The 492,238-nt window shown below is 40.9% G+C and overlaps 3 protein-coding genes across 6 annotated transcripts; 2 read left to right on the forward strand and 1 right to left on the reverse strand.

Moving 5' to 3' along the window:
• Positions 1-25,679: 25,679 nt before the first annotated feature.
• IGSF11 (immunoglobulin superfamily member 11) lies at positions 25,680-308,613 on the reverse strand. Of its 2 annotated transcripts, none has more exons than XM_089512482.1 (7): positions 308,540-308,613; positions 42,233-42,396; positions 39,210-39,417; positions 34,568-34,723; positions 31,186-31,308; positions 29,546-29,696; positions 25,680-28,709 (listed from the first exon to the last, which is right to left on the reverse strand). In XM_089512482.1, the coding sequence occupies exons 1-7, from the start codon at positions 308,607-308,609 to the stop codon at positions 28,268-28,270; spliced, it is 1,314 nt and encodes a 437-aa protein (XP_089368608.1). In that variant the 5' UTR covers positions 308,610-308,613; the 3' UTR covers positions 25,680-28,267. The 2 variants fall into 2 exon arrangements, with proteins under 2 accessions (XP_089368608.1, XP_089368609.1); XM_089512483.1 differs by lacking the exon at positions 308,540-308,613 and adding an exon at positions 52,549-52,592.
• Positions 308,614-407,378: 98,765 nt separating this feature from the next.
• Positions 407,379-420,591, forward strand: TEX55 (testis expressed 55). 2 transcript variants are annotated; one of them, XM_089508185.1, is made up of 4 exons: positions 407,379-407,515; positions 415,238-415,714; positions 417,449-417,511; positions 418,967-420,591. In XM_089508185.1, the coding sequence occupies exons 1-4, from the start codon at positions 407,465-407,467 to the stop codon at positions 419,042-419,044; spliced, it is 669 nt and encodes a 222-aa protein (XP_089364311.1). In that variant the 5' UTR covers positions 407,379-407,464; the 3' UTR covers positions 419,045-420,591. The 2 variants fall into 2 exon arrangements, with proteins under 2 accessions (XP_089364311.1, XP_089364312.1); XM_089508186.1 differs by having other exon boundaries at positions 415,244-415,714.
• Positions 420,592-446,804: 26,213 nt separating this feature from the next.
• Positions 446,805-477,256, forward strand: UPK1B (uroplakin 1B). Of its 2 annotated transcripts, none has more exons than XM_089508187.1 (8): positions 446,805-446,864; positions 460,295-460,382; positions 461,648-461,848; positions 463,642-463,716; positions 465,379-465,501; positions 467,715-467,894; positions 470,430-470,513; positions 476,360-477,256. In XM_089508187.1, the coding sequence occupies exons 2-8, from the start codon at positions 460,314-460,316 to the stop codon at positions 476,408-476,410; spliced, it is 783 nt and encodes a 260-aa protein (XP_089364313.1). In that variant the 5' UTR covers positions 446,805-446,864; positions 460,295-460,313; the 3' UTR covers positions 476,411-477,256. The 2 variants fall into 2 exon arrangements, with proteins under 2 accessions (XP_089364313.1, XP_089364315.1); XM_089508189.1 differs by lacking the exon at positions 446,805-446,864 and adding an exon at positions 453,284-453,345.
• Positions 477,257-492,238: the final 14,982 nt, after the last annotated feature.

Consider the following 492,238-nt stretch of genomic DNA (forward strand, 5'->3'; position numbering starts at 1 on the left):
GGGGATTCGACTAGATGACTATTGGGATCATTTCTATCTCTGTCCAATTCCCCCTCCATTCTCACAGACTTGGGATCCACACCCTTTGATTATCCGGGGGGGGGGGGGGAACAGAGGGAATCAAAATGGGATGTGCACCTCCATTCAAGCCAATAGCTTTTGAATATGCACGGTTTTCCATTTTCACAGGGGGGTCCAGAACAGATCCCTCACAAAAATGGAGCTAGGTCTATAATTCTATTTTCCAGTAAAGTATGATAAAAGAGGGCATGATGGGAACAGGATGAAAAAAACAGAGGACTTGAGCATATGTTCTTAATGTTCTGAAGTGCCTCACCCAAGTGAATGACAGTTGAATAAGAAGGAAAATCCAAGGGAGCTGACCTCACAGAAAGGCAGAGAATGGCCTTGTTTCCCTTTCCTCCCTGTACCTCAGTGTAATGAAGCAGCCATTGCTGGATGATGGGACTTGTAGTACCCCTCAGACTGTGAAAACTAGTCCAGGTGGCCTTGGATAAATTCTTGGTCTGGCACCCTTCATCGCTCGACAGTACAAACGCAAGAACAGAGATCTGTCTGACAAGCTCTGGGTAAGAAGATATCTGGGAGAGATATCATCAATTTCTTTCTGCAGTTTTTAAAAATAGAAATTTTGACAAAGCTTTCTTGTTTAAATATTTCCACATCAGGCATTTGTGTCTTCCGGTGAATAGTTAAGAATTGAAGTGCCAAAGTGGCAAGGTACTGAGATCCTGACGTAGGGCTGCTTTGATGTCTGAATTAGCAAAGTTAACAAATGAAAGCAATTGAGTGAACTTTGCTGGAGGGCAGACGTGGTTTCAAGTAATTATCCAAGCCTAATCTTGGCATTTACATTTGCTTCACACCCAGCCTTAATCAGAAGAAAACAACCGTTTATGGAGAGCAAGTGTCTCTCTTGCCTGTGTAGCAAAAGAATGAGGGTTGGATAAAAAATAGGGGCCACCTTGGTTGAAAAAGAGGAAGACAGGTACATTTTATGTTGCTGGAATGATTGGATGATGATGATGATGATGATGATGATGATGATGATGATGATGATGATTCTAGCATGAGGCAGAGGTCACTTGAAAAAAGAGGCTTGTGACAGATCCCGTTTCTGTGCCATAAAATGAGTCACTAGCTTGGATCCTTCTTCCTTTTGCAAAAGGAATTTTGATTCAGTAGAAAGTCCCATTTGAAGAAGGATGGGAGAAGGAACCTGTTCCTTTCCCCAACCCACAGCCACTTACCCAAACTATTCTGAAGGGCCTCCAAACTCTGGATGCAAAAGAGATTTTTAGGAAGAGAACTGCAAAGGAAAGGAAGAACTCCAAAAATCCTCTCTTCCCCTTTAATGGAAGCAGGCTTTCTTGGCAGCAACGATGAAAGGGTACATAATCTCCAGTTAGAGCAGCCCCAGCAAGTAGTTGTCTAGCCTCTTTCTGGAGATTTCTGGGGAAGGAGACCCCGCCACCTGTCTAAGCAATTCGCTCCATTGCTGAACTGCTCTAACTAAAAGAAGTTCCTTATTATGGTGGTGCAAAATACTGGAGAAGAGTGCTAAGGATTCTGTGGACAGTCAAAAAAACAGAAATGTCACTGGAAACCAAGATGACTAAACTGTGTCTGTCATACTTTGGTCACATCATGAGAGGGCATGACTCATTGAGAAAAACAATAATGATAAGAAAGGTGGATGAAGAATATAAAGAGAAGTATAAAAAGAGGAAGGTCAGTATGCTAGATAGATGGACTATTAAGGAGGTCTTTCATCCATAGGTTCACTATGGGTCGAGAGCAACTCAAGGGCAGTTAACAACAACATCCAAAACAACAAAAATGTGTTAAAGTTAAAGTTCAGCAGCTTTGGACAGGATGTTTAAAGTATAGGCTAAAATGCAGAATAGAGCCACAAGAGGATCTTCATTGTAACCTGAATTTGACAATGAAAAATTCTATTGAAACATTAAGTCTGTAATACTAAGTGGTACCGTTGTTATACTTTAAAATCAGAGAATCATAGAGTTGGAAGAGACCACAAGGGCCATCCAGTCCAACCCCCTGCCATGCAGGAAATCACAATCAAAGCATTCTTCCTGTTCAACAGGAAGAAATGTAAGGTACTGCACTTAGGGCAGAAAAATGAAATGCACAGATATAGGATGAGTGACACCTGGCTGAACGAGACTGCATGTGAAAGAGATCTAGGAGTCCAAGTAGACCACAAGTTGAACATGAGTCAACAGTGCTATGCGGCACCTAAAAACGCCAATGCAATGCAATAGAAGCTCCACCACCTCGCAACATTACCAGAGCTTTTTAAAGTTACTATTTTAGACTACAATTCTGGAATACTCTAGCCAACAGCCTTCTAGAAGTTGTAGCTAAAAAAGCATTATCTCCAAACTAGGAAAATGAATCCCCCTTGAGCTTTTACACAATTTTGTAGAGTAGGGTGATCCAACAGCAACAGGAGCAGAGCCCATTTCCTTCATGATTACTCCCCCATGGGCTGCCCTAATGTTATATCATTTCAAGGACTTGGTCTTATTTTGGCTAACTTTCAATTCCCCCTCCCCAAGATTTTAGCAGTTGTAGCTCAAGTACCCTAAAGGTACCAGCTCCTGTCTGATCTTGGAGGTTAAATAAGACTAGCACTTGGATGGGGGAACGACCAATGAATGCCTGGTGCTGTAGGCTATATTTCAGAGGAAAGGGTTGACAAAACCACCTCTTACTTTTCCTTGCCTAAGAAAACTCTATTAAATTCATGGGATCACCTTCATTTAACAGGTAACTTGAAGGTACAGAGAGACTGAGACAGAGAGAGAGAGAGAGAGAGAGAGAGAGAGAGAGAGAGAGAGAGAGAGAGAGTAAGGAGGCCTCCATCGTCTGAAGTTCAGGGTTGTTTTTAGACCAATTTTTTGGCTGAGAAAAAAAATTAAAGGGGGAGGACTGAGGGTGGTAGGATTGTGGTTTTTATTTTTATGGCTTCCAAGTTCTAGTTCTTTCTAAAGCATGATTAAGCTTCCTGGATTCTGATTTTAATGGCATTTCAAATATCCAGCAACAACGACGACAAGAACAACAATGGTGGTCATCCTCATCAGTCTTATCATCCTTACGGTTTGTTACAGCAACATAAGGTCAGAGCTGTAAAGGCCCTGGTCTCAGGACAGATGGTCATGCTGCTATCTGCAAGGAAAGCCAGCATTGAAAACTTGCTCCTTTGCCATGGAGAGAAAAGGTTTATTCCTGTCATCTATTTTTCCTTCCCTTGGAGGTTTCTACAGTGATAAGTGTCGTGAAAGATTTAGCTTAAATTAGGTTTACAAATAGCCCAGTGAATAGAGAAATGAGATGCATATGCTGCATGTTAAAGGATCACCGCCACACAGCCTGATGCGACTGGGATTTGGAACAAAGCTGGGTCCCAAAGATTAGGTGCAAAACGCTGTCAGTCAGGCAGGAAACAGGTTGGAAGTTACATCTGGCTGCTTCTTAGAGCATGGCTGAACATTGCATGAGGATGGTGACCCCTAGCGGCACAACATAGGAACATGTCCTTTGAATTCACAGAATGGAAGATAAAATGACTAACTGGATCAGAAATTCAAAATCTCAGAAGGAAACAGACATCAGTGCCAAAATAACACAGAATGCTGTAAAAGCACACAACTGCAAAAACATATATGTTTAGCCTGGATCAAATGTCATTTCCCCACCCCAGCTTCAGCTCATCACTGTGACTCTCCTACCTAGTAGCAACACATTTGCAGTTCAGACTCACAAAAGCAAAGAAAAGGTTTGCTCAGTGACTATAGAAGAAATAAATCAGTAATTTCCAGAGTTTAAAATGTGTTTTTTGGTCTGGGAGAGCACCCTGCTAAACCAACAAGTTGACATTTGGCTCACAGATTTTTATTCTTCAACTAAAGGAAATTTGAGAGATGAGGATCTTTGGGTCTGTTGCAATTCCCAGGTTGCAAAGGGGATGCTCACGGCAAAGAATGGTGTAAGGTAGACTCAGGATTTCTCTATTTCACACCAGATCTCATCGTCCACCACCTTCAGTCATTGATGCAGTGGCAACTTCACTCTGGTCCCTTCCGTTGGCTTGGTTCATCCAAGACATCTCTACATCACCCACGAAGTAACCAAAACTGCTGTCCAACATACCAAAACCAAAGAGTCCTTTTTCAACTTGCCCTCCAGGAACAAACTGAGGGTGTTTCATTTTGGAGAAACTATTTCCAAAATCAATTTAGTTTCCCTTAATAGCAATAGAAACAGAGCCAATGTGGTGTAGTAATTTGAGTGTTGGACTATGACTCTGGAGACCAGGGTTCATATCGTTAATCAGCCAAGGAAATTTGCTGGGTGACTTTAGGCAAGTCACACACTCTCAGCCTCACAAGGAGGCACTGGCAAAAGAGAACCCTCTGAACAAATCTTGCCATGAAAACCCTGTTATAGGCTTGCCATAAGGTCACCATAAGTCAGAAATGACTAGAAAGCATACATACAACAAAAGCAATATAAAGATGTTATATGCCTTTTTAAAAAAAAATCTGGAGGGGAGTAGGCTTACAATATGTAAAACAAGAGCAGGCACCTTTGGTTCTTCAAGGCTACAATTCCCACATTCCCTTATTGATGGTCATGTTTCCCGAGGCTTCTGTGAACTCACCCTCAAAATGTCTGAATGGCTAAAGTTTTCTCACACTTTCCTTGCAAGGAGGCTCAGTTATTCTTTCCTTTTCCTGTATCAAAAGCATCTAGAGCCACTGACAGAAACTTGTATTTCTAATAGAAACAGGAAGAAACTAACAGAGAGTCACCACCTAATATAAACCCAATGAATTAATGACACATGAGTGTGGATTTATTATATTACTACTACTGATTTGGTGGTGGATGCGGAATATGCCAGAGTGGCCCTGGGAAGCATGCTAGCATGGTGTATAAATGGGAAAAAATACCTCACCCTCACACTCTCTTTATAATCACTCCCAGAGATCAAAACCTATGTGTTCATATTGAGTATGTTAAATTATGCAATGAAAATAAAGGATGTAACATAAAATGTATTTTTGCTAAGTGAAAATTGAGGTCATTGCCTGAGGAACAATATCTTTTTCATATGCTATGTTATCCTTCCCCTTGCTGCTAACCCCTGGTCATCCCCGCAGGAGTTATCACTCTATGGTGGACAATGGCTACAGCAGCAAGTTACAAATTCAATGGGCACCAATGAGAAGGTGGCAGGGAGGAGCAGGAAGAGGAAGCCCAAAGCATGCTGCTTCATGGTGCAGAAGGACATACATATCTCAGGGCCCAAACAGACAGGCCAAAATAAAACTGCTTCGGGCCAATTTGGAGGTACGCTATTTAAGTGATGCATGTGTCCTAAGAGGCTGGAAGTCACACCAAAGATACGGTCCAATCCTTAGGACTGGAGCATGGTTTAGACGCAGCTTCCAGCCACTTAGGACATATGCATCATTTAAACAGTGTACCTCCAAAGTGACTCGAAGCAGCTTTATTTTGGCCTGTCTGTTCGGGCCCTCAGTTAACAAAGGCTTTGGCTAAGGTCCGGTACAGAAGGGCCAAAAATGGTGCACAAGACACAAAACCTCCATTTCGGAGCTCCTTTTCGCAGCAAATTGTTGCCACAGCCATGCGATTGCTGCGGCAACGATCTGGAGAAGAAAGAGCCATCCCTTTCTTCTCATGTGTACTGGGCCAATGAAACTCTTTTTCACAAAATTTTTATGCATGACCAGCTCACCTTTTCTCCTCCTCCTCTGCCTAGCTGGAAGCTTTTTAGCACGACCATCATGAGAAAGATGTTGAAGGTAGGCTGGAGAAACACAGACTTTTGGTATCAGGTTGGAGCAGCATCTCTGCACAAAGGAATGAAACATGACTGGAGCTTGGAAAGAATGGGAGTCTACTCCAGTTGTAACTCTGTGGGCCTGCACATAACAGACCAAGTAAATATTTGTGAACGGGTGAACAGCAAAACAATAAGGGGGTAAAATTTATATCTATATGTTTGGTCACCAACTGGGAATCATAAGAAAAGTGGAGGCTGGTGCAAGAAAAGAAAAATCATCATTGGATGCATTTGGAAGAAGCTTTCAGGTGGTTTCTAGAAGGTTCAAAATGTTTTTGTTTACTTTTGCAAAATGTATTGCTTTACTTATACTTACTTACCAGTCCTAGTTGTTGCATTACACATAGGCATATTGTTAGCTTTGAATAATAATTAAAAAAAACTTGCTGAAACATGTTGAAATGCTCTTGATTTGTATGGTGTATTTTTCCATGTTATTTTCACCTCTGGTACCAAAACATGCAGAAGGAGCAATTGAAATCACATGAGACTGAAAATTGAAGTGGAGAAAGCACAAAGGATGAAGAAGGCACAAAGATAACAAGATAAAATAGAATGGTCAGATGAAAAGACAGACAGAGGAGAGAGAATATTCAAGAAGGGAAAGTGGTGAGATGAGAGGAAGAGCACACAGTAAGCTGGAGAAACAGATAGATACATGGACAATTGAAGAATCAGTGGAGATAAAAAAGAATTTGAAGAGGAACCTGTCTGACACGGTTTCTGAGAGATTTCTCATGGAGTGATGTGGGGTGGTCTAGTTATTGTCAATGGGAGTGAGTAGTGGAGTGGGTCTGGCCCATAGTTCATATTTCTAGATAAAGTTTTCTATTTCCTCTGTGTACATTTCTTTCTAACTGTAATTCTTTTTCCTGGGTTGAGAGGGGAGGATTGAATTTTCCAAAATCCATGAAGCTCTATCCTTTCCCAACCTCAGAAGATAAATGGGGGGGGGGGGGGGGGAGGGGGGGGAGGGGAGAAATCATGAGCAGGATTCTTCATTTGTATTCTGTCAAGAATTTTCATGGAATTACATAAATTGAAAAACAAAAAAGCCCAACAGCTGGAATCCTGCTGGGCAGTTACAAATATCTAACTACAGTAGTTATGGATCTATACAGTGACTGCTATAGATTGCTAGCCCAATCTCTTCCTCATGTAGGAGGTGGCTTCCATGAGTCCCTACAAGTCCCCAGGCCAAGTGAAACCTAAAGTTAGGAGACCCCTTCATTATAAGCCTTGAACCTGCCCCCCAACGATTATTTCTTTGAATGGGTTTCAGAAGAAACACTCCACATTCTTGGACAATCCTTGACAACCACCTAATTTGCAGTGGTTGCAGCTGGGAAAGGAAAGTCTTTCCACAGATGTCTTCATTACTTTGATGGAGAGAATGTGAGACTGAAATATCTCCAATGCGAGAGAAAGTGACACTGAGATTTGTCCATACAGGCCATGGGCTTTGCATACTTAACTCTGAGAAGTCTGTCTTTGAATCCCTGTGTATTCAGTCATGTTGTGGTGTTGAATTTGGGTTGTCAACTGTTTTAGTCAACAGGCTGCTCATCTGTAATGGCTACAGGTCAAGCAGATATGGAATAGTCCCTTCTGTGCTGGGAACAGATGTACATGTCTTTTGTAAAGGCAAGTGCCTCATCTGAGATGAGGCCTGCTACAAAACATGCAAGTAGGAGTTTTGTTAAGTAAATATGTCTTTTTATCCCCATTACCATGTATGGATATAAGAGCTGGACAGTGAATGGATGGGAAAGAAATAAACTCATCCAAGATGTGGTGCTGGAGAAAAATGCTGAGGAAACCATGGACAGCCAAAAAGAAAAACAAATGCATCATTGAATAGGTCAAGCCTGAAATCGTCTTGGAAGCTGAGATGATGAAACTGAAGTTGTTGTACTTTGGCTACATCATGAGAAGGCACAACTCATTAGAAAAGACAATAATGCTAGGAAAGGTAGATGATAATAGAAAGAAAGGAAGACTGCATGCCAGATGGTTAGACTCATGCCAGATGGGTAGAGGTAATGGCCCTGAATTTGCAGAGTCTAAGCAGAGTTCTGGAGGATAGGGGGTCTTGAAGATGTCTTACCTACAGGGTCACCATGAGCTAGGGTCAACCAGAAGGCAGTTAACAAAACAACAACAACAACAACAACAACAACAACAACAACAACAATGCTTTTTATGTCATCAGCTCCTATTTTAATATGTAACAAATTAAGGGTGGAAAGAAATTCCACTGGACTCAAGAGTCTTAATGGAAGGAGCATTTTCATACCTCCCCAAACTCATTGTAAGAGAATGCACAGATATAGGATGGGGGACACCTGGCTTAAGGAGACAATGTGTGAAAGGGATCTAGGAGTCCAAGTAGACCACAAGTTGAACATGAGTCAACAGTGCGATGCGGCAGTTAACAAGGCCAATGTGATTTTAGGCTGCATCAATAGAAGTATAGTGTGTAGATCAAGGGAAGTAATAGTGCCACTCTATTCTGCTTTGGTCAGGCCCCACCTGGAATACTGTGTCCAGTTCTGGGCACCACAATTCAAAAAGGACATTGAGAAACTGGAGCGTGTCCAAAGGAGGGCGACTAAAATGGTGAAAGGTCTGGAAACCATGCCCTATGAGGAACGCCTTAGGGAGCTGGGTATGTTTAGCCTGGAGAAGAGAAGGTTAAGAGGTGATATGATAGCCCTGTTTAAATATTTGAAGGGATGTCATATTGAGGAGGGAGCAAGCTTGTTTTCTGCTGCTCCAGAGACTAGGACCTGGAACAATGGATGCAAGCTCCAGGAAAAGAGATTCCACCTCAACATTAGGAGGAACTTCCTGACAGTAAGGGCTGTCCGACAGTGGAACAAACTCCCTCGGAGTGTAGTGGAGTCTCCTTCCTTGGAGGTCTTTAAGCAGAGGCTAGATGGCCATCTGTTGGGGATGCTTTGATTTGGATTTCCTGCATGGCAGGGGGTTGGACTGGATGGCCCTTGTGGTCTCTTCCAACTCTACGATTCTATGATTCTATGTCTTGAACACACAAATATTTTTGAGGCTTACAGGATAATTTAGTGAAATAAAGGATGCATTAAGCAATAAATGTATTTTAAAATGGGAGTGTCTAAAATGTCCATAACAGAAGAAAATATGCAGAAACCCACATTAGTTAAAAGGGAAGGTTATGTATATTTGGTAAACTGATAAAATAAATTCACAAATGAGAAAAATGCATAAAAATCTGAATAAATTTCAAGGTAGGAAGAAACCACAAAGCCTCACATCCTGATATGAAATAAAGAATGGGAAGAAAAAGCACATAAATTTCAGAAAAACTCAACGATACTGAGAGATCCCTTAATACAGACCTATGTAGATTTGATTGCTCAAATATCACACAAATAATAAGCTCACATTCCTTTTGTCAGGTGATCAATCTTACTTTTTTTTTCAAACTACCAAATAAGTACAAAATGGAAGCCTCAGTTTTTCTTCATCTTGTCAAAGAATTTTATGTGGTGCTAATAAGTGTTAAAGAATTTTGGAATATTTCCGACTGATTAAAAGAGACTGTGTAAAATAGAAGGCTTCCATATGCATTATTGAAGTAGCTATAAAAGGCCCATTTCCAATCATTCTTTAGTCGTTCCGATTATGAAGACAGAAAGATCATAGCCAAGGGCTAAGGTTTAACTAATCCACATCCCCCATTTTTAAAGAAAATGCCCTGAAGTACCCCATGCATATTATAATCCACATTAGTAACTATAAGAACAGAACCAAGGGGCAGGAATTTATCCCATATTAATTAATTCACCCAGTCACCCAAAATTCAAGATCCTTTGAATTTCTTACATCCATCAGAACCCTGAAATGTACTTATTAAATATAGCAGTTTGCCCCCCAAAAAATCCTGGAGTTTATTTGTAATGTTATCTTTGTAATAGTAGGGCAGAAGTCTCTCTCTCTCTCTCTCTCTCTCTCTCTCTCTCTCTCTCTCTCTCTCTTTGTGATAGATAGGGAGTCATTGATCTGGTGGAAAAAACAGAGCGGTTGGATCACCTAAGTACAGTCCTGGCTTTCACTTTTCTCACACTTGTCTTTTTTGTGAGCCATAGTTTTTGTGGGATAATTTGCATTTCCACTTCATACCCATTTACCTTAATAGGCACTTGGAGTGACCAACCATAGTATAACAAAATGCTACCTGACAATTATCCAGCTAGAAAGATTCTTCTTTTCCAAACTCTGTAAGAAGGTGAGAATGAGCTCTTTTTTTTTTTAGCTAGTCAGTGAGTATATCAGTATATTTCAGCAAATTGGTTCAGCATGCTTTGATGTGGTTTTAAGGAGCTTTCCATGGTGCTGAATACATTGCACAAGGTTAACCAGAAATTGGTGAAGGAGGAGGTTTGACTGGAAGACAATACTGCAATCCAAGTCTCACTTACCTGGATCTTTGCCCTAATAAACTAATGGGCTTACGTATGAGTAGACTCAGATAGAAGTCCCTTCCTTGAAAAATCTATGGTTGTCTCATGAAAAGGAAATTTAATTACTGGCACAAATGTGGGCTCCCCCCTCCCTCACATGGCTATTACAGCTGTGTTTTGAAAATGTTAGTTTTGAATTCTGTGCTAGTTAGCTAGGAATATTACTGGTTTGGGTGCTGACTTAACATCACCTCTCCTTTTCATAAACATCATCAATACCAATTGCTTTGGGAAAATCTCCCAAAAAGCTGGGGGGTTTTAGAGGAGGAGGAGGAGGAGGAGGAGAAGGAGATGAAGGTGGAGGAACCTCTTACCCCTCGAGAAAAACAATATTGCTCTTTATGGATTACGTTTTCAATGCTCTTTTGACCTAAAGCTTAGATGGAATGTGTTTTATTTTATGCTGGCTGTAGAGGATTCCCATACAGTCATAGCACCTTCCATCCTTGGGTTTTTTTTTATTCCTCACTTCTGTTCCTCATCTCTTTTGTTTTTAAGTGTTATGCATTATCAAAGAGCAAACATTTATTTATTTGTCACTAAATCAACCATCTCTGTAAAGGTAAGGCTTCAACTGGATGACAGGGACCAGAAAAATCTGCCTGTTTTACTTTCTCATGTATTTGAATGTTTAAAATCTCAGCTGAGATCCTGCATCAGGAAACATAGCTATGACAACATAGCTATATCTACAGAAGTCATCCCTTTAAAATCTACCTTTGAAGCCACACACCTCCTTCCCCAATGAATTTATGAGGTGTGGGGAGTGGGCCAGTGAGTGGAAATGTGTACAGCCCTCTCTTGGTAGTGGGTTACAATGTGACAGGCAGCACCAAAAATATCGCTGGGGTCCTTCAAAGGTCTGCCTTCATCAACACTGCTCAAATTCAACAGATGAAGCTATTCCCAACAGAGAAAGAGCTATGTTGTACTATATTGTTCTTGCCTGCCATGTAGGTGTTATGGATGAGTCTCAGAAAAAAAAAGAGAGAGAAAGAGATGGCAACCCTAATTCAGCAGAAAATAGGTTAAGCCCGCAGGGATTCAAAGGCAGACATTTAAAGAGATAGTCATATGTATCTGTGTTAGTGTTAAGGAACATGCAGGAATCCAGTAGCACCTTTGAAACTAACTTGGAAAATTTATAACATAAGCTTTCATGGACTATAGTCCACTTGCGTTTGATGCATGGAGTGAAGTTTCTCTGGACAGATATATTTGCAAACGGGGTGTGTGTGTGTGTGTGTGAGAGAGAGAGAGAGAGAGAGAGAAGTAATAGAAATACAAATTATGTTGGTGTGGACTGACGGGTACTCTTTAATGATGGCCGTAAAGAGTACCTAAAAAGACAAAGGTGGGAGATAGGTTTTGCATACAAGCATAGACAAGCAGATAAATACATCTACAGTGGAAGAAAGTTTTTGCCTAGTGCATTGGTGTGATTTGAGATAATAAAAGTATTGCTGCAAAGCAGGCATGAGGAGAATCCTTTTGTGTGAGTAGATGTAATTAAAGCTAATGTTCTAATATATGTAATGTGTGTGTGTGTGCGTGCAAACCACTATTAATGTGTTGAAATTTGTGAATATATCCCAATTTAGCTATTTCTTTTTCCTGTGTTACTTTAAAATGTTTTTGTTCAAGAATTGCCACTTTGTTGTGGTCTGAGATAGAATGTTCAAGAAAGCTGAGGGCTGTGACTGGTTTGGGGGTCTTATCTTTTATAAGGCCCCCCTTGCCTCCAGGGACTGCTGACTGTGGGCTGTGTTCGTTTGCCGGGCGGCTTCTGGGTTGTTAGAGGTGTGCAGTTGCACACCAGCCCAGGAACTGCCTTCGGACTGCTTTTCTCCATCTGCTCCGGACTCCACCACCAGTGTTCCCAGCCAGCGGACCGAGGGAGAAGCAACAACACCTGGGGGAAGGCGGAGGGAGGAGCACGCCGGTGGCAGAGGCGTGTACAAAAGCCAGCTTGCCTGGCCCCCTCGTCCGTCCTGCCCCCCTTGCCTCCAGGGACTGCTGACTGTGGGCTGTGTTTGTTTGCTGGGCGGCTTCTGGGTTGTTAGAGGTGCACAGTTGCACACCGGCCCAGGAGCCGCCTTCGGACTGCTTTTCTCCATCTGCTCCGGACTCCACCGCCAGTGTTCCCAGTCAGCGGACCGAGGGAGAAGCAGCAACACCTGGGGGAAGGCAGAGGGAGGAGCACGCCGGTGGCAGAGGTGTGTACAAAAGCCAGATTGCCTGGCCCCCTCCTCCGTCCCGCCCCCCTTGCCTCCAAGGACTGCTGACTCTGGGCTGTGTTTGTTTGCTGGGCGGCTTCTGGGTTGTTAGAGGTGCGCAGTTGCACACCGGCCCAGGAGCAGCCTTCAGACTGCTTTTCTCCATCTGCTCCGGACTCCACCACCAGTGTTCCCAGCCAGCGGACCGAGGGAGAAGCAGCAACACCTGGGGGAAGGCGGAGGGAGGAGCACGCCGGTGGCAGAGGTGTGTACAAAAGCCAGATTGCCTGGCCCCCTCGTCCGTCCCGCCCCCCTTGCCTCCAAGAACTGCTGACTCTGGGCTGTGTTTGTTTGCCGGGCGGCTTCTGGGTTGTTAGAGGTGCGCAGTTGCACACCGGCCCAGGAGCCGCCTTCGGACTGCTTTTCTCCATCTGCTCCGGACTCCACCGCCAGTGTTCCCAGCCAGTGGACTGAGGGAGAAGCAGCAACACCTGGGGGAAGGCAGAGGGAGGAGCACGCCGGTGGCAGAGGTGTGTACAAAAGCCAGATTGCCTGGCCCCCTCCTCCGTCCCACCCCCCTTGCCTCCAAGGACTGCTGACTCTGGGCTGTGTTTGTTTGCCGGTCAGCTTCTGGGTTGTTAGAGGTGCGCAGTTGCACACTGGCCCAGGAGCCGCCTTCGGACTGCTTTTCTCCATCTGCTCCGGACCCCACCGCCAGTGTTCCCAGCCAGCGGACCGAGGGAGAAGCAGCAACACCTGGGGGAAGGCGGAGGGAGGAGCACGCCGGTGGCAGAGGTGTGTACAAAAGCTAGATTGCCTGGCCCCCTCCTCCGTCCCGCCCCCCCTTGCCTCCAAGGACTGCTGACTGTGGGCTGTGTTTGTTTGCCGGGTGGCTTCTGGGTTGTTAGAGGTGTGCAGTTGCACACCGGCCCAGGAGCCGCCTTCGGACTGCATCACCGCAGCTGCGCAGTTGCTCATATAAGTGACTGCGCGGAAGGCAGGAGAGGCGCACCCGTGCTAGCTACACGGCAGAGAATGACTGGGCTGTCTCCTCTTTGCCATCATTGTTGCATTGCGGGGGGAGGGGGGTACGGATGTGGGGAGTGTTTCGGTTGGGGAGGCAGAGGGTAACTCCCTTGATACGAGCGGGGCTCCTATAGGAGTAGTGTGGGGCAGGGGAAGGTATGGCGGTAGGAGAGTGGACCAGCGTTACAGAGGAAGGCGAGATTGATGCTTAATATCTATCCCTCCTTCCTGTCCCTCTTCTAACCAAAGAGATCTGAGGGTCATTCGAACCGTACCACAAACCCTGTCTCTGCTCCTTTGTAATGCTAGGTCCATTAAAAACAAGACCCACATTATCTATGACCTGCTGGAGGATAACAACTGTGACCTGGCTTGCATTACTGAGACCTGGCTTGGGCCTGAAGGGGAAGCTGTGTGGGATCAGGCCCTACCTGTCAGGTACTCAGTGAAGGACCAGACCAGGTTAGGTGGGCGGGGGGGGGGGGGGGTGTTGCCTTGATCCATAAGAACACCTTGTCACTATCCAGGAACCATGTTAGACAAACTTCCTACATTGAGATCATTTACTTGACCCTGAAGGCCAGGGACAGCCTAGGGATTCTGTTGGTCTACCAGCCACCTCGTGCGCTAACAGATTCCCTGACCGAGCTGACACAGTTGGTCTCGGAGCTGGTGCTGGAGTCCCCCAGGCTTTTGGTCCTGGGGGACCTCAACATCCCCTTCGCGACCAACTATATTCCATCAGGTGCGGCTCGGGAATTCATGGATACCATGACAGCCATGGGTCTGTCACAACTGGTCACGGGGCCCACGCATTCTGCGGGTAATACACTTGATATAGTCTTTTGTACGGACATGGAAATTCCGTGGGTGGAAATAACTAACATTTCCGCCCTGTCATGGACAGATCATTTCCTGGTGGAGGCAAAAATCAAGGCATCTACCCAGATCCCTCCCGAGGGTGGCGGACCCATTAGAATGGTCCACCCTGGAAGGCTGATGGAACCCAACAGGTTCCAAGAAGCCCTAGAGGGCTATATGGTTGGAAATGACGGCGATTCTGTTGATGCCCTGACTAACATCTGGGATACTGATCTCTCCAGGGCTATACACAGCATCGCTCCCAAGCGTCCTCTCAGGCCTGCTTCCAAAAAACAGCCCTGGTATATGGAAGATCTCCGGGCAAGGAAGCGGGTGCTGCGACGTCTAGAGTGTGACTGGCGTAGACACCAGCGCTTACCCGACAAGGCTCTCCTAGACCTCCTGTTGGAGGACTATGGAGAGGCGATAGATGCAGCAAAGAATTCGTTCTTTGCTGCACGTATCGCGTCCGCGGAGTCGCGTCCAGCAGAGCTGTTCGGGGTAGTGAGGGAGCTCACCCGGCTCCCCCCTGCCCTGAACCCTATATTGGAACCATCTAAAGCCTGCTGTGACCAATTTAACAACTTCTTCGTGGATAAAACCTCTCGGATAAGGGAAGGTCTTGATGCTAGTATTAGTGCAGATACCAGAGTAGAGGTTTCCAGAGCTTCCGTGGACTCGATTGTACTGGATCGTTTTGAGTCTGTCAGCACCGAGGATGTGGACAAGATCCTTAGAAGTGTTAGGAAGACAACTTGATCTCTCGATCCCTGTCCCTCAGGGCTAGCGGCTCAGGGGGGGACGGTGGTAACTTCCATGTTACACCGCATAATTAATACATCACTGAGGGATGGGTAATTTCCATCTAGCTTAAAATTGGCCATTGTAAAACCCTTGCTAAAAAAAGCCCTCCCTTGACCCCCTGATGCATAATAATTATCGGCCAGTATCACTAGTGCCATTTTTGGGGAAGGTGATTGAGAGGGCAGTTGCAATCCAGCTTCAATCGATCTTGGATGAAACGGATTATTTAGACCCATTTCAAACCGGCTTTCAGGCGGGTTACAGGGTTGAGACCGCCATGGTCTCCTTGGTCGATGATCTCCGTCTGGGCATGGACAGGGGTAGCGTGTCCCTGTTAGTGCTCTTGGACATCTCAGCGGCTTTCGATACCATTGACCATGGTATCCTTCTGGAGCGCCTGGGGGAGTTGGGAATCGGGGGCACTGTGCTCCAGTGGTTCCGATCCTATCTCTCTGGGAGATTCCAGATGGTGCAGCTGGGGGATGTGTGCTCCGACAAGAGGGCCCTTACATCTGGGGTCCCTCAAGGAGCCATTCTGTCCCCCATGCTTTTTAACATTTACATGAAACCGCTGGGAGAGATCATCCGGAGGCATGGGGCACGGGGTTATCAGTACGCTGATGACACCCAAATAGTCTTCTCTATGTCTCCGACTGATTCAGTGACCAAGGATGGCATCTCTCCTCTCGTTGCCTGTCTGGAGTCGGTAATGGGCTGGATGAGGGAAAACAGACTCAGCCTGAATCCAGAGAAAACGGAAGTACTCGTGATAGGCTCCCCTGGCCCGGGGATGGCGGTGGTTCCACCTGTTCTGAACGGGGTCACGCTTCCCGTGAAGGACTCAGTACGCAGTCTGGGGTGGAAAGAAAGGACCTTGAAACAGTAGTACATGCTCTGGTAACCTCTCGGTTGGATTTCTGCAATGCGCTCTACATGGGGGCAACCCTTGTACCATACCCGGAAGCTGCAATTGGTGCAGAATGTGGCGGCAAGACTGGTCACTGGTACTTCCAGGACCAGTCATATAACACCGGTCCTTAAAGACCTTCACTGGCTGCCTATTCGCTTCCAGGCGCAATACAAGGTGTTGGTTATTACCTATAAAGCCCTAAATGGCTTGGGCCCAGGGTACTTGGAGGACCGCCTCTCTCCATACAATCCGCCCCGCACACTCAGGTCTGCCGGGAAGCAATTACTAAGGGTTCCAGAGGCTAGATATGTCACCACCACGCAGAGAGCCTTTTCTACCTCGGCCCCCAAGCTCTGGAACTCACTTCCCGTCGAGCTCCGCTCGGCCGCCTCGCTGGAACAATTTAAAAAGGGGTTAAAAACATACCTATTCCAGCAGGCATACCCTGACCCCTGATGACCCCTGATGTACTCCCTTCCTCTCTCCTCTCAGCAGCATTGTTGAGCTAGCGTGAGACTGTTTACTGTATGATTTGTTTTTATGATGTTTTTAATGGTTTTTATTGTTATATGTGTTGTGTTGTGAAACCGCCTTGATCTCTGGAAAGGCGGTATATAAATAAAAATTATTATTATTATTATTATTATTGTTATTATTATGTCAGATTTGTATCCATATACAAACTATTCTGTTTGGGGTCATCTGCACTGGCCAAATAAAGTGGCTTCTAACCACTTTGATGCCTGGCTGTTTAGATGATGCACAAGGTGAAACCGGGTAGAAAGCAAAATGAAGCCACATTCTGGGGCTAAAACCTGGAGCAAAAAGAAGCTGGGATACTCTGACTTAAGGCAGAAAATATACCTCATCCCATCAGCATATAAACAGTCCAGAGCCAGTATGGCACTGTGGCAAAGCAAAACGCAATCACCAATAATACCATGGATATAATTTCAACATATGCAAACCAGTCAGTCCAACAGGGGAGCATGGGGTGAAGGGGGCATGTAGGGAGAGGCCTCCATGACTGTGCTTTGCCAATGTATCACTGGGCACATCAATGTACCAATGCAATGTACAGGTGGTACATCACATGTGGAACTTTGTGGCTGATCATACGGGTAGGTATTCAATGGCATCTGGGCAGGAAGAGAGAGGTAATTGGAGATTGCAGGCAGTGTGTTTGTGCAATGGTGTACATGCATGCTGGGGAAACAACAAAAAACCTGCACAGCTTGACACCACGTGGTGGTTCTTCAGCCCACCATGGGAGTGGCCATGCCAACAGTGGAGTCTTGACTTGCTTTCAGAAAGCCCAGGATCAAGCAACTCTTTCCTGCCCATCTGCTTTGGCCCTTTGTGCAGTGTAAACTCAGATGCTACCTCAGCCCTACATCTACTCTGGTAACAACATTACAGAGCTTAATAACACCACCCATATACTCATCCTCTAATGTGATATATGCCATCATCTGTCAGCAGTGCCCCTCTGCATTGTACAATGTGCAATTCCTGGACACCTGAACATGTCCACAGAGACTGCTACTGGGTTGAAAGATTGTGTTTCTGTCATTACTACAGGCAAAACAATGAGAATACACACTAATGCTACCTCTCTGTGTGTGTGTGTGTGTGTGTGTGTGTGTGTGTGTCACCTGTTGACTTGTGGCAACCTCATGAATTTCAAAGGGTTTTCTTAGGCAAGGAATATTCAGAGGTGGCTATGCCATTTCCTTCCTCTGAAATATAGCCTACAATACCTGATATTCATTGGTGATCTCCCATCCAAGCATGAATCAGGACTGATCCTGCTTAGCTTCCAAGATCAGACAAGATCTGATACCATTTGGATACACACTGCTTCATACCATGTGACACTCTCTCTTAGCAAGAGTTAAATCTAGCCAGCTTAAAGACTATTCTTTAAAACAAAAGGAGGAACAACAATGGTGACAAATCCACCAAGAACAGCCTGGTACAGGCATGATTTGGCAACTCGTATGCAGTTCTGGTTTGTGGCAGCAGATGGCAGACCAGAGCCACTGAAGAAACTGAACTTGTGACCCAAATCCAGAATAAGACAGAGAGAGAAAACCCACCACAGGCTTTTAAGGATGGTAGAACACCCAGACACACACACTCACATTTTCCTATTAATCAAAGAGAACCCACCTGCCTCAGACAGCGTACACAGACATACTGAATATGGGCAATTTGCACAGAAGAAGAGGAACATCCATCATGACTACAGCACTGCAACAGGTAGTGAAGAAAAACAATGGGGACCTGCTTGCAGGATGTAAATTATTAGTGCTAATAAATGCCTCTTAAACATTAAGTTGGAATACTTCACTCCAGTTGTACATGAAGTCCCTTGTAAAAAGACCTACCCCCGAAGCCTATCCCAGCAAGGAGGAGAGTGTTCTTTGCCCAAAGCTTGAACCCTTTTCTTAGTTTTTCATTTAGATTAGGAAATGCTTGGGGATTTTGCACATGTCTAGCTGCCTTCAGTCAGAACTTCTTGATGCACCAGGCTACTGACGTAAGAAAAAGATTTCCAGCTATGCAGGAAGGAAGGAGATGGAGGTTTAGATTGCTTGGAGCCTGCTGTTTTTCACCTCCATTGTGTGACACTGGAAAAGGGGCACATACTAGCATATTCTGAATCTGATTATTAAATGCTTGATATGTTCAAACTGGAGTTTAAACATTTCACACTAGATCATAATAACTTGAATTTAAAGACCATATAATGCACTCTACTCCCACCCTGCAACTATCTGGACAGTCCATCTGCTTCTTTCATGTTAGTTACATGCATGTAGCAGGAAACATAATTTGTGTTGAATGTTTTTCATCCAGTAACTTAGAATCCTGCTTTTAAAATCCTGGAAGCCGTACCAAAATCTGCCATGAGCTCAACAATAAATCTGACTATTACTCTCTCCCTAGGATCTATGGGTTGAGTTTCAAGGGCTCCATGACCAAAATCCAAAAATGCCCACAAACCTCAAGTTCCATTCAATTTATTTCCTATTACTTTGAATTTTTGCTTTTACTGTGTATTTCAAGTGAATGTTTGGCACAAAATTTACTGTGGTAGTAAATATTCATGATCCCTACATATATACTACTTTGGGGAATACAAAGAGACTATAAAAGTCCCCCTGTCTCCACTTACTAGGCAGCAGCCATTGCTGGCAATAAGAACATGTTCTCTTGTCAATCAGGCTCACCCATTGTGAGGGACCCTGCTTCTGCCTCCCATAATAGAGATTACTCGTGAGAAGGGATGGCAATCTTGTTACAGTGGATATCACATAAACTTTAAGGTAGTTATGTAGCTGATAGAAAATTATTGCTGTTGTCTTTTCACATGTTCATTGTAAAAAAAAAATGCTCCTGACTGGACTGTGTGAAGTAAAACAATTTATAAAATTCATAATATATAAAATTGTGTGTGTGTTCATAGAGTTTATATTTTTCATGAGATTCCCAAAGAGGTCCAAGACCCTGCAAACCTTAGTACTCCTAAGTTTCATTGCTAGCACTATATTTTGAAAAGTACCATGTGTCCTTTTAAGAAGTTTGAATTCTCATACTATATAGAAATAGCAACAGCATGTACATTTCTATACCACTTATCAGTGAACTCAGCACTTTCTAAGTGATTTACAATCTGTAAGCCAATTGCCTCCAATAAGCTGGGTACTTATTTTACCAACCTACGAAAGGATCTGAGTCAACCTTGAAGCCCCTGGGATTGAACTTAGAACCTCGTGTCTGCAGTACCAGCATTTAACCACTTGTGTAAACTTACTAGATCTCTCAGTATAACTATTCCTGCTAAAGCCAAATGCACACATATCTGTGTGCGAAGCACAAGTGATTGCCCCGTGCACTGTGATGACCATTTGTTCCTTATCATTGACTGAGCATATGTGTGAGTGCACACACACACACATCATGTACACACACATTCAGATGCTGCAACACCCAGGGCCTCAATTGCATTGAACAACTGAGAAAGCAGTGGACTATGAGAGTAGAGGAGTGGGCAAATTTCAATTCAGACAATGGATTTTCTGTGACAATCCTTTGCTTGGGGCTGGAAACATTTCATTGGAAATGGAACTCATCCAATTTATCTGCCAAAAAGAGCAATGGTCTTTGTGTGACTCAAGCAAAGAAATCAAATGAAAGACAATAAGAAAGAAAGAAAGAAAGAAAGAAAGAAAGAAAGAAAGAGTCAATGGTCAGTCTGACCTCATTTCCATCAGAAACGGAGGCTGAGCAAGAAGAATTGCTAATTGAATTCATGGGTACATCCTTCCACAATCCAGTGTTCTGTCCATAGTATGTTCTCTGTTGCCTTAGAGAATAGGATTAAAAGACAGTAGAAATGATGAGAGTGGATTCGCACAAACATTAGACCAACCTTCTTAACAGTGGAACAGACTGTCTGAGGAAGTGGGCAGATCCTAGCCAGTGGCTTTCTTCTCTGGGGCATTCAGGGAGCTCTACTCCTTGAATGCCCCAACTAGTCCCAACACAATGCCCCAATTATCTACCTATCTATGATCTAGGTGTCTAAAAATAATAATCCAACCATTCTAGGCTTTGATGGTGTTTCTTTCTCCAGATTTATGTATATAAACAAAATCTTAAGGATGGTGCTGTTAAATCCTGCATCATAGATCCTGCAGTTGGTAGAGAGCTGACTAGATGACCTTCAAGGTTCCTTGCAGTGCTGTGATATTACAGTTTTGCTGGCTTCTTAATGAACTCATAGTTTTGCTGGGCTATGTCCTGTTAGTGGTCCTTTCATGGCTGGTGGGCAGTGGAGGGAGGTGTGTGTGTGGGGGGGGGGGGCTTGGTTGATGTTGGATCGGGGAGAGAATGCAAACCTGCAGTGACAAAAAAAAAAGATATACACAGGTATAAAGTAGATTAACAGGAGGCTGGCCTTTGCTACAGCTCTTGTCCAGGTATTACTGAAACATCCTGGAAGCTGAAAATGCTACTTTTGTCCCCATCCCTTGCCAAAATGCCTTTTCAGCTTGAATTCCCTGGACTGCACCCCATCAGCTGTTCCACAATGCAATGAGCAGCAGGAGGCTAGTTGTACACAAATGTCACTCTTGCCCTCTTCTTAAGCACAATTTAATAAGTCCAAATCCACAAGATGACCCTGAGAGAACTGAGTGCTAGAAGAATCCTCTATGAGCCCTCTGAACAAGCCGCATCTAATCTCTTCTCCTTGATGCTATTTGTATTCTTTTTTTCCCCTTTCTGCAAAAATAGATTAAAATCTAGTCAACACATTCCCTGCCTCCCTCACAAATCAAGCTGACTACAGCAGGGAGGAAAAGCCATCATTGTCACAAGAAATTCAGTATGAGCTTGAGTTTTTCAGCATAAGTGTAATCTCATTTTTAAAGGTTTCATGCAGGAAAATAACACATAGCCTCCATTATCAGATTCCTTTATGCAAAGATACATACATAAATACAGAATCTGTATCATATACACAAACTCTGCCCCCAACCCTTCAAATATTCCTTTGAATGACAACTCCCAGAATCCCCAAGCCTGCATAGCTATGTTGGATAGGGAATCCTGAGAGCGGTAGTCCAAAAATTAATATTAGTTAATTATCCCCTCCCCCAAGCTCTACAACATACTAGAGGACTCCATGCTGGCCCCAAATCTATCCTTACGACAATATGAAATCAAGGGCTCTGCAGTTCCATGCAAACATAGCCTATGGTATTAGACACTAAATTCAGCTTCCTCAGAATCTTAGCTTTCATTTTTTGTGGAGAAAATCAAGCTTCTAGCCCCTGTGGCTGTGATGGAATGCTTGTAAATAATAGGGCAATCATTTTCCACTGAAGTCAAATGAGTTGCTGAACTGAATTTTTCAAGCAGTGCTTCAGTGTTGTACTTGTTCTCTTTTTCCAGTGACAAATAAGTGCCGTAAAATGACTCATGCAGACTTAATTTGTATACAGGGTGAGATATTTGGGAGATGACTGTTTATTGGACTGATTGGAAATGTTCCCTTCCAATCAGTTTAGGAGTGAAACATGAGACTACTGTATATATTCATGTATAAGTCTAGAAATTTTAGTCAAAAACAATTGACTCAAAAATCTGGATCAATTTATCCATGGATCAATGTATATAAGTGTATGTATATATGTATGCAAGTACTATACTTTAACTCTTATTTTAAAAAATGAACCATACACTTCTCTGAGTAGAGTGGCAAAAGGTGAGAGCTTATTTTATCCCAGGAGCATCTAAAAGGAGCACTGACCCACCTCTACTCTGTCATCCATCCAGCATTTAATTGAGCACAAACAGTTATGCCTGCCAGACTTTGCTACGTTCTTTGGCATCATTTTTCTTTGCTTCATCCTTTACGTTCTGTTACATGACTTTACATTTTACCCTTGACCTATCAGTCGGTCGTATCAAAATCAATTTCCCCCCTAAAACCTGCCCTTGACTTGTACATGTTAACTTATAGTCAAGCATATATGGTAGTTAAAGAATGGAAAATATTAATGGTCTTCAACTCCAGTCAGCCAGGCTTAGCAAGTCCAACATAATGGATGACAGGGATTATGAAGGACTACAAGTATGTCAAGATGGAGAAACCAGTAGAAGTTTTTGATAAACATATGAAAGTCAAAATATAAGACTGATTCTGGAATCTGTCTAGGAGACAGACAGACAGATTAATTCTGGGTTCTCCAATCTTCTGCTTAATTAGTTAATCTTAGGAACAAAAAGAAAAATGAAGAAACATTCCTTATTGTAAAATTTTATTTTTAATACACAAAAGTGTATAGGGATTTTTAAGGAAACACACAAAATCCTATAACATGCAACTTGTAAAACATTTGGAGGGAGATACTGCATCTATATGTGTGGAGTGTAATGCCATATCTGCACAGTTGTGCTGGGCTGATACTTTGGTCTATGAAGAGGGCAGATTCCAAGTGTACATCACATTCCCATGGCCATATAATAGCTTGGAGGAGGGTGTGGGATGCCTGGTCAGCATTTGGCTGCACATCTGAAGCAGGAAGAAGTAGCAACTGTTGCCCTCCTAGATGCTCAGCAAAATACACTGCAGAAACTGCCCAGACACCTAGTGCCTTTCCCCAACCACTAAATGCCATCATTTTCCTCCAGCTGCTAAATAGCTGTAGGGGTGGAGGGGAAAAACATTGAAGAGGATTATCTCTGCCCCCTTGATATACTTTTCCAATAGTAATTGCAATAACAAGTACAGGAGCCCTGGTGGCACAGTGGTTAAATGCCTGTACTGCAGCCATTCACTCAAAACCACAAGGTTGCGAGTTCAAGACCAGCAAAAGGGCCCAAGCTTGACTCAGGCTTGCATCCTTCCGAGGTCGCTAAAATGAGTACCCAGACTGTTGGGGGCAAATTAGCTTACTTGCTAATTAGCTTACTTGCTGTTCACCGCTATGATCTTTGGAATAGCGGTATATAAATAAAACAAATTATTATTATTATTATTATTATTATTATTATTACATTTCTATACCACTTATCAGCACGCTTAAGTACTCCCTAAGCAGTTTACAACGTATAAGCTAATTGCTCCCAACAAGCTGGGTACTCATTTTAGCGACCTCAGAAGGATGCCAGGCTGAGTTGACCCTGAGCCCCTGGCTGGTACTGAACTCACAACTTTGTGGTTTGTGAATGAGTGGCTGCAGTACAGGCATTTAATCAGTGCACCACAAGGCTCATTTACAACTGTTTGCATAGGGAGCTTACATGTGTTAGACATCACAAAAATTCTGGTCCCTGAGTTTAATAATCCACATTTCCTCTCAGCACACATACACTTGCAAAGTGCTTTGCTCTCTTTTTTAGCCCCATGTTAAAAATATTTTTTGCTCAAGCTTTTAATATAAGACTGTTGCACAGAATATTATGCAGACACTACTCTGTGCTGAGTTGGCTTAATTTTTTTTATCATTACTATGCATTGTTTTAATCTGTCAAGACCTATCTTGAAGATTATTCAATCAAATGACAGGGTATAACATCCTGAAAAAAAGTAAGAAAGTAAAACCACTGAAGTGAAAGGATAGTGGTCTGATACTTAACAATACTTTGAGATGAGTCCAGTTCAGAATTTGGGGTGTGTAGGGGGCTTAGCAAGGTGCCTTCAATGGACTCCTCTTGGAAGAGACTAGTCACATGCCCTTTGAATTCTCTCATGCTTCCCTTGACTGTCTGATATCTACACAAAGGATGACTCTTTGGGGGCAATGGGCTCTAGCCCCAGAAGAAAGACCAGAGCTTGGAAAAGATAAGTTTTAGACTACAAAATCCCAGGATCTCTAGCCAATATGGCCACAGGATGGGATTTTTGTAATCCCAAGAAGTAACATTTCTAAGCTGTAGTCTTGAGAGTTTAGTGAAGGCTTCACCAGAGGGCTCTCATTTGTGGAACATAAACATTATGATATACAAAATCACACTGTCTGTCTGTCCATCTCAGTATGGTTTTCTCTTCTGTAAGGATTCTTTCAAAACTCATAAACTGGACTTTCCTATTACCAAAAGTTTTTAAACTGTAGAAATAATTTGAAGTTGGAACCTTGTGCATGCAAAATGGCCTATGGTTCTTCTCAATGCAACTCTCTATAAGCACCCTAGAGCAGGGTGGAGAATGTTGGTCTTTCCTGAGGTCACAATTGGGCCTTCTGGTCTCCTCTAAATGGCCACATGCCTTTTCCATGACATAATGATCAGATATTTTCCCAGCATCTTACTGGGTTTTGCTTTCCAGTTTTAAAAATAAGAATATAACTTAGTGGTAACCGAGGCGCGTTACAGACCGCCAAAAAGCAGCAGCCTGCACCCACCCCTTTCCCTGCCGGATCGGCGCCTCAGTGGCCAGAGCGGCAGCCACTGAGGCCCCAATCCGCCGCATTCCAGGCCACAGAGAAGTGGCAAAAGGCCACTTCCCCAAGGCCTGGAAAGGGGTTTCCTTGGGGCTTCAAGCCCCAATGACACCCCGCGGTGGCGGGGAGGAGGAGAAAGGGGCCGCTTGGCCCCTTTCTCCTCTGCGTCGCTGGGCACAGTCATCTAAAGGCTGCGCCAGCGATGCAAGACCAGGAAGGAGCTCCGTTTCGGAGCTCCTTCCTGCGCCGACGAAAGGGCGCACTAAGCACCCTCACGCGGCGCGACGGTGTCACATCCGCACCACCTCGTTTGGAGACGGCGCGTTCGTGACACCATCATGGCAGCCCCCATGTAGATGGGACGCCACCATCTTGTACGTCCTCAGGACGTATTAGGTTTGGGGGCGTCAAGAAGAGGCGCCCCTTTTTAAACCTAGGATGTCCTGAGGACGTCCCTTATGGTGGTCTGTAACATGCCTAAGTAAGCCACAGGAACTTTAAGCAAAGCTATTGATACATTTTGGTCCACCCCTTTGCCTTTGGCCCCACTGGCCACTGGAAACTGACCCACTGAAATTGAATTTTCAGTCACCTTGGGTTGAAAAAAGTCCCCCAACCTTGGCTTGGAAGAAGTGTGGGATATAAACCTTGGAGGAAGAGGAAGAAATAACAAAAACATACATAAGACATCTTTTCCCCATTTTATATGAATAAAAGTTTTATTGAATTTTTTTTTTAGACAATTAGAAAGAACAAAGAGGAGAGCAAACAGTCTCATGAACAGTAGAACCAGAAAGAGCTTTCTGAGCACTGGAGTGCAGGCTGCTGCAGGCAGCATCCCTTGGAAATGTCCCTTACATCTCTCATTGTTATAAAAGCAGAGAGAGATGTGTGTGTGTTTGTGTGTGTATGTGTGTGTGTGTGTGTAATTTTCTCTCTCTCTATTTTTGCATGATGTTTTTTAAAAGCCACTCTTCCTATCCCCAACCTCCGGGTACTGAAAAGGAAAAAACAAAAAAAGAATAAACGGCAGTGAGCACATGAGGAGAGAGAGAGACTGCTCCCTGGGAAAGGTATATAAATATGGCAGCCATCTGTCTGCCTGGTGTGCTCAAAAGTCAATGAACCAAGTTGTGTTTGTGGTGTGTGTCTGTGTGTGGGGAGGGTCTCAGAGGGGGAGGGTCAGGAAAGAGAGCACTGCTTATTTGTTTTAAAGCAAAGAAGGCACAGAATTTCAGCTATGCTTCAACCCCAGTGCAACCTGAATGTATCTCTCTGCAGTGGTGGCACGGGGGGGGGGGGGGCATAGAAAGTGCACAGCCCAGGGCAGAGAGCATTCTTTAATGACCTCTCTGTGCCCATGTGCATGTATGGGATGGGGGGAGAAAGTCAGGGCAAGGCAGAGTGGAAGCGGAAGAGCAGTACAGGTTGATTTCTAGGAACCCCATTTCCAGTGCATGTCTAAAGGTAGAGGGCATGGCTGTGAAACAAGTCGCCCCCTTTCATAGTGCTGGGGTTAGATCGGAGGATGTGTTTTGTCAGTGCAGAGAAGAAAATCCTGTTAGGAGCTTCCAAGGGGAGTGTTTCCCTTTAAGGAGATCAGTGTGTCAGCATTACAAATGAGGCAGGTGTAGAGAGTGGGACTCAGTGAGGTGTCCCTTGGCTCTGCCTCCTCGAGGTATTAGGAAATGACACCCCCCCCCATTGCTCCAAGTTCCCTCTTGGACATGAAAGACCCTTGGTGGTGGTGGGGTTTTTTGTTCAGTTTCCCTCCCCTCTAAATGCTCAGATTTGAGTTAAGGCTATTGAAATTGCAAGAGTAAAACCTGTGAAGCCATGTAGGCAAGTGAGATGGGGAGGGAAGCACTGGGGCCTCTTGCTAACCTGCCCCAGTAGGGTGTCCCTCAGCACTAGCCACATGGCAAGGAGGGAAAGTTTGCCAGCATAGCCCTGAGCCATACTTTTGCTTCTCCTTGTTCTCTTGCTCTCTCCTGTTCCCTCCCCCAGTACTATAACAAGCTTCAAAATACCCAGAGAAGGGAAGGTTAAATTTGATGCCTCAAATGCATGAATGTTCAACCATCAGCCTGACCATGCTGGCCAGCCCCAAACAGCCTTATAGGGGGACTCTGCCATGCAATCGCCAAAGCTTGGAAGCCAAGCTTTTTGACAAATGTTAAGCCACACGCCCAGAAAACACACAGCAGCTCTTGGAAGCAAATGGAGGCTTCAGCTTTCCAACCCCACCACCCCATTCCCAGCACCATTCCCTCCCCAAACTCCTCCTCCTCCCAACAACAGCAAACAGCAGAAGCACATTCTGGCACCAAGCAGCTTGTTGGAGAGCAATGCTGGGGGCAAGGGAGGGCAACAGTTTCCATGAAGGTGACAGGATGTAGGAAGAATCTGAAAAAGCCAGTGTAGGGGGAGAACAATCAGTGTGGGAACAGGTGTGAAGCAGGAAGAGAGGAAAGAGGGATGGGGAAAAAGAATCACATAAGAAAGTATAACCCTCAAGTCAATTCTTAACCCAACCCCACCCGTCTAGCCTTAGCCTGGCTCATGATTCTTTCTCTGCCTTCTTTGAGTCAACGTCTTGCCCAGTTTCACTATTCCTTCTGAGCCAAGCCATCCCTTTGCCAGTCTCAAGGCTGTTGAGTTCTTCTTTCTCACAGCCCATCCATCAACCGTTGGGCTCTTCAAACTCCCACCTCACTGGCTGTCTTCATGGACACACCACCACCACCACCAATTCCATGGTCAGTAGAGCTTAGAAACCAAGTATGGCATCATCCCCTGTGACACCTTGTGTGGCCCTCTGTTGGCCTTGGCACATTCAGCCACAGCTGAGGAGCCCCCTGAGATCATGAGGGTGGGGAAGCAAGGGAGGGACTGTCACACCATTGAGATTTAGTTGAGTGGGATGGGGGAGAGCACAGAGGAGAGGCTTGTTCTTCCCCTTCAACTCAACACTGTAGGGAGGAAGAGCAGGGTCTCTTGTTTTGTCCAGGTCTTCACCCCCACTCAGTGCAACAGGTTCTCATTTGCTTTAGAACCATGGTCACTCCCTACACCAAAGAGCCAGCTCGGCTTTGCGCGGGAACCATAACAGGCACAGCACCTATTCTTTCTAGCGTTGCCTGGCTTACAGCATAAGAGCGTGTGTGCTGGGGTCTTGGCTTCCGGCTCACTGAGCCATTGCTCCTGGCCATCTCCTGAGGAGAAGGGGCTGTATTGGTTGTCACCACCAATGTCTTGGGTGGAGGGGGAGCTGGGTGGCCTCCATTGGCATAGACAGGACGGGTGTTGGTGCTTCCAGAGCGGGAGAAGGATTGGCGTGCATCATTGTTGAGACGAGTAAAGGAGTCTGTTGCATGGTTTGCTTTGGGATCATTCCAGTACCGGCTGTTGTAGGTGTTGGATGAAGTGAGAGTGTCATTCTCTGATGAGGAAGCATCACCATGGAAAGCCTTTGTAGAAGAAGAGCATTTAGGTGGAAGATCATCTTCCCTAAGGATACAGGAGTTTATTATGAGGATTATTAGGAACATATTGATAGCACATTTTGCCCCCTCTTGCAACATCCTCATCCCCAACATTAAAAACAAAAACAAAATACTCCCATGTTTTGGTGGGAACATAAGCAGAGAAAGCAAAGAGCTATGAGAACATAAGCCACAAAATTCCCTTCTTCCCTCCAAAATTTGGTTTTGATTAAGGATCAATTCTTGTATTAGCAGATGAGGCTAACAGAGTCAAACAGAGGCTGGATAGTCACCTGTCAGGAGTGCTTTTTGTATTCCTGCATGGCATAGGGGGTTGGACTAGATGGTTCTTACCACCTCTTCCAGCTCCATGATTCTAAGTGGCAACTTGTGGCTCCCATGTCAGTGGTACTTTGAATCTACTCTAGATTTAGCCTATACTTGCTATCCAAGGTGCTGAACTTGATCCCCTGAATAAATTCAACACCCTCGGTAACTCCTTCAAAGTTCAGATTAGATTCACAGCCCTACCTACATAGAAGCCACCATCTGACAATGATTTTGTTAATATGTCATAGCTCATAATGTCTGAAGAGAGGCATTATGCGTTAGGCTAGCATTGTTATTTATTTATTTGTGGGTGAAGTCTTATGCCCACACCAGCTTAAGCCACATCACTGCCTACAATATAAAAATGAAACATGAGATTCCTATATAATATAGCCCAGTTTTGAAAAGAATACAGGAACATTCCTTGCAGCTCATCCAGCATGGCATTTATCTTCTGCCTTCAAAAACCTGAGCTGCAATTGTTTCATTTGAAAGGAAGGGGGCAGACAAGGGACTTCCCAAAGGCCAAACCTTATCTCATTGGGGATCTCCTCCTCTTCTTCCTCCTTGTGTTTGTTCTTCCAGTAAAAGAGTGTCACAGCCACCAAGACAATGCAGACAATGAGCACCAGTGCCCCTGCAGCAGCAGCTCCAGCAATTAGGCCAATGCTCCGGGGGTGAGCTATGTGGGACACAGAATACATGATAAGTCTAAATGGGGAGAAGATCTCAGGCAAGTTCAAAGACTTTCAGCATAGAGAGACCAGTGCTATTATGGAGTTTGCTATCTCATGTATGATCTATACCTAGTGCTCCATCATTCCAGTCCAAGGGCTTCAGGAAACAGCTAAGAGATTTTTTTCCCCAGATAGGAAGCATGATTTTTTGGTTAGAGTACAGCCCTGGCTTTTTCCAAAATGAACCATAGACCTCAGGCGTACTTAGGGATAACCATTCTCACAGAACTGTTCCTGTGCTATATCTTCAGAGAAGGGTAACATAGAAGCCTAGTGCAGCTTCCCAGGATGTGATCTAGGATTGCAATGCATTCATGTATCTTTACATGCCCAAAATCTGGGTTGGGGGCATGGTGCAGAAGATCCCTATTTCTTTACCACCCTGCTGCAGCCTGATTCTTCATCCTTCACCTTCCTCTTGGAAATGTTGTTAACTACAAAAAAAAAAAGTATGTACACACAAAGGGTGCCTGTATATACCCCTCTCTGTGGCTGATAAAAGCTCCACGGTGGAGACTTGGACTGAAGACACAGGACAGGGACAACACTTCACTTACACAAGATCCAAAGCATAGTTCAGATGATTTTAGGAGAGGAAAAATTGATATGGAGAGATGCACACATGGATTACCCATGTAATGTACAGTTCAGATTGGAGCTCTTGATGCAAAGGGGAAAATGAGAACCATCACTGCACTGAGGATCTCCAATTAACTATAAAATGACCCCAAAGCTACATGCAAAGCAACAGGTCCAAAAATGCAGTTTTACAGAGCTTTTCATAGCAAAATTAAAAGGTCTAGCTCATCTTTTTTTGTAATTCACTTTATTTTGCATTCTTGGGTTCCAATAAATAACCAAATGCTTCCAACTTTTGTGTGTGTGTGTGTGTGTGTGTGTGTGTGTGTGATTTTATACACATATGGAATCGGTTGAGAATTCTCAGAATCCCCACTGGCCATGCTGGGAGATTCTAGAAGTTGTCACTGAAAATGGTTTTTCCCAACTCTGGTGCAGAGATGCTGACTCCATAACAGAAGAATACTACTCTATTTCTCATATTTGCTAAACCTCATTGTCTCAGGTGAGACACCAAGATTTCATTCATTGTGGGATGAGTGAACCCAGTGAGGAAGGTCATCTAGGACTTGCAGATCTTACTACAATCAGTAGTAAGATCTGATGAGAGCTCATATCTTACAATAGAACAGAAACTGGGACAACAGAGACAAATATCTAATGCTTCCTTTGCCCCCTTTTTTGTGTAATGGATAAACTGATAACTAAGGGGAGGCAGGGAGGCAATATACTGCTCTTGGAGGGCATTCAATTCTTTTTCCCCATCCCATTTCTGTGTCTACACCTAACAGACAGTAAATTTGACTGAGCTGTAAAAGACAACCAACTCTAAGTTCTTCACTGTAAATGACTTACGTGCAATTACTTGAACTTCAAGGGAGCAAGTGCTGCTGCCAATGACATTAGAGGCCACACACTGGTAACGTCCGGAAGACACAGTGCTAATATTGCGCAGAACAACAGTACCCTGAACTTGGTCTACATGGGAAAGAAGGAGGGGAAAAATCTAAATTAAATGAGAATTTGGAGGAAGGGAAGGCAATCATTCCATAAAAACCCTGAAATGGCAAATCCAGGAAATGATAAATTCTATTGCAAGACTCTTAAGAGATAAATGAGAAGATAACCTTCAGATGAAAGCATCAGACACTGATAAGATTAGGGTCTAAGCAGCTTAAACTGGACATTTTCTTCTCAAAGATTATTATTTTTATGTATGTAAAAGCTTAGGACCAAGTGAACAAAGCAAGAAAACTAGCAAGGGCCACCAGTAATTTAACTGTCAATTTAACAAGGACCTAGAGCACAATTGTCACTTGTTTAGCATTTTGGGTATAAGGAGTCACTGGTACATTGGATTTAGGACAATGGAGGCCAACTGTAAACAGCGTGGGTACCAATAACTCCCAGAGGGCTGCAACAGCAAGCCTGAAGATATTGGAAGTGACATCATATTTAAAACTATTTCAAAACTGGCCAATATCCAGTTGTTGCTGCTTTTTGCCCTTTTCCACATTTAGGGAGTATGCTACTACATCACATTCAAACCACTATAGCACACTCTCTTTTTGGCTCTCTTGTTGATGCACTACTGTCATCTCTGGAACAACATAGAATGTGGCACATAAGTTTAAAGAAGCAACCTGTTCCTTGTTAATATCATTTTCTGCTTAAACAGTGAGATTAATAGCCCTCATTTACTCATTTATCATTTTGAAGGAGTCATCTGACTACTGCTTGGAGATTTTTGTTTCGTATTTTGTGCTTGACTGCTGCTGCTGCTGCTGTTTTGCTTTTTTAAAAAAAGTTTCATGATTTCATGATTGGTTTGTTAAAAAGTTTGAATTTTTCTTTTAAAAAATTTAGACATAAATTTAATAATTAATTGCATGCACATTCCTAGCTGAACCTAAGTGGTAGGGATTGATTATCTTCCCTTTCTTCCCCAAAGCAAATCCCCACTTTCAAGATTTTTCAAGGAGAGGTTCATATGTGGATGTGGATAGTTTTGCCCCAGAAACCCCCATACCCCACCTTTCGATATTTTCACAGGTGAAGGGTATAAACAATCAGGGAAAGTTGAGAGAGAGCACAAGAGGCACTGCCCTTACTCAGAATTACTCGTGTAGCATTATAATGTAGCTAAACCATATTGACTACATGGTAGTCAATATGATTCCATGATTGACTGGTATCACTGCCTGTGGAAAGGAAATTATGCTGCTGAGAAATCACATATTTTTAAACAGCTATTGGGTAGGGCAATGTAGTGTATGTGGCAAACTGTTTCAATACATTTTAGTGCTAGGAACATTCAGGAAAGCCCTAGAACACAGGACTGTATCTAAAGAATGCAGGAATAGATGAAAGTTGACTTTGAGCAACACAGTACATGGATCAGCTAAAGGTTTTGCCATATGATTTTTCAAATCATATTTTTTTCAGCACAAGTTAGTATTTCAGCAGCAGCAGCAGCACCATCATCAGAAACCTCTGCCCAGTACAATATAAACTCAAACTGAAAAATCAAAACATGGCTGTTATATTTACATCACTACTTCATCTGGTACTGGTCTGACAACAGCTATAGTAAAGCAAGAGACAATAGACTAATGATTAGTCAACTCAAAAACTAAGAGCTCTGATGGATATGTAAGATAAGGCTGGCTCACCTGTACCACCGTCTTGCAAGCCAACTATGGCACAGAGTCAAAGAGACGCTTGGGCCTACTTCACTTGGAATGAAGTACTATAGAGACAGAACTACAGTACAGGGAACTTGCAATGGCAACATGTCATGCTTTGCACTTGATTTCTGGCAAATTTGTTGGAAACCTTGGCCACTGCTATACAAAGGAGAGTTTAATAAAAATTTTAAAAATAATACTGTACTATAATTGGAAATACCACTAGAGGGCACCCTACACTCTATAGGCTCCAATGTCTTCATTCTATCAAGCATAGTATTTTTCTCCAGTTTTTTTTTTTTTTTTTTTTTTTTTTTTTTTTTTTTGGCTTTATAGTATCATTACACATACACAAGTCCTCTTCTACCACATTCTTGTGGGCTGGAATTGACCCTGGGTTCTCAAAGGCAGTATACACCAACAGAAAACTAGAAGGGAAAAAAGCTCCAAGCAGATAATCAAAAAAAGCGTTAACACTATTGAATTGTGTTAACTGAATAGTATTGAATACCAGAAGCAACATAGGGGATAGAAAACAGTAGACGCCTACAGAAAAGCAATATAACAGAGTATCACAACTTTATCAGGCTACATGTAAGCAAATGACAACTGTACAGATATTACAAACAGCAAATAAATAAATGGAAACTTTAAATTGTTTTAACAAAGTGTCAAAGAGCCAGTATGTGATTCATAGCAACAAAAACCTATGGGCAGTAGAATAAGACCATGTGCAACACTTGTAAGGATAAAGGCATTCAGATAACATTATAAAACAAGAACAGCTTCAGTACTGATGAAGAGTCCTATAATCAGGTAAGAAAGTTTACAATGAAAGCTAATACTATGTTTGTTATTTTTTTTGAAACAATGTATGGCTTCCATTTGTTTGTTTGGTGTTTGCAGTATCTAATCTATATAGTTGTCATTTGCATACATGTGGCCTTATAAATTGTGATACTTTGCTGTACTGCATGGCCTATAGGCTTCTGATGTTTTGTATGTCCAGTATTTCTTATAATAGTATTCATTATCCCGTTAGCACTTTTTTATGAGCTCTTGGAGTTTTCTTCCCCCTCTGGGGCTTCTCTTGTTTGGAGACACCCCCCCCCCCCTTTCCTGGTTGTTTGTGAGTCTCGAATACAGTGTAGCATAAGCTCTGACATTTTGGCAAGGATTTCTGCCATCTCAGAATTGCCTAGCAAAGTACAGAGTGGATCAGCACCAAACGGCTGGCCACCAGGCAAGAAACTGGCTACAGCAGCTTTGAATACAAAGATGATGTGGAATAACTGTGATCTACGTTGGTGCAAAGATTACCCACACCAATGAAATCACAACTCTTCCAGATATTTAAGGTAAGGTATCGTGACAACAATATTAAATGCTTTCCTCCTCTGCATGACCTTCTTGGATTTGATTTGGTGTTTTCATTCAATATTACGGAACTGGACAGCAGTTTGGAGTACACAACATTTGATGTAACATCACTGTCAGTGGGACAAGAAATTGAACAAAACAATCAGGTAAAACAAGAATTCAATGCTCACCTTGTGTGGCTGTTGGAGGCAGCTTGGGCGCACTGTCTAATCTTTCCCAGTAGTAGGTTGGCCGAGGAATGCCCTCTTCTGAATTGCAAGTTAATGTGATGTCGCTGCCAATGTTTAAAGAGCCCTGAATTCTGCAGACCGGGGCAGAGGGAGGAACTGCAAAATGACAGCAAATGGCAAAATGACAGACAAGTTAGGATTTATGGCTAAAGATGGTGCATTTTCTTCTGTCTTCCACATTCTTGTGGACTGTAAGCCACAAGGAATTATCCCCCTCCCCTAAGTAAAAAAAGTTGAGAAAAGAAAAGATACAGATGGTTTAAGATTACTCAGGAAGCAACAGGCGGGGTCACCTGCTAAGGCATTTGTAGCTAGTGAACAAGTTTTGTCATAATGGCTGGCATAATTGTGGCCATTTTCGATTAGGGCCCTCTACAGGGAAGAACAACATCTGCAGCTCCCCGCCAGCTAACACAATAAAGATATCATTAAAACTCCTTTGCTTCCAGCCAAATTCTGTTATCTGGATGAGGATGGGAGGTTTAATGTTATTCCCTATGCAGAAAGATGGCATCAGTAGTGGGAAAAGTAGGTACTATATCTTTGGTAGCACAAATATAACAATGGTGAGGGAAGTTAGAGAAGATAAAAATGGACGATACAGACACACTTCTTCATTTCTTTTATATAACAGTTTCCCACTTGTGTATTGCTCTACAAGTACTACGGTTGCGATCTGTAGTGTAATTACTGGGGAGCTGGAGCTCCAGATTCTGGAAGTTTCTCTATAGTTGCAATATGAGGAAAGATCAGAGTTGAAAAAGCTCTTATTTGGAGTACCACTCCCAGAATCCCTAAGTATACTTGGCCACTGGGGATCCTGGGATTTGCAGGCCAAAAAGTAACTTTTCCAAGTTCCATGATAAAAGAAGCTTTATTCAGGCTTTATTCACATTGCTTTCTTCAACAAAGAAGCAGAGGCACCTAACCCTGCACAATTCCATTACTCACAGGACCAGGAACGTATTTTCTGTTCATGTGGAAGCTTTACATTTAGCAAGAATCATGGAAAAATCAAGGCTCTTGCTTACATAGCAATAGCAATAGCAGCTTTGTTTACACAGTCAGCCCTTCTTATACACTGATTTTTTATACATGGATTGAAGCATCCACAGTTTGAAAATGTTCAAAAAAGTACAAATTTCAAATATCAAACCTTAAATTTCCATTTTTTATAAGGGACACCATTTTGCTATGTCACTATATTTAATGGGACTTGAGCATCCACAGATTTTGTTATCCATGGGGGATCTTGGAACCAAACCCCAGTGTATAACAAGGGTCCACTGTATACTGCTTCATACCATACTAAGCAGTCTCTAAGCGGTTTACAAGCCATTTGCCTCCAAGAAGTTGGGTACTCATTTTAGCAACCTGGGAAGGATGCAAGGCTGAGTCGACTCTGAGCCCCTGGCTGGGACTGAACTCACAACCTTGTGGTTGTACCTTGTATTCTGCAGAGGGAGGAACTATAAATGACAGCAAATGGCAAAGTGACAAACAAGTTAGGATTTATGCCTAAGGATGGTGCATTTTCCCCTGTCTTCCACATTCTTGTGGACTGTAAGCCACAAAGGATGATTCCCCCCACCCCAAGTAAAAGGGTCTTGGATTCTATATCAGAGCCTTCATTCTCAGATTCAGAGTCCATCCCAAGATCATGGAGGCAGGGCATGACAGCAGCTGAAAGGTTTCATTGGCAGAAAAGTCCCTTAATGTAATGGGCTGAGTGAAAAGTTCTAAATAGCAGCTGCACATTTCTTGTTGTTAACTGCCTTGTTGTTATTCATGTTCCTTTTGTCAACACAGGGAGAGGGTTTGTGGTCTGTGAATGAGTGAGTGAGTGGCTGCAGTACTGCCATTTGACCACTGAGCCACCAGGAGTCCATGCAAACAGGGACCTCTCCTCTTCTGACATGTCATTTTCTATGGGAGGAAAGGTCGTCATTGGTGTTCCCCTCTCGCAACAGCCCAGAGAACAGAATACTCCTCTCTCCTTAAAATGTCTGGGATGCTGAGTCTTCTGGTTGATTTCCCAAGGATAAAACAGGACAGCACCTGATGAAGCTGTTGTGATGTCTCAGAATGCCTACAAACATTTGAAGCTCCTAAGGAAAGGTAATTCAAAACGGGGGAAATATGTAAATAGTCTAATTTCCATGAGAAAAGTGAAAGTTGTTTGGGAAGATGGGGGTAGATACCTTTCAGGAACAGGAGGCGCTATCTGAACAGATACAGAAATGAAGGGTGAGAAGACTAAGTTGAAAGAGGGTATGAAGCAGAGGGACAAAAAAATCTAAGGGCATAGTCACTGAAAGAAAGAGGCAGTAAAGGCAAAGAACATGACAGCTTGTTAACTGCTGTCAACTAGCTGACAGCTAACCAAGGGATGGGAAAGTAGAGGAAAAGGGCTTGAAGCAATTGAGGGGGAAATTATGGATGTGGCATGTGGTCTCAGAAAAAAGAAACAGTATTAAAAAATAATGAATCCATCCTTAGTTTGATTTTCCAAATTACTGTCTTTCAAGGCAGCTTACAGAGTAAAAAGATACAGCACATGTATTAATGCAATTATAGGAAATAACAGTATAATTATTATAATACATATATATTATTTTATGCATGAGTGCACATTTATGCAGAATTACATATAATATGTATGTATACGATGTGTATATTTTAAAATATAAGAAAATGCTCCTTTGTGATTAGCATTTGAGAGAAAGGAAGGGCAAGGCTGTGTGTGTATGTTAAATTGTGGGTTATTTTCCTTGTCATTAATACTGTGTCCTGTTAGTATCATATAGTACCAATTAGTTGATTCCCAGGGATCATTTCCAATGCCTCATGCCTTATAAGAGCTAGTTTCTCTAAGCAATTTCTCTGTACCCAGCACCTGATCCCTTTTTGTTCTGGACTGTCTAAGGTTATGAGGCTTTGTACCTTCTTCCACCTTGCTCCTCAGGTTCTGATCTGCCTTCCTTGAAATCTCACCTTCCTTCTTGATTATGGCCCTTGTCTATACTGCTCTACATTAATAGTAAGCTCCATTGGGCCTTCTCACCAGCCCCGAACTGATCATCCTTTAGGAAATGTCAGAACAGAAAAGCAAATAAACTTTGAAAATCAGGTGATTAGGAGCTGGAGGGACAAGGACACCATTTTCCCTGTTCCCTTTGCTGATACGGTTCCATTACCTAAGAAGGGACAGTGAAACAGAAGAAAACAAGTATCTCCATCCAGTTTTCAAGAAGTAATAGTTCCTTGTTTTTGTTTTCTAGCAATGACGGGCCTGGAGGAGAGCTAAACAACATTTCTATGTGCTGAGTAAGTATTTGACATCACCATTTGCAGGTCCAAAGTATCCTTACATATATTATACAACTACAGAGAAAACAACACAGGGCACTAAATCTGGCTATTGATGTCCTGTAGTTATTTCTAAAATTATTGTTAATAGCAGTTAGGTAGAAGATAAATAATTTTCTCTCTGCTGCAATCCCAATAAAAATCAGAGAGAGTTATAAGTTCCAAAAGGCAAGCTCCCATATCTTTGCCTGGAATATCTTGTGTTTGGTGAGTAATGATTTCCATAACAGATGAGTGGGTAGCACAATTTTGTCAGCAGTATTTTGGTGAGGAAAGAGGTCAGCACCCATATGCCATAATTCTGACAAAATATCACCTTTTGCAAGGTGGGAGTAGGATAGGCAAACCTTAGAGAAGCCACTTTTTTCTGTGTTGGCTGGGGATTCTGTGAAGTACAGTCCCAAAAAGTATTTTCTGCAGCTTTGGAAGAAACAAGTCATTTCAAGCAATATGGCTACCATGACATCCAACGGTTCCACCATCAGTAAGGCAACAAATCTATGCCAGGTTCTAGTTTGAACTTTAAAGAAGCTATTGAAGGTGATGAACTTACTCTGAAGAGTAGAGCTCAAAACCATGGAAAGCTTCTTTAATATTTGCTCTGATGCTTGGATCAAATTAACCACCCCACTTACACTGAAAGCAACAACTGCCACTGATGGCATCAAGTTTTTCCTTACATTGTCCAGAGTTCTAGAGCAACCAGCAACTGGAAAGTAAAGACTGAAGAAATGCTAACAGGAAGTTAACATTGGTGGTATAGATTGCCTTCCTCTATTTCCCCAATTCTGACTGTCTTAGAGAACTTTTAAAATAAAATAACCACTTACCAAGGGGCTTTGGATTGTCAAGGAAGAGTCTATACCAACATTTGTGGGTGCATGAATACTGTCAACTAGGACAGAATACTTTTCAACAGTCACTCTACTGCTGAGAAATTCTTGAAACTGTGGTATGAGTTATATTTTACTGCTGCACAGTCTGTTCTGTTACAATTTTATGGTTTTTAAAGAGCATGTTAATACTTTTGGTTACATTCAATGGTTTATGCTGTAAAGTGCTTTGAAGATAGAATTTAAGAAGTGGCATATCAGATTAGGAAATAAATAAAGTAAAATGACTGTCCCAACAATCCCATTGCTCACACCTCCTCATTCCTATCTAAAACCTTGAATCCATTTGCCCTGTTCCATTCAAATGTCAAAGCACATACCCAATACGTTGAGTCCAATGACTCCAATATTCCGGCCCCCTCGGTCTGGTAGGTTGTTGACCAAGCACTGGTATGTCCCAGTGTCCGACAGCTGGGTGTTATTGATGAAAATGGAGGCACTGGTGGTTGGCATTGTCATTGCAAACCCCACTCGCCCATAAAACTGGGGTGCACCATCAAAAATTTGACCCCCCTGGTAAATAATAACCTGTAAAACAAAGACACAATATGGCCTGAAGCAGAATAAAGGTTACAACAAGGGCTGGCTTGCTCATTATGCACAAGCTTCAATGCCCTGTGGTTTTAGTGCAATTTAAAAACAACAATTGTTTTCAGAGCCTAAGATAAACCATATGGAGTGCCTGGATCCTTACAATGCATGCCATTTCTATTTTTGCTACCATGGAGAAGTACTCATGCAGCAGATTTAAATGATAGAGGGAAAACTACACTGAAGTGCCCCCTAAAGGGCAGCATTAGATCTATTTTGCTTTATCTTTCTGCTTAGAAACAGAACACAGAGAAGCTTATAAGCAGGTACGCTTCTAAAAAATCCCTCCCTTGGTCGTAGGTGAATTTTTCTCTCGTGCCAGTTTTGACCTTTGAAGCCCTACACAACTTGGATTATATCACAAGACTGTATCCCCTTATACAAGGCAGTGTGAACTTTACGGTCTGCAGAGGAGAGCTTTCTCTTACTCCTACAATCTTTGCAGGAGCAGTTGGTAAAGACTTGGGACAGAGCCTTCTCTATGGGCACTCCCAGACTGTGGAACTCTCTTCTGTGGAACAAGATCACATCCTTGTTCTCTTACTGTTGGCAGGCAAAGACATTTTTATTCAGGCAAGCCTTTGAATTTTAATTATGGAGCCTGTGTGTGTGTGCGTGTGTGTGTGTGTGTGAGAGAGAGAGAGAGAGAGAGAGAGAGAGCCAGTGTGGTATAGTGACTTGAGTGTTGACTAAGCCTCTGAAGATCAGGATTCCAATTCCTCATTCAGCCATGGATATCTACTGGGTGATATCAGGCAAGTCACAAACAGCCCCAGAAAACACTGTGATAGGGTTACCATAAGCTGGAAATGACTTTAAGGCACACAGCAACAACAACAACAAAACTGTATGCATGTAAACTGGTTGCTGCATTTTTTAATCATTTTCAATCATTGTTGAAATTATTTTTTAAGTTTCTAAACAGTTTTTAATCATGCCTTAGAAATAATATTGTTATTTAATTCTTTTTTTGACATTTGTGAATTAGCGATTTAGCTTGATCCATCTAAAATTATTGTAAGGCACCTTGAATCTCATTTTGGGATAAAAGAGGGATATACAGTCAATAAATAAATACATGTTGAAAGGGACACAGGTTCTACTCATTTACCACATTTGTTCCAAAGCAGCAGTGCAAATGACCTTATACATTAAAATGAAAAAAAATATTGACTATAAAATTGGAAATATTTTTCCTCTATACATATTTGGAAACATTGTTATAATTTTATATATATATATATATATATATATATATATATATATATATATATATACACATACATACCAACCATAGCTGTCTTTGGCTGCATCTGTACTGCAGAAATAATGCAGCTTGACAGCACTTTAACCACCATGGCTCAATGCTATGCAATTCTAGGATTTGTAGTTTATTATAAACACAGAGGTTTGTAACAGAGAATGCTAAATAACTCACAAACTGCAAATCCCTGAATGTTATTTCACTGAGCCATGGCAAACTGGTGCCAAACTGCATTATTTCTGCAATGCAGATGCAGCTTTTGCTTCTCTCCTTGTAATTTTTCTGTGACCTATACAGGCTGTTTTATCAGGGCTCTGATAGAAACTAATAACAAATGAAAAGATTTTCATTTGGAATTTATTCATTTGATTTCCCACTAGTAGAGTACATGATGCCATATAAATGGAAAACAATGAAGTTACAGGGAACAGAAAATTGTTTCCCATAGAAAACAGTCAGAACTAGAAATAAATCAGAATGATGAAAATACACACACTAGTTCTGGATCCATTCTGAAGTAGAATGAAAAGTAAATTAATGAATAATGGGGGAAAATGAATCTTTGAAAAGTGAATAAATAGAATGATGGGATGGTTTCCCCCACTGCACATCTTTCAGTTAAGCTCCTTCACCCTGTATCAACACTGTGATGTATGTGATGATGAAATCAGTGAGCCCCAGGGGCTGGGAGAAAGGCAGAATATAAACTAAGAACCGATACTCAAGAGTTTGTCAGGTGCCACAGAGCTGAAACCAGAAGCTTCATGGGCCAAGTCCAAATTCTAGGAAACTGTTTACTGCAATGTTTCCCTGTCTGCTGCACGTTCTCACTACATAGACTGCCTTTATTCTCCCACATCAGACTGTGTGATGTCTTCAGGTGATTGCCAACAGCTTGGCAAAGGGTACCTCAAAATCATTTGGATACTCCTGGCCTAAGGAGACTTGCAAAGACCACTTCTGCTACAGCTTTTCCCTGCCACAGCTCTTGTCTTATTGCAAATTACTCATGATAAAGAGAGTGGAATATATGTAAAGGTGTAAATCTTTGACAGAAATGAATGGACAGATATGAACCTGGGAAACAAAAGACAGAGAAGCCTCACAAATCTTGACCTAATATACTTATATTCACATCTCACCACTCACACATTCCAAAGCCAAGGAAACTGTAGCTATTGTCAGTCTACTTCCACCTTTGCAGAATGTGCATGATGGGGTGGGGTGGGGTGGGGAACCAAAACAGTCCTCAGTTGGGGTAAGGTAACTTTATGGACTACAACTTCCAGAATCTCACAGGCAGCTTGAGGTGAGGGACTTTTTGGATTACAATACTGGAATCTCCTAGCTGGGGGTGGATTCTGAGAGTTGCAGTCCAAAAGTAACTTTGCCAAGTTCTGAGAATAATCCAGAAATGGAAGTAGCCCTAAGGGAGAAAAGGAAAGAAGAGGATCAAGTTGATCTTTCTTTCTATCAAGGTGCTTGTACCTGTTCAGGTTGGTTGGCATTGGAGAGTGGTGTGACCATCCAGATGACATTAAGGTTTGTAAGAGCAGCACTGGTGGTGAAGGTACAGGGCAGGATTGCCGTCTGCCCGCGAGCAACTTCAACACTCCTAGCATTCATGAAAACCTCCAGGGGACTCACTAGACCTGTAAAGAAGGATGCAACAAGATGATGTATGCCAGTAATCCAGAAGACAAATCTGAACCTGTACCTAGCAGTGACATATAGCATTCACACAAATGTGATAATCAGCTTCCCATCGTCCATGCTGAGACACTCCTGTTCCTCCTATCCTCTCTTCTCTCTTCTTCCTTTCCTACCAGTCTCTCACCCCTGCCATCCAGCCTGCCTCCTTGGCCCATTTTCCAAGACTTCTTCCTGCTGTGAGTAATCGAGGGCAGTCAGTGGCGCCTCTTTGGCTCTTGGTGCACAGGATGCAAGAGAAGGATAAAAGACAAAGATTCGTCTTACTAAGCTAAATAGCACCTGCACGGCTACAGATGGGGAAGGCACACACAACTGCTTCTGACAGGTAAACATAGCAAAGGTGACAAGGGAGTAGAAAAGAGAAGGAGGGGCATGTGCTGAGTCTGCATCTGTTTACACTGGGACAGGCTGATGCTGAGACACAAATGCACACAGCGCTACAGACAGAGACATGCCAAGCAAAAGGAAAATGGAACAAAGCAACTGCTCTCAAGCATCTCTGCATGCTTACCAAGATTTCCATCGTTACCACTATTTATTACTTTGAGAGCACTTGGCCTGTGCCAAACACTTGCCTGGCTTCATAATAAATAACCATCTATGAGAGCTTCTGCCCACAGGCTTACAATCAAGTACATTTATTTACACCTCACAATTTATTTATACCCTGTAATAGGGCAAAGATAAATAAAAAAAAACTTTAGTGTTAAATTATTCAATTATGGTAGGTTTATAAAATGTGTGCCAATGTAGGCCCAAACTGCATAACATGAGGTTATGTAGCACACCCGTGTAGCTACACTGGAGTTGATGAATTTCCCCTTTTGCACAACTGATTATGAAAGGGGTAGTATGGTCATCCATGTCCTTATTTTGCAAGAGCTGGTCCAGTTCTGAACAATAAGGAGTTTATGGAGTTTTCTCAGCTGCTTAAATAACAGTTTACACCAATGGCACAGTGTTCGTGCAACTTGGAATAGGATACCTCCTTATCAGCTCTTGACAAGTTTGCACAATGTTTATGCCAGTGTAAAATGGAAATTTTTAAAACAACAACAATAACATTTATGTCAGTGTAAAGCCATAATCCAAATCTGGGCTGGATTAGACCCATTTCTTGCTTTAAATACATGTGGTTGAACAATAGCAATTTGGTCCAGTTTTGCATTCATGCAGAAACTCTGTCAGATTCAAGACCCCTCTGTACTGCTGCAAGTATACTGGGTCACATTCAACTGCCAGCTTTCTCTCAGATTGGAGCCTGGCTTCTGGAACTGGTGAGCATTGCCCATTGCAATCCTTGAATTTGCTATCAAATACCTTGTTTTTATATATCTTAATTCTTTTGTGTGTAAGAGAGTGTATAGTGTGTGTATGTTGATTCCCCTTTTTATAATAAGCTAACTTAATATGGAATCTGCTTCTGGAGTTCTTTGGGTTTGGAACTGGTACACAAAGGCTGAAGATCTCAGCTTTCCATTACCAAAGCCCTCTTACTGCTTCCTACTGGGCTAAATCAATTTTCCCATCGAAATATGATTTGTGGGTGCCTTCTTGAAACCACTGCAATTTAGGTAACAGCTTGTACTCTTTTCATGTCAATTGTCACCCATCCTATATTTGTGCATTTCATTACTTTGGCCTAAGTGCAGTACCATGAATTTCCCCCTGTTGAAATTCATTTTGTTAGTTTTGGTCCAGTTCTCTAATCTGCTAAAGTTATTGTTAACATGGAAGTCACCAAGTTAACAATTTCTGAAATAAAATTAATCTTTGCCTTTTCCATGCTTATACAATTGTCATATAAAAACTACTTGACACATGTTTCTTCCCTTAGGAGACTTTAGCAATCTGTGGCAAAATGAATATATGTAGACCTAAATCCTGTTAGCCCTTGCTAGAATAGACATATTCAATCAGTGGGGTTTACCTATGTGTTAACTCACCATACAACAATTGATGGAATAGTACTGTTCCAGCAGGGACTAACCAACAGGGTACCAGACACATCTTGGAGCTTATTGCACAGCCCCTTGGGACGCTCCTGGCACGGAAGGAAAGGGCGTGGGATGGGAACAGAATGGCAGCTATCACCCATTTTATCACATGCCAGAATGCTGATGATGCCACCGAAAGTTCCCATTCCATTCCAGATCCATCCCAGAGGAGGTGATTTTCAGGAACACTTCTGAACAGTTCCTGAAAGTCACCTCCTCTGGGATGGATCTGGAATGGAATGGGAACTTCTGGAGGCATCAGCGGCGGTCTGGCGTGTGATAAAATGGATAATAGCCCCCATTCTGTTCCCATCTCGCCCCCTTTCGTTCTGCGCCAGGAGACTATAACAGTCCAAGGGGCTGTGCGATAGTGTTATATAAATATACACATTTCTTTCAACACAGCCAAGATTCCCAAGTAGGAAAATCATCATGTTAGAACCAATCCTTACAAGCCCAGCAATAATCAACCTTTACAAGCTGTAGACAGGTTGCTCTTCACAGGTGAACACTCCAGCATAAGACATGTAGCAAAGAATGAGAATCCCATTCAGTTCAATGGCACTTGTGCAGGAGAAACTAGTAGCACATTGTGCCTATGAGAAGCAAAATAATCCCCATGAAACATCCAGCTTCCCAACAAAACCAACAGTAGGTTTGAACCATACTGAAGTTTAGTTTTAGAAACATACTAGCTTGATATGCATGCACATATCACAACTCTACTGACTCAGACTAGCACCAGGGGAGCAATCTTGCAATGAGTGAAGGAGGCTGGCTGCTTAAAGCAGCTCCAGGGTGGAATTCTCTCTCTTTCTCTCTTGTGTGTATATGTATGTGCTTCCCCTGCAATGTTTTACATTCTGGCCATGAAGCATCAAGAAGCAATGTTAATAATAAATGTTGCAATTCTTTTCTCCACTGTGTAAGAGAACTGTCTGGCAGATCATTGCTTTGGCTGTCAAATATTTTCTAAAATGATAGGAGGAACTTGGTTTTTCCACAGACTTCTTTAATAGAAAGGTATGTATGCCTCTCAACCAACAGTATCAGCAGTGTTAAACCTGGACCATTCTTTAATAATGTCCTCTGCTCATTTTTTTTAAAAAAAAAATACAGCTTGTTCATCAGACAAAATACACTTGGCAACAGTATTGGGACAGATTTTGAACACCTGTTAGAATTATGTATTTGGGTTTATAATTCATCCTGTCATAAAGGCTGTGGAAAAGCAACAAAGTATCAATAAAAACAGGGGCGGTGGAGAGAAAAAATAAAACACCAAAATAATTCTTGAAATACCTGACTACTGGAGTGCATGCCCAAATGGAACGGGCAACACTGATTCTGAAATGACTTCAGGGTCAGGACTCAGGCAACCATCCAGGGAAAGGAAATTCCATAAATGCAGAGCAGCTTAAAAGAACATCTCTAGCTGCTCCCAGTGTTTGGAACAGATGTTTCCCCTTAGGGGTCTGGCCAAGTATATATAAGCCTCTGGAAGAGCAAACAAATTTGTAAATCTAAAACCAGATGGAAGTGAAAATTTGCACTAGGAAAAAGGAAAAGCCATTCTAGAGCTTAGAACAGTAATTCTAGAGCAGAGGTGTGGGTCTTTTTTAGTTCAAGACTGCATTCCTCTGAAGTAATCCATTGGGGGTTGTATGCAAGATGCAGGCAGGATCAGCTTTCAAAAGGAATCTGTGGCCATTTATTCCTCTTGTTCTATCACTCCTTTCTTTTCCTCCACTCCTTCTTTGTCAGTAGGTTGTCAAGGGAATCACAGATGCTATTTCAAAATGTGTGGAGCCTTCCAGATACTGCTGAACTGTAATTCCCTGCAGCCTCAGCTAGCATAACAATTGGTGTGGAATACTGAAAGTTGCAGTTCAATGTCTGAAGGGTCACAAAAGACCTGCAAAAGACTGAACTGATGCCTTGCAAAGGCCTAAATGTTTGCAACCCCAATCTAAATCAAATGGTCTAATCCAACAACTCAGACTAAAAGATGAGAAAGGACATGATATGATACAGGGATAAATTCAGTCATAAATCTGTTTAGACCCATTTACAAATCAGTGCGCACATTTTTCTAAACAATGTATAAAACCCATATTTATCTGCATGCACATTTTTCCCACTTCACATTTTGTATGCAATTTCCCCTAATGTACCCATTTGATATGATTTATTTTAAAAAGCCAAGAACTGTACCACAAAATTCAGAGATGAGGTCAATCTGAAGAAAAAGTGTGTTTGAAGAAAAATAGGAAATTAGATTTGTCTGCTACAAAACACAGATGAAATGTAGTTTTGCTTCCATTTGTCACTTGCTGAATCACCTCTAGTATTCCAGGTATATCGGATGATTGAAATCCCTGCAGTTCTTTCCACTGATGGTTTATCTAATTATACAGGATGTAGAAAACAGGGGATTGTTTCTGGATCTGCTATCCATGCCTAGGATGGCATTCAAGTAGTACTTCTCAATAATCGTAGAGATTATGTTAGGATTTCAGGAAACCAGAGGATACATAAAATACAAATAGTTCAACCTGTTTAGGGTCTTATATGTCATGGGCATTATGTGGAATCATGAATGTTTTTTTTAATGTACTTGGCAAACTAGGTCCTGGTTCACATCCTTCAAAATCATGCAGGAGATGTGGCTGAAGAAAAGGAGAGCCAATGTGTTCCATACTGACAGCAACCTTTCTTCAACACTGAGCAGGATGGCCCAGACACCAATGAGATGAAACATTTGCCAATATGGTCAAATACTATTTCCTCTGCATTGTAAAAGGCGCACTCCATATGGACATGTTTTTCTTTCTTTCTAGAAATTTTGGACCAGCCTAAGACATCAGTATGTAGAGCTCCTTGACTTGCTACTTTTCTATCTGTAGGGTTATGTTTCCTCATGGAAGATTAACAAACATGATCATTCCACTAGACATCTAAAGAGGTACAGATCAGGAACAAGTTCAACATATGAACAAGGTTACAAGACAAAAGATTAAAAGACATTGGCAAACTGGAGCATGGTCTAATACAGGTGTGAACAATACATGACTTGTGGGCCAGATGTAGTACTTGTCTGTTTCTGTGCCACCACTATTGTCCCCCAAGAGCCACTTTCCCACTGAACTCACCACCTTGGCATATTCAGTGGTTACTCTATGGGGTTCAATGTGGAAGATAATTTGGTTCCTGGACCCACACAGATTGCCAACACCTGCTTTATGCAAGGAAGCATTTGCATTTGATCAGTAACTTCAATAAAAAGTGTCAAACTATATCTGCCACTATGGACAGTAGGTGTCATCTCCTCACAACACAATCTCAGGAAGCTAATGTAAAATGAGCCTGATAGCTAAAAAGAAAACGAGGCTTTTCATTTAACCAAAATGGAAGGGAGGGAGAAATATCTAACAAATATGTGAAACAACAGTCAGCCCTCCCTCTCCATTGACTTTTTATCCATGGATTCAACCATCCACGGCTTTCAAATATTTTACTGTGGGATTTGAGCATCCACAGATTTTATTATCCACAGGGGGTTTGGGAACCAAATCCCAGCAGATACCAAGGGCCCACTGTACACGGGATGAATAATTTGCAAGCACTGTCTTTATTTTAAAAAGTCACTACCAATGTTCAGACAATTTGAAAGTTTAGTCTTACAATCTTAGTAGGAGGGCTTTATTTCTGTCCTGTCACCAGGTGAGGACATAGGACAGAAACGAGTGGTAGTTATTCCTAGACTATAGAACTACCTTCTTAAAGGAACCTCAATTGCCCCCTTCTTTTCAATAGCAGGCAAAGAGTCACTCGTTTTTTGTTTTTAAATCTAAACATACCCTCAGCCTTTATCTGATTAGTAGGATATGCAATGAGTATGCTGTTTCATTAAAAAAAAAGACAGATGTTTAATATATTTTATTTTAAATAATAGGGTTGCCTTAGGGTTGCCATAGGTAGGAATGACTTGAAGACACCAACTACAAACTTGATTTAGCTATTTAATGGTTTTTAAAATTTTGCACCACAAATACTTTTAGCTGATTAGTTTTAAGTTATCTTGTAAGCCACTTTGGGTCCCATATTAGAAGAAAGTGGGATATAAATCAAATAAATAAATAAAGTTATTCCATTCCAACCATCAATGGTATTGACCCAGGAATGATAGCCAAAGCGTAAGAAGCATGTTCTCTATGCCATGAAGTCCTTCAGGACTTTGGACAAATGAGTTGACAAGAAGCCATTTATTTGTGAGGATAAAAAATAGGGCCCTCCTCTAGTACAAAGGGACACATGTTCTATTTAGTCCCCCTGAATTAGAAGCTGTGCTTCTATTAATGCAGGCTAAAATAGATTTGCTTTTTTTCTGCAGTATCACATTGGTTCATATTCAACTTATGATCAGCAATAATCCCAAGATGCTTTTCTCATGTAGTACTGCTGAGCCATGCATAACTCATCCTATATCTGCACATATGGTTTTTATGTCCTAAATGTAGAAGTTTGCACTTGTTTTGCATTTTATTAATTTCTGCACAATTGTTTAATTTGTCTAGATCCTTCTGAATTCTGTTTCTTTCTTTAATGTGTTAGCTACTCCTCCCAGTTTTGTGTCATCTGCGAACTTGATAAGGATTCCCTTCATTCTGCCATTTAAGTCACTGATAAAAATACTGAAGAGTAACGGTCCAAGTACAGAACCCTGAAGCACTCAACTCAAGACCTCTTTCAGTTTGAGCACAGTTTCCCAGCCAATTATGGATCCATCTGAGGGTGTTCCCATCCATCCCATATAATCCATATAATCAGTTTACTAATCAAAATATTATGGGGAACCTCATGAAATACTTTATTAACATCCACTTGAATGACATCCACAACATTCCCATCATCCACTAAGCTAGTGACCTGGTCAAAAAAAGAAAGAAAGAAAAGAAAGAAAGAAAAGGGGGAAAAAAGAAACCAAATTAACATGGAAGGATTTTTTCTTGACATAGCCGTGCTGTCTTCTACTGATCACTGCATTGTCATCAAGATATTGCAGAAAGACACCTGTATAATCATTTAAATATGTTTCCTGGTATTAAGGTCAGCCTGACTACTCTGTAGTTTCTTGGATTTTTTTTTTTTTTTTTTTTTTTTGCCCTTCTCCAGTCCTCTGTCATCTCACCTGTACTTCTAGATTTCTCAAAAATGATTTTCAGAGGTTCAGAGATAGTACATCAACAAAGGGTGACTTCAATCCAAGTCCCTGCAGTTCAAGTTTAACACTCTAATCACTACTTGACCCTTTGATGCACACCCAATAACCCCCAGATACTTGCTGTTGAACTATATGTGTGTTTGTTCATGCTGTTTCTATATAAAACTTCAAAGAAACTGGAAGCTAGTAGCTTAACTTCACAGAAAAAGATAAAACCAATAAACCTGTAAATGTCAAGCTCCTACTCAGTTGACTCCTAACAGTTTGAAAGAGGCTCAACTTTATTTCTTCTAATCAGGCCAGTTCTAATTGTAGAAGCCAGAAGGAAAGCAGTGATCCAATTTATATATACATGACACAACACCACAGTTTTTAGTGATAATGACTTGAGTCCACTTTGAGCATATAATCATAGAGTTGGAAGAGGCCGCATGGGCTATGAAATCCAGCCCCTTGCTCAATGCAGGCTCACCAGCTAAAGCATCCTCAGCAAGTAGCCGCCTAACCTCTTTTTGAACAAAGCTCATAAGGTGAACAAAGCTCATACAATGTGGACATGTTCCAAGTCTAGCTCCATCATGTACTGCTCACTCTAAAAATGCACTGAAGCCTTCAAGCTTTCTTATCAAACACTCAAAATCCCACAATGTGCTCTAAATAGGTGCTGAAAGACCTTAACCTGTTCCATTTTCTGATGCCTGCTATACTTCATCCCTTGTCCAAGATGAAAATAGAAATACCCCCCCCCCCCTTTTGGGAAATGGACTGGATGGCTTTGCAGCCAAATCTAACAAATATCTTCTCTTTTAGAAGAGACGCTCTGGTAGTGTCTTTAACTATTTGGGTCTGGGGGAAGAGTCACAACATACAGACTTTTCATCAAGTTTAAGTGACCTCACAGCAGCATTTTTTTTCAGGACATCATTAGTTCTGGAGTTCAACCCATGTCCCCAAAGGCAAAAAGGATCATCAGAGTATCTTATTTAGACACATAAATTTGTGAAGAAGTGCAACATTCATTTTTCTCTATATATACACAAGTTTTAACTGGACATGTGGGAAATTAAATAGTATTTAAAGAAATCCAGAGTTTCTTTACTCTTTTAATTGCAAATTCTGATGGTATGTGCCAACAAGATCATCTAACCAATAAAAATAAATAAAATAAAATAAATAAAATGTAAATTAAGACCTGGAGGGGAAAAAGTTGCAGCACATACCCTCTCCTGCATGAAATGTTTCTGTTCAGGGTTTGAGACAAACAGACTTCCCTCTTTCCAGTCTTCCATCAGTTGTTGTTGTTGTTTTTCTTCCCTAGCTGTCACATCATACTCTGTAACTACTTCATAGACTCAGGCCTCACTGGGCTATTTTGGATCAACTGTCATTTTTTCTCTCTCCTTTTAAAAGTTGTACTTCTGCAAATATTGTGGTTCCCTCTATCATGGTGATAACACTCTTTTTGATACTCATTTGCCTTATTTGTGGCTGGAATCTTGTTGGCACATGCAATTAAAAGAGTAAAGAAACTCTGGATTTCTTTAAATACTATTTAATTTCCCACATGTCCAGTTAAAACTTGTGAGTGCTGCTCTGAAGTAGTGCTCAGATGGGGAAGGGGTAGCTTTTCCACCAACATTTTGGGGCAAGCATCAAATGATTAACAACCAACTTAATATTTTTCTTTGAACTGCAAACACACAGGAACATTTGCTAAATCCAAGACCTTAAGGATCTATTTCTTTGATTACACAGTGATTTAATACAGTTGAAAAAATGTTAGCCTTAACTAACAAAGATTTAGAACTGGATAGAAAAATGGCAAACAATAAGGTGCACAGTTATCCTCACATCTCATTGTACATATTTACGTGCCACATAGCACTGTAAATAAACAGCCATATGTGATAATTAATTTGCAAAGCCACTCAGCCTTGAGAGGCTCCTAGGCATTAGTTATTGCTCTACCAACAAATGTACTGGCAGACTCCTCCATTACCCACAAATCTATGCTGCTTCCACCTGACTGCCTTCTCCTGTAGCTGATAGCCTATGTCTGGGCCTGGCACAAATAAAACAGTGTAACCGCCTGATTATCAAAGCCCCATTGACCTGCACTGCCGTGCTTTGAGCACAGCTGTTGTCCTTGTGAGCAATGATAAGATAAAGTGCAGCTCCCCTCTGCAAGAACAGAAGGGAGTTTCTTCACTGTTGCTGGGAGAAGGCTTGGCAGCTGCCTTCAAAGATAACTAGAAGCGTGTCTACCATCCTCTTCATGCCACTAGCAGAGCAAAGAAAGAATTCAAAGCTTAAAGAGATAAGATTAACTGTGCTTAAAATAGTTGTACTTGCAAATTAGGTTTCTGTGAGTTTGTCTTACTCATGGGAAGAGTTGCTATGGTTCAACTGTTCTGTGCTAATGGGTGCAACTTTTGTTAGTTGGAATACAATGAAAACAGATATTGCTGACAAATCCTTTCATTAAGCATTGTGCACACATGGTATAAAAGTGGTTTTAGAAGCTGTTCTGACATGTGGGATGAGCCCCTGGTTCTCACTATTTGCTCTGTCTGAAAAATCTATCATTAGCTTGGTTACGGCTTGGCAAGACCATCAGTAATCTGGAAGAGCCTTTTGTATTTCCAGAAGGTCTAGATATTCAGAGCATTCAAATACACAGTATGGACCCTATTAACTCCATGGTGGAACAGTTGGAAAGAACCAATTTTGAGCTGGGAAAACAGGTTTGTTATCTTTGAGTAAGCATTCAAAGAATTTGGGATATAGTCATGAATACAATTAATAATAATAATAATAATAATAATAATACAATTATTATTAGTAAACATTCAAGAAACTCGGGTACATACCCCCTTTTTTTGTAGCAATAGTTTATTGACTTCCTCCTGCAATGTTCCATGAGTTTTCATCTCATTCCAGGAGAAGGGAACATGTGGTCCTCAGAATGTTGTGGGACTTTCAGTTTCCACCAGTCTCAGTCAACATGCTCAGTACCAAAGAATGGTAGAAGCTTTAGTCTAACATTTGAAGACTGCAGGTTCCCTATGCTTCATTAAAAACAAATGGTCAAATATAAAGTTAATGATTAAATTATATTATTACAGTACATGCTTAAAAAGAAATCTGTAAAAATAAATCGAAATGCCCCTTACAAATATCTGTTAAAGTATGGTGTGCAAATGAAGTAAGGTTATGCAATCTATCTGCTTCTCTCATTTACTGAGAATGCAGAATTTGGATTTTCTGGTCACATGATTTAGCCATTCCTTGCAAGTTACCTTATATACTTGTCTATAAGTCTAAATATTTATGCCCAAAAATTAACTCCAAAATCCCAGGTCGACTTATTTACAGGTCAGTATGGTAATGTGATAGCAGCTCTTTAAGATTTACCTATGCGGTGGGAAGAGAGTTTCTTTTTCTTTTGAGGCAAGCAGAAAGAGTCCTGAGTGATTTATTGCTGTTAGACAAACAAACAGAGTCCCTCTCCTGCCTGCGATGACTATCACTGTCTGGGTGAAGGCTGAAACCAAAGTTGAAACAAACGCTGAAGCAGAAAGCCTCAGTTAGAGTCTCTCTTGCTGTATACACATATTCATACTGAAGGAGCCTCCAAGTTCTACCCTCGACTTATTCATGGGTCATGGCAAAATCCATAATTTTGGCCCAAAACCTGCCTTCAACTTATACATGAGGTCGATTTACAGTTGAGTGTATATGGTAACTGCTTTCCGTCTCTAGGCTGAAACATTTCACCAACTCCAGCTTGGATTGGAGATGCATTTTAAAGGATGATATCAAAGTTTCTTTGTACTATTACTGAAGCTATAAATATAAATGAAAGTACACCGATATGACTAAAAATAACATATAGAATGACATTAGGTTGCATAAAGCTAATCAATCCCCATCAATCTCTGGGGCATGCATTAATCTCCTCTCCTTGGTATAGCATTGTACAATTAGGTACTTTATGGGAAGTTTAATGCTTTTTCCCCTGATGCTCCTGGCCTGAGCCAACTTTAAAGACTGCTCAGTTTTGAACAGTTAGACCTTGAAGTCTATGCATTTCCATTTGGCTTTACAAGAATTTTATAACAACTCCACTGGTAAATTTTGTAACAACACTGATAAAATTCAATGACTCTTTACATGCTTTCATTAATCAAAGCTGCCAGAGAAGATGAGGAACCAATTTCTAAACATGCAGTAGATATTTTCCCTACCTTTTGTGCATATGGAGAGAATTCAACTACAGTTTAGGTTTAAGTCACTGTCTGAATAAAGGGCTTGGATAGCCAGCTGTACACAAATTGACTGATTAAACTAATGAGAGAAGACTTAATAAGTACAAACAGTCTCATCTACACTGGGTAAGTCAACTGATATCAGACTGGAATTTAGAGCATCTCTAGCTAGGAAAGACAATGAAAAATCATGGAATTTTCAGTCCAACATTATCTGGAGGGTCACAGTTGTCCATGTGGTCTAGATATGCCACACATACAGAGGGGCACAACATCATCATCAACACTGATGTTTGTACTGAGGTTAGAATTTTCCAGTGCTCCTCCCACGTTCCCACACACATTGTACAAATATTTTCAGAGTGAACAGTTGCAGGGAATATTCTCAAATGTTCAAGGATCTATTAAAACTGAAGTTTCTAGTTCAGTTTACAAGGCCAACTTTTACAACCAATTAATTCATTCCCTTACCCAAAGAGAACTAGCCCAGAAACAAATTAGGACTACCCTATTTATTTCAAAGGGCTCTGGCAGTTATGTTCAAGTTATTTGTAGCATCATCATGCAAATTAGGCCTCTTTAACATGATACTGGAAGGAGGGGGGGGAGAAACCCAAATCCCTTAGGCTACTTCATATATTTTTATTTTGTCATCAAGTATATTCTTGACAGACAGTTGCATCTCTCAAACCTTCCTGACAAATGCACATGTGTGATATATATATAATATTTGAAAACCTTCATAAGTTACAATTGTAGGTATTCATTTTAAACATCTTTGGATTTAAAAGCAAAACGTAAAGACAGCAACCTTAAAGGCCAAAAGAAAAAAGAAAAGAAAATAGGACCCCCTCTTCCCCTGCTGTAGCCATTCCTGGAATGTTAGCTGGTGCTCCTCTTTAATACATACTCGAATCCACAAATAAACACCAGCAATACAAGTTTTCCGGGGGGAGAGATACTTTTTTTTCCCAAAGGGATAATTTGCCAGTGCTCTAAATAATGTCATTTGATTTACCACATTTGATTTATTATATTCCTACAAATTCAGTGCTTTATGTGCAACTTACTTATTGGAATAGTTGTATTACTGCAAAGAGAATAGCACATACTTGCCTCAGTGAATAGCATATACTTACTTTACATTTAATAAAAAATGGCTATACCCCAAAGAATACTATCTTTCAGGTCACATAACTAATGAAAGCTGTGCATGATATATCTTGTACGCACAGTTCAACTTTCTTTTGCTAAGGTATAATTGTAGTACCTTCAGCTTCATTCACTCACTCTGTGCACTATATTATTATTATTATTATTATTATTATTATTATTATTATTAATTCCACTTTAACCTAAAAAATCCTAATGCAGTACAACTACTGTATATACTCGTGTACAAATCAACCTCATGTATAAGTCAAGGGAAGGTTTCAGGGTCAAAATCATGAGTTTTGTTATGACCTGTGGATAAGTTGAGGGTAAAACTTAGGAGACTATAATGAAGGATGGAAAGGGAGAAATACCACTTCCATCCCTCCTTTTCCTTCTCTAGATCTCTCCTGACCTCCTAACACTGATTTCCAGGTGCTGTAGGAGAGGTTTTAATATCAGATTGAAAAGGGAAGCAAGCGGTGTTCAATGGGGAATTTTTTCCCTGGGAAGAGAAGCCTTGAAAATCAGACTGGGGGGAGAAGCAAGTGAAGTTAAATGGGGATTTCCTTCCATACGAAGAAAAGGCTTGCAGATCGGACTGGGCAGAGATGAAAGTGGAGTTAAATGGGGAGTTCTTTCCCTGGGAAGAGAAGGCTTGCAGATCAGACTGTGGAGAGGAGCAAGTGGAGTTAAATGCAGAGTTTTTTCCATGGGAAGAGGAGGCTTGCAAATCAGACTTGGAACCTCTATCACACACAAACACACACAAAAAAACTAGTGTACTGACCTATATATAAGTCGATTCAGAATTTTAGGGTCAATTTTGGGGTATAAATTTCTCGACTTATAGTCGAGTATATATGGTAGTTTTATTTCATTGAAAGATATGAGTGCAGGCACAGACAACGTATCACATTTTTTCTTGATTACTTGTACTTGTGAGTGAATAAGAAGTTAAGAGCTTTTGGAAAAAGAAGCAAGCTTAGAGGCATGTTCATTAGTTAGTCTAGCCCTCTCAGTACTAGGGTTTGTAAATGCTTGTCTCCTCAAAAGAATAACTAGTACTTCATGCCCCCCCCCACACACACACACCACACTGTATGCCCCCCCCCCCCCACACACACACCACACTGTATATGGTATGGAAAACTTTCAACAGAAAAATATAGCATTAAAAAAATTGCTATTCCATATGTCTGGCTCATGCACACATGGATGCGCCATTACCTCTGCACCCTTTCTGCCATGGAAAGAGGAAGGTGGTGATGACAAAGTCCTTTTCTCTTGGTGCACAAGGTCTGCTAGAGCCACCAGAACTGCTCATCTTTCTCATTCTATGGCAGAGACTGCAGAGATGAGGCAGACAGCTTATGATGGTTCTGACTGGTTGACAGCCTAGGAGCCTAGCCCACCCCAAACCAGTCTATTTATGTACCTGATGTGGAGCAGAGATGGAAAAAATATTGAAATATATTTGTGTGGTAGTTTAAAAAACCAAACAAACCTCAGTCTGATGAGAATATTCACAGTTTACTGTATGCAAAATTCACACAGGGTTATTTTGCACAGGAAAAAACATTTTCTGCGCATGAAACAACATGTTTTGTGCAGAAAATATTTCTGTGAAGAAAAATCTGTTTCCTGAGCAAAATACTCATATCCAAATTTTGGGCAGAATACTCCCTGAATTGCAATCTTTGAAAACTACAGTGTTTTTATAGAGCTTCTTGCAACCGTAAGATACTTGCTAAAAGTAACTTGTAGCAAAGAATTACATCCCTGCTATGAAGTGCCCCTTAAAATGCTTTCCAGTATGGTGGAAGGCTGATTCATCACATAAAAACTTTTCTGCACAATGGACACACTGTGGAGGTAACAATCCTCACTAATAATCCAGTGATCTGGAGGGAAATAATGTCCAACACAAATGGTACCAGTGGTAAAGAAGGAATTGCATGGGGATTGCATGGAAACTTCTGTTTGAGAATACAGTCACCCCTTTGTACAGATGGATTTTTAATCCACTTATTCAACCATCCATAGCTTGAAAATATTTTTAAAAAATTATAAATTCCAAAAAGCAAACCTTGATTTTGCAGTTTTATATAAGGGACACAGTTTTACTATGCCATTGTATTTAATGGGACAGACTAACGTGAGCAGTCAGGGATAAGGGTGAAGTCAGAACTTGGGAAAAAAGCACTTTTAAAACTACAACTCCCACAGTTTCCACAGTCAGTCATGCTGGTTGAGGATTTTGGGGTTTGCAGATGAAAAGCAAATTCTTCACAGTCTCAAAATGTCTCAAAATGGATTATTTCTGCAGTGTGATTTGGACCTAAGGTACTGAACCTGTTTTGGGAACTGGTTTCACCACCTTGTACCACACCTGTAAATGTTCACAGTAAAAATGAATAGGGAGTGGGGAAACTGAAAATAATTTTTAAAAACAGTCTTCCTGAGTGTTAAGAAACCCTGATGAAGAGAATTCTCTACTGTCAAGAACCTTCATGGTGGGGGACTTATGTGTAAATCCACATGTGTTTTTTATTTTATTTTATTACATTATATTTTTCTGCAAAGAACAGAGCACTTTTACACATGCAATATTATTTTCTGTGCAGAAAATAATACTGGTGCAGAAAATGCTGTTTCCTGTGCAGATAAAGCTTTTTTCTTCTTCCCAAAAACACCTCACATGAATTTTGTATCAATTAAATTCCCAACTGTCAATAGTCTTTTCAAAACTTCTCATGTTTTTTTCCTAATAAATAAATTAATAAATACATTTCTTACGCCAGGAAGAAAACTTCTAAAATTACTCACTTTCTTTGAGAACAAAATTAGTGAAGATTTATGTCCATAGTTTGATCTCACACAAACCCAAAAAGGAAGCCACCAGCTGCTGCTGCCTTGGACCATTCCCTCTTTGTTAAGAGCCATGCAGTGGTTCAAATGATGCACTAGGAGCAGGGTTGCCTTCTTCAAACCATGGTTTGCCTATGAAATTCACAGGCTTAAAGTGAGGGGTCATCTTTTTGGCCCAATTGTGGGCTTGTGGTGAGGATAAAATATAGAATGGGATGAAACATGTTGCTCTGTCCTCTTTGTGGTAAAGATAAGACCAAACTGTGCTAAATAATTTTCAGCCTAAGGTTGCCATAGGATTGACAAGTGAACTACACAGTGCTCCCCTAAACTCCTTGCATTTGCAGATGGAATACAAACATTAGTGCTAACAGCAACAACTCCACAAAGGTGAGACCTAAGGCTGAGTATGAAGGACTTACCAATGATACATACATAGAATCATAGAATTGGAAGAGACTACAAGGGCCACCCTGTCCAACTGCCTGTAATGCAGGAATACACAATCAAAGCATTCCTGACAGATGGACATCCAGCCTCTGTTTAAAAACTTCCAAAGAAGGAGACTCCACTACACCCCGAGGGAGTGTGTTCCACTGTCAAACAGCTCCTACTGTTAGGAAGCTCCTCCTAATGCTGAGGTGGAATCTCTCTGTAGCTTGCATCCATTGTTCTGTGTCTTATTCTTTGGAGCAGCAGAGAACAAGCTTGCTCCGTCCTCAATATGATATCCCTTCAAATATTTAAAGAGTGCTATCATATCACCTCTTAACCTTCTGTTCTCCAGACTAAATGGAGCCCTGGTGGCGCAGTGGTTAAATGCCTGTACTGCAGCCATTCATTCAAAACCACAAGGTTGCGAGTTCAAGACCAGCAAAAGGGCCCAAGCTCGACTCAGGCTTGCATCCTTCTGAGGTCGCTAAAATGAGTACCCAGACTGTTGGGGGCAAATTAGCTTACTTGCTAATTAGCTTACTTGCTGTTCACCGCTATGATCTTTGGAATAGCGGTATATAAATAAAAAACAACAAAAAAACAACAACAAATATACCAGGTTCCCTAAGTCAGGGGCTGGTGTCACACCTCCCGGGGGCGGAGCCAGGGCATGCATCATATGGATGCTATACCCCGACTCCACTCCCAACCCAGCCTTTAAGGCCAGTCTGCATAGGGCCTCACTCCTCAAAGGGTATAGTTTCCAGACTGTTTATGCCAAGTTCAGATTTCAACCACTACTTAGAAAAATTACTTTTTTTAGACTAGAGGTCTCAGACTCTCCCAGGCAGTGTGGCCAACAGACAAGGTGGCTGGGGGTGGGTGGGTGATGTGAATTACAGTGTCCCCGAATCTCTGATTTGAATCCAGGTTGATTAACTGCAGCCCATATTGGATACATGGACACCAAAAACAGCTTCTATGTTTCCCACTTGCTCAATATAACAGAAAGAGAGAGATGAGAGAGTGTGCAAAGGCTGAACTGAAATCCATAAGACAGAGCAGAAAGGGCAGTGATCTAATTAAAGTTCCTCTCAGGAATCTGCAGGCAAAAGTAATGCCTCTACTTCTGCTGCTGTTTCCCAGTGTTCCTCCTCACTCCCAATTCCCCTTTTCAGAGTCATTCGCCAGAGCCACGTCAGCAAAGATGCACTGTGCTGCGGATCAGTGCCAACTGCAGTGGTGGCAGCAGGAGCAGCAGCAATGTGCATTCCCTTGCTGACGCAGCATTGCAGACCCTCCAAGGAGAGGGGGAGAGCTGCTGGTTATCTCTGCAGAAGGAGACATCCACTCCCTCCCAGAATCAGGGGTCCAAGGTAAAAGCAAGGGAATTGAAACAGGTCAGGGAGGCTCTGCGGAGGGGCTTGTTCCTATTTTCTGTTTGCCGAGCCATAAAAAATACATTAATGGCCTAGCAGCTTTGTAAATGATTTATGGGCAGAAGCGTAAATTTCCCTTCTCTCCCCTTAAAAAGGTAACGTGGTGATAAACTGCCTAATAAAGAAAACTTCTCATGGGGCAAACATGATCAATAATAGATTAAGAGGGGGCGAGTAGACCCCAAGGGGCATATGGAAACATAGTCCCCAGGGAGTGGCTGAACCAATACAAGATAGGCTGCAATCATACAAACCCGTTCACTCTGTGTGTGTGTGATGATCAAAATGACAGCAGCACAGATGGGTGACAGAAAGAAAGCATTTCAGCGCACTGTGTAATGCCTCCTGTGAGAGACAGCATACCAAATATATGGGATCTTAACTTTTGCTGGAGTGCCCCTGATGAGTCTACAAACTTGCAGTGTATAGAAATACTAAGAATAGTCCTCACAGAAATCGAAAGAAAAATCATTTGACTTGCCTTTTAATACAAACCTTACTTAATTTGCCCTTGCCAAACAAGCCAGAGAAGAAAATCAGTTATTCATTAAATAAATGCCTATATTCACAAAAATAACCAAGAAAAATGTATTGTATTGGGGGAACTGCTTGTAGGAATTGGTCACGTCCATTATGAAAAATGCACACTAAAATGCATACAAATTTTCATGTGAATATTCTGAAAAAAAAAAAAGAACATTTGCCAAGCAATGCAGAAATGAGAAAAAATTAAGACTGGGACAAAACCAAATGTCCATCTCTGATTCCAAGGAGGTGAACATAAACACACCAATCTAATCCACAGAGGTGCAAAAAGTTATGATTATGGTCATCTCTACTGATTAACATGGAACCAGTTTTAATTTGTGATTAAAAATTAATTTAATTAATCACATCCTTGACAAAAAATTGCAGCCCTGTTTGTTTACTGATCCCAGGATACCACTTTGCATCACATACAGATATTAATTTTCTCCAGACTGCCTTACACAGGAGTCCTCTGAGATACTGTAGTATACAGTATCTCAATACAGATTGAAAAATCTAAGTTCTGCATTCACATATATGAAACTACCAAATCCACAAGCAGTGATACCATTTTTGGGACAATTCCAAAGCATAAATTTGGTAATTTGACAAGTTTTACCTGTACAACACGTAAAGATTTTCCATATGTAACAGTAGACTGTTTGAGAAATTTAATGTTTTTGAAAGGATCAGTTAGCTTCACACAGGATAAGAACATCTGGATCTCAAGGGAAGTTACTTTTCTGTTTGTAATGATATTTTTATGTTTGTAATGAAATTTTATTACTGGTCTTTTATTGCTCTTTGTCTCTTGTCTTCACATGACCAATAAGAGGAGTGGCATCTTCTTGCACTGAAATCCTTCAATACTATCTTAACTGACAACATCCCAGACAGATTTTAGGCTTGTGACTAACATAATCACCATTTTTCTCCTTTATGATTTTTAACATCTTTGCCTGATGATAAAAGCCAGTGAAGCTTCAAAAGCTTGCATAATGTATTTTATGCTTTGGGATGCATGGTCAATATGGCTACCCCTGAATTATATCTCCCCTCCAGACCTCACATCTATATAATTAATATCTGAGATTACTTTATGCAGAATAATTATCTCTAACACTGTTAACGATGCTCTGTACTCTGTTAACACGTGTTTGCCATAAAGAGGGGTTGTTACCTCTATTTTTGTAACTGTAAATAACGAACTAGGACATACTTACAGAATGTTTAATGCAGAGTTTGTAAGTGTGATCTACTGTGTGCGGTGTGAGGCATTTATATTCCTAGGGTGTGATATCACAATCATCATTCAAAATAATTGAAATTATGCAACAGTTAGCCCCTACCCTTAGTGCTATTCACCTTTGTTCTTATGGCCATAATTTGAACAAACATACAAGCTCCTTTCTTAGCCCACAAACAATCTACTTTCCGAATTATCACACTTCAAATGTCAACATCCTCTCCTCAGGGACTCTACAAGGGACCTCAGGTGGCAATGCTCTCAGCTCCCTTTATGCTGTATAAAAAAACAAAAACAAAACTCAAGCTATATTGCTTCGACACAGATGCATAATAATAAAGCATTCAGATATTTGAACAAATTATTTCTCTCTTCAAATTACACATGTTTTAAACCAGGCATATTGCACTATTTATTTCATAAATGCTCAAAAAGTTGGATGGGGATAGGGTCACGTTTTGGCCCTTCACTGCGCCACAGTGGTGCAATTTCAGCCAAAAACATTCCCAGAAGCAACAGGATGACACATTTTGGGTTTTACTTCATTCAATCCAGTTTACTGGTGGTCTGAAGCATGGACGGAGTGTCAAGAAATGCAACATGGGACATGCAGTTATAGAAATAAAATATGTATGTGAGAAGCAGAATGACTAAGCATGTATAGATAGAGAAATCACACAGGTGTAAAAGGTGATCTAATTTGGAAGTCTTGGGAGCCAAGGACAAATTTTGGAATGTATATTGGCAACACCTGCGACTTGTTTCATGGACAAGATAATCAGATCATATTTATGGGTTGGACTTGAGTCTGGGGTGAACAAAGTCAACCAATCATGTGAATGTACACACCCAGTGGGTGGCAGCTAACAATAGCTATAATAATTGCCAGTTTTGTTAATGTGGTGTGGGATGTTGTGGTAGAATAGTTGGGCATATTGTGAGAGCAAGAATTGTAACTGTATATAGTGTATAGTAGAATAAAGTAGTACTTTTGTTTAAGACTACTAAGTTGTTTGGTGTCTTGAGTGAAGAAACAAGAGCCAGCAAATCCTGATGGTGTTGGAGACATCCGAGGAAGAAGAGTGAGAAAGCCTGAAGAGGTTTGTCAGGGTCTTCAGCTTATTCTCAGAAACTCTGCTGCTTTGGAAGAAAGCAATAACCACTGGCCAAAACTGGTCAGCTCAGCTTCATTAACTTGGTGGTGAGTTACAGCCTGAGGTGAAGTGCAACAACTCCCATCATCCCTGACACGGAGGGGGATGCTCAAGAAAACTGCCTCTACTGGTGGTCTTTTAGTGCATTTTCACACATTGTTAGAAACAATGTTCAGGGTTTGGGGATATGGTCAGACAAATGAGGTCCACTTTCTCCCTTTCCTATGGCAAAAACTGCAAAATATACAACTCAATTATGCTATTCCCTTGCCCCACTATTGTCTTCCCTCTTAACCATGACATGTTAATGAAATTTAATAAAGAACATTTTTATGTCATGTTGTATTTCACATTTTTTATTATACAGTAGGCTCTTGATAGTTCACATTTTTTATTATACAGTAGGCTCTTGATATTCATTGGGGTTTCGTTACAGGACCCCCTGTGGATAACAATATCTGTGGGTGCTAAAGTCCTAATAAATACAATCACATAATAAAATGGTATCTCTTATATAAAATGGCAAAATCAAGGTTTGATTTTTGGAACTCATGATATATTTAAAAATATTTTCAAGGCATGGATTGTTGAGTCTGTGGATAAAGACTCTGTGGATAAGAGGTACGACTTGTAAAAAGGTAAATGTATTCCTTGTTGACAAGGTTGTCAAGTCATGTCCGACTATAGCAGGCATTGCTCATCTCTGTTACTAAGCTGAAGAGCCAGCTTTGTACTTGTACAATAAAGCATAAAAATAAATATTAAATAAACTGAACTGCATTTGATCTTGCTTTCAATTTTATAGAGCAACAGGACAACAGACTTTGGAATGTTACAGCAGAGGGCTTTGCAGCTCAGCTGTAGAACTGTGATGTCACAGTCTACTTCTCTAAGCTATATCACAATCCTAATCATGCCTTTGACATCAAAACTCTTGATGTATACTGCTTTATCTGGATAGAGATGCCTTAGGTTTTCCCAACCAATTAATAGAACCAGACAAGAATATTTAGGTCTGAAGGGGCTTACCTGTCTTGGACTGCATACTTGCAAATCCCTAACAGTCCATCTGGTCTGGAATTCTATGGAGCTAACTATCATACATTCACAGAGCAAGCCTATGCACACCAAGTCAGAAGTATTGTTCATTGAATTCAAAGGGATTGAAAGGACTAGATAAATCTAATAGTCTCACATTTGCCATCCTCCCGACCTTTGGCATCTCAATTTCTTTATGTCAAATTTATGCAGAAACCTCTGAATTCAGTAAGGTATTATGTAATAATAATAATAACAATAATAGTGATAATAATAATAATGGAAAAGAACAACTCACAATCAAAGCATCCCCGACAGATGGCCATCCAGCCTATGCTTAAAAACCTCGAAAGAAGGAAACTCCACTACACTCTGAGGGAGTTTGTTCCACTGTCCAACAGCCCTTACTGTCAGGAAGTTCCTCCTAATGTTGACGTGGATCTATTTTCCTGTAGCTTGCATTTTTTAGCCCAGAACAGAACTGAGTAGCTATGTTGTGTGGAATCTTTTTTGTTTTGTTTTGTTTTCAGTACCTCTATCAGAGCTTGGAAATGTTTTGACTACAATTCATAAAATTTTCATGTCTTGCATGGGCATTGAATCATAGAATCATAGAGTTGGAAGAGACCACAAGGGCCATCCAGTCCAATCCCTGCCATGCAGGAACTCCCAATCGAAGCATCCCCGACAGATGGCCATCCAGCCTCTGTTTAAAGGCCTCTAAGGAAGGAGACTCCACCACATTCCAAGGGAGTGTGTTCCACTGTTGAACAGCACTTACTGTAAGGAAGAGACCTGACACCTCAAAATAAATGCAACTCTGTATACTTATATACTAGAAACCTATGCAGAATAAACCAGCATTATATATGATACAACTTCTTGCTTAGGCTCTGCCTAAAACTAATATCAAATAACTAGTTTTCAAACATGGCTTTCTTTGCTTTCTTTACTTCTGGTCCTCCACATGCCCTTGGATATCTCCCCTCCTTCTGGATTACCTAGTTTGCTCAGGCTTCATTTCTTGCCTCATTTCATCATGTCTCATTTGTCCTTTTCTGTTATTTTATCCCCCCCCCCCCTCATGCACATCACCTAATATATACCTTTTCACAAGATTTCAGTGCTGCTCCACAAAAACAGCACAATCTGCCCAGGCCCATTCCTACCCCTCCACTTTCAACCACCTAAAGAGTGGGACACAGACTGACATTTTCAAGGTCTTTCAACATAGGAGTTGACCCTCTGAAAAATATTTTAAACACCCTTAAGTCTTCATTTCTAAATATGTACTTTCCTTAATAAGTCATACAAAAGAATAAGAGTTAAATCTTCTATTTATACCTGTCATATATTTAAGGATTAAAGTGTTTTGTTCATGTTTTATTTGTGAAAATATATTAACAAAGTAAAATGGCAACTACAAAAGTCAATGCTTCAAAATATTTTTTTAATGACTGAAAAGCTAAATATTAAGGGGGAGGGCTATGAGCCTAGCCCTGACTTGTGTTACATCTTCAACAAAAAACAAAAAATCCCTTTCACACATAAGAAAGAGATATAAATGCCAGCTGTGTGGTAGATTTCAAGTACATCTGACTCAAAACATTAAAGAAGTGATTAGTGCAAAACTGAATTCTCCTTGAAACATTTTTATCTAAATATGTATTTCTTTCGCACTGTTTAGAATTGTGTTTGGTTTAACTCTATCAGTAATCAGTAATCTTCAAGCTAAAGTACTGGAAACAGCAGCAGTACCCACCATTCATGTGACAGATTTGCAGCCTCTGTGTAGTTAGATTTCCAAAACATCTGCTCTGCAGAAGAATCATCAATCATCTTACTCAGATTTTCAACGTCTGCCTTATCTTCTTGGATTTTCAGAGCAAAGTCTACTCGAACTCACCATGCCAAATACTCAGGGGGGAGGGGGTTAACTAGCATGCTACTAGGGAGATGGACAGGTTGCTTACCTGTAACAGTATTTCTTCGAGTGGTCATCTGCGAATACATACAAATGGGTTTCACTGCGCCTGCGCAGTGCTGTTCGGAACCTACTGGAATCACTGGGCAGAGTTTACTCTGCAACATATTGAAACTTTTTGGCGGTAACTCCGCCCACCCGTTATAAGGCCCCTGCCTTCCCGCTCTTTTCCCCAGTTCCGCAATTTTTCCGCCAAGCAGGCGAAGGAAGAGAGCCAATGAGAGCAGGACACTGAGGGGACGGACGGGTGGGATTTGTATGTATTCGCAGATGACCACTCGAAGAAATACTGTTACAGGTAAGCAACCTGTCCTTCTTCTTCGTGGTCTCTGCGAATCATACAAATGGGTTTAGACTGACAAGCTAAGGTATGCGGCAGAGGGAGTGTCCTGAGACCAAAGCTATGGTAAACCAAAGGTATATTTATTACAAATAAAGACCCTGAACCATAAAGAGTCAGTCTTTTGTTCATGCACAGATAAAATAGCAAATAACTTTGCTAAACCTGAGAAGGGAACAGAGGTCATGCAAGACCGATCCCATAGGACTTGTGCAAATCAACATTCAACAGTATAAACAGTGTAAACTGTATAACACAAATATATCAGTAGTGCAATCAATGCAACCCTGAGACCAACACAGCCCTCCCGAAAGCTGCGTCTCGGATGGCCCTGGTGTCCAACCTGTAATGCTTAATAAAGGTGAGGGGTTGGGACCAGACAGCAGCCTTACAGACATCCTCCAAAGGAATCCCAGACAGGAATGCTGAGGATGCCGCCACAGCTCTTGTGGAATGTGACCGAACCCTGCCAGGGAGAGGTTTGCCCAGCAGTTCATAGCAGAGGTGGATGGTACTAGCCACCCATTTGGAGAACCTCTGCGTAGACACGGGCAACCCCTTCTTCGGTTCCGAGTAGCATTGAAAGAGTCTCTCGGACCGGCTGGAGGCAGCAGTTCTGTCCAGGTAAAACGCCAGCGCCCTCCTGACATCAAGGGAGTGCAGGCGTCGCTCCTCATCCGACGTCGGATCGGATGCTAGAGTGGGCAACACAATGTCCTGGCACATGTGGAAAGCAGACACCACCTTCGGCAAGAAGGTGATGTCCATACGGAGGACCACCTTGTCCTTGTGGAACCTCAGGAATGGTTGGTCCCTCCGTAAGGCACAGAGTTCGCCCGCACGACGGGCAGAGGTGATGGCCACAAGGAAAGCTGTTTTCCAAGTCAACAGTCTCAAGTCCGCTGTGGCCATGGGTTCAAAGGGCTTGGATTGGAGAGCGGACAGTACCGACTCCAAACTCCAAGCCGGAGTTGGTACCGACACAGGAGGATATAGGTTGGCACAACCCTTCAGAAAGCCCTTTACCAAGGGATCCTTAAAGAAAGACACCCTCCCCCCGAACTGATATTTAGCACAAATGGCAGAAAGGTAGCCTTTGATGGATGTGAAGGACAGCCCTTCCTCCAAAAGTGCCATCAAAAATTCCAGCACCACTGGAGTGGAAACCTGTGCAGGAGACAAGCCCTTCCGGTCCAGGAAGAGGCAAAATCTCCTCCATTTCAGGGCATAAGAACGCTGGGTGGAAGGTTTTCTGGCAGCCAGGATCACCGTCCTAACCGATTCTGGCAAGGCGGTCAGGGCCGGATCTTCCAGGCCACCAGCGGCAGGCTCTCGATGTCCGGGTGGAGAATTCGTCCGTCCTGGATCGACAGCAGGTCCGGACGCGGGTCGAGACGGAGGAAGCATCTCCCGGAGAGGTGGAGAAGGGATGCGAACCATGGTTGTCTCGGCCACCACGGGGTGATCAGGATCGCCTGCGAGCGGTCCGTTGTCATTTTGGACACCACCCTGACGATAAGAGGGAACGGAGGGAAGGCGTAGAGGAGCTCCCCCGTCCAAAGGAAAGCGAATGCGTCTCCAAGGGATCCGTGGAATCGCTTCCTGGAGCAGAACTGGGGACAGTGGCTGTTCCAGCTGGTCGCGAAGAGGTCGATCCGGGGGGTTCCCCACCGATCGAAGAGGTCGCTGACCGTCTCGGGATGGAGCCTCCACTCGTGGCACACCGATGGAGATCTGCTGAGGCGGTCTGCCAGCTCGTTGTCCTCTCCGGGAAGGTGAATCGCCTGGAGGAGGACACGTCTTTGGATGCACCAGTTCCAGATGCGGAGCGTGAGGTCGAGCAGGGTCCTGGACCTGGTACCACCTTGCTTGTTGATGTAGTACATCACGGTGGTGTTGTCCGTCCTCAGGAGGACCACTCTTCCTGAGACAGCAAACTCGAATGCCCTCAAAGCCTTCTCCACTGCGAGCATCTCCAAAGCGTTGATGTGGAGGAGCTTGTCCTGTGCGGACCACCTGTCCTTGACGACAAGGTCGAGCAGGTGGGCGCCCCATCCCTCCAGGGATGCATCGGTTGTCAGCGTCAGCTGTGTCTGAGGCAGATGGAAAGGCATCCCGGTGCAGACGTTGGAGCCGTCTAGCCACCATCTGAGGGAAGCGGCTATAGGTCTGGGTACCGTGAGCCACTTTGAAGGTGGATCCTCCAACGGAAAGAAGACGGAGAGGAACCAGGATTGGAGAGGACGAAGACGCAGTCTTGCCCAGGGGGTGACGAATGTCGTCGATGCCATGTGGCCCAGGGCGACTTGGACGTCTCTGGCTCTTATCCTTCTGTGTGAGATGCATGGCCTGAGGGATGTAGCCAGGGCCTGAAACCGGTCCGGAGGAAGGAAGGCTAGGCAGTTGTCGGAGTCGAGGATGGCCCCGATGAACTTGACCTGTCTGGTCGGCGTGAAGTGGGACTTTTCCTTGTTGACCACCAGCCCGAGGGAATCGAAGAGGTGCAAGGCAAATGAGACTGCCTCGTGTAGCTCTTCCTGGGATTCGGCTGCAAACAGCCAGTCGTCCAGGTAGGGAAAAACCAAGAAGCCCTTCTGATGAAGGTATGCCACCACCGGTGCCATGCACTTCGTGAAGACTCATGGGGCCGTGGCCAAGCCGAACGGGAGCACGTTGTAGTGGTACGAGTCGGAGCCGACAGCGAAGGCGAGGAATCTCCGGTGGGATTCTCGGATCCCGATGTGGAAATAGGCGTCCTTCAGGTCGACAGTCGCGAACCACAGGCCCTGGTGGAGGAGAGGCAGAATGGAGGCCAAGGTTACCATTCGGAAGCGACGGTAGTTCAAAAACAAGTTCACTTGTCTCAAGTCCAGGATGGGCCTAACGCCCCCATCTGCTTTAGGTACGGTGAAGTACCTGGAGAAAAAGGCCCGAGGATGTTGGTCGGGCGGCAAAGGGGAGATTGCCCCCTTACAAAGCAAGGTGCGCACTTCGTCGAGAAGGGTGTCCGAGGGGGGAGTGGACATGAAGGCTCCAGTTGGAGGGAGCTCTTGGAACTCGAGGGCATAACCCCTACGGACGATGTTAAGAACCCACGAGTCCGATGTTATAGAAGCCCAGGCGTTAACATAGGGCCTCAAGATGTCCAAAAAGAAGAGGGGTGAAGGGGAGATGAAGCGCGCTGCGTCCCTTCAGGCTCTCTTCTTCCCCTGGTCGGTATCCTGCCGGTGGGACTTGCGGTACCGAGGCGGGAAGGTGCGACGGCCAGAGGAGGAGGAAGACTGCGAAGGGAAGCGCTGTCTCTGAGAGCCTTGGTGCTGGGGCTGTCGGTCCCGGGAGAAGGTCCCTTGTGACTGACCTTGCGGCTGCCACGGGCGCTGTCGCTTCCGGAACGGAGAAGCCGGTACTGAGGACATGCCGTGCTTCTTCGCCGCCGCCTTCATCCTGAACTTGCGGTTCAGGCGGTCGTCGGTCTCGGCGTGGAAGAGGCCGGTCCCGTCGAGCGGCATGTCCTCAATGGCCGCTCTAACCGTCGGGTTGAGGTCGGAGGCCCTGAGCCACGCGTGGCGCCGAAGAGCCATGGCAGCTGACATGGACCTCCCGGAGCAGTCTGCCATGTTCCTGGAAGTGGTGATTAGCCAGCTTCCGATGGAGTGCGCCTCGTCTCTGATCTCCACCAGCTGCCTCTGGATGTCATCTGGGACGTCCGGAACCATGGGAGAGATCCGTTCCATGAGGGTTTGGATGTAGGCCCCCATGCAGGCGGTGTAGTTGGCGGCCTTGACCCCAAGAGCCGAAACCGAATAAGCCTTTTTTGCCAGTCCATCGATTTTCTTTGCCTCTTTGTCGACAGGGGAAGTAGCCTGCTTCGGAACGAAGCTGTGCTGGGCTCCCTCCACAATGGCCGAGTTTGGTCTGGGGTGTTCTGCCAACCAGGAGCAACTCGCCGGGGCGACCCTATAGAGGGATTGGACCTTGCGGGAGGGTGCCGATAGGGCGGCCGGAGCATCCCAGGACCTTTTGACGATGGTCTGGAGAGAGGGAAGGAGAGGAAGGCATGGCGGAGTGGGGACCCGTCCATGCACCCTACGCTCTACCGGGTCCTCCGCGTCGTCCCCCGCGGCTGCGAGCTCGATGTCGAGGGCCCGTGACATCCTGACCACGTGCTCTGTGAAGGCCCTGACATCGTCCGACGGCGAAGACGGCCCTGGGTTGTGCATCCTCTGAGGGGAGGCCGAACCCGAGAGGACATCCTCGTCCGAGGGTGCCTCCAAAGGTGGCAGCGGTTCGTCCTCAGAATCCAGGTCGGAGGAGAGAGGGTCCGTCACCCTGACCTGGGATCTCGGGCGGGCGAAGTCCACTGACGATCGGGAGCGTCTGCGGGTTGAGGACGGCGACCTCTCACGAGTACAGAGTGGAGACGGCGACCTCTCGTGTCTACGGGACAGCGATGATGACCTCTCGTAGACCGACACGGTGGGAACCGATCTGGCCGGGTCGGCTCGGTCTACGGGGTGGGGGTTCAGCCTGGTGAACTCCCTCAGGGCTCTGTCCTCCGGCACCGACATGTAGTAGCGGCGCGACTGCACGTCGTAGAAGAGGTCCGGGATCCCCTGTATGTGGGCCAAGTGACCTTCATCATCGGTCGCCGGATGGGAAGGAGACCGATGATCAGGAGAGCGAGGGGCGTCATCCGTCCCGTGGATGAAGTCCAAGGCCGGGGGAGGCAGGGATGTAACCGGGGTCCCCTGGTCTACCGGCGTCGGCTCCTGGTATGGAGCTGGCAAGGCGGAGGCGCGGGCCTGTCTGGAGTGGGAGCGCTCCTTGTCCTTTGCCCTCGGCGGGTCGGTGGTGGGCCGATCCTTGGAGGGCTTGGCCTTTTTAGGGGCCGGATCACGGTCAGCCTTGTCATGGTGCCTCTTCTTCCCAGGCTTGGGAGTCTCCTCCGATGGGAAGAACGGGTTGTCCGGGAGGTCCAGGAGGACAGCAGCCGGTGTCGATGACGAAGGCCTCGGGGACCTTGTTCCTTGCACCGGTTCGGTATGCTCGCTAGGCATCGCATGCCGTGGTCCCTTGGATGCCTTGGAGGACGAAGGCGAGGCGAGATGGACCTCCGGTTTGGGAGCCTCCTTGGAACGGGGGCCCTCCGATCCCTCCTTTGGCTTGGAGGCCCGTTCGGTACCCTCAGTCCCCGATGGCTTATGGGGGCGCTTGGAGTGTTTGTCGGTGGCACTGGGCGGTTTGGAGCCACGGGCCACATCGGAGGTGGTGGAAGGAGTCCCGGCCGGGACACACACCACGCTGGGGACGGCGGCTCTCCCCGATCCCACGCTGGAGACACTTGCCCGAGAAGATGAAGCGGGGGGCGGCAGAGGCGGGACAGAAGAAGACCGCGGACCCCTTTCTTGCAATTTCCCTAGGGCAATCGCCGAAGTAAGCCGGGACTCACGGTTTTTCCGGGCCTGGGAAGAGAGGGATCTGCAGAGTGCGCAGGCCTTGGGGTCGTGGCTTGGGCCAAGGCAAAGCAGGCAGGTGGAGTGCGGGTCCTGAACGGGCATCTTGCCCTTGCAAATGTCGCACTTCTTGAAAGCCGCAGGCATTTCAAAGTCCGAAGTTACCAGGGGCGGGAGACAAAGAATGGTCAAGATACAGTCCGAGGTCAAAAATGAAAGTGATTCAAAGCAAGCAAAGCAAGCGAAGGTTCCTCTGAAGCAGCTAGCGCGGCGGAAAAAAGGAACTGGGGAAAAGAGCGGGAAGGCAGGGGCCTTATAACGGGTGGGCGGAGTTACCGCCAAAAAGTTTCAATATGTTGCAGAGTAAACTCTGCCCAGTGATTCCAGTAGGTTCCGAACAGCACTGCGCAGGCGCAGTGAAACCCATTTGTATGATTCGCAGAGACCACGAAGAAGAAACACAGGCAATGTGGCTGCTGGATCTGCCACTATAAGGATCACAAACTCACACTTGATTTTACTTCTCCACAACTATTACAATTTCTTTACGGTTGAAACACTGAAGTTGTGTGTCTTCAAGTCACCTCCGATCCTAAGGCAAACACTCAACTCCTGTTCAGCTCAGCAGAGCTATGGAAGGAGCAGAAGTAAAAGCATGAATGGTTTCACTATTCCATGGAAGCAGATTCACTGGCTATCCCCTGCAACAGGATGTTCCTTAAGGGAAAAGTATGTTGCACCATTTCAAGTTCTCCACAGTACTGTGTGAATGCAACCAAACCTATGAAGTAAAAATATTGCTATATATGGTATAAAGCTAATTGACTGTGGAAGGTTTAAAGAGTTTTAATTATTTTTGTAATTTGATGACTATAACCTGTATTTCGTTGTCATGAATAAACTGTAAATGAAGTAAAAAGCCAGAGACATTTTACATGTAAAATCACAGAGATGGAAGGGACTGCAAGTGTGATCTAGTCCAGCCCCCTACCATGCAGGAATACACAACTAGGGACCCATTCAGACTACACCTTAATCTGAATCAGGAATCAATTCTTCCATGTGAAGGTCATATTCACTCCGAATCTGTCACAATCTATTTCAAGGCATGCACAAGAGTTCTGCGGCAAATGCCCCTTAGCCCAGGTCATTCAGAATTGGGTTAAAAGCTGTTCCTTTTGAAAAAACCCGGGTTCTGTTGAATATGAACTTGCCCCCAATCATGACCGGGTCAAGTTCAGGGAGAGATTTAGGTCAGAGGGTGGGCAGAGGGCAGAGCATTCCCTCTCCTTCATCGGAGAAGGAGGAGGAGGAGGAGGAAAGAGCCTGGATGCAAAAAGGGGAATCTGACAGGAGGCAGGGTGACAGGAGGCTAAAAGGGGAAATTAGGGTGACTGACAGGGGTTGCAAAGGGCTGTCAGAGGGAAGGCGGGGGGGACTGGAGAAAGTGACGGAGGAGGAGGAGGGAGCCAGGGCAAGAAGGGAGCCATGGAAGGCATTCTATAACGGAACAGGAGGAGGAGGATGAAGGAGCCAGGGCAGATCAGAGGGAGGGGAGCATTGGAAGGAAGGAGGAGGATTGCCAAGATTGGTCTGCGGGGCCAAGCTGGAAGAGGGATGTAGGGAAATCAGACTGAGGAAGAAGCTCCTCTCTCTTTTGATTTTTGACAATCTACGTGCATGATTTTTTGGGTGACATAGAATGTGTGTGTGCTTGCTTGTGCTACTTTCATTTCCTCTTGCTCCTGGAACTTAAGAGCCATTATTATTATTATTATTTGTGTTATATGCGGATGCTACAACCAGAATGCCTATGTTACATTTCCCTTTCATTTCCTCTTGTTCCTGGAACTTAAGAGCCATTATTATTATTATTATTATTATTATTTGTGTTATATGCGGATGCTACAACCAGAATGCCTGTGTTACATTTCCCTTTCATTTCCTCTTGTTCCTGGAACTTAAGAGCCATTATTATTATTATTTGCGGATGCTACAGTCAGAATGCCTGTGCTGCATTTCCCTTTTATTTCCAATTGATTCCATGCGTCTACTTTAGTTGGAACTCTCTCTCAGCCTCAGTGGAAGGCAATGGCAAACCTCTTCTGAAGAGAATGTAAGCAGGAGGAAAAGGGTCAGTTCAGTTCAGGTCAGAAGCAGGGCATGAACGGAGCTCGCATCAGGCACCCCCCTTTTATTTTTTAAAATTATTTTTGGCAAAAAATGTGCATGTTTTTTTGCTTCAGGAAGATATATAGATAGATAGAAGGTGGCTAGCTGCTTGTTCACTTTCCCTTTCATATCCTGGCTTCCAGCAAAGGGAAAATGTTGCAAAGAGTACTTTGCAAAAAACTTTTTTTCCTTTGCGAATGAATGCTACAATTCGAATATTACAATGTTTCTTTTTCCAATCTGGCAAAGTGGTACACACAGAATGCTTTTGCTACTGTCTCTAAGGAATTCAGGGGTAGCCTAAAGAGTGCATGGCATGGCATCTTTTTCTGGCATTCCGAGGTGAGGAAGTTTTTATTATTATTATTATTATTATTATTATTATTATTATTGCATGTGTATGAGGCATTCTGGGGTGGCAAGGAGGGGGGATACAGGATGCAGAGATGGCATTAGCTTGCATTTGGGGGTTGAAAATGGGGCCAAGGGAAGATCATAACCTGCACTGACCCAAATGCCCACAACACACACACACACACACAAACACACACACACACACAGAGGAATTTTTTCATTTGAAAGAATCTGCGCATTTTGGCGCCTTGATCTTTAAAAAAAAGGAAGAGGGAAGCAAACTTCCGATGCCCCAATGAGTGCTGCAAACGTCACCTATAACCATCGCGAAACTAAATTTGATTGACAGCCAGGCACCTTCATGTTAAACCCGATTTCCCAAAAGAGGGCATTCGGGTTAAAATGCCCCTGATTTGTAGTGGGCACTTGTTTACGGAGAGATTTGGGAGCCCCCCTCCCCCCCCCCCGAATCTGCCCAGTTCCTTCCAGGGCAAATCTGCCAGTGGGAATGGGGCCTAAAGCACTCCTGAAACCACTCTTTACAGACAGCCAAAGGAGAGTTCATCACCATGGAAGGCAATCTATTCCACTGTCATACAGCTCATACAGTGAAGAAATTCTTCCTAATGTTCAGGTAGAATCTCTTTACTTAAGAGATTCACAATATATACGGGTAAAGATTTTCTTAGAATATTTAGAGATACACTCCCATTTTAGGTTTTTCTAAAATAGCCGGGGGGGGGGGGGAATCTCCACATCTGATATGGCTGATAAGATCTCTGGTATTACAAGCAGGTCCTCAGAAGGAATTTTGTCTCAAAGAAAGGCTTGCTTCCTGGCAAGCATTCAGGTTGCAACTGCATAATATGGATTATAACTGCCCTGCCCTGCCTTGCCCAGCCCTGTCCCTGGCCTGAGGAGTTAGGAAATAAACAAAACTAAATACAGAAAAACACTATAGAAGTAAAAAGGAAATTGAAGTGGATTCTTTCATTCCCTTGGCATTTCAGTTTGATAAAGAAAAGGCTGCTGGCAAGCTTCTCTCAGTGATATTTCTGAGGAACATCTTATTTCAATTGTCATGTAGTTAAGGAGAAGAGAAATACAGTAAGGCTTTATGGCCTCTAGGGCAATCAGAATGACAAAAGGAGATTATTCTTCCTTTTACTAACAGCCTAAGCATGCACAAACTAATCAGTACATCCTCATTTGTAGTGGAGAGGTGTGGGAAAATGCTATTCTTTCTCATTCAAATACATCCCAGTTAAATGGAAACTATGGCACAGAATTCAGCAAGCCCTAATTCCTTGCCTGCTACATTGGGGGGGGGAGCACAAACCAAGTAATACAACCCTGCCAAGACCCTGATAAAGCTAAAAGAAGGTGCTCTGAATTCTGAGCCAAAGAAAGATGCAATGAATCAGCTGAGAGCTGCAGTACAATAGAGGCATGAAAATAAGGCAACATGTGTACTTGTTGGGAAGAGGCCCGGTTTCTTCCATCAATAAAAAGAGAAAAGAGCACTAAGCTGAAGCTAGTTGGTACCACAAGTATATAAAACCAGCTAAAGAGAATGCTAAGTGAGCATCAGCCTTGATGTTTTCTGTATGTACTTTAAGCACATTGATTCATAAACATTTACTATGGCAAAGAATGATTAGGAGACACATAACAGATTAGGTTTTCCTGGAACTTTCTCCTTAATAACTGTAGTTAGGAACTAGTATTTGGAAACATTATTTTTTAAATTGCTAACTCCCAGAACAGTCCTTAGCATGAGGTCTACTTAGTTTTTCTTTAGAACCTCAAGGTCCACTGATCAGAGTCAAAAAGAAATTAGGATGTTAACAGGCAGGAGTCAACCCAATTATCAACAGCACCCCATGGATATATCTTGTATATTTTACAGACTGTTACTATTAACCCAGAACTCTTAACACAAAATTCTCAATGTGGCCATTGCATCATGCAAAAACCTAGTTAAAGGAAACCAAATTAATACACATATTTTACAGATGTAAAGACAGCTGTAATATAAATAATTAGCACAATCCCAGTCCTGACAGAGGTTTTGGTGTTTTGGCTTGCTTGCTTGCTTTTGGTTAATTCATGTTTTTTCACTATGGTTGAACATTTTACTGATGCAGCAATTTACTTATACATCTTGACCTGCCTTCTACAAGTCCCTGCGTCAAAATTGTTACTACAAGATGTGATGGTAGAGAGCAGTTTAGAAGATTTTTTTAAAAAAATCAGATGAATGTATAGAGCAGTCTATGAATATCTCTTAGGCATAACAGCTGGAGTAAATAAAATGAGTGTACTTCTGAATACTGAAGGTTCATTCAAACAATAGGGAAAACCCTCAATTTCATGGAGATTCTCACACTACGGTCATTTCTACAAACATGGCACTATTGGCAGTGAATGGAACCATAGCACTATAATGCTGTATCTTTCCCACAAGCAATAATGAAAAATACTGAAATGAAAACAATATAAATGTAATTTTTCATTCCGCTACCAAAAACCTTTTCCATTGATATATTATAAATGCAAAGTTCCAAGCATGTGTATGTTGTTCTTGTTCTCGTCCTTTTATTATCATAATAGGTAGCACGGATGAGCATTATTCTGCTTCCTGTTGAGTGTCTTGGGTGTCATATATATTTTGGTGCTTAATTACTCATCTTCAAGAACGTGATATAGTTGTGATGGAGACTATAATTTCTTTAATCAGACTAATGATCCATAATTTGGAAATTTATTCAGGGATGGAGAAGAAGCAAAAGTGCAGGCAGCAACTTCTGAGCCTGCTTATTTTTTAATCACCTGAAGTGGTGGTGGGAGGTTTCTTTGGTGGATATGCATTCGTCTTGTCTGTTCTGGGCAAGCAATGGCACTCTGGCTTTGCTAGGTATCATTCCCAAACCAAGACGATGATGGGTTAGAACTTGTGTGGAGTGGTGGTGGTGGACTGAATAGGTTCTTACTGTGTGGGATGGTGACATGTGGCTCTGTAATTTCAGAAGGATGGCGATGATGATGATGATGATGATGATGATGATGATGATGATGATGATTATATTTATTTGTATCCTGTACTTTTCCCAGAACTGGGAGTCAGAGCAGCTTCACAATATTAAAAAAACAATACAGTTAAAAACATAGAAAAGAGGTACATTAAAAAAAATTTATTATTATTATTATTATTATTTATTTCTTCATGGTATTTATACCCCGCCCAGTATTAAAACAGATAACTATTAAAATAATAAAATGCATTTTAAAAAGATAAAACTGTAGAAAACCCTTTAAAATGAAACAACATCCCAGGCTGTTTACAACCATTCTGTTTTAAAAGCCTGTCTAAACAGGTAGGTCTTAGCCTGCCAGTGGAAGGCCAACAATGAATGCCCAATCTGGTCTCCCTGGGAAGAGAGTTCCAGAATCTAGGGGCAGCTACTGAGAAAGACCTCTCTTGTGTCCCAACCAACCATGCTTGTGATGGTGGTGGGACGGAGAGAAGAGCCTCTCCAGAGGATCTCAGGACCCAGGCCAGTTCATACAAGGAGGTCTGCCAAATAGTGTGGACCTGAGCCATATAGGGCTTTATAGGTCATAACCAGCACTTTGAATTGTGCCTGGAAACAAACTGGCAGCCAACTGAGCTGTTTCAACAGGGGCATTGTGTGGTCTCTGTAGCCTGCCCCAGTTAACAGCCTGGCTGTAGCTCTTTGGACCAGCTGAAATTTCTGAACAGTCTTCAAAGGCAGCACCACATAGAGCCTGTTACAGTAGTCCAAATGGGATGTAACCAAAGTATGTACCACTGAGGCCAGATCCAGTATCTCAAGGAATGGACACAGCTGGTGCACAAGCCTTACATGTGCAAAAGCACTCCAGGTCACTGGAGAGACCTGAGCCTTCAGGTTCAAAGCTGAGTCCAAGAGTAACCCCAAACTGTAAACCTGTGTCTTCAGGGGGAGTGAAACCCCATCTAACACAGGCTGGATCTCTATTCCCTGATCTGCCTTCCTACTGACCAGGAGCACTTTTGTCTTGTCTGGATTAAGTTTCAGCTTGTTTGTCCTCATCCAGTCCATTACTGATGACAGACACTGGTTTACGACCAGGAAAGCCTCCTGGGATTGCAGTGAAAAGGAGTAGAAGAGTTGAGTGTCATTGATGACACCGCACCCCAAAACTCCAGACGATCTCTCCCATCAGCTTAATGTATCTGTTAAATAGCATAGAGGACAACACAGAACCCTGAGGGAGCCCACAGGCCAATGACCAGGGGTCGAGCATGAGTTCCCCAGCATGACCTTCTGGGTTTGCCCCTCCAGGAGGGAATGGAGCCACTGTAAAAAAGTACCTCCAAGTCCCATACCAAAGAGGTGGCCTAGAAGTATACCATGGTCGATGGTATCGAAAGCTGCTGAAAGTTCCAGTAGAACCAACAAGGACACACTCCCCCTGTTCAGTTCCCTGCATAGGTCATCCACCAAGGCAACCAAGGCTGTCTCTGTTATATAATCAGGTCTGAAACCAGACTGAAATAGATCTAGATAATCCGTTCCATCCAGAAACCCCTGCAGTTGGGAAGTCACCACATGTTCCAGTACCTTGCCCAAAAATGGTAGGTTGGACACTGGTTGATAATTATACATTAAAGTGGGTATCATCGATGCTTTTTTAACAAAGGTCTCACAACTGCCTCTTTTAGACACATTGGGACTTTGCACTGTTGTAGGGTGGCACTGACTACCTCCTTCACCCACTTAGCCAGTCCTCCTCTGACTTGTTTAAGCAACCAAGAAGGACAAGGATCTAAGACACATGTGGTGGCTTTCACCTCTCCAAGGATCCTGTCCACATCATCAGGCTGCACAAGTTGAAAAGCATCCATTAATAATGGGCAGCCAAGGTAGCATCCATTGGCACTGTATCAACTACAGCATCCAAGTCGGATTGGATCTGAGCGACTTTATTTTCAAAGTGCTGTCCAAATTCTTCACAGCATGCCAGAGTTTCTGAGACCCAGTGAGACTAGACCTGACCAGATAATAATCTGTCCATGACAACAAAACTATGGCAAGTTCCTCCATACCAAGATCATCACCACCATCCTCAGCACAGAAAACAAGGTCCAAAGTGTGCCCAGCAGCACGAGTAGGGCCAGATACCACTTGGGACAGACCCGTGGTTGTTGTCCAGAAAAGCTGCCAACGGACAGCTGATAAGAGTGTGCCGGGCAAAGGTAAACAAAAGCAAGGCTTTATAGCAGCAAGAAAAAAAAACAGTTCTGAAATGAAAATATCAGTCCAGTGTCCAATGGAGCAAAACCAAAAGCCAGGCCATGGTCCAGGATTCCAGAGGGCAGTTCCCCAAGTCCAGTCCAGGATCAAGAGTGCCAGAGAATAGGTCAATAAGTCCAGTCCAAAGTCAAGAGGTCTAGGTCTATCCAAGGTCTAGGAAGCAAGGAGTCCAGCAACAAAGTCTGAGGGAGTCAAGGAGAGCAGCTCTCTGACAAAGAGGCTTGGCATCTGCCAGGTGTTTATATTAGACCAGCTCCTTATCGCAGCTGCTGAGTGATTAATGAGCATTTCTCAGCTAACCCTTGGGCATGCCGAAGGCATGCCCTTTCAGTCCTTCTGTGGCTGAAGGTAGGTACCTCAGTATCTTGCTCCTTTATGTCTCCCATGCCTGGAACCTCTGCTAGGGAAAGGCTGGGCTGCTGAGCCACAGAGTCCACTGGAGGTGATATAACTGGGTTAGGGCCTAGCTGAGCCAACTCTACAGGAGCTGGGAGAGTAGAGCTGGGACCTGGCAGGGGAGAGCTGGTACCTGGCTCAGCCTCAGGTTCCCCCTGCACCTGAGGGGTCAAGTCCTCCTTGCCGTCCTCCGAATTCTCCTCGTGACTGGCCATGACAGTTGTCATGGAGGCCTTGAAGTCCTGAGCCATTTCTGAATGGGCAGCCACAGCATGGATGTTGAAGTCCCCCAAGACTAATGGATGAGGAGACTCCAACCCCAACCCCAAGACCGCTCTGACTAGCTCACAAAGGGAGACTGTTGAGCTGTGGGGTGGGTGGTATACCAACAGAATCCCTATTCTGTCCCAGCTACCCACCTTTAAATAAACACATTAAAAACCTGTAGACTGTGTGAGGGGGCATCTGGCCAGGGGGATGGAATCACGATAGACCACCGCCACTCCACCTTCCCACCACCCAAGTGTTGCCTGCTGCTGCACAGAAATACCTGGTGGGCAAAAATGAAAGACATTACCCCCTCCCCCAGCCTCATCCAACCAGGTCTCTCTTATACGTGCCAGGTCAGCTTGTTCTTCCAGAATCAGGTCCTGAATGGCAGCTGTTTTACTGTTCACTAACATGGCATTCAACAGCAGCATTTTCAACCCGAGGGGCTGTGAAAGAGACCCTCTTTGAAATCCTTAAAGTTTTGAGAATTCATCTTCAGGCAAGGATCACAATCATGGGAGGGGCCATTCCTGTGGAACAAAGAGTGGCCATAGCTATTTGGTGGCTATCTAACCCCTCATGGACAGAAAGGTTGTGAGCAGGTTTGGCATTGGGGTCCCTACTGCTGCAGAGATTGGCATTCAAGTATCCTTTGCAATTGAAAAAGTCCTTCAAGGCAAAATAGTTCAGCTGGGAAACCATCTCCAGGTATGTGTCCCCCACCCATATTTGATACAAACTTATTCTTGATTTTCCTATATATACATATATATTTCAATTTTGACTTCAAATGTTATTATGCACTGTATGGATCTTCTAAACAGATAAAATATTTTCTGCACTCTTAAGCAGAGGATGGGTGGGCATCTTTGCAATTAAAGAAATCTTTACTCTTATAAAAACAATTACCTCTCCTTTAAAAAAAACACCTTTCTCCTGTGGTATATTGTGCAGGAGTGTTATAATCTTTGAAATGTCATGTTCCTAGATATGTAATGTGCCACTGTGCTAGTAACAGTACAAGAGAGATGATTTAAAATTAGTTTGCTATATTATTTATTACTTTCCCTAATGATTCAACATACTGATAAGGTTGTTAAAGGCACATAAGGGGTGGTTTGTCACATTGTTTCAATTCTGTTGGATGAAAACATAATAACAGATACAGAACCACTGGCTTTTTTATTGGTAAATGCCCATTTCAAGGTTAGCCTTTAAATCAACATATTTGGGGTTAAAAAAGGATGTACTGAAAAATAATAAATGTAACGTACCTTATTGTCTTTTTATAGATCATGGATAGATCCCAGAAATTGGGAATTCCACACTATGTTGTGCTCTTAAGGGGACACATATACCAGAATGCCCTCCTTGGAAAGGGCAGAGGAATACTTCATCTGGAAGCATGGACACTCAGTTGTCATGCAGAAGACCACAGACTACACTGGCAGATTCATTGTCCCATTTCTGGGTTTGCAGAATGTAGTTGGACAATGCTGGAAACTGTATGAAAGAATAAATAGGCTATGGTCTGGTCAAGCAGTTTTGTTATCTCCGTTTAATTCACAAGGCCTTTTCTCCAGCGGCCATATCACTCTGGATCTTTCTTCAAATAGAAATATGTTGGGCTTTTTCAGCAGACTCTTAAATATTATTTATTATTTTTGAGATATTGCCCTGCTCCCCCCCCCTTTCTTTTTTATTGTGGTGTATTTTACATTACATGCTATATTTGACATTTTAAAATATTAAGAGCCATGCTGGAAGGGGCAATGCTTGAAAAATTACTTCAAAAAGTAATTAATAATAAATAATAATAAATAAAAAATTTATTTATATACCGCCCTTCATACATCAGGGCGGTTAACAACATATATCAAAATACAATAAAAACATTCCACTAAAATCAACAATTACACAGAAAAGGAATTAAAAACACTCATGCCAGTGGCCATGCTAACCATAGAGGAAGAGGTCAGGAAGCGGTCAGGGGCTAAAAGTCAGGGGTAGGCCTGTTCGAATAGTAAGGTTTTAACCCCTTCCTAAACTGGGCTAAGGAGGCGGCAGAGCGGAGCTCGACGGGCACCGAGTTCCAGAGGTTCGGGGCCAAGGTGGTAAAGGCCCTCCTAGAAGTAGATGTCAGCCTAGCCTCTGGAACTCTTAGAAATTGCTGCCCAGAAGATCTGAGTGTGCGGGGCGGATTGTATGGAGAGAGGCGGTCCTCTAGATACCCTGGGCCCAAGCCATTTAGGGCTTTATAGGTCATAACCAACACCTTGTATTGCGCCCGGAAGCGAATAGGCAGCCAATGGAGATCTTTTAGCACCGGTGTTATATGGCTGGTCCTGGACGTACCAGTGACCAGACGTGCTGCCATGTTCTGCACTAATTGCAGCTTCTGGGTATGGTACAAGGGTTGCCCCATGTACAGCGCATTGCAGAAGTCCTAACAAGAGGTTACCAGAGCGTGTACCACAGTTTCAAGGTCCCTCCGGTCCAGGTAGGGACGCAGCTGATCCGCCGAAGCTGATAACAGGCGCTCCTGACCCTAGCATCCACCTGAGAAGTAAGATGGAGCGACAAGTCAAGGAGCACCCCCAGACTGCGTACTGAGTCCTTCACAGGGAGCGTGACCCTGTTCAGAACAGGTGGAACCACCGCCATCCCTGGGCCGGGTGAACCTATCACAAGTACTTCCGTTTTCTTTGGATTCAGGCTGAGTCTGTTTTCCCTCATCCAACCCATTACCGACTCCAGGCAGGCCACGAGAGGAGAGATGCCATCCCCGGTCACTGCATCAGTCGGAGACATAGAGAAGACTATTTGGGTGTCATCAGCGTACTGATAACCCCGCGCCCCGTGTCTCCGGATGATCTCTCCCAGCGGTTTCATGTAAATGTTAAAGAGCATGGGAGACAGAATGTTAGGGGCCTCTCATCGGAGCACATGTCTCCCAGCTGCACCATCTGGGACCTCCCAGAGAGGTAGGACCGGAACCACTGGAGCGCAGTGCCCCCGATTCCCACCTCTGTCAGGCGTCCCAGAAGGATACCATGGTCTATGGTATCGAAAGCCGCTGAGATGTCCAAGAGCACTAACAGGGACACGCTACCCCTGTCCATGCCCAGACGGAGATAATCGACCAAGGCGACCATGGCAGTCTCAACCCCGTAGCCCGTCTGAAAGCCGGTTTGAAATGGATCAAGATAATCCGTTTCCTCCAGGATCGATTGAAGCTGGATTGCAACCGCCCTCTCGATCACCTTCCCCAAAAATGGCAATAGCGATACAGGCCGATAATTATTGTGCATCAGGGGGTCGAGGGAAGGCTTTTTCAGCAAAGGTTTTACTACGGCCAATTTTAAGCTGGATGGGAATTGTCCTTCCCTCAAAGATGTATTAATAATCCGGTGTAACAGTGAAGTTACTACCGGTCCCCCCTGAGCCGCTAGCCATGAGGGACAGGGATCGAGAGAGCAGGTTGTCTTCCGAACACTTCTAAGGATCCTGTCCACATCATCAGTACTCACAGACTCAAACTGATCCAGTATAACCGAGTCCACGGAAGTTCTGGAGGCCTCTGATCTAGGATCTGCTCTAATGCTGGCTTCAAGACCTTCGCTTATCTGAGAGATTTTATCCGCGAAGAAGTTGTTAAATTGATCACAGCAGGCCTTAGTAGGTTCAAGGATCTGATTCGGGGCAGGAGGGAGCTGGGTTAGCTCCCTGACTACCCCGAACAACTCTGCTGGACGTGACTCCACGGACGCGATACGAGCACCATAGAACGAATTCTTAGCTGCCCGTATCGCCTCTCCGTAGTCCTCCAAGAGGTGGTCTAGGAGAGTCTTGTCGGCTAAGCATAGGTGTTTCCGCCAGCGATGCTCTAGCCATCGCAGGACCCACTTCCGCGCCCGGAGATCTTTCGTATACCAGGGCTTACGTTTGGAAGCAGGCCTGAGAGGGCACTTGGGAGCGATGCTGTGTATAGCCCTGGAAAGACCGGTATCCCAGATACCAGTCAGGGCATCAACGGTATCGCCGTCATTTCCAACCATGTACCCCTCTAGGGCTGCTTGGAACCTACTGGGTTCCATCAGCCTTCGAGGGTGGACCATTCTAATAGGTCCGCCACCCCTGGGAGGGCTCTGGGTAGAAGCCTTGATCTTTGCCTCCACCAGGAAATGATCCGTCCATGACAGGGGGGAAATATTAGTTATTTCTGCCCACGGATTTTCCAAGTCCGTACAAAAGACCAAATCAAGTGTATTACCCGCAGAATGCGTTGGACCTGAGACCAGTTGAGACAGGCCCATGGAAGTCATGGTATCCATGAATTCGCGAGCCGCACCGGGTGGAACATAATTGGCCGCAAAGGGGATGTTGAAATCACCCAGCACTAATAGCCTGGGTGATTCCAGCAGCAGCTCCGAGACCAACTGTGTCAGCTCGTTAAGGGAGTCTGTTAGCGCACGGGGTGGCTGATACACCAACAAAATCCCTAGACTGTCTCTGGCCTTCAAGGTCAAGTAAATACACTCGATATAGGAAATTTGACGAACTTGGTTCCTGGTTAGAGACAAGGTGGTCTTATGAACCAAGGCAACACCCCCCCCCCGCCCACCTAACCTGGTCTGTTAGTTACAGTTTCACAAACAGTTATAGTAGCATGCCCACCCAAACAGTTACTTATTATTGTATTTATAAAAGTAGACAACTACTTTATGGTACAACTGTAATATAACTTCATTATGTCTTTGTTATAGTTAAAATGAATTATTTTGAAGTAATTCATTATTTGTAATTAGTTATCTCTAAGATCTAGAAAAGGGTAATCCTGAAAGACAGAGTATAAAGAATTATTTTTAAAATGGGAGAGTAAACCCTTGTTCGGATTAAATCAACAGCAGTCTATATTCTAAGTGGGACAAATACCTCGGTAAAAGCTGAAATGCACAAATGTAGGATGAGTGAAACCTGGCTTGAAAGCAATACATGTGAAAAGGATCTCAGGATATTGTAGATTCCCCCAGAGTGTGGTAGAGTCTCCTTCTTTACAGGTATTTAAACAAAGGATGGATGGCCATCTGTCGGGGATGCTTTGTTTGTGTATTCCTGTATGGCAGAAGGTTCAACTGGATGGCCCATAATTCTATGATTCTGTAATAAGAGCCAGCGTGATATGGCGGTCCAAAAATCAATACAGCCGTATAGTGTCCATGTCAAGGGAAATAGTAATGCCACTCTATTATGCTTTAATCAGACTTCATCTGGAATACTGAGTCCAGTTCTGGGCACCATAATTAAAGCAGAACATTTAAAGCTGGAATTTGTCCAAAGAAGGGTGACCAAGACATTCAAAAGTCAGGAAGACAAGCCTTATATGAAATGAGTTAGTTATGTTTAGCTTTGAGAAGAGAAGACTTGAGATTACATGATAGCCATCCTTAAATATCTAAAAGCATGTCATCTAGAACACAGAACCAAGTTGTTTTCTGCTGCTCCCAAGAACATAAACCAGTGAATTCAAATTACAACTTCCTTACTGTAAGAACTGTTCAACATTAGAACACATTGCCTCAGAGGACAATGGTCTCTCCTTTGGAGGTTTTTAAGCAAAGGTTGGGTGGGCATCTTTCAGGAATGGTTTAGTTGTGTATTCTTGCATGGCAGGAAGTTTGGACTAGTTTTCTTTGACTTCCATCCCTTAAGATTCTTACAGCAACAGGTTGAGACACATAGCCCACTACCACTGCTAAGTGCCTGTAAATGAAACTAAGGAAAGACTTAAACAAGATTGATCCAGAAATTCTCATATTTGCTTCCAGTACTAAAATCAAAGCCCTACAGGTATGAATACACAGTAGGGCATTTCTTATCCAGCTCTCAGTAGGTCATGCCTTATCCAGGTACATAATATTCACTCAGGCAAAACAGTTTGAAATGTCTATTCAGATCTTGCAAGATTAAGTTCTTTCACAGTGAAGTCCAGATACATGTTAAAAATTTAATGCTAAACTTTGGATTAAAAATTCATTCAAATTTCTTACATTGGGAAAAAAAGTTTTGTAAATGAGTTTCACTATTAAAAATGCAGACTTGCAATGTACTGCATTTGCATGCTTCTCCTTCTCTCTGCATTCAAGAAAACACACTGCTATCACATCCAGGGCACGTAATTTGAAGAGGAAATAAAAAAAGAAATAGGGAAACTCTGCAATGGAAACTCCTTGACAGCACAAAAGTCAAGACAATCTCTCTGCATTCTTCAGTCCCTATCTCTGATGCAAATGAGGAGGAAATCACATCGAAATACTCTTTGTCTACAACTAAAACCTTGGAGAGGCTGAGAGTCAACTGTTTACCCTCAAGATCCATTGCAGAAAACACACACATACACACCAAATATGAAAACTAGCAACAACTCAAAACTGAAATTTCCAGAAGTCCATGTATGTTTTTACATTTATGGGTGCTGTGGGGGGTCTGTGCCCTGTTGGATTCATTGAAATGAACGGATCCAACTCTTATCCCTCATTCATCCTGTATGAAATACACCACAGTACTGAAATGGATGAAGAAGCTCTTGCACATGGGCCAGCTCCATGGATATGCAAGAAGTTAGTGGTGTTCTCACCTGTGTCAGTCAGGGAGGAAGCTTTTTTGATCAAACCAGTTTAGTGGCATGAAGTGTATCAACCATGTCATTGTTGCATCCACTCTACTAAGTGAGAAGCAACTCCCAACCCATTTCCAAACAAAGAAAAACCTGAAGGCAAATGAGACTTGAAACAACCTATTTACTAAAATAATGGAGGGTCTGAACTGTGAAAGGCAAAATATGCTCTGTAGCCAGGGACATATTGGAATGAGGAATCCCTGGGAGAGACAGACGCCAGTGGAGTCTAAATATATGGCTTCAAACATTCGCTTGAACAGATTTATTCAGTTATTTTGGCTGTGTTCTGGATGGAATAGCTGGAAATGTTTGCTTTATAGTGGGGTGAGTGGTTATCCTAAAGGAAGAAGCAGGGATGTGAAAAAGTAGCGACTTAGTACACTTGGCCAAAGCTGTTTCTGATGTTTGTAGGGATGTAATTCTTTGCTAATTTTGTTCTCAAAGTAAAAAAAAAAAAGACTAAAATGACCCACTGTGTGAAAAACTTTGTGAACATGTTTGCGTGTGCGCGCACACACACAAAATGAAATAAGTTCCAAATTGTGAAGTTCAGGAATTATTCTACACAAAATATGCATGTTTTGGAACAGAAAAAGCATTTTCTGTGCTGGTGATAGTTGTTTTATTTTTTGGTATTTTTATGCAGAAATTATTTTCTGTTTAAAAAAAGGTGTTTTCTGAATGGAAAATGCTGTTTTCTGTGAAAAAAAAGTGTGAATATTGAACACAGTTAATTCTGAAACATTTTTCTGAAGTATTTTTTTCAAGTATTCTTTCTTTCGCTAATGTTTTGTACTCTGAAAGTGCAACAGGGGAAAAGAAAAAGGAGGAAAAGAAAAACACCAAAAAACCAGAGGAAGCTCTGAAATGGCTTTTGTGGAATTACCCTGCAGTGATCAGTGTTCATTTTAACATAAAGACACTGTGATAATTATTGAACACAATGTTCAGAGGATTTGTCACGTGTAAACACTACTGAGGAGAAACCTCTTCAAAGGCCTGCAGACATATATGGAATAGTTTTTGAGTTATAAAGGTTATGGAACAAGAGCCTCAACAGCTGCTGGTGGTGATAGTTTCCTTATGGAAGTGGCTTCAGAAATCGTATGGTATAAGATTTCTGACTGACATGTTCTGCTTGTATCAAAAGTTAGAAATATAAAATAGAGAGTTAAAAAAACCCAGCAACAAATCTCTTTCCCTCCTCTCAAAATGTAGTCCTTCAAGGTTTAAAATAATTTATAGTGTTTCCAAAAGGTGCTCTGAGTCATCATTTGGAAGTTCTGCAGTGCAAGTTCCACAAATGAAGCGTGACCACAGGCATTATGCTTGCAACCTGATAGTATTTTACAAAGGAAAACAGGGGCCTATTCAAGCACTTGTCCAAACACCTGAAAGCTGAAAAACAGGAGAATGTAACTAAAATCATTTCCCCCATCTCTCGTCACACCAAGGCTCTTTTCTACACTTTTCTTTGTCTGTACATACTGGGGTCTAAGGAATCATTCTTACCCATCCCATCTCATCCACTTCATGTTTTGTTTTTCTTTCAATGCTTTTGCATGCTGAGATTAACCCTTACTATTTGAAGATGTCCTAGCTGTATGAGAGCCACCATGTGTAGGCTTGGATAACACAGAAGGTGTCCAGAATTCATTGAGAAGCACTCAATAGTAAGTAAAGGCCATATCCAAATGTTATACCCATATAAAGATATCCTGGGACACTGGGACATACAGGGATATTTTGCCATGTGAGAAGCATCCAGGGTCAAGGAAGGGCAACTGCACTCTTTTGATTCCCCATACATCTGGATTAAGTGGAAAGATTGTTGTCTGAGTTAGCCCTGAAACATGGTTCTGTACTAGGACAATCTGTACTGGAATCTGAAAAGCCAGAGCCAGATGACTCTGTATTCTGAGAGGCTGTATCTGGAAATATGTCCTGAACCCCTGAACCACCAGATTCTGTTGGAGTTCAACCTTGACTTACCTGAGCTTTGCTTGTACTACCTCCAGTCCATGGTACTGTCTACTGAAACTCTCTACATTAAATCAAAATAGCAACCTTACTGGTGGATGAGTGTGTACATTTTCTAACTCTGTGGGCCTGCCAGAAAACAGTTCATTTAATTTCTTTATTCCACAATACTGTGAAAAGATGTTGCATTAATTATTTAAGATTTTAATGGATTATGAAACAAGAAGGAGAAAGTATGCAACACAGGATGATAGGATGTACAATAAACAATAAATGTTTAAGGCAATCATTTACAAGAAACCTGTATTTCCATGTAAACAATGTCTTGATTAACACATGCAGTGAAACAAAATAAAAAATCTATTTCTATGCCATTCAGAAACTGAATAATAGAATTTCACTGGCAAGTAATCCTTGCATCAGGTGGGAATCTAACATGAGGGGTGAATGTTGTTCTGTTTCTGGCAGAACATGACAAGGTTTCTTTTTTATTAAAGACAAAATGGAGCACACATTAAAATAAAATAAAAGAACAAAAGCATCTTTGACTGACTTGGAGTTAAGCACATTTTCACTGTTTTCTAGAAGTCAGAAATAATACCTGTATTTAATCCTTCATTTATAACATTAAGCAGAGGCTTAAGAATAATCCTTTAAAACTTCTTATAAAACTTCTTTGGTTGAGACTTTATTACATATTGTTTATCTTTTTTACTTCTTTCTCAATTACTGGTCTACAAGTAAATCTTGCTCTTGAATTAAATTCAGAATGTGAATATTCTTTTAAAAAGTCTTGGTATAATTCACTGATACCTTACCAAAGATGTATAATTGCTGTTTTACAACACATGAAAAAATCAGTTTTGAGCAACAATCAAATTGAGATGACAAAGACAGGCATAGAGAACCTTTGGCGTTCCTGATGATTTAGACTACAATAACCACAACTCCTAATCATTAGCCTTATTGGGTGAACCTAATGGCAGTTCTAAGGCAATACATCTGGAAGGAAAAAAGTCTCCCATGCCAGAATTAATAGATAAAAATGGATCATTTTTCTTGACAAAAAGCAAGAAAATTCTAAGAAGGAATCTGACTAATAATGAACATGCATGGACATTCATGTTTCCTTCACATGCTCATAAAATCACAGAATCACAGAATTGGAAGAGACCACAAAGGCCATCCAGTCCAACACCCTGCCATGCAGGAAATCACAATCAAAGCATCACCGACAGATGGCCATCCAGCTGCTGCTTAAAGACCTCCAAGGAGGGAGACTCCACCACTTTCCGAGGGAGTGTGTTCCACTGTCAAACAGTCCTTACTGTCAGGAAGTTCCTCCTAAAGTTGAGGTGGAATCTCTTTTCCTGTATCTTGCATCCATTGTTCCCAGTCCTATTTCTTGGAGCGGCAGAAAGCAAGCTTGCTCCCTCCTCAATATGCCATCCCTTCAAACATTTGCTTGATAAAGATGAAGTGATGCAGACATGTAAGGATCTTATACACGTGCAATTGTGTGTGTGTTTTGAAATAAGTTCAGTTTGGCAACCCAAAGCTTTTTTGCTGTTTATCCTAAAACTAATTGAGAATTGCAAGGTCTTCTCCTGAGATTTCTATCCAACTGTAAGTAACCTTTAAGCATATTAAGAGTCCAGCTTGTTGTCCAGTTCTCTGCTTCTCTGAATTGGTTGCACTCCTAACACTACAAAATGAAGACTATTTTACACATTATACTAAAACAAATCAAGGGCTGCCACCAGACTGCACACTCATCCAGGACTGAAAGCCAATCATGGATATTCCCCAATGGATATGTCTAAGGCACAGGCCAGACCGCCTCTTTGAGGTGGCCTGGACCGGACCCTTTTTGCTCCGGATTGGGACCAAGGCAGCCTCACCAGCAGCCCTGCACCCCCAGTCCAGAGTTTTTTCGGACAAAATGCCACTTCTCCCTGGCGTGTAAAAGCGGATTCATCCCCTGGACACCCTGACAGCCAGAGCCATGGGAGAAAGGGGCCACCTGGCCCCTTTCTCCTTGGCATTGTTCCCGCGCTATTTGGATGTTGTGGGAACACACTGTGAAAAGGAGCTCCATTTCGGAGCTCCTTCTCGCACTGCAGCCAGGCTGCTGTAAGTGGCCTGGGACGGCGCAGAGACATCATGCACATGCTGCGTTGTTTGGACACAGTGCATACATGACATCGTCACGCACCCCATGTGGATGGTGCCATGTAATGATGGTGCTGTCCACACGAACTAGGGTTAGGGAGCACATGGTTGCTGCACACTCCCTAATCCTAGAATTGGTGCAGGTATGCCACTTAATTACAGTTGACAGTTTTTGTGGTTGGATGGTTGTTGCCTTAAGGCCCAAAATACATATTAAGGAATGTAGAAACTTTGCTTACTCACACCCCTCCGTTAACATAAAGTTCACAGGAGCAGACTTCAAGTTTGTGGGACCTAAATCTGGTTTTTTTTAGTGGAAAACTGAGTTCTATTAGCAAGAGTCAGGGGCTGTGCAGACCATCCCTAAGAGGTGGCCTGCAGGCACCTCGATTTTTGCTGGATCGGGCCCATGGCAACTGCATCCTGCAGCCCTGATTCAGCCTTCCAGGGCATGATAATTGTGGCGGTGCTGCTTTATGGTGCTCCTTTGGTGCTGTGTCATGCGGATACAGCATCAGAGGAGCCCTGTGATGCCATGTTCCATGCGGTGCGGCGTGTGGCATCATGCCACTCTGGAAGTGGAACCGAGACATATATCCTGTAGATGCTAAACCCTAACTCCACCCCCAACATGGCCTTTAAGGCTGGTGTGTACAGGGGGTCAGTACCAAGAAATGACTCAGGAAGTTGGCATGCATGCTTAACATTCAGTAGCAGAGCTTGTCTGAGCTCATGCTCAGTATAAGAATTTGTTTATAGTGCCAGAACTGAATGACAATACTTTAGCACAAAAATAGTCTCCTGTTTCCGCCATTCTTTGCATTATTTCCCCCACAGTCTAATTCTGAGGTCAGTGATGGGACAATAACACTTCTTGTAACTGAGAATGAGATTTTATGGCATTCTGGTAGTCTTGATGCAACTGCAATGCAAATATTGGGCATCCCCATGGGAGATCTCATTTCTGTCAAAGGACCAGGATGGCAATTTTCATCCTTCAGTTTTGCAGTACACACACACACAAAAATCTACATAGAACTCAATTTTCTGCACAAAACAACTTACAACAAGACAGGGTGCTTATTCACAAACAACCCATTTGGTGATACTGTTTCTTTTCAAGATATACTTGTGTTAGTCTGTACAATCTGTATGTAGAGAGACCATGTAGCACCTGTGAGACTAACTAAAGAAAGAAGTTGGCAGCATGAGCTTTCATAGACTTAAGTCTACTTTCTCAATGCATTTGTTTGTTCCTTTCATTTCAAGCAACAGCACAGCAGCTGTTGCATTTTCCAACACTGCACATTGTACAAAAACCCACAAAAACTGTAGGAAAAAATGCACAAATTTTGTTGGAGCCTGAATGCAACAAAAATAGCCTACTGTTCTGCAGCAACCTGTAACAAAGAGAACATTTTTGATGTTTTCCTGATTACTGGCTAAAGACATATCAAGTCTGGATTGACAGTCCTACTGAAGATACGTAGGTTGACAACATTTGTGCTTTCCCCTGTTACATATGATTTGAGTCTTACACTCCAGATTTGTCAGCATCTAAGTTCATTACCTTAGGTGAAATGTCATGTGGGAAGCAGCCCTTATTTAACTACCTTTGAGAATTACTTTTGGAAGTATCTGACCTTCTTTTCCAGTTAAATAAGAAACCTCACCGAAAGTTTAAGAAAATATTGCTTTGAGCAAGTCGATAATCAAGGAATTTTCCCATTGCAAGAAGCCTCTTCAGATGAAGAATTTTTCTTAGGAATGCAATAGGATATTGTACAGCTGGAAAAGGATATTACTGTACAGCTTGAAAAATGTGCTGAAAAGGACAACAAAATGAGAGACCAAAACTGCTGTCTTATGAGGAAGAGCTACAATGCTTGGTGCTCCTTATCTTAGAATAAAAAGTCTGAGAAAGAGGAGACATGATAGGAAGTGTATAAACTTCCACCAGTATGAAAGAGGGAAAAGCTTTCCAATACTGTAACCTGGGGTCAGCCACTGAAACTAAATAGTGCAAAATTCAGGACAGTTAAAAGAGTACTTTCTTCACTTAGCACACAGTTAAGCTGTGGAAATCACTGCCACAAGATGAGTGACAATTGCCAATTCGGTTGATTTCAAGGGTGATTTAATAAATGCAAGAAAGATAGATCCCTCAAGTCCATCAATGGCTTCTGCAAGCTTAGTTTGTGGCAATCTTTGTTGGATCTAAACTTCATGAATAAATGTATCACCTTCAGAAACAGAGACAGTATACCTTTTTGCATAAGAAGGGCATAGAGAAGGGTTTTCTATAGGCAAATGGTTGACCTATGAACAACAACAACAATAAAAGAGCCAGCATGGCATAATGGTTTGCACAGTGGACTGTGACTGTGAAGACCAGGGTTCAAATCCCCATTTGTCTATGGAAATCCACTGGGTGACCTTGGACAAGCCACTCTCAACCTCAGAACTCCCCATTATATGGTTCCCTTAGGGTCTCCATAAGTCAGTAATGACTTGAAGGCACCCAACAACAATGAACAAAATGCTGGACTAGATAGCTTTTTTCTGATCCAGTGCTGCTCTCCCTAGTGTAAGCGGATGGTTAAATAATTCCTTTATGTTTGCTGTTAACCTGAAAATTATCACACACACCTTTCCAACTGATGCTAATTTTAAAAAAATGTCTAAGGGCCAAACTGGACCAAAGTAGCCAAACTAGTTGGTCCCTTAGATATCACCTCTTAACTAGTAAATAATAACAAAACAAAGAAAGCTCTTTTGAATATCATTCACTAGAATATCTTCCAAGGTAACTTTAAGGGCTGTTGCCCTACAAGAGCAAGTGGAAGACACTCTGACCTCTACCAGGTAAAAAGCCACTGGAAGTTTGCATCCCCTCCCCCTCTTGGAAGAATATAATAGCAAGGAAACACAATTTAGAGAAGTTCTTTTTGGATCAGAATGATACAGCAAGCTTAGCCAATGACCAGTCTGGCTGGCTGATGCTTTGCGTTTCATTCCAAAAAGCAGAAGTTTTTTAAGTTTTGCAAGGATGAGAACAGCTTGGCTGCAATCACTGTTCACAAAGGATGCTACAGGATACTGGACAGCAATCTAGCCCTGACTCTGTATAAATTACAAATCACCACTGAAGCTCTCTCCCTCTTGTACCAAAAATTGCTCCCTTAACTTTTTGCATGTGAGACCTTTAAAAATGTAAATTAGAGTGCAAAGTTTACCTCTCACTTTCATTTATGCAACTTTGAACCGATCAATGTAAGTTCTTTTGGAGATACTTTTTTTTCTGGCAAGTGTTATGAAAACAAATATCTTAGCCCAATTCACACTAGACAGTACTAGAGGGCTGCACCATCAATAAGTTAAATATCTACACAAAGAGACAGATTAAAAATAGTTGGCATGAAATCTGTCCATTCTACATAGAAGACTGCCAGTAACTACCAGAACTAGTATTGCTAAAATAAAACCGTATATTTATACATATTTATTTTTTATTCTGTAAGATTTCAAAATGATAACATAGATTGGCACAAAAATTGCAATATGTAAAATTATAGCTTTTTAAGTCTGAAATGCAACACTCCTCTGGGAATGAGCATGGCGAATGTATAACTATGAAGGAAGTAAATTAAGAAACATCAAATAATTTTGAAAGGAGAGAACCAAGAAATGAAAGAAACCAGAAGAGAGTAACGTCCTAATTTTTGAACATGCATGTGATCTCTCTCTCTCTCTCTCTCTCTCACACACACACACACACACACATGCACACAGCATTGTATTTTTGATATAACTGCAAAAACCAATCTCCCTCCCCAATACTGATAATAAAGCATTACTGGTTTCGTGTTTAGCAGAATTTAGAATGGATAGTTCCAAGGATTCCAGGATCTCCCAGAATCCTGATTTTTCTGCCTGAGGCATTTTGGGAATAATAGACCAAAGAAAGAACTTTGTCACACTCTAATCTTTGAACAATAGCTGCTCAGTAGTTTCCTCAGGGCACAGAAAAGCTACTCTGGGGTGACTTCAATAAACCCCCAAATACAGTGTGGAAGCCATGGCACAGAGAGGTGCCTCCCATGCAGATCTTACTTATTTTTATCTCACATTTCTGCCAAAAATATCAAAGACAACTTATAGTAGTAAAATTAATAATAAATTACTTCAGTGTTTAAATGAACAATAAAAAGCCCCCTTCTCTGCACTGCAATAAAATAAAAAAGCCCCCTTCTCTGTAAAGCCCATAACAAAGTAAAGCAGGATAAAGCTAGTGTAAACCACTATTGCATCAACAGCAGCTAATTCTGGTTATACAGTGATAGGCTTTCCTATATAGACATTTCCTATATGTATTGTGATGTCAAATCCATTTAAACTGTGACCCCTGGTGTTAACTCCTATGGCACCTCCATATGTCCTTCAGCAATTCTCATTCCTCCTAGCATGCACTATGAGCTAATGAACTGGATTCTATAACCAGTTTAAATGAGGTATAGAATTGTTAGGATGTATAGGGCACACTCCAACATTATGAATGTGCTTTTCTTTGCCAGATGGAATAGATGGATGGATACAATATGCCTGGCAGAGACAGAAGCTCATGGGGGTTAATTAATGAGCATTTCTGTGTGCCCTCGGCACTGGCATACTAGGACAAAAATGAAAATGTCACCAGATGAGCAGGGAGCTCCTTTGCTCTAGCAGAGCTGATACAGAAGACTAAGAAGTTTTTGTGTTCTGGCTGAAAGACCAGTTTTAAGATGAATCCATGTATGCCAGCAAAATATGAAAAAAGAAGCAATTTGCAGGATAGAAGGAAACAAGTGGCCATGTCAAAGACAAGGGGATGGTGGAGAAGAGAACAACCAATGAACTTGTTTCCAAATAAACACAGAGCAGAGAGACTATAGCAAATCAGGGCAATTTTTCCACTAATCATTTATCCATAGCAGCCACTGTCAGGAAAGAGTCAGAGCTCAGTGGCACTACACAGAGAGAGCTGATAAAGCCTCTCACAAAGAGCCTTGGACAGTTGCTCACTGGTTTTACAATAGAACAGGTAATCAGTAGTCTTTCAGATACTGCTGGATTCCAACTGCCACCATCCCCAGTTGACATGCCAAAATATCACAGATGGTAGTTCAGCAACATCTGACCAGTGTCCACTAACTAGGGATGAGGTTCTTAACTAAGGGCTGTTCGTACAGCCCCTAAAGGGCGGTGAGATGCCACCCCTTTCCTAGAGGGATCAGGACCACGGCAACCTTACACTGCTGCCCCAATCCAGCCTTTTGAGGGCGTGGAAAGGAGCCACAAAAAGCAGCTTCTTTTTGCATTCTTGAAAGGGCACCATAGGCACATTGCCATGGCTATACAGCACTCCTTCAGTGCTGTGTCATGACACCATGTGCCATGTGGAGTGGTGGGCATCAGGGCGCCCTAGAGGGTGGAGTTGGGTGTGCATTGTGAGGGCACTATGCCCTGACTCCACCCCCATGCTGGTCTTAATGGTCGGTGTGTACAGGACCTAACTTATTTCTTGGAGAAAGCAACAAGTAATTTTCAAAATTTTCTTAACATTTTTGAAAATAACACATTTTTCAGAGCCCATTTGCAATTCAGGACCTATTTTAAGTAAAATTAGCATGTGATTGATTTGCACAGAAGACAGCACTTTCTGCATAGGAAATAGCATTTTATGTGTAGAATGTTTTCAGAGGTAGAAGCAGAGAAAAATGCAAGAACAGATGCTAGGTTTGCATTGTATAGAGTGAGGAAGATGTGCAGAACTTTCAAAATTTTTGTTGGGCAATCTTCTTGCTCTGGAAGCTGCAGGACTTTCCGACAAATTCTTGATGTGCCTTGCAGGTAATTTCTTATTTCAAGAGGCAGAGGAAAAAACAAGGGTTTTGGCAAAACTGGATTTGATCATAATCAATAGGGAAGAGTTGGTAACTGAAATCAATGCAGTTAGTACTTAAGGGGGATGTGATCATGTAATGCTAGAATTCAGAATTGTAGGACAGGGTAAAGAAGAATATATGATTCTAACAAGTTCAATGAATTACTGGGTAGAATCTGATGGCTAAACATCCTAGAGGAAAAAGACGTACAACAAGGCTGAGAGTTCTTAAAGAAGGAGTTACAAAAGGCACAACCACAAACAACCCCATGGAAGAAGAAACTATAGGAGACCAGACCTCTAATGAACATTAGAATAAGCTTCTTGACAGTAAGAGCAGTTTGGCCATGGAATCAATGTCTTAGAGAGGCAGTGGGATCTTCTTTTCTGGGCGCCTTCAAAAAGATACTGAAAACACACCTGGAGCCAACTTTTCTCTTCTCTCACCTCTACTTGGAATTCAGCAATTCAGCATTGCTCTATTACAGTTCTAAAGTCAAGATCACTGTGACATCACTAGCAGACGGATGGTGGGCCACTACGAAGGCACATGCCTTGATGAAGGTTATTATTGGCTCACTTCTGCTTCTTTCTGGGATGAAGCCAAGATGCAGGAATCTGCTAAATTGCTTAACTCAGCATTTCTATTTTGCTGGAAAGACATGGGCAGTTTCTCAGTGATAGGCACCTATAGCTTCCTGTGATGCTGAAGAAAATGTAGCCACCAAGGTGCTTACATAAAAATTATCCTAACCTGCATTTGCTCACTTTCAAAAATCCAGATGGAGATATTCCATTATTACCAAATACGAATACTGTTGTCTATAGATTTTTTAAAAAAAACAAGTTGTTAACTCTTTCTAAAGAGTTAATTCACTATTATTTTTGGGAAAAAATGAGAATAATAGTTATTAACAAGTGAAGAATGTAAATTTCAAATAATTATCCACTGTGATTTTGTGATTTTAGAATTCTGCAATTTTGTGCTATGACAATTCTGCAGTCACCTGAAATTATGTAAACTGAAAAAAATAATCTGAGGATTGCTATTAATACTGTATGCAATTAAAAAATGACTAAACTACAATCCTGTTTATACTTATTTTGGAGGAAGCAACAGTGATTTAAGGAAGTGGATCAAGTTGAAAGTTTCACACACTTGACAGAGTGGGTTCATACCCATGAAAAGTAATCTCTATTGAGTCAGTTCCACAGTCTAGCATAAGCAAGCATGGAATCGAGTCTTTGAAAATGAAAATAGTAGTTGGATACAAGACCTTACTGTAAATAAGTTATGCCAGTTCTTGTGAAAGAGATCTTGATAGAGTATGTTTACACTGCAGTTCCACTCTTGGGGAAGAAAACTGCAATAGAACTTCTGTAAACAGTGAGGATCTATTTTTCTATTGCAGAATGCATATTGCCTAAGTGCTTTCAAATATAACTGTGTGACTGCACCCACTTTGGCTAAAATTGCTGGATTTTTTTTAGATCTTTAAATAAATATCCTAAAGCATTTTTTTAATTTCCATTTAGAACCAGGATTAATATTTTATTTGTTAATTTGCCTTTAATCTCCTTGTGCCTCATTACCCATTGACTTTCACAGCTGGGAAAGAGGACAAGAAGGGTGAAGGGTAGGAACAGACGGAGAGGGTGGGAACAACAAGAGGGAAACACAGTGAGGGCAGAGAGTATTGTTGACAGCATCTGATCCCCTGGATTAATGCATTTCTAAGCAGATTAACCGAATCCCAACTGCTCTGTGCCAGGTCTCTTCCCTAAGCTTCTTGCTCCACCATGTAAACAAAAGTTGCCCATAAAATACATTTCCTTGAATAAATATTCACCAATGGGGACAAGGCAAAATACCTAGCATTCTTCTGTTCTCGTAGAGGAATCAAAACGAATGAAAGGTAAAAAAGTAACAATATATAAGGCAAGGTGAGGCTCAAATTGTACCAAAAATGAGCAAATGGTCCAGCCTCTTTTGCTGATTACTGCCCAACTCTACCAAGGGCTGGCTATCTCTAGAAAAAGATGACAAATGCAAGCAAAGCAATGGAAAGGCCCTAGTAGCAGCAGTGGGCAAGCTGGTCCCATATGTACAGAACAGCGAGTGACCTCATTTGGCTTTACTTATCCATAACCCTCACTACAGCAATAGATATGATCCTGTAGCAAGGGAGGGGAAGAGTGCAACAAAGACAATCCGTTTTGGAATCAACAAAACAACAGATTCCATGAAAAAAATAATGAATCACTGACGTACTAAGCATTGCACCCTCTTCAATGAAGTATTGAGCTTGCATTTTAATACTTAAACTATTTCTAATCTCCCTCCCCCTGCATCAGCCTGTACATTATAAAAGGAAAGGAACTCAGTAAAGGCTCTCCCAAACCAAGACAGAGCTTGGAAACATTATTTTTTTAACTATAAAAAAGCAGAAACAAGGGAGCAACCATTGAAATCCACAAAAGAAATTTGAGAGACATCCCTTTTGCTTTAGCTCAGATAAATCTAAGTGTCCTTGAATACGTATTATGTAATTTTTCTACCTTCTGCTTTTGCTCATATGTGTTCACTTGTCCAGTAAATGGTTTATGAGTCCATAAATGTCTGACGTTTGATCCTACATAGGCAACTCACTAATGCAACTAGCATTTTATATAATGTGGTATCATATGAGTTACTCCTTTTTTTAACTATTGAAAAAGTATATACAGGTTAAAATGCACTGGGCTTCTTCCCAATAAAACAACCAATTTTTGAGTATCTAGAGATATGTCTCCAGTTTCTGCTGTGAACTTTTTAACTACAGCTCCTAAAACCCTCAACCACTGTCCCCATAACATCTATGACTGAAGCAGTGGCTACACTGTTTTTTGGGGACACTGTAGCCCCCAAATGATGCTTTTCCTAGTGCTGTCTAGAATGGGACTAAACACTTTCGATGATCATAACTATCGGTTACTCTCATTGAGTTCTGAAATGAAATACATTCCATCAACAACTGTTAGGAAGGAGCAAAACTCCTGCCTCTGTGATAATGAGGAACAGCAGGTGAGCTTAGGCCCCACTCCATAACTCTATATCTGTCAATGAGTATTCATCTTTTACTTTCATATATATACACACATATACAGAGAGGTCACTGAATTTTCCACTTCCTGACCCACTAGTAGAAATCATAATAGCTATTAATGCTTCTGAGCCAGCAAGGTGTAGTGGTTTGAATATTGGAGTAGGACTATGGGAGACCAGGATACGAATCCTCATGTGGCCATGAAAATCCACTAAGTGGCTTTGGGAATGTCACACACTCTCTGCCTCAGATGAAGGCAGTGGCAAACCCAATCTGATTAAATCTTGCCAAGAAACCACATGATAGGGTTGCCTTTGAGTTGCCATAAATTGGAAACAACTTGGAGGCACACAATTAATGCTTGTCTCAAATAGAAAGTGGGCACTATCACCTTGAAACTTTTTTATCTACTATGGAATAGAAAACAAGTTTCTACACATGGAAAAAAAGAAATATTGACCCACATATATGGTATTCCAAGTCTTGGGCAGCAATTACTATTCTTATAAAACTAGTTACATTCTCAGCCCTTGGGGTGAAAGATATTTCACAGCCCAAGAAATTATCTGGTCAAACTCTGAGAGACTTTCTAACACAGTAGAAGAGGGTGTTCCCATTAGTACATATAACTGAACAGCTTCTACTCTTTTTTATGGTGGGAGCAAGTTACAGACTACATTTAGGAACAATACCTAGATGACAACCCTAACCCTGTCCAAAGATTGGGCAAAGCCTATGGGAAGTGCAATGTGTTCACTATATATGCTACAGCCTTACAATATGGGATCTTCTCTCCAACCTGTCATGAATAGTATGGTATCTACAACACAATGCACATGTGTTTTAGTAAGGCTTGCTGTTGTTGTTAGCTGCCCTTGAGTCAACTTTGATTCATGGTGACCCTTTGGATGAGACATTTCCAAGACTCCTTGTCTTCTACTGCTCTGCTCATTTCCTGCACACTCATGCCTGTGTCCTCCCTAACTGAGTCTAGCTATTTAGTGTGCAGTCTCAACCTTCCCCATCATTATTGTCTTTTCTAATGTGTCATGCCTTCTCATAATGTGCCCAAAGTATGACAGCCTCAATTTAATCATCTTGGCCTTCATTTCTGGCTTGCTGGGTTCAAGGACCCATTTGTTTGACTGTTTGGCTGTCCACACAGTATCCTCAGCACTGTTCTCCAGCACCACATCTCAAATGAGTTGATTTTATTTTTATCTGCTCTTTGACCTGTTGGGAATACAATGGCTTAAATGGTTCCAAATTTAGTCCTTAGTTATATATCTTAATTCTTCAGGATCTTCTTGAGTTCTTTCGTGGCTATCCCTCCCATTCCTAATATTCTTATCTCTTGACTATAGTCTCCATTCTGAATGATGTTTGATCCCAGGTATAAGATTATTTTTTTTAACTATTTCAATTACTTCATTGTCTAATTCAAATTTATGTGGGTCCTCCATGGTCATTACTTTTGTTTTATGTTCAGCAGCAAGCCTGCCTTTGCAGTTTCTTCCTCCTATCTTCACTCCACCTTCTTCTGAGTCTAGCCCTGCTCTTCATATGATATTCTCTGAGTAAAAGTTGAACAAGTGATAACATGCAGCCTCTCCTGAGTCCTATGGGGAACCATTCCATTTCTCCATATTAGTAATGCTACTCACCATGAATTCTAAACATCTAAATGAATGATCTACCAGAAGCCTACATTATGCTAAGACAGAGCAGAATGTGAGAGCAAAGGAGTCAGAATACTTTTAAAATAAGATAAGACATAGCCACTGATGATAAGGCTACTAATCATTGTGGCTCCATATGTATTAGTGTCATATGTGTTAGTAACTTAGAGGAAGTTATGACACTCAGTAGACTAGTCCCAGCTTCTGCCAACCTAGCAGATGCAAGTAGAAAAACAGGCACCACTTCACTGGGAAGGTAACCACACTCCATGCAGTCATGCTGGCCACATGACCATGGAGTCGTCTCTGACAATGCTGTTCTTTGGCTTAGTAACTGAGATGAGCACTACCCCCTACAGTTGGTTACAACTAAGCATTCATGTTAATGGAAAACCTTTATCCTTTACCCTTAGCAGTAGTTTGGGAACATAAGTGGGAAGACACTACTGTATCCATGTCCTGCTTGCAAGATTCCACTATGTTGGCCATTGGAGATCCAGAATATTAGCACAGAGATATAGTTGTTGTCACCCTTGTGTCCTTCAGATGTTTTGACTTTCAGATCGCAGAATCCATCATTGCAGGCCATGCTGGTGGAGACTTTTGGCAGATAAAGCACAAAACAGCTGAATGATCAAAGCTTTAGAATTCCTTGTCTAGATGATCCAGTGCAGCTGTTCTTAGGTTCATTTTGGTATTTCCTAGAACAAATTCAAATATGGGCATTAACCCACCACTATGATGTTGACACACTCCCTCAACTCCACCCTTTTCCAAAATAACCACTTTTATATAGTGGTTCTCCAGATGCAATCATGAATCTTCAAAGCTGTGTATTCAATGGATGCAGAAGATCATATTAAAAGTCCCTGTGCTGGATAAACTGGACCCGTTATGTTAACCAATCACATGGTTGGAGCACAATGGAACTAGATTTCACTGTGATATAGCTGTCCTTCTTTTCTGGAGAAAGGACCATAGTTGAGTGGCAATGCATATGCTTTACATATGCCAGACACCATATCTGATCACTGGCTTCCCTAGTTAAAGGAACAACAGAAGCATGGGAGATTAAATCTCCAGATCTTAGGTAAATTGTCCTTTTTCTATCTACAACTCTCAGAATCCCACTGCAAAATGACCAGTTGGCTGGTGGAAATCATGGAACTTCAATCAAAAAACTAACTTTTCCATTTTAGGAAGCCTTGAGATCAAAACACATGAACAAGATATCATGTCCTATTCTGTTAGAGGAATGTAAACTATGTTCTGAATAATACTGCACCATATAAAATAAAATACAGTAGAAAATGGAGCCCTACAATTGCCACCTAATTTATTTCCATTATGTGGAAAGAGTGGAATACAAACCAAAGGGAATAATGGAAAATGAGATATTTTGTCTTTATACCAAGCTGTCTGTTCCTATGACAAATCCTCCTTGAGAAAACACTGCCATGCAAGACATTTGACAACAAAATAGGATGTTTTTGTTGTGCCAAGCAGCTTTCTCTCTTGCAAGCAATGACTTAAATAACACAATAACTTTAAAAGAATCTCTATTAAAAATGAAAAATGGAGTAAGAAACTAGAATTCTACAATGAGTTAGTTAGGGCTGCAAGGAAAAGATAAGGGTAAGAAAAAGAAAGCAGATGAGCTGATGCCCTAAAGGAAATAAGAAAGGATTTGCAAATATGGGATGGGGGATGGGGGAGATGCCAGAAAGAAGGTAGGCTCATTAATAAATTAAGATGTGGGTGAAGTTAATGATATAAAAATGGCTAATATACAGGACAGCTGATTTAAAAAAATATTGAACAAGAAAAAATGAGCATAGGATGGATTAAAAAAGAACTGATTGTTTAAATGTATTTATAAATCAAGTTCCTAGTTTCAAATAAAGTAGATCCAAACAGTCAATAAGACTTATGTAAGGGTTGACCTATCATTCAGTAGTTCATTCAATGGGTTCCTTCCAGCCAAGACTAGTAATTGGATTTAGCCATGACTCATTATCTAGCACAATAAGAGTAAATAACAACACTAGCATTATCTTAGGGTGCATCCAAATTGACAGAAAGTCCCTGATTTAGTTCCTGTTTTTCTGGTTTTATTTTGAAGATCCATACATGTTTTGTTTATTTCGTAATATTTTCTGTCAGCTCCTGGTACAATTAAAATATTTTATACCAGATCCCAAGGTCAGATTACTGTAACTCAGTATAAAATTGGAAAATATAGGAATAAAATCTGGGATTTTTCAATCAGTCTGGATGTGCCCTCAGTCTCAATGGTATAGCTTTAGGAAGCTCTGGTTTGTTCAAACTTGATCTGCCCTTTCATTCAATTCCATGAACACATACTGATAACATATTGTACATCCCTTTTGCTGAATATAGTGTTTCATCATTAATATCTGGAAATGGGCATGTTTTGAGAGGTCACAATGACCAGAAAAAGATAACACATGTATGGAGTCACACTGACCTGAGGACATGCATGAGACCTAAATACAAGGAAATGAGTTTGCAGAGCACCTAGCACCCCCCCCCTTTAAAAAAAATGCCTCAGAATCTTTGCATTTCTTCTTGCAATGGAGACAAAGGGAGTCCCATTGCAAAGCAATCAGAAAGTATACCCTTCGCCTCCACTTCTGACATGTTCCTATTCACTCAGAGATTGTCTCAAATCAATGTTTTGTGACAGGGGGTTTGTCATTACCATCCCCTGCTTTCCTCAGTTGAGAGAGTGTGACTTGCCCAAGGTCAGTCACTTCCTCAGGGTGAGAAACAAAAATGCATTTATTTCCCTAAATAAATGTGGATCTTTGATTCACCTGGCCTGGTCTTCTAATTTCTGCTAGAGTTACAAGGGAAAGAAAGTCCCCCTTCCATGTGACACAACAAGGCTGCCTATACAAAGCCTTCTAAAAATTAAGCACTAAGAGCCCCAGGCCTTGATGGACAAATCATTTTTCATTTTTACCATAGTCTACTTTCATACCCCTGTAAAGGTATCTCCATCCCAGATATGAAGATGGAAATTTGATTAATTCATTTAAAAAACATGAACCGAGACAATAGAAAGCCCCACCTCCATCCCTAGGTTATATGATGGTGATTTCTGTTTTATTGCATACTGATCTATAGACAGATGTCTGTTTACATGATTTTGGACAGTACACTGATGATTCACAGGAGAAACAAATTGCATATATGGAGATTTTGCCTGTTCCCACAATAGTCTGGATTAAGGCTCAAATGTTCCATCTTTGTCATGAGTACAAGTCAGCTATATTTGGTAATATATGCATATGTATTTCTAAAAATGCATGCTAGCATGAAGCTTTCCCTAATATTATGAAAAACATACACAAAACAATGAACTGTGTTCTTGGAAAATGTCTTGTAATCTGTGTTCTATGCTGATACTATACTAACAAGAAAAAATACTAAAAGCATAAAATTTAACAGCATGCAATAAAACAAACAGAAAGAAATTGTTCCTATTTCTTAAAAGAGTAATTTGCAGCATTATGCATATGATAAAAATGTAAACTATGGAACTTCCTAAAAATTAAGAGAGTAAATTTTAGTGAGATTTAGGACCTTATCACACACACTTTTGCCCCAGATCTGGGCATGGACAGGGGATGCGCATGGCCAAGTGAAAATGCCTTTTATTGCATGAGACACTGTCCTCAAGGCAGCCCATGCCATCACTCGGTGCTAAGCAATCCCCAATCAGGGCTCAGCCGTGGAATTTTGCCCCACTGGAAAGCTTCTGTCTTTGAAAATTCACACACCTGAGCCCTGATTGGGAACGGTTTAGTGCCGGGAGATGGTATGGAGCCATCATGAGGACAGTGTGGCATGCGATAAAATGCATTTTCACTGAGCCACACACATCCCCTGCCCATGTCCAGATTAGGGACAAAAGTGTGTGCAATAAGGTCCTTAGACAGCAACATAAAGTAGGTCAAAACTATTTCCCACATTATCATGTTAAATCAACAGATTTCTCCTATCAGTGTTTGAAGGGATCTATGCACATCTGTTCTTAAGTAAGGCAAAGGATCTGGCAAGAGTATGGAAACAGCTCAGTATACTGTTAACTTTCCTATGATTTCACAAATGTCATTATCTTAGAATTAGATACAACGGGTTGTATTTAATCTTCCTAATGTTTCTCCATTCAGGGCACGTTCAGCTGCAGTGAAGGTTTCCATGACCAGAAGAAGGGAGGAATTCTGTGTCTCCCCTCTTTGTTGCATCCCTGCCGCCTTCAGCACAGAGGTCGAGGAATTGCATAATTTGTTTGTTGTTGTTGTTTTAAACCACAGCTCTAACAAACCTCCAGCCAATGTGGCTGGTGACCAAGCTGGTTAGGTGATAATGAGAATGTTCCTAAAAAATGTACAAAGCTCTGGTGAACTGGCAAAATTTATCTCTATTCCCATTCTATTCATAGAAGTCTCCACTAGACCAAATAGCATTACCTGAGTAGAGATCACAACTGCAGCACATCTATTTCATTTACTGAGGAATACACTCACTTTTCAAGGCAGTATTTCTACCCCAAAACTTCTTCCTCTACCTCAGAACTGAAGAAAAATCTGGGACCTTGAGATCTGGGAAAGTAGTAGTAAATAACGGAACCATTTGGGCTGAGAGAAAGGGGAGATGATGCAAAGAAGACAATGGACAAATGAAAGGGCATGCTCTTATAGGAAAAAACATTGCACCTCTCCACTACATGAGCATTTAAAAACACTACTGCCCTGTCTAATTGATTTGGATCTGGAAATCTGGATCTGGAACACTCTTCTGTGGGAGGCTAGCTGTCTGGTAAAGCAGCCAGCAGCTGATAATGAGCCCCAAAATAAGGTGGATAAATGCAAAACAAAATAGCACAACACAGCATGTATATTAATAAAGCAAGTCTTGACTGAAGACCTACAAAGCAAAAAACACAATTCCAAAAGCCAGGTTCAAAACAAAAGATCAAATAGTCAGTATACTCAAGATGTCCAATAAGGGTCAAGGGTCCCAGAAAAACAGAATGGTCAGTCCAACATCCACAGGTCCAAGCCAAGAAGTCAAGAATAGAGTTCACAAACAAGGTGCCTTCAACAGGGGAATCAGTTAACTTCTGACAAAGGTTCTGGAGTTCCCTCCCAGGCTTTTATCTTCAGCCCTCACTGGTGCATCTGTTCCTTAATTGCTCAACATCTCATACAAAGCCTCTGAGACTGCCGCAACTCCACCCTTTCAGATCTCCTCTGTAGGAAGGCATGGCTAAGTTGGCCTCTGTCCCTTCCTCCTTTTCCATGCTAATATTGCCATGGGGCTCTGCTGCCTGGATGCTGGGCTCCTGACCACCCCCTTGGGCAACAATCTCTGTTGGTGTAATCAGGGCAGAACTAGGCCCAGGCTCATGCTCAGAGTCAAAACCTTCTCCTGAATCCTCAGCTAGGCTGGGCGTGAAACTAGGCTGGCCTCCTCCTTGCTTTACTTTTGCCAGCAGGCAAAAATCTTTAAGTTTCAGCAAGGTTTCCATTTGTAATCATACCAGGGAGGCTTTTATTTTAAGGGGCATTGTTGTTGTGTGTTTTATTTATTTTTAAAACTTTTGTATGTTTTTAAACAATGTAATATTGTTTTAATTGTTTTTCAAAGCTGCACTGTGAATTTTGATTGGTTTCCTATGGTAAGCCACCTTGGGTCCCACTCTGGGAGAAAGGAAACATAAAACTAAAAGAAAATAAATAAGAAAGAAAGAAAGAAAGAAAGAAAGAAAGAAAGAAAGACACAGTAAACCTTCAAGGATGCTGCTGCCGTTATTCCTCACTAGGGACTATGTTGGTAAGGAAGGGTTGGCAAAAATTGCAGTCTGCACATTCAGCATCCCCAGTATAACCATAATATGACAGTAGTAAGGACATTTTATATCTACAATATTTTCCTCTTTGCTGCTCAACACATGTTCTTCTCATATGTCTCTATAATGTTCAACACCAACTCTGAAGGGAAGGCAAGTATCATTATTCCCATCATACAGTATATGAATCCAAGACAAAGTAGCTTCCTTACAGGTATTAGTTTATAGCTGCTACTTCCCAGTTCACTGCTCAACTATTGCAGTATAGTGTTTAACATATAGATTTTAACAAAAAAAATTCCATTTATTTATTTATTTATTTATTTATTTATTTATTTATTTATGTTCTCTTTTGAGGCCTTTCATGTTCAGCTCTCCCCCTTTATACTTGATAAAAAGCATCCATACAGTGTGCAGCTACTCTGTGGAATTCCCTCGCATGCCTAGGCTGCATTTTTCAGCTCCTTCTGATAATCTCACAACCATTAACACACCATAAGAGAAGATTATAATGGTCATTAAATCTCATTATTCATTATTAATTTTAAGGCAGCACTTACGAGGCCTCTTGGGTCAATGCCCCCACCAGCTGGGCACAGCATAAACAACACCAAAGCTCAGAGGAATGTTTCCCCTGACTCAGCCTGCTTGTTCATAATCCTGTCTTACATTTATCAGTCTATCAGTCTGTGAGCAGAAGGGCATCCTGCTGAGATGCATAGTGTGTCCTGCCCTCAAATAAGAACTCATTTGCATTCTCTATTTTTGATGGCAGGGAAGGGGATGCACAGGCTTTGGGAAGCCATCATTCATTCTATAAATCAGTGATGTAGGGGTGGGGTGAAAGATTTGATTGCCATGTCTGAAATCTGATGTACCCATACTTGGGAGCCTCAGTGGACGGCTTTAGGCTGTACAAATTTAAACATATTGAATAACACAAGACAGGACCCAATGTTATATCTATTGGACATGTAACAACTACAGCATTCAATTCGGAGCAGAACTGAGAAATTTTGTATGCAAAGTATCTTGCAATTTCCTTGTAGTGGGATACTGCATGTACACCATTCTGTTCTAGTGGGGCAAAAGTTCCCTAATCATTCAAGATAGCTCTGCTGGATCACTCTCTGTAAAGGCCATGGTGGCTAGAAATGTGATTTTTTTTCCCACTGCCACTATCTTCATGCAGCAGGCCTTTTACTGGACTCTATCTAGCTTATGTTTGGTCAGAGCCACCCTCAAGGCTTTGGCCTTTGACTCATTCACTTCACTCTAGGGGGTTTGCTTAGCTTGACTCCATAGGAAGGGATGGTGAGAGGCAATTGTGTCAGCCATCCTGATCATTTATCCATTCCAGAAATCACCCAGAGCTTCAATAGAATCACCTGTCATGTACCAGGAAAACCTCCAAGAACTATTAGGAATCTGGATCCATAAGCCTCTTGGGTCATCTTAATCAGCCTCGAACCCCTACAGAAGCAGTGAATACCAGTGAATCTAAACTTCACAAACTAGTGATCTGCCTGAGATGACAGAACTATGGAAACACCCCGATCACCACCCTCCTTCCCAGCACAAAAAACTAGTACCAGAGTCTAGCCTGCAGCATATGTGGCACCACATACTAATTGGGATGGGCCCATAGTCATCATGGTGGACATGAAGTCCTGAGCCACTCCTAATGAAATGGCTTCACAAATAGCTGGGGGTGCCCAGTACCACTGCCAGCTCAGGAAGGGAGATTGTTGAGTAGCAGAGTGGATCTTGAGAATCAGTCCAAAGGATCCATCTAGTCCAGTATATGTTTCCAACAGGAACCAGTGAAAATATTCCAGGGTTCCCACAAGCAACAAAATTCATCCACGATTTACCTTCTCAGCTGACTAACAAAGAAAAAGCATAATGCTTCTGAACTATTTAGCTATGATTGTCAATGAACAGCCACTGACTGAACTGTCTTCCTTGATTTACCTTCTACACTCTAAATCAGTGGCCACCACCTTCTGTCTGTAAACCTCAGCTATTTATTATCTGTTTTGCAAAAGAAATAATTTCTTTCATCTATGCAATGGCTGAACTGAACAGGAGGAAGCACTTCTTTTGCACAACAAAAAAGGCATTCATCCATGCCCACCATGCTCACTTTCCCAATTAGGAAGGGATATTTGGATAGGAAGAAGGATGCCCTTTAACTGGAGATTTATCAAAATCTCCAACCCAGATATCATCCAAGGCCTCTTTGGTTAGTTAAGCAAAAGGGACTGGGATTTCACTACCATGGTCTGAGAACATATTTAACTTGTTTCATGTTACATTTTTAATGTTGTTTTTACATGCTTAACACACACTAAAATGCATCAAAACAAAAGCAAAACATGACATAAGAGACAATTGTTCCTGTTTTACTGAAAGTACCCTTGAGAAGATGAAGAATAGAAATAATTGTAATAATGGGTACCATTTTAGAACAGTCTACTTGATCATTTAGTTTATTCATAGTGAAAGTGACAGTGTCATCCCATTCTACATGCTTTTTAAAGCCCATTTAATATGCAGAGATTTCCAGGTCCAGAGGTTATTTTGTATGTGGGGAGGCCACCTGTCACCAGCTCCGCTTCACAAATATTGAAAGCGGCACCATACTCTGTGAGACTTTCCTGCAGCCTGCTGCACAGCATGAAGGATGGGAAAATCTCACTCTCCTGCATTGCACCTACATGCCCTGGGCAGAATTCAGGCAGCCACTAAGGCCTGGGAATTAAGTCTATCAGAACCAGTAGAAACAATTCACAAATAGGCTCCATGAAAGCAAACTGATAAGCCAAACAATGAGACCTGCAGAAATATAGTGAAAATACAGATAAATACATCCAAAGAACATAAGCAACAAAACAATAAAAAAATAAAAAACAAAAATAAAAAAATGAAAATACAAACAGTATAATATCAGCTAAAAAATTAAGTCCACTAAATAAGGTTGGGGCATACAAATACAGCATCAAGGAAAGAGGAAAAATCAGAACTGTAACTATCAAATCACTATGAAAGTCCAGGTTTTCACCAAACAATAAAAAAAATCATATAACCATGATTTCCCCTTGTAGGGCATCCTGACAAGGCAGATGGCATAACATTCAATCCTTCCAGGGCACTTTCCACAGAGAAACAGGTGGCCTCAAGTCCTCAGTTGGTACCCAAGACTCAAGATGTTTAGGTCTTTAAATATCAGTGGGCAAAGTGTGGTTGTCCAGATGCTATTGGGGCTGATGGGACTTGAAACAATATTTTCTACTCCTTTTATAAACATAAAAATAAGAATATGAATTTGACCTAAAACCTAGGAAAACCTCAAAATCAATCCAGATCATACAGTGGGATATGCATATTTTACAGAAATAAATAAGGTGGGGGTCTTCTATATGCAAATAGTGTGGTTTACCATTGTTACAACTCCACCCAATCACAAACATGTCCAAGACTTATCTAGTATACGACATCTATGAACCAAATTTACACATCTACAGCTACACATCATAATGTATCATCTATGGAGCTTGCTGTCAGATGATTGCGTGATCAGAGAGGCTGGAAAATTTCAAAACAAATTGCATGGATACAGGATGATTTTTATTAAGTACATCAAACAATCTATTCCAGTCTTTTCCATGGATTATTCTATGCATCCTGTGTATTCGCTTTTGAATTCTTCATTTGTATTCTTCTATATTTAATGCAGGCTTGACGCCAGAAATGTTGTGGTTATAGTAGTGGGCCTAAGGATTCATATGTAGGGGGTGGGTTGGGGAAGATCATCATAAAGAACATCATGAGAGAGAGAGCATAAAACAAAATGCAAGGACTTAAATACCTTCAGTGCATTTTATAATTATCAAAAAATTCAATTCGATTTTAAAATTATTGTTGAAGTGCCTAGGTCAGGCTTTTCTAAACTGGTGCACACCCCAATTAGTGCTTATTGTGAATGATGAGATTTGTAGTCCAACATATCTGAAGGTCAAAAGTGGGGGAGGTTGACTTAGGTCCTTGTTTGGGCATCTAATGTAATTGCCTTTTTATTCACTGTTAAATACACTGAGTATGTGCTGAATTTATGAGAAGAAAACAAATATGCAGATTACTATCTACATGACATCTGAACTAAATAAATGCATTATTATTATTATTATTATTATTATTATTATGTGGGGCTTTTTGACTTTAATAACAATAAAACTTTAATAACAAGAGAGAAAGAGTATAACATTATGCACGGTGCAATGAAACTGGGTAGGGAAAAGCTCCTCTCTCTTTCATTTATAGAGGAAAAGTTTTACATACAGTGCAAGGAACAGAAAGAATATTCTTTCTATTTCAAGGGGGAGGGGAATCACAAAGGGCACATTTGGTGCATAATCCTCCTCAAGCCCCTTTCTTTTTTTCCTTCTATCATCCTTGAATAGTCAAGGCCCTGCCTCCTCAACCCACCCAACGTACCAATTTCCTACCTATCATCATCACCACCACCACCACCACCATCATCATCATGTGCTAATAGCCAGTGTATAACAAGAATTTCTCCACCATTGAAAACCATCTTAAAGAACAGTGGTGGCAAGGATGTGGCCTGCCAGTCCTCGCCTGCCTTCTTCACTCCATTCTCTTGCTGTCATGTGGGGTCAAGAGAAGATATCAGCAGAGGATCCATTGGTGGAGACTGTCTCCACCATGAGACATCTTAGAAATCTGCACAGTTTTCAAGACATCTGGCAGCAGGGAGAAAATTGATTAAATAATTTACTCTCCCTTGTGGGAAGAAATCATTTAACACGGCACATGCCTACACAGTGAACAGTTAAACTGTGGAATCTGCTACTTATGTTCAACTAATGACTGCTGGATCACTTTAAAAGGGTTTTAGAGAAATTCATGGAGGAAAAGGTCTTCAATGGGTATTAGTCATGATGTCTAAATACTACTTCCAGCCAACGTGCCTCTCAAAGCCAGCTTCTGGGGAGCATCAGAAGAAAATAACTTTTGAAATCATGTCTTGCTTATGGGCCTTCTAGAGATGGCAAGTTGGCCACTTTGAGACCTTCACTTGATCCAGCATAACTCTTATTTTCAAATATACTTTCTATCCCACTGGCACATCAGTTAGGCTTGAGGGTGTGGTGCCTCCTCCACTAGTGGCACTGGCTCCTTAACATCTGAGTCTGTGTTACAGCCTGTGCTAGATTCCACAACTAAGAAAGACCAGAATTCAAAAATCTGAATAGAAGTTGGGATGTAGAGAATTTTTGAAACAAAACTTTACTAAACAGGATATGTCAAAAATACTTATTAATATTCATTACACATTCATATCAGTGCACCAAGGAAAAGAAGAGCTGCAAGATTCTTTGCACTTTGGGAAAATTAGTTGCTCAAAAAACACGTTCAGGAGCAAAAAAACCTAAAACAAAACAAAACCCTATGTATTTTGCACAACAGTTGGGTTCTGAACAGAAAATACCTGCAGAAAAAATTCTCTTGATTCTTTAGAACAGGAATATACAAATTATATAACTTTACTGCAATCTGCACAACTTTGTGCAATTTGCACAAATATGTAGATTTCTGCACAAAAACTGCTTGTGTGATTTTTCTGATTTTTTCATGAATCTCTCTCTCTCTCTCTCTCTCTCTCTGTGTGTGTGTGTGTGTGTGTGTTTGGGGACAGAAATTAGTGTACTTTGCATGAAGTACACATTTTCTTCACTAAAACAAAATTTCTGTAATGGGAAACCATTTACTGTATCTTGGAAATAATTTTTTTCTCAGTGCAGTACCAAAGCACAAAGAGAGCTTGAAGACTATGTAGAAGAGAGTGGATAGAAAGAAGCTAAAATTATTCATTCTCATGTGCAGGGGGAAAATTATATCCCTACACTGTACAAAACAGTAGTCCTCCAAATCCTCACAGTGGATCAGCAGACTACAAGAGCTCACACTCTGCTTTCAGGTTAAATCAAGACATCAACTGGACCTTAAGCTTCTCTTGACAATTGTCTGCAAATCACTCCATTGGCCTGCCTCATGCATTGACTTGTAAATTATTTCCTGTTGGGAAGGAATGCCTTCTGAGGCAAGAAGATGAGAAATTTTATGCAGTAATGAAATAATAAAATAAAGCCACATTGCCCTATTGGTCCTATTAAAATAATAAAATAACCTGACATAGTATGAAATAAAATGTAATAATGATAACAAGAAAACCAGTGTTGTGTTCAGGACATCTAAGAAGAAATACAGTTCATTTCCTCAAAGATTAACATTTTGACTTTCTTTACCTTGTTACACCTATGTGTATTTGTTTTTGTTGCTATGTGCCTCCAAGTAATTTTTTACTTGTAGCAACCCTTAGGTGAATTTATTATAGGGTATTCTTGGGAAGTTTGTTCAGAGGATTTCCATTGCCATTCTGAGGCTGAGAGAGTGTGACTTGCCCAAGGTCACACCATCAGTTTTTATGATCGAGCGGAGACTCAAACCCTGATCTCCCAAGTCATATAGATCCATTTTAATTTCTGATTAGCATCTTGCTTATTCAGTTCCAAGGAATTAATGTTTCCATAGCTTTTTCTGTTCATAAAAGTAACGGTTGCCCTCCCTTTGCTCACAAAATCAAGTCAGATTTGACCAGATGGCACATGTTCCTGTACTCCATGTCAGGCTGAATTAATTCAAGGGAAATGAACTCTCTTCCAAAATGATATTTATGATGTTATCCTGCTCCTCTTGCCAAGCTGTTCTCAGAAGAAAAAAAAGGACCATCTGAGTTTCTATGGGTTCATCCAAGGGAGGAAATTAAGAAGTTTGTGATGATTTTGAAAAGTAAGAATCAAAAAAAAAAAAAAAAAAAAAAAAATTATGGTCGAAAATTCTTGTAGATGATTCAGACAATGGACTGTTCATACTGCCATTGCTACTTAGTCAAGGTTAGCAACATTTTTTTTCCAATATAGTTTCAGGAATGAAGAGGAATTCTCCAAGCAGACAAAGCAATAGGGATTATCAGATGGAGTGCAAAGGGCAGGAGCAAAGCGGATCACTCCTTATTATATCCTTATCACACAAAAGACTTACACATATGTTGCTCTTATCCTGTCATTATCCTGTCAATAAAGTGGAATTGACCTGTCACGTTTGAATAAATAAAACTTCAATTAATGAAAAATTCCACTTCACTGACAGGATAATAACAAGATAAACATGACATCATATGATAGCCTTTTGAGCTGTCACAGAGAATTACAATTCACTGATGAGATAATGACTGCATTAGCACAATGTTGTATGATAGTCTTTCGCGCTATTGGATGAAAGGACAGGAAAAGTATGGGAAAATGACATTCTTTTCCCCGTGTGATAATCTCCAATGCCACTGACACCTGAATCTGAGTTGATGAAGCTATTGCACCCACTACATCTTTCACTCTTCCTTGATGTTGTAATATCATCAGCATTACTAGCAGCAATACAGTATTATCTTCATCCTCATTTCAGAACTTGCCTCTGCAAAAATCTGGCAAGGAAAAAATATAACTAAGTCTCATCACAACTCTGTTCTATGATGAAATTCAGTGGTAAAGAAGCTTAGTGGTAGAGTGGGTGCTTTGTATGCAAAAGCCCCTGGTTCTTGCCATCTTTTATTGTGGAAGGAGCCTTATCTTTTTTTTAAGCACATCTTAAGTAGGGGGGGGGGGGATAAAACTCTGATTGAAGGATCTCAAAACTTTTTCCAGATTTACTTCCACAATTAAGTTGGCCTTTCAAGATTTTCTGCAGGATGGTAGAAGTCCATCACTATTCTTCATCATTTGCACATAATGTTCAAATGTTGTAATACTGTACTTTTTCTTGAGCTAATGACAAGGATGCAAGAAGTAACCATGAAAATAACACAACTGAGTCTGGAGAACTCTATTTGCTGAGGAACATTTCAAACATCTTCTCAATTTCCCCTTTACCACTGTAAAGGTATGCAAATTGCTGTTTACAGTCTCAGTACCCAAATCACTGGGTTTTAACAAGATGTTTGTATTTGATTATATCTATTGTATTTCTGTGAGTAGCACAGAATTAATGCATTTAACTACTGACAAAACCTCTTCCCCCAATGCAAACAAAACTAGATGGAATAAGACACAAAGAGAATCTAGGATATTTGTCCAAACCAGTAGGACTACAATATCCATGTCAGAAATTTAATGTCACCAAATCTTTAGTTGAAACTAGGTAACAGCTAGCCTGTTTTCTGAGATTAAAAGGACTGAGCATTTGGTCAATAACCATGTGCATATATGAACTAATATTACAGTAACTTAATCTGAAATATTACACGCATCCTCACAAGCTCAATGTTAAGAAGAAAGGAGTAACACAGGAATTCAAGACTTTCAAGGATGGCTTCATGTACATTTTTTTGCAAAATATTATTCCCTCTAAAGGAGAACATAAGTGGCAAATTGGGCTCATCCACAAAGAAAAGAAACACTCCTAGAAGCACACTCTAGTTTATAAAGAAAAAAGCATCTGTATCTGTTAAAAAAGCAGGCCTACAAAAGAAAGTTACACTGCTAAATGGGAGGTGAGGACCATGTATGTAAATCACATCATCATACGTATACCTCATATGATTCTAGTTATTGCCAAAGGTATATGGTGGTGGGGGAGAACCAGCAGCAAAAAGGAGGTTTGACATTTAGGACCTTGCTTATGGTTATGGTTTGTGAGCTTTGCCAGGACTTGGCTGGCAGGTTGGATCTGCACTGTGTTGCTCCTGCTTTCTTTGATCAGACATGCTGAGAGGAAGATGTAGCAGAAGAAACAATGTGTGTATGTTGGGGGATGACTGTGTAGGGAAGGCACATCTCTGGGGAGAAGGGGAGAGAATATTTGGAGTCAATTCTTCAAAATTGTCCTTTGTTTCTCACCTTGCTCAGATTGCCAGGAAAAAGCTTGTCCCTTTGTATCTGATCACCATGGGAGCAGCAACTGAGCAAAATATCAAGCAGTGACCTCAAAGCCTCTTACCCACCCTGGCCTTTGTTGCAGGGCCAGCATAGGTGAGATGCTTCTCAATTGCTGCTCAGCCAGCTGCTCTGTTGCTGATCCTAAGGTGACTGGCTGCCCAGTTGCTGCTGAATCAGCTGCTCACCCTAGAAGCAGCACCTGAGCAGCCAGCCAGCCTTCCTTTTGCTGTAAGGCTGATGTGGGCAAAAGGAAGGAGAAGGCCTGGGTTGCTGCCACTGATGTACATATGAGGAGGAGGAAGGGCAGGAGGCGGCAAGCTGGGCACAGCTGAAATAGACATCACTGGCTGTCTGGCTGCTCCACACACAGTAGACCTAATATCAGGAAATAGACATGGGGGCACTAGAGTTGTCACCCAAGAGGAAAGGAGGCAGTAGCCCCAAAATGTTTGCAAACCACTAATGTAAAGCTTTAATGATTCATTATGTCATACCCTGAGATCTGTTGGGAGATGACTGAGACTGAGGCTGACAAGAGAAAGATTCAAGATGGAATATATGTAAGAGATGCTTAAGTAGGGAGGTTATATATAAATTCCAGTTTTCATAGAGGGTCCAATTAAAGTACAGCCAGATTTTGAAACTGGCATTTTACCACTAGGGAAACCAATGTAAAACAATCAGCATAATTTTGACAGAGATTTTTATCTTATATAACAGTGGTGGATGTCTATGAAGTGATCCAGTGTTTAAACTACAGCTAGTTCTACATGGTCACTTATAAATCACAAGACATGCATTTCCTCCCAGCAGTGAAATCTCTCTGCTTTATAGAGTATGCTATTCATTGGCATTTGTTACGTCATGAATATATTTTATGATGACCCATGGTTTTCAACAAACAAATGAACTTGCTTGACTTATCGCTCTTCTCACAAAGCATTCAGAAAGAGCCCAAGTGATCCATAACAATTACTAAAATTCATACAGAACGGTTATTAATGTGGATAGGAATATTTGGCATCCTCTCATGGGACACTGTAAGGCTGAATTAATTCACAATTCTGTAGCTCACTCAGATCCTAGGATGGAAAGCTACTGCACTGCATATAACTATTATTAATTGGCCTTTCACTGCAGTTCTTTCTCAGAATGTGCTCAGTTTACATGTAAAGGGATATATTTATCCAGAGCTTGAAGGTTGATAGGGCACTGAAATACCAACATTCACATATGCAGAGAACAAATATCAAGGTCAGTGATAGGATTCAAAGTGTCAATAATTGACAACAAAACTAAGCTGTGCAAACAGAAATAAGGATTAAATGAATATTCCTATTTTCTTGTTAATCTGCACACCATAATTATATTTCTTCTCACACAGACTTACTTCCAGGGTTTTGTTCCATTCAGAGTCCTAGGAATTTAGCTGTGTCTTTCTCTTCCTTTGTTGTTGTTCACCTTCAAGTTGTTTTCAAATTATGGTGACTGTAAAGCAAATCTATAATCGTGTTTTGTTTTGTTTTTATTTTTGTTTTTTTGTAGTAAGATTTGTTCAGAGGGGAATAGCTCTAATGTTCCTCTGAGGCTGAGTATGATTTGTCCAAGATCAACCAGATGGTTTGTATGGCCAAGCAGAGATTTGAACCCTGATCTTCCAGAATCTTAGTCAAATCTCTACGCCACTCTGTCTCTCATTCCATTTTACCAATACCATCTTTGTATATATGTGTGTATTAGTAAATCTTGCAAAGAGAGATGTGCATTCCCTTCTGTTCCTGAGAGTTTTTCCCTAAGTTCCTTAAAATATAATGAAGCAACAGAATTTTCTGCAGCATGCAGTTCTGTCCTATTGTGGTTTTACTTGCTTTCCATTTCAATGAGATCAACTCATAATTATCTGTGCTTTAATTATTAGATATTAAAATATTACATTTTCAGGCTTCTAAAATAACTGCCCAGATATGTATTCAACAATGCTGGATGATTGTTAAGTAAGTTTACAATTGTGCAGTACAATATATGCTTCCATTTCAGTCAAGAAATTTACAAGTGTCCTTCTTCTTGGATTTATTAGGATGTCAGCTTTTCAATATTTTTACCAGGTACCAACAGGAATCTCATATTTGCCCCAATGGGTTTCTAGAGCAACATATGTTGTGGAAAAAGAGGAAGCGATCTCTAAGTGATGTAGGCAATTGTATCTTCACTGTCATTCATTTATTTAATTTATATCCTCCCTTTCTCCCAGTATGGGATTGAATGTGCCTCACCACATAGATTAACAAAATGATGCTAAAACTCAATCATAATAGCAAATACATATAGTACTAAAATACTAATTACTAAACTAATTAGTAAAAAAATACTAATTTAAAAAGTATTTAAAGCATATTTCAACAACCAATTGAGCCAAAAGTGTGTTGAAATAAAAAAAGGTCTCCACCTGCCAGCAAAAGCAGAAAGATGGCTATCCTAAACTACCATGGGAAGGGGCTTCATAATTTAAGAGTGGCCACATGGAAAGCCCATTCATATGCCCTCACCAAACATGCCTTTGTGATGAAACAGAGGATTGGTTGGTGAGGCCTGATTCACCGATAAATCAATAGTCACAGTCTTCTTCAAAGCAGTAGACTAATCAGTATACTTTCCTCCAAAGGATAGATCCAGGCGGCCTTCAAATTGCTTTGAAGGATATTTCCACTGATTTTGCTAGCAATACTATGGAAGCTCCAGTGACTATACAGATTATGGAGTCCAAACCATTCACTCGATAGCTTCTGAGTGCATGTTTCAATTCCTGCATATGCTCTCCTTCCCCTGATATATCATAGAGTTATGAAAACTGGCAAAAAATGCATATAGAAAACAACTCATTATTAAATCCATTTGATGGTTATGATCCCAAAGTTGGCACTACTTTCTGTCATCACTGTGTTGCACAAAATCATCCAGCAGATAAGTTTAGCAGGTTAGAAAATTTGTTAAATCCATCCTTTAGTCTAAAGCCCTTTGAGACCTATTCAGATGGTTTTGTATAATTTTTGCAGTTAAATCGCTGGCTTGTCTTCAAGGAAGGTTACCATCTATGTTAAAGGAAGCAGGAAAAACCTTCATTGAATTCTTTTAATCAAAACAAATGAGTTGAATTTCTAATCTCCTGTACTTCGGCAAGGTGGTAGAATTAACTATGGTAGATAACTCTGGACTTTCCTGGGTGAAAACATTTTTCTAGACCTACTTCAACCCTTTTGTAATCTGGGAACAAAACTGCTATCATCAATCCAGTAAGTAATTTTCTCCCGAAAAGACAATGCAAATAACCCTGCATTTTCCTGCTGAAATTCATATGACAAATTGAACCCATGCTTCTGTACTGACAGGTATTGCTTGGCATTCTGTCAGTAAGTACCAATGACAGTAGACACACTGAATCAACTGTTGAATCAGCATATAAATAAATCCTATTGTTTCTATGGTTCAATCCTAGTCAGGACTAAGAAATGGAATTAGGCCACTGTGAGTTCATATTGAGCCAGTGTGGTGTAGTGGTTTGATCACTGGAGTATGAAAGTGGGGACCAGGGTTGAAATCCCTGTTCATCCATGGAAAGTCACTGGGGCCTGCTACAGACTGCCAAAATAAAGCTGCTTCGGGTCTCTTTGGAGGCATGCTATTTAAATGATGCATGCATCCTAAGAATCCGGAAGCTTCACCAAAGCTGCACTCCAGTACTTAGGAATGGGGTGTGGCTTTGGCGCGACCTCCGGACTCTTAAGACCCATGCATCATTTAAATAGCATACCTCCAAAGAGACCCGAAACAGCTTTATTTTGGCAGTCTGTAACAGGCCTGGGTGACCTTGGGCAAGTCACATTCTCTCAGACTCAGAGGAAGGCATGGTAGATTTGCCTTAGGATCACAAAAAGCTGAAAATAACTTGAAGGCACACAACAAGAGTTTATCTTACCGGTTTGATATATATCTACTCCTGTCTTACAGACAGGATCTAGAGAAGGGTGGTGAAGAATCATAATTTGATTCATAGCAGTCACTTTGTAGAGCTCCAAAAGGACTGATTTTATCTTTTATATGATTTTAAATCTACACTAAACTGCTGAGAGAGACTATCCAAAGTTTTATGGATGAAGAGTTATCTGTATTATGATGGCAAGGAATTTTTTTTCCCTTTTCATCTGATGCAAGTGAGATCAGTGATACTCCTGAATATCTGCCTTTGGATAAGTAAACTGACCTGCATAGAGTAAACAATGCTAAAGTTCAACCTAGATAAGATGGAACAGGTTATAACACAGGAGGATGTTGATTTACCTCTTACAGATGTTATTACGGTATATAAATCCTAGAGAAACAGACTTGCATTTTGATAGTGCTGATGGACTCAGAATTGTTTCTGGACTTCTAGATTGCAGCCAGGGCCCTCATTCACACTGGCGGCATTGCTCTTGAACTGGTCAAATTCGGGGGGGGGGGGGGGGGCTCCAGAATCTCTCCGGAAGCAAGTGCTGACTACCAATCAGGGGCATTTTAACACGAATGTCCTCTTGGAGAAATCGGATTTAAGGTGAAGGTGCCTGGCTGTCAAACAAAGTTAGTTCCACGATGGTCATAGGTGACATTTCCAGCACTGATAGGGGCATCAGAAGTGTGCTTTCCACCCCTCCTTTTTTTTAAAGGACCAGGCATCACTTGTCAAATTTAAAAACCTCTGGTGTGTGTGTGTATGTGTTGTGGGCATTTGGGTCAGTGTTGTAGGTTATGATCTGCCCTTGGCCCCATTTTCAACCCCAAAATGCAAGCTAGTGCCATCTCTGTAGCCTGTATCCCACTCCCTTGGCACCCCAGAATGCCTCATACACAAATAATAATAATAATAACAACAACAACAATAAAATTAATTCCTCACCTCGGAATGTCAGAAAAGGATGCTTTTTTTTTTTTGCTTTCCCTAGGCTACCCCTGAATTCCTTAGAGACAGTAGCAAAAGCTGTATCAATTTGCCAAGTTGCAACATTACATTCGAATTGTAACATTAATTCGCATTGCAGCAGTCATTCCAAAGGAAAGAATATGCGCATAGACAGCCAAAAATAATTTTAAAAAAATAAAATCCTAAGGAAAAAGGTCTCTGCTGGATAGCAGAGGCTTCCCTTGCTGTAGCGCCCTGACCTGCCCTGAACTGACCCCGTCAGTCACCCCCTTTTCGCCTCCTGTCACCCTTTGCCTCCAGATCCCCCTTTTTCCTTCGGCTCTTTCCTCCTCCCCCTCCCTCGGATGAGGGGAGGGAATGCTCTGACTTCTGCCCGCCCTCTGACCTTAATCCCTCCCTGAATCTGCCCCAATCATGATCGAGGTCAAGTTCATATTTCGCGGAACCCGGGTCTTTTCAGAAAAGACGGATTTTAGCCCGATTCCCGATAACCCGCGGTAAGGGGCATTTCCTTGTGCAAGCCTCAGCATGGATTGTGAAAAAATCGGGCCCAATATGACCTTCACGTAGAAGAATCGATTTCAAAACTGGTTTAAAAGGTAGTGTGAATGGCCCCAGGGAGTGATTCTACTGGTATATTAACTGCACTCTATTCTGCATAACTGTGTTTGAAATATTCCAAAATCTTGCCAAGAAAAACTATGAGGTGGAATATCACGTAATCATAATTTCTAAGAAATGAAGGGGCAATGAAGGTAATTTCAGTCAAGCTTCTGCTCAAAGCTGGATGTGAATATAGCAACTTGGGCACATGCTGATTAAGCAATATGTATCAAAAACATGTAAGGATGCAGTCCAGTTAAGAGAGCTTAGATATTTCTCAAAACTCCCAATGAAATATGAAAATTGTTTTTTTAAAAAAAATAAAATAAATAAATACCAGTTAATACTACATAAATACCTAGCCCAGAGAATTCTAGAATAATTGCAACTGAGAACCAATAAAGTTGAAGCACCAAAAATAAATAATAAAAAACCACCCAGGAATAAAACCAAAATGAATCTTCAGAGCTATTTTAAAAGCCTGCAAACCTGGGTTATGCTACATGGACCCCAAATAACAATATATTTGAAAGACAAGGGATCACTATAAAAAAGGCCCTTCTCCATGTAATTCACAGCCTGTCTGCCTTGCACACACTGGCAGGATGTATACACAAGTGAATACAAGCAAAGGCAGCACATACTATTTAAGAATTGAAATGTCTAAACCAGCATTTCAAATAGTACTTGAAGACATAGTGGCAACCAGTGTAGTACAGGTGCTATACAAGCCAATCACTTGTGTCTCCCATCTCCATTACTGAGGTGTATCTGTTCTGTGCCAAACGAACTATCTAAACCATCATTAGAAAGACAGACACTCATTCAGCTTTCCTTTAAATATCCCCAGCTAAAGATGCATTATTCACAACCAGCAACCTAACTTTCCCCCCAAAATGTAACTTACCACATCTGAAGACCTAAGTATCAGCTCTGGCCGGTGGGGGAAGGGGGGGGAACACCCTTCTCTTCACTGCTTTAGCAGCAAAGAGAGCATAGATCAATGTGTAAAGTTTGCTATTGCCAGAAGCATAGATCCAATGATCTAACCTGCATACATTCCCTGTACTGTTGGTTCAGACTTTCATCTTTCCAAGGTAAGTGAGCAGCAGTTTGTGATGAGTGGGTGGCAGCAGCATTTTCTATTGAAATGCATATTGATCTTGTTAGTTCAATTACATATTGACTTTTGCCTCCTGTGGAACAACTCTTCTCTTGCCTATGGATATTCGTTTGAATAGGTGGTGGCTACAGGCAGTTTATAGATTATACCAGTTAATGTTTTGGAGATTCTTTATTTGTGCAGTTTCTCAGGAATTAATTAGTTGTGAGGGAGGGATCAGAGCTCTTAGGGGGAAGCTACATATCGCAAGTGGTGTGTTTGCAAAAGTAACAGCTCTCAGAACCACTCAGTCAATATTACAATTAGGCTCAGCAGCCAAAAAAGTAACTTTTCTAAGCACTGGTTACTGGAAACTTAACTGAAAATAGAAAAACAGAAAATAGAAGCCTTTGCCAGAACACATGAATTGAATGTTACAAATGTATATTTATAAACACATGGACCATACAGCATATCTGTAAACAAACTCAGACATACAGCCATATGCATACTTACAGTGGTTAGCTTGGATTTGGGCACCATGCAACTTTAAAGTGTTGGTTAAAAAGGTGTATATCACAGGTCATAAGGATTTACCACATTTGTCACCCAAATTACTACACTCCTAGCAGCATGGACTCTTGAAGACCAAGAATCATTGCTTAAGGTTGTGGTGGGCAAAGTGCATTCCATGGTCTAAAACAGGTCAGAGGGCTGAAATAACATTTAAATGACAGAGCATTCTCCCTCCTAGATTGTTTGGATGCTATTTGCCATTTTGAGGTGGCTTTTTCAGGAGGCTAAAGCAAGGTACAGTCTGCAAAAATCCAGCAAAAGGCAAAAATAGCCCTCAAAAATTGCCTTCTCCTGGTTCATTTAAATGTATACAGTAATGATATCTGGAAGGGACATGTTTGTTTTTCTTTTCCCTCTTCTGCTCTGTTCCATCTTTGAATATCCATGGAAACTGCAATGCTTATAACCCAAAACCTTTAAATGATTTTGTGCCTGCACACATTCTTGAGGAACCAACAAGTTGCTGTAGACAACATGCAATTATAAATTTGAGGCAGTTCTTGATGAACTAATAAGACCACTGGAAGATCAGTAGCAAACAACAAGAGGGAAACAAAAGGACAATCTGCTGGCTGGGAAATTCTAGGAGTTCCAGGCCCAACAAACAAACAACATTTTACAAGCTTCATCAGAAGTGGCACGAGCTGCTGGACCAAACATATGAAGTCTTGAGCAAAGCTTTGAGGGTAGCAAACATGTACCAGAAAGAAGACTGGAAATTAAGCCTTGAGTATCAGCTTGTCAGTTAACTAGGGAGGAGAACCATTGAGAAATTGACTTCAGCTTGTATAAGGGGTAGTACTAGAGGTCTAAATAGCTAGAAAGCTAAGACTAATTGTATCATTACTGCAAGGAACATAGTGAAACTGGTGCTTTCCAGTATCATGACCACCACTCTGCACTTGAGTTCACTTACTTCTCATTTTTACACATGGAAAATATATCATTCCAGGCATGATCATAGAGGGGCAATTTCCTCTTGCACAATCATGAAGGACACATCTTTTTCATAATCTGGGGCCTGTGACCAATTGTTTTTGTAATTGCTTGTAAAATGTAACGCCTTTGAAAAAGTCCCCCATGATATCCCCCCCAAAAAGCCCTAATGAAACAATAAAACAATTGGTAGACAATGCGACTGTTAGGTGGGTTTGTAATTGGTTAACTGACTGAACTCAACAAGAGCTCCTCTTCATTCTGGAGAGAAGTGACTAATGAGGTGATAGGCATTGATCTACGAAATGATAGGCATTGATCTACACCCTTTTAATATATCTAAATTATAATCTCTGGCCTGCATCTTGATATTAAAAGTGCATCTTGACCTGAGCAGCTATATGGCCCTTGCATGTGATCTCCCACTGAAACAAGGGAAGCCATAGGTTTTGATATGTAAACGAATTTCCTTTCCCAGCTCTGGAAATGGATGAGATTATGCAAGGAGCTGCTAAGTGCTATCAGGAAAGATGCTATCATGTGTCTCAAGGAAGTGTTTCTCTTTGTGATTGAGGGGGAACCATTTGAATCAAAAGAATGGCATTTTCCATAGCCATTTGGGTCCCTGCTCTGTCGGAAACTTGGGGAGATGAAACATTTGGGGGAAGATGTGAAATACACATCAAACAGTCTCCTTTGATTACCCTTTGTCTGGAGATCCAGTTAAACCCTAAAAGGGTCTCCCAAATTTGGGGAGGAGTAGCCAGTCATTCATTGCTGGCAGCCAAGAGCTATGTCAGTTTTAAAGTCAGTCTCTCTCTGACTGGTCTGCAAAACCAGACCTGCAACCCACACACACAAATTGGAAGATAGAACTTCTACATAAGATGAGTATTTCCATTAGAAAGCCTAATATCTATCTCACATTTACTACGTTATTTCCTGAGTCTTGTATGAATGTCTGAGCGTATGTGCCTGTATGTTTGAATCCGTTTCCAATAAAAGAGACATTGATTGTACTTAGAGCCTCTGCCTCATTTCTGAATTTCTAGTTCCTGGTATAAAGATCGAAGGGGCGATCCCTGAGGTGTGGTAACAGGCCTCCTCTCGTGACCTTGAGCTAATTAAATTCCCCATTGATAATTTGGTCACTGTTCACTGTTATAGAGGTGCCACAACGTTTTGTCCTAGGCTCAGTGCTATTAAGCGTCTTTGGTCACCTTGGTGGATGACCTATGCAGGGAGCTGGACAGGGAGAATGTGTTCCTGTTGGTTCTGCTGGACCTCTTGGTGGCTTTTGATACCATCAACCATGGTATCCTTCTAGTTGCATCTCTGGGAAGTGGGTACTGTCTTACAGTGGCTTCAGTCCTTCTTGGAGAGGAGAACTCAGAAGGTGGTGTTGGGGGACTCCTGTTCAATTCCCTGGCCATTGGACCGTAGAGCCCTGGAGGGTTCTGTTCTGTCCCCCATATTATTTAACATCTACATGAAACCAGTGGGATAGGTCTTCTGGAGTTTTGGGGTGCAGTGTCATCCATATGCTGATGACACCCAACTCTATTTCTCCTTTCCATCCAACTCCAAGGAAGCTGTCTCTGTACTAAACCAGTGTCTCCTGTCAATAATGGATTGGATGAGAGTGAATAAATTGAAACTTAATCCAGGCAAGACAGAGGTGCTCCTGGTCAGTCATAAGGCAGATCAGCTAACAGGGATTCAGCCTCTGATGGATGGGGTTACACTTCCCCTGAACTCTCAGGTTCACAGCTTGGATGTGCTCCTGGATTCAGATGTGAGCCTGGATGCCAAAGTTTTGGCCGTGGCCAGAAGTGCATTTGAACAGTAAAAACTAGTGCACCAGCTGCACCCATTACTTGAATCAGATCTGGCTATGCTATCTCATGCCTTGATTACATCCCGTTTGGACTACTGTAACAAGTTCTACAGTACATGAAAACTGTTTGGAAACTGCACCTGGTCCAAAATGCTGCAGCCAGGCTGTTGACTGGGGCTGACTACAGTGATCATGTCACTCCCCTGTTGAAACAGCTGCACTGGCTAATGGTCCATTTCCAGGCAGAATTCATGTGCTGGTTTTGACATTTAAAGCCCTAATCAGCTTGGATCCAGACTATCTGAAGAACCGTATCTCCCTGTACAATCCAGCCAGGGCACTAAGATCAGCAGGAGAGGGCTTTCTCTCAGTCCCGCCACCTTTGCAAGTGCGGTTGGTGATGACTTGGAAGAGAGCCATCTCCGTGGCTGCTCCCAAACTATGGAATTCCCTGCCATGGAAGGTCAGGTCAGCCCCCTCCCTGCTCTTTTCCGCCGGCAGCTGAAGACATTTTTATTTAGGTAGGCATTTGTTGGGTGAATTTTCTCTGAAAATAGTGGTGTCCTGTTTTACTGTTTTAAGAGTTTTTACTGTTTTTAACTATGCTGCTTTTAACTTATGTTTTTATGTTGAAAGTATTTAATTATTTTTTAACTTTGTAATCAATGTTGAAGGGATGTCATATTGAGGATGGAGGATTGTTGTTTTCTGCTGCACCAGAGACTAGGACACAGAGCAATGGATGCAAACTACAAGAACAAAGATTCCACTTCAACATTAGGAAGAACTTCCTGACAGTAAGAGCTGTTTGACAGTGGAACACACACCCTTGGAGTGTGATGGAGTCTCCTTCTTTGGAGGTTTTCAAACAGAGGCTGGATGGCCATCTGTTGGAGGCACTTTGTTTCTTCCTGCATGGCTTGGGAATGGAACTTGATGGCCCTTGAGGTTTCTTCTAATTCTATGGCCTGATACAGACAGCCAAAATAAAGCTGCTTCGAGTCACTTTGCAAGTATGCTATTTAAATGATATATGCGTCCTAAGTGTCCAGAAGAAAGCAATTTCCAGAAAAAAAAATGTCTTCCCATTTCATCTTACAGCTACAGATAATTCTGCTAACAATTGCCAATGACACACTAAAAGAGAATAAAAACATTTTAGCCCTTTCTTATTAGTTCATTTTCTAATATCAAACACAAGCCCACCTAGAGACACACAGGATTAAAGCTCAGATTACCAAAGTTATCTCTGTATGCAAATAAAGTTTACATATCAGGTAACACAAAGCTCAAAATTCAGAAATCAGGATGTTTTCATGTCTCACATTTACTCTTTCTAAAGTATTTCCTACATGCCTTCTCTTCAACACAACTTTATATCCACTCTTCTATGTGCATGACTTGTTCCAAATCCCATGAGACTTGTGCCACAGGTCAGGTCTACGTATTTCTGACTATTTTTTTTAAAGAACACTAGTTCAAAAATAAAACAGAAAGGCGAGATGGAAGGGTTGGAGACAAGCACAGAGAGAGGTTTCTCCTGCTCTCCAAGCTCTGTACCTGATGAAGTAAAGGCACTATATTAATATATCGTAATGGCAGTAAAGCTTGTCTTTCTTATGTAATCCTGTAGCATAAAAGAACTCAGTTGGTTTGGCTGACAAATGATATCTCTGTAACCTTGGGATAGATTATAACCAAAAACATAGGATGAGGCATACAGCAGATGATGTAGAGGACAAACATCTTCAGCAAGGTTTTTATGCATCAGTCTTATGCATAAAAAGTCTTATGCTTGATGGTTAGGCTGGTTTCTACCATTTAAAAAACGAGATACTGCCAACAATACCTGGGGTAAGATTGCTCTTCTGCTCTATCTACAGCTTCTCTCCTTTGTCTCCTTAATGCCAGAAGGAAAAAGTGGGGAAACCCACCCCTATCTCCCTTTAGCAGGCAGAGATGCAGAATTTGGTCAAGTACAGAGTTCCTGCATCATTGGTGTGCAGTCAGTCACATCTGGTCAGCCCAGCAGTGATGGAACCATATGTGTATGAATCGCTTACAAAAAACTCCCACACCTCATGCCCCCAATGCTGCCTGGTTTATAGTTTTTAAAAAATGAATGTGGAACAATCACATGGTACTTTTCTTTGCCAGGTTTATTTGATACTTCAAGGTTACCTGAGGGTCACTCCAACCGTGCCACAAACCCTGTCGCTGCTCCTGTGCAATGCCAGGTCGATTAATAACAAGACCCACATCCTCCACGATCTGGTGGAGGACAGAAATTGCGACCTGGCTTGCATCACCGAGACCTGGCTTGGGCCTGAAAGGGACGCTATGTGGGCTCAGGCCCTGCCTGCCGGGTTCTCGGTGAAGGACCAGCCCAGGTTAGGTGGGCGGGGGGGGGGTGTGGCCTTGATACATAGAAACACCTTGTCTCTCACCAGGAACCACATCCGACAGACGTCCTATATCGAGTGTATTTACCTGACCCTGAAGGCTAGGGACAGTCTAGGGATTCTGCTAGTGTATCGGCCACCCCGTGCACTAGCGGACTCCCTTAACGAGCTGACACAGCTGGTCGCGGAGCTGATGCTGGAGACACCCAGGCTACTTGTCCTGGGTGACTTCAACATCTCCCTCACGGCCAGCTATGTTCCACCCGGTGCAGCTCGCGAATTCATGGATACCATGACGGCCATGGGCCTGTCCCAGCTGATAGAGGGTCCTACGCATTGTGCGGGTAATACTCTTGATTTGGTCTTCTGTTCGGATGCGGAAAATCCGTGGGCGGAAATAATTAACATTTCCCCCTTGTCATGGACGGATCATTTCCTGGTGGAGGCAAAAATCAAGGTCTCTACCCAGATCCCTCCCGGGGGTGGTGGACCTATTCGGATGGTCCACCCTCGAAGGCTGATGGAACCTGAGAGGTTCCAAGAAGCCTTAGAGGGGTTCATGGTTGGAAGTGACGGCGATTCTGTTGATGTCCTGACTGGTATTTGGAATACCGGTCTTTCGAGGGCTATACACAGCATCGCTCCCAAGCGCCCTCTCAGGCCCGCTTCCAAATGTAAGCCCTGGTACACGGAAGATCTCCGGGCAAGGAAGCGGGAACTGCGACGGCTAGAGTACCGTTGGCGGAAACACCTTTGCTTAGACGACAAGGCTCTCCTAGTCCAACTGTTAGAGGACTATGGAGAGGCAATACGAGCAGCAAAGAATTCGTTCTATGGTGCTCGTATTGCGTCCGCAGAGTCGCGTCCGGCAGAGTTGTTCAGGGTAGTCAGGGAGCTCACTCAGCTCCCTCCCGCCCTGAACCAGATCCTTGAACCTTCTAAGGCCTGCTGTGACCAATTTAACGACTTTTTTGCGGATAAAACCTCTCGGATAAGCGAAGGTCTTGATGCCGACATTCAAGCAGAACCTAGAGTAGAGGTATCCAGAGCCTCCGTGGACTTTATTAAACTGGATCAGTTTGAGCTGGTAAGTACCGATGATGTGGACAAGATCCTCGGAAGTGTTCGGAAGACAACCTGCTCTCTCGATCCCTGTCCCTCGTGGCTTGCGGCCCAGGGGGGACCGGCGGTAACCTTGTTGTTACGCCAGATTATTAATACATCTTTGAGGGAGGGCCAATTTCCATCAGAACTTAAATTGGCCATTATAAAACCTATTTTAAAAAAGCCCTCCCTCGACCCCCTGGTTTATAATAATTATCGGCCAGTCTCGCTGCTGCCATTTTTGGGAAAGGTGATCGAGAGGGCGGTTGCAATCCAACTTCAGGCGATCTTGGATGAAACGGATTATCTGGACCCATTTCAAACTGGCTTTCGGACGGGTTACGGGGTTGAGACGGCCATGGTCGCCCTGGTCGATGATCTCCGTCTGAGCATTGACAGGGGAAGCGTGTCCCTGTTGGTGCTATTGGACATCTCAGCGGCTTTCGATACCATAGACCATGGTATCCTTCTGGGGCGCCTGGCAGAGGTGGGAATCGGGGGCACTGCGCTCCAGTGGTTCCGGTCCTACCTCTCTGGGAGGTCCCAGATGGTGCAGCTGGGAGACGTGTGCTCCGATGAGCGGACCCTTAAAACTGGGGTCCCTCAAGGAGCCATTCTGTCTCCCACGCTATTTAACATTTACATGAAACCGCTGGGAGAGATCATCCGGAGACATGGGGCGCGGGGTTATCAGTACGCTGATGACACCCAAATTATTTTCTCTATGTCTCCGACTGATGCAGTGACTGGGGATGGCGTCTCCCCTCTCGTGGCCTGCCTAGAGTCAGTAATGGGCTGGATGAGGGAAAACCGACTCAAGCTGAATCCAGAGAAAACGGAGGTACTAGTGATAGGTTCCCCTGGTCCAGGAATGGCGGTGGTTCCACCTGTCCTGAACGGGGTCACGCTCCCTGTGAAGGACTCCGTGCGCAGTCTGGGGGTGTTTCTTGATTCGTCGCTTCACCTGACTGCTCAGGTGAATGCGACGGTCAAGAACACCTGTTATCAGCTGCGGCTTATTCGCCAGCTGCGCCCATACCTGGCCCAGAGGGACCTAGAAACCGTTGTACATGCTCTGGTAACCTCGAGATTGGATTTCTGCAATGTACTCTACATGGGGCAACCCTTATACCAAACCCGGAAACTACAGATGGTGCAAAATATGGCAGCCAGGCTGGTCACTGGTGTTTCCAGGACCAGCCATATAACACCGGTGTTGAAAGATCTTCACTGGCTGCCTATTCGCTTCCGGGCCCAATATAAGGCGTTGGTGATTACCTATAAAGCCCTAAATGGCTTGGGTCCAGGATACTTGAAGGACCGCCTCTCCCCACATATTCCGTCCCGCACCCTCAGAACATCCGGGCAGCTAATACTGAAGGTGCCTGGGGCTAGGCTTACTTCTGTCGCAAGACGGACATTTTCCATCGCCGCCCCGGCCCTTTGGAACACGCTGCCCGTCGAGCTCCGCTCGATCACCTCCCTGGCCCAATTTAAAAGGGAGTTGAAAACCTTTTATTTCCAGCTAGCATTCCCCGCATAAAAATCCGGTAGGCCTCCCTCCTCTTCCGTGGCTATGAGGATGGGCTACTGGGGTTTTAGTTGGTTTCATTTTAATTGTATTCTTGTATATTTTATGATGTTGTTTTTAATCATTGTATGTGTACTGTAATTTTTTTGTAAACCGCCCTGATCTATGGAAGGCGCGGTATATAAATAAAAGCTTTATTATTATTTATTATATACAGGAGACAAGCAGAGAGGAGAAAAGATTATAGCAGCAGTACAGAAAGGCTAGTAAATTAAAAAAAAAATCCAAGTATCTTTTTCAATATTTTCAAAATAAAGCCTAAAATTACTAAAAGTCCCAATTTACCTGTCTTTCAGCATGTGTGTGCGTGTGTGTGTGTGTATACCTTCAAGTTACCTGTCATCTTATGGTGATCTTAAGTCTTTCACAAGGTCTTCTTAAGCAAGGAATACTCAGTGGTGGTTTTGCCAGCTTCTTCCTCTGAAATATAGCCTATAGCACCTGGTATTTATTGGTGATCTCCCATCCAGTTATTAGCCAGTGCCAGCTCTACTTAGCTACCAAGACCAGATGGGATCTGGTGCCTTTAGGATAACTAGGCTCCCTTCTTCTTGACCTTTCTAGTTATTTCTGACATACAGCAACCCAAAGACACATCTATCATGTGGGTTCAGACAGGGGTTCGCCTTTGTCTTCCTCTGACACTGAGAGAGTGTGACTTGTTGCTGAGTGAGGATTTGAATTCTAGTCTACAAAGTCAAGGTCTAACACTCAAACCACTACACCATGCTGGCTTTCTAGACTCTTTTCCAGTACATATTTAATAATTCATTTATGACATATGTACTAGCATCATCACAGTGCTGATATATGCTTTTAGAAAAGCAAATACTGGAATTTATAATTTCATTTGGCATAGCTGTTAAGATAATCAAATCTGAAAACCTTCACTAATAGGTACTGTTCCCAGCAATGATGATACATTACAAATGACAGTTGTTCTATTTGTTGGGAAATGTGAGAGGAAGTAGTGGCTATCTCAATGAAGTACAATCAATGTGCAAGCCAGAAGCTGGACAACAACCAGTTCCACATCCACCCAAACCTACATAGGATCTAGAAGAGAAAAGAAATAATCTCAGCCTTCTTTGTAAAACATATAAATGTAGTTTTATTTACAAATACTTGTGCATAGTTAACATTAGGTGCATCTTGGTAAAAATTCAGAAAAAGCATTGCAATGGAACATAAGAAAGAGAGATGAAGGGGGAACTTCTTCCACCACTCACCATACTGTTACCACACTATGTCTGCTATCAGTAAGTAAAGGAAAGGATGCTTTGCAAGAACTGGACTTTTTTCTCTCATACCCTGCAGATTAGCTTGGGAAATGAATGGATTTGTTTCCTTTATGTGTGTGTGAAAAAAACGGGTTTATTTCTGGGTCAGTCCCAAGAGAACCAACAGATGTTCACCCATCTCTGGAAGCAAAAGTAATGCAACATTCTGAATCTCTGGAAGGAATATATCTACTGTATATACTCACGTATAAGTCTAGAAATTTTAGTCAAAAAATTGACCCCAAAAACCTAGGTCAACTTATCCACAGGTAACTGTAAATACTATACTTTAACTCTTCCTCTCCATTGACCCCCCCTTGTCATGGGGGAGAGGCTTGCGCACCCTAATGATGTTGTGAGCTATGCTGGCAGTGGTATAATAGCCACCAGCAGGGCCTCCCATGCCAGACAGGTCACAACCGAAGGGTCTGACCAAGAGCACCAAAGGGCAGGATGGGCTCTCTAGCCTTATGGCAACCATCCTAGGAGAAGGAAAACTCTAATCCCAAACCTGGGCAGATGGTGCTTGTCTAACCCTGTAAGGTCAACCATCTAAGAGAAGGAAACTCTAATCAAACCTACGACCTGAGGACCTCGCTGCTACCATCCATGCTTGTCAAGGCCTCAGCAGACGAACCTCTGGTTTAAAGGGTGAGGCCAGTTCTGTGCACGCTGTGCTCCACCAGAAAAATCCATTGCACAGGCTCGAAGGATACATCCACTGTCTGAAAAAGCCCTGTAGCGATAGGTGAGGGACAAAATGGCAGGTGTAAAGATGCACTGGAAGCCGCAGACCCAACCCTGCATACAGGTGGTTTAGGACTTTGGTCGCTTGAGATTGACCGGGGATGACAGCCTTGTTCGGCAGCATCCTGAATGACCAAGCAGCCTTTTTAAGGAGAGCACTGCTTGCTCCATATGGAGAGGGGCCTAGAAAAGGTGGCCTAAAGAAAGCTCATCCCCAACAACCCGGTTGGCTAGCCACGGCCAACAGGCATCTTCTGATGTGGTCAAACAAAGACAAAGAGACAAAGGCACACACTAGCCTCCAAAGGTGCAAATAGACTAACGCTTCCATGCTGGAACATCAGAACCATGCAAGATTCTGCAGATAGTGGACGTCCTGAGCGTCATTCTGCCCTAATAGCCCATGAACTGTGATGACTTAACATCGACATCGCTGCTCTTAGTGAAGTTCGTCTCCATGAGGAAGGCAGCCTTAAAGAACACGGTGCCGGCTACACACTCTACTGGTCTGGCAAACCCAAAACTGAAAAACATCTTTCAGGTGTAGGCTTTATGATCAAAAACTCCATTGCCTCCAAACTGGAAACCTTGCCAACATGACACTCTGATCGCATTATCTCCTTATGCCTCCCACATGTTGTTCTCTTCAGTATATATGCCCCAACTATGCAAGCCGACCCTGTGGAGAAAGACAAATTCAACTCAGACCTATGCTACCTTATACAAAAAGTCCCTGCAGAAGACAAAATCATTATCCTTGGTGATTTCAATGCCAGAGTAGGAAAGAACTTAAAAGCCTGGAAAGGTGTTTCAGGCAAGCATGGTGTTGGAAACTGTAATGATAACGGATGCCTCCTGCTAGAGTTTTGTGCAGAACAGCAGCTGACTATTACAAAGACCATCTTTCAGCAGAAAGATAGCCTGAAGACAACCTGGATGCATCCCCGATCCAAACACTGGCACCTCATTGACTATATCCTAGTGTGCCAGAGAAATATTCTCGATGTCCGTCATACCCGAGTGATGCTCAGTGCAGAATGTCAAACAGATCATCGCCTCGTAAGATGCAAACTAAATCTTCATTTTCAGTTCAAACCTAAGAGGGGTTGGATCCTAAAGAGGAGACTCCAAGTCAACAATCTCCAACAAGCTGCCATAAGAGATAACTTCCAGGCAAATTTGCAAACAAAACTTGAAGACCATCCTGTAGACTCTTCTCCTACAGTGCTTTGGCAACATATCAAAAACAGCATCCTGCAATCTGCGGAAGAATCCATAGGGTTCTCCCTCAAGAAAAACCAAGACTGGTTTGATGAAAACAACCAAGAGATCCAGGAGCTGTTGGCAAGGAAGAGAACTGCTCACCAAGCACACCTCGCCCAGCCACCCTGCCATGTAAGAAAAGCAGCCTTTTGCCTTGCATGTAGTCAACTCCAACAAAAACTCTGAGACATTCAGAACAAGTGGTGGATCAATTTAGCAGAAAAGACACAATGTTGCAGATCTGGGTGATTCCAGAGGATTTTATGAAGCTCTTAAAGCAGTGTTTGGACCTACATATCAGATCCAAAGCTCCCTATACAGTACAGATGGTCAAACACTAATTACAGATAAAGCTTCCATTCTGAACCGATGGGCTGAACATTTCCAAAGCCTCTTTAGTGAAAACCAAGTAGTCCAAGACTCAGCTATTCAACATATGACACAACAACCGATGAAAAAGGAATTGGACATAGCTCCCACTTTGGAAGAAACCGCTAAGGCCATACAGCAGATGAAAAATGGCAAGGCTGCCGGGATTGATGGAATTCCACCTGAAACTTGGAAACATGGAGGTCATGTACTCCATGCTAAACTCCACGAGCTCCTTGTGAGTTGCTGGGAAAAAGGCGAACTGCCATCAGATCTCCGAGATGCAGTCATCATCATCCTGTACAAGAAAAAAGGCGCAAAATCGGATTGCTCAAACTATCGAGGTATAACACTGCTCTCCATTGCTGGAAAAACCCTTGCAAGGATACTGCTGAACAGATTAGACCCTGCTATTGCAGAAGAACTTCTCCCTGAAAGCCAATATGGTTTTAGAGCCAATAGGAGCACTACAGATATGGTATTTACCCTTAGACAACTGCAAGAGAAATGTAGAGAGCAGAACAAAGGACTCTATGTAACATTTGTCGACCTCACCAAAGCCTTCGACACTGTGAGTAGAAAAGGTCTGTGGCAGATTCTGGAACCACTAGGATGCCCCCCCAAATTCCTCAAAATGATTATCCTGCTACATGAAGGCCAGCAAGGTCAAGTCAGATATGGCGACGCTCTCTTGGAGCCCTTTCTAATAACTAATGGTGTGAAACAAGGTTGTGTTCTCGCTCCAACTCTATTTACAATCTTCTTCAGCATGATGCTCCAAAGGGCTATGGCAGATCTCAAAGAAGAAGACGGCATTTATATACGCTACTGTACTGATGGTAGCCTGTTTAACTTAAACCGCCTGAGGGCCCGCACTAAGACTCTAAACTAGCTAGTCCGTGAGCTGCTTTTTGCTGATGATGCTGCCCTTGTTGCCCATACAGAAGCAGCTCTGCAGTGCCTAACATCTTGTTTTTCAACAGCTGCAGAGCTCTTTGGACTGGAAGTCAGTCTGAAGAAAACGGAAGTTCTCTACCAGCCGGCACCTCAGGAAGAACACTACCATCCCCACATCACTGTAGGCACATCTGTGCTTAAGTCCATCCAGCAGTTCACCTACCTGGGAAGCATCATCTCCTCAGACGCCATGGTTGATAAAGAGATCGATCACAGACTGGCAAAGGCATATAGTGCATTCGGAAGGCTTCACAAAAGAGTCTGGAGTAACAAACACTTGAGGCGAAGCACAAAAACCAGTGTGTATAGAGCCATTGTACTGTCTATTCTCCTCTACGGGTCTGAAACATGGGTCACCTATCACCAACACCTACGACTCCTTGAATGCTTTCATCAGTGCTGTTTACGCACCATTCTAAATATACACTGGACTGACTATGTGACGAATGTTGCTGTCCTTGAACAAGCAGGGATCACCAGCACTGAGGCCATGCTATTGAGGACGCAGCTGTGCTGGGCAGGACACGTTTCTAGGATGAAGGACCATCGCCTCCCCAAAATAGTATTCTATGGTGAACTCGCCACGGGTCAGCGTAAGAGGGGCGCCCCAAAGAAGAGATACAAGGACTCCCTGAAACAACATCTCAGGCTTGGCTGAACTGATCACTAACAATGGTCTGCCCTGGCCTCGCATCGGGAGGCATGGAGACGCACTATCCACGATGGTGCAGCCTTTTTCAAAAGCTCACGGCGAACGAGTCTTGAAGAGAAATGACAACACAGAAAGAACCACAACCCAGAAACATCACCCAAGGAGACTTTCCGCTGTGCTTTCTGCAACCGGACCTGTTTGTCCCGGATTGGCCTTTTTAGTCACCAACGCGCTTGTACAAAGCGCAGGATAAGTCCTCCTGAATCTTCGTTCGCAAAGCAAAGCCAGAGAGAGAGAGAGAGAAACTTTAACTCTTATTAAAAAGGGAACCATGCCCTGGTGAAAGGCAAGAGTGCACTCTGTACTGAAAGCACTGACTTCCCTCTACTCTCTCTTCCATCCAGCCTTTAGTGCGAGCCAAAATGGTTATGCCTGCCATAATATTGTAGGTTCTTTAGCATTCTTTTCCTTTGCTTCATCATTTAAATCCTATGTTGCATGTCTCTAAGTTTAACCCTTGACTTATCCAAGGGTCATATCAATATCCATAATTTTGCCCCCAAAACTTGCCCTCGACTTATACATGAGGTCGAATTATAGTCAAGTATATACGAGTAATATTGTCCTTAATTTATACGGGGGAGCACTTTTTTATTTTGCCTTCACACTGGTGGTGGTAAATATGTGGCCCTCCAGCTGTTGTCTAACTACATGTTACAGCATTTCTCACCACTACAATGCTGCCTAGGGGTTCTGGGAGTTGCAGTACAACATTATCTGGAGGACTGTATGATTCCTATTCATGTTTTACACATGTTTTACCTTACCATCCTGTTCACAAAATCTCCAATTCAGCCATATGCTTGGATTGCAAGAGTGGATGAAAATGCCCTCTTTTATAAGAATAACAAGAAAGTTAAAGTCTTTTAAGGAGTAACTACCAGACTTAAACATGTGCCCTAAAGGGATAAACAGATAAAGTAAGTATACAAAGAAACACAGAGAAAGGGATAAACAGAGAAAACATTGTCAATGTTTCTTCCAACACTGACACTAACTCTTCAAAGCTAGCATTGGCTTTTTAACAGTCAATGCTTTGGGACTCACCTCAGTTAGACTAGCTATATGCACTAATGATTACATGGAAAATAAAGGGTTATATTCATTATATGCACCAGTCACATCTTTTTTTAATTAATAGCCTTGTAATTGGTATTGACTTTAACAGACTGATGACAGTCTTATGACAAGCCATTCCCAGCTCAGCTCCCTACCCAACTGCCCTCAGGTCAGGAACAAAGTGAACTCCATTATCTGAAACCAACTCCCCCGTCTTTCTGGAGTATGGTGAGGTCATCATAGACCATAAAACTACAGCAGTGGAATCCTGCCATCTTCATTTCAAAATGTTTTACTCAAAGAAGGCAACTTGGTAAAATCCTGCTCCAGTTATTTTGCCATGGTTAAGAATAGAAAGCATTCAACCTTACTTTCTTCAGCTGCACCATACAGGCATGTCCCAAGGACCAGGGTGCCATAGGGAACTAATGTGGATCATATACACACACAAGAGAAAGTGTATCTACACTGCACAATTACAGCAGTTTGACTGCACTTTAATTGCCATGGCTCCATGCTATAGAAGCCTGAGATTTGTAATTTGGTGAAGTATTCAGAATTCTTTAGTGCACACACTCTTCAACTAAATTAGAGTTCTAACTACTTAAATGAAATACAACTCCAAGGATTCCATAGGATGTGGCCATGGCAGTTAAAGTGGTATGAAAGAACTAATACTGTGTGGTGTGGATAAACCTATATGTACATACGAGATGAATGGTAAACTATGGCTCTCACATTAGTGATGTGGTGAATTCACTGTCAGTTTTTCTCAAAGTTCAAAGAACTATCCAAGGGGCTATTTGGGAAATAGAGTTCATTCCCTTAGAAAACTCCTTTAAAGTTCAGAATAAAAACAGATTTACCATCCCACTGATAGGGAAGCCACTAGCTGGTACTGATAGCCATTCTTTAGCGAAGAGGCTTAAATCTTCCCTTCCTGCCTTCAGAAATCAAGGGATAACAACGGTAGCATGGAGATGAAACCTTTAGCCACTTCTTGGCTTTGTCCACTGAGATTTGTCCACAACCCTAATTTACCTACATCATGCAGATTTACACAACACAAGCACCATGTGGTATCTTGGCCATTAAGACATCGTAAAACACATTTAAAATAAATCCTACTCAATATCATTTAAAAAATCTTTTTCAAAAATTTACATCAAAAATACATATGTGAAGTCAAAGGCTTTAGTGGCCAGCATCCATAGTTTTTTGTGTTTTTTCAGGCTATGTGACCATGTTCTAGAAGAGTTTGTTTCTGATGTTTCACCAGCATCTGTGGCTGGTATCTTCAGAGAATGCTGGCATGGAAGTGAGTGGGGCGTGTGTATGTGTGTGTGTGTATACTGTGTGACCCTGGGTGGAGACAACTTCAACAAGAAAGAAGAAACCCTTAAAGTTAGCAACGTTCAGCTACCAGTCCTGAAAAACACTAAAATCAAGAGGCAGTAGATGGAAATGAAAACCACTGAGGATCAGGGGTTTTCCCAGCAAACAATGCGTCTCTAATTAAACAGACATAGTTCCTCTTTGCATATCCTCTCACTCTAAGGCCTTGCCATTCAACAACAGAACAATACACAGATTAACATGGAAATCACTCCTCCCAACCCAGGGTCACACAATATATATATATATATATATATATATATATATATATATATATCCCACTCATTTCAATGCCAGCATTCTCTGAAGATGCCAGCCACAGATGCTGGCGAAACAAACTCTTCTAGAACTCTCTTCTCTCTTCTGAGGGAGAGAGAAGGCTGGCCCAGTACCATCAGGGGCTAGCCTGAAGAAAGAGGCTCCTCCCTCCCTAACTGTCATCTTTCGGCCTCTGAGGGAGAGAGAAGGCTGGCCCAGTACCATCAGGGGCTAGCCTGAAGAAGAAGAGCCCTCCCTCCGGTCCATCTGCCTTGGTCCAGGCCTCAGAGGGAGAGAAGAATGCTGGACCTGATTCCCTCCCTCCCTCACCATTCCCTTCTCCTTTTGTGTCGTGTCTTTTAGATTGTAAGCCTGTGGGCAGGGAACTGTCTGTTATCCCCTCTATTGTAAACCGCTCGGATTCCCAGTGATTGGGCGGTATATAAATAAAACCTATTATTATTATTATTATGGCCACATAGCCCCAAAAAAACCACAAAAATCCCTATAAAATGCATATATTAACAACCTTTTCACCCACAGAAAGTATAACAGAACAAATAATACTAAACCCATAATGAACAGACCCAATGAAATGAATGGGATTTGCTAGTGTGTGTGTGTGTGTGTGTGTGTGTGTGTGTGTGTGTGTGGTGAGTGCTTTCAAATCATTTCCAGCTTATGGTGACCAGAAAGGGTTTGCCTTTGCTCTCCTATAAGACTGAGAGTGTGACTTGTTCAAGATGACCCCATGGGTTTGCATAGCCAAGCAGAGATTGTTAGTGTCCAGAATCAGTCCAACACCAAAACCATTACACCACGCTGACTCTGGAGGGGTCTACTTTAGTTAGAACTAATGTTGGCTTTAGTTCAAATATTCTAAGTGTCTGTGTAAAAATCTCCAGATGTCATACTAAACATTGATGTTAATTTCTCATGGGAAGGATTTTTGGAGCGTAGATGCCAAAACTGCAAAGTCTCTGCTCTTAATAGAAGCTAAACATTCTATGAATTATAAGTGGCATTGGAAGCAGTGTTTCGCCAATTTATTATAGTTTATGAGGAGAGGGGTCCAAATTATACACTGAATGATATTCTTCATAAAGTATCCCATATCCAATGTCAAATTCCACATCCAATGTCACATCCATCTCAACATCTGCATTTTGAACTTAGGTCAGAAAAAAAAATTGCTAATCACACAAGATCCAAAAGTGTCTTTGAGCTCTGTGGTCAACTCCTAATAAACACCAGTCTGCCTAATTCTGAATTTTGTAAAGTTTCCAGGCTGTTTTCTATAAAAGCCTCATGTACAGCACACTGTAGTAGTCAAGAGGTGAAGTTACAGAAGTACACAAGACAGCAGTTCTTCTCTTATTTGCAGCAATAAGCACATCATATATGAAAGTATGCAATTTAGACAACAGTCACAAACCCAATATCTCAAAGCAATATCAGATCTAGGCATGCCATAACACAGCATACTCTGCATCTTAAGGAAATGTCTGAGCCTTTTATTTGTATCCCAATGAGACCATCTAATAGGCACCTCTTTGAGTTTAATCACACTCAACCATACCATTACTGAACACAGTCACTCGCAATGGATCCTAGCACACCTAGTGAAAAGGGAAAGCAGAGCTGTGATCTCTTCTATCTTCTTGTGCCTACATTCTCTTCCAGTGATTTTGTGCAGATGATAACAGCATCTTTAAAGAGCATGGCAGACAAGATTATGTCCTGTGGAATTATGCAGGGCAATTTTATGCATATGCTATCGATCCAGTACAGGGAGACGTGGGATACAAATAATAATAATAATAATAATAATAATAATAATAATAATAATGCTGGCAACATGTGAGGAAACACTGCATCACCCAAAATCAATCTCTGTGTTAATGGCTGCAAGGTCTCCAAAAAGCTTACATTAGATATTAAAGGGGGGGGGGAGGACAATATAAAAATAAAATGACATATTTTAAAATAAATAATTAAATGTAAAAAATAATTAAAAATTAAAAATAACTATAAGAAACAGAATCGTAAAAGTAATTACCAGGAAGGTATGGATATCTCAGGTTCCCCCAATGCAAAGGGACTTCAGCTTCTGGGATGTTCATTTCATGTTCAATTCATTGTAATGTGATTGTTATTTGTTTTATAAATTATTCACTTTTATGACTGCAAACTGCCTTGAGTTCTGTTAAAAATGGTGAGAAATAAAATTTAAAAATAAAAAATATTAAGTGACTGAGAAATGATTAAGTGATGGGTGTTAAAATACTGAAAGCACTACATAAATTATCATTATTGTGGTTGTTACAGGCCACAGTAAGCCAGAAGCACAAGGAGAAATGAAAATATATATGGACAGACTGATTGCTGGACATGCCTGTCTAAAGAAAGAAAGGAGAAACCTGCACCCCACTGCCTCTTGATCAGTGATCATGGTGCCTTTGCTTGCAAGTGGCAAGACCCTTTTTACTCCTTTCAGAACTTTTTGATCTATAAAAAGGAGGCATGGACTTCTATTTCCAACAGGCTGTCATTTTCTCAAGGGCCTTGTGGAAAGCCTTTGACTTCGCCTTGAGGAAATTTAGATGTTGCTAGAGTCCCACTGCCCTTGACAATCTAGCTTTGGATACAACAGAGCAGCATTCCAAAGTGTTCTGATACGCCCCATGGCCTAAACATACTGTTATGTTACAGGGCCTCAACTACCTATCTTTGCTATGTGTGTGAGGGTGGGAGAAGGAATAAAGAAAGAGCTGAGAACAGATGGAAATGGGAGAGAAAAATAATAGCATTATTGTATAAGATATTCTGTAGGCAGCAGTTACCAGGACTGGTTTCGTTTCAACTAAGTGAGTATTCTGGCTGAGTGAGAATTTAAACCTTGGTTTCCCCATTCCACTCTTGTGTGTGTTCATGTGCCTTCAAGTCAGTAGTTGACTTAAGGCAACATCATGGATTTCCTAAGATTTTCTTAGGTAACAAATGCTCCAAAGAGATTTTGCCAGTTCTTTCCCCTGAGGTATAGCCTACAGCACCTGGCATTCATTGGTCTCTCATTCAGATACTAACCATGGCTGACCCTGCTTCATTTCCAAGATCACACAGAATCTGGTGCTTCTACAGTATTTAGACTTTTAGTCCAGGAATCATCAATTTTACCATGCTGATTTTCAAAACTGTTCACCAAGTGGTTCTTCTCCAGTCAGGCAAAGGCAAATGGAGTCTTGCCAATCCCCATTTAGAACTTGTGGTAGTAAAGATAAGGGGTGAAATTTGGAGAAGGAAAACAACATGGAGAGCTTTCATTGCCTCTTCTCCTATGCCACTCCTCTGGTCCAAATCACCCCTTTTAGAAGCAGCTTCTTCCATTGATGGCTGGTGGTTTCCATGTCAGTGGGGTGGCAAATCTGCTCTGGGTTTTAGTCCAAACTTTAAAAGTGCTTTTATTAAATTCCAAAATAAGTTCAGCACCTTGGAAAGCTCTTATAAAGTCCAGAGTAAACCCTAAAGTGGATTCAACTTTCCACTGACACCTAGCTATGAAAGGGTTCTCTTGCATTAAAAAGAGTTGTCAAACTAATGCTGTGTACCTTTCTGTGTTAATACAGCGCGCCCACTCCATATGCCAGTGTGCCATACGTGGCTTCCGATTTATGCGGGAGCTGCACTGTAATACTTTCAATCGTGCATGTGGCGTCGCACTACTGCATACAAGAGCACCTTCCACGATAACGGGGCTTGAGCATAGGCGAAATTCACCTTACACAGGGGGGTCTGGAATGGATCCACCATGTAAGGTGAGGTTTCACTGTACCAACCTTGTTCCAAAACCTTCTGAACAAGCAGAAGTTTGAAAATAAGCAATCTGCTGCACTGAAATACAGAAACTAGGCAATAAACAGTATTTCCCTTTTAACCCTAAATGCTTTTAATCCACTGATGGTTGGATAAGAAACTAAAAATAAAACAGAAGAATTTTGTTAACCACAATAATTAAATAAATTATTTGGGTGTATGTGTATGTGTGTTTTTTAAATAACTCTGGTTGCTAAGTGATTGCAATATTTTTTTACATGTCATTGTATCAAGTGCAAACCCACACAGAGACAAGAAAGGAAATTGTTAGTTTGGGCATCAAGATCTTAACAACATTACTTTAAATTTGTAGGGGGGTTTTCATGGTAGTGAGTAGAGATTCTCAGTAAAAGCAGGAGTTCAATTCTGTGATAGTCTGCAGTTTATGAGGAACTCCTGTCTAAGGACATCAGAGCACTCTAATTCCTCTCAAAAGAACAGAATAGCATGTGAATGTGTAATAATTTAAGACTATGTTGTTGCAAATATGTTGATGACAACCAACTGTTTTGCTCCAGTGACATCAGATCTTGGAGCAGGTGCTCTGTTTCTTAAGTAGTGTATGGGATATAGGGCAAGGAGGGATGATGAGGGTTAACAGGATGAAACCGATACCACACAACACAGATGCAGTGGAATTTAGAAACTCTAGCTCTCCAAAAAGGTATGGCCTTCTATTGATAGTTCCTTCTTCTCCGCAGTCAATCACTGGACACCAGCGTGCCTCTGGAAGCATAAAATATATTTGTATTTTACCATTAACTAAGGCCCGGTACATACATATTGGTAAGTGCGGGCTGGCGGCAGCCTAATTTCCTCTGGAGGGAAGCCACAGCCACCAAACTGTGTGGCTTCACTCCGGAGGAAAAAGAACCTGGAAAAACCGGGTTCTTTTTCCGCTGCCATAGTTAGGTCACAAGTGCGCCAATGGCGCACTCATGACGTAACTGGCCCTGTACATGGGGTGCCACCATTATAGTGCCATCAGAACTTGTTAGGGTTAGGAATCGTGTGCTTGCTATGCGGTCCTTAACCCTAGTTGCGCCACTGCCACGCCACAATGGGCCCGTCTGTCCTGGGCCTAACTCTCTGTATTATCTTTTTGTTGTTAACTGCCCTCAAGTCGATCTTGATCCATGGTGATTCTGCTGATGAGACATCTCCAAGACCCTCTGTCCTCCACTGTTCTACTCAGCTCCTGCAAACTCATACTCATGACTCATAATAGTCCATCTATCTTGAATGCAGCCTTCCTATCTTTCTACTTCCTTCTACCTTTCCTAGCATTACTGGGTTTTTTTCAATGATTCATGCCTTCTCATTATGTGTCCAAAGTACAAAGTACAGAGTAGTTTTGTCATCTTAGCTTCTAGGGACATTTCTGGCTTGATTGGCTCCAGTACTTATTTGTCTTTTTGGCTGTCCATGGAATCCTTAGCACTCTTCTCCAACACCACATTTCAAATGAGCTGATTTTCTTCCTATCCTCCTTCTTAACTGACCAGCTCTCAGATCCATACATGGCAATAGGGAATACAATGGCTTGTACGATTCTAACTTTTGTGCTCAGTTGCATAGCCTTGCTATTCAATTTTGAGCACAATTCAAACTACTAACATTTTGTTAAAATCCAAAAGCATAGATGTACAACCTAAGAAAACCCAGTTGCCTTTACACATTGCATTTGTGCCCTCTTGGTGGCTGCACCAGTCTATCTCATTAATGATATTTAAGCTTTGTTTCCTAAGACAAGCTAGGAAGAACACATTATGTTTTAGAGCAGATTCATTCCCTGGAATCTTCTGGAGATGCATTTCTCTTACCTTTTTGCATGAGTTTGTGTAGAGAATGCAGCAATGATAGCGGCTTTGCAGTTGTGAAAGGTTCTTGGACTGAATGATCCCCTCCCCCTAAACTGTGGTTCTGCTTGTATCAGCCTATTTCTTTTAAAAACTACCATCAAAGTTCTACTTTGCCCTCATTTACAGCTGCTGCATCAGCCTGTGCAAGGAGAAGAAAGATTCTGGCAAAGTGAATCCATTCTTTAGAATTCACAGCAGGGGATTCCCTGTTCAATGGAGCCTAGAGGTACTTGAAGATCCTACCCTTTTGCTCCCCTTTTCTCCATTTTTGTTATGTCTACAGACTCTTAATGTGCCAGCTTTCAAAAACTTGGCTAGTAAACACCAGTGGCTGTATTTTTAACATTATTTTTTTATATTTTTATTAGATACACATTTTCAAATTTCCTTTCTTTCTCCCTTCCCTTCTTGAGCTCCATCAAATGCTAACAGCACTGAAGCTCAGTGAGGAAACTCAAGGTCCTATTCATTGGGCCTTCTAGAAATTCCTTGACAGACTTCAGCAGCAGAAACTATAAATGGCAGCCCCTATATAGGAAAGAGAAGGGACAGACCATGGGAGCCATGACATGGGGCAGCTCTGACTACCATGAATTTTGGTTTTAAAGGGGGAAAATGTCAAAGGGAAATCTAGAAAGAAAAACGGGAGGTGTCTCAAGAAACCAGGATGGATGACTAAGGAACTTTCAACCGAGCTAAGTTTGAAACGGAACATGTATAAGAAATGGAAAAAGGGGGAAATCACGAAAAAGGAATTCAAAGAAATAGCAGGCATGTGTAGGGGTAAAGTCAGAAAAGCTAAAGCGCAGAATGAACTCAGGCTTGCTAGAGAGGTTAAGAACAATAAAAAGGGCTTTTTTGGATATGTCCGCAGCAAAAGGAAGAAGAAGGAAACGGTAGGGCCACTGCGTGGAGAAGATGGCAAAATGCTAACAGGAGATAGAGAAAAGGCAGAATTACTCAACACCTTCTTTGCCTCAGTCTTCTCAGAAAAGGCAAAGGGTGCTCAACCTGAGGATAATGGAGCAGAGGACAGAATAGGGGAATTTCAGCACAGAATAAGTAAAGAGATAGTAGAGGAACACCTTGTTAATCTAAATGAATTTAAGTCTCCGGGACCAGATGAACTCCATCCAAGGGTATTAAAAGAACTGGCAAAAGTAATATCGGAGCCATTGGCAATCATATTTGAAAACTCCTGGAGAACAGGAGAGATCCCAGCAGATTGGAGGAGGGCAAACGTTGTCCCCATCTTCAAAAAGGGGAAAAAAGAGGATCCCAACAATTATCGTCCAGTTAGTCTGACAACAGTTCTAGGAAAGATTCTGGAGCAGATCATTAAACAGAGAGTTTGTGAACATCTAGAAGGCAATGCCATAATCACAAAAAGTCAACATGGGTTTCAGAGAAACAAGTCATGCCAGACAAATCTAATCTCTTTCTTTGACAAAATTACCAGCTTGGTAGATGAAGAGAATGCTGTGGATATAGTATATCTTGATTTCAGTAAGGCCTTTGACAAGGTTTCCCATGACATTCTTGCAAACAAGCTTGTAAAATGTGGGCTAGACAAAGGAACTGTTACATGGATCTGTAATTGGTTGACCGGCCGAACCCAAAGGGTGCTCAACAATGGCTCCTTTTCATCCTGGAGAGAAGTGACCAGTGGGGTCTCACAGGGCTCTGTCCTGGGCCCAGTGCTATTCAACATCTTTATCAATGACCTGGATGACAGAATTGGGAGCATACTTATCAAATTTGCAGATGACACCAAATTAGGGGGAATAGCTAATACCCCAGAGGACAGGATCAAGATTCAAAATGACCTGAATAGACTAGAAAGCTGGGCCAAAGCTAACAAAATGAAATTCAACACAGAGAAATGTAAGGTATTGCACTTAGGGCGGAAAAATAAAATGCACAGATATAGGATGGGTGACACCTGGCTGAATGAAACTACGTGTGAAAGGGATCTAGGAGTCCAAGTAGACCACAAGTTGAACATGAGTGAACAGTGTGATGCGGCAGCTAAAAAGGCCAATGCTATTTTAGGCTGCATCAATAGAAGTATAGTGTCTAGATCAAGAGAAGTAATAGTGCCACTGTATTCTGCTTTGGTCAGGCCCCACCTAGAATATTGTGTCCAGTTCTGGGCGCCACAATTCAAAAAGGACATTGAGAAACTGGAGCGTGTCCAAAGGAGGGCGACAAAAATGGTGAAGGGTCTGGAGACCATGCCCTATGAGGAACGACTTAGGGAGCTGGGGATGTTTAGCCTGGAGAAAAGAAGGTTAAGAGGTGATATGATAGCCCTGTTTAAATATTTGAAAGGATGTCATATTGAGGAGGGAGCAAGCTTGTTTTCTGCTGCTCCAGAGAACAGGACCCGGAACAATGGATGCAAGCTACAGGAAAAGAGATTCCACCTGAACATTAGGAGGAACTTCCTGACAGTAAGGGCTGTTCGACAGTGGAATGCACTTCCTCGGAAGGTGATAGAGTCTCCTTCCTTGGAGGTCTTTAAACAGAGGCTGGATGGCCATCTGTCAGGGATGCTTTGATTTGGATTTCCTGCATGGCAGGGGGTTGGACTGGATGGCCCTAGTGGTCTCTTCCAACTCTACGATTCTATGATTCTATGATTCTATGATTCTAGTATGTTTTTTGTAAGAAAAAAAGTCAAAACAAATAGCAACATATAAATAAAACAAAATAGTCTGTAACTCAGATAATTTTAGACTTTGGACTTAATAGTCTTAAAGGAGCCCTTCACACCTACTTCAGACAATAATATCTATGTCTTCATTGAAACTGCAATTTGAAACTGCAATTGAAACTGCAATTTTCAGCCATGCTTTGTTTGGGAATCCTTCTGCTTTTTCTGCTGGACAATGGCCTGGACTTCTGTCCCAAAGTCCTTTTCTGATGATAGCACTGAAAATTTATCTAGAGTTATCTTAAGAAGCATATGAGAGCTGCTGTTTGTTGGCCTTCCTCTCTTTCTTCACTCCTTCCCCCTGGGCAAACATGCTCAGTTTTTACTAGGAATTAATGGTACGATTCAGCAACACAGAGACTACTTTTGTAAAGTAGTTAAGGAGTCCGCTGGCTGGTGCTTTGAAGTGAAATGTGTCTCCAACAGTTGCTAAGGCCTTGACTTGTCTACATCTCCACCAGAATGCACTGGTCAAGCCCTGAGATGGTATGCCTACTTATATTGATTAAAAAAAAAAAAAAAAAAAACCAAAACACTTCTTCAAATGCTTTCAAAGAAACTGCACATCAAAAAATTCTAGGCTAGCCTTGTGAGTTTTGAATTTGTTTGTGTTTACTTGCTTTTTATCTGAATGTTATTAATGAAGAAGCATTGAGTAGTGGTTTCTCCAATCAGTCGCGTACAGTGGTCAGTTATGCCACCTGAGTTTTAGACCACCTCATTTTGGTGAAGGAGTGCTATGTAAGACATTTTCCAACAGTTTCTCAGTGGTGGAACTCACCATGGGCACAACTACTTTTTTTCACATGTGCTTTGCTTTGATTTTATTTGTGCTGGTGCTGTGCTAAGAGGCAACAGTACCAATTCTCTTAGCAACAGTTTGACCACAATTTTGAATTCTACACAGCACAACAGACCTTGCCTTGTTCTATGGGTCTATTGAGGGAAATGGTGGTTGCCACCAAAATAAGATGACAAAAAATTAAAAAATTATAAAATGATGTTCCTTTTCTAGGGTATTAAAAAAAATTCAGATGGATCATTGGACAGACACTCTACACCTTGACAAGCCAAACTCTCTGGCTCTTGCTGGAAAATAACTATTCATCAGATACATATCCTTGCACCTTATAGTTAATTGTTGTTGTTGTTGTCAGTGTTCTACAGATTTTATGTGTTTTATTGTAAAAACTCAATAAAAATGTAATTAGAAAAAAATGCTATATTCTGAGATACTTTTCCTGAGCTCTAATCAGGTGTAACAAGCCAAAGATAAGGGTGGGGAATGAATGGCTCAAGGGATTTCTCTTTTTAGATCCCTTTCTAAAAACACTGAACTGTACACACAATAATGAATGGAAAATCTATGCACTAATGTAGTGTGCTTGCCTGTTTGTTTGTTCTCCTGTGCAAATCCAAATGTATATCTATATACTGAGTTAGACAACAAAGAGTCTGGACTTGATCCATGAACTTCTGCAGCTATCTCTCAAACAAGCATCTCAAATTTAGATGTATGTGGGGAGGGGGTGTTTTTGTTTCTGTTCTAGAATGTGTGTTTTGACAAACCACCCAAACATTTTGTACAGTAAACTGTTGGATCCACTTTGCAAAAAACATAGTATGAAACAAATACTAATAACTAAAGTTGTTCCCATTAATTTTTTTTTGTTTCCTTCTAGTAAAAACAGCAGCAGCAACAACAGCATTCCAGGCAACACCATTTAAATTGTTGTTGTTGTTGTTGTTGTATGCCTTCAAGTCATTTCAGACTTATGGTAACCTTAAGGCAAACCTAACATGGAGCTCTCTTAGGAAGATTTGTTCAAAGTGGGGATTTGCCATTGCCTTCCTTTGAGATTAAATATGCTAGTACAAAATAAAAATAACCACCTTTACTATTGCCAGAGTCAAAGTGTCTTTGAAATGCCAAAGATGCAGGCTAAGTAGGAGAGAGTAATTCAACACTGCTCCTCAGAATAGAAATGTCACCACTCCCCATATCTTTTGTAACTGTATCCCTGTGAGACTGAGGATGGAGGCACCAAATCTGTCATATTGTTAAAAGAGGAACATCTCAAGACTCCAAAGCTTAATTCTGTCTGAGAACCAACTGCTGAAGAACTCTTTCCTCACAAGGAAAAATCAGTAACTGATCTCATAAAACTTCACAACAGGTGGAAATTTAATAATCATCAAGATATCAAACTATTTATATGCACAACTGACAGTTACAAAAACAGGTATGATAAAAATGGATGGCTAAAGGATAAGAGAATGACAATCTAGTTAGTTTCAATATGATTGTCTGATTATGGCAGCTATGACTATTTCTATGGGTTTTAAGACCATTTCTTAAAGCAGGAGTGGGGAACATTATGACCTCTAGATGTTTTGGCCCACAACTCCCATCAGACTCTCAGCCGGGATGATGACAATTGTAGGCCAAACTTCAGAGGGCTCTTGTAGCTTTAATGGTTGGTTGGAAGAGAAACTTTCAGCAGATGTTGCTTGTTACCTGGTTGTGTGACAAGTCACATCTGCTGAAATCCCCTCTTCGGCTCAACTATTAAAGGGACATGATCCCTCTCCAGTTTTCAGTTTGGCAACTCTAAGACCAAACCATCTGGAGGAGCCAATGTTCTTCACCCCCAACTTAAAACAAAACATTATCAGCCTGGGGTTTTATAAAATAACTGGTCCAGGACTGTTGAGAATATCTTATTATCAGAGATACTGATTAGAAATGATTTCCTGACGCTGACATGAAGACATGTCTGGAATATCTGAAATGAAACATTCAGAGGAAAAGTCAGAAATTTGCTCCAGTCTTCACTCTCCCCTCCCCCTTCTCTAGGGATGAGATGTGCAATAAATTAATCCACATTAATTTATATTGCTGATTACACATTTGAAAGGGGAACATTTTTATTCATTCATTCACTGGGTTTTTATTCTGCCCTTTCTTCAAAGAGCTCAGGATACCATCCATTGTTCTTTCTATCCCTAATTTTATCCTCACAAAACAGGCTCCAGGCTGCATGCCACTAAAGCTTAAAGGGCAAGTTACTTTCAAAATGTTTCATTCAACTATGACCAAGAGCACCTCTATTGTCAGGCAATGAGAGGCAACCATGGCAGCCCTTTGGCTGCAGTCCTGAACATTTGTTTCCCTCTCTTAGAGAACTGTGTTTACCGCACAACATGTCCTGGAATATCTAAATTACCCAGCAACCCATTATAGTAGAAGTATTACATTTCATACTGCACAATCCCTTGACCAGTTTTCATATAAGATTCAATTGCCAATCCAGTAAGCTTCTACATAGGGGTATCTTTGTCCTTCACTTCAGGTAGTAAATGTTTCTGGCCAATCCCTTGTTCCTTGCCTCCACCTTCTCTTAGGTAGGTGATGGGGGGTTGTTCATATTGAAACCATAGAGTTAAGGTCTGTTGTTGTTGTGTGCCTTCAAGTTGATTTCTGATTTATGGTGACCCTAAGGTGAACATAACATGGGGTTTTCTTGGCAAGTTTCTTAAGAGGGGGGTTGCCAATGTCATAAATCCTCCATCTCAGCTAACTCTCTCCCCCACTCCCAGGATGTTGTTAGGGACAGTTTTAAAACATTCCTATTGATGCCAGTGGGAACTTATTTTTACAACCAGTAGTTGCTGTGCAGGGGGAGGGGCAATCTTCAAAGAGTGGGAGAGGGAATGACTAAACTTCCATTTCCTACAAGGTGCAGCTCCAATCCAAACTAGCCTCTACACACACTCACACACACAAGGATTAATACATTTTCAGTGCTTAGCTTTCTAGCTAAGCTGGGATTCAAAGTCACATTCAGCAAGCAATTAACTATATTACACATAATGCTCACCTAGAGACATTAAATAAGCACATATTTGCATGGTCATGGTCCAGGTCCACATTGTCAAGAACAACACAGTTGTTTTTATGGATAAACAGACTAAACATGTGATGTCAAAGTGTGCGGGAGGGGGATTAAAATAGCTATAAAAATAAACCAAGTTTCACTCATAATGAAAATCTAGTCACCACTATGACAGTGGATTTATGAGGAACGAAAAGGATGGAGGAAATCACGAACTAGTGGATCAACAGCAAGTAAGGCAGTAGAGATCAACTTAAGATATGCCTGGGTCGTTGCCTGAGTCTTCCTGAGAGTAAAGCTGCTCTTTTAAAATCAACTTTAGTAGACAAGGCATTTCTAGTTCATCCCACAGGAGAATAAATTACAGGGAAATTTGCATAACTCTCTCACAGTGTTCCAATGCTTTAGTGAATGGGTCACAGAGCAAGGATGGTGTAATGCCTCACCATGCAGCTGGAGCCTGCAGAGACTCCAATAATATTGTTTCAGATTGGAATAGGGCAAATGGAGGAATATGTGGTAGAATCAGCCACAAGGCAGAGTATGTAATAAAAGCCCTCCAAATTTTGTCTTCAGATTAGATAGGCCTTAAAAAGTACAAAGATCTCAGGAATCATGGTAGCTTATGTTTTTGTAAGCCACAAACTATTTTGGTGTGCACCTGACAAATTAGGTTCTGTATCCAATGAAAACATATTACCCCATATATATGTTAGTTTCTAAAATGCTACAAGGCTGTTTATTGTTTTAGCCTAAAGAGCTTAGGCAAACTGCCAAGGCCAATTTGTAGCATAATGTTATGCCTGTCAACTCAAAAGTAAGACTCACTGACCTAAATGGGAGTTGCTCCATAGTAAATAGATTTAAGATTATCCTCAACAGAAATGATAGTATACATATTTGTTGACAAACAATGTGTCAACAAATGGGAAGACTACATATATAGCAAAAACAAATACTATTTAAATGTTTCGTAAAGTTTGCAATACAATAGCAATTGTTCTAAAGAAGTACCTGTACCACACAAAATTTGAAGCTCAGGCCCCCCCTTTAATACTGCCAACAGAGTAGCAATGCTCTCATTCTAATTCCCATTTGTTTGTGCCATATGTATAAATAGTCAAGTGAAGATGTTCAGAATTCTGTGTATACAGTTTGTTTGTTTGCTAGTATTATGCTTAAAAGAAAGCTTGATGATGGGAAACAAAGTCGTAGCTTCTCTGTGAGTTAACCAGTAAAATCCATGCTGAGTTTTAATCCAAAGTTTAAGAAACCTATCCAATGTACTGAACCCTATGCCCAAAATGGGCTCAGCACCTCTGAAGTCCAAAATAAAACCCACAGTGGATTCACTACTTCACTGACAACAAAGACACCGACTATCACTGGAAGAGAAGAAACAGCTTTGCAACATATTGCAACCCATCTATCACAGAACAATATATTCTAGAGATGAAATTCTTCACCAATTTTCTCCTTGGAGAAAGCAATGAATAATTTTTGTAATTTTCTTCCCACAGTGAAAAAGGACTTGAAAACAGTGCAGTTTCTGAAGTCTTTTCTCAATTTGGGAACTGTTTTATGCAAAATTTGCACATGGTTGTTTTGCACAGAAAACAGCATTTTCTACACAAACAATAATATTTCTGCACAAAAAATGGTGTTTTCTCTGCAACTCAACCATGTGCAAAATTTACACAGGAAAAAATACCCAATTATAGCACTGTCTGCAGATGGAAAAAAATCTGCACAGAAAATGCTATCTTGTGCAAAAAACTTTTCTGTGTAAAACAACCACATACAAATTTTGTGCAGAATAAGTCCTAAAAGTGTAATGATTCTTGCCAGTCCAGAATTCACCATGTCAGGGTTTCTTGCACTCATAACATGTTTCTTAACCAATATATTTTTTAATATTTTCAAATATTCTTTCCATCTCTTGTCTATTCTGATTGGCAAAATCCGTGTGGGGTTTTCATGAAGTATAATTTCTGCCTCCTAATTGATCATTTAAATAACAGGTCCGAGGAAATGAATCTGAAACCTCACCCATACAAAGCATATTCTCTGAAATTGAGTTACAGTACTCCCCTCTTTTTCTTTTTTAAAAAAGACATTTTATACTAAGTAAGTATTTGTTTAATATTTACTGTACATTGCTAATACTTTTATCCAGATTGCCAGAAAGATGACTGACTAAAGTAAGGTAAAAATAATAATTGATCCAATTGCTTAATGATTTCATTTATATCCTACCTTCCCTCCAAGGAGCTCAATTTTGACACACAGTTTGTCTTGTACTCCATCTTCCTCCTCCTGTCTGGGAATTCTTAGTCTTGCAACAGTCGTAGGATATAAGGATCATAGCTGGTGGCAGTATAACTAGTCTAAAGCCACCCAGGTGTGCTGGATGGAAAACTGAAATGGGATGTCCCAAGCCCTAGCCATACCACACTGACTCTCTCGGCAAGTTCCAATGAAGAGCTATCAGTACAACCAGCTCCTCACATGACACTAGTGCATCAAGGAGTACCAAGCAGCAATAGCAGATTTGAGAAGCACCTGTGTAAATTGTAAGGAATAACGTGGCTGCAGCATTTAACTGACTTCTATCAAGATATCAACTATAATAGCTGTTCTCTCTACTTTGTTCTTTATTCTTACATTTTACTATCTTGCTGTGCTTTTCAGATCCATTTTTATGAGTAGCCTTGATTTGCCTCATATTAAGGCAGAAGGAAGAGACAGCAACAATTTCAATATTAATTTTTTAAAAAATCCTAGCAACCTGATAAAGACACAGAGTGACTATATATCACATCAAGTTTGTGCTAGCATGCAGAAGATTCTCAAGTTCAGTGTCAGTTATCTCCAGTTACAAAGATCAGATGTCAAGTAATAGAACATACAGTTTGTTTCTCTGCATAAGACCTTGGGAGACCCACTGCCAAGGATGTAGCAAAATGAAGGCATTGCCCACCTAAATAAGAATTCTGCCTCCCCAACTGAAATTCATCTTTAGTTTCCACATTTCTAACATTGCACAGGCTGAGATACTGAAAACTGTTTACACCTTGAACATTTGCTGTGTTTCATTCCTTTATAACTGTGCATGCCCCTTTACTTTGGATGGCTAAACTGCATTTCTAAATGCTCAAGTAAAGTTTCATGTTATTGCAATGTTAGAAATGTGAGGACTGAAGGAAAAATTAATTGTAGCACAGAGGTTTTAGTGGGAGGGGGTTGCAATTTGTCCCCCCATGCTATATCCCTGACCAATGCCAGTCAGAGTAAATAACCATGCTATTTATTTCAATATATAGTACAGCTTGGTATAAGACAGCTCCCAATGCAGTCATAAATTTGCAAAGCATACATTCTTCCACTAAACCTTTAGCCAAATTTCTATTCCTGAAATGGGCCAGCAATTAACTGCTATGATAAGCAATAATTCAGAAGACTAAAAAAAAAAATAGAACAAGTAAAGGCCACTGACTTGCAGAAATTAATACAAACAGCTGGGAGAAGTTGTTCCAAGCAACAACGATGAAAGTGCCTTTGATTTATCTGAGACAACAGCAAAGTAGTACAAGCAGGTGGGGGCGGGGGGACACCGAAGAATAAAAGAAAAGCTTTGAAACCTAGGAAATATGCCTAAAGGCTTCAGAAGATGCTACACTTGTAAAGGGGTGGGGAGGTAGGAAGCGTGTGTTAAATGCATATGAATCAATCATTTGGTAGCTTTATGTAAAAGATTTATTTTAAAAACAGAAAAATGTAGCATTTCTGCAAGCAAAAATAACAAGATGTTATAGAAACATAAAGTGTATCAGGGAAAGTGCACACTTAAAAGGGCAAAATGATGATGGGAAAGTAAGCTTTTAAAAACATGAAGATGATAGATAGATAGATAGATAGATAGATAGATAGATAGATAGATAGATAGATGCTGTACTTTATATAGGTTTCAGGATTTTCTGTTTCAATGCCTTGAAAAACCAGGAATTATACACATGTTTGGAGGGATTCATTCTCAGAACAAAAGTTTTATTCTGTGCAAGAACAAGGCTTTGGTAAATTATTTTTAAGTCATATTACCATGCTCAGTTTCTAGTGAACCACTGAGATACTGGTTCTGGGATACAGGACAAATGTGATCTAATGGTGACAGCTTTGCATATTTATACTAGGCTTGGAAATAATATTTTAAAATGATTGAGAAACACATTTCTTGAGTGTGGGTGAACCCTGATTAAGAGAATGCTAGATAGGAAACGATCTTCACAGTTTCTAAATCAAAAATGCATAGGGGTTTTGTTTGGGTATTTATGCTCAGAAAACAATATTTTCTTCACAGCAAATAAATTTCCTCTGCAGAAATGTGCCATTTGGTTTTTTTATTATTATTATTTTCATATGCCATTTTATTCTTTTCTAGAATGATTTTTCTCATAATCTGAACCTAAGTACTAGAACTGGCCTTAACAAACCAAAAGTACTTGGGAAGGGACTTTGGAGAGATAAGCTATGGGTGATGGTGGACAGGTTTGCTTTTCAAATTGTTCCCACACACTTCACACACTTACTCTCATTTTAAAAATGTAAGGATGTGGACTATCTTAGGCTCAAAACTATTAAAATAATTCCCAGCACACTGATCTGTACATAATCACCATGTAATAAACACATGGATTTTAAAATGTTCTTGCAACCCAGGAGTCAAGGTTGAAAGATGAGATATATAAATAAATACACGTGCTTTGAAAGAAATAGCAAAATGTCAACTTTTTAATAATTCTACCCTACATAATATGCATAGCACAGTGATGAATGTATGCTAAAAATAAACTAAACAAATACAATCCTAAATATGTACTTTTTGAGATGGTACCTTCACCATACTCCCTCTGACAGGCTAAGAGATTCCTCTGACAATCTGCAGCTCTTAATGGGCCCAGTTGTATGCCTGACACAGCAAGCTGGATCTTAATACTATGGGCAGGATGCCTGGAAGCTGTAATCTGCCAATGGAAATCCTGCTGCAGCACCTAATAAATTTTAAAAATGATGCTGTTTATTGAATTAAATATAAATGTGAATTAATGTATTACGTGAGAGTAGCTCATGTTATTTATTTTTATATTGCACCCAATTTAATATCCATAATATCCCCACCTTTTCACAATAATTCTTTGTATTGACACATGCACATCTGTGCAGTAAACCCACAAGGTACAGCCAGACAACCATGAGGAAGGTGGACAATCAGTTTAAGATCATGATGTCTGCACCATTACATTATACTTGGTCTTTTCACATAAAATGAACAAGGATCAAACAGCCCCCATCCACCCACTGACTATATTCAATTTATGTAAAAAGTCATCCTTCCCAGAGATATTATTTCTAGCTGCCAGAAAATTGAATTAGACACTGCTGCATTGATTCTCAGAGCAAGCAAGGTAATTAAGACTGTCAGCCACCCATAGCAAAGTTGGGTGAAGTGAAATTCACAGATATTTGGAAAGAAAAGAGAATAGGTTTGCTATTAGATTATTTTATCATTCTTATTATCTCATAAACTAAGTGATGTAACCACTTCACTCTTGGAACAGACATGGGAAGCCAGTAGTTCTGCAAGACATTTCTTATTATTCTTTCCCTGAGACACACCCCAGTACATGGAGATAGATTATCCACTTGCAGATGCAAGTATGATATAACATCAGATTACTGTGAATCAGGTACAGTGCGCCCGTGTCATGCGCGGACGCACCATATGCGGCTTTCAACATACACTGAAAGCCACAAGGCAGCCCGTGGAAGCCCGTGGGGCACAAGGGGTGGCGCGTCCCATTAAGACTAATGGGGCACACGCTCATGGCGCGTGTGTGATGCCGCACCATGCACAAGCCCCATTGTTTTCAATGGGGCTTGAGCATACGCTTTTTTTTACGCAGGGGGGAGTCCAGAACTAATCCCCCACGTAAAAAAAGGGTGCGCTGTAATAAAATATACAAACTAGCAGCAGAAATATGCTTCGTTCCAAATTCATAATAGAGGCATCTTTAAATAAAGAATAATTATAATCTTCCTGGCCTTTTTCATCAAAATGTAACCTATGGCACGTTTTGGATGCCACGTTTTTGACAAAATCAGAGATGAATGTAGCACAACATCAAATCCTATTGTGAAGGATACTTTTCAATAATTGGAAGACATGGACAAGCATCTAGAATGGGGAACCTATGATCTCCTTCTTCATATTGTTGAACTGCAAATCATATCATCCCCTACCATTGGCTGTGCTGACTAGAGCCTTAGGGCCAATTAATCCCCACCAGTCATCTAGAAGAAATGACGCTTACCACCTGTATTCTAGATCTTTTAATATTTGGGGTTTCAGTCTGTCAGTGGAACCCTAGGAGTTCAGATCTCATATTAAATATAATTTGAACAAATGAATGCACCCTACCAAGCCACATGACTCTAACAAATTCATCTGCCCCTCTTTTCTATGTATTTAAAATATTGCCTGATGGAGAATTTTTGGTTTCAAAACCTTGCCCAAGGATTTCTATGCTTTTTTTGTTGTTGTTCTAATAAAGTCCAATCGAGTTTGGAATACTTCCTGTCTTCAGCCCAAGAGCAGCCTTTTGGAAAGCCAAAAGTAAACCAGATCCAACTCCTGCTTTTAAAAAAGGGCCTCTCCCTGGCCTAAAACTGACTGAACAAAGGTCAAAAACACGTTGAAATTGTTCCTGCTTTCCTAGAGGAGGTTCAAAGCATTTTGTATTTTTAAAAGTTATGCTTAAAAAATTATTGGAAGTTGGGGCTCTCTAAAGTGTAGTATGGGTGTGTGCAACCCAGAGAACTCAAATAACTGTCCACCCTTTTCTGGATGTACCCATTTGACTAGTTTTAGATGTAGCTGCCTTTCCCTTAGGTTCATAACTTGTGCGCACATCAAGAGTTGATTATAGAAGCACAAGTGGCGGAAATATCCATGAGTGATTTCATTCTAGTTGCAATTACAACCTGGCTACATCCACAGTGGACTACTGTAACATCCCGTACATGTGACCACCTTTGAAGATGACTGAAGTATGGAGCAAAATGTAATGTCACTTCAAATACCCTGCTGCTCTTTGTTGTTAATTTCCATCAAGCCAGCTTTAACATATGGAAACCTTATGAGTGAGAGACTTCCAATTCACCCTGTTATCAAAAGCCCTGCTCATGTTTTGCAAACTCAGGGCCATGGTTACCTTCACTAAGTCTATCCTTCTGTAATGCAGACACCCTCGTTTCCTACTGCCTTTCTTTCATCTAGTAGTTATCTGCAGTCAAGTGAACTTCAACCATGGTGACCTTATGAATGAGAGACCTCCAGGTCACCCTATCATCAACAGCCCTGGTCAGGACTTCCAAACTCAGGTCAGTGGCTTCCATAATTGAATCTATCGACCTGTAATGTGGTCTTCCCCTTTTCCTACTGCTTTTTATCTTTCCAAGTATTGTTTTCTTTTCTATTAAGTCATCTCAGCGGCTTTCGATACCATTGACCATGGTATCCTTCTGGAACGCCTGGGGGAGTTGGGTATCGGGGGCACTGCTTTGCAGTGGTTCCGGTCCTACCTCTCGGGTAGATTCCAGATGGTGGAGCTGGGGGACTGTCGCTCCGATAAGAGGGCCCTTACATCTGGTGTCCCTCAGGGAGCGATTTTGTCCCCTATGCTTTTTAACATCTACATGAAACCGCTGGGAGAGATCATCCGGAGACACGGGGCGCGGTGTTATCAGTACGCTGATGACACCCAAATAATTTTCTCTGTGTCTCCGACTGATGCAGTAACTAAGGATGGCATCTCTCCTCTAGATGCCTGCTTGGCGTCGGTAATGGGCTGGATGAGGGAGAACAAACTCAGTGTGAATCCAGGGAAAACGGAAGTACTGGTGATAGGTCCCTCTGTTCCGGGTGGTGAGATTTGTCAGCCTGTCCTGAATGGTCTCACGCTCCCCTTGAGGGACTCGGTGCGCAGCTTGGGAGTACTCCTTGATTCGTCGCTCCAGCTAACATCTCAGGTGGATGCGACGGTCAGGAGTGCTTGTCATCAGCTTTGGCTGATACGCCAGCTGCGCCCCTACCTGGACCGTCGGGACCTTGAAACTGTTGTACATGCTTTGGTAACCTCTCGATTGGATTTCTGCAATGCGCTCTACATGGGGCAACCCTTGTACCAAACCCGGAAGCTTCAACTGGTGCAGAATATCGCAGCCAGACTGGTCGCTGGTAGTTCCAGGACGGACCACATCACACCTATTTTAAAAGATCTCCACTGGCTACCCGTTCGCTTACGAGCTCAATACAAGGTGTTGGTTTTGACCTATAAAGCCCTAAATGGCTTGGGCCCAGGGTACTTGAAGGACCGTCTCTCCCCATATAATCCGCCCCGCACACTCAGAACATCTGGGACAAATTTGTTGGAGGTCCCTAAATCCCATTTGGTGAGGACCTCACAGAGGGCTTTTACTATCGTCGCCCCCTCATTGTGGAATAAGCTCCCTGTAGAGCTCCGTTCCTCTGCATCTTTAGTTTCTTTCAAGAAACAATTAAAAACGCATCTATTCCAGCTGGCTTTTTCACTTTAGGTAATAGTGTTTTTTCTCTGCTCCTTGTTCTTTGTTTTTCGACCCCAGACTAGTGCAATATATTGTCCCTTTCTTGCCCCTAGTGAATTGCGATTTGTATAGATTCCCGTTCATACCCCTTGTAATGATGTTTTTAAACTTTTATATTGTAATGCTTTTAACTGTATTTTATTATTCTTTGTCTTGTAAGCCGCCTTGATCATGCAATTGGAAAGGCGGGGTAAAAATAAAAACTATTATTATTATTATTATCTCTTCTCAAGTTATGTCCAATGTCCGATAGTCTCAATTTAGTCATATTGGCTACTAGGGAGAGTTCAGGCTTGATTTGCCATTATTTGTCAGCCCACAACATCCACAGAACTCTCCTCCAACAACTTCAAATAAGTTGATTTTCTTCCTGCCTCCTTTCTTTACTGTCCAGATTTCAAAAATCATACCTAGGTATGAGAAATACCATGGCTTGTACAATCCTGCTTTTAGTATTAAATTAGTTATATCTAATTTATAACTGATTATAATTTATAATTTATAAGTGATGCCCAGTGCAGAATGTCAAACAGATCATCGCCTTGTAAGATCTAAACTAAATATTCATTTTAAGTTTAAACCTAAGAGGGGTAGCATTCTAAAGAGGAGACTCCAAGTCAACAATCTTCAACAAGCTGCCATGAGAGACAACTTCCAAGCAAATTTGCAAACAAAACTTGAAGACCATCCTGTAGACTCTTCTCCTACAGTGCTTTGGCAACATATCAAAAACAGCATCCTGCAGTCTGTGGAAGAATCCTTAGGATTTTCCCTCAAGAAAAATCAAGACTGGTTTGATGAAAACAACCAAGAGATCCAGGAGCTGTTGGCAAAGAGGAGAACTGCTCACCAGGCACACCTTGCCCAGCCATCTTGCCATGTAAGAAAGCAGCCTTCCATCTCACATGTAGTCAATTCCAACAAAAACTCTGAGACATTCAGAACAAGTGGTGGATCAATTTAGCAGAAAAGACACAACATTGTGCAGATCTGGGTGATTCCAGAGGATTTTATGAAGCTCTTAAAGCAGTGTTTGGACCTACATATAAGATCCAAAGCTCCCTATACAGTACAGATGGTCAAACACTAATTATAGATAAAGCTTCCATTCTGAACCGATGGGCTGAACATTTCCAAAGCCTCTTTAGTCCCAACGGAGTAGTCCAAGACTCAGCTATTCAACATATGACACAACAACTGATGAAAAATGAATTGGCCATACAGCAGATGAAATTGGCCATACAGAAGATGAAAAAAGGTAAGGCAGTTGGAATTGATGGAATTCCACCTGAAGCTTGGAAACATGGAGGTCATGTACTCCATGCTAAATTTCACAAGCTCCTTGTGAGTTGCTGGGGAAAAGGTGAACTGCCACCAGATCTCCGAGATGCAGTTATCATCACCCTGTATAAGAAAAAAGGAGCAAAATCTGATTGCTCAAACTATCGAGGTATAACACTGCTCTCCATCGCTGGAAAAATCCTTGCAAGGATACTCCTGAACAGATTAGTTCCTGCTATTGCAAGAGAACTTCTCCTTGAAAGCCAATGTGGCTTTAGAGCCAATAGGAGCACTACAGATATGGTATTTGCCCTTAGACAACTGCAAGAGAAATGTAGAGAGCAGAACAAAGGACTCTATGTAACATTTGTTGACCTCACCAAAGCCTTCGACACTGTGAGTAGAAAAGGTCTGTGGCAGATTCTGGAACGACTAGAATGCCCCCCCCCCAAAAAAAAAAAATTCCTCAAAATGATTATCCTGCTACATGAAGGCCAGCAAGGTCAAGTCAAATATGGTGACGCTCTCTTGGAGCCCTTTCTAATAACTAATGGTGTGAAACAAGGTTGTGTTCTCACTCCAACTCTATTTACAATCTTCTTCAGCATGATGCTCCAATTATGTAATCTATCTGATTTCTATATTGGCCATCAGCTGATGTCGAATTATACGGTTGCTTCCTTGTTTAAAGAATATGTATATTATGAACTAATTGTTGGTTTCACAAAATTCAATCAATTGCTCTCCTGCTTAATTTCTTGGTCCTAGGACAAATTGTCCTACAATGTTTGGTTCTGCTTTTTTTCCTACCTTTGTGTTCCAATCAGCTATGATTACTAACATATCCTGTTTTGGTGTGTCATCAAATCTGTCCTGGGCTCCAGCATAGAGACTTTCACTTTCCTCTTCTTCTGCCTCTGTAGTTGGAGTATAAAGCAAGGTTATCATTATATTGATGGGGTTTCCCTGCTAGTATTCAGTCAGACTTTATATTATATCCTTTGATTATTTTTGCTACATGTCTCCTTGCCATTAATGCTACTGTGTAATTATCAGATGTGAAATGTCCCATTTCTGTCACTCACTATCAGTATTGCAATGTTTATATGTTCCATTTCTTGTTTTACATCATTTAGTTTCCCTGATTTATGCTTCTCACATGCCATATTCCTATAATATGTGTTGTGCAGCTTTGGACTTTCCTTTCCCTTCTGATCACGTAAACAGCTGAAGATCCTTTTGGTTTGAATCCAGTAGCACCATTTGCCACAGTGCTACTCATACTTATCCTCTGCTCTTCTCCAATAATAATAATATAATAATAAAGATTTATTTCTAGCCCACCCTATCACAGGGAATCTGGACGGGTTACAACAGTAAAATACATCAAAGTTACAATAAAATCCAAGAAGAAAACAATCCCTATACTCACCCACCCCATTCCAAATGATAAAACAGAATTAAACAGTCATAGTATAAAAGCATTAAAAACTGTAAAAACATTAAAACATTCAACTAGAATTTGGAAGAAAATAAGCAGACGAGGAGGCATTTTTCATAATCGTGATCATGTTCATATCCATAACTATATCTATATTTCTACATCCATATCTCTATATCTGGGGAGGGGTAACTAAGTTGGAAAGGCCTGCCGGAAGAGAGCTGTTTTGAGTGCTTTCTTAAAAGCTGTCAGAGTGTAAATGTGGCAGATCTCCTCCGGCAGGTCATTCCATAATTTTGCAGCAGCAGTAGAGAAGGCGCTCTGGGAAACTGATGTTAGCCTAGATTTTTTTAAGCTGTAATAAATTCTTCCCAGAGGACCTTAATATGCGGGACAGACAATACGGAACAAGTTGTTCCCTCAAGTATTCTGGCCCCAACCCATGTAGAGCTTTAAAGGTAATCACCAACACCTTGTACCTTGCCTGGAAACTAATTGTCAGCCAGTGAAGACAGGTGTTATATGATCATACGTAGAAGTACCCATAATCAGTCTGGCTGCCATCTTTTGTACCAACTGAAGTTTCCGAACTTGGCACGAGGTTAGCCCTACATTACAGAAGTCCAATTGAGAGGTTACCAGTGCATGTACTGCTGTTTCAAGGTCCCTCGGCTCCAGGAAATGGCGCAGTTGGCATATCAGCTGAAGCCGGTAACAGGTGCTCTTGACTGTCACATCCACCTGAGCTGTCAGCTGGAGCAACGAGTCAAGGAACACCCCCAAACTGCAGACAGAGTCCTTCAGGGGAAGTGTGACCCAGAACTGGCTGACATAACTCCATTCCTGTGTTCATGGTTCCTATAGCAAGTACCTCCGTCTTACCTGGATTCAGCTTGAGTCGGTTTTCCCTCATCCAGTCCATTACCACCCCAAGACAGGCATTCAGAGAAGAGATACCATCCTTAGTCACTGCATCAGTCCGAGACATAGAGAAGTATATTTGGGTGTCATCAGCATACTGATAACACCCCGCCATATGTCTCCAGATGATCTCGCCCAGCAGCTTCATGTAAATGTTAAATAGCATTGGGGACATAATCGCTCCTTGAGGGACACCCGATTTGAGCTCCCTCTTGGCTGAACAACTGTCCCAAGCGACACCATCTGGAACCTACCCGAGAGGTTGGACCGGAACCATTGTAATGCAGTGCCACTAATACCCAGCTCTCTCAGGCGTTCCAGAAGGATACCATGGTCAATGGTATTGAAGGCCACTGAGAGGTCCAAGAGCACCAACAGGGTCACATTTCCCCTGCTGATGCCCAGACGGAGATCACTGACTAAGGCGACCATGGCTGTCTCCTCTCCGTATCCCACTCTGAATCCGGTTTGAAATGGATCCAGAAAATCAGTTTCTTCCAAGACAGCTCGTAGTTTATTAGCGACTGCCCTCTAGATCACCTTGCACAAAAAAGGTAATAGCGATACTGAGTGCCTTCTGACCTGGGAGTCTCATCTTCTGGCACTATCTCTTGTTTCCTTTTAGATTGTCTCATCATATGGTTTTCAAGGTAGAAGGTTTCAGTAGTGATTTACCACTGCCTTCTAATGTGCAGTGCTGACAAGCAATAGCTATGGTGCCACTGCTGTTGTCTCTGAAAGATCATCCACCAGTGTCACCCCACCACCACCACTGCTGCTAGCCAGTAGCTCTTTTAGTCTGACTCTTCATCAAAAGCCTATCTGACATGGGAGACCCTCCTAGCAGCAATGCTACTCCCAGCATAGCCTCTTGCCTCAGAGGAGCATCCAATCACACCAAAGATAGTGCCATGATGGGCCTTCCAATTTACCAAGCATTATTGTCTGTCTTTTCATGATATGTCCACAGTACAATAGCCTCAGTCCTTAGTTGATGGGGAAAAAATAAGAACATGAAAAGGTATAACTGAATATTTTAAGATAAAATATATTCAGCAATAAGTTATTTGAGATTACAAGTATGTATTTTGTGAGAAAATATGTCCCAAAAATACATATTTATTTGTAAATTTCTGTGCATTTTTAAAAAAATAAAACCCGCAGATTACTGTGTAAACAGAACAGATGATTTATGGAGACATGCATACAAAACTGGCACATACTGAAAACAAATTGATCTATTCATTCTTGCCTGTGGCACGCCTACTCATTGTGCTAACTGATGCAATTTTATTGTGGAAATGTTTGAAAAATATATTAGGTCAATTCCCTAGGACAAGGACTGGGAAAAACAAAGCTTGGAGAAGTCAAATTGTTTGCCTATAAACTGCCCAAATCCCGGAGCCAGCTTGACCACTTGCTCCATAATTCTGGTAAAATGTTTGTTTTCTGGTCTCCACTTTAACAGTAACCATGCTTTTTAACAATAACCCCTCTGGAAGTTGCAGTTCAAAACTGTACCTTTTCCAAGTTATTATTCAAATTACTGCTTACTCTATCTCTTCTTTCTTGTGCCCTTCCTTTCTCCGTCTGGGTTCCTTCTATTTTTCTGAGTCCATTAAATCCCTGGCTCTAGAAAAGCCTGGCACTGCTGTCTAACACTTGTAAGGCCAGGAGCAACTTATATGTTCCGACATGCAGCCCAGCAGTATTGCATGACTGGAAGCAGGATGTCTCTGCTTTCTGTTTCACTATATTAGGCTCCTGAATGGCAGCTTTTTGAGGTAGTAGGGTAGGCTGCCAGCACAGAACACAGAAATGTTAGTTCCACATGTTTTGCTTCTGTTGACTGCTTTGTGAAGAAGCTGTAGCCTGAAGTTTCTGGCTTTGTTAGTATGACGTCACTGGCTTCTCTTGAAATACTGCTGGTTAATGAGTGAAAGGTTCTTGTCACAGCAAGGAAAGGAAAAAAACAACTGTCTCTTTACTTTCCCTGGAAAATGCAGAATTCTTTAAGAAATGGCTCTGACACTGTTGTGCAAATAGCAAAAGAGGGAAGCCTATAATAAAAACAGTGTCCTCAAAAAGATGGTAATGTCAGGCAAGCGTCTGGAAATATGGAGCAACTGGGAAGGCATGCAAGAAGTAGTGGTGTCTACAGGCACTTCCAGATGGCACTGTTCCCCTGGGTTGCTGGGGAACTGGCCTTGTAATGCCTTCAGGGCAACTAGAGTGCACCATAGGATGAAGCCTGCAACATGTGGAGGAGACAGATGGCATGCCAATGCACCTGTAGTCTCAGACAAAGATGTATTGTTATGCTCAGGTTCTGGCATGAGTGCCATATTTTTAGGTCAGGCAAAATGTAACCCTGGATTTCCAGATCATTTATTAATCCTTTCTTGTTTGTTGCTGTGTGCCTTCAAGTCACTTCCAACTTATGGCGACTCTAAAACAAACCCATCATGGAGTTTCTTGGTATGTTTCTTCCATTGCCATTCTTTGAGGCTGAGAGAGTGTGACTAAGGTCACACAGTGGGTTTACATGGACAAGGTGGGATTCGAACCCTGGTCCCCCAGTGTCTTAGTTCAATACCCAAACCACTACACTAGCCCTCTTTATCAATATTAACCCTTATTCCTACATATTTCTGTTTCAAAATTCACCTTGGCTCACTTGCATGAGTCATTCTTCTCTACTATAAATGGAAACCTTTTTTTACATGAATATGTTCTCTAAGTGTAGAACTGTAGTATGAATTGAGTTTCACAGCTGGAAGTACAGGTGCACTGAAGTCCTGGATATGGGAATACTCTTTTACCTCCCCTACTCTGAAGATAATCTTTCAGTGTAATCTGCATTTATGCAGTGCTGTATAACATTAAAACTCATTGGCATACACTATTCTCAGAGATCTCTTCAATACTATTTTCTCCCAAATAACACACTAAGGAGAAGGGACAATGCTGAGACAGAGTGGCATAACTAATTGCTCTTAGTAAATTCCCTGAAGTGAGGTATAAATCAGGCAGTCCTATGGTCAACCTCTTAAGCAACAACCCATCTCATAAAACTTTATAGAGAAATTGGCTTGTGTACCCATTGGGTGCTTTTTTGATGCTTACATGCACTTTCTCAGTAACAGCACTCCCTGAGGAATTCCTTCCCCCATGAGGTTCATCTCTACTGTCTCTATAAGATATCACACATATGTTGCTACTATTTCAGGAGGGCTTTACAGTTTTTCCTCCCCTTTCCTTCAAATCTGTTATTCCTGATAGGCTGCTAGCAGTTTTCTTAACAGCTCTGCTGGGCTTGCACTGTTTTAATTACCTCCATTATTATTTTTTCTAGTTTTAAAATATTTTGGGTTGCATTGACATTTAGATCCATGCAACTGGGCTAGCAGAAGAATCTCCCTATGTTAGCACCTCCAGATTAGAAAATTGAGGAACCCAACTGAAAGATCGGAGCTTTGGTGCAGGGGAAGAAAGGAATTCCTTATAACTCAGCAAGAGGAAACTTCCATAAGAGGAGGCCTTGCTTCCATTGAATGATGTCCTGGGTCCAATCCATTTGTATTGTGCACTTAATAACGTTGTTAGAATCCACAAATCAAATGTTATTGTATAAAAATATAAATAAAATGCACCAGCTCTAACTTGTCATTCCCCTTATCTGGATAATTAAGTAGTCCCTGGGAATACACTTAGTTTGGTCTCAGTCATCTTTCCAGATTTTTTAAATCTCTAGTGATGAATTGCCTGTTTGTAGTTAAAAAATGCAAAGGGTATTTATGTTACCTCTCAACATAAAAATAATCAGGGTTAACTGAGCAAGCTTGTCTGTTTGAAAAAAATCACAACAACCAGGAGTAATAAAGCATATTAATAACTTTGTTCACAAGCATAAGAGCTGTGACACCTAATTAATATCATGTTAATTAATATCATGTACACATTTTTCAGCCCTCAAGGGGCCAGATCCCATCTGACCTTAATTATTTCTTTCTTTCATTTCTGTGCTGCTTTTCTTCCAGAAAGGGAACCAACTAGCTAAAAGACATAAGAAACCATAAGCAGGATCATCCCTGGCCAGTACTTCTATGACAGACCACCAACAAATACCAGACTATATTTCAGAGGAATATATGAGAAAACCCTATGAAATTCATGGAGACACCATTGATCAACAGGTGACCTGAAGGGACATAAACACACACACTTATGGGTTGCCTCACCTGATTAGTTTATAAACACATATGCAGGTACACACAAAAGTGGGGACATTTATAGCTCTTTTGAAGGAAGTAGATTTTAAGCACAGTATCAGTGTGCTTAGAGTGACTCTAGTAATTGTTACATGTCTCATGCCACCTGATGAAATGGCAAAGTTCCATTTTAGGCAACTGAAAAACATAAGCAACAGAGAACAGAACACCAGAGCAGTAGCTTTCTTCTCTGTACTGGAAATGTAAAATGTCTAGAAACCATGTGGGAGGGATTCCTGGTTTTTGTTTTGTTTTTGAGGGGTGTGTGGAAATTGTCAGATTTTGCAGATTAACAATTTTGCAGATTAAAGCGTAATATATGTTATGTATCAATTAAGTTAGCATAACAAGATCATGCTTGATATATTAAAGTAAGTGTTTAAAAACAAGTACATACACAGATTTTTTATACAGAGTTTCAAGCATCCACAGTTTGAAAATGTTCAAAAAAAAGATAAATTTCAAATATCAAACCTTGATTTTCCATTTTTATAAGGGATACCATTTTGCTATGTCATTATATTTAATGGGACTTGAGCATCCACGGATTTTGTTATTGACGGGGGATCTTGGAACCAAACCCCAACATATAACAAGGGTCCACTGTATTTTAATTTTTCCTTACAAACAGAACTTGACAGTTCTGAACAGTAAGGAACAGAGGAACTATAAGAAACTTTTTCAGATTCTCTTTGTCTGCTCTTCATAAACTGTCAAAAGCAAAGAATAAAGAAGCAGAGCTGTAAACCTTAACTAAAAAAGACACACACAAAGAAAAAGCACATTATTTTGTCTGCTGTATTATTTCATAGTACCATAAAACACGCATTTTCATTAAAATAATTGAAAAAAAGGAAACATGACCAGGAATTTCAATGACGTGAGGCACTGTATATAGTCTTATATAAAGATATAAATATCTACCTGCTAAATTGTGTTCAGAGATAATAAGGTGGCTTGGTAGTAAACATATGGACACCTTGTCTTAAATATTTTATTTTTCATTCAAAAATGTTCCATAATTCTTTTTGGTTCCCCCCCCCCCCACTTTTTTTTTCTTTTTTCAGGAAAAAAGAAGACTTTAGACAAAAATAGAGATTTTTTCCTCCAATTTTTTTCCTTTTTTAAAAGAACGGGCTGTCTACTCAACAGCTGACATTTAGTTATCTGAACCAAAATGCCAGAGAACTAAATGTCAGTTGTTGAGTAGACTGAAAGCAAATTAAAATCTGATTAAACATCCATCTTTACATAATAAATCTGTGGGCCCTGTTGTTTTAAACTTTTACATTGACCCTAGCCAGTGTTTAGAACTCAGCACAAATGTTAAAATCATACAAGCCATTATATTCCCTATTATCATGTATGGATGTGAGAGCTGGACAGTTAAGAAAGAAGATAGGAAGAAAATCAATTCATTGGAGATGTGATGCTGGAGAAGAGGTGCTGAGGATCCCACGGACAGCCAAAAAGACAAACAAATGAGTCCTAGAGTAGATCAAGCCAGAAATCTCCCTGGAAGAGAAAATGACAAAACTGAGACAGCTGTACTGTGGACACATCATGAGAAGGCATGACTCATTAGAAAGAAACAACAATGCTAGGAAAGGTGGAGGGAAAGCAACTCCTCTAAGACCATATTTTAGTGTTACACTGGAATTACGTTCTCCAAATTGCAGCAAAACTCCCTTGATGTTTGAAAAAGTTCTACTTGTCATTTGGGGAATAAATTTTTTAAAAAAACTCTGCCCCACAGAACTGTTGGGGGGGGGGGAGCTACAACCTTCCAGGGTTCCACATATAACCAATGCAGCTCCCAAGGTGACAGGACAAATGCCCATGCCTATGTCAGGAGACAAGGATATACAATAACATTTTGTTTCAGTTCTCACTTCCAAAGAACAATAACCACACTCAAAACACACATAAACTGGGACAAAGCCTCTAGAAATGATTGACAAATGGAAAATGTCAAATCATTTCAGGTATGATCTAGGTATTATACTATACATGCTGCTAACTACAACTGGACAGAAAGTTATGTGCATAGTTCCCCTTCTTCAGTAACATTACTTGCCTCTACTAGGATGTACACATATCCTGATGTTAAAATGTTGTGTGTTTTCTTCGTTCCATAACCTATTTCACTAAAGAGATAATAGAAGGAAATACCAGCTGCAAAGCTACCACTGTCAGCCCATATACATAGCACACAATTTAATTCAAGATTTTTGCAACATTTATCTATAATAAATTATTAATTGCTGCAATGAAAGTAGAAATGTCTTTTCATTGAAATTCAACATCCCTTTGATCCAGTGCGTACTGTTCAGTGAATCGCCACAAAAATCATTGTGTGAAAAAAATAGAATAACATATGTTACATAAAATGTAAAACTGCTTATGTTCATGTATTTGTCACTAGAATGAAACTCTGTGACCAATACAGCTAAATATTTCCTGTATAGATGACAGCACTTAAAAAAACAAAAAAACAAAAATGACATCTGAAATCACATGTACAGATATACCACAGGATAAAAAATGTCTTTGATAAGACTGTTGCACTAATCATTATGAAATTCATGATCTCTCAAAGCAGAGTATGTTTTGTTCAGAATTTAATTGCAAGTGGGCACAAAACAAAGTGATACAGTATAAAGTCTCCCCCTTAAGGATTCTAGCCAAGCAGTCATTTTCTTGTTCATGATGCCTCATTGGATCTATCTACCTGCCTGAATGTTCATCCCCTTCCCATATACATGAATGATATCATAAAGTATTTTGTAGCTACTGAACATGCTTAGTTCTTATTGCATTTTTCTTTCTCCCAAATATCATCTCCTAAAGATCTTTACTCCCTCTGTAGGCTTTGGGATTCCACTCCCTCCACAACCTCTTTATGCCTCCCTTTGTGGGGAGGGACATTTTGCCCACAGTACACAATTATAGCACAACGTTCCACTTTAACTACCTTCCTATGAAATCCTGGGATTTGCAGTTTCGGCAGGAACATTTAGAATTCTCAGCTAAAGAACACTAGTACTTCACCAGACTACAAACCCCAGGGTTCCATAGGATGTTGCCATGGCAATTAAAGAGGAATATCATGCTGGAATTCCATAGTGTGAAAGGTCCCCTAGATAATAAGTTTACTTTTCACAGAAACATAGAATCCTAGAGTTGAAAGAGACCACAAGGGCCATCCAGTCCAACCCCCTGCCATGCAGGAAATCTCAATCAAAGCATCCCTGAAGATGGCCATCCAGCCTCTGCTTGAACAACTCCAAGGAGCAAGACTCCACCACACTCTGAAGGAGTGTGTTCCACTATCGAACAGCCCTTATTGTCAGAAAGTTCCTCCTAATGTTGAGGTGGAATCTCTTTTCCTGTAGCTTGCATCCATTGTTCCTGGTCCTAGTCCATGGAGCAGCAGAAAACAAGCTTGCTCCCTCCTCAATATGGCATCCGTTTAAGTATTTAAACAGGGCTATCATATCGCCTCTTAATAATAAATAAATAATAATAATTTTTATTTCTATCTTCCCACCTCTCCCAATGGATCAAAGCGGGATCACAGCAAGGTTAAAATTACATCACCATTAAAACCACAGTAAAAAATAAAAACATAAAAACATAAGAATCTAAAAACAGTAACATCAATCAATCAACCTTCTCTTCTCCAGGCTAAACATCCCCAGCTCCCTAAGTCGTATTCTATGTATTAAATTTCACTGTGGCGCCTTACAGACGGGCCTAAGCGGCACCGTCGTTGCGCCAGGAATACACACAAGGGGCGGCGCTTCCGGACGCGCCTTGCCCCTCGCACGTATTCCGTACGGCAAGATGGCGGCGCCCTATAAAGATGGGCGCGGCCATCCTGACGTAACGGACGCACAGCGTCCGGACGTCTAAACCCGGAAGAGCCGTCGCGAGTGCGCGCTTTGGCACTTGCGGCGGCTCTTCCAGGTTGCCGGAAGGAGTGCGATTTCTGCACTCCTTTTTTGCAGCGCGGAGGAGTCGTGCAGTTTGGCTGCTGCGGCTCCTCCGCGCTGCAACCGGCAGCGGCCCAAGACCGCCCCTTTTGGGCGGTCTGTAACGGGCCTGTGTTAGCTTTGGCCCAGCTTTCTAGTCTATTCAGTCCATTTTGAATGTTGATCCTGTCCTCTGGGGTATTAGCTACTCCTATCTGCAAATTTGATAACTATGCCCCCAATTCTGTCATCTAAGTCATTGATAAAGATGTTGAATAGCACTGGGCCCAGGATAGAGCCCTGTGGCACCCCACTGGTCACTTCTCTAAGAATTCAAGGATCATTTTGTAAGAAGATACAGGATCTTGTGCAAATACTTTGAAACAACTTTACAGAGCATGTCCAGCAATAACATTTTAGTGCATTGATTTGGGCTGTGTTTTGTAACATTTTCTACTATTATACAGTATTCTGATCTTTTTTAAGAACAGAGGCTCTGAACTTCTGTAAGGTAAGGCTGTTTATTCAGATGACTCTGCATAGTGGGAGTGTGAAGTCAAGGGCTTTCAGGGCCAGCATCCATAGTTCTCTGTGGGTTTTTCGGGCTATGAGGTCATGTTCTAGAAGAGTTTATTCCTGATGTTTTGCCATAGATTTCAACGGCTTCCATGTGCATTGTGCTAGTTAGTTGTCCTGGTACTGCTGATTTTTCTGGCTGACCCAGTCTGCAGTGGGAATGCCTCTTTTGGGGAGGTGATATTTGAAGGTCAACATTCTAAGTTAAAAATGCAATTGTGAACAAAAAAAATGAGAGAACTCAAGCCAACCTTTCTGCTTTTCAATGTGCTACTCAAGTCCTGTAATATTTTATCAATATAATTTATTATGAATATATTTTATGTATGTTTTGAGTGTCATCACTGACTTTCATTTTGCCAGATGCTTTGGAAGATGAAGTGGCATTAAAGGCATCATCTGCACTACACAGGTATGTCAGTTTCATGTCGGTTCAACTGCTATGTCTCTATCCTAAGGAATTCTACTAATACTATTAGATGGAGCAAGTTAGTTTTCTGCAACTCCACAGAATAGGACCAGATGCAATGGATACAAACTACAGGAAAGAGAGACCCCCTTCAACATTAGGAAGAACTTGTTGACACTAAGAGCTGTTTGACAGTGGAACACACTGCCTCTGAGTATGATGGAGTTTCTTCTTTGGAGGTTTTTAAACAGAAGCTGTCAGGTGCTTTTTGATTGTGCATTCCTGCATGGCAGGGAATTGACTTGATGACCCTTGGAGTCTCTTCCAACTCTATGATTCTATGAATATTGGAATTTGTGTCTTGGAAAGGCATGCAGAATTGTCTGCTAGAGACCTCTATTCTACTTCTCTGAACCATCATTCTTGGGATGATATCTCAAGATGATATCCATAGTGCCTGTCTACACTGCATAATTAAATTTATGCAATCCTGAATCCTTATTTTCTCATAGTACCTTTATACCACCCAAGGAACATATGTTTGTGCCATTAAATCATGCATCAACATGACTCAAGGAGATCATGGTCTGACTCCCCACTCAGCCACTGAAACCTAGTGCTTGACCTTGGGCAAGTCACAACTCTCAGAAGAAGGTAACAGAAAACTTTCTCTGATGAAACTTTACCAAGAAAACCCTATGATAGACTTGACATACACCAGACGCATCTTGAAGTCACACAACAACAACACAACCATTGAAGCAGCTCACCAAACTACAAATTCCAGGATTTCTTAGGATTTAGCCATGACAACTGGTGTGATATGAAACTGAAGCACCTTTAGCACTGTCTGGATAATCTTTGTCCCATGTATGTTGTCATAAGAGGTAACAAACCCATCTAATTTTTATGGCTCCTCCTCCTTTTATAACTGTTTCAGGTAGTACTTCTAATGGGAATAGAATCCAGCACAGTTAAACTATGAGTGCCTTCACTGCCCATACAGCAACCTATTGGACATCCCTGACTGAATTCACAAGTGCCCCTACATTAATTTCAGCAGTACTTGTTGTTATGTGCCTTCAAGTCATTTCCAGTTTATGGCAACCCTAAAGCAAATCTTGGAAATATTTTTTTAGAGTGGGGTTTGCCTTTGCCTCCTCTGAGGCTGAGTGAATGTGACTAGCTGAAAGTTATCCAGTAGGTTTCCATGTCCAAGTGGGGATTTGATCATTGTTCTCCAGTGTTGTAGCCCAGCATTCAAACCACAATACCACACTGGCTACATCAATGCTGACTTCCTATAAACACACTGGGGCAAAGGTAGCTAAAATATGACAGTGGTGTCTATCTCCTGGGAAGGCCCATCAAAACCAGTTTACTCACAGGTCTCCCCAAAATTGAACGGGGCTTGGAAAGACATACCAGTAGATTAAATTGACGAAAAAGCAATATTCAAAATGGTCAGGATTTTTTGTGGATATTTCACAAAAACAATTCAAAGTGTCTTTGTGACCCTGGGTTACAGAACAACATCATAGTTTCATACTTACTAAGTGACCCCTGACTGACTGGAAAGAAGCAGTGAAGGAGAAAAATAAACGTGCTGAACAAGCAACACAGATGGAAAAGCCACAGGCAGTGCATACCTTTAAACTTTTGAAATATCAACTTTTTGGGAAATTGTATTTTGAAATAAAAAAAATGTTAGAAAGCAAAACATTTTGTACAAATTTAGATGGAAGACTGCTGGAAGAAAGTGAGTCATACACCCTTTTTGGAGGTGGGGTTATTTCCAAGTTTCAGCAAATGAAGATACTTAGGAGATGGGGTTCTTTACCACTGCTATATTTTTAACATCTCCTTTTTATTGTTTGTATGCTGAACATTGGGTGGGAGGGATCAAGCTTTCAAAATGTTCCTGATCATACTACCCACCCACCCTCCCTGACACACCCACTGCCTGGAATCGAAGTGAAAGAAGATACTGTTCTCTCACAATGAATAACAAGCTTGTCAAGGTTTTAAGTAAGAACCATGACATGTGAATAAACACGATCTATTAAGAGCTATGTACATTTCAAAGAAGGAAGAATGCCAAAGTAGCTAAAATAACTCAAAGAAGTTATTATTCCATGCTGCCCCAAACAGAATCAAGACACCAAAGAAAGGAATGGGATAGAATCCAATAGCTTTCTAATACTAAAAGCCTATGTTCTAATCTACATGGAGGGTGGAGTCTTAGCAAAGTTTAACGTACAGAAGTGGTCCCCAAAACAAAAGGTTGCAGTACAGCCTCACATCCAAGATTACAAGATACTCTATTCCATTCCTTGCCTACTTTTCTTTTTCAACAGAAATGTTGACATTTTGTATCTACTGAGCATCATCGATTCTTTCTGTGTGGCTATACAGACTGACCATGCCAGAGCCCCAATCTGGCCTTTCCAGGGTGCAAAAAGGAGCTGCAAAAAGTGACTATTTTGCACCCTGGAAACAGTGCAATAGCTGCAGTGCCATGGCTTTAAGGCACTCCTTTGGTGCTACGTCATATGGACACAGTACCAGAGGAGTGTTGTGATGCCGCAAACCATGTGGAGCAGCAAACAGCATCATGCCATCCTGGGGGCAGAGTTGGGGTGTGTGTCCTGTGGACACCATGCCCCGACTCCACCCCCAGGCCGGCCTTAATGGTCGGTGTGCACAGCCCCAGAATCACTTCTTGATTGGTTCATTAGTTGGTTGGTTGGCTGGTTTTAAAGATTTATTGCAGTTTTGGAATACCTGGCTTCCTCCCAAGGATGATTCTCAGTGTATCTGCTCACACCCACCAGCTGTGTTCACTATTAAACAGAATGATGATACTGATAAAGAGTATGTAAAGCACTCTGGATACTTCCAAAAGGACATACAAAATGAAGCAATGTAGTTATTAAGCAAATATATCAGTATTTCTATATTTCTGTTACTTTTGATTTGTTTCAAGTAGACTTTAACCTGAAATTCCAAGTGACTACTGGTATCCCTGTTTTCTGTGTTTCTAATACTCAATTTTTAATGGTTTCAATTCCTAAAGCAAAGTGGCTGGTGATTTCCATGTCAGTCAGGCTGTCAATTCATTCCATATTTCAAACCAAATTTTAAATTACCTATCAAGCAAACAAACAAACAGCTTCATTTATATATCGCTTCATACTGAACTAACAGTGTCTGAGTGGTTTACAAATTAAGCTAATTGCTACCCTATGTACTGAACCTGATTTGGGGCTCTCTTAAAGGACAGGTTCTTTAAATTTCAGACTAAAATCTAGAGTAGCTGGAAGTCACCACCTGCCACTGCCTACAAGTGAGCACATGCATGGATTTTTCAAATTAGCTTGGCAGTCACATTGAGAATCAGGTATATTTCAGGTATTTCCACATTTGCATTCCTATTGTTAGGAAGGATCAAATTAGGGGAATTTAATTAGCTCAAATATTACGAGAGGTGTCCTAATAACCCACGCAGCGGGGTCGGGTCCCTATGTGTGTACCAGAGGTCATCTAGTCCACCCCCAGAGAGAAAGAGATTAAAAATGCCAATGAGTTGCAATAAAAATATGAAACATTTATTAAAGCCACTCAACAAAGGGGATCACACATGCACACGCACATTCGATGCTAAAGTAAGGGAGGGGTGAGTTCGGGAGTAAAGGAGAAAGGATATTTACCTTAGGAGTTTTTTCCAAAGCGACGGATGTGAGGGATGGTGAATGATGAGACACGGCCACGGGAACGGGGAAAGCAAGCAGTGACCACGGTGGCTAGGAGCTGAGTTCCAGCGGGCAAAGCTAACTAGAGGCCCGAAAGACAGTGAGCTTGGCTTCGCTCAAGTGATTTCAGCAGAGCCCAAGGCTCAAGGATCGCAAGCTTGGAGCAGGCTGCTCGACAAGCAAGGTATCAGGTTTGGAACTCAAAGCTCAACAAGCCCACTGGAGGGTTGGAAGTGGGGTCCTTTTTATACCCCTAAACATAACCTCAGGCTATAGCAGCCTGGCGAACAAAGGCTTGATGACTTTATCTTTGTTTAAGCTGAAACTTACACAATGGATACACAAAGAGGAGGTCTGGCACTCTTCAGGGGGAGACAAATATCTAGATGGCAGAGCTGTTAAGTTAATCACTCGCTCATTGATTGATTGATTGATTGATTGAAATTTTATTTCTATACCGCCGTTCCCACGATCACGGCGGTTTACAAGCAATACAAATGCAGTACAATACAAGTTAAAAAACAAACTTCACAATAAAAACACCCCAATTAAAACCAGCATAACTATACATCATTAAAATCCACATAGAATCAATCAAAATTTCTAATCAATCTAAAAATCCATACAATACAACACACAGTACATAGGGGAAATACAGTCAGGACATGTGAGGGAAAGCTTGACGGAATAAATGAGTCTTCAGGTTCTTCTTAAACGACTCCCGGGAGGGGGCTAAGCGGAGAAGGAAGCTACCTCTATTGTCCTCTCTTCTTTGGGTAGCTTGCGAAAGTAGTATGGCAACTCCCAAAACTGCTTGCTGAAAGGTTTAAACTCTACCTTTTTCTGGGACCAAGCCTAGCAAGACAGCTGGCTACGTGGTCAGCTCGCTCTTAGGGTAATGGCAGCTAGCAATGGGGTCAGTCAGGGGTCATAGATTTAGATCGCATGGCACCCAAAATTTATATAAAACCAAACTTGATAACACTATACTGGGTATAAAACTACAGTATGCAGTTCAACTTCCAGCTACATGTTAGAACTATGTTATGACACAACTTTCATAAGCGTAAGAATCACTTGGATTGCATTCAATAGGCAAGCTGTATCACAGAACTGTACAGTTAGAGTGGATCCTAGTGGTCATGTAGTTCATTTGTTCCATAATGCAAGGATCTACAACTAAAGCATCATGGGAAGATAGCTATAGACTCATAAAAGTAGATAATGGTACATGTCCCCAGACCATTATGAGGAGAGCCAGTGGGGTGTAGTGCTTTGAGCATTGGACTATGATTCTGGAGATCAGGGTTCAAATCCCCACTCAGCCATGGAAGCCTACTGGGTGACCTTGGGTAAGTCACACTCTCTGAGCTTTAGAGGAAGGCAAATGCAAACATCCGTTTGAGCAAATCGTGATAGATTCACCTTAGGGTTGCTATAAGTTGGAAACAACTTGAAGGCACACAACAAGGAGACCAAAATCTGCCCATGATTATTAGATTTTAATGTTATTTATGTAATTTTAGCTTCAATTTGTTTAATTCTTTTTTAAGGGGGGGATATTGTGTATTTCATTGTATGATTTTATAGGTTGTTTGCCACTTTGATTGTTTTTACAGAAAGTGGGATACAAATAAAAGTTTTATTTTATTTTATTATTTTATAAAACAATTATGGGAGCAACTACAAAGACAGAGGCAACCATGCTTAGAAATATGCACTTCAGTAGGCACCCAGAAACAAATTCAGTACTATTACCCCAAATTCCAAAATCATTAAGTATGGGAGCTCCATAGGTTCACAGCAAAGATATCTGACTTTCTATCCCACTGGAGCTACTCCATGACAATGATTAAACCTGAGTCAGTTTTACTTTGGCCCATTATTTAAACTGAATTTGGATGGGAACTACCACCAGATTTGAAAATGAGGTATAAATGCTTCTGCACTGTCAAGTTATTTCGACCACCATCACTTCCTTCCAGCATCGTGCATTCTCTCTGGTGCTTCCTCTGAGGCAGAAAAAGCCCATCACAATGCCAACATAACTAAAAATGGCATGTGATGCAGCTCGGGTGAAAATCTCCCTATTAATTTTTCATTTTTCCTCAGGCAAGTCTGCCTATGGATCTCTGCTAGGTATTAAGGAAGACTTGTCGACTGAAAACTATTAGCGCATTTTCTTCCTGGGCCTTGCCTTCTCCTTGCCTCCTCAGCATAGTTACTGCTATGGTGCTCTACTAAAGTGACCTTCTGTCAGGCAGCATCATAAAGCATCTCAAAGCAAATTATGTTGTTCCCATGTGAGGTTCACTGCCAGGAGAACCACATGTCAGAGCTGAGAGCAAGTCCCTCAGAGAGCAAGGTATTAAGTGCAGTGTGGTGGCTGCTTTTAATGACTTTGGAGTTCAGGCAAATATTTCACCCTAACAACTTTCCTCTTTCATCCTGAAAAGCAATCAATTTAATCAAAGGCACAAAAGCTGCCTCTAGTCACCCCATGCTGGGCATCCCAATCCTGCCTTCCTCTTTAATGGAGTGCACAGAGTTTAGATTAGGAATCTAATCCCTTCCGATGGGCATCTCAAGATGGTTATCCAACCATTAAGGTTTAGGGTTGTTACTTTTTTCCTTACCGTGCTCATCCATTCTGGCTTCCTCACTGAAGGCAGTATCAGGAAGATTAATCTGCCTCACTTTCTCTCTTTACTCAAATCCTTTCTTCTGTTATTGTTCAATCTTTGTTTATTTAAACCTGTCACATCACATCTTTGCTCACTCAACTGGTGACAGGGTGAGGGGAGGGTGGGAAGTTCAAAAATGTCTGATTCTTTACAAGAATTTCAAGCATATACAGAAGCAAATCTGATGTCACTGCATTCAGGATGACATCCAGGAACCAGTGTAACGTAGTGATTTGAGCACTGGACCACAACTATGACCAGGGTTCCAGTTCCACTTAGCCATGGAAAACCACTGGGTGACCTAGGGGAAGTCATATGCTCACAGCCTCAGAGGAATGCACAGACAAACCCACTTCTTAAAAAATCTCTCTAAGCAGACCCCATGATAGGGTAACCTTAGCATTGTCCTAAGTTAGAAATGACTTGAAGACCCATAACAACCACAAAAATAAGGATAGAGAGACTCCACCCATGAACAATAGGCCTTTCCAGGCTCACTCCAGGCCATGACTGATTTCCCTATATTATGCCCCTTCACTGGTCCTACTCCAGATACTGACAGAACCCAGAAATCTCCAAAAATATTCAAGCCATCATGGCCACTGGCCATTCTAGGACTTTATATGGCTCGTCCATGACACATGACAACAAAGTAATAAAAACACTCCACATTTTAGTCTGAACTTTTAAAAAGTGCTGAATTTATTTTAAGGCTTAGAACTGTATAAATCAAGTGGAAGTTATAATGAGTATTGGACCAGAAGATAGAGTCCAAAATCCATAGTTATGCATGTACTCTTGGCCTTGAATCAGACACCCTGTCTCAAATTCTGTCCCTATCTGTGACTATGAGGAATGAGAAGAGTCATAAACATATTCTGGTCAAAGGTGAGCTGTGAGAGTAAGATACTATTTCTATGAAATAATAAACGTATGTGGCCAAGATTGTGGGGAAAGAATCTAGAATGTCTGTTTACTTTCCATGTATGGTCTACTCTTTGCATACTGTGAATATTGTATTCCAATGCATTTTAAGAGGTGGGAAATAATTTCTAAGGTTATGCTCCTAAAATCACAAATTATATGAACAGGGTCGTTACATGACTGGGTCACTAGGTGGCTTAGGTGGTTGGACTAGTAGCTCTTCCATACTAATAAATCAGTTTGACACCATTTTAACTATCATGGCTCCATCCTGTGGGATCCTGGGATTTGTACAGTGGACCCTTGTTATACCCTGGGGTTTGGTTCCAAGATCCCCCATGGATAACAAAATCCGTGGATGCTCAAGTCCCATTAAATATGATGACATAGCAAAATGATGTCCCTTATAAAAAAATGGAAAGTCAAGGTTTGATATTTGAAATTTATACTTTTTTTGAACGTTTTCAAACCATGGATGCTTAAATCCGTGCATAAATAATCGGTGTATAAGAAGGGCCGACTGTTGTTTGGTGATGTGTTCTGCTTGGTCTGTCAGAGTGCTCTGGTGCCTCACCAAACTACAAATCCCATGATTCTGTAGGACAGAGACCTGGTAGTTAAAGTTGTGTCATATTTCTGCATTATGACTACACCCTTAGTTGTATCTGGAATAAGTCATAAGTTTCCCATGTTTGTTTTGTTCTTGTTTAAAAATGAGAGTAAAGTTTGTGTCCTGCTTCCTCACTAATGTGTTCTTTAAGTCTTCCATGATAGTATCTGCTACCCTAGTGTGTCTTTTTTAGCCATTAAACATTACCCTGATACAGAATTTTATGGAACTGTAAACGTGGAAAGGACAAGGCGATGTATGTACCAGCCCTGTTCCTTCCTAATCTTCACTATGTTGACAGGAAAGGTCTGAAGTGAGACATAACCATGCTTGAACTCAGTCATCCACATACACTTGGCACCCAATTGTAGAAACCTATAACCACTAAGCATAGTTACGGTCTATCTCTAGACCTTCTGGTTCAATTTGGGAAGGCCACATGGGTAAAGTACATCCAGGTTACTTCCATTTCCAGCACCTGCGCAGACATGCCTAGTTTTAACATGGATACCAGGCTTTATTATTTGTACCACTATTACTTGCAAATGTCAATAACATTCTGTTAAGAAGGCACTGAACCTTTATGCACTGTTCACAACCTCTACACTACCAAGGCTATTGATACATGGCACTCCATGTCTTCTTTGAGAAAATATAGCACTGAGGAAACTTCCCATTCATCTGCATGCTTCTTGTTCTACATCTGCTACAGATGGCTGTGCAACCATCTGACCCTATCTGCTATATCATTACCTGCAGGGACATGGTAATGCACAATGGTTTTACTTGGCTGGAATGGCATTTGGACCCTGGAATAGAAAAGCCACATATAAACATTAAAACCCATCCAGGCAGAAAAACTTCCATTCATTTCGTGAGCTGATTTAATGTTTATTAGTTTCTTTTTTTAACTATGTTTTTAAAGGAAGGCATGTGTATGTGTGAAAAACTTCTACTGATTGCCTTCAATTGGGGTATTTCTAATTACAATGAGAATTCCAATATACTTCAGGAATAAAAATGCCCCATGCCCACAAAGTGTGTGTGTGGGTACAGAATCAAGTATAATCCACAATATCAAAAGCCCAGAAGCCAAAAAAACACATCTTCACATGAGTTGGAACATTTGTTTTGGGTAGTTGTCAGTACCCCTTGTTTGTAAACCAATACAAATGCATAGAACTGGCTGGGACCATTTTTCTCCCTGCTGTTTTTTGTCTGTCTGTAGCAGGTGTATAAATTGAGCTGAAACTCAGGGGCGTTCTTTACAACTCTTCAGGTGATACTGCCATAAAATGCCAGTGTTATACATCTAGTTCCATGTGTATTCTGCAATGAAGCTTGACTCTGGGAGAGTCAAATGTCTCAACTGCATGCATGAGCATCAAATTAAAATGTGTTGGCTAAATCCAATTTTAGTTCCAAATAAAGAAGACCCACTGAAATCAATAGGATTTGCAATTTGAAATCAATAGGCATGGTAGTGGGGAAAAAAGTCTCATTCATCTGAGAGAATCTACTAACTCAACTGGATTTAGCTGGTGTGTACATATGTGCATTTACAATCTACTAACACTGTCAGCACAGATATTCCCAAAAATCAGCAAATAATAAGACATCAATTCATGGTACTAGATATATATTTTGGAACAGCATACATTCAGCCTTTATTAATTTTGTAGATTTCAATTTAAAAGCTTGCCTCTTCTAGTACCCATATTGTTAACCTAGACAACTGATTCAGACTTGTTTAATAATCAGCATTTTATTGCATAGTGGATCCAAAATAATTTACACTCTCATACAGAAAACAGATTTGTATTAACTCAGTAGAAATATTTAAACAGCAGAACAGAAATATGAACTTTAGAAATATAGATGAACTAAGATGTGACTTGTAACATAAGAAGAATGGGAAAGGTGGCATTACAGAAACTTATGAGCTGTTTAACAAAATCTGGAATGCATTGGGGTTATATTCACACTCCAATAAAAGTTCCCATTAGCACCAAGTAGTATAATAAAATATTAATGTAAATGGCAGAAATAGATAACCTTGTTCTTCAGCTACAGCTTCATGAATGCCCTGTTTTACTGTACATTTGTGATAAATCTCAGAGCAAATAATGACATTTTACTGAATACCTCAAAACTGTCTGTTTTATAGAGTCATAGGTCTGGAAGGTATCGCAAAGGTCATTTAGTCCAACCCCTGCCATGCAGGAATACACAACTAAAGGATGCTTAAAAGACAGCCATTCCAACTGTTTAAAAACCTTCAAACAAGTAGAGTCCACCAACCTCCAAGGAAGTGTATTACAGTTTTAAACAGCTCTAACAGTCAAGAAGTTGCCAGCCACAACTGCTGGTGAAACATCAGGAATAAACTCTTCTAGAACGTGGCCGCATAGCCTGAAAAACTCACAAAAAATATAATCTTCCTTGTATTTAGATGCAATTCCTTTTCTTCTGATTTGAATCCATAATTTCATGTTCTCGTCTCTGGAGCAGCAAAATACAAAATTGTTTCATTTTCTGTTATGACTTTCCTTCAGATATATATATATATATATATAGCTATCATATCACCTTTCAATCTTCTCCTCTCCAAGCTAAATTTATCCAGCTCCCTAAGCCAAGTCTTATAGGGCTTGGTTTCCAAATCTTTATGCATCTTTGTTGCCCTTCTCTAGACACATTCCAGCTTGTCAATATCATTCTTGAACTGTGATGCCCAAAACAGGGTAAAGTATTCTAGGTGAGAGCTGATCAAAGTATAAGAAATCTGGACTATTACTTTCCCCAGTTTGGATACTATACTCTTGTTCATGCAATCTAAAATTGCATTGGCTTTTTGGCCACTATGTCACCCTGGCCACTATGTCACCAAGCTAAATTAATGTTTAGCTTGAGGTCTACTAAAACCCTTTGCTGCTTGAAGCCAGGTGTCACTAGTTCTGTATTTGCGCATGCCATTTTCCCCACATAAACATACTACCTTACATTTACCGCTGTTGAAGTTAATTTTGCTAGTTAGCTTAGTTCTTCAGAGGAAATCAGCTGTGGTCTGTCCAAAAAAGCATCAGCCTCCCCGATAAGTTCAAGTATAGATACATAGGCTTCAAACTACTCCACTTTCTCTTTGAGATGAGCAACCATCTTGTACTTGTTGCAGTATAGTTTCCCAGATATTCTGGCAAGTGAACAACATGGTGGACATGTTGCTGGTCAGTGCAACAGCTCCCTTACCATCCATGTTCAGAAGCACAGCACTACAGGGCTCCCTTTCAAACTCCCTGTAATATGTCTACACAAAATACTTGTTTTCCTCTTTCTGATTTCCTGAGTTTCAGAGACAGAAGCAGCAGTTACATAAAGCTTGCAACTGCTATCTCCACCCGAACCAAGTCAATGACTCACTTTCTCTCAGCAAAAGACCTGCCCCTGTAGACCATGTGCTGAGGAAGGGCACACAACCAAAAACATGCAGAAACACACAAGCAAACAGCTGAGCCAAACAATGAGCTTTGTCTCCAAGAGCACAATCTCACCTTCTTTTTTCTGGAAAATGATTGTTATGGTACATTTTATGATAAAGACATTTTATGGTAAAGGCATTTCTGTTGCAATTACTTCCTATTAAGTGCAGTCAAATATACACTACCATTCATCTGACTTCTGTTCTCTTTATCCCCTGACCTACATTTTTAAAGAATTTTCTTTTTTCATTATCTTTATAATGCCATCATTTGTAAATCAGCATCATCCTTGAAAATATATATTCTACTACTCTTCAAACTATACAAAGCAGATTTGTCACACTAACCATGTTACAGTGGGGCCTTGGTATCTGCTGGGGTTTGGTTCCAGGACTCCCTCCTTCTTGTGGTTACCCAAACCCTGCACAAGTTCTATTATATACAATGGTGTAGTAAATATTGTCCCTTATAGAAAATGGCAAAATCAAGGTTTGCTTTTTTTATTTTTTAAAAAATATATATTTTCAGTGCATGGATGTTTGAATCCATGGATGCAGAATCCATGGAAATAGAGGACCAACTGTATAAGCTTAAGAACTCAATCACACCATCACCTCCAGTACTGTAACCCATGCTACCTATTTATGAATGCTACCAGCTGAGATGGTCATGTGATTCTTGTCAGGGATGATGGGAGTTGTAGCTCTTCACCTCTGGCTCTAACTCACCACCTTGTTATGCAGCGGAGCTGATCAGCTTTGATCAGTGGTTAATGCTTTTCTCCAAAGCAGCAGAGTTTCAGAGAATAGGCTGAAGACCCTGACAAACTCTCCAAGCCTTCTCACTCTTCTTCCTGCGATGTCTCCAAACTTCTCCAGGATCCTGCTGGCTCTTGTATCTTCACTCAAGACACCAGACAACTCAGTAGTCTTATATAAAAGATCTACTTTATTCTACTATATACAAAAACTATATGCCCTACAAATCACAATCTCTACAATCTCCAAACACTCCAAACTACCCACAAAATACATTGGCAAACATTGCAATTATTATAGCCATTGTTAAACACCACCCACTAGTCAGTATCCACCCAGTGGGCGTGTACATCCATTTTGATTGGTTCACATAGTTCCACCCATACTTAAGAGTTTCATCATTTCACCTTGTACACTTAATGAATCTCAGGTGTTTCCAATTGTACATTCTATAATTCTGTCCTTGGCATTCAAGACTTCTAAATTACATTAGCTTTTTCACCTGTGTGGCTTGTTAATTGCTCTTGCTTAGTCACTGTGACTTTCACATACATGTTTTATTTCTTCTACTGTATGTCCCATGTTGCATTTTCCTTAACAATTCTTGGTCAATACACCCTCTCTAGGGAAAAACATTTTGCATGCCACTGTAAGCAAAGAATCCATGATGTTATATTTGGAAAGATAATCCACTCAGAATTCTGCCAAGTGAATTAACCAGCACAATTTTATCAGTGGACGACATTCTGTGTCCCAGAAGCAAGTCATATGACTATACCATTATTACACACCAAATAAGTCTGTTAGATCTCTGTAACAACATCATAACAGTAATATAATGGCAAATGGCTCCTCCTAGTAGTGTTTAAAAGAAAGGTATATTTTGCAGTGCTGGTATTTGCCTTCTCCAGTGTTGCCCTCCACATTCCATTTCCCATGGGCATCCTTTTTGCCAGTACAAAACAATGTCTATATTCAATCTTGTACCTTGCTGGAGAAAAAAAATGCATGCAGAGCTGAATTCATTCCACGCTTTTGTTCCCTTTACCCTCTGGTCAGTGTTCACATCCAGTCTTCCTCCCATCTTTACTAATATAGGTCTCTGGGTCTTTCTCTGTTCTCAAGTGTGTGCTGAGCAATATTTTTGATTCAGAGGAGCATCTTGAATACAGAGTTCTTCAGCAGAACTATGATAAATGACAAAGGAAAGAAAATGGATCTGCTGGCTAGCAGAGGGATAGACCAATTAACTGGTTTGCTGAAATGCAAGCTGAACACTTGAGATAGCTCTTGAGCATTTAGTTCAGTTAATTGATTTCTGATTTCCTTTCAAGACAATAGGCTAGCTAAAAAAAGGACAATCTTATAAATTAAAGCATAGTCATTGAAATGAAAATTCCTGGATTTTTTTCCTAGATTTTTACCTAGCTATCTACTATTTACTGGCCTAAAAACATCACACTTGCACCTGTAACAGGCACTGCAGCCCAGACTGTTCAGCAGGTGGACTTTGAAGTCTTGGAAATTTATTCCAAATTCATGATTCCCACATGTGCATTCCTGCATGGCAGGAGGTTGGGCTGGATAGCCCTTGTGGTCTCCTCCAGTTCTATGATTCTATAATAGTAGTACATTAAGAAGCACAGCAAACATGTCTCATTGGTTTAAAAAAGAAATTTATCTGTTCTGAGATTCATGTTTCTAATGCTTATCATGAAGCTTCAACACAAAAGGGAACATATTAAAAGTATACCATAATTTATACCCAAGAAAATGAAGTAGAAATTGGGATGGAGGAAATATATACATCCTTTTTTTATTAGCCTCTCCTCAAATATACAGTTTAGCTAACAAATAAGGAAATTCTTCTTTTCAAGCTAACTTTGAAGGTTTGAACATCAGTGATGGCAAGTTTCTATAAGTTACAGCAAAGTATAAGACCATGGCTTAGCAACACTACCAATCTTTATTGTGGGTATACCAGCAAAATTTCTGCCCATTTATGGTAGACATAGTTTATTTATGATCTAATATGCCAACATGTAATGACTTATTCTGATGCTATTATTTTGATATTTGACTTAGGCCTTACATTAAAGAAAAATATAATGGCCTGACAGTTTTGTAATGTGTTTTGCACTGATGGGGGGAAAAACTCTTATATTTAATGTCTGGAGATAAAAGATAAAAAAATAGAATTTTACTATTTATTTAGAAAATGGCAGTTGTCCTCCTTATGGTCAGGGCATGGGTAAAGGAATGGAAATGGAACTCAAATGTACCTTGATTACTCACAAATTGGAAATGAAAGAAGCCAAAGGGGGTGGTGGTTACTTTACAACTGTTTCAGTATGCTTTTACTTTTGATGATGCTATATTGTTACCAATCATGCATCAAGCACATGGCTTTCTAAAATGCAGAGAAGGCCCTTGAGCACTAATCCTTTCATCTTTGCAAATTCTTTTTAAATTAAAGTTCTACCCTGAGGCATAATATTCTGATCCTCTAGGCATTATCTACACATTTTTTGCACTTTAAAATATTAAAAAGTAATGTATTTTATATTGTTTAAAAGTAGTTTATACTGTTTTCATCATTTATTGGTTGACTCTGTAAAGGAAAAATAAAGGTGCACATTTTTCATTGCTACCATTAGAATGAAAGAGAACTAAAATTCTGTTCAGGTGTTGTAGTCTCTACAAATGAGGAGTAGGAATGGGCACAAGCATACTAGCTCCACTTTCTCAAATGCTGTTTTTGCCACCCTTCATTGTTTGAAAAGCCTCCTCTATTTGAGTACAAGGGGAGTCTCCTCTAACTGTGGAGGCTCTCCGCATGCTTTAGTCTCCTGGAAAAATGTGGCACAAGGGGACTTCAAAAGCACCCTAGCCCACAATACATGGCTCTCAGAAGCCCCAAAATTCTAGTTCTGTATAAATAAGTGCCAATGGCTTTTGTATGGTTGGTGCTGCATCACACAAAAATGAGGACAGGGTGCAGTGGCAGAACACAAGTTGGAAGAAGGGGGAAAGCAGTAGTAGTAGGAGTGGGAAGGGAAGAAGTCAAACAGAAGAACGAAAAGAAAAGGAAAAGCAAAGATAAGGAAAAGTGTGGCAACAATGAGGAGGGCCTTTTCAAAGTTAAAAACAGATGTTTCAAGTAGTGAAAAAAGTAAAACAAAAATAGTAACATTATACTCCTCAGCAGCCGGTATTAAAATTCTTTTGGTTACTTTTGTAAAATAGTATCACTACACTTTGCTACTTCCTAAAAGATGAAGTTATCAGTAAAAATCTTCAAAAAGACAAATAAATGGGCCCTAGTGCAAATCAAATCTGATCTTTCCCTAGAAGCCATGACTAAACTGAGATTGAGATTGTCATACTTTGGACATTTCATAGTTAGACTTGTTGTTGTTGTTGTGTGCCTTCCATTTATTTTCTGACTTATGGTGCCCCTAAGAAGAAACTATCACGGGATTCTCAGAGAGGGGTTGCCTTTGCCTTCCTCTGAGGCCGAGAGAGTATGACTTGCCCAAGGTGATATAGTGAGTATCCATGGCTGAACAAGGATTCAAATTCTGACATACAGAGCCACTGTCCAATGCATATTACAACTTGCTGACTCTCAAGAAGGCATGCCTCACTAGGGGAGAAAAACAGTAATGCTTGGGAAGGTAGTTGGAAAACAGGAAGATCACATTACAGGTGGATAGACTCAATCAAGGAAGCCACAGTCCTGAATTTTCAAGATCTGAGCAGAGACTTAGAGGTCTCTTGTTTGCAGGGTTGCCATAAGCTGCCGTTGTCTTGAAACAGCTGACAACAACAGTAACAATCTTATTTGTAACCTCTCACATGCAGACTCTGCACTTCAGAACAAACTGACAAATTAAAAGGTAGCAAGGCAGTGGAACACAAGAGTTCTTAACTTTACTCTATACTTCTTGATCTATTCAAATTGAAAGGTGGAATTCACCACTAAAATCACACAAATCAATCAATCTAGGAAACACTATGAGTGCCCTTTCAATTAAGGAGCTTGCATTATTCATACATTTACCTAATTTATTTCTACACCAACTTTCTCCCAAAAAACAGGACTCAAGGTGACTAACACTAACACAAATAAAACAAATGCAGGTTAAAAATATGAAAGAGATTAAACATCAAACAATGTTAAATGTAGTTAAAACATGTCAAGAAAAGAAATATCAGAAACCTTAATTAAAAGTGTCCTTTACACAGACTATCAAAGGCCTGCCTCAATAAAAAGAATCTGTGTTTGCTGACAGGTCAATAGGCAACCTAGCCTGCCTGGCCAACCAATATGCCTCTATGGGTGATGGACAAAGAGAATAGATTCCTACAAAGATCTCACAAAAGAATGTGATATGTGAGAACACTGTCCTCCCTGGACCCAAATAATACAATGTGATTATGACTTGGTAGCAAGACTGGTAGCCAGTGACTGATGTTGTAAAAAGCAAGTCTCATGCTCCCTGTAACTAGTTCCAGCCACTAGTCTGGCATCAGTTTCTTTACACCTTCAGAGGCATCCTTTTCTATGGCCAGATAAGACTATCCCCAGGAATGGGTGCTGCACGTATGTGCTCCTAACAGTCATAGAAACCTGGGCATCCAGATTCAGAACAAATGCAAAACACCCAAACTATGGGCCCAAACAGACAGGCCAAAATAAAACTGCTTCGGGTCACTTTGGAGGTATGCTGTTTGTCCTAAGAGGCTGGAAGCCATGCCAAAGCTGCACCTGTCCTCATTTTTGTGTGATTCCAGCCTCTTAAGATTCATGTGTCAATTAAACAGCATACCTCCAAAGTGACCCAAAGCAGCTTTATTTTGGCCTGTCTGTTTGGGCCCATAGTTTGGGTGTTTTGCATTTGTTCTGAATCTGGATAAGGTAAAGTAAGTAAGCTTCAATTTGTTCAACTTCATCCAGTCTATTCCTGACATCAGACACTGATTTAGAATCAGAACTGCTTCCTTGGATTTAGACAGGAAGAAGAAACAGACTGAAGAGTCATCAGTACAGATGGCACAGACCCCCCCCCCCCCAATACATTTTGTATTACTACATTTTGGTACACCTTGAGTGAACCTTGGTGGTCGTTTCATGCTGTGTATGTATTTTAGTAACCTCTAAAATGCAATGAACTCTGTGCTCCTTTCTTGGCAGCAAGACCAAGTGATATCATTCCTGCCAAGCAAATGTGCACAAAGTCAGATTGTAATTGACATATTTGAATGAGCATCTAGGATAAAACCTATCCAAGTTTTGGCTTCACAATTTCTATTAAAAAAAAACCACCAAGCATACTTATTCTTAATGTCATTTGAGACAGATACGGACTGAAAGATTTGACTCCCTCTGTGAAAACTGTATGTTGGTTCAGCCAAGCAGGAATAAAGCGCATTGTTAGAAACAATTAATATTGCATTCCTTTAACAGAGGTATATGGTGGCATAAGTCGAAGGGCAAAGAATGATTCCTCCAGAACTTAAAAAAATGTCATACAAAGTTTCATAATATAAGAGCATAGCAAGAGAAAAGCATACCTACACCTTACTTTTCAGGAAGCACTATAACTGTCTTTAATTTTTTCAAGATGAATCTCACACATCATTATAGTGTTTTCCCTTGGCCAGCGACACTATTTTCCATCTGTGTAACACTTTGTTTTACATGCTCAGCAATACTCCAAGTTCTGCAGTGTTTCTTTCCTTTTTTTTAGAAAAAAAAGCATCACTGCATCACAGCCTTTCTGATCTGGCCTCAGGGTATCTTGCGATGAGTCTTCACTCTCTGGTACATTTCCAAGAGTTTCAATTTCATTGCTGTCACTTTCTTCTTGCCATGTTTGGAGCATACCGGTAATACTGCTGACAATCAAATAAATAAAAAATGACAAGGGCTGGAAATGGCTATGCCAATATTTGCAACAGTTGTTCTGCTTTTCCCTCTCTTCTGTGGGTTTGGTTATAGGAAGCAAAAAAACAGGGCTGCAAATTGCATTCCATATTCTTAGAAATTTCAAAAAATATATATCTGAAATGAGGGAGAGGGAGAGAGAGTCAGAGAGAGAAGGGGGACATACTTAGGAATACAATTTAAAAAGTAAGCAATATGTCATATATCACTATGGTAATGTGATCGCAGCTCTTTCAGATTTTCCCATGCTGTGCGGACAAGAGTTTATTTCTCTCTCTGGAGACAAGCAAAAAGAGTCATGGGTGTTTGGTTGATATTGCTGTCTGTTTAAGAGTCCCTTTCCCACCCGTGTATCTGGCTGAAACGAAAGCTGAAATGATGAAGCAAACAGCCTCAATGAGAGTCTCTCTTGCCATATGCACACATACACACACTGAAGGAGCCTCCAAGTTCTACCTTCAACCTATTCATGGGTCATGGCAAAATCTATAATTTTGGCCCCAAAACCTGACCTCAACTTATACATGAGGTTGACTTATAGTTGAGTATATACGGAGAGAGTGCAGTCCCAAGGCTTATTTTTGTGGCCCTCAAAAAAAGAAAGAAAAAGGAAAAGAAAAAGAAATAAAAGTAGATACTTCTGCTTCCAAATGTCCTTTATGGATGGGGGGGGGGGGCTGATATATCCCCCCTGCCCCATTTGAGACCTAGCAGAGGCCTAGGCAAGCAAAATGCTTCTTCTGGGCAAAAAATGATGGAGAGAGCCAAGAGAAGACAAATTGTGCACCAAACATCCTAAAAGTGTAGGGGGAGCATTTAAGGGCAAACATTAACAAAAATTCAGGGTATGTGTCCTGGGGGAACTAATGAAGCTCTCTATCCCCATTCCTGGTATAAAGCAACCCACTCAAACATGACTTTTTAAATGGTACATTTAGGTATTATCTCCAGTGTATCATGCTTTGCTGCATTTATCTGTTTTATCTTTACAATCAATTTACAAGATAAGCAACAGACCAAGAACAAGATCTATAAAAGAACTGCCCTATAGGAATGCAGTAGATATAACAATCTTTTCTTTTTTTTGGAAATTCACTTGTTTATCATCCAAGGTGTGTTAATGGGTAGTGAAATATCCTAGCATAGTGAAATTCGAAGTGGAATTGACGTGGGTGACTTGGACATGTGCTTTCCCCCCCACAGATTAGTGTAATCAGACGAAAAAGCACAGATTTACATGAAGCGATTTTCAGATTTTTTTTCTTCTTCTTCAGTCTTCGGCTCCATGGAATCATTGCGTGTAAACTACATTTTCTTTTCATTTCTTATTCCCAAATTACAACTCTTGACTGCTTAAATTAAAGGATAATCTCTCAGCTGTTAGGAACATTGCAGTGGAGCTAAAGTATGAGAGTCTATGTGCGGTCTGTGAAAACCACCAGTAGCTAGAAGTACAAATGCATGTTCTGCACAGAAAACAGTACCGACTACACTCTCAGGAAGATGTGGATCATCTTACAATAGTGCAAGATCCAAAAATACTAGGAAAAGTTCCTGAAATTTTCTGTCCAATCCACATATAGAATTTCAAAGAGCTGACATGATGCTACTGGCCACTAAAATCACTCAAGGTACTAAACCACAGCCAAGACTGCTACAATATGATGATCTAAAAGCAAATGAAATTAATGGAGCTATTCCAGGGTCAGAACATTATCCATTACCTAAACATTATTTACTGTTCACTAAATTTCCTCCAAAACAAATGCCAAAGATCAACCCAACTTGGCTACTTTCTGATGATGATGATTCAGTTTTAAAAAGTTACAGTCTAAGAGCGTTATAGAAAGTGTGTGTGTGTGTGTGTGTGTGTATCTGACAGAATCTAGGAACAATTATAATATATATATGGATTAATAAATATAATCAATATATCCCTCAACAGCCTCAGTGAGTATAGACAGCATGTGGTCACATTTTACATTTGGTCATGGATTACCTAGCCACATTGGTAATCTGGCTACTTTAATACACTCTACGTGGGGCTGCTCTTGAAGATGACTCAGGCTGCATCCATAATGCAGAAATAATCCAGTTTGACATCACATCGCCATGGCTCAATGCTATGGAACTCTGAGAACTGTAGTTTGTTGTGGCACCAGAGCTCTCTGACAGAAAAGGATACATGTCTCACAAAATGACAGTTCCCAGAATTCCACAGCACTGAGACATGACAGCTAAATTGATGTCAATCTGGATTATTTCTGCAGTGCAGATACCGCCTCAGAATGTAAAACAAAGTAGACACGGATGTAAAACAAAGTAGACACATTGTTGACTGGAATGCCATATAGTCATGAGGTAACACTGGGCCTGAAGGAATTGCCAATATGTTACTGGCCTGAATTCAAGGTGCTGGTGATAATATTTAAGGTTCTAAATGGATTTGGGCCTCAAACCTAATTACACCTGCCTGAGGAATGATATCTGTTAGAGAGGCCCTCTTACCAGTGGTAGCAAAACCATGTGGGAAGACATAGGAGAGGGCCTTCTTGGCTTGGGCACTCTAACTGTAAACTGCCTTTCTCTTGAAGGCTTCATCGACAAGAATGTTGGGATCCTTTCAATGCCAAGTTAAAACATGGTTCTTTATTAATAATTAATAATAATAATTTGTTTTATTTATATACTGCTATTCCAAAGATCATAGCGGTGAACAGCAAGTAAGCTAATTAGCAAATAAGCTAATTTGCCCCCAACAGTCTGGGTACTCATTTTAGTGACCTAGGAAGGATGCAAGCCTGAATCAAGCTTGGGCCCTTTTTGCGGGTCTTGAACTCGCAAACCTTGTGGTTTCAAGTGAATGGCTGCAGTACAGGCATTTAACCACTGCGCCACCAGGGCTCTTAATTAATAATTACTTTATTAAGGGTAATAAAGAAAATTATTATCCAAAATATCTATGTACATAGTTTACATTGTTTTAACCCTTCAAAACTATTTTAAACTTGCTAATTTTTACTGCTATTAATCTCTTTATTTTATGAATGAATGCATGAAATATTTATTTATATCACGCCTCTTCCGTTTTGGGGATCGAGGCGGGTAACAACATGATTTATGCAATACACAGTAATCAAAACAGCAAGAAACCCACGAAACCTCCCTCCCAACTATAAAAATGTTAAAATAATAAAAACATAATTAAAATATATGACAATACATAAAAAATATTATGCAAACATGAATGAGGAGGAGACATGGTTGGTTCTGGACATAATCAATCAGGGAAGGCCTGTCGGAAGAGAATCATTCTTATCACCTTTTTGAAAACCTCCAGAGAGGGTAATTGGTGAATCTCTTCTGGCAGGTCATTCCAAATTTTTGGAGTGGTGGCAGAGAAAGCCCTCCGGGAAGTCGCCGCCAATCTGGTCCTCCTTGGTTGTAGAAAATTCTTCCCGGAGGAACGGAGTGTACGGGAAGGATTATATGGGAGAAGGCGTTCCTTCAAGTAGACTGGACCCAGGCCATGTAGGGCTTTATAGGTAGTAACCAACACCTTGTACTGTGCCCGGAAGCTGATAGGCAGCCAGTGTACTGATTTTAAGATAGGTGTAATTCAGTCAAACCTAGATTTTCCGGCAACCAGTCTGGCTGCCATGTTTTGCACTAATTGAAGCTTCCGGACATGGCACAGGGGTTGCCCCATATAGAGCGCATTACAGAAATAAAGACAAGAGGTTACCAGTGCATGTACAACTGTTTCTAGGTCCCGCTGCTCCAGGTAGGGTCGCAGCTGGTGTATCAGCCGAAGCTGATAAAAGGCACTCCTGGCCATCCCATCAACCTGAGATGACAGTTGAAGTGAGAATTCCAGGAGCACGTCAAGCTGCAGATGCAGTCCTTCAGGGGAAGTGTGATCCCATCCAGGACTGGCAAACTTATCTCCATACCTGGATTGGGCTTACCTATCACAAGTACCTCTGTTTTATTTGGATACAATTTAAGTCTATTTTCCCTCATCCAATCCATTACTGACCTCAGGCAGTCATTCAGAGGAGAGATGCCCTCCTTGGTCACTGAAACAATCTGAGACATAGAGAAATAGATTTGGGTGTCACCAGCATACTGATAACACCCCGCCCCATGTCTCCGGAAGATCTTGCCCATCAGCTTCATGTAAATGTTAAACAGCTTGTTTTAATTTTTTTTTAATCTTCTTAAATTGATTTCACTTGTACAATGCCCGTAGGGCTCATAAAATAGGGAGATATAAATATTTAAATAAATAAATGCTACAGGATTTGTCAAATCGTAGAAAGAGACCAAAAGGGCCTCCATGTAGGAATATGCAATCAAAGCATTCCCAACAAATGACCATCTAGCCTCTGTTTAAAAAACTCTAAAGAAGGAGACACCACCACACTCTGAGGCAACACATTCCACTATCAAACAGCTCTTTCTGCCAAGATGTTCTTCCCAATGTTTAGGTGGAATCTCTTTTCCTGTAGTTTGAATCCCTTGCACCATATCCTTGTCTCTGGGGCAGGAGAAAACAAACTTGCTCCATCTTCAATATAACATCCCTTAAAATATATAAACATGGCTATCATGTAATCTCTAAACCTTCTCTTCCACAGGCTAAAGATATAATCAGGTCCCTAAACTACTACTCCTAGAATATGGCATGGTTTCCAGACCTTTTACCATTTTGGTAACTCTCCTCTGGACACATTCCAGCCTAATAAAATCCTTTTTGAACTGTAGTGCTCAGAACTGGACACAGTATTCTAGGTGAGCTCTGACCAAAGCAGAACAGGATGGTACTATTACTGTCCTCGATCCAGCTGCTATACTCTTATTGACACAGCCTAAAATCATATTGACTTTTAGCTGCTGCATTACACTGTTGACTCATGTTCAACTTGTAGCCTACAAAAGTCCTAGATCCTTGTATGTACTGTTCTCAAGTCAGATGCCACCCATCCTATATCTATATTTTTTTTCTGCCTAAGTGTAGTACCTTACAATTTTCCCTTTTGATATTCAATTTGTTAGTTTTGGCACAACTCTCTAATCTGTTAATGTCATTTTGAATTCCAATCTTTGGTGTCCATACACAGGATACAGACCCATTTTGATGTCTGGGACCATAATCCCTCAGTATGAGCCTGTAAGTGGTCAAAGACATTGAGGCAACTGAAGCTTATGAATCTTTCATACAACAATACCCCTCCCCCTTTATATTAAAGAGCACTATTTGGAAAAGCACAGCTTGTTAAATCTGCAGACACCTCTGTTTTGGCACACAGCATGCTTGGTGATCTGGAGTTAGCTCTGAAGGTGATAATTACATATTTGCTATTTTAAAGTGGTAGTATAGTATTGCCTAGTGAGGAAAGGTGTGCTTTTTTTTCTGTGTAGGAAACATGTAAGAAATTGCCAGCAATTAATGAAACACTGTGCTTTCAGATGTTGTCTGGTTTGACAAACGGTATATTAACTATTTCAGCAACAACCTCTCTTGCTTGACCTATAATTACTTTTTCTAATTTCCCTTCAATTTTATCCAAAACAATTGTTTTCTTCCTTTCTAGTGTCCACACAATCATTTATGTTTCCGTTTTAATAGACACAAGAAAATACATAAATCTACTGAATTGTTGTCATCTTAAATATGGATCAATCTCCTCTGGCCCTTTTGATAAATTGCTTTTCTTCACCCAATCTTTTCTAGTCACTTGAGTCAAAAATTGCTGAGCGCTGAAGGTAGCTAAATTGTTTAAGCTATACATTAGTTTCAGGATTAGATCTGTCTGATAAAAATGCTTATTTGTTAACCTGGCCTACTCCATATTTTGTTCTTTTTTCATGAATACCAGTCCACTCACCTACTTGTCTGGTAGGCTGTGATTTGATTTGATGAAGAACCAGGGTTAGCTCAGTCTCCTTTGCTAGTAAAGGAGTTAATGGAGTTGAGATACTTTCATTGGATATGTTTTGCAAACCTATAAACTGTTGTGAGCCACATCTAAAAATTTACTGTGTCTGAAAAACAAGTGTAAGGCAGTTTAGACATATAGAGCAAAGGTGAGACAAGGCAACTATTTAAAAATGCTTACAGATACAAGGGATCTAATCAGACAGAGGACTTGAGGAACCTACCACTATGCAGGACCACTATACAGGCTATTACTATCACATCTTATATCTCTCTTACACATGAACATGACTACACCCACCTTCAGTAACACAGCACTCTGTTTCACATGAGTACCTTGAAATAACTAGGAAGAATAGCTGGTCAAAATAAGCTTTCATTTTGGCACTTTACATTAGTCTACAGGCTGATGGTACCTCTCCCAAAGAGAAAGTTACAGTAAATATGGGGCAACCCTAAAATTGGCCAATTGTGATTTCTATAGGGGGACAATTTTCACACACCTGGCCTGTTTTAGACCTGTGAAAAGCTGCACTACTAGCACTCTAAAAAAAGAAGAAGTTAATATCTAGGTTACACAGGGAACAGGAGAAAGAATGGAGCACTCTTAACCAATGCCTACACTTGCAGAGAACAACACACTTAACCAGCATTTGCAGGCAAAAACTGAGTTCTAAAACCAGAGCTCCTCCGATTGTTGCAAACTCTGGTGAAAGCAACCAGTCTTGAATTCGACTCTCCCTCCTTAATAGGATGTAGACCAGTAAATAGGGGAATAGTGGAGACACTAGAAGAATGCAGGTGGTGCAGAAAGCACTGGGCAGCACTCCCAGAGGGGAGTGTCACTTGGTGGGGCAGTACACCCAAAGGGATTGGCACAACTACTGGGAAAGCAAGAAATGGTGCTTTCCTGCTCATCCAGCAGCTGTACCAGACCCTAAATGGGCCCTCCAGAGGCTTCAGCACTCAGTAGCAGCAGCTGCTGGGAAGAGCCTGAAGGCCTTTGGAAGGGCTACCTTCAGGATCTGGCATAACTGCAGCAGAACCAGAGCTTAAAGACCTTTCCGGTGTGGGAGGCTGGCTTCAGGGTCCAATGCTCTCCGAGATCCTGTATGGGTGTTCCAGAGGCCACAGCATGCCTTCCTTGCAGTGGTCTGGGAGGGCAAGTGGCTGGGAAGAAGGGCAAGTCAGTTTTCACCTCCTCCCATAACCAGGTGACTCCAACCTCAGTCACACTACTGCAGGGGAAACTACCTTGTTATATCTGATCAATGATCCAAAGTAATAATATGGATTCCTCACCCCCCCCCCCAAAGGCTTCCAGGGTCCCTCCAGCAGCCACTGCTACTGAGGAGCATATAGCATGAAGGTGATTCGAGAGTTTTTATAAGTTGGATTCTGGCCCTTTTTTGGCCAAATTAGGTCTATGAGTAGGAGATTATCCCAAGTGCTGCCTGTAGACATATTGAGAGCCAGCCTGGTATACGTAGATAGAGTAGCACAACTGAACTGATAAGACGTGGGTTCAAATCCCCACTGTCAGCCATAAAAATATTCAGTGGCATGGAGCCAATCCTTATCTTTTTGTATAACTTCTCTTACTTCTGTTGATGGTTAACAGTTTTTTCAAGGCTGAGAACACTGATCAATATTCTTTACATCCCATAGTAGAGTAACTCAATATCCTTCCTACTGTTCAGTTATTAGCACATTCATTCAGATGGCCCATATTTTTTCCAGTTAAAGCACCAAATCTGTCCTTTTAGCCAAATGTCAGGAAACAATTTTGCAAAGCCTTTTGCACATATCTAATATCAGAAATTAATGTTGTAAACACTCTTTACTTACCCAATTTAGCTGAGTGCTTTGAAAAACACAAGGAAGCTGGAGGAAAGCACTCAGCGCAAGTGAGGCATTACTAAAATATTTTTTGCAGAAAGATTGACCACTAAATATGTTGTAAAAAAACAACAGGGGTTACTTTGAGCCTTGTTATGGCATAATCTTTCCTGGATTACAGTTCATAAGTTTCTTTGCTGTTTTAAAAATTACATTGGTATCCCATGCAGAGCTTAGATGATGGATGTCACATTTCTTATTCTTCACCTCCTCCACAGCAAATTTCTCAAACTCTGCCATATTGTAAGTGTTCTTCTCTTTGTTTTGTTCTCAGGCAAAAAGAAAATTGTCCAAAGATTCATAAAATGGAGAGGAAAGACATGCACACTTGTAATATCAAATACCCTTTCATTCTGAATTTTGGAAGTAAATCCTAATGCTTACTCTATAAATATTAACAGGAGACGATTAGTTTGGGGACACTGAAATAAGAAAATGAAGCTGTCTTATTCTGTATCAAATTATGGGTCCATCCAACCCAATATGTCATCTTTGATTTGCATCAGCTTTCTTTGCCACCAGAAATCCCTTCTCAACTCAAAATACCAGGAACTGGACCTAGTCCCTTCGGCATCAAAATGAAGGCTGCTACCAATGAGCTATGCTCTTTCTAATAATATGCACAGGAACACATAAGCAGCCCATAGTAAATATTGCTTGTAAATGAATCAAAGGTGTCAGAGGGGTATAAAATAATGAAGTAAAATGGAAAGGCAAGACAAAGGGCTAGCACAGAGGTCATTAAAACCATGGCTTATTGGGATCCAATAGCTGCCTAGTACACACTGCTTAATTACCAGAATTTCAGAAATTTTCTTTTGCAACTAGTTTCTAGAAACTCCCAGCCAGCAAAGGTGCCTCACTTAATGAAGTAGATACATTCCTGTGAAGTACTTTGTTAACAGAAAAACTGATAAGAGGCAGTGTCTTGTAGTGGTTTGAGTGCTGGACTACGACTCTGGAGACCAGAGTTTGGTTTCCAGCTTGGCCAGGTAACAAGACTTGAAGGCACACAACAGCAACAACAACAAATGAATAGCATATTATTACACTACCAAAAACAACATCATCAAAAAACAGGCTGTTCAACCATGTTTCAGCAAACTTTTTTTATTCAAAATGAACAAGACACAATGTGAAATGAAACAACTAGGTCAGGTAAACTAGGGATATTTTTTCTTTCTTTCATCAGTCGACATCTTTCTTATGATTTCCATTTGGTAGGCAAACTTAGAGCTATCTTTTATTTTTAACATGCTGGAGGTAGCTGATGAAACAAGGTAATCTGCTTTCTACTTTTCTCTCTGTTTTGCTGTTCATGCATGCCCAGCAAGGGATTATGGAGGCAGCTGCTGTTTACCTTGCAGTTAGGCAGCCACACATCTCCAGCAGAATCAGCTAGACAGAATCTCATTCTTCCACAGGTCAAGCCTTATTGCACCTTTACTGCTGGCAAACTACTGCAACCTAACACCAAAAAGCAATATTTTTCCAGTCCTCCTTCATCATCCTTCCAGTGCTGATGCTTCTAAAAAGCTTCCAGCTAGAGGGAGAATAAAGGAAAAGGGGGGCTGGATAGGTATAAAAAAGACTTTGTAGAAAGAAGCTCTTTTGTCAGAGTCTTTGTTCACTGCATAATGTCTGTACAGAAAAAAGTCAGATGAGTAACTGACCTTCAGCCTTCAGCTTGAAGATCACAGCTTACAATATGTATGTACTCCATTCTTCCTTCACATTCTCTATGCGCGAAAAAGTGAGAGAAAACCTAAACTGAGGCCCCATTCATACTGGCGAAAAGACCTGGAAGGAACTGGGTTGATCCGGATGCCCCTCCCCCGAATCGCTCCGTTAGCAAGTGCCCACTACAAATTTGAAATCGAATGCATTTTGACCTGCAAATTAGAAATCGAATGCATTCTGTGTCTGCTGGCGAGGTGGCCGCTGCCAATCAAGCTATCATCATGGTGACGTTTGCAGGGCATCGGGGAAAGTGTCCTCCCTTTTTAAAGAGCCAGGCACAGGGGTTTCAGCGGCTGAAGCAGGGAGAGAGATGCCTCTCTCTCTCTTTTTTTTTTTATAAACCTGTGGGCTTTGGGGTCAGATCTGCCCCTGTCCCAGGCAAAGGATGGGATTGCCATGCATTTTTTTTTTATGCTTTTAAAAGCAACATTAGCTTTCCCTTTGCTTCCCTTGCTGTATCTGCTCAAGAAGACAAACCATGCGCATATTTGCTCAAAAAAAATTGTTAAAAATGTAACATTGATTGTTTGCAACATTTGTAGCTTCCCCCTCTGCAGAAAGCAAAGAGATCCAAGGATATAAAGTGCAAGCCTGGCTCTATCTGCCTCTGGAATACAAACAATGCGCATATTTGCTCAAAAAAAATTGTGTGAATTTGAAAGGGGGGGGGGGTTGCCTGACATGAGCTCCGTTCGTGACCTGAATTTTTTCCTCCTGCAAGGGAAGGAATGCCCAGCGACAGAGGGCTTTGGGCAGGGGATGCAGGGAAAAGAGGCTCCTAAAGAATGCCTTCCCTTGCTCCCTTCTTCCCAGGGCTCTTTCCTCCTCCCCCTCCCCTCCGATGAGGGGAGGAAATGCCTTGCCCTTTGCCCACCCTCTGACCTAAATCCCTCCCTCAATTTGCCTCGATCGTGATCGAGGCCAAGTTCTCATTCCCAGGACCCGGGGTTTTCCAAAAGAAACGGTATTTGCGCCGATTTCAAAAACACCGCGCTAGGGGCCATTTACCACGAAACGGGTGTGCAAGCCTCGGATTCGCTTGTGTGAGATTCGGGGTGATTATGAACTTCACGTGATTGAATCGGTTTCAGAACCGATTTTTTTTGTAATGTGAATGGGCCCCAAGGGTTGGGATTCAGCCAGCTCCTTAAAGCTGTGAGCAAGACTGCTTCATTCCTTCCCTGTATTTCACACATGAAGAAAGAGGAAATAAGCTTACCACACTAAGGTGCTAGATGAAATAGATCCAGATGACATTTTACCAAGGGAACTCATGGTGTCAGAGGGAGGGGGGGTACCTTCAGGATTAGTCTAGGAGAAGGCTCATCCTTCAAAAATCTCCACCACTCTTTATTGAGGCATTGGAACTGGGCACTGTATTTGTCTCTCCTAACACCAGCTGGAATTATAGTCCATGGTGTGTATGGTTTTTCTGTGGAGGAGAAGAGTCCCAGGAATAATAGGGCATCAAGTGTTCTGACTTATCATGACATTCAAATAGAAACAAATACAGGATAAATTTAACAGATAATCAGACAAAAGAGTTATCTCTTACATTATGCATATCACATATACAATGAGATTTTTTTAAAAAAAATAACTTGGAAATAAATGCAGGTGGCATATGATGTTTTATGCAAATACCCAAAAGTGTGTTCCAACCAAGCTGCTGGAGATGACATGCTGCCAGGGTAATTTGGAAAACTGAAGAAGTCAAGTGAGTATGACTTTGCATGAACTGCATGTGGAGGAATTATGATTCCACAATTTATTCAGAATTTCACATGAAAATCTTGTTGCTGCTGCTGCTGTTGACGTCGTCGTCGTCATCATCATCATCATCATCATCATCATTTATATCCTGCCTTTTCCCCCAGATTTGGATTCAAAGTGGCTTACAACAATTTTTTTTAAAAAAATAAAATCCACATGATACAAAAGTTAAAACACAATGGGGACTGCTACTAAGAAGGCCTACCCATTTTCCCACTACATGTACCTGTGCAGGTGCTGAGATACAGAAAATGGTCTTCCCAGCAGATCTGAGACCATAGGTTGTCAGTAAAGGAGAATATGGTCCTTCAAATAACCTGGAGCTGAGCTGTGTAAGGCTTTAAAGGCCATAACCAGTCCAGAACTATGCCCAGAAACAGACAGGCAGCCAGTGGAACTGTTGCACCAAGGGAGGTCTGTGCACCCTGTCACCAGCACCTGTTAGTCATCTGGTTACAGTGGTTTGCATCAGCTGAAGTTTCTTAACACTCTTCAGAGGGAGCTCCACATAGAGTGCATCATAGTAATCCAACCATGATGTAACTAAGGGATGAAATAGACCACCCCTTCTAAAGCTGGATTGGGCTGTGGCAATTGTGGCAATTGCATGCTGTGACCCCAATCCGCCTAAAAAAGGAGCAGCAAATAGCCACTTCTTTTCGGGGCAGCAAAAAGCCAACCTTTATGCCCGCACCATGTCTGGAAGCTGGTTTCACGATGCTCCAGTGGTGTGAAGCATGTAAATGCCATGCCACAAGAGTGTCATGTAGCCACCCCCATGTAAATGGCTGGATGGCTTCTGAGCAGCTTGGAAGCATGTGGCACATAAACTCTGTGCTCCCAAGCTGTCCGAAAGGTGGCACAAAGGGGTAGGTCTGTTTCATCCCTAAGGCATATGTCAACATGACCAGATCTGATGACTCAAGGAATGGATACAGCTGGCGCACAGATTTTAACTATGCAAATGAACTCCTAGTCACCAATGAAACCTGAGCTTCCAAACTCAGTGTTGAATCCAGGAGCACACCCAAGTAAATCTGCATCTTCAGGGGGACTGTAACCCCATCCAACACAGGCTGAATTCCTATTCCCATTCTTATTCCCTGATCTGTCTCTTGATTAACCAGGAGCTCCTCCATCTTGTCTGCCTTAAGTTTCAATTTGTTTGCCCTCACCCAGCTTATTACTGATGACAAACACTGGTTTAGGATCAAAATTGTTTCCTTGGCTTGTGATGCAAAGAAGTAATAGAGTTGGGTGTCAGCTGCATACAGATGGCACTGAAACCCAAAAATCCGGGCAATTTCTCCCAGAGGTTTCATTTATATGTTAAATAGCATCAGGGAACAGAACAGAACCCTGAGGGACACCAAGGGTTTAAAGAGGAATCCATCAGCAGCACCGTCTGGGTTCACCCCTCCAGGAAGGAATAAACCCACAATAAAACGGTGCCCCTAAGCCTCACCCCAGCAAGGCAACCCAGAAGGATACCATGGTGAGTGGTATCAAAAGCCACCAAAGCAACAGGGACACACTTCCCCAGTCTAGCTCCTCATGTAGGTCATCCACTAAGGTGACCAAAGCTGTCTGTGTTCCATAACCAGGCATGAAATCAAGCTTTGAAAACCAGTTAAGACTTGTTAAAATTCCAAGAATTTAATTTACAGAAAAAGAATGAAAGAAAGAAAGGGTGAGTCAGTCAAACAGACAGACTCACTCACTCATTCACTCATATCTGGAAGTGGATTATAATAAATTGTTGAATATGAGCCGTGGAGACACACATTCAGCTATGAATCTCAATGTGATAGGACAGGCTGAATCCTACACCATGAGAGAGACATGAGGTAAGCATACCAACGAACACAGTCCCTATGTGTCCTTCCTTTGTTTTATTCTTCAGATGAAGGTAGGCAACCTCAAATGGCTATCGGTAATTTAGGCTACAGCAAATGAAAAGTCATCTGTTCTAAATCTTTTTAAAATTCTTTCCCCAATTAAACCAAGTTCCAATAACAAAGTTATTTCTTTCTGTTCAGCCTTGCCATTTGGCAGCGTAGCTTACAGCCCCCTTGATTTCTTTTGTCCCTGGAGTCTGCGTTTTCTCCCAGTCTCTGCCTTTGCTTCTTCCTTCAGATTTCTACTTCTTGAATTGTTTTGCTGCTTGCCTGCTTCACTTAAATACATTTCTAGTTCTCTTTCTCTGCTTCTTAACTCATCAAAAGGACAACAGATTTTTGCTGTTTCTGGTTCCCATAGTAATAATACTCCTTTCCCATTTAGTTTTGGTTTCCCGGGATGACCATGTATGGATGTTTTAATTCGTTGGCAAAAAAAAGCCCCTAAACTCTATAAATAACCCAGCATCTAAATGGAAAGCACCTACTAACACAAAATAACCAATAGTTATCTTCAGCAACCACCCTCCCCCAGGCTAACCTACATGTCAGAGGTCTCATGAGAGGATGGAACAGAGGACAGCCCCTCTACGCTGCCCTGAACTTCCTGAGGAAATATACCAAATACAATTAAATCAAAGATAGTAGCAATGAAGTATGCATTCAACAAATGAAGCTTATAAAATAGATATTGTTAAGACATAACTGCTTGTACTTGTAAGTGGTTTTCCAATAAGAATGAACCCAACAGTACAGATAACTGTGTATACATTATTTTTCTAACACCAACATAAAGCCTGGCAGAAAAAAATGCCAGCAGGCCCTCAGGAGGATGCTACAGAGGCCCTTCTGTTTGGAACTTGGCAGATGGCAGAGTTTTACTATCAGTTATTTTCTGCATTTTATTTACCATTATCATATTTAGAAGTATCATAACCCCTACCTCCAAGTCTCTCTGACTGAGTGGCTAAAAACCTTTTCTGCAGCAGCACAACTTCAATCTGGTTGTCTCTATCCCTGCAGAATTACACAGAGGCAGTAAGAAGTATTCTGCAAGGTTGTTCACTTTTAAAATTTTGGTCTGTTTTAAATTAATCTCTTGGTTTTGCTTTTATATTGTTGTGACTTCATTAAATTTTATTTAACTATACATCATACTGATGGCAACAAAATGAATAAAAAGGTTTCCATAAATGAAAAAGATATTCACAAATAAATAATACAAACAATACATACACAAACAGAAACAATTAGGACAATTACCCTGAATTATGCTGAAGAACTAGTTTTGTCCTACTAACTCCAAAATACAAGAGGTAATTGTACTTTTTATCAATTGTCCACCTTAGATGGTGTTTACTAAAAGCCATAGATCCAGGCTTGTTTATAGTTTCTCTATGTTGCTATTTCTTACATATATATTTTTAAAATATTAATTATTGAGCATAACTACAGAATTAAAGCTTCTGTATATTTTTCTGCATATAGGTAATAAGTGGCCAAATAAAGACAGCAGTTATTATTAAGAATCAAGTAATTTTAGAAAACCTATTGCATTCAACTACGTACACACAGGAGATTATCAGACGAGCAAAAGTGATGGGAGAGAAGGGGGATGCTCCCATCACTATTGCGAGATTTCCACAAAGATCATTACATGCCATTCTACAATGTCATGCTCATCCCATCCTTCTCCCATCAGTGAAGTGGAATGGCTTTGTCGCTTTTTATTAATGGGAGTTTCCTGCTAATAAAAAGTAACAGAGTGATTCCACTTCACTGATGGGAGAAGGACAGGATGAGCACGATGTCACAGGAGGTCATGTGATAATCTTCCTGCAACTGCATGACAGTGACAGGAGCATCCCACTTATCTCCCTCCCATCACTTTTGCCTGTCTGATAATCTCCACAGAAATGATTCAGAAAAATAGTTCAGTTTACCAAAATACACTGTTATCTGCACCCCTCTAGATTAAACTGAAGTGCCAAGCAGGAGAAGAAAGATTTCTGCTCATTAGATATGATGGGCATACCCACAGCAGTTTATTGGCTAAAATAAAGCTTCACTATTTCATTCAGCATTCAGGCTCATAGAAGTACAGCTGCATAAAATCAAAACTGAATTAATATCCCATAAAGGAAAATCTGTGGGAGAAAAATTAAAAGTTTACCATTTCAGACTGAAATGATACTTTCAACAATGCAATCTGTCCTTATTTTTAAATACTTGTAAAAAAATGGTATTTGTAATCAAGCAAGAAGCTTTGCAAAACATGAAATCTGAAGGAATGAAAGAGGTAGATAGTAGAGCATCATAATAGAACTTTAAAAATAAGCATTAGATGTTTCACATTCTAGAGATATTCAAAAGGTGTGTGCATTTTATTAATTTAAAAAAGGACCATACAAAAATGATATGAGGCGGAAAGCAACACATATATATTGAAAGAGGCATATATGGACCTGTAGACTTATGGTGCCCCACAAATTTCAAACCATGTTCTTAAGTAAAGAATACTGAAGGTGGTTTGGCCACCTCCCTATTTTGTCTAAAAAATTGCCTACAACACCTGGTCTTCCTTGGCAGTCTCCCATCCAAGTACTAATAAGGTCTGACCTTATTTAGGCTGCCAACAAAACATACCATTGCAGAAAAATCCCAATTGTTCACATTATTTCACATTGGAAAAGTGCAAACCAAGGCACTAAGGAAAACACAGGAAAATGAATTCAGGCACACAAATCAATCCTGAGCTGGATTCAGTCCAGCCCTTTCCAGTGATAATTTCTAATCCAGCAAATGAAGGATTATGGAAGTTAAAAGAGACAGATGGTGATGTAAAGACATGGGTGTCTTATTGCTTGGCTGTTGCTAGTTTTCCTGAGGCTACAACCAGGATTTTAGAGGCTCCTCCAGTTTTAAGCCTTTGTTCATCAAAGATGGAGAAAAGGTCTGAAGCAATTCTTATAGTTCAATGAGAATGAAGATTAGTACTCATCACAAAGGGTGTCCTGAAAATGCTTGACAGATGGGAATTTTGTAGTGAGGATCAGAATATTATCAAAATAGAAGTGTCACTATGGGACTTCTTTCTCATAGGCATGGCATGTAGAATAGACAGCTTCAGGATCATTACTACTAATACCTTGGTCAGAAACCGTTTGGTTTTTTTTTAAACATGTTGAATTGAAAAAAGTCTGAAGGCTCAACAACACTTAAAGACTTAAGACAAAAGTAAAGGGTTCTTTAACCCTCAGGTACTAGAACAAACAAACTGATATTCACCGACATCTGGTTTTTGACCCCACTGAGAATTCCAGAATAATGCAGGATATGAAAGGGACCCACATCCAAAGGGATATTTATATATGTAGAATTGTATACATTTCACGCAGAGCCAGAAAACAGAAGATGGGGAAAAAGTAAAATATGATTTTAAAAAGAGAGCATATATTTCTATTATGGAGCAGTTCCTGCCCCTCCCCTCCCCCCCAAAAGCCCATACCTCTCCAATTTTAGATGTTTTTAAATTCCCCTGAATGGGGCTACTCTTTCTACAACTAGAACTTGCCACTTCTTGTCACATCATGGTTGGTCCAGAAAATACATGGCAACTTTTTGCTCTAATAACCCTACCTCAGATGAAAGAAAAGGTATTTTATTTTTGTTCACTGTTGTTAACTGCAACTTTGATCTATGGTGAACCATGTGAACGAGGCATCTCCAAGACACCCTATCCACAACAACCCTGATCAGTTTCTGCAGACTTAGGGCTATGTTCCCTTTGACTAAGTCAATCCATCTGCTGTATGGTCTTCCTCTCTTTCTATTGCCCTCTATCTTTCCTAGCATTATTCTTTCCTAGTGTCTTCTCATGATGTGGCCAGTGTATGATAGCCTCAACTTGGGCAGGATACAGACCGCTCCTTCGGGGTGGCCTGCACCCGCACCTTTCCCCGACGGATCGGGGCCTGAGTGGCCACAGCGGCAGCCCTGGAAGCCCCAATCCACTGCTTTTCCAGGTCTCGGGGAAGCGGCAAAATGCTGGCCTGGAAAGGGATGTCCTTGGGGCTTCATGCCCCAAGGACACCCCGACAGCAGCGGGGAGAGAGAGAAAGGGGCCGCACCAGGGCATCTGTGATCATGTCTTCTGACTTTTTCATTTTTTCCTAAAAGGAACTATACAAGATATCAAATGTAAGGGCCATGTAACTACTTCTTCAATTTAAATCACTTGTCCTATAGCTACTATCTTTAAATAAAAAAATAACACTGAAAGCTATGATAATTAAATAGGAAATACCAAATTTATAATAATCGATGCTTTAGCATTTTCAATTTCTACATATGGGTGAGAAAGCTGGACAGTGAAGAAAGCTGAAAGGAAGATGAACTAATTTTAAATATGGCACTGGAGGACAGCTCTACAAATACCATGGGCAATCAAAATAAATAAATAAATGAGTCCTAGGGTAAATCAAGAGAAGGCCACCATAGTATAGTGGTTTGAGCACTGGACTAGCACACTGGGAGACAAGGGTTTGAATCCCAGCTTGGCCATGCAAACCCACCGGGGGACCTGGAGCAAGTCAGGTCTCAGCTTCACAGGATGACCATAGTAAAACCCCTCTGAAGAAACCTGCCAAGAAAACCTTGTGATAGGTTTGCCTTAGGGTCACTATAAGTCTGAAATGAATTGGAGGCACAGAACAACAAGAGCAAATCAAGCCTGGATTCTCATTAGCAGCCAGAATGCCTAAACTGAGGCTATCATAGTTTGGACAAATCATGAGATGGCATGACTTAATGGAAAATACAGTAATGCTTGGTAATGTGGAAAACAGTAGGAAAAGAGGAACATAACAAATGGATTGATTCATTTAAGGAAACAATAAGGCTGAGTTTGTAAGACTTGAGCAGGGCTGCTAGTGAATGGGACTCTTAGAAGTCAGTCATTATAGGGTCAACATAAGCTGAAGCTGACTTGATAGTTTATAACAACAAGGCTGCTATTAAGCCTTAGTGGAAAACATACAGGGACCCATAAAACCTCCAAGTTGTCAAGAACTTTATTAAGGTATGACTTCTAGAATAGAATGCAGCATTCCAACTGCCGAATGAGCCCTGACCTGCACCATGTCAGGAAAAACAATTAATAGGACATAACCATCAATGATCTGAGATGAAAATTCAGGGTACCAAGGGTGAAGTAATGTGGTCAAGGTCATTGTAGAATAAAAGCCAAATCACATAACCAGTGAGCATATAGGGAATGAAAACCTATATCCAAAATACATACATATTTTGAATGCAATACATGTGTGCAGCAAAACAGTTATCTAACTGGTTCAGTGCACAGACTTACAGTCACTGGACTCAGATCGCTATTTTGTCATGCATTGAAAACTCACACGGGGAAAGGTGCTGCTGCTATGTGTCCTTCTTGTTAACTGCTGTCAAGTCAACTTCGACCTATGGCGACTCTATGAATGAGAAATCTCCAAGTCAGTCTATCATCAAAAGTCCTGCTCAGGTCCGTGGCTTCGTATTGTAATGTATACTGGCAGTATGATAGAGACAGAATAACCTATTTTGCAGCACCTGGAAAATATGAATATGTCCTATTCTGAACTTATGTATAAAGGGGATAAGATCCAGATGACTTGTATCACAATAAACAAGGATCAAAAATAACACTAGTAACATAAAACACTCAAACATGAGGTAATATGATTATATTTCTTATTTCAAGGTGAAATCAAAGTATACAAACATTTGGAAAGTATAAACAAACACAAAGCAAACATGGTTGTTAAAAAACACCTGTAAGATTTATACAGGCATCATCAGCCAATGATCTGTCAGCTGTGTCTACCAGTCTCACCTGTTCTGAAGTGGGGATAACAAAGTCATCCAAATCTGAATGTACTTAGGAACTTTACCAACTTATTCTCCTTAAAAAGCACAATTCACATGTGATCTGGGCTGACCATCAAAGGAAATTAAAGCTTTGCCAACAAGACAGAGGTTTACGCATCTGTCCTTTGCATCTATGAATATGCCAAAGGCAGAATATATAAAAAGCCACATTGTTGTGCATCATTATTCTTTCTTCAGAAATTGCGGAATAATTAGTCAATTATTCTGATTATTCACAAGGGCAGTGGGTGGGAACAATGCATCATGCTGTCTGATTCCTGTCCTATCAGGAAATAAATACCAACTCTGTTCTCAAGGGCCTTTTGTTGTGTAGAAGCCTTGCCAAACTGGAAATAAACAAAGATCAAAGGGAGAAGATGGTAGGATTTTTATAGCATTATAAGCATTTTTGACCCACAGTGAATATCAGCTCATGCAGGGTAATATATGGGGAAGGGGGTCATAGTAACCATCATGACTTGCTCAAAGAAGGAGAACGAGCAAAGAGACTGATTACTGTTCCAATGATAGATGCTAATCCACAATCCTGTCAACTTCCTAACGGCAAGCATCTTTCTGCATTACCCACTGAGACTTGAACACCAGCCAAAGACATTACTCATGCCAGTTCATTTTTAAGGAGCAGTTTCTGGAAAGGAATTCAACTGGGATACAAATATAAATCTTTCGCTTTCAACTGATCAGTCTTCTTATTGTCCTATTTTATTAACATTTACACTTGATTAACACCACTGTCCATCAGTAGCCCTAAAATGCAAAATCTGAAATTTTAACTAGAGAACATATGCTGCATTGTTTTCCCTGTTTGACAGGAGTTGATCTACAATCAGCACTGAGGCACACAGGGTATCCTTGAGGTAATTATTGGCTCAACCTAACTTACCTTACTGGATTGTTGGAAGGATAACATAAACACAGTCTGAAGCTTCCTGGAGGAATGCAAGTGTGATAGATAAATGCATGCTTTTTGCAGAAATTGTGAGAAATTGCACCCCACATCTGTAAGTTCTCAGTAATAGTGCTCATGCCAATAGTGCTAGTCAAAATTAAAATATTCTGAGAAATGTTAACCAAAAAGGGTATCCCTGATTAATTGGTAGCAGGCTATTTAATTGTCAATTATTTGTCATAGACATCCATATAAAAATAAATAAATAAAAAGCAGGCACCACTTTAGAAGATATTTTCTCCTTTCATGCAAGAGGAAATGGCTTTGCTCCTTGCTCTACCATGTGCATCCACTATATAAGAACATAGCTATTTCTTTTATTCTTTGGTGGATTTATGCAGATTTAATCAATTAAACTACATACAATTTAATTCTAGGTGACTGTTCTAATTCCCACAATCTGGTCATTATGCAAGATTTAACTTTTGCTACAAATTTCCAGCCCTAAATGTTTTCTGGAGGGTTTTTTTTTTAAATAACCTTGCTATATAAACCAATGTTATTGACATCATCATGATCTAGGGATGTAAATTTTCCCAAATTTTGTTCCCATTTTTCTTCCCCTTGCAACAAAATCCTCAAAAGCATTTCACATTTGCTCTGCAAAATAATTGTTTGTTTTGCTGAATAATTTGAAATTTATGTGCATTGTACTGTATTGTGTATTGACCCGTCCATAAGTCGACCCAGGATCTTAAGGTCAATTTTGGGGCATAAATTTCTCGACTTATAGTCAAGTATATATGGTAATTCAAAAGAGCAGGATATCTCAAAATGTTATTGAAATTAAAACAAAAAGAAACTTGCAACCAGATTGATACAAGAGAAGATGCAGCAGTACCATTACAACCAGCTAATTCAGTTATCTTGCACCCAATTACCTGGAAGGACCACTGAACTCAATAGATTTAAATTCTGAAAAGTCACATATAGGATTCCACTGTAAAACTCAGAAGACAATTATCCAACTTTTGAGTTTAATCAAACTCTTCATCAGGCTGGATTACAAGACAAAAAAAAATGGACAAAGAACTAAAGAGGTGCTTGAGAGGGAGGGAAATAATTTTCCAGTACAAGGTAAAGCAATCTAATTTGGCTCCTACTGACAAACTTTGCCTGTTACAACATGATAGCACAAAGGTTTCCTGAGATGGTCACTGCACACTGTTTCATTGCTTTTTTTTTTTTACTTTATTTGCTCCCAATAATTTTATGGTCATTTGGTTATTGGTGGGTGAGGCACAGACTGAATTTTGTATCTGCAAAGGCCTCCTCTCTGTAATATCATAAGCAAGCAAGGTTCAGACCTTTACCTCTAACAAGGTCACTTTTCTTCCCCCATATGACTTTTTATCATATTTGCCTGTGACGGTACTAGTGGGCTTCAATTTTGCACCTTCTGGTTACTTAATAAAATATCACTATAAATTGTACTTTGGATTTTGTTTAACAGTCAGCATGGCTACTATTACATTTTTACAGAGGTAAAAAGCACACATGAAATGACTTTTACAATATGCAGCACTATATGATGGCAGCTGAAGAGTCATTTAGAAATTACTTAAATTAGCCCATATGTGTCAAGTGCAAAACCCCATCAATACTTGGAGTAGGGGGAGAGAAGAAAATCCATTATCTCTTTGTATCATCTAAATTAATTTTTGGCTTTGGTAACTGAACTACTGGTTTCTATGTATGGTTATGAAAAATGGACAGTGAAGAAAGCTGACAGGAAGAAAATCAACTCATTTGAAATGTAGTGTTGGAAGATAGTTCTGTGGTTACCCTGTATTTCCAGAAAGATACATAAATGGGTCCTGGAGCAAATAAAGTGTGAGCTCTTCCTAGAAGCTGAGATAATTAAACTGAGATTCTAGTACTTTGGACACAACATGAGAAGATATGACTAACTAGAAAAAACAATAATACTCAGGAAGGTAGAAAGTAGTAGGAAAAGAAGTACATTATATGTGGCTAGACTCAACCAAGGAATCCATAGCTCTGAATTTGCAAGGGCTGTTAATAACAGGGTGACTTGGAGGTCTGTTACTTATAAGGTTGCCATACTTTGAAATCAGTTTGACAGCAATTACCAACAAGTGAACTGCTATATTTGTCTTTACTTATTCTTCCTATTATGTAAGGGATTCAAAATGTAAACATCATCTACCTTTGTGGGTTTTCAGAAATGAGACAATCTTTGCTTATTTGCCTCAGAGCTCTTTGCAGAATTCTGTAAAGAATGGGGCTGTGTCTTCAGTGATCAGTCCAGATAACGCAGGACCCAATTCCCAGTTCTCCTGCAAAGTGTCCAGATGATGTATGGTCAGTCCCCCACCAAACGTGCAGAATACCATGCTTAAAACGGATTTAATAAAATAACCTTTACATCTTCCCTGAAGATCTGGAAGTGACAACAGGCAGCTGACATCGTGCTGTGCTGCCTGCCACTACCGGTGACAGTGTGAACCACTCGCTCTGAGGTCAGAATGAAGTGGCCAGCCATATGATTGATGCTGGGCACCTTGTTTTCAGCTGCAAAAGGAACAGCTGATGGCAGCATGATGGCATGCTAACAACTGCCCAGAGTCACTCTGGAGTGCCCAGATAGCAGGGGAACACAGGGACGTAGCCAGGATTTTGGGAAGGGGGTGTCCAGACTAAGTGCCACCATTATAATGGGGTTTGGGTGCAGTGGTGGGGAAGCAGCGCTATTCATTGTATTTAACAGAAGGGGTGTCCAGGCCCCACAGACCCCCTCCCCCTGGCTACGTCACTGGAGAACGTCAGGGCAGCTTCGGAACCCTCACTCTGGGCTTCTCCTAGAGTATTCTGACCCATGCAGACACAACCTAGGAAGCACAATCTTATGCCTATCATATTGCAAAAATGGCTTCCTCCATGTCCTTTACCCAACAATGCAGCCAAAACCTGTCCTCTGAGACAAAGTACAAGGCTTGGCAGTCATCAAATAACGAACTAGAGCATGGCAAGTAGTAAGAGCAGTATCTAACAACTCAGCATCAGTGCCTGGGCAAATATTAGCATACAGGGTCCATCAGGGTTACTTCTGTGTCCTTTCTTTCTTGTTTTTTTTAAAAAAATATTTTATACTTAGGGGCAACTAGCCAGCATATACACTGTTACAGATGCTCATTTTATTATTTTTACTTTTAAAATAGATTATCCTCTCGTATCATGAAACTGTGCATATTGCCAGGGAAATGCAGTTAATATCAGCGCAGAGGAAGCACACTCCATTTTAGCTTTATAACCATGAAAGTATGATGATTTAGGGGAATTTAAAAATGAGGAACTGAACTGCTCAATGTCCTTTTAAAAATCAGGTGTAGCAAATAGTGCTGTTTATCTGATTGCTCTAAGATCAGAAGGTAGAAGGTGCAATGCATGGAATGGTGAAGGAAGGGAGCTCCTTCCTGGTTTGGTCTGCTGGACACAGCCTTCACACGGCTGCGCCCAGCGGACCAAAGGAGAAAGGGGCCAAGCGGCCCCTTTCTCCTCCTCCCCACTGCCGCGGGGTGTCCCTGGGGCTTGAAGCCCCAGGGACACCCCTTTTCAGGCTGCAGGGAAGCGGCGTTTTGCCACTTCCCTGCAGCCTGAAAAGTGGCGGATCGGGGCCTCAGCGGCTGCCGTTCTGAACGCTGAGGCCCCGATACCCTGGGGAAAGGGGAAGGTACAGCCCGCCCCAAATGGGCGGTCTGTAACCCGCCTATGTGTACACATCCCAAACCATTTTAGAGGGTTCTTTTTAATCCAAACAAGCATTTTTCAGTAAAAAATACTGGGAGGCACTGGGGATGGGCTGATTCCAAAGGACTATGCCAGACCCTCCAAGGCTCACATGATTTCAGACCCAATCTGAACATGGCCATCTTGTAATATATATAACACACACACACACACACACACACCACGTGATACAGTTCTGTGAAATTTGAAAGACCTAGTCCATACATCTTGTTTTCTGCTGCTCCAGAGACTAGAATGCGGAACAATGGATGCAAACTGCAGGAAAAGAGATTCCACCTCAACATTAGGAAGAACATCCTGACAGTAAGGGCTGTTTGACAGTGGAACAAACTTCCTCAGAGTGTGGTGGAGTCTCCTTCCTTAGAGGTCTTCAAACAGAGGCTGGATGGCCATCTGTCGGGGATGCTTTGATTTAGATTTCCTGCAGGGCAGAGGGTTGGACTGGATGGTCCTTGTGGTCTCTTCCAACTCTATGATTCTGTGATTCTATGATTCTTTGATCTAGTTTCCTAGTCCACTCATCTGATGCAGTGAGCTGGAGTCCACAAAAGCTTATGCAAAATAAAGCTCTAGTCTTGTAATATGCCAGACCCCTGCTGTTTTGCCTGCTACAGCATGGAACAGCTACCCATCCAGGAAGAATAGCTTCCTACTAGAGAACGCAGGGGCCTGTTACAGACTGCCAAAATAAAGCTGCTTCGGGTCTCTTTGGACGTATGCTGTTTAGATGATGCATGCACCCTAAGAATCCGGAAGCTGCACCAAAGCTGCACTCCAGTGCTTAGGAACGGAGTGTGGCTTTGGTGCGATCTCCGGACTCTTAGGACCCATGCATCATTTAAATAGCATACCTTCAAAGAGACCCGAAGCAGCTTTATTTTGGCAGTCTGTAACAGGCCTTAGTTAAGCCTAATAAAAGTCACTGCACTACTGCTGCCATTTGGTGTGGCGGGGTGGGGAATGGGGGTTGTCCTAAAAAAAAAAAATACCCTACAACTTTAAAAATTTCATTCCTTTAAAATGACTTTTTGAAATCATGAGATTAATGATCCACTCATGTGACTTGGCAGCCTTGCAAAACTTCTTACTGGAGGGAATTCCACCTAGCCTCTAGCAAGCTGCTCTAATTGGACAAGGAATGAAGCAATATGTAGACAGCAGATGGGCTGTGCTTAAATCTGATTGAGAGGAGACTATTTTCTCTAACCCTACTAGATTTGAGACTTATTCCTTGCAGTAAGGAGCAGACAAATAAGAGTAAAAAAAAAAAAATCCTCGCATTTAAATTTCTGTGTTCCACATTACTGTAATTCATCCAAGATTTTCTCTGCCCTCATCATTAGACTGTAGCTCCTAGAGCCTCAACACTGCACTCTTTAAGGATGATCATTGCATAACTGCAGCTTATAGTGAATGCAGAGCCAGAAATTAGGTGAGCTAACCCCATTCATTGCCAAATATTGTCACAGTGATCACTTGGCATTTAAATGCAAAGTTCAGAATGGCAACCATTTATTTCACTGGAATCCACAAACGGTATTCATACCTTGAAGGTCAGGGCTGCAGGTATGGAATCTCAAAGCTTCCAAGTGTTAAATGAAGGCATTTGAACCCTGATCTATCAGATTCCTAGTCCATCAGTCAAACCACTATACCACCTTTTCTCTGCTCTGAGTCATGCCTCATATACTGAGGGCACCCAATAACTGGATATCTGATCAAATTCAATCCAACTGCCTCATGTTCCCCTTTTCCAATAAAATCCAATGCTCTTACCAAAACAGTGGGATGTTATGGGGCAGCACTGTCAGGTTTGTTTCATTTAACAAGAGTTTCATTTGAAAAATCATATATACTAATAGTAATCTGAGTCCCAATTGCTTACAAAAATGGAGCCAAAACCCAGACCACATGAGGGTATGGTGATGAGAGTATCACCAGAATCTGGAGAAACCCAAAGTTTGCAGTCATGACTTATATAACAAGCGATATATAAGTACTACAAACAAGTAATCATTATTGATGATGATGATGATGCTGATGATGATAGTTTTTTGAGGGTTTTTCAGGCTATGTAGCCATGTTCTAGAAGACTTTATTCTTGATGTTTCACCAGCATCTGTGGCTGGCATTTTCAGATAATAAAGATGCCAGCCACAGATGCTGGCGAAACGTCATGAATAAACTCTTCTAGAACATGTCCACACAGCCCGAAAAACCCACAAAAAACTATGGATGCTGGCTGTGAAAGCCTTCGACTTCACAATAATAAAAATTTATATTATTTCTATGCCATTTTTCTCCCAGAAAGCGACCCAAGGTGGCTCACATATAAACCATTTTAAACTTTACAATAAAAATTTAAAAGACACTTTAAAATGTAACGAAAACACACACTCTATATAAAAGCCTCCCTGGCATGATGATACATTAAAAAGCTGTTTGAAAGGAAAGCAGGGAGATATCTTTTTATTTAAAAGTAAGCTAGAAAGAACCACTTCTACAAGGCACCAGATCACGCTTCAGGTCCCTAACTAGAGAAGACTACTGCCCTCCATTTCAGTGACCTGGTAAATATACTCTGGATTTTACTCCAAATTTTAATGGAGCTATCCAAGGTGCTGGACCTATTTTGGAAAAAATATCCAGCACCATGCACAGATCCTTTAAACCACCCCATTGATATAGGAGCCATCAGCCTCAATTGTCCATGCATGTTCAAAACATCATCATATTATTCACAATTTTCCTTCTCTCTCTCTCTTTCTCTCTTTCTATTCCCATCTTTTGTTTTCACTCTCATGTACACACACATATACTACTCATCAACTATAGGAAGGAGTGCTTTCTTCTTCACTCTGATGACTAGCTCTTAACTAACAGAATCTCATTGTATTGGGATGCACCACTTGGCTGCAGCATAACAACAGCAGTTCTACCAGAACTTGGAGGTAATCTGTTACGCACAACCATCTTACTTATATCATATTACTTTTGTGGGTAACAAGGACTCAACTGTGTTACTCTGAATTTTTTTTTTTTTTAAAGATCCTGGTAAAAGCTGGTAATTCCATTTAGAGTAGACCCAATGAAACAATTGTTGAGTAGTGAGTCAATCACATTTACTCAATGGGTCTTCTTTGATTGGAATTATTAATAAGATTCAGGCCACTGTCCACTAACACTGCTAGATTTTTGGTGCATCAAGTATCGTTCTTTGCATTTCCACATGCTATTTTGTAGGGGTTGTTTTGAAATTTTTGTGGGCATTTATTGTATGTCAAGCAATATTTTAAAAAAATAATAATTTTAAAACAATGTATTGATAAGGTATCAATAACAAATAACTAATCATAGATAAACACTAATGTGAAGATGCCAGCCACAGATGCTGGCGAAATGTCAGGAATAAACTCTTATAGAATATGGCCACATAGCCCAAAAAACCCACAAAAAACTACTAATTATTTAGTTTTTGTAATAAGATTACCAGGATGTGTGGTAACAAATATATGGTAACAAATTAACAATTGATTCCACAATGTAGACTAACAACTATATCTAAATTCACATTGTTTTTAACGTATGCATTCTGCATTTACCAACATAACAGTGGGTCTGATTATGCAATACTCAAATCTTCCACACATCAACACCATTTCTTATAGCGCTCAATGGTCACCAAAGTACAAGTGACCAGAAATTCTTACTAGTGAAAAAGAGATGCTATAGAATCAGATTTTAACTGCTGTTATCAGTTATTTTGTAATATAAAATATACATTCAGGAGTACAAAATTTCAGCATATGAAACACACAAACCATTATGCCCCTATAAAGATATATCAAGTCCAACCTACTCTTCTGTGCTTGATACTCAGCATTGATATGAATCACACATTTTTTCTGGCCAGGAAGAACTGTGACTTCCAAAAAAAAATCTGCACCCTCCCCCACCTTTGTGTGCTTAAGGCATGTGACTGATAGGAGCAGATGACCCTTTATTTGGGTTTTTAAATTTATAGAGTCTGGATGTCACCTGTCAAGCTATTAAATGTCACTTCCATGAGATCCAGGATGAATTGTATATCTTCAGACTTAATGTTCTTCTCTCCTCTTATATTTTAGCAGTTATTACCTCTAATTAGGTAACCTTTGTGACAACAGAGGTCTCCCCTTGGTTTAACAGATTTAATATAATTGACAAATTAAGATGATTTGAGAGCAACTTGGCATCTTTAGTCTATCATGGGCATACCAATATTTTACATGCAAGGTTAACTACAAATTACAAGATATAATAAAGGTTACGAAGATAAACACATACTCTCTGCCCTATATTTACTTGGGCAAGGTCAGACCTTTGACTATTTATTAATTCTGACAATAAAATTTCCTAAGAGGACCACCCATATGCTCACCATTAGGTCAAACTTCAGTGATCAAGAAGGGGCCTCAGAAACAGAATTATCTGCTACAGACAGCAAATTATTTGTGACGGCACATTTGAGCTACAAGTGGGTTCCAGGTCTGAAAACACTAAAGAGTACTGCGTTTTAGCTCTGACTTAGGAAGCTTCAAGCAGCCATTCTACGTCATTATACTCTATCTTCTTAACAAAGTATAGAAATAGTAATACCAAACTCTTATTTATTTAACAAATAAAATGCTTTGATTCTTTTAAACTGGGCTTACTTCTTTAAAACATAATGTAGATTTACACCACACAAGCTACAAATCCTGTATCCAACTTCTTAGAAGTATGCACCAAACAAGTAAATTGATCTACTTTAAGTAAAGTTGTGTACTAATGCATTCTCAGAGGCCTTAAACCTGCAAGAAGGTTCGAGATTCAGAAGGTGTGGAACACAGTGCTATGCCAAACCCTAGCCACAATTTTAGCCACAATTCTGCCTGTTTCATGAGAAAGGTGAGAACTTATACTCCACTCTTCAACTGTGTGAAGTCACTCAGGAGTTTTCAAAATATTTATGGTATCATGGGCATCTTTGCATGGAAGCTTCTTCTTCTGAAGCACTTCCTAAAATTGTTCTGTGATTGTATGTCTAAGCTGGCCAAAATCCCCAGACTCACCCCATATCTGCTACGATCTCTTTACATGACTCAAGGCCAGTTCCATGGTAAATCTGGTTCTTTTGGCTGGTAATATGAATTAAAATAAGTTATGTTTTACGCCATTAATGAAAACGTAAATAAGTTACATTTTACTCTATTTTTCCATAAAATGTGATGTTTTGCCATCCTTAAAGGGACAATACCATCCTTAAAGTTGCTGCCTGCCACCCACTCCATAGCTAAGCCCAGCCACTGGTAGGGAAGGGAAAAGTCTTCCTCTTCAGTGCTGTAGGTCTTCCACTACCGAGCCTCAATGGCCATGTGATCACCCCCCCTTTCCTTGACTGCATGGCTGGACACCTCCAAGGGACATCACAGCCAGTGATGTCATTGCCAGTGGGACTTTGCTTGGTCAGAATGATGGTGGCAGCAGAGAATCCACAAGAGTAGGGGACAGCAAAGCAGTGCCAATTAATTCAGGCTGGAGAACTGTGTAGACATTCATATAATACTGGATTGCTTTTTTAATAGTAAATGTGACCCTAGCAGGTTGGATCTGGGCCAAATCCAGAACAAAATACTCTTGTCTGCACTCAGAATATTTGTGCTGGTGTAGTCAAGCCCTATGTTATATAGGGGATTTTAAGAAATGATAATGCTTTGCAAGACTGTGTGATAAGAGGCAAATATTGCATGCATGCATGCATGCATACATGGAGCATTGTAAAAATAAAAACTTGATAAAATCCCATCACTATATTTTACAGTTGATCAAGTAGGCACAGTCACACTACCTAATCAGTAAAAAAACAAGGTTTCCTCCTTCAGAGGATCTTCGGTAAGACTGTTTGTTTCAATCACAACCCTACCTCCCATGAAATGCCAGGGAAAGGTAGAAAAAGCATATCACTTGTATGAGAAGTACTAAAAGGCTCTGTTGATGGAAGCACTACACAACTTGGAAACCCCATATTTTCCATGTGTTCTCCTACACATTCCTTTAAGGAAAATAAAGCAAGTCTCTTTTTCAGTTATTTAGGTGCGGTACAGAGCGCCAAAAAGAGGTGCCGGGGAGGTGCCTCTCCTTGCTCCGCAGCAGCATCATAGCAACCAAATTGTGCAGCACTGCTCCGCAAAAAAGGAGTGCATGGAAATGGCTCCTTTTTGCGGCACACTTGCGCTGCGCCAATGCACCAGCGATGGTGCAATGACATGCCAGCGGCGTGCCCATGACATACTAGGGTTGTGGGGTGTGTGAACGCCCCACCCCCAAGCAACCCTAGCAATGCCATGGGCACGCCGCAAAGGGCTCATCTGTACCAGGTGTCAGTCTGCCCTTTGCATCAAGCTTGATACTAGGAATTATGAGTGATTCTTCCTGAAGAAATGTCATTACTGCTGCTGATTTGCAGCAGAGGTACAGAGAATAAGAGTGCATGTCTTGACAAATCCTCCCACATCTTGATGAGGTGGGATATGATTGCAACATTTTACACACACACACAGAGAGAGAGAGAGAGAGAGAGAGAGAGGAGAGAGATGTGCCTCACAGGTGTATCTCATCACAGGCAACTGAATTCTACACCAGAAGACATTCACTCTGAGAACTTACAGCTGCAAGGAGGCTCAAACCTGGCTCTCACACAAAACAAAGTCTAGCAATGGCTGTAAGTCATGTTTGCTAGATTATGCTCAGAAGCAGCATGCATCCATATACCATAAGTTAGGAGGGAAGAAAAGAAGGCCGCCATTTTCGTTCTCTTATTTCTGAACTTCCATAGACAACAGTATTGGAAGCTCCACTCAGAAAAGTCTGTTTCAGGTAGTACAAACTCCTCTTTCTACAGCATACAGCCCCATTGTGGAATAGTTGATTAAATGCTCTTCAAATCCTGCAAAATGCAGGTTCAGGGTTCAGACAAAATTAAAGCTATCCAGTTTGACCTCCACTGACCTGCTTTACCAAATCCAACATTTCAAATTACAAATCAAACACCAAGAGAGAGGTTCCTTTCTGTATCTAGAAAATTATCCACCCCCTGTGCAAAATTATAAATGGTGTTGTTATTAAAATCAGCAGCAGCCTTAGAAAACCTACAAAGATGTCATCAGCAACAAAGCTTTATCCTCAGTTTTCAGTACTATATAGAAGTAGGCTTGCCATATCCCGATTTTACCCGGGACAATCCCGGGTTTGGGGTCCTGGAATGGTCCCTGCCCGGGTTTGGCACTTTGTCCCGGGCCCAAAGGGCCCATGCGCTCATGCGCCTCTGGCACACTTACAATCCCGGCCACAGCTTTTCCTCCTTTTGACTTGGTCAGGAGGAGCTGCCTGCAGTGCCTCCACTGCCCACAAGGGGCAGTGGCTGGCCCAGAACAGGAGCAGCACAGGTAGGAGGAGGTGTGGTGGGGCGTCAGGGGCAGTCATTGCCATTTCCCGTGCTTTTGGCGCGGCAAAGGGGGTGGGGTAAACAGAGAGGCCTGTGTAGGCCTTTCTCTTTGGCAGGGGGGCTTGGGTCCCCTGTCGCTGCTTGCTGCGCTTTTGGCGTGGCAGCAGTGGTGAGGGGGGCCTCCGTGGCTGTTGCCGCGCCTTTGGCACAGCAGCAGCCACGGAGCAAGGAGAGAGGCCACAGGCCTCTCTCCGGTGGCAGGGGGATGTGGGGGTGGCCCCAGGACGGAGCCGAAGAAGACAAGGAAGCCTCCCCTCGGCGAGGCTTCCCTTTCCCCTTCGGCTCCGAGGGCTGGCACGGAGCCGAAGAGGACAAGGAAGCCTTGCCATGGCGAGGCTTCCTTTCCCTCTTCAGCTCTGGCTGCTGGAGGTAGGGTTAGGAAGGCCTTTAGGCCTCTCCGTTGGCTGGGGGGATTGGGGCCTCTTCCCCTCTTCTTCTTCCTCTCTTCCTCCTCTTCTTCTTCCTCTCTTCGTTGTCTTCCTCCTCTTCTTCTTCCTCCTCCTCTTCTTCTTCTTTCTTCCTCCTCTTTTTCCCCTCTTCCTCCTCTTCTTCTTCCTCTCTTCCTCCTCTTCTTCTTCCTCCTCTTCCTTTTCCTCTCTTCTTCTTCCTCTCTTCCTCCTCTTCTTCTTCCTCCTCCTCTTCTTCTTCCTCTCTTCCTCCTCCTCTTCTTCTTCCTCCTCCTCTTCTTCTTCCTCTATTCCTCCTCCTCCTCCTCCTCTTCTTCTTCTTCTTCTTCCCCTCTTCCTCCTCCTCTTCTTCCTCCTCCTCTTCTTCTTCCTCTCTTCCTCCTCTTTTTCTTCTTCCTCCTTCTTTCCCTCTTCCTCCTCCTCTTCTTCCTCCTCTTCTTCCTCCTCCTCTTCTTCTTCCCCTCTTCCTCCTCCTCCTTATTTTTATCTTCTTTTTCCTGTTCTTCTTTCTCCTCCTTTTCTTCTTTCTCCTTCTCCTTCATTTTTCTTCTCCTCCCTTCTTCCTCCTCTGTTGTTGTTGTTATTGTGTGTGCCTTCAACTCCTTTCCAACTTATGGCAACCTTGGCATGTTTCTTCAGGGGGGGTTGCCTTTAGCTTCCCCTGAGAGGCTGAGAAAGTGTGACTTGCTGCCCAAAGTCACCCAGTGGATTTCCATGGCCGACTTTGGATTTGAACCCCGGTCTCCCATTATCCTAGCCACTACACCATGCTGCTGGACCCTATGCACTTAAAAGTACAGTACTCAGTTGTTATTTATTGTTGTGTACCTTCAAGTTGTTTTCCACCTTATGGATACCTTAAAGCAAACCTATCCTGGGGTTTGCTTGGCAAGTTTTGTTGCCATGGCTTTCTGCTGAGGAAGCTGAGAGAGTGTGACTTGCTTCAGCTTGAGGTCACCCAATAGGGAGGAAAGCGAACCCTGGTCTCCAGATTCCTAGTCCACCACACAAAGCCGCATCCCAAACTTCTATCCAGGACCAGGAAGAATGTCAAATGTCCTCCATTTGGAGCTTGCATAAGAAGCATGTGTTTATATTAATGCTTCTTTAATTTATTTATTTATTGTTTTTTAGGTGTTCATGTCCTCCATTTACAAAATATGTCCTACATTTGGGGGGGGCAAATTTTGTCCTACATTTGTCCTACATTTTTAACATTTGTCCCGGTTTGGAGGTAGACAGTTATGGCAACCCTATCTGGAAGTCCTCTCCTTGTGGCCAGTGTTGCAGTCTTATGTTACTCCTTAAAGAAGAATGACTAATCTCTATCTCCCACAGGGACTATCCTGGGGATTAACTAACAGTTGCTTGCTAATGATAGAAGGCTATGTAAGGCAGACAGGATGCCAGTATAGTTTATCATGGGGAGGGGAGAGGCTATGAATAACAGGCAGCAGACACCATACAGTATTTGTGATTGAGTTTAATCTTCTTCTCCTGTCATCAGGGCCAGCAAGTAGGTCCATCATTTAGCATCATCATTACAAGCTAGAACAGTTAAGCAATCAAGCTTACTTGATAGTAATCACATGTGATTGCAGAGTTTACATTGTACTTGGCCCAGTTCTGGAACCCAATGGGAGTATTTCCTGAACAACACAGCCATTGAGCAGAGCCAAAAATTAATATTCTTGAAAGCATTCTTGTCTTTTGTCCCTACTCAGTTACATCAATGAGCTACTCACCAAAATACTGGACAATTCAGAGCTCTACCATGTGATGGCAAAATCTATAACCATGGCATTTAAAAGAATTAGCGTCAAAGTAGCAGCCTGCAATATAATGGCAGAATGAATTTTAAAAGCAAATTCTCTAATAATCTGAGCTCAGTAAACTGTAAACTGCTTCACACCAAGCAATTAAGCATAGCAGCACATATGCTCAGGACACTCTGAAATCTACACGAACATCTTTACAAGTTGGCCAGGAAGGGAGAAATGCAAGCTTCTTTGGGTTGCTGTGGCCCTGTCTGAGCCAAATTGGATTCATCGTGCAATCCAATTGGCTCAGAAGGGTCAGGCTGCTGAAAATAGTCTTGTCCTATTGCCCTCTTAGCTCATAAATGGCTCTTAGCAACCTCATGCCACATGCGGAGAGAGGCAGTGCAGGCCTCAAACAATCCTCAGTGGCTTGCTCTTGAGTCATGCTCATTCTGGTCACTTCAAGGAGTCAGATTACAGGTACAATCCAATGCTGAAGATATACTAGCTGAGGTATTGTAGTGATATAGGATTTAGATGAATCTCTGCTTCATTGGCAGAAATATATCACTGTCTACACACACACACACACACTCCATGATGGAACATTTTAGATGTGCTTGTAAAATGGTTGTAAGGGAATGGAATGGAAGTAAAAATATAGGTTGCACAAGAGAGGAAAATACCCATGCTGTGTCCACCCCTTCAATGTAAAATAATTCAATCATTATCAACACAATACTACACCAATCCCAGATGTTGGCATTTCCCTTTAACCAATTTCAACTGAGTAGGTATGGGAGGGGAAACAGCCATTCTATACACATACACATTGCCACTGACAGAGCATATCACGTGAAAACTCAGCACCTACATATAACACACTACCTTGAGTCTATTAAGCCCAAACAGGGTGTCCAAAATTCAGATGACTGTGCAAGAAGCCCTTGACCTTACTTCTCTCACCACAGGTTGCACTCACTGCTCACAATGGGAAGGTGACGGGAAATATGGAGGAATGTCATTTGACCCAATATTAACAAGTTCCTTAGGCTCCAGATACAAATATCCAACACCGACCCACCAGTACAGCAACAGGGAAAGCCAAGACAGAGCACCACACTCAGAATAAGGGGAAATTTTGCTATGAAATTTAACTTCTGGGACATACCAGCCACGCAACTCATTTACCATACCTAGCCACAAAACAAAAGATACTCCTTTGACTAATGGTACCTCCTAGCACTGTGGTGTAGTGGTTTGAGCACTCTGGAGACCAAGGCTCAATTCTTTGCTTGGCCATGAAACCCATTGGGTGACCTTGGGTAAATCACACCCAGTAAGTCCCTGTTGGGAGGAAGGAGGGATATAAATTAATAAAATCATCATCATCATCATCATCATCATCATCATCATCATCATCATCATCACACTATCTGCCCAAGAAATCCCAATAGCATGGTTTGCTTTATGGTCACCATAAGTCAGAAATGACTTAAAGGCACACAGTAACAATAACAACCTCATACAACCTACTCTTGATGTCTATGCCACTATTTTGAAGCCTAGAGAAAGACAAATGATGGATCTGATGCCCCTCTGTTGCTGTAGATGAATGGTTAAGAAACTGGTCTGTAGAGGTTGCACCATGAGTTTGAGCAACTGCAGTCTCCCTAATTTTTGTTCTTGACATGACATTTTGTCCCAGACATACAAAAATCACTAGAACCTAATTCACATTGATGTATATCTGTGGTTTTCCTCATTGTTTTTGGGGGCACCTCCCCTTTAGCTATTTGTCAAAAAAAGGAGTTCCCTGAACGAACTCTTGATATTTGTCAGGGACAGCTTTATGTGCTCTTTGCAAGCCCAGGAAGCTATGTGCGTGCTGTCTTGTGTGAGTTCTCTCTTCTCCCCATGCATGTTCAAAGTGTACAAACTAGTGATTGGGAGCAACATAAGGGAGGGAAAAACTCTTGATTCTAATTAAGCATGCTGCTGGAAATGTTATACTCTACCATGGAACATTATTACATTGTCAGTTCTATGCATATGTGGTGTCATATGATCAAGGAATCAAAATTCATAAACAGGAATGATGTAAACTTTAACTTCTGGTGCTCCAAAACCCACAAATAATCTGACATAAATTATTGTCCCCTATCCGTGAAAATAAAGATGAAACAGATCTAGGACAGAGATAATTTTGTTTGGTTGGCATTTTTAAGAGAACCAACCTTCTCATTTCCCAGACTAACATGAAAGTCAGAAAACAGCTATGCTTCAAATTGCAAATTTCTCCAAAGGTTATGATGCCAAAACATTTTTAAGAAGTTATCCTACATGCTAAAATCAATGCGATCTTTTGTGCCTTTTAAAAATTTTCAGACCAATGTGGAAACTGGACAGATCAGAAATGCAAAATGAAAACTGAATAGATGTTGACTAATTACATTCATTCCTAGAGTAAACTCACCAACTCAAATGTTTGTTTTTTTCTCCCCTCCTGTCCTCCTTTTCTTGGCTATGTATGCTTTCCTCTGCTTTGCAACACATTTTCCTATTTTTCCCACTTCTGTTATGATCAGAAATGTGTATTCAACAGGTACCATTTCAGAGTCACAAAGGTATTTTGTTATGAAACTTTATCTCAGCAGAGAATATGGTAGACACTTTCGAAAAGCCTCCATCACATTTGTCAAAGTGCTTCCAGATCTCATATCATAACAGCCGGAACACTTATAAATAATGAGTAGTGGCAGCCCTGTGCTTCTCCACACATTTTAATAAATAAATACATCTTCTTCTTCTTTAAAAAAAAAATCTCAATAGCACAAAAAACATTTTGTTTGCTTTTGTTTTTACATTTCATGGTTCAGTGTTTTTTCAAATGTACAATTAGCATCCTAACATAACAGAAATTTGTCTCTGCAAACCTTAAACACACTTTTTATTATAGGCATCACTCTTGAATGAAACTGATCCAACATCTACGCCACGGATGCTAATTATGATGTGTCCCACACAACACAACAGGCAATTTTTCAACCCTCTTGGGCCTATTTTATCACTTTGAAATTCCTTCAATGGGCATGAATCTCTGCAGGGCACAGTCCTCTTCTAAAACAAGGAATGACCTCCACACTTTGTTTTAGCAGATTTTTTAAATTTTATTTTATTTTTGAGGAAATGAGGTCGAATTCAGAATTAGGCTTTAAATTAGATTGGCACCTTCCAGTCACTTCCCTTTTCAGTTGGTGGGGCTAGTGAGGCTAGGGTTGCCATATCCCGCCAGGGGGCGGGACAATCCCGGTTTGGGCGGTGCCAACCCGGTCCCGGTCCGGTTTGGCGCCCAAACCGGGATGGCCCCGCCCACCGCGGCCACCTCAGGCCCCGCGGCGGCTCCAAGGCCTTCCTGAGGCCTGGGAAGGCTCTCCGCGGTTGGAGCTCCAGCCGCGGAGACGCTCCCTCCCGGGCCCGAGCGAGGCCTTCGAGGCGGCTCCGCGGTCGGAGCTCCGGCCGCGGGGTCCTCCAAGGCCTCCGCAAGGCCAGGGAGGAGGAGGAGGCTGCTTCCCACCGCGGCGATCGCCGCGATGAGGGGCGGCCCCCGCCTCCTTCCCAGCCTGGGAGCCGGCCGAGGCTTCTTCCCAGGCCGGGAGGAGGAGGAGGCCACTTCCCCTCGTGGCAATCGCCGCGATGAGGGGCGGCCCCCGCCTCCTTCCCGGCCTGGGAGCCGGCCGAGGCTTCTTCCCAGGCCGGGAGGAGGAGGAGGCCGCTTCCCACCATGGCGATCGCCACGATGGGAGCCGGCCTCTGCCTCCTTCCCGGCCTGGGAGCCAGGCCCAGGCTTCCTCCTAAGCCGGGGAGGAAGCGGAGACTGCTCTCATCGCGGCGATCGTCGCGATGCCAAGCTTCCCCTCACCCTTCCCGGCCTGGGAGCAGGCCTAGGCTCCCTCCCAGGCCAGGAGGAGGAGGAGGAAGCCTGGCACCGCGGCGATCGCCGCAATGCCAAGCTTCCCCGCGCCCTTCCCGGCCTGGGAGCAGGGCTAGGCTCCCTCCCAGGCCGGGAGGAGGAGGAGGAAGCCTGGCACCGCGGCGATCGCCGCGATGCCAAGCTTCCCCGCGCCCTTCCCGGCCTGGGAGGGCTCCCTCCCAGGCCGAGAGGAGGAGGAGGAGGACAAGGTTTAAAAATCTAGGTCTTTTTTTTTTAATTTCCTAGCCAGGAATTTTTTTTAAAAAAATGTCCTACATTTTCAAACCTTGTCCTACATTTGTCCTGGTTTGGAGGTCCTCCATTATGGCAACCCTAAGTGAGGCCAAGGTGCCAGAACTGACTCCTAGAGCTTGCTTCCTCATCTGTAACAAAATGTTAACAGTTTGTCTGTTTCTCAGTTAATATTATACAGTCCATAGTTTTGATCACTGGTGTGTTATCTAATGGGACTAAAATAAATATGTTATGTATGGGTATACCTCAGTTACAAAGTCCATGTGTTCCAAGGCATTATTTTTTTAACTTTAATACCAGAAGCAGAAATAAATAATATGGAAAGAAGAGGAGTGGGTTACTCACCACAAAAAAGAAGTTCAGTTAAATATGTTTCAAGATTCCCCCCCCCCCAAAAAAATAACAATATATGCACATGAAAGAAATAAACAGATCAAGAAAGCACTACATAAGTGAAAAAAAAATTTTAAACCTTCTAGAGACCACCTGAAAGCTTCTTCCAAAATGCATGCAGGCATTTTAGAAGCAGCTGCTGTTTACCTTGCCTGTTGTTGGCAGACACATATAGCTACAGTAATATTGGCTATAGTGGAATCCACGTCTTTCTGAGCTCCAGCTTTGTTTATTGCATTGTTTACAGATTCACTAATGCAACCGAAAGCCTGTATTTCTCAAGTCCTCCTTCACCATTCTCTCAGTGCCAATGCTGCTTAAACATACAAACAAAAAATACAACCTCCAAATGGTCTACAAAGCAACCAAGAAAATCCAGCAAATGCTGTTCTCAGGAAAGGACAGGAGACACCCTCTCATGGCCACATACCATGAAGCTGCAGACATGTCTACATAGGGAACACCAAGCGCAGTGTTCAAACACGAATGAAGAAACACGAGAGACACTGCAGACTGAGTCAGCCAGAAAAAATCAGCAGTAGCAGTAAACCATCCTGGGCATAAAATGTTTGAAAACATAGAAATTCTGGACCATGCCAACAACTATTAGGTCAGAACGCACAGGGAAGCCATTGAAATCCATAAACACCTGGACAATTTCAACAGGAAAGAAGAAACCCTTTAAGTAAACAAAAGGCCCGAACAGACCGGCCAAAATAAAGCTGCTTCGGGTCACTTTGGAGACATGCTGTTTAAATGATGCATGCGGCTTAAGAGGCTAGAAGCCATGCCAAAACCACACTCCAGTCCTAAGGACTGAAGCATAGTTTTTGCATGGCTTCTGACATCTTAAGACGCATGCATCATTTAAACAGCGTATCTCCAAAGTGACCCAAAGCAGGTTTATTTTGGCCGGTCTGTTTGGGCCCAAAGTTTGGCTACCTGTCCTGAAAAATCCCCAAATCCCTAATGGCAGTGTGACATGTGCATGCCTGCTAGCATATCCATATGCACATGCAGCCATTAGGGACAATGGAGCTTGCTGTCCACAGATGCTCACATCTGCGGATACAGTGTTCCGACTGTATTTTAATCTGATAGATTCTTCCTGTTCCTGCATCATTTGCTCTAGAACTCACATGTATGAAGCAATTCTGACCAAAGTTCATACACACATGTTGACTGACATCCCAAACATGTCTGTGCAAGTTTGAGGCTGACTGAAAAATATCAGATTTTTAAAATTGCTCTTTGGATTATTTTCTGTGGAATTTTGTGGAAAACAATTTCTTAAGGATTGAAAGATGCTATCACGGAAATGTAAGTTTTTTAAAAAATCATAAGTAAAATAATTAATCTCAAGCCAGGTAACACCAGGTAAATTTCCTAGTTCCTAACTGTTACAATTTTATTAATTCCTCCTCCTGTTGCCATGTGCAGTATATGATCTCTGTTCTAATATTTATCTTCCAATTTTCCTTCTTTCTCTAATTTTAAATTTAGATTCACCTAATCAGCTCAGTTTCCAGAACAGTAGTCATATTAGTCTATTATAGGAAACAACACTGTTATAATTATAATGACCTGCCAGTTTAGAATTATGCTTCATACATTTGATGAAGTAGTGTGGTCTACAAAAGCTTATGCCATGATGAATTTGTTTTAACTAGTTAAAGCTATGATTAACTTGTTGTATGCAAGCTTTCATCCTTAATTTTGACATACACCTCTTGCACATGATGTAAAGGGCCTATCACAATAATTATCATACGGCAATCCAACTACTCATAGAGTCATAGAGTTGGAAGAGACCGCAAGGGCCATCCAGTCCAACCCCCGGCCATGCAGGAAATCTCAATCAAAGCATCCCCAACAGATGTCCATCCAGCCTCTATTTAAAGACCTCTAAAAAAAGAGAATCCACAACACTCCGAGGGAGTTTGTTCCACTGGCAAACAGCCCTTACTGTCAGGAAGTTCCTCCTAATGTTGAGGTGGAATCTCTTTTCCTAGAGCTTGCATCCGTTGCTCCGGGTCCTAGTCTCTGGAGCAGCAGAAAACAAGCTAGCTCCCTCCTCAATGTAACATCCCTTCAAGTATTTAAACAGGGCTATCATATCACCTCTTAACCTTCTCTTCTCCAGGCTAAACATCCCCAGCTCCCTAAGTCATTCCTCATGGGGCATGGTTTCCAGACCCTTCACCATTTTAGTCACTCTCCTTCGGACACGCTCCAGTTTCTCAACATCCTTTTTAAATTGTGGTGCCCAGGACTGGACACAGTATTCCAGGTGGGGTCTGACCAGAGCATAATAGAGTGGCACTATTACTTCCCTTGATCTAGACACTATACTTCTATTGATGCAGCCTAAAATTGCATTGGCCTTGATAGCTGCCGCATCACACTGTTGACTCATGTTCATTTTGTGGTCTACTTGTACTCCTAGGTCCCTTTCACACATAATCTCATTCAGCCAGGTGTCCCTAATCCTATATCTGTGCATTTCATTTTTCCGCCCTAAGTGCAGTATCTTACATTTCTCCGTGTTGAAATTCATTTTGTTAGCTCTGGCCCAGCTTTCTAATCTATTAAGGTCATTTTGAATTTTGATCCTGTCATCTGGGGTATTAGCTACACCTCCTAGTTTGGTGTCACCTGCAAATTTGGTAAGTATGCCCCCAATTCTGTCATCCAAGTCATTGATAAAGATATTGAATAGCACTGGGCCCAGGACAGAACCTTGTGGCAGCCCACAACCAGCTATGATGGGGTATTCTTGGCAATATTTAGTCAGAAATGGTTTGCCTTTGATGTTCTCTGAGGCTGAAAAAATATGACCTGTTCAAGATCACCTAGTACCGTAGTTAAAAGGGGATTTGAACCTTGTTCTCCCAGTGTCTTAGTCCAATACTCAAACTAGTACACCATGATGGCAACTATTACACTTGCAAAAAATCTTAAGGTGGCATGCCAGGTTAATCCCAAGTGTATCTTTGCAACTGTCATACCACACTACCCCTAATCTTCACAGAGACTTAAATTCAATTCTCCCTAGGCCTAATACAGCACTCGGTTTATTGTACAACTATTGCTTTCATGTGGTAAGGCCTTTATTTAATTGATTAATTTTAAGGATTAATAACCTACCTTTGAATAAGCTCCCAGGGACGTTTACAACATATCAAAGTCAAAACAAGAACACAATGGCTCCATTCATGTGATATCGTAAATTAAGAAAAAACATAGAAGAGATTTTTACAATAGCCTTCCTCACCCACTCAAAGAGAAGGAGGGAATGGGAAACATTCTTCATGTTAAATCCTTTAGGTAAACCTATATTATGATCCAAGACTAATTTGAAGACTAATTCTCTGCTCTCTCAAAAGTACACACCCCATCCCACTTTGCTCAGGAAGGTTCTTGATCCTCCAGAGAGGCATTTGGTAAAGGGTGTAAAGAATGTACAATGCACAATGGCAAAATGCCACCAAGCCTTTCTAGAGAACCCATTCAGGAAACCAACAACAACAAAATAAGAAAAAAAGGGGGAGCTTTCCTCAGTTGCCACCCACTAAAACTCAGATGTCATGGTATTGAAGCAATAGCCTATGATATACAGATAAATACATTCAGAGATAAGCAGATACTGAACATTTCCTGAGATGGGACATATATTCTGGTAAATTTTGAGTAAGTAAGTTTGCTCATCAGGAAATGTCAGGGGATGGTCCAGCTAGTGTAAAGTAAAAAACAAACAACCATCTTAATATAAATCTATAATTATTAATTCCATAGGTTGGGAGGAGGTCAGCTATGGGGCAGGACTGGCATAGTCTGGCATAGAAATAGTTTTGTAAATCCCAGAGTCCTGCACAATCATTGGCTAGATCTTCTGGCACAAAAGCCAAGGAAGAATTCCTTTTGCCAGAATCCAGTTGACACGTCTACCCAAGCCTTTTATTAGTTGCTGCTTACAATCCACATAGTTGATTTCTGGCCTGTCTTTGGGTGGAGAAGGCAATAAGTGTCAAGCCACCTGATATTTGGTCATCAGTCCTTTCAATTCCTTAATGTTTAAGCATCAAAATAAAACTGAGAAACTAACAATCTTTTTCTAAGGTGTACAGAGACAGGAATGTGAAATGCTTTCTGTAGACTCTGATATCTAGGCATGACCTTTTCAAGCAAAGTGAAGCAGCCTCATTTAACTACTTCTGTTTTAGTGCTTTAATTGGATTTTAGAGAAGTATTTCTTATGCACTTTGGGACTCACATCAACATAAGATTTAAGATTTCACCATATAAACACAATAGCCCAGTAACTGATATTATCAGAAACCAGTGATAGACACAGTCTGGAGGTATGGAGTAAGAATTGTTACTTGACTTATGATGCCCAACTTCATTTACACAATCCAATTTACTTCCTTGTGATGACTGGAGGCAAAAAATATGGTAACATTATTCCCCTCTCCACCTAGAGGACACAGGGACATATTACGTTTTTAAAAATAAGTAAATAATTGATGAATTTGAGGGCAGGGCAGGACATGGAGGGAAACTGCAGTTCTCTAAAATTTGGTAAGGCATGTGTAGCCCCTGTATTTATGGAGGCTATTGGTGTAGTTCTTCCCACCTCCTGTACGCTGTAGCCACTCTGCTGATATATTTGTGGGGCATACTTGTGCTTGAGGCCAGAATAAGATACATGTTAAAGTCCAGAATGACGCAGTACTATTCCTAGTGGAATATGAAACTATGGCATCTACAACCGAAGAACACTGGTCATTATTTTGCTAAAGGAAAGAAAAAGCCTTATTATATTGTGAAGCTCTGCAAAGGCTTTTTTGTTTAGTACAGTACATTGTCTAGTATGCTTATTTATACTATAAGGGGATGAATTATCCTGCTCATCTAGTCAGATTCTGTCTTTCTGTCTTCTAGGGCTGCCTTGCAGAGGCTGTAAACCACATTGCTGAATCTCTCTTCTGCAGCTGTCTGGTCCAGGGGGTGTCAGGCTAGTATTTCTCTACTGCACATTCTGCAGTGCCTGTTCCTTCGTGCCAGGCTTGAAAGATAAACTCAATGGTAATATAATTAATCAGGCCTTCTTCAAAAATATGTTAAAACCTTTGGTTAGCTGCAAATTGTCTACTCAGTCCAAAGGTAATGAGATGCAGCACAAGACTCTAGTGGTCCCATCTCTGTCTCTAGTGACAGACTCAATAAACATAGGGAGAAAGGAAACTCCTGTATGGTTGGAAATCTCTCTCAATAGAACAATTTTCCTTATTTTTAATTAAGAAAATGTATATCCCTTCTTCTCATCTTATCTCTCTAGATGGTTCCCAAATTAAAATACATTTTAAATAATAACAGAACATATAGAAACAAGAATAGCAGAGCTAGTATTACAGAGGAAAAAAATTAGAAAACAACAGCATGCATAGCCAGTACAATAAAAGCACCTCAGCTATCATGTGTAAAGGTCATAAAAATAATTAAAAACAGTATTGGTTTGCTTACATAAAAGGGTAAGAGAGATTTTAGACAAACTTCCCATTTCACTGTTGAGAATCACAACTTTAAAACATTCAGAGTAAGACGCTGTAGAATGACCTTGTTTGATAGACAGGTAAACATGGAAAAAGGCAGTACACAAGCTATATCAGAGTTTCACTACAAATTTTATTTATTTGTTTGTTTGTTTGGTTATTTTTATCATTCATTTATTTATCCATGTGATTTTTATATCCCAGCTTTCATCCAAAATGGGACTTTGAGTACCACATGGATCACACAAAGCTTGAAACACTACACCACTTGCTCTCAGTACAGATAAAAATTATGGTGGATGCATCTCCACCAGGGAGATGTATAGGTTGTGGACCATGTGGTTCACGCAGCCACAAGGATGTTTTTCAGACTTCCAGAATCTCCAGATAAGTATGCCCTCAAATGCATCCTAGGAAACATGGGAGAAGCATTTTTAAAAAAAGAAAGAAAGAAAGAAAGAAAGAAAGAAAGAAAGAAAACATGTGACTTTAAGTTTAACTTACTGGCTATTTCCTGTTCAAAAAAATAAAAATAAAAGCTTCTCCTTAGCCCAAAACCAGAGGCAAAAAAGGCAAATTTTCCTCGGTGATATATGGGAGCATATATACATACATACATACACACACACACGCACACACGCACACACACTTGGGATTGTGGGAATAGGCACACCTTTAGTGTTGTTGCCCTCCTCATACCAACCTTTTCCTATCCCTGATATATACTTACTATTTATGGAAAGGAGAACCAGGATATTATATAAGAACATGGACTGTACTAAGTAAATTAGTATATGAACTGCGCTGTGTGACACAGCATGGTGTAGTGGTTTGAGTGTGGGACTATTGGGGGATATAGACAGGCGGCTCCATGCTGCCCGTTTTTGCCCCTCATTGGTGCTGTGCCAGTTGCTGTGCCGTGCCAGTTGCACGGCACAGCACCAACACTTCCTAAAAAGGAGCCACTCTAAGCGGCTTCCTTTTAGGGGCGTCATAATGGCACTTGCGCACCACAATGCCACCACTTCCGGCAAGCGCTGTTTGGGCACTCAGACATCTGTGCATCATCATCACATGCCCCGTGTGTATGGGGGCACAGCAATATGGCGCATGGGTGCTGAAAGTAGGGCTGAGCATGTGTGGACACCCAGCTCTACCGAGCCCTAATTTTGGCCCCAGGCTGATGCAAAGTGCCAGTCTGTACGGGGCTAATGACTATGGATATCAGGGTTTGAATCCCTGCTCAGTCATGCAAACCCACTGGGTAACCATGGGCAAGTCACTCTCTCTCAGCCTCAAAGGAACACAAAGACAAGATTTGTCTGTACAAATCTTGCCAAGAAAACCCCAAGATAGGGTTGCCTTAGGCTTGTCATAAGTCAGAATCGACTTGAAGACATTAAAAAACATGAACTACATACTTCTTTAGCTATTGCAAAAGTTTTTCTTCCACTCTCCCTCACCAAGAGATTAACAACAGAGCAAGGAAATGCTTTTGATGGCTATCATGAGATCAAACTGAATCCAATGAATAGTTTATTTTTCAAATCAACAGGTACAATACATGATTTCAACACCATGCAGATATCAGAACCACTAAAAGTGCCTGTGCAATAATGCAGTAGTTTCCTGACAAGACAGAAAGAACCCACAAGAATAACCTTTTCATGTATGGAGTATAATGTAATGGGATCACATCTACGGTGTTACAATTCAAGATTACCTTTTAACAACCAGAAATGTATGATTATTACTTTACGCAATTACTTATTTAATAATGGTTCAGAATGTTAAATGTGCTTTATGCATCTATGTTTTACAATAGTCAGCAAGTATACAGGAATATTTAAAACAATGGTGAAAAAAGTTCCCGAGTGATGTTTTGTGGTCCCCAGGAATACCCTGAGGCCAATCTTTACCAAAGTAAATTGCCACTAAAGGCATCCTGGGGGCATTTGGAGGGGAAAACAGTCATGGGAAGGATGCTGCCTTCTACATTTTCCTGGGTGAACCAGTGTAGCCGCATAACTCAAGCCCACTCTGATTTAAACAAACCACTTAAATCAATTTATTCCAAAATGCAAAATTTTAGAAATACTAAAAAATACTAAGTAGAATGTTTATTTATTTTAACATAAATTGATGAACAGTGGAAGGAACAGAATTAAAGAGGTGAAAAAACCATCAGCGATTGGAATGACAAAGCAAAAGGGACAAGATCTAACTAATGCTAGATTGTTTTCCATTGTGTCACTGTGTGTTAGAATTAACTATTCTTCAACACAATCTCATTAATTATGCTGTTACATTAAGATGCAGTTCTTTACATAGTAATTGGGAGTAAAGCACAGTGAATATACTTCTGAATAAACATGCATACAAATTTACTATATACACAAATCAACACTGCTCTCAAGTATCTAAATCACTCTGAATGTGGAAAAAACCTCAAATAAAAAAGCACTGTTTTTTTTACCTGAAAGAATACCTATTTGGGAATCTGTATGTCCTTCAGTGCAACTCTGTGATCAACATCCACTGAAGGTTAACCATAGAATTGTGTTAAAGGACCTACAAATGCCTAAATTCTCTCTTGGAATCTCTAGGTCTTCCATTGCAACTATATGGTCAACTTCTAGCAGAGTTGGGCTGGAGGACCTAGAGGTTCCTAGAGAAAACATATTACTCAAACCTGAATAAACAAAGCCACAAATGTGGAGGGCTAACTGGATAACGAAACACTAATACTCAGGCATACTCAAGCTAAGGAATCCAACTTTAGTAAGTCATGCCACAGTAATGTTAAATCTCTTTATTTCTATTTCCAAGAATTTTTTTTCTTCCTCTTCCCCATCTCTATTCCAAAAAACTAGATTCCTCAAATTCAATTGAGACTTAGGTGCTAGCTTCAACTGAAGGAGCAGGAGCTAGAAGACTTCTGCTGAAGGAGTAGGAATATCAAGAAGAAAAATTCAGCCCAGCACCCAAACGAAACCACTCCAAAGAGCAAAGCTTCAGAAATCATGAGAGGATTTGTCAACCCATGAAATTCCTGATCTACAATCTGAGGCAGCAAGCCTCCTGGTCTTATTTTTCAAGATGCCATGAAAAACAGCAAAAAGATGGGTTACACTTTGAGACTTCCCCTTTCTTCCTAGTCTAGCCACAAACACTGCCACTGGCATCCAACTGTGAAAGAATAGTGAGGGTGGTAACACTCTAGACAATCTACAGCTGAAACTGTACAGAATGACACAGTTGTATGCTGACAACAAAAGTGAATAGGAAAAGTGGCTTCCAGTACATATGCTGGGAGACAGGCAGTACAAATACATTTCTCTCCTTTTTGTTCAGGGAGAAAACATTACAAATGGTATACAATTTTGTACATAATCTCAGGCCTCTGCAATATCAGAAGAGGAGTTCTAGATGTGCTGAATGCTTATTCCTTAGAAGCTTTAGTTTCATGCTCACATTTCACTGAAGATTTCAGCTAATGACTCCTTGCACACCTTTATAATCTGACTACTGTTTGTTTTTTTATTGGCTCAATGAGGATAAATCGCTGGGACAATACTTTGAAGTATGTGAGTCTTATAGGATGTACTTAGACTACAGTTACATATAATGGATACATTAAAATGATTACATTAAAAGACATAAAGAAAATAATACGGGGGGGCGGGGAAGTGGCATAAAAATCACAACATAAAAGCAGAGTGAGGGAGAGAGAAAGTGCAAACTAAATAAATCACACACTGCAGCTAATAAGTAGTGGAAAAGGCAGAAGCCAAGCTAAGAGAATAAAAAAGATCCCATGAAAAACCAGCTGCATGTCTGTAAAAAGGCCAGTGACAAGCCGCAAGGCTCCAAAGTGGAAGCTGCATGGGGACTGGAATGGTTGAAGTGTTACACAGTGTAGTGGGGTATGTTTAGCAGGGGAGAAAAAACTCTCCCCGTCCCTTGACAAACAACACACCCTTTGCCCACACCATGCATACAGAAAAAAAAAAAAACACTGAATAAAATGCATTGATAAAGAAGCTACGTCAAGGCTGGCTGAACATTCAGTCCATGAACAGTGAGCTCCTTGTCTGCTGGCCTGGACTGCAGGGAAGTGTTAGAGAGAAGCCTGCTATTCAAATTGAAATAAAAGTCTTGTGGAGAGAAAAAGAACAAACACTATTTCCTTAGATGCATTGCTTGATTTTAAATGGGGGCATGTGAGAAATTCAAGAAGAGGCAGAAGAGAGAGAAGCAGAGGGGGAGGGAGGTCATGGTTGTTGCTTATTTTCCTTTTTATTTCCTACCTCATTTCAGCCAAGATTGGTTCACAATATTTCAAATTCATTACCTGTAATTAGTTTTTATTTCAAATTTAAAAAAATACAAGATAATTTAATATTTAAAATAAAACAAATAAAATATGATAGAGATACAAAGCCATTTTTTTGCATTATTTTAGCACCTACAGTACAGTCCTAGGCAAGTTTAATCAAGTTCCATTTATTTCAGTAAGATATACAATACACCCTCCACATTCTCTGGGGTTAGGGGCACTTCCGTAAAAGTGGAAAAATAGCAAATTTTAAAAAAAAAACTAGGTTTTTATTCACCAGAGAGAACACCTCTCTAGGAACATTTAGGTCCTCCAGCACAACTCTGTAGCCTCAGCTAGAGGTTGAATATAGAATCATACTGGAGGACCTACAAATGCCTAGAGAAATGTTTTGTCTAGGGTCTTCCAGCGTAACTCTATTCTCAACTTCTTGCAAAATCACGCTGGAGGACCTAGAGATTCCTAGAGAGAACATAACCCCTTTCTAATTCTGCTTTCTTTCTCACCTCTCTCACTTGATTGGTTTATGCAAAGCATAATCTACCTTTGAGTCAATTTAGTCCACTTGATTACAGTCCTGTGTTTCTCAAACTTTTAATCAGACAAGAACTGCAAGACTCATATACTAAATCATTGATCTCACATACTACCATGTATCTTGCATAGATTGAACAAACTGAAATGTATCCATTACATTAAGTACCAAGAGTACTTCATTGTGATCTACAGTAATGCAAAATCCAAATCAGAATGATAGCAACTGACTTTATCCACAAGGTTTCTAATAAAAAGAACTATGATGGGCAACTCTTCCTCAATTTTTGGTCATCAGTTTACCATGCAAGCTGGAGGATTCTCAGTGCTGTAATCGAAAAATGTAATATAACAGACTTTTCAAAACCAGGAACAGTTCTGGTGGACAGGTCTGTCAACATGTAACCATGGCCGTTTTCCTACACCACTGATATAATTGACTAGCTGCCATACGTGTGTAGACAAGGACATGCAGTAACAGTATGGAACTAGCAGCTGGTACTGTAAACTCTATGCATGAAACAGATATGGTAGAAGCACCAGGCTGCAGCTGGTAGAAAAGTTATTTAGTTAGATGTAGTTAGATAAAGTTCCCCAGAGCAAAAACAGAGGTAAAGAAAATTACTCCCTGAAAAGGGCCCAAAGGTTAACACAGTCAGAGAGGGAACAACCAAATTAGGACAAGTAAACTGTAGAATAGTTCCTAAAATAAATGTATAACTTATAATGTACTTAACAATAACCTTTCCGCAAAGAAAAATTCCCTGTTCTGACCTCTAAGCCTCCTTAAAATACCAAAGTCCTCAGAAAATGGTTGTCACTTCCAGTTTCCCCAAAATAGCCATGTTGCTGGAAGAAGCAAATCATCCGCTCATGTGTATAACACCCTATAGTCCTACTAAAGATTTCCAAACTGTATCTAGTAGAAGTGGGCCTAAATAACCTAAAGGCAAGAGATCCTGTTTGATCTCAAAGAACAGCAGGTACTGTAGACTAAATTTCAGAGGAAGGAACGACCAAACTGCCTCTGAGTATTTCTTGCTTAAAAACACCCAATGAAATTCATGGGGCTGCCATAAATCAACAGGCAGCTTGAAGGCACACACACACACACACACACACACACACACACCCCTATTCGAATAATATATTTGATGGGACACTCCTTCACAAACCATCATAGCTGAAACTCATAGTATTATTCACTCTCTTGTTGTTGCTCATTTGACAAGAGTAATTAATAGTTTTTTATTCTGTCAAGCAAACCAAAATTACAATTGTAGATTATAATATAATTTTATTTATTTGTTTGTTATTGTTCCTTGATGCTGCTGTTGTTAAAAAGATATTAGCTGTGGTTTATTAGTAGGCTGAATATTTTTGTATCTGCTTGCTAGATATATATGTATGGTGTATGCTTGCAGCATGGTATTCAAATGAAACCAACAAGAATGCTCTGAAGGCATGCTGGCAAGACATAAATTTGAAAAACAGGTGGATTTTTAAAGACTGGATGAAAGCACAGTGTGCTGAGTCACCACTAAAATGTGTGCTGAAGCACTCTCAAGACCAGTATTCATAATGTACTGGGAAGAAAAACTCATATTGATTACACTATGCAAAAATGCTTTGGGGGCTATTTTATGAAGAGGTAAATACTAGTGTTAAGAAAATTGCTCTCACCACAATTTTAGAGCAGTGTCTTAATTATCAGCTTTTTAAAGGTGATTTTGGAAAATAAACTATCTGTTTTTGGAGCATTTTTCCTTAGCTTTAAATGTTGAAATTTGCATACTAGTAGTGAAAAGGTAATGTGCCTCACTATATTGCCTCTGGTTTTTGGAGTTTCATCAAAGGCAAAAAGACATTTAGAAATGTACTTCACCCAGTGCCAAAGAGAGAGAGAGAGAGAGTGTGTGTGTGTGTGTGTGTGTGTAGAGTCAGTTTTTTATCCATGGATTCAAGCATCTATGGCTTGAAAATATTTTTAAAAATATAAATAGCAAAAAGCAATTAATCCCCCCCCCCCCCAATTTTACATAATGAACACCATTTCACCAGCCCATTGTATCTAATGGAATTTGAGGATCTCTGGATTTTGGTATCCATGGCGAATCACAGAACCAAAGCCCAGCAGATACCAAGGGACCATTGCACATACATACACACAGGAGATGAAAAAAAGAGTTGAGATATGAATGGAGAAAGGTGGCATAGAAAGAGACAAACAAATAGCTATCAGCCTCACCTGGAATGGTGGAAACAATGGCAGGAGACTCCACTAAAGATCTTAGGTGGATACACTGAGATAAAAACCAAACAAGCTTCATTTATATACCGCTTCATACCGCCTAAGCAGTGTCTAAGCGATTTACAACTGTAAGCTAATTACTCAAGAAACAATCAAGAAATTAGTGCTGTCAACATTATAAATATGTAGTGATCCTAACTTGCCATCCTAATTAGTGTTTGTAATCCAGCAGTGTTGGAAAGCCTGTAAAAGAAGCTCGATGTTCTCATAAAGCTGAAAATCATTAGTCTAGCTTGGAAGGTATCAGATCATGAAAAACTGAGGCAAGACCAGAATTACAGTTAAGCTGCAAGAAGCAATATGCATTGCTAGTGACAAGGGATGGGTCAAGAGATACCTGCAGTCCAAGAAATGGACACTGGACTATGTTTCTGTTGGTACAGCTCTAACAGAGATACACAAGTTAATTGATTAGTCTACTTCACAAATATAAGAGATTCGGACTGAGTGATGGTTTTATGCTAGCATAAAACAACATTTCCCTGCTCCAGAAATATAATGGGCCCTTGGTATTTACTGGGGCTTGGTTCCAAGAACCCCCAGGGACAACAAAACCTGTGAATGTGCAAGTCCATTTAAATACATAAACCTGAAAAGCATCTGTAAATCCTTTTTTTTAAATCTATGGTTCAGTAAATTACAAACAGGCTGTGTAACAAATCTACACATCTTTTAACTCATGAAATTTGTTTCTAAAACCTTCAGCAAATTTTCTGCCATTGAAATCAATGAGCCATAAGCCTGCACAACAGGGTACAGAACTACAGACTGCATGCTACCTAGGCATAATGTAGAGGAACAGTGAACTTCCAAGAGAGATTAGAGAGAAAAGTACCAACTTTGACCTAAATTTACCACAGACCTTGTTCTTTATTCAGCACAATTAAGAAGTTAAGTCTAAAAATGTTACTGAAATTCAGAGAAGCAGCATAAGAATATTTCTGAAGCAGGAATACTTCATAGTATTTTAACATAAAAACATCACACACAATTTTCATTCTTGGGTTAAAAGAGTATTTAATTAAGTAGCTTCCTAAGACTACTCTTGTATCTTTTTCCCCCTAGTCACCCAGTCATTAAAAGTCCAAAGTCAGAGGTCACAAGAAACAAAATGCCACAATACAAGTGCTGTTCCAGAAGTGGAATCCTTGTTTTAGATTACAAATAGTGTTGCTGCAATGGAATTCCTGTTTAGATTTTGCTTTGCCTGGCAATAAAGAACAAAGTTCTCCAACAGACCAAACAACTTCTCCAACCACACATTTTAGTCTTTATTAGTGAAGCATCTCCCTGGCATTTACATTTGCCTATCTCTCTTATGACTGCACTAATAGATGGCACAAAAGACAATGACAGACATCGAGAGAGAGAAGAATGTCAGCTGGGCTAGGATTCTGGCATTCAGTTCCTGTTCTTGGTGAGATGACATAGTCTCTTTCAGCCCTAGTGATAATAGGAAGTAGTGCAGATGTCAAATATTTCCAAGGTGAAAATTTGTGGCAGCACTGATAAAATGGCAGTTCATTTACAAAAAAAACAAAAACAAAAACAAAAAAAAAACCAAAACCCTTCGATCTTGATGTTCAGACCCAAGGAGAACCACTCCCAGAACCCTGAAAAATGCTTCCCCATTGAGTATTGATTTCAGATGAAAAAATCTATTCTAGCCCATGTCACTCTTACCTGTGATTAAGCATAATTACATTCTGTTACCACTTTGATTGCCAACTTTATTTTTAAGCCCTCTCAAAATATTAAGTACAATTTTAATCAATATTTAAATGTGTCTTTTCTTTCAAATGTGTATCAAAATAGTTATATGCATATTTTGCAATATGGCTGAAATTGCCAAGAATTCTCTTTATATTCTGAGAATTACAAAATCTGATGTTGCTAAATTCCGATCCCCATGTGCTTTATGATGTGGGTCAATCAGGTCCCATATAAAGAACTGCAAATTTTGGTATTGAAAGACTGAATTCTTCCAGTATTTCCTGTTCAAAACACTCTGTATATATGCATGTATGCATATACCACCTGTCTTTCCAGCCAAAAAATACGGCACCATTTTATTTTATATAAGAGACCTGAATACTGTACAGGAGATGGCCAGAGAGCTCTCAAGTCACCTGTTTCTGCCTCTGAAGTATTGATGGCACTCCTGGTCATTCTTTCACATCTGTCACCAGCCTCATATCCCTCTCCAGCCTTGCAAATATACATGCTACACTACTTGTAATGTACAGTGACAGAAGTTTCCGATTTTGGAGAATGTCAGATAAGACAGACTCAGTCTATATATATTATTCTTAGAAATTTTCCAGCATGTGTTGATACTGTAACCATTTTTCTTTGCCTGTTTTATAAATAAAACACTACTTATATTGAGGCTCACAAAGGCACTTTTTGATCCAAACTGGATTTATACCTATTTCACATTCTCAACAAGGCATGTCTCTCATAATGCATGGCATAGTGGTTTAAGTGCTGGATTACAACTCTGGAGGTCAGGGTTTGATTCCCAGCTCAGCCATGAAATCCACTCGGGGCCTTGGGTGAGTCACATCCTCTCAACGTCAGGGGAAGGCAATAGCAAACCTCTCCCAAACAAATCTTGCCAAGAAAACCCCATAACAGGCTTGCGTTAGGGTCAGCATAAGTCAGAAATGACTCAAAAGCACACAAAAGACACACACACACATTTACTTTTCCTTTATCATGCCGTTGCTGTTCATCCCATCCAAACATCTGGTTAATCTAATTTCAATAATCTTTTAGTTTTAAACATCAGCCATTCTTTCAGCCACACCAAACAGCAGGCAGCAAATTAGGTAAAACCAAACCACCTATTTGCTTCACATCCTGCAGGATTTTAGTTAGTATTGATATGTGAAAGGACTATTGTCTTAATATAAGTTGTGTGTCATGATGCCATTGCCTTTGTTGTTTTTGTTCATATCTCTGCCAATGGATTGGAATATGTCAGCATAATTCAGTTCAGCAGTTTCTCTTTCTAGTCACCCATCATAATTTCCTTATTCAAGGACCACAATTTGCAAATTCTTTACTGTATGTCCAGGAAGGTTGAGATGTTCTACAAATGGTTTTTTGTGTACTGCTAATTCTAATGTCAAATTTGTGTTAGTAATCCGCTTGCACAGAGACTATCCTGTTTGTTCAATGTGTATTACATATTACCTCAGAAAGGCCTGTATTATTGTGTGCATATTGCAAATACAGTGCAAGAGCACTGTGAAACAGTTATCTCCCTCAAGCCCCCAAATGGCATCTGAAAAAGGAACTTTTTTGCTCGTGATTCATGTTCTTCGCTGTTCACAGAAACTATGGGGCTTTACAGACAGACGCTAAGAGGCGGTGAGACACCGCCCTTTTCCTTGCCGGACTGGGGATGCAGCAACACCACGCCCCAACCCAGCAGGTCCACAGCACAAAAAGAAGCTGCAAAAGGTGGCTTCTTTTTGCGCTGCAGAAAGGGTGCCATAGACGTCAGCGCTGTGCACTCCTTCAGCACTCCTTTGGTGTAGCACAGGTAGGGTACACACTGTGCCAAGGGAGCATTTTGACAGCTCCCACCATGTGGTGGGCGCACAGCATCATACCGGCATGGGGGTGGAGTTAGGGTGCATGGCATGTGGTTAACATGCCCCCACTCAACCCTGATGCCGGCGTTTATCATCGGTCTGATTAGGGCCTATCTTAGTCTGATGTTTGTATATGGGACTGTTCCATGCGTTCCATTGTTTCGATGTGCCTTTTTTTATTTGTAATAAAAATTCCATACTGTAGTCTTCACCATGAATGAGCATGGCGTTCATACAATAAATACAAACAATAAAACCAAGAAATAATGACAAACACAATTGAAAATCAATTAATCAGGAAGACCGAAATAAAACCTTTACAGAAATGTTCCTCTCCCCAGTACAGCAATCAGTGTGTGTGTGTGTGTGTGTGTGTGAGAGAGAGAGAGAGAGAGAGAGACGCATCCTTCTTTGCTGCTTTGCTATGGAATCCTGGGAGTTGGAGTTTCTTGTGGGGCCTAGATGTCAAGGTTTGACTCTTTTTCTGGCTCAAGGCTATGGAATCCTGGGAGTTGGAGTACATTGTGGGGCCCAGAGCTCAAGGCTTAACTCTTTTCTGGCCTCCTTTTATAGGACACATCCTACATTTCAGACTTCTCCCCAGAAGGAATTTCAAAACGTCCTCTATTTTTTGTAAGATGATCAGATGTCCTCCTTTTCTAGGACGTGTCCTGTGTTTCAACCTTCTAGCCAGGAGGAATGTCAAAATGTCTTTCATTTTTGGTTGGATGCCCACATGTCCTGCTTTATCCAGGATAAGGCCTACATTTCAGCTCTGCCCAGGAGCAATCTCAAAACATCCTCCATTTTACCAGGGTGACCAGACGGCATCTTTTATCCAGGACACGTCCTACATTTCTGCCCAGGAGGAATTTCAAAACATCCTGGTTTGTTCAGAGACTTTGCCTTTGCCAGCCTTTCCTTGAGGCTGAGAGTGTGTGACTTACTTGTCTAGTGGGTTTTCTTGGTTTGTTCAGAGAGTTTGCCTTTGGTGACTTGGGTGTGTGTGAGTGGATGAGTGTGTGCCTTCAAGAGGTTTTCTTGGGAGATTTGTTCAGAGAGAGTTTGACTATGCCATCCTCTGAGGCTGAGGGAGTGTGACTTGCCCCAAGGTTTTCTTGGAAGATTTGTTCAGAGGGGATTTGCCTACACTTTCTTTTAAGGCTGTGACAAGCCCAGTGGGTTTTTTATGCCCAAAGAAGGGATCGAATCTTTGTCTCCTCCACTGCTGCTTCCTGCCACACTTCCTCAGATGCATTTAGTCTCAGAGGTGCTCCAAAATCTCTATGTCTTTGTATTCTATTATTATTATTATTATTATTATTATTATTATTATTATTACCATATTTTCCAGCGTATAAGACGACTGGGCATATAAGACAACCCCCAACTTTTCCAGTTAAAATATAGAGTTTGGGATGTACTTGCCGTATAAGACTACCCCTCTTCCAATGCACACCAAATAAAAATTTTAAAAAATCAGATTTGATTTCAATATGGTAATTTTAATTCAAATGCTTATGACATGCAGGTACTTAGCAGGAAACCTTGTTGTATACAAAGCCTGTTTGGACTGACCAGTTCCCCCTGCCTGCCCAGCCCTCTTTGTCTCCAAGACTATCAGAGTGGTAGTTGCTTTCATACCATCGCCACATACAGCAGGGATGCATCCACGGCTGTTTTTAAGCTCCCCCCACTATATGCGACGACTGCAGATTCTCCAGTCTGGCTTGGAAGTTTCAGCACCTGCCCTGTAAGACCCGGTGTATAAGATGACCCCCGACTTTTGAGAAGATTTTCCTGGGTTAAAAAGTAGTCTTATACGCCAGAAAATACAGTAACTGAAAGAAAGCATGAGCTTTCCTAAAGTCTGCTTCCTCAGATGTATTTAATCTCAGAGGTGCAACAAGATTTCTATAATGTAAGCATTTATATTTTTTTAAATTAATAATGTCTTTGGCTTTTAGCTAGTTACGTCCTCCATTTTTCTTGAATGTCCTACATTTTGGGGTAAATTTTGTCCTACATTTTTTCTACATTTTGTCCCTGTTTGGTGGTAGAGAATTATGACAACCCTACCCCAAAGGAGCCATGACACGTGGCTCCTTTGTCCACTGCAACAGAGGCCCCATAAGCACCCTGAAGCGGCACTATGACATCCCTCGTGCGCCGCACCATTTGGACATGGCGCATGAACCACGTCATCACCACGCACCCCATGTAAATGGTGGTGTGCCAAGATGGTGCCCATGGCTCATGGTAGGACTCGGGACATTAAAGAATATAGGGGCCCCAAATGTACTTTCTGCCCCAGGCCCCCTAAAGGCCTAGCTACAGGCCTGAGTATATGAGGGAATGACAGAGAGAAAGAGAATCTATGCATCTGTGTGTATAAATATGTGTGTGTTTATGAGGCTAAGCATATATATGCATGTACAGGTGCACACCTGAGTGTGCTTGTGTGTGTGAAAAGAAAGATAGAATATGGGGGCCTGGGTAATCACACAGGCAATCCGATGTACTGATGGCATGAAATCCCTGTCCAGAGCAAGTTTGTTTTAGGCAGGTGCCAATTTTGCATGAATGTGTAATACAAATTGAACACCACGGCTGTATTGCCCCCACACTAAAAACAAAACAAAAACCATACCCAAAACAACCTGCAGTGTGAAATTGATAGTCAAGTTTTCTTTCAGAGAAGCATATTAACCTCATCACTTAGTGGTTTTTGTATTAGAAATGGCTATCAAGTTACAAAGAGAAATCCCAAGATTCCTCTGACACAATTTATAAACACTGATTCTGGAGAACACAGTTATTAGCTGTAACAATTTTATTCATAGCAAAGTTATGTTTAGGATCTTTGTGGGTGCTCACAGTTAATATAATCTGAAAGATTTATGAAAAAAATTCATATTGCAAGGCATTCAAGTGCACTAAACAGAACTGATAATCTAAAAGCAGTATTGTAGTTCCATTAGAATAAATACTCCATATAGGAGTACTTAAGAAAGATTTCCACGTGCAAGTAAAAGTTCAAAGTGTTTTGGTTTTACTAACAGAGTCAGCATACTTTCTGAAAATTCTCACAGACTAGAGCTGGTTTGTTTATGTTTGGCTATGGATTTAGGTAAGAGACAAAGAAGTGATGGACTAGGACTCTAGGAGACCAGGCTTCAAATCCTTGCTCAGCTACAAAAACCCAGTGGGAGACCTTGGATAAGTCATATTCTCTCTGTCTAAGAGAAAGGCAATGACAAACTTCCTTTAAATAAATCTGCCAATAAAAAACTAGGGTTTCTTTGATCACTTTTCTCATAGCTATAGCCACTTGAAAAATTACTAAGAACTGGAAAACAGGAGAATTTTGCTAGAAAATTGGTGGAGGAAAACCTGGGACATATGGCCAATGGAGGAATTTACAGACAATATAAGAACATCAAAGCGACAAATTGGGAAAACATTGTTTATTGAAAAATGGTCCATTTTCATAGAGTACATCAGCAATAATTCACTTCATATACAACATCCATCACAACATCAAGCACTCTGAAAGACATTCTACATGAAGCCTCAACCATGCCAGGATCTCATCAATATTAGAACCTCATTAACATTGTGGACTTTTAAAACGTTCTTCAATACCTTTCTTCTACATAACCATATCCATATAATTATTTATTTGTTGTTTTGTTATTAATAACTGTTAGACTATGGTTGTTGTTTTTATATGTTGACAATTTATACAATTCCTGGATTGTAATGAAATAAAATCTGGAGTAAAAAAATAGTGTGTCCATAGATAGTTGTTGTTGTTGTTGTTGTTGTTGTTGTTGTGTGCCTTCCAGTCATTTTTGACTCATGAAGACCCTAAGAATTTTTTTCCCAATTTTTTGGATTGTAATATCGCAAGGTTTTCTTGGCAACATTTGTTTGGTGGGGCTGTCATTTCCTTCCTCTGAAGCTAAGGGAATGTGACTTGCCTAAGGCTACACAATGAGTTTAAATTCTTGAGTGGTAATTGACACTCCCAACTCCTGGGATCCTAGTCCAACATTCAAACCACTATATTACACTGGCTTTACAAAGGGTTTGCCCGCCATTTTTTTTCCTTTTTTATTGTTTCTTTCTTTCTTTTCAAGGATTCTTTCAAAATGTTTTCTACTTTTCATTCAAGATATGGACAAACATGAAACAGTGATCAGAGACAGGATGTATGCTGGATGTGTTTAGATCAGACAGTGATACAGGATACTCTATTAGTGATGTCTGCTATGTAGCATGTCATCAGACTCGGTGAGGTTTGATTACATCACATCCACTGTATTGCACATTTCTGCAATTCTGCACAGAGAAGATTAAAGAACTCTGTATGGTGAGGGTAAACTAGATAACTTTTATAGTACTGTACTTCTGTACTATATTGGCAAAATCATGAATGTAAAATTACTTCCTAGAAAGGAAAGAATAACAGTGCCTCTTTTCACTGCCTTTCAAGACAGCTTACACACCCAGAAAGAACTGTCACAAGGTTAAACTGGACTAAACTGAAATTTGCAGCACGGAAGGTGTTTGTTTTAAATATTGTTTTCATATTTAAAAATTCACTCAAAAAAAGAACTGTAATCTTATAATAGAGACTTTTGAAAATGTCTGATGTTTAAACATTGGCATGTTTTTCCTCAACTCACAAAAAAAGGCAAAGTTGATAACTATTATAAAGAATATCTTTGGACAACGAAAAGTTGGGAAAGAATTAACTAGTTTTTTTTATTATTCAAGGCCTTTATGCGGCCTTCCTGAGGTACTGTAGTTCAACTATAGATGCCTAACTTCTGTAGCCAGCATAACCAATGGTGAAGAATACTAGGAAGTGCAGTCGAACAACATCTGGAAAGTAACTTGATTCACACATTAATATAGGTAAATTAAACCTGGTTCAGCCAACCTTCAACTACTTATAGGATTCCATGGGTATGTCTATTTGGCTCACAGCTGGAGTTAAAAGAAGGGGTTCTATCAGATACTGTTCAAACTGTACTGTTTGTTTATGGCAGGGATGTAAATCTTCACTTTTTTTGATTTTCACACACAAAAATGGAAAATTGGATCCTGGAATGTGAAAGGATTGAATGAAGCAAAAAAAAAGAAAGCAAATTTTCCATATGCTAGAAAAAAGTGACTTGGATATTGTTTGTTTGCAGAAAACAAAAATAAGAGATAAGGAGATAAGATTTTTAAGGAATCCAAAGTTAGGGAAACTCTTCTACTCATGTGACAAAAAAAAAGAAGAAGCGAGGAGTGGCTATCTTTGTTAATAAAAAATATGAGGTAAAACAGCTGTACGCAGATGAAGAGGGCAGAATAGTACTGGTAGAAATATCAACGGGAAGAGAGAAATTTATTTTGGTAAACATTTATGCCCCTCACGAGAAGAAAGACAGGTTCTTCGATATGCTAAATCAAAAACTATTGGAATACAGTAAGTTCAATTTGATCCTGTCAGGAGATTTCAATGGCGTTATTAAACCACAGCGTGACAGGAATTCAGGGAAAGGCATTAAAAATAGCCAAGGTAGGCTACCTGTAAGTTGTTTATCCATGATAGAAGAACATGACTTGTTAGACGTATGGCCACAACTCTATGGTAATAAGAATGGCTTCACTTTCTTTTCGGATTGTCATAAGTCCTTTTCAAGAATCAATCTCTTTTTGATTTCAAGGGAGCTATTCCCAAAGGTAAAGAAAATGGAACTGGCACCCAGGACTCTATCTGATCATAACCTAATAGAAATCTGTATTTCTTTGAATCAATCAGGTAACTATGAGTGGAAACTCAATGATGGTTTGTTAATTGATGAAAATTTTGTTAATAAAATCAAGAATGAATTAAGATATTTTTTCAAGGAAAATTGTACTCCTGGAATGCCCATGAATTTAATTTGGGATACCAGCAAAGTAGTGGTAAGAGGATACCTATTACAAAGAACGAGTGAATTAAAAAGGAGAGCGCTAGAGGGAAAAAAAACAAATTAATTAATGAATTAAACACTAAAGAGGAGAACCTCAATAAGAACCCACAGGATAAAAAACTAGCAAATGAAATTAAAATGCTTCAAAAGCAGCTTCAGTCTGAGATAACAGAAGAACTTGCTCTAGAACTTAAAAAAGCAAGACAAAATTTCTTTGAGAATGCCAACAAAGTTAGCCGTTGGCTAGCAAATAGGATCAAAAAAGAAAAGAAAAAGAATATGATATGTGAAATAAAACATAAAGGGAAAATATCTAATAAGCAGGAAACGATTTAAAAAGCATTCGAATTCTTTTATGCTAATTTATATAAAGAAGAGTTAACATCAGCTGAGGCCGCTAGCAAAATAGGAAACTATCTAGATCAACACATAATCGAGAAGATAAAGGAAGAGCAAAAAGCGGAACTTAATGCACCATTTTCACTGAAGGAGGTCATTCAAACAATACAAGATCTAAAGGAGGGCAAAGCCCCAGGCCCAGACGGCTTCACAGCTAAATACTATAAAGTCTTTAAGGATGAGCTAGCGGGCCCCCTCTGTAAAACACTAAATTTAATTGTAGAGCAAGGAATACCACCCTCCTGGACCAAAGCCAATATTGTATTAATACCAAAAGAGGGCAAAGGTCCACTCCTAGTAGAAAATTACAGACCAATATCCCTCCTGAATGGAGATTATAAAATTTTTGCAATGATCCTAGCTAAAAGATTCAGGAATATCTTATCAACACTAATAAAGAAAGACCAGAATGGTTTCTTACCGGGAAGACAATCCAAATATAATATAAGAACGATCTTAAACCTCATAGAATATTATAATAAAAACAAAGATAAAAAAGTAGCATTGACATTTATCGATGCCGAAAAGGCATTCGATAATGTTCGCTGGAAATTTATGATAGAAGTTTTAAATAGGATGGATTTAGGAGGGATGTTCATTAAGAACATTGAACAAATATATAAAAACCAGTATGCACAATTGAGAATAAATAGAGATAAAATGGAAGAGTTTAGAATCCAAAAGGGGACAAGACAGGGTTGCCCCCTGTCACCACTTCTTTTTATAGCTACAATCAAAGTGTTATGAAATGCAATAAGAGATAATAATAAAATAAAAGGAAATAAAATTAAAGGCAGAGAAAGAAAGATTTTAGCATTTGCGGACGATCTGGTGGCCATAACAGAAAATCCAGTTACGAATCTAGAATTCCTAATGCTTGAAATAAAACAGTTTGGTAATCATGCAGGCTTCAAATTGAATAAGGATAAAACATGGCTACTCATGAAAAATATGACAAAAAGAGAAGAGGAAATCCTTACAGAAAAAACTGGGTGTAAATCCACAAATAAAATTAAATATCTAGGGATATGGCTTTCCAAAGATAATAGAGATCTTTTTGACATGAACTACAAGAAGAGGTGGAAAGAAATTCAAATTGACTTAACAAATTGGAGCAAATTAAATCTCTCAATCCTAGGTAGAATTTCAATCATCAAAATGGCAATTCTCCCGAAAATTCTATATCTTTTAATGAATTTACCACTTATAATAAAGGAAAAAACATGGAACAACTGGACTAAAATATTAAAGAAATTTATATGGAAAGAAAAGAAACCAAGAATCAGGTGGGAGGTTCTGAAGGATAATTAAGAAAGAGGAGGATATGCCATGCCAGACCTAAAAATATACTCATGGACTTCTAACCTCACCTGGATTCAAGATTGGATTAAACCTAATAACAGGGACATATTAGAACTTGAAGGATTTGATTTAAAACAGAGTTGGCATACACATATTATTTATAATAAGGCTAATAATAAAATCTTTAAAGAGCATCTAGTGAGGAACACTCTCAATGCAACATGGCAAAAAGTTAAATCTATCTTTTATAACAAAATCCCTTTATGGAACTCAATCAAAGAGGGCTATTTCGACAACAAGGAAAAAAGTGGTTAATTTATAAAGATGTAATAAAAATAGAAAAAGATGGAGAAATCACTTTAAAACCAATGGAGGAGCTTAAACAAAACAATATTTATCTTGATTGGTTTACATATACACAGGTTAAATCTAGATTTAAAGAAGATATGAAAAATCCAGGCTTAGAAAAAGAATCAAATAAATTAGATGAGATATGGTGGAAACCTGATAGGAAAAAAATATCAAAAATATATAAAATCCTGATGGAGAGATTGATGGAAAAATAAATCATCAAAGAAAGTATGATCAAATGGGCGCAGGATATAGGCCACCCAATTCTTTATGAAAATTGGCAAAAGGCGTGGAACATGACAAATAAATTTACTGCATCCCAAGACCTCAAAGAAAACTTCATGAAAATATCCAACAGGTGGTATCTAATGCCTCAAAAATTGAAAAAAATCTATAAGGTAGTAGACGAAAAATATTAGAGATGCAATAAAGAAGTGGGCACGTTGTATCATATTTGGTGGTCCTGCGATAAGATAAAAGGTTTTTGGGGGGAAATCCACTATTTTCTTCAAAAAATTTTAGACTCAGATCATGAAATGACCCCTGGACTATATTATATTAGCTAATATAAAGGCAGAAAAGGGAAAAAATATTGGAGACTAATCTTGTATATAATTACAGCAGCTAGACTAGTAATAGCCAGAAACTGGAAAAAAGAAGATACACCCTCAGTAGAAGAATGGACTCACAAATTACAAGATCTATGAGAAATGCACAAATAAACCTATCTTATTAAGAATAAATCTGTAAGTAAATTAGAAAATGAATGGCTTCCAGTCCTCCTTTTCTGGGAGGAATTTTGTGGAATCAACAAAGATTTGTTAGTATATTAATTTTACATCTGTTAAGAAGTAACATATATAATCAGGCAACTGTAATTCCGAAATTGTATCTTTCTTTATTTGTTTTTTTTTCTTCATATTCTTTGTTTATTTGTTTGCTTTCTTTCCTATGATACTACTAGCTCAAATTATTGTACATTTTCTGTTGTTGTTTCTTTTTCAAATTAAAAAAAATTTTTTTAATGCTTTCATCTACTAGGTGAAATTCCAAGAATTTTTGCACACTTTACAATGACTATTTGGGGCCTTTTGTGGGGGAAATCAAGAAGGGTGTGGGATTTTTGCCTAGATGCTTTTGCTTTTATTTTTATTTTTCTCTCCTTTGCAATAAGAGGATTGTACTTTATACCCCCAACATTCACAAAACCTTGGGAAAAAAAGGTTTTAAAATAAAAAAAATTCTTGTGAAGTGATTATTTTCGTTTCAACTGGGTACAGGCACTGTTGTGTCATCTGCTGCTGCTACTACTGACACAATTCAAAGATAAAGCTGTGTTTGTCTGGAAAATCGGTATAAAAAGGGATCTTGCAGCACTTTTGAGATTAGCTGAAAGATAGAAGTTGGTAGCATGAACATTTGTAGACTTGTAGACCTGGAGTGGAAAGTGACCCTGTGGATGAGACATTTCTAAGACCTTCGGTCCTCCACTGCACTGGCCAGCTCCTACATACTCCTACTCATGATAACTTTAATAGAGTCCATCCATCTAGCATGTGGCCTTCCTCTCATCCTACTTCCTTCCACCTTTCCTAGCATTATTGTTTTTTCCAATGATTCATGCTTTTTCATGATGTGTCCAAATTACAACAGCCTAAGTTTTATCATCTTGGCTTGTCTTTTTGGCTGTCCATGGAATCTTCAGCACTCTTCTCCAGCACCACATTTCAAATGAATCTATTTTCTTCCTATCTTCTCTCTTAACTGTCCAGCTCTCACATCCATACATGGCAACAGGGAATACAATAGCTTGTATGATTCTAACCTTTGTACTCAGTTGTATATCTATGCATTTTAGGATCTTTTCTAGTTCTTTCATAGCCACCCTTCCCATCCTTAAACCTCTTATTTCTTGGCTGCAGTCCCCATTCCTTTCAATGTTTGATCCCATGTATGAGAATACTTTGTCTAGGTCCAATTTGTGTAGGTTCTCTGTAGTCATTATTTTTGTTTTCTTTCTGTTCAACAGTAAGCCTGCCTTTGCACTTTCTTCTTGATCTTTCTTGGTAGTTGTTCCGTGAGGGTCACGGGTCTGTGAGGTTTTCTGCTAGTATTAATTGAACTGCTGCAATCCACAATGACAGAGTCAACCTATGGAAAACAAAACTATGGAGAACAGATTGGAAATGACCAATATACATCCCCAGCTACAAAAAAGAAGACACACAAGACTGCAGCAACTATGGGACTATAGCATTAATCTCCCACACAAGCAAAATTATTAAGATCATCCAACATATTTAATATGTATAATTCTGGTGTCAATGAGAATTCGATCTTTACCGTGTCTGTTATTTTAACATGTACATCTCTCCAAAACATCTTCACTTTGGCACACTGCCACCATTTATTATGCTGTTTCTTAAAAGTAGTTTACTGCTGACATTTATTAGGTTCCATTTTAAAGGTGTAAACATTTGTAAAAATGTTAGAATGACCTTTGTGAAATTTATATAAGAACATCTGTGTTTGGGTCAGATAGCAATTTCATGGAGTCTAAAACAAGTGCTCTATAAGAAGGGTAAATATTAATGCACACTAGTATGTCTCGGTCAATATCTCTTTTTTATAATCCTTATAAAATTGTTACCATGGAATTCTATCAACTATATAATAATTGTAAGATGATAATATTGTAATATTATTCACACCCTTTGTCTGATGCACACATTAAGAAGGTGAGGGGCTTTAAGTGTGAAAGAGGATGTAAGTAATACTGTCAGGATGCAGTATGATCTCTAAAAGATGATAGGATGCTATTACTAATTGAACTAAACCTAAATGTTCAGGAAACATTTTATAAAGTATGAAAATGTGGAGTAGTATCACATTTCAAAGAACACCAAATTTTACCAAGTACAACTGACTGGAAGAAACTTAAGATTTTTGACAGATTTTTGCCTCCTTATCCAGATTTCTCTTAGAATAACAGAATGTTCAAGCTGGAGGAGACCACAAGAACCATCTAGTCCACCCCCTGCCATGTAGAAATTCACAACTAAAGCACACCAGAAAGTTGCCCATGCAACCTATGTTTAAAGCCCCCCCCCCAAAAAAAAAAAAAGAAGGAATGTCCACTACTCTCCAAGGTAGTATTTTCCACTCAGTCAAGAAATTCTTCTTCATCTCTGGTGGCACAGTGACTAAATGCTTGTACTTCAGCCGCTCATTCACAAACCATAAGGTTATGAGTTCAATACCAACCAGAGGCTCAGGCTTGGCTCAGGCTTGCATCTTTCTGAGGTCACTAAAATGAGTACCCAGCTTGCTGGGGGCAGTTAGCTTACACATTTGTAAGCCACTTAGGGAGTGCTTATATCCATTGATAAGCGATATAGAAATGTACTTGCTATTGCTATTGCTATCTCTCTTCTTGTAAGCTGAATCCACTGGTTCATTTTCGAGTCAGTGGAGCTGCAGAAAACAAGCTTGCTCCATTTTCTACATGACACCATTCCAAATATTTAAAGATGCTGATCATGTCACTTCTCAATCTTCTTTTCTCCATGCCTGGTTGGCCTGATCCTGACCCCAGAGTTTTGGCCTGTGCTGTCCAAACAGGATGACACAAGACTGGGAAAAATATGAGTCTTTTGGTCCATGCAGAAAGCCCCAGAGTGTCAGTACTACTTCCCTCTGGACATTATGCTGCTGGACATTATGCCTAGAATTACACTAGCTTTATTGGCCATTGTATTAAGTTATACACTCACACAGACTCTATGCTTGTGGCCTCTCCCAAATCCTTTTCACATGTAATGCTTTCAAGCCAGGTATCACCAATCCTATTATTATTATTATTATTATTATTATTAAACTTTATTTCTAAAGCGCTGTAATTATACACAGCGCTGTACAAAGTCAGTAAAATTAAAGAGAATATAAAAGCCTGCCCAAGGCGTACATTCTAAGATAATAACAATTAAAAGAGGAATAGATAAAATTACCATATAGAAAAGAAAAAACAAATTAAAAACATCAAATATAAAACAAATTACATCACATCAAATATTATCAGACAGCCAGATGACAATCACAAATTCCCTGAGAACGCTTCCCTAAACAATATAGTTTTCAGCTCAGCCTTAAAGCTGGTTAGGGAAGTGATGAGCCGTGCATGCAGAGGAAGAAGGTTCCAGGAATGAGGGGCACCAAGAGAGAAGGGATGGATCCGGGATGGGACAGAGAAGATCCTGGGTTGAGAGAGGAGACTTTGGCTACCAGAGCGGAGAGTGCGAGTAGGGATGTAGGGAGAGAGAAGATCGGTTAAATAAAGAGGGGCCAGCTCATGCAGGGCTTTAAAGGTGAGTAGCAAAAGTTTGTACCTGATGCGGAAAGGAAAAGGGAGCCAGTGAAGGGAGGACTACAGAGGGGAGACATGATCATAACGGCAAGCGAGTGAAATAATGCGTGCAGCTGAATGCTGAACATAAATTAATGCGTGGAGATGAGAGAGGGGAAGCCCTGCCAAGAGGAGGTTACAGTAGTCTAGTCGTGAGACCACTAGGGCAAGGACCAGTGTCTTTGAGGTAGAAGCTGAGAGATATGGACGGATTTTAGCGATATTATAGAGAAATAGAGAAAAAATCTGCATACTTTGGCTGTAGTCTGGATCTGAGGGATAAATGACAAAAAGGAGTCAAAGATGAAACATCTGTGTATTTCATTTTTCCTATCTAGATGTAGTATCTAACATTTATCAATGTTGAAATTAATTTTGTTAATATGAGCCCAATGTGTGAAGGCCATTTGAATTCTGATCACTGCCCCATGTAGTGTTATCTACAAATTTGATAAACATGCTTTCTATTTCATCATCTAGGCCATTTATAAAAATGTTAAACAGAAGGTCAGAGACAGATTCCTGAGGCATCTTATTGGTCACATCTCTCCACAATGGTGACCACTTTCTGGGTTCAGTCTGTCAAGCAATTACATATCCACCTAACTGTATCACTGTCTAACCCACAGTCTTGTGCATGGTTCACCAATGTCCCTGCAAGAATATAATGGAGAACCTAGTCAAAAACCTTTCTGAAATAAAGGTATATTAAACCCATCTTCTTTTGCTACGTTTTCTTTCAAAACATTCTTGGGAAGCTATTGTAAAACACTTTGAGGGAGCAAAACAATATATTACTCAATTTTATTGAGAAAATGTGAAACCATGTATAGAGAGGAAAGTTTAATAAAGAGAGAGTGAAAATGCTGTACTATTGCTGTGCAACAATATTAAAATCTATTGAATACTGGATTTAAAAAAGAACAACACTGTGACTGAAAATAGACATGAATTTACAACCATTCTATTGTTAAAGCTCCTATGGATAATAAGAAACATTCAATCAGATTTAAGATTATCCTCATAATAGTATTGGAAGCTTCAGACAGATGGGGAAAATTACTCACTCCAGGTATATCATGGACTTCTTCATATGTCCTTAATGAATTATTTACTAGAGAAGATGGCTATAGAAAATGGATGGGTAACACAATTTTACTTAAGAGAGACAAATGTTTCACATGGAAGTAACTCGGCTAAGTTAAAACTTCACAATGGCTCCAGGATTTTATCAGATAAGAACTTAATTATTTAGAAAATAAGAGTTATATCACTACAAATGTCACCATCTAAAAAGGAAGTAGATTACAGGATTTTAGTCACAAGTTCACCTTTTCCTTTTATCAAACGATTTTAAAAGGAAATTTATTTCTTTTAAGGCAAGAAAAAAAATCAGATATCACATTTTGTCAAAAATGTGTAATCTCTTTTATATATATTACTGCTTCCTACTGGAAACTATAATAAAAATAAATGCCAAGAAAAAAAGGAAAAAAGACTGACCAGGTCCCCTGTATTGACATCAGAGATATATAGATTCAGAGATGTGTTGACATCAGAGATGTATAGATTCCTTACCAGTGACAGTCAACAGAAGATTATTTAAGTGAATTCTAGTGTAGCAACCATGATAGTTATTCCAGGTGCAGACAAAGTAGGACTGTTTTCTAATATATGCAGTCAAAACATCCCAACACAGAGAGAAAGATATGAGTGGGGGGAGGTTAGGTTTCTTGTTGGTGTGTGTCTTCAGGTCACTTAGGTCAACCCTGAGGTGACACTATCATGTGTTTCCTTGGTAAGTTTCTTCAGAGGGCCATCCTTCTGAGGCTGAAAGAGTGTGACTTGTCCAAGGTTACCCAGTAGATTTCCATGGCCGAGGGGGAATTTGAACCCTGGTCCCCAGAGGAACAGTTCAACAGTCAAATCATTACACCATATTGGCTCATGTATTCTATGCAATTTCTTGGATATTTTATTGGCTTGTTTGCATGAGATATTTAAATAATATTCAATTACAGTTGCCCCCCCCCCACACACACACACACATTTGCAGCTTTGAATTTTCCAGATTTGATTATTTACAGTTTTGATTCTTTCTTGGAATCTCTAAGTCCTCCAGTGCAATTCTGCTGGAGTTGTGCTGGAAAAACTAGAAGTTCCTAGAGAAAATTTTTATCTTGGCATTTGTAGGTCCTCCAGCATGATTCTATGATCAACATCTGGAAGATGTCGGCCATAGAGTTGCACTGGAGGACCTAGAGATTCCTGGAGAGGTGTTCTTTAGGTTAAAAAAAATAGTGTTTATTTGTGGGCTTTCCACATTCACAGGGGTCCTTCACCCCTAACCCCAGTGAATGTGAGGGGACCACTGTATAAGTCAACCTCATGTATAAATCAAGGGCCGTTTGAGGGGCCAAAACTATGGGGTTTTATATAACCCATGTGTAAGTCGAGGGTAAAATTTAGGATGTAAAGGATGAAGGAAAGGAAAATAATGCCAAAGCACACCAATATTTTCCCACCCAGACATTCAAAAAGGCCAGAAGTGGTGCTGTAACAGAGAGAGTAGAGGTGAATGGTACTTCTTTTAGATTCTCTCGGAAAAACTAAGCCACGCTACTCAGAACAGGGGATGGTTCCTGTTTTGATAAAAGTTAAGGTACAATACTTATACTGACCTGCGGATAAGCCAACCCAGGTTTTTGGAGTTGATTTTTCTACTAAAATTTGTAGTCTTATACATGAAAATATACAGTACATGAATACAGAATTAGCAAGAAATAAGTAACGCCATTGACTAAATGTTGCCTGTTAGGTACATGTGCGAGTACAGCAGAACCATCGTGTGTCATTGCTGGTTTTAAAAAAAAGTTGCCTTCCAATGTACGAAGTGCTTCACCAAAATGTTTAACTGCTCACCTGCAAGAAGCTGGAAATTAAACATAGGCATATGGACAGGAGCAATGCAGCCATGAAACTATTCTGCTCCAAAATGTTACTCCTTCCATTTCCTTTCAAAGGCAAGTAACTAAATTACTTCCATTTTACACATGAGAAAACTAAAGCAGGGGGCTGAATAGCATGCCACTAGGAGGGAAATTAAGTGATAGAGGGAAGACAATAAGTTATGCTCCCCAGACTGGGCTCCATCTACCAAGCTGCATCTGCCTTATTTTTTCACTGACACCTGACTCATCCTTTTTTCGACCCTCTCAGTTTCGCACATGGTTGAGCACAGACCTGAGAATATTTATTAAGGCCAATCCTAAAGCAAGTAAATGAAAAGAAATCTATCATACCAAAGCAAAACAGATTGCAAATAAATTGGCATATTCTCTAGCTAAGAGAATTCTACATCCTTGCTCAATGCCTTTCACCCAGTGAAGCAAATACAACAAGCACACATGCTGCAGAACCTCCTTTAATACCTTACTACACACTGGAGGGGGGGGGGGGGGAAGAGGATAAACAGACAGCAAAATAAAGAAATGGCTGCAGGAGCCACCCACCCACCAGTGCTGCCTTTATAAAATATTGCTTTGCAACTGTATATCATGTGCAGTACAAATACATTCAGACGAGTGCCAGCCTCTACACTATTCCTGTTATAAAATCTTCTGTTTGTATTATATGGTCAGTGAAACAGGAGTGCCTCCATCATTAACATTAATTCCAACATTAGAGCCCCTTCCTCTAGAATGGGCTTTGAGTGGAGAAGGTATGAGCTTCTAGATTCTTTCTCCCATTCTCTATTCCCCTCTTGCTGAGAGACTGTGGATAACATTCTGCTTTGACTGTTATTACCTTTACAGCTTATTCACTGGATAGCGCATGCATGAGTATGTATGTGAAATGTTAGCCATGATTTAAACTGAAAACTCATTTGAGATACATATCCACCGTAAAGTAGAGCTCCATCTGGAGAGAAGGCAGACTTCATTCTCTGCTTGGCATTAGCTTTCTAATGAAGAGAGTGTACATGGCAGAGGGAGAGGGGGAACATGCAAGAGAAACAGAAAGACAGACAGACATCAGTAAGAACTACAAATTTGACTCTTGTCAGCAGCCGACTTCTATTTGCACTCACTAGCACTGTCCTAGCATGCGCTAACACCATCCCCTCGGGTAATTTAAATTTATTTTAAAAAAGGCACGTATTTCTATATTTAGGAGGTTAAGATAATCGGGGTGGAAGAGCCCATCTGTTTGTCGTATGCTCCAGCTGCTATGGATGCGGAAATTTGTGTATTATTTCTTCCCTTGCTTGTTTTGTCTTGTCCTGTTTGACTGTGACAGAAGCGAGGTGAGCTCAAGTGTACAGCAAAAACCAATGCATAAAAGCAGGTTTGGAAAAGCTCAGACTTCAAGAGGACATCTGTCCAAACTCATTTGCTCAGGTCACAATTGGGATTTTAAAACACAGTAGCACATAATCATGATTTAAGACATCTGTGCTTACAGTACTGGGCTGGTGAAGGCAATGGAGGAAGCAGGCCAGTATCCCCAACCTGTACCACAATGCCATTTTTCAGATACTAAGGGAAAGATTTCATACTTCCATACTTCTTTTTAAGGAGGCTAATTCTTGTTAAAGTAACTGTTCTCCTTGACTATATTTAAGATACTTTCCTAACCACAAATATACATATATGGGTGCATCCAGGCTGATTAAAAAGACCAGAAAGTCTCAGATTTTGTTCCTGTTCTTTCTGATTTTATTTTGGTGATTCATCCTCGTTTTGTTTAACCCAGATTATTTTCTTTCAAAGTATTTTCTTTCTTTCATCAGAGATTTTTTATACCAGCTCCCCAGGTTGGTTTATTTTAACCCTGTATAAAATTGACAAGAAGAGGAAAATAATCTAGGGCGGGTTACAGACCGCCATTTAGGACACGCTCTGCGCGTCCTAGGGTTAGGAAGGGGCATGCTAGGGTTAGGAAGGGTTGCCCCTTCCTAACCGGCCCTGTTCTCGACACACGTGGAGCACATCCTAAATGGCAGCGCCCATCCACATAGGCGCTGCCATTTTTACGTCGTGGATGCTGTGCATCCAGACGTGGCGCAGCGGAAGTGACGCCGCGAGTGCATGCCTCGCGCCTCGCGCCTCCACTTCCGGGGGCCAAAAAGGAGCGCCGTTTCGGCACTCCTTTTTCTCTGCAGCCAGAAGCCTTGCGGTCTGGCCGCTGGTGCTTCCCACCACAGCTAATGGCGGCGGCAGGAGAACGGCCACTTGAGGGCGGTCTGTAACGCGCCTAGGACTTTTCTATGAGTCTGGATGCTCCCTCTAAGAATTGATTTGAAGTTTCCCCCACATTTGGGCTCTTAGCCCCCCACCCCATTCTCATGGCAATCAATTATATGGAAACAATCTTCTTGTTCCAGGGATGTATAAATATGTCATTTCAGTTAATTTTGCAAGAAATTAACAATATTCACAGATTACTTCATATTCAAGATAGCCTGAAATTGAGATTTATCTGTTGAACAACTAAAAAGAAAACCCACACAAATCTTACACTGTTAGGTTAAACTGTTCTCCTGTAAATGGTTTAGGCCAATGATAAATACCAGATATTAATGATACATACTGGACCCTATTTCCTTATTATAAATATTAGATACATGTCTTAATTACATTCCATTTGGATGCTGCAATTTGCTGTACATGAGGCTGCCTTTTAAGAGTATTTGGAAACTTCAGCTGGTCCAAAATGCCATGCCATAGCCAAACTCATTACGAGGGCTGCTACAGGGTAAATACAAGCTTCCTCTTAACAATATTTCCACCGATGTATGTTTGGTAACAATTCAAAGAACTGATTTTTACTATAAATTCCTGTAAAACTTGAGTCTGGGGTATCTAAAATGTTTACTCCCACAAAAGCCTGTGAGTGCTTAGAGACCTGCAAGAGAGGCCCTTCTTTCAGTCTCACAAGTTTTAGAGGCATATTAGGTAAGAACATGAAAGAGGGCTTTTTTGGTGCTGCTCTCCCTGATTATGTAACCCTTTTATGGAAAAAGGTGCCATTGTTGTTACTGGTGTTGTTATATCCCACCCTTCTCCCAAAATTTGGATTCAGAGCAACTTATAATGTTAAAAAGAGTAATCCGTCTAAAAATATTTACAAAACATTCACACTATTAAAACGATTCAAAGCTTCACTTAAAAAGATAAAATGTAGTTTTTAAAAAAGCAAAAGTAGGTTAACCCATTCACTGTTGTCCTTCTACTGGCAAGCAATGATTTCTTCATTCTATCAAGTCTTCAGGAGATTCAAAAGAATGGCCCAGATCTCTAACACGTTGGCATGTATGGTATGTATGTATGTATGTATTTCTCAGGAGTTTTAAACAATTTTAACTTATTCAATTTTAAGAGTGCAATCAATTTCATTTCTATTTAAACATTTATAATTTATTGCATTTGCACTCATACTTGATTATTAATTATATTGGTAGCTATCATGAATCCAAGTTATGAGCAAAAGGCAAGAAACAAATCTTATTAGCAAATAAATAAATAGTTCCTCTAGGTTACTGAATATACAGTGTAGCCACTCTTATCAATATGTAAACAAAAAATGCCAAGGGTCTTTATACTTTCCAGAAATATTTTGGTGAACTTGATTTGGGATTGGATCATCTTCTGCACAGCATCCAGCAGGTTAAGTATGAATGAACAGCATAATCCTAGCACAGGGAGTTAATCTTAGGCCAGAATCATATCTAGTTGGGCACTTGAAAAGGAGTAGTACTGAATATGTGATATTCCTTATAAAATGAGGTATCCTGCCTCTCCCCCTACTCCTCTCCAAAATGTCTATTATTGCAAAACTTTAATGAACTGTTATCATATTGCAACATCCTCCATATAATCGGCTTCATTAGCTGCTGCTTACAAAGATGGTGAAAATGACAATTTGATGGATATAATGTACTTATATAATGTCCCTCTACTCTGGGTAGAGAGGCTGTAAGAGTGAGGTCTAACACCTTTACTGCCAACTATCCATTACATGTAACATCTAGTTCCAACCCTCCTCATCACAAGATAAACATCCAAACCTCATTAGGAAGCAGAGCCAGCCTATCATTAGGCAGAACAAACCAATATATTTACCAGCAAATGCTAAGAAACAAGGAATATTGGCAAATTGTTTGGAACACAGGAGTGGAACTTCTCAGTGGCTGTCCCCAGACTCTGGAACTCCCTTCCCAGAGACTTTATACTGGCATCCTCCCTACTTTCTTTTCACAGACAAATAAAGTATTTTCGGTTGAGTCAGACATTTGATGACTGAATGTATAAGACCTGTCCCACCAAATAATATGTTGCATCTTGCAAACTGTTCTGCTAGTGTATGTGGGGAGGAGAGGTGCACACACATTTTAATGATATATGCTTTAATCTGTTTTTTGTTTTTTATTCTTTAATCTCATTTTAATTTTTGTATTTTATAAGCCATTTTGAGTACTAAAATGCAAAAAAGGTGGGGCAGCGATAATTGTTGTTTTTGTTGTTGTATAAGAACTGTAATTTCCAACACCTTTCAATCAAATTCATTCAACCAGTGCTGAACATTTTCTATGCATCACAGTAGCAGTGAAGTTTAAGCATTAAATGTAGTAGTCGTCTGCCCATGCAGCTACCAAATTCCTGCCTTGAGGAAGATGTTCATTTGAGAAAGGGTGGAGTCTTTTGGAAGCTAAGGAGAAACCTCACCCTATTTCAACTTTCAAAGCTGTACTCTGGGAAGGAACTTTAGTTTTCTCAAACAATTTTTAATTAAACTTTTTAAAAGCTGATATAGCAAGAAATGTTTCAGAAGGAAACTCTCGTCTTGGTAATTACAATTTGAAGTGCAAGTTAAAAAAAAATAGTTAAGAGCCAGATATGATCAATGAGCCTGGGCTATTTGTGATAGTACATTTTGATTTTTTGCAAATCTCTGTTTCAATTACTGTACTTGGGAACTCTTCCTTTAACAAAACAGCTTCATTTATATACCGAACAAACAGTGTCTAAGCAGTTTACAATTATAAGCTTAACTACTACACCTACAAAGAAACCTTACAGCATTAAAACATAAGAATAGCCACACTGGCTAACAGCCTATCCAGTCCACCATTTTCTTCCTGGAGTGGCCAACAAGAGGATTTCCACAAGAAGGACATGAGCAAAACAAAATTATCCTCCTCATGTTCCTCAGTAAATAGTATGGTAACTTCACATCATGGAAGTGGAATATCATCAAAATAATCAGAAGCTGTTACAACCATCCATGCAACAAAAGCACTGTAAGCTTTAAAAAAAACCTTCCAGGAAGCCAGATTCTAAAGCAAGATTATAAAATATGTTTTTATGTCAAGCCTAAAGCACCCATTCTCAGAAGCCCAAGCAACTGCCTTTAGGGTCTCATCAAGAACCGTGGTGCAGACATTGGGGTGAGCCCATGGGGATGCATAACAGAGCAGAAGGGGGCCATGAAATTCTAAGAAGGTAACAAATCCTGTACTTTCCCCACAACAGCAAAGGATTTAAAAGACACCAAAATTGCTATGCTGACCATGGAAACTTTAGGGATGGGAATAAACGCACAGGGAAGTGATTTTCCCTACTCCCTCTCTAGTTGACTAGTTTTACTGCAGAATTTCTTCTAGACCTTTTCCAGGGTTATTCCAGTAGAAAATGACCATGCCCATCCATGACCCCTAACACATAACATTAGGTGCTGTCATTTACAACTTTTCCCTATAGAAGAGATGGCGAGCTACATAAGAATATAAGAAACACAGCTGGCTCAGAACAAAAAAAAATTCCGGTCCAGGGCCAGCATCTTGTTAATAATTCTCAGATGACCAAATACTGGAAATGAGCATAAAAGCTGTGATGCACAGAAGGTAGAAGTACTGTATGTTTAGAAAGAGGTAGGTTCAGAGTGTTGAGAAACCAGTTAAATACAGAGAAGCAGCACTCACCTGGTAAGGAGTACCCCACTGGGACCTCTGTTTTCTAACAAAAGAACAGTCTGTGCAAATCCATGTCCTGCTAAGTAAGAAATGCCACCAACAGCCACTGTGTTGACACTGTGGCTGGGATTGTTATGGTATTAAGGATCCTGCTCTACTACTATATATTTACTCATTTAACCACTCTACTCCCTTAAGGCACAAGTTTTCCCAACTCTGCACATCAATCCAAACTATCAGACATGGAAAGTGTTGTAAACATAAACAAACGCTTTAAAAAGAGCTGTGTCCCACTTGGGTTAAGAGACCTATAAAATGGCTATTCTTGTAACTATGTAGGCAGTAAAATGAAGAAGAATACACAGCCATTTGACATACTGAGAAGCTAGAGGGATCATATTTATGTCCTAATCAGACCTGCAAAATGAGACCATCTGCTTGGGAATGACTCCGCAGGCATGAAGTTCATGCACAGTATGCATTGCAACAAAAGCCTATTAAGCTGATTAGAGAATGCATTTATTGTCCAATTAATGCCAATGCAGCATACACTGAAGTTAATGGTCAAATTTCTGTTGACCTTATCTGGGCAATATCAGCCTATAACTACATGAACAGGAACCCACAAATCTGACACAACATCTTCCTGTTCCATTGTTGAACCTATTTAGGTACATGATGGGAATTTTTGTATGGAGTAGAAGTCCCATTCTATTCTGCCTTGATCAGACATCACCTGGAATACTGTGTCCAGTTTTGGGCACCACTGTTCAGGAAGGATATTCACAAGCTGGAATATGTCCAGAGAAAAGTGCTTAAGATGATCAATCGTTTGGCAACCAAGCCTTATGAGGAATTACTTAGGGAGCTGGGGATGTTTAGCCTGAAGAAGAGAAGACTAAGAAATGACATGCTAGCCATCTCTAAACATCTGAAGTGATGTCATGGAGAAGATTAAGCCAGCTTGTTTTCTGCTGTTACAGAGAGACTAAAATACAAACCAATGAATTCAGGAAAAGAGATTTTACCCTAGGAATAGCAATAGCACTTACATTTTTTTACCACTTTATAGTGTTAAGCACTCTCTAAGCAGTTTAATTGCCCCCAACAAGCTGGATACTCATTTTACTGACCTATGAAAGGATGGAGGGCTGTCAGTACCAGCATTTAAGCACTGCACCACCAGAGCTCCTTCCTAAACATCAGGGGAAAAAACTTTAACTGTGATAGCTGTCCAGCTGTGGAACAGAATGTCTTATAGGGTGATGGGCTCTCCATCTTTGGAGGTCTTTAAACAAAGGTTAGATGGGCACCTTTCAGGGAGGCTTCAATTATGTATTCCTGCATGACAGGATTGCTCTTCCAACATTAAAATTCTATCATTCTCTGACATTTCCACTTGCAGTACTCAGTTTTAGCTGTCATATTTTTCTGCCACACCAAACAGGATGGGGAGAGGACAGAACCAGAATATGTTCTTTGAGAACAGTAGTTCCAATCCATAGTGTCTCAGGATTGTCTGCATAAAGCTATATCCATCCAGACACAAAAGTGGATATGGGGATGAGTTAGTCTTGTTACATATCAGAGTTAATTTTGGCTCCTGTGAGAACTCAAACATTTGTTGAGGAGTTTCTAAGTATACAACTAAATGAAGCAAAATCTCAAGCACTCCTTAACCTGGGATGGAAAACAGAAATTGGGTGAGGAATCAAATTCTCTGTAGTCCTCTTGGTCTATCTGATATTAGAAGTGTAGCCATGGCCTTGACATCATTGGATTTCCAGCTGAAACTCCAGGTGTAGCTTTCTTAGGCACTTCAGCCTGAAGCCAGATTTCAGAGTTTACGGAGAGGAAGTTTCCCTCCTTGCTTTTATTTAAGCAAGGTAGTACACTTTCTCTTGATATCTAGTTAGGTACCCAAAACTAAGACATGCAATGTGTTGTCATGGTTTGAGCACTGGACTACAAATCTGGAGATCAGTGTTCGATTTTCCGTTTGGCCATGGAAACCCATTGAGTGTCCATGGGCAAGTTACACACCCTCGGCCCCAGAAAACCCCATGGCAGCCTTAGGGTTACCATAACTTGGAAATGACTTGAAGGCACATAACAACAAAGCCAAAACATTTTACACCAGGAATAATTGTGCGCAAGAAGTTCTGAGAATTCTTTAAACACGCTCATAACTTTTCTTTATTAGTATACAGTCATGCTAGTGAGGTGTGGTATTTTAGGTGCATTAGACTAAATTCACATGGGAACACTTAAATGATGCTCTATTTAGAATGCAGCTGCCTGCTAGAAAGCACTAAGTTTTTACTTTGTTGCTGTGTGCTATGCCAAGTCTAGTGAAGTACAGGAGTTAAAAATGTAATATTTCACACCAGAACCAGAAATCCTGGGCAAAGTAAAGCCTGCATCCTGATTTCAGCCTCCAGAATGCAGAGGAAAGTTTGTTAGTTGGTAGCCAAGCAAATGACAGTCTTCTAAAGACATTTTTACAAACCAAAACCCACCCAAAACACTCCAGCCTCGAGTATAGAAAATCCATGTATATTTGTTTGCAGCCTATTGCTCATGTGATATTCACTTTGAACATTAATCTATATATGTTACATGTTAAGGCTAACTTTGTGCCAGAAATGAGGCAAACCATTAGGAAGTGGTGGGGCACAAGAAGTGTCACAGGACATATATAGAAGAATTCATAGCAATACGACTGACTGATGGTGGTGGGGACACTATCCAACAAGTATTTAGGGACCAAATGGAATTGAGCAAATGTAAAAGTGACTATAGTGCATTTTCTCTGTGCCAATTTGCTCTTCAGTGGAAACCAGTGCAACTGCTCCTGAAATAGTCCAAGATATCCCCAAAATTTAGAGCAGATGCAGGTATTGCCTCAATCGCTATGATCACAGGTTTCCAATTACAGACAGAGACAGAGCTATAGATACAGAGTAAATATTACACAGAGAAATGTAAGGTACTGCACTTAGGGCAGAAAAATGAAATGCACAGATATAGGGTGGGGGACACCTGGCTGAATGAAACTACATGTGAAAGGGATCTGGGAGTCCAAGTAGACCACAAGTTGAACATGAGTCAACAGTGCGATGCGGCAGCTAAAAAGGCCAATGCAATTTTAGGCTGCATCAATAAAAGTATAGTGTCTAGATCAAGAGAAGTAATAGTGCCACTGTATTCTGCTCTGGTCAGGCCCCACCTGGAATATTGTGTCCAGTTCTGGGCACCACAATTCAAAAAGGACATTGAGAAACTGGAGCGTGTCCAAAGGAGGGCGACTAAAATGGTGAAAGGTCTGGAAACCATGCCCTATGAGGAACGACTCAGGGAACTGGGGATGTTTAGCCTGGAGAAGAGTAGGTTAAGAGGTGATATGATAGCCCTATTTAAATATTTGAAGGGATGTTATATTGAGGAGAGAGCAAGCTTGTTTTCTGCTGCTCCAGAGAACAGGACCCGGAACAATGGATGCAACCTCCACAACTGCCATCTGCCGGCCTGAGAGGGAGTTCGCCAGGCAAGTCCAGTTCCATCAGGACTAAGCCTGAAGGAAGGAGACTCCGCCCTCCACAACTGCCATCTGCTGGCCTGAGAGGGAGTTCACCAGGCAAGTCCAGTTCCATCAGGACTAGCCTGGAAGAAGGAAGAGCCCTCCCTCCAATCCATCTGCCTTTGTCCAGGCCTTAGAGGGAGAGAAGAACCACTGGAACTCATCCCCTTTCCCTCCATCATTCCCTTCTCCTTTTGTTTCGTGTCTTTTAGATTGTAAGCCTGAGGACAGAGAACTGTCTGATTAAAAATAATATTGTAAGCTGCCCTGAGAGCCATTAGGGCTGAAGGGCGGGATATAAATACCTAAATAAATAAATATAAGCTACAGGAAAAGAGATTCCACCTCAACATTAGGAAGAACTTCCTGACAGTAAGGGCTCTTCGACAGTGTAACACACTCCCTCAGAATGTAGTGGAGTCTCCTTCCTTGGAGGTCTTTAACCAGAGGCTAGATGGCCATCTATTGGGGATTCTCTGATTGGATTTCCTGCATGGCGGGGGGTTGGACTGGATGGCCCATGTGGTCTCTTCCAATTCTATGATTCGATGATTCTATGATTAGCATTTTGTTAAATAAAAGAGGAACTTAATAGTGACAACCAAAGTTCAAATTCTCAAAGAGCTAAACACCTGAATATTTTTCAATCCACCAGGAAGTTCTTCCTAAATTTTAGGTGAAGTCTCTTTTCCTATAGTTTCAAACCATTGCTCTCTGTCCTAGTCTCTGGAGTAGCAGAAAACAAACTTGCTTCATCCTCAGTATGACATCCTTTAAAATATTTAAACAGCACTACAAAAGACTGCAGCAACTATAGGACCATAGCTCTAATCTCTCATGCAACATGCTCAAAATTCTGCAACATAGACTCCAACCATACATGGAGAGAAATCCCAGAGGTGCAAGCAAGATTCAGGAAAAGAAGAGGCACTAGGGACCACATTGCAAACATACGGTGGCTAATGGAGTGCACCAAAGAATTCTAAAAGAAGATGAGCATGTACTCTATAAACTATTGTCATAATCACTTTATTTAACAACACTAAGGCCCTTTATAAACCAGCCTGAAAGGCAGGCCTGGGGGCAGAGTTGGGGCATAGCATTCTCATGACGCACACCCGACTCTGCCCCCAGGGCACCCTGATGCTGCACACCGCTCCACATGGTACGCAGCATCATGGCACACCTCTGGTGCTGCATCCAGACGATGCAGTGCTGAAGGAGTGCCATATAGCTGTGCCACCATGGCTATGGCACCCTTTCAAGAGTGCAAAAAGGAGCTGCTCCTTTTGAAAGCAATTAGTATACTAGGAGCAATAGCTAGAAATTACATTTTAGCTGAATTTCAGTGGAATTTAGCTAAATATAAATGGAATTTACTAGAACCTGCCAGGAATCCCCCTATTTTTAATGCATTTTTCACTTTTTTAACTGTGGTAATTTAAAATGGATAAGTTCTGGAGAGATGGTGGATGCCCCTTTTCCTAAAGCTAAACAAAGAAAATTAGAAAGATTCTTTATTACACTGGATAACTCTCGTAAAGCAACCCCTGTACTAAATTAGTACAAAATTATTACAGAATATTACATCAGTAAGACTCTATGGAGTTTAACCAGAAATCAACCTTGCCTGTTCACAGAGCTCCATCATCTAATAAGATCAAACAAAACTATACTGTTATCAGTATAATCTTATTCTAGAAGCAGTTAACCAAAGAAAGGCCCAACTGGAAGTAATATGAAGTAAAGTAGGGAACTTAACAACTTTGATAACAATTGAAATTGGGCTATATTTCAGACACTTGATTCTGAATTACAGAATAAACCAAGGAGAAATGGCAAGATTGAGCTGTTTATTATAGGAGAAAGAATTGCCTTTTCAACTGATTTATGTGAGGAGGTCACAATAGTTCTCATTTTTAAAGCTAAATAACTGCCTCAGTTGTTATACAGTATCCCTACATTAACTGGACTAACCAATTCTGAGCTGGAAAAAGTTCAACATCTTATTTTGAGGCTACCTTAATGCATGCACTATGAAGTCATATGTCTAGAAACTGGTGTATGGTTTGTGGAAACCAGAGCATGCATGCAGACACTGAAATTCTAGTTATATCTTTACCACTCCCTATCTACAGCCAGACTTGCATGCGCATGTGCTAACAGATTCATCTTCTAGAAAACAATCTGTTACTTACGACATTAATTTGATTGGTGTTCCATTTGAATACCATCTAATGACTAAGCAACAGGAATCCCTCAAGAGTCTTCAACACAAGATTTGTATGACATTGAGAAGACCTATATTCTTTGGCCAATAAAACCTCTTACCTCATGGCCTATCAAGTTTAACCTGGCTATAATATACCATTGTCCTATATCCTCTTCTTTAAGAACACCCAAGTTCAGGGAATATTCATGCCTATCTCCTAGGCTGTATCTGCATTACAGAAATAATGCAATTTGACACTGCTTTAATTGTCATGGCTCAATTGCTATGCAATCCTGGGATTTGTAGTTTGTTGTGGTACCAGAGCTCTCTGATAGAGAAGGCTAAATAATTCACAAAATTACATCTCCCAGAAGTCCATAGCACTGAGCCACAGCAATTAAAGCAGTGTCAAACTGCAGTATTTCTGCAGTGCAGATACAGCCTTTACCTACAACAGTATTCCAGAGCAAATGTCTGAGAATCCCTTTTCAACAGAAACTGTGCCTGTGTAAGACTGAAATCCTGACTCACATATCTTACTGCAGGGGTTTCTTATGTCAGTGCACAGGTGATTACTTTTTCCCCTTTGTTAAGCACATTAGTGCTCATGTTAGCCAAATTGAATAACTATGGCAGGTTACAGACGGGCAAAAAGGGGTGTGTTCATGACGTCATGAAGGTATAGCCTTCAGATGGCCCTTACCTGAATGCCGCCATGAACACGCCACCCGCACGCCCCAAGCGGGAAGAAGCGGCATTAAAAAGGTGCTGCTTTTCCCCGCTTCTTTTCTATATACTGCGCAGCTGCGCATCTCCATCTGTAAGCTGCTGCACCGGTACGCCAGAATTGTTACGCCACTAATTTAAGTTGCCCATTTAAAAGCTCCGTGTCTGCTGCGTCGCATAATGAGTCGGGATCCTGGAACATGCGCAGTTTGCACCGAGGCTCTAATTAGAGCGTCAGATGCCATGCAGATGTGGAAGCTGCAGCACAGCTGCACTCTATTTTAATGCTCGTAACCCTAACCCTAACCCTAACCCTAGAGCAACATGTACGTATGCGCTGCTAGAATTGTGGAAAGTTTGGAATTTAAAGTGAACCCCTACACACATTCCTGTGCCATTTTCACCTAACAATAAAAAACCCCTAAAACTTTAAATACTTACATATGTACAAGGGAGGTGATGGGGGATGGCAGGGGGACAGCGGTGGCAGCGGTGACAGCTGTGGCTGTGCATTGCAGATTCAGCAAGAGCGTGGGGACCAAAGGAGAGGAGGCATCCATGATGCTGGTGACACTACCAACGTGCAAGCGGACAAGGATGCCAACACCAGCTGATCACCAGCTGGCAGGAGACCACCATTGTTCTTGGGCAGGGCGAGGGAAAAAGTTTAAAGGGGCCTGGGCACTTTAAATGTGCACATAGGCTTTCTGCCACCGGTGCTGAGCGCCGCAGCTGCGCAGCTGCGCATCCGCCAGCCGGCAAAAGAAAAAAAAAAGCCCCGTTTTTGGCCGCCCGTGCAGAAGCTGCCTCTCTCTTTGCAGCGTCCTCCAAGGCGGCGGTATGGAAACTGCAGGTCAGAAACGGCTCCAGGTGAGGCGTCTTCACTGTCCCCCATGTGGAAGCCCCATACACCTGAGCCACGCCCCCGGGGCGGGCAGTCTGGAGGCTCAGTATTCAGCAGAATACACCTCCAAGACGTCTTCCCCTGCCCGTCTGTAACCCGCCTATGTTAGCTGAAACCGATAAGCTGTATTCTTTACAAACACATAATTTATTTTGTATCACCTATATTTTTAATTTTAGTTTTATTTGGTTGCATGGCTGCTATAACTTTTCCCCAAAAGTACATATTTCATTCATGCATCGTCCTGCACACAGGTAATGGAGGGGGAGGGAGGAGGAGGAGAAATACAAAAAGCCCAGCCAATGAGAGGAGGCCTCTACCACTTCAAAACAGACAGCCTTGGTAGATTAATAGACAAAACACAAACACCTAAAACAGTCTGTGAAGTTCCTTTTCTCATTGCCAAATCACATTTACATTAAGAGAGCAAAGTTTTAAACCCTGAAGGCTTCCCTCATCTTCTACACTCCCTTTGTATTACTTAGGTCAGTAAATCTAGATGCTGAGTCCCCAAATATTATTTGACTATAACTCCCTGCAAGGCAAATTCTCAGAGACTAGGGATCTGTACAGACTGCCCCTAAGGCAGCCTGCAGCCGCCTCTTTAAGCACCAAATTGGGGCCACGGCAACCACACACCACGGCGCTGATCTCGCCTTTCTGTGGCGCAAAAGGAAGCCACAAAACCGGCTCCTTTCTGCGCCATGGAAAGGGCATCATGGATATAGCACCAGAGGAGCACCATGATGCCTCCTGCCATGTGGTGCGCCATGTGGTGTCACACTGGGCCGGGGGTTGAGTCAGGGCATGTATCAAGTGAATACCACGCCCCTACTCCATCCCCAGGCCAGCCTTAATGGCCAGTCTGTGCACCCTCTGGGACAGTTGCAATTCAATAGCATCTAGGGACCGAAGACTGAAAACAACTGTTCTAAGATGCAATACAGAATTAGTAGGGAAGACTGGAAGTAACACACAGCATGAACTTAAAGAATTGAATTGGAAGCTACTTGCCATGATATTACATATGCAATATAGATGGAGTATCCATACTTTGGATAAAACATTTTTCAGAATGGAGACTGCAATCAAGAAATTAGAAGATGACAGAAATTATGAGATAGCTATGAAAGAACTAGAAAATATCATAAAGAGTAAAGACATACAACTGAGCACTAAAATCAGGATCATACAAGCCATTGTATTCCCCATCACCACATTTGGATGTAAGAGCTGGACAGTGAACAAAGTGGATAAAAAGAAAATCAATTCATTTGAGATGTTCTACTGAAGAAGAGTGTTGAGTATACCGTGGGCAGCCAAAAAGACAAACAAATGGGCCTTGAACAGATGAAAGCCTGAAATCTGCCTGGAAGCAAAGATGGTCAAACTGAGGCTGTTGTACTTTGGACACATCATGAGAAGACATGAATCATTAGAAAAAACAATAATGCTAGGAAAAGTAGAGGGCAATAGAAACAGACAGACTATATTAGGAAAGTCACAGGTATGAATTCACAGAGCTTAAGAGGAGCAGTGGAAGAAAGGGCTTTTTAAAACTGTCTCATCCACAGGGTCACTATGAGTTGGGATTGACTCAAGGGCAGTTAACAACAATAACAAAATCCCTTTATCCTTGCATCCTTATCTAGCTGAATGGCAATGACTTCTCATTTAATACGAAAAATGCCAAACAAAATTAAAGTAGGTCCAAGCTCCCATGAGCTGCAAAGGGCTAAAGATGTTCACTAAAAGCCAGTTCCAATAAAGAAGTCTGGCCCAGCTACGTTTTGTTCATAAAACCAATACTGAGTCAGCAAAATGCCGCTCCTTATAGTCTTATAAAGGAATTTTTCAGAAAAAGCAGTACAGGTATAATTAAATTCAGAAGCACTCTCAGATAATTATACTATTGATGGGGTCCTGTATTATGTTTAAGCCTATACTGTGCATCTATAAAATGTACATAGCTTTAATTACACAGAATTATGGGACTGGCAAAGACACTAAAATAATCTAATCTAATCCTTGGCAGATTTAGCACACACAAACTAATGCTAGCAAATTAATCCACTCAGAAGACAGACTCAACTACATTAGAGTAGAGCATAAAACAAAATAGGATTTAACTGACCACAGGAGATGGAAATTTACTACCTCAGAAACTGTGCAACAAGCAGTTGCCTTGCCCTACCAATCTGAAGCAGACCTGACACTAAATTTACTATAGTAATGCTTGCTTCCTGTTAGTAATGTGTAATCATTGTAAAGGCACAGTTGTATCTATATAAATATTTGTTGTGTTAAAAAAAATATAACACATATGGAAGAAACTAGTCATGTGCACATATTTTTTTAAAATATAAAAGATGGAAAGCATAATTTGCTTTAGGTGCAAAGACACAAGAAATGTTGGTTCCTACCTGTGATACATTCATTTTCAGAAGTGAAAGGAAAAAATCCTCAGATGGGTTGACTCTTCTTCTCACTCTGATAGGCAGGAATATTACAGACCTTTGAAAAGCAACTTCTAGTGAGCAGCTCCTAGGAAGTCCAGCTGAATATCAGCTAATGCGCCAAAGAGAAAGCAAACTCATGAAACAGGCATTAGTCGGATGAGAAAAAGACTAAGGCAGAAGAGAGGGGAGAGTTTTTCTAAGTTCACTAAGTTCATCCACCTGCAGTAAACATAAACTTTTCATTGCATGTGGAGGATGTTCATCTTTTACTGCTGGAAATGAACTAAACACAGGCAAAAGGGAGTTTTTCTTTTTCTAGCAGTAAAAGGGAAAACATGCTCAGAGGAGATGTTCTGGAACTCTCCAATCCCAGGGTGGGAAGACTGCTGGTGACCCTAAAATAACACCCCAGAAAGAACTATTGTTTCATTATCTTAGTATCATTCTGCCAAACAGGGTTTCAACAAGCAAAGATATCCAGTCTGCAGGCTGATTTCCAGGTGACTGTTCGACATATGTCTACAGAGGGGCATTAATGGAGATCTAGTAGCACTCCTAGTGAAGTGAATGACAACCTTCCAGGCAACAATGACAATTCATAGTATGTTTGGATGCAGGCCTTGTTCCTTCTGCTGAGTGGGGGAACTGAGACTTTTTTTCCCATGGATTGTTCAAGAACAAGAAAGGAAAATGAAGAGTGGGTCAGAAAGATCCAAATACTTTGTTCTCGTTCAGTACTGTGGACACAGATGGTCCTTCTTACATCTAGAGTGAGCCAGAATTTTCCATGGTTCTTAGGATTAGGACGAAAGGAATGTAAAAACACCTCCTATCACCTGTGGAAGGGAGAGTTTACTTTAGGGCTAAGACATAGAACTACTGAGTCCAATCTAATTGTGCACCTCTCCTGGAGGAAAGGGCTACCATTTCAGAAACCCTGCAGGACTGTTTGGAATGATACTTTCTGGGATAGGTGTTTCAGGGATGTCTCATTTCGGGGCTCAAAGAATGATACATTTAAACATTTTAAGACTGTATGGAGGTCCCAGGAGTAGTAGTTGTGGATTGTCAGTGATGTTGTTAAAGAAAAGCCTAAGCAATCTCCTAACATGTAGATGAGCAAATAAGCAGTGTGGGAGGCAGGAAGTAATTGTTATGTTCTTTCTCTTCATGGTTTTCTGTCACTGGCCTCTGTCTTCTCTTTCATGTAGGAAATCTATCAGGAATGATACAGAAACTTTTACATTTGTGCCATCTACAGAAAACTCAATATGCATAATTTGTTGGTGGAGCCATGTCTAGTGTACACAAGGTATCTACTGCCTTCTCTGAAGATGCCAGCCACAGTTGCTGGTGAAATGTCAGGAATAAAGTCTTCTAAAACATGGCCTCATAGCCCAAAAAATCCAAATAACTATGGATACCAGCCATGAAAGCCTTCTACTGGCTTATCAGAATATCTGTAGTCCTTCAGCATGCTGCTTTCAGTATCCAGATGTGGAGCTGGAGCCATTCTGAGTCAGGATAGTGACTCTACCTCTCTGTGAACAGTCAGGATGGCGAATCTGCCCCTCCAAATGTGCTGCCAAAGTCATTGACTCTTCTAACATGTAGAGAATCTCAGAGAAATAAGCTCTTTAGAACCAACAGGGAGCCCATTCTAGCCTCCTCCGAGGGGTGCTGGGCAGCAGAACAGAAAGCACATAAAAGAACCCATGGACAAGGAATGTTTAATCTGTCTATCCTTTCATCCTCTTCTGTCATGGATAGGAATCTGTTAAACTTGTAAAGCAAACAGGTCTATTACTGAAAAACTGAAGCTGTTTAACTGTGCTTTGGAAGGTGTCTGGATGTAAACTCCACCAGGGCTTATCAATGTTAATCCAGCTAAGCCACTCCATTCTTGAATTTAAAGTGCCTTGTTCAGCTAGAACAATGAGGAGGTGAGATTCTACCCATGAGAAGAAGGCTAGTGGCACCACCACCCCCATATCCGTGAATACAATTCTTTTCTCTCAAAGGGACAGAAGAAGCAGGCACCACTCCATTAATTTAGGCCCAGAAACAGATGAAAGACCCTCCCTCCATCCCAACTGTCCCTGTCTCAGAGGGAGAGAAGAAGAGGCAGTATCTGATGATGATGATGATGATGATGATGATGATGATGATGATGATTACTATTATCCCACCCTTTCTCTCTCATACTACTATCCGGATGCTTGAAATGATGGTATTACCAAATTTTTTATATTTATTTCAAACTATCCCAGAAATAATCCTTGGTAAATTTATGAAGAAATGAGATAAATTAATATTAAAATGGATATCAGGAAATAAAAAAAAGAAAATTATCTAAGGCATTATTATATGAGCATCAAAAAGATGGAGGATGGGGTATTCCATCACTTGAGTTATATTTTCAGGCAATTCAATTGCTAAGAATGGTAGAAGTGGAATATAATCAAAATACAAACTGAGTTAAATTAGAAAGACAGAGCAACAAATGGAGCATATTTCTTCAAACAAACCACCTAGAGCCCTAAGATCCTCAGGAGAAGGCTTTCTCTCGGTCCCACAACCATCCCAGGCTCGCCTGGTGAGGACACAAGAGAGAGCCTTTTCAGTGACTGCTCCCATCCTGCAGACCTCCCTTCCATAGGAGACTAGGCTGGCCCCCTCATTACTGACCTTTCACAGGCAGGCGAAGACATTTTTATTTAAACAGGCCCTTTAAAATCTTGCAGGCTTGGTTTTATTGGGGGATGAGGGGTTGGTTTTAGAATATTATTTTTAACTTCATATGATTTTAATTTTATATTTGTAATTTTTAAATATTTTTTTACAATTTCAGTTATACAATTTTATTTGTTTTAATGTGTTTTATATATGTTGTTAGCCGCCTTGGGTCCCAGTTTGGGAGAAAGGTAGGATAAAAATAAAATAAAATAAAATAAAATAAAATAAAATAAAATAATTTCCAGGGAAAAGTATGGGGAAAGAAAGAAAGAAAGAAAGAAAGAAAGAAAGAAAGAAAGAAAATAATTGGTCGTATGATGGTGAATGATAAAATATGGGGGAAGTGGCATAAAAGACTGGTAATAAAAAACTGGAAATGGTTACCAAATAATATTTAAATAAGAGTAACAATGAAGATTTTGGGAAGCTATTTTAAAAAAATTAAAGACTAAAGGATTTAAAATAATTGGAGGCTTATATGATTCAAGAGAGGCATGAATAGAGGAAGAAAAATTAATTATATAATTGGGAAAGAAGTACAGTGCGCCTGCGTCATATGCAGGTGCGCTATATGCGGATTTGAGCATATGCTCAAACCTGTGTAGAGCTGCGAAGGAGTGCGCGGGGCATAAGGGGTGAGGCGTCCCATTGGAATGAATGGGGCGCGTGCCCGTGGAGGGAGTATGCCGCCGCACCACCACACCACCGTATGCATGAGCCCCGTTCATTCCAATGGGGCTTGAGCATGCGCGGAATTCAGTTTACGCAGGGGGAGGGTCCAGAATGGATCCCCCGAGTAAGCCGAGGGCGCGCTGTATTGGATTCAAATAAATTAAATTATTAGAGGAAATAAAATTGAATATATTAGATCAGAATTAATTGCTAGAAGAAATAATTTAAAAAATTAAAAGGTGGGAAAGGATCAATGGGGAAAATTTATAAGATTATGTTAACAACCCAATTTACAATGGTAGAGAAATTGACAATGAACTGGAAAAAAGATGTATTGATTGATACAGACAAATTTAAAATTGAAACTCATAGGTGTTCAGCCAGAGAAAAAAGTCTCATAGAAGAGGAAAAGCTGGAAGAGGGGGGAAAGGAGGGTTTTTTTTCAATGGAGAAGAAAGGTAAATTGGAGTGGAATAAAGGAAAAAAACAGTTTCATTCCCATTTTGGTCATGAAACCCACTGGATGATCCTGGACAAGTCCCGTGTTCTCAGTCTCAGGGGAAGGCCAAGGCAAACCTCCTCTGAACAAATTTTGCCAGGAAAACCCCATGATAGGTTTGCCTTAGGGTCAGCATAAGTTGGAAATGACTTATAAGTACACAACACACATACGCACAAGATGTGGAGACCTAAAGTTTCAAGAATGGAGAAACAAGAAAACTCAGAAGCCCAAGTAATTGTGTGACAATTTTCCAGCTGAAAGCCACAACAAAATATATCTCATATATCAGGTAAGGTTTTCATTACCGTATATACTCGACTGTAAGCCAACCTCATGTATAAGTCGAGGGCAGGTTTTGCGGCCAAAATTATGGATTTTAATATGACCCATGGATAAAATGAGGGTAAAATTTAGGGGCATGTCACATAGGATGTAAAGGATGAAGCAAAGAAAAACTATGCCAAATAACTTATAAAATTCCAGGAGGCATAACTGTTTGTACTAACACTAAAGGCTAGAAGGATGAGAATGTAGAGGGAGTCAGTACTTTCAGGTCAGGCTATGCTCTTGCCTTTCACCAGGAGATGGTTCTTTTTAAATAAGAGTTAACATGCAATATTTACATTGACCCATGGATAAGTCGATTCTTTTTTTCTGTTTATTTCAAATTTTTGACTAAAATTTCTAGAATTATACATGAGTATATACAGTAATATTCACAAAGAGAAAGTGTATCTGAAGTCTCATGCCAGAAAAAAATGGCAAATCCATTTACACAAGAAAATGCTATGTTGATCTAATTCTGTGTCCTTAAAGTAAAATGTGAAAACATTTAGCATTAAGTCAAAGAAATTCTATAACAGTTAAGATCTCCACAGCAGACATACACTCATAACTAGGAAACAGCCTCCTATATGTGAAAGTAGAGCAGTGTGCTACAATCAATCCAGCCAAGCAAAATAATGTGTTTATTTTAATCAAGATGGGAAAAGTATCATGAGTATCTATCACACAAGCTGGCCATCTTAATCCTAAAGCCAGTAAGCATCAGTTAAATTGCCAAGTCTTGGCACTTTTGTTAAGTGTGATTTGGCATGGTAATACTATCCCCATCCTTGTTGGTTGCCTTACAGAAAAATCCAGCACAGCCACTAACCTGAAGTGCTTGCAATACACATTAGATTTAACATTGCAACAAACTGTGTGAAACATGAAAAATGATTAATTAAAAGAGGAGAAGAGAGGATGGGAGGGCAGCAAAGGAGAAGAAATGTGCTTTGTGGTACCAGCATATTCTCTTGATGTGATTTTAGGAGATTGTATCCTATTTGTCCTAAACTCCTTACATCATAAACTGATGTTCTCAAAAGGAAGAGAGACGTTCATTCATGCCTTAAGTACATTTATCCTCTTCAAATATTAACCGTATAGACAATGAGACCTAGAGTAGCAATGTGGTTAGAATGTTGAGGTGCAAAGAGAACATCCTCAAATTTCTTCTCTACAGTGACAGTCTCACACTATGTGGCAGTTTCAGCTCTTCTTCCAACATCTGTGAATAATTCTAATCTTCTTTAAAGAGTTGTCATAAATGAGGATGGGAAACTTTTGATCCACAACTCTCATCAGCATAAAAATAGAAAGGGGATTTAGGACCAGGTGTCTACAATGTCTAGTGGGTAAAAGGTATGATGCTGAAAAAATAACCAAAATAGTGTATTACTACAATTGGCCCGCTATAATTACAGCCTTGAAACTCAGGGTTTCAATTATTTGCAGGTCAAAGCCGCTAATGTGGGCATTCCTCCTCCCTTTCCCTGCCCAATCTCTCTTTGGGCAACCCAGGAAGTGCCTTGCCCCCCTCCCAAGACCCTTCTCCTCCCCGATCCTCTCCATGGGCTACCCAGGGAAAGGTGAGGAGGAGAAGGCTCTGGAGGCGCCAAGGCACCTCTTGCCTTCTCCTCCCCATCCTCTCCATGGGATGCCCAGAGAAAGGATCAAGAAGGAGAAGGGACAGGGATCCAATTAAAGGGACAGAAGGGTGGGGAAAAAGGAGCGCACAGCACTGCTCCTCTTCCCCCACTCACCCTTCCCTTTAACTGGCTTCTAAATTGGGGGGGGGGGTGGAATTATTAGCAATTTTTCAGTATTCGCAGGGGTCTCATTCCCTTAATCCCCCATGAATATGGAGGGAAGAGTGTATTACCCAAACTAAATGGTATCTAAGGGGCTAAACAGATCAGCATTATACACCACCATGGGGGTGGTGTGGGGGCATGGCATCTGCATGCCAGCTGCCCCCACACTACCCCCATGGCAGCATCACACCACACACCCAACCACTCAGTGGGCTTCATCACAGCGCTCTGTTGCCACAGCAGACATGTTGCGCTAAAGGAACACCAAAAAGCCACCACCATGGCAGCAAGGGCACATTTTTGCTGGCGTTAACAGGTGTGGCATTTTGCTGTTCCTTTTAGCACCAGCAAAGCCCTGGTTCGAGGCCAGTTGCCGTGGCCCCAATCTGGCACTGAAAGAGGCAGCAGGACGCTGCTCCAAAGGGGTGGTCTGTCAAGCGGCTAAGAGACATGAGCCTTAAGATATGTTTACAATGGTAGCTCATTAAACCTCTGTACTTCAGAAGCAAATTGCAGGAAAAAGGACCCCATTCACATATATTCAGAAATAAATCCAACTTTATTCATTTAAGGGTTATTCCCAAACCCAAGTAGCCATGAATAAGAATTCAGCATTAGTCATGACTAGGTTTTAGCTACATCAGGTCCACAGGATCCAGAACACAGAGGTCTCTGACTCTGAAGTACAATTCAAAGACTAAAAGATCCCAGGTACCTGCATGGAGAGGTGTCCCTAGAAACAATCTAACCACCTTTTTAAAAGACATTTTTCATACCACCAACAGTGCTAGACTGTTGAACTGTGGAACCCGGGAAATATATTTATAATGAAGAGATGGATAGAAGACAATGAAACCAAGGATACAAGCATCCCAGGTCTAAGCTGGGACAACTTCGACTATTTTGGTGACTGTATTACTCCCTTAAAGTAAGCACAAAAGAAATAAGGATAGTCATATTCTTTAAGCAAAGCCTTGAAAGAAAACCTTGTTGTGAAATACAAAGCCTGTATCTGAAATTTCAAGGTGGAACAGTTTGCAGGGGTAAGATACCTTGTTGGAGAATCATCTGACCCAACCAATGGGTACTGGAGGAGGAAATTGTGAAAGATTAAAATGATACTCTACTGCCAAACACCAAGTGGAAGATATTTTTACCTGTACAAAACTGCAAAGATTTGCCCTTCAAACCTTGGATGGAGAGGCAAAATGCTTAAAAGAGAACATAGCCACAGCCAATGCCATATGGCAGCATGTAGTCAAAGAGGGGGGAAAGATGCCAGTAGTGGTTAAAGCACACAAATATACAGTTTCATTCAACAAGATTTCTGATAAATATGTTTTGAGGATGTAAAATCAACAATAATCTGGTAAACCTTGCCTTTAAAACCAGGAAACAAACATTTTAGCATTTATTTATTAATAATTTATTAAATTCACATACCAATCCAAAGCCACAGTTCTCTGAGATATTTATAAAAAAAATTAAGACAAGAGTCAATAAAATAGTACAAAATAAAATCAATACCCTTCTAAAAATGATTATGATAAAAAATTAAAATAGTTCTCCAATTTAAAGTTAATTCACTTGAAAGCTTACTTAAATAATGAGGGTTTTTCAAACACACACACACACACACACATATTCATGTTGTGCATTTAGTCCTCTCAAGGACTGACAAGGACTGTCAAGCTCTCCTTCCTTCTCTCGTTTTCACTTTCTTCTTTTGTAGAACACTGGCCATGTCTGAAAACTTGCCAGGCACAGGACCAATCTACATAAGCTCCTATACACATATCACATGATACTGACATTGGTAAGATGACATTGGTAGGGTGACATTGGTAAGATGACATATGACTTTGGTAAGATGGCTAAATAAGGTAGTACCCTTGTACCACTTCATATCTTCAAGTGAAAGACATGTACTCCTTGCCCTCCAAAAAAGGTTATACAGCCCACCTAGTATAAAAATACTTTAAAGCTTTCCTACTCAGCCTATACTCATAAGACAAGTCAACATAAGGATGTTATTATATTTAAAATATTTTAGGCTGCCTTTCCTATACAAATCCCCAAAAGAACTTATAATAATAGTATAACAAACACCCCCCCACACACACACACACACATACAAAAGCCACAGCAACAAACATTTAGATAAGAGTGGTTGTCATAACTCCAACTCTGAGCAACAGCCAAGCCTCTGATACCAGGGATAAACCAGCTAAGTCAGGATATATAGTGATCCTAAACCCAGAAACTGACACCTAAATAGAGTCTTTCAATTGAGAGTCATTTAGGTCAGGAGCTCTCTGATCTAGCACCACACAACACACGACACATTCCCCTAAACTGCACATACTCTTGCATTAGGGGACTTGTGTTCACTAGTGCCCGCTCCAGTCAATGCAAGAGAATGATGGAAGAGTGATAGGTTGCAATTAAGATGTCTACTCATTTAAGACTCTCTGTCCTTCAGTAACCATGTGTAGCCAGAAGCAGGGCTGTCTAAAAAGAATAAAAGGCCTCACTGAGGTTAGTTATTTATTTGGAGCTATGTGAGGTCCTACCAATTCCAGACTGATGCAACAATGTATCTGCCTGGGAGAGCCCTGTTAAGTATTTCATTCATTGGTAGGTAGTTGTGGCCATTGACTTCCATGACAGTGGGGTACTGAACCTTCTCTGTGTTTTAAAAGCTCTATCCTTAGTTCCAGAACAGTTTCAGCACCTTGGATGGCTCCTTTACATTTCAAAGTAAAACTTGCAGCAGATTTACTACCTACTAACAAGGGAGCCAAGACCTACTACCATGGTCAGACTTACACACATCATTAAGCCTCCTCACCCTCCCTCAAGATCTTTCTGAAACTGACATTTTTAAATGTGGAACCTCCTGCTCCATAACATACATATGGCACCACCACTGTTGGTTTTTAAGAGACATTTTGATGAGATATTTTTATTATTTCAAACAACTGTGTATTCATTGTTATCTTGTGATAAAGTGTTACTGAACATTTTTAAAGGGTGTAATTTTTATTTTATGTGTTTACTGCAGATTCTATGTACACTGCCCTGTGAGGGCAACATGTCCTGAAAAGCAATTTATACACATGTTACTGAATATATAAAATACACTGGATTAACCAGCAGGGCCAAGTGTGCCTCCCTCTGGAGAACATTTTGGATATGCGAAATTATTAGAAAGCACAGGAGAAAAGCCATAAGATTTTGGTTACAACTTAAATACACACCAAGCATACTTCTTAGAAGATCTAAAATTAGTTTACCCCTTTAATATCAATTTAAAACTTAGTGTGCATATAAAATTATATTACTCATCATATTTATAAAAATATGCAGAGAGAACTGCTGTGTCTGAGTAAATATAGGCCTATTGTCTATGTATTTAAGATAGCTGATTTTGTTTAATGGATAGAAATAAGACTGCTGCCTCAAAAGTATAAATGTCTATTTTCCACAAGACAATATGTGAATATTGTGCTATGCTACAGTACAACCCATCTGTACTACTACCTAGCTCCATAATTCATATAAATCCAGAGCTATTAGCAACTGCACTGTATGCCACCTTAAGTTCCTATATTGGGAAAAAGGTGGGATTAATAATAATAATAATAATAATAATAATATGTTTTTGACATACGAAAAAAAGAAATATATGTTAAGCAGAAACATTCCCATATAGTCACAATACTAATGCATCCTGGATCTGAGTTTAGCATAAAAGTATAGTATCACAAGAACTGCTATTCTCTTATCTTAGCATTTCTATCTGGTCACCAAGCATAAGAAAGGCCACCATTTTATGTTCTCACCTATCATCTGTACCTCAGATGACAGGAAGACACAAAACAAGACCTATGCTAGATGTAGATGAGCATCTGGATAGCACGAGTTTGGTAGAGAATACTATATATGTTCAGATAAATTTGTACAGAAGGGCAGTTCCTGAGATTATTACCATTGTACTGATGAGAATGAAAGTTGTTATAGATTTTGAAGAAGTATAACGAGGGTTGTTGTAGCAACATTTATAATTAACACATCTAGTTCTATTCTGGCTTTGAAAAGTGAACACCTGTGTTTCAGCATATCAAAACCTGCTGTGACCAAATGGACAGAATGGGCTGTTGCAAGGCCATCCACTTTCACACCAGGAGGATACCAATTTCCCCATGAAGTGTGAAATGTCTGGGTTAACCAGTCTGTGCAATTAGATGGCCATTAACAGCACACCAATTGCCCTGTATTTACAGGAATTATAGAGCTGGGAAGTAGTACCTAGCACAGTAGGTATAAAGTGCAGGCTCCATTTTATGTACATCTTTTTTTAAAAGGTAAAGTGTACTGAAGGCATATCAAATATTTCTTTTTTTAAAAAAAAGCAACTTGTATTCTTCCACATTATTATTCTTTTATGAGAAATAGAGGAATTATTTGACATCAAATCAAACGATGACACAAAACATCTTTACTCTTTGTTTACAAGCACTGCTTCATCTGTACTGAGAACATCTGGGGATCTGAGTAAGCATGTGTAATGTGGTGTTACAATAATGCTAAAAACCAACCTAGTTTGAAGAGAGACATTTCATCGTCAGTAGCGGGCCAAGACATTTTTAAAGCCTAAAGCAGAATATTCACATGGTGTCTATGTAATGGGGAAAATATAAACACTGTGGTTGACAAAAAGTGGAGTACTAAAAAGGAAATGTTCCAACACCTTTAAGGGTAACTGATTTATTGAAGCATGAGTTTTCATAACTTTCAATTCACTTTATTAACAACACACCCAGATCTAGAACTGAGGCAAACCACATTGCCCTACCAAATATAGAACTGAATTGGTTCCAATGAACTCAGCTACAAAATCAGGCAGATCTGGTACTTGTTTATCTCCCTTTACTATTTGTATGTCTCTGCTATTCCCACCCCGAATTCACAATGTGGTGTTTAGTGACCTGTTATATTAAACATTTTGTATATAAGCTAATTTATGAGGAATTAAAAAAAAGAGGTGAATTCAATTTTTTTTAAAAAAAATGTTATATGCAGTTGTCCTGTTTTTATAATCAGGATGGGTTTTTTTTTTTGCGGGGGGGGGAGGAGTGTTCTTAATAGGAAAAGGGAGACAGAGAGAAATGACAGGATTTGAACAACCCACACAGCGCTAGGGATAACCCAAATACCCAGCTTCCAACACATAAATGCTGGAAAATGCAGACAGCCAAATGCAAGATCTATTATTAGCAATATAAAATGAGAAATGCATTAAAAAGCAGTCAGCTTGCAGCCCAGAGAGTTAATTTTTAAAATGCATCCATTCAGACTCCTGACAGAGCTATACATAAGCATTAATGAAGAGTATCACACATTATATTTTGCAAACAGTTGTGTGTTCACCCTAAGTTACAGATGGGGAGTCATACCTAGAGGAGCAAATTAAAATTGGAATCAAATAAGCCTAGCATAAGTGACTTTAATTTCTGCAGGAAATTGCAAGCCAAGTTTTTTTTCTATAACATACACAACATATTACAATTATTAGTTACACATCAGAGAATCATTTATAAACTCACCAGTGCAATTTTAGAACATATGCTGGTTACTTGAAATGAAAGTCATTTCAGTCTGAGAGTACAGTGATCAAAATTAGAGTTGATCTGAGAAAGATGGTGTGTGTTTTGCACAAAACAACTGACCCATGCATCTCAAAATGCTTTGTCCATTTCAGTGATTTCCTCAGAACAGGAGTGGAAATGTTCGCAGTGCAGTTCCCATCACAGCACCCATCAACTCAGATTGGGCACAATGATTCCCATACTCAATTTGTACAACTATCATAAAGGCAAGAATGCTGCAAATTTGTCCTGTTTTCTACCCAAGCCTTCTCCCCAAAAAGTGACTGGAAGAAAAAATTGTGCCAAAGCAAAACTGTGAAGATGTACAATGAAATGATTTTGGGGGGAAATGAACCTCCTGGGTCCTACCCCCATTTACACTCTGAAATGTTTTGCAGGTGAAAAAAAAATCATTGGAGTTCTAAGCAGAAGTGAATGGAAGTGAATTCCACACAACATGAAATCCAGAATTTGCTCGGTTATGCATCAAAATAAAGGAAAATGTTACAATACCTTGAGCTTCATAAATATGAAAAGAAATGAACTATATCTAAAACTACACATTCCAATATCATGCTGCAAAAAATGTATATCGGGGAAATAGCCGGTTTATCCACCAGAAAACCTGAATGCATGGTTTGAGAATCAACTGAATGTCACCTTGATAAATGATTCATTGTTTTTATGTACTGGTTTGTCTACAAATGTACCATCACAGCATTAAGCCTGGCTTGGGCAGGGAATGGTGGATTAGGATAGCAAAACCAAGATCCCTAGCATTATCATTTCTTATAGTGCACAAGAACATTCTCTTTCCACCTTTTCTTTCTCCCATTGCTCACTCAGTGTTAATGCTGCCAAATCTTGCATTTAGTAGGGAGGGGAGCCCAAAGTTAAGGTGGCACATAAACAACTAAACAAACTCATAGAACATTGGCTTTGCACCATCTGAGGAGAGCAAAAGCCCTGCTTCTGCTGCAGTCACTTGGCAAGCACACACCTCACTGACTCAGCAAGCATCCAGCACCTCTTGTCAATTACATCAAGATACTGCTGACGCCAGAAGGGCCATTTCAACTAGGATGCAGGAAAGTAACATGAATGTAGGGAGCCTGAATCCTTCTCTTTTGACCATGGAGAACAGCAGTCTCAGAACTCCAGCAGATGCTACAAGCAGTTTATATCTGCTATCTGTTGTATGCTACTGTTCAGATTTAAATGTAGAAAATATTAAAACTGGCAATTAAACAGGAAGCATAGATTTAATAAATATCTAGCATGCTTGGACAGAGAGGTGGACTATGAGAGAAAAGAGAATTTATAGGAAAATAGTTGCTGCATCTACCCAAGAAAGAGAAAGCAACATTGCAGTTAATATGTCATATACATCAGCATCATCCAGCTGAAAAAGAAGCAAATCATTTGCATCATGGGCAAACAGCATGGGTGATGGAAACCCTCGATTATGGATGAGTCCTATAAGAAAGGCCAGAGGCATGCCAGCTGTTTCAAGGGCACAGAAAGGGACTGCCCTTGACAAACCAAAAGACAAAGGCTTAGGCTGCTTTGCTCTTTTGACAATGAGCCAAGGACTCCTTGGTTTATTCTGGTCATGAGATTCTGATAGCAGCCCTACAAATCAACTGTACTTCCCTCTGATCCAAAACTAGCAGAGTCTTAACTCCTACATTAACAACACAGCAGAGAGTCAATGGAGCATCCAAAGAATTAAAAAGAGTTTACATCTCTAAAGAACAGTATATTTAACTGTCTGGTGATGGTTTCTACATCACTAAAGTCAATACACCTGGAGCATCAGCGGAAAAGCACCGAGTTTCAGGGTATTTTCAAAGGTACATGATACCAGCATTCGGGCAGCAGTAGGATTGATGGGGGGGGAGAGGGAGGAATGAGAAGCAGCACGTTTTAGAATGATTGGAGCAGAGGGAAGGAAGAATGCAGGATCAGCACACACAGCCTTTTTAGAAACATCACTATTCTAGCCAGAATAGTATAGAACGTGTTCTTATGTAAAATTACTATTCATTCTTTCTAAACCCTTGCAAAATAGGTGAGGAGGATATGACTTGAAATTACAGTTCACTGAGTACAAACCTTTGAGTTCACTAGAACTCTTCACTAGGTTTGTACTACAACAACAGCAGCAACAACAACAACATCAAACAAACAAAGAAGTTAGGGAAAGAAACAGAAAAGTTTAAAAACTAGGTCAGATGTTGTATCTATGAGGTCTGTAGTTGGGCATAGGACTGTCAAACTTGAACTGCAGCAGAATAGCAGCATGTGTGGTTATACCTTATCATCCAAAGGCATGTCTGTCTTGTAGCTGTTTCATCTTCCAGCCATTCCTGAAGCATTCCTTTTCACTGATGGGAAAAATCCATCAATGCTTCCCAATTGTGGTGCTTTTTCACTACTGATTCATGTCTCATAAGTTCCTCCTGCTGCAATTCCAATGTGCAAGCAGTCACATTGTGTAAGTGAATGTGATTAAATTCATCCTCCCTGTATTCCCCCATCCCTCACTAATATTAATAATAAATAAAACTTTTATTTTTATCCTGTTTTTCTGTGACAAGACATTCAAAGCGGCTCACAACACATTAAAATATCCACATTCAATAACTTCCAAGTTTCTTTCTTTCTTTCCTTAATTGCTGTGAGTGCACAATTTTAAAAAAATACAGACCGAAAGACACGCTCGGCAGGAAAACAGAGTAATGAAGGCCAACATGCATACGATAGAGCCCGGGACCATCACCATGGCAGTTTTGAAGAGCTGTGTGGAAATGACTGTCTCCAAACTGGTGACAGCCAGCACAGCATAGTGGTTTCAGCATTCAACTATGACTCTGGAGACCTGGGTGCGATTCTCCACTCAGCCATGAAACCGATTAGGCAAGTCACGTGCTTTCAGCCTCAGGAGAAGTCATTGGCAAATCTTGCCACGAAAACCCCGTGATAGGTCCATCTTAGGGTGGCCATAAGTCAGAAATCACTTGAATACAACAACAGCAGCAACAATAACAACAACAAAGCAGCATATTTGCATTTCCTACATTAATGCAATTGTGTTGCCTTAGCAGTCTGGTTTAATAAAGTCTTCAGTCCAAGGCAAAAACTTTAGACTAAATGAATCACATTATATGTGCACATATCAGGTTATATCCAGTGATGCACACTAAGGTGAAGAATCAATTACTGCTCCCATTTTCTAGAAACAAAATTCTGGCATAATTCATAGATTGGCCCATTGCTGGGATGAAACACACATGTTCCTGACAATTCAGAGAGGACAGTGAAATCTTTATGTCACCAAAGCTGAATATTAAATTTAGGTATTGTGCTCAGTAAAAACATAATGAAGGTCAAAGTGTGACTATCATCTAATGGTTGCAGTCCCCCTCCAAGCAATTGGAAATCTTCCTCCAGGGTGGTATTCCTTCACCCTGAACAGCTAAATGTGGTATTTTCCAGAGCAAAGCAGCCATTATGTTCCATGAGTCATAACAGAGTTGCGCTACTGTGGACTCTTCCCCACGGAAAATTAGTACAGCTAATTTTATTTTTGATACATCAGTGGGGATGTGAACTGAGGTATCTTCCCAGACCAAGATCAACATTCTGATCCTTTCAAGACCACATGATCTTTCATCTATTCTTCCTTTTTCCTTGTCATAGGCCACATGCTATAGCCACACACCCACAATGTTTCTATGTGACCAAAGTTAATTGTTTCTATAGCTACTTGACTGCAATAAACAGATTAACTATGAACACTGTGATCAACAAAATGCAAGAATGTTGCAAAGAAAGCATAAATACTTCCTTCTTCACTAGTAACATAATGTACATAAATGCACCAACAATAGTCCTTTTCTACACTCTCTTGATATGAGACTGTTCCTTCACAAGCAATTTAGTTAAAACATGTATATTGTATGTTTTATCAAAGCCATAAATAAAACCCTATCACAAACATTAACATCCTTACAAAATACCTCATCCTTAAGGATCATTGAATGCCTCAGAATCCATATGCAGATATGCTATCTGGTGCATAAAAGAATAATTATAAATACATATTGACAGGGACATATAAGAAGCAGGACACAGCCTTAGCAAGAATCACTGCAGTTCTATACTTTCATTAAGCAAAATGTGAACATGTGTCAATGCCTCCTATTAACAGCAATGGGGCTTAAGCCACCTAGATCATTGTTCATTGAATTCCACTGTCATAATGATTCAAAAACTTAGAATATGGGGCCCAAACTATACATGTCTGCACATAACCTGAGTGGCAAGTTCCTTTACTTTGAAGCATGCATGCATGCTTGCATGCACACATACTTACACTCACAGAGGCGCGCGCGCACACACACACACAGACTGTCTGTGGAGGCTACAATCTGAAGCAGGAAATCAGGGGATGCACCTTATGCTGCTTTCTTTCTCAAATGAAAGAAAACATGTAAATATTCATGCATTCTGCATATCTCCTGTAGCAGGAAAAGCAACTGAGGAAGCAACTTTGTATAGAAACCCTACTGGAGAGGAAAGGTTAAACACCACTCCTTCTCCCTCTAGGACTTCTACTTCAAACTGCAACCTTCCTAATTGAATTTTGTAAATATATATAGAGAGAAAGTAACACATAATTCTCAACATAAATCGTCTGTAGGTTAGTCCTGAAAGAGGAGTGTTAGAAATTTTAATCATGGCCATATGAACTGTGACGTTCCACTGAGAATTTATTTAAGCACAAACATAGAGGCGTTACAAACCGCCGCTTTGCAGCGGTCTCCCAGCGATGCTGTTTGCTCCGCAAGGGAGCTGCCGCAGCCAAACCACACGGCTCCCTTATGGAGCAAAAAAGAAGTTCCAAAATGGAGCTTCTTCTGGCGGCGCGCTAAGGACGTCCCAAGTGTAACCCGCCATACTTTAGAATTTTTGTCCACATTCTAAAGGTAACTAACCCATTCTCTAAAGATGTGATTACTACTAAAGAAAACATTGTATTTAAAAAACCCAAACAAACAAATAAAAACAATGTAATGATACAATTGAGTACATTCTTTAAACACATCACATGAGTGAATACACCAGTCCCAGTCTATATTTTGAAAATGTGTAAGATTTTCTTTTAAAATATTAGTATCTAGCAAAAAGTTCAGAGTGATATCTTCACATTCTCATTAGTCAACAAAGAAGAAAACCCAATCCTAAAATATTAGGATCTAAAGCAATTTAGTCTGAAATAATCCATTTGGGTCCAAAGTGGCTGATTCCAATATTCATGGTAAAAACCCAATGAGGTTGACTACAGGAAATATAAATTTAAGTTCACCAAAATAGACAAATCAATGATTTAACAATCAATGTTTCTTATCCCCAAAAGTAACAGAATAAAAAATATGCTCAATGCAAGAAAAATAGGATTCTGGGAAAACATTATCTTGAGTTCTATTAGCTCTTTCAGTTAATAAAACAGTGCCAGAGGATTAAGGTGTCAAAAGAAAAAGGAACAATATCAATAAAGGCCAGAGAGAGTACATATTGCAAAGATTTCATCAAATGCTCATGGTAATCCACCACTGCACTATAAGAAGTCTGTGAAAATTATTCTAGATATACAAAATGTAATTAGTCTCCAGCATGCATTTTTGTAATCTTTATAAGTACCAGACCACATAATTAGCATACAAAGATGATGATGGCTGTACAAATTTGTAACTACAAGAGTGATGGCATGTGAACAAAATGCACTTTTTAAATATATCATATGTTAAAGTGGACTAGACAAGGTTAGGTAATACTGAATTTACTTTTAAAGGAGACTGGGGCCTACAGTTCATTAAATCCTTTGGATCAAATCATATCAAACACTTGAAGATAACTAAAAGTATAGTTTCAAATGTATCTGTAAAAATTACATGGGCAATGTAGCATTAAAGCTTGGCCATCCCAACACTTTTTGTACTGGAATGCACCCTCATCTCATGAGGAAAATGATGAAGAGAAAGGCCTAAGCTCTGGCTCAAATTAGTTGTTGTATATTGTGGACAGAGGGAAGAAGGGGATCTGAAGGTGTATTTTGTTAGATGAAGGTTTTTTTGTTTCCAATTTCCTCCACTCATCTTTCTAAAACATTGCTGTTGCCTTCACTCCTGCAGATGAGCAACAGCGTAGAGGTAACATTCAATGTGTGGAAGAAGAATCCATCAATACTGTATAAAAGATGAATGAGAAAAATCTTGGTTGTCCTCTTACCCCATGGGAACATTGTGCCCAAAATGAACTGGAATGGGAGGACTTACTTATATTATGAAGCCAGCAGCCTTCTCACTGAGGTCCAACTGCTCAGACACACTATAGACCAGACTTTAACCTTGGCCTAATCTGCACGGCAGAAACAATGCACTGAAACTGCTTTAACTACCATGGCACAATACTATGGAATTGTGGGATTTATATTTTGTAGGGGCTATACAGACCATCCCAAAGGGGCAACCTGCAGCTGCCCCTTTCCTAGCCAGATCAGGGCCATGGCAACCTCACGCCATGGCCCCAATCCGGCCTCTGGAGGACATAAAAAGGAGCCACAAAAAGTGGTCCCTTTTTGCAGCCTTCAAAGGGTGTCATAGCTGCAGCAGCAAAGCTGTATGGCATCCCTTCGGCACTGCATCATCAGGATGCAGCAGCAGAGGCATGTCATGATGCTGCGAACTATCTGGAATGGCATGCAGCGTCATGATGCCCTGGGGGCAGTCAGGGCATCCAACATCAGGACGCTATGCCCTGACTCCACCCACAGGCCAGCTCAAAGTGCCAGTCTGTATAGGACCTTAACCTTCTCTGTTAGAGAGCTCTGGTGCCACAACAAACTACAAGTCCCAGGATTCCACAGCACTGAGCCATGGCAGTTAAAGCAGTGTCAAACTGTATTATTTCTGCAGTGTATATTAGAACTCAGAGTCAAACTGCAGAGATGCAGTTTGACTCTGAGAAAGGCCTGACCAGGAACTGTTTTCTTCTGCTCTGCTCCTTGCATAGGCCTGAGACACACCAGCCAAAAGCAGTGTGCCAGTGCCAAAACTAGGGTTCCAGAGCATGCGGCAACTGCACACTCCAGAACCCTAGTCCTTATGGGGTGGTGGCATCATAGCGGCGTCCTGTCCACATGGGCACCACCATGATGACGACAACGCGCAGCATCTGCACATCACCAATGGCACACCTGTGACGTAAGCAACGCACCACAAAAAGAACATGGAAGAACCGGGCTCTTTTTACTGCAGAGGGATACCGCACAGTTTGGCAGCTGTGGCGTCCTTCCGCAGTTAAAATGGGCAACTCCAGCCCGCCATTTCAGAGCGGTCTGTACTGCCATCTAGACACCCTAACCTGAGGCTTTAGCCCTTGAAATACTGGCTCTTGGGGTACTTTAGCTCTTGAGATACTGGTATGCTTTTCCACTTGAGGTCGCCCATATAAAGGATGAGGGCTGTCACTCCAAGGCCCCAGCCCAACTGGGAGAGAGAGAGATGACTTTCATATTATTAGGACATAGGAATAGCCATGCTATTGTTCTGCCCCATAGTAACCCATTAATTCTGGCCATTCCCATCAGAGTTATCCCTTTGTGGGGCTAGGACAGTATGAGTCTTCAGGCAGACTACTTGATGTTTAGATCCTTGCCCTATGCAACACCAAAACTCTTATTTGCAACCAGCACAGTTGTGTTCATTGTTAATCCATTTTAGCGATTGTGTGGTTCCTGCTTCTATGCCCAACCTGACTGCATGCAGCTGATGCAATCTGCCTGCTCATAAGATGAAAAAAACTGCTTTTTACCATAGTCCTAAAACTCTAGAGCAATTCCCACTGAGTTAAATGGGACTCATTCCTTTATTAAGTCTGTCGGAAGCTGCAGTTGTAGTCTATAAAGTTATCAGTTGTGTTACAGATAAATGAAGCTGGCTCCTTCCCAGGCATTGCATAATTGTCACTTGCTATTTGATGTTCTTTTGTTGTCTGTTTTATTGAATCATTTCCTGTATTGCTATGTATTTTATATGTATTATCCTACTAGAGATGCCCCTTCCCCACCACAACTCCCTCTGTGTCGTGTCTTTCTAGATTGTAAGCCTGAGGGCAGGGAACCATCCAATTAAAAAGATTGTATGTACAGCGCTGTGTAAATTTACAGCGCTTTATAAATAAAGGTTAATAATAATAATAATAATAATAATAATAATCCTTGATCCTAGATGCATTCAGGGCAAGTAGATTCCATTGATTTCTGGGAAATTTACTTCCAAATAAATGTGTTTAGGATTGGAGCCAAAAATTCTTAGATAAAATGAGCAATGAGACTGGGTATACCCTATTGTAGAAATAAAAATCCCACCAGATATATGCCAAAATTAAATATTCGGCACATAGGAAAACTAAGAAAGCCTTGGTTACATACAAACAGTTTCTTAATTGGGATTGGAGCACATTAATTTGTTATTGAATAGATTTAAAGTCAGTAAACAACTGGATCATAAAATAAAAGGCCAATGATCATTAAAACATTATTCCCAATTTTAAAAGCCTGTTTTCCACACACCGGCCTGAACAATTTAGTTGCTATCTTACCAAGGATCTCTGAAAATCACACTACATTACAACTTGAATTGTAGTAGGAAAAAGGACTGGAATGTGGCCACTTTAGGTCTCCAACACCCATCAGCCTCAGCCATCATTGCCAATGGTGATAACAATATACTCCAATGATATCTGGAATCAAAAGCAGAATAGGACATCAGATCTGTTGTTGGAGGCAGTTATACACCAATGACAGTTTCCCCATCCAGTCAAAGTCACATGAATCACAAAATTATATTCATAGGTGCCCTCAGGCAGCACACTATTTGTATTTAAGAGATACAAACGGGGCTTGGTTTGCCAACCAGTAACCATACTGGCTGTAGGATTCTGGGAACTGCAGTCCATAAAAAAGTAATTTCCAAGCTCAGGCTATGAGGTATTTTGCAAACCCCTCCTCCTCCTCAAAGCAACAGCAGGAAATACAGAGCAAGGGTGGGTCAAAAAGATGTAACATCAGTTCCTATAAAGGAAAAGCACAGCAGCCTCACATTGTCTCCCTTTATGGAAATGTTGATTTAACAAAACTGGGGATTTGGACAATGGGAAGGCTGTTTAAATCAAATGGGCATGGTAATGACAACTTCAGAAATTTAACACACACAAAGGATTTCATATTGCAAACCTTTGGCATATTATATATCTAATTTTCTTTTCTCATTCACTATCAATGTTACTGCAGGAGAAACACAGATGGATGCAAAAGTCTGCATACAGACTTCTTTGCTTTCTAGCCACTCAAGACAAGAACTTACTCAGTGTGGGCTGCACACAAGATTTATTTGTGCTGTACCCTAGGGAAAACACTATGTTGCTAGAACACTGGACATTAAAAAAACTTGCTGATCTATCATAAAGGAAGCTACCACCTTGACCAAAACAAGAACACTCTGACAAAACAGAAAGGCAGATCAGAGAAGAGGGTAGATATCATGGGGGTGGGGACAGCAGCTGTGAAGTTAAAGTTTGGTCAACTTGTACTGCTACAGATGCTGTTGGACAATAATACTCATCAGCCCTGAAAACTGGCCACTGAGTGGGGTTGATACGAACTGATACCCAGCAACATCTGTGGGGCAGGATTTCCCCACTTTTGATGTAGGTAATACTGAGCCAGATATACCATTCATCAGGCATGGTGTAAAACAGCATCTCATTTTCCTTTCCCTTCCAATCAAAAAACAATTCGCTTCTTCAGAAAGGAATTTTCACAAATATGGGGCAACTGCTGTAGTTCACCATCTGAACCTGATGCAACGATAGATGCAAACATTAAATCCTACCGCAACTAGACCACAACTAGCAAGTGAGCCAAGGCCAGGGTGATAAACAATTCCTACTGAAATCCCCTCTTTCATACAACTATGTTTTTCCCGGCAACCCTAGCCAAGGCAGAAAGAGATGAATCTAAAAATATGGGTGCCACATGTAATACAAAGCTCCCTTGAGTGACCAATTTCCTTTCTTCTAATCTGCATTATTTTATATAAATTGTAATCCTAAATATACACTTTGCTGAAAAGAATGGCTGGTCTACAGAATGGTGACTGCAAAAATCTGCATCTTCAACTGATCCCAGGAAAAAAAATGGCAACAAGTGCAGTCGACACAAAATAGATCAGATACGTCTGTCCGTCTATCTGTCTCTCCCAAACAGATATGTGCCACATCATTCTATATCAGTTAAAAACTTTAAGTTATCTCCAAGGCTCATTGTGGAGTACACTGCAGTAATGAAGGCTAAAAGTTAGAGAACCATGGATTAGTTTGGCAGCATCTGACCAGTTCGAATAAGTAAAAGGCTTATCTTTATTGGCTGATGGTGGAAGAAGGTTTTCTTACAGCAACTCCAACCATCTTTTCAAGACAACAATAATTCTGGAGTACCACTAATTTTTTTACCCAGATAAATTGTCACAGTGACCCCATCAGTCACAGGCAACCTAATCCCCTCCTCATCACTGTGTTTTCTGCTGTAAATTGGACAAAGATATGCACGTATGTATTTACAAAGAAGCGTGCCCATGCATGTGTATGAGTAAGAAATCACCAAATAAACTCATTATGATGGAATCTGTTTAGTCCAAATGAGCTACAAGTAAAAAAAACTTTAAAAAGTCTTTTCTTGGCTAGTTTCTTTTCCTGTAATCTGCATGAGTCTGCGTAAATTGGAATTTTAAGTGCACAGTTTGTTGAAAGTAATGGCTGCTCTACACATTGACTAATACATAAAAAATAGAAGTGTTAAACAAGTTTTTATTTCAGCAATTAGGATACATAATCTGGGAACCCTAGACCAAACATCCATGGTGAGAGGTTTATGGCTACACATACTTGACATCAAACATTTATATTGCGTCTATTCACACTGCAGAATTTAAGTAGTTTGACACCACTTTAACTGCCATGACTCTATCCTGTAGAATCCTGGGATTTTTAGCTTGGTGAGATATTCAGCCTTGTCTGTCAATGAGCTCTGGTGCCTTGCCAAACTACAAATCCCAGGATTCTGTACAATACAGTCATGGCAGTTAATGTGGTGTCGAACTGCTTTAATTTTGTAGTGTGGATACACCTACAGATATATTTTAAATTACATTAAACTGAGACACAAAGATGGTTAGTCAAAAAAGCCAGGCACATGTAATTATTGGTCAGTTCTGTTGTAAGGATAAAGGTAAAGGTAATCCCTTGATATGAATGTCTAGTCATAACTGACTGTAAGGGGTGGTCCTCATCTCCGTTACTAAGCCAAAAAACCAGCATTGTCCCTGAACTATTCTGATGGTCATGTAGCCAGCATGACTGCACCAAACGCTATTACCTTCCTACCAAAGTAAATGCCTATTTATTTACTTGCATTTGCATGCTTTAGAACTGCTAGGTTGGCAGAAGCTGGGACTTATGATAGGAGCTCAGCCCATCATGCAACACTCAGGCCTTGAACTGCCAACCTTCTGGTCTTCCAATCATCAGAATTGGTGTCTTAACCACTAGTCACCACATCCCTATTGATACCACTTTAATTTATGTTCAGGACTGCAACCCTTAATGAGAATAAAATACTGTATAGATCAAATGGTGTTTACACACATAAATGAGAGGAAGGAATAAAACCTTGAAGGTGCATAATTATGGCTAGCAATTACTTGTTTTTGCTTTTAGAATTCCAAATATTTATAATGGGGGTAAAAAAATGGAGCCAAAATGGACATAATTGTTCACCAGAACAGAATTGAGGGGACAGCATTACATAGTGGTTTGAGTGCTGGACTAAGATTCCAGGACAGCATGGTTCAAATCCCTGCTCAGTCATGCAACTCCACTGAGTGATGTTGAGCAAGTCACACTGTCTCAGCCTCAGTAGAAAGGAATGACAAATGTCCAAAGAATAAATCTACCCAAGAAAACCCTAGAATAGGATCACCTTAACTCAGAGTTGAAGCTATGTTCAAAAGGACATAACAATGTACTGTTTTCTGCAGACTGAAAAGCAGTATATATCAGGATATATCCTAAGTATATATCAGTATATATCATAAGAAAACAGTGGCTTTTACCACAATTAAGTAAATATGCCTTTCATTGGCATGAAAAATATGAAGCTCCTGGTTCAGTATGGCAGCAATGTGACAATGCCAACTGTTTCCAGTTGTGATGCCCACTCTGACCCATGCCAAACTATATTAATTCCCTGAGACACAACTCCAACAAACACATTTACTATTATGCAAATATTTTAAGAGTGTTTCCCTTTACAAAAAATGAATGTTCATACAAATACTCTGGAGCAACAGTGCCAACAGAAGGCACAAACACTGCAACTTACTGCTATTCAGGAACTTGAATGTGCCTTCAAAAACAGGGAAATCTAGTTTATTGCTCTGCCATATTACTGCCAAATATGTTGTGTGTGCAGTTCTCCTTGAAATAAGCTGTTTACAAGCACTCTTGCATACTGCATTTTAAAAAGTATAATAGTAGCATCCTGCCAAATAGATGAGTCGCCAGAAAAAGAGTAGTTAAATATCCCCTAAGGGGTGCCATGGGGAATACTGCTTATTTGCCATAAGATGTGAACTTTTCTCTAGTGGTTAAGACTTGGACCAAGGAGCCAGGAATATGCCATCTATTCCTTCCAGTGTGGACCAGAACTGCTGAGTGCCTCTACTTCTTGTTGTGTAATATAGATACAAACTATTTTAGCACTCCTCGACGAGACCCTGCATATACCATCCCGCACTGCAATATTTTGAACAACTCCAGTGATCAGAAAACAGTATGATCACTCTATGTTAAACACCCCTCAGAAACAACAGATAAACACAAGACAACTTATTATAATTAGGGATGGAAAGAATATTTGAAAATATTCCAAGAACATGGTTTTTCAGTGTTGTGAAACCCTGATGAGGAGAATCCTGGACCAATGAGAATCTTTGCAGTTTGGGACATATTCTGTGAAAAATTAGCACATAGGTTTTTCTGCAGAAAACAGGACTTTCTGCAGAGTAAACAGTATTTTCTGTACAGAAATAATGTTTCTGTGCAGAATTATCTTCTGTGCAGAGAACGCTATTTCTTCTGAGGAAAATGAACTATCTTGCAGATTGGACCCAAGTCTAAGCACAAAATGTATTTATGGTTCATATACACCTTACAGCATGAACATAATTTATTCAATATTTTTTTTTTAAAATGTGCATAAAAGGTGTCACTATCTCAGCCACCCATGAAAAGAGTTTGGGGCTTTGTAATATACTGGATTTTGGAATTTCAGATAAGGGAGACTCAACCTGTACTATTCTAGATTAAACTCCGAATGTGGACAAATCCTCATATTCAAGTCCTCAACACTTGAAGGAGTACATCTCTTTGTATATACCTGTCCAAGCACTGAGGTCTAGTATGAAGGTCCTCCTCTGTGTCCCACCACTGGGAACAGAACATTGTGTGGAGAAACTGGAGAAGGCCTTATCTGCTGTGGCACACCAGTCATGGAATGCCCTTCCTTTGGAAACCCAAGTGGCACTGATATTTCTACCAATTCAATGTTAGTTTAAAACTTGATCTTCACCCAGACCTTTGGAGCTAAATTGTCATTACATGGTTTCATCTTGTTATTATCGATATCTTCTATTTTAATCTCCCTTGCTTAATCATGCTGAGCTGTTTTAAATCATTTAGACTTTACTAAATAATTTTTAGATTTTACTATAATTTGAGATCTCCACATATAGTGTAAACATTTTAGTTAATAGATAACCATAATTGACCCCATAAAGTTTGAAATGTGTAGGTTTGATGCCTCTGCAGCTACACAAGTCCCTGCTTTGACAAAGGAACCCCAACAACTTGCATAAAGTGTTTCCTCTACAAGCAATAACTGTGTTACCAATAACAGTTCTTATCCCCCCCCCCCAAATTTTATTTCCCTCCATTCATTCCATAAATGAGATACTAGAATAATTCTGAGCATGGATCTGAATTGAGAGTTGTTTGCTTCCCCAAACACACACACATTTGGATACGGCAGGACACAAGAAAAAAATGCCCACACATAAAGTCAGCATGTTTCTTAAAAGTTGGCCGGGGTCCTGTTCTGCAATTGTGTCCATTTCTCCAAATTGTCACAGCTGAAATGGAGAGCAAATCTCAGCACTACAGATGCATCTGAAGTCTAGATCTGGCATACAGATCATGCTGTCATTCTGAATGCAATGGTTTATAATTAGAAAATCTTAGACCCCAAAAAAAACCCTGAGAACATGTAATTATTTTTGCCACTGATATAGGCACTGAGTGGCTTACATAGACAAAAGGAAGTATAAATCTGTTTACTGCACTGTGATGAATAACTGTTGAAGCTTTTTGATACAGCACTGTTTCCTTTCAAAATGGATGGTACAATGCCCATCAATGGGCAGTGCAGTTCGCAAACAATGCCAAGTCACATATGTTGGAGTGGGACCTGAACCATTTCTAACTTCTGCTATACTAACTGAACCTTTCAATATCAAGGCAAAAATTGTTTTCATGATCAATGTTTAATGGTATTTTCCTTCTGCCACTCAAGTTCAGAAACAGATCGAGAATGGTCTACAGCTGCTAGTTGAAAGCTCAGATACTCCATAGGAGGGGAGGGGGGATCCAATCCAGTGTACACTTCAAACAATACTACTTTCTTCCTTACCATTTTCCCAAGAGATCCTTTTTGCATGCACCTTATCCTTTTTAATAAATGTACAGCTACCCATTAGTTGTAAAATATCCAGCAATCTTCTTTAGTGGGGCCTTCTGTTTTTGAGCCACTTGAATTTATCACCCTGTTTTGCACCTAAAGAAAGATGGTACCATAACCAACCTTACACATCTTTCAAGGGCCACGATCTAAGGTAACAGTCCTCATTAATGAACGACACATCACCTTCCTTTCAATAATTTCCATTCCCAGTGAGTCTGAGGTGAGTCTTCAGATGGTAGTGTATTCACCTGTTGTGCAAACCCTATGCTAAGGTTCACATCTAGTGAAAATTAAAAGTAGAAAAAGCATATAAACTTCCACACATATTCTATTGCCTTCACTATGTTTCAAGATCATTTCAGGATCTTTTTTTAAAAAATCACCCTTCTCTCATGTTTCTCTATAGCGCAAAGCTAGCAATCATATAGCTCAGTTACACACACCCATTCAAATACACACACACAACAGATTAATTATCCCTATCATCTCTACCTACAAGAAGTATAGCAAAACCACTCTCTCATTCATTGACAGATGTGCATACTCATAACACATAGACACATACACACAAACTGCAAAGTCTACACAACTACCATATTCATTACAGGCACAGCAAAACAAGCCACCACATCACTTTATAGGTGCAAAATAATATTCATCAAGTCCACAATTAGGAGCTTGTGGCAGCATCATTTCCTGATAGTGGAAACACTACAGAGGTGTTTACACTAATCCTAGCAGCCACCCACTCGTTTCTTAAAGAGAGGAGCATTACACCATCTCAGTTCAAATGACTATTCCAGTTTTCTTTTATGAAGCCAAGAAAGGTGTTGTGAACGAAGCACTCCAACCATCACACTGCTACCTTAGTACAAGTATCCTGGCTTGTACTAAGCCTCAGTTTTTCATTAACTCCCATTCCTTCCTGACTTGTTGTGTTGTTTTTTTTGTTTGTTTGTTTTTTGGCTAACCAACTTTCAGTGAGAATATTCAAACATAACAAAGGCTGCATCCATACTACAGAAATAGTCCCAGATGAAACTACTTTAACCGTCATGGTTCAATGATAGGAATTCTGGGAATTGTAGTTTTGTGAGGTATTTAGCCTTCTCTGTCAGAAAGCTCTGGCACCACAACAAACTACAATTCCCAGGATCCAGAGCATTGGGCCATGGCAGTTAAAGTGATGTAAACCTAGATTATTTCTCCAGTGCAGATGCAGCCAAAGAAATCACTATTAATACATACTAGGATCTTTGCATGAGAAGTGAACACATCCCCAGTGTTCATCTCAGTTACAGTGGTTTATGAAGTATGGAATTATTGTCCAAGTCAAGCCACTTTATGACCTACTGAACTGATGTTGAGAGGTCATAAATGAATTCACTTGAGTAATATATAATTCTCTACCATTCAAGTACAAGACTATGACAAAGGAATACAGCAAAAACACTTTAGGGAGATAATGGGGCTCCAGCAGGAGGAAACTGGGATGGAGTGAAATGAGGTGAGAGGGAAAGAAATTTATGTGTTGCATAGTAAGACCAGGAAAACAGTGCAGGGATTCAGCAACAAGTACAATTTTGCCAAAATGATAGAAGAACTATGCACTGTTTGGGGAAAGAAAGGCCTAAACTGGAGACTGCAGGGAGTGCTGCAGACCCAAATTAAGGTGCCTTTGCAAAGATATAAAACAAACTGAAAAGCAGCTGGTACAGTTCTGCATCTGTATCTTTAGCAGCAGGAACTTCAGTCCTTCAGTTACAAGCTTCAGTGGCACAAGCTATCCCATACCAACACACCACATGCTGGGGAAACTGAATCACATCAACAAAGAAGAAAGAGGCCCGTGTAAAAAATAACTTTACTAAAACAGTGTGACTTTTAGACGTTATCAAGGAGATGCCGCAATACAAGAATGATAGTCCATTGAAATATCAACATCACCAAGTTCATTTTTGCTTAATACAGTGGTCCCTGCACATTTGCTGGGGTTAGGGGTGAAGGACCTCTGTGAATGTGAAAAAAACGCACATTAAAAAAAAACACACATTATTCCTTTTGTCTGAGAGAACACCTATCTAGGAATCTCCAGGTCCTCCAGTGCAACTCTGCCAGATGTGCCTAGAGAAGTGTTTCTCTATGAACTTCTAGGTGCCCCAGCACAACTCTATGGTCAACTTCCAGCAGAATTGCACTGGAGGACTTAGCAATTCCTAGAGGGGACATATGAATCTAAACCGCAAATAATCAAATCCGCAAAAGCCAAAGCCACAAATGTGGAGGGCCAACTGTCCTTGCATGCAAGCAAACCACACAGTGACAAAACTGATGTCCTACATATCTGTACACCACTAAACTTATAGAAATCAAGCATTATAGATTTCCATCAGGTTGTCAATAGTATTAATTTTAGAAACATAATTGTATGTCTACCAGGTGCTTCTCAGTGTTGTTTTGCTGATCCTAAATCAATAAACTAATGTTAAATCCAATTGGTTCCAGTTAGTTACTTCCTTGCATATATACATCCTTGTAGCTGAGTCTTTTGCTCCAGATAAATTCACTGCATGGAAACCATACTTCCCATCCAAACTGTAACTCATCTGTACATCCTCCACAAATGTTAAAAATCCTAATGCATTACACAGCAAATCTGTTATTACATCTTCATGCAACATTAATGATATATTTCTCTCTGATATATATGATGTTTTCAAATCGATTCCTCATGTACAATAAAAGATTAAATACGCAGTTTCATCCCTGGCACAGGAATTGCTGCCCACATCAAAAGGACCACAACTTAATTCCCAAAATAAAAAATTAAAAAACCCATATTAACGTTAGAAACTGAGATTATTTGGGGTTTAACAAGGATTATGTAGAAATAGTTACTCTGTTATATGAAAACCTTTCTCGATGTGCGTGCCAAAGAAGCTATTGCCATCGTACAGTGGAAACAATTAGCATAAAAGCAGTACATAAAGTGAAGGCAAAACATCTGATCAAATCTGGCCTCACATTTCAGTATTTCAGTATTTAAGAATAACCCACAGTGAACACAAACGGGAAATGCTTCTCTGACTATATGACCATCCAGCTTGATCGGGTTTTACTAAGTACATCTTAGTGCTCCGGTCCTAAGAAAGTTTTTCCTTGATCAAACTTTTTTTGCATCCTTTCAGAGGGAGCCCTGTGCCAGGCAATACCAACAAAACAAAGGCACCTCAACATATTAAACTGCCACCTTGGGTTAAATATAAGAAGCCACAGAGGGCATGTAGTGTAATTAATACTAAACATGATGATGATGATTGCGGGAAATCCCTTCATGTTTAAATATGACACTTTGGCACGGTACATGCAACGATAAACACTTTCCCAAAGTAATGATGAAGCAGGTAACAGTTTTGCATAGATGCACCTTGCCCCAAGAGTTGTTGGAAAACGAAATAGGAAACACTACTAGAAACACCACCAACTCTGCCTTCAAAAAGAGATTACAGAGGGAAATAACGCCTTGCCAGTTCTCTCTATCAGAAAACCAGGACTTGAAGTGTTGTTGTTCCTGGAAGGTCACATCATCAGATCGGATTTTTCTTGCCCCACTTTCCCCCCAAAGCCCCACACAGAGAGACATTTCGTTCTTCTTTCTTGTTCCATTTCTCTTCTCTTTCAGGCTTGGGAGCAAAGAGCTATTTCCCAAAAGAATCGGGGCGCTTGGGAAGAAATAAATAAATAAATACAGAGAGGAGAAGAAGTTGGGGGGAGACGAGAGAGACACTCCCTCGGGGACTTTCTGGCAACTTGCTCAGTTCAGCAAAAGCCCAGCTCGACCTCCATCCACCAAGGCGCACCTAACACTTCGGCTGGGTCTCCCACTTCAGCTGAGTGCCTCCTTTCCTTGGAGAGCCCACCTCGCCTGCTCCCTCCTTCCCAGGTGCCAAAGTGAGGAGTTCGAATCCTGCGCAGGGAGAGAGGAGAAGGAGGGGACTGCCCAGAAAGACTGGCATCCTCCAGCTGTCCCTTGCAAGGGCTCCTGAGGCACCCTCTTTGCCTCCTCCCTCCCTCCCTCCCTCTCTCCCTCTCTGCCAGGTGCCCAAGTTAGGAGTTCGAATCCTGTGCAAGGAGAGAGGAGAAGGAAAGGACTGGCCAAAAGGCCTGGCATCCTCCAGCTGTCCCTTGCAAGGGCTCCTGGAGCACCCTCTTTGCCTACTCCTTCCCTTCCTCCCTCCTCCCAGGGGCTAAAGTTAGGAGTTGGAATCCTGCGCAGGGAGAGTGAAGGGGGATCCCCACACCTGGCTAGACCCCTCCTCCCTCCAAAGCCCCCAGCAGCCTCTCCTCTTACCTCGCAGAGACAGCAGCGCAGCCCAAGGGGCCACCCAAAGCCCCCAGCTCCAAGAGCCCTTGCAAGGCATGCCGCCGGGGAAAGGAGGAACCGGAGCAGCAGCAGCAGCAGCAGCGGCTGCAGCAGCAAAGTCCAGCCGAACGAAGCCCTCCCTGCCTGGCTCTCTCTCTCTCTCTCTCTTTCTCTCTCGTTTGCCGGCCCAGAGCCGGGGCGGCTCCCGCTGCAGCAGCGCTGCACCAGCGGCAGCAGCAGCAGCACAAGCTGCCTGGCTGCTGCTGTCCCAGGACCGCCTGCGTTCTTTGCAATGCTTGCTCCCTGGGAGGCTTGGGAGCTCCGGGGATGTTGCAGCCCAGGTTGGGAGCTGGCGGCCCGAGAGCGCAGCCTGGCGGCTCCACCGGGCGGCGGCGAGTGCCTTTGGCCACGCACGGCACATTACCCAGCGTGGCCAAAGGCACTCGCCGCCGCCCGGTGGAGCCGCCAGGCTGCATGAGCCAACAGTGTGATGCGGCAGCTAACAAGGCCAATGCGATCCAAGGCTGCATCAATAGAAGTATAGCGTCCAAAGGAGGGTGACCAAAATGGTGAAGGGACTGGAAACCATGCCTTAAGGAGTTGGGGATGTTTATCCTGGAGAAGAGAAGGTTAAGAGGTGATAAATACTTGAAGGGTTGTCATATTGAGGAGGGAGCAAGCTTGTTTTCTGCTGCTCCAGAGAATAAGACTTGGATCAATGGATGCAAGCTCCAGGAAAAGAGATTCCACCTCAATATTAGGAGGAACTTCCTGACAGTCAGGGCTGTTTGACAGTGGAACACAGCGGAATCTCTTCCCTTAGAGGTCTTTAAACAGAGGCTGGATGGCCCTTGTGGTCTCTTCCAATTCTACAGTTCTATGATTCTATGAAGATATGGCCACCTCAAAGCTTTGGAGGGGGGAATTATTATTATTATTATTATTATTATTATTATTATTTCATTTTCTTATATCTCACCTTTCTCCCAACATAGAGACTCAAGGCAAACAAAGTGCTCCTATAAATGTACAGTCCTACTTGCTTCAAAATGGAGGACACTCACGCGGAAGCTTCTTCTTCTTCTTTTGTAGTCATGCTTCGAAATGGAGGACATTCGAGGAAAAAGGGAGGATGTGGCCAACTCACAGCTAAATACCGCTCCTATACAAATGTCAACCCCTGCTTCCTAGTCATGCTCAGAATGGATTAACTGAAAGCTAAAAAGAAAATAGAAAGAAAGAAACCACTCATATGGTTTCTCAGTCCTGCTCAAAATGTTTAACCACCAAGGAGGACATGGCCCCTGAAAATGGAGGACATATTCAAGGAGAAAATGGAGCAAAAACACACCCAGGACATTCAATCACTCCTAGAAATGTGAAAGGGCCAACTAAAAATACTCATGCAAAACTAAATTCATGCTTTTGAGTCATGCTCCAAATGGAGGGCCTTTGGGATTTCCTCCTGGACACAAGGTCGAAATAAAGGACAGGCCCTGGAAAAGGAGGTCTGGCAGAAGAAGCAGATGTCCTAACCACCAAGGAGGACAAGGCACTGCAAAATGGAGAGTGTATTCAAAGGGAAAATGAAGGACATGACCAGCTCAAAGCTAAAAAGCAATCAATTCAACCACTCTACTCCAATTCCTGTTTTTAACTAAAAGCTTTTAAAAACAAAAGAAACCCACTATTTAAAGTAAATTTATGGTTTTTAGTCCTGCTCAAAATGGACATCCTAACCACCAAGGAGGACAAGGCAATGGAAAATGGAGGACACGCAAGGATGGAGGACACGACCAACTCAAAACTTAAAACACTCCTAGAAATGTACATCCCTGCTTCCTAGTCCTGCTCAAAATAGAGGACCTTTTGTAATTCCTCCTGAATGGAGGGTCAAAATGGAGGCCAGGTCCTGGAAAAGAAGGACAAGGCACAGGAAAATGGAGGACATGGCCAACTTAAAGCTAAACTCCTGGGGCATTCAATGAAAGGTCAATTCCTACTTCTCAGTCATGTTTAGAATGGACCAACTAAAAGCTAAAAAACACACTGAAGGCCTTTGGGTATTCTTCCTGGACAGAAGGTCAAAATGTCCTGGAAAAGAAGGACATTTGGTCACCCTGGTCTGAACATAAGCTTGAAATGGAGAGCTAAGAAGCATGAATTTAGTTTTATATGAATGATCTTTAGCTTTTGTTTGGCCCATTCTGTCCTAACCACCAAGGAGGAGGAGGCACCATACAAAGGAGGACGTGACCAAATAAAAGCTAAGAACACTCCTAGAAATGTCAGTTCCTTCTTCTTAGTCCTGCTCAAAATGGATCAAAATTAAAAGCTAAAAAGCACTAATACAAAAGTAAATTCTCACTACGTAGAATACTTTGAAAATCAAGCCCTGGAAACAGCACCAAAAAAGCCCACAACATGGTTCCAATATGTGGATGGCACTTTCACCATTTGGAGCCATAGAGAAGACAATCTGGCTGTGTTTCTGAACCATCTGAACAACATCCACCCCAACATCCAATTCACTATGGAAAAAGAAAAGGAAGAAACACTGCAATTCTTGGATGTCCTTCTCTGCCTGAGAATTCTAAATACCCCTCCTTAAAACTGCAAATCCCAGAATGCAACAGAAGGCAGCTAGAGGAGTCAAAGTGGAATAGTAGCACTTTAAGAGTATAGTGTGATAAACATCCTAGTCATCCACAAACCGAACCAATGTTTGGGCCACACAGTACACAGAAAAACTACACACAGAGACAGATACCTGCACCGAAACTCAAACCATCACCCAGGACAAAAAAGAAGCACAATAGAAACACTGCTAGACCAAGCAAAATGGATCTGTGAACACCACTTCTTGGAAGATGAATTGAAGCACCTAGACTGGGCTCTACAGGCTGATGGTTATTCCAGCTCAGACATCAGAAGGGCTGCCAAACCCAGAAAAACCCAGAGGAGGGAAGACAAGCAACCACCCAAAGGGAAGGTATTTTTACCACACATCAAAGGAGTCACAGACAGAATAATGAGGTGAGGAAACACAATCTTCAAATGGTTTACAAACTGACTAAGAAAATATAGCAATGCTGAGCTCAGTGAAGGACAGGAGAGGCCCTCTCACAGCCACAGGAGTTTACTGCATAACATGCAGCTGCGGACAAGTCTACATAGGGACCACCAAATGCAGGGTACAAGCACGAATCAAGGAACATGAGAGACACTGCAGACTTGGCCAGCCAGAAAAATCAGCAGTAGCAGAACCATGTTATAAACCATCCAGGGCATAAAATACTGTTTCATAACACTAAAATTCAGGATTATGGAGTTTATCACACTACTTACCTCCTACTCTTCTCCTGTTGCCCCAGTGTCATCGATCTGCGACGAGAGCCTCCTGGTGGGATCACAGATGGCGCTATTAAAGGGGAACGCTTCCGTTTTTGTCATGGAAGCGTCCTCGTAATTGTTTTAAAAGGGGCCCTTTTTTAATAACAGATTAAATCATTATCTACCAGGAGGCTCCCGTCGCAGATCGATGATGCTGGGGCAACGGGAGCAGACTGAGAGGTAAGTAGTGTGATAAACTCCTATGTCAACAACTATCAGGTCAGAATGCACACAGGGAAGCCACTGAAATCCACAAACACTTGGACAACTTCAACAAACACTTGGACAACTTCAACAGGACTGTTAAAGTTAACAAAATTTGGCTACCTTTCCTGAAAAACAGCAAAATCAGGACTCAGCAAATGCAAATGGAAAACCACCCAGAGTCAGGGGTTTTCCCAGCAGACAATGATCACTAATTAAACAGACACTAATCCTCTGTGCATATCCTCCCACCCTGAGGCCTTGCCATCAACAACAGAACAATACACAAATTAACATGGAAATCACTTCTTCCAACCCAGAGTCACATAGTATTTATATATATATATATATACCCCACTCTCTTCCATGCCAGCATTCTCTGAAGATGCCAGCCACAGATGCAGGTGAAAGATCAGCAATAAACTCTTCTAGAACCAACATGGCCACATGGCCCGAAAAACCCACAAAAAATTCACACTTCCTAGAGGGCCTTTTGAAATTCCTCCTGCAAAGAAGGTCTGCATGGAGGACAGGCCCAGGAAATGGAGGATGTTTGACAGGGCGACCAGCTGACCTAACCACCAAGAGGACAAGGCATCACAAAATGGAGGACATACTCAAGGGAAAATGGAGGCCCTGGAAAATGAGTATGTGTGGCAGGGTGACCCAATGTCCTAATCCCACAATGAAGGACATTCAAGGAAAACTGGAGGCCATGACCAACTCAAAGCAGGGGGGGAAACCACCCAGTAATGTAAATTCCTTCTCAAAATGGGAAGGCTTTTGGGATTCCTCTTGGAGAGAAGGTTGAAATAGAGGACAGGTCCTGGAAAAAGCCTGGTCAACCTGAGGGTGTGTGAGAGAGAAAGATGCCACCAGCTCCCAGTCTGGACTGCAGCTCTTTCAGAGGGAGAAAGAGATTCACTTCAGGTCCCTCCTCACACAACACACACTACACATAGAAAGGTAGGCTCTATGAGCCAAAATAAAGTTCAAAGGCACCCCTGGCCCTCGACACACTAGAGGAGGCTTAGCAGTACTAATGGCTTGGGCTGAGGGAGAAAGAACACTTGCCCCAGGAACAAAAGGGGGGAAGACCACTGACACGTCCTGGAGCCTTTGACCTCCTGTTACCTTCCTCTCTCCAAGGAAAGCCCTCCTGGGATGGGAGAAGAGCTCAAGTTGGAATGTGGGTCGTTTAGAAGAAGAACAATCCTATCACCCTTCTGGAAAGGATGGGCATCCCCCAAAAGAAACCCAGGAGGAGACAGAGGGAGAGAGAGAGAGAGAGATAAGAAAGGGGTTTTTTTTAAATATAGGATTTTTATATATATTATAGGATAGGATAGGATGGAATATATATAGGATTTTTATATATATTATATATAGAATAGGATGCAGGATGGGTGTGTGTGTGTGTAGATATAGATATATGATAGGATAGGATTTTTATATGTATTTTTGCAAGGGTGAACTCTCCAGGTTCATCACGTGCAGCCTTCCAAGAGTTGTACCTGCATTCTCCTCTGTGACATTGCACAAAAGGTTTTTTTCCCCTTCCTTTTTCCTTTCTAGGGGCAGCCTCTCTCCTGAGGTAGTGAAACTCTCCCATTACTGAGGCTGCGAGGCTTGTTTGGGGGTTTTTTGTTTGTTTTTTTAGTTTTTTGTTTGTTTGTTTTGTATTTTGTGTGTGTGTGTGTGTGTGCGCGCGCGCGCGCGTGTGCTGCTGCTGGGAGCAGGCTTAGTGATAGCCAGGAAGGTAGAGAACATCAAATTATGCACCTTCTGTCTTCTCACTTTGTGTATCCCTTTCTTTCTCTTTTTTTCCCTTTCTCTCTTTCTCTTTTTAAAGGTAGCATTTAAGATTATGTTAAATGTGACTTTTTAACAAAGTAACTTCCAAGAGAGCCAGCATGGTATAGTGGTTTGAGTGTGAACAATATCGCACTACACTGTTATAGCGCTATTATCCCACTTTAATGGCTGTGACAGCTGCCTCTGTGAAATTCTGGGGTTTGTAGTTTACTGGAGCATAAGAGCTCTCTGACTAAGAATTTTAAATACCTCTCTCTAATCTACAAATCCTAGGATTCCACAGGAGGCAGCCATAGCAGTTAAAGTGGAATAATAGTTCTATAATAGTGTGAGGCGATATTGGATGCAATACTGGGAGACCAGAGCTTGAATCACAGCTCAGCAGTGGGCTTGAAATAATTGATGATGATGATGATGATGATGATGATGATGATGATGATGATGATGATGATGAAAGCAGCAATGGTATGGGCAAGTAGGCCTAAGGGGAGACTTTCGTTTTGCCTAAAGCAAAAGACAAGATGGCAGTTCATCCTCATTCCACATATAAAACTTTTGGGTTTGAGTTTAGCTGTGGGTCTTCACCTGTTGACATCTTGTGATCCCTTGAATTTTGTTGGGTTTTCTCAGCAAGGAATACTCACCGCTTGTTTACCATTGCCTTCCTCTGAAATACAGCCTACAGCTCCTGATATGCCCTGGCAGTTTCCCATCGAAGAATGAAATTGCTAACTCTGTTTAGCTGCTAGGATCTGATATGTTCTTCTGCCTTCAGGGATTTTAGGCCCTGATGTATAGAACCTGAGTTCTTAATTCAATCCAAGTGGAAGAATACTGTCAATGGTGGCTCTTATGTGAGTGAGGCTGTGGTTGATCTGGGATTTAGTCTGAATTTGGATGAAAATATCTAGGATGCCAAGCCCATTTATGTAGGTATTATATTAAGCCAGGGGTAGGCAACCCTTTTGAGCCGGGGGCCGGGTTGCTGTCCCTCAGACAACTGGGGGGCCGAAGCCAAAAAACAAATAATTAAATAATTTTTAAAAAATTAAATAAATAAATAAACCGGGACAAATGTAGGACAAAATTTTCAAATGGAGGGCACTTTTTCAATAAAAAATGGAGGACACATGAAAAAATTTACTGATTTTTTAAAAAATGTTAAGATAAATGCATGTTTCTGAGGCTTCTATAGACAATTGCCCCACCATGCCCCTTGCGCGAGACGCCAAAGGCCCCGGCGGCAATCGGTGGCAGGACCGGGCTGGGGCCGGTCCCAAGGCCTCGCCGGGCCGCATCCGGCTCGTGGGCCGTAGGTTGCCTACCCCTGTATTAAGCCAAGGTAGGCTTGATGTTGAACATCAAGAAAGCAAAAATAATGACCATGGAAGACCTAACCAGAATTCATCCTAGATAATGAGAAAATTGAAATAGTAAAGAAATTTCCATATCTTGGATCAAACATTAATCAGAATCGAAACTGCAGTCAAGAAAATAGAAGAAGGCCAGGACTGGGAAGGGCAACTTTGAAAGAACTAGATAAAATCATAAAGAGCAAAGATATAACTCTGAACACTAAAGTGAAGATTGTCCAAGCCATCAAATTTCCCATCACCATGTACAAAAATGAGAACTGGACAGTGAACAAGGTGGATAAGAAGAAAATAAAATTAATTTGAAATGTGGTGCTGGAGAATAATGCTGAAGCCAAGAAGACAAACAAATGGGTTCTAGAACAGATCAAGCCCAAACTCCCCCTAGAAGACAGGATGACTAAACTGAGGCTGTTGTATTTTGGCCACATCATGACATGGCATGAATCATTAGAAAAGAAGGTAGGAGACAGTAGAAAGAGAGGAAGATTACATGCCAGATGGATGGACTCAATCAGAGAGACCACAGGCCTGAGCCTACAGGACCTCTGCAGTGCATTTTATAAGTGAATCTGCTCTGGATATTAGTCAAAATTTTAAAGTGTTACCTAAGGTGCTGAACCTATTTTGGAGAAAGGATTCAGCACTTTGGATAGCTGCTTTAAACTTTGTGCTGAAATGCAGAGCAGATTCACTGTCCCGCTGATAGCAGAGCCATCTAAGTCCCAGTCCTGGGAAAAGAGCAGGATATAAATAAATATAATAATATTAATCTGCTATCACTGGATAATATTCTTCTGAGGGAAGCAGACAATTTTATGGAGGGAAATACAATCCATGGTGCATGTAACTGTGACACAAGCAGCTCTGCCCTCCAATAGAGAGTAATAGGCAAGAGGAGTGGCTGGCAGCCCTCCAGCATTTACCCCATGAAGCATTTGCCACACTCTGCTTAATTGTACAGCCAGGGATGTTAAGCAATCTGATGCTGAATTTAGACAAAACAGAAGGAGTAATCTTGAGACATGGATTCTGGACACGTGCCACTGAGGAAATTCAGTTTATTCCTGCCACTCAGACAAAAAATTCAGAGCACTCCTGTACCAGGAATCCCAAGGTTCAGCGTTGGCCGGGAGTCATTTTTCCCTGTCATGTGAGTGTGAGAAGACTTTTAATTGAGATTTGTCTTTAGTGACCTTAGTTTACCACTGTGACACCTAAAACTCTTGAAAATTTTACTTAAAGTCCCTTGGAAGCTTCAGCTAGGATGCTGGGGTAATATTACATCATTACTCCTGCATCTACACTGCCCTCCTTTTTTTTGGCAAAGCCTCTGAATATGTGTAGCAAAACCAAATAGTCAAAGATTTTGTCAGGTATACGGCTAATATTATTATCCCACCCCCATTCTCATGCTCACTTCCCCCATGTACATATATGTGTATGTGTATGTGTGTGTGTGTGTGTATGTATCTCAAATGCAGGAGAAAGTGATACTATTGAAGGACAATGGAGTATCTTCATGCACTATGATTTTAAAAGTTTAAAACATGCACTGTGTGAGTCGGAGGATATTTTCTATTGTAGTTGTTAACTGTCATCAAGTAAACTTCACCTTATGCTTACCCTATGAATGAGAGACCTCCAGGTCACTCTGTTATCAACAGCCCTGCTCAGGTCTTGCATGCTCAGAGCCTTTGCTACATTGTTTGACTATATGGATCCATAATGTGGTCTTCCTTTTTTCCTACTGCCTTGTATCTTTCAAAGCATCACTGTCTTTTTCAATGATTCATGTCCTCTCATGATATGTCAGCTTAGTCTTCTTGGCTTCTAGGGAGAGTTCAGGTATAATTTGCTCTAAGACCCACTTACTTGTCTTTTTTGGCTGTCCACGGGATCCACAGGGTTCTCCTCCATTTGAACAACATTTTAACATTTCAAATGTGTTGAATCGCTTCCTATCAGTTTTCTTCACTGTCCAGCTTACACATCGATACACAGAAATCAGAAATATAATGTCATGGACAATCCTGACTTTGGTATTCAATTATATGTCTTTACACTTGCAGATCTTGTCTAGTTCCTTCATAGCTGCTCTTCCAAGTCCTAGTCTTCTTCTGATTTCTTGACTCCAGTTTTTGTTTCATTTAATGACTGAGCCAAGGTATGAGAAACCTTTGGCTACTTCAGTGTCTTCACTGTCTACTTTAAAGTCATGTAAATCATATAGCAGCGATGGCAAACCTTTTAGAGAATGAGTGCCCAAGCTCAGTTGCATTCCTGCACTGGGTGCCATGCAGTGTCAGGGGTAGATTTCCGTGGAGGCAAGACTTTTGAGGGTGGGACATCCACCTTCCGGGGGCAGGAATTTTAGGGGGCAGTATTCCAGTGCAAAAAACCCAAGGCACACACTCTCAGCCTCAGACTAGCAATAGCAACCCCCTCCCCCCACCAATGAAACCTGCCAAGAAAACTCCATGATAGTTTCATCTTAGGGACGCAACAAGTCAGAAACAACTTGAAGGCACCACACCACACACACAAGTCATGCTGTCTCAACCTCAAGGAAGGGCAAAGGCAACCCCCCCCCCCAGCTCCTTCCTCTGCCCTCCTGTAGCCTTAACTAGCTCTGGGAACCCAGTTAAAGGCATGGAATGGGAAAGAAGGAACAGACATGTGCCTGCTCTGCTCCTTCCGCCACCCTCCCCTGCGTGTAAGTGGCTCTGAGGAGGCAGTTAAAGGGATGGGAGGGTGAGAGAAGAGGAAGAGCCAGCATGCATCTGTTCCTCCTCTTCCTCTGCCCTCTCGTGCCTTTAACTGGCTTTGGAAAGCCAGTTAAAGTCATGGGAGGGTGGAGGAACAGGTGCACTAGCTCTTTTTCTTCCCCCGCCCTCCCGTCCTATTAACTGCCTCCCCAGAGACAGCTGAAGGAACAGGAGGGTGGGGGAAGAAGAGGAACAGGTGACTGTGCCCTCAGAGCTCTGTGTGCCAGAGAGGACACGCATGCCACAGATTCACCACAACTGGTCTAGACTATTTCCACCATCCAAATCAGAGCAAAACAGTAGTTTCAGCTGTTCCTAGTCTTTTGGCATTTGCAGCTATCAGTGTTGTTACATTCAGCTCACCTTTTTGTGTGAGTCTTTTTGTTTTTGTTCTTTTGTCTCTGGATAAGAAGAGATGGGAGGACAATGCAGTTTGGCTTGCATTTTCATCCAAAGTAACCTAAATTAAGCTTTCCAAACTAATATATAAACTCAGACACAATTATCCTTTGTTTTTTCATATATCACCTGATTTACAATGCAGTTCTGTTCTTTTTAAAAATATGCAAAAATGCATACACTAGCTAACTACATATAGAAGAATGCAAATAGTAGTGTTCCAAATGTATTTTAGGGATTATTATTGTTTGCCTTCAAGTCATTTTTGTCTTAGGGTGATGCTAAGGTGAATCTATCATGGGGTTTTCTTGGCAAGATTTGGTCAGAGGAGTTTGCCTTTAGCTTTTTCTGAGGCTAAGAGAACATGACTTGCCCAAAGCAACCCAATGGGTTTCCATTGGTTTCCATGATGCTGAGAGAATGTGACTTGTCCAAAGTCACCCAGAGGGTTTCCAGTGGGCTTGAACTCTGTGTCCAAATCTTACACCAGTACACCACAGTGGCTTTGAGATTAGGAGTATTTGCCTCAATTTCAGTGTTTATGAAATTGTACACACAGAGAACATGTATAATTTTTTACCGAGACTTTTTTAAAAGAAAGAAAGAAAAAGAAAAAAAGAAAAAGAAAGAAAGAAAGAAAGAAAGAAAGAAAGAAAGAAAGAAAGAAAGAAAATTGATGTGGAAACAAAGGAACTAGCTTGTGTTTGGGGGCATAAATGTGAACACTTGGGGAAAAATGAAACAGACAGGTTTTCTGTCTTGATCTTGGAGACTGGTTCCTCTGCAACCTCCTTCATCTTTACTTCCTCTTAATCATGTTTTTTCTTTTTCTATTTTCTGTTTTTCTGTTTTCTGTTGAATTTTCCATCAAACATTGCCTGCTTTATAGTTTCATTTATATTCTCTGCTTCAAATCCCTCTTCAAACGTTTTAGACAATCAGATGGACATTATTAGAATTCCATTAAATTCTGTGGTAACTATAATCTACTTAAGGTATACTTTCCTGGTCCGAACTTTTTAAATTTCTAGCAAGAATAGTATCTGAATGTAAAGGGAACTATTTTACAGATAGGAATAAAACAAAAAAATTGCAGCAGAATTCTGTTCCCTCAAAAAGAGCAAATTAGACTGGAGAAACACAGTAAAGGGAAAGCTTTCTCTTCTGTTTTCAAATAACCCATGTGCTTATCTTCATATTCAGTATGTACAGTCTTCCGTTTTATTTAGGTTTAAATGACTTTTGGCTCTTAATGTTAGAAAACCCAGAACTCATTTATAAGGGTTTTCACACAATTCTCACAGGCACAGAACCTATGCCCTGCATGTTGCCATAACCACTGGCCATGCCTCAAACAGCAACACTATAGTAGTCCTCTGTAAAAGTCCAAAACCCCTGGCTTTCTTCCAAACTAGATACAGGTGAGTTAATGGAGAAGGACCACTACAGCAGATTTGCACAAAAAGCTTTTAAAACAATAGATTAATTACACTTAATTAACATTTATATTTATCCCATTAATTCTAACCTGGCATTAAGATTTCCTCTCTCCTTCCTGGAGAGAAGATAGTGCACCCTCAACTCTGTCTTTAAAAGACAAGGCGGCCTCACTCAAGCATATAGTTATATTTTAATATTTCTGGGGCTTTTAATTGTTAACCACTCTGGAAACTAATCTTGGCTAGAAAATGGTGCATAGAAATGCAGTTCCGTAACATAATTCTTTTTTGCATATGTTTTCTTGTATCACTGAGGAATGGCAGCACTTGGAAAATATGCCCTGTGGTTATGAAATATAAATGTATAAAAGTGGATCTTCCATCACATTGAATAACCAAATGTATGTACACAGTGAACTATATTGTTCTAGACAGAACCCATGTGGCTGGTGGTGTCAATAAACAAAAACAGGCCACACTGCGTCAGAAATAACCTCAGGATTAATGGTCCTTGTTCATTTTGATTTACATGATGGACTGTAATAATTTGAGACTGGAAAGAAGACCTATTGAGATCAGACTCCAGTCTCAGAGACAGTTTTTCACATCTCAGAGCTAAATAAGGTTGTTGTGTATAGAGAGGCTACTTGAATACACAGTCCTTTGTGAAGAATCTTGTGCTGAAAAGACCAAATGGCCAGATATATTCTTGTGGGCCTTACAAATTTTGTCTTATCTCAGATTGCTGCAATACTACAAAAGTAATGCACCACCTAAACTGTCATGGCTCTATCCTATGGAATCCTGGAATTTGTAGGTTGTTGTACCACCAAAGCACTCTGACAGAGAAGGCTAAATATCTCACAAAATTACAAATTCCAGAATCCCAAAGCATTGAGTCATAGCAGTTAAAGTGGTGTGAAACTACATGAATTCTCCAGTGTACATGCAAACAATACCGCTTCATACCGCCTAAGCAGTGTCTAAGCAGTTTACAACTGTAAGCTAATTTGCCCCAACAATCTGGGTACTCATTTTAGCCACCTCAGAAGGATGCAAGCCTGAGTCAGGGATGTAGCCAAGGGAGGGGGGGGGGTCTTGGGGTCCGGACCCCCCCCCCCATTAGAAAAATGAATGGTGTGTGCTGCTGCGCCGCCGCACTCAAGCCCCATTATAATGGTGGCACTTAGTCTGGACCCCCCCCCCCTCCTAAAATCCTGGCTACATCCATGCCTGAGTCAAGCTTGAGCCCTTTTGCTGGTCTTGAACTCAAAACCTTGTGGTTTTGAGTGAGTGGCTGCAGTACAGGCATTTAACCAATGCACCACCAGGGCTCCTATGCAGCCCTAGAAGCCATATTATAACTTCACTGAGTTCAGTGAAATTACATTGAAGATTACCCATAGGGGGAAATTCACTGAGTGATGGCCCATGCAGTTGAAAGCACAGCTAAAATCTCTAACCATCACAGCCATTTAACGTATCACATTTTAATGGTTTATATTTAGAGAAGCTTGGAAAGATATTTGTTAGAGTAATTTCTTGATGTTATGGCTGGAAAATAGTTCATTACCATTAGAGTTACAATTTTTTTGAAAAAAAAGTTTATTTCTCATTTCTCAAATGTAATTAACTATGATAGGATTTTAAAGGGTTTTAAAAAATATTTTGCTTGATTATGCAGAATAGTAAGCAACATATAGACAGAACAAGGAGAAACATACCCCACAAAGGCAAACATTATGAAACATATAAACATTTCACAATACAAATATATATTGGATAACACAAAACATAAAAAAATGACTTCCTGTTTTCTTCCTAGAAATCTAAGTGCATATTTAAGCTAAATTTCCATAATTTCATTTTAATTTACTAACCCACCAATTTACTTCATCAATTTTTCAAAGCATGCAAGAATAATCTTTGCTCCTCCCTCTTTTAAGAATTGTACAAAGGTTTCCAATGTTTGTTTGTTTGTTTAAAAAATCAATTGATTTACCTCTTAATAGTATAGTTAATTTATCTGTTTTGATAAACTCAACTCTAGCTATGCCATCTTCCATTTTTGCAATTAGAATTAGAATCTGAAGAATAAGAAGCAGGAGCTAATTGATTTGGCATTTGACTCTTTAACAACAGCAACTGGACAGAGTTTTCACCAAATCTGAGAGCTGTGGAGTGACTTTGGAGCTACAAGGCAGGCCATATGCATGTATAGGTGTGCTCTCTGACATCTCACTGCTGCTTTACACATCCAACACTGGAATTATAGGCAGCTACCTTTCTTTGTCTAATGGTAGCGCTGGTCCAAATGTTTCTATTTGGCAACAATAAGATGTAGGGTTATAACACAACCATACACATGTCTATTTAGAGATAAATCTTACTGGACTAAATAGGACTTTCTTCTAGGTCTGTGTGAATATTATACAGCAATGCTGCTCAAAGTGATTGTCCCTAAACCGGCACTTGTCCCTGAGCCATTGGTGAGTTTTCAGGAAAGATAAATGTAGCAAATGGGCACAAATATGTAGCTCATCCCTGACACAGTAAATAATAATAATAATAATAATAATAATAATAATAATAATAATAATAATAATAGCAGCCGCCACAGGAGTTTACCACATACTATGCAGCAGCAGGCAGGTCTACATAGGGACCACTAAACACAGTGTTCAAACATGAATCAAAGAACATGAGAAACACTGCATACTGAGCCAGAAAAATCGGCAGTAGCAGAATACATCATAAACAAACTGGGCATAGAATGCTATTTGAAAACACTGAAATTCTGGACTATGCCAGCAACTACCAGATCAGAATGCGCACAGAGGCCACTGAAATCCACAAACACCTGGACAACTTAAACAGGAAAGAAGAAACACTGAAAATAAACAAAGATTGGCTACCAGTCCTGAAGAACACCAAAAGTAAGACACAATACATGCAAATGAACACCACCAGGGTCAGGGGGTTTCCCTGCAGACAATGGATTGTTAATTAAATAGGCACACATACCCTCCCGCATATCCTCTCACCCTGAGGTCTTGCCATTCAGTAAGAGACCAACACAGAAATTAACATGTAAATCACTTCCAAGGGGCACACAAGTATATATACTCCACATACTTCCATGCCACCACCCTATGAAGATGCAAGCCACAGATGCAGGCAAAATGCCAGGAATAAATTCTTTCAGAATGCAGCCACATAGCCCAGATAACCAACAGAAAACTATGGACACCAGCTGTGAAAGTCTTCAACTTCACCATCTGAACTGACTACATCTGAGACAGAATGTAGGCCTATGATTCTTAACATCCTCGCTATTTTTCTCTTGTACCATTTTAAACATCTTTGCCTGATGAAGAACCCAGTGAAGTTTTGAAAGGTTGCATAATGTATTTTATGCTTGCTTTGGAGTTGGCCCAATAAAGGCATGGCTGCTTCTGGATTTTAGATTTTGTTGTATTTTGCTGCATGGCCAACACAGCTATCCTTGAATATATTTAGTTACAAATTTAAGAGTAAGAATGACTGCAATTTTCTGAACAGATATTCTTCTCTTCAATGCAAGCTCAGCTAATTCTAAGCCAGGAGATCAAAACAGGATATTTTATAAAACCTTAGCTTCTCAGCTAATTAATCAAAATTAATTAGGGCTTTGTTTTGCAGAACATACGAGCTGCTAAAGTTAAGCAAGGCTTGCTTACAGAGATACAGTTCTTCTCTGCAAGTTCTGATAATTTAGACAAATTGATTATTGCATATGCATCCCAAGCCCACCTCTGAGAAACTGAGGGTAGTTTTTTTTTATCCTTTCAATGACAGTGTGAGATTGTTCTGGCTGAAAGAAGGTTTTAAGATTGGCTAAAGAATTCCATGGCTAAATAAAGATCTGAATCTGTATCTCAGGTTCAAGTTTCAGGTGCCAGTCCTAGTTTGGCAGTCCTATGCTATGTTGACTTTAAGATACTGGTTTCAGGAAATAATTGGTATACTGCTTTGCTTGTAATTGAAACTTGAAGGCAAAGTCAAGACCTTTGGTCTACAGTTAAAATAGTGCCAATATGTGTTTGGATGGGGTGATCCAATTGACAATGTAGAATTGGAAAAGGCACAGAAAAGGAAAACCATGCTAATTTTAAAGTTGATGAGGAAGACATCGAATGTGTTGAGAAAATTATACCTTGGATCAGTGATAAATCAAAATGGTCAGTGGAGTTAAGAAATCAGCCTGAAACAAAGACTTGGATAGGCAGCTATGAAGGAACTAGACAAGAACTTCAAGTATAGATTGAGTCTCCCTTATTCAAAATGTGTGGGACCAGAAAGGTTTGGGATTTTGGATTTCTTTTGGATTTTGGATTTTTTTTTCTGGATTTTGGAACACTATGAGATATCTTGGAGATGGGACATGAAATTCATTTATGTTTTATAAATACTTACCTTATACACATATCATGGAGGTAGTTTTATACACAATTTTTCTTTTATAATTTGTACATGAAACAAAGTTTGTGTACACTGAACCATCAGAATGCAAAGGTGTTACTATCTCAGCCACTCATCTGGATAATTTTGGATTTTGGTGCTTTGGATTTTGGCATTCCAATAAGGGGGACTCAACCTGTATTTGTCTATTTAACTTTCTCCTACATACAAATATCTTAAACTTCAAGATATTTACATCCTAGTTATGAACAAATTTGCCAGTTTCAGTAAATTCTTTGTTCAGTAATGGAAGTTATCCCTCCATTTGCCCTACTGATTAAATAGGTATGGTTTTCCAAGCATACAGATGTTACATCTGTCTGCCACACAGGGTTAAGGATCATAGCCTCATAGAGTAGGAAGAAACCACAAGGGCCATCCAGTCCAACCCTCTGCCATGCAGGAACTCTCAATCAAAGCATCCCTGACAGATGGTCATCCAGCCTCTGCTTAATGACCTCCAAGGAAGGAGACTCCACCACACTCCAAGGGAGTGTGTTCCACTGTCGAACAGCCCTTACTGTCAGGAAGTTCCTCCTAATGTTGAGGTGGAATCTCTTTTCCTGTAGCTTGCATCCATTGTTCCGGGTCCTGTTCTCTGGAGCAGCAGAAAACAAGCTTGTTCTCTCCTCAATATGACATCCCTTCAAATATTTAAACAGGGCTATCATATCACCTCTTAACCTTCTCTTCTCCAGGCTAAACATCCCCAGCTCCCTAAGTTGTTCCTCATAGGACATGGTTTCCAGACCCTTCACTATTTTAGTTGCCCTCCTTTGGACATGCTCCACTTTCTCAATGTCCTTTATAAATTGTGGTGCCCAGAACTAGACACAATAGTCCAGGTGGGGCCTGACCAAAGCAGAATAGAGCAGCACTATTACTTCCCTTGATCTAAACACTATACTTCTATTGATGCAGCCTAAAATCACACTGGCCTTTTATCTGCCTCATCCCACTGTTGACTCATGTTCAACTTTTGGTATACGAGGATTTTTAGATCCCTTTCAAATGTAGACTTGTTAAGACATGTGTCCCCCATCCTATATCTATGCATTTTCCTTTTCTACCCTAAGTGCAGTACCTTACAATTCTCCGTGTTGAAATTCATTTTGTTAGCTTTGGCCCAGATTTCTAATCTATTAAGGTCATTTTGAATTTTTATCCTCTCCTCTGGAGTATTCGCTCCTCCTCCTAATTTGGTGTTATATGTATTAGAATGTGTGATGGCTTCCAGGGTTTCTGATAAAAGGATTATCTAGATCAATTTCAATCTGGTTTCAGGCCTGGCTATCATACAGAGACAGCCTTGGTTGGACAGAACCCTGTGACACCCCACTGGTTACTTCTCTCCAGGATGAAGAGGAGCCATTGTTGAGCACCCTTTGGGTTCAGCTGGTCAACCAATTAAAAATCCAGTTGCATTGTCTAGCCCACACTTTACTAGCTTGTTTGCAAGAATGTCATGGGGAACCTTGTCAAAGGCCTTACTGAAATCAAGATATGCTATATCTACAGCATTTCCTTCATCTTCCAAAGTGGTAATTTTATCAGAAAAAAGAGATCAGATTAGTCTGGCATGACTGGTTTATCAGAAACCCATGTTGATTTTTTGTGATTATGGCATTGCCTTCTAAATGTTCACAGACTCTCTGTTTAATGATTTTTCTTCCCTTTTTGAAGATGGGGACAATGTTTGCCCTCCTCCAGTCTGTTGGGACTTTTCCTGTTCTCCAGGAATTCTCAAAGATTATTGACAATGGCTCCGAGATTACATTTGCCAGTTCTTTTAATATCCTTGGATGTAATTCATCTGGTCTTGGATACTTAAAATTATTTAGATTAACCAGGTATTCCGGTACTGCCTCTTTACTTCCCCTATTGTGTCCTCTGCTCCATTTTCCTCTGGTTGAGCAGCCTTTTCCTTTTGTGAGAGACTGAGGCAAAGAAGGTGTTGAGTAGTTCTGCCTTTTCTCTGTCCCCTGTTAGCATGTTGCCATCTTCTCTGTACTATTTCCCTCTTCTTCCTTTTGCTGTGGACATATCCAAAACAGCCCTTTTTATTCTTTTTAACCTCTCTAGCAAGCCTGAGTTCATTCTGCGCTTTAGCTTTTCTGATTTTACCCCTATACATGCTAGCTATTTGTTTGAATTCCTCATTGGTGATCTCTTTTTCCATTTGTTATACATGTTCCACTTAAAACTTAGCTCAGTTGAAAGTTCTTTAGTTATCCATCCTGGTTTCTTGAGATACCTCCCAAGTTTCCTTCTCATTGCAACTGTTTGAAATTGGGCCTTCAGTATTTCCCTTTTGAGAAACTCCCATCCATCTTGAACTCCTCGTTTACTATTCCTGACCACAGGATCACCTCCAGTATTTCCCAAAGTTTACTGAAATCCGCTCTCTTAAAGTCTAGAATGTGTGTCAGACTATGCCTGGTTTCTCCTTTCCACTGTATAACAAACTCCAGGAGAACATCATCACTCCTACCTAAGGATCCCACCACTTGCACCCCATTTACCAGGTCATCCCTGTTGGTTAGGATCAGATCCAAAATAGCTGATCCCCTTGTTGCCTCTTCCACCTTTTGGACAATGAAATTGTCTCCAAGGCAAGTGAGGAATTTGCTAGGCCTTGAGGATTTTGCTGAGTTTGAATTACAGCAAATATCAGGATAGTTGAAGTCACCCATCACTACTACATCTCTCCTTTCTGAGTGTGTGGTCATCTGTTCTAGAAAGGCATCATCCAGTTCCTCAGCCTGACTTGAAGTCTGTAGTAGACTCCCACAATTACATCCCTGTTGTTTCCTTCTTTCAGTTTTATCCAGATGCTCTCCACCTGGCTTCCAGGATATAAGTCCTAGTAGATCTCTTCATAGGTGTAAATATAATGCTATTCCTCCTCTTTTCTTGTTTGGTCTGTTTTTCTTTAAAAGGTTATACCACTCTGCATTCCAATCATGAGACTCATCCCACCAGGTTTCAGTAATGAGGAGCATCTCAGGGAAAAAAATGAGATGGCAAACATAATTGAGCACAAAAATGACTGCATACACTGAAATTCAAATCCGGACTTCTAAGAGTTAATCATGCAGACCTACTAAGCCTAGAAGGGTGAAGGTCTGCTTGGATTTCTCCTAAACTTGAATCTTTTAAATACTGGGGGAGTTTTTTGCATCCCAAATATGAAGAAATGTGCACATTTGGATAAATTATTATAAAAAATGAACTGAATCTTTTTTACACTGATCCTCAGGCATAGTGTGTTTGTGTGCGTGTGTGTGTGTATGCACATGCGTGTGGTTACTGGAATGTCACCACAGGGCCCAAGCAATTATAGTCGGCCCTCCACATTTGCACCTTTGACTTTAGCAGATTTGATTATTTACAGATTTGATAATTATATTTGAATCTCTAGGTCCTCCAGCTGATTCTATGGCCAGCACTCACCTGATGTTGCACTGGAGGACCAAGAAATTCCTAAAGATAATACTTCACTAAGCATTTCTAGGTCCTCCATCATAATTCTATGGTCAACTTCTAGTTGGTTTTGACTATAGTGGTGTTCTGGAGGACCTACAAATACCTAGAGATGTATATTCTCGGGTTTAAAAAACAGTGGGGTTTTATTTGTGATTTTTCTACTTTCATTATTATTATTATTAACCTTTATTTATGAAGCGCTGTAAATTTACACAGCGCTGTACATGCAATCTTTTTAGTTAGACAGTTCCCTGCCCTCGGGCTTACAATCTAAAAAGACATGACACAGAAGGAGAAGGGAGTGGTGGAGGGAAAGGGTAAGAGGTCCAGCAGTTCCTCTCCACCTCCAAGGCCTGGACCAAGGCAGATGGACTGGAGGGAGGGCTTGGCTTCATAATGGATGGTTAATCATATTCCAGGGAAAATACATACTCTCAAGTAGGATAATGCATATACAGTACATAGCAATACAGGAAATGGTTTGATAAACAGGCACCAAAAGAACATCAAATAGTAAGGGACAATTATGCAATGCCTGGGAAGGCTTCTCTGAACAGGATGGTTTTCAACTCTGTTTTGAAGCTGGTTAAAGAAGTGATGGCTCTTGCTTGTGGGGGAAGAAGGTTCCAGGAGTGAGGGGCAGCAAGTGAAAAGGGGTGAATCCGGGATGGGGCAGAGGAAATCCTGGGCTGAGACAGTAGACCTTGACTACCAGAACGGAGGGCCCTGGTGGGAAGGTGAGGAGAAAGAACGTCTGATAAATAAGGAGGGGCCAGTCCATGGAGGGCTTTAAATGTTGACAGCAGGAGCTTATACTGAATGCGGAAAGGGAGGGGGAGCCAGTGAAGGGATGCCAACACAGGAGAGATGTGGTCAGAGCGGTGGGTGGAAGTGATAATGAGTGCAGCTGAACGCTGAACAGAGATTAAAGGACGGAGGTGAGAATGGGGGGTTCTCCATCCTTAACCCCAGCAAATGTGGAGGGACCACTGTATTAGGTGTCATAATCCATGTCTTTTTCCTCCTACCAGTCATAGCTGTAGGGTCCAAGGTGCTGAACCTATACTGAGAATGTGGTTCAATGCCTCAGATAGTTCCTGGGATACTATCTATAGTGCCTCCGATAAAACCCAGGGTAGATTCATCACCCCACAGAAATGGAAGCATTTGACCACTGCTCCCTAAAGATGTGGAATTGTATCCCAAATTTGCCTCATCCTATTCCATTCCTCTGTCAAGGCCTTTAGAGGAATGCATCTTTCCCCATTCAACATGGTTGCTGTGTCGCTGGTATACTCTCTCAAAACAGAGAGTTGTGCAGTGGGCTTTCTTTTCTTTTCTTTTTTTGCCAGTGGTCCCACCTGCTGGCTCAGAAATGATTGAATCCTGCCATGAGTAAGATATTCCTAGCAGTAGAATCATTATTGCTTACAATATAAAGGAATGCAAAAAAATAAATCTATGGCTTTATGTTCCAGCTTTCGCTTCCTGACATTTTTAGGTATAAGGGGAGGGGAGCAAGGTAGGATCAGTGTACTCTAGTTAACAATGCTATCTAAAAGGATATCTTACTGTACAGACAATATAACACTCCAAATACACTTGTGGCACCAAATGGAACTCTGCTTCTTCCATTTTCCTCAATATAACTTTATATTCTCACTGAGATTTATGAGAAACAACTACTCCATTGTATCTCTGAAAAGCAAAGATCCAACATTTAGTTCCATTTTCTGAGTCCTACAAGGGCTGTTCTTTAAAAGTTCCCTCTGATGTACCTTTTTAAAGGAAACCTGGCAAGCTTCAAATCTGGAGACAGATGTGGAGGTAGTGGTGCTCAGTGGAGTCACTGATGTTGGTGTTACCAGCATGGCTGCAGCCACACCAAACCCTAAAATCGCCGCCCCCCTCAGCAACAGCTTCTACTGAGGGGGCCAGCCCTGCAGCTTATGGAGGGCCCATTTAGGGTCTGGTGCATCTGCTGGTCAAGTGGGAAAGTGCCCTTTCTCAATTGTCCAGCAGCTGTGCCAGTCCCTCTGGGTGTACCACCCCACTGGTGACACCCACCTCTAGTCTGCACACCCCACATATGCCTAGTACTGCCATGACTGGTCATAAAGAAGCCTCTGGTATTGATTTGGCTGAGCTTCCATATTACCCTAGAGAGGCACAATTTAACATAATTTCAGAGCTCTGCTACCCTATTTAAGGGTTTGTTTTTAAAAAGTAAATAGAAAATAAATAAATAAAGGGAATCAAACTGCTTGAGAATAGCAAGGAGGAGAGGAGAAGATACTGACACCACTTGACTGTCAATACCATAACTGCTCAGGTATCAACATTTTGCACCTGGGAAGTAGCGTGATTGTAAATTCATTGACAGGTTTCCTTTGTCAATGAAAAGGAATATTCTAACCATGCTTCAAGAACATAGCAGCTACAGGTTGGAGGCGTTATTGTGTGATACATATTGCCAAAGCCACTTTTTTCCAGCTCTAATCATGGTTTAAAAGCTTTGTGTGATAAAGTCTGATATGGGTCATAAGGCTGTCTTGTCATGCTGACTCATGGTCCATTGTGGTGGTGATAAGCTGGATGAGAAGAGAGAGAGTTTTGCTCTATGGACAATACCAGTGTAGCATCTAGATGTATATGACAAGTTATAAAAATTGTAAGTACACGGGGATGGAGGGGTAAGGTAGCATCAGTTCACTCTAGTTAGTGAAGCTCTCTAGAAGGATAGGATTTGAAAGTGATGAGTTACCTTTAAAAATCACAAGTATATCTTGGACATACTTGGGAGCAATTCAAACTGCAGACTTACGGCATTATGATTCCACCTTAATTACCATGGTTGCAACCTTTAACTGTCATGGTTCAATGCTGTGGCATTCTGGGATTTGTAGTATGTTGTGGCATCAGAGCTCTATGACAGAGAAGGCTAAATATCTCACAAAACTACAATCCCAGAATCTCATAGCATTGAGTCATGACAGTTAACGTGTTGTCAACCTGGATTATTTCTGCAGTGCAGATACAGTCTGAGAGTCTTTCAGGACTGGTAGGGAGATAAACAATTCCAGTTCACAGAGTCTTGACTTACTGAGGCTTCTATATGAATTATGTTTCCATAAGAAACAAACAATCTAACAAACAAAAGTCATACCCAACACCAGTGCTATTAGTATCAGGGCCATTCGAGACAGAGAGAACAACTGGGGGAATGTGGTTTTACTGGGAAAGATAGGTGCACATGGCTGAAAACTACAGACAGAGATGTTCACATACTGAACAATGCCAGCCTAAGACATTTTGCTTCCTGAGACAAAGGACAACATTGCACCCCTGTTCCCAGTCCATGTACAGATGGTGAATGGACTGGAACTTGAGTCTTACTTAAAGCACTGGCAATGAGACAGGATCCTCCACCATACCAAAGAACAATACTCCAGTAAAGAGGATGAAGAAAAAGCTGTGTGAAGCAGAAAATTTTACTGCAAAGGAGGTGGAAAGGCAGAGGGCTTGGGGGCAGTTTGATAGTTGCCCCTACTCCTTAATCATGTCTTCTCTAATACACTTGCCTCACTGTGACTAATGGTGGGACTGGTCCAGGTAAGCAGATAACCAGCTAAATATCTGACTGCAGATCCTGCTCCTTCAGTAAACTGTGGCATTTAAAAGAAGAAGAAGAAAGAAATGATATGAAATTACTTAGATGATCAGTAATGGCAGTTCCACATTTACTATGCTTAGCTGAATGTGATGTATTCAGAGACTTTGTTGTCCAGTAAAATCTTTTAAAAATCTTGTTCAGAGCTGGAGGTGGAGAATGCAGAGGTAATTAAATGGATGTATTTCTGATGTTCTGCCATAATGCTCCTTAAATAGAATTAAAGCAAAGCAAGCTGCCAACTTCATTTCTTCAATAGCACTGTGAGATAACTTGGTTTCAGCAGACTGAGGTTATTAATGATCAGTTCGGTAAATTTTACTTACTTTACTTTATGCCTCAAGAGGACACTTAGATGAAACCGATTTTGATCAAACCACGTATGCTGTCACCTTTAATAAATTGTGATCTGACAGTGGGTAACCCAATATTGGTCTAGAGACAGAAGAAAAGGCAATTTTGGACTTGGCACCTGATAAAGTAAAAGTTCCTAGAAGAGATGGGATCTCTAGCTAGTTTTTAAACCAAATTTAGAAAAGAGCACTGAAACTGGAAGGGGTCTTCTGTCAACTGTTTCGGGGGGGGGGGGGGCAAATTCCCTGGGGCATTAAAACACTCTTGCTTACCAGAATATTTAGAAAGGCAAATGCATGTGATAATTATGGAATATTTCACCTTGCATGCTAGCTAAATATAGAATGGATGCACAATCTCACTGGTGCTATTAGTCACTAGGCTTCATTATCTTCACCAGTTCTCATTAAAAACATGAAAGAGAGACTTACAGCTGCCAACTCTCTGCTTTGGATTTTATCACCTATATCCTTTTCTTTCTATATGCAGGGATTGACAATCTCAGTTTTAATGAGAAAATATCATCACCTGCAATTGTAGTGCAACTGTAGGGACATTACTTGACATCCTCTATTTCCTTTCTTTGGCTTTCATTGAAGATGGATGTGATGCTCAGTCAGTATATAGAATTATGGACAAAATCATTCTGCGTCATCAGAGGAATTGGCTCTATATGAATCCCATGTCTGCTTATGTAAAGCATCTGTATTCTATCTGCTACAAGTATTTACAGTTGGAGAGTTTTCAAAAACTGGGTGTGCTGAATTACTAATCCACAACATGAAGTGAACACAGTGAAAAGGAGCAGTGTTAATCCTTATACTGATTACTATTATAGGGATGTGAATCCTTTTGGTTATTTTGTATACAAAACAAGATATCTAGATGTTTTCTCCGTGTAGTTTGAAATTATGCAGGTTTTTGTGTATTTTTAGATGACATTCAAAAATGTTATTTGAGTCACATTTAAAGGATATTTCACATTTCAACACTTTTTGGTGAAAGCTTCACAAAATACTTTGTTGTAAAAATACAATCTTTCTTCTGAAGATGATCATGAAAAGCACTGCTCTCTCTTCCTCCCTCCCTCTCTCTTTCTCTCTCTCATACACACAAACCCAAAATAACTCACGAGTTGACAATTTAATTTTTAAAATGTTTCTTAATTTGTTGGGATACCCATTGTTGTAAATTAGAAGGAAAAATGCTTTACACCCCTGTGCTTCTGTTACACACCTGTCATCAATCAACAGGAACAAAAAGTGATCAGAGCTGCAAAGAGAAGCTACAGTGGTAATTTCTTTCTGTATATTACCTTCACAAAATAAACAATAATTGTATTCTGAAAGGAAACTACCAAACTGTTTGAAGGAAAGGTTCTTCACTGGTCTTGTCTGTATTAACTCATAAAACCAACGAGATGAGAAGAAAAACCCTGGGAGATCAGTCCAGAGGCTCATCTAGTTCAAAATTCTATCCAAAGAATGGCCATGGCCTTGTGGCAATTAAGACCCCTAAAAGTAATTCACCCCCACCTTCAAGGTTTGGATTTGCTTTCCTTTTATAATCTAGATGACAGACCTATGGGACGCCAGTCAATAAAAATGAGACCAACTGTATGCTCACCCTTATGCTCCTCAGCCTTGACTCGCAGAGGCATATTACATCTGGTACCACAGGAAATCCATCAATTCGGCACTTTTACAACAACTGAAATCAGTAGCAAAGTCTATGTTTAAAGTAGTGTGGCATAAGTAAAGTATGTCCAACAACCTATGCTTATTTCACTGGGCCTAATTGGATTTAGCTCAGGGTACCTTTTTTGCAGAGGATCTGCAGGTTCATAAGGAAAAGACACTGCTTGTTCTGCTGTCTCAGTTTCAACAGTAATAAGGCCTGATTCCATTAGTATTTTTACATGATAATGCTGAAAGGAATGGCAGATAATTTTCTGATAGTCTATTGATACATCTTCTCTTTTTTTTTCCTTCCAGTTCCCTTAACCCCAGTAAGTAGTCCAGAAATCTAAAATATTATAGTTGAAGAAAAATCCTCAGAAAGGAAGGAATATCATGGTTTGGTTATACTGTTATTTCCAGAAAGCCCCAGGCTGTAACTGTTTGCTGATAATGAAATCTCCCTAGGCTGGTTTCTGAAATTGGAAAAGTTGGTTTCCTGAACTATAACCTGCAGAATACCCCATCCAATATGTCCACTGGTCATGGTCTTGTGGCAGTTATGGTCCCTAAAAGTAATTCACCCCCATCTACAAGTTTTGGATTTGCTTGCCTACTTTCCTTTTACAGTGTAGAATACAGACTTGTCATCATTTACGCTCAAAGAAAGACACCATAGTTCTTGTGTACTGTGCCAAAAGTAAGCTTATTTTCAACCACATAGCACAAATGTTGCTCTTATATGTTGTTGTAAGGTATAGACCATGATTAAATCATCCACAGGAATTGGTTGTTGGGGCGAGGTGGGGAGGGGGTAGAGAAAAGGAAATTGCCAATTGATTAATTTCATCTTAGCAGTGTGCAGGTCGATAATATGTTATACAAAAATAATAGCAAGTTCAGGAAACATGAATTAATTGCTCCAGAAATGTTATTTATCAAATGTTTCATTTGTCAAGTAGGACAAGATAGCTTCTGGGACTCTGTAGATAACAGTAATATGCATTTCAGCCGACTGCAGCTTCATCATGCAAATGTGACTTTGTTTTTATGGTCTTGATCTGCTTGCTAAAGTACTTGCCCTCAAATACTTCTATAGAAGATACATACTATCCATCCAGAAAATACCTTTTTAAAATAAAAAACACAGCTTTCCCTAAGTGAGGTTACTTGGGGTGGAAAATAACCCAATAGAAAAAACATTCTGGTTGTTTTCCCATATTGATCACTGGGAAAGTTCTTAATTTGGGAGTGACTTTCAGCGAATCTTATTATATGTGCACATAGTATTGTAAGCATTCATAGAGGGGGAAAGCCTGCTCTCCCTCCAGGAGATGAAACGTGGAAAAGACCATATAGTATGTTCACACATACATAGTATTCAACCAACTCCTAGGTTCACTTCAGCACTGGTTTCCTAATTTCTATATCCCCTGAATACTACCATTTCTTGGATAAAATATTAGATCCAATTTATTTTTCCTTTGCTCTGTAATTGTAATTAATTTTAGAAGTTTTTTTTTTCTTGGAACTGCTGTTTGGGCTTTCTTGCTTTTATTTTCACTTGCAACCAAGTAACTTCCTGCCTCTACACGCTAATATTCTGGAGTCTTTCACTTTCTAGAACAGGGATGGGAAAGGAATAGGACCATCCATATGTTTGTGTGCTGCTGCTATACATTTGGTCACTAAAGCGGAAATCATAAGAAAAGTGGAGGATGAAAATTAGAGGTGAAAGAAAAAAAATGAACCCTGGATGTATTTTCAAAAAAGCTTTAAAGTGGCTTACCTAAACTGGTTTCATTTCACATGTGCATACTGAGTCACTTGCTCTTGAATTCACATTTTTAAAACATCAAATTCCAACCTAAATATGGAAAAAATGCAAATTAAAATGAAGTAAAATGAAAATCTCTTCCATCTGCACTGAGAATATTCAATACATGTAGCTATGTTCCCCATGAAGTGGATCATATTGTATATTCTCCCCCTTATAGGTATTAAGAGATGAGGAGCTTCTCAGAAAAAAGAATTATCAACCCTAATACAGCACTAAGTTACTTGAATACACATCGGTGCAAACTCAATTTTTTATGAGTGAAGTAACTAAATTTCAGGCCCTCTTCGTCGCTTTGTATTTCGCCCACATTTTAAAATCGTAAATTCATTCCACTCTAAATTTGAAGAAATGTGCTAATTTTGATAAATTATCAAAAAGTGTACTTAATGACATTCTACATGCCAGTTTGTTAGAAACTACTGGAGCAGTGTAATTTAATGGCTGGAAGCTGAGTTTTAGAACTAGGGAATTTCTTGTTCAAATTTTACCTCTCCCATCCTAACTTTCATCTACTATATGGAGAAAATAATACTGACCTACTGCATAAAGATCTTGTTGTCTTTATGTGCCATCATATTGATTCATACTCATGGAAACCCATTTATTGTGTTTTCTTGACAAGATTTATTCAGAGGAGGCTTGCCACTGTGTTACTCCTAGGCCAAGACAGTATGATTTGCCCAAGGTCAGCCAGTGGTTTTACATGGCTACTGAGAATTCAGAACTTGTTCTCTCAAAATCCTAATCCCTCATTCAGTCTACTATACCATACAGGCTGATTTCAGATTTTGTAAGGATTGCTAAATTGTGAGTGTATGTGCCTTCAACTCTCTTGTCAACCCTATAGTAACCCTATGAATTTCATAAGGTTCTATTAGGCAAGAAAGTGCTTTGCGACTTTCTTGCCTAAATATAACTTAAAGCACCTGGGATAACTCTGCTTAGCTTCCAAGATCAGACAGGATCTGGCATCTCAGACAGCTTATTTAGGGTATTTGCTAAATTAAGGAATATAATTATAATATATTTAGATTTTAAAGGTTTCTAAATGAACAGTGGAATAGATTGATAAAGTGACAGTTTAATCAGTTCTGCTTTACAGTTCCAAACTATCTAGCAATGTTTTAACAAAATTTGCAAGAGATTGAAGTCAAGAACTCCTATGTGAAAGGCTGTGTCAGTGGACAGTGTCTCTCCCTGTACAACTCTTTCACACAGCTCAATATAATATCTGACATAGCCCTTTTAGTGCCTTCTTTCCAAATCTCTTGTGGTGCATGTCGTAGCTGAAGTGTTCTGATAATGTTTGGAAGTGCTCATTTGAATGCAATTTATCTCAGTTTAATTCATGGCTTTCCAAGCCTAGATTCAACTCCAGGGATTCTCTTTGAGGTCACATTCTGGATTTCAGTCATCTCTTACAGCCATGGGGAGCAGAGGATTAGACTCACTTTATACAAGCAGAAAAGAAGCCAATAGATGCAAAAAAGGAAACACTTCCTTTTAAAAAAAAATAGTTGTGTAAAGTAGGAGATGTCACAAAATAGACTGTGAATAACAACAAAATGGGTTGTGAGAAAGGGCATGCATAGTTCGGTAGGCTCTGACAACTAAATACACTGATGTCTACAGAGGTATAATGATTCACTGGTCTTCGTTGATGCCAGTGTAGGTTTTCTGCATGTCAGCAATGTCCAGATCAGTTAAGTTAATGTAGTACCATACAAGCAGATCTATGCAATCTTGCCATTACAAGGTGCTAACTGAAATCTTTATATGTTTCCAAGGTATAAAGATGCATCAAATGGATGCCATCAATGAATCAAGAAGCTTCACCACAAACAAACTGCCCAGAAATTTCACTTTGCTCCTTCATCTTCATAAAAGGAATGGGCCATCCAATACACTTGCCATGTCTTTTGGGGGGGGGGGGGGTATTAACATTCATGTCAGATAAGGCTTGTTGCTTTGCTGCGTCAATGCCCAGCTTAGAGAATTGCTGATGTTACTTCATGTAGACTGTCTATTCCACAAACAGGAGTAAAACTCGTGCCAGTCTCTTAATACCTTTCTCATCCAACACAAATAAGTTTCAGCTATACCTCCCCCCACTATGTAATATATATTTTGTAAAGATGTTATTTTGAATATTGTTTTGGTGTTTCCATGCAACTGACAAAGTCATATTGCCTCTGGTACTGGACACAGTTTGACTTTGCATTAATTGCTTTTGGTATTAGATTTCATCCATCATGAAATATAGTAGCCTCTGCTAGCCACATCTTCCATGAAATATGTCCAGTTACCTTTTAAAGCTGATCAAATTTGGAGGCTATCTGTGGGCCAGAACATACAGCCCTAAAGGGATGGCACGATGCCGCTGCTTTGAGTGCTGGGTCAGGGTAGTGGTAACCACACACCACAGCTCCAAACCAGCATTTTTCCAGACTTAAAAGAAGTGGCAAAATGCTGCTCCTTTTGGGGCAGAAAAAAAAGCCATCCTTTCTGCCATGGCAGCAGCTCTTCAGTCAGCCTTATGCTGACTTGGGGGTGGTGTCAGGGCATATGTCATCTAAATGCCATACCTGCATGCCACCCCAAGCAGGCGTTTACTGCTGGTGTGTTCAGGCTCTATGTCAAGAAATTCCACCATTAAATGATGAGTTTGTGAGGATATGCTTCATCTGTTTTGAATTTCTACCTGCCATTCAGTTTCAATGGATGACTCAAAATCTGTTATGAGAAAGGAGAAGAAACAGACCCACACTTAACATGGAGCACATTTTGTGGCCTGCACCAACAGATATCAGCAGTATTTCAGGGAGGGATACTTATATTTCCCAACTAGAGAGCTCTAGTGCTTCACTACAAACAAAATCCATGATTCCAGAGAGTCACGACAAAGTGGAATCATAGGGATATAATTACATTGTGTGTAAGGGCTGTCAAATACACCTTTTGGTACGGATCCCAATGATAGTTTATGCCTCTTTGGCAGTAAATACTAAAATTGTGGCTTTTTGTATGCAACATCAGATAGACTTTGTTTCATCAGTACCACATGGTAACCTTTCCAAGACTAGATTGGTCTCCCCTTATTCGCCTTGTATCTAAGCTAAACAACTCCAAATGTGTAACATGTGCTCAGAGATTTGCTTGAACATTTTAGTTGCCTTTTCTTCACCTATCTCAGCTTTACTATATCTTTTTTCAAGTGCAGTGACCATAATTAGGCAGAATAGTTCTAAGTGAGGTCACACCATAAATTAGTATCAGTGTTATATTAGCATTTTTATTCCCTTTTGAATTATGACTAACATATTTGCTGCAGCCTCAGCTGACATTTTCATTGATCTGCCCACCACAACCCCCAAAATCCTTTCTCTGGCCCTGTGCACACCAGCAGTTTGGGCCAGCTTGGGGGTGGAGATAGGGTATAGCGTCTACATGACACATGCCCCAGCTCCACCCCCAGGTTGGCATGATGCTGCGCACCATATTGCATGGTGTGTTGCATCATGGCACTCCTCCAGTGCTGCATTCACATGATGCAGCACCAAAGGAGCGCTGTAAGGCTGTGGCATCATAGCTATCATGCCCATTGCAGGGTGCAAAAAGAAGCCATATATGTGGCTCCTTTTCACACTTGGAAAGGCCAGATTGGGGCTGCGGCATGTGATTGCCATGGCCCCAATCTGGCTGTAAAAAACTGGAGGCCACCCCTTTGGGGCTGTGTGTATAGCCCCTCTATCAGCCTAAATCTTATCAGTGTATTTATGAAATTGGGATTGTTTTGCCCCAGTATGCGTAACATTACACTTACTTACACTGAATTGCATATATTTTTATGTAAAAGCCCTTGCTTTTGAAACTGATTTGACTCAGATATGCATCTACTCCTAATACTCCAGAGGACAGGATCGAAATTCAAAATGATCTTATTGATTGGACAACTGGGCCAAAACTAACAAAATTAATTTCAACAGGCAGAATATTGTATTATACTTTGGCAGAAAAAATGAAATGCATAGATATGGGATGGGGGATATCTGGCATGACAAAAGTATTTGTGAAAGGGATCTAGGAGTTCTAGTAGACCACAACATGAGACAACAGTGTGATGTGGCAGCTAAAAAAGCCAATGCACTTCTAGGCTGTATCAACAGAAGTATAGTGGCTAGACTGAGGGAACTAATAGTGCCATTCTGTTCTGCTTTGGTCAGGCCTCACCTGGAATACTGTGTCCAGTTCTGGGCACTACAATTCAGAAAGGATGTGGACAAGCTGGAGCATGTCCAAAGGAGGATGACTAAAATGATGAAGGGTCTGGAAACCATGCCCTTTGAGGAGCAATTTAGGGAGCTGGATATGTTTGGCCTGGAGAATAGGAGGTGATGTGATAGCCCATTTAAATATTTGACATCAGGGAACAGACCTTTGTGATGTCAGAGGAGAACAGTCTTTGGTAAGAATGGCAAAGAACTATCTGTGTGCATGCACACACGTTTACCTATATGCACACATGCATATACATGCATGACAGAAATAGCTGTCATGCAGCCTCAGAGCTGAAAGAAATGAGACAACAAATGAGTGATGAACTTCTCCGCACCACAGTCACTGGCAAGGAGAATTTAAAACTGCAACATCTTAAAAAAGTGACTGGTTAGTGATTTACATGTGCAGAAGTGCAGCTTATGTACACATAAGTTCTTATTCATTTGGGGCACAGAGGGTTCTTCTCTTGCCTTTGCACTCCATTCAAAATACCCCCATGCCTGGCAGCATCAAGCCCCAGGAGTGGTGGCTGCTGCTCATTCTTACCACAGGGAAGGGAAGGGAAAGGATTCAGACTACAAAGATCTAGAAGCTGTGATCTTCTGGGGAAGGAAAAATGGGTGTGCTTCATTTGTCAGTGTACCCTTATTTCCCCCCATCCTACCTGTTCAAGCTTAGACTAGCTACTTCTCCATACCCTCCATGCATTTCAGAGACAAAAGCAGGGACATGTGGCCAAGCAACATCAGAGTGAGGTCAAACTGGCAAAAGAAAGATCATACAAGCTAGGAGAATGTGAAATAGTTTGCTACAGGGAAGGTCACATTTGCACCCTCTCTATAGAGATTTCCAGAATGTGTTGTCTCATAGGCTATGCAACTAATATTAATACATTTTAATTAAGCATATGCAATCAGCTCAGCATCAGCCATCTCTTAGATACTGTCATCTCAAAATACTTATATACCACTTAGAAGATAGTGAAAGAGCAGTAGACATACATGTTCCTTTAAATCATATTCCTGTGATGTCATATGTAATTGAATGTCAACATTGTTGGATCTTATCTGCTTTAACTGTCACAGATTTATCCCAAAATTTAGAAAGGTAAACATTCATCTATTATTCAGTAGTCAGAAGGCTTTAATGCTTTAGCTATGCATGAACATGTATTTTATAGATGACAGCTTCAAAAATGTATTTTTAGAAATTTGTTATTGTTAAAAGCCCTTGAGTCGATCTCAACCCATGGCAACCCTGTGGATGAGACTCTCTGATCTCCACTACTCTGCCCAGCTCATGCAAACGTATACTTATGATCTCCATAATAGAGTCTATCCATCTAGCATGTGGTCTTCCTCTCTTTCTGCTTTCTTTCCTAGCATTATTTTTTCCAGTGAGTCATACCTTCTCATGCTGGGTCCAAAGAATGACAGCCTCACTTTTATGATCTTGGCTTCCCAGGGAGATTTCTGGCTTAATCTGATCTAAGATCCATTTATTTGTCTTTTTTGGCTATCCAGGGGATCCTCAGCACTCTCCTCCAGCACCACATCTCAAATGAATTGATTTTCCTCCTATTTTCTTTCTTAATTATCCAGTTCTCAATGGCTTGTACAATTCCAACTTTTGTATTTTGTTGTATATCCTTGTATTTTAGAATCTTTTCTAGTTCTTTCATAGCTGCTCTCCATATTCTTAATCTTCTTTTGGTTTCCTGATTGCAGTCCCTGTTTCTATCAAATTTTGATCCCAGATATGAGAACTCTTTTACTACTTCTATTTCTTCATTGTCTAGATTCAATTTGTCTCAATTCTCTGTGGTCATTATTTTTGTTTTCTTAATTTCAACAGTAGGCCTGCCTTGACACTTTCTTCTTTGATCTTCCTTTGTAGTTTGTTCCATGTCTGGGAGGTTTCCTGATAGTATTATGGTGCTGTCTGCATATTTTAGATTGTTGATATTCCTTCCTCCTATTTTCATTCCTCCTTCTTCTGTGTCCAGGCCTGCTTTCATTACAATATGTTTTGCATTTAAGTTAAACAAGTAGGGTGACAAGATGCAGCTACTGTATGTGTAGCTCCTTTGCCAATGGGAAACCATTTTGTTTCTCCATGTTCTCTGTGTTCTGTTCTGACAGTAGCCTCTTGTCCTGAGTACAGATTCCATATCAGGACTATCAGATGTGTTGGCACTCCCATGTCTTTAAAGGCATTCCGTAGCCTTTCATAACCTATGCAGTCAAAGGCTTGGCTATAGTCTATAAAGCATATGCTGATTTTCTTTTGGAATTCCCTAGTGCACTCCATTAGCCCTCATGTATTTGCAATGTGGTCCCTAGTGCCTCTTCCTTTCCTGAATGCTGCTTTGACCTGCAGAAAGCTTTTATCAAGGTAGGTGCCTAGCCTTTGTTTATTTCCTATATACTTCCCTTTACCTTTTTTCTTTCTTATTTATTCTCACAGTCTTTTCTGTTTCTTTTCTTTATAGTGATATTTTAAACAAGGATTTTTTTTTAAATAGATAGAAACAGTGGAGGAGAAAGAGAGTAATCAGTAAGCATTAGGCATGGAATGTGTGTGTGTGTACTTTCAAATTCACCTAACCATTTATGGCAACCCCAATAATTTCATGGGCAAGGAATGCCTACAAGTGATTTGCCTTCCCCTAAAACACAGCCAACAGCATCTGACATTCCTTGGCAGTTCCCCATCCAAATATTAACCAGTTCTGATCCTGCTTCATTTCCAGTATCACATGGAATCTGGTGCCATCACAGTATTTAGGATCTATAGGCAAGGACCAGCAGCAGAAAATAAGCACTTCCAAGCCAAAAGGCTGAGAATGCAGCTAGAGAGGCCCAGAATCCAGGTAAAACCCAGCTAATCAACTGGCAGTCCTAACCCATAGATAGATATGGATGACCTGCAGAAATTGTAGCCTCCCTCAGTTCCCCTCCCTTGCTCTAGACATTAGTTTAGTTCAGCAAAAATGAAAATGAGACAGCAGAGTCCTGGTGCCGCAGTGGTTAAATGCCTGTGCTGCAGCCATTTATTTGCAAACAACAAAGTTGTCAGTTCAGTACTAGTCATGGGCTCAGGGTTGACTCAGGCTCGCAGCTTTCTGAGATTGCTAAAATGAGTACCCAGCTTGTTGGGGGCAATTAGCTTACACATTGTAAATCACTTAGGTAGTGCTTAAGTGCACTGATAAGTGGTATAGAAATGTACTTGCTATTGCTGTTGGTTTCTCCTGTGGAAAGCCCACTGTCATTAGGGAAAACGTTGTCATGCTAGTGATACAGAAGGAGAAAGCTCCCAGTGCAAATTTTGCTTACAAAACTTTGCGTGTTTTACTTCTCCACTGGCTCCTTCCCATTTATGTTTATAATAAAAACTTTTGTTACTCTCCTAGTGGACAATTTCTGAATGTAGAATATGTACACACAAAATAAATATAGTACACACAAAATAGCCAAGTCTCAAAGCATTAAAATCCAATAATATCCCACTCCTATAGTAAAACATAATTTCAATTCTTGAGCATTCTTGGGTATAACTCCTGTCTGCAGCTACACAAAATTGCAGCAGTATGTTAATTTATCATGCATGACCAATGTCTGGATTCCCCCAGAGTATTTGTCTAATATATCCAGGCTCTGAGCAAAATTTTTAAAGCCCTTCTAACAAATTAGAGAAGAAGAATTACTTCCTTCCAAAAGGGAATTTCTATTGAATCCACCTCCACCCAAAACTTTAACTAAATTTCCTTTTCTGGATGGCAGCTTATGGAATCCTCCATAACAACACTATTGACTATGCTGGGGGGTGGATTCTAGGAGCTGTTTTTTTTAACCAAAAACCCGTAAAGTTTTCCGAGGCGGGGTACAAACCGCCGCTTTGCGGCGGTCTGCCGCCGCCGCCGGTAGATCCGCGGGGGAGCCGGAGCCTCCAGACGGCGCGGCTCCCGCGCGGAGCGAAAAAGAAGCTCTAAAATGGAGCTTCTTCTTGTGTCGCGTTTGCGACGTAGCGAGGCGCCAGGGGCGCACTCGCTACGTCACAACCCCCGCGACACGTACGGACGCTCAGCGTCCGATACGTAAAGATGGCGGCGCCCATGTGGAAGGGGCGCCGCCATCTTGTACGTATAGAATACGTACTAGGGTTAGGGGGGTGCGGAAGCACCACCCCTTCCTAACCCTAGTACGTATTCTATACGTACTAAATGGCGGTATGTATCCCGCCCAAGTTCTAAATACAGGCAGTTGTCTGCAAATCACAACAACTTGGGTTAGACGACTGAATCTGCCTATGCAAACAATTGCCTCCTCACAAGACACTCTTCAGAAGAAAATTGTAGCCACTGTCCAAGCAGGAAATGAGTCAGCCTAGATGACACATAGGCTGCATCTGCACTAGAGAAATAATGCAATTTGACACCACTTTAACTGCCATGGCTCAGTGCTGTAGTTTTCTGGGATTTGTAGTTTTGTGAGATATTTCACCTTCCCTGTTAAAGAGCTCTGGTGGCACAACAAAGTACAAATCCCAGGCTTTCATAGCATTTACCCATGTCAGTTAAAGCAGTGTCTGCACTGCATTATTTCTGCAGTACAGACACAGCCAGAGTGTGCTGTGGTTCATTTCACTGACTTAAAAAGCAGCAACTCAACCAATAACATCTGAAAAATAACCATGGCGGCTGCATCTGAAAGCACAAGAGAGCTTCGAGTGAAATTCTACCTCACCCTTTCCCTCCTGACTGTTTCTATGCTCAGAGTTACACAGGCATCTTCTCTGTCCCAGCAGCAGTCTTCCTACAAACAGGCTGAAAAGATATGTATATCTTTCCATTTATATTTCTCCTCGCTGGTAGAAGAGCAACTTATTGAGAATGAGTTTGCCCTCAAATATGTCTGGAAGGGGAGGATTAAGTAGCCTTTCACTGTCATTCTTTCCCCTACTCAGAATGGCAACTTTCTAAAATGACATATTTAAATATGGGAAAAAATGCAAATTATTGTGACACTGAACCCTGTCTAACATTCATTACAGCCCATTATTTTCCTCCCCAAGTGGCTTCCGTGTAAGCTGGAAGCCACATAAAATGCGTCCGCACAAGGACTCTGCTGCTCTCCTCCGCATCCTTCTCTGAGCCAATGTAGCCAGGTGGTCTGGGGAGGGGGCCCAGGAGCCGGCATTTTAAAGGTGCCACTCTGCAAGGGCATCTCCCAATTAGCTGCCTCAGGTCCACTGGGCTTCAGGTGGTCTTTTAAAAAAAAAGATTGCAAACATTTTTGCTGCTTTTGGAAGTCACTTGGGGTACTGCCCCTCTTAATGATAAACTCCATGTGCCCTTAATAGTTCTATGCTGGGACAGGGGGAATCCACAAGTTGCTAGTGTTGGAAAGAAGACAGTCTGAATTGATATCACAGTGTGTAAAGGAGCTTTAATGCTTTGTTCACTTGCCATACACAAAATTGCTGCTGTATGTTGCCATAGTCCCTATTGGATTTTGGAAACATTATATTTTTGGATTATGATTCCCAGAAACACCAGATGGCTATTCCAAATAAGTAAGTATCCCAAGTTCTGGTCCTGATCCCACTCAGAGGTCCTGACTGTGCAGTTTGTGTTACAAGAAGAGCATTTTACAAGAACTCCCTTTTCTAATGCAGATTGTAGGCACAGAAGTAACAGTTCAGCTAATGGTGACCCTATGAATGAGAAACCCCCAACAGTCTTGGTCATCAAGAGACCTGCTGAGATACATGGCTTCCCTGACTGAATCAATTCATCTGTAGTGTGGTCTTCCTCTTTTCCTGCTCCTTTCCACTTTACCAATTATTTTTGCCTTTTCCAATGAGTTACATCACTGCATGATACGTGGGAAGTATGGCATTGATGCTGGATAGTGCTGGTGTGAGCTGGTCTCCAATAACACTTGCAGGGTCACTTGGTCCAATCCTGGGCAGAAAATGAATGCCTTTTTATAGGTCTTCTATTTTGCTTCATCATAGCATTGATGCATTGTCTATGAGCAATATCATATATCTATGTTATCTTACTCTCAATGTATTTATAGGTGAAGACAGTGAAAAACACCAAAAGTGCATGTTTCTACAGAGAAATTGAAAAGTGAAGTAAAACACTGCAACTGTGGTGGAATACATTTAGCCATTTGAACAAGTCGGGTAAGGGTTCCAATCATTTTTCTTCTTATTTTCAGCTTTTCTGTATTTCTTCAGTAATTTTGTTGTTGCTGACTTTCCCCCAGATGATTTTTCCCTGCAAATATCCCTGACATTATGGCAAGAAATGAAGAATATTCTATTGGGCTGAAACTGCAGGGAGAAGCAGAATATAATTACTCAAGTGGGAATTAAGCCAGGATCTTAGTACTAACACCTCCATGCTTTCAAAGACAAAAAATGTTATAAATCAGGATGCTTGATTTATATTGCACTGAAGAGATGTGTGCTCCTGTTGCATCATACAGGCTTATTTATTTATTTACCTATTTATTGCACTCTTAAAACACCCATTAACTAGAGTTCTCTGGGAAATGTACAACATATTAAATAGATAAAATACAACAATAAAACAAAGAATTCACTGGAGAAAGCAGAATATAAAACAAAGATGAAACCCAGAAAGTAAAGATGAAAAAATATTACACAATATAAAACCAAATTAAATACAGCAGCAGGACCAGAGTACAAAAATAAGATAAGAGCAGCAAGATAAAGACCACTAAAAGAATTATTTAAGCATCTGGATGTTTCCCTACAGAGGCAACAGCCTAATCCAACTATGGAAATAAATTGGTATTGTAGAGCTATCTTGAGTGTGAGAAGGCAGCCAAATCCAAATTTGAGTATCTAGGCAGTGAGAGAGAGCCCTTGCTAGAAGCTTATGTTGTGACTGCTGTGCAGCATGTAAGGGTTACTTGGCTTTCATTTTAAATGTCTCACAGTGCCCTGATATGGCATAACTCCAGGACATGTGGGGGAATATAAAATGGTGGCAGATCCAACTACAACAGGATTAATAATGGGTAGGATGGCCCAGTAGCAGTATGGAAGAATACAATCAAAGACAGTCTGATGGGAGGACTACATCATGGAAGGAAAACATACTGACTAGAAGGAAGCATCACATATATGAAAAAGGTATATTGATGGTAGCAAGGCATGGGGAATAAGTGAAATCTACATGAAGTTTCCTAAGAACAACAAGAAAAACTCTGCAACAATCTGTATCAGAGAACCCAGCTATAGAGAGAGAGGGGTAGGGTGAGAGAAATCTTGACAATATCAGCAGGTGAACAAGTTATCCATCACAAAGTCCTAGAGCTAAAGCTAGCAACTTGCATTTTAACCAGAGAAATTAAAAACTAAGGGCCCGAAGAGACAGGCCAAAATAAAGCTGCTTCGGGTCACTTTGGAGGTATTCTGTTTGAATGCGTTCTAAGAGGCTGGAAGCTACGCCAAAGCCATGCTCCAGTCCTAAGGACTAGATTGCAGCTTTGGCGCAGTTTTGTCCTCTTAAGATGCATGTATCATTTAAACAGCATACCTCCAAAGTGACCCGAAGCAGCTTTATTTTGGCCTCTCTCTTTGGGCCCTAAATAAGCTTTGATGGTTAATACTGTTCCTATTCACACATGGCAGAAAGGGATACCTGACTAATCTAGGTACTTTGAAATGTCCACCTATGTATACATCTGTGTCAGTGCACAGCAAGTGATAGCTCAGCCCTGTCTAGGCCTTTCTAACTCCTGACCCTGGAATTCACTCCTAGGTCAAATCTCAAATCTCTGACTGCTCCATAACTATAATCTGTAGACAAGCTTGCAAGGTAGACCTGATGGTGTTTGCTGAATTAATAAGTGAGGCAGCGAGGGTGTTCTCAGTGAAGGATAGGGAGGTTTTTTTTTACACCATTCTGAAGGTGGACTATAGAGACCAGTAATGTTGGCTGTGGTGTGTATGTGTGTGAAAGGTTTGCAAGAGTGAAAGTAGTTGGTAGAGAAGATATTTACTTCCAAAAATCCTCCCTCAACTAGCATTCCCACTTTTCAGCATTTGATTGTTCTTGCAGTCCACAACAGCTTCTAACAACAAATATTTTGCTAGTCTTTAAGGTGCTATTTGATTTTTTATTCCTGTTCTCCCCCCACCCCTTTAAATTGTAAATGATTTGTGTAACGAGCTACAGTGGTTGTCACAACTACTTTTTAGAGCAGTAGACTACACAGGGACTTCTTCAGCCTGCCTGAGAAGTATGACTGTACCATGTAAAGTGCCTCTATGGGCTCAAACAGACAGGCCAAAATAAAGCTCCTTCGGGTTACTTTGGAAGTATGCTGTTTAAATGCTGCATGCTTCCTAAGATGCCAGAAGTTGCACCAAAGCCACGCTCCAGTGCTAAGGACTGGAGCACAGCTTTGGCGCAGCTTCTGACATTTTAAAATGTATGTGTCATTTAAACAGCATACCTCCAAAGTGACCCAAAGCAGCTTTATTTTGGCCTGTCTGTTCAGGTCCTAAGTACTCTTTTTATTCATTTTTTTTAATCTCCTCCCCATTTTTTTGAGGAGCTCAAGGGATTCCAGTTTTATCCTCAAATAATTTTATGATAGAGTTGTAAGGGGTTTTATGCACAAGTTTTAAAAAGCCAGATTATTGAATAAAAAGAACGCTTCAATGATGTTTGACTCCTGGCTCCCTAAATCCTAGTCCAACACTCTAGCCCAGGGATGGATGATATTTGACCCTCAGTCATGGAGGAATTCCCATCAGCCCCAGTTGATGTAGCAAATGAGGGATTATAGGAGCTGCAGTCCAACAACATCTGGATGGCCACCATTATGTCCCTGCACTATAATTTTCTTTCTTGTTAGCTGCAAGAAATATCATTTTAATCAATATCAAGATTCTTACTGAACATGGGAAGGGATGTTTTGCATCTATAGTGGGTGTCAATTTACATCATGTTGCATTTTTGGATTCACAATGTGAATTGGCATTGTTGCAAATGGAGAGACACAGTACCATGGGGAATCACCACAGACCAGCAGGATACATTCTGACAGAGCTGAAGTAGCCACGAAGTTTGGAAGTTTATTCAACCTATCACTAACTTTAAAATTTCCAGAGGGACCCCAAGGAGGCTTGGCTTGAGTCAGCTGACTTGCCATTAGATGGGAGTTGCTCTTCAGAGGAGCACACAGGCAGAGAGCAACTGGTGAGAGCTGTACTCTTCTGCTGTGTCTAATCCATCGGGCTTGTCTGGTGGGAAAAGCACATCATGACAGAACAGAACAGCACAACAAAAAGAAAAGCAACACATCTTCGGCAGTGACCACATGAAGAAAGCAGACTCCATTTGCTCACATACAGCCATCTAAGCAAGCAGAGGAACTGCCTTCCAGCTACTGTAATAACACCCTAGGACTTGGGGCTTATTGACTTGGCCTAAAAGAAACATTCCTGCACCGTTCCTTCACTGTTTAAAAAATGCATAGGGTCAAAACAGGTGGAAAGTCTGCATTCCAGGATGATTCTTCAGAGTAAAAGGAGGCTGGAAACTCCAGAGAATCTCTTGGGAATGTGGAAAGTGCACCACAGTGTGAGGACAGTGGAAGGAGCATTAGAGAGAGAGCAAGCTCCAATCTAATCCCATTCTGAAAAATCTACTGGCCGCAGACCTTTCACTTTCAAATTTGTGCAATTCATCTGGTGCCATTGCTTTTGCAGATGTGCCAATTGATATCACAAGCAAACATTAGGACAACAATACCATCAGCACAGACCAAAGCAGAATAGAGTGGCATTATTACTTCCCTTGATTTAGACACTATACTTCTATTGATGCAGCCTAAAATCAAATTGGCCTTTTTATCTGGCATATCACACTGTTGACTCATGTTTGACTTGTGGTCTATTAGGGCTCCTAGGTCCCTTTCATATGCTATATTTGTGCATTTGTTCATGTTGTGTCTGTGCATTTTATTTTTCTGCCCTAAGTGCTGTAGCTTACATTTCTCAGTGTTGAAATTCATGTTGTTAGCTTTGGCCAAGCTTTCTAATCTATTCAGGTCATTTTGAATTTTGATCCTGTCCTTTGGGGTATTAGCTATTCCTCCTAATTTGGTGTCATCTGCAAATTTGATAAACATGTCCTCTATTTTTTCATCCAAGTCACTGATAAAGATGTAGTATAGCACTGGGCCCAGGACAGAACCCTGTGGCACCCCACGGGCCACTTCTCCCCAGGATGAAGAGAAGCCATTGCTTTGAGTTTGGCAGTCAATCAATTACAAATCCACCTAACAATCACATTGTCTAGCCCACATTTTATCAGCCTATCTTCATGCCATAAATCCAAACAAAGCTCCTTTTCCTCCCTCTCTTGCCTCACCCTTATTGTTCTCCCATCTCACTCAACTGCTCAGCATGCTGGATGAGTTTTTGATTTTAGGTGAGACTTTCATTTATTTATTTATTTATTTATTTATTGAGAAATATCATAAATTCAAAATGTTGTAAATTGGATCAATGCAAATTGAGATTCACCTGCTATGAATCTTTCTGTACAGAGTTAATTCAAACACCTCTATGTAGTATACTAAAAAAGCAGCAGTAGGGTGCAGTGTAGAAGGCAACACAACATAGCCAGCAGAACAAACTATAATAGAGAAAGGATGCATGACCTACCATGGCCCAGACTAAATGACATCAAACACCATCTAGAGTCTAAAGCATCACTGGTTGCTCCCTCATCTTCTTGGCTAAGACTCCAGCTGAACTTTTTTAAGGATGCTTAAATAACCTGCTGAATCAGTGTTTAAATGCTGCATATGTAATAACTTTACAGAAGAGCTGCAACATTTATTTCCTAGCTCTGCCTCTATTAGTAGCATCTCTCCATTTAGCTCCTGCAAGTTTCCTAGCAACATCGTTACATCCACATTAACACCTATTAGATCCATAACGGATACCTTTAAAATAAATCAGGCAGTGTGAAAAACTGCAAATTCAAGGCTTCTGAGATGGATTATTTGAGGGCAATCTCCTTGTTGAGGATAATAAAATATTTCTTGTATGCTGAAGAATATGGCCAGGCTATCATCCCATGACTTCCTTCTTTCTATTGGCAAGAGGAGAATAATGAAATATTGTCTTTTTTTATTTTGTGAAAGCAATGGTTGCAGTCCCCCGACTAAATTCCATTCCACAGATGAAAAGAGATTAAAAAGCTTTGCTATAAATGACAAATAGCCATAAACACAGCAGAGAAGCTCCTTTAAATCACACATACTCATTTACTGTTAGAACAGTTCATATCAGCACAGTGTGAGGCGCTGATGCATACCAACTCACCATAAAAATCATAGGGTTTTCTCTATACAGGGTCAGGTCTACTGTTAGGTAGGGTGAGGCAGGTAGGTTTAGGTAAGGTGAGGCAGCTGATTGTGACAATAGCTTCTGTTGACCAAGGAATGTTGGCAACAGGAGGCATGCAGATTCTTGGTGCCACAGCATCCTGCCCTGTGCTCTCTATACTAACTTGAAGCCCACAGGTACATTGGAGGGCACTCTCCAATTGGCACCATTGAAGCAAGATTCTGCTGATAGCCTGGTTGCCATTTGTCCATGGCATGGGGATTTGGGCAAGAAATTATAATGAGCTAGCCTTGACTCCATACTACCAAAATCAGCATAATAATCATCATCATCATCTTCTTCTTCTCCTTCTTCTCCTTCTTCTTGCAGTAGCTGAACAGATAAACTCTCTGCACAGGGAAAAAAGGAAAGCTGAACACCTCATGACATTAACTTGCTATGGATTGGAGTCTATGGATTAAGCCAGTTTTTGATTGTGATACGATGTCTAAACCATTGTTTGTCAATTTGATTTTTCTAGTCTCTGGTTCATGTGACCCTGTTTTCCCTACTTATTCTGATGTTTCCCAAATCCATCTTTGGACTTCTAGGCACCGCAGTCGCATTAGTCTAGGAAATGCAAACGTACTGAATAGGAGACACTCATTGCACAGCTCTTCCGAATCACCGTGATGTTGTTTCTGTTCCAGCCTCTGCCTTCCTCATGCCAGCCTCCATAGGCCCACCTCTCCCATTTCCAGCATGCTTTTCAGACTATATTTATTTTTATTTTATTGCAATTGTGCAATCATGGCACACCATTAAATGAAAAAAGAAAGAAAAGAAATTGGGCGGGGAACAGAAAAACAGCCTGCTTGGAAATAGTGAGGAGGAGAGGGGGAGAAGGAAAGAGGAGCATAGTCATGTCTACTCACATCATGTGACTGCCTGCATATTGGAACTGCTTTAGAAGGAACTTATCACACATGCATCAACAATGCAAAAACAGTGTGATTGGGATACATTATTGAGGAGTGCTCCAGGAATAAATGGACTACAGACCAGCTACTGGACAGACACAGCATTGTGTGATAAGGTACAGACAGAGATGCTACTATTCTGCTTTAATTCCACTTTTCAGGTTTGTGTGATAAAGTCCTTCTACATCCTTGCATGTGAGAATCCATATACTGTTGTATCAAAACAGGCCAAACTGTGTGCAAAATGAACAATGGACACTAAGGGCTCGAACAGACAGGCCAAAATAAAGCTGCTTTGTGTCACTTTGGAGGTATGCTGTTCAAATGACATACACAACTTAAGAGGCCAGAAACTGTGCCAAAGTTGTGCTCCAGTCCTTAGGACTAGAGTGTGGCTTTGGCATGGCTTCCGGCCTCTTAGGAAGCATGCATCATCTAAACAGCATACCTCCAAAGTGACCCGAAGCAGCTTTATTTTGGCCTGTCTGTTCAGGCCCTAAGTAATCCACGTCAAAGTATGTTTCCCAATTTTGCCTTTCACACAGCCTGTGCTTTGCTAAAACAACCATCGTCCAGCCCAGATGTAAATCAAGGAAGGAATTAAAACATATATGAGGATGAACGAAGAAGAATCTTAGGACTCTATCGTATGGGGTTAAAACCCTGGCTTACATTTCCCAAATTCAGTTCTAATTCGGGAATCAGCCAGGTGTTCGTAAAGAAATCACCACCGAATCACTGCCTGGGTCTGTCCCAGATGCAGCCTGGGTCCTGTAAGCTGCTTCCGTGGCCATTTTTAGAAGTCAATTTCTTTGCAATAACACCCAGCTGCTTATCAAATTAGGACTGAATTCTGGAAAGGTAAACCAGAGTTTTAACCCCATGCAATAGGGTCCTTAGATTGGCTTTGCCAGACTATGAATTTCAAACCGATTTATTGAGAGCTTGAAAGAAAACACTTCAGACACTTTAAAATCTTGATAGGAAGAATCCATTTGGGCATTTTCCAGCTATGATTGTTGGACAGCTGGCCAACTGAACACAGGTTATGATAGTTCATCCTTGTTTGCTACCATGCTCTTTTGTGAGTGTGTTGGTATGCCAGAGCAGAATGAAACAGGAACAAGCAACAGAAAGAAGAAGAAAAAAGACAAAACTTTCCAGTGCCTAGATTTTTATGTTTCTATATTTAGCCTCACAAACTGTCATAGCAGTTCAGCTTAAGAAATCAGTAAATTACAGTAATATTTTAAGCATTATCACCTGTATAATTTTTTTTAAGCATGTGAAAACATGTGAAACATATATTATACAGGTGGCAAAGTGCAGCCCTGGACCTACATGTGGTCCTTCAGGAGCTCTTTCATACTGTACTAATACAACACTTTGATTCTCCTTTAAACGCCATAGTAACTTCCTGTGGAATCCTGGGATTTGCAGTTTAGGAAGGAGTCTTTGTAATTCTGAGCCAGAGTTATAGTGCCTCACCAAACTACAAGTAACCACTTGTAACCAAAGGATACAGCCATCAAAGTTAAAGGAGTATCATAGCACTACTATAATAAAAGAGCACCAAGGCTGGGGTGTGGATTTTTGTTGTTATTCTTTTCTTTTTGTTTTCTTTTGTTTTTGCATTCTTCAACACCTCCAGATTCCTCAGATCTTTCAAACTCTGGTCAAACAACCAAACAACCAAAACTAATTTTAAAAGAGTGAGGGTGAATTACTTTTTCAGCCTTGGTTGCAAGCCCTCTGATTTAACATTTAAAATAACCATGTTTTATAACCATAAGTAATCTGACCACTTCCAAAATTTTTGACAGTAACTCTTACTGCTGGAGAGTTCCTGCTGCAGCAAATTACCCTCTGGATCCAGCATAATTGCCCAATAGTGAGGCAAATAGAACAGTGCCTGGTTGTAATGAACAATGACATTCATACTCAATTTGATTGTACTGTAAATTAACATTATCGAGGGTCTGTGCAAAGGCCACATCAGGGCTGCAGCAACTGCACACTGCGGCCCAGATTTGGCCTTTGTGGGATGCAAAAAGGAGCTGCAAAAAGTGGTTCCTTTTTGCACCCTGTGATACCTGTGATGCCATGGCTTGGCGGTGCTCCTTCAGTGCTGCGTCGTATCATGCAGCGCCAGCAGAGTGCCATGATGCTGTGCGCGATGTGGTGCAGTGCAAGGCATCACGCCACCCTGGGGGCAGAGCCAAGGCATGCATTGTATAGATACTATGCCCCATCTCTGCCCCCAAGCCAGCCCAGACTTCTGGTCTGCACAGCCCCTAAGTGGTCAGTTTTGTACCATTGTTTGAAAAATATATGAAGTTATATCAACAGAAAATTTGATTCAGACATATGATTTCAAAAATCCCCTTTCCCCCTTGCTGACTTGGAGAACGGTTGGTTGGTTGGTTGGTTTAATAATAATAATAATAATAATAATAATAATAATAATAAATTATTATTATTATTATTATTATTATTATTAATATCCCATCTTTCTCCGAAACCTGGTACTCAAGACACCTTACAACAAAAAAGCATACCAGTAAAACCCATGGAAATGAAAATCAGTTTTACAATGTATTTTGAAGCCCTGAACACACCCCATTAAAGCCCTTTTCCTAATCAGCCAGGCTAGGAGAGACCTTTCATCTGAGCCTACTGAGAAGAATAAGATTCTGCCTTCTCCTCTCTGCTGTGTTAAATGCAAACACACTGGCACACTGGCCTCAGTCTGGATCAATAGAAGTAATCATAGGACAAGGGAGGAAAGTGGGAGGAGGAGATAGACACAGGGACATTTTAAAAGCATCTTAAAAATTGGGACAGTTACAGGGTATAATCTAGTCTCCCTTGGACGGCAGTTCCACTGAGCAGCCAATAAGAAGACCCTTTGTCTAAATAAGAAGGCCAGCAATCTGAATCACTTTTTATTTCAAAACAGTTCATCATTGGCAAATGCTTGTTTAAATTTTTGCATTATCTCTCACACATTAATATCTTGTAACACAGTTAGGCAATTACAATTCACCAGCCTTGGGCAACAAATTTCTCTCTCTCTCTCTCTCTCTCTCTCTCTCACACACACACACACACACACACACACACACACACACACACACAGAGAGAGAGAGAGAGAGAGAGAGAGAGAGAGAGAGAGAGGAGTTTATCACATGTGGAGAAAATTGGGGATTTAAAGAGTTATTTTCTTGGGAAAGCAGTGCAATTGCGATGAAGATTTTCACCTTCTGTATATACTCATCTATAAGTCTAGAAATTTTAGTCCAAAAATTGACCCCAAAAACCTAGGTTGACTTATCCACAGGTCAGTGTAAATACTATTCTTTAACTCTTATTAAAAAGGGAACCATCCCTGATTAAAAGCAAGAGTGCAATCTGTCCTGGAAGCACTGACCTCCCTCTACTCTCTCTTCCATCCAGCCTCTAGTGTGAGCCAAAACAGTTATACCTGCCATAATTTTGTAGGTTCTTTTCCTTTACTTCATCATTTAGGTCCTTTTTTGCATGAACCTAAGTTTTACCCTCGACTTATCCACGGGTCATATCAAAATCCATAATTTTGCCCCCCAAACCTGCCCTCGACTTATACATGAGTTCGACTTATAGTCAAGTATATACGGTGCATCACGATTAGAAAGAACTTATCCTGGGAATAACCAGGGAATGGTTGCTGAGGGGTACAGAAGCAGAGATTTGAAGGCCTGAAAAGATGTCTCGAAAGGTGTGTTGTCTGCCTGGGGCAAAGATCCGTGATGTGACAGAGAGGTTGACAAGACTGGTAAAGCCTACTGACCAATACCCCTTCCTTTTGGTCCATGTGGGAACCAATGACACTGCAAGACACAGTCTTCAGAATATCAGAAGGAATTACGAGGCTCTGGGTAGGGAGCTGAAAGAAATGGATGCACAGATTGTCATCTCGTCTCTTCTGCCAGTTGAAGGGCATGGTCCAGGAAGAGAGAGGAAAATAGCAGAGGTGAATAACTAGCTCCACAGATGGTGCTGCCAAGAACAATTTGGATTCCTTGATCATGGTCTGCGGTTCCATGAGGAGCGACTTCTGGCAAGGGATGGGTTTCATCTCACGCCAGTTGGCAGAAACGTTTTTGCCAACAGTCTTGAGAATTTGGTCGGGAGAGCTTTAAACTGAGTTATGTTGGGGAGGGAGACAGTACAGTATTCTGGAAGGCAAAAGGGCCAGAGAAAATAGCCAAACTGTTATAGAGGGAACAAGGTAAAGACTGCAAGGACCCAACAGTGTGGGAGGCAAAAAATCTAGCACAGACAGCAAGTAAAGGGGACACATGGTCTTCAATGTCTCTACACTAATGCACAGAGCATGGGAAATAAGCAAGATGAACTTGAACTCCTAGTACAACAAAGCAAATATGACATAATAGGCATCACTGAAACCTGGCGAGATGAGTCTCATGATTGGAATGTAGAAATACAGGGGTATAACCCTTTTAAAAGAAACAAACCAAACAGAAAAGGAGGAGGAATAGCATTATATGTCAGGGATATTTACACCAGTGAAGAGATCTAGGACATTAAAACTGGAAGCCAGGTGGAGAGCATCTGGATAAAAATTACAGGAGAGGAAAACAAGAAGGATGTTATGGTGGGAGTCTACTACAGACCTCCAAGTCAGATGGAGGAATTGGATGATGCCTTTCTAGAACAGATGACAACACATTCAGAAAGGAGAGCTGTAGTAGTGATGGGTGACTTCAACTATCCTGATATTTGCTGGAAGTCAAACTCAGCAAAATCCTCAAGGTCTAGCAAATTCCTCATTTGCCTTGAAGAAGCAACAAGGGGGTCAGCTACTTTAGATCTGATTCTAACCAACAGGGATGACTTGGTTAAAACGGTGCAAGTGGTGGGATCATTAGGTGGAAGTGACCATGTTCTCCTGGAGTTTGTTATACAATGGAAAGGAGAAGCCAGGCATAGTCAGACACGTATTCTAGATTTTAGGAAAGCTGATTTTAGTAAACATAGAGAAATACTGGGGGTGATCCCATGGTCAGGAATACTAAAAGAGAAGGGAGTTCAGGATGGATGGGAGTTTCTCAAAAGGGAGATACTGAAGGCACAATTTCAAACAGTTCCAATGAGGAAGAAAAATGGGAGATGTCTCAAGAAACCAGGATGGATGACTAAGGAACTTTCAATTGAGCTAACTTTTAAACACAACATGTATAAGAAATGGAAAAATGGGGAAATCACCAAAGATGAATTCAAGCAAATAGCGAGCACATGTAGGGATAAAGTCAGAAAAGCTAAAGCACAGAATGAACTCAGGCTTGCTAGAGAGGTCAAGAACAATAAAAAGGGCTTTTTGGATATGTCCGCAGCAAAAGGAAGAAGAAGGAAACAGTAGGGTCACTGCATGGAGAAGATGGCAAAATGCTAACAGAAGACAGAGAAAAGGCAGAATTACTCAACATCTTCTTTGCCTCAGTCTTCTCAGAAAAGGCAAAGGGTGCTCAACATAATGGAGCAGAGGACAGAATAGGGGAAATTCAGCAGAGAATAAGTAAAGAGATAGTACACGAATATCTGGTTAATCTAAATGAATATAAGTCTCCAGGACCTGATGAACTACATCCAACGGTATTAAAAGAACTGGCAAATGTAATACCGGAGCCATTGGCAATAATCTTTTAGAACTCCTGGAGAACAGGAGAAGTCCCCGCAGACTGGAGGAGGACAAACAGCTCCATCTTCAAAAAGTGGGGAAAAGAGGATCCCAACAATTATCGTCCAGTTAGTCTGACATCAATACCAGGAAAGATTCTGGAGTAGATCATTAAACAGAGAGTCTGTGAACATCTAGAAGGCAATTCTGTAACCACAAAAAGTCAACATGGGTTACAGAGAAACAAGTCATGCCAAATCTAATCTCTCTTTTTTTTATATAAAATTACCAGCTTTGTAGATGAAGAGAATGCTGTGGATATAGTATATCTTGATTTCAGTAAGGCCTTTGACAAAGTGCCCCATGACATTCTTGAAAACAAGCTTGTAAAATGTGGGCTAGACAATGTAACTGTTACATGGATTTGTAATTGGTTGACTGGTCGAACCCAAAGGGTTTTTTTCATCCTGGAAAGAAGTGACCAGTGGGATCCCACAGGGCTCTGTCCTCGGGCCAGTGTTATTCAACATCTTTATCAATGACTTGGATGACAGAATTGGGGCATACTTATCAAATTTGCAGATGACACCAAATTAGGAGGAGTAGCAAATACTCCAGAGGACAGGATCAAAATTCAAAATGACCTTAATAGACTTGAAAGCTGGGCCAAAGCTAACAAAAGGAAATTCAGCACGGAGAAATGTAAGCTACTGCACTTAGGGCAGAAAAATGAAATGCACAGATATAGGATGGGGAACACCTGGCTGAATGAAACTACGTGTGAAAGGGATCTGGGAGTCCAAGTAGACCACAAGTTGAACATGAGTCAACAGTGCGATGTGGCAGCCAAAAAGGCCAATGCAATTTTAGGTTGCATCAATAAAAGTATAGTGTCTAGATCAAGAGAAGTAATAGTGCCACTCTATTCTGCTTTGGTCAGGCCCCACCTGGAATACTATGTCTAGTTCTGGATGGCACAATTCAAAAAGGACATTGAGAAACTGGAGCGTGTCCAAAAGAAGGTGACTAAAATCGTGAAGGGCCTGGAAACCATGCCCTATGAAGAACGACTTAGGGAGCTGAGTATGTTTAGCCTGGAGAAGAGAAGGTTAAGCGGTGATATGATAGCTTTGTTTAAATATTTGAAGGGATGTTATACTGAGGAGGTAGCAAGCTTCTGCTGCTCCAGAGAACAGGACCCCAAACAATGGATGCAAGCTCTAGTATAAGAGATTCCACCTCAACATTAGGAGGAATTTCCTGACAGTAAGGGCTTTTCAACAGTGGAACACTCTTCCTTGGAGTGTACTGGAGTCTCCTTTCCTGGAAGTCTTTCAGCAGAGGCTTGATGGCCATCTGTTGGGGATGCTTTTATTGAGTTCATGCATGGCAGGGAGTTGGACTGGATGGTCCTTGTGGTCTCTTACAACTCTACGATTCTATCATTCTATGATTCTATGAATAACAAGCAACAAATCATTAACAGGGAAATCCACCTCATTCCACAATTAATACAACAAACAACAAGAAGAAAATAAAAGAATGATGTAAAATTGATTCTCCTTGAAGAGGTGCTGCTATCTGAGCTGAGAAAATTTTGACTCCAATTTTACCTCCAAATTTATCTGCAATTTTAACCCTAATGGTGTTCTACACCTACCTGCAAACATAGATATGGAGGCTTCAGAATGCCTAAACTTATTATTCTTCTACTCATTAAGAGTCCCAAAGCAAGTAACACTGTAAATAAGCAAAGGTTTCAAAATTAATATTAATGCACTGAAGTTAACTCAGTGCATTAATAAAATCCCAGTAAGGATGAGAGAACTTTGAAGAGAATGCACACAATAAGGCAAAGAATCTCCAGATACCATGAGAATATTTTGAAGTGTATTCATTTATTTTGGAAACATATACACCTACCTTTCTTTGCAATAGATTCATTAGATACACAGCACAACACAGAAGCTACCCCCCCCCCAAATGGGAGAAATAAAACCAAAGAGCTAGAAGGTTTTTTTTAACAATGTCTTAAAGAATGCAGAGTTAAGATGCTATCAGCCCAACACCTAAACGATAACAACAACACCTAATGAAGTTCCCTCAGAAAGATTTCTAAACTGGACCACAGAGAAGTCCTTCTCTTTGATAATCTATCTGCCTCTGGTGGCATAGAAATTTGGAAAAGAGCAATAGTCACTCATCCATTGATCTTTATGGGGAAAGATTGCCCCTTATTAATTATCTAGAACAGTGATGGGCAAAATGTGGCCCTCCTAATGTTCTTACATTGTAATTCCCCCTCTGCCAATGGTACCAGATGCTTCTGAAATATCTGAAGGGCAACACATCCCCATCCCTAATCTAAAAGGATATTTGTCAATGTAATTCCCATAGGAGTATTCATACTCACCAAAATTTCACAGATATAAAATGGGATGTATGGCCAAGCAACATCAGAGTGCATTCATGATGAAAAAAGTCATTCATGAAAAAAACACAAGCTAGGAAAAGGTACAGCCATTTGGTTTTCCTGGAGCCTAACAGAAAGGAAAGGATTCCATCCACTCCTCTTCTTTTCTCCTTGCTGAGTTCATTGAGTACAAAGTAGTTTTGTACTTTGAACTCAGTTTACAACAATTTAAAGAAGTTGTGGATAAAAGGGGAAAGCAGGAGACATTTTAAAAGCAGCTGAAAAAGTGGAACAATAGAATCAAGATTCTCTCTGCCAAATTGGGACAGTTGGAGGATACAGTATCTGATTCTTGTCATTGCACAAAATGCACATGGTAGCTGTACAGAACAAATTCAGAGTCAAGACACTAGAGTAAAATACTGATCAGTGTTTTTGCTTTGCCGAGTATCAGCCTGGATGCAGGGAGCAGATATACATATACATGAACATACTGCATTCCACTGCCAAGACGAGAAATTTAAAAGTTGTTATTGTTGTTGTTGTTGTTGTTATGTGCCTTCAAGTTATTTCTGACTTACAGCAACCCTAAGGTGAACCGGTGTTCTTGACAAGATTTGTTCTGAGGGGTCTGCCATTTCCTTCCTTGTGACTTGCCCAAGGTCATCAAGTGGGTTTCCATGAGCATGAATATGAACCCTGTCCTCCAGTGCTCAGAACACTACACCACATTGCTTCTAAAACGCAAAAGAGTAGTATGTTATATGTGTGGTTACTCATACATTTGTTCAGAGCTAAGTGATAGTGGCAGGAAGGGCACACAGCATTCTAGACAGTAGCGTCCCAGAACTGAGTTATTCCCTAGATCAGGAATGGGAAGCCTCCAGTTCACAGGTTCCCCATCCATCCTGCACACTTCTCCTCCTCCTATTATCTTCAGTCACAGGCAGAAAATAACAGCAAATTTGCACAGTACTGGCATGCACTTTGTATGTCTGAAATATACCTGTTGCATACTAGGGCTTGTTTAAGAGTAAACAGACAAAGAACTGAGTTGTACCTTGCATGTTGAAATTACATCTGGCCTTGCCTGTCTTGGCACCAACCATCTTCATGCACCCTCACAAGAGATTTACTCACTCTGAATTTTCTCCTGGGCTGAAAAGCATTTCCATCATCAAACGCTGATCTATCTTCAAATGCACACAGGAACACCCAGAACCACTGTGAACCATGGGAAATACAATTCCCCATATAGCCAAATCTGAAGGCTTCACCACTATTACTAATGTCTGGATCCCTTACTACTGCCATCCTTGGCTGCTGTAACACTGGGAAGAAGAAATGGGGTGTGGGGGAAATATACCAGGAGAATCACTGGCAAAAAGAATGGTTCCTTTAGGACCAGCCCAGACTCTGTAGGATATGTGTGTGTTTGTAGGACCAATGTCATGAAGCTGCAAAAACAAACACACTCATACACACACACTAAATGTTACACTGTGTCCCATCTTTTTGTGCTTTTGGAATAAGAAATAGCTTTTAATGTAATTTTGTTTAAGTTATCACTGCTTACGAGGGGAAAATAACTTATTTAATGTTGTATTTTTCAGTCCTGGCTATGATGAACACACCAAATCAAGACTCCCTCAAAATAAACGATTACATCCTTACCTCTCAGCTCCAACTACCTACATTTGCCAGCATTGATTAAAATTATCTCCAGACTCCAGGGTTTAATCAACTAAAGCGTTCATTGACTGAGCTACTGATTAAACTTATTAAAGTCTGCTGCTCTAACTCTGTCCTGTGCTACAACTGTCAATAAGTCTTTCTTGTACATTGTGCAAATAACATGCATCCTGTACCTCCATAGCACTCAAAAATATGCCCTGATTCCTGGCTTATTTAGAGCAGCTTTTTTAGCTTTCTTCACCGAGAAAAAGGCACGAGACCAGGGGTCCATTCCCACTACAGAATTATAGTGCTATTATTCCACTTTAATTGACATGGTTCCATCCTATGGATTCTCAGACAGAATGCTCCAGTGCCTCACCAAACTACAAATTCCAGGATTCCATAGGATAATAATAATAATAATAATAATAATAATAATAATAATAATAATAGGATTTATTTATATGCCTCCCAAGCACTGGGAATCCGGGCGGCTTACAACAAGAGGGGATAATAGATGGTTCCCTGCCCTCAGGCTTACAATCTAAAAAGACATGACACAAAAGGAGAAGGGAATGGTGAGGGAGGGAAGGGATCAGGTCCAGCATTCTTCTTTCCCTCTGAGGCCTGGACCGAGGCAGATGGATCGGAGGGAGGGCTCTTCTTCTTCAAGCTAGCCCTGATGGAGCTGGGCCAGCCTATTCTCTCCCTCACAGGCTGAAAGATGACAGTTATGGAGGGAGGGCTCTTCTTCAGGTTAGCCCTGATCGAGCTGGGCCAGCCTACTCTCCCCCTCATAGGCCAAAGGATGACAGTTAAGGAGGGAGGAACCTCTTTCTTCAGGCTAGCCCTGATGGAGCTGGGCCAGCCTATTCTCTCCCTCATGTATTCATGGCACTTAAAGTGGAATAATAGAACTGTAATGGTATAGTGTGGATGGGCCCTGGGTCCAGCAGAGACAGTGTTTATTGTCCTAGAAATGTCTTTGCAACTGTAAGATTATGCAGAATCCTAAAATACAGAAGAGGGCACAGTTTTGCTCTCTGTTGCCCTAAAAGGTAAAACAAGTTCTAATAAGCTTAATCTACAAGAACATAGGCGCAGTACAGACCACTGAAGAAAAGGCGGCCTGCTGGTGCCTGTTTTTCCTCTGGAGGGAAGCTGCAGCCGCCAAACTGCACGGCTTCCCTCCAACGGAAAAAGAACCTACAAAAAGCAGGTTCTTTTAAAGCTGCAGGGGCAGCATAACAAGTGCACCACTGGTGCACTCATTACATGAGACCCATGCAGCAACATAACAATGGCGGTGCCTGTGTATACAGGGTGCTGCCATTGTTATGCCACCATTACATTCTAGGGTTAGGGACCGTGCAGTTGCCACGTGGTCCCTAACCCTAGAATTGGCCCTGGTACGCTGCTTATTGGCAGTATATGTACTGGGCCATAGAAATCAGCTGAACATCTGGAAAAACTTCATGAAACAAGAGTGATTTGATAGTGAAACCATTTGCTTCAGAAGAGGGGAATATTTGGCCCTCTGATACTTTGTACAACGTTTTCCAGCATCCCTTACCATTAACCATGCTGGCTTGGGGAACATGAAGTCCAAAATACTTCAGGAACTAAAGGCTCTCCACACCTGATTTTCCAAGAGGGGGTGGTGGGTTTTCCATTATTTTACATCTTCTGGGAGAGGTTGGACAGCCATTTATTGGGGATGCTGTAGCTCTGGCTTTCTTGTATGGACTGAAATAGGCAGATTACACAGCACCCTCCCAGTTTATGACCTTATGAACCTCACACAATTATTCATTACCATAGCTGTATTCAAACATTCAGAATAGGGTTAAAATGAATACAAGGAGGGCGAGTGTGCTAGCCCTTCATCGTCTGCCATTACTCTCTTCATGTGAAGAGCTACTGTTTGAAGAGCCTCATAGAGTCTATTCATGTCATGTAAAAGCAGTGGTACTCCAACCTTTTACCCATGGGACCCCTTTACATGCTTTCCTCCTTGACACAGTATATGAATAAAAATATTTTGTTTATTTAGAGTGTGTATTTTCATTCACACATTAATGTATAATCATATCTTAATATTTTCCAAGGAAATATAATCATTCAGATTGAAACAATTTTATTTACATTAATTCAATACTTAACACAGATGTAAATTTTATGCATTAAAAAGTTTGAGAGGAGGAGGGGGGATTCAAGTTTTTCCCCCCATTGAGTATGTCTTGCACACACACCCTGGGGGTCCCAACCCACCATTTGAGAACCATTATGTAAAAGCCTTTTAAAATCCAGAGATCTACAACATGTAGGGGAGGCACTCCTCTCCACATATGAAGAGTGATGATAGCAGGCAGCAGAGCTGTCATGCTTCTTTTCCTTACACATTTATTGTAACCCTACTCTGAACACCTAGTTAGGACTCATCTCTATGTCCACTTTTAGTATATAAAAAGCTTTACTATGTCATCTGGCCTCTCAGTAGTATTATAAAGCTGGTGAAGAGAGTGACTTAAGAAAGACATTCAGTAAACTCCATGGCTGAGCAGAGATTTGAAATGTTGCTCTCTTCAAGCTAAACAACCCCAGTGTACCTGCAGGCTGCCTCTGAAGATGAAGAACTCTGGCTTTTCCTGTATGGGAACTAATAGCATCTATTTAATCTGATTTCCAGAGTGAGTCACCAGCAGACTCTGCAGCATAAGAGTCTGACCCCCTCCCCTCCATGTCACAAATATTTAAGTCCCCAAGCTCTAAGATGACAAAGAGCTGTCTATGCTCCACACTCTTGCATACATATTTTAATGTCTGTTTCTTTGAACATTCTGCCTATTAGGTATCTTAATTCCATTAATTTATAAAACAATTATTCTATTTCTTTCTGATTTTAGATTCATAGTTATAAATGTGGATTTACAAAGCATTCTCTACACTAATCTGTACTGACAGAACATATAGGATGAAAGGACGTATGTGTGCATAGTGGTCAGAAGTGTGGTGCTAGATGTTCATTGTGTAGCTGTACAGTGGTGTAAACAAAGTGAATTTGTGTTGATTGTTCCAAGCTTAGGTTGTAGAAATTCTGGTGGAACTTCCCAAGTGAGTACATGAGTCCAACTGATTTGGGATATTGGAGCTGAGGAAGTGCTTGTTCCAGATTAGGGATGAAAATATTTTCATACTCTGATGGTAGGTGGGTGTCCGTGGCAGTGTCAATAATAATAATAATAATAATAATATAATTTTTATTTATATACTGCCCTGTGGAGAACCAATCCGGGCAGTGTACAACATTAAAATAACATACAGCATAAAAACAATATATTTCCCTCCCCCCTTAAAAAGTTATTAAACTGCATATCTAATTTAAAACCACAATAACTAGTTAAAACAACAATAAATTAAACAAAATAATACCAACCAATAAACCACTGCAACTTCAGTTCTAAAGAAAAGAAAAGGGGGCTTTGGAGACATTACTGAGGAGGGGGGAGATCCTGAGATCCTGAGGCCGGGATATTTCAGTTTGGGAAGGCCTGCCTGAAGAGATCCGTCTTGACAGCCTTTTTGAAGCTGTCCAAAGATGTTAATTGACGGATCTCGTCCGGCAGGTCGTTCCAGAGCCTGGGGGCGACAGCAGAAAAAGCCCTCCGGGAGATCACCACAAGCCTTGATTTTTGAGGCTGCAACAAGTTCCTCCCAGAGGACCGGAGAGCGCAGGGAGGATTGTATGGGAAGAGGCGGTCTCTGAGATAGCTTGGACCCAAGCCATTTAGGGCTTTAAAGATAATAACCAACACCTTGTACTGGGCCCAGAAACCAATAGGCAGCCAGTGGAGGGACCTCAGAACCGGAGTGATATGGTCCCTTCTAGATGTTCGTGACACGAGCCTGGCTGCCATGTTTTGAACCAGCTGTAGTTTCTGAACCAGGCACAAGGATAGCCCCATGTAGAGCGCATTACAGAAGTCAAGGCATGAGGTTACCAGCGCGTGCACAACAGTCTCGAGATCCCTTACTTCCAGAAAAGGGCGCAGCTGGCGTATCAGCCGAAGCTGATAACAGGCACTCCTGAGCGTCGCATTCACCTGATTTGTCATCAGGAGCGACGAGTCAAGTAGCACCCCCAGACTGCGAACACAGTCACTGGAGGAGAGTGTGATCCCATCCAGGACTGGTGGTTGCAACCCAATTCTTGGTTTCGGGGCCACTACTGTGAGCACCTCCATCTTGTTCGGATTCAGCTTCAATCTGTTTTTCCTCATCCAGCCCATTACCACCCGAAGACATTCATTGAGAGAAGAGATGCCATTAGAATTCAAGGCAGACGAACGAGACATGGAGAAATAGATTTGGGTGTCATCAGCGTACTGATAGCACCCAGCACCATAACTCCGTATGATCTCACCCAGCGGCTTCATATAGATGTTAAACAACATTGGGGACAAAATAGCTGCCTGAGGGACCCCACAAAGGAGCTCCCTCTTTCTGGAGCTACTGTCCCCGAGCAGCACCCTCTGAGACCTGCCCGAGAGGAAGGACCGGAACCACTGCAATGCAGTGCCTCCGATACCTAATCCCCCCAAGCGGTCCAGGAGGATGCCGTGATCTATCGTATCGAAAGCTGCTGAGAGGTCTAAGAGCACCAACTGGGTCACACTACCCCTGTTGATGCTGAGATGCAGATCGTCAGTCAAGGCAACCATGGCAGTCTCAACCCCAAAGCCTGTCCTGAAGCCGGTTTGAAATGGGTCTAGATAATCAGTTTCATCCAAGACAACTTGGAGCTGAAGAGCAACCGCCCTCTCCATTACCTTGCCCAAAAATGGCAGCAAAGAAACAGGCCTGTAGTTGTTCATACCCAGGGGGTCCAGGGAAGGTTTTTTCAGAAGCGGCTTAACAGCCGCTTCCTTCAGACAAGATGGAACATGCCCTTCCCTGAAGGATGCATTGATGATATCCATGAGGAATCTCCTCAATGCATCCCCCCCTCTGGACAGCCAGCCATGATGGGCAAGGGTCGAGAGGGCAGGTTGTTTTCCTCACCTTACCAAGCAGCTTGTCCACGTCCTCAGTACTCACTGATTGGAGCTGATCCAGAATAACTTCATTGACGGAGTCGCTGGACACCTCGCCTATAGATTCTGTTGCAACAATGGCGTCTAAGTCGGCTCTTATCTGAGAGATTTTATCTGCGAAGAAGTTGTTAAACGCGTCACAGCAGGCCGTCGTCGGGTTAAGCAAGGGATTTGGCTCAGGAGGTACCTGCGTCATTTTCTCACCACCTTAATAATAATAATAATAATAATAATAATAATAATTTGTTTTATTTATATACCGCTATTCCAAAGATCATAGTGGTGAACAGCAAGTAAGCTAATTAACAAGTAAACCTTAAACAGCTCTGCTGGATGGGACTCTGCAGACGCAATACGTGCAGAGGAGAAAGCTCTCTTTGCTGCACGAATTGCCTCCCGATAGGAACAAGGAAAGTTCCTATGGCGAATTCTGTCAGATAGGAGTCGAGTCTTCAGCCACCTACGCTCTAGTCGTTGTCTGAACTGCTTCATTCTTCTAAGCTCTGGTGTATACCATGGCCTACGATTTGAAGCGGATTGGCAAGGACGCTTGGGAGCGATCGTGTTGATAGCCCTGGTAAGATCGGTGTTCCAGGTATCAACCAGAGCATCGACAGGGTCACCGGCATTCCCAACCATTAAACCCTCTAAGGCTCTCTGGAATCCTATTGGTTCCATTAGCCTTCGAGGGCGGACCATTCGAATGGGTCCACCACCCCTGGTGGGGCAGATATTGGCTCTCAGTGCCATCTTGACCAGGAAATGATCCATCCATGACAATGCGGAGGTACTTACCAACTCCGCCCACGGATATTCCTGTTCCGTACTAAAGACCGCATCAAGTGTATGACCTGCACAATGTGTGGGCCCAATGACCAGTTGGGATAGGCCCATGTTTGTCATGGTCTCCATGAACTACTGAGCCGCGCCTGTTAAGCTGGTCTCGAGTGGAATGTTGAAGTCCCCCAAAACTAGAAGTCTGGGGGACTCCAACAGTAGCTCAGAGACCAGCTGTGTCAGCTCAGTCAGGGAGTCAGTAAGAAATTAACTTTTAGGTATATGTTATTCCCGAAAGAGAAGTAGCTATATGTGAGCAGAAAGTGGCTGAGTTTGATGGTTAGGTGTGCTGTGGCTCTATTCAGCCCCAGACGAATGAGGGATAGGAAGAGTATGTAGGAGAGATATAGAAATCTGCAACTAAATCATCTACCAACAACTAAGTTGTTTTTCATGAACCAGTCCTAGATTAATTAATCATTCAGGCACTCCTCATATTCAGTGTTCAGTCCAAGTCATCTTCATATTCTTAAAAATAAGAATGGGAGTATAAATATATGCTTAAAAATGCACCCTCTGCAGTAACTCTCTTTTGCTCAGGATCAGAGTATGGTATCAATTTTTCCAACAGTGAAAAATGAGTAGTGGTTCTGAGTGGGAGCTGGAGGCATATAAGTATGTATAGTGCTCAGAAATGTGGTGCTAGCTGTCCACTATGTAGCTGTACAATGGTGTAAACAAAGTGAAAGTGTGCCCCTCCCCACCCCACCCAATTTCCACTTAAAGTGTTAACAAGGCTGGCAGGTGAATCTTACTTTGACAGTGGTGGCATTACAGTATCTTCCCAGTGATGTCGCTGAGGTTGGTGTCACCCAGTGTGGTGGAGGTAAAGTGCCTTGCCCTCCCTCCTTCCTTGGCCATCCACCTGCCCACCCAGACCACTCCCAAGGGGGGCAGCTCTACAGCCTCAGGAGCAGCTATTCAGAATTCATTGTGGCTGCTCTACAAGTAGCTGCACCAGATCCTCAAGGAATCATAGTCCTCACCCCAGAAAGGCTTTTAGAGTCCATTGTATCCTGAAGGCACTGCCCTCTGTAGCAGCCACTGCTGAGGAGGGCAGCACTGTGATCGCCAGCATGCCCATTTAAGATCCAGTGTGGCTGCTGTGTGAGCAGGAAAGGGAGGCAATACCCTTTCTCACTCACCTAGTAGCCACACCATTCCCTCTGGGTGCACCACCCCATCCTCCGGGGTGTCACCTGGTGTGGTACGCATCCCTTTCACCTACCAGTGAAACCTCTACATCTTCCAATGTGCCTAAAAGCATCAGACTAGATGAAAAGCTTGCAAGGCAGGCTGCCTGGAACAGACAGCTCTATATCTCAATAGAAAGAATGGCCATAGGGGGAAAACCACTGTCATTTCTTCCTCACCCACTACTTCTGGCCCTGACTCTCTTTAGTGGCAGGACCTTCAGCCTAGCCATTTTTCTTTGGAGTGGCAGCAACCATGAAATTTGTTGAGGTTCCATTACCATTTGAAACTGAAATATTTGATGTATTTGGGAAAGGAATGCACCTATTTGCATAGCAAATTTGAAACGTAGAGGCAGGCAAGGTATTTCTAGTAACTGGGCATACACAAAAGGAGTAATCAAGCATACATGAAAGTAAACAAAATTAAGAGACTTGTTTTGAAATGTATTTGTAAGAACACAGCTGATTTGGGATGGGGGAATCTCAAATCTTGTTTACTTGATGAATTTTATGATGTTCAACTTCTGTACTAAGTCTTATGGCACCCTCTAAAGAACTTATTTTTGAAGTTGAAAAGAACCCTTGATACAACCTTAAGCATACAAGTTGCTATATGAAATCAAACATACTTGAACACCAAGTCTGTAGGATGCCTGAGGGTCATATCCACCCCCATTTTCATGTTCTCTAGACCACCATTATTTCCACAAAACTGAAAGTGATGTTCAAATTGTTTCCAGTTTGGACTTTTTGGTGTACAGAAAGGGCTGGGGCCAATATTTTAATGAAGAATGGTGCCTCTTGGATATCTCTGGGGACCCTAACCTTAAATTTACATTTATATATATATTTTACTGAAGAGTGTCAGGGAAGCCTGAACCCAGCATAAAATCCCTCAGTCACATATTGTCAACCATGTACAATCCACAAGAGTTGTGAAGCTATTCCATCTTTTCCACCCTCCTCAATTGTCAAAATATATTTGTCTAAGGAGAATATTAGCTCTTTTATTTCCAAAGCATTTCCAAATCATCTGTCAGAGAATTCTTTTTTAGAGCTGCCGCACCAACATTTTATTGTTCAAATGTGCACCACTTTGCACTGACTGAAAAAGTAATTGCATTTGCCATTTTATTCCCTGTGTATTTGGTTTGGAAAGATCATTTTGGAGTTCTTCCCATTCTGCTTGTGTTTTCACAGTCTGAATATTTCAACATCTCCAGCCACTTCTCTGCTCACCATTAACTTCAAAACATGTTAAGGGTTAAAAAGTTTAAGTGAAAAGGTACCAGTCCTAAAAACAGATCCTTGGAAGATCTCATTTTTTATTTCCTTACTGAGCTTACAAAAGTCACTTTTTGCACTACCAGTATCCTTCAGTTACCACCATCACCACCACCATCACCTGCATTTATTGCTGGAGAACTCCACTGCCAAATGTGGAGAAGTGCAAATTTTTCAGGGTAATTTAATTTGTTTTATTAGTCATGTTTCCATGAAAGTGTAAATCAAATGATTTATTTTGTATCCCCAAGATCCAAACAAACACTTGTAGTTTGTTATGGCACCAATGCTCTCTGACAAAGAAAACAAAATGTCTCACAAAACTACATAGGAGTTAAAGTGGTGTCAAATTGGATTATTGCTGCAGTGCGGATGCAGCCTAAGGTGACCAAAGTTCCAGCTAAGCCTGCTAAATTAATTTAGATTAATAATTTAGACTAATAATTTAGACTAATCACTCCCCATAGTCTATATGCAACCCACACTGCAACCTCTCTAATATTTTTTCTCACATATTCCTTGTAAATATTGTTGCATGAAAGCCAAGCTATAGAAAATGGCTATTCTAGGCAAGGAGATCTGATTCTGCTACTTTGTGCATGTCTCAAAAGTCATTCTATGAAGAGATGTCACACTTTTGATAGATAATTAAGTCCACCTTTCTTCATTCCTGCTTGTTTCATTGGCGGTGACAAACACCCACTCCTGTTGGAGTCACAAGCCTTTTGTATATTTGCTTCTGTACCCTGTTTAGATTCACCTCTCCACTCCTTTCCACATTCCATTCCCAAATAACCTTCATTCACATACAACAATCCCACACAGTTGCTCACCACCTCCTCACACATTCATGCTCCCAACATGGCTACAGCATGGCTAAGCAGGCCTAACATAACATGGCAGAGATTACAATATATGGTTATATGGTCACCTATTATATGGTTATAATAGGTGTCTCTGACAATGAGTTCAAATCTGCAGGGCCAGACAAACTGCATCCTAGAGTTTTGAAGGAACACCCTGGCACACTTTCTGAACCACTTGCAATCATTTTTGAGAAATCCCGGAGAACAGAGGACTAGAGAAGGGCAAGTATTTTCCCTCTCTTCATAAAAAGCAAAAACAAGATCCAATAAACTACAGACCATTCACCCTGATCTGAATACCAGGAAAAATATTAGAACTGATTATACAGATGTCTGTCTGCAAGTATAGTGGGCCCTTGGCATCCACTGGGATTTGGTTCCAGGACCCCCTGCCATGAATACTAAAATCTGTGGATGTTCAAGTCTCATTATATACAGTGACATCATAAAACAATGTCCCTTGTATAAAATGGCAAAATCAAGGTTTGCTTTGTGGATTTTTTCTCCCTAAGCCTTGAGTGGATGAATCTATGGATGCAGAATCCATGGATATGGCCAACTATATCTTGATGACTATACAGTGATCAGTAGGAGCCAACATGAGTTTGTTAAGAACAACCTGACAAACTAACCTGATATCTTATTTAAAATCAGGTTAATAGTTAAACAGATGGTTGAGATGACATGGATGTCATTTATCTAGATTTCAGCAAAGTATTTGATTTTTAAAAAATCATAATGTTTTGATTAAATGTGGAACAGATGGGAACACGGGCCCAAAACAGATGGGCAAAAAGTACTGCCTTCAGGCCAATCTAGGGGCATGGCATGCAGATAACACAAACCCCAGATCAACTGGAAGCCTTACCAAGGCTGGGGAAAGGAGGGGGGGAAATCACTGCTTGCCAGGGGTCTGTTCTGGATCATGACAGCGGTCCCATGCCAAAAAGAGCTCGCTCATGGCTGGAGTGGCCAGAGGCCACTCTAAGCCACTCATCTGCTCAAGCCCACTGTCAGATGTATTCATAACTGTTGAAAAACTATGCTCAAAGAATCATCATCAATGGGTGCTATTCAGACTGGAAGAAGATATCCAGTGGAGTTCTGCAGGGTTGTCACTTATATCCTTTACTCTTCAAAAAAATTATCAGTGACTTAGATGACAGGGTGCAGAGAATCCTTATCAAGTTTGGAGATGACACAAAACTGGGAAAATAGAAAGAGAATTCAAAAAGGTCTAGATAAACTAAAAATAAAATGAAATTCAATAGACAAACACAATATTTACAGTTAGGACACAAAAAACAAATACACTGGCTCAGCAGTATTACAGGCAAAAAGGATGCTGGGATTATTGTGTGATGCTGCAACAAAGAAGCTGAATGCTCTTTTAGTCTGCATTAGTAGAAGCAAAGAATCCAGAGAAATAATAGTCCCATTATATTCATTGCTATTCAGGCATCATCTGGAGTACTGTGTTCAATTTAAGGATATTTTAAGTTGGAGCAGTTTCAGAGAAGGGCAACAAGGATGGTAAGAGGTATGGAGAACAAAACAAATGAGAAAAAGTTGAAGAAGCTTGGCATGTTCAGCTTAGTGACATGAAGACTGGAATGATTACACTCTTTAAATATTTCAAGGGATGTCCCAGAGAGCAGCACACAGGGCTGTTCTCTGCTGCCCCACAGGGTAAGACCAGGTTTAATGGTTTAAAGGCACAGGAGAGTAGATTTTGATTAAACATTAGAAGAAACCTCTTGGCAATAAGAGCAGTTCGGCAATGTAATCAATTGCCTAGAGAGGGTTCTCCTTTTGTAGATGTCTTCAAAAAGCTGGACAGCTACCTTCTGGGGATGCTTTAGCTGGCTTTCCTTAATTGAACATTTGATTGGACTAGATTGCCTGTAAGGACTCTTCTAATTCTATAATTCTATTATTCTATGATTGTATGGCCTTCCATTCTACAATCCCCAGCAAACAATAAATGCAGGCATGCTACTTCTGATACTGGAGGTGGTATATAGCCATCCTGTCTAGTATCCATTGATGGCTCCATCTTCAATGAATTCATTTGAAGTATCCAAGTTGTTAGCTATATCTTGTTGCAGTAAACGCCACAATTTAATTATGTGCTATTGTGAAGAAGTACTTCCTTTCATCTGCCCTTCATCTCATGCCATTCATATGAACTTGTGCTCTCTCTGATTCCCTCTCCCTCTCTTCAATATCAGCAAGACCAATGGCAGCAGGGAGTTTATAAAAAAGAAAGAAAGATGAAAGAAAAGGGGAAGTGAAAGATCAAGCTTTCTTCTCTTTCTATTCTTTGTAGTATTAGCTGGTTTAATTTCTCTTGACATTTCCATAACAGACAATAGCAGCATGTCAGGACTAATTAAACAAAATGGTAGGTGATCCCAGAGAACACACATCTGTTGTGATCACCTCCTAATCCAAAGCTGTGGAATCTTGCCTAAATAATGGAGAGGAAGTGGAAGGAAAGGAACAGTGGAATCATTTCCCAAAAAACAAAGCATGTTAAACAGTCCTACATGGACAGTGTTGATATCAGGAACAGAGAAACACTGGCAAGAAAGTTAAAATAACTGGAGTTTTGTTGTTAGTTGCATTTAACTAATTTGATGTACTACAGCAGTACTTATCATGCTATCAATTTCTGGGTAGCCAGAGTAATTCTTGAAAAAGGAAGATGAACAATTTGGTTGAGCAAACTAAAAAAAAGGAAATTTCATATAATTTCCAAAATACTGCTCATTATAGAAAACAAAAATGCCTTTCTGAATAAATACCTTCTGGGGTGCAGATGTTTAAAGGTTGTTTGTGGTTGCTATGGCATATTCAGTGTATAATCAATCACAATCTCCTTCAAACATCAGAGCTCTGTGACTAAGGCCAGTGGTGTGCTGGGATTTCAGTGATGGAAGATTGTAGGAGCCTTAGGGATCTTGTAACAGCTTTGAAACAAATTGAAAGAAAGAAATTGGCAGTATAAGCTTTCAACTTGCCCAAAGAGTTTTGAACCCTGGTCTGTCAAAGCTTAAATCCTACTTCTTGCATGACAGTATAGTACTTAAGATTATATTAGATTTCCCCATCCTGGGACCCCGATAAGTTTTGCCTTAAGCAAAGATCCAATAACCACCAACACAGGATGTCAGACAACAGCTAAAGCAGAATCATAGAGTTGTAAGAGACCTCAAGGGCCATCCACACCAACCCCCTGCCATGCAGGAAAGCACAATCAAAATACTCCCAAAAGATGGCCATCCAGCTTCTGTTTAGAAACCTCCAAAGAAGGAGACTCTACCATATTTTGAGGGAGTGTGTTCCACTGTCGAGGTTTAACATTACATTAGGTGGTTTGCTCTAACTGTGGAAGCTGAAAAATGAGTTGTTTCAGCAAGTACCAAACCCCAAAAGAGGGCTTATGTAGTGATGTCTCCCAGACTGGACAGGCTCAAGCTGCAAATGCATTATCCTGGTTTCAAGGAGGCTGTTAGAGCCAAGGAGACCCTTCTTCATAAGAATTTATGTTACTTTGGACTTTCAGGTGTGCATTTCTTTGTCAGGTGGTCAGCTGCTCCTGAACTGTCTGATACTTCTGCTCTTTGGTAATAAGGGGTAAATTGGAATATTTCTCTGTCTTGGAAAGTGATTTTTTGGTAGCCAGGAACTCACTTTGAGGGTCCTTTTTTAGGATCCTCTGAATACAGGCCTGATGAAGTCTGACCCAGGAGACTGAAGTTAATACTGGTGTTGAAAGGCTCAGTCTACTGGCTCAGCAAGGGCTGAGTTCTCATTCAAGGTGTTATCCCAAGTCAGGTCAAGGCAGATGTGATAAAAACAACACAGTCATTTTCCAAATGCAGATCCTTGTCTAGACAAAACAGCACCATCGACACAAGAGGAAGGCAGTTGCAGGATAAGGGTAACACGTGGTAACAAAACATTTTAGAAGAGGAAATACTGAGGAAGGTGAAGCCAAAACTGTTAGGACATGGAAAGATGCGCTGTGTCCACCACGACCACCTACAGAGTTGAACCACATTGACAGGACGCCAGGGAGAAGGAATCTGAAGAGATGTCTGCAAAGGTATTCAGGCCAAGAAGGAAAAATATTCCTTCACCACTGCAAACGGCCTTAAGCTCCCGGCTTGAGAAATAACAACAAGAGCACTTCAAGCCTTCACTCTACACGAGGGCTTTAATAAATAAGTTACTTTGCCAACCAAACAACCATAACAACAAAACAGAGAGGCAGTTACTCTAACACCAACTGTCATAACTGACACTCTCTCTCTGAGGGACAGTTGAGAACGACAGTTGACAGTTGCATCAACATTCCAATGATGCACTGTTTAAATGCTGACACATATAACTGCCACTAGAGCTGTAAATAACTTCCACAACAGCTCCCCCAGTGGCCACATCCATGTCATTTTATCAGACCTGTTTACTATGGTCCTGACAAAAACAGCCTATAGAGGACAAACCATGCTCCAAAATTGTGGCATATGACTGACCTTTTGGAGAAAGTGGGAAAACAAAGGTAGAGGTGGAGTGGAATGGAATAGAATATCCAGAAAGAAGGCTGGGCAGCTGGCATGTCTGCCTGAAATAATGATCTACATTTAAAGATTTTACAAGTTCCATTTCTATGCAGAATATGGGAAATTTTTTTTTTTTTTGGATTGTATGAGTTGTATTCCAAATTTATAACATTTTAAAGCTCAGTTTTTGTCACTATAAAAGCCTGATCCAACTCTTTATGTGTTGCATTCTCACCCAGTCTATATATGCAGCAGAATGAGAAACAAATAGAAAAAATAAAGCCAGTGTGGGTGTATAGAATATGTATTAATGCTCTTCTACAAGAAAAGAAAACTAGGAACAGAAAATGTGTTGTTTGAGAACATTTCATATTGATGTGCAGTGTTGTTGCATTTTAACTTGGAACTGGAAACACTATAATATACCATAGTATCCTTACACCAGCAGCCTGAAATGAAAGAATCTGCTTATTTTGTGGCTTCAGAAATTGTAGGGCTTGACCTACAATTAGGCAAAGGTGGTTGCTTCTAGCAGTTGATTTTGGATGTCATGAAAGGGCAGCAAATTGTTGTTCTTGTTATATTACTGTTGTTGCTGCCACCGCTGCTACTGTTAACATTGCCACTGTTATTTTGACTAGCATAAAGGAAGAGTTTGGCATTAAAATACAAGCCTAATACTCTAAATAACTAACACTGCTCTTTGTACTAAGACCTGATAGCTGCCACACACTGCCCAGCAGAGGAGCTGGTCCCGGCTGGTATGGCTGAGACATTACTAGGTGATTATTGAAAGCAGTAAGAATGCCTCTTTACTTTTCCTAGCCGCAAATTACTTAATCAATTAATTGCACCAATTAATCAACTTGAGATGGTACCCTACGTATTACTGTGGTCTCTGGGAATATTTACTGAGCTTTACAAAACAAGTATTTCATTTTAATCCCAAAAGAAACTACACCATGGACATGAGTGTCTTATACTATAGATGACTACACTCAAGTTGCAATCTGTTAGAATCCTGTTAGTATTCTACCAGATAGTGTTTAGTGTTGAGGTATAGTAGTTGGGGATGATGGGGCTTTAGCTGCAGTTAGGAATGTAGATAGTGATGTCTAGTGCATAGCAGAGCCAGGTGTCTTATCGGGTGGCCTTGAAGGCCTGACTCTCTGAGCGGGGAATGTGGTTTCAGTTCTGTGGGAACCAGGAGGGGCTTTGCTCGGCGGGCTTCTGCTTGGGAGGGGATTTTGGCTTTGGGGAATTCTGTTACTTTGTCTGTGGGGAGGTGTGGTTAGTCTCAGCTAAGAAGCTGAGTGAGGCACATGTCTGATTCTGGATCTATCAGTAAAGTGCTGTTGATTATATAGTCAAACTGACTGATTGATTGTCTGGGATTCTGGGTGCTAACCCTGACACAATCCAAAACTGCCTGTGATTGTACAGCATTCAAAATGGCTAGACAATGATGTTATTCAGTGCAAGCATGTTTTCTCTTCTGTCTGATGAATGAGGTGGCCCCCTGAGAATACAGGCAGTTTGCCATCCCTGATGTAAACAAATCAGTGTTTATGGCAGTCTTATTTCTTGATCACGTCTTCTTTAAATTAAAAATCAAAATGACTGTTGCATTGACTCACTGCAACCAGTTTTGATGACCGTTATAGCTTTTGTCCAGGCACCATTAACATCTTATTATTGTTTTATTTGTTTATATCCTGCCTTTGTTCCAGCAATGGGCATCAAGACAGCTAATGTATCTAAAACAATACAGATTGAAAAGATACACAATTTTTGATAAAAGTATAAATAAAATGTTATTTTAAAAGCAATTAAACAGTTTATCAGGAAAAAACATGAAACGCTGAAAGTTATCAAAAGATTATATGGACCATAAAACGTAAAAACGAATAGCATATTATTAAAAGCTCACCCAATTCAGTTTTCAAAAGCCTGATAGTGAAAGAATGTTTTCAGTTGCCAATGGAAGGAGGAAAATGGAAGAGACATCCCAGTCTCCCTAGGGAAGGAGTTCCAAAGACTTGGAACAGCCACCAAGAAGCCCTCCCCATTCCCACCAGATAAGCCTGAGAAGGTGGTGGGATGGAGAGAAGGGCCTCTTCAGATGATCCTAAAGCCGTGATGGGCTCATTAAAAGTGATGCACTCATTCAAACAACCTGGACTCAAGCCATATAGGGCTTTATAGTACTTTTACTTTAAAAACGAACGTACCTCTGGTGGCACAGTGGGTAAATGCCTGTACTACCAGCCACAAGGTAGTGAGTTTGATCCCAGGGGCTCCACTCAGCCTTGCATCTTTTGGTAGGTCACTAAAATGAGTACCCAACTTGTTCGGTGCAATTGGCTTTACACATTGTAAACCTCTTAGGGGATGCTTAGTTCACTGATAAGCGGTATAGAAATGTACTTATTGCTATTGTTATAAACTGAGACTGTCGTACTTTGGCCATATAAGAAGATATGACTCACTAAAATCATAGTATCATAGAGTTGGAAGAAATGACAATGGCCATCCAGCCTAACCCCCTGCCATGCAGGAATGCACAATCAAAGCACTCCTGAAAAATGGCCATCTAGCCTCTGTTTAAAAACCTCTAAGTGTCATGCCTTGCTTCCAGAACATGGACATGGAATCTGACCCAGAAACTGCTGCTGTGGGCCTGCTGGGACCTGCTGCTGAACCAAAGCAGGAGAAGGTGCCAGAGCCACACACCTCAGAGATAGACCAGAGTGCAGTACCAGCTCTGGCAGAAAGTCCTGCCCATTCTGATATAGAAAACCACTAACCTCTCCCTATCTTTGTTGAATGGAGACAATAAAGGGAGGGTTTGAAGAGGTCTCAGAGGATTTATAGGAAGCAGCAATTAATCAAGCAGCTGCTGCACTGAGCTGTTGATGTATATATTCACAGCTCTGTCCTCCAGAAGCTGTTGGATATTATCTGACCAACTTGGCTCCCCATCATGTTCCTGAACTCTGTGCTTGACCTGGACTATGTTTGTTGACCCTGGATGCTGTTTACCTGATTTGGACATTGCTGAACTCTGTTTGGGACTTAAGGATTGTATGTACTAAAGTAAGTGCTAAAGTAAGCTACGCTGTGACTAGGTTACTAATTAGCTGCTACTCTAGAAAGACAGAATCATTCAAGGAAACCATGGCCCTGACTCTGCAAGACCTAAGCAGGGCTGCTGATGACAGGGTGACTTAAAGCTCTCTCATTCATGGGGTCGCCATGGTGGCACTTAACAACAAGATCATCACCAGCACTTTGAATTCTGCCTGGAAATGTTCTGGCAGTCAGTGGAGCTGTTGCAACAAGGGAATTGTATTACCTCTGTAGCCTTTTGATCTGCCTGTCTGGGAAAGGGGTGGGCAGAGGTACCCATCCTATTGGGCTACTTGTGATCACTTGCATATGCCTTCAGATAATTTCTTTGTTGGTAGTGTTGCGTGCCTTCCAGTCATTTCTGAGTTATGGTGACCTTAATGTGAACTTATCACAGAGTTTTCTTGGCAAGTTTTTTCAGAAGGTGTTTGTCATTGCCATCCTCTGAGGCTGAGAGAGTGTGATTTGCCCAAAGTCCACCCAGTGGATTTACATGGCCAAGCCAGGATTTGAACCCTGGTCTCCAGAGTCATAGTCCAACACTCAAATCATTACACCACACTGTTGGGAATTTTATTATGTGAATTGTAGCAATACTTCATGAGCTGTGGGCTAAACTGTCCAACTGAGCATGATTCAGCAGCCGCATCTCATCACATCCATGCTGGTGCAACAGTGAATCCATACTGGTACTATTCTGAACATTAAAAGAGCTATCCAAGATATATATATCATCTTAGGCGGGATACAGACTGCCCAAAAAGGCGGGATACAGACTGCCCTGGTTTGCTGCATGAAGGAGCCGCAGCGCACAAACCGCATAGCTCCCTCGTGCAGCAAAAAGAACCCACAAAAAGCGGGTTCTTTTTGCAGCACCGTTATGATGCTCCAAGGCGCCAATGGCACACCTGCGGCATCACAAAGGTGCCGGGACATGCAGACGCTATGCGTCTGTCACATCAAAATGTACAGGGCACCACCATTTTGACACCCTCATCACATGCGAGGGGCCAGTTGTGTTTGGAAGCACTGCCCCTTGCACATCACGACAGCGCCCCATAGGGCCCGTCTATCCAGCGCCTAAGTTAGCTCTTTTAAAGTTCAGACTAAAATGACCTCCTTATAACACAGAAAATGATGGCTAGCAGTGACTGCCAGTCTATAATAACAAGACCATGGACATGTGGCTTCAAAAAATAATTTTTGGGTTTCAGTCCCCAGAATCCCCAACTATCCTGGCTAGTTGGAGGATTCTGTAAGCTGTAGTTCAAACACTGATTTCCCTCTCCCTCCTGGCCAGCTCTGATCACATCTGTCCATTAATGCTTTTGACGAGTTGGTATCAATCCTTATTTGCAAATTATTGATTTCATGCCCTACTTTTAATTGTTTCAGCACATTTCTCATCATTGTAAGAAAAGACATGGACTTACAGCTGACAGACTAGTCTGTTTTAGGATCTGGATAAGTTCATTTAGATTAGGAGAATTTTCAATATGGGATGGAAAGGAGTGGAATTATTGAGTTCTTGCCAGCCATGTAGTGATGGGACTATGTCTTACTTTATTTTATCCTCAAAACAACGTTGTTAGGTAGTGATTCATCATGGATGAATAGAGATTTGAACCCAGATGCCTTTATTCAATACTCCAGCACTGGACTTTCTTCCCCAGAGGCAATATCATGGGCAGCTATAGTACAACATTTGCTTGGGCCAATGTCACCACTTAAGAATGATAATAAATACCATTTTTAAAAAAATCCATATATGTGTATCTCCATGGTAATAAAATATATAGAGAGAAATAACCGTATTATTGAATTGAGAGCCTAGAGAAGAATTTATTGTGACTATATGAAAAGGATGGATGGATGGATGGATGGATGGATGGTAGAATTTGAAGGGGGACAGGATTAAAGCAATGTCACTCTCGTCTTTGGAGGAAATCCCACGTTCTCCTTCCATCAACCAATATAAGAGGTCTAAGAATGGTTCCATGCAGACTTAAAGACAAAAAGCACATTTTAGAATATCCTTAGGAGCATGTGACATCATGTAGCTACATGGGAATTCTAGAAAGTGATGCTGGATTGTTGTCACACCAGAGTTTGTCATTTTCTTGGAAGGCAACATCATTTTCTTGGAAGGCAGCATCCCAGATCCTCCAGACTTGGAATCCTTCAAGCACTCAGACAATATGTAGCTCTTACATGTAAGAGGTTGGAGTAGGGATGAACATACCACTTGTGGAAGATGGCAAAGAGAGGACCAAGTTAGGGTACAATCCTCGCTTTCCCTACTTGCATTTAGAGACTGTATACTTTTTCTCTGCCTGAAGAGAGCTTATGTGACTATGGGATGTTGAGTAGTCTGGAGTCTGGAAGTTATTATTTTGAATTATAACTTCCAGAATGCCACAGTCTGCAGAGTCATGCTTAAGAGAATCTGTTGTTGTTGGGTGCCTTCTAATCAATTTATGACAATCATGTCCTTTCTTTCTTGACAAGATTTGTTTAGAGGAGCTTTGCCATTTCCTGAGGCCAAGGCTGACAGAGTGTAACTTGCCCAGTCGATGTCCATGGGTGAGTGGGGGTCCAAACCCTGATGTCCCAGAGTCCTAGGATGCATCTACACTGTAGAAATAATGCAGTTGGACAACACTTCAGTGCTATAACTCCATGGTATACCAGGTCTTTCACTTTCTCTACCAAAGAGTGCTGGTACCTCACAAAACTACAGATCCCAGGATTCTGTAGGATGGATCCATGGCAGTTAAGGTGGCGTCAAACTGCATTATAGGAGCCCTGGTGGCGCAGTGGTTAAATGCCTGTACTGCAGCCATTCACTCAAAACCATAAGGTTGCGAGTTCAAGACCAGCAAAAGGGCCCAAGCTCGACTCAGGCTTGCATCCTTCCGAGGTCGCTAAAATGAGTACCCAGACTGTTGGGGGCAAATTAGCTTACTTGCTAATTAGCTTACTTGCTGTTCACCGCTATGATCTTTGGAATAGCAGTATATAAATAAAACAAATTATTATTATTATTATTATTATTATTATTATTATTATTACAGTGTAGATGTACCCATGTATGAAGAGAGAGAGAGACCTGTATTGGTTTCAGCATTTGCAATCCTTATTTAAATTAACCACATGTAGTCTCTTTGATTATGAAGTGTACATCTTTTCCCATCCAACCTCATCTTCCGTCTTAACATAAGTATCTAAAGAAAGGCTTTGTAAAAAGACAAATCTGGAACTATACCAAAGGAAATACTGTCTGGAGATGGGAGCTGTCTCTAGACACCCAGAATCTCCCCTAAGAAGGAGGCTGTTGTTGTGTGCTTTTGAGTCATTTCCAGCTTATGGTGACTCTAAGGTGAACCCATCATAGGGTTTTCTAGAACTGAGAGAGTGTGACTCACCCAAGGTCACCCAGTGGGTTTCCACAGCTGAGCAGGGAACTGAACCCTGATCTCCAGAGTCCCGGTCCTATGCACAAAGAACAACATTAAACTGCAGTTTCCAGGCTTAGTTTATTCCCCTTTCCTTTGTTTTCCACCTGCTTCACACCCTTTTCTTTCCTGTATTTCTTGGAATCTGGAAAGGTTACTCTTGGGAACACAACTTCTCAAATCCCACAATCAGTATGACCTTTACCCATACTTGCTGGAAAAGCTGTATTACAATTTTCCCTCTCCACTAGTTCTAGAGATTTTTCCACACGTAGTTTCCTCTTCCCTGACAAATTCTTTCTCCTTCTTCTAGCCTCTTCCCTTATACATCTGCCTGTTGAATATCAATTACTGCTCAGACAGGCAGGGAGTACAGGGAGAGGTGAGCCACAACATCCAGAGCAGACATTCTGCTCCAGGGTGGGCATTGTTGGATTCATATATTTCCCCCTTGACTTGGGTGTGTTTGCTTGTCTGTTTGCACTGTGCCTGTCTTAATGGACCTCAGAGTGGTGTCTCTGCTTTTGCAGTCATGTCTCTTCAATTTTTAAAATAAAATTGCTCTTAAATTGGAGCTTCCTCAGGGCAAAGTAAGAAGAAAGCTAGGAGGGATTTAATTTGAGTTTGTTTGTTTGTTTGTTTGTTTACTAAGAAGAGGTTACACTTCCATCAGTTTGGCAAACCACAGTGTGAAGATCGAGAGAAAGTTTCAGCTGGTTTTATGTTTTTGTTATGTTAATTGAATTTAAGAGTTTTAGATGATGAAAACACATGCACAGGAAATGTTAATTTTGTTGGAGCTCAGGTCTGACAGATGGATGTCAAGACTGTGGAAGATAGCAACCTGACTGTGTTGTACGCACCTGGCTTTATGCACCTCTAAGTGAGGGGCCATTCAGACTACATTTTACACCGATTCCGAAACCGGTTTAAAAGTTGGAAGTTCTCCCTCGTGCTGATTTTTACACAACCCAATCAGGGGCTTGCACAACAGATCCAGGGAAAATCTCCTTTAGCACGATTTTTCTGAAAGCAGACTTTTTCTCCTTTCTCTCTGAAAAAAACCGTTCTTCCCTGCTGCTGGCAAATGTGAACCCTGCCCCAGTCATGATTGGATCAAGTTCAGGGAGGGATTTAGATCAGAGGGCGGGCAGTGGGAGGATCATGCCTCCCCTTTCCTGCCAGCTTTTTGCAAGCAGCTTTTCCCCCTTTTTTGTAATTTTATTGACAGATTATGTGCATGCTTGTGCTACAGATGGGTACATATGGATAGAACGTGTATGCTTGTGCTACATTTCTCTATCCTTTGTTTGCTGCCGCCCCCTCCCCAATGTCAGCCTTGCTACTCTCATAGTGGCAGGCAGCAGGGGGTACCTCTTCTGAGTTCTTCCCCCTCTCCTCCTCCTCTTCTTCCCTGTCGCCGCTGCTGCGGCTCTTCCTTCTCCTCTTCCCTAACCTTCTCTGCCTTCCTCCTCCCCCTCTTATCCCCCTCTCACCCTCCTACTGCTGCTTGCCCTCCTTTTTTCTTTCTCCTCTTCCTCTTCTCCGCTCTTCTTCTCCCTCCTCCTCCTCCTCTGCCAATGCCACCCCCCCGCAGACTCTTTCTCCTTCTCCTCCTCCTCCTGACCTCCTCTTCCTCCTGCTCTTCTTCCTTCTCTTCATTTTCCTGTTCCTCTTCTTCCTCCTATCCCCATGCCTTCTCCTCGTTCCTCCTCTTTCTCCTCCTTTTACCCCCCTAAATTGCCCTGCTGCTGCTCATTGTCATTGTCCTCCTCCTCCTTTTCCTTCTTCCTCCTCCTCCTCTTTCACCCTCCACTGATCTGCTGCTACTCACCCTCCTTTTTTAGCTTCTTCATCCATCTCCTCTTTCCCTCTCTTCCTCCTCTCCCCGCTTCCTCCACACCTGCAGCTGAGGAAGAGGAAGAGCAGAGTAGAGGAGGAGGAAGGAAAAGGAGGCTAAGTGGCGGCAGCATGACAGAGTGGGGAAAGGGAGCAGGAGGAATGCAGAGGAGGCAAGGTGGGCTGGGAGTGACCCCCAGGAGCCGAAGAGCAGCAGGCTCACCTGACCCTCGGCCCCCAAGGCAGGCAGGCAGGCAGGTGGACAAGGCAGGCCAGGAGGGGGCCCTTGGCCACTGAGCCAGCTGGCTTTCCCTCCGGAGAAGCCAAGGGCCGAGTAGAGCAGAGCAGAGCCGAGTGGAAGGTGGTGACAGAATATGCAAAAGCTGCCGCCAGTTTTTTTTAAAAAAAGGAAGGGGAAAAGCCCCCATTCTGTTGGCCAATGGTTGTAGGAGATGTCACCTTTGACAAAAGCGAAAGTGAATTTGATTGCCAAGAAAGGAGGCTCCATTTTAAAGTGGTACTGCAAATGTGAACTTGAGAGAGGCAAATTGCCCCGATCGAGGTAAAGGGTAGTGGGCACTTCGAGCAGATTCGATCTGGGGGGACTCAGATCTACACAGTTCTATCCAGGGCAAATGGGCAAGTGGGAATGGGGCCTGAGTCTTTCTTTTCTGGTTGCCTGGATGGAACTTCTCACTCTCCACAGCCAACAAGCCCAGGGGCCATTACAGTGATGCTACTTCTCTAGCTCTGTGTTAGTGTTTTGTGTATATTTTGCCTTTTCTCCAAGGAACTCAAGATGGTCCAAATAGATCTCCAACCCACTTTTATCCTCACAGCTACTGGAACTTTGGTACAGTGAACCCTTCATATACACTGGTGTTTGGAGCCCACCTGGATACCAAAATCCATGGATGTTCATGTCCCAGTAAATACAAAGGCATAGTAAAATGATGTCCCTTATATAAAATGGCAAATTCAAGTTTTGCTTTTTGGAATATATATATATATATTCAAGGCATCGATGCTGGAATCCATGAATAAAGAACCTGTGGATATGGAGTGCCAACTGTATTTATAATGGCAGAGTACAAAGATAGACAATAAAGAATAGCAACATATCAGTAAGCAGATGTCAGGAAAAACAATGGGGAGAAATATACCTGGGTCTCCTGGCTCATTTGTGTATCAGTCCCATAGGTTCAAGTTACATGTGACATGCATTTATACTTCATCTTCAACAGGAACAACCCTTTGAAGTGACTTCAGCAGAGACAGAATAACTAGCTCAATGAGTGGCTCACCCAGTGAGCTTCATGGCTGTGGAACCTGGATCTTCCACATTCAAGACCAACAATATAATATTCTTGACTAACAGTGTAAGAACTTTATCACACCAGCTTCTTGTTTTGCAGAAATCACATTGTTTAAGCAAACAGAAACATACCAGTATGGAAACAAGAAGTATTACACCCTGTTCACAATACCTTTGGATCACACAACCACTCTTCCAAACTGCCTCACTGTCACCGCGGTGTCCTCTCCATGTCTCTCCTACATAGTGCATGCCTACTGTTTATTATTATTATTATTATTATTATTATTATTATTATTATTATGGCCACAATCATGAACTTGTAAAACTGTGCAATTTCTGCACATCTGCCCACCTCATTCACATGCTTATGTTTAATAAATGTGCCTATTCATTCATTAGTTTTACATTGGTTGCTTTTACTCCATTCCTCCGGGGTTTTCTAAAAATTTTGTTTTACTATAATTGCATGTTTTTGACATGTTAGAGAGCTGCCATGGCAGCACAATTGCACAACAATTTTTTAAATAAATAAATAAATAAAATACAAGGGAATAGGGCAAAAAAAAATGGAGTAAAAGGACCATGATGTCCTTTGTCCAGATATTGGAAATGGAGCAACTTCATCCTGCTTGGGAGAGGAGAGGAGAAACACAACCCCTCCAACCATATGATTGCCGAGGAAACAATTGCACCAGAAACAATTGCCAAACAGCAACAATACTTGCAGCCATTGATGGGTTTTGCCCAGAAATGAAAAGATGTGATACAAACTGTGATATAGTAAATTTGAAAAAAAAAAAATGATTATCAATTTCATCAGGAAAATGGTACTAAAAATTTGGATAAAATATAAGATTAAATTCTACCGGAAAATTTCAGGATGAGCTTCATCCCATTAAACAATTGTTAAATGTGTTATGATGGGCCAGGAGAAATGGCTATTATACAAAGACATGCTACTTGAAGAAAATTATACATATAGGCTGAAGTCAAGGGATGAATTTCTAAAGGAAGAAATCAGCTGTCAGCTGGTTTACTCATTGACAGCTACATGAGAGAATGAAGATCGATCTTAGACTGGAAGGTGTAGAACCTATGAACCCAGAATTGAATAAGATCCTGTATTCAAATAATAATTGCACAAAAGTAAAATTGTATAAATGGTTCCTAGAAAGAGATATGGAAAATGAAATCATGAAGGAACCTTTTTTTGCCATCTTAGCTATTTTTGCTGACATCCAGTGTCACCTATAAAACAGTCTATAAAGAGTTTCTCTTCAATCCTGGCATAGACTAAATTTCAGATCTCTGTTCCACAACCTTGTCCATTGTTCAGTTGGGATTATATAACCAAAGTTTTGCATTTACTGATGAAACGTTGCTGCTGATAGGTCCTCCCAGATAGGCTTTTTCTAATAGGCAGAGTAAAGGTGCCAAAAACCCATTTAAATTGGTGCAGAACCTGCCTTAATCAAGGAGCCCTGGTAATGCAGTGGTTAAATGCTTGTACTGCAGCTACAATGTTTTAAGTTAGATGCTGAGGGGGCCCAAAATCAACTCATCCTTCCATCCTTTTGAAGGTCAGTAAAATGTGTACCCAGCTTGTTGGAGGCAATTGGCTTATACAGTGTGCCCTTACTTTACGCGGGGATCCGATCTGGACTCCCCCGCGTAAAGCAAATACCACCTATGTTTGAGCCCCATTTAAATGAATAGGGCTCGAGCATGCGGTGGTGTGGCAGCGTGGCAGCGCAGCAGCGAACGTGCACCATGGGTGCGACCCCATTCATCCCTATGGGATGTGCCACCCCTTCACCCCACGTGGCTTTCAGCATATGCTGAAAGCCGCGTAAAGTGTGCCCGCATATGATGTGGGTGCACTGTACATTGTAAACTACTTAGTGACTACTTAGTTCAGTATGAAGCAGAACTATGCTTCAGTATAGGCTACAAGACACAGTTTCCTTTGCTAGCAACCAGGACAACATATTGTGAAGCTACAAGAAGACCAACCATAGAAGAAATGGACAGCAGCAGAAAGCAGATTAATAATGTAATTTTATTATAAAGCAAATTCACCAGTGCAAGGTCATGAAAACAGAATTTACACCATCTACACAGAAATGTCCTCAGGCTTTAATGTAACAGAGCAGCAGCAATGCAACCAATGATGACATATTATCCAAAATAAACTATTTGCAAATGTAGAATTTGAATAATTGCAAAGAAAGAATGATAAAGTAGAAGAACAAAGGCGTAAGAGTGAAAAGAAATCAATGGGAACTGCTAACTTAAAAAACAAAGTATCTGGATCACTAACTGAAAATTGAGCTAAATTTGGAAATTTATAAAATTAAAGGATATGGGAGGGGGGGAATAGAAAGAAAAGAAATACTGATTCTACCTATCAATACACTGAATTTCAGAGAAAGGTTATTGAGGAAATGAAAAAACCTCAAAACCAAACGAGACTTCCAAATTTAAAACTTGCACCAAAGAAAGAACTGAAACCAATTACTGAAGATGTCAACTTAGCAATTTTAACAAATTCGAACAGCTTCCCTTCAGGATACAAACCAATTATTGTATAGTGCTGCAGCAACAGTTACAAGAAAACTAGGATATGAGATTGATAAATGAATGTTTGACCTCAGGAAGAACAGCATTAATTATGAAAGTGGGGAGGTACCCCAGAAAATTACTGCCCAATTACCTGTATAATATTGAAGTTCCTAACAGGAATAGTGGCCAACTTAGTCCATTCCTATCTCATCCAAAATTCTCTTTATCCAAAGGAACAGAAAGGTAACTGCCTCAGTTTCCAAGGAATGAAAGATCAATCAGTAATTGATAAAATGAATTTTAAATACTGCAAAAGATATACTTTACACAAGAAATTGAGTGTTGTTTTTTTAAAAGCCCATTTGATTCTTTGGAGTTTATCGCATTGCCATTGCTCCCACAATAGATGTGTGAAGTAATTTTAAGAAGACAGATCATATCGCTTTTCCCCGTCGCTGGGCAGTATGCAGCCCATATGCAACCCGGGCTTCTCCTGTATCTTTTCAATAATAGGATTCCCTCTGCCCCAAGAACGGGATCTTCTCAAGAACTGGTTTGTTTTATTTATTTTTAGATAGGATCACAATTGCACAATTCCAAAAAAGAAAAATGACACTGCTCAGAACTTGCAACATAATCTGATGATACTACACTTATTTCTTGATTATTTGTTAGAGTTCAAATTACTGATCAACCAAAACTCCATCTTGTTGACTATGAACATGATATTGTACAGTGGTAGTACTCATTGCCATCATCATCAATGTCATTGTCATGGGGAAGGTTGAGTTCTTGATGCCTCTTTTGTAAAGCATGAACATAACTTCTGCATTAGTGCCATCAAATTCCCAAGTTCCTAAGCCTGTCTGCCACTCTGTTTGAGCTTCTAAATGCCATGGAATGTGAATCCAAGGGGCAAAGCATGTGTGTGTCCATGCATGTGCACATACATAAGGAAACTGCATAGCTGTGTTACAGCAGCACTGTCAGAATGTGGGAAATTCTGTCAAGTAATTGTTGTGGCTAGTATAACGTGCAGTATGTTTATGATTTACCATATATAATAGTTGTTATAGGTTTGTTGGGAAGTGATGGAATGGTGGCAAGCACAGTACTTGGGGGGATTTAGAAGCATGTTGGCAGTTTGGCTCAGGAATGTACAGACATGCAGAGAAATGAACTTCTCAGAGCCTGATGGTGGGAACAGAAAGTAGAGATGGGAACCAGCTGGGACTAAGGCTGGGCTATGAAGAGGTGGGCAGATGGAAGAAAAGATTGGTATGTTTTAATTAGTAAGCCAGTTAAATCAAAACTTGTGGAAAGGTGGGTTGGGACGTTATTAATTTTACGCCAGTGTTGGGGCATGGCATCATTTCTCTCTGTAGATGTCTTCCTGTTAACATCCAAGTTTTCTCTGGAATAATGTTTTACTGTTTGCAATGCAGACAACATGTTCACTGGTCTTGTTTATTCAGGAAAATAGCAAGGACACTACAGAAAGGTCTGCTATGTAGCAAATGAGCTATATGAGGTACCCTACATTCACCAGGGAACCCTTGTCTCTCAGACTAGAGCCCATAAAGTTATTTTTAAGGAAACACACACAAGGTACCGTAGCCATCCTGCACACTGAGAACAAAGCAAAATCAAAATCTATAGTTAAGCAATGCTGTTATTAGCTACAGGTGAATAAAACAAATGTCAGAAAGATGTACAAATCTTCAGGTTTTCAAGATTTTGTTATCAGGTGAAGTGATATAAAAAAATAGTGTGAGGATAGTTCTGGTTAGTAAAAGCGAGGGAGATGAGATCTTACTTGAAGCCATGAGGTTAAACTCAGTCCCAGAATGGAGACCACAGATTGAATTAGTCCCTGATAAGTGTGCAGGTATCATATCACACCTGGTAATGCATTGTGGGATGGAGTGGAAATTGTGAATCTTTGTTATGGAAAATGCAAAGCTGGGTGCAATGCAGCATTCTTTCTCTTGCCTTAGGCAACTTCCCACCACCGCTCATCTACAAATGGCTTCAGCAGGTCATTGTGTTCATTCTTCTTAAAAGTAATTTTCCAAGCTCTGCCTCCACTAAAGACTCCATCTTTATTTAGCACTGAGGAACATTCCTGCACATCTTTGGTCAAATAACAACCTGTCCTCCCAGGATTTCTTGAAACCCACAAAGAGAAAAATCTAAACACATTTAGCCTTGTTCATTTGTCTGACTATACATGGGGATAAAACTGGGGACAAGGTTGTGAGTTGTTGTTTTGTTGTTAACTGCCCTTGAGTCAATTTCAACCATGGTGATCCTGTTGATGAGACATCTCAAAGACTCTCTGTCCTCCAGGGCTCTGCTTAGTTCCTGCAAACTCATACTCTTGACTTCTCTAATAGAGTCCTTCCATCTAACATGCAGCCTTCCTCTCTTTCTGTTTCTCTCCATCTTTCCTAGCTTTTCCTTGCAGCCCCTAAATTATGGAATAGTCTGCTGAAGGAGATCTGTCTTATCACAACCTTTGATGCCTTTAAGAAGGCACTAAAGACGGATCTCTTCCGGCGGGCTTTTCCATCGGATTTGGTATAGAGATGATGATTAATACCCCCCCCCCCCACTCTAAGTATGATGGTATATGAATTGATGTTTTGAGATTTTAAGGAAATAATAGGGATGTATAATTCAGTATTAGTATTTTATTGACTGGTGATTGCATTGTATTATTTTAATGATGTAATCCCGCTTCGATTCTTGGAAGAGGCAGGACATATAAATAAAAATTATTATTGTTGCTGTTTTTTCCAGTACAACAGCATCAGTTTTGTCATCTTGGCTTCCAGGAAGTTTTCTGGCTTGATCTGCTCTAGACTAGAACCCATTTGTTTGTCTTTATGGCTGTCCACAGGATGCTCAACACTCTTCTCCAGCACCACATCACAAATGAATTGATTTTCTTTCTTAACTGTCCAGCTCTCACATCCATACATGGTAATAGGGAATACAATGGTTTGTATGATTCTAACCTTTGTGTTCAGTTGTATATCTTTGTGTTTTAGAATCTTTCCTAGTTCTTTTATAGCCACTCTCCACATTCTTAAATTTCTTCTGATTGCCTGACTGCAGTCCCCATTTCTATCAATGTTTGATCCCAGGTATGAGAACTCTTTTACTATTTCTGTTTCTTCATTGTCTAGGCTGAATTTGTGTAGATTCTCCATGGTCATTATTTTTGTTTTCTTCATTTCAACAGTAGTCTTGCCTTTGCACTTTCTTCCTTGACCTTCCTTAGTAGTTTTTCCAGGTCTTTGAGGTTTTCTACTTTGATACTCCTTCCTCCTGTTTTCATTCCTCCTTCTTCTGTGTCCAAGCTGCTTTCCTTACAATATGGTCAGCATATGTTAAACAGATAGGGTGATACCCAACCCCAAATATCCACAAGCACTGATCACTATGTTACACCTGTTATGTAGGGGAAGGAGATCTGTAACCCCATTCAACTGACCGTGCTTATGAAGCTGCCCAGTTCTGGGAGCTTTGTAACTATGTCCAGCAGAATGCAGTTGAATCTAGTTGAAAGAAGCCTGCAAGCAGACAGAGTTGACCCAAGACATTTGGCTGCCTTAGGTGCACCACCTAAGTCTAAGTACAACAGTACCTTAGAGCCAGTCAAGTTATTGTTGTAACCAAAACAGAAAACTCTACAAACACCTTTCCCTCTAGATATGTATATTTTTTTAAAACAGAAACACATTAAATAATCAAGCATTTTCTGTCCCTTCACAATACCCAGGATTTTCTGGCATGGATGGCTGCTTCATTCTGCCTAACAGTAGGACTGGCCCTTTAATCAAGGCATCAGAGGAAAAAGTCCTGAACAGTGCCTTCTTAACACCTGCTTCTACAAAGGTGGCATTCAAATGGATTCCAAAGCATTCAGCTGCAAAGCTAAATGAAGCAACGAAGTTGCACATTGCAAAGTATCACACTCAATTAAAAATGTGCATACGCATATAGGCTGCTGTATTTCCTTGGCTCCTGTCAAACTCTCAGTGTATTTTGGAAGTTGCTAACCTTTCCTTCTGGGGATATTTTAGGAACAGATTGTTATACTGAGCCTCCTCCAGAAGCTAGTTTGCACAGTCTGCAATTCTGTCCAATACTGGCCAGTACCAGATGCCTTAGAAGATCCTCTGCAAGCTCCCTACAGATGGAGAATAAATTGCTCTTACAAGGAGTCAGATCTTAATCTCTAGCAGTTAGAGATTGGATTTTGTCCTGAAGCATCTGTTTTTATATCCTTTTCAACATTTTGAGGCATTAAAGCTCTAGGCCTCTAGCTGTTGTCATTATCTATAGAGAAATCTCAGATCTATCTTTAAATCTCATCAAATTCTTGGCCTCAGGTACATCTGGTGGCAATGAGTTCCACAATCCAATTTTCTTTCATCATTCCTTAAGATGAAAAACCAGCTACAAGACACTATTGCTATCTTTGTTTCACATTCATGATATTACTTTAGCTGAGGAAATCAGAGGCTGTTGATGTGCTTAACCAGAGCTTCAGAAATGTTACTATTTAGACAACAGCACCAAGAATCTCCCAGCAAGCATGGCCTAATTTTTGCATAGCTCTGAGTTAATTTTACATCTGAATTCCTCACATGGAACACTAGGGTTTTGCTTGTTTTTCCAACTGTACTGAATTGAAGAGGAGTGAATTTATCTGGCCTGCTTGGGGCTAGCAAAGGAGAGGAGGAGACACTGAGACCATGGGACTGCCCAATGCCAATTTTCATTATTGTATGGCAGGGCTAATGAAATATACACACAATTGCAAGCCTATTCATGGTACGACCCTGTGAATGGAGAAGTACACCCTTACCATATTTTAGATACATGGCAGCCATGCTTTCGATACAATGTCATGTAATAAGTATCACCAAAGGTTCTTGTTTTTGTTGTTGCTTTAACCATGGTTTAAAAGCCACATCTGATAAAATTCTAGAAGACACCTGTAGTTCTTAGAATCATACAATCCTAGAGTTGGAAGAGACCACAAAGGCCATCCAGTCCAACCCCCTGCCATGCAGGAACTCTCAATCAAAGCATACCCGACAGATGGCCATCCAGCCTTTGTTTAAAGACCTCTAAAGAAAGAGACTCCACCACACTTCGAGGGAGTGTGCTTCCCTTCCTGTCAAGAAGTTCCTCCTAATGTTGAGGCGGAATACCTTTTACTGGAGCTTGCATCCATTGTCCTGTTCTCTGGAGCAGCAGAAAACAAGCTTGCTCCCTCCTCAATGTGACATCCTTTCAAATATTTAAACATCACCTCTTAACCTTCTCTTCTCTTAACCTTTTCTTCTTGAATGTACACTTAATGCATCCATTAAATAACTTAATAAACTAACTGATTTATTAACAGCTGAGACAGAATTTTAATGTGAAGGTTTAATAGTAAATGATACACACAGTAAACCAGTTATATACAGCTCTATGGAAGGTTTGTTAACTCAAACCTGCTGCAGGATTATTTATGTGCCAAGGTAAAAAAAAAATGGGGAAAACAAGTCTAGGGCCTGGGTTGTACTTAAAGAAAAAGTGCACAATTAATTCATTGTGCCTGAATGCCATTCATATCTGTACACAGTTTTTTTTAATGGTTTTGGTAAAATTCAAAAACTTCTTATTTCACCCTTTCTTGATTGATTCATGCATTTCAAACTATTCAATATGTTCACTGAAGTTCTCAGAGTTCTACTTCTTGCCAGATGGTGAAGAACAAAATAAGAGCTGCTGTCTTCCAACAACTTGTTGTGTGAAAGCATCCCTTATCTCTCTTTTCTCCTTGCTCCTTTCTTCTTTTCTCTTCCTTATGATCAGCAGGAAATCCTTCCATTAAGAAAGCAAACCCATCATATTTTGGAGACACAATGCCAGAGCAAAGAAAGAGGTGATGGGGGCCAAGACAATGTATTTTTAGTCATTTTGATAAATTATGGAGACATGAAGTTGATAATTTATTGAAGAAGGGAAACAGGGGACTCTGTGTAAATGTTTTCAGATGAATAATTAATGTGGCTGTCTAACATCAGGGGGTCTTTAATTAAAGTCTCTGTTAAACAAGGCAAAGCAGACAAGCCTGGTTGTGCATGGCAGCTAATTGCACCTTTCCCCTGTAAAGAAAAGTAGTTCAGAAAAGAGGTGTAGTATCTACCCATAAAAGAAGACAGGTTCCACCCAGGGAGAATATTGTGATGCTGTCTTGTTTGGTCTGGTAGGCCCTTGGGTTGGTAGATGTGTAATCTGCCTCATGTTGGCAAGAAGCTGCATGGATGGTACATGTGCAGGCAGGCTTCTTCTGAGCATTGCCAAATCTTTACAAACCAGCATGTATCTAAGCATCTCCTACTCCATTTTTGCCTCTCCTTGTTGAGATTTTCCTGGTTTGATGGCTCTTGACTGCCTTACTCTCTGTAGTAGGGAGGAGAGAGGGAAAACAGGTCCCACTAAGAGCCCATTGGAAGTCAAGTCTCAAGATAGTTGGCATAAAGTTCCTCACAAAGCTATTGGAAGTATTTTCACACTGGTGTGCAGTCAAGAAAGAATAAGAAGACTAGGAATGGAAAGGGCAGTGGTGAAAGAACTAGACTAGATCCTTAAAAGTAAAGATATACAACAGAGCACTAAAGTTAGAATCGTCCATTCCATTGTATTCCCCATCACAATATAGGGATGTGAGAGCTGGGCAGTGAAGAAACCAGATATGAAGAAAATAAACTCATTTGAGATATGGCACTGGGGAAGAGTGCGGAGGATACCATGGATGGCCAAAAAGACATACAAACTGGTCCTTGAACAGATCAAGCCTTAACTATTCCTCAACAGATCCAGGAACAGCATCTTGAGCTACTGAAATAATCTCTGAACTAATGAACACAAGAAAATGAACCAATAGTGTTGTTTCTTTTCTTGAAGAGATGGTAACCTTAGTTACAAAGCAGCTGCTGTCTGTGGATGAATTACTATTTTTAGGCAGTATCTTCATTCGCGAAGTTATGTATTTATGGACACAATCTAATGGGAATTTTTCATGCACAGTTCCCATTCAGGTGAGCATAGTTCCTTTCCAATGAATTGTACCAATACAGAATCCTTTTAGGTCACCAGCCTGGTACCCTCTGGGTGTGTTGGTGATTATAGGACTTGTAGTCTAACATCTCTGGATGATGCCAGGTGCAAGAAGGTTGAATTAGGAGGAAAAGTAAGGGTAATATCTCTCATTTCTCCTCATTAAGCACATTTTTGTACCATTTCCATAAACAAATGTTATGTTATCCCTGAATTTTTCAGGATTTTCACTCTTGCTTTATATATTTATTAACTCATTTATACATTGCTTTATATCAAAATACAATAGAACAATATTTAACAATTATAAAACAGTTTTAAACAATCCAATATGAGAAAACAGTGCACAAATACAACCTACTAGCAGGGAATCAAGCTAAGCCCCAGAACTTTAGGTAAGGAACCAAGTTTCATATTCAGGCTCTTGTTCTTTTGGATATATGTTTAATTTCTAGATTTCTCAGGGCTAGTCTCTCTCTCTCTCTCTCTCTCTCGTATTCACACATTTTGCTCTGTAAAAAATAAGGATGATAGCAAACAGACACAGAGAATAATGAATTGTAATCTTTTTTTTAGCAATGCTTGAAAATAGATTTTTAAATTACCAAAACGGCAAGTTGGTTTTAAAAGACTGGCCTATGTCGAGCAGACTTTTAAATACTGCAACATTAAAAAATCAAGACAGGGAGCTGCAGGAACATGGTGCCTGTCAGTTTTATTCCATCTCAAATGTAAGTCTTGGGGACATAAATTATGATCATCTGCTGCTCTCTTCTGGTGAAAAGAATAAATACAGCAAATAGAATTACTGTGGAAAAGGGATTCTGAAAACTTTTTTGTGGAGCCATGTTATATGTCAATTCACTGGTCACATATTGGTTTCAAGTATTTAAAGCATCAGTCTAATAAAACAGCAACAAAAAGTCCATGGGCTATTTCAAAAACACAGATAAAATTAACAAAATTGAATTATATGCTATTATGATCATTATTTAAAGCTTTAAAATGTTATGCAAATGGAAAGATGTATGAAATATAGTCCAGAAAGTGAACCATTGTTTTTGGCTTATAGCCCAGAACCCAAGGACAGTTAGATTTGTTATAAATGAAATGGCATAAATAAAACATATCTGGCATGATCAAGCCAAACTTAAGCACTTTTAGTTCCCATTTATTTTAACAGGAGAATTAATCATACACTTAAATCTATCCTGCTGAAATCAATGGGGCTTAAAAGTGCATCACTTTTAGAAATATCTTATTATTGATCATTGTTTGCTGGTTTGGAAACCTTTTTTGGCTGAGTGGGATAAAATGTTTAAAATAAATTTAAAATTTCCTGAACCATGTATGTGTGCATATGTGTTTTAAAATCTTATTTTAATACACCTAGATTCTTCCAGTTTTGTGAGACATTTAGTCTTCTCTGTCAAAGAGCTCTGGTGCCACAACAAACTACAAATTCCAGAACCCCATAGCATTGAGCTATGGCAGTTAAAGTGGTGTCAAACTGGATTATTTCTGAATTGCAGATGCAGCCTTCAAGCCACTGATAGATCTATGGATGATCTGCACGAGGTTCACAGTTCTTGACTCACAATGTTTTACAATAGCAACAAGAAATGACTGCGAGTTTGATTCTGGTACTGAAAACATAGTCTTTGACTATGTGGTCAGACATGCTGTTCCTGAATTATCTACCTACTTCCTGAGTCACCATTTGTTCCTGTTAGTGGTCTCAGGGTGATATTTTTTAAAATTAAATAGATCCTCAGACATCCGGCACACCTCCTTTGCAAGATTAACAAAGCCCCTACAAGGACAAGGAGCCTTCATCACTACTTTTGCCACCAGTTGACAGCATGATATAGTCACTGAGTTTGTGATAGGAGGGACTAAATAGTGATAACTTTATTAAAAATGGGCCTGCTGTTGCAGAGTGGGGTGCTCTTCTTCCAGCCAACCAGCAATGTCATCTTCCCAATGTATTCCATTCCATTTGTGCTTCCATCTTCTCTCCCTCTGAGTGTTCAAGTCACCATAACAGTCAACGATGGGCCTTCTGGTGAGGCATGCTTGGCATGTTCCCAGCCAAGATGACTAGTGCTTCTGGGTCTGCAGCTTACAATACTTTGCCAGTCAACACCCCCTGACATAAGAACTATGTTCCTGCTCTATAGTAACTTCCCTATAGAATGTGCCTATAGAAGTCCAATTCCAACACAAGAGGATTCTTCCTGTATTTTTCTAGGAAAGCTTTTCTCAACATGGTCCATCCAGATGTGTTGTACTACAACTGCCATCATCCTCAGAGAGCAAGCCATCCAATGGAGAGGCAAATTACCCATCAGAAGAAGGTCTCTGCTCTGATTATGTGAAATGCTAAGGACATCCTCAAATCTTTGTGATGTTTCAGCATGACCTCACTATATATGTCAGCATTGCTTCTTTGTTTCTGAGCTGCCTCTTCCCTGTTGTCTAGAACTGTTGTATAGCCTCTCAAAAACTGAACAGCTGGAAATATGTTTTGGGACTGTTGTATAAGGCTCTTTTGAGGCTTTTGAGAGACCTTCTTAAGGTAAAAAAATGCCACTGATCATTTCTCCACTTTTTTTTTTTGCTACGCCCCCCCCCCCCATTTTCAATGAGCTAAATCCATTTTTCAAACAGCTGAAAGAGTATTCCCTTATCATAACATATTTCATTATAGTATGGATAATTAACCTCGTGATTGCTTTACTTCTTTTTTTATATTAATTTCTATCACCATTATAGTAAGTAAAGTAAATATTTAAAAATAAATCTTAATACTTCATTCCATAATTGTATTCCAGTGGTATTTTTTAAACTGGCTAAATGGTTTTAAACTGACTGCTTAAAGACTAAAAAAGAAAAAGAAGAAAAAGAAGAAAAAGAAAAAGAGGAAAGATAAATTTAACCTTAAGCAATCTTGTCATCCCTCTACATCTGCAATTTTAACTTTTGCAGATTTGTGGATTTCATTAATATGTTCTCTCTAAGAATCTCTAGATCCTCCAGAAATGCATCTGAGGAAGCAGATTTTAGACTATGAAAGCTCATGCTGAAACCTCTTTCAGTTAGTCTCAAAGGTGCTACAAGATCTCTCTACACGCTGACCCTACAGACTAACACAGGTATATCTTTGAATAGGTCCCCCAGAGCAACTCTGCTGGAAATTGACCATATAGCTGTGCTGGGGAACTTACAGATAGCTAGAGAAAATACTTATCTAGATATTTGCATGTCCTCCAGCATGATTCTATGGCCAATTTCTGGCAGATAACGACCATATAGTTACCCCGGAGGACCTAGAGATTCCTAGAGAAGTATTCTCTCAGGTTTAAAACTATGGAAATTATCACACATGATTCACATACAAATATCCCCAATGGGATGGACATGCATTTAACCATCAATGACAGATCTTACCACACTCTCCCATGGTCTGGCTATAGGCAGCACGTATGCAACCCTGGCTTATCCACAGCTTTTCAAGAACAGGATTTTCCCATTCTTGAAAAGCTATGGGACAAGCCTGGATTGCATACAGGCTGCCCATGGTCCAACCACGGGAGAGTGCAGTCAGATCCATCACTGAGGGTTAAACAGGCATCTATCCCGTTGGGGATATTCGCATACGAGTTGCACATGATAATCTCCATTGTGTGTGTTTTTTTTTTTTAATTTCTGTTTTTTTCACTTTCACGAGGGCCCACTGTAGAAGGGTACATTAAGAAAATGTAAACCGCATATTATTATAATTCAGCCATTAAACCATATCAATGAATTGTATCAGTGATCTTTTGGATTGAGCTCTTTTTCTTATCTATCCTTCTGTCCTATCATCCCCAAAACTATCCTTACATCTAGCAGACACTAATCCTCTTTGCATATCCTCTCACCCTGAGGCCTGGCCATCAACAACAGAACAATACACAGATTAACATGGAGATCACTCCTCCCTACCCAGGGTCACACAATATATATACCCAACTCTCTTCCTTGTCAGCATTCTCTTAAGATGCAAGGCACGGATGCTGGCAAAACATCAGGAATAAACTCTTCTAGAACATGGCCACATAGCCTGAAAAATCCACAAAAACTATAGATGCTGGCCATGAAAGCCTTTGACTTCATATCCTTATACCATTTTGTTTGTGTTCCCCCTACTTCCCAACTCAACAAACACAATCAAAATCTTATTCTTGCTGTTTTCCCCATTTTTGATTTGCTTGCAGAAGAATCAGAAAGTTATTATGTGTGAAGGCCACATAATTTCTGCTTATACACATATTTACAATAACCAGATGAAGCAAAATTTGATCACAGCTTATCAAAACAAAAACTCATTCAAACATGAGGTCTGTGTAATCAAACCATTTTATAGCACAGAACAAATTCAGAGCATTTCCCCCCACTCTTTTTCTACTGACTACCAACAATGAACAAAGAACTCTCTCTGCTAAGCAGAACTTTGAAAAGTTCCTTTGTGGAAAAACAGCTCCTGGAATCCCCTACCCAACAACTTTGCAAGCTTTTTTCCCTAGGGCTGTTTCTTAACAGTGAGATCATCACTCTCTTTCAGATGTCACTATATATACCTTGCAGGCATTGCATCCTTGTCCACATGATAGTACCATTGAACTGGGAGGAGCATGGCACATTGCATGCCATTCCTAATGTCAAATGAGTTACCCTTAGGCACACCTGAGTCTTGTTTTCCCCCTCCCAGGTGGGCATACACACACTTGTGCACTTCCTTGCTTATTTCTGCATTTTCCAAAATAGTATATTCATTATCAGTGATAGGATCATGGGGCACCCAGAATTGTGTTTGGCATCAGTCCAGCTTGGTGAAAATTGTATCTGAAGGGGGGGGGGGATTATGTAGTCAGTAGTACAGCTACCCTCTGTATCCACAGATTCCTTATCCACAGATTCAACAATCCATGATTCAACAATCCATGATATATATATATATGCACACAAAGCTTGATTTTGCCATTTTATATAAGGGACACCATTCTACTACATCATTGTATTTATTGGGACCTGCGCATCCACAGATGTTGGTATCCACAGGGGGTCTCAGAACCAAACACCAGGAGATAACAAGGGGCCACTGTAATAATAACAGTAGCAGCAGCAACAAATACAATAGCTTCCCAAAAATACTTCACTCTCATACCCTGTGTTTGTGCCTGTTGTACATCATCAGTATTTCTGCCATATATTTAAAGTAAAAAAGTACAATGAGAAGAAAGACAGTAGCTCCTTATATAAAGTAAGTTGTGCATTGAGATCTGGAGGGGAGAGCTTTCTCACAGTCCCAACACCCTTGCAAGTGCAGCTGGTGAGGATTTAGGAGAGCAATGGCGGGATACAAACCGCCATATAGTACGTCTTCTATACGTACTAGGGTTAGGAAGGGGAGGTGCTTCCGCACCCCCCTAACCCTAGTACGTATAGAATACGTACAACATGGCGGCGCCCCTTCCACATGGGGGCCGCCATGTTTACGTACTGGACGCATAGCGTCCAGACGTGTCGCGGCGCCTATGACGTCGCGAATGCGCCAGCAGCGCCTCGCGATGTCATAAAGGCGCCGCAAAAAGAAGCTCCGAAATGGAGCTTCTTTTTTGCTCCGCGCGGGAGCCGCGCGGTTTGGCTGCTGCGGCTCTCTCGCAGAGCAAATGGCGCCGGCGGGAGACCGCCGCAAAGCGGCGGTCTGTATCCCGCCAATGTCTCTGTGGCTGCTCCAAGGCTGTGGAACTCCTTCTTTGCAAAAGGTCTAGTTGTCTCCCTCCCTTCTGTCTTTCCACTGGCAGGTAAAGACATTTAGGCAGGCTTTTGAACTTTAACTATGGATTTGCAGTGTGTGATGTGCTGTATGTGTGTGTGTATGTTTCCTTTTTTTTAACTGAAGCTCTGTTTTATATATGCTTTTAAAGTGTTTTTGATGTTTTAGCACGTTTTTAAATAATGTTGTTGTCTTATTTCATTTTACCATTTATAAATTCCTGTATTAGTTGGATCTTTTTTAAATTAGCGTAAGCTGCCTTGGATCCCATTTTGTGAGAAAGGCAGGACAGAGGTGCAATAAATAAATAAATAAATATTCTGTATGCAGCTCAGCAGCTCCACAGAACAGAAAAGGAAAAATATAGCTTTTCTGCACCACGATAGAAGTGCACATTTTAAATATCTCATACCCAAACCCAAGATAACACTAGATACCAGACTACACAGAGTTGTGGTTTCCCAGAACATGTACATGTCATATACACATGGGGAAAAAACTTTAAGAACTTTATAGTTTTTTCCCTGATGAGCAATGAAAAATTGCCTTGCCAGATATTTGCAAGGAGACATGAGTTATGTAAAATCCAAGACCCATGGCAAGACCTATTGCACTGCCAATTCGCCCATGAGATAGACGTGGGATTTAACAGTCAAAGATGAATTTTATCGCACTGCCTCATAGCCGGGCAGTATGCAACCCATATTCAATCTGTGCTTCTCCAAGTTTCTCGCAGGTGAATTATTGTGCAATAATCTCCTAAATCTGCACTGTACTCTTTACAGTCAAGAAGCAAGGAATGAACCCAGGATTAAATCACAATTTGGAACTGATCCATTCATATATGTAGCTACCATTATACAGAACGAATTAAAGGCGTTAGCCAAACTAGCATGAAATTATTATTATTATTATTATTATTATTATTATTAAACTTTATTTATAAAGCGCTGTAAATGTACACAGCGCTGTACATACAATCTTTTTAATTAGACGGTTCCCTGCCCTCAGGCTTACAATCTAAAAAGACATGACATAAAAGGAGAAGGGAAAGGTGGTGGGGCTAGTAGGCTAATACATATAAAGTACAAAGCAATACAGGAAATGGTTCGATAAAACAGGCACCAAAAGAACATCAAATAGCAAGTGACAATTATGCAATGCCTGGGAAAGCTTCTCTGAACAGGATGGTCTTCATTTTGAAGCTGGTTAAGGAAGTGATGGCTCTTGCTTGCAGGGGAAGAAGGTTCCAGGAGTGAGGGGCAGCGAGTGAAAAGGGGCGAATCCGGGATGGGGCAGAGGAAATCCTGGGCTGTGAAAGCAGACCTTGACTACCAGAACGGAGGGCCCTGGTGGGAAGGTGAGGAGAAAGAAGGTCTGATAAATAAGGAGGGGCCAGTCCATGGAGGGCTTTAAACATTGACAGCAGGAGCTTGTACTGAATACGGAAAGGGAGGGGGAGCCAGTGAAGGGATGCCAACACAGGAGAGATATGGTCAGAGCGGTGGGTGGATGTGATAATGCATGCAGATGAATGCTGGACAGAAATTAAAGGACGGAGGTGAGAGAGAGGAAGCCCAGTCAGGAGGATGTTAACAGTAATCAATTTGTGAGATCACTAGGGCATGGACCAGGATCTTGGCAGTAGAGGCAGAGAGATAAGGTCGGATTTTAGCAATATTGCACAAAAAGAATCTACAAGCCTTGGTTGTGGTCTGGATCTGAGGGATACATGACAGAGAAGAATCAAAGATAAAACCAAGACTGCGGGCTTGCTGGACTGGTTGAATACAAATGTTGTCCACAGAGACAGAAAAGGCGTGTTGAAGGGTGGGCTTAGAGGGAAAGACAAGAAGCTCCGTCTTGGACATGTTGAGCTTCAAACGCCGATGGCGCATCCACTGCAAGACAGCTGTGAGACATGATGAAACTTGCTGTTCAAGCCTTGGAGAAAGGTCAGGGGCGGAAAGATACAAGTGGGTGTCATCGGCATACAGATGGTAGGAAAAACCAAAAGAGCTAATGAGTTTACCTAAGGACAGTGTGTAGAGAGTAAACAGAGGGAGACCCAGAACAGAGCCCTGGGGAACTCCAACAGATAAGGGAACAGGAGAAGAAGTCTGACCACCTGCAACTACTTCAAAAGATCTGCCAGACAAGTAAGATCTAAACCAGTTGAGAACAGAGTCTGAGAATCCAAGGTCAGAGAGTATGTCAATTAGGAGACAGTGATCAACGGTGTCAAAGGCTGCAGACAAATCGAGAAGGATGAGAACAGAGTAAAGGCCATTAGCCTTGGCCCGTAAAAGGTCATTGGAGATCTTAGTGAGAGCTGTCTCTGTAGAATGCCTTGGGCGGAAACCAGACTGAAAGGGATCGAGGATGGAGTTGGCTTCGAGAAACTCAAGACAGCGAGAATAAACAACCCGTTCCAAAACCTTAGAAAGAAAGGGAAGAAGAGAAATCGGACGATAGCTAGACAAAGAGGAGGGGTCAAGAGAAGGTTTTTTCAGAATTGGGGAAATGAGAGCATGTTTGAAGTCCGAAGGGAAGGAGCCTGTAGAGAGAGAGAGATTGAAGATATGGAGAAGCGAGGGCAGAAAAGAAGGAGTTATAGAAATTAGAAGACGAGTAGGAATTGGTTCAAGAGAACAAGTTGCAGGTTTGCAAGAGTTCAGAAGTGTAGAGAGTTCATCCAGAGAAGCAGGAGGAAACACAGAAAATTTGTTGGGCGAGGGCGATAGAAGATTATGAGCAGAAGAAGAATGGGGGGGGGGGGACTATCTCAGAGCGAATAGTGGTAATCTTAGAGAGGAAATAATTTGCAAAGTCATTAGAAGAGAATGATGAAGAGACAGGAGGAGAGGGAGGTTTAAGCAAAGAGTTGAAGGTGGAGAACAAACGCTGCGGGCTCCTCTCATTGACGGAGATCAATGATTTGTAATAATTTTGTTTTGCCATAGAGAGGGCGCGTGAGAAGGAAGAAAGAACAAATTTGAAATGGATAAAATCAGGCCACTGTTTGGACTTTCTCCAAAGACATTCAGCCGCTCTAGAGCAGGACCGGAGAAACCTAATGTTGGGGGTAAGCCAGGGCTGAGGTCTAGTCTTAGAGGAAGAAGTGCTTACAGAGACAGGGGCAAAATGGTCAAGAGTCGAGGAAAGAGTGAAGTTAAATATAGACATTGCTGAATCAGCGGAAATCAGTGAAAGCTAAAAGGAATGCACTGAAGGCCTAAGCATCTGGATCTTCCATTCACTCGGATGGGAAAACATGGTTATCACACAAACTTCAGACTCTTCCGAGCAGCTACTCAATGGTACTCAGTGGTCCTACTGATTTTCCAGGAATTCCCTAACCAATAAATAAATGAATAAATACAAAAACACAGAATAAATCTTTGTGTAAAATAATGTGTCTCCAGAGTTTATAAACACACTTGTGGTATTTTAATGGATGCCAATAAAAAGTGACAGGATGAGGGACCTTTAATAAACAAACTGGAAGAAATGTTTCACAGAGGCCATTTTGTTTGAAATACTCCCTTTCATGCCTTTCTGCACTTTACGGGGCACAGGTCTACTTTCAAATACCTTCATATTTAAAACGTTATGTTTTTCTGCTTTCATCTAAGGAGCTACAGTACTCTTTTGTATTCTGCCTCTGAAACTCTCCCTGTGCCAAGAGTATGAGCAGTACTACTTCAAACAATTGGTTTTTATAATAACAAAGCCGTGCTTTTAACTCTGATCCTTTCATCTCAGTTGTCTCCCACTCTTTCAATGAAACTGGCAATCTGTTTATCTGTGTCTTGTGAAGTAAGTAGTCAGTGAATCAACTCTACTCTCATCTTTTATCCCTGGTAAACACACACACACACACACACGTATAATATTATAATAAATGAAATATCTTATTTCCAACCCTGCACTGTCTACCACCAGGTTTTAGTGCAGGGACATGGAATATCTGGCATATTGTGTTGCTGGACTATGACCTCTATCATCCTCCACCACTGGGATGCTGTCTAGGACTGATGGGAATTGCAAACCAATAGCACCCATACCACCACAGCCTATCAATCTTTCTCTTGGATACCTTGTAAGCTCTTGAGATACACTTCTAAAAACCTTCAGATCATCATAAATAACAAGTACTGTAAGTGGGAACTGCATGCCACCATTCCAGAAAAAGTAGGATTTACATTATATTTAAGGGACAGGTTTAGGAAATGTACAACTAGACAAGGTATTTTGTTCTTCTAATCTGACCTTCCCCCCATTATATATAGACATCCTCTATTAACTGACTATAAAGGTAAGTTGCAAGTGTTTATTTTAACGACTGCACTCTTTTCATGGTTTCAGCTATTGAATGTCCTGCTAGTGTTGTCTTAACTTTTGCTAAAGTTCAGAAAATTGCTTTGATGCACACACAAAAATATTAGCTAATGAGGCTTTGACACACGCACACAAAAGTGAGGGAAGATTGACAGTATCCAAGATGTCACTAGCCTATAAAAATGTAGTCTACCATAATCCAGATTATCATGTTCCAAAATCATTGAGCACAGTTGACTCTAGGACAAGGAAGAAATTATGGTTACAAACTGACGCACATTTATAATCCAGATTATCATGTTCAGAAACCAGAACAAAAGGGTTGACCTCAGTAGTTTCCTCTGAGGAAACATACGTGGGGTGATGTATTACAGTGCAACACAATGTTTGATTTTAGTGTGGTTGCTGATGTCCTGATTTACTGAGTGTTGTAATGACTGCATAAATATTATATTCCTGCACCGTATAAAACGCACACAGAAAATCACAAAGAAATCTCAGCTCGTAATTGTGCTTCCCAACCTTAATGTTATATTCAGAAAATACATCCAGGGTATTTCAATACTATATTGCCATTGCTAGAAGCAGCTGGAAGGTTTTACTATTAAACACATCTCCATCCCAGCATCTTGTGCTGGGGTGCCTGGTGCTTGAAATACCAGTCCCATGCCAATACTCCACAACCACCAAGTCTCCCAGTTTGGGAAGCACAATCCCTATCAATCCTCCATCATCCCACTTTTACAACTGCTTTTTAAAATGTTCCAGTTTTTCTCCACTTTCCATTCTCCCTTCATCCTCAACTTACAGCTCACAGCTTGTTTCACATTAAGTTCAAATGCAAAAGAGGTTTGCACTCAATGAACTCAAATGGGGAAAGAATCATACCATTCCCCATTGTTGTTGTTGTTGTGTGCCTTAAATTTGTTCCTGATTTATGGTTCCTTGTATTTAATAGGACTCATTAAATTGCATTGTAAGATTACAATATTATACACTGTCACCTAACAATAAATCTCATTGAGTTCAGGGGGGGCTTATTCCTAGATATATGCATACATGCATATTGTTTAGATATTTTATTTGTCGGCTTATGTAAATCATTTATGTGTTTTATGTAATTTTGTAAACCACCTTGATCTTTTGGAAAGGCAGTATATAAATAAAATTTATTATTGTTGTTGTTGTTATTGTTATATGTGTATATAGACACACTAGACCTCTTTATCATCAAAGGCAATCCCAGGCACTGTCCACAAGAGCATAAAAACAACATAATACTATGGCCATACTATGGCAATTCCCCTTGGGGACAATTGGGTTAGGTTTCAGAAAGGAAAATTCTCCTTGGGAAGTTCTGTTGTTGTTGTTGCTGTTGTTGTTGTGTGCTTTCAAGTCGTCTCTGACTTGCATTAACCTTAAGGCAAACCTATCCTGGGGTTTTGTTCAGAGGAGGTTTGCCTTTGCCTTCCTCTGAAGCTAAGAGAGTGTGACTTCCACAAGATCAGCCTGTGGGTTTCCATGGCTGAGCCAGGAATCAGATCTTGGATCTCCAGAGCACTATGCCATACTGGCTCTTTTGGGAAGCTGTTGTTGTTGTTGTTGTTGTGTGTCCCATTGCAGAGTATGACTTGCCCTATTATCATTCTTATTATTACTGTATTATTATGCCATTGCCTGCCCCTGAGGCTGAGAGAATATGCCCTATTATTATTCGCCTTCCTCCCAAGGACTCAAAGTCACCCAACTGGGTCTCGAACCCTGCTCCCGAGGGCCTTAAGCCCAACGCCCAAACCACTATGCTACAGTGGCTCTTTGGAGGAGCGTTCCATAAGAACCCCCAAATCAATGCGAATGAGGAACTTCCGCCAGTTTAGAAAATGGCCGCCCTAGCTAACAGATGCCTCGCCACCAGCCACCAATCAGCGGGCTTCTTCTTCTTCTTCCCGCCTCCCTTTCTGTCCTGAACGAATAGAAAGAAAGGAGGGGGAGTGGAGAGCGTAGTGGTGGTTCCCATGGAAACCACAGCGTCCTTTGTCTTCGCTTCCCGAAGGTGCAGAAGGGCCGTGTACGGAAAGCGCCGAGGAGCAAAAAAGGTCCGGCTGGGCCGGTGGGCGATGAAACGCGTCTTTGTGACAAAATGGCCGAGCAAGGGCCAGGGCAGGAAGAGGGGGCGCTGGAGGGGCAGCAGGTGAGCCTTTCGCAGTCAGGGGCAGCAGGGGGCGCCCCACAAACGCAGCCATGGATGCCACTCCCTCCTCGTTCTCAGCCTGTAGCTCCTCTTGTAACCCCAGCCTTTATTATGTGGTCGAATAGCCCCAGAGAAGAGAATTGGATTTCCTGCGTTCAGTAAGTCCTTAAGGTCACTATTCTTTACTCACAGGATCAGGACCCACTGGCTGCATCTACAACGTAGAATGCTGTGGCATTCTGGGATCTGGAGTTTTGTGAGAGATTTATAGACTGAGAACTGCAGATCCCAGGATTCTATGGACGCAGCCCATGGAAGTTAAAAGGGGTGACAAAAAATGGATTAATTCTGCAGTGTAGATGCACCTTTAGTCACGGTTTTGCATCTGCCCTGTAGAAATGATGCTGTAAAAGTGACAGCACTTTTAATTGCCATGGTTCCATCCTATGGAATCCTGGGATTTGTAGTTTTGTGCGGCACTAAGCCCTAATTTTCAGGGAAGACAAAAGGCCTTGGAAAAACTACAAATCCCAGGGTTCCATGGGATGGTGCCGCAGCAGTTTATAGGGGTGTCCAGCAGCAGTGAGTAGATGCAAGGATGGATGGTCAGAATTCAAAGACATAGAATATATAGACACTCTCTCTCTCTCTCTCTCTCTCTATATATATATATATATATATACACACACACACACACACACACACACACACACTTGTCCCTCCATATTCGCTAGGGTTAGGGGCACAAGACCCTGTGAATATGGAAAAACCACAAATGACAGTCCTGGGAATTGCAGCTTATTGTGGCACCAGAGCTCTCTGACAGAGAAGGTGGAATGTCTCACAAAACTACTGTTCCCAGGATTCCCTAGCATTGAGCCAGGGCAGTTAAAGCGCTCTCTCAAACTGGATTGTTCCTGCAGTGTGTTTTGCCCCTAACTCAAAGAAAGAAGCTGATAGCATGAGCTTTTGTAATTCAGATTCATTTGAGAAAGTAGACTCAAGTCTGCGAAAGCTCATGCTACCAACAACTGTCTTTTGGTGAGGCTGCATCTGGACTGCAGAAATAAAGCGGTTTGACACCACTTTAACTGGCATGGCCCAATGCTATGGAATTCCATGATTTGTAGTTTTGTGAGACATTCAGCCTTTGCTGTCAGAGAGCTCTGGTGCCAGAACAAACTACAGTTCCCAGAATTCCATAGCATTGAGCCATTTCTGCAGTGGAGATGCACCCTTAATTTCAAAGGTGCTGCAAGATCCCTTTGCATATGGGTAGTTAGAGTAGACCTACTGAATCATGACTAAATTCCTAGCAGCATCTGATGAAGAAGACTCCAGCTGCATCCGCACTGCAGAAATAATCCAGTTTGACACCACTTTACCTGCCATGGCTCAATGCTGTGGATCCTTTAATTTGTGGTTTGTTGTCGCACCAAAGCTCTCTCACAGAGAAGGTTGAATGTCTCACAAAACTACAAAACCCAGAATTCCCTAGCATCGAGCCATAACAGTTATGGCTGGTGTCAAACTGGATTATTTCTGCTGTATGGAAGCAGCTTGAGCCTATTTCATGGGATGCAGCTTGGAACTTAATTTAGTCATGATTCAGTAACTCTACTTTAGCCATCCATATGCAAAAAGATCTTGCACCACCTTTGAGACTAATGACAGACGTATCTTAAGAGGCCAGAAGCTGTGCCAAGACTGCACTCCAGTCCTTAGGTCTGGAACATGGCTTTGGCGTGGCTTCTGGCCTCTTAGGACTCACGCAACATTTAAACAGCATACTTCCAAAGTGACCCGAAGCAGCTTTATTTTGGCCTGTCTGTTCGGGTCCTAAGTTCCAGAAAAGATAGGTAGGAAAAAGTGGTTTGAACTTGCATTTTCTGGACATGGGTTGAAACCTTGCCATCCACACTGGCTGCTCCCAAAGCAGCCTGAATGTGAATGGCCTGAACACACGGTGCAGTGTCCAGCTGCTGAGTGATTTTATTTTGTCGCCTCCCCACCATCCATGTGCACCGTCGCACAAACACATCGCCGGTGACCACTTGCAGCCTAGATGCCATCCCACTGGATGGCTGCCCCTTTGATCAGCCATACAGTGCCACCTGCAATCCTATAACGGTAACAGGGCATCAGAGTGGCCTATAAAACACTTGCAAAACACAATCACGGGTCCTGTCTTCATGCCCCCTTCACCCCATGCCTCCTCTTGGACTGTCTGGTTTGTGTATGTTGTATTTACATCCATTGGAGGTGTCCCAATTTCACGTTTTTGGATTGCTACCCCAACTGCTTGGATACACCAGCGCTGTTCTTTTTAAATGTGCACCTCCATCAGTGTGTTTATATGCAGATTTAGGGTTAGGGTTAGGATCGATCACTCCTTCAGAACTGCTCTCCATCAGGGTGTTTATATGCAGGATTGAGGTGCGCATTTTCTACTTTGAGTTGGATTATCACAGCTTCTTTTTGGTCTCGTTTTTAGCCCTGGAGCATAGCTTCAATCTGGTTTCTGCCCACTTTTGAAGCATGCGTCATCTGAACGCTCCACCTTCAGAGCAGGTGGAAACCCCTTTATTTGACCCATCTGTTTCACCCCTTAGGGTGTACTGTAGGAATAATCTGCTTTAACTACCATGGCTTCATCCTATGGAATCCTGGGATTTGTAGTTTGTTGTGGCACCATTGCTGTCTGACAGAGAAGGCTAAATGTCTCACAAAACTACAGATCCCAGAATTCCATAGTATTGAGCTATGACAGCTAAAGTGGTGTCATACTGTATGATTGCTGCAGTGAAGATGCAGTCTGGGGGGCTGTGCGCAACGGCGGGAAAGGCCAGGTTGGGGGTGGCGTTGAGGCGTAGCGTCCATCTGACGCACGCCCCAGCTCCACCCTCAGGGCAGTATGATGCCGTGCACTGCACCACATGGTGCACGGCGTCATGCTGCTCCTCTGGCACTGTGTCCACATGATGCAGCGCTGAAGAAGCACTGAAAAGCCACAGCGCCACAGCGCCACAGCGCCACAGCTGTTGGGCCCTTTGCAGGGTACAAAAAGGAGTCACTTTTTGTGGCTCCTTTTTGCACCCTGCAAAATCCAGATTGAGGCCGTGGCATACGGTTGCTGCAGCCCCGATCTGGCTGTAAAAGGGGCGGCTGGAGGCCACCCTTTAAGGGTGCTCTGCACAGCCCCTCAGTCAATGAAAGCTTATGCAATTAATTCTTTCAGTCTCAAAGGTGCTGCAGTATCCCTTTCCATTCTGTTCATTGATTTCAAGGCTTGACTAAATGGTTTTTTCACATGGCAAAAAAGACCCTGGCCACTTAAGTGTAATGCTAGGCCAGTTGAAGCTATTCACATCCTAGCCTAACTTTGTCCTGGCATCATGGCTGTACCTTTGGGATAGAGGAGATTTCGCATAACTGTGTTTCCCCTGCTGTATCTCTGCTCTTTTTTTAGCTCTTCCAAAGGTCTGCAGCTGGCACATCTTTGAATTAAATCAGCTCTGCTTGTCTGGATTTCATTTTGTGTTTATTTATGAATACAGCTATGAAGATTTCAAAGCAGTGTACAGCAATAGTAAAACATGTACTATAAAACAGTAAGAAAAATGAAGTATTTGCAGTGATCATAAAATAGATAGTAAGGTTGAAAAATAGCTTGCAGAAATAGGCTTCTAAAATGTGTCTAAAAATAAGGATAATTGGAGTGTATATGAAATTAGAGGCATTAGAACTAACACATTTTCGTTGCTGCCCTAGTCCAGAATGGCCCCTTCCTTGTCATCCTACTTGTTTAGACAGACTTTTAAAAGAGAGAGTTTTTAAGACATGTGATGAGGTGTTGTTATATTGTTTTAATGTATTTTAATCATGTTAATCTTTTAAAACTTTATTTTAGCACTGAATTTGTTTTAATTATTGTAGAAATTTAATTCTATTTTAATATACTTTTTTGCATGTTTTTAGCTGTATGGTGTTTTTTAATGTTGTAATCCACCCTGAGTCCCATCTTTGGGAGACGTACAGGATATAATAATAATAATAATAATAATAATAATAATAATAAATAGCAGGTGCCACCATACTAAATGCCCTGCTCCAAAAAACTACACAACAAAGCTCAGGAAAACCAGGAGGGCCTTTCCAATACCCTCATAGAGAGTCTTCTCTGTGGTGGCACCCTAGTTATGGAATAGCCACTCCTCAGACGCTTTGTCAGCAGCTTTGGCGATCATTCTGGCACCAGGTCAAAATGTGGCTTTTTGTTATCGCCTTTGATGCTTATTTGATTCTGTCCGGTTTGTATACGTGCCATTGTCAGCACTATATGGAATTGTTTTAACTGTTTTAAGTTGTCTAGTTTTAAATTATAAATTATTTTTTTAAAATGTAGTCTGTTATAGTTATTGTTAGGTTGATGTGGTGGTGGTGGTGGTGTGCCTTCAAGTCATTTCCGATTTATGGTGACCCCTATCATGGGTTTTTTTTGACAAGATTTGTTCAGAGATGGTTTGCCATTGTTTTCCCCTGAGGCTGACAGTGTGTGACTTGTCCAAGGTCACTTGCGGGGGGGGGGGGGGGGGGAGAACACATAGGACAAAAGGCGTGGCTTGAAGCTACCCCTTCTGAAAACGGATTGAGACTGCAGCAAACATACACCGCAGACCAAATCTGCCTTGAACCCAGCCAAAAAAGGAGCAGATAAGATCTGCTTCTTTTTCAGCCGGGGATAAGCCAGCTTTGCCAGCCCCGTTGCAACCCCATGACAGCTTCATGATGCTCTGGCGGCATGCAGTGTGTAAACACCGTGCCACCGGAGCATCATGAAGCTGCGCACGTCTGGGTAGCCAGGCAATTTCAAGCTGACTTTCCGGCATCATCAGGGCATGCAGCATCTAAACGCCACACACTGGTGATGCCTGGAAGTGGGCTTTTGGGGGCTGTCTGTTCCAGCCCAACATTGAAATCTCTGTACCATTCTTAAATAGATTTTATTGTATGTTGCCCTGAGATTTGGGGCGATAGAACAGGATATAAACAAACAAACAAATGAAGAGAGTGCCAACTAATGGTTCTTTTCAAAGCAAGTGTATATAACACCATATCTTCAAAAACACAGATGCTTTGGGCTGAAATTCAACATAGATAATATTGAATAAAAATATTTAATATAGCATTATCTTATATGATAAGAAACAAAACTGTATATTGATTGATAATAAACTCAAGACAGGTGCTGTGTTAAAGAGTAAGTACCAGTTAATGCAATCAGATGTAATGTAATCTGATGGTAGTCAACTGTACATTGTATTACATCACATCTAGGGAGGAGACTCTTTGCTTACCTAAACTGAATATAGTGAGTTGTTGATATTTTTTTTATTGAGCAAGATATGTCAGTTGATTAGACCACAAAATATATAAAACAAGCCAAGAAGAGAAGTCAATTGAGTATCTTCCTCCATCATGCAGAGAGAACTAGTGATAAACAGCTATGCTGCTCCTAGCTGATAACTGCCCAGACATACTGATAATGAACAAATGTGCTGGTAAGAGAGAACATATGCTCTCGGCTAGGTTATGCTAAATAGATATATTTCCCACTGTGAATATAGTGGATGTCTATTGCAGATATTTATAAATATGTAAAGAATGCTGCTAGATACAGCAGTGCTCAGGGATAAGAACCACACAGATGCCTGTGTGCTCACAGATGCCTGTGTGCTCACAGATGCCTGTGTGCTCACAGATGCCTGTGTAGAGATGTAAATTTCTTCAACAGGAGAGGTTTATTCCTTAGTGGATAAATGGCTATATTATTTAAGTAGTAATGTTTTTTTTATGTTTACCCACGGAGAAGCTTGCTAAAGAAATGCAGATGAAATAAAAGTTAAGTCTTCATGAAAGTATAACACCTTAACTATCATATACTGTATTGCGGTGAATGTAGAAGGCCTTACATTCAATTGATGTAATGAAAGCCATGTGCCTAGCCATTGACATGCCAATGTTTCTCCCTAAGGGGAGTGTGTATGTTTGTATATCAATGACTGAATATAATAAATAGCCTCAAAAACTAACAGAGAGTCTGCTCATTCTCTCATATAAATGTCCTGAGATCCCAGTATTTAAGAATGCTTAAGTGATGTTGATGGTAACTTTGCCTGTTTGGATTTTGCTGCAGGTTGCAGCAAGCAGAGGATTGTTTACACCAAGGTGTGGCAAGTGAGGCAGGCCATTTCAAGTAGCAAGGGTCTCTTAGCTTTTGCAGGGAAGATTCCAGGGGCTAGGGTCTGAAGAAATAGAGGTGAAGAACCATGACTATTTTTTCACCATGCAGACATTTATCTATTGTCTTTAAATGGATTTGTTTTAATGGTTTTAATTATGTGGACAGTTTTAATTGAATTAACAGTTGTTTTTTAGATTTTTACTTATACAGTGGGCCCTCTGTATCCATGGGAGATCCGTTCTGGATCCCCCTGAGGATGCCAAAATCCGCAGATACTCAAGTCCCATTGACCTCAATGGTGACATAGCCACACATTGAAGGCATTGGCACTTGCTGCTCCCAGCGCAGTCACTCCTCCACCCTCGGCTGCCCATTCCAAAGCCAGCCAGAGGACGAAGAGGAGGAAGGAGGGAGTTAAATCTCCTACCGCTGCTGGTGTTTTGCTTTGGGGAGCTGGGAGCCCTCCCTCCTTTCCCACTGCCCTGAGCTGGACAACTGGCCCTGGAGCCCCTTTTGGCCAGAGGTCCCATGCCCTCTGGTGGAACCCTCCTGCTGAGCCCCTTCCTTTATCCTCCTCTGCCTGCTCCCTCCCTTCCCTTCCCAGCCATGGGGTATGGGGGCTGCTGCTACATGGCCCGCCCTTGTGGTGGTGGGCAAGGCGCGCCCCTCCCAGCCTCCTCCTCCTTGTTGTCCTCCTCCCGCCTTGGGCCATGCCGTGCCTTCCTCCTCCCTCGCCTTCCCCTTCGTCCTCTTCCTTCTTCTCCCATCATGCAGCACCTTCCTCCTCCTCCTCTTCCTCTTCCTCCTCTGCCCCCCCCCCCCGAGCTTCCCATCCGCAGATGCTCACATCTGCGGATGGCAAGTCCGCGGATAAAGAGGATCCACTGTAACTCTTTATGAACTTTTAAGTGTTTTTTGCTTTAATTTTTATAAATACTTTGAGTCTCGGCTCTCATTCTTTCTCTTTCCCCTACAGCAACAACATCAAATAATGCTAGGTAGGGCTGGCAGAACTTATTTTATACAACAACATCTGGAAGATTGCTTATTCCTATTCCTGCTTTCTTGTACTTTAAGCCCCATGAGTGCCATAACTGGAAAGGGTAATCATTGGAGAATTAGCAATGGAGGAGGGGGGAATGGGTATATTTCGTGAAGTAGAATGGAAATAATTTGCTGCACAAAATGAAAGCTACCATACTCCTGTTACCATTGTCAAAAGGATATGTGTATTCATGCATGTTGGATTTTATCCTCTTCCAGAAGAGTATTTGACAGTGTTTGGTAGCTATGCATCTGGGCAGGTATATGAGAAAAATTCTAAGGACCAGGCAAGAATGAAGATCCTGGACTATGCCTCTCCTCTCACCTTATAATTACCAACAGCATTGGAAGTAGTTAAGTTCTACCAGATATCAGAAGAATGCATTCATATGTCTGCTTCTTACCTCTTCCTATCTTCTTTGTTTGTATTGAAGCTACAGCCTGAAAATATTCCTGATACTGAGGTGCAGCAGCATTCCGAACTGCCAGAATTCATATCTGATTCCTCTGAGCCTGAATCTCAATTCTTTCAATTGGTGTTGGCCATGGATGAGGCAACAGAATCTACATCTTCTCCTCCTCACTCACCTCTGGAAACTCTTGGAAGTTTGATTGCTCATAATAAAATTGAGTTACCACGTAGTTTAGTCAGATCAGTGGAAACTGTTGCACAGCCCCACTATAGTGGACATCAGGTAGTGGAACATCAGGAAGTGGAACATCAGGAGGTCACACAGCAGGAAGTCGCGCAGCAGGAAGTCACGCAGCCAGAGGTAGAAGAACAGGCTGCTCCATCAACTAGAACCACAGAGGAGGAATTCCTAGATGAGCCCATGCCTGTGGTGTATCAAGATCCCTTTGAGGTTTCTCTTCATTACATGGAGAAACATAACATTCTGCAGATATTTCAGGTGAATTGTCTTTCTCCCCTGTCTTGAATGACACTTTCCCCCATTGCTGTCATGTGGAAGATGAGATACAGGCTTCTCGGAAATATATACAAACGTATTTGTTGATTTTGACTTTGTCACTTTGATTGGGTTTAACTAACTGAGTTTAACTAACTTTTTTAGATGTGATGGAGAATTATGCTTAATACACTTATCCCTCCACATTTGCGGCTTTTACTTTTGCAGATTTGATTATTCATGTATTTTATTAATATGTTCTTTGTAGGAATATCTAGATCCTCCAGCACAACTCTGTGGCCAACTTTAAGCAAAAGTCGCACTGAAGGATCTAGAGATTCCTAGAGAGAACACTCCACTAGGCATTTGTAGGTCCTCCAGCGCAAATCTGTGGTCAGTATCTGGCAGATGTTGACCACAGAGTTGCACTGCAGGACCTAGAGATTCCTAGAGAGGTGTTCTCTCAGATAAAAACATTGTGTTTTTTTTATTTGCGGTTTTTCCACATTCATGGGGTTCCTGTGCTCCAAACCCCAGCAGATGTCTAATTAACAAACTGTAAGTTGCTCTGATAGCCTTTTGGCTGAAGAGCGGGATAATAATAATAATAGTAATAAGGAGGGACGAGTGTACAAGCAAAGAACAAAGCGCCAAATTCAAATAGGGTAGAGTATGTAAACTTAATGCTTGCTCCATTCTTTGTAAATCATGGATTATGAAGTCTACAAAGTAATCAAAACGGACTTACACATTGTGTACTTGTGCGTGTGTGTTTAAATTTATTGTGTATACGTCGACCTCGTATACAAGTCGAAGGCAGGTTTGGGGGCCAAAATTATAGATTTTGATATGATCTGTTGATATATCAAGGCTAAAACTTAGGGGCATGTATAGAGGAATCTAAAGGCTGAAGCAAAGGAAAACAATACCAAAGAACTTACAAAATTTCAGCAGGCGTAACTGTGCTCACACTAAATGCTGGATGGATGAGACACTAGAGGTGAGTCTTGCTTCCAGGACAGATTACACTCTTGCCTATCACCAGTGGATAGCTCCTTTTTAAAAATAAGAGTTAAAGTACAGTACTTACATTGATCCATGGATAAGTTGACTCAGGTTTTTGGGGTCAATTTTTTTACTAACATTTCTAGACTTATTCATGAGTGTATACAGTATTATTCATTTATTGTTTTGTTTTTGAAGTGTGGGTGCAATGGCTGTTGCTTTTGTTATTATTTCTGGTTTGTTTTAATTGTTTTTGTTCTTGTTTTGATTTTGTTTTTTTATAAGTCTGTAGCTAAGCCACTGTAAGGACCCTTGCGGCTGGAAGAAATATAAATAACTGAAGTCTAATGTATGTAGAGAGATCTTGTAGCACCTTTGGGACTAACTGAAAGAAAGAAACGTAATGTAGCTAAGCCTTGAATGTATTGTCAGATGCATTTTAACTTGCAGCTTTCAGTTATTTAAATCAGGGTCGGGCGGAAATATATTAAAATTTAAAACGATAGGAGTTAAAAGCCACCTTAACTTAAAAGTGAATTTTTCTATGTGCTGGATGTATTTCAAGAAGGGTCAAATGAAGCACCATGTCTCAGTGTGTAAACATATATATCTTTATAAATGATGCCTTTGTCGTCTTGCAAGCCAAGCCATCCTTGCCTGTGGCAATATACTTCTTTATCATTTCATTATTAGCTTTCAGGAGAGAAATATAATCACTTCTGTCTTTCCTAGGAGATCACTGAAAACCTGGTGTATGAGAAGCCTGAGAACCCACTTGAGTTTATGTTGAAACAGGTATGTGGTCTTGCCAGGATGCAAAGAATGTTTTTTTTTTCAGAAAAAATAAAAAGAGCACTAGAGCTTGAGACACATGTTTTTCATACTATAGTTCCAGAAGAAGAATACTCAGTGCAAAGGAGAGTCGTGTCAATACTTAGACTGTCCTCAGGGAAGTAATAACCCTAGCTGATGACAGTTGTTATAGTATGGATACGTGTCTGTGCACATGTGCAGACAGACACATGTAGGGAAGAAAAGAAGGAGAAACGTGAGAGTCTTTATTTTAAAGCACTGACAATTGCCATTTATAATTAGCAGGAAGTGTAGGGAAGAAGGACTTGCACCTCTTTCAACTTGCACATACATGTGCTTTCCTATGGCGGTTGCAGTCTGCCTTCCATATCCGTGGACTTGCCATCTACAGCTATCAGCATCCGCGGACAGCAGGACCTGGGGGGGGGGGCAGCAGAGGAGGAGAAAGGAAGGAAGAGGAGGAGGTGGGAAGAGTAGGAGCAGAGGAAAAGGAGGAAGAGGTGGCAGTTGGGGGAAGACAAGGAGGAAGAGGTGGGGGAAAGGAGGAGGAAGAGGAGGAGGAAGAGCGGAGGCAGAGGCGGCAAAGGAGGAGGAGGAGGGAAGAAGAAGAGGAAGAGCAGTGGCAGGGGGAGGAGAAGGAGGAAGGGTGACAGTAGCAGGGGAAGAGGCAGCGTGGTGGCAGCAAGGAGTAAGAGGAGGAAGAAAAAAGGAATAGTGGTGACGGGGAGGTAAGAGAAGGAGGAAGGAGACACAGGAGGAGGGAAGGAGACAGCTGCCTGCCATGGCAAGGCAAGTTGGGGGGGGGGGGGTGAGGTGGGGCGGCATAGTCCCATTGTCCCCAATGGTGGCTGCACCACCACTGAGGACAATGGGACTTGAGCATCCATGGATTTTGGTATCTGTGAGGGAATCTGGAATGGCTCTCCCAGGGATACCAAGGACTCACTGGATATACTGGGGCATAACCAGAAGGCACATGATACTGCATGCTTACTGAAATGAAGAAAATCTGGGGCTGGTCATTGTTTGGCTGGAACCCTGTAGGTACCTTCTGGCTAAAGTTCCATGGGAGGAACCAAGCCAATTGTGCTACCTTCGCATTCATAGCTAGCTCCCCTAATGCAGCTCTTGGAGTTATGAAGGAATAAGTTTTAACCAGATTGCAGCCAAGAGGAAAGGGAGAACTTAAACTTGGCCCCCTGCATTCCTGCTCTAGTTTCTCCAGAACTTGTCCTTTACATAAGAACAAATGCCTGCACTGTTAATTGCATATAAAAATGATCAGTTAATGTGCAGTAAGAGGCTAATGTGTGCAAAGATTGACCTCATTCCCAAACTGTCTTCAGTTGGTTGCAGTAGCTTCCATGGAGTCATCCAGTGTTTCAAGATTCCTTTTTCATTGGTTTTGTTTTGTTTTTGGTTTTTTGCTGCTTCCAGGTTCAGAATATGATAGAAGCTAAGAAACAGGTTGAAGCAGAGGAAGAAGCGATGCCAAAGGAGATGACAGACCACTGAAAGCTCAAGGAAACCTTGGACACTCATTGCTGCAGCACATCCAAGCACTGCCCTCATTTGTGCTCTATCTATGCAAACTATAGATGTGTACAGTGTTAGCGATAACTGATTTCCTGCACTCTGGGTGGTGTGTTGGATTGTCTAGGAGGATAGAAAACACATAATTATATTGGAGCACAGATAGTCACATGCATTTCAGGAAGCACATAGCCACTGAAGCTCTGCAGTATCCATATGTTATCCATCTAGTACTATGGCAGTAACCCTAAAATGGCTTCTTGCCTATGGGCTGTAATAGCTGTTCTTCACATCTAGAATAACTGGGTAGTGCCATTCTTAATGGACAGACCAATTTCAGAGTACAATTGTGATTTCATGAAGTGAATGATTCCACACAGAACAGTCATCCCTCCTTGCATGTAAGCCTAGATTTCAGGAAAAAGTGCTCTAGAACGTTGTATGTGAGCATGGTTGTTATTTTACATGGAGGAGCATTCAAATGTGTTACCTATCATTTGCAGACTGAAATAGAATGCCCCAGCAACTGACTGGCTTTTTATGAATATTGTATGAACGACAAGTTGACTCACTTGCATGTGTTGCTAAATGTTCTGGGGATCAATATGCAAATCTCCAAACAGAGAAGTAATATAGCTTCCTAACATTTACCTTGATCCAAATGTCAGTCAAGTAAAAGTACCTGGATTTTTAGTCATTTGGTTATATTTATGTTAATTAGCTAAATCTAACATCAGTTCTACCTGGGCAAACCAACTGAAACGCATGGGGCTTTTCAGTCACTAAATCAAGTATTGGTCTTACCTAGGTAGCCCCTCTGAAATCAATGAAATCTGGGCCAGGTTAGCTGTAACAAAAAGCCCCATTCATTTCAGTGGATGTACTCCACAAAAGAAACAGTGGCACAAGATTGGATTTAGACCAGTGGCACTATACTGACTTAAAATGGCAGGCTCATAGTTTAAGTGGGCTAGGAATTGTATGGTATGCGGTCACTTAGCAATACTTGTAACATGAAGCCTTAAGTTAAAATGAATTTCGATTAACTTTCAGTTAAAGTCTAAGAGCTAGAGTATTTAAATATCTGCTTCTTGGCAGAACCATTTTCTGATTCAATTTTTGAATCTTCAAATTAAGAAGCTACATATATAAAACTCACTTTAATGTTAGCAGCCCCAAAATAAAAATCTGCCTCAACCCTAGAGGCAACTTGTAGACACCGTGGAGCATTCTTTGGCACAAGTTGCTGAAAAAAGTGGAACTTACAACAGATAGTTACTTGCAGTTGTGAGTATGGATTGATCAGCCTAATTTGGAATATATTTCCCCCGATTTTAAGATGTGGATGTCAGGGATGATGGGAGTTGTTGCTCTTCACCTCTGGCTTGAACTCACCACCTTGTTACGCACCGGCGCTGACCAGTTTTGGCCAGTGGTTAAAGCTTTGCTCTAAAGCAGCAGAGTTACAGAGAATAGGCTGAAGACCCTGACAAACTCTCCAAGCCTTCTCACTCTTGCTTCCACAGAAGTCTTCCCACTTCTTCAGGATCCAGCTGGCTCTTGTATCTTCACTCAAGACACCAGACAACTCAGTAGTCTTATATAAAAGATCTACTTTATTCTACTATATACAGCTCCAAAACTATCCAATACAACTCCTCACTACTACCCACAAAATACATTGGGATTCATAGCCATTATTATAGTCATTGCAAAATACCACCCACTGTTGTCTGTTTCCACCCAGTGGGCGTGTACATCCACTCTCATTGGTTCTCTTAGTTCAACCCACAATTAATGATTTCATCATCTCACCTTGACCACTTAACAATTCTCAGGTGTGTTCAATTATCCACTTTACATTTCTGTCCTTGGCATTTAGGACTTGTTAATTCCATTACCTTTTACACCTGTGTGGCTTCTAATTGCTTCTGCTGAGTCACCCTGACTCTCACATACAAGTTTTATTTCTTTCACTGTATATCCCATGTTGCATTTTCCTTAACAATCCCCTCCGAAATAAAATATTGTATGTGGCTTACAATGTCATTCCAACCATTTGTGTCAACCTTTCATGTTTTTCCACTGTCAGTGCTTTAGTAAACAAATCTGCTATGTTATTTTGTGTTTCTATGTACCTCAATTCTATTTCTCCTTTTTGAACCATGTCTCTCACATTTTGGTACCTTACACCCACATATTTGGTTCTGTTCTTCAAACTTTCTGTTTCAGCCATCGCTATGCACGATTGTGAATCTTCCTGAATTTCTACAGGTACTCTGAAATTTTCGTTTAAGTCATTTAACAATTGTTCAAGCCATTGTACCTCGTTCACAATTTCGTTCAAAGCTGCAAATTCTGCTTCAGATGTGCTTAATGCTACATTTGTTTGTTTTCTGCTTCTCCACACTATTGGACTTTCACTATACTTGATTATCATTCCTGTGACTGACTTCTTGTCTCCTAATTCTGACGCAAACAAACTGTCTATAAAACAATCTAAATCTGCATTACTGCTTCTGATGATTAACTTTTTGTCTAGGGTCCCTTTCAAATATCTTAACAAGTGTTTTACAGCTGTCCAATCCTCAACCTTAGGATCACAAAGTCTTCTAGATAAAACGTTCACGGCATACGAAATGTCTGGTCTAGTGTGGCAAGAAATGAATTGTAGAGATCCTATGATGCTCCTGAAAAATGTCTTGTCCTCAAAATCTCTGGTTGTTGGTTCAGATACAAAACCAGTTGTCATTGGAGCTCTAACTATCTTAGCATTCTGTAGACCACACTTTTAAATCAAATTTTCAATCTTCTTTCTCTGGCTTAGTAAACAATGTCCTTCTTGTGTCCATTCAACATTGATGCCTAAATAAGATTTCAACAAACCTAGATCTTTTAAAACAAACTTTTCTGACAACTCTCTCTTAACTGACTCTATTTCCTGTTTTGACTTTGCTGCCACGCACAAGTCATCCACATAAATCACTAGCACTATGTCTCCTTTTGTATAAACACAAGCATCTGCTACGCTTCTTTTGTATCCTAACTTAACTAGCTCGTCATTAATGCACAAATTCCAAGCTCTGGCACTCTGTTTTAGACCATATAATGCCTTCTTCAACCTATAGACTTTCTGACTTCCATTCTCTTTAAAACCTTGTGGCTGTTCCATAAAAATTTCTTCATCTAAATTTGCATTTAAATAAGCTGTTTCAAAATCAAAATGTTCAACAACTAAATTCCTTCTTGCTGCTACAGCTAACACCATTCTCAAACTTTCTGGCTTTGCTGTTGGAGAATAAGTCTTATCAAAATTCTCATACTGCTGCTGTGCAAAACCCTTAGCTACCAATCTTGCCTTGTACTTAATGCTTCCATCAGGCATTTCCTTTCTCTTGTATACCCATTTACAACCAATCACTTTCTTATCTCTGGGTCTATCCACAACTTCAAACACATTTTTGTTCACCAAGCAACTAAATTCACTATCCATTGCTTCACACCATCTTTCCTGTTCTTCCCTAGAAAAAGTTTCTAACTCTTCAAAACTCTCAGGCTCTTCTACAACTGTACAAGCTCTTGCCTGTGTCACAACAAATCTATCTGGTGACTTCCTAACTCTGTGACTACGCCTGGGTATGAATTCTGCCGTTCTGCCTCTCCCTTCATCACTGTCTGCACTAGAAGTTGTTGTCTTTCTGCTAAATCTCTTGTCTTCTGTCATTCTAGTGGTTACTGGTCTTGATTGTGTCTCCCCATCTGAGGTACTACCACTACTGCTAGTAGAGGCTTCTGGCTTGACTGAAACCCCTCCGTTTCCTGAAGTTGGTTCAGTCTGGGCTTCCTGCTCACTTGAGCTACCTAACCTCAAGAACACTTCCTTGTTGGCATGCAGCTTGTCCCAGCCAGCATGTCTTTCAAAATTTGCAGACCTAGAGTACTGTATCTCTTTTCCTCTCATTAGAAACTTGTAGCTATTCCCTGAATATCCTAGAAACCTTAGCCTTTTGCTTTTGGGTTCTCCTTTCCTCCTGAAACAGGCAGGTATGTATACATTTGCAAATTGTCCAAACACTCTTAGATATTTGAAATTTGGCACTCTCCCATACAAGACCCTGTAGGGAATGTCTTCAATTTCTGAATGATACAATCTATTACTTATATGTATGGCAGTCAGCGTAGCTTCACCCCAAAAGCTTTCACCTACTCCTGCATCTGCCATCATGCAAGCAGAAATCCTTTTTATGTCCTGGATTTTCCTTTCTGCTAAACCATCCTCACTTGGACAAGCAGGATTAGTGGTTTCATGTCTTATCCCCACCTTCTGAAACCAATTGTACAGTTGTTTGTTTAAAAATTCGCCACCTCTATCTGTGACAATAGTCCCAACTTGGCTATCAAACTGTCTTTCTACCATTCTTACCCATGCTTTCAAACTTTGCCCAGCATCAGACTTATTTTTCAATATTCTTACAAAAGCATACCTTGAATATCTATCCACAATTACTAGGAAATATTTGCTTCCTCCTAAAGACAAACAATTAGCTTGGGCTACATCAGCATGTACAAATTGAAATGGTCTTTGAGCAATTCTTTTGGATTTCTTAGCTACTGGAAAAGCTCTGATCTTCACTTGATTACAAACAGTACAGTCTAAATGATTTTTGCATTCTGCCACTTTTAAATCTGGACACATGCTTATTAAATTCTTTAAACACTTGAAACTAGCATGGCCAAATTTTCTGTGGAGCTCATGTATGCAGTCTTTGTGCAATGGAACATTATCAATACTATTAGCATTTTCTACCTTGTAGTTATCAACATTTTCTTCTAAGAAATAAAGCTTATCCTTTTTCAAACCTATGCCACGCAGTTCCCCATTCAAGGTTATTTTACACAGATTCTTTTCAAATGTGACTATGTAGTCTCTGTCTGTTAATCTGCTCACTGATAACAAATTGTTTTCTAATTCCTTTACATGCAAAACATCATTAAAGTTTTCTTTTAGCCCTGGAATGTAAACTGTCCCCATTTGATTTACAGTACTGAGCTCATTCCCATCAGCCAAAACTACAGCATTTACATTGGCTGGCTTCTTATCACTAATTAAGTTAATGTTATTACACATGGAGGTCGAAGCTCCTGAATCTACAAGCCATTTGGAGTTTGCATTTCGTTTTTCCTTAATCATGGTTGCAAACACATTATTATTTCTATTGTCCTTCAAAAATGGCAGCTCGGACTGCTTCTGCCTCTGGTCGTGCCGTGGTTGCCATCTGCTCTCTTGCTTGTTTCTGTCAGCAGCCAAGTGCTTGCAGTGCCTCTGCAGATGTCCAATCTTCTTGCAGCAAAAACATTTTCTTTGCTCCCTCGAAGAAGCTGCCTGCTCCAGCCCACGCACATCAGGCTTGGCTTGTTCACTTGGCACGCTCTTAGAAGTTGCTGCGTCATTTCTCTCAGACAACCTCCTCTGGTTTTCTTCCAGAATCCTGGCCACAACTAAGTCTCTCGTTAGTTCTTCTGTCGGTAAGTTCTGCAAAGCATTGGTGATGTTGTCCCAAGTAGGATCTAAGGACTCAATCAAAATATAACACTGCTGTTCTCTACTTATTTCCACTCCTCTTAGCTCAGCCTGCACAAACAAGTCCTGCATAGTTTTTAAATGTTCTATCACACACTGCCCTTTTGCCATCTTCTGCCTATAAATTCTCTTAGACCATAACATTTTTGCAAAGGCAGTTGAAGGAGTGTGTAGTCTTTGAAGTGTTTCCCACACATCTTTCGCGGTCTGTTTATCCCTTACGTCATTAATCAAGTCTTCTTCCAGCATTAGAAAAAGACAAGCTTTGGCTTTGTTATCTTTTTCTTTCGTGGCTGCATTAGGGTCTGCTGGCAGCCCGGCTTCAACAGTGGCCCACAAACTTTCTTTTACAAGCAGTGACTGGGCATAAATCTTCCAGGTGGAGTAGTTACTTCTGTTCAATTTACTAAACTTCAAAATCTCCATCTTAATTTGTGCAGTGACTCAATTGACACAGTCCTTCTGAGTATGCACAGCTGACCCCTTTCGGGCTTAATCAAAACACAGGAGGAGTTACTCACGGAGCTTATCAGTGCAGCGCAAACAGCTTGCTCTGATCTGTCTTTCACAAAACTGTCTTCCACTCTCTGGAACTTTCAGCTTCTGTGGATGCTGGGTGCTGCAGTAACTGGGCCCATAACCCTTGTCAGGGATGATGGGAGTTGTTGCTCTTCACCTCTGGCTTGAACTCACCACCTTGTTACGCACCGGCGCTGACCAGTTTTGGCCAGTGGTTAAAGCTTTGCTCTAAAGCAGCAGAGTTACAGAGAATAGGCTGAAGACCCTGACAAACTCTCCAAGCCTTCTCACTCTTGCTTCCACAGAAGTCTTCCCACTTCTTCAGGATCCAGCTGGCTCTTGTATCTTCACTCAAGACACCAGACAACTCAGTAGTCTTATATAAAAGATCTACTTTATTCTACTATATACAGCTCCAAAACTATCCAATACAACTCCTCACTACTACCCACAAAATACATTGGGATTCATAGCCATTATTATAGTCATTGCAAAATACCACCCACTGTTGTCTGTTTCCACCCAGTGGGCGTGTACATCCACTCTCATTGGTTCTCTTAGTTCAACCCACAATTAATGATTTCATCATTTCACCTTGTCCACTTAACAATTCTCAGGTGTGTTCAATTATCCACTTTACATTTCTGTCCTTGGCATTTAGGACTTGTTAATTCCATTACCTTTTACACCTGTGTGGCTTCTAATTGCTTCTGCTGAGTCACCCTGACTCTCACATACAAGTTTTATTTCTTTCACTGTATATCCCATGTTGCATTTTCCTTAACAGTGGAGACAGAAGATGAGGACTATTTATTTATTTATTTATTTATTTTCTATAATTTGACTCGGAATGAGAAATATGTTTCTGGACATCAGGAAACCAGTTTTGTTTAAGTAGTTTATGATTTCTAGACCTGAGGTACAATTCTGAAGTTCATTAAGAACAGCCAGAATGCTACTGATAAAGTTTTTTAATAGAGGCAGGAAACTACTTAGGGGCTGGGCTGACCCTGAGATTGGCTGGCTGGATGATGTTAGTCAGTGGGCTGTCACCAGTTTAAGCATCACACTCTCTTCTGACATCATTTGTGTCCACCCGTTTCCCAGGATCTATTTCTAATCTCTCAGTGTAGAGCAGGGCACAGCATTTGTGCGCCTCCCTCGAAAAACTCTTATGTGTGCCTCTCACAGTCCTGTTGGATAGTAAAAGACACACAAAGGGAATCTTGATATTTCACTGATCGGAAATAACAGGGATTCATTCTGCCTAATTTGAATTCCCATGTTAGCTCCAATTGAAGTCCCATGGAATTCAGTTAAATTCCAGGTAATTCAGTTTATTCCTTCTGCTCATGGTCTAGAAAAATTTTTTTTATTGGTGGTTTTAAAAAAGGGGTGGGTTCCCATGTCTTCAAAAAGACAAAAAAAAATGGCAACATACATGGTGGTTTGGTTTTTTAAAAAATAAAATAAATGGGATTTAAGAATGGTTCCGATATCATAAGCAGTGCTCAGCTGTTTTTTTTACAGCTACTGATCATGTGCCTATAAAGGTGCTGATTCTACTGAATAAATTAATTTTGCTACAGTATTTCTGCTCTTTCATTACGCATATTGAATATCTGCATGGGGCCAGTAGGCTTTTATTTCAGTTTTGCAACGTCAGGCACTTCTTGTTTTGTAGGGTTCCTATATTCAAAACTTTACATTCTACTTATGGCTAATGATAAGCTCAAACCTGGAAAATATTGATGCACCTTTAAATCCCAGTTGCAATGAGAAATACAGGAGTGATAGGTTTTCTTGCCCCTTGCATCCATACCCCCCACTATGCAGCAGAAGTGGGTTCTTACCCACTACAAATGTTTTGAGGGTAAATGGACAGCACAACATTGTTTGCTTATGCACTAGTTATCAGAAGGGATTCTCAGTTGCAATAGGTAATAGAGGCATCTCAAACCTTGGATGCCATTCTTCTTTCTCAATATTTGGATGCGATAAGAATCCTGCTGCGGCCGGCCCTTCATATCCACAGATGCTTTATCCACAGATTCAAACATCCACAGCTTGAAAGTATTTTTAAAAATATAAATTCCACAAAGCAAGCCTTGATTTTATGTAAGGGACACCATTTTACTATGCCATTGTAATTAATGGGGCTTGAGCGTCCACGGATTTTGGTATTATATATGGTGGTTCCTGGAACCAAACCCCAGAGAATAAAAAGGGCCCACTTTACCTTCACCAGATGGGAGACTAAGGTGGCAGTTGGTTCATTTGGATACTATTGTTGCTGAATACAGTACTATCTGGCTGCTGCAGGTAGGGTCGCTGTGTGTGCATTTACACTTTAAAATCATTGTATAGTAAATTCATGTGCTGAAATGCCTGTCCTTGTGTATCCAAAATAGTACCACCTGAGCACAAGAGAGGTTTTACCTGCTTGGTGAAATTGACAGGTGTGGAGAAGTACAAAATACTCTTGGGGTGGGAGAACATTGAAATGTGTAACGGAAAGACCATACTACCCAATGAGTACCTGGTGTTCCTATTAGGCATGAATTGCTCACTCTTGGAAGCAGAGGAACAGAAATCCATGCATATTGAATATTCTGGAAGAAGATGTGGTTGGTTAGAACAGGGAGTTATATTTTGTTTGGTAAAAAGATACAATAACATTTGTTTTGTGAAAGTGGGGAAGACAGTATCCCCCCCCCCAAAACAAAATGTAACGTCTAGCATTTCCAATAGGAAACCAGGAGGTGGCAGCAAGAGGTCACAATCTTCTTGCTAAGGGAACTTTAGCAATAAGGCTCTAAGGTAAATAATGTGACAGTTAACAAGGTCACCTATGTTCAAAAGCTTGCTAGCCATAGGGAAACCTTTCGTTTAACACCCACCTGTACCCACTGTCAGTTCAACTAAGTCTGAAATACAGGGTTACTTCATAGCTTTTGAATCTGACAAAGGTGAAGTATTTGAATGAATGTATTCATTCTTTATTGCTTTCAGAGATGCTCAGAGACTAAGCTGGCTCAAGTTTCTGAATAAAAATGCTGAGTGTATATTTCTGATGTTGAAAGTGCCTCACATATATTATCTCTCTTAAGTTTTAGCAATTTTGTAAGACCAGTTTTGGCCTTGTTATCCTTATGCAATTCTTACCTTAAAGAAAACCTAAATTATTATTGGTTTTAAGGGGAATTATTGAGATTTCAATTAAGATACCTTAAAAATGGTATCTGTTGTTTAAACAGCATTCTAAAAACTGCAAATTGAATAACATACTTTGCATGATAAGATGGGGTGTTACTGTCAGTTGCAAAAACTATGGATGGCCTTTCTGCTCTTTCCCATCCTGAGACCAGAGAGGTTGTGGAGGTACGCCTAAGAAAGTTCCAGTGATTTTAAAGTTATTTGCTTAGTAAAGTTTGTGTTTTTATCATATCATATCATATTATATCATATCATATCATATCATAATGCTTTTCTTTGCCCTGTATCTGAGTGCCTTCCATCTTGACCTTTGTATGTGTGTGTGGCTAAAAGAGCATTCATTGATGACCCTTATGAAGATGGGGTGAGGTCCCCCATAACATTTGTCACAAGAATAGTGGGTCTCAGTTTGAAAAAGGTGCCAGATACATGAATAAAATACTAAAAAATTCCTTTATTTATTTCTGTTTCTCAGTTGAGAGGCAAGCCTTCCCAATTCAGTGTTAATATTCTTTTGCAGCCAAGTTTGCAGACCTGTAATTCCTCTTTAGCTATTTTCAGATTTTTTTTCTCTGAGTGACTTGGAAGGAAAATGGTCTTGGTCTTTCCAGGCCCAAGAATCTGGAATGGATCCCATTGGTGCATCTGTTGATTCATGGCTTGCACTTCAGTCATGTGGTGAATCTACTCTGGGTATTTACTATCATCATCATCATCATCACCCTGCTTTTTCTCCAAAATTGGCACTCAAAGCGACTTACAATCTAAACACAATTACAATATTAAAACAGATCATTTGTTTTAGAACCTTAAAAATACTGTATGGGGTCATTCCCACTTGCCTAATAAAACGGATCATGAACCGAATTAAGAGGTGTCATTCCCACTGATGCCTGAATTAGTTCCTCAATGCCCCGGAATCGTTTCCACTGCGATTCGATTCAAAATCTAATTATATCGTATAATTTGAATTAGACACCTATAAATCGTTTTAAAAAAATAGTAGGTTATAACGCGGGTTATTTTTGAAAGCGGGGTACAATTCGCAGTATCCGAATGGGAACGAAAGGGTGTCTGATGCGGGAACCTGGAGATGGGAGGAGCAGCGCTCAAGGGGCTGGCCTGGGGGTGTCACCCTCTTTGTTCTCTTTCTGCATCGCCAGCACCATTTTCTTTCTTCCATTTGCATAGCCTTTCCCTCGGTGGATTGCAACCTCCCCTCTGCTCCTCATTCATAGACGGATGTATGAGGAGAGCCATTGAACACAATTTTAACTTATTTTTTCTTTTTTCACCTCTGCCTGAGCGCCTGAGCAGCAGATGGGCTTTGCAGTACATCCCTGCTTGATCAGCCCCCAGACAGCCCAGGGAGCAATGGGGGAGGCAAAGGGATTTGGGGGAAAGGAGGCTCCTTCCAGAGGAACTATGGGATGGGCTTTGCAGGACATCCCTGCTTGACCGCCCCCCAGACAGCCCAGGGAGCAATGGGGGAGGCAAAGGGATTTTGGGGACAGTAGGCTCCTTCCAGAGGAACTATGGGATGGGCTTTGCAGGACATCCCTGCTTGACCGCCCCCCAGACAGCCCAGGGAGCAATGGGGGAGGCAAAGGGATTTTGGGGACAGTAGGCTCCTTCCAGAGGAACTATGGGATGGGCTTTGCAGGACATCCCTGCTTGATCACCCCCCAGACAGACCAGGGAGCAATGGGGGAGGCAAAGGGATTTTGGGGAAAGGAGGCTCCTTCCAGATGAACTATGGGATGGGCATTGCAGGACATCCCTGCTTGATGGCACCCCAGACAGCAATGGGGGAAGCAAAGCGATTTTGGGGAATGGAGAGCCTAGACGCCCAGGGATCTGAGGAGGGGAGATCGAGCCTTATCTTCTCTCTTCCCCAAAGATTCTCTCCCCAATAATGAAGCCCGCTGCCTTCTTCTCCTTGATCCAATTTGCCAAGCCTCCTTCTAGTCAGGGGAGACACAACAGAAGAGCCTTGGATGCAGCCAATTTTCATTGGCTGCCTTAAAAAAAAACAAAAAACCTAGACTTGTGACGTCTGAAGCTTAGGCGCTTGATTGACCGCTTGTGGACACAAATGGGAACAGGGAGAAAGTTAATCCGCTTTAAAATAAAGCGATTTAAAATAAATGGGAACGAAAACAGGGTCTAAATGAATCGGGGTAATTTGCCCCTTTTGGTAATGGAAACGATGGAAAAAATTTGAATTATTCCCGGAACATAATCTGAATCAGAATCGCGCCAATATAATCTGTTTTATCTGCCAAGTGGGAACGCCCCCTATGAAGTGCTGAATACTATCGCCAAAATAAGTTCAGCACTTTGGACAACTCTTCCAAAACCAGTAGGTTCACCATTCAACTGACAGGTAGACCACCAGCTGCCAATGGTTTGTTCTCAGTTGCCATCATCTCCAAATGAGTTAAAGCATAACATGATCCCCACATAATCTAGTCCAAAAACTTTAACTCAATATATCCCAAGACGACTATTGGTGAATATGGATGCTGGCCATGAAAGCCTTTGACTTCACGGTTTTTATTATAGTTTGATTTCTTCACTTTCTGTCTCCTGCTATCAAACTATCCCTTTTCTTTCTTCAGTAGAAACTCATTCTGACAAAAGGGACCTGCAGTAGAATATTACGATATGGAGTACACCAATGTGATCCATTCCATTTAGATTTCCTTGAGTTTTCCATTTACCAAAGAGGAAGCTTTCTGTGTCCACTGATCATGTTCGTTCTTTAATGAATAGGTGTTGTTGGCTTTTTTGGTACTCTCTCCCTCTCCTTGCTTGCTTCTCATCATCCTGGAGAGACGTGGCATCTGAGGTATCAAAAATGTTCTGTGCTGAGTCTGGCTTTGCTCAAAAGCTTGTAAGTTACTTATATGAAGGAACAGATGACATGCTTTTTGAATTTGGGACAGTAGGTAATAATACCTCTATAGACAAAATCAAGATTGAAGGTGATCTTAACAGGTTGAGGAGCTGAGCCAATTTAATTTCCTGAAAGGTGAATGTAAGGTACTGCATTATGGAGGAAAACTGAGTGTACAAATATAGCATGGGTGACACCTGGCTTGACAGCAGTACATGTGAAAAAGATCCAAGGATATTAGTAAACCACAAGCAAAACACGAATCATGTGACACTGCAGGGGAAAGAATACCCGTTGCCTTTCTGAGTGTCAACATAGCTCCAAAGTCCAGATCAATGCATGTTATCAGGACATTACTCTGGCTTACTTCAGTAAGATCTCACCTAGAGAACTGTGTCTGGTTCTGGGTGCCACAGTTTAAGAGGAGATTGACAAGCTGGTACATGTCTAGAGGATGGTGAAGAGTAGGTGAAGCCCTACGATGAACAGATATGGTTTGTTTAGCCCAAAGAAGAGAAGACCGAGAGGTGATATCAGTCTCTAAATATTTCCAAATATCTCTAAATATCAGAAAGGTTGTCATATGGAAAGGGGAATGAGCTTGTTTTCTGCTGCTACAGAGAACAGGACCCAGACCAATGGGTTCAGATCAGAAGAAAAGCTATTCTGACGACATTAAGACCAACTTTGGAATTTTTTACACAGAGATTACATGCCCATCTCACTGGAATGCTTTGGCTCTGAATTCCTGCAGTTGTGTGGGGGTGGATATGATGACTCTTATGGTCCCTTGCAGCACTAAGGGTTTATAATACACCCAAGTCTAGAGATACCACCCCTCCTGCGTAGACAGCTCCTGAACTGTGGTGAGTTGACCCTCTTAAGTCATTCTCAAGGATTCAAAATAAGATCTTGCTTTGCTCCTTCAGCTTAGTCTTCAACATAGATTCTTTGAAGAATTCCAAAACTTTATTTTTTGAAGGGCAACTTTTAGAATTCCACAACCAGTTTGATCATGACACTTAGGGGATTCTGGGAATTGTATTCCACAAAAGTTCTATTTCTGAGCTCTGAACCCTTACACACAACCAATTCAGGCACAATACTCTTCTCACTAGTACAGCTGAATGACACCAGAGGCAAAGGAGGCCACCTTTTAACAGATCCAGGTCTGCTGCAAAAATGACCAAGGCTTTTGGCATTTTACAGATTAATAGATTTATTTATTTATTCACTTTCTGGCAATATGTAACCTTTCAGCCATTGTTCTCATAATGGCTGCAATTAAGAAGAAAACAGTAATAAAGTCACAGCCGTGACATTCAAATATTACAACAGGGACAGATTAACTATAGAGACAGCTGTAAAACACTACCTGGATCATAAAAGATTTGGCTGAAGAAAAAGTTCCTGATGGCTTGAATTAAAAAAAAAACAGTCTCCTCAGTGTCATCACTAGAGTTGGTGTCACCCAGTGCAGTAACTCATGGTGTCACACACACACACTGACCTCCTCCCATATCATACCATGCAGAATCCTTAGGAAAGGTGTTTTTGTTTTGTTTTTTGTACTAATGTTACTCATACATTCTGACTATTGTATGCCACTGAATGTCATGGCAATAAGTGTGATATAAACAATTAGCAAAATTAAAATCATACCTTTAAATTATAATATTATACACACAACCTAAATGTATTTACTGTAAGATGAATCTCTTCCAGCAGGCCTTTCCAGACTAGAACACCCCCGCTGACCTGCCTCCCCTTCTCTCTCCCTTTCTCCCTTATTCTCCATCCTCATTTTTACTCTACCCCGGTCTCCGCCTGGCATTTTTGATCTCATTTTATTGTATGTATATTAATGCTTTTACTTTCTTTGGTTTAATCCTTTTTTAGAGTTTGATCATGTTTCTATGTTTGGGGGGAGGATTGGGGATCTTGGAATTTTAATGCAGCTCTTTTTAACTGTATGATTTTTACTGTTGTAATCCGCTTGGATTCCCTGAGATTAAGCCGATTATTATTATTATTATTATTATTATTATTATTATTTACATTATTTACAGTTTCATATATTAAAGTGAACATTTGGTAAGATGTGATATTTTTAAAGACTTTTTTAAAAATAAAAATAATTTATAATTTTTTTTTCAATAAAAGGCTAAGGCCTCACTTTTCTCCTCCCACTGCACATTGCCGTATTCACGCCATCTCTTCCGCTGAGCTCCAGTGTTTTAAAAGGAAGCAGGTGAACTGCACAGCCTATTTCTGCCAAAAGGCAGATGTTTGGGGGGCATTGGTGTCACCCTTCCCATTAGGATGTCGCTTGGTGTGGTCCGTACCCCTTGCATCCCCCAGAGACACCCCTGATCCTGCACTGGGTGACTGCACTGGGTGACACCCTGATTTAGAAGCACAGGAATATGGGGACCATTGTCAGAAGAAGACAGTCCAGCGGTGACCATCACTCTAACAATGAAGGGACTCCCAACTGTTTGTTTTTATTTTGTTTTGATCCTGAAATTTCAAAAAACAGGAAGCAATATATGGAAGAAAGTATTCCCTCAAGTATCCTAAGTCTAAAACTTTGGAGGTAGAGGAGCTACATGGTCACTCCAAACCTTCCATAGTTGCTCCACTAGCAAAATGTGATAGTATGGCAGATGTGTCTGTATGTAAGGGTGAGGGTGTATTTCTGCTTTAAAATAAGGTATGTAAAGACCATTCTTCCGCAAGTGTTTGTTTTTAAGAATGATTTACCACTGTACTACTGAATTTCAACAGCACAGCAGCAAAACTAATGGTGGAAAAGGAGCAGATTTTTTGTTGCTGTGGCTACCTACTACCAAACCAATTAGCATAAATATCTTTAATTTAGCCTCCAAACTGTTAGCCTACAGAACGTATGCAGAACTACTTTACATGAATCCTGATGATGATAATGGCAGCATAATCTGTATTGTAGTTAGTCAGGCTGAGAGGTGCTGCACCAGCACTACAGATTCTTAGATCCCTTTATTCTAAGGACAAGCATAGCTAGTGAAATAGATAGTGCAGGCAAAAAGTGCTCCTAGCCTGGAGGATGCTCCGATCCAGAATCACTCCCAAGCCAAAAATGTGACAAAGTGGGCTGCAGTTCATCCCAAACATTTATGCCACAATAAATTTACCAGTCTCTAAGATGCCATGAATCCCCCTCCCCAACAGTCTTGTGGATGATTTCATACAAAAGAGAATGAGTTAAATGGCAGGATCCACTCACTGGGCCTCCAGACATCAATGAAAGATGGCTTTGCAGGTGATGGTAGTGTTTCAAATGTTACGGTATATTATGCAGATTGGTGAATGACAAGGAATCTCACTTCAGAACAAGCAACGCTGGGTACGGTGGAGTTGTACTGCTTCCTGCTCCTCCTGTGGTAGAAATACTCAGTCTATTCTTATTTGTCTCTGATTTATGGAAGTACTACAGAGAGAAGAATAGTGGCAAATTCACACACCGATTGTGGGGAAACAGCACAAAAACTGTCCATAGGATGAATTTCCTATATGCCCCATTACATTTCTCCTTCCTTCTCCTTCCTTCATTCTCTTTATCTCCTGTCTCATGTGTGCCATCTCCTCTGAGTTTTGAGTCACATCTGTTTTTGTATCTTAGATCTGCACTGAATCACATCATTTATTGTCAATGTCACTATCACAATCTTTATCAACAGATGTGAAGAGAGATGAACAAACACACCAGACTGAGACTGGATGATCTATGTGCTGCACAGAAAACATGCCAGGTATGTCCTCCACTGCAATACATCCAGATATGCTGCAGTGTAAATCATACTTTGGATACTTTGTCTGGATCAATTGCTTCAGAGGGAATTGCTCAAAACTGAAATTCCACAAATAGTTTTCCTAGCTGCAGGTCATTTCAAAAACCATATTAGTGTGCCTGAAAACATGACTCTTGGTCTCCATTTCTACAGATTGACATATTTCTTTTTGAATTTTCTTGGAAGACATCTTTAGGCTAATTCTTTCTCATTGCTTTGGCAAAGCTGTGATGTAAACAACTCCATAAACACCAACATGCATAAAATTGAACCAAATAAAAATCACCTTTGGAATAAGTTACCTCTAGAATCTCATGGAAGGAAGCAGGAGGAGTTTATTGATTTTGAAATGTGAAGAAAACAATATCCCATTATGAAAAATTATAATAATTATATTCAGAGCTCAGCAGTATTATAATGTGTTACTTTAGAGGTAACAAAGATATATTACAAACCAACATACAGTACAAACTGATAGACTGGCACAAATACCCTAAAGTCCCTAGATCCTATCTGCTCTTGGAAAATAAACATTTGCTACCATACCAAGGTGAACACGCCTGATCTTGTCTGATTTCTAAAGTTAAGCAGGGTTGAGACTAATTAGTTCTTGGATGAGAGACCACCTGGGAATACTAGGAAATAACATTTCTGGAAACCCTGGGGAGCTACGGCCACGAAGAGCTGACAATACAGGGCTAGATAAACAAATGGGCTGATGAGGTATAACGCAGCTTCTTAAAATTCTGTTTTTAAGAAACCCACAACTAGGTGCTGTAGTAACGTGTTTGTAGGCTTCCCAGCCTCAGACAAGGAAGTAGGGTCTATAGTTGTACATCAACAAGGGAGCCTCTTTCTAGTCACACTGCTCCTCCATGCAAGCAACATCTCATATGGAACACAGAGTGTATATGCTTGTTTCTGTCTGGTTATCTCTGTCTCTTCCCCTCTCTCTTTATACAATGCTATATACAAGGTAAATAGCTGTGTGTGTCTGTGTCTGTGTCTGTGTCTGTGTAAAAGCTAGCATAGTGTAGTGGTTTGAAAGTTGGACTACGACTCTGGAGAACAGGGTTCAATTCCTGGTTCAGCCATGTAAACCCACTGGTTGACTTTGGGTAAGTCATTCTCAGCCTCGGAGAGGATGGCAAGGGCAAACTCTTCTGAAGAAACCTGCAGAGAAAACCCTATGATAGGTTAGACTAAGGGTTGCCATAAATTAAAAAAAAATGACTTGAAGGCACACAACACACACACATACACACATATATATATATATAAACGGGGTTTTGCAAGTCTGAAGATCTTAATGGAAAGATCAGCTTCAAGCAATTATAAATCAAGGTGCTATAATATTTGATCAAAACCTACTGCATGACCTTTGATAAGTCATATTCTCTCAGCCTTCGAAGAACACAAAGGCAAAAGCAAACTACCGCTGAACAAATCTTTCCAAGAAAACTCAATGATAGGGTCACCTTAGAGTCACCAGAAGTAACTTCAGAACCATTGGCAATAATCTATGTGAATTCTTGGTGAACAGAAGAAGTCCCGGCAGACTGAAGGAGGGAAAATGTTGTCCCCATCTTAAAAAAAAAAAAAAAGTGTGTGCGTGTGCGTAGGACCACTCAGCCAGCCTGGCATCAATACCAGGAAAGATCCTAGAGCAGCTCATTAAACAGACAGTCTGTAATCACTTAGAAATGAAGGTCATGATCAATCAAAGTCAAAGGGATTTCTCAAAAAACCTCATGCCTGACTAATCTTACCTCTTTTTTCATAGCTTGGTAGATGAAAGAAATGTTATGAATGTAGCATGTCTTGATTTCAAAAAAGCCTTTAACAAGGACCCCCATGATATTGTTCCAAATAACCTACTGAAATGTGGGGTAAACAATGTGATTTTTATGTGATTTTGTAATTGGCTGACCGCTGAACCCAAAGGGTATCTAAAGGTACTCATCAATGACTCCACCTTATCCTGGAGAGAAGTGACTAGTGGTGTGTCACAGTTTTCTGTGCTGGGCTAAGTGCTATTCAACATCAGTTACTTAAAAGATAGAATTCTAGGCATATTTATCAAATTTGCAGATACACTAAATTAGGAGGGATAGCTCACAATTCAAAAAGGACATTGAGAAACTGCAGCGTGTCCATAGGAGGGCGACTAAAATGGTGAAAGGTCTGGAAACCTTGCCCTATGAGGAACGACTCAGGGAGCTGGGGATGTTTAGCCTGGAGAAAAGAAGGTTAAGAGGTGATATGATAGCCCTGTTCAAATATTTAAAGGGATGTCATATTGAGGAGGGAGCAAGCTTGTTTTCTGCTGCTCCAGAGACTAGGACCCGGAGCAATGGATGCAAACTGCAGGAAAAGAGATTCCACCTGAACATTAGGAGGAACTTCCTGACAGTAAGGGCTGTTCGACAGTGGAACACACTTCCTCGGAGTGTAGTGGAGTCTCCTTCCTTGGAGGTCTTCAAGCAGAGGCTGGATGGCCATCTGTCGGGGATGCTTTGATTGTGATTTCCAGCATGGCAGGGGGTTGGACTGGATGGACCTTGTGGTCTCTTCCAACTCTACGATTCTATGATTCTATGATTCTAATACCTCAAAGCACAAGATCAGATTTCAAAATGACTTTAACAGATTAAAAAGACAGGTCAAAACTAACAAAATGAATTTCAACAGGGAGAAATGTAAGGTTGGACAGTAAACATGAAATGTACAAATATAGTATGGGAGACAACTGGCTGGACAACAGTACATCAAGTGGGATCTAGGATTCTTAGTGGGCCAGAAGCTGAACATGAGTCAATAGTGGTAGAGTTCAAAGATATCCCCATGTCAATCTGCAGAATCAGTATGTAGAGAGATCTTGTAGTACCTTTGGACTAACTAAAAAAAGAATTTGGCAACATGCGCTTTCATAGACTTAAGTCTACTTTCTCAGTTGAATTTGGTGGAGTGGAAAGCCAGGGACAGACTTACACATGCCATTAGTGTGTGAGAATGTCAGTTCAAATTCAAAATCCTTTGTGTATGGAAATGAAATGGCAAGTCCAGTTTTAAATGGTTGTTGGTGAACAAGGACAGAGGAAACTAGCCTGAAGGTCATGAAAATAGATGAGTATGGGAAACAGAGATTGATGTGATGAACAGGTCAAGGGTGCTCCCATGACGGTGGAGATTAGATAGTGTTGAAATGTGTGTAGTAGGCCAGTAAACCATTATCTTTGTTCAACCCGTTGCTGATAGATTGTAGTCTGTGGATGAATTCCAATTCTGCTGTTTTTCTTTCTAACCTTCCTTTGTAGTTCTTTTGTTCAAAGACCACTGTTTTGAGGTCTGTGATGGAATACCCAAGAAGATTGAAATATTCTGCCACTGGTTTTTCTGTATTCCCATTCCTAACATCTGATTTATGTCCATAAATCCTCATGAGGGCACCCTTGACCTGTTCATTACACCGCTGTGCTTCATTGGACATCACATCACATCAGAATGCTTCATCGGATATCTGGTCCAATTTCCTGAGGAACTGCTGGGTCATGACTATGTTCAGAAAGCATACAAATAGTGTGGTGCATGAATCATGGGCTCATGATAAGGTGAGGCTTGCCCCATTAAACCAATTTGCCCCCTGGCCAAGAAAAAAAAGCATCACTTCCTTTCTCTCAAAGGCTGCATCCACATTGCAGAAATAATCTGGCTAATTCTGGGAACGAGCAAAGCTCTGGTGCCACAACTATTGTTCCCAAAATTCCATAGCATTGAGCCATGGTAGTTAAAGTGGTGTCAAACCAGATTATTTCTGCAGTGTGGATGCAGCTCTTGTATCTGTCTGCTTGCCTCCCTGGATGCTTTCATAGCACTTGAAGAAGCAGCAGAAAGGAAATGAAACATAGGACTTTATCACACGGGGAAAATTGGAAGGTTAACCAAAGGTTAATCTGGGGTCATCCAAGGTATTTCATGTAACTTCGCGAAAGATTTTCAAAATCTCACGCAAACAGAAGGCAATCCAAATGCAATCATGAGGCATTCCAAGATTAGCTGAATTCGGAAAAATATCGAATTTATAAATCCTTTTTCACTGCGAATTTGCAGTCAATTCGCATTTGCATTAGTATGAAATGCATCTCCAGTTTGGCCATGGGATTACTGTCGGCCATGGGATCCTGTCCTCCCTGTGCATGCACAAACACACTAATTCGAAATCAAGAAGCCGATGGGTATGTACTCATGTGATGATTTTATTTGCATTCGCACTGCTTTCTCTTTCAGATGCATGCTGTGTTCATCTGTAAGTGTGATAAGCTACTACATAATTTCTTGCATTTTCAGATTGCCCTCCCTTTCTTCTTCTTTTGGGATGGTGATACATTCCTCTGTGTGAAAAACTCCATAGAAATAGCCTTTCATGTTACTCTATCTACCAAACATGCCTGAAGAATTGCTCTCAGAGCTTATTGGAGTTATGTGCATCTAAAAAATAATTTCTGAGAATGGGGAAGGTGCTTGTAGGGCTTTAAGAGCATCAAGGGGCAGAGCTGTCTCCAGCTGTGCGAATAAAATTGTCAACATTCAAAACAGCTTTTTTTCTAAAATCTGCCAAGCCTTTCACAGTCTTTATTGGTGTCAAACAGGAAAAATGCAGTTTCAAATGTCTTTTACAGGGTTAAGTGATAGCAAGTTATATATTATGTTTTTAAGTAAGTATAACAGAAAAGAGGGATGCAACCATCAGTAAGTGAAATACTGTTTGTATTCTTTTGTATTGTAGTTTTACACACACACACACACACACACACACACACACATATGTTGGTTTGTGTTCATCTAATAAAAATGATGTAAAATTTAAAAAAAATCTTTCACAGGGTTCCATGGCAACTTGGAGACAGGTTTCATTTTTTCTATTTGAATTTTTCACAGAGAAAGTGAGAGAGAGCACCTGTCTATCTGTGAAATACAGTTGCATGTCCAAAAATACCGCTATCTTTCTGGATGACCCCAAGATGAACTAATATATTTTAATTGACATTTTATTTGCACAAGATAATGGTTGCGAGATGACTGTGCTTTCGGTTTGTTTTATACAAACTCTCTTCCCAGAATGACAGCATTGGTCATTCCAGCCTTGGATATTGTTATCAAAATGTGGGGGGAAAGGATGCTGGAGTCCACTGAATTTATTTATTTATAGGATTTATGAGAGAATATCAACAACCCTTGTTGTGATTTGGGGCCTCTGGTCACACCTTTAATTCATCTTTGTAAAGCAAGATAGTTGTTTTTGATGGGTGGAGTCCACATTTCCTTTTACAAAGCTCACTGATGAATGCAAGGCAGCAAAGGTGTGTGTCTCTCTCAAATGACATGTGAGTTTCAGCTACATAAATGTCAGCTACATAAATCTTTGCCCTGGGGTATTTTGGTTTGAAGCAGAAGTCTCAGAAAGCACCACACCTTTGAACCATTTGTTGCTTTGTGGGAGGGAGTAGGACAAAGATTTGAAAGTTATTTTTTAATGCTACAACTCCCCGAATAGCTATACTGGCTGTTGAATTCTGGAAGTTGTAGTCGCCCCTCTCCCCCCCCCCCCAAAAAAAAAAAATTTCAAGCCCCAGTGTCTGAGATGATTACCTCACTCTGCCCCTTGCAACAGCCAGCCTTATATTTCAAAACCCCAAAGATAACTCTGATGTCAAGGGCCACTTCTGATAGCTTATCTGCTTGGCATAATATTTTCTTAGATAGGAGCCTTCAGAAACATACAAAACAGGTAGTAATTTCTTTCACACTACACAGTTACAGCAGTTTGACACCAGTTGAACTACCATGGCTGCATCCTACAGAATCCTGAGGTTTGCCATTTGGTGGGGCACAAGAATTTTCTGGTAGACCATTCTGAATACCTAAGAAAAGGTACAAATCCCAGGATACCATAAGATTGTACAGTATAGTTAAAGTAATAACAAAGTCCTATAATTGTGTAGGGTGAAAAAGACCCTAAGTCTTTTATGCACACAGGAGTAAATCCCACTGAACTCAGTGAGTATTACTTCTAAGTAGAATCATAAAAGAGCATACCACACCAACACAAACAAACCCATGTGAGTTTTGCCTTGTAAAAACAAAAATAATGACCATGGCTTGGTTTGTGAGGAAGGTTTCCCTGTTCATCTGATCAACCCACCACACTGTCCGCTTGTTAAGCTTGTTTAGCAGAAAGCTATGTCTTGCCAAACAATACTGGCAGCAAAAGAGCAAATTCCATTCCATCCTCCACACCCTGCTCTGTTCAAGGAGGAGATTAATTTTGAAACATCTGTCCGGAACCTTATTGTACCAATAACAAAGGCTCAATATCAACTAGGGTGACCCTTTTTTGTCTGTGCATTAATGATTCATTCTCTTAAAACAGGAGTGGAGAAAGTGCAGCCTTTCAGATGTAGTTAGACTGCAACATCCAATATTCCTCACCAGCAGCTGGAGCTGCTGGGAATTGCAATCAGACAACATCTAGAGGACCACACCAAGTTAGTCACAGTATTGTACTCCCCACCCCTACCATTCACTTGAGTTCAGAGGCCAGACAAATGAGTTTGGCCCTCTCCAGACGGGCCTTTGTGGCGCCCCCGTCACGTGCTAGAGGTTGGCCGCCATAGTATCAGCTGGTCCTATGAGCTTTCCCTTCTATGGGAAAAAAATCTGCATACAACCAGATATTCTAGTGTCATTGTTATCTGAACCTTGATTCCTGTATTCAGGCACCATGCAGGGTAACTGAAGTGCACAATTTTTCGATATATATTTTAAAGAGAAGAAACTGGTGATCCATACCTCTTTCCATTTCCATGCGACAGAAATGGACAGTGTGGCCACAAAGATAGGCAAGGGTGGCCCTTCCATTAGGCAGTGTCAGTCAGCTGCCTCCGGCAGAAAATGCTTTCACAAATGAAAACAGGGAAAGGTAGGGCCAAACAATACTTGACTGCAGTCAAGATGGCAGGTATTATTAATGAGAAAAACCATGCAAGTTAGGAAAGGCTGCAGAAGTTTGTTTTTCCTGAGCCTATTGGGAAAGGCAAGATTCTGTCTCACCTCTCTTTTACTGCCCTCCCACCCTGCTGAGTTGAGTGCAAACTTCTGCATTTGAACTCAGTCTGCAGCAACTGAAGTAAGCTGAGGACAAAGCAAGAAAGTGGGAGGCAGGGAGAGAAACTGGGACATTTTAAAAGCTGCAGAAAAAGTGGGATGACATAAGATTATACAGGACTGCTACTGGCAAATTGAGACAATTGGATGGTATGGAAACAGTGATGAAATATTGAAATATATAATTGTGTGTACAACACAGCCTCCCCCCCCCACCACCACCACCATTAAGTTGGCTCTTGGATCTCAGGCTCAAGATACTGTTCTTTCTCTAGCCAGTGTCATGAACATAGAATGAAAAGTGTCATCTTGTCTTTCTTATCAGGCAGTAAAATAGTTTCATCCAACCCTGAAGGTGGACTATTTAAGGGACAATTAATAAGCTAAGGTGCATTACAGACGGGCCCAAGAGGCGGTGGCAGCGCGCCGTGGTTACGCACGAGGGGCAGCGCTTCCTGATGCACCTTGCCCCTTGCGCGTAATGAGTGCGTTAAAATGGCGGCGCCCTATACAGATGGGCGCCGCCATTTTGATGTCGCGGATGCACAGCGTCCTGACGTTGCGCCCCGGAAGAGACGGCGCGAGTGCATGCATTGGCACTTGTGGCGTCTCTTCCGGGTTGCCGGAAGGAGTGCGATTTTCATGCTCCTTTTTTGCAGCGCGGAGGAGTCTCACGGTTTGGCTGCTGCAACTCCTCCACGCTGCAACTGGCAGCGGCCCAAGACCACCCCTCTTGGGTGGTCTGTAACGGGCCTAAGTTTCTAAACTTTGCTCTGGACATAATGATCTTACAGGGGCAAAGCAGTTCTTTAGGCACCATTGTGTATTGCTGCCCTTGCTTTAAAATTAAGTAAATCCTGGATCAGGTCTATGGAGTTCTGTTTTCTTTAGCCTCAGAGTTCTTCCCTCATGGCATCTTTTACAAGTGCTCTGACATATGTTAAAATCACAGCTAGAAGTGTTCACAAAACTGTTTCAACACACTAAAATAAATCATCTTCCTTCATAAATTAATGTATCTTTCATAGCATTTAAATGGTAATATGGCTCACCCCTGAAATAAATATTTTCAGAGGGAGGAATTTAAGTGTTTCTCCCTTCCTTTCTTTCTTTCTTTGTAGGGTCACCCTTTACTGCTTCTTTGAAAGGTTGGGTTTCTACCCAAGGTACCAAAATGTCTTTATTCACTCCTGGGGAAAGGATCTGACCTGTCTTCTACTCACACTGCCTATAATGGTAGCAGACAGAAGAATGAGTTTCTAATTGCCCCCTTTTAAAACCCTCTTTTTCATTTTTACTAGACATATTTGACTGTTCAAAAATATTTCCTTCCACTAATAACACAAAATGATGTAGAGTCATCCTTGAGTGTGTGCATTCCTGTTAGACATCTCCAGCGTGTAGGCTGTGTGACCTTTTGCAGAGATTTGATGAAGTACATGTGGAGGAGGAGGTAGGAAAGAAAATGTGTTGAAAGCACTTTCTATACTGTTATTCAAGCAAGAAGATTCAACCTCTTCCCAGCATCGCCATATTGGGAATGGCTACACCTGTTGAAATTCTGGCTGCCACACATCTGCAGATGATAGTGATGTCCATTGCCTCCCAGCTTGATTCCTCCTTAAATTCGGGGAATTTTTAAACATTTAGTAGGAATTTCTGAAAATTCCATATGTTTTCATTGTGGCTTCCTTAATTCCCAAATACCCTCTAGTTCTTCTAACTTCAACCCTATGAACCCCCAGATCAAATCTCTCTCTGTCTGTGCTTTCTACATAAGGAGATACCTTGTGGGGTCTTCCTCTGTCGATGGGATGCCTCCTTAGCATCTGGTATCACTTTCATTCACTTGGTAAGACTTTATTTGCTTGCGCAGGAATTAATGACTCTAATGGCAGAGTCCCATAGGTGTGGGTCCCATTCTACATCAGGCTTAGTTCAAAGCAGGCTGGGAACAACCTGAAATGAGGCCATCTGAGAGAGCCACATCAAACCCAACATCAGAATTAAGACATGGGTACCATTCCAAGGGTATGGGAGGGGAAGAAACTGAGGAAGCAATGTAACTTGAAATAACTCAAGTAGTCTTGAATAACTAAGGACCTTATCGGACACATTTCCCCCCTGTTATGGACATGGGAAGGGGACACTTGGGGCCATGTGAGTCCAAGAAAAAAACGCATTTAACCACACCTTAAAGTGTCCTCAAAATTGCCCAATTCCATCATCCATTTAATGCTGAAGCATGTCCTTTGGTTTGAATGGAATACTTCCATTCCAGCCAAAGGATGTACCTCAGCACTGAATGGGAACAGCTTGACACAGGGCAATGGAATCCTCATTTTGAGGACACATTGGAGTGTGGTAAAATGCATTTTTCTTGGACTCTCATGGCCCCAAGCATCCCCTTCCCGTGTCCATAACAGGGGGGAAATGTGTCCGATAACGTACTAAGTTATAGACTTGTTGGTAAGGTTATCAGTTATCTAGCCTTCTGCTTTTAATAGTGACCTAGCTATTAAGGGATTAGCCAGTGATACTTCAAATTCCTGATCTGGAGAAAACCTTTAGTTATGACTACTTTTCATAGGATTGTCTTATCATTGTATTATACAAAACTGTCAAGAAAGCAGACAGAAACCCAGTGTGAGATGACTAAATTGTGGTTGTTGTATGTTGCCTTGTATGTGCTTGTCAAAATAACCACATAACACCGATATGGGAGAAAGGCCACAACTTTATTAAACCATTGGTAGGGTTGGCACAAAGCATAAGGTCAGGATCTGTGCAATCAAACAACCACCCTGTTGTTTGATTATCCAAAGCCGGGTCCCTACCCGGTGCTTGGGATGACCTAGGGGCTAAGGAACACCGCTTGAGCGCAAACCATGCCTTGCGTTCCCCAATTCACAAAGCCCCTAGTCACCGGGAGGCGCACCTGCGTTCTGGCCCCCGCAATGGCCAGACGCCTTCGCTCATCGCCCCCGGGTACCTTGTGACTCCCAAACCAGAACTCCATAGCCCTGGTACCACCAACGTTCAGATCCTGGCCTATGCTGCCGAACAGTTGTGACAAAAAACCACCTGAAACAGCGGTGGGCGGGCAGGAGAAGCTCGAGGCTAGCTCCCTTCCAAGCTTGGCTCCGCTCTCCTCGGAGCCAAGCGCCGACTGAGGAGGAGAGGCCTCCGAGCAGCAATATATACTGCTCGGCCCCTCCCCTCTGCGTCCTTTGCGGGGCCCCGCCCCCAAGGCTGAGCCCACCAATGGGCAGCCTTGGAGGACCGGAAGCCCCGCACCAGCAAGCCCGGCTCCTAGAGCGTCCCTGGGCCGGAAGGGCCGCCCCTTCCGGCCCCACCAGCCAATCAGGAGCCGAGGCAAGCCCCAGAGCACTCTGGGGCTTGTAGTTTTTGCCGCGCTGTAGCGGCAAAGCAGTCTGCCCCGCGATCGGGGCGACTGCATTTTGGCCACGAGGACAAAAGGCTCATTAGAAAAGGCAGAGATGCTAGGAAAAGTGGAAGATAGCAGAGAGAAAGACCACATACCAGATGGCTAGACTCAAATCAGGGAGACCATGGGCCTGAGCCTGCAAGATGTAAGCAGAGAGGTTCAAGACAGCTGGGGGGGGGGGAGGTTCCAGGAGATGTCTGATCCACAGGGTTAACATGAGGATGATTCAAGAGCAGCTAATAACAACAACAGTACAAATTTTTAGAACTGTTTGCCCTGCATATTGGGGGGGGGGGGGGCTGTCTTGAAGAATCCTAGGGACAGTTAATGTTTACTAGAGTAGAAAATGTTACTCATAACTTGCTTACAAGTAGAACAAACAGAGCCCACCATAAAAGGCTTCCCATGTTTTCCCACCTTCTAGAACAGGGGTGGGCAGCCTGTTGCATATTGTTAGGCTATAGTCAGATCAAGCCTTTATAGGGTGAAGGGGAGCTGGAACCTCAACAGCAAATATTCCAGTTGGGTTTGATGGGTTGCAATACAACTTATACAAAGATATTCATTATAGCCTAAATATTTCTGAATGGTATCTGGCCACATTGAGCTGATGTTTGAGATAAAGAACCAGTAACAATGGGTTTTGGAGGAGGCAAAATAAAGAAATCGCAAACCCAGTTGTTTTAATTTCTTGCTCTTAGGCAAAACATGTTTTTAAATTCTATTTTTCTTCTCTGTTCAGAATGCTTTCTTTGTCTGTGCTCAGTAGAAATGGTGACAGCCATTTATATGTTTTTCTTGTTTGTCTTATATATTCACTTTAAAAGCATTTATATAGATGAGTCACATGTGTGAAAAAACGTAAGAATAGAAATAGCACAGAATTTGGTGAATGGGTATGTGTACAATAACAACATTCCGGTATAATCAGAGAATCTTGTAGCCAGAGACACCCACTGGCCCAACTGTACCTGAAGAACAGGTTGGGCCAGATCTAGGACTGGCTCATGTGATGTGCCCCCTTACCAATCATATGCCATCATTCTTAGGTGCCTTCTGCTCTTTTAAAGGGTGACCAAGGGTGAACAAACTGAATGCTGTGTAGAAGTGTTGAGGCTGAAACAGTGGAGGAAGGAGGGTGGAAGGTGAGTAAAGATTTCCTGAGCCACTGAGTTGTTTTACTAATATATGTTAGATTCTAATGTTCTTCTCCATTATTATATTTAAATATTTAAAAGTTTGATAGAGGTTAGCCACTAGTGATTGTTAGAACAAAATAAAACTCAGCTCTATGTTGCTCCTTTCTGATAATACCTACTAAGGCTGCACACTTAATTGGGAACAAACCTGTTGAATTCAATAGCATTTACATTTGAGGAGACCTGCATGGTCTACTGAGTGGTCATCTCACTGTTAAGTTGCAGGTCTGTGCACAATTAAACTGCTTCATTTCATATAATTTTATCTGCACACAGGGTTGTAACTTGCAGCCTTTTATCCACTTCCTATAAGCAATAAACGTAGATGCTGATAATGATTATACCATTGAGCACTGTCACTTAATGACAGTACATGCTAAGAGAAAGGGGGAAAGCCTGTCTTAAAGAACAAGTGAAGAATTCAAATTTCCTTTTGTTTTCTGGGAATGAGAACAAGATAAAAGTAATGAGTTTCTCCTGATTCAGTAAAGTTAATAGAAATATGACAAGCACATGCTGTGAAGTTTTCTGCTTAGTTAATTCTTTTTAATGTTGTGATATGGATTGGTCTACCTTTACGCCTTTCTGCACTGCTTCTGAAGGAAGGTAGCCGTCACAATTGCTTTCTGGAAACAGCATTATTTTGAGAAGCTCACAGCTGTCTGAAGTACGTGTTTGTTCTCTAAGCTTTTCTAAACGATATGGTGTATCTATGCCTTTTGTGTAGAAATATCTCATTCCTCTGTCACTGCTGTAAACTTTCAAGTGAATGGAAATTAGGGTTGCTATAATTCTCTTCCACAAAACCAGGACAAAATGTAAGACATTCAAGAAAAATGGAGGACACAACCAACAAAAAGCCAAAAACATTAATAAATTAAAAAACAGTAATATAAACTCATGCTTCTCAGTCATGCTCAAAATGAAGGAGATTTTGACATTCTGCCTGGACAGAAGGTTGAAATGTAGTTTTGTGTGTTGGACTAGGACTCTGGAGACCAAAGTTCAATTTCCTGCCTATTGGGTGACCTTAGGCAAGTCACACACTCTCAGCCTCCTCAGTGGAAGGCCATGGCAAACCTCCTCTGAACAAATCTTGCCAAGAAAACCCCATCATAGATTTGCTTTAGGGTTTCCATAAGTCAGAAACAACTTGAAGGTACACAGCAACAAATAACAGTAACTGAGTACTGTATTTTTAAGTACAGTGGACAGCCCAGCATGGGAGACCAGGGTTCAAATCCCACCTCGGCCACAGAATCCCACTGGGTGACCTTGGGCAGGTCACACTCTCTTAGCCTCCTCAGGGGAAGATAAAGGCAACCCCCCCTTCTGAAGAAACTTGCCAAGGAAACTCATGACACACACATATATCTACCTATGTGTGTGAATATATTTGTGTATGTGTGTGTGGAGTTTGCCATTGCTATTCCCTGAGGCTGAGAGATTGTGACTCACACACATATGTACACCCACACATATCTATATACTTATGTGTGTCAATATATTTATGTGTGAATATCTCTTCCTCCCTCCCTCCCTCTCTCTCTCTCTCTCTCTCTGTGTATGTGTGTGTGTGGTTTGCCATTTCTATTCCCTGAGGCTGAGAGATTGTGACACTCTCTCTCTCTCTCTCACACACACACACACAGAGTCACACCACAGGTAGACAGATATGTGTGACTGCCTAGGTGTGTGTGTGTGTGTATTAAATACTAAATGCCTGGGAGTGTGGGTGAGATTTGTGGCTTTAAAATGCCTAGTTGGGCTGGGACATTTAGACCCTCCAATCTGGGATTGTTCCAGTTTTCTGGGACGTATGGTAACCCTAGTGGGAAAGGGTTGTCATGTCTTTAAGAAACCCATGAAGCCTGAAATCTTACTTGAAAGTCCCACTTGTTCCCAAATTAGCACACAAACATTGCAGACTAGCAAAGTGCTTTGTTTCATGTCTTTTCCCCATCTCCACTCTACCAGAAGCAGTTGATGCCTTTTTTCTAAAATATCTTTGAACATTGATGTTTTTACTGTATGCTATTCTAGAAGCCACAAACTATATGGTTAATACATAGAGGTGTGTGTGTGTGTGTAATTTAGGGCTACAGTTTGTGGGGATATATTCGAATATATTTTCAAAGCCATGGTTTTTCTACTTGCTTTTTAAAAAGGCCTCAATGCAAGCATTACATCTTCAGGTGCATAGTCTCACTTTAAAAAGATCAAACCTCTCTTCCTTCAGTGATGTTTTTGTGATCTATGAAATATCTTGACTGTGTTTATAGTATACTTTTGTGGGGGTCAAAAGACCAAGAGATAATTGGGTAATTATAGCAAACAACTTTTTCTCCCACTGGAGAAAAAGCAGAACTACTTTCCAGCAACAAAACTGTCAAAAGCTGGTGGATAAGATCACACCCTTAAGAACTTAAGACAGTACTTGTCTATTTGTATGAATGGCCACTCTTGTTCCTCTCGTTTCATGAAAAGGTCTATAATGAAAAAATTTCAGAAAGGCGCCATGCAAAATATACTTTGACGCTAATCCTGAACTAAATAGATACAAATAAATGAGATCAATTATTTATACTTCCCATTTCACTAGTTAGGAGTAGATTATTTCCACCACTTGGGTGTTACAGAGGTTGGGGTGAAACATTTCCTACCACCGGATGGGAAGTGGTTTGAAAATTGGTCTTTGGAGAAACAAAGGCATGGTTGTAACATAATGAAATGGGTTGAAGACAAGTTATGGCATGGATGAGTAACGTCAGTGCAGGGTGGGAGAACACTCTGCAGATCTTGAGAAAATTTTGTATTTGTTTTAGTATGCTCGGATGCCTCTCAATGGGGATATTGTAGCACCTGGTGTGAACAACACCTTGTCCTTAAAACTGATGAATAGCAAACTGAGAGGTTAGGCAAGAGCTTGCTCTTCGTCTAATACTCCTGGGTTGAAAGCTGGTCAGGTTCAGTTAAGTCATAGTGAGTAGTAGTAATACAGGGATGGGATGGTAGTGGATAGCCCTCAGCTACATGACTGAAATGGGGAAAGGAAGAGCTGAAATAACTGTACACATTCCACCCTGAAGACTGCAGTTCTTTCTTTCTTACTTCTGGATAAGTGCAACTAGATACAGCTGAATTTCCTTCTAAGTAAACATACATAAGATTACAAAAGCATTTTCAGGACTTGCCAAATCCAAGGGTGGAGAACAAAATAAAAGCCAAGTTTATTTTGTTCAAATTCTTCATTAACGAAAACACTTACTTCCAAATCGATTTGCTGAAGTTTAAACTAGAGCTGGGATCTGTCAATACATGTCCAGTCTAAATGCAAGGTGCCTGTGATGACATTAAAAGCCCTAAACAGCTTGCAATCTTTATATTTGAGGGAGTGCCTCTCTATATACATTCCTGCCTGCTGGGGGGCCCTCTGCTGTATTTCACTAATGAGGTGAGAATGTGAGTTAGGGCCTTCTCAATGGTGGCACCCCAATTATGGAATGCTGGAGGCCAAATGATCACCAATACTGGTTTCATTTAGGTACCAAATAAACCATAGCTAACTTATTTACTTCACAGTGCTTATGCACATGGTTTTAAACAGTTTCAACCTCTTTTAATTGGTTAATATGTTGAATAGATTTTAGTCAAATCATATTAAATTGTGTTAACTGGTTTTTATTGATTTTATTTGTATGCCACCTTGAGATCTTGTGTTATAGGAAGGGAGAGTAACAATAATAATATGCCAGAATCCTGTTGGGGCATTGCATGTTTGTAAGCGGACTTACATGTGGGGGAAATACAATAGTGAAGATGTGCAACATCCATATTCAGTATACGGCTAATGCTTTGTAACTACATAGCAAAGCCAGCAAAAGCACCAATGAACATTGGCTGCACTGCACAACCAAAGCTGAGTAGCTGATGTGCAACAGGGTTTTTTAGTACACATCGGTCACATAGCTTCACAATTCAGTAACTGTGTTTCTTAGTGCCTCTGCTACTAAATCTTTTGTTAAAGGGGAAATCATGATTTATGTAAATTCTGTTGTTTCAGTGGATGTGCTCTAGTCAGGACTAAGGGGATTTTGGCTAATAAGCTTGGATGGTTCCAGATTCCATCTATCTGGAATGCTGTTCCTACATGTGCGTGCACACATACACACTGGTATCCATTTTTATAATATGGATCTATAGATATTGTTGGAATGCAACTCTCATCATCCCTCATTTTTGGCTGTGCTGGCTAGGGCTGATGGGAGATGTAGTCTAGCAATAATTTGGTGGGCAACATGTTCCCCACCCTTGCTTCCCTAATGTGTGAACAACAACAAAGCAAAACAAAACAAAGCAAAACAAAACAAAACAAAACAAAAAAACCACAAAACCAAAAGCCATTTTTCTTAAAATCAGTAACAGATTTCCTTAGGGGTCCTAGGAGCTTATCGCTTGGTGTTTTAAATCAGCTTCAGCTGCCCAGGTTGCAGCCAGGACACAGGATGGAGGCGGGCATTATTGCACACTAAATTGCTGCTGAATCGCTGGCCGCCATCAGCCCAGGTCCCAGCCGGCTCCAAGCCATGCGCCACCAGCACTTTTTTTGAAGACAGAGAGCTTTCTGACTTCTAAAAAGTGCTGGTGGAGCATGGCTTGGAGCCGGCTGGGACCCGGGATGATGGCAGCCAGTGATTCAGTAGCAATTTAGTGTGCAATAATACCCACCTCTATCCTACATCCTGGCTGCAGCCTGGGAGGCTGGAACCAATTTAAAACGGCAAGTGATAAGCTCCCTAATGAATGGCATCACTGTAAACAGCACTTAACTTAGAGTGGCATTATGTGCAAGGAACCAGCTCTGTCTTCTTATACGAGTTCACAATCTCTGTACAGCAACAGAGGATGACAGTTAGGACCTTATTGCACTCACAATTTTCAACGTTCTGGGGACAGAAGGAGGACGCTTGTGTGCGTGCGCGTCCTGCAAAAAACGGAGTTTATCGCACACGAAGACGTCCTCCAAGAGGCCCCGTTCTGCCCCCCCGGCGCACACCCATTCGCGTCCAGTCCTGACGGGTGCCATTTTTTGCCGACGGAAGGTAATCCGTCAGGCAAAAATCACGCCTGTCAGGCCTGGACACGAACGGGTGCGCACCAGGGGGCGGAATGGGGCCTCTTGGAGGACGTCTTCGTGTGCGATAAACTCTGTTTTCTGTAGCACGCGCGCGCACTCGAGCGTCCTCCTTTCGTCCCCAGAATGTGTGTGCGATAAGGTCCAAAGTTAGGCAGGAAAGGAAGAGGCAAAAACTCTTTTTTTTTTTTTTTGGTATGAACATATATATGCTGCCAACTAGGCTAAATATAAGTTCATGAACTTTACTTCTCAATGCACATACTGACGATGTTGTCTTTTGTATCTTCTGCCTGATTGCTGACTGCTTCACATACTGATGGGTAAGCAGAAGAAGATTTAATTCACTACCATTCTCATAATATAATAGAGCAGACACAATTGTGGAACCAACTGAATGCAACTTGACACACTGCACAGGGCTTGTAGTGTGAAACTGGTTGGAGTGGACAGCATTTCCTTCAAACCTACAGATCCTATATTGTAAGACTCATTAACCCATTGAAGCTTTGGGGTCAGCTAGTTTGAAAGGATTTGAAGGATAGTATTACACTCAAAGCATTACTCTTACATTAGTATTTTTCTCTCCTGAACAAAAATGTATCCAGCATAAGTTAACACTGAGTGGTGAAGTAGTCATGACTCAGCCTGCTAGGGGTTTCAATTATAGCTTGTGACATTTCAAAGGATTAAAATATGTTTACTGTGAAGTGATCCAAGTGTTCAACTGTCTCTAACCCGTGCAAAATAATGCACTGCAGAAATATGCAGTTTGAAACTGCTTTAACTTCCATGGCTCCTGGGGTTTGTAGTTTGTTGTGGCACCAATGTTCTCTGACAGAGAAAGCTAAATATTTCACAAAACTACAAATCCCAGAATTCCATAGCATTGAGCCATGGCAATTAAAGTGGTGTCAAGTTGCATTATTTCTGCAGTGAAGGTGCAGCCCCCTTTAGCACATCATGTTGGGGTAGTGCACTTAGCTGTAGATTTCATTATATGTGAACTGGGGACCATGGTTCGGTGTTTGTAAACAAGCCAAGATTAAATCATGGTATCAAATTGCCTTCCAAATTGGTAAGGTGGGCAAAGTGTAGGCTACAGGTTACATGCAGTTCTTGGGACCCCAAAGAAGAGCCCTTGAAGCTGCCCTGAAGAAACCCAAAGCCCCTACACTTTCATATTTTAAAAATGTTTTTTTTTTTTTTGTCCCAAAGGGGAGAAGGAGGAGGGGAATCAGCTAAAAACAAAACCAGAAGTACATCGGGCATGCTAGTGTGACTTGTCAGGAGGTATGAATGCGAAAATTGGCCTCTGTCCCCTCCACTGTTTTAAACTCCTATCATACCCATGTTTAGAAGAATTTAACCATAATTCCTGGTTTCCACATCTCAAGAAACTATGCTTGAGGGTTGAACTCTACCTTGTTTTGATGCTCAAATTAAGGAATGAGCAAAGAGGCAGGTTCCTGCTGGTCATCCATATCCTGGTTGATTCAACCAATATTGTTGAGTTATTGTGATGTGCTAATACAGAGGTAGTGGTTTGACCATTAGACTATGAATCTGGAGATCAGGGATCAAATCTCAGCTCAGCCATATAACCTCAATGGGTGACCCTGGGCAAGTCACCCTCGCTCAGCCTCAGAGGATGGCACTGGCAAACCCTCTTTGAAGAAACTTGACAAGAAAACACTGTGATAGGTTTTGGTAAATTGGAACTGACTTGAAGGCACACAGCAACAGCAATACATATAATATATGGCATCCCATACAGCTACCAATATGGAATTTACAAAATTATGTTCCTGATAGATATACTTTTCACATAGTATTTTGTTGTAATTTCATTCTATTGAAGATGACAGGGATACAATTACAGTGGTACCCCGGGATACGAACGCACCGCGTTACGGAATTTCCGGGGTACGAAAATCTTAGATTTAAAAAAACTGTTCCGGGTTGCGAAGATTTTTTCGGCTTACGAACATTTTTTCGGCGCGTTTCGGCGCGAAATTCAAAAGCCGCCGCTAGCCGCTAGCGGCTTTCCAGCGGCTTTTCGGGGCTTTTCGGGTTGCGAAATGTATCGGGTTACGAACGGCGCCGCGGAACGAATTAAATTCGTAACCCGAGGGAGCACTGTAGTTTATTTTGTTGATGATGTTATCCACGCTTGAGTCGATCTCGACCCATGGTGACTCTGTAGATGAGACATCTCCAAGACTCTCTATGCTCCACTGCTCTGCTCAGGTCCTTAAGATTCATACCCATGACCTTAACAGAGTTCATCCATCTAGTTTATGGTCTTCCTCTCTTTCTGCTTCCCTCTACCTTTCCTAGCATTATTGTTTTTTTCCAGTGAGTCATGCATCCTCATGATGTGGCCAAAGTATGACAGCCTGAGTCTAGTCATCTTGATTTCCAGAGAAATTTCTGGTTTTATCTCTCTAGGACCCATTTGTTTGACTTATTGGCTGTCTATGGTAACCTCAACATTCTTCTCCAGCACCACATCACAAATGAATTCATTCTCTTCTTATCTGCTTTCTTAACTGTCCAGCTCTCACATCGAGACATCGCGCACACTTTTGTCCCCAATCTGGGCACGGGCAGGGGACGCATGTGGTTGAGTGAAAACACATTTTATCATGTGCCACACTATCCTCAAGGCAGCCCCATGCCATCGCCCAGTGCTAAGCTGTCCCTGATCAGGGCTCAGGCATGTGAATTTTGAAAGATGGGAGCTTTCCAGTAGAGCAAAATGAGCTAGTAGTAAGGTGTTATCTATGTATCTTAGATTGTTGATATTCCTTCCTGCTATTTTCACTCCCCCTCCTGCTTTTCATATACAGTTGGCCCTTCTTATACACGGATTTTTTATACACAGATTCAAGCATCCATGTTTGAAAATGTTCCAAAAAAGTATCAATTTCAAATATCAAACCTTGATTTTCCGTTTTTTATATGGGACACCATTTTGCTATGTCATTATATTTGATGGGACATGAACATACACAAATTTTGTTATACACGGGGGATCTTGGAAGTAAACCCCAGTGTATAACAAGGGTCCATTATAATATGTTCTGCATACAAGTTGAACAGATAGGATGAGAGGATGTAGCCTTGTCTGACCCCTTTGCTGATTGGGAACCATTCTTTTTCTCCATGTTCTGTCCTAACAGTGGCCTCCTGTCCTGAGTAAAGATTCCTCATTATGACTATCCGATGTGTTGGTACTCCCATGTCTTTAAGGGCATTCCATAGTCTTTCATGATCTATACAGTCAAAGGCCTTGCTATAGTCTATAAAGCACATGCTTTCTTTTGGAATTCCTTGGTGCACTCCATTAGCCACCATATGTTTGCAATGTGGTCCCTAGTGCCTCTTCCTTTCCTGAATTCTGCTTGCACCTCTGGGAGTTCTCTCTCCATGTATGGTTGGAGTCTATGTTGCAGGATTTTGAGCATGATTTTGTTTGCATGAGAGATTAGAGCTATGGTCCTATACTTGCTGCAGTCTTTTGTATTTCCTTTTTTGTGGGTGGGGATGTATATACTCCAGATGAATCTGTCTGCATAGGCAAGGAGCAAATTCTCAGGTTTCCTTGGTCTCCTCAACCAGTGCTGATCTTCCTTCTGACGTAGGCCAATACTCTTAGGGTGGCTGATGTTATTTTTCCTGTTTCTTCTCATGTTTCACTGGATCCTCCCAGTAGGAGAAGCAACCATGCCCCATATTGTTTTAACTAGCTAGCACTAGATCTATTTTATCTTTATATCACAATATATTTCTATCACACCGTATTTCTTTTAAAGAGTAGCTTTCTTACTTAAGAAAGCAGTGTGTGATTGCTTTACAGGGGAACAAACACTTTATAAACAGTCTGATATTCAAAAGGTCCCAATCCATAGTTCCTGCTGTGAATTCACACTCTGCTATCACAGCCTACCTTTTCATTTCACACGAGTAACTTACATTATTTTGCATTCTGTGCCAGGGCTGGGCAAATAGCCAAGTGAAAGCTGGAACTCTGGTGCTGAAAATGATCTTGTCTTGTGGGCCTTTTTGTTTTTGTTTTTTGGTAACAATAATAAAAACAGTACACACGCACAATATCTACACCATAAATACAATATACATGCTAATGTGAGGTCAGGTCAGAGCAATAGCTCTTGGGGGAATGGAAAGAAGCCTGTTCAACTTGATGATAAACAGGTCTGAGCAGGGGTGTTTGGGCTCTTTTTTCATGAAGGACAATATGACCTGATTCCAAGAGTCTTCAGGGCAGCAATAATGGCACAGACATCACTGGTTCAGGAGAAGAATACAGACCCAAGCATTTCAAAACTGGAGAGTGCAACCTCATCTGTCTTTACTGCTTGTTAGTATGTCCTCATTTTTCAGTGAGACTCCTCAATAAACATGCTTATCAGCAGTAATGACTCTCCTGAAGCTTTAGTAAAATTATGTATTTTTATGCCCAGATACTAATTTTGGTCAGCATTTAATGTGTCCCACTCAATACCTGATGGTGAAAATGCTGCATTTTTCTTGAGCAAGACTTCTGAGGTTACAACACAGCTAGAGATGAGAGAAAATAAAAAAGAGTACTTTCCCCATTAATCTATCTACATGATGCCCAAGAAAAAAACAAAGCTATTGCTGATCAAGTCTTGTTCTGTTCTGTAACTGTTTAACACAAGAAATCTCTATCAGAAATGTGAACAAAAATGTTATTTCCTCCCACAGTAAAGAGACTGATGAACGGGAAAGAAATACCACAATAGGCAAGTTGTAGATCTCTTTATGATTCCTTTAAGCCTCCATGGCTATGAGCAAAGGTGTACCTCCTTATAACAGAGACATTAGACTAGCACCATTACATAAGTGGCTCAAAAATGTCTTCTCTTGTAAGGGTCCTACAGCTAGAACCTTGACTTGACATATATAAGGAAATAAATATTGTATTTAAGAAAATATTCCCCATTTCTTTGCTAGAGTTGGATTTGAAGCTGGTAGGGAATGAGAGTGCCAATGAGAGTGCCAAGATGTTGTAGGTCAAGAAAAGGTAAAAATTTACCAGTTCTGGACTGAAGTAGGAGCAGAATTTTCTGTAGGAAGTGCAGTAGATCTCTTTGGACATCTGAGACATTAGGAACTAGACCAGTCATAGAAAAAGTGCAGTCCTCCAGATGCTGTTGGACTGCAACTCTCAGCATTCTTCATCATTGGCTATACTGGATAGAGTTGATGAAAGTTGCATTCCAATATCAGAGAGCCAAAATGTTCTTACACTTGGACTGCAAGCTGTTGCTGTAATGCTCCTAGCCTAGGTAAGACAGCATTGGACTTTACCACACAGGGGCTCCACAGAACATGTGTCCCAGGAGCCCTGTGTGATAACGTCTATTGTTTATAGGGCTTCATAAATCTTGTGCCAGTTGGTTTCATCAGTGTACAAGAATGATCTAATTGAAGCACAGATTTGAATAGTGCAATCAGGTGCAATTAAATACTGTAGAAATGCTTAATTAACCTCCCATCCACCCCAAAAGGTTAGACTTAAGATTTCATGGCTAATATTCAGTGTGGAGGAAGTTTCTTTAAAGTAGGAGGAAATGACAGTTGAGAGCAATTTACTTGCTGCTCCTGTTTAAAACTGAGATATCTTCAACTCATAACTACAGTTAAATCCTGTGTGAAAAATCTTTTTTCTATTATGTCTCTTCTTCATTAGAAGGGAGGAAAGAGCTGAGTTGGTAGAGATGAAGCCCACTTTTACTGGCTTTCTAAAATTTCTGTTTTCTATGCTAAGGTTCTCATCCTGTGGAACTCCCAATGTGGTTGGATTGCAGGTCTCAGAATCCCTCACTACTGGCCCTGCTGGCTGAGGTTTCTGGGAGTTAAAGCCCACAACATCTGGAGATTCAAGCTTGGGGACAGCAGTCACTTTCTCAAAGACTAGTTAAATTCAAAGACATAGCTGTGTTAGTCTGGAAAATCAGTATGCAAAGGGATCTTGTAGCACCTTTGAGACTAACTGAAAGAAAGAAGCTGGTAGCATGAGCTTTCATAGACTTGAGCCTACTTCCTCAGATGCATGAAAACTGGTTAAGATACTGCTGTGCTAGGACCAGACAAACTATGTGTCAAAATTATTTTCCCTGCACTCTCCCTCTTAGCAGACCACATTCTACATTAGTGTAAACCTACAGGATTTCTGTTTTTTCACATACAGGAGAAAGAATGCATGGGGTGTATCCACACTGTTGAAATAAAGCAGTTTGACAGCACTTTGACTGCCATGACTCTGTCATACAGAACCCTGGGATTTGTAGCTTGGTGAGGCTACCAGAGCTTTCTCGTTGGCCAGGCTGAATACCTCACCAAACTACAAATCCCAGGATTCCACAGGAAGGAGCCATGCAAGTTAAAGTGGTGTCAAACTGCTTTATTTCTGCCCTGTGCCTGGTCTCAGAGTAAGAGGAATGCTGTTGGAGAATGAATTACAGTACTTTGATTAAAATAGAACACTGAGCTTGTTAAATCTATGAGATTTGCCAACATGGGCATGTAGGAGTCTTGTGAAGGAGGCTGTGTAAAGTTCTTGCTTGGGACTGGAATGTGGATTAGGATCTTGAAAAATGCAATTTGTCCTTTTCCTGGTCTCCCATATTGTAGCTGCAACTAGTTGTTCACATTCTCTTCTTGGGCTTGTTCTTTCACAGTTTTTGTGGCATATTTCTCATTTTTGGCATGGGTGTGAGTTTCTCTCAACTAGAAAGGCTGAGTTTGTCTCTATCCACTGTGAAATAAGAGGTGACATTTTAACCATGCAGTAGAAGCCATAACCCAAGGTAAATGGAGCCTCCTACTCTGGATGTGGGTGTGAGGATCTGTGGAAAAACTTCGCACGTGCCACAGCAGTAGGCCTGGCAGCAAGCAAACATTATTTTAATTTAGGAATTGTAATCTTCAAGGAGGTGAAAATGTTGGAACTGAAGCACCTATATATAATATATTCCAAACCTAAGTCAAAAATATGGTATTGCAGTAGAAAGGAAAAACAGTTGCTCAGGCTGTAATCTGCCTTTGTAACTTCGCACTTCTGATGAGATTTCATGTAATGAGTAGGGTGGGACTATCCAATGCTGTGAATTTCTATCTATAAAATGATCATATCCTTATTTAGTTTGTTTATTTAAAAAATTAAGAATCACTCTCCTGTTCAGTGGGCTCCCATTATGTATGATTCAAGGCTCAATTCTCATTAAGTATGATTCAAAGACACATTTTTGGGTCCTAAATCACTTCTCTTTTTTCCATCCTAAACTAGAAGTGACCTCCTAATCATATCTGATCCCCACCTGCCAGAACAGGGAGGTGCAGCCCATAGAAATCTAGGGGCATATAAAATTGGGTGCTCAAGGCTCCTAAACACTCAGTTGTTGCCCACCATGATTTAAAGGGCACCTTATTGACTGCAGCATGTGATATAACCATGTGCTCTATATCTATCACCTACGGCAGCATGTCTGGATCATACATGAGGTGTTTGGGATTTATGGAGTTTTCTACTCCTAGGTTTGACTTATACTGAGATCAGATATAGTTTGGTCATTACCAAAAGATAATGAAACAGGTATTTGCTTGGTCATTACCTAAAGATAAACCTGGTTTTCTAAACCAGTGCTTCTTCAGCTGTCTGATGTGATGGACTTGTTTCCCCATCACCATCCCATTATGCCAGGGACTGACACTATATTTGTGTTCATTACCTACAACTGTTTCTTTCTTTCCTGGAGACTCATTACAGAGTAACATGGAATGGCTTGCAGACTGCCACGTTTCTATGGATCTTTACTTTGAATGCACTGTTCTAGATAACATTTGGTCCAACAAAAGGGCATCTCCTCTTTGCTTCACCTTTGTGCCAGGTTTCACATAATTTCTGGGTGTACTTTGAAAGTGATCCTACTGCCTGTGATGCGTCATTTCACCTCTTCCATGGGTAGGAATGAAAAGAATGTATAGCTCTGTTTACAGGAATGCCCAATAAAAAGGTATATGTATAACTTGTTCTGATGCAATTTATGAAGATTCTATCATAAACTAGATATACTTTATTGAAGAACTTTTCATGTGGCTTGCTTTCAGTGACAAAGACAGGAAAGCTGGCAAGAGACATGGTAGTCCTGAGTGAAACCACAGTACTGATAAATTTGTAACTCTCTTCTAGACTCTGTGACCAGTTCAAAATGGCAAAAGGTGATACTGGTGTAAGATGTTTCCAAGGCCTACTGATCTTGGGGAATGTTGTTCTGGGGGTAAGTGAATTTAAACTATGTAATCTGTGTAACAGGCTATGGGTATATAAATACAATGAGTAGCATTTTTCAGGTCCTTGCTATCAGTATGCTCTTCAAGAGACTACAAACCAGGGGTATAACAAATATTAGTCAATTTTCAGATACATGGCAAAAAGAGGTGTTCCGAGCCTTTAAAAAATGGTTTTCCAGCCAATAAAATGAGGATGTGGTGAGTTTTTTTGTTGTTTCTGACTTTTTTTTAACAAATTTCATTCATATTCAATCAAGTTTTTTAACGAAAATGACTGACATCCGGCTGCAGCCCAGCTCCAATGCTGGTCCCTGAACTCACTTTGACAGCCATTTTTCAAAGTCGAGAGCTTTCTAACTTTGCAAAATGGCCGCCGAAGCAAATTCAGGGACCAGCATTGGAGCTGGACTGCAGCCAGATGGCAGTTTTGAGGACAAAAGCCATGCAATAACACCAGTGTGCAGCTCAAATTAAGCTTGAATTCAGCAACAGTAAGAAGCTTTATTTAGCTTTGCGATAATCTCCCATATTTGCTTGTAAATTTTAAGAATGCTGATTTCTAAAACCCTACACAAACTAACCTTCCTGCACAACAAATCACTTGAGTCATTTTCATTTAGAGGAAAATACATCTGGCCCTCTGTATTCACAGATCTTTTATCCATGGATTCAACCATCCATCACTTGAAAATATATTTTTAAAAGTATACATTCCAAAAAGCAAATGTTGAGTTTGCCATTTTAAATAAGGGCCGTCATTTTACTGTGCCTTTGTATTTAGTAGAACTTGAGTATCCACACACACACACACACACACACACACCTCTATGAGGGGTCCATGAACCAAAGCCCAGTTACCAAGGGGCCATTGTACATCTTTTCTGCTTCAAGATGCTTTTTCTGTGCAGGAAAACCACATATTTTTGAACCAAAGAATTTTACCCAGTGAATATCCAAAGCACGGATAATGCTTGAAAATGTCCCAGATATTTTGGCAGAGCAGAGATAAATTGAGGGCATAATTTGCTGTTACAAATCAGAACTGAATAAGTGAAGATTTGCATCCCTACTCACAAGTTTGTGCAAGCATCTGTTTGTTTGTTTTTTACCTGGCATAACAGAAGAGAATTCAGTGCAAGCTTTGAACAGTGTATTCAGTTTGGAGCCTCAGGGAACTATGGTCAAATTAAAATTAAAACAAAGCCAAAAATAGTGTTTTAGGATGATGGTAATTTATGTCTTTGGTTCCCAGTGTTGTGGCCTCGCACTCATGGCAGAGTGCATATACTTCGTATCAGATCAACACACATTGTATCCATTGCTGGAAGCTACTGACAATGATGACATCTATGGAGCTGCCTGGATTGGGATCTTCACTGGCTTCTGTTTCTTTTGTCTATCTGTCCTTGGTATTGTTGGTGTCTTGAAGTCAAACAGGACAATGCTATTGGTGGTAAGCTGAATAGTAAATAATATTATGCAGCCTTCTCATGATCTAAGAATACTCTCAACCTTTTGCCTTACAGATGTTTTGGACTTCATCTTTCAGAAATCACATTCAGTGTGGCCAGGACCCAGAAATTATGTGAGCTGAAGTCCAAAGCATGTGGAAGATCAGCTTTGGAGTCAGGCAGCTGGGAGTTGGTGCATGCCTTACCTCCTCTCCCCCTCCCCAGAAGGAATTACAGACTCACAGCATTGTATAGTTAGAAGGGCCCCCATCTGGTTTAACCCCTGTCACTGCAGGACTGCACAGTTAAAGTATTCATGGCCAACTGCCTTTCAACCTCTGTTTCAAAACCACCTCTAAAAATAACCCATCACCTTCCAAGTTAATCTAGTGTTGAACAGCTCTTAGTGTCAAGGACTTCCTGACAGTGATAACTATGTGGGAGAAAGCAATGACTAGGTTGTCAAAGTAATATGTCTGCAGAGTTGCAGAAATGAGAATAATCATGGGTATTAACACTTTCTGAATAAATGAAACTCACTGCTGCAGCTTCCAGGTTGTCACAGTTCTAGCATGGAAGAAGTCTGAAACTATTTTTCCCCAGTTAGAGATATGTGCATAGTTTGCTGTCAATCATTGTGAAAGGTATGGCAAAAAAGAGAGAATTCATTGTACTTGAAGTAGATAATGTCCTCCTATATCTTGCCATCATCATCTCAGAAAACTCAGTTTTGTCACCGAAGGGAATGTATCTATGCATCTTAATCCTGAGGAGGGATATTTTTCATTTTACTGGATAAAACTGTTATGCAGTCAGCTCTTCTTTAAGGGATATTTTTAACTATTATAATGAAAGAAAATAATATTTATTAGAAACTATTTTTCAAATCTTGATTATCTAGCACCAGGTCACAGGCAGGGAATAGTTTCCACAATGTGGAATTTTTAAACAGATTTCTGTTATGTGACTGAAGGGCAAAAAGAAGTATTAATAATCATATCTTCTTCTCAAGTTTAGTTTACAAAGTCAGATATTTATAAGGGATCCTCTTATAATAGGATGCCTCTACCAGTGTTTGCAAAGAATCGTATGTGTGGAACAGAGGCCTGGTCCAGACGGAGGGGAAGGGACGCCCTTCACCCCTCTCTGTCTGTCTGTACAGATGAATAAGCCCTGACTCCTACTTCTGAAGCTCAAATCTGGATGTGGACAACTTTCAGGAGTGGGTGGGTGGGTGGACTGCAAAATACTGGGGATGTAACCATACATCTTTTTTCCCATTTTCCTCCAAGTTTGGGTAGTGCAAAAATTGTTTTGCTTCTAAATGGTTCATAGTGTTCCTGAAGCCTGGAGGGATTGTGGGGTTATTTCATTGCATGGGATGGTTCACCCCATCCCATTTCAGGCCTTGAGAAGCCATTTTTTCCATAAGGGAAAGGGCCAAAAACATGTTCCCCTCAAAATGTGTTGAAACGACTCATACTACCCCTTTGGAGAGGAGGCTGTTATGAACATTTGGTGTAAAAAACATTTTGGAATCATCGTCTTCAAATTTCGGTAGTGGATTGCAGGGACTTTTGGGGAATGCAAGGACAGCATTTGGAGGGGCACATGTAACCACGGGCAGCATTTTTCCCACACGTGTTTCACATCTTGTTCCTGTGAGGAATAAAGAAAGCAAAGGTGGAAGCCTTCTCCAGAAGCATTATTTCTTTCCCTTGCAGATCTAAATCTGAGATTTGAGTGTGCTTAATGTTCTGTCTGATAAGTGATGAGTATTTTGTTTTGTTTTCAGTACATCATTCTGATGATGATTGTCTTTGCTTTTGAAGTTGCCTCCAGCATCACAGCAGTTGTGCATCGAGACTTTGTAAGTACTCTGTTCTCTCAGATGCTCTCACCTTTTAGACTTGAGATTCAAAGGATGCAGGATTGGGACACAGCTCTGAAAAAAGTTTGAAACTGTAAACAGAAATAGAGATAATGGCAGAGGGCATATTTGTGGGAGGCAAGGACTTAATGAGATGTTATAGTTTTAATTATTGCAAGGTGATCTGTTTAGACCCAAAGAAAATAAAATTTCCCTGCCCACATTTGGGTACCCAGTGAACAGTGGTGGGGAAAGTATGTCCTCTGATCCTGTTAAGCAGTATCAGAGCCTCTCCAGATTAAAAACATGGCCAAAAAAAATCCCAGCCAATACACACACAGAGAGAGACATACAAGCCACCACAAAAACAAGATGGTTGACTCCAGGTCCCACTATTGCCCAACACACTGATCTCCCAAAAGTCACAAAAATTGGATATATTTGTCCAGATTCCCAGGACCAGAACTGCCTTTCTTCCTGCCACATTGGCCTATAGGATGGGGGTTCAAGGAAGGAAATTTGCACCCCACCCTTGCAATAAGAGAATCAACTGGATTTGTAGCCCAAAGAAGTGTGGAGATGAACTATATAGGAACATTGGTACATAGTGGGTCAAATCATGAAAGCATCTGGCCCAGTACTGCCAAATCTAGCTACTAGCAGCTGTACCGGTTTCAGGAAAAAAAAATTCAGAACTCTATTTCAGGTCTCCCATGCAAATACAAACTCATCCGAAATCAGACTTCAGGGTGTTATGGAGATATAATTTTATTATATATTAAGATATAATTGTATTACATATTTTATTCATGTTGATCATTTGCAAACAAGTACTGGGTTGTCTCTTGCTCAGAGGAAGCAATTAAAAGTCACCTTGTCAAATGTTTCCATTGATTTATGTATTTATTTGCGTATTTGCTTATTTGTTTCTAATATTTCATGGTGTAGTGGTCTGAGCATTAAACTATGACCCTGGAGATCAGGGTTTGATTCCCCCACTCAAGCATAGGAACCCACTGGGTGACCTTGGTCAAATCATACTCTCTCAGCCTTAGAAGATGGCAATGGCAAACCCCTGCTAAAGAAACCTAGCAAAAAAAACCTATGATAGTATCACCCTAGAGTTGCCATAAATCAAAACTGACTTGTAAGTACACAACAACAACAACAAAGTGTTTTTGTATTGCCTCCCATCCCACAAGGGTGTTTGAGGTGATGAACAAATAAAAATAAATTAAAACAATACAATTTAAAAAAAAACATTAAAATACTCTTTAGCTTCTATAAGTTGTTTACAATCCTAGAATCCCATTTTAAATCCATTAAAATAGAAAATTCAAATATTGAATGCTATACAGAACAGCATGGCTGCCCACTGGAAGCTTAAAAGATATGGGGTCAGCCTGACTTTCTTGGCTGGGAGTTTCACAGTCAAGGTGCTAATACAGAGAAAGTATGTTTTTGATTAAGTAGTGTCCTGTCAAACTTTGGATGGGGGCATCTGCTAGTTATGTATAAACTTAACACTATGTAGCAGAAGAGAGAATTTAACTGTAAATACTGAGCAACATAATGTTGGATTTTGTTAGGAAGTCTACAGTCTTTTCCAGAAAAGAGTCTGTTTAACTCTTCTACTTCCTCTCCCCTCTTGTTGTTGTGTAGCTCACACCCAATCTCTTCTTGAAGCAAATGCTGGAGAAATATCAGAACCCAAATCCAGAGAACAATGATGACAAATGGAAGAGTGAGGGTGTCACCAGGACGTGGAATCGTCTCATGGTGCAGGTAATGATAACTTATAGTGAACCTGGGGTTGTAGTCTTCTGAAGCATTAAGAATGCTTTTATAAATATTTCAGGACTCACTTAATGATCTTGCTTTCCCTGCCTTTTAAATGAAAAGGTTCCTGCTGAACATATGCAGCTGTGCTTTGTGTGAATGTTAAAAATGAAATGCTCTTAATGTCTTAACTCTTCTAAGATTTTTGGCATGTTTTTGAAGTCTTGTTCAGGTATTATAATTACTGGTAGGGAGAACATGTACGTGTAGCACAGCAAATTACTCTGCCCTTAATATAATGCATGCCAAGTATTCCTTCCCTTGGTATCTATGCATACATCAGTAGGAAGGGCCTCCATTAGAGCCTGGAAATATGGGTGTAAGGAGGTGAAAATGTTCTAGTCCTCAGTGAGAATCAATGTCTTGACACAAATTGGTCAACTCCTGCAATAATTTATTTGCTTACCTGCTTCCTTGCATTTTTGCACTTGTTTGTGAAATTTTCATTTGGGGTTTGTTGAAAATACATTGAGTTTGTATAAAAGATGTATTTGCAAAAAGCAAACAAACCTGAAATGCAAAAAAAACCCCTCCATTGTATTTCATATTCTCACCAGGTGAGAAAAAAAATGTTGCAAATTATTCATTCTTGCATGTGAGAATGAAGTAAGTAAAGTTTTGCATCCTAGAGCCCTTTGCTATTGAAGTTATCAGACTTCACTGGAAGTCTCTGCTGATTAATACTGATTTGGAATGTCATGAAGGGGCAGCAAATTGTTACTCAGTTTATTATTATTGCTGTTGTATTTTTATTATTAAGGAAGGCCAAGGCATTCGGATTTTCTGCCTCAGATGCCAGAACAGCTTGGCAGAGGGAGAACCATTGGTTACTGTGCCTCTGGCAGCAAAATGCCTTGGACTGGTCCTATATATAGTTGTATCCATGAAAGGCCCTTTCCTGCAGAAGTTGATAGGGAAAAGCAACTCAGTGTACCCTTGGAATCTGCTGAGGTTTGTTTCCAGGATGCCCCATGGATACCAAAATCCATGGATGCTCATGTTCCATTAGATACAGTGGCATAGTAAATTGATGTCCCGTGTATAAAATGGCAAAATCAAGATTTGCTTTTGGAATTATTATTTTTAAAATATGTTCAAGCCTTGGAGGGTTGAACCCATGGATTCATGGATTCAGAATCTGTGGATATGGAGGGCTGACCATTCAGGATTTTGGAGTCAGAGCACAACCCCAGTATATATAACACTGGAACAGCACTTCAGTATTTTGTTTATCCATTTTTGGGAAATTACTGTTGGAGTTATAGCTTCCAGAATCCCTTTGGCAGCTTGGCCAGTGGCCAAAAAGGTACTGTTTTCAAGTTCTGCATATATGTTTCTTGCTTTTGTATATTTATTCCTTAGAACATATTTTTAAGGATAGTTACAATGTTCTTCAATACTGCCAAGTCTCAAAGGAGCCACAATTCAAATTTTCTGTTCATTCTCTTTATGGTCTTTCCTTCACCATATGTCAAATTAACTTGGGTAGTACTAGTGCATACTTAGTTTCTGTCGAAATATAAAACAACATTGATACTGTTGAAAGAAATGATGGTGACATTGCTTAGAGCAACAGTAGTTAACCTGGACTGAAACTCCAGCTCTAACATACTTAACTCATGCCCATTGATATCTTGAATTTCTATCTCTACTCAAAGCTATTTGGACTAGCACAATCTTTCCCTACATGTAAGGAGATTATGAAGATTTAGACCATGTACCTGGGATTAATTTTAGGTCATCCATTCAACACTATTTTCTTAAAAATCTCTTCCATGCAGATCCCAGTGAAATGATGAGATTACTATAGGGATATATCCATGACTTGGAGGAAAACATTGAATACAATATAACAGTTATGCATATTTTGCTTCTAGTGATTATGGTTCCAGATCGTAACATGCTGTAAAGTCACATACTTTAGGAACTCTTAATCTAAAGGGCTATTGTTAGGGTCTTCCTTTTCCATCTAGTATTACTATATTCTAACAATATTCTAGTGGTTTTGTTCCATGGGGAGCATTGGAGCCACCAGCCTATCACAAGCTGTATTTCATTTCTCTTCTTCCCCACAACTTTCTCTCTGCTGTATTTTATGTGACAAAATAACACACAATTTCTATAGCAGCTTTAACAAAACAACTTTCCTTTCAACCCAGGATGACTGCTGTGGTGTGACTGGCCCAAGAGACTGGCAGAACTATACCTCTGTTTTCAGGACAGTGAACAATGATGCTGATTTTCCCTGGCCACGGCAGTGCTGTGTTATGGATGTCCTAGGGAAGCCAACCAACTTGGATGGCTGTAAATTAGGGGTGCCTGGATATTACCACGAAATGGTAAAGACTTTGTCTTCATCTTATTTTTGCAGTAATTGAAATGCCTATGTTCTTCCTCTATGCAATATTAGTGGATTACTGGGGGGGGGGGGGATTTGAGTTGGCTATAACTGGTCATGAAAGGGACTTTGGCATCGTAGGGTATTCCTCAATGAAAATATTAATCAAATGTTCAACAGCTGCCAAACAAGCATATTCAGTTTTAGGGAATATTAGGAAAGGAATCAGTGCTGAAACTGTTAGAGTCATAATGATTTTATGAAAAACCACCTCACAAAAGATATTGTAGAGCTGGAAAAACTGCCCTGATCAACAGCCAAAATGATCAAGGGTAATGGAGTAATGCCCCTGTGAGGAAAGGTTGCAATGTTTGCGGGTTGTTTAACTTAGAAACAAAAATAGCATCAAAAATGTAGGTAGATGGGAGGTCATAATAAATATGACAGATGTGTATAAAATTATACATTATCTGTAGAAAGTGGATTGGGAGATGTTTTCCTTTCTCACTTAATGCTTCAAGCCAGAATCATCTAGTGAAACTGGATGGCAGGACAGATAAAAAGAAGTGTTTATTCTCACAGCTCATTGTTAAAACTATGGAATTTGCTTCCACAAGATATAGTGATGGCCACCAACCTGGATGTCTTAAGAAGGTGATTAGACACATTAATGGGGGATACAGCTATCTATGTGTTAGTCATGACCAGTATGTATATATTACCTCCAGTGTCAGTGGCAGCATCCCTCTGAATATTAGTAGCTGGGGAACACAAGCACGAGTATGCTGTTGCATTCATGTTCTGCTTGTGGGCTTCCTGGAGCATCTGGTTTGCCCCTGTGGGAAAACGACCAAACACCTTTGGTTTGAAGCAGCTTATCTACTGCTTTTACGTTCTGAAATAGAACAGTATTGTAAAAGGTTCATGCGTGGTTACATGTCACTAGGGATGAAAAGAATATTCCAAAATATTTGAATAATGCATGAAAACTAAGGTTTTGAATTCTGGGGAGTCCTGAAGAAGATAATCCTGAACAGATGGGCATCTTCAGAGGTCAGGACTTTTTCTGCATGAAAAATGCATGTGGGGCCCTTTTCGTGCATTAAAAAATGCTCATCTGTAAAAAAAAATAGCATTCTCAGTGAGAAATAATGTTTTCTGCCCAAAAATTGCCATTTCCTGTATGCTTTTTCTGCAGAATAAATCCCAAACTGTGAAAAATTCTAAAAAAAAATCTGCATAGTTTTCAATAACTTTCTTGTAGCAGGGGCAGGAATATTAGTACTTGTCTGTAAGTGAAATGTATGAAGACTTAGTTCTCTGCATGTTACCCTCTTTTCTTTCAGCCTTTCAGTGGGCTTTTCCCCGTGTTGACAAATGTAAGAAGAGTGACTTATGCCTTCTTCTTAGCTTGTTGTCATTTTGACTAGGGATAGCACCAGAAGCATATTGCTTCATGAAGGTGTTTTTAAACATGAGACAACTGGAATATAATAATAATTATAGTTCTTGAAAACTGCAGTTTTGAGTTATTTTCACAGTTTGGAATTCATTCTGCAGAAAAGCTGTACAAGAAATGGCAATTTCTGTGCAGAAGACATGATTTATCAGTCAAAATATTATTTTCTGTACAGATAAGACTTTTCTCTGCACAAAAATCCCCCATATGTATTTTTCATGCAGAAAAATGTAAAACTAGCACCCTTGAAGCACCTTGAAGATCAACAAATTAATTCTGGCACAATGTCTTTTGCAGACAAAAGTCCATTTCACCAGACTGGATTTGATTATGCCAAAATCAATTTGCTAGATTTTTAAGGTGCCCAAAGACTCTTATTAAGCAAAAGGTTACCACAGCAGTCTTGGGGAATCACAACTTTTGCAAAAGCATAAAGAATCTTGGGAACAGTGTGCTAAGGAGAAGAGAATCCAAAATAAGGATGGCACATGTAGGAGGCCACAGAATGTTGGGTACTTGGGAGAGGTAGAAAGAGGAAAATCGGGGAAATGGATTGGAGTATCTCGAAGGAAGGCATGGCAAAGAGGCAGCAACTCTGAACAGGACCCCTGTTATGAGAGTATTCAGTGCTGCAAACCCTTTCTACTTGAGAAGTAAAATCAGAACACAAGACACCGGGGAGCTAGCATTTAACATGCCACATGAGTGGATTATATTTTTTTGATGTAATTACTATCTTGCTCAAAGAACACATTATAACCAGGCTCCTACCTAGCATATGTAGTGGTGTTGTTACTTTAACCTTGATGAGTACACAAGTGTGTTCAGTGTCTGGGAAACCAAAGAGTAATGCTGTGTGGGAGGTGGTACATTATGCTGTTGTGACAAGGTGGATGCTGTAAGCACCTTCAAATGTTAGTTATGTTCTTGTTCAAAGATTGGATCTCTAAGTAGTCAAGTGAATTGGGAGTATATATTCTTCAAACAAGCAGCCCTGCCTCAAATGCAGGGTTGAGATATCTCTAACTATGTTATTTGGTTATCTGCAACTTACTCTCCTGTTTCCTTTTATCTCAGGGCTGCTATCAAACCATTTCTGGCCCAATGAACAGACATGCTTGGGGTGTTGCCTGGTTTGGATTTGCCATTCTTTGCTGGGCTGTGAGTTTCTAACAGTATTTAATTTATTATGTGTCAGATGTTGTGTGGTTTCCTCTCATTCAGAGAAAGCATATGTCTTGGTCTTGTTTCTTCCAGGTCAGACAATGCTATGGCTGGGTTTTGGCATGAAAATATGTCAGTTTTTCTAGTTTCTCAGATATGCCCTACTGGATTTCAAGACTACCATTCCCCCTGTCCCCTCCCCCCTCCCAGTATGGGAATTGATGTGGATTTTGATATACCCTTTTCCTAATGTACATATTTTCAATGCATCTTGCCCACAAATTCAAATAAACTGGTGGACAATTTTAATACACATGCATTATAGATGATAGTGAGCCTGTGTAGAATAGTGGTTTGAGCACTGGATTATGATTCTGGAGATCAGGGTTCAATTCTCCACTTGTCCATGAAACCCATGGGATGACCTTGGGAAAGTCACATGCTCTCAGCTTCAGGGGAAGGCAATGACAAACCTCCTCTGAACAAATCATGCCAAGAAAACATCATGATAGGGTCAACTTAGGATCTCCATAAATCAGAAACAACTACAACAACTATAAATGAGAAACATTTGCTTGCATATAATTTAAATAAGAGAATATTCTGCCTCTAGTAGCTGCCTTCTATTGATGAGAAATGAAAATATGTATGTTCACTTCTGGTAATAATCTCAAAGATAAATGTGGACAAAATCTTAGTTAAGGTAAATATCTTTTCTATCTCTATTAAAAAAAGGTGGGAGAGACTGGGAAATGTTGTGGACATTTAACAGAGTTTTTTAGGATGACATTTATGTAAGCTCGTTCTAAACTAAGTCTTTTGGTCTTAAAGCTGCCACAAGACTCTTCTTTTTTATATTGAAACAGACTAACATTGACTAATTTTGAAAAAAAATCCATCTCTAGACATGAATCTTTTCCTCCCATTAAAAATAAAGGCCCACATCCTATTGGGCAGTTATGAATGCATAACTACCCCTAAGCCGCACTTAGGCACTGCTAACAATGGACATCCATACCCCTGTTCCTCAAAAAGCAGCCGACTGACCTCCTCACCCTCTCTTGTGAGTGATTTCCCTTGTGACAGACAGAAATGGGGTCCCTCTTGCAATTCCCCCTTGCACCAGAGATTGCTTGCATGTGGAATGTCAGTCAACTGCTTCCTGAGTAATAGGGAAACAGATCCCCATCTATTTCAGTAGGTACTTCCTGGAAGTAGGGTTTGAAGGACTTTCACAGTATCTACGTTCCCATAAACTAGGCACTATCTAGGAATACAGTTATGAATATGTATCTCCCTGGTAGGATTCTGGCCATTGTTTCTTGACATTTGGATATTTTTAAATAAAGCCATTGCTTCTGTAGGAAAATGACAAAAATTGAATTATTTTTACTACCTAAGCTTTAGCTTCTGTGTTTGACTCTTTTCTTTGCTTCAGAGTCCTTGTATATATGCACACTTAATTTCTTTAGACCCCTAAAGGAAGCTTAAATTGCCTGGAGCTAAATATTTGATGTCATACTGATTAGGATGACGTGACTGTATGCTACCTTCAGCTATACAAATGACTATTTGTGGCTTCTACTTTTTTTTTTTTTTTTTTTTTACATTTGAATTTTAATCTGATTGTTATATATACATGGCTCTGGAATTTTATTAATGAAGGATGGTATATAAATATTTTAAATAAAATAAGCAATTATTATTACAATAACTCTCTGCCCCTACCCCACTATATACTGCTAAGAGAGAAGGCATACTTGTTCCTTCATTCCCAGTTGAAAGTACAAATTACCACATTTTGTGTGCACTCGTTCCTTGTTACTGCTGCCTGCCTTTTACCCATTGGCTATTTTAAGTTTTGATCATGAGCTGTTTCTATTACAGAAACCTGCCCCTTATTTATAGTACTTTGTACACTGGTGGAGTATACCATTGGTACATATCCATGAGACCCAGCATGTTGTAGTGGTTCAAGCATTGGACTCCAACTTGGGAGATCAGGGTTTGATTCCCCCACTTGGCCATAGAAACCCACAGGGTGACTTTCAGTGAGTCACACACTCTCAGCCCCAGAAAACCCTGTGAACGGTTTGCCTTAGGGTCACCATAAGTTGGAAATAACTTGAAGGCACACAACAGTAACAAACATATGTGTACTAGTGGTATATATAGCTGGTTGTATATTTATTTTATGCTCTTAGTACTCTCTCCACTGGCAATTAGACATTAGTCACTCGCAGAAAAATAATAAAGTTCTATTGCCTGATGTAGTACCTGGGAGGATTCCTAAATTGTTCCTCAAATGTTCTGGGACCAGTCTTATGAGTTAAAACTATCTCGGGTTTTTCAGCCAGCTAAGGTCAGATAAGCCTCTCGTGTCCAGGAAAACCTGTTTGCAATACCCAGTTTGTTTAGTATCTCCTCCCAGGCCACTTGCAACATGTTTACAGAGTAGCTAGACCTGTATACCAAGTTCTAGCGTAAACATGACATGACCTCTAGGGAGATATTTAAATAAATGTGGAAAGACTGGTTTTTGACTAATCAAAGTCATGTAGGCAAACATGGTGTATGTATTCATGTCACCTAAAAAAATCTGGACAGTGAATATGATGTTGGGTCTGGACTGTTGAGACTAATGCTGATCAGTAATCTGAATGCCAGACATCATCATATTTCATTGTTGTTAAAATCTGACCTTTCCACTCAAATAATAGCACTCACAGAAGCTAACACAAAGCATTAAAAAAAATTCCACATGCAAAACTCTGCCACAGCTCCCTTGTCACCAGCCCCAAGAATCACTGTGTTGCTATAATAACCCAGCCTCCCAACAGCCATCTGTGGCTGGTGGGGAGCAGGGTGGATGAATCTGAAAACTATCTTGACAGTTTTCTAGCAACTGGCCAAACATTTCCAGCCTCTGAAAATTTCAGAAACTCTCTACAGGTGATTAGTTAAGACCTCTGGCAAGAGGAATCTTCCCATCCTCTGGGCAGCTTGCTGGCCAGGCAGCAAGGGTATGGGTCAGTCAGAGCCAGAGAGATGGCTCAGCCTTCTGCCAACACATTTTTCTAGGGGAAATGTAGCATCTGAAAGAAATATATTTTTATATACTTTACCTAATCTACAAATGGACATACTCTGGCCTAGATGTTGTGGGAGTTTAATCAGGCTTAGACAGCATAGCTAATGATGATGGGAACTGTAATCTCAAAATATGTGGAGCCCCATCACTGTCATTTAGAGTGCCACAGGTAATGCACAGAAGTTGTGAGCCATGGGAGAAATCCCTTGTGGTTTTTTGGTGTGAGCTGAATGTTTTCACAAATACTTGTGGCAGTGGGCCATGTAGATGTCTTATTGTAGTATGTGCCACGAGCATTCATTTCTTCTGCTGTATTACCTGCACAAATGTTCAGAAGATGGCATTGAAGGGAGGATTTTTTTCATACTACAGTAGTCAAATTCAGACCCAGAGTTTGAAAACACTACTTTTTAAGACTCAAACTCCCAGAATCCTTGACCTACCTATGCTGGGTGGTGGGTCTGGGAATTGTCATCTTTAAAAGGTAACTTTTCTGATCTCTGTTCATGATGGCCAGATCTGAATGATCTTCTGGAGGAAATTTAGTAGCAGTGAAGTCCAATTATATTTGGTACAGACTAGAAAGAACCTCTTTTATTGTTCTGTTTAGAAATAACCAGAATAGGAGACAAATACTTTTGTGCCTTGGAAGGAAACAATTCTAAAACTGTAAAGAATGCAAGTGTAATGTTAGCTTAATAGAACTTTAAATCCCCTTTAAATTTTTAAAAGGCCTGTGAGCACTGACAAATCTAACTCACTTTTGGAAATTTCCCCAGTTGTTTTTTGTTAAATTTTTGGCTGGAATCCTGTATCAGCTTATACTTAACTCAGAACTTAACTAAGAAATTTCTCCTTATCCAACTACCTCCCTCCTCAAAAAAGATGAAAGAAACATCATTCAACCATGCTCCAGTCATTGACAGAATGGACTTCATTCTGCTCATAAGCTGATGCCCAGTAAAGTAGGCTGGGAGGGCAAGTTATGACCATGACAATGTTGTACTTAAGTAGCTTTCATGAATACAAAAAAGATACAGTTAACTGCTTTATATTCACAAAATCTAATTAGTCATGATTTTTTACACTATTGCCATAATTGGAACTCCTCCTCCAATCTACTTTACTGGGCATCAGCTGCACGGGGAGAAGGAGATCCATTCTGCCAGTGATCACAGCATAGTTGAATGACATTTTCATGAGGTTTGGTGGGAGAGTCAGGCCAGGAAAAGTTACTTTGTTAAGTACCGAGTTAAATACAATCAGTTCTTTGTATCCACGGATTCTGTATCCACGGCTTGAAAGTATTAAGCAAACCTTGATTTTACCATTTTACATAAGGGACACTATTTTACTATGCCACTGCATTAAGTGGGACTTGAGCATCCCCAAATTTTGGTATCCATGGGGGCGGGTGTGTCCTGGAGTCAAACCCCAGCAGATACTGAGGGTCCACTGTACGAGTTGTTACAGAGTGCCAGACAATAGACTTGTTGGTTATCATATCACATTCATTTTCAATTGAATTCATCCACCCTGTAAGAAGTACAGCTCTGAGTTGAGTATATTATCTACAGTCCACATAATTCCATTCTGGTTAGTTAGGCTGTTTGTTGTGCCAGCTGGTTTTTAATAATATAATAATAAAAATTTTTTATTTATGTTTCCCCGCCTCTCCTAGTGGATCGAAGCGGGGTTACAGGCTACTAAAATCGGTACATACACAATCTAAAAATATTACATCAAACATCAACAATCAGACATCCAGGGGCAAGGCCGAATATCGTTGTCAGACAGGCATATTGGTCATCACTCCTCGGGGGGGGGGGGGAAGCTTGATGAAAGAGCACGGTCTTAAGTCTCTTTTTAAATGTTTCCAAGGGGGTCATGAGACAGAGCTCTTCAGGAAGACTATTCCACATCCTTGGGGGCCGTTATTGTAAAGGCCTTTTGGGATGTGGAGACATATTTGGAAAATGGTGTTTCCAATAAATTCTTACCAGATGTTCTGAGTGTGCAGGGCGGGTCATATGGGGAGATGTGGTCCCTCAAGTAACTCGGGCCCAAGCCATGTAGGGCTTTATAGGTAATAACCAACACCTTGTATTGCGCTCAGAAGCGAATGGGCAGCCAGTGAAGATCTTTCAAAATAGGTGTTATATGGTCAAACCTGGATGCACCGGTGACCAATCTGGCTGCCATATTTTGCACTAACTGAAGCTTTTGGACTTCGTACAGGGGTAGCCCCATTTAGAGTGCATTACAGAAATCTAGACGAGAGGTTACCAGAGCATGTACCACTGTTTCAAGTTCCTTTTGGCCCAGGTAGGGTCGCAGTTGGCGTATCAACCAAAGTTGATAGCAAGCACTTCTGGCCGTTGCATCTACTTGAGATGTCAACTGCAGAAATGAGTCCAGAAGTACTCCTAAACTGCAAAGTTTGTCCTTTAGGGGAAGTGTGACCCCGTCCAGGACAGGTTGATAAATTTCCTTCCCCGGACCTGGGGAACCTATCACAAGTACTTCTGTTTTCTCTGGATTCAGTCTGAGTTTGTTTTCCCTCATCCAGCCCATTACCGACTCCAAACAGGCATTCAGAGGAGAGACGCCATCCTTAGTCACTGCATCAGTTGGCTGTCCTTCCGGTTGTGGAGTTTTAGAGGAAAAAACCTGCAGAAGTGGTATAAATAAGATGTGGCAATGGCAGAGTATGTTTCTCTTCCTAAATTATTTCCCTTTCCATTTCTTCCAGACATGGGTCCTTCTTTGTACGATGTTCTACTGGTGCCGAATTGAATATTAAAAAAAAGCAACGTCTAGTCTATTTGTTGCCCTTGGAGAGATGTTTCCCCCACTCCCTTTTGTTTATATGATGGCTGCATGATGTATATTTCTCTCTGGAAGTTTCGAAGATCTCTCCTGAACCTTTCCTGTCCTTCTGCACAGTGCCTTTCACATCCCTCCTTTCAAACAGGCATTGACACGCACAAGATGGAAAATGAGTAGTCTGTTGTGTGTGTTGAAATTTTCTCTTTGTTAAACACCATTGGTTGACTATACAATGCCTAGAGATGGCAATGCAGGAAGACAGAACTCCAGATACATCAACCAGGTTGAAGCCACTTGTCTGGAGCAAGTATGTTTCAAGCTCCATCAAGTATTACTAAAATCATAATTTTCCACTTCTTTGTGAATGGGTATTGTCCTTTTCTCCATTGCAGTGTATGGACTACTTTTAAAGGGAACCAATATCTGTTAACATGTATGAGACAAGAAACAATTTACATGGATCTAGAAAATTTGGCTCCAAAGAGTGTTAGTCTGTTCATTGTAGTGATCACCGTACATTTGTGAAGAAAGGGCTACCTCTTTCTGTTGATCACTGATATCTAAACAGAATGTTATATGCAACTTTTCTTTTGTTACTTTGCCAAGTCAGTCCTGGCAATCTCTGTAAACCACTGGTTTAGGACATTTTTTTTTAAAAAAAGCAACAGAACATAGAAGAATTGTATTTGCAAATCTATTAAAAGAACTTATTTTCAACATCGTCAGCTCTTGACTTACATTGTGTTCCTGCTAAAATTCATATTTAATTTCATATACTAGCATGACATGCAACAAAGCCAACAGGTTATACATACAAGAAATATTTAAAATGGCCCAATCTGATCTTTTGTACCACCATCAGATTCTGTGCTTCTTTTCATGTGAATTTGTCAATCGTACAGAATGATATAAGATAAAAGCCTCTTTTTTCCTTGCACATGCAAGCTCCAAGAACATACTACCTGCTCTGTTTCAGATTTCCTGCATATTTTGTTATTTTGAGAATAAAGCAGAATTTGTTTTAAAAACCACATTTGGGACAAGTGGAGCTTTTTTTACAAATGTGACTGAAGGGCCTTCCAAAGACATTCTGCTGCTTTAGGCAAATAATAGGATAGGATGTCATATTGAGGACGGAGCAAGCTTGTTTTCTGTAGCTTCAGAGAACAGGACCCGGAACAATGGATGCAAGCTGCAGGAAAAGAGATTCCACCTCAACATTAGGAGGAACGTCCTGACAGTATGGGCTGTTCGACAGTGGAACAAACTCCCTCGGAGTGTGGTAGAGTCTCCTTCTTTGGGGGTCTTTAAGCAGAGGCTGGATGGCCATCTGTCGTGTATGCTTTGATTGGGATTTCCAGCATGGCAAGGGGTTGGACTGGATGGCCCTTGTGGTCTCTTCCAACTCTACGATTCTATGATTCTGTGATTGCACATCCCTGTCCATTTACTGAAACTGATTCTATTTGCAGTTAATGCTTACTTCAATACTGGTGTGGAAATGTACAATCCATTATAACTGAGGTAGCAACAATTCAGTTTATGGCATATACAGCTCTTTCCTTCAACAAAGGTGTACACACAATTTATGAAGAACAAGCAAGAGGATGCCACTTGGAGTCACTGCCTCATTATGCCCAATGGTAGGGCTGGCCCTGTCTAGTTATACTATTTGCATATCCTGTTTTATAACTCACCTTCTAGTTCTCTGATGCTGAAGAACTGGAATAAATACATGTTTTGGAAGGACAACATTTTAAGGACAGTTTGGCTAGCTGATATCAAAGTAAAGTCTATTTCACCATTTTTTATATAGTGAAAAGAACACAGTTCTTCCATTGTGGAATTTTCTAGCCCCAGACCTCAATCCATTGTGTGTCATTTTAAAGCAGAGATATTAACACTCAGCTGTGGCCCATTTATTTGCCATTTGACAGCCAACTCCAGTAACTTTTAATTTATAAATGGAATATCAAGTGTCTTAAGGCAAGTTCAGCTAGTGCAAATAGTGCAAAGAGGTATTTATATTGTATTACATGGGATTTACCAAGGGTTTGATTGTTTAGAGGATGCTCCTGTTGTACTACCACTGGAAGATTTCTTCATTTTTAATTTTAAAAAATCCACATATTCCTCCACATATATTTTCTTGATAATGTTTCCAAAGTATATGAACTCTTGCTTATCAACCCCACCTTCACAATATCTCATCCACTAGCTGTTTCTTTACAGTTGACAAAACAAAGGCACTGCATTTTTCTGTGAGGTTAAACAGACAGTGTGATCTTTGACTAAGCACCCATGTATGTGGTGGCTATTCTGCATTACCTTGTTTTGTTGTGAGTTTCCAACTGTAAAGTTACTTCTTTTAGGGACTTTTTTTAAAAAAAAGTTAGTTACTAGTTTTATAACAGCAGAAGGATTCCGGCCCATATTCCAAATCCACCCACACATCTTCCATCATGCTAATTTCTCTGTTTAAGATCATGTTTCCATGAACACAGAATGACAATGTTGGAAATATTTTTTGTGCCTTAGGGCCAAAAGAGAAGCCATAAAGGGGCAGCTCTGTGACGCTCTTTGTGTGTCTGATCAAGGCTGTGGCAATCGCACACCGCAGCCCCAATCTAGTGTTTTTCTGGCCCAAAAAGAAGTGGCAAAATGCCACTCATTTGGGGGGTGGAAAAATGGTGCTTTTGCCACTGCCAATGTGGCATTTCGGTGTTTCAGCACATGTAAACGCCACACCACTGAAATGCTGTGAAGCCACCGCATGTGTGGTCAGCCATGCAGCTTCCCAAAGGCATGGGAGCAGGATCAGAGTTTGCAACATTTAAATGCCACACTCAGACGCCACCTCCAACCTTGCTCTTACTGCCAGTCTTTTTTGCCCCTTAGTCTCCCTTGTAGCAGTTTTGCACATCAGTGAAATAGTTCAATCACTCAGAATCATGTTTTTTTGTAGACACACAGAAATAGCTGTATTATCATGGCCTTCTGTGACACTGTGATTCGAACAGTTGTCAGTGGCCCCAAATTTTAAACATTTGCCCATGTACATTTGCTTTCCATCAACAAAAAGTCCCAACAAATCTATGGGTGGGGGGTGTTTTGTTTTTTTCCTATTTGGGTATTTTTCAGTCCTAGGTAGTATAGTGCATTGTGACAAAAAATGTTCTTCACAGTTTTGAGGAACAAAATATTTTAGTGATACAAGGGGTATCACTAGGGGCTGTGGTTCATACAAGGTGATACTCTAAGGGAGGGTGACAGCACTGGTCCCCAAACGTCTGTCTTTTGGCAGAAACAGACTATGGTGTTTGCCTGCATCACTTTAAAATGCTTATGAGATGGTATGAGTGGGTCAATGGGAGGAGAAAAGAGAGGTCCCAGTTTCTTTTTTAAAAAAATAAAATTTTTATTTTAAAATTTTCTTTGAAAACATCACATCTTAGCCAATTTTGATTTTAGTCACATGAATTTATGCACGTGTAAACACACTGAGGCTGTGTGGATGATGTTGTAATGTAAAGGTATAATTTTAATTTTCCTAGTTGATTATGTCACAACTACAGTCGGCCCTTCTTATACACGGATTTTTTTATACACGGATTCAAGCATCCACGGTTTAAATATATTCAAAAAAAGTATAAATTTCAAATATCAGACCTTGATTTTTCCATTTTTTATAAAGGGACACTATTTTGTTCTGTCATTATATTTAATGGGACTTAAGCATCCACGGATTTTGTTATCCACGGGGGATCTTGGAACCAAACCCCAGCATATAACAAGGGTCCACTGTATTGCCATTATCTTCAGTGATATATAGGAATTATTATTTATGAGTAACATTAGTACAAAACATTACAAAGGATCCTGTATGGTGTGATATGGGAGGAAATTGATAGGGGAGGTGTCACCAAGAATTTCTGCACTGGGTGATGTCAATCCTAGTGATGCCAATGCCTATATCATACGATTTTAGGGAGACACACAATAAAATCATTTTATACAATATAAAACCATGAAGTTATGAAGCAAAAGTGATGTAACATGTTTGTCAGGTTGCCTCTATTCAGATGAGCTCAATATTTCTTTATTCAACTTTAATCAACTGAGATACACAACAAAACAGTACTAGCAAGACTTCTGGTGATACCTCAGGCTTGATTTGCTCTAAAACATATTGATTAGCCATTTTGGCAGCCATGGGTGTCTGTAAAACTCTCCCTCAGCACCTCATTTCAAATGATTTTATTCTCTTTCAACCTTCACTGTCCAGCCTTCACACCCATATGTAGAAATTGGAGATATAATGGTATGGAAACCTCTGACTTTGGTACTCAATGCTATAGCTTTATACTTGGGGATCTTATTTAATTCCTTCATAGCTGCCTTTCCAAGTTCTAGTTGTCTTCTGATTTCTTGACTACAATCTCCATTTTTGATTTATGACTGAGCCAAATTATAGAAAGTGTTCAGTAGCAATATTTCAGTGTGTGTACCATCCACTTTAAAGTTACTCTATTTCATTTTTCTTAATGTTGATCTGTAACCCTGCTTTTGCACTTTCATCCTTGACTTTCCCCAATAATAATTCAAAGTCTTTGCTATTTTCTTCTAGTAATATATCACCTACATATCTTAAATTGTTATTCCTTCCTCCAATTTTCATGCTTTTTCCTCTGAGTCTAATCCAGCTTTCCTTATTCTATGTTCTGCATATAAATTAGACAGACAGGGTAATCCAGACCGGGGTACGGTCAATGAAAACAACTGAAGAACAATTTAATACCATCAAAATATCCAATCCAATCATCCAGAACCATGCTGAATCCAAGCCTTGGGGTAACAGATTTTTTAAAAATCATTTTATTACATCTAAACACAATTATAAACAAACAATAATAATGAAATAAACATAACTGAACTACTAAGAAAAATATACATATACTGACTCCCTCTAATGATTAATAATACCACTGTTACTATACTTCCTTATATATGAAACTATATTTATGCCTCTATAATATATAAACTTTGCTTATTTTACAAAACCCAAAGCTGATTTGTATCCCCAATGAGACCGCATGTTTATCATAAACAATTCCCAGTCTTTCTTAAAATTATTTGAAGATTTCTCTTTAATCAAGATTGTCAATTTGTCCATTTCCACCGTCCAGTTGTCTTCATCAGCCATTCTTCTTCTGGCAGGGTATCCATGTCATTCCATTTCTGAGCAAATCTTGCTGCTGTGATCATATATTGTAAAATCTTTCCACATTGTTTTTTGTGGGTTTTCGGGCTATGTGGCCATGTTCTAGAGGAGTTTCTTCCTGACGTTTCACCAGCATCTGTGGCTGGCATTCTCTGAATATGCGAGCCACAGATGCTGGCAAAACGTCAGGAAGAAACTCTTCTAGAACATGCCCACGTAGCCCGAAAAACCAACAAAAAACTATGGATGCTGGCCATGAAAGCCTTCGTCTTTCCACATTTCTTCACAGTTTGACCAGTCAGCATTCCAAGCAAAAACTTCTCTGGTTTCAACTGTACCTTGACTTTAAAAATATCTTCCAACGTCAAATAAATTTGAGTCCAATAGTTCTGTGCTTTATCACAGATACACCACATATGGAGAAAAAAACACCCTATCTTTTATTTACATTTCCAACATTTGTTTGAATTATCCCTATACGTTTTCAATAACCTGTCTGGTGTCAAATGCTACCGGTACATCATTTTATAAAAAATCATCTCGTACATCATAACTCGATGTAAATTTCAAATCCTTTGTCCACATTCTTTCCCACTGTTGCATTTGAACTGAACCAATATTCTGAGTCATTGCACCATACATTCCTTTATCTGTTCCTCTTCAGTTTCAAATCTCAACAGCAGTTTATACATTTTTGCAATCAAAGGCTGACTCATCCATACATAGTTGGCTTTCAAACTCAGATTTAGATGTTTTAAACCCTTTAATTTTTTTATCCATTTTAAATCTTTCACTTGTCTGTAAAAGAACCAGTTTAAACACATGTCCTTCAGCATCTAATTATACCCTTAATTTCAATCTGCATTGATTATTTTCTACCATGAACAATCTTTATACACAAACTGTTTATCTTTTTATATATTTTCCCTTTTAAAAAAGCTTCTATAGGAAAACACCAAAGAAGTTTATAACATTAAATGCATAGATTAGTTCTCATTCTGACTTCAAGATATGTGATTTGTAAGTGATTCTGCAGTGTGCACACTTCTCACAGCTCATTCTGACTTCAAGATATGTGATTTGTAAGTGATTCTGCAGTGTGCACACTTCTCACAGCACCCTGCTAACATTTGACCTTTTTCTAACTGTAATTGATGTGGAAGGTATTAATTTCAGCATTACCAGCAGGAAATAGAGCAGTTGTTTCAGATCAGATTCTAATCATATAATGTGAGATGGGGACTATTCCAGGAAGTGCTTTGTTGAGAGTGGTTACTGTACTTTTCCCAAAGAAAACAGATAAGAAACATGAATTACTCTTTGTGCTAGTACTTTATTGTACCAGGCAAAAGAATGGACTGGTGACAAAATGCTGTCAGACAGGCTTACCTGGAGTTCTGTACTGCACAGTCCAGTTTTCCTACTCTTGGACTTCTCATTCCAGTTTTTATTACCATATGATTTCTTCCAGTCCTCCACCCACCAACACATGGTTGGTAAACACTGATGAGTGGAAGATTCTAACAGCTCATAGGTCAGCAACCTTAGCAAAGGAAGTTCCTCTTTCATGCATAACCCCGCTATACCCATGACAGTTTCTTGGTGCCAAAAGCCAGCTATGGGATTGTCAAGAGTGCTTACCACCATTTAGGTCCAAAATGCACTGCAGAAATAATCCAGTCTGTGGCCATTATAACTGTCCTGGCTCAGTGCTAGGGAATCCTGGGAAATGTACTTTCTTGTGGTACCAGAGCTCTCTGACAGAGAAGGCTGATTGTCTCACAAAACTACAGTTACTAGGATTACCTAGCATTCCCTAGACTGCAGTTAAAGCAGCCTCAAACTGGATTATTGGATTATAATACTGGATTATGTCTTGGACCTTAGTCAACAAGAGAGTTTAATAACACTACTACAGTAAACTTCATGCAGGGAGTGACTAGGCCATATTTTAAGCCATCAGACCTCTAGCAATCCATTTGGTTATAGACACAATCCATTAGGCTGTAGGGCTTCTGGATTTTATCCATATTTTCCACTATGGTTCAGTCTTTAAGACATTGTATTCCTACAAGCGTCTGGATATGTAGATTTCAAATGATCTGTCTCTTTCCACTTTTATATCTCTGTGGGGGGAAAAATCAGAAATACCCCAAGAGAAGAAGTAACCACTGTTGCTTATGAAGTTGCCTCAAATGGAGTCAAGCCATAGACCCATGTTTTCCTCCTCTTACTTTAAGATATACCCAGTATTACTTTAGCCTGATTAGCAATTATTCTGCAGACTCTTGGGAGGAGAACTTCCCCAGCCTTGCTCACCCACCTCCCACTGTGGCCCACCAGATGTTTTAGAGCTCATTGGGCCCAGCCCAACATAGCCAATGGTCAAGGACAATCCAGAAACCCACTATCCTTGCTTTAACTCAATGTGTGTCCTTTCAGATGTTGAAATGATCTCATAATCCTTCACAATTGGCCATATTGACTGGGGTTGATAGGATTTGCAGTCCCACAACATCTGTTGGGACACACATTTCACTGCCCTGCTTTAATTGCAGATGTTGGTATAGAAGCTGGGATCTTCTGTGTGTAAAGTATCCACTGTTTAATGAATTCTGTGCCCTCTTCAAACACATTATTTGCACCTTACAATATAATATACAGCAAGGACTCTTGTATGAAACAGGTTACATGTTGGGCCTATGTTTGAATGTGCTTGCTTTGGGGAATGTTCTTACTCAAACATTTGCAACACACACATGCACCCACACGATTACACTGTGTACTTGCACCCTTGAAGGGTTTATCAGAATCTTGTTTTCTCAGCATTTAAGTCCAGACCATTTGTTAAAAAGAATTTTACAGATCAGCAGCCAGTCCATCAAAATATTTGGCCCTAAATTGTCCAGTTAGCCTGGAGACAAATTTCTTCTTGAAAACCTTCCTTTCCCATGAAACGGACTCTTAAGACAAGCGTGGAAAAAGTGGGGTCTTGTGGATAGCCTGGTCCCCTCAAGTTGTTTCTTTTTCTGGTCATTTTTTAAAAATCTGTTGACTATCCTGGAAGGGACAATTTTTTTTTAATCAATTGCATTACCTCCTTGCACTGTTTAACATTTAAAAAGTACTGACTGGCATCCTGTTTGGTAATTACAATGTCATAAACCTAACTTACAAAATTGTGGTTATTTCAATTTATGTTTATGGCACTGCATGATCACAATGAACAAATGTGTGCCCAAATTTCTACTCCTGAAGCCTCACACACACACTCCTCTGTGGCAACATTTCTCTGGTGCTGGAGAGAACAGGGCAGTAATGATGTGTTCTGTCCTCTTCTGGTCACACGCAGATGCAACAGGATCCTGACAACAGGGTTTTCTGCAGCTACCTGTCTCAATACACTCCATCTATGGAAGAGGGCTGGGCACTTCATTATTCACTGCCCCACTCTCTAGTACCTCAGAAATGGCTGTGAATTTTCAAGGGTGGAATTTTGGAGGGTAGCACTGAGAGTTTCTGTAACTATATCTCCTATTGCAGGATCTCGGCCACCTTATTTTTCAAAAACCAGAAGTGGATTGGAAAATTTTAGTTTTGTGAAGTCTAAGGCTTTCATGGCCAGCACCCATAGTTTTTTGTGGGTTTTTATGGTCTATGTGGCCATGTTTTAGAAGAGTTTATTCCTGACGTTTCACCAACATCATTCTCTGAAGGTGCCAGCCACAGATGCTGGCGAAACATCAGGAATAAACTCTTCTAGAACATGGCCACATAGCCCAAAAAACCCACAAAAACTAATTTTAGTTTTATTTTGGATTATCTGTAGTACGTTTCACACAGCACAATTTAATTTCCCAGCTGAAGCATCTCTCTCAACCACTATTAAATCAGTTGGGAAATGCTGGGCCAGGGTTTTGACTGAGGTAAGGCAGCTAATGGAGAGATTTGATGGACTAAGTAGTCTGAACCTAAGCCATGAATTCTTTTTTAAAGATCGGATACTCCACTATGAAAAACATAGGGACTTGGTTTTGACATTTTTTAAAAGGCAAAGTCCTGGGAACTGCAGTTGCCTTAGGCAACAGTAATGAGATACTGAATATTCAATGCAGTATATGTTTACTTAAAACGGGGGGGGGGGGGTGTTTTAAAAACTAGCTCTTTTCAGATTCTCTGGGTATTTGAGAATAAATTCAACATCTGTTTTTTATTTGCTTGCTTAAGCTTTGCCTTTCAGAAACTACTCCTTATTCAGGCAACTTCAGTTACATTATTTTATCCCCCTGCTCCTACATTTAATCCCATGGTTTATTCTTAAACAGCTGTTGTATTTTCTTTGAAATGCTAAAGTGTTTTCCAATTGCCAAAATTAAACATTTCTGGACTAGAGATTTACTAAAGCTAAGAGAATGTGATGCATTTCCTTTGTCAGCCAGCATCACTGAAATTAACTCCCCCCCCCCATTTTTTTTTTTTTTTTTTTTTTTTTTTTTTTTGCAGTAACTCTAAGCAATGGTGCATTAGGGACCAAACTCTAGAGCTGAATTCTGTGCTTCAACTCAACTCTAGTGTATAGGCCCATGAGGCTGCCAAATGTTGTTTTCTAACAGCTTTCATTTCCTTTTTCCTATCCAAATTCCACACCTGAAACTGACATCTTAATTTCTTAAGTCAATTTGCATCTCAAAATATGCTGCCGCTTTTGTCTTTCACCCCAAGAGAGCTGAAAATAATATGTTGTCTTTGCTACTTCTATAATATCTGTTGCATCTTGTCACACACTTTCTTTTTGCAACGAGCTACTCTAAATATGTGATGAGAATTTTGAGGTGGAAAACTGTCATGCCTTACCTGGAGGAGTTGTCCTCGCTAGAGGAGGAGAGAAAAGATAGCAGACCCCAGCAGGAGAAAGAGGGAGCTCCAGTTGGTAGCCCTCCATGGAGACCACTGGAGGAGAGGCCTAATGCAGACCCTCTAAAGAGGATCCATCTTTCCCCATATAACCAGAGAGCTGATGCAGACTGTGAGGGAGAAATGTCATACACCCTCTGGAGAGACAATATCAGAAGAGGTAGCATGAAAGAACTCAGCTGCCAAGGAGTTCAAGAAACTATCAAAGCTTGACACAACAGAATGTGCCCTAACTTGTAAGAGTTGGGCTCCTCCAGATAGCTGTTAATAAAACCACTCTCCTCCTGATACACCAAGTTACTGGATTCATCATTTCTCTTCATCTGCTGTGTTCCACATTTCCAACATGTTACCAGACCTCCTTGACTTCTCTGAACCTTCTCCCTGTTTTGCATTACACATACTTCTTTTCATCTGAGTTTGGTCTATTTATTCTTGTTGCCAGCTCCTTGAAACAATAACACTCTTGTGAATCTGTATGTAGTGTACCAATACAAGCCTGACTCTGTCTCCAATCCTTGTTCCTCAAGTAAGTGAAGAACTCCTTTCCAGCAGTTGCTTGCTCAGCAATTTCTGCAGCCAGGGCTTAGTCCGCCCTGTATTTACTTTTGCATTTTGTGCCAGGGTTTCCTAGTTATTGTAAGGGATATGATTCTTTTGTACACAAAACAGACCCAAAAAGGAGGAATCAGAGGCGATCTGGAAGCTCCAGCTGGGATTTCAGCTGATAAAAATTCCTTCATCATTTTATCTGTGGCAGGACAAAGGGTCTGTGCCTGAATTTTATCTTCTGTGGACCAGCTAGATACAGGAGTCCCAGTCTATATCAAATTTGGGGGTCCAAATTTGACAAATGGCAAAAGAGGGGGCCAAGGCATCCCCCACCCCAGTGTTCATCTGGCAATTTCATATGTATTTTTGACAAGGAAAGACTGCAGAATGAAGATGGAAATAAGAATATTATCCTGGTGTGGTTCCTGACACCTGAGACTTTATCACATCACTCTGGTGCCCAACTTACCTCTACTGAATTTGTGCCTAATTGAGAAGTTACGCTCATTTTACCACATGGACCTTTCCCTGAAAGCAGTTTTCCATTGCCTCCAGTGTTGAATTCAGGCCCCATAAGTCGCTTCAGAGGCCATTTTTTCCAAATTGGAAGCTTCAGAATTGGAAAAAATGGCCACCAAAGTGATTTACAGGGCCTGAATTCAGCACTGGGGGCAACGGGAAGCCATTTTCAGGGAAAAGTCCATGTGGTCAAATTCAGAAGAGTAAAGTCGAGCACTGGAGGTCGCACAATAAAGTCCCTGGTGTCTTTCAAACAAAATGCATATGAATGGCTTTTCTGGCATTAGAGTTAGCCCTCTGTATCCATGAATTCTGCATCCATGGCTTGAATATATTGAAAAATAAATTCCAAAAAGCAAAAGTTGATTTTACTAAATTATCATGTATATAAAGGGATTTCAGTATCCAGGGATTTTGGTATCCATGGTGAGTCCTGGAACCAAACACTAGCGGATACCAAGGAATTTGTTTTTAATGCATCTGAAGACACCAGTGGGAAACCAATGAATATATTTATGTTTTCAGTGGCTGAAAGAGATGTCAGGGAGCACTAAATTACTCCTAGTCATTAGTTTCTAGTGACAGCAGTCAGCATAGATAAATTCTGTTAGTGTTGGTTCAGCTGCCACAGAATGTAGTACTAGATTTATGCGTGTTGCTTTGGGAATGCAGAAAAAATGATATTCTACTAATTTTCCTATATAAGGAAATATAAGGAAAGAGCTGGGGTGCAGGAAGGATTTTCAGTCCAGAACGAGCTGCAGACTTACAACAGAGACCAGGTAATCTATGATGCTCTGATTGCCTCCTACAAATCTATATGAACAGATTTGCTGTCTAGTGCCATTACATCAGCATGTAGCTAATCAGATTTGGCTGCACACTTTCACAAAACCAAACGAGAGTGAGAACAGGACTCCCTGTCCTCACTCTGAATAGGCTAACAGTGTTACATACCAGATCAGATTTTGCTCTTTGATGATGCAACAAGCAAAATCAGAAAGCAATGCATCTTATCTTTACTCTGAACAGGAAAACAAGTTACCCATTGCACAGCATTTGAGGAAATGTACATGTGCAAAGTGGTGTATGAAGTGGCAATCTCTCAGTTTCAGCTCAGGTTTAGGAAAATGCTCCTAGCTTTTTCAAGACTTTATTTATTTATTTATACATACATACAAAATACAGGCACATAGTGCTTGGTTTCTTAAAAGCAATCGTAAGTTCTTCCTTCAGTGGAGAGATGAATTCAATTTCAGAAAAGTTCCAAAGATTCACATTCCAGCAGGGGGTGAGACCAAATGGGAATGTGTGAGGTCAAAAATAATAGCATGTTGTGGTTCAAATTTCTTACTGCCAGTTACTATTTCAACTTTTTAGAATGGGAAAAGAACCTTCTATTTCAGCTTCCCTTGGGGAAAAGGCAGTGGCTACTGGAAGAAGCCTAGACAGTTAGATTTGGCTTCAAGGTCTGGAGTTATGTTCCCCCTTGTTTAAAATAAAGGTTCCTGAGTATAACCAATGACAGTGAAGAATCTCAGTTTCAAATCCCATGGGCTTTGAGGTAGCCAAGCAAGTAATGAACACCATTACCCCCTTGTGTTATTCAAGATCCCACCAAATAGGGTCAGCTCCAAATAGCACTAAGACACATGTTTTTATAAAAGTCCAGTTTAATCTCATGGTTGAGACTTGCCAAGCAATAAAAGCATTAAAGCCTACAGGAGCAGCAACACTCCATTAAAAACAATACCCATAGAGCCTACCAAGGGAAACACAAGGCATTAATGCATGGCCTAGACCACACTCTGATGGATTATCTCTCCATATCTTCCTGTCATCCATCTTAAATGAGATTAATAGATGCAGAAGGCGCTAGCACCGAGCACCATCTTCTTAGAATAGGGACATATATTTACAACAAGTTATATAAAAGATTCAGGCAGGAGGTGATGTGAAAAATCTCTGACCAAGATGACAATATAAAGCTTGATGTGTGTGTGTGTGTGGGGGGGGGGAGTTTAATGTGAGATTAGTTAGCATCCTATATTCTTACAGAGATAAAGGCTGGAGGATGATGGGAAATGTAGTTATAGACTTCTGAAGGGCTCTGGGTTGGGGAAAGCTGGTGCAGAGTTTTCAGAAAAGTAGACTCTGGCTTGTTACAGACTGCCAAAATAAAGCTGCTTTGGATCTCTTTGGAGGTATGCTGTTTAAATGATGCATGCACCCTAAGAATCCAGAAGCTGCACCAAAGCTGCACTCCAGTGCTTAGGAATGGAGTGTGGCTTTGGAGCGACCTCCAGACTCTTAGGACCCATGCATCATTTAAATAGCATACCTCCAAAGAGACCCTCTCAATCTCTTTATTAAAAAGAGATTTTTTTTACAGTGCTTCTCTATCCCAGGTGTGGTCATCCATGTATTCCCAATTATGAAACCTGACAAGCAATAATAATAGAGCTACAGCTTTAGGGTGAGGACAGATAGTGTGTATGGGGTGTGTATGTTCATCTCTGTCATGCACATGCAAAAACTTGCAGTTCTACTTTCATGACCCAACTATTCGTAAAGTTGACTGATGTCTCTCAAATAGTGTCAGCACAAACAAGACTGGGATCAGGCATTTTGTAGGCTTCCAAACTTAAAGCAGATATTAAGAACAGATAAGGAAATGGGGAGAGTCTGCATTTTGTAGTGTTTTGAGCATTGGACTATGATTCTTGAGATCAGTGTTCTATTCCTCACTTATCCATGAGAACCCACTGGGTGACTTTGGGCAAGTGTTTATCACACTATACTCTTAAAGTGCTACTATTCCACTTTGACTCCTCTAGCTGCATCCTGTTGCATTCTGGGATTTGCAGTTTTAAGGAGGAGCATTTAGAATTCTTAGGCAGAGATGCCTGAGAATTCTAAATACCCCTCCTTAAAACTGCCAATCCCAGAATGCAACAGGATGCAGCTAGAGGAGTCAAAGTGGAATAGTAGCACTTTAAGAGTATAGTGTGATAAACATCACACTCTCAGCCCCAGAAGACTCCATGATATGTTCACCTTAGGGTTGGAAAGGACTTGATGGCACACAACAACAACAAGAAGATGGGGCAGACTGTGACAGGTGGGATCAAAGGGTTGGTTTTGCAATCCTGTTGGTTGTCTTTTGTGCATATGTTTTAAGGAATTATGAAGCATTTACAACAAAGAACCATTCCTGGACATTGGAGACATTTAAAGTTCACAGATGTAATGCTGCTTAGCTTTTAATTCCACTTTAATACTGTATATTTATACAAGTTCTGTTGATATATAAATTTAACACAACATTTATCAGCACAGATATTTTAGAACTCTGAAGAGAAGAAAAACTAGTTATATTTTTTGGGCTGCACTATTTTAAAAAAACCCAGTGGTCAGTGGCACTTGTTCACATACCACTGTTTCTACATGCTACAGATGGAATGTATTGATAACTTTAACAGAGTGAAATGTATTCAGAAAACCTCTCTGCTCTTGGAAAAATGTTCTGTCCTCTAGGTTCTGAGGAAGTCCAAGCTTTTATTTTAAGTAAGGAACAATATTTTCCAAGCAGCGATAGGTGGCCATCCTACTTTGCTTTGAACAATTGATTCCTTCCTAGTACTTAGGGTGTGGCTATGAAATGCTTGGAAAAATTACTTCTTTGGACTACAGCATCCAGGAACCATGCTGGCTGTGGGATTCAAAGAGCTTAATACAACAACGTAACTTTTCCAAGCTTTAATATTATTACATAAAGCCTTCAGAGAGCCTCTTCCATGCTTCTACTCATCTATGCCTCTGTTGGAGAACAGAGTTCCACCATGCCCCTTACTGTTCATTAAAATGAGGGGGGACAGGAGGCAGGAGAGAAAAAAATACAACTCTTGCTCTTCTTCATCCTCTTTTCCAGATCTTATAAATATGCCTTGACTAAACCTGGTACAAAATCTCTCATAGAAACCTCTTCTTTTTTTCACAAAAGGTGTAGAAACTTAACTTGTGTTATCCTGTAGATGAATCTATTAAAACCCACAATATCCCTCATATATGTTTATCTGAGTTTCTCTGTGATCAGAGAGATATTCTGCACTCTCACTGAAATGAAAATCAAGGCACCTTTACTAACAGCAGAACAGCATATCTGGGGATGTCTGTATTAAACATTACTTCCTGCATTATTTCAAATTTTCCCATAGATGTTTTGTTGCAAGGTAAAAACAGAAACTCCTAATGGACATCTATAGCCTCAAGGAAGAAAATCTGACCATTTTATTTTATAAAACAGCTTTTTATCACCAGGACTGGACCCTCTAAGCACCAAATTCTACTTGTATGCCACTTGGGAATTTTAGTACAAGGTGCAAATGTGTAAACTCTCTGGTTCACAAGACCTTTCCATCACTTCCCCCAAGATAACAACCTGGCTTATCTACATTTGTGCGTGTGTGTGTGTGGGGGGGGGGGGGGGGCAGACAGTCATTCCTGTTGCCCACTGGAAAAATATGGCTCAGGATTGTAACACTGTACAGTGGTACCCCGGGATACGAATTGACCGCGTTACGAAATTTCCGGGGT

Source organism: Sceloporus occidentalis, unplaced genomic scaffold, assembly GCF_023333645.1.
Source record: "Sceloporus occidentalis isolate IW3139 unplaced genomic scaffold, rSceOcc1.0.p SCAF_2, whole genome shotgun sequence".
Lineage (NCBI taxonomy): Eukaryota > Metazoa > Chordata > Lepidosauria > Squamata > Phrynosomatidae > Sceloporus > Sceloporus occidentalis.

What these genes read in the sequence shown, in the direction of transcription:
- TEX55 (XM_089508185.1), top strand. Translation starts at nt 407,465, where the DNA reads ATGGCCGAGCAAGGGCCAGGGCAGGAAGAGGGGGCGCTGGAGGGGCAG. An exon ending in ACATTCTGCAGATATTTCAG is followed by an intron (nt 415,715 to 417,448) that starts GTGAATTGTCTT and finishes TGTCTTTCCTAG; the next exon opens with GAGATCACTGAAAACCTGGT. An exon ending in TTGAGTTTATGTTGAAACAG is followed by an intron (nt 417,512 to 418,966) that starts GTATGTGGTCTT and finishes TGCTGCTTCCAG; the next exon opens with GTTCAGAATATGATAGAAGC.
- UPK1B (XM_089508187.1), top strand. Translation starts at nt 460,314, where the DNA reads ATGGCAAAAGGTGATACTGGTGTAAGATGTTTCCAAGGCCTACTGATC. An exon ending in TGGGGAATGTTGTTCTGGGG is followed by an intron (nt 460,383 to 461,647) that starts GTAAGTGAATTT and finishes TTTGGTTCCCAG; the next exon opens with TGTTGTGGCCTCGCACTCAT. An exon ending in CTGGATATTACCACGAAATG is followed by an intron (nt 467,895 to 470,429) that starts GTAAAGACTTTG and finishes CTTTTATCTCAG; the next exon opens with GGCTGCTATCAAACCATTTC.
- IGSF11 (XM_089512482.1), bottom strand. Translation starts at nt 308,609, where the DNA reads ATGCCTTGCAAGGGCTCTTGGAGCTGGGGGCTTTGGGTGGCCCCTTGG. An exon ending in TGCGCTGCTGTCTCTGCGAG is followed by an intron (nt 42,397 to 308,539) that starts GTAAGAGGAGAG and finishes CCTTCTTTACAG; the next exon opens with GTCTAGTGAGTCCCCTGGAG. An exon ending in GCCTCCAACAGCCACACAAG is followed by an intron (nt 31,309 to 34,567) that starts GTGAGCATTGAA and finishes TTTCCCATGTAG; the next exon opens with ACCAAGTTCAGGGTACTGTT.